Source organism: Eumetopias jubatus, unplaced genomic scaffold (assembly GCF_037043125.1).
Source record: "Eumetopias jubatus isolate StellerSeaLion01/CBP00866 unplaced genomic scaffold, mEumJub1_p1.0 scaffold_14, whole genome shotgun sequence".
Lineage (NCBI taxonomy): Eukaryota > Metazoa > Chordata > Mammalia > Carnivora > Otariidae > Eumetopias > Eumetopias jubatus.
The window spans coordinates 39,479,451-40,056,166 of NW_028274820.1; the positions used below are offsets into that span (position 1 = coordinate 39,479,451).

Consider the following 576,716-nt stretch of genomic DNA (forward strand, 5'->3'; position numbering starts at 1 on the left):
TTAAAGCCAATAGTCAACCTTTTTTTGAAACAAATTGGCAAATTTGGTTAACTTTTGACCCAAATTGTCGGTGTTAATTAAATCAAGGAAGAAGAAGATAGGAGCTCCCATTGTTAGGCAAACCTGGAGGGAACTAGTGAAGGTCATCATGCTAAGATCTTGAAAGGGAGGAAGTTTACATACATTTCTGAAGGGTCAACTTAGTTTGAGCAATGAGGTATTTGCAGTCGATGCTGGAAAATAGAGAATTAGTTTGATTCAATCAGGTGAGGTGACATAAGGAACTTGCAGGTGCATAAAATAAAGAGAGGCACATCTATATAGTGCAGTCTGGATTTGTGTTTAAGTTTGCAGGTACCTCTTGGGCTCCTGAATTGATCTGCTTGTCATCCACCACAGACGTCGAACGTCAGATACAGTTCCAAGATTGGCAACAGGGAACACTCTGCTGGGAAGACCTGGGCAGAAATGAAGGACCACCTGCCGAGAGGAAGAGCTAGGTGGGAACCACGCTGCATTTTCATGGAAAGAATGAACATCTAGTGGGACTGAAAGTTCTTTGTTGTTTCAGATTGTAGAATGCAATTGATGGAATTGGTCTGTGGAAATTGCGTTGTTTTTTATTTCTTTATGTTATCAGTTTAAGTAATAGGGGATATACATAATCATAAGTATTTTAGGGTGGGAGGGACTATTAAGTAATCTTAAGTGGGTGGGGTTAGTTTAAAAGTTAGCATGATATTATGTATTAGATAACTCTATAAGTGGACATGTGTACTTACTTGTGATCCTTTACCCTATGATTGCTACCCCTAAAGATTTCAGATAAACTCAGAGGGAACTGCAGGGAGATCAACCTATTTAGGGCAAATTGGACATGGATAAAACTCTAGTGGGAAAAAGTTCAAAGGTGATTGGATAAATAATTTAACTTTGCCCTGGGTGTTAACGCCAGAGATCCAGATTGTGAGCAAAGCCTTTGGAAAGTTATAAGATGAGTAGATACTCTTTGAGAAATTCTTGCTGGAATGAAATTGATAATTAAGGATGGTAAATATTCATGGAAGTTACAGAAAAGTGATGAATAAGAACCCTGTCAGTGGCCCTCCTACCTGCCCCTGCCTTTTCTCCCTACCCCTACCACCTCCCTACCCTTCCCCATTTTATTGCTGTATTTCTCTCTATTTACTAATATTGTATTGATGTTATAATAAACATTCAATTAATAAAGATTTAGTGGTTAAGTGCAAACTGTGTCCTGATCATTTCAGCGTCATCCACCGACATCAAAGGAACAGGGTTGGGGGAGCAATGGGGGTGGGACAGTGGGGAGAGTGGGGGGAGTGGGGGGAGGAAGGGAGAAGGGAGGGTGGAGCAATAGGGGTGGAGCAGTGGGGAGGGTCTAGGAGTCTAGAGGGAGGGCGGGGGTAAGTTTGGAAGTAGGGGGTGGTATAAAGAACAGATCAAACAACCCAGTATCCATTATCCAGAATACTTCAGGAAATCAACTAAATTACTCCTGGCTTCAAAACTTTACATATAAAATAAAAATAAAGCAATACGATATTCTATTGATACAATATAAAATCTTTAAGATGCAAAACTTTAACATATAAAATAAAGCCACATAATTAATAGTGGTTCTATTGACATAATAAAAAAACTTTAATATCAAGCCCTCATGGAATACTTGATATTTATTAATAGAAAAATTATCAAATCATTAGTAAGGACTGAAAAGAAGACATTCCAATGAAGTAATATGGTGATGTGCTGGAAATGAGCATGTGGATTTTTAAAATACCAATTAACACTAAAAGAGTGATCATGAAACTTATGTAAAGAAAAGTGACAAATGGGGTCCATCCTATCATATTTCAAAAGGTAATGACATCAGAGTTGTAATAGGTTGCATATAGAAAACTTGAAAAAGGGACTTTAATGTGCCAGTTTCGAAGAGTTGTTGGGTTCATATAACATGGTGGTCACAGAAACATGATGGTTTATTGGGAAGGGTACTAGGAAGGTGGTGACTAAATGGAAAGAGCTGGAGCTAATGAAAACACACAATTAAAAACTGTCTCTTCTTTGAATCAGGCTACCCTGGCTAGTTGTCCATTCAGCCCAGAGTACACAGACTTCCACAGGTGTACAGAGTGGTGGCTGCAATTGGGGAAATTGGGAGTGGGGGCACAACAAAATGCCCATCAAATGCCTGCCTGAAGAGTTACTTATAAATTAAACAATATGGCGAAAAGCTATCAATCAAATCACTTTGAAAGAAAATGGAAATATCCTATTCATCCCTGTTTTGCGACACCTAGGCTCCTCCCCATCCTGACCCCCCACCTCTCTCCATAAACCACGTGATTAAACAAAGCTTAGGGGAAACAAAAAGGTGCTGAGCTTCAAGATTGTATTAGATTATGCAACTGGATCACAAGTCTACTCTAGAACATTAAACTTATTTTGTACAGCAATGGCAATATTTGTTAAAATCCATGAACAGTTTTACAAAACAAGTGGCTTCCCAGAGAGATATCAACAAGGTCTGTTTTGTAGCTATACGAATTACATAAAGAATCCCTCTTATCCAGCATAGTTGAGGCCAATAATTAACCAAAACAATTGTTTAAAATGAAGACCACACTATTTAACTTAAAACACATAAATATATTTTCATAAATATACTTTTGTTGGTCAATCTTTTTTTTTTTTAGAGAGAGAGTATGAGTGGGGAGGGGCGGTGTGAGGGGGAGGGGAGGAGAAGAGAGAGAGAGAATCTTAAGCAGGCTCCACGCCCAGCATGGAGTCTGATGCAGGGCTCAATCTCATGACCCTGAGGTCATGACCTGAGCTGAAATCAAGAGGCAGACACTTAACTGACTGAGCCACCCTGGTACTCTGGTCAATCCTGAGAGAGATCTATGTTTCACTGATTGGAGCCCTTACCTTTCTTGAATAAGTTATATTAGTAATACAAAATAAGTTACACAACAATGGGAAAATATACAACTTTTAAAAAAACACATAAAAGTAATCAAATATGAGTGTGAAGAAGAATCACTTTTGACCCATACATCAAAAAATACACCAACAAATTCCGGATAAATCAAGAATATGAGAAGGGAGAAGAGCTTAATGGTGGGGAAAGATAAAATTATTCATGGAATAATAAAACTAAGATGAATGGTTTTGAATTCATAAATAATGTGCACAACACAATAAGAAAATATCTGGTACATACCTATAAAATATGTGATATAACTTATTATTCAAGCACCTAATATTTCATTGAAGAAATAAAGTAAATACCCATACCCAACCCCTACCATTAGCTTCTTTTCCATCTTGTTTGAATATATGTAGAAAAAAATCTGGATAGAAATAAATAAAGAAATAAATAAATGTCTGTGTGTGTGTGTGTCTGTGTCTGTGTCCATATATTCATTGATTTCCAGCTCCTTTAAATATATGTAAAAAAGAATCTAAGTGGAAGTAAATAAATAAATGTGTGTGTGTGTGTGTGTGTGTGTGTGTTTGTGTATCTGAATATTTATTGATTTCTGGCTTCCTTAAATATATATAGAAAAGTATCTGGAAATTAATTAGCTAGATAAATAAATGTGTGTGTGTGTGTGTGTGTGTGTGTGTGTGTGTGTCTGGCTTCTCTAAATATATACAGAAAAGTATCTGGAAATAAATAAATAAATGCGTGTGTGTCTGTATGTCTGTATATTTATTGATTTCTGGCTTCTTTATATACAGACAAGAATATGAAAATAAATAAATAAAGCATGTGTCTGTGTGTGTGTCTGAGTGTGTCTGTATATTTATTGATCTCTGGCTTCTTTAAATATATATAGAAAAGAATGTGGATGGAAATAAATAAAGTGGTGTGTGTCTGTGTGTCTATGTCTGTATATATATTTTTAAGATTTATTTATTTAAAAGAGAGATAGCTGGGGGAGGGGCATAGGGAGAGGGAGAGAGAGTCTTCAGCAAATTCCATGCTGAGCACAGAGCCCAGCCAGGGACTGGATCTCACCGCCCCGAGATCACGACCTGAGCTGAAAAAAAGAGTCGGTCACCTAACTGATTGCACCACCCAGGCACCCCTGTGTCTGTATATTAATTGACTTACGGGCTCCTTGAATATATATAGAAAAGAATCTCAATGAAAATTAATTAAGTTCATGTCTGTGTCTATATGTGTCTGTATATTTACTGATTTCTAGCTTCTTTAAAAATATAGAAAAGAATCTAGGTATAAATAAATAAATGAGTGTGTGTGTGTGTGTGTGTGTATTGATTTCTGAGTTCTTTGAATATATGTAGAAAAGAATCTGGATGAAAATAAATAAATAGTGAGTGTATGTGTTTGTGTGTGTGTGTTTATTGATTTCCAGCTTCTTTAAGTATAATATAGAAAAGAATCTTGAATCTGGATGGGAATAAACAAACAAGTCTGTGTGTCTGTGTGCCTGGATATTTATTGATTTCTTTCATTGTGCCAAACACTAGACTAGGATTTGGGGTACACAGTGCTGGGCACAGACCTTACACTAGTGCAATTGAAGGATGAGCACCCAAGGATTCTCCAGCCAGAAGACCCCAACTGCTCTTTGGCACCATAGTTGCCCAAGCCATTTGTGAACAGGCACTATGTCATCATCGTTCAGTGCAAACAAAAGATCTTGTTTAATTTTTGGCATTTTAATTATTTTTGTAGAATGCATCGAATTTCTGAAATTTTTTATTTTGATTAGTGTTTATTTGAGAATTAGAAAGGCTCGATAAGAGAAAAGGAGGCTACATGTCTCTTTTCTCCCAAGGAACTCTTTCAGCGCACGCTAAAGTTCCCTAATTCTGTTCCCAGATAATCCCTAGAGATAGGTGACACAGGTACATCTAGAATACGGCTTTCCGGGAAATCAGTGTAAATTACAGAATACCATTTTGATCCATGAAAATAATCCCAAAGACAAAGCAAGAGAACCTCTTGAAGATCATTAATGACTATTTTATATCTGGCCTTATAGACCTTAGATAAGAAAATCACTGAATTCAAATTAATTATCACTTGTATAACTTTGTATCATTGGCTAGTTCTTCTCAAGCAGTGCATGTCATAAACCATGGAAGAAATAGGTGGGCGTTATACTCAAAAACACCCCCTCGTGAAAATTCATTATAGATAAAAATTCTTTTTAAAAATAATAAAAACATTTTTTTCTATTCTATTACTAAGAGGTTTCAACCTTATTTAAATCTTATTTACATCAACCTTATGTTAAAGTCCAATAAAATAGCACAACATCCTACATTCTATGCCAAAATTTATTTTAAGACTATGTTTTGCTCATTTCTATAACTTGGAGTCATCTAAGTACCACCCCAAGTTTCAACACTACCCACAGTAGGGTAATGGCATTTTACTAGCTTTAGGACCACCAAATTGGCATATCAAATTACCGCATCAGTCCAACACTGAAATAATGCCCAATTCTGAGAATTAGATTTAAGCCTTGTTACTAGGGGCTAAACCTCATCAAAATCCAATGTTGGGATTGGGAGAACATTCGCTGATTGATTACCTCTCTCCTCTTTTTAACCTACTTGAAAATGAACACAGGAAGTTAGATGTGAATTAAAAAGCATTTTTTCTTTCATTATTACTCTTAAATTGAGATATAATTGACATATAATGTATTAGTTTCAGGTGTACAACATAATAATTCAACATGTGTGTATATTGTGGAATGATACCATAAGAAGTCTAGCTAACATCCATCACCACACTGTTTAAAAATTTTTTTGTTATGATGAGGATTTTAGATTTACTCTTAGCAAATTTCAAATATGCAATAAATACAATATTATTAACTATAGACATCATGCTGTACATTACATTCCCAGGACTTATTTAATTTATAATTGGAATTTTTACTTTTTGACTGCATTCATGCATTTTGTCCTCTCCCTCATCCCCCAACTCTAGTAACCGACAATCTGTTCTTTGTGTCTATGAGTTAGGTTTTGTTTTTGTTTGTTTAGATTCCACATGTCACTGAGATCATATGGTATTTGTCCTTTTCTGTTGGATTTATTTCACTCAGCATAATGCCTTCAAGATCCATCCACATTGTGGCAAATGGCAAAATTTTCACTTTACTGAATTTGTTTATTAGTAGTAACAGCTTTTAGTAGAGTCTTTAGGGTTTTCTGTATATAATATCATGTCATCCACAAACAGAGATAGCTTTATTTCTTCCTTTCCCACTTGGATGCCTTTTATTTCTTATTCTTGTTTGATTACTATGACTAGGTCTTCTAATAGTATGCTGAATTAAAGTAGTGAGAGTGAACACCTTATTTTGTTCCTCGTTTTAGAGAAAAAGCTTTTAGCTTTTCTCTAATGACTATAATGTTAGCTATGGGCTTGTCTTATTATTTTGAGGTACATTCCCTCTATACCCCCTTTGTTGAGAGCTTTTTATCATGAATGGATGTTGAATTTTGTCAAATGCTTCTTCTCCATCTATTGAGATGATCATGATTTTTTTCATTCATTTTGTTAATGTGGTATATCACTTTCATTTATTTGCAGATGTTAAACCATTTTTCTATCCCTGAAATAAATCCCACTTGATCATGATGTATGACCTTTTTTAATGTATTGTTCAATTCAGTTTATGAATATTTTGTTGATTTTCATATCTATGATTATCAGGACTATTGACTTTTTTTTTTTTTTTTTTTGTACGTCCTTGTCTGGCTTTGGTATCAGAGTAAAGCTGGCCTTGTAAAATGAGTCTGGAAATGTTCCTTTACCTTCTATTTTTTGAAAGAGTTTGAGAAGAATTGCTATTACTTCTTTTTTAAGTGTTTGGTAGAATTCACCAGTGAAGTCATCTGATCCTGGACTTTGTTTGTTGGGAGGTTTTGTTTGTCTGTTTTTTACTGATTCAATCTCCTTACTGGTGATTGGTTTGTTCAGAGTTTGTTTCTCCATGATTCAGTCTTGGGCCATTATGTTTCTACAGATTTATCCCTTTCTTCTAGGTTGTCTAATTTTTGTGTATAATTGTTCATGATAGTCTTCAATGATCCTTTGTATTTCTGTGGTATCAGTTGAAATGTCTCCTCTTTCATTTCTGATTTTATTTGAGTCTTTTCTCTTTTTTTCTTGTTGAGTCTAGCTAAAGGTTTATCTGTTTTGTTTATCTTTTCAAAAACCAGCTTAGTTTCATTGGTATAAAAAAATGAATCCTTTTTTTTAAGATTTTATTTATTTATTTGAGAGAAAGAATGAAAGAGAGAGAGACCACATGAGAGGGGGGAGGGTCAGAGGGAGAAGCAGACTCCCCGCTGAGCAGGGAGCCCGATGTGGGACTCGATCCCAGGACTCCAGGATCATGACCTGAGCCGAAGGCAGTCGCTTAACCAACTGAGCCACCCAGGCGCCCAAAAATGAATCTTTGTTATGGTAAAGCTAAGTTGTAGAATGCAATTTGGGCCTTAGGTTAAAGCTTTCCGTCCTACTTCTCTCGCATTTTGGTTGTGGACATGAGGTGAAAAGTGTGCTGAGTAGACACCTTTAGAGCCAGTCCAGGAAGGCACATGAGCTGCTTCATACCCATCAAAAGCTTAACAGGGGAGCAAGAGAAAGATAGATATGCCCAGAAGCCTACCTTTGTAAGGCAGGTCTGTGTAGATTGCATAAGTGTACAGAATATAGAACTTAAGCTCCAGTTTGTCCTCAGGACAATATCGATACTAATGTATAAGAGTTGTCTCCATTTCAGTGATAGCTCCTAACAGGAAAGCTAACCATTCTAGGACCAACATATCAGGGTTCACTAAGTATAAAAATCCTTGTGACTTAGAACTTGATGACACCTACTTCTGCTGCATAATATCTGCTGTCACTTTGTTCCTCTCATATTGGAAGATCGAATCTCTGGTCAGAACCTCTGAAAGTCCATGTGACAAAGGCCCACATAGTGATTCCAATCCACAGTGATGGCCTAGAGGGCCACTTTGAAGAGAGAGAACATCCCTACCACAAAATAATTAATGGACCATTGCAGACACACACCTAGAGGTTAAAAGGTAGCCTTCTATACCTACTACAAAGATGTGTGTGTGTTTGTGTGTGTGTGTGTGTGTGTGTGTGTAGTGTTTGTTAATTCAAAAAGGTAGTTTAGGTGGATTAGATAATTTTATATTGGATTTTTAAAATGTTGATTAATTCCATACTTATGTATTCCATAAATGGTTAATCCATATAATCTCTATAAAATATTTGTTATGGGCTGAACTTTGTCCCCCTGAAATCCGTATGTTGAAGCCCTAACTCCCAACGTGGAGATGGCATATACACATAGAGGAAAGGACCATGTGAAGACAGAGTGAATGTCATCTGCTACCAGTCCTATTGGCACCTTCATCTTGGATTTCCAACCTCCAGAACCGTGAAAACATAAATTTCTGTGTTTAAGTCACCCAGCTTGTGGTATTTTGTCATGGCAGCCCTAGAAGACCAATACAATATTGTATGTTATGTTCCATAAATTTTGTATTTGTTATAGAGTAGTATAATATAATAAATGTAAGCATAATACAGTATCTTAAATAGGGTATGTGTCATATTCTATCATTCTTTGATGTGTTCTACATTATAGAATAAATGTAGAATACTAAAATAAATGTAAATATAATATAATAAATATAGGTATAACAAGTATAAATATATGCCTATATTTGGTGTTTATTATACTAAAATAACTATAAGTAATATGAACACACTCTTTCTGGTTGATGTTTGCATTTTGATATCAAAACTAGTGAAGTATCTATAGTACAGTTCACCAGAGGAGACAGATTGAATTCCAGAAGTCAAGAGCTAGAGCAAAGAAATGGATAGCATTCTGTTGCCAGGAGCCCTCAGTGTTGGGCCATGAAAAAGCAATGACTGTCACCTCCATCTTTCTAATACTACAGGGGAGAATTTCCTCACCAGAATGCCCCTAGGAGGGCAAGCTCTTGTTAGATGAGCCATTATATGGAGTGAGATAAGATAGAGAATGGTTTCCCTCTACTCTCCCCAGCTTCTCATTCTATTATCTGGTTAGGTTTAATAATCAAATCTATGGGGTGGCTGTCACATTTGGAGAAAGGGCCATCAGTAGCTTGATAAGGTGAGCCTAAACCTATTCTTGGGCATCTCCCCAACAACACAGACTGCTACTTTGTTTATTTTATGCCCAGTGGTGGACAGTTTAGTTTTTAATCCCAGAAATCTCTGAAATCAGTCTTAATAGGATGCTAATTAATTACAAAACATTCCATAGTGTTGACCAAAATTTCATCCCATTTATTATTTTAATCTCAAATTATGCCCAACAAAACACACATTAGATTATATAGACAATTTAGAAATCCATATGATGTGGAAGCCAAGTTAGAATGTGTGAACCCCCTGCTACTTCTAGGAGAAATTAAAGTGAAAAGAAATGCCCTTCCAAATTAGGTCAGAGTTCACAATTTGTTCTGTCTAGTTTCTTATTCCATTCAGTCTACTTAGTGAGGTGTCACTGCCCTCTGAGTGGAGTAGGGGTTCCTTACATTTGGACTGTCTGGTCCTGAAGGGATGCTGGTACTTTCTTTGGCATCCCTCAAATTCAATCCCAGTTTCCCATGTGTCCCTTAAAAAACAAAACAAAACAAAACAAACAATAGAACACATAAGAAGACAGGCAAACCTCATTCCATTGTACTTCACTTTATTGTGCTTCACAGAAATTGTATTTTTTATAAATGGAAGGTTCATGGCAACCTTGCAACAAGCAAGTCTGTTGGTGCCATTTTCCCAACAGCATCTGTTCACTGTGTGTCTTTGTCACATTTTGGTAATTCTTACAAAATTTCAAATTTTTTCATTATTATTATATTTGCTATGGTGATCTGTGGTCAGTGATATTTGATGTTATTATCAGAGCCTGAAGATGTGAATGAATTCCTGAAAATTCATGATAAAACTTTAGCAGATGAGGAGTTGATTCTTATGGACGAGCAAAGAAAGTGTTTCTTTTTTTTTTAAGATTTTATTTATTTAGAGAGAGAGAGCATGAGAAGCGGGGTGGGGCAGGGGGAGAGGGAGAGAGAGAATCTCCAGCAGACTCCCCACTGAGCGTAGAACTATAGGTGGGGCTTGATCCCACGACCCTGAGATCATGAGATCATGACCTGAGGCAAAATCAAGAGTCAGATACTTAACTGACTGAGCCACCCTGGTGCCCTAGGAAAGTGTTTCTTGAGATGGACTCTACTCTTGGTGAATATGCTGTGAGGATTGTTAAAATGACTATAAAGAATTTAGAATATTACATAAACTTAGCTGATAAAGCAGTGGCAAGATTTGAGAGGATTCGTTTCAATTTTGAAAGAAGTTCTACTGTGGGTCAAACCCTATCAAACAGCATCACAAGCTAGAGAGAAATCACTCATGAAAGGAAGAGTCAATCAATGTGTCAAACTTCACTGGTCTCTTATTTTAAGAAACTGTCACAGCCACCCCAACCTTCAGCGACCACCACCCTGATCAGTCAGCAGCCATCAGCATCGAGGCAAGACAGCCTCCCAGCAAAAAGATTAAGACTCATTGAAACCAGACGATGGTTGCCATTTTTTAGCAATATGGTGGTTTTTTTTTTTATTAACATATAATGTATTATTTGTTTCGGAGGTACGGGTCTGTGATTCATTAGTCTTACACAATACACAGCACTCACCCTAACACATACCCTCCCCAATGTCCATCACCCAGCCACCCCATCCCTCCTACCCCCCCTCCACTCCAACAACCCTCAGTTTGTTTCCTAAGATTAAGAGTCTCTTAGTTTGTTTCCCTCTCTGGTTTCTTCTTGTTTCATTTTCTCCTCTCTTCCCCTATGATCCTCTGCCTTGTTTCTCAAATTCCACATATCAGTGAGATCATATGATAATTGTATTTCTCTGATTGACTTATTTCGCTTAGCATAATACCCTCTAGTTCTATCCTTGTCATTGCAAATGGCAAGATTTCATTTTTTGATGGCTGTGTAATATTCCATTGTGTATATATATATATACACACACACACACACACCACATCTTTATCCATTCATCTGTCGACGGACATCTAGGATCTTTCCATAGTTTGGCTATTGTGGACATTGCTGCTATAAACATTGGGGTACACGTACCCCTTCGAATCACTACATTTGTATCTTCGGGGTAAATATCCAGTAGTACAGTTGCTGGGTCATAGGGTAGCTCTATTTTCAAAATTTGAGGAACCTCCATACTGTTTTCCAGAGTGGCTGCACCAACTTGCATTCCCACCAACAGTGTAGGAGGGTTCCCCTTTCTCCACCTCCTTGCCAACATCTCGCGTTTCCTGACTTACTAATTTTAGCCATTCTGACGGGTGTGAGGTGGTATCTCATTGTGGTTTTGATTTAGATTTCCCTGATGCCGAGTGATGTTGAACACTTTTTCATGTGTCTGTTGGCCATTTGGATGTCTTCTTTGCAGAAAAGTCTGTTCATGTCTGCTGCCCATTTCTTGATTGGATTATTTGTTCTTTGGGTGTTGAGTTTGATAAGTTCTTTAGGGAGTTTGGATACTAGCCCTTTATCTGATATGTCATTTGCAAATATCTTCTCCCATTCTGTCGGTTGTCTTTTAGCTTTGTCGACTGTTTCCTTTGCTGTGCAAAATGTTTTTATCTTGATGAAATCCCAATAGTTCATTTTTGCCCTTGCTTCCCTCACCTTTTGTGATGTGTCTAGGAAGAAGTTGCTGCCTCTGATATCAAAGAGGTTGCTGCCTGTGTTCTCCTTTAGGATGTTGATGGACTCCTGTCTCACGTTTAGGTCTTTCAACCATTTGGAGTCTATTTTTGTGTGTGGTGTAAGGAAATGGTCCAGTTTCATTCTTCTGCATGTGGCTGTCCAATTTTCCCAACACCATTTGTTAAAGAGACTGTCTTTTTTCCATTGGACATTCTTTCCTGATTTGTCAAAGATTAGTTGACCATAGAGTTGAGAGTCCATTTCTGGGCTCTCTATTCTGTTCCATTGATCTATGTGTCTGTTTTTGTGCCAGTACCATACAATCTTGATGATTACAGCTTTGTTATAGAGCTTGAAGTCTGGAATTGTGATGCTACCAGCTTTGCTTTTCTTTTTCAACATTCATCTGGGTATTTGGGGTCTTTTCTGGTTCCATACAAATTTTAGGATTATTTGTTCCATCTCTGTGAAAAAAGTTGATGGTATTTTGATAGGGATTGCATTGCATGTGTAGATTGCACTAGATAGCATAGACATTTTCACAATATTCATTCTTCCAATCCATGAGCATGGAACGTTTTTCCATTTCTTTGTGTCATCCTCAATTTTTTATGAGTATTCTATAGTTTTATGAGTACAGATCCTTTGCCTCTTTGGTTATATTTATTCCTAGGTATCTTGTGGCTTTTGGTGCAATTGTAAATGTGATCAGCTCCTTAATTCCCCTTTCTTCTGTCTCATTGTTGGTGTGTAGAAATGCAACTGATTTCTGTGCACTGATTTTGTATCCTGACACTTTACTGAATTCCTGTATGAGTTCTAGCAGTTTTGGGGTGGAGTCTTTGGGTTTTCCAAATAAAGTATCATATCATCTGCAAGAGTTTGACTTCTTTGCTGATTTGGATGACTTTTATTTCTTTTTGTTTTCTGATTGCTGAGGCTATGACTTCTAGTACTATGTTGAACAACAGTGGTGAGAGTGGACAGCCCTGCCTGTTCCTGACCTTAGGGGAAAAGCTCTCAGTTTTTCCCCATTGAGAAAGATATTTGCTGTGGGTTTCTCAGAGATGGCTTTTATGATATTGAGGTATGTACCCTCTATTCCTACACTGTGAAGAGTTTTAATCAAGAAAGGATGCTGTACTTTGTCAAGTGTTTTTTTTCTGCATCTATTGAGAGGGTCATATGGTTCTTCTCCTTTCTTTTATTAATGTAGTGTATCACATTGATTGATTTGCGGATGTTGAACCAACCTTGCAGCCCAGGAATAAATTCTACTTGGTCAGGGTGAATAATCCTTTTAATGTATTGTTGGATCCTACTGGCTAGTATCTTGGTGAGAATTTTGGCATCCATGTTCATCAGGGATATTGGTCTGTAATTCTCTTTTTTGGTGGGGTCTTATCTGGTTTTTGGATCAAGGTAATGCTGGCCTCATAAAATGAGTCTGGAAGTTTTCCTTCCATTTCTATTTTTTGGAACAGTTTCAGAAGAATAGGTATTAATTCTTCTTTAAAAGATAGAATTCCCCTGGGAAGCCATCTGGCCCTGGGCTCCTATTTGTTGGGAGATTTTAGGTTACTACTACAATTTCCTTGCTGGTTATGGATCTGCTCAGTTTTTCTATTTCTTCCTGGTTCAGTTTTGGTAGTTTATACATCTCTAGGAATACATCCATTTCTTCCAGATTGTCTAATTTGTTGGCATATAGTTGCTCATAATATATTCCTATAATTGTATTTCTTTAGTGTTGGTTGTGATCTCTCCTCTTTCATTCATGATTTTATTTATTTGGATCCTTTCTCTTTTCTTTTTGATAAGTCTGGCCAGGGGTTTATCAATCTTATTAATTCTTTCAAAGAACCTGATCCTAGTTTCACTGATCTGTTCTACTGTTCTTTTGGTTTCTATTTCATTGATTTCTGCTCTGATCTTTATTAATTCCCTTCTCCTGCTTGGTTTAGGCTTTATTTGCTGTTCTTTCTCCAGCTCTTTAGGTGTAGGGTTAGTTTGTGTATTTGAGACCTTTCTTATTTCTTGAGAAAGGCTTGTATTCTTATATACTTCCCTCTTAGGACTGCCTTTGTTGCATCTCAAAGATTTTGAACAGTTGTGTTTTCATTTTTATTTGTTTCCATGAATTTTTTAAATTCTTCTTTAATTTTCTGGCTGACCCATTCATTCTTTAGTTGGATGCTATTTAGCTTCCATTATTTGAGTTCTTTCCAACTCTCCTCTCATGACTGAGTTCCAGTTTCAAAGCACTGTGGTCCAAAAATATGCAGGGAATGAACCCAATCTTTTGGTAGCAGTTGAGATCTGATTTGTGACCCAGGATGAGATCTATTCTGGAGAATGTTCCATGTTCACTTGAGAAGAATGTGTATTCGGTAGCTTTGGGATAGAATGTTCTGAATATATCTATGAAGTCCATCTGGTCCAGTGCATCATTTAAAACCCTTATTTTCTTGTTGATCTATTGCTTAGATGATCTGTTCATTGCAGTAAATGGGGTGTCCCCTAGTATTATTGTATTATTGTTGATGTGTTTCTTTGATTTTGTTATTAATTGACTTATATAATTAGCTGCTCCCATGTTAGGGGCATAAATATTTACAATTGGTAGATCATCTTGTTGGATAGATCCTTTAAGTAAGATATAGTGTCCTTCCTCATCTCTTATTACAGTCTTTAGTTTAAAATCTAATTTGTCTGATTTAAGGATTGCCACCCCATCTTTCTTTTGATGTCCATTAGCATGATAAATTGTTCCCCCCCACCACTTTAAATCTGGAGGTGTCTTTGGGTCTAAAATGAGTCTCTTGCAGACAGCATATCAATGGGTCTTTTTTTTTTTTTTTATCCAATCTCCTGTGTCTTTTGATTGGGGCACTTAGCCCATTTACATTCAGGTTAACTATTGAAAGATATGAATTTAGTGCCATTGTATTGACTGTAAGGTGACTGTTACTGTATATTGTCTCTGTTCCTTTCTGGTCTCTGTTACTTTTGGGCTCTCTCTTTGTTTAGAGGACTCCTTTCAATATTTCTTGTAGGGCTGGTTTGGTGATTGCAAATTCTTTTAGTTTCTGTTTGTCCTGGAAGCTTTTTATCTCTCCTATTTTAAATGACAGCCTAGCTGGATAAAGTATTCTTGGCTGCATATTTTTCTCGTTTAGTACCTTGAATATATCATGCCAGTCCTTTCTGCCAGGTCTCTGTGGATAGGTCTGCTGCCAAATCTAATGTTTCTATCATTGTAGGTTACAGACCTCTTGTCCCGAGCTGCTTTCAGGATTTTCTCTTTGTCTCCGAGACTTGTAAGTTTTACTATTAGATGTCAGAGTGTTGACCTATTTTTATTGATTTTGAGGGGGGTTCTCTGTGCCTCCTGGATTTTGATGCCTATTTCCTTCCCCAAATTAGGGAAGTTCTCTGCTATAATTTGCTACAATGTACCTTCTTCCCCTCTCTCTCTTCCTCTGGGATCCCAATGATTCTAGTATTGTTTTGTCTTATGGTATCACCACTTACCTCTTGAATTCTCCCCTGGTGACCCAGTAGTTGTTTATCTCTCTTTTTCTCAGCTTGTTTATTCTCCATTATTTGGTCTTTTATGTCACTAATTCTCTCTTCTGCCTCATTTATCCTAGCAGTTAGAGCCTCCATTTTTTATTGCACCACATTAATATCCTTTTTGATTTTGACTTGGTTAGATTTTATTTCTCCAGAAAGGGATTCTCCAGTGTCTTCTATGCTTTTTTCAAGCCCAGCTATTATCTTTATAATCGTTATTCTGAACTCTAGTTCCATACCTTACTAATGTCTGTATTGATTAGGTCCCTGGCAGTCAGTACTGCCTCTTGTTCTATTTTTTTTGAGGTGAGTTTTTCCATTTTGTTATTTTGTTGAGAGAAGAACAGATGAATGAGAGAACAAAATACTAAAACGGTAATAACAAGCCCAGAGAAATATACACTAAACAAATCAACAAATCAGAAGAGACCTGAAACTGGGGGGAAGAGAAAAAGAAAAAAAAAAAAGAATATGATCAGGCTGGTGAATAGACAGAGCCATACACTAGATTTCAGGTGTATTTTGATCTTTTAGAAGAAACTGCATCCCAAAATTTTAAAGAAAGAAAAAGTTATATATATACAAAAATAAAGTTAAATACAATGAAGGGATGCAATATGACTGTAAAAATGAAAATTAAAAAATATTTTAAAAAAGGACAAAAAAAAGAAGAAGTTGGCTGAAAAGAAGAAAGAAGAAAATTTTTTTAAAAAATAAGAGATAATGTGATCAGGCAGGTGAATAGAACAGAGCCATATACTAGATTTTGGGTATATTTTGGTCTCTTAGAAGAAACTGCATCCCAAAATTTTAAAGAAATTAAAAAATAAGGTTCAATACAAGGAAGGGAGAGAATATGACTGTAACAGTGAAAATTAAAAAAGATTTTTAAAGAAGGAATTGATAAGAAGTTGGTTGTACAAGGAAAGAAGAATTATTCAAAAATTTAAAAAAAAGAAAAAAGAAAGAAAATTTTAAAAAATTAACTTTGAAAGACTAAAGAATCATGGGGGAAAAGCCATGAATTCTATGTGCTGTATTCCCCTAGTGCTGGAGTTCTGCAGTTCTCATTGATTGGTAAACTTGGTCTTGGCTGGCTGTTGTTGCTGATCTTCTTCCTTTTTTTTTTTTTAATTCATTTTTTAAATTTTATTTTATTATTTTATGTTAATCACCATACATTACATCATTAGTTTTTGATGTAGTGTTCCATGATTCATTGTTTGCTTATAACACCCAGTGCTCCATTCAATGTGAGGGGTGGGAAGGATGGGGTGGCTGGGTAACAGACATTGGGAAGGGTATGTGCTATGGTGAGCGCTGTGAATTGTGTTGCTGATCTTCTGAGGGAGGGGCTTCTTGCCATGTTTCCCAAATGTCTTTGCCAGAGGCAGAACTGCCCCGCCCTTGCCGGGTCCGGGCTAAGTAATCTTCCGGGGTTTGCCCTCAGGAGCTTTTGTTCCCTGCAAGCTTTCCGTACAGCATTGGAGGATGAGAGTGAAAATGGCGGCCTCCCAATCTCTGCCCCAGAGGAGCCGAGAACCCGGGGCCCCACTCCTCAGTGCACCCCCAGAGAAAAGCAGTCAATCACTCCCGTCTCCCCGGTCTCTGGCTGCACTCCATGCTCACCTGGCCTGTGACCAAGTGTTTTTATCTCTGGCACATGACCCCGTTTGGAGTCTCCAAACCCAGCAGATCCCTGTGGTGTGCTCCCGTGCCACTCCTCCCAGGGCAGGAAAAGGAGTCTCCCCGGATCTGCCTCTTGTTGGGTCCCTGCTGGAGGAGCAGTGGCCCGACTGTGCCACGGATCATGGTTTATGGCAACCCCGAGCTGAGAGCCTGCACCTTGGCTCCGTCTGTGCAGCCGGCTTCCCTGTTCCAATCCCTAGGAGCTCTGCAGCACTCAGGCACCCCTGGTCTTTCTGTGACCCTGAGGCTCCTGAGACCACACTGTCCCATGAGGGTTCCACCCCCTGCTTATCCACTGAAGTGACGTCCCTCAGCGGAGCCGGCTTCTAAAAGTTCCGATTTTGTGCTCCGCAGCTCTATCACTTGCCAGTAGCGGCTGATGGAGGCCCCCTCCCCCGCCATCTATCCTCCCAAATATCGCCCCGGATTCACTTCTCTGCACATCCTACCTTCCAGAAAGCAGCTTTTCTGTTCATAGAGTTGCAGCTATTCTTTTCTTCATTCTCCATTTGAGTTCATAGGTGTTCAGAATGGTTTGACAGCTGTCTAACTGAATTCTTGGGACCAGACGCACTTTAGGTCTCCTTTTCCTCTGCCGCCATCTTAGCAATATGGTGTTTTTACATTGAGGTATGTACATTGTTTTTTTAGGCGAATGTTTTTGCACACTTAATAGACTACAGTATTATATAAACATAACTTTTATATGCACTGGGCAACCAAAAGGTTATTTGACTTGCTTTATTTTTTTTTTTAAGATTTTATTTATTTATTTGATAGAGACACACAGCAAGAGATGGAAAGCAAGCAGGGGCAGAGGGAGAGGGAGAAGCAGACTTCCGTTGAGCAGGGAGCTCAATGCGGGGCTTGATCCCAGGATCCTGGGATCATGACCTGAGCCAGAAGGCAGACACTTAATGACTGAGCCACCCAGGCACCCCTGGACTTGCTTTATTGTGGTGGTCTGGAACTGAACCCACAATATTTCCGAGGTATGCCTGTATTACAGTTACACACATACACACACTATGGTCCACACTCCTTAAATTTTGACCAAGCAAAATGATGTTCTTAAGCTTAAATGTGTGGTATGCATCAGTCGGTATTAGTTTTAGCTGCATGTAAAAGAAAACTCCAAAGTAACAGTAGCTAAAACAAGATAAACGTTATTTCTCTCTCAAATGAAAGACCAAAAAGAAATAGTCCAGGGGAGCTTTGGGGCCTCTGGGTGGTGCAGTCAGTTAAACATCCAACTCGGTTTTGGCTCAGGCCATGATCTCAGGGTCCTGAGATAGAGTCGGGCTCCGAGCTTAGTGAGAAGTCTGCTAAAAGCTTCTCTCTCCCTCTGCCCCTCCTCTCTCTCTCTTTCTCTCTCTCTCAAATAAGTAAATAAATAAATCAAAGAAGGAAAAGAAAAGAAAAGAGTCCAGGGTTGGTGAAGTGGCTCTATAGTATCAGTAGAGATCTAGACTTCCAGCAGCTGTTCTACCATCTCCCAGTCTTATATAGCTACTGGCCAGAAGAAAGAGGAAAGGCAGAAAAACAAAAAGGGTTTCTTCTCTGCTGAGTCAGCTCCCTTTAAGCTAAAAGTCCCAGACACTTTTACTAATACTTCATCGGTTGGAACTTAGTTATGTGTTGGGGTGGAAGTGTGGAGGATGAAAAGTAATATTTCATTTCACCTGTCTCACACCCAGCTAAAACTCAGGGACCTGTTTCTGAGGAGAAAGAAAACAACAGATGAAATTAGAGTAGACAACTCAGTTTCTGACACATAGTACAGTCCAGATCCACACTGTTTCTGAGCTACATGTGTTAAGAAAAGGAAGGTGAGCAAAGAGAATCATGAACAACAAAAAAAAAAAAAAAAAAAAAAGAGAGAGAGAGAGAGAGAAAACAGTTTGGTTTGAACTTTGCCTATATGGCAGTAGTTAATTCAAAACCAGCTCTTCTGAGACCCAAACATACCAAATTCACCTCAGTTAAAAGTTGTCCTCTGTTAAGATAGTAATTCTGCTGCTATGTTTTCAACATATTTGGGGAATAATATCCAATTTTGCACATAATTTTATTGAGCAGAAATTTCATTTGACTCATTCTTGTTTTTGAAAAATTCAAAAATTTGCAGTGTGGTTGGCTCATGTGATCTATCATGCACAGAAAAAGCACTTATTTTTTTCCCCCTTTTGTACCTTCTACTGCTGGCACCCAGGACTGAACTGAGCATGGGCTTTAAATCATGACAATGCTCCATGCCCTGTTTTGAACCTATTCCTCCACATTTGTGTCAAGGAATTATTTAAGTACAATTCATTTCATTGCTTTCTCCATTCTCCAAATCTCCTACTGTCTGTATTTCTTCATTTCCTACAAAGTTCCCAAAGCATTTTTCAATCTTTTCTTATTGCCCTGGAAGTTCTTAGGCCTTTGAATCTGGTCTTCTGGTGCAGTTTCTTACTTGCCTCACATATAGTCAACCAGAGAATCCAACTCGGCAGAATTCTGAACTGTAGCTGCTGGTGATACCTCCAAAGCCTATCCTCAGGGATCCAATAAGGACCAATATGATCTGTCTTCCTCTATGCACTCTTCTGACACCTAACTTCCAAGGCCTAGAGTCACTATTGCTGCATCAAAGATACTCCCTTTTAATACCCCTTTGCAGCACTAAGTGGGGTAAACTTTCAGTGGTCCATTTTGTTTTCCCTGTTATTTACTCTTTCTTTTTGATTGCCCCAGTTGAAGTTTTTACATTTTTTACCTGCTGCTAAGGTTGTCCATTTTCTTTTCTATCAAGAGGAAACCTAGCACTCATGGGGAAAGTTTGACATTCCTCTTCTAGCATATTTATCTAGGTTTTCTTGGTGGGGGCCCATAGCAGCAGACCCACAGGGGGAGACATGAAGTCAAAGATGTCTTCAGAAAGCATCTATTGCTCAAACAAATTTTGTCTACCCTCATCAACTCAAGCTGAATAACTTCACCAAGGAAATATCTTCCCATCATTCCAAAACATAGCCCAGGACTAAACTCAAACTATCGTCACCAGGCTTGTTATGATATTCTTTATCTTCCCTGTGTTCTTAAGAGTCCTGACTCTTACATGTCATTCATGCCCTGCACCTACAATAATTCTGTCACCTTAAAACTTACATGATCTTAACTATGACACTTTGAAGTGTATTTATTTTAGAGAGAGAGAGAGAAAGCAAACAGAGGGAAGGGCAGAGGGAAAGGAAGAGAGAGAATCTCAAGCAGACTTCCCATGGAGCATGGAGCTTGACTCAGGGCTTGATCTCACAACCTTGAGATCATGACCTGCGTTGAAATCAAGAGTTGGATGCTTAATCAACTAAGCCACCCAGGGACCCCACATTAATTGATTTTTGAATGTTAAACCAGCCTTGCATAATTGGGATAAATCTCGCTTGTTCATGGTGTGTAATTCTTTTTATAGATTTTGTTGAGTTTTTTTGCACCTATATCCATGAGAGAAATTCATCTGTAGTTTCTTTTCTTGTAATGTCTTTGTCTGGTTTTGATGTTAGAGTAATGCTAACATGAAAGGAGTTAGGAAATATTCTCTCTGCTTCTATCCTCTGAAAGATGATGTAGAGAATGGGCATGATTTCTTCTTTAAATGTTTGGTATAATTCACCAGTGGACCCATCTGGGCCTGGTGCATTCTGTTTTTGATGCTAAGTTATTAATTGTTGATTAAATTTCTTTAACAGATATAAATATTGTCTTTTCTTGTGTAACTTTTGGCAAGTTGTGTCTTCCAAGGAATTGGTCCATTTCATCTGAATTATCAGATTTGTGGGTATGGAGTTGTTCATAGTATTCCTTTATTATCTTTTTAATTTCCATAGGATCTGTAGTGATGACCCCCCTTTTATTTTTTTATTTTTTTAAATTAATATATAATGTATTATTTGTTTCAGGGGTACAGGTCTGTGATTCATCAGTCTTATATAACACTCAGGGTTCATTTCAACACATATCCTCCCCAATGTCCAACCCAGTTACCCCATCCCCTTACCACCTGATGACCCCTCTTTTATATCTGATATTAATAATTTGTTTCTTCTCTTTCTTCCTGGTTAGCCTGGCCACAGCTTTATCAATTTTACTAATCATTTTTTTTTAATGACAGCTTTTGATTTTGCTAATTTTTCCTACTGTTTTCCTCTTTTCAATATCATTAATTTCTGCTTTAATTTTTATTATTTCTTTTCTTCTGCTTGTTTTAGGTATAAATAGCTCTTCTTTATCTGGTTTCCTAAGCTGAATTATTGATTTTATATTTTCCTCTCTTCTAATATAGAAAAAATTGCTGCTAAGCACTGTTTTTCCTGCATTCCACAAATTTTGATAAATTGTATTTTCCTTTTCCTTTAGTTCAAAATTTTAATATTCCTTTGAGGCTTCTTTAGTGACCCATGTATCATATAGATGTATATTGTTTAATCTCCAAATATTTGGGTATTTTTCAGATCTAGAATTTTATTGATCTGTTTAATTCCATTATGATCTTAGACCACACTTCGCATGATTTCTATTCTTTTAAATTTTTAAAGGTGTCTTTTATGTCCCAGAGTGTAGTCTACCTTCATGAATGCTCCAGGTGGACTTGAGGAGAATGTATATTCAGCTCCTATTGTATAGAGTATTCTACAAATGTCAATTACATCAAGTTGATTGATAATACTGTTCTAGTCAATTATATTCTTATTGATTTTCTTCCTGCTTGAACTATGCATTACCTACAGAGGGGTGTTGAAGTCTCCACATGTAATAGTGGATTTATATATTTCTCCTAATGGTTCTATCAGTTTTGCTTCATGTGTTTTGAAGGCCTGTTGTTAGGTACGCATACATCAATTGTTAGGTCTTCTTGGACAATTGATAATCATTATGTAATTAATGTATGTCTTTATCCCTAATAATTTTCTTTTCTGGACTGTGCTTTTTTCCAAAATTAATATAGCTACTCTAGCTTTCTTTTTTTATTAATGTTAGTATAGTATATCTCTCTCCATGCCTTTATTTTTAATCTATATCTTTATATTTAAAGTGGCTTTTTTGGGCGCCTGGGTGGCTCAGTTGGTTAAGCGACTGCCTTCGGCTCAGGTCATGATCCCGGAGTCCCGGGATCGAGTCCCGCATCGGGCTCCCTGCTCAGCAGGGAGTCTGCTTCTCCCTCTGACCCTCTTCCCTCTTGTGCTCTCTATCTCTCATTCTCTCTCTCTCAAATAAATAAATAAAATCATTAAAAAAAATAAAGTGGCTTTTTTGTAAACAACATACAGTTTTGTTTGAATTTTTTATACACTCTGAAATCTCTGTCTTTTAACTTGTGTATTTAGGCTATTCACATTTAAAGTGATTATTGATATAGTTTGACGAATATCTACCTTGTTTGTAACTGTTTTCTATTCATTGAACTTGTTTTGTTCCCTTATCCTCCCTCTTTTTCTGTTGCCTGTGTTTCAACTGAGCATTTTGTGATGCCACTTATCTTTTAGCATATTAATTATGCTTCTTAAAAAAATAATTTAGTAGGGGGTGCCCTGGAGTTTGCAATATTTATTTTTAACTCATCAAATTTTACCTTCAAACAAAGGAGGGTTAGAAAGAAAGTGGCTTCTATCCTGGTGATATTCATAAGGAGGGAAATTCCTCCAATATTGGAAAATGTTCTAAATTGCTGAGTAGCTAGAAGGAATGACAAATGTCACTACATATTTTCTTACCTATTTTTTCCACCTCTTTGCTTAGCACCTAAAAAGTGAATTTCTTCCTACTTTATCTTTCAGTCATTTGGTTGTTCTACAAATATTTTATTACCCTTCAGTCCTATAATGGAGTTTTCTTTTCACTCATTCTTTTTTTTTTTTTTTAAATCATAGTACCACACTTTTAATTTCAAAAAATCCTCTTATTCTGATAGTTTCATTTTTTGGGTGCAATCACCTTTCAAATCTGTTTGAAGACATGAGTTATAAATTTTTAGAAGATCATTTTTTTCCTTCATATTTGTGTATTGATTTTGGTATCTCTCTTGCTATTTGTTTTCCTCAAAATGCCTTATAACTCATTCTTTTGTATTCACATTTATAAATGAAGGATTTTCAAGCTTTGGCCATTCTCAAGCTTTCTATCCTATTGAGAACTGCCCCCTCCCCCAAGAAGAGTGACTTTGGGTTCCATAAGTGTGGTGGGGGAAAGCTTAAGGAATGCTTCTTGCCAGGAGATAAAAGGCAATTTTTCTGAAGGGCCCATAGATAAACAGACAACACTGAGCTACCTGAGATGGTGAGATAAGGAAAAGATCACTGTGGTCCAACTCATTTTAACCTAAAGCTACATGTCCTTGGGATTTTCTTCATGTTCATTCACGCCCATTTGAGGGTCAGATTTTACTTTTTTACCTTATTTTAGCCCAGAGGCTCACAGTGGATCTTCATTTCCCCTAAGTCAGAATTTCCACCTTCTTTAACTCTTCTGATGGGATTTAGCCTGCGAGCCAAAGATCATTCAAGTTGGGTCTGTCCCAGCTATTGCACAATTCTTTTAATGAACTGGCCTGTGGCCAGCTCACATTACCAACCCTGCTGGCTCAGTGCTTTGCATTCCTCTGAGGTTTCTAACACTCATCCACTATCCACTGTATATTTTCAAGAAATTCCTCAAATTTTCTATATGACAATAACACCCTGCTTTGTCTCCAGTGCTGGTAGATTTGTTCCTTTTCTTGTATAACTCCTATTTTTCAAGGTGATTTTACTGTCATCTCAGTGTGGTGGTGCCATTTTTTTTCCCACTTCACATGGGTAAATACATCAATGGATAAAATCAGAATGAACAGGTTAGCTTAGACTAACTATGCATTGGTCTGATTGAAAATTCAACCTTTTCATGGGTATATTTAGAATATGTACTCGTGCCAACATTCTTGGACATGGGCATCTTTACTGTAGTACTGTAAAAATGCAAGGTATTGCTAGACATTTACACAATTCATTTCAATACCTCAGAGAAATTTTTTTGTAGCTCTTTTCTGAACTATATATATGTCCGTTAACATAAGTATATTTTTCATATGAAGATGAAAATATTTATTATGGTTATTCTGGAAGGTGGAATTTTGAGTGATGCTATTTTTGCTTTTAAATTGTATTTCTCAAATTTTCTAAAATATACATGTATATAATTAAAGGGGGGACATTTAGACATAAAAATATTTCTTTTGTTTTCCTTCAGTTTGCTAGACAAATATTATACTATGCCTGTGGCTACATAGAGAATTGATCACATTTTTGAGCAATAAATTTAAGGTATGGAAAAATCTAAAAGCATAAACAGCCTTGTATGTACCAGTTGCAGAGATTTCCGGGTGTACTATGAAGTTTTAAAACTTCATGCATTATTTCTTTTCTGCTTTTTCCTGCCAGCTGCTGACCTTCAAAACAACATATTATTGAGATGACTCATGAGAATCAGTGTGAAATAGAATGTGTTACCGCTAGAAGTTTCTTCCTCCTTAGACTGCTTAGAACTGTTTCAGAGTATTATTGTATAAAGGAAGAACAAAGTTCTAAAAACTGAGATTGGAAATTAGTCCTGTCAGCACACCTAGAAAGAACTATAATTTCGTTAGGAATGTGCAACAAAAGAATCAATGTTAACTATTCATTTAACAATAACATTTATTATGCAGAAGAAATAATACATTACCAGCATTATAACATGAGATCTCGTCTAAGGTCTACCGTGGCAAATACAGAGTTTTGGTAGTCTCCATTATAATTTGGCTAACAACCCACATCTCTCAGATTTTCCCATAAATTATGTGAAATTATATGTACAAAGATTATTTTATTTAAATATTATAACAGTAGCATTTTACTTTCTTTAATATTTGGGACTCAATCTATTAAAAATGCCTGAGCAGTAAGAGACAGAAGATGACCCTAAATGTGGAAGTGACATTGGGAGGCATTTTCAAGACCTCAAAAAAATAAAGAGTACAAATTATTAACATTTTTATTTGCTATGAAAAAAAACAGGCAAAATTTGAAAGTGAGGTGGAAAGTTGTGTATAATGTCCCTTCAGTGTCATACTGAGGTGGCAAACACCAAAGCATTATCTAGGGAAAAGGTTCCCAAACTTCAGTGTGTGTCGAAATCATCCAAAGGACTTTGTAAAATTATACTTTAGTACATATAAATGAATCAATTTTGACTGAATTTTGGTGCTCTACTAGACTTTATTACATAATTTTAATCAAGCATTGTACATGGACCATCAAGGTAACATCTTTTAAATTGAAAATCACATATTTTGTGAAACATTAAGTTACTCCAAAATTTCTTGTGTTATTTTGACAGACTTCCTTTTGTTGCCTCAGATTTATGTGCTTTTACATTTTCTTAAAGCTGTATCAAAGAGTTGTGTTTTATGATGCTTAGTATTAATCAGAAATTATTTTCTCTTCATTTTCATTTAAGTAACTTATTGCAAAGACTCCTTTTTGTGTGAACATGTAGAAAAATACTGGCTTTATGTATGTTCTTCATAAAAATTTGGTGGCAGCAATATCCATGTGAAAAACATACATATTTTAGCATAGAGAAATAATAACAGAACATGGAAGCCAGGGGTTTATGTATACTTTTAGGACTTAAGTAAATAACTAGGGGATTCATAGCTTCAAATTCAGCTTTCAAATTATCACCAATTTCTTGTGGGTATTGGGAAATCACTAAGCTTTTAAATTCCTGTGTATCATTATTTGCCAAGTATTGTCATATTTGCAGGTTTATGATATTACAATTCAGTGAAGTTATAGGCAACATTTATAAATTAGAAAAAAGTTGTATCAAAAATATAAATCTTCAAAACCACCATGAGATATTATTATTTCACACTTATTAGGATGGCTACTATAAAAAAACCACATAAGATAACAAGTGTGGGCAAGAATATTGGAACCCTTGTGCGCTGTTGGTGGAAATGCAAAATGTTGCGTTTGCTATAGAAAACAGTACGGAGTTGCCTCCGAATATTAAAAATATGGTTAACATAGGATCCAGCAATCCCACTTCGGGGCACATATCCAAAAGAATTGAAAGCAGGATCTTGCAGAGGTATTTGTCCACATTCATAGTAGCATTATTCACAATAGCCAAGAGGGGGTCAATACATAATAATGGAATATGATTCAGCCCTAAAAAGGAAGGAAATCAGGTCACATGCTACAACACGGATGAAACTTGAAGACGTTATGCTAAATGAAACTAGCCAGTCACAAAAAGACAAACACTGTACACTTCCACTTATATGAAATACCTAAAGTAGTCAAATTCATAAAACAGTAGGATAATGGTTGTCAAGGGATGGGGCAGGGAGAAATGGGGAGTTGCTGTGTAATGGGTACAGAATCTATTTTGTAACATAAAAATGTTCTAAAGATGCATTGCACAACAATGTGAATATACTCAACTCTACTGCACTGCATACTTAAAAAAGGTTAAGATGATACATTTTATGTGTTTTTTACTACAATTAAAAATAGAAGAAATATAAAAAATCTTTCCGGATAGGCCTAATTTTATGGCTTTATAAGAAGGCAGCTAGAGGAGTATAATTTAGGACCCACCAAAGGATTCTTTTCTCTCTAACCTGTCTTTATGTCTTAAATGCCATCCTTAGAGCATCATTCCTAGAGGTTACGCTCCTATTCCCTATTGTGAGTATATATCTAACATAATGACCTATAATCAAGTATTTACATTTTGAGAACATTTATCCAGATTGCTAAGAGTAAACTTTGATAGGATAAGGGCGGGGGGAAGAGCAAGCCAGCATAGGGTCCTTGGTAACAGAGTTGGAGCTGGTGAAGTATGATTGTTTACCAAAAAATTCACCTATTTAACTCCACCTCAGACCTGCAGAAATTTTTTCCCTTCCTGTTTCCCGTTGCCCTGGGGAAAGTTGTTAACCATAGAGAAAGAGATTTTCTGTGTGTAACCTATGCATTCCTTTCTAGGGGCCTGCAGAAGCAACACTGAGAGAATCACTTTTCCAGCCCTCCACCTCCAGGCCATTGGCATGCTGCGGTAAGCAGTATTTTTCCTGTTTTTGAAGTTAAATCCCTTATTGATTGTTTCTTCTCATTTCCACATCTTCTTTCAGTTTGACTGAGGAACATTATATTATGATCCCTACCAAGGGACCAGAAGTGCCGATCTATTTTAAGGCCCATTCAAATGCAGACCACCCAGCTCTCAGCCTTGTGCTGTGGAACTTCTGAAAAAAATTCCATTCTTAATTTTGTGATTCTTACGCGTATACCATATACCCCCCCAAAAGTTGTTACCATGGAAACTGGGGGGGCGTAAGTAACTTGGTAACTTTAACAGAAGTGCTCACTTGCTATTGCTAAAGCTGGAATAACAACTGTGCATTTACCAGGGGAATACAGAACTTTCTATCATAAAGTTGGCTACTTTTCCTTGCCAGGTGCTCCATAATTCTTCAAGAGTATTCCCAATACAGGAGTAGTATTCTCTGTATTAACAATTTAGGGAAATGTTCGTTACTGACATAGCAGTTTATGATGGTTAGTGAAAAAAATTAAATAATTAAGACAATTTATATTACCTTATATGTCTACATTTCTCCCTTCTCGTCTGTCTGAGGCTTCAAAAGGACATCCTGGAGGGGTTTGTGGGATTTAGTTTCCTTTATTTTTTAATTAAACATTGAAGTGATTCATTATATAAAATTTGGAGAGCAGAGTAAAATGTAAAGAAAATGAAAAAAGCCATCAACTCATTATCCTGGCTCAATCCTGGTTAATAATTTGATGTATATTTTTCCAGTATTTTTTCTTAAGCATTTTTTGTTATGATAGCTGCAATGATTGAAGCTGCAATTGAAAAAAAAAATTGCAGGGACTCCTGGGTGGCTCAGTCAGTTAAGCATCTGCCTTTGGTTCAGGTCATGATTCTGGGGTCCTGGGAGCGAGTCTCCTTGCTCAGCGGGGAGCCTGCTTCTCCCTCTGCATGCTGCTCCCCCTGTTTGTGCTCTCTCTTCCTCTCTCTCTGACAAATAAAAAAAACAAAACAAAACAGAAAAACTTAAAAAAAAAAAAGGAATTGCAGATTCCTTAAGTGCTGGAGTACATGGATAAAACTGCTTTGTTGAGTGTTCCTTTACCTTTATTTTTTAGCAATAGGATTTATCCAAGCCGTCTGTCATTCAGCATTTCCTACTAATATGTCTTATTTTTGTTTTAGACTGTTTATTTTCCCTGGTTGACATGTAGGGTTTATGTAATTTTGGAAATTTTTACCTAATTAAAACTAACTTATTTGATTGATAAGTACTTGCCGCGGGGAAGATACCTAGCGAACATGTTGGTGCCACAGTGTCAGAGTTTGGATTTGTCTAGAATATACTCACTGCTGACAGGTGAGTGCCATGGGATATAAGATGCCGAGAAGGCGTAAGTTATGAAGGGATGAGATTTCCATGGTGGCAGTGGGGCAGCTACTTCCACCTCTCGTGATGACGCTCTTACCGGCATCTTACAGGGTTGGCTCTGAAAGTGATAGGCTGAGAATATGTGCGAATGGAAATTCCAAGGAACTGGAACATGCTGTAATCAGGGAAAGGTTTGTGAATTTATTTAAGCTTCCATCCAACTGTACTCTTTATAAGAAGACTAGCGATATTAGTAGACTTTCTCTCAGGCTACTCATAGATAGCAGTTACTGAGTGCTTACCGTATGTCGGTACATGACACTTACTATCTAATGAAATCCTCTCAACGGTCCTATAAATTAAATCCTGTTCTTCTCATTTTAGCAACGAAGAAACTGAGTTATAGAGAAAGTAAATAACTTGCCCAAAGTCCGTAGCTAGTTAGTAATGAAGTCAGAATGTGAACTTTGGCAATCTAACTTGAGAGCCCATTTTCTTAACAATGTTTTACTGTGTTCCTTCTGGTAGATTCAGATCAATAAACCTTCTCAAGACTCTTATGAGCCTTGTTATCACTCTTCCCTGGAAAAGTAACACCAATTACCAAATGCCAAATAGAGAGAGCACTTGTCTTTAAGTCTCTGGAAAAAAACATGAACTCGAAAATTTAAAAATTAAACTCCATATCTTTTATCTTTTGAAATGGACCAAAAGAACTACTGGATGTCTTCAATGGAAAATTAAACAGTTGTCTAAGCTCACCATTACTGGTATCCGATTCTATAGGTTCTCTGTACTTCTCATTGTCTTTGAGCTCTTTTACAATTCTTATAAGGTATAGATAACTAATAGCTATGCAAATGCTTGCTGTCCAAAAATCATGCTTATGGATTTTATCTGGGGTTAACACAACTGATTTCTCTCTACCTCCCGTGGAATAAGCCAGTTTTGGAACTATTTGCAAATTAATTTTAACATACTTAATCTTTATATATGTGTGATTCTTTAAATCTCATTTGAATCAGTTGTAACATTGATGACTTCCTCATTAATTAATGAATGAAATAAAATCTTTGGCAGGTGTCCAATTTACTCTTGTATGAGAATCATGATTATGTCCTCTTTGAAAATCTCAAACTTCCTTTTCTTGTTTAATTCTAATCAGTCTCCATATTCTATACATTCTACCTCAAATATATTTTAAACCTGTCTTTTCTGTTCCTTTTGCCTGATCTGGATCCTCATCATCTCATCAGCGCACTCTAGCAGCAGTCTAACTGATAATATAAATGTTCGCTGAATAAATGCATGAACACCCAGGTTTGGGATCAGGATTATAATAGTTATTGCCAACGATGGGAACAGCTGAGTTGGAAATAGCAGGAGATACCAGCACTCTAGAAAGGCTGATTTCAAAAATGCTTCTGAGCTATGGTTTCATTGATAATTCTTTTTTGATAAGATGTTTTAGTACAATATGCACAATAATATAATTGCTCTTGCACTCAAAATTCAACTGGTTTTGTAGTGGCTTGATGCCTGGTTATATTTCTTCTTCCTTCTCTTCCATTTCTTTAGGCATGGCTGGGTAACACCAAGTAGTTGTTCATCACCTGGAGCTTATACTACTGGGATATTCAAATGAATAGTAATCCATTCAGTTGTTTCTTATATCTTAGGCTCAATAACAGGTTGGGTTTGAATGGTGGTAGTGGGGGGTGGAGAAGGGAAGATCATCAATATGCAAAATGTTCTTTGCTATTTAGAGTATGAAATAGGTGATGGGGATGAAGGAGTGCACTTGTGGTGATGAGCACGGGGTGATGTATGGAAGAGTTGAATCACTACATTGTACACCTGAAACTAATATTACACTGCATGTTAACGAACTGGAATTTGAAGAGAAACTTTAAAAAAATGCTTTAAATTCCTCTTCCACTAAAGAATACTTCTCAAAAATAACTTTGGCCAAAGTTGTTTTGTTGTTGTTGTTGTCATTTTTAAGTATTTCCTCTGGTAGGTGCCCACATCAGGATCCACTCTTGTATATTCTTGTGGCAACATAAACAGCACAAACTGTAGCCCAGAAATCCCACACATAATCTGAATATACAAATTTAAGAGTGAAAAAAATGCCCTATGTAAATCCTTGAACTTCAGGATGATACCTCGAACCACTGTTTGGAAACTAGAAGGTGCATGCAGGGACAAGTCATGGAGAGGTGTCCACAAAGAATTTCTGAAGGTGGGGGGACACCCAACAATGACCTACGATGATACTGAAAGTGTTCTCAAACTACTCTGTTTTCTGAAGTTTCTTCTACTGCACACACAAAATGATTAAAAATAATACTCTTTGAAAGGCTCAGAAGCCTCCCCAGTACTTGTGTGTCATAAAGAAGAGGATGCTTTAACATGCTTGAAAGCCTCAGGCATGTTAAATTTGCCATTAGCAAAATATTTTCATTTACAAGGACGACAGACTAGAGAAAAATAAAGAGGGTTTATCCTGTCCTTATTTAAGTTGAAACTACAAAGGCTATATATGTTTCCATTTTTAGCTGCTAAATTGTTATTATGTAAGCATTTTTAAGAATGTCCTTTTTTATCTAGCTGCCTTATAAAGTGGATAAAATGTCAAAATACTCCTCTAAAACAATTTTAAAATTCAGTAAAAATTTTGAATTGAGCAACTTCAATATTTTTAAATGGTCCTTTAACACAGATATGATTCTTATGAATGCCTAAACACAATTAGGATTTATGTATATATCTATTAAAATTTTTCCCTTTTTATCGAGTTATTACAAAATTATGTTTTAACTGATATAGACCTATTATTAGCTTTCATTAAGAAAGCTTGATGCCTGGTTATATTTCTTCTTCCTTCTCTTCCATTTCTTTAGGCATATCTATAAACTAGTATATAATTACACACCCGAACATTTTCTTTTTTTTTTTAAAGATTGTATTTATTTGCTTGAGAGAGAGATTGAGAGAGAGAATGAGCAGGGGGAAGGGCAGAGGGAGAAGCAGACTCCCTGCTGAGCAAGAAGCCTGATGTAGGATTTGATCCCAGGACCCTGGGAACATGACCTGAGCCGAAGGCAGACACTTAACTGACTGAGCCACCCAGGTGCCCCAGCCCAACATTTTCTAATCTTTTACTTATGAACTCTCTGCATTTTAAAAAATATTTTGTCCATTTTTGTATGATATACAATAAAAAAGTGAGCTTAAGTGAAACATTTTTCTATTAGCATATCAACAAAAAATAAAATCTAATACTTATTTAAATAATAATTTTAATGTTAAAATATTTAATATTGTAATATCTAATAATTTTAAAACATATAAGCATAAGTTTAGACTCTTTTTTTTTTAAAGATTTTATTTATTTATTTGAGAGAGAGAGAATGAGAGATAGAGAGCACGAGAGGGAAGAGGGTCAGAGGGAGAAGCAGACTCCCCGCTAAGCAGGGAGCCTGATGCAGGACTCGATCCCAGGACTCCAGAATCATGACGTGAGCCGAAGGCAGTCGCTTAACCAACTGAGCCACCCAGGCACCCTAGACTCTTTATTCAGTAAGAAAACAAAAGATGCTTAATTTCCTTTGAATTATGTAAGACAAAGCCTACTTTGTAAAGAATAATATTTAAAATGAAATATGTTTTATTTTGGAACTGAATATATGTTAAAGATACATATTAATGTGTAACTCCATGTTATACATCAAAAAGAGCAAAAACACCTTTCATGACCTTGCAATTTTAGCACATTCATCAAAAACTGAACTTGTTTGTTTAAAAATGTTTTTTTTCCATTGATGAGGCAAAAGCAGTGTTTCCAGGCTATTTCTGAAGATTTTTCCACAAATAAAGTAATTTCTTTGGGGTATAGTAATTATGTCACAATACATGGATTACAATTTGTTTTCTCATTTCTCATTACATGGATTACAAATTAAGTTTTTGAAGTCTGTCTCTTGAAGAACTATTTAAGAATATAGCTCCTGGATCTGGTGAAGAATAGTTTTTGTATTATAACCACCAAAGAAGCAGAACTGCCTGCTTCTTGGTATGACTAAATGATAAGATTGATTTATTATAGTAATGAACAACATCAAAATTGAGGAGAGTAAACTTTTCCATTGTACTATAATATATAACTCTTTCATAACAATTTTATCAGAATTTTTCCACAGATAAGATCATATCATGGACAATGAAAGCATTAACAAATCTCTTGAGCCTGTCAATTTGTTTTATACAATGTACAATCAGAAAATTTTATATGAATAACATTCTATCTGTACAAAATTATCCTTTCATTTGACAATTTTCCCCATGAATTTCTTATAATAGTGACAAGCTAATTCAGAAATATAAATTATAGCAGGGCAATGTAAAATATTTCTGGCATCTCTCTTTTTATAAGGTAAATGTATAAATCATTGTGATTTTCCAGGGGCTCATTGAGAAATCTCAAAGATAATTTTAATTTTAATTTAAAAAGACATCGAGTGCTTGTTTTGGCAGCACATGTACCAAAAGTGGAATGATGTAGAGAAGATAGCATGGCTTCTTCACAGGTATGACATGCAAGTTTGTAAAGCATTCCATGTTTTTTCAGCAAATATTCTCATACAAAGCATGAAGTTGGACTCTAACATTATACCATATACAAGAGATTAACTTAATGTGAATCAAAACTGTTAAAAGAAAACATATGGAAAAAGCTTTAAGACATTGGATTTGGCACAGTGATTGCTTGGATATGACACCAAAAGCATAGACAACAAAAGAAAAAATAAATTGGACTATATCAAAATTTAAAACTTTTGTGCATCAAAACACACTGTCAACAGAGTGAAAAGGAAACCCATGAAATGGGAGGAATTATTTGCAGATCATATATCTAATTAGGGCTTAGAACACAGAAATACATAAGGAACTCCTACGATTCAACAAAAAAAATAAACAACCAGATTTAAAAATGGGCAAAGAAATTGAATTGACAATTCTCTAAAGAAAATATACAAATGGCGAATAAGCACAGATAAAATGTTCAAATCACTAATCACTGGAGAAAAATGCAAATTAAAACTACAATGAGATATCATTTCCCAACCATTAGGAAAGCTGTTTTAAGAAAACAGAAAGTAATAAGTGTGGACAAGGATGTGGAGAAAGTGGAACACTTGATGTTCCTGGTGCAAATATAAAATGGTGCAGCCACTACAAAGACTGGTATGGTGGTTCCTAAAAAAAAAAAAAAAAAAAAAAAAATTAAACATAGAATTACCATATAATCCAGCAATTCCACTTCTCAATATACACCCCAAAGATTTCAAAGCAAGGTCTTGAAAAGATATCTGTACACCCATGTTCATAGCAGCATTAGTGAAAGCAATCCACATGTCCACTGAAGGATGAAGGGCATAAACAAAACATGGAATGTACATAAGGTGGAGTATTATTCAGTGTTAAAAAGCAAGAAAATTCTGACACATGCTCCACATGGATGAACCTTGAAGACATTTTAAGTGAGATAAACGAGTCATAATATGAGAACTACTACATGATTCCACTTACATGAGCTGTTTAGAGTAGTCAAATTCATAAAGACAGAGAACAGAATTATGGTTGCCAGGAGCTGCAGAGGAAGGAGATATTGTTTAATGGGTATGAAGGTTCAGGTGGGGAAGATGAAAAAGTTTTGGAGATGATTGGTGGCGATGGTTGCAGTGTCAAAGTACTTACTGTACTTAATGCTATGGAACTGTACACTTAAAAATGGTTATGATGGTACCTTTTATGTATATTTTATCACAATAAAAAAATGGAAAGGACATCCTAAAAATTTTATTTTCATGAATTTAGGATCTGATCTCAGGGAAGCAAAATAAAGAATTATAAGAAAAGATTTGGTCATTTGATTGAGACAGGAACACAATTACCTGTGACCAATGACAAGTTATACCATAACTACACATAAATCAAAGTGACAACAATATGCAATAAAAACAGAAGAAGCTTACAAAATTGTCAGGAACTTATTACGCTTGTTCAAAGCAGACTAAATATTTCAAGCTCAATTTATATTTTCACAGGGAGAAAATAAAATTCCAGTATTGCTTTAATTTAGTCTTTGGCAATAAAGTGTATTAACATATACTTATAAATAAACACACCAAAATTAAGGAAATTTTGCCAAAATTTTAACATATGTTGTCTGTTTTCTTTCAGACTCAGATATTATAAAGCATGGCAATAAAATTCACTTTCATCAAAACTTCAGTAACGTGCTATACACACTCAATCAAGTTTTATCCTTCATTTTGTTCTTTAATATTCTGGAACAAACTGAACTTACAACAAATCTATTCTGTTTTTCCTCAGAAAACATGCCAGGCTATCTCTCCTGATTGTCAAGGGTTGTATTTCTCTTTTTCATTTTGTATGATTTCATTTTTTCTTAATTTTTTGAGATTTCTTATATGACCTATAGTATGTCTGTTAGGAGAATGTTCCATGTTTATTTGGATGATTGTCATTTATCTTTCTTTATTCTGGGTAATATTTCCTTTTTGGGGTCTACATTATATGATATTAATATCCCACAGTAAGTTTTTTTTTATTATTGTCTACTTAGTAGGCCTTTTAAATAATTTTAACCTATCTATTGCAGGGAGGTAATAAATTGCAAAGGAGCATGAGGAAATTTGGGGGTTGATGGAGAAATTCAGCATGTTGATTGGCAGTGATATCATGAGAGTTTCATATCTGTTAAAAGTCATCAAATTGTATACTTGAATTGAGTGCAGTTATTATACCTCAACAAGGTTGATTAAAGGCAGAATATACTAACAAAAAATACCTAGGAACTCTCCAAGTATTTGGAAATTACACTTCTAAATAAACCTGGGTCAGAGAAGAAATTACAATAAAAACCTAAAATATTTTGAGCTAAATAATAATGGAAAGACTTCTTATCAAAATATGCAAGATGTATGGAGCACCTGGGTGGCTCAGTCAGTTAAGCGTCCAACTCTTGATCTCAGCTCAGGTCTTGATCTCAGGGTTGTGAGTTCAAGCCCTGTGTTGGGCTCCACGCTGGGCATGGAGCCTACTTAAAAAAAGAAAAAAAGAAAATAACAAAATATGCAACATACAACTAGAGCAACGTTTAGAGGGGAATTTTTCATTCTAGATGTTTATATTAGGCATGCAGAAACATTTAACAATATTGATCTAAGTTTCTACCTCAGAAGCCTTAAAACAAAAATTGAATCCAAAGTAAATCAAACAAAAGAAACAAGATGAGAGCAGAAATCAATGAAATTGAAAATGACCAACAATAGAGAAAACTTACAAGGCAAAACTTTGCTCTTCAAAAATATTCATATGGTTGATAAATCCCCGGACAGGAGACATGCTGTTTGTCTTCTCCTGGGATATGAGCAAACTTATCAAAGAAAATTGGATATCTCGGTGTTCTAGATAATATTATATTTTACTCTGAATATTAGCATGACAACTGTGGACATTAGTTTTTGCTAACAGTTTCAGGTAAGATTTTGAAGGATGTGAAGATGTTTACTGTGTGAACAGTGAAGGTAAGTATATTCTCAGTCTCCATGCAAAGATATCAAATTATGTTATGTTCATAGTTTATGAAAAATTATCCAAAACTTGGAAATAAAGCCAAGAGAATACAGATATATTTTTAATGTCATACTGGATCTTTATTTAATTTAAAAAATGAAAATTTTTTAATTTAAGAAAATTAAACTGGCACTTTTACCTGTGTTTTAGTATTCTTCTTACTATTTGATTAGAGCCCAGACACTATGAAATTCACATTATCTTATAGATTTATGTGTGATAGAAAATTTAACTTCCAAAATTGTGTTGTATTTTTTTGTTTCTTCCTGTGAAGTAACCTAGCGATTTTATTCTAACATTACTTTACTCAAGTGCCTATAAATAGATCGTTTCTCAAAATGTTTTTTGAATTAGCTTTAACATTCTAATTGCTAATGTTAGGAGACAATCCTCCAATGGTCTCTCACATATCTGTGTGTCTTATGAGTAAAGGTGAATGCCTTTGTTCTGAATTATCTTTCCAAGAATGTTTATACAGCAAACAGCCTTGAATGATACATTGATTTGCTTCCAGAACAAAGCACAGTTTTGCGTACAGTCTTGGAAGGTAGAGAGAGATCTCCCTCCTGAGCTGGGGGTCAGGCATGCTCAGTGTGTATTACCTAAGCTCAGAGTTCCTCTCTTAGAATGCAACCCACTACTGTGCAGGTGTCACCTGTCCTTCTTCATATCACTGTATAGAAATTGTGGTTTGAAGAACTGGCACCAAATATGCTTATGCTCATGCTGCTTGCTATGCTGTAAATAATAAATTTCTTTTTGCTTCTGACCCAGGCATCTTGCGTATTCTTCTGGCATCCATGAATCCACTGCAGGTAGATTTTTTGCTTGCAAACAGGATAAAATCTCAGACCCCTCAGAGTTCTTGACTAGGTTCTTTATTATTTAAAAAATTGGACAAAAGGGGTACATGACTGGCTCAGTGGGTAAAGCATGTGACTCTTGATCTCAGGATCATGAGTTCAAGCCCCAGGTTGAGTGTGGAGATTACTTTTTTAAAAAAGAAAAGGAAATAAAATAAAATAATTAGGCAAAAATATTTGACTTGTATTCATTCTATATTCGTATGAGAATTGTGTTTAACATGTTGATAGGTCATTCACTGAGATACCCAAGTGGTTTTATCTGCTAGATTCAATAAAATGGCATCATCCAAGAAGTGAACTCGAAGAGCTGTTAAGCTAAGGCATGTTTTTTCTTGGTTCCTGTAGGGTTTTCCAATCAACTTTGGAAACTTATCTTTGCTGACTCACAGGTTCTACAGGTTTTTTTTTTTTCTTTCTTTGCTTTCTACAACCAAGAGCAGGGAGTAGGCTGTCTTGAGCACCTTGTGTGTACATGAATTTAATTTGTGTGTAGCCAATAAATATTTCCTACTTGATTGCAACAATGACTGGTAGTCTGTTTGCATGGTCTAGCCATTTAGTAATCTGCAAGGGATGATGGAGATTTGTTCTTTGTCAGGTAAGAGACAATAGAAAATCTGGCTTGTTTTTCTGTTTGACTATTTGTGAACTCATATCAATTAAGAAAATATTTTTCTGTTCATTGGAGAGGAGACTAACCCTTTGATATCTGAACTGGGGAGTTTTTGTGTTCTGTGTTTACTTTTACTTGAGGTTGTAGACCAAAGGCTGCAGGCTCTCTCTGTGTTTTTGTGATTGAGGGAAGTTTTTAGCTTTTTGGGGGTGATTTCAAATATATTCCTATCTCTAAAGGGTATTAATAAATTAGACTGTAAAGTCTTACAAAAGAAAAGAGCTCTGTTCTGATTGGTTTATACAAGTTAATAAGGTACAATAATACAATATCTCTAATGGTCCCAGAATTTCTAGAAATTAAATAAACTAAATTTTAATATTTTATATATGTTAGTCTTTTTTAAAAACCCTTTCTAGAGGAACTTAATTCAGAACACTTTTATATAAGAATCCAAATCCATATTATCAAGGTGAAATCTTGGACAAATCAGACTAGATCTATAATTTTGGGTTTCTCTGCTTTGGCACTATTGACATTTTGGGCTGGAAAATAACAATTTAAAAGATTAGTCTCTTTCAAAAGACATCTCTCATTACATTCTCATTTAAACACATTTTCTTTATTTTTTTAACCCTAAATAATTTGTGGAAACAAAGACTACTTACTAGATCTATGGAAGTAATGCAGGAAATCTTAAATATTTAAATGATGAAAAATTAAACTCCTCTTGTACTAACTAAAATATTTTGCTAAAGATTTTTACATGTTAATAAAATTAGTAAGAAGACAATGTTGATTTTAAACTACCATTACTCTAATTTGCCCAAAGAATTATCTATTTAAGAAGAATATCTTTTCCTGATTTTTCAAATATAAATAAATCTCTGTATTAAAATATCAAAAAATTTAAAGACTGGAGTTTTGCCAAAAGTTCCCAGTGTTGAATTCTTCTTTCTATCTGGGAGCCATGTCTATTACGCGAATTCACAGTTAACTTTTTTTCTGAGTTTCACTCTTGGCAAGGGAAAACATACAAAAGAAGCACACACAATTTAATATTTCCCCTGCTTTCCCCCTTTTTTGGAAAGTCTTCACTTTATATCTACACTAGATATTTCTAGAATTTATACATAATGACAGAGCATGTGCATGAACAGATTCATTTCCAAATTTCCAAAGGTAAAAAAAAATAAAAGGAAAAGAAGGGGGAAAGAAGCAGGAGGAAGCCAGCTTAAAACAGTTATTCTATAAACAGTTATATTACAAGTTTTACTGTAAAAGGCTAATTACCTAAACTCTACAAGGAAAGGAAGGTTAGATGAAAGAAACCCTATTTTTACACCTATACACACCAGAGAAAAAGCATTACAGCTTATTGAAGCAATAGCTAGAGTCCTTAATGATTCAATCAAACCATATGATTAAAAAGCTGGTACTTACTAATCACCAAAGTAGGAAAATTTGAGAAGGTGATCTCTTACGATAAAAAGTGATCTTTCATTCAGACAAACAAGTCAGAGAATCTCCTCCCAAGGTTTTCTTCCTATTTGTTCTAAATTGTCCCTTAAATAATGCATCTAGTCCATGCCAGAAATATCCCATAGTGGCCACAGTATTTCTAAATTCTCCTTGGTGAAATTAGGCCAGTTAGAGAAATATGCACTTGAATGAAAGTGTGAAGGCAGCATAGGCATGGCCCAAGGTGTGAAAGAAAGAAGACCCCAAGATTCCTGCAACACTCGTAAGCATCTGACTGATCAGCCAGTCTCACAGCTTGGAGACTTGCGGCTCCAAGCAAAAGAAACTAAATTAAGTAATTATCAAAGAAACAAAGCAAGACTGAGGAAAGGTCTTACTAGGTTTGAATCAGTGGCCCACAGCAAAATGGGTCCAATAAGGAGGCTGTGCCTGATGGGCCCTTCTGAACCTGTCAGCTCTCCAAGGATGGATCGAGAGACAGACTATTGAAGCTACATTCATCTTTTCCCCTCCAAACTTTCTCTTATGGACTCACAACAAAAAGTGACAAGGACAAAAAAAGAACTAAGACATGTTATTGATAACAAACCAGCTTTCCCTCTAGATATAAGAGTTTTCAAATCTGACCAGATCACCAAAGGATTCCTGAAAGGAATCCTCATTCCCAGGACACAAAATAAACTGTTTCAGAGAGGACTTCACATAAATCTCTTGGACTTGAGCACCAAAGCAGGACCTACCTGGCCACTATAGTGGGAGAGACCTCTGAACAGGAAGTTCAAGCCTCAGGGGTAAATGTGGTTTCAGAGCCGAGGGTCTCAGGCCATGACGGCCAGGGGCTCTCCATCAGATCTTCTCATGGTCTCCAAGAATGTCAGTGTCAATTCCCCAAAAGAACATCAGAAAAGCATGTTGATCAAGCAAAGCTAAGTTTATTAGACTTGCTGTAATAAGGGCACCTTCAAAGTCTTAGTAGTGTCTCAGAAGGGAGATTTCAAGAAACAGTATTTGTAGGGTTTAGGTGTAGGGTTTATGAGGTTTCAAGTAAGTCTTTCACGGCAGGTAACTGACTGTGATAGTTTTGACACAGTAATTTCGGATTGGTGGACGCGGTGAGGTGTTTTAATGAGTAAACCATTGAAGGGGAAACAAGGTGTTTGCCCAAGCCAGCTACCTACTGTCCTAATAGAAGAGTTGTTATCTGAATGAGCCAAATATTCACCTGGACAAAATTAGTTTGCAGAAATGCCCTGAATAGGTAGTAAAATGTACTGATTTTTGGTCTTATCTCCCTGGACCACAGTTGTCTGGAAGAACAGTTGTGTCATGATGGCACAGGGGGTTGGAATTCTCTGAACATTTCTAATCTGTGACCTCTGCTATGGCTTGTCCAGGGGTAGACCACAAAGCATCATTGCCTTAAGATGATTTCCCACATAAAAATCAGTTAATATTTTTCAGAGGAATAATTTTCTTCTGTTTCCTTAGAACATATCCTTTATTTAGAATGGTGTATTATCTTTCATTGATCTGGTAATATTTCTGTTTCCATTTTCTGGCAAAGGGGATATTGGTTGTTAATCCATTAAAGTTAAAAGAAGTTTCACCAGGGTTTGGACCTCAGATTCCCTCAGGTTTCCCGAGCACACTGGCCTATCCTACCTTAACCTGCTCCCATTTATAACTAGCAAAAATTCATCAAACTTCTAAGGCTAGTAACCATTTCTTCTGACTTTAATATCTTGCAGTTATTTACATAAAAATTTAGGTTAAGAAAAATTAGCAGCTTACCCTTTTGACCCTTTTGTAAAGCAAACAATTTGGACATTTTCCTTCTAACATGACTGGTAGATCAAAAAATAAGATTACAGATGACAGAATCAGTCCGGCTACTTCATAATAGGAATGATTTCACTGTTTTGGACTAAAGCAAAAATGTCTTTGTCAATTGTAATTTGGTGAAGCCGTCTGAATTGGAAGCCTAATATACATATTTCACTGCTTACATTTATTAAAACAGAGAAATTAAAACATGATTTGACTCAGTAAATATGAAGACATTTCTAAAACCCATCCAAAAAGGGCTTTTTAGTTTGATAAGCCAGATTGAGAGGCAGACATAGATAGACAGTACAGATCCATACAGAAAATGATCTTGCTTGTGTAAGTGTCGGTAGGAAGATTTTAATAGTCAAGAGTGTGGAAACCAGACAAAGCCATGAGGATGCCTGGCTTTTAAAGTTTATTTTATAAATATCCTCTAATATTTATGAAAACTATAGTCCTAGAAGCTAGAACATGAAAAGAATGCAAGAGATGGTCAGGTCAAAGATTTTTGAAGATGGACAGGAAGATATTTAAATATCTTAGGAGACAAAGAAGTGAAAATCCAGCTGAGATGATAAAGCAAGGGATAACAATCCTAGCGGGGCTGCATACTTCTAGAAGACAAGCTCAGCCATGTCCTGAGCCATGTCCTGAGCCATGTCAGTAAACTGTTCCTGACAATCAGCTCTTACGCATACAATTGTGAACAGAAACCGATGCCTCATTATTTTAAATGGAAAACTTTTAATATGTTAACCATCAACTCAGTGCCTCCAACCAATTTCTTAAAGTACAGGAAACCAGTGCATATGAGTAGCAGACTCTATTATTAGGATGTGAAGTTATTATAACTAAAGGTTGTATCCTATGCAGTAATGCTACAATGCCTCTCTTTACACCATGGACATCCTAAGAGTCACGTCTCTTTTACTGGCATTACATTACTCTTGTCAAGGCTTCTACATGGACCCTGTCATTCTGTCAATTGTATTTGGATCTCAACCCAAGGCTTTTTCGCCTCATCATTTTAATAAAAAAATATTGCATTGAGCTTTGGGGACATAAATACACATTTTTCTCCACATAAACACCAGCCTAAAATATTGTTTTGAGAGAGAAAGTTCAGGGCATCCAAGATGCATCCTAGTGGAAAGATCTTAACCAAGGAGAGAATCAGCAGCTTGTGTCTATATTAGGAAATCTATGACTTAGTTGTGACTTAAATTCATGCGCATGAACCCTTCGTGGAACTCTTCTCCATCCTCCACAGATATAGTGGTTATAACTAAGTTTGTCACTGTTGTCATTAAGAATTATTCTAGAATAGTTCTGCCTGAAAAAGGAAGGAAATGCTGACACACACTACAATATGGATGAACCTTGAGGACATTATGCTAAGTGAAATAAGCCAGTAACATGAAGACAAATACTCTGTACTATGCTGCTTATGTAAGGTATCTAAAGCAGTCAAATCCATTGCAAGAGAAAGTAAAATTGTGGTTGCCAATGGTTGGGGGACGGGAAAAGTGAGGAATTGTTTAACAGATACAGAGTTTTAACTTTTTCAAAATGAAAAGGTTGTGGAGATTGGTTGCACGACAATGTGAATATGCCTAACACTTCTGTAATGTACACATAGAAATGGTGAAGATGGTAAATTTTACGTTATGCATTTTTTACTGCAATAAAAGAACAAAAGAGGGGGAGAAAGAATCATTCCAGAACTTCACCTTATTCAGAGGGCATCTCCAAAAATTGTTTGGTATGACATAAGTATCTCTTTAGTGATAAAGCATCTTTTCACCCAGGAAGAATACGGAGTATGTATAAAAATCTTAAGAAAATAAAATCCATGATGTTAATATTTTGCAGTAAGGGATCCTGCATATTTTCTACTATATTTTATAATGTTTGCTAATTAGCCTGTAATTCCATTTTCTAACGTGTATCTGTGTAGTTGATTTAGGTTTGTGATATTAAATTCAATTCTTACTAAATTTATGTACTTTTTTTTAAAGATTTTATTTATTTATTTGACAGAGAGAGACACAGCGAGAGAGGGAACACAAGCAGGGGGAATGGGAGAGGGAGAAGCAGGCTTCCTGCCAAGCAGGGAGCCCGATGCGGGGCTCGATCCCAGGAGCCTGGGATCACCACCTGAGCGGAAGGCAGAGGCTTAACCACTGAGCCACCCAGGCGCCCCAATTTATGTACATTCTTGAAAAACTGAAGATAATGTATTTATAAGTTTAGTTTATGAGACCATCAGAGTTAAGTAGTCAGGAAGACTCTTTAAGTTAGATGATTGTCTTGCTGAAAAGAAAATTGAACATTTTAACGTGAAATGTTAAACATAAAAGAAAATTTAATAAGTTCAGATATTTAAGGGAATTTAGTAAGGTGCTAAAATCCCCCTTAAAAGCAATTGTAAAAATTTGCTAAACTTTTTTTTTAAATTTGCTAAACTTTTAAAAAGAATTCAGGATATAAAGTAAATTAAAAGCTTAAGAAAGAATCAAGTGAATAAAATAGTCATTTAAAAAGAAACCTAAGAAATGAGTTTTCCACACAGAAAAGCTGTTCTTGAGGGCATAGAAAACTCACTTAAAAAAAAAAATCTCACTTTCACACTGATAATAATATTTACTATAAAGAAGAGAGTTGGGTTGCAGCAAGCTAACAACTAGTCATTAACCACCACTGACAAAGTGTGAGCAAGTCAGGTATCCTATAGAATAGAAATAGAACTACATTCAGCGACTGCAGAGAACCACAGCTAAAAACATAGATGTGGAGTATTTGTCTTCCTATTTGAACCATATCGAACCCTTCTTGGTAATTTTTAACCTCAGAGCTTTCACTCAGTTCTTTATTCATTAACTGCCTCACCAGCAGGCAATTTTGTGAGTTACAGGGTCAGCCTGAACCTGTGGGGCTGACTACCAGGAGCCTTGATAATGAGCGAGTTAATTCTCTCTTCCTCCCTGGGACAGAGTAACTTAGAATTCTGCTCAGGTGCAAAAGCAGTTTGAAACTGACTATGTCTCCGGTTCTCAAAGATTTTCTCACAATCAAAAATAGATTTTCTTTGCTTTTTAAGTAATCTGCAAAGCACCCCTGCTCAGTAACATGTACATTTAATAATTTGGGGGGAAGATAATAAGGATGACCTGGTGTGATACCATTTTAATGAGCCAGTTTCTCTCTGAGCTCTGGGCTTTGGTGAATCGGAGGCACATTTTTAAATGACTCAGAATCACTTATTGATCACCCTCTGTGTGTAGATGACTGTGTTCGTATTATTGACAATTTAAAAGAATAACAAAAGGAAAAGCCTTGGACTTCAAAGAGTTTCTAACAGCCGTTTTGGAATATGGAACACTTCTGGGCGGGCAAGGCCAGGGCAACATGCTGTAGCCATATGTCAGCTTCAGGGCACTGGGTCACACAGCGGTATAAGAGGAAAGGAAATGAGAACCAGAAGTAGCCTATAAAAATGAAAGTGCCTCCAAAGAAATCCCCAGACCAATGGTCCAATGGAATATGTCCAGCGGGGACTAGAGAAATCCATCCAAAAATTATACCTCTTACTAAGCACAAGACCTGCTCCAGCTATCAGTTCAATGAAGAGTTTTTAGATTAAAAAAAAAAAAAATCACTGGTCTCCTTGAGAGACTGAAAATACAAATGGGCAATGTCAGACCATATATGACCATACAACTCTGCCCACAACCGCTGCAGCAATCAGCCCCGAATCATCAGGACTTGGTCAGTGATTGCCAGCTTCCTCTAATGATTGCCCAGCGTGCAACTCAGGACCGACCAGAGAAAGCCTCGTACATTTCCCGAATCAGTCATGTCAGATGTCCCACTTCTAGCTAGGCCCTCTCACTTTCCCGTGCCAACAACCTCTAATCGGAGCCTAGCTGAAGCCTACCCGTCTTTTTTTTTTTTTTTTTTTTTTTTTCCCCAGTTATTAAGCTTCCTTGCCTTGGAGTCTCTGCCAAAGGCAAGCAATGGTGGCTAACCCCCACCTCCCATCCCCACCCATAGCAAGCTCTGAATATAGTCTTTCAAAATTCTTATTTGGGTGGTACTCATTTATTTCCACAGTTTTACTGGGAGTCCCACCTAGATATGATCTGCCCTGGCTGTTGCCACAAACCTCAGCCTTTGACCAGTTGCACCCGTGGTCACCCCTGGTGCCTTGCAGCTCTTGGCCTGTGGAGACCCCGACCCGTGTGGTAAGTCAGCGCCGGGTCTGAACTCTGCTGTCTTCGCATTGAGTTCCCTGGCTATTTATCCTCTGTTTGATAGACAGACATTGTTATTGGTTCCCATTTGTTTGGCATTCTTAGTGGAATCAGATCACTTTTTTTTCATCCATTTTGCTGTGTTTTGTGCTTCTACTCTGGATTGTACTGCCTGGAAGTGTTTGTTAGAAGAAGGAGAATGACAGGTGAAAACATAGGCCCAGGCCCTATAAGCCTGGGGCTCCAGCTGACCTCACAGAGTCATGAATTTCCTGTTCTTACTGGACAAGAGTCCATTTGGACAAACTCTGCAGAGGGTCACCAAAAACCAGGAATTTCCCCTCTGTCTTGGCTTCTGGTCTTGAAAGCTTGCCTTTGATCCAGAGAGAGTGTTTCCTCTGGTTTTATCCTGTGGGGTTGGGGGGGTTGGGGGGGGGCTACAGATTAGTGGCTCTACAGTTGAAAGCCAACTTTCAGATTAGGGACCTGAAATATTGAGTGCAGGAGCATCACGTCTCTGTTGACCTCCGCCTGCCCTCATGGAGTCCTCTAAGCCAAAACCTTCTCCTTTCAGGTACAATGTCTTCCTACGTATTCTCTCATCACAATCCTAACTATTGCACGTATCTTTCAAAACGGCATAATGGGGCCTCCAATGGCTATGCTGGGGAACATTTGATGTGAACACTACTGTTTGAAAGGCACCTGACAAAAGGGAGGGAATATGGTTTCTTGGGTCTAATGAGCAGCATGTTTTGGTTGGTATGCAGAGACGTAAATGAAATTCTGAAAAAAAATTTACTGAAAGAGTCTATGGCCAAAAACAAGGAGCAATTTAACAAATTTAATCAGAAACAAACTGGACTCATTTCCCTGGTGAATCCACTGCCTCCTTGTCCTCCCGCTTCTTCCTTATAGCCAGCTCTGCCTCTTCCTCTTATCTTCTGATCTCTCTCCTTCTGCACCTGCCTGGACTCCTTCATCTTCTTCCCACGGTCCAGGACTTCCCTAAACCCAGACAAGACTGATAGGTATTCGTAGATGAATTATTTCAGGCACATATAACCCAGGGTTACCTGGCTTATATGTACACCTACATGTTGATCAGAACCTGAGACACTAAATTCTGGATGGCAAATGTTGGTTGGATCAACTCAGAAAGAAACCTACAAAAAATCCCTTTTTGAGACAGTAAATCTGAGAGTCAGAAAAGGGCTCAAAAATGAGGTTAAAGTCTCCTAAAACAATGCCTGAAATATTTCCAATAAAAATTGAATGGACACCACCATTGCCTGCCCCACTGTCCCAGCCAAAGCAGGGAGCTCTAATATCCCCGCTGCCGAAGGGCATCTGAGTCGGCACTGTGATGAGCGTTCGTGGCTTTGCTGGCAGGTTCCATGTGAACCTGCCGTGCGGCTAGGGGCAGGATGCTGAGGCTGCCCTGCATTCAGTCCCCACCTGGACCAATCCACCGTGGTGTTCAACGCCCTGGAGCAGGGCACCTGGGGCTGAGAGGAGTGTGGCTCAGGCATTTCCTTCCAGCATGGGCAGCACTTCGAAGTGTTCCTCATTGCCACTGAAGAAGGGTTCAAGGCAATGGTCCACGACTCCTAGTACCACCACTTCTACTACCAATTCCCACCTGCGTGCGTGTGCCTCTTAGAAGTGGGCGGGGACCTGCAGCTGGAGGCCACAAAGATCTTGTGAGACATCTCAGGAGGGTGGTGGGATGGGGTCCCCGGCACTGAACGGCAAATAAAGTTTCACCCCCTTTAAAAAAAAGTGTGTGTGTGTGTGTGTGTGTGTGTGCACGCGTGTATACATATATATATTATGTGTGTGTACAATGTATATATATTATGGAGATATATATATATCTATGTGTGTGTGTGTGTATATATATATATATATACCCATAATTGAATTATGGAAACAAAACCTGAAACTATAGGAACAGGTACCCCATGAAGGTTTAAAAGATCTAAGTTTCCCTTGTGATTTAGTTCTGTTACAATATGTAGATGATGCCATACTTTATTCAGAGAACAAGGAAGCCTGTGGAACAGATCACTTACTCTCAGCCATAGCAAAAAAGAGACATAAAGTTTCAAAAGATGTTACAATTTTACCAAAATACCCCTCATTATTTAAGATATGACCTAATTAAAAAGGGAAAAGCCCTCTCTAATAGAGTGTGAATAGACTAAAGACAATCCAAACGTATCCAATACCTATTATAAAAAGACAGTTGAGGGGATTTCTAAGTTTAACTGGATATTGCAGACATTTGGTGCCAAATCTTTCTGAGCTTATAACACCCCTTCATGAATTGAAGATCTTTCAGTACAGTTAACTATAGAGGTGACTGAACAATCCCCAGTTGGTGAAATTCTAGACCTCTCAGCCATCCCTGAATTGGTCAACCTCTCACAAGTGAGAAAATTACCAAAGGTTGCCAGGGAGGGCGACTGGGAGACCAGATATCAAACTGATAATGGCCAGACCATAAGTGTAATCCAACTCTGACCCACAACATCTGCCGCAATCAGCCCAGAAGGATCACAACTTAGTCAATGATTGCCAGATTTCCTAATTTTTGTCCTCAGTTCTAAGTCAGGATGAACTAGAAAAAGTTAAATAATCTCCCCCAAACCAATCACACAAGATGCCCCATCTCTAGTTAGCCCTTTTTCCACCATAAATCTTTCATACTCTCCTGTCTGCCTTTGAGTCTCTGCCAAATGCAAGTGATAGAGGCTGACTGCCTTGATCTAGCAAAGTGAGTAAATAACTCCTGTCTAGACTCACTTGAGTTGTCTTTGCTCATTCCACATCCTCCATTCAGAGTTTTCCCATTTGAAAAATTTTGGTTTCTAGCTGTGAAAAGTTCATGAGCACCATCAGTAATACCCAGAGCCACTATAAAGATTATGTTACTTGATCTTGAACACCAGATACAACACATCTGAGGAAAAATGCCATTTTGTCTTACTCTTATATTTCTATCTATCTATCTATCTATCTATCTATCTATCTATCTATCTATCTATCTACTTATCTGTCTATAGAGAGAGACATATTCATTTATATGTACCCAAAGCTGCATGTGACTATGCATTTATCCAAAAATGATGGAGATCTCAAATTCAGTGGATCAGGCTAACTCATCCAGGCTTGCCTATCTCTCTTTAATAAAACCAGGATATGGTCATCCCACTTTCCAAGTCACCTCTGAAAACTAATCCTATAACCATATTGGACCCTGAGTAGTAAATTCCCAGTGACTTCCCAGTCATCTTCACTAGCTGGTCTATTAAGAGGGTTGCTGGTAAGAAAAGAACCTTGGGGAACACATTTTCCAGTCACTTGGTATTAAAGAAATGTCAAAATTACACTGGGTTAAACACCGGCCAGCCCTGCAGGAAATTTAACATATCTCTACCAATGTGATAGAAAATTGTCCCAGAACCAGAAATAAGCATAAGTGAGTAGAGTGAATTATTTAAGCCCAGTGTTGGCTTGTAGCTCTGATTAACTTCCTATTGCAGGCAGTATTTTACAACTCTGTAGGGACAGAAATTAACATGCAGACTTTTGTCCAGTGGAGATATAAATAACTTCTACCCAGTATCATTTATTATACTGTAAAATATAAACCAGGAATCTAAACTAATATTCTTTCATTAAATTACCTCTAGATTCCTGGCTCCTTAAATGCTCTCTAGTTTTAGCATCTTACTGATTCCCTCATTAACTGATGAGTTGAACAAAATCTTTGACATATGTTCATTTGATAATTTCTTGAGACATGACTTCACCTTTTTGAAAATTATCCTTTAACCATTAAAAACGTAAGTTCTTAAAGGAAAGATATATGACTTTTTTCTCTTTAAATATTACAATATGATAATATATAATAATAGCTATTCTAATATTGAATCAACTTTGCATTCCTGAGATATCATACATATGATATTGTGATACCGAATTTTATTTGCAAATGTTTGTCTTTAGAATATTTATATTTATAATTAATAACAGATAATTTTCAGCAAAAGGAAAAATCATGACACTTGTACAAATATAAAAATATGCATATGTTAAAGAATTTTTTTATTATGCCCATATGAGAGAACCAAACAGATGTTACAATCAGTTCACAGAAAAAGTCAAATAACAGGAAAAATTATATGGAGTAAAGGAATGTTGAGAGGAATTGCAAATGGAGGCAAAACTATTTTTTTCAGAGAGGGGAGGAAATCAATTAAAATCATTACCAGACAAAATACTATTTACATATTTGTTAGTTACCTAAACATAGGAAGAGATGCAAAGTAGCTCAAAGACAGTGAACAGAACTAGAATCTGACAACCTGGAAGGATATGGTATAAATGACACACTTTCCAATGAAACACACAAAAATTTTTGACATAATTGTTGATAAAATGGGTCTGTAATGTAAACTTTTTATGCAACCTGCACTGCATTTTGGCATCGTAAAGGGGAAAATGTTTCTTCAACACTTCCATTAAAGGAGAAATTTAAGACACATGGATGTCAGTGAAAATGGTGAAGCATAAACCTCCAGGAGCCTGTGTCTCCCAAAGAACGACAAAATCCTGGCAAGAACTTTCAGAATCAACCACACAGGAACTCTGGAAGATAGTCAAAGGTTTGTAAGGCCACAGATACAGGGTAAGAAAATTTTGTGACATTCACTTAGCCTTGCCCTGCCCCTCTTCCCAGCACAAGAGCTGTACAGATGTGGGAACATGGTTCCAGAGAGAGCCAAGCAGATCTTGTTCCCAGGAATTTTCTTTTTGACCTGTCCATGGGTTTCCTGAAGGACTGATGCAAGGGGCCTGCCTTTGTTTCCCCTGACTTGGAACTCTCTAGGTGGAGAAGCAGCTACATGGAGGGTGTTCCTCTACAAGACAGAAAGTCAAAAGAATGAGCTTGTCAGCTGGACCAAAAAAGAAGACAGGGGATAGACACAGAGAAGCAGGGGATAACAACTTGGAGAGTGAGAATCTTTGGGGACTAAGGGCTTTGCAAAGCTTCTGCCTATAACGAGGAACCTAGAAAACCACACACGTGCCTGCTCAGAAAAGAATGAAAAAGACCATAACCTTTCACCTCTGGCTGATCTTTAGGTTCAATGAAAGCAGGAAGTGAAGGCTAAGTGAGAGCTGTAAACAGACAGGCTAAGCAATAAAGGAGTGCCTCCACACTGTGCCACTCTCCAAAGACCTGGAGAGAATTATTTTCTTCTTTTTCTTTCCTCTTTTCCTTCTTTTAGCGTCCAGAAGTTTGGGGAAATCTCTGTCAAGCAATTAGTGAACAACTAAACTAAAGGAACAGAAACTTCAGAGTCAGACATAACAAAGAATACAGTCTTTACAAAAATAGTTTAGAAAAATTACAAAAACAAACAACTAGAACCCAACACAAAAAAACCCAGCAAAACTCGGGCGCCTGGGTGGCTCAGTCGGTTAAGCAACTGCCTTCGGCTCAGGTCATGATCCTGGAGTCCCGGGATTGAGTCCTGCATCGGGCTCCCTGCTCGGCAGGGAGTCTGCTTCTCCCTCTGACCTTCTTCCCTCTCATGCTCTCTCTCTACCATTCTCTCTCTCTCTCAATAAATAAATAAAAATCTTTAAAAAAAAAACAAAAACAGCAAAACTGGAGAGAGGGGAGAATGTAATTTCCAGAGTTGCTACATCATAATATTCCAAATGTCCAGTTTTCAGTAAAAGATTATGAGGCATACAAAGAAAGAAGACTATGGCTCTTTCCCAGGAAGAAAAACCGAAATGGACAAGAACTGTTCCTGAGGAAGCTACAAACACTGTACTTCAGTTGACAAAGACCTCGACAAATGGTCTTACGTGTGCTCAAAGAGCTGAAGGAAACCATGGACAAAGAAGTAAAGGAAGCCAGGAAAATGATATTTCAGTAAATTGAGAATGCCAACAAAGAGATAGAAATTATAAAAAGAGACCAAGTGGAATAGTTGAAGCTGAACAATACAATAACTGAAATGAAAAATTCACTGGAGGGACTGACTAGCAGATTTGAGTAGAGAAAAGAAAGAACGAGAGAATTTAAAGATAAGTCAAATGAAATTACGTCATCTGAGGACGAGAAAGATAAGAGGATGAAGAACAAGGAACAGAGTCTAAGAGAATTGTGGGACACCGTCAAGCATATCAACAAACACATAATACCTCAGAAGAAGAGGAGGGGGGGGAGGCAAGAAGAATACTTGAAAAATACTCAATATGTCAAGAAATAATGGCTGAAATTTCCCAATTAAAGGAAGACACAAATCTATACATCCAAGAGACTCAATAAACTCTGACTGAGCAACTTTTTATATTCTTAGTAGTCACTTTTGTTTTCTCTTCTAACTGCCTGTATATTTTTTGCTCATTGTCTTATTTTTCTCATATTTTTGTATATATACATGTCTATTATCATCCATGCATTTAACCAGTTGCCCTGACATAATTATTGAATAATATATTCTTTCTTCCACTTTTTATTTATTTATTTATTTATTTACTTACTTACTTCCTTACTTAAATATTTTATTTATTTGACAGAGAGAGACACGGTGAGAGAGGGAACACAAGCAGGGAGAGTGGGAGAGGGAGAAGCAGGCTTCTCGCAGAGCAGGGAGCCCGATGCGGGCCTCGATCCCAGGACCCTGGGATCATGACCTGAACCAAAGGCAGACGCTTAATGACTGAGCCACCCAGGCGCCCCTCTTCCACTAACTTTTAATGCTCCCCACTCTCCACAATCTCTCTTTAGGATTCAATATATACATAGATAACTTTGTAGACTCTCTTGATCTATTTGTTTATGTCTACAACAGCATCCTACCATTTTAATCAAGCAGCTTCAAGGAAGTTTTCATATCTAGTAGCACAACTTCTGCAACACTATTCTTTCCCACAAACTTCTTGGCAAGCTTCATGTGTTTATTCTTTTACAGTAACGAGAATGATTTTATTGAGTGCCAAAGTTAAATATCTTTGGGATTCCAGTTGGCATTACATTCAATGTACATCTTATTCTGGGACAATTGGACATGAAGTCTTCTCATCCTGGAAAATGATGTCTTTCTATGTAATCAGATTTGTTTTATGGTACTTAACATTTTCACAAAAGTTCTTCTTCACAAAATCTTATTTTTCTTGTTAAATATATTCCTAAATATCATATAAGTTTTCACTATTATGGATGCAGGACATTTTTCTATTTTAATTTCTAGCTGTGATTTTTAATATAAAATTTATTGATTTTTGCATATTTATTGTTAGCCATTTATTAGATTCTCAAACTAGCTATACTAGTTTTTGAGTTTCTTAGATTTTCTAGGCATAGATTCATTATTTAATAACTATAAAAAATAATCTCTTTTTTCAGTAGTGGTCCTTACACCTTGTACTTCTTGCATCAGCTAGAATCTTCAGAAAAAAATTGAATAGTGGTGATGGCAGGTACTCCTGTCTTTTTTCTGGTTTCAATGGCAATGCCTTCAGTGTTTTTCTATTTTGTATGATTTGTGTTGTTGTTGGTCTCTGAGAAAGCCTGTCTTTCTGGAATTGCTTTCTGTTTCTTTTGGTTTACGGCTGTAATCAAGAAAGGCTGATGAATTTTACCATATTAAAAAAATTATCAATTAATATCACTACATATTTTTGCCTTTTGTACTTATAAATATTATATTGATAGATCACTTAACTATAATTGTCTTTCTACTGTAAATTCTACTGCTCTCTGAGTAAAATCCCATCTTCTTTCCCTGCTCTGCAGGATCTAGTTCTTACCTTGGCCCTTGCTTACTTGTATTCCATCCCCCTAGCCTACCTTCTCTTTCCCGAGATCATCAGCCTTTCTTCCATATTGTTATCTTTGCCAGGAAGGCTCTCTCCCTAGTTCTTCACATGTTGGACATAAAATCATCCTACAGACCTCTGTATCTCCTCAGATTAACTTTCCCTGACCAATCTATCTAAAGATGAATCTACTGGGTATTGTCTATTTCATTGATTGATTTATTTGTTTTACATCATTTTTTTATGACTATAATTATCTTGCAATTTCTTTATGGTCTATTTTAGAATCAACAGATTTTTTCCATTCAGGGCAAGGTAGTGGATATTTCAGATTTTGTGATCCCTGTGACCTCTGTTTCAACTACTCGGTTCTGGCACTCTTGTGTAAAGCAATCAGAGGGAATGCATAAAGAAATAAATGTGGCTATGTTCCAATGAAACTATTTACAAAACAGGCAGCAAGCCAGATTTGGTCTATAGGCTGGAGTTTGCTGACTCTTGGTTGTTACTTTAGTTACTCTTCTTGTTCTTTTCTCAGTTATCAAAATGAATATCCAGAAGAACTTCTGCTTGACCAGGTGCCTGGGTGGCTCAGTTGTTAAGCATCTGCTATCGGCTCGGGTCATGATCCCAGGGTCCTAGGATCGAGTCCCACATCAGGCTCCCAGCTCAGCGGGAAGTCGGCTTCTCCCTCTCCCACTCCCCCCGCTGCTTGTGTTCCCTCTCTCGCTGTGTCTCTCTCTGTCAAATAAATAGATAAAATCTTAAAAAAAAAAGAACTTCTGCTTGAAGCATTTATTCAAGTAGAATTTTAGCTGTGTTCTTTTAGGTTTTTATCTATTATGTTACGTTTTCCATTAATCCCTTAATGATTTTACACTTCTTGTAAAATTTATATTTCTTCTTGAGATCATATTAAAGAGTGTTCTCAATCACCAAGCAACTAAGTTTATATTGTTTCTTTGTTACCGATTTTAGTTTTCTCACATTTTTTTGAAAGAGCATTACTTTCTTCATTTAAAATTTTTCTAAGCTTTTTTTTCCTAAGCTTTTTATCTGCCCAACTTCAGATGATTTTTTACAATTTTTCTATGAATGTAATGAATTAAGAAATATGTATAGTGATAGAGATAGCTAGATATAAAATATCATAAACATATACATATGTTGGAGATTATTCTGTTCAGAATCTCTATATACTTAGTTATTTGGTAAATATAATATTAGTGATGTCATATCAATTTCTATTGTAATTTTTATCATAAAATCATTTTTGTTGAATCCTTTTAATTTTACTACATCTGATATTAACATCATCATCTGATTTTTTTTAAATTTTAATTTAATTTTATCTTTTTTTAAGTAGGCTCCCCACCCAGGGTGGGGCTCAAACTCATCACCCCAGATCAAGAGTCACATGCTCCACTGACTGAGCCAGCCGGGCGCCCCTTATCGTCTGATGTTTTCATTCATCTTTGCCTAACATATCTTTCTCCATCTCCTTATTTTCATCATCTGTTTGTTTCTTGTAGTCACTTTATAGCTAGATTTTATTTCTTAAACCAATCGAAAAATCTTTTTATGGGGGAATTTAACCAAATCAATTATTCAATTTGATTTTGTTATATTCAACTTATTTTATATTTACTCCTTAGTTTATTATGTTATAGACTTGTTTTCCCTTCCCATGTGTTTCTTACAGTGATCTCTTTAAAAATTCTTTTTCCTTAGTAAATTATTCTATTATCTAGCTCATTTTAATGTTATAATCAATTATATTTAAACCTCTAAGTTTCTCTATTGTTCTGCCAAAATGAAATAATGATTATTGTATTGTTCTGCTTCACCTCTCTTTTCTATCATTCTCTGCATTTTTTTAGCTTTTGACTTATTTCTCTAATTTGAATTTCTTTTCCAGTTTTATTGAGAAATAATTGACATACATCACTGTATAAGTTTAAGGTGTATACAGCATGATGGTTTGACTCACATATATCATGAAATTATTACTACTATAGATTCAACTAACAATCATCTTCTCATATAGATACAATAAAATGAAAAGATGGGGGGATGGGTTACTGGGTGATAGACATTAAGGAGGGCACGTGATGTAATGAGCACTGGGTATTATATGAGACGAATGAATCACTGACCTCTACCTCTGAAACCAATAATACATTGTATGTCAATTAATTGAATTTAAATTTAAAAAAATTCTCAAACAAAAAAGTAAATAAAATGAAAAGATATAAAAAAGGAAAAAAAGAAAAAAGGAAAAATATTTTCTCCTTGTGATGAGAATTCTTAGGATTTACTCTCTTAAGAACGTTCCTATATACCACACAGCGCTGTTAGCAATAGTCATCATGTTGTACATGCCATCCCTAATATTTTTTCATCTTATAACCATAAGTTTGTACCTTTTGACTACGTTCCATTGGTTGTTCAAGAAAATGTTTAATTTCTATGTGTTTGTGAATTTTCCAGTTTTTCTCTTGTTACTGATTTCTAGTTTTATGCTGTTGTGGACAGAGAAGATACTTGATATGCTGTCAATCTTCTTGAATTTGCTTAGACTTGTTTTGTGGCCTAACATATGCTCCAGCCTAGAAAATCTTCCATGTGTGCTTGAGAAGAAGGTGTATACTGCTTTTGTTGGATAGAATGTTCTGTATATGTCTTTATCCATTTGGTCTATAGTGTTATTCAAACCCACAGTTTCCTTATTGATTCTCTGTCTGGATGATCCATCTATTGTTGAGGGTGGGGTATTAAAGTCCCTAACTATTATTGTATTACTTATTTCTTGTTTTAGCTATGTTCTCGTTTAGCTCTATTTTAGCTCTGTTAGTTCTTACTTTATATATTTAGGTGCTCCAGTGTTGGGCACATAACCATTTGTAATATATCTTCCTGATGTATTGACCCTTTTATCATTATATAATGACCTCTTTTCTCTCTTTACCATTTCTTTTTAACTTTCAAACTACAGTTTTCAGTGAATTATGCTCTACTATTACCATATTATGGAATTTAACTATAACTATATATTTACCATTATTAGTTAGGTTTCTACTACTTTTTTATGCTTTTACAATGTCAATTAGTATTCTTTTACTACCACTCGAAGAACTCCCTTTGGCACTGTTTATAAGGCAGTTCTGGTGGTAATAAACTCCCTTAGCTTTTGTTTGTGCAAGAAAGGCTTTATCCCTTATTCAGTTTGGAAGAACGGGTTCTCCAGCTATAGAAATCCCAGTTGACAGTTATTTTCTTTCAGTATTTTGAATATGTAATCCCATTCTCTCCGGGCTTGAAAAGTTTCTGTTGGGAAATCTGCTGATGGCCTTATGGGTAGTCCCTTGTATGTAACTTTTCCTAGCTTCTATTAAAATTCCTTTTTTTTTTTTTTGGTCTTTAACTTTTGACAATTATAACGTGTCTCAGTGTAGCCCTATCCATGTTCAATGTATTTGGAATTCCTTGGGCCTTGTTGATCTGGATGTCCATTTCTCTTCCCAGGTTTGGGAAGTTTTCAGCCATTACTGCTTTAAATATACTTTCATTTATTTCTCTTTCTCTCCTCCATCAGGAATTCTCATAATGTGCATATTGCTTTTTTCCTTTGTGTTCCATAATTCCATAGGTTTACTTCACACTTTTTCATCATTTATTTGTTTGTTATTTTGCTCCTCTGACTAGATAATTTCCAATGTCTTATCTTCCAGGTCACTTATGCTTTTTTCTGCATGGCTGAGTCTGCTTTTGGAACTCTATTGAATTCTGCAGTTCAGTTGCATTTTTCAAATCCAGGATTTGTTTGTTTGTTTCTGGTGATTGCTCTTTCCTTGTTGAACTTCTCATTGTTTTCCTAATTTTGTTTAGTTATCTGTCTGTGGCTTGTGGGTTTTTTGGTTATTTGTTGGGGATTTTGTAGTTCATTAAACTTCCGTAAGAAGATTACTCTCAATTCTTTGTCAGACAGTTCATACGTCTTCCTTTCTTTAGGGCCACTTATTGGCACTTTATTAGTTTCCATTGGTTTTGTCATATTTACTTGATTTTTCATGATCATTGATTCCTTACATCGGTATAGGCTCATTTGAGAAATCAGGCTCTTCTTCCAGACTTTATAGGTTTGCTTTGACAGAGACAGTTCTTCACCATTCAGCTCAGTTTGGGTTTCTGGGTATGTCTACTGGTAATGTCCTTAGGTAGGTGGGCCCTTCTATTATGGTCTGTTTTGGAGTGAGGCAACTGTTCAAGCTCTGAGGATAGAGTGTGTATGTGCCAGTGGCTGAGAACAGTGGCATAGGACTAATAACTTGGTTCCCTACCCAAGTGAGGCTGTATGATAGGCTTCACAATTGCCTGGATTCTCGGGCCAGGCTCACTAAATGGTTGGGCTTGGGTACTATATTTAGCAGTAGAAGGGGTTATGGATTAGCTTCCCTGCCTTGGTAGGCAGCAGGACAAGACCCTGAACAGATTATTGTTTGGGGACCCAAATCAGGCAGAGTGTGCACTGAATTCTCTGGTAAGGTAAGGCCTCTAGTTTTGCTCTACAGACAGGGAAGCCACACGTAGTGCTCTCTGTTGAAGTGCAACTATACTCGGGGCTGTTGAATGTGCTATGTGGCTTCCCCAGTGCTCTGGTTAGGTTCCCTGGTCAGACAGGCTGAAGGCTCTATTCAGTAATGAGTGGGGCTATGAATTAGATTCTCTGCCTGGGTACAGTGGGAGAAGCAGCTCTAAAACCAGCAAAGTTCTTTGTTTGCTGTCTTAACTGGAGCCAACCTGCTCTCCAAGTTCCCTGACCAAACAGGGCCATTGGCTTTTTTCTGCAACTATTGGCTCTGCCCACCCGCTTCTTGGCTTGAGTGCCCCTGGGCCACACAACTTCCAGGAGTTACTGTCAGCCCTCCTTATCAGATGGGACTGCCAGATACTCTTCACAGTGGGGGGGGGGGGCTGTGATTCAGCTCATTGTCTGGGTGGGAGGAAAAGGAGCAGCTCTAGGCTACTCTCAAACTGGCTTTCTGCTTGGGAGGGGCTGGGAGCTCTCTTTAGCCTTCAGCAATGAATTAACACCAAGCCTTTGCATAGCACAGGAATATTCCATGCCTGGTACTGGGGGCTTTACTCTGGGGGAAATCAGTTCTGCTCACCCATCTATTGGATTGAGCACCACCAGGCCGCACAGCTTCCAGAGTTGTCCCCAGCCCTTCTGGTCAGATGGGACCAGAAGACACTCTCTACAGAGGGTGGGGCCGTGATTCAGCTCCTTACCTGGGTGTGTCCAAACTGGATTTTAGGGCTGATTCAGATCTTTTAAAGATCTGAATCAGGCAGATCTGCACCCATCCAAGTTCCCTGGTCAGAGTGTGCTCCTGCCTTGACTCTGTGCATGACCAAACTGCTAGCTGAGTTTACTACTTGGGCACTGCAGGTATGAAGTTGGTCAAGAAGTTGTTGCAAGCCCTTCCCCCGCTTTGTCAGCCAGATTCCCTGTGGTTGAGCCCTGCTGATTCCCCTGTGGTCCTGTGGTACAAGAGCAGAGTGGGGGCTCCCATATCCTACAATGCTGGGAGTCTGGTTATCCCCTGGGCTCTCTTTTCCCACTGGAGTAACTGAAGGCTCAGGGGAGACCTCTCCACATAGTGCAGCTTTGGTTTCGGGGAAGGGCAATGTGGTCAATGTTGTCACTTACGCCTCTAATGCAGACTGTCTTGGTCTCTGATGGTCTGAGGGTGCTTCAGGCTCACCTCCGTGTCCTAGGATTCTGTTAGTGGTGTCTTGTTCTTGAGTAGTTGTTAGTTGTTCTTGTGACAGGGAGCAAAGTCAGGAGCAATCTATGTCCCCCTCTTGATGTCACTCTTTTTCTGATGCTGGGATTGCTAGTCTTTGACAGAGCTTGTTACAAAGCAAAGCTGTGGAGGCAAAATATCCACTCTGATAATTCTCAAGGTCTCTTAGCTATTCTAAATGAATGTAGAAAGAATGAGCTAATGAGGGGGTGGGTATAGGGAGAAGAATTTCCTCCCTCAGAAAATATCTGCAATGAGAAGATGGTGTCCAGCCAATTTCCATGTTGTTGACCCTCGTTCTGTCAGAGGACTGTGTCCATTCCCTATTGCATTGTCCCAGGGCAAAAGGTCAAACAGTCATTGGCTATGATTAGACTTGTTTAAGCCTTAACATCTGCTTGTAATTAGTATGAGTCCTTCCAAGATTCTGATATATGATAAATTCTAATCCTTAGTTTCCAGAGCCGTTGCACATGTTTATCTAATGTGTGTTTTCATAGATATTTCATAAAATTTTGGAGGTTTTTTGTAATTTTTGAAAAAGTAGCACACAATATTGCCTAACATTTGGGAAATGCAAAAGGACCCCCCAAAAGAAGATACCCATAATCAGTTTATGTAATCTCTATTATCAGATTGTTTTTATGTATTATTCTAATTCTGATTTTATATCTATTTTTGTAATTCTAGAGTCAATCTATTTGCAAACTGTTCTACATTTTTTAAATGTATATATCAAAAATATTTCTCATTCCATTTAGTATTCTTCAACAGCATATTTTTTGTTGCTACTATTTCATCTATAATTTCCAGAAAATTATTTTCAAATTTATCAGGAGAGTTGTGCTAGTATTTTCTTTTTACCTTTTAGTATCCTCTGGATTATGTCTATATCTACTTTTTCATTCTTAAACTTGTTTACTTGTGTTTACCTTCTATTATTAGAGTATGTAGAGGTTATTATATTTATCTCTCTTTTCTCTAATCAACATTTATTTTTAAAACTTCTTGGTAAAATTTTATTTTAACATATTTAATTAAAAAAACATTTAATTTCAAACTTGTATAAAAGTTGATGAGTAGGACAGGGAACTCCCATTTGCCCATGACCCAAATTCACCAATTGTTTACATTTTGCCCATTTTCTGTATTATTTTATATAAGTATGTTATATGTAAAATGCGTATGCGTATCAAATAGTTTTTGTAGTGCTATTCTACATTATACTAATTTTTTTCTGAAGTATTTTGGGAATAAGTTGAAGAGATGCCTATTTTCTCTAAGTATTAAAGAGTATTAGACATGTGTATTTCCTAAGAACGAGAATATTGTCTTGTCACCACAGTGTAGTTCTTAAAATTAGGAAGTTAGACATTGATACACTATTGTTGAACCATAGTCTGTATTCATATTTATCTATGCTTCAATAATGTTCTTTATAGCATTGCTTTGGTTATCATATCGCTTTAGTTTTTCTTTAGTCTGGAAGATTTCCTCAGTCTTTCTTCATCTTCCTTGAGTTGAAAATTTGAGGAGGTCTGAGCAGTTATTTTGCAAAATGTCTCTTAATGTGACTTTGTGTGATCTTTCCTCATGATGAGACGTGGGTTATACATTTTGGAGGAAATACCACAGAAGTCATACTGTGCCACTGTCAGTGCGTGATAGAAGGAGCAACGTGAGGTCAGTTGGGATCACTTGGTTAAGGTGGTGTCTGTAGGTTTCTACACTTTGGAGCAACTGTGTACCCCTTTGTCATTAATAAGTAATTTGTGAAGAGATAATCTGAGGCTATGAAAATGTCCTGATCCTTTTCATTCACTAATTTTAATATCTCTTGTTTATTTTTAACTCCATCATTCCTTCTGCATTTACTGACATTCTACTATGAGAAAGACTATGCATTCTCTCCTAGTTACTTACATCTGTATGGGTTCATGGATTCTTATGTTATTAGGTTAGTTGTAATCCGTTACGATATTTATTTTGATCTACAGTCGTTCCAGAATTACCCAGTGTGAGTCCTTTGAAGTTGTTCTCTGTTTTCTTTGTTTTTTAGCCTTCAAATTATGCTCTTTTTTCATTAGCGCCAACAACAGTTTCCTGTAGTTAAATTTGTTTCTATGTGTACTCAAGAGTATACTGAATTGTTGGTGTATAGGAGATGCCTCATTAAATTTCAACCTTTTACTGAAAGGCCTCCAAACAGAATAATCTTGACTCGGTAAGAAATTTCCTACATTAGAAAATAATTTCCAGGTAAAACAGAACATCCAGTTAGGTGTCAAATACACCGACCTTTTCTCTTTTGCTTTTCACCGTTTTAGTTTTTCACACAGTGGCTTATGGAAAAGCATCTGTTGGTTTTTGTCTTTAAGATGACTATTTTCTTGTTATGACATGGCAGGAGGCTCTCATCAGGTCTGTAGATGTTCTAGTACTGCCTCCTTTCATGTGTCGGCCATGAACCCCTATCATCCAACAAAATTTTGATTTTCAGGAACCATTTTGCTCTCTCTCATTGTAGGAGTTTGTAGATCTTTACATACTCCATGCTTTCATTTCTTAAACATTGACAGGATTTTTTTTTTTGTTCACCAGTGTGCTTGTAAATGTACAAAGGTGACACAATTTCCTCCTAGATTTCTGTGTCAGGTATACAAAAAGAAACAAAGAAGAGTCCAGACCTGCTTTTATACATTCATAAAGAGAAATTCTCTGTTGCTTATCATTCTCTTTGTCTTGAATTTTTCTAACCCTCTTTGCGTGTATACTGGGATATATTCTGTGGTCTCTGGCTCTTGACTTGGATTTTTTAAATTTGTGACCTAAATTGTTCTGAATGAGGCTGTTGAGAATGCCAAGGAGCCAGTATTTGTTGGGGACTATGCTTCTTATGGAGTCATTCCCAACCAATGCCCCTGCCTGTCCTTTTCTCTGCTCAGCAGTGAGGGCCAGGAATTGCAGTCCATGCTTCCACTGAGGCTCTCCTTCATGCTTCCAGCATATCTCCATGATTCTTTGAACAGTTTCTTACTTCCATTTTTCCAAGGTATCCTGGTTGTTTTTAGTCAAGAATGGCATTCAGAAACTAAGATCTGCCTGGTAGGTCTCATCATTGGTACTGATGTTTATTGCTCCTAGTTCCTTTTAGCAGAGAGCTGGAAAATATTTTCATCTACTTATACCTTTATCCTTTATCTGTATTTATTTCTATCTATGTTTCTATTTCTATATCTAAGTAACTAGAGTTTCATTTTGAATTCAGTACCATAGGTCACATATGGTTCTCCTCTTTCTATATTTTTATCCCTCTGTCACTGTTCCTGAACAATGAGAAATCTGGATTCCATTATCCTCAATACTTTTACCCACTTGCACAAATCCAGAATACACAAAAGTTCATTTCAGAATTGTTAACTCATACCGCTGAGAAAAGTAAGCCTACTAACAGAAACCTATTCACAGATCTGATTTTCGGCAAAGTGTATATACAGTTAGCTGCACAAAACCTAAGTCTACAATTGATGAATTCTGACAAGTGCATACATACATGTAATCCATATGCAGGCTCCTTAGAGAAGTGTCCGATTTTTAGGGCTGGGGTTAGGAAATAGACAAGATGAGCCTGGAGCATCTTGTAATGCCAAAAGTTTGGAAGTGGCTAAAAAAAAAAAAAAGAAAAAAGAAAGAAAGAAAGAAAAAAGAGGAATCTTGGGGCATATGAAATGGACACATAAGCAAACTGAAAGATTTTCCAATGGTCAAAGCCACAGCTATTTGGGAAAAAAAAATACTGGATTATAAAACAAAGTATAAAATAAGAATCCAAGAGTCCATACTGATAAAACTAAATGACTGAATAAATAAATAGAGCTAAAGAGACAAATTTCCCATGCAGAGTTCCAAATAATTTGTATAGATACTCTGTTGTCAAGAAATGGGGGCATAACCCCCACCTTAATGCAGATTGTGCATAGTAACTTGCTCCCAAAAGATGTAGTATCAAAAGGAGGGGAGAAAGGTAACTTTACAGTGCAGAAATCTGGCAAACACTACCTCAGCCCATTGATCAAGGTTAAGGTCAACAATGATAAGTCATATTAATAGTATGTACACTTGGTAGAGAGTAATGGAAATGGCATTTTATCTGCGTGATCTTCCTTCCAAAAATCATAGTCCCAGTCTAATGATGAGAAAAATATCAGACAAATTCCAATAGAAGAGACTTCTACAAAATACCTAACCAGCACTCCTCAAAACTGTCCAGATTCTAAAAAATGAGGAAGTCTGGACAATTGCCACAGTCGAGAAGAATGTAAGGAAACATGACTAACTGTAATATGGTGTCCTGGATAAAATCCTAAAACGGAATTTGGGTTAAAACTAAGAGAATCTTGGGGCGCCTGGGTGGGTCAGATGATTAAGCATTTGCCTTCGGCTCAGGTCATGATCTCAGGGTCCTGGGATCGAGCCCACATCGGGCTCCCGGCTCAGCGGGGAGCCTGCTTCTCCCTCTGCCTCTCTCTCTCTCTCTGTATCTGTGTCTCAAATGAATAAAATCTTAAAAAAAAAAAAAAGAGAATCTGAATAATATATAGACTCTACATAAAAATAATGTATCAGTATTAGTTTATTGTGACAAATGTACTGATGAAAGATGCCAGTAAGGGGAACGGTGTGAGATATAAGAGAACTCTGTAGTATCATCTCAGTTTTTCTGTAAGTCTAAAACTTCTATAAAATGAGGTACATATTTTTTAAAGTACATGTTGAAGTATAAAAAGCCCACATGGCTTGGGATTGTATGTATAAACTCTTAGCAGTCTAAAGGTCAATTGTATTGAGTTATGATTTATTATTCTTTCCTTGGTTTGCAATGTTAGCTGCATTCCTTTGATAAAATGATTCAGAGTTATTTACTTTCACTCCCTCAGGTGAAAACTTCCATGTATGCTCTTCAATATGCTATTCGGTAACCTCTTATTGCAATATTTTTTAATAAAAATTCTTTTCAGAAACAATACATTATGGAGTTGGATTTTCAACTTTATTAAGTGAAGGACATCCGTTCTCCCCATGATAGGTTCAAATAAATCTTGTATTCAAAATGCAGATCTCACATATATTACTTTTGTGCTCCAAAAAGGAACATGTACCTTGTGAGAGAAACAAAATACGGTGCCATATGTGACAACTGTGGATCTCGAGGCCTGAACGTGACCCCGAAACAAGGACCAAGTGCAGCATTGTACAAATTATTCTGACAATGGCTAAATTGTAGCAGTCCGTGCAAAAAGTAAAATAAATAAGCAAAACAAAAGACTCAGAGCACATTACTAATTGAAAATATTTATAAATGGTTGAAAACAGCATTTATGTATTAACGTTTTTCACTTTTTTCAGAATTTCTCAACATGGCATAGGGGGCCTGTTTGCTGTATCTACATAAATATAGAGCCAATTCCTGTTTCTCTGTTTGGGGAATATTTATTAAGATCAAAGACTTTTCCCTGATATTAAAATTCTGTACAACCCCAGACAAATTCTGGAAAGAAAATTATTTTTCTGTTTGGGCAGAAATTCATATTATGTGATGGTAAAGGGGGATAATTCAGTTCAAAATAGGGGTCTTTCACTAGAGCATGATGTTATTAGAACTACAGAAAGCAGCCTTTAGATTTTGAGGGAAGAAACTGCTATCACTGAAGGAAATTATACCAATTCAGAAAAGGACACAAGCATAACTATATGCCCTTTCAGTATCCTATCAGAACATTGTCTAACACGACCACCCCAGGATTATCTAATTCTCTAGGGGGTGTACCTTTGTTTGACTGCTAGTTATGTTTGATTAGGCCCAGGTTCTGTGAATTATGTGTCAGTGATATGGATTTTTTTTCCAGTAGAGGTGCAAATGATTTATCTTTGGCAGGAAAGATAACCCAAAAGGTTGTAGGTTTTATTGCCCAGTAGGATACTAATCAGTTCTGTCTCCCACTGAGTAAACTTATTTCAGCAAGTCTTTTTTTCCTCACTGACTTAATATAAATCAATCTTAATCAATCTTATTCTCTCTTTCTGTATAGCTGTACACACACCTGCACAGATAGATACACACATTTAGATACATATAATATGTATGGATAACATATATTATAGGTGTATATATATCTCAGATGTTCTTTGTGTTAGCTATGCCCCCATTTCTTGGCAGCAGATTACCTACACAAATTATTTGGAACTCTGCATGGGAAATTTGTCTCTTCAGCTCTATTTATTTATTCAGTCATTTAGTTCTATCAGTATGGACTCTTGGATTCTTATTTTATACTTCGTTTTATAATCCAGTATTTTTTTTTTCAAATAGCTGCAGGTTTGACCATTGGAAAATCTTTCAGTTTGCTTATGTGTCCATTTCATATGCCCCTATGATTCTTCTCTTTTCTTTTCTTTTTTTTAGCCACTTCCAAACTTTTGGCATTACAAGATGCTCCAGGCTCATCTCCAGCTCTAAAATCAGACATTTCTCTGATTGCGCTATGGGCACCCTTATTAATAAGTCAAATACATGTCTATTCTATACTTGTATGAGAGTCATGCTATAATAAAATGACTCAAAGTTATTTACTTTTGCTTCCCCCAGTGAGACTTTCCACCTATATTCTTCAACCCGCTAAAACACGTCACTGAAAAAAAGTTTATGCATAGATTCATTGGTTTAGAGCTACATTACTGCCACCAGAGTTCACCTCTTCCCTGTTGCCCCATATGCCCTCCTGTACTCATGATTATGAGGTAGCTCAGGACGGTGTTTGTGAGCTACCATATGTGCCAATGGAACAGAGGGGGCTTAACGTTTGCAATGCTGAACAGTTTGACCTTGTGATGGGTGAGCAAGTTGAATGTTCATAAGCTTTCAGAGCTTTTAAGCAGATAAAGAAAATGCTTTTGCTTAACATTTTACACTTTAAAAGAAAACCACTTCTTAATGAAAATCAATATTTACTCATTTCTCATCAAATATTATCCTCAAGGGAATGAAATAGATTTTAACCTGTCGATTCTATGGGGGGAACTAAATAACTAATTAACATTATTATTTATCAAGTAGTCAATATGTCCTTGTTGTAATACAATCACCATAGGATCAAAGTACATTAAATAATTGAAATACATAAAACAGGGACAGAATAGCTACTATGTTAAAGTTTATTAAATAATCATCTATACAAATTAATGAACAACAAATATTTGGCTACTCAGCCTAGGAATAAAGTCCAAAAGATGATGGTAGTCTGTGAAATCCTCCTATATGTAGCTTCTGGGACAAAACAGAAAATGTCATCAAAATATCTGGGCTGGCTCTTTTCCGGCTGGAACCATGGAGGGTGCAGAAGAGAAGAAAAAGAAGGTTCTTGCTGTGCCAGAAACCCTTAGAAATTTCATAGAGTTGAAGCTCAAGCGTCTGAGGAAGAAGTTTGCTCAAAAGATGCTTCAAAAGGCAAGGAGGAAGCTTATCTATGAAAAAGCTAAGCATTACCACAAGGAATGTAGGCAGATATACAGAACTGAGAGCCGAATGGCGAGGATGGCAAGAAAAGCTGGCAACTTCTACGTACCTGCAGAACCCAAATTGGCATTTGTCATCAGGATCCGAGGTATCAGTGGTGTGAGCCCAAATGTTCGAAAGGTGTTGCAGCTTCTTTGCCTTCTCCAGATCTTCATTGGCACCTTCGTTAAGCTCAACAAGGCTTCAGTTAACATGCTAAGGATTGTGAAACCGTATATAGCATGGGGGTACCCAAATCTGAAGTCGGTGAATGAATTGATCTACCAGCGTGGTTATGGCAAAATCAACAAGAAGTTAAGTGCCCTGACAGATAACACATTGATTGCCCGATCTCTTGGTAAATATGGCATCATCTGCATGGAGGATCTGATTCACGAGATCTATACTGTTGGAAAACGTTTCAAAGAAGCAAACAACTTTTTATGGCCCTTCAGATTATCTTCTCCACGAGGGGGAATGAAGAAAAAGACCACCCATTTTGTAGAAGGTGGAGAGGCTAGCAACAGGGAAGACCAGATCAATAGGCTTATTAGAAGGATGCACTAAGGTATCAACCACGATTATTTTTGTAATCTGGTCAGTTAATAAATGACTACTCTCAAATGGAAAAAAATATAGATAGATAGATATAGATATATTTATATATCTGGGCTGGTATAGCCAGTATTGACGATGAGAAGGCCCTAATTGTTAGACGTTTACATAACACAGTCAGCATTTTATAATAAATAGTCATGGAAGTACAAATCCTGTCCCAGGGAAAATCTCTTGCTTTCCTTGCTTCTGTTCACTTGTCAGGTTCTTACTAAATCTATAATGTACAAGTAAGTGACATGGTTAAAATTTGAATTGAAGACTTTTAACTACATTTAGCATTTTCTCCAAAAGATGATACTATTCATATTCTGACTTTTGATTATTTTGTATCAAGGTTTACTAAAACCTCATTTCATGTTTCAGCAGAGGAAACAATACTTTCAGGGTTTAATTCCACGGGAACAGGATGTATGCATATATATAGTAAATTCTGAATTAACCATGCCAACAAAAACATTAGCATGAGAAGTGAAAACATCATACTTAGTGTACCACTTGAAATGGAGATAGGTCCCACCAGCAAAAAAGTGAATGTGCGTTTCCTTGTCCATTCACGTTTATATGTTTCATGACAAACCTCAACTTCTCATTGTTTCCCACATATTTTCTGTCAAAAATATTTAGTGCCACCCACATTGGGGTTTCCCAAAGCACACATATTCAGAAAGCTTGCGGGTTTATCATTCTTTTACTGAACTATTGTCTTAATTACAGAGGAAAATTTCACTTTTGACCAAAAGGCCAAAAAATCTAGTAAACCTTTGGGTTTTTCAGTTACTTTAATAGACATACCTAACACTACATTTGGACAGTCTTCAGATAAAAAGGTGATTTAGGGGCACCTGGGTGGCTCAGTTGGTTAAACATCTGACTCTTGATTTTAGCTCAGGTCATGATCTCAGGGTCCTGAGATCAAGCCCCACATTGGGCTCTGCATTGGGCTTGGAGCCTGCTTAAGAGTCTCCATCTTCCTCTCCCTCTGCCCCTCCTTCTCCTCTAAAAAAGAAAAAAAAAAAAAGGAAAAGGTGATTTATAAAATAAGTCGCATGGAAAGGCCAACCACACTGGATTGGGGACTGAGAACCTCAGGTTCCAACAGAGTTCACACTACAGGTGTGCATGACAAGATTAGGAAATCACCTGGGAGTATTTCTTCAAATGGAAAATCAGAGGGCTGGGTTAACTTCTAGAAAATGTCTAGGTTCCTTCCCTTCCATTTCACAATTCATTGACTTCTCTAAATTTGCCCATCATGAAAAATAAATTCCAAATAAAATTCATATGTTTATGAAAACATAAGCATCTAAAGTTTATTTTTTTTAATTTTTTATTTTTTAAAATTTTTATTGTTATGTTAATCACCATATATTATATCATTAGTTTTTGATGTAGTGTTCCACGATTCATTGTTTGTGCATAACACCCAGTGCTCCATGCAGAATGTGCCCTCTTTAATACCCATCACCAGGCTAACCCAACCCACCACTCTCCTGCCCTCTAGAACCCTCTGTTTTTCAGAGTCCATCATCTCTAATGGTTCGTCTCCCTCCCACTTACTCCCCTTCATTCTTCCCTCCTGCTATATTCTTTTTTTTTCTTCACATATATTGAATTGTTTCAGAAGTACAGATCTGTGATTCAACAGTCTTGCACAATTCACAGCGCTCACCATAGCACATACCCTCCCCAATGTCTATCACCCAGCCACCCCATCCCTCCCACCCCAAGCCACTCCATCAACCCACAGTTTGTTTCCTGAAATTAAGAATTCCTCATATCAGTGAGGTCATATGATATATGTCTTTCGCTGATTGACTTATTTCACTCAGCATAACACCCTCCAGTTCCATCCACGTCGTTGCAAATGGCAAGATCTCATTCCTTTTGATGGCCGCATAATATTCCATTGTGTATATACACCAGATCTTTATCCATTCATCTGTCGATGGACATCTTGGCTCTTTCCACAGTTTGGCTATTGTGGACATTGCTGCTATAAACATTGGGGTGCACGCACCCCTTCGGATAACTACATTTGTATCATTGGGGTAAATACCCAGTAGTGCAATTGCTGGGTGGTAGGGTAGCTCTATTTTCAACTGTTTGAGGAACCTCCATACTGTTTTCCAGAGTGGTTGCACCAGCTTGCATTCCCACCAACAGTGTAGGAGGGTTCCCCTTTCTCCACCTCCTCGCCAACATCTGTCGTTTCCTGACTAGTTAATTTTAGCCATTCTGATGGGTGTGAGGTGGTATCTCATTGAGGTTTTGATTTGGATTTCCCTGATGCCAAGCGATGTTGAGCACTTTTTCATGTGTCTCTTGGCCATTTGGATGTCTTCTTTGGAAAAATATCTGTTCATGTCTTCTGCCCATTTCTTGATTGGATTATTTGTTCTTTGGGTGTTGAGTTGGATAAGTTCTTTATAGATTTTGGATACTAGCCCTTTATCTGATATGTCACTTGCAAATATTTTTTCCCATTCTGTCGGTTGTCTTTTGGTTTTGTGGACTGTTTCTTTGGCTGTGCAAAAGCTTTTTATCTTGATGAGATCCCAATAGTTCATTTTTGCCCTGGCTTCCCTTGTCTTTGGCGATGTTTCTAGGAAGAAGTTGCTGTGGCTGAGGTCGAAGAGGTTGCTTCCTGTGTTCTCCTTTAGGATTTTGATGGACTCCTGTCTCACGTTTAGGGCTTTCAACCATTTGGAGTCTATTTGTGTGTGTGGTGTAAGGAAAGGGTCCAGTTTCATTCTTCTGCATGTGGCTGTCCAATTTTCCCAACACCATTTGTGGAAGAGACTGTCTTTTTTCCATTGGACATTCTTTCCTGCTTTGTCAAAGATGAGTTGACCATAGAGTTGAGGGTCCATTTCTGGGCTCTCTTTTCTGTTCCATTGATCTATGTGTCTGTTTTTGTGCCAGTACCATACTGTCTTGATGATGACAGCTTTGTAATAGAGCTGGAAGTCCGGAATTGTGATGCCGCCAGCTTTGCTTTTCTTTTTCAAGATTCCTCTGGCTATTTGGGGTCTCTTCTGCTTCCATACAAATTTTAGGATTATTTGTTCCATTTCTTTGAAAAAAGTGGATGGTATTATAATGGGGATTGCATTGAATGTGTAGATTGTTCTAGGTAGCATTGACATCTTCACAATGTTTGTTCTTCCAAACCATGAGCATGGAACGTTTTTCCATTTCTTTGTGTCTTCTTCAATTTCTTTCATGAGTATTTTATAGTTTTCTGAGTATAGATCCTTTGCCGCTTTGGTGAAATTTATGGTTTTGGGTGCAATTGTAAATGGGATCGACACCTTGATTTGTCTCTCTTCTGTCTTGTTGTTGGTGTATAGGAATGCCACTGATTTCTGTGCATGGATTTTATATCCTGCTACTTTACTGAATTCCTGTACGATTCTAGCAGTTTTGGGGTGGAGTCTTTTGGGTTCTCCACATACATTATCCTATCATCTGCAAAGAGTGAGAGTTTGACTTCCTCTTTGCCTATTGGGATGCCTTTGATTTCTTTTTGTTGTCTGATTGCTGTGGCTAGGACTTCTAATACTATGTTGAATAGCAGTGGTGAGAGTGGACATCCCTGCCGCGTTCCTGACCTTAGGGGAAAAGCTCTCAGCTTTTCCCCATTGAGAATGATATTCGCTGTAGGTTTTTCATAGATGGCTTTGATGATATTGAGGTAGGTACCCTCTATCCCTATACTCTGAAGAGTTTTGATCAAGAAAGGATGCTGTACATTGTCAAATGCTTTTTCTGCATCTATTGAGAGGATCATAAGATTCTTGTTCTTTCTTTTGTTAAAGTATTGTATCACGTAGATTGATTTGCGGATGTTGAACCAGCCTTGCAGCCCAGGGATAAATCCCACTTGGTCATGGTGAATAATCCTTTTAATGTACTGTTGGATCCTATTGGCTAGGATTTTGGTGAGAATTTTTGCATCCATGTTCATCAAGGATATTGGTCTGTAATTCTCCTTTTTGATGGGGTCTTTGTCTGGTTTGGGGATCAAGGTAATGGTGGCCTCATAAAAGGAGTTTGGAAGTTTTCCTTCCATTTCTATTTTTTGGAACAGTCTCAGGAGAATAGGTATTAATTCTTCTTTAAATGTCTGATAGAATTCCCCTGGGAAGCCATCTAGCACTGGGCTTTTGTTTTTTGGGAGATTTTTGATGACTGCTTCCATTTCCTTAGTGGTTATAGGTCTGTTCAGGTTTTCTCTTTCTTGCTGGTTCAATTTTGGTAGTTGATACATCTCTAGGAATGCACCCATTTCTTCCAGATTATCTAATTTGCTGGCATAGAGTTGCTCATAATATGTTCTTATAATTGTTTGTATTTCTTTGGTGTTGCTTGTGATCTCTCCTCTTTCATTCATGATTTTCTTGATTTGGGTCATTTCTCTTTTCTTTTTGATAAGTTTGGCCAGGGGTTTATCAATCTTGTTAATTCTTTCAAAGAACCAGCTCCTAGTTTCGTTGATCTGTTCTACTGTTCTTTTGGTTTCTAGTTCATTGATTTCTGCTCTGATCTTTATTATTTCTCTTCTCTTGCTGGGTTTAGGCTTTATTTGCTGTTTTTTCTCTAGCTCCTTTAGGTTTAGGGTTAGGTTGTGTATTTGAGACCTTTCTTGTTTCTTGAGAAAGGCTTGTATTGTTACATACTTTCCTCTCAGGACTGCCTTTGCTGCATCCCAAAGATTTTGAACAGTTGTGTTTTCATTTTCATTGGTTTCCATGAATTATTTTAATTCTTCTTTAATTTCCTGGTTGACCCATTCATTCTTTAGTAGGATGCTCTTTAGCGTCCATGTATTTGAGTTCTTTCTGAATTTTCTCTAGTGATTGAGTTCTAGTTTCAAAGCATTGTGGTCTGAAAATATGCAGGGAATAATCCCAATCTTTTGGTACCGGTTGAGACCTGATTTGTGACCTAGGATGTGATCAATTCTGGAGAATGTTCCGTGGGCACTAGAGAAGAATGTGTATTCTGTTGCTTTGGGATGGAATGTTCTGAATATGTCTGTGAAGTCCATTTTGCCCAGTGTTTCCTTTAAAGTCTTTATTTCTTTGTTGATCCTTTGCTTAGCTGATCTGTCCATTTCAATCAAGGGGGTGTTAAAGTCCCCCACTATTATTGTATTGTTGTCAATGTGTTTCTTTGCTTTTGTTATTAATTGCCTTATATAATTGGCTGCTCCCACGTTAGGGCCATAGATATTTACAATTGTTAGATCTTCTTGTTGGATAGACACTTTAAGTAGGATAGAGTGTCCTTCCTCATCTCTTATTACAGTCTTTGTTTTAAAATCTAATTTGTCTGTTATAAGGATTGCCACCCCAGCTTTCTTTTCGTGTCCATTAGCATGGTAAATGGTTTTCCACCCCCTCACTTTCAATGTGGAGGTGTCTTTGGGTCTAAAATGAGTCTCTTGCAGACAGCATATTGATGAGTCTTGTTTTTTAATCCAATCTGATAGCCTGTGTCTTTTGATTGGGGCATTTAGCCCATTTACATTCAGGGTAACTATTGAAAGGTATGAATTTAGTGCCATTGTATTGCCTGTAAGGTGACTGTTACTGTATATTGTCTGTATTCCTTTCTGGTCTATGCTGCTTTTAGGCTCTCTCTTTGCTTAGAGGACCCCTTTCAATATTTCTTGGAGGGCTGGTTTTGTGTTTGCAAATTCCTTTAGTTTTTGTTTCTCCTGGAAGCTTTTTATCTCTCCTTCAATTTTCAATGATAGCCTAGCTGGATATAGTATTCTTGGCTGCATATTTTTCTCGTTTAGTGCTCTGAAGATATGCCAGTCCTTTCTGGCCTGCCAGGCCTGGATAGGTCTGTTGCCAATCTAATGTTCCTACCATTGTTGGTTACATATCCCTTCTCCCGAGCTGCTTTCAGGATTTTCTCTTTGTCTCTGAGACTCGTAAGTTTTACTATTAGATGTCAGGGTGTTGACCTATTTTTATTGATTTTGAGAGGGGTTCTCTGTGCCTCCTGGATTTTGATGCCTGTTTCCTTCTTCACATTAGGGAAGTTCTCTGCTATAATTTGCTCCAATATACCTTCTGCCCCTCTCTCTCTTTCTTCTTCTTCTGGGATCCCAATTATTCTAATGTTGTTTCATCTAATCGTATCGCTTATCTCTCGAATTCTGCCCTCATGATCCTGTAGTTTTTTCTCTCTCTTTTTCTCAGCCTCTTTATTTTCCATCATTTGGTCTTCTATATCACTGATTCTTTCTTCTGCCTCATTTATCCTAGCAGTTAGTGCCCCCATTTTTGATTGCACCTCATTAATAGCCTTTTTGATTTCGACTTGGTTAGATTTCTGTTCTTTTATTTCTCCAGAAAGGGTTTCTCTAATAACTTCCACGCTTTTTTCAAGCCCAGCGAGTATCTTTAAAGTCACGATTCTGAACTCTAGGTCCGACATCGTACTAATGTCCGTATTGAGTAGGTCCCTGGCAGACGGTACTACCTCTTGTTCTTTTTGCTGAGGTGATTTTTTTCGTCTTGTCATTTTGTCCAGAGGAGAAGAGATGAAGGAGGAACAAAATGCTAACAGGTTAACAACGTCCCCAGCAAATATACTCTATACAAATCAGAAAAGACCTGAAACCAGGGGAAAAGAAAGGGAAAGAAAGAAAAAAGAAAGAGAGCAAAAAAAAAGGAAAAAGATAAAAACAAACAAAACAAAACAAAACAAAACAAAAAAAACAATATGATCAAATATGATCAGACTAGTGCATAGATTGGTGCCACACACTAGATTTTGGGCGTATTTTGGTCTGTTAGAAGAAAGTGCCTCCTTAAAAGTTTTAAGGGAAGAAAGACATATATGTACAAAATAAGGGTTGATACAATGAAGGGATGGAAGATGACTGTAAAGATGAAAATTATAAAAGATTTTATAAAAGGAATTGATAAGATAAGAAGTTGTTTGATAAAAGAAAGAAGAAGATTTAAAAAAAAAAGAAAAAAAATGGGAGAGAATGTGATCAGGTAGGAGACTAGAACAAAGCCATGTATTGATTTAGGGTATATTTTGATCTGTTAGAAGAAACTGTATCTCCAAATTTTAAAGAGAGAACAACTTATATATATATTTCAAAAATAAGGGTAACTACTATGAAGGGATAAATTTTCTAAAAATGAAAAATAAAAAATGTTTTTTTAATAAAGGGATTGATAAGATGTTGGTTGAAAGAGGGAAAAAGAAATATTCAAAAAAAAAGAAAAAAACAGTTAAAAAATTAACTTTGAAAAACTAATGAATCATGGTAAAAAAGGCATGAATTCTATGTGCAGTATTCCCCTAGCACTGGAGTTCTCCCGTTCTCCTTGATCGGTAAACTTGGTCTTGGCTTGCTGGCTGTTTGGGGTGATCTTCTGGGGGAGGGGCCTGTTGCCGTGGTTCCCAAATATCTTTGCTGGAGGCGGAATTGCCCTGCCCTTGTTGGTCTGGGCTAAGCAATCTGCTCGGGTTTGCTCTCAGAAGCTTTTGTTCCCTGCAAGCTCTCGGTACAGCTTTGGAGGACCAGAGTGAAAATGGTGGCCTCCCAATCTCCACCCAGAGGAGCCGAGAACTCGGGGCCCCGCTCCTCGGTGCGCCCCCAGAGAAAAGCAGTCACTCCTGTCTCCCCGGTCTCCGGCCACACTCCGTGCTCACCCGGCCTGTGACCGAGCGTTTCTATCTCTGGCTCCCGACCCTGTGTGGAGTCTCCAAACCCAGCAGATCCCTGCGGTGCACTCCCACGCCGCTCTTCCCCGGGGAGGAAGGAGAGTCTCCCCGGATCTGCCACTTGTTGGGTCCCTGCTGGAGGAGCAGTGGCCCGACTGGGCCGCGGATCACAGTTTATGGTCACCCCGAGCTGAGAGCCCAGGCCTCAGCTCCGTCTCTGCAGCCGGCTTCCCTGCTCTGATACCTGGGAGCTCTGCTGCACTCAGGCACCCCCGGTCTCTCCATGACCCTGAGGGTCCTGAGACCACACTGTCCTGCGAGGGTTCCACCCCCAGCTTAGCCACTGGAGCGATGTCCCTCAGCGGAGCCGGCTTCTAAAAGTTCCGGTTTTGTGCTCCGTGGCTCTATCACTTGTCAGAAGCGGCCATGGAGGCCCCCTCCCCCGCCGTCTATCCTCCCGAATATCGCCTCGGATTCACTTCTCCGCACATCCTACCTTCTAGTAAGTGGTCACTTCTCTGTTCAGAGAGTCGTTGCTACTCTCCTCTTCGATCTCCTGTTGAGTTCGTAGGTGTTCAGAATGGTTTGATCCCTATTCAGCTGAATTCCTGAGACCAGATGAAATCCAGGTCTCCTACTCCTCCACCATCTTGCTCTGCCCCTGTTTAAATATTTCTACTGGGGGGGAAAGAAGACAGCTAATTGTGCCTAGTTTTTACATTACTCAAAATAGCTAAAATAACCTTTATAATACAGCTATGAATTTCTATTACTGGAGAAATGTTCAGTTGCAACATTACCTATACCTGTACCAAGTAAAACAAAATTATAAATATCTCTTAAACTTGGACATTCTATAATATTTTTGATAAGCTGACTCAAAGTGTAACTATATTATATGACAGATTAGAAAATAACTTCTGAAAATAAGCATCTCAGATTGTCACTTACTTATCTGAGAATATGTAAATACAAAGTAATACGAATCATAACATTCACTTTTGAGTAAGACTGATGAAATCAATAGTAAAACCCACATAGCTGAAATGCCCAACTTTGAAAACTAAAAAATTTGTTCATCAGTGTGAATTCTGTCAGCTTTTCTTTTCCAATCCTCTCATTCTTCTTTCTCTATCAAAAAAATATATCCACTGAAGTACATCTTCAGAATCATTAATAGCCAAGTCATTGTGGTCTGACTGAATAATTTGGCACCTTAGTTGAGCCTCCCCCCAGCCCCCCGTAAAAAAGGCAAATAATTTTCCGAAGAATTAAAACATGGCTCTTTCTATTAGTGTTGGCATTTCAGTTCTGTTCGGAGACCCTCTAAAATTTAGCTGGAGATCGTTTCCATGGTAACTGAAGAATGTGCTCTGATGAGTCTTGAAACAGACAAATAAGAATCTTTGCTTCTTACAAGTGGGCAACAATTTAATGCTTAATGCTTAATGCGCTCTAATGCTTAATGGAAGACATTTGAATCTATTTTGGTTTCAGACAAAAGCTGAAAAAAAGACAGTTCTGTCAATTACACAAGTCTAAAAAGTAGATATTGGTAAAGTTGAGGGTAATATAGGCTGTTTTATCCTTTTCAAGATTTATAGGAATATATTATTATCTGACATTAAATATTTTACACTACTATGAAGAACTTTAAAAAACCAGTTTTCTTAATCCAAGCAAATATATCACTTTCCATTTTCATTGTCAATTTTTTAATTAATTACTTCCTAAGTAATGTAAATGCAGTTTATAAACACTGCAAAAAGTCAAAATGGTGTTTCATTTTTTATGTGTGTGTGTGGGATTTGTTTTTGGTAGAGAGAATTGGGGATGGGTTAATGGGAAAGTACAAGTCAATATGTGAAGGAAAGAAACACGACAAACTGTTGAGAAATAGGTACAGCCTTTCAAAGTCTAAAAAAAAAAACAAAACCCATGGACATAAAAAAGAAAATTAGTATTACTCAGGAACAAATCATGGCCCTACTTGAAAGTATCTCTGCATAAACTTTTGTAACAAAGATAATGAAAACAGAATCAACAAAAAGACGGGTAACTCCCTAGAGAGGAATCTGTGTCTTTCTTGGTTGTGACACTGGTTACCAAGGTAATGACTGTATCTGAGAGGCCCCTGGCTACAAATCCAATCTCTTGAAGACCTTCAGTCGAATCTAAATCATACAGAACCTTACAATGGACTAACTTGTGCTCCCTAATGCTCAAATACCTGAACCTTAGCAAATGAAACTTGTTGCAAAGCAAGGCAAAAATCAAGGTCATTGTTGAAGAATTTGGTTTAAAATTGCATTCATCCCAACTCTCCACAAGTTAGAACACGTCCACCTGGCATCATTTAGAACCCTGTGACCCAGGCATTGTAACTGACAGGATAGCCGCTAGACCATACGATGTCTTTGTGTGATTTAGAGGGTATGAATGCTGGGGAGGCTCACAGCAAGTAAAGCATGAGCTGGATTGAAGCTATCCTCCACCCTGTCACCCAGACATATCTCTGCAGTATATAAACTGCACAAGGCAGCCCTAGCACTAGGTCTTGAGTATCAGTGATGAGTAGAACAGGCCAGTGAATACCAACAGAAAAGGAAAAAAAAAAAGATTGGGATCTGGTTGTTTTATAGGATTACTAGTATTTAAACGATTTTGATCCACATTCCTTAAGAACCTACCATGTGCCAGGAATATTGTGTAAGGGAGATAAGGATGGGATTTAGGAAGTACAAAAGAACTCTCAGGACATAAGTACTTCTTCAAATTCCTACAGAAAGAGACTTTTCCAAACCAGTCAGGACTTTTGGTAGCCTAAGGCCACATTCCTGGGACTACCCACTCTTTCTGAGTTCCTGCCTGAAAAAGCTCCAGGCAGTCAAAAGAATTTACTGTTTGTTCTATCCAACACCTGACAATAGGTCCCTGCCCTCACCTTCTTAGAACATTTCTTAATAAATAAATAAATAAATAAATAAATAAATAAATAAAGCATACAATTGTAAATCCTTCCCTGTCCCTTTGAGATACATACTTATCTCCTACAATTTAGGAGTGCCTTTCTCAAGAACCTGAAGCCATCCCTTTGAAATATAAACTTTGGGAAGGATAGGACCTTTGTCTCCCAGTCTCTGTGGGACAATATACTCCTAACTTCAATAATTGCTAGCTAGGAGACATAGCTGGCCTAATTGCATTTACACTGACCAACCCTCTTAACAACTTTTTGTAATTTTTCACTCCCCTGACACTGCTTGAGCACTCCCTTTCCCTACTCCCTCATTCTCCCTTTAAAACATTTCAGTCACCTCTGCACCAATTGCGCTCAGTTCTTATCCCCTACTGTCAATAGTTCCTGAATGAAATCTGTTTTCCCCACTTAACTAATGTTTGACTGTGTTTATCTTTGACAGATATAAAGGAAATATTCTAGTGTGAAAAAAATGGTAAAAAATGACTACCTGAAATTAATATTACACTGTAGTTAACTACCTGGAATTTAAATAAAAACTTAAAAAGACCATAAAATATAGAATAAAAATGTTATGATAGTACATTTAATTAATTAAATTGAGAGTGTGTCAAGTGATATATAATAATATGTGAGAAGAAGGGAGACATCTATTGCGCAGAGGAGGAAGGCAATGTGGTTGGAGTGGAACTTTAACTGGACTTTATGCATTTGGATTTGGACAAGGGAAATAGAATTTAACTTAGTATTGACATAAGTTCATTTTATTACAGAAGATATAGGCATTGTCATAACCATATTAATAAATTCCAAGATTGATAAGGGGAGAGCTCTTATCTGATTGTTTTTTTCATACCTGCATCATCAATGTGTAAAATACAATGGTCTCAACAAAAATTCATCGAATTAACAAGTGAGGTATTCTTTAAATAAAGAGAAACTTAAAGTATGTGAACTAAAAGGCAGCTTATGGAAAAAATCAGAAATGAAAGAAGAGACATTACAATTGATGTCACAGAAATAAAAAGAATCATGAGACTAGCATGAACAATACACCAATAAATAGGATAACCTAGAAGAAATGGATAAATTCCTAAAATATACAATCTACTAAGAATGAGTCACAAAAAATAGAAAGTCTGAACAGACGTATAACTAGTATGGAGATGGAATCAGTAATCAAAAACCTCCCACCAAAGAAAAGCCCAGGACCAGATCACTTCACTGGGAAATTCCACCAAACATTTGAAGAAGAATTAACACCAATCCTTATCAAAGTCTTCTAAAAAACTGGAGGGGAAGGAGTATCTCCAAACTCATTTTATGAGGCCAGCATTACTCTGATACCAAAACCAAGACAAAGACACCATGAGAAAAGAATATAGATGCCAAAATCCTCAGCAAAATACCAGCAAACCAAATTCATCAGCACATTAAAAGCATCATATATCTTTTTTTTTAAATTAACATAATGTATTATTTGTTGCAGGGGTACAGGTCTGTGATTCATCTTACACAATTCACAGCACTCACCATAGCACATACCCTCCCCAATGTCCATCACCCAGCCACCCCATACCTCCCGTGCCCCTCCACTCCAGCAACCCTCAGTTTGTTTCCTAAGATTAAGAGTCTCTTATAGTTTGTCTCCCCTTCCGGTTTCATCTTCTTTTATTTTTCCCTCCCTTCCCCTATGATCCTCTGTCTTGTTTCTCAAATTTCTCATATAAGTGAGATCGAATGATAATTGTATTTCTCTGATTGACTTATTTTGCTTAGCATAATACCCTCTCGTTCTATACATGTCGTGGCAAACGGCAAGGTTTCATTTTTTTGATGGCTGCATAATATTCCATTGTATATGTATATACCACATCTTCTTTATCCATTCATCTGTCAATGGACATATAGGCTCCTTCCACAGTTTGGCTATTGTGGACATTGCTGCTATAAACATTGGGGTGCAGGTGCCCCTTCTTTTCACTACGTCTGTATCTTTGGGGTAAATACCCAGTAGTGCAATTGCTGGGTCATAGGGTAGCTCTATTTTCAACTTTTTGAGGAACATCCATACTGATTTCCAGAGTGGCTGCACCAGCTTGCATTCCCACCAACAGTGTAGGAGGGTTCCCCTTTCTCCACCTCCCCGCCAACATCTGTCCTTTCCTGACTTGTTAATTTTAGCCATTCTGACGGGTGTGAGGTGGTATCTCATTGTGGTTTTGATTTGGATTTCCCTGATGCCGAGTGATGTTGAACACTTTTTCATGTGTCTCTTGGCCATTTGGATGTCTTCTTTGGGAAAATGTCTGTTCATGTCTTCTGCCCATTTCTTGATTGGATTATTTGTTCTTTGGGTGTTGAATTGGTAAGTTCTTTATAGATTTTGGATACTAGCCCTTTATCGGATATGTCATTTGCAAATGTCTTCTCCCATTCTGTCCGTTGTCTTTTGGCTTTGTCGACTGTTTCCTTTGCTGTGCAAAAGCTTTTTATCTTGATGACATCCCAATAGTTCATTTTTGCCCTTGCTTCCCTTGCCTTTGGCGATGTGTCTAGGAAGAAGTTGCTGTGGCTGAGGTCGAAGAGGTTGCTGCCTATGTTCTCCTCAAGGATTTTGATGGATTCCTGTCTCATATTGAGGTCTTTCATCCATTTTGAGTCTATTTTTGTGTGTGGTGTAAGAGAATGGTCCAGTTTCATTCTTCTGCATGTGGCTGTCCAATTTTCCCAACACCATTTGTTGAAGAGACTGTCTTTTTTCCATTGGACATTCTTTCCTGCTTTGTTGAAGATGAGTTGACCATAGAGTTGAGGGTCCATTTCTGGGCTCTCTTTTCTGTTCCATTGATCTATGTGTCTGTTTTTGTGCCAGTACCATACTGTCTTGATGATTACAATAAAAGCATCATCTATCTTGATTTATCCCTGGGATACAAGGATGGTTCAGCATTGGAAAATCAATTAATGTCATATATCCCATTAGCAAAATAAAGTGTAAAATCATGATTATCTCAAGAAATAAGGAAAAAGCATTGGCAAAATTCTATACCCTTTCATGAAAAAACTCTCTTTACCAAACTAGCAAATACCTCAATATAGTAAAGGCATATATGAAAAGCCCACAGCTGACATAATCAATGGTGAAAACTTTAAAGCTTTTCCCCTAAGATTGAGAATGAAGCAAGGATGTGCCTTCTTGCCATTTCTATTTAACATAGTACCAGAAGTCTAGTCAGAGAAATAAGCTAAATAAATAAACAAATAAATGGCATTATTGTCAGAAAGGCAGAAATAAAGTTGTCCCTGTTTTCAGACAACATTATCTTACATATAGAAAATCCTAAAGCCCCCACCAAAAATCTGTTAGAATAAATGGATTCAGTAAAGTTGTAGAATAAAAAAATCAACATATAAAAGTCAGTTGCATTTCTATACACCAACAATGAACTATTTGAGAAGGAAATTAGGAAAACAATATCACAATAGCCAATTTACAATTACCAAAAGAAAATACTTAGGAATAAACCTAACTAAGGAAGTGAAAGACTTGTATATTGAAAACTACGAAGCACTGATGAAATAAAGAAGACACAAACAAAGGGAAAGACATATCATGTGTTGGAGCATTTAATATTGTTAAAATGTCCGTATTATCCAAAGCAATCTACAGATTCAATGCAATCCCTATCAAAATCCCAATGGCAGTTTTTTTTTTTAAAGTAAGCTCTACACCCAACATGAGGCTTGAATTTATGACCTCAAGATCAAGAGTCACATAACAGCAGAGCCAGCCAATGGCGTTTTTTTAATGGAAATAGTAAAAAACAATTCTGTAATTCTTACTGAAACACAAATAGCCAAATCGATTATGAGAAAGAAGAACAAAGCTGGAGGTATCACACTTTCTAATTTCAAAACATACTCTAAAACTATAGTAATCAAAACAGTATGTTACAAGCAAAAAGATAGGTATGTAGGTCAATGGAACATAATAAAGATCCCAGAAATATATCCATGCATATATAGTTAATTGATCTTTGACAAGGGTGGCAAGAATACATAATGGAGAAAGGACAGTCTCTTCCATGGTCTTAGGGAAATTGAATATCCACATGCAAAAGAATGAATTGGACCCTTATCTTAGAGAATTAAAAAAAAATCAAAATAGATTAAAAATTTAAATGTAAGGCCTGAAACTGTAAACATCCTAAAAAAAAAAAAATAGGGGAAAGTTTTCATTGGTCTTGGCAATGATTTCATGGATAAGACCAAAAGTAAAGGCAACCAAAACTACAATAAACAAGTGAGGCTACATCAAACGAAAAAGCTTCTGTTCACCAAAGGAAATAATCAACAGAGTAAACAAGCAACCTACAGAATGGAAGAAAATGTTTGCAAACCATATATCTGACAAGGGATTGATTTCCAAAATATATAAAGAATTCCTACAACTTGGTAGCAAAAAAACCCTAAAAAACTGATTTCAAAAACGAGCAAAGAGCTTGAATTAGCCATTTTCCCAAAGAAAACATACACATAGCCAACAGGTACATGAAAAAATGCCCAGTGTCATTGATTATCAAGGGAATGCAAATCAAAACCACATTGAGGTATCACCTCACACCTATCAAAAATACAAAAGACAGTAAGTGTCAGCAACTAAGTGGAGAAGTTGGAACCCTTGCACACTGTTGGAGGGAATGCAAAACGATGCAGCTACTATGGAAAAATTATCAAAAAATTTATCAATGGAGGTTTATCAAAAAATTAAAAATAGAAATATCATGTGATCCATTAATTCCACTTCTGGGTGTTTATCCAAGAAAATTGATATCAAGATCTCAAAGAGATATTAGCAATCTCATGTTCATTGACGTAGTATCCACAGTATCCAAAATGTGGGAACAACTTAAATGTTCATCAGCAGATGAATGGATAAAGAAATGGTGGTATATACATACAATAAAATACTATTCATCTTAAAAAAAAAAAGGAAATTCTGCAATATGCAACAACATGGATGAAACTTGAGGACACTATCCTACATAAAATAAGCCAGTCACAAAAAGACGACCTGCATGATTTCATATAAAGTATCTAAAATAGTCAAATTCATAAAATCAAAAATAGAATGGTAGTTGCCAGGAGCTAGGAGGAGGGGGAAATGGGTAGTTACTAATCAATGTGCTTAAGTTTCAGTTAAGCAAGATGAATAAGCTGTAGAGAGTTGCTTTACAACATCCCACCTGTGGTCAACAGTAATGTGTTATATACTTTAAAATGAATTTAGAGGGTAGATCGCATGTTCAGTGTTCTTACCACAGTAAAACCAAATTCAAAAAAGATTTGAGGGCATGTCTTGAGGTGCAGATAAGTTCCTTGAATTGTTTGATCTTTTTTCAGGTTTGATTTTTTTAAGCTTCATTAGTTAACATCATTGGCCTTTAGTCAAAGGCTATTTGGCTCTACTGCAGAGGCAATGCATGTCGGAGAACTCTGATGCCTCATTCATCAGGACATTTGACTTTGGTGGTTAGAACGTAACATGTTCCCACCTCCCTGTGGGTTCCTAGAGTAGTTGTGTCCATTTTGGTCCCATGGTTCTTCATCAGAGTCTATACTTTCCTCTTGTGCATGCACAGATCAGTATCTAGTCAAAGACAGGAATATTCTTCTGCAGAGCAACAGAACTCTTCCCTGATGACTCCATCCTTTTCAGTTTTATGTCCTGAAAACTGTAGCTCCCTTGACCTCTGCAAACTAAGCTGTATCCTTTCCTCACCAACATACTAGGCTATGTTCCACTTTCACCTCAGTGAACACTGTCTCCAGGCAGTGAGCTGTAGGGCTTACCTTCTTTGTTTATCTACTCTCAGGGACATGAAATAAGATGAGCACAGACCACTGGTCATAAATAAAGTAAGTCAGAAAACAATGAAGTGATATGTTTTAAATATTGAAAGAAAAATATTGTCAACCTGAAATTCGACACCCAGCAAAATTATCTTCCAAAATGAAAATGAACTGAAGACTTTATTTTGGACAAACAAAAGCAGAGAGAATTATTTACCAGAAGACCTGCATTATAGGAAATATTTTCGAAAAGTCTGTAGAACAGAAGAAATACAACACCACATGGAAACCTGGTTATACACAAAGAAATGAAGACTGCCAGAAATGGTAAATCCAAGTACGTGAAACACAGACATGACAGAACTATAAAGAAAAATAGACAAATACACAGTAAGAGTTAAGAGATTTTGACACGACTTTCTTAGTAATTGTAGAACAAATTGATAAGAAGAATTGATAGTAATTTACAGAACAAATAAAGGCAAAAGCAGTAAGGTATAAAAGATATGCACAAGATTTGCACATGATAAAGTATAAAAGATATGACCTAATTGATATAGGACACTTCCTGCCATAACCACAAAATACATGTTTTTTCAAGCGTAAATGGAATTCACCAAGATAGAGCATTTGCTGTCCACAAAGGAGGTCCCTATAAATTATATCATGTTCTTTTATCTACAACAGAATTAAATTAGAAGTCAAAAATGGAAAAATACCTGGAATGTGTCCCAAATGCTTGCAAATTAAATAACACAGATCTAAATAAATATGGGCCCCCCAAAAATTACAATGGAAAATTAAATATCCTTCCAAAAGAAAGCTACGCAGTGCAAAAAAGCAAGAAAAGGAAATAAAAGGGCATAGAGATCAGTAATGAAGAAGTAAATCTTTCTTCATTCACAGATTAACATGATCATCTACATGAAAAATACCAAGGAATCTACACAAAGCTACCAGAGCTAATAAGTGAAATCAGCAATATAGTAGGACCCAAGTTAGGTTACAACAACCAATCATATTTCTCTATGCTATAAATGAATAATAAATTGTATAAAATGATACCATTTACAATACCATTCTAAAGCATGAAATATGTGGGAACAAATTTAGCAAAATAACTGAAAGAAATGTAACTGGGGGGGTGGAGCGAGATGGCGGAGGACTAGGAGACCTAGATTTCGTCTGGTCTCAGGAATTCAGCTGAATAGGGATCAAACCATTCTGAGCACCTACGAACTCAACAGGAGATTGAAGATAAGAAGAGTAACAACTCTGAACAGAAAAGGGACCACTTTCTGGAAGTCATCTGCCATCCCTTCATTGTATCAACCCTTATTTTGTACATATATAAGTCTTTCTTCCTTTAAAATTTTAGCAGGCACTTTCTTCTAACAGACGAAAATATGCCCAAAAGCTAGTGTGTGGCACTGATCTATGCACTAGCCTGATCATATTTGATCATATTCTGTTTTTTTTTGTTTTGTTTTGTTCTGTTTTTGTTTGTTTTTATCTTTTTCTTTTTCCTTTTTTTTTTTCCTCTTCTTTCTTTCCCTTTCTTGTCCCCCGGTTTCAGGTCTTTTCAGATTTGTATAGAGTATATTTGCTGGAGACGTTGTTAACCTGTTAGCATTCTGTTCTCTCATTCATCTGTTCTCTTCTGGACAAAATGACAAGACGAAAAAAATCACCTCAGGAAAAAGAACAAGAGGTAGTACCGTCTGCCAGGGACCTACTCAATACGGACATTAGTACGATGTCGGGCCTAGAGTTCAGAATCATGACTTTAAAGATACTAGCTGGGCTTGAAAAAAGTGTGGAAGTTATTAGAGAAACCCTCTCTGGAGAAATAAAAGAACTAAAATCTAACCAAGTCGAAATCAAAAAGGCTATTAATGAGGTGCAATCAAAAATGGGGGCACTAACTGCTAGGATAAATGAGGCAGAAGAAAGAATCAGTGATATAGAAGATCAAATGATGGAAAATAAAGAGGCTGAGAAAAAGAGAGAGAAACAACTACAGGATCATGAGGGCAGAATTCGAGAGATAAGCGATATGATAAGACGAAACAACATTAGAATAATTGGGATCCCAGAAGAAGAAGAGAGAGAGGGGCAGAAGGTATATTGGAGCAAATAATAGCACAGAGCTTCCCTAATGTGGGGAAGGAAACAGGCATCAAAATCCAGGAGGCACAGAGAACCCCTCTCAAAATCAATAAAAATAGGTCAACACCCTGACATCTAATAGTAACACTTACGAGTCTCAAACACAAAGAGAAAATCCTGAAAGCAGCTCAGGAGAAGAGATATGTAATCTACAATGGTAGAAACATTAGATTGGCAACAGACCTATCCACAGAGACCTGGTAGGCCAGAAAGGATTGGCATGAGATCTTCAGAGCACTAAACGAGAAAAATATGCAGCCAAGAATACTATATCCAGCTAGGCTATCATTGAAAATAAAAAGAGAGATAAAAAGCTTCCAGGACAAACAAAAACTAAAGGAATTTGCAAACACAAAACCAGCCCTCCAAGAAATATTGAAAGAGGTCCTCTAAGCAAAAACAGAGCCTAAAAGCAGCATAGATCAGAAAGGAACACAGACAATATACAGTCACAGTCACCTTACAGGCAATACAATGGCACTAAATTCATACCTTTCAATAGTTACCCTGAATGTAAACGGGCTCAATGCCCCAATCAAAAGACAGAGGCTATCAGATTGGATTAAAAAACAAGACCCATCAATATGTTGTCTGCAAGAGACTCATTTTAGACCCAAAGACACCCCCAGATTGAAAGTGAGGGGGTAGAAAACCATTTACCATGCTAATGGACACCAAAAGAAAGCTGGGGTGGCAATCCTTAAATCAGACAAATTACATTTTAAAACAAAGAGTGTAATAAGAGATGAAGAAGGATACTATATCCTACTTAAAGGGTCTATCCAACAAGAAGATCTAACAATTGTAAATATCTATGCCCCTAACGTGGGAGCAGCCAATTATATAAGGCAATTAATAACTAAAGCAAAGAAACACATTGACAACAATACAATAATAGTGGGGGACTTTAACATCCCCCTAACTGAAATGGACAGATCATCTAAGCAAAATATCAACAAGGAAATAAAGACTTTAAATGAAACACTGGACAAAAGGGACTTTACAGACATATTCAGAACATTCCATCCCAAAGCAACAGAATAAACATTCTTCTCTAGTGCCCACGGAACATTCTCCAGAATTGATCACATCCTAGGTCACAAATCAGGTCTCAACCAGTACCAAAAGATTGGGATTATTCCCTGCATATTTTCAGACCACAATGCTTTGAAACTAGAACTCAATCACAAGAGGAAAGTCAGAAAGAACTCAAATACATGGAGGCTAAAGAGCATTCTACTAAAGAATGAATGGGTCAACCAGGAAATTAAAGAAGAATTAAAATAATTCATGGAAACCAATGAAAATGAAAACACAACTGTTCAAAATCTTTGGGATGCAGCAAAGGCAGTCCTGAGAGGAAAGTATGTAACAATACAAGCCTTTCTCAAGAAACAAGAAAGGTCTCAAATACACAACCTAACCCTAAACCTAAATGAGCTGAAGAAAGAACAGCAAATAAAGCCTAAACCCAGCAGGAGAAGAGCAATCATAAAGATCAGAGTAGAAATCAATGAAATAGAAACCAAAAGAACAGTAGAACAGATCAACGAAACTAGGAGCCGGTTCTTTGAAAGAATTAACAAGATTAATAAACCCCTGGCCAGATTTATGAAAAAGAAAAGAGAAATGACCCAAATCAAGAAAATCATGAATGAAAGAGGAGAGATCACAACCAACACCAAAGAAATACAAACAATTATAAGAACATATTATGAGCAACTCTATGCCAGCAAATTAGATAACCTGGCAGGAATGGGTGCATTCCTAGAGATGTATCAACTACCAAAATTGAACCAGCAAGAAAGAGAAAACCTGAACAGACCTATAACCACTAAGGAAATGGAAGCAGTCATCAAAAATCTCCCAAAAAACAAAAGCCCAGTGCTAGATGGCTTCCCAGGGGAATTCTATCAGACATTTAAAGAAGAATTAATACCTATTCTCCTGAGACTGTTCCAAAAAATAGAAATGGAAGGAAAACTTCCAAACTCCTTTTATGAGGCCACCATTACCTTGATCCCCAAACCAGACAAAGACCCCATCAAAAAGGAGAATTACAGACCAATATCCTTGATGAACATGGATGCAAAAATTCTCACCAAAATCCTAGCCAATAGGATCCAACAGTACGTTAAAAGGATTATTCACCATGACCAAGTGGGATTTATCCCTGGGCTGCAAGGTTGGTTCAACATCCGCAAATCAATCTACGTGATACAATACATTAACAAAAGAAAGAACAAGAATCATATGATCCTCTCAATAGATGCAGAAAAAGCATTTGACAAAGCACAGTATCCTTCTTGATCAAAACTCTTCAGAGTATAGGGATAGAGGGTACCCACCTCAATATCATCAAAGCCATCTATGAAAAACCTACAGCGAATATCATTCTCAATGGGGAAACTCAGCTTTTCCCCTAAGGTCAGGAACGCGGCAGGGATGTCGACTCTCACCACTGCTATTCAACATAGTATTAGAAGTCCTAGCCACAGCAATCAGACAACAAAAAGAAATCAAAGGCATCCCAATAGGCAAAGAGGAAGTCAAACTCTCACTCTGCAGATGATATGATACTGTATGTGAAGAACCCAAAAGACTCCACCCCAAAACTGCTAGAACTCATACAGGAATTCAGTAAAGTAGCAGGATATAAAATCAATGCACAGAAATCAGTGGCATTCCTATACACCAACAACAAGACAGAAGAGAGACAAATCAAGGAGTCCATCCCATTTACAATTGCACCCAAAACCATAAGATAGCTAGGAATAAATTTCACCAAAGCGGCAAAGGATCTGTACTCAGAAAACTATAAAATACTCATGAAAGAAATTGAAGAAGACACAAAGAAATGGAAAAACGTTCCATGCTCATGGTTTGGAAGAACAAACATTGTGAAGGTGTCAATGCTACCTAGAGCAATCTACACATTCAATGCACTCCCCATCAAAATACCATCCACTTTTTTCAAAGAAATGGAACAAATAATCCTAAAATTTGTGTGGACCAGAAGAGACCCTGAATAGCCAGAGAATCTTGAAAAAGAAAAGCAAAGCTGGCGGCATCACAATTCCGGACTTCCAGCTCTATTACAAAGCTGTCATCATCAAGACAGTATGGTACTGGCACAAAAACAGACACATAGATCAATGGAACAGAAAAGAGAGCCCAGAAATGGACCCTCAACTCTATGGTCAACTCATCTTTGACAAAGCAGGAAAGAATGTCCAATGGAAAAAAGACAGTCTCTTCCACAAATGGTGTTGGGAAAATTGGACAGCCACATGCAGAAGAATGAAACTGGACCCTTTCCTTACACCACACACACAAATAGACTCCAAATGGTTGAAAGCCCTAAACGTGAGACAGGAGTCCATCAAAATCCTAAAGGAGAACACAGGAAGCAACCTCTTCGACCTCAGCCACAGCAACTTCTTCCTAGAAACATCGCCAAAGACAAGGGAAGCCAGGGCAAAAATGAACTATTGGGATCTCATCAAGATAAAAAGCTTTTGCACAGCCAAAGAAACAGTCCACAAAACCAAAAGACAACCGACAGAATGGGAAAAAATATTTGCAAGTGACATATCAGATAAAGGGCTAGTATCCAAAATCTATAAAGAACTTATCCAACTCAACACCCAAAGAACAAATAATCCAATCAAGAAATGGGCAGAAGACATGAACAGATATTTTTCCAAAGAAGACATCCAAATGGCCAAGAGACACATGAAAAAGTGCTCAACATCGCTTGGCATCAGGGAAATCCAAATCAAAACCTCAATGAGATACCACCTCACACCCGTCAGAATGGCTAAAATTAACTAGTCAGGAAACGACAGATGTTGGCGAGGAGGTGGAGAAAGGGGAACCCTCCTACACTGTTGGTGGGAATGCAAGCTGGTGCAACCACTCTGGAAAACAGTATGGAGGTTCCTCAAACAGTTGAAAATAGAGCTACCCTACCACCCCGCAATTGCACTACTGGGTATTTACCCCAATGATACAAATGTAGGGATCCGAAGGGGTACGTGCACCCCAATGTTTATAGCAGCAATGTCCACAATAGCCCAACTGTGGAAAGAGCCAAGATGTCCATCGACAGATGAATGGATAAAGATCTGGTGTATATACACAATGGAATATTATGCGGCCATCAAAAGGAATGAGATCTTGCCATTTGCAACGATGTGGATGGAACTGGAGGGTGTTATGCTGAGTGAAATAAGTCAATCAGAGAAAGACATGTATCATATGACCTCACTGATATGAGGAATTCTTAATCTCAGGAAACAAACTGAGGGTTGCTGGAGTGGTGGGGGGTGGGAGGGATTGGGTTGCTGGGTGATAGACATTGGGGAGGGTATGTGCTATGGTGAGCACTGTGAATTGTACAAGACTGATGAATCACGGATCTGTACTTCTGAAACAAAGAATGCAATATATGTTAAGAAAAAGAAAAAGAAGAAGATAGCAGGAGGGGAAGAATGAAGGGGAGTAAGTCGGAGGGGGAGACAAACCAGGAGAGTAGTGGACTCTGAAAAACAAACTAAGGTTTCAGAGGGGAGGAGGGTGGGGGGATCGGTTAGCCTGGTGATGGGTATTAAAGAGGGCACATTCTGCGTGGAACACTGGGTGTTATGCACAAACAATGAATCATGGAACACTACATCAAAAACTAATGATTTAATGTATGGTGATTAACATAACAATAAAAAATTATAAAAAAAAAAAGAACCGAGTTAATTGTTTGGTGGTGTGTAAACTACATTGGTTCTGTTTCTCAGAAGAACCCTAACTAATAAATCTATTCATCTCAACAAATCTGAGCATAAGCAGATACCAAAATAATCACCACCACCACTACCACATTTTCAGTGTGAAAGATTAAGAAATATTATTTCAGAGTAATTTTAAAAATAAGCTATTAAAACACATGCAATCACAGCACTGGTTGCAAAGTCAATTTTCCAACCAATGTTTTTAAAAACCCATTTTTGGGTCCATCTAAGCTAGACCTACACTATTTTGAATTTTCCAAAGGCCATTTATTTTAAGTTCTATACCCAGTAGCAGTTTAAATTTTAGTGACATCTGAAAAATGGCTTATGGGCTTAAAAAAATAAAAGCTTCAATAAATAAATATAAAAGGAGGCACTGGTATATTTTATTCTTATCTCAATACCTATTTCCTTTTGGTCATTGAACTTAGGTACAGTGTTGTCACACTATGGCAACACAAAAGTTTAGGTCCTTGAAAACTTCTAAAAAATGCAAAATTCAAATGGAAACCATATTATGGAGTGGATATAAAATAAAAACCACCATTTTCTTTTGAAACAATTGCTTTGTAAACTGAAAAATACTATGTTACTGCCCAAATAAAAATCATTAAAAAAAAAGAAAGAAATGTAACTGAAAATTACCAAATATTGGTGAGAAAAATCAAGAAGACTGAAATAAATAAATGTTTGTTAATGGATTAGAAAGCTAAATATTTACATTCCATTTTCCACAAATTGGTAGATTTGATGCAATCCCAAAGAAACCACAGCAAGACTTTTGTAGAGATTGCTAAGATGATTTAAAATGTATATGAAAGAGCAAAGACCTAGAAGAGCCAAATTAATTTTTTTGACTATGAAGTTAGAGTAATTAAGCTGCCTGATATCAAGATATATTATGAATCTCTAGTACATAAGTAGATATAGATAGACTAATGGAACTACAGAGAATCCAAAAATAAACCCATGTGTCCATGGTCCTTTGAGTATTACAAAGCTGCTGAGATAATTCAGAGATAATTCAGATAATTCATTGAAAAAATAGTGCTAGAACAACTAGGTTTCAATATTTTTTTTCAAAGAAACAACCCATACTTCATAACATACATGAAAATTGACTTGAAATCTTAGACCTAAACATAAAACCTAAACTACAAAATTTTAGAAGAAAATCTTAGTGATCATGGGATATGTTTCTTTAAGAGAACAAACAAACAAAAAGCATGAATGATAAAAGGAAAAATGACAAAATGTACTTCATCTAAATTAAAAAGTTCTTTTGCCAAGAACTGTGAAAGAACTAACATTTCATCCAACTTGCAAACTAATGAGTTAACCTCCCTTAGTTCCACAGATGCTGTCGCGCAAGACTCCTGAGTCAGAGCCCAATTATTCATGGCCTAGCAAGTACTGTCATCATTAACCTATTTCTACCAATTCCCTTTGTCTCAAAATCCCACCAGGGTGTGGCAGATGGGCCCAGATGGATCCCTGAACAGGCGGTGAGTTGCGCTGTAGAGGAGGAACCCAGAGTTTAAGGAACTCAAATCTTTTATGATGAGCAGTAGGCATGACTGCCCTTTGCACCCGAAGGAAACATTATCTTCATTATCTTGGACAGTCAGCATGCCTGCCCTTTGCTCTGGAGGGAGACACCACGCCTTCCTGCAAGGCTGAGTACTATACAAACATTCATTAAAACACAGTCCAGAAAAAGTTCAGTTAGCAACTTGCTCACAATTAATGAAGAAACATGAGAAACCTGTGAAGAATTGTCTCCCCAAACTGTTCTCTTCCAAGGATACTGTTAAGTACACGAACAGGAAGGGCACACACAAGAAAATTTTTACAAGATATAACGCGTGACACATTCTGCCATTCAGAAGATATACAGAACTTCCACTAATTGATAAAAATACAAACAACACACTTTAAAAATAGGCAAAAGATTTAAATAGATATTTCACACAAGATATCTGAATGGCTACTCGGTATATGAAAAGATGTTGAACATCTACTTGACAATTTAAAAAATAATAACAATACTACCAGTACACATAAAAACATAGTTGAACTGCAGAAATATGTTGAGCAAAAGAAACCAGATACAAAAGAGCACACTGCATGATTCTAATTTTACCAAATTCTAGAAGAGACAGAATTAATCTATTGTGACAAGAAGGAGATCAATGTATGCTTTGGGGTTCAGGATAGAGTTTGACTTCACAGAGCTAAAAGGATCCTTGTAGAGTAATTGAAACATTCTGTATCTTGATTATAGTGGTGGTTACCCAGTTGTATATATTTGTCAAAACTCATTAAACTGTACACTTAAAATATGTGTAGTTTATTGTATATAAATTATGCCTGCATAGAGTTTATTGAGGATATAGTCCAGTTACATAAAAGATGACTTGAAATAATAAACTCACAGGTAAAGACATTGTGCATGAAAAATTTGGTGTTGGAGTTGAATACAGTGAAACATAGATTTAAGTAAAATCATCTAGTATCTATACAAAATAGAGCGCAGTTTTTTAGAACCAGTACTGAAAAGGTGTTAGTAATTATAAGAAAATTCAGTAAGGTAGCTGGACACAAAACTAATATTTAAATCTTAATTGCTGGGGCACCTGGATGGCTCAGTTGGTTAAGCCTTTGTCTTCAGCTCAGGTCATGATCTCAGGGTCCTGGGATCGAGCCCAGCATTGGACTCCCTGCTCAGTGGGGACCCTGCTTCTCCCTTTCCTGTTCCCCCTGCTTGTGCTCTCTCTCTCTGTCAAATAAATAAATAAAATCTTAAAAAAAAATTTAGAGGCGCCTGGCTGGCTCAGTCGTTAAGCGTCTGCCTTTGGCTCAGGTCATGATCCCAGGGTCCTGGGATCGAGCCCCGCATCGGGCTCCCTGCTCCACGGGAAGCCTGCTTCTCCCTCTCCCACTCCCCCTGCTTGTTGTGTTCCCTCTCTCACTGTTTCTCTGTCTGTCAAATAAATAAAATCTTTAAAAAAAAAATTTAATTGCTTTGCTGTTTACCATTTAAAATACAATGGTGAGAGGCACCTGGGTGGCTCAGTCGGTTAAGTGTCGGACTCTTGATATCAGCTCAGGGTCGTGAGTTCAAACCCCACATTGGGCTCCACGCTGGGTATGGAGCCTACTTAAAATAAAAAAAAAATTTAAAGAAAAATATAATGGTGAATATTTCATTCAACATAAAAATGTATAAGCAAAAACTTGGGAATATACTTGGAAGGAAATCTGTAAAGGATATATATGAAAAATATTTTGCAATTCCATCATGGAACACAAGATATACTTTAATAACATAGACTGTTTTGGTTTACTGTTGCTGCATTAAAAAAAAAAACCCACCCCAAAACTAAGTGACTTAAAATGTTCACTTCTTTGTAGATTCAATGGGGGTATAGGCGGGCTGTGAGGAGCTTGGCTGGGCAGCTCTGCTTCTCCCTAGAATTCTGCAAGCTGGTTGGGGTGCTTCTTCTTCAGATTGTGGCAACTGGGTCAGATCTGCTTGACACATGTCTCGTCCTCCTCCTGGGACACTAGTAAACATAGGTCATGTTCTCCTAATGGCAGTGGCAGAGGCTCAAAAAGGCAGGCCTATGACTCAAGAGCATTTCGAATTCTGCTTCTGTTATTTCTGCTAATACATCATTGACCAATGCAAGTCTGTATGTTCAAGGACAAAGTCAATGGGGAGGAAAAAATTACTCCTCTGGTGGAGGAGTGGAAGGGACTGCAAAGTCACATGGAAGAGTTGTGCTGTGGACTGAATGTTTGTGTCCCCATAAAGATTCATATGTTGAAGCCCTAACTCCCAGTGTAAGAGTATTAAGATATGGGGCCTTTGAGTAATAATTAGCTTAATAATTAGCACCCATGATGAGATTTGTGCTTTTATATGCAGAGGAAGAGACACCAAAGCATCATCTCTTTGCCATGTGAGGATACAGTAAAATGGCAGCTTCCTGCAAGCCAGAGAGCCTTCAAATAACCAAATCTGTTAGCACCTTGGAATCCTAAGCTTCAGAACTGTGAGAAATAATGTCTGCTGTTTTTTTTTTTTTAATTAGTTTCAAGGTAGAATTTAGTGATTCGTCAGTTGCATAGAACATCCAGTGCTCATTACATCAAGTGCCCTCCTTAATGCACATCACCCAGTTACCCCATTTCCCCACCCACCTCCCCTCCAGCAACCCTCAGTTTGTTCTCTATCTTTAAGAGTCTCTTATGCTTTGCCTCCCTCTCTGTTTTTATCTTATTTTTCCTTCCCTTCCCCTATGTTCATCTGTTTTGTTTCTTAAATTCCACATATGAGTGAAAGCATATTGTATTTGTCTTTCTCTGACCAACTTACTTTGCTTAGCATAATACCCTCTAGTTCCATCCATGTCATTGCAAATGGCAAGATTTCAGTCTCCTTGATGGCTGAGTAATATTCCACTGTGTGTGTATACACACACACACACACACACACACACACACACACACACACACACCAAATCTTCTTTATCCATTCATCTGTCGATGGACATCTGGGCTCTTTCCATAGTTTGGCTATTGTGGACATTGCTGCTATAAACACCGGGGTGCATATACCCCTTCGAATCACTATGTTTGTATCCTTTGGATAAATACCTAGTAGTGCAATTGCTGGGTTGTAGGGTAGCTCTTTTTTAACTTCTTGAGGACCTCCATACTGTTTTCCAGAGTGGCTGCACCAGCTTGCATTCCCACCAACAGTGTACGAGGGTTCCCCTTTCTCTGCATCCTCACCATCACCTGTTGTTTCCTGAGTTGTTAATTTTAGCTATTCTGACTGCTGTGAACAGGTGGTATCTCACTGTGGGTTTGAAAATGTCTGCTGTTTAAGCCATGCAGTCTCTAGTATTTTGTTATAGCTGATGGAGCTAAGACAGGTTGTCATTAAAGGGAAAGGTGAATAACAGGGCCACTAATGCAATCCACCAAAAACAAAAAAACACCTGGATTTTGGACAGAAAGAGTCTGAAATTGTGGTAGATTATTAAACATTTATAGAAATTTCTTGACATAAACTAATTCTTTGACTTCTCCCATGAAGAGGGGTCCATGATTCTTCCACTTGAACCTGGGGAAGGCTGTGTTTATGAATAGAATGTGCCAGGAAAGATGCTACATGACTTCAGGGGCTTTGTTAGCAAAGGCTGTGCAAAACAAAAAACAAAAAACAAAAACAAAAACACCTCAAGGGGCACCTGGGTGGCACAGTGGATTAAGTGTCCGACTCTTGTTTTTGGCTTGGGGTCACGATCTTAGGGTTGTGAGATGGAGCCCGTGTCCGGCTCTGCACTCAGCAGGGAGTCCGCTCAAGATTTTCTCTCTCCCTCTTCCTCTGCCCCTTTGCCACCCCCTCTCTAGGCTCAACACTTCAGAATGATGATTATTGTGCTAAATAAATTTGTAGATTTGCACAATGTGTTAGTACACATGTTTTGGCTGCAATGACTAAAATGTATCCAATAATTAACACCTACAATGGTGCTTACCTTTACATTTTAAAAGTTGTTTTATATGAAATCCATCAACAAATGCAAAAATAGACAAAAGAGACTTTTAACTTTGCTTGCAGCACTCAGCTCTCAAACCACATGAATCACAGTAGTTAAGAATAAAAATAAAACAACTGTATAAGACCCATTTTTCCTGAATATTCTACTAGGAAGTTGTGAGGCACCGGCCCGTGGCCACACTGTCGGTCTAAGACAAAGCTGGAGGCAGATGAACTTAAGAAGGCCGCGTCCAGGCCAACAGAGTAAGGTGCACAGAGCTGAGGTCACAAAATCACAGAGAGCTGATGGCAGTCAGTGCGGTACCATATGGAACTAAAGTTGCCCATTCTAGACTAAAGCTCTCCCAAAGTTCTTCATCTTCACTGCCCGCGGAAAGAGCGACACTGACATCCTGCAACACGGCCAGTCTGCTCACCCTGAGAAGCTGAATTCCCAGCGCCACAAGTCAGCTGGCCAGGACCTGTGTGGGACAAATGAGAGAAACAGCGCTGAATGCTGTCTGTAAATTGTACAAAATTAAGGCAGCAGTGAGCAGAGCGTCCAAAACAAAATCGATAGAACACAGACGCAAAGCTGGAAGTAAAACTGCCTAGCCAAAGGATGTGAGGGAGATGGGTAGAAGTTGACAACAGCAACTAAGTTTGCAGGAATTGGAGTAAATATTTTGTTTTGTTTTTTTTTTAAGCAGGACAAAAAAAAAAAAGCTTCATCCGTGAGATGAAGATCAGTAATAACATAAGTATTGTTTGTAGAGACAGTAGCTTCCCAGGCGAACAGTGTGAACTTTCTGTCTGCTTGTTCTTCTAAAACAAAACACGAGTATCTATCTGCCTTTTCTCTCTCTTTTCAAGTGCTTCTTCCAATTGAAGATAACTTCTTCCCTCCTGCTACCACTACAAGGGTCTCCTCTACTTCAACACCTGGTCCAAATCTCCTTGACTGAGCCCTGCTCAATTTAGTCAATCTCTCGCCTCCTTTAGCATTTTCTATCAATTAGTACCTTTTTTGATGTTCCTCTGTAAGTATGCCTGAGAGTTACTAATGTGTGGGTGCTATCATTTTGACCAGGTTGTAAACTTGAGAGGTGAGCCTCCACATTTTTTTCCAGCTTTATTGAGGTATAATTGACCTTGTTTAAGTTTAAGGTGTACAGTGTGTTGACTTGACACGCTTGTATATTGCAATATGATTACTTCTGTAGCATTAGCTAATGCATCCATCATGTCACATAATTACAGTTTATTTTTGGGAAATATAAAATGGGACAGGAACAGTTTGAGAGACAGAACATTTAAGGTCTACTGTCTTTGCAATTTTTAAGTATACAATACAGTAGTGTCAACTCTAATCACAATGCTTTACACTAGTACCCCAGAACTTACTCATCTTCTAACTAGAAGTTTGTACTGTTTGACCAATGTCTCCCTAATTCCTCCACCCCACAGCCCCTAGCAACCATTCTATTCTCTGTTTCTATGAGTTCAGCTTTTTTAGATTTCACAGATAAGTGGTATCATACAGTATTTGTCCTTCGATAGCTGACTACTTCACTTAGCATAATGCCCTCAAATATCATCCATGTTGTCACAAATGTCAGAATTTCTTTATCATGGCTGTGTGTGTGTGTGTGTGTGTGTGTGTGTGTCTATAGTGTATACATACATCTTTTTTTTTAAGATTTTATTTATTTATTTGAGAGAGAGAGAATGAGAGAGAGAGAAAGCACATGAGACAGGGGGAGGGTCAGAGGGAGAAGCAGACTCCCCGCTGAGCAGGGAGCCCGATGTGGGGCTCGATCCCGGGACTCCAGGATCATGACCTGAGCCAAAGGCAGTCGCCCAACCAACTGAGCCACCCAGGTGCCCAGTATACATACATCTTCTTTATCTATTCATCCATTGACAGACACAGGTTGTTTCCATATCTTGGCTACTGTGAATAATGTTGCAATAAACATGGGGGTGCAGTTATCTTTTCAATATCCTGTTTTCATTCCTTTGGATATATATTCACAAGTAGGATTCCTGGATCATATGGTAGATCTACTTTTAATTTTTTTAAGGAAACTTCATACTGTTTTCTATAGTGGGTATATCAATTTACATTCTCACCAACAGTGCACAAGGGTTCCCTTTTCTCCACATCCTTGTCAACACTTGTTATCTTCTGTCGTTTTGATAGTCATTGCACCAAATGTGAGGTGATATCTCATTGTGGTTTTGGTTTGTGTTTGTCTGATGATTAGTAATTTTGAGCATCTTTTCATGTACCTGCTGGCTACTTGTATGCCTTCTTTAGAAAAATAATTAGCAAATTGAATTCAATAGCACATTAAAAGGATCATGATCAATGGTGTTTATCCTTGGGATGAAAGAATAGTTTAAAATATACAAATCAATGAATGTGATACCCCACATTAATTGAATGAAAGGTAAAAATCATATGACCATTTCAATAGCTGCAGAAAAAGCATTTGACAAAATGTAACATCCTTGCATAATAAAACCCTCAACAAATTGGGTATAGAAGGAACATACCTCAACATAATAAAGGCCATATATGACAAGCCACAGCTAATGTCATACACAATGGCCAAAGCTTGAAAGCTTAGCTTCAAAAATTAGGAACAAGACAAAGTGCCTGCTCTCATCACTCCTACTCAACAAAGTCCTGGAAGTCTTAGCTAGAGCAACCAGTGAGGAAAAAAAAATTAAAATCATACAAATTGGAATGGAAGAAGTGAATTGGTCTTCATTTGCAGATGATATGATCATATATATATATATATATATATATATATATATATACAATTCTAAACACTCAACCCAAAAACTATTAGAACTAATCAACGAATTCAGTAAACTTGCAGGATACAAAACACACAATAGTCAGTTGCATTTCTATACATTAACAACAAAATGTCTGGAAAATAAATAAAAAACTAAGTGAAAAAGGACTCAAACAGTTTATTATAAGTGTAACTGGGGACCCAGATGGAAGAGAGAGGGAGAGGGAAAATGAGACAGAAACAATATTGGAAATGATATCCAGGAATTTCCCTAAACTAACAAAATATATAAACACAGAGATTCAAGAACTTCAAGAAACTCCAAGCAGGATAAATAAAGAAAACCACATTAGACACATTATAGTGGAACTGCTCAAAATAAAAATGAAGAAATTCTCATAAAAGCAGCCAGAGAAAAAGACCCATTACATTGCAGTAATAGAAATAAAGCTGGGGTTCCTGGGAGGTTCAGTCGGTTAGGCTGCCGACTCACTTTTGGCTCAGGTCATGATCTCAGAGTCCTGGGATTGAGCCCTGAGTCACATGTTGCACTGAGTGAGGAGTCTACTTGGGGATTATCTCTCTCTCACTCTGCCCCGCCCCACCGCTCGTACTCTCTCTCAAATAAATAAATCTTTGAAGAAAGAAAAAAAGAGAGAAAGAAAGGAAGAAAGAAAGAAAGCTGACAAATTTTCAAAAGAAACACTGGAAGCAGAAGACAAGTGAATGACATCTTAATGCACTGAAAGAAAAAAAAAACACCTAACAGATGATAATTTTATACTCAGCAAAAATATCATTTAAAATGAAAGTGAAGTAAAGATGCTTATAGACACACAGAAGCTAAAACAACTGTCAGCACACCCACAGGACAAGAAAGACTAAAATAAATTATTCAGGCTGAAAAAACTGATACCAGATGGAGGCATATAACACTGTGGAGAGGAACAAAAAGTATCTGAAATGTAAACATGTAGGTGAACACAAAAGAATTATCTGTTTAAATCAGGAATAATCAATGTCTTCTAGAGTTATAACAAAGGTTAGAAATGAAATATACATGGGTAACAGCAGAAGGAAATAGCAGGGCCTGATCCAAACTGAACTACCTGACTCTAGGAGATAGATTTAGGACATCCTTGAGACATTTCTCCTTGGATATGAGGACCAGAGGGCTTGGCATGTAGCATAGAAACAAGAAGTCACCTAAAGGATGTCAGTGTTCTCTCCCTCCGCATGGGTTGCATTTTCCAAAGTCACACTTTGCAGGCAGCATTTCTAGTGAATATATATAATGGGGAGACCACACGGATGTGGGCCCCTTCCCCAAACAACCTTGGTTGGCCCTTTTCCACTGATCAGAGCCCAGGCCAGGGGATTTCAGAAGAACATAGGAGGAGGGCAGGGAGGATGCCTGTGTAGTTTTGGCATAATTTCACTGGGATTTGGAATTCTTTTCTGTCTGAACACAAAGCATGTTCTAGTCCTAGCTGGACACTCAGGGTAGGGGATAGGGGGTAGGCGGTAGGGGGTAGGTGGTAGGGGGTGGGGGTGGGGGTGGGGGAAGATGCTGTAATGAAACTGGTTAGTCAGTGTTGTCTTAATATTGTGGACAATTCTGTAAAGTCTCTTTTTATGAGTGTTTCTGTTTAAGCTTTTTCACCTTTGTTTAGAAATCCTCTTTTAGGAGAAAATGTGACACTTGTGAAAAAGCTGCTAAGAAAACCCCTCTTCCAATGCCCCCTTTTTTTGCCTTTAAGCCTCCTTTAAGTGACATCTTCTGAGTAATTAAGGTTGTGAATTTTTACCTTTGCTTTGTTGTTAATGAACATTTGTCTTTCAGAATGGTATTATGTGATAATGTTTAAGTGGCAAGAACAAAACATGATTTTGTGCAATTAATGAAAAGCTACTGCAAGCAAAATAAAACGTTTCTTGGTTAAAAACAAAACAAAACAAACTCAAAACCCTGAGATCAAGAGTTGCATGCTCTACCTACTGAGCCAGCCAGGTGCCCTATTTTTTTTTTTTTTTCATGCTGCTTTAGTTTATTGAGAAGAACACTATCATAAATGGAGCCTGTTGTAAAATAAACTGTTAACACTGTGCACAGGGCCTCCTCCTTCCAGCACTGGCAGGTTTAGAGTCCAGCCTGAGCTCACCTCCTCACATCCCATTGCAGCCGCCCTCCCTACATTAACAAGGGAATACTAGATAGCTTTGCCCCCACGGGCATAAAGTGACCCTCACTGTCTCCATCACAATGAGGTACCTGCTAGTAGAGGACAAATAAAAAGACATTTTTAAAGTAAGAGTACTGAGGTTGTTTTATAAGAGTACCATAGTTTGGGAAGACAACTGGGTGGCTCAGTCAGTTAAGCGTCTCCCTTCGGCTGGGGTGATGATCCGAGAGTCCCGGGATCGAACCCAGCGTCCAGGTCCCTGCTCAGCAGGGAGTCTGCTTCTGCTACTCCCTCTCCCTCTGTGCACACACACACTCTCTCTCTCAAATAAATAAATAAAATCTTAAAAAAAAAAAGGTACAGTAGTTTGGGCCAGAAATTCATTAACACCTGTTAAAGTAGATACAGAGATGGTGGCACAGATTAGATTTATACACTTAATTTTGGAGATGTTCTGTTTATCTTGAGTTAGAAGACACTGGCACCACATGAGGTTTGGAAGCCTTATGTTCTAGACCGAAATGGGATAGCCAGTTTCCTATCTTCCAAGCAACTGAATGGAAAAAGCCTTAAGGCTAAAAAAAGTCTTTTTGCTTGTTCTTTTTCCCTGTAAAACATGACTGGGCAGTGCAATAATAGAGCTGTACTTTAAAATTGTTTTGTATATACCTGTTCCAAACAGCCACAAACATGGTACCCTTTAAACCTTTGCCCACCCATGCCTGGAACAGTTTTCCACAACTTGGGGTGACTGTGGCTTCATTCCCTGGCCTGGGCAGCTGTTCATTTCTCAACTGAGTCCCCTGTTCTCCAGTCACTGCGGGGCCTGCAAATTATGGCAAATGGTCTTCAGCATTTGGGCCTCTGTGACAATCAGGTCCCTGGTGACCTGGAAAGCAGCAGTGAGGGGACTCAGTTGAATCTTCACCTTGGTGCCAACACAGAGTCTGTACTCACTGTCTGCCATTTTGGTCAATAAATGTACTCAAACTGAAGATGGAAAGTCAACTCTGCACAAATAAGCATTATCTCTGTCAGGATATCCCATAACGCCAACCCCTTCAGCATTTTCAACTCCATAGTATTTCCGTAGGCTGTGGTAGTCTTGATTCAATACCCAGTCCAGAATGTTGGCAATGTCTGACTTGAGTGGGTGCCCAGTGCATGTATAGATAGTCTCCTTTGTCACCTTCCCAAGGGCGGGAGGGCAGGAGATTGGTAAATGGAGTTAAACTGTCAAGAGATTTTTGATTTACCCATAAAATGTTAGAATTACTAATATGACATAGTCTGAAATAAGCTCAAGGATAACTCATAATGGGCAACATAACCACTTAAAGATTAATACGAAAGATATAGCCAGAAAGTAAAAGAGATAAAATAGAACAACTTTTATTTTTAAAGATTTTATTTATTTATTTATTTATTTATTTGACAGAGCGCAAGAATGAGAGAGCACAACCAAGGGGGAACAGCAGAGGGAGAGGGAGAAGCAGGCTCCCTGCTGAGCAGGGAGCCCAGATTTGGGGCTCCATCCCAGGACCCTGGGATCACAGCCTGAGCCACAGGCAGATGCATGACTGACTGAGCCACCCAGGCACCCCATAGAAAACTTTTAAAATATTTGTTTAATGCAACAGAAAGGCAGAGAAAAGGAAAATTGGAACAAAGCAGATAGAACAAAAATTGAAAATAAACAAGATGGTAGATTCAATCCAACGCTACCAGTAATATCATTGTGATGAAACAGTGATGAAAATTAAGCAAAATTGGTGAGACAGACTTTTTAAATGGCTCAATATGTTCTATTCACAATAAACACACTTAAAAGTAGAAGTTGACAGGCTGAAATAAAAAAGGATGAAAAAATATATACCGTGCAAATATAAGCCAAGAAAGAGCTCATGTGGCTATATTATTATAAGACAAAACTTTGATGCAGGTGCTATTACCAGAGTTAAAAATGGACATCTGATGATAAAGAGTCAATCCACCAGGAAGTATAAAAATACTAAACATGTTAATACAAATAAGATACAAACACAACTCTCTCAACAATTATTAAAATAAGCAGACAAAAACAGCAGTAGCAATATAAAATATCTGAATAATACTATTAACCACCATGATCTAAATAACATGTTTAGATTACTTCATAGTACAACTGCTGAATTACCTGTTTTTTTAAGTACGTAAGAATCTTTACTAAAAATAGACCACATACTGGACCATTAAAGTATGTCTCCAAAAATTACAAAGGATTGAATAATGTAATAATAAGTTGAAAATCTAAAGCAGAAACAGAAGCAGAAAATCCCCCAAATGTATGTATTAACATCTTTCTAAACACCTCAACAGGTAAGAAAAAAATCACAGTGAAAACCAGAAAGTATTTGAACTGAACATAATATAAATGTATGACAAAATTTGAGGAGTACAGTTAAGTGCTTAGAGAGAAATTGCTTGCTTTACACTCATATATTAGAAAAACAAAAAATGGAAAAATGAAGTTTTTATCTCAAGAAGGTAGAAAAGGAAAAATAACTTAAACCTAAAAAACATAAAAAGAAGGAAATAATAAAAGTAAGAATATAAGATAATTAAATAAAAAGCAGACCTACAATGATCAATAGTTACTTCTTTGAAAATATTTTAAAAATTGATAACCCCTTGGAAGATTGATCCAGAAATTAGAAAAACTGAGAAAACACAAATTATACTATCCAAAACGGAGAAGGAGACATCATTACTAAAAGGGAGGATGGTATTCTTCACGTATGGAAAAATTCAGAAGATTATAGCACCTGGCTGGTGCAGTCAGTTGAGCATCTGACTCTTGATTTTGGCTCAGGTCATGATCCCAGGGTCCTGGGATGGAACCCTGCATCGAGTCCCGCATCGGGCTCCCTGCTCTGCGGGAAGCCTGCTTCTCCCTCCCCCCACTCCCCCTGCTTGTGTTCCCTCTCTTGCTGTGTCTCTCTCTGTCGAATAAATAAAATCTTAAGAAAAAAAACAAACATAACAACAAAACTAATACAAAAAGAAATTGAAAATCTGAAAAATCTTTTTCCTGTTAATGTAATTGAAACCTTCCCACAGTGAAAACTCCAGGCGAGGATGACTTCCAAATTTTTTCAGACATTTATGGAAGAAATAATATGAATTTTATACAAACTCTTTGACGCAATAGAGACAAATGAAAGACTTCCCAATCAGTTCCATGAATCTAGCATAACCCTGATACCAAAACTACCAAATTCTTGCAAGGACATTATAAGAAGGCAATATTACAGGCAATATCTCATATGAAGATAAATTTTAAAATCCTCAACAAAATATTACCAAGTAAATCTAACCATGATATACATATGAATATATGTTATACATAACCATTATATGCACAATATTGTATGTACATGTTGTTGTTTTACATTAGAAACTATTTTCATTTCAGGAATGCAGGATTAGTTTAATATTTGAAAAGCAAACAATGTTAATTTGCCACGTTATTAAGACAAATTTCAATAGATGGAAAAAACAGCATTTTTAAAAAGATTAAAAATCTGTTCATGTTATGAAAATTTATTCTTCTCATGAAGCTAGGAATAGAACGTCCTTAATCTGAAAAAGAGTATCTAGAAAGATCTATTTCTATCATCATACTTAATGAGTATATATTGAATACTTTTTCTTTAAAATCCAGAACAAGACTTACTGACTATAAACGGAATTCTATCCAGTATTGTATTGAAGATCTTTTTCAATACACCAAGACAAAAAAAAACCCAAAAAACAAAAACCATAAAAAGAAAAAAAAAAAAAAAGGAAAAGAAAAAGATGGGAAAGAAAAGAAAAAAAAAGACACTGAACCATATGATTTTATACATGGAAAGCCCCCAAATAATTTACAAAGAAACCAATAAATTAATAAGTGACTTTAGCAAGATTGAGACAGCTTAAAGACAGAAAAATCAATTGAACTTCTATATACCAGCAACAAATTATGGGAAAAATAAATTTACAAATACCATTCATTTTAGAATTGTAAAAACATTAAATGCTCAGATATAATCTTTTGTAGATGTGAAAAGCTTCTTCGCTAAAAAGTATAAACTACTGATAAGTTTATAGTACCTATATTTGTTTGTATTGTCTGAAAGTTAGCATGAGCCTTCTAGGGCAGGAACAGATTACATCCAGATATCAATAACCATATTAATTCTCATCTGCCCCAATCCTTTTCTTTTTGAAAAGATAAGAACAGATTCAGATGAGATGTTACCTTACCAGTCCTGGGGTCTGTACTATGCGCCAGGAACCATAAAAATGTGAACAGGAAGTTTAAATAGGAAAAGGATAGCTCTTTGACTTTCCCTTCTGAGAAGAGAGAAAACTTTGCTCCCTAATGTAAACATTCCTAGAGAGAGAAAGCGAATGAACCTGGACTCTTACCTTTTATGATGTAAACAGATGTCTTCAGGGGAGGAGAAGAGAAAAGCATCTTTGAGTTTACTAGCAAGGTTTTAGCTCCATGGCTTCAGGACCCATCCCCTTGAAATACGAAAACTCATACCTCTGAAGAGAGTATGTAAATCTCTTCAGTTCTCACTATTTGGTTATTATTTAATGTCCAAGTCTTGTGTTTTACCCCAGGTTTAGTTTTCTTTCCTTCAGAAAGCCCTACCCATGCAAAAACATTTAAAAAATGTTCTCTATAGCTCCATCAATACTAAAGTAAAATTTTAAAATATCTTTTTTAAAAAATATTTTATTCATTTATTTGACAGAGAGAGAGAGAGAGAGAGACAGAGGGAGAGCGCACAAGCAAGGGGAGCAGCAATCAGGAGAGGGAGAAGTAGGCTCCCAGCTGAGCAGGGAGCCTGACGCGGGGCTCGATCCAGGACCCTGGGATCATGACCTGAGTTGAAGGCAGACGCCTAACCGACTCAGCCACCCAGGGGCCCCAAAATTTTAAAATATCTTAATAAATATCCATAGACAATGGATCTTAGTTATTTGCAAAATTATCTATATATTGAATATAATTCCAATTCAAATCTCAGAAGGTTATTTCCAGAGGAAATTGAAAGGTTGCTTTAAAAATGTACAGGACTTGGGGATACAATGTACAGCATAGGAAATATAATTAACCATATGTAACAACTTTGTATGGTGATGGATGGTGACTAGATCTATCATGGTGATCATTTTGTAATGTATATAAATGTCGACTCACTATGTTGTAGACCTGAATCTAATATAATATTGTATGACAACTACAACAACAACAAAAGTGTATGGGAAACTACAGAGTTGTAGAATACTCAAGAAAACTTTGAAAAAGACAGTGATGTAGGGCATATGGCACTAGATTTTAAGACTTACTATAAAACTATAAAAATTAAGGCAGTATGATAGTGCAAGGGATAGACAAAAGAATCCAGCATAATAGAAAAGTGTATGGAAATAGACCATACCTACATGACCAGTTGATTTAAGACAGATTCATTCTATTTAAACTTCAAAAGCTAATGGATTGTTTTTTAAAAAAAAAAATAGTGGGGTGTCTGGGTGCCTCAGTCCTTAAACGTCTGCCTTCGGCTCAGGTCGTGATCCCAGGGTCCTGGGATTGAGCCCCACATAGGGCTACCTGCTCCTCAGGAAGCCTGCTTCTCCCTCTCCCACTCCCCCTGCTTGTGTTCCCTCTCTTGCTGTCTCTCTCTGTCAAATAAATAAATAAATAAATAAATAAATAAATAAATAAAATCTTTTAAAAAACAAATCATGCTGAAACAACTGGATATCCATATTTATACCAAAAGACCTAAATTTAAGAGATAAAATATTAAAGCTTCTGGAATATAGCACAGAATACTTTCATGGCATTGGAATGAACAATATTTCTTAAACAGAACACAAAAGAACAGCAAACTAATTCATTTAATTAATAAATATCATTAAATGACCAATATTGTTAGTCATCCGGGAAATATAAATAAAAAAAACAAATAAAACCACAATGACATAGCATTTCACACTCTTTGGAATGACTAAAACATAAAACAAACAAAATAAAAAACTGTATAGCAAATGTTGGTAAGTGTGGATCAACTGGAACTCTCATTCATTCTTAATGGGGGGTGGGGAGCCATTTAGCCATTTAGGAAAATTGATAAACCTACATCTATCCTACGATGTAGGAATGCCCATCTGTTCCAACCCTAACTGTTTATTCACAAAAATTGTCTACATGTCCACCAAAATACATGCATAAGTTGTTCAAAGCGATTTTGTTCATCATAGCCTAAAAATAGAAATAATCTAAATGTCTACCAACTGGGGACAGATATATTGAATAGATATATTTTGGTTAATTCATATAATGGAATACTACACAGTAATAGATAATGAATGCACTACTGATAAATACAACTGTGACACAGACATTATGTTGAACAAAAGTGATGGACAACAAAGGGTACGTACATACAGTGTAGTTCTATTTACACGCAGTCAAAAAACAGAGAAAATAGTGATAGATGTCATAAGAATGCTTACCTTAGGTTGGGGATATTGGCTGGGAAAGAAAATGAAGGAATTTTATTGGAATGTTCTATATCTTGATTTAGTTGGTAGTCTTACAAGTGTATATGTGTATTAAAAATCATTTAACTCTTCATTTAAGATTAGTGTGCTTTATGAACATTATTGAGTATATATTACTATGTTACAAGTCAAATGTAAAAAATGAGGAGTCTTTTTATCTGTTAAATGTGTGAACTTTTTTCCAAGCATGTTTTCTGTGAGATACAAGAAGATCTCAGAAAGAAATACAGTTGTTTCTTGTTATTCACAGTAGTTATAAACTCCCCACGGATATTGCATTAGCAAATACTGAACCATTGCTCCTAGAATAAATACAAGGTTAGGTTCCTGCTAGCATCTGGTCACAACATTTTTCAAATGATGAATCCATAACCTTGTTTTATGTGTATTTCTGTTTAAGGACACCTCATTTAATATATATTGTTAATTCATTAACATTGAACTCACAGCTGTTAAAAAAACAAAATTAATTTGAAGATCAAATTGGCTTTATTTTTTTTTAAGATTTTTTATTTATTCATTTGAGAGAGAGAGAGCGAGCATGCGAGGGAGAGCATGAGCACAGGGGAGGATCAGAGGCAGAGGGAGAAGCAGGCTCCCCGCTGAGCAGGGAGCCCAACTCAGGGCTTGATCCCAGGACCCTGAGGTCATGACCTGAGCCAAAGGCAGATGCTTAACCAACCGAGCTACCGAGGTGCCCCTGAATTGGCCTTATTGAACAATTCATGAATTGGGCAGCATCCCATCTAGCAAATAGAGGGGAGTTGGAGGAGTTGTACAAAACAGAAGGCTTTTATAGGAAGGAAGGTGGGTCAAGAAGTTATTAGCAAAAGAAAAGAAAGAATTGTTCCAGGCAAAATCACCTTCCCTTAGGGGAAAGTTCAGGGTGTCTTATTAGGTGGATTACTTCTTCTTTTGGGGGAAGGAGAGGGCCTATGTGACATACTCCTCACTGAAGTTGAGCAGAACATTCCTGACTCATGAGGGAGGTTAAAACTGCAGTTAGGTTAGGTATTAAGTCCAGATTTGGTGACTTGGCTTAAGTAACAACATTTTGGGCCTGTGATTTTCTTTTTTAACACAGAGAACAGCACTATAACTCATCCTGAACAAAGCTTATCTAAAACATATTTGTTCTGCATAAACTGCATCACAGCCTTCTTGTTCTTAGGAACACTAGACAGCACTTCATCGCTATGCTTAGGGGCCATTTAGAATAGCAAAATCACCAACAAAAATCACAAAGGAGGAAAAAACATGGCACTAAATAGACCACAGAAATGACAGTATGGGAGCTGAAATAAGACAGCACTAGCTTGTTCAATCTCAGCTGGGAACATGCATGTCAGACAGCTCAAATTTTTTTTTACCATTCTATGTATGTCCACAAATGACCACAAGAATGACACAAGTATTGATTGGGGAGGGGGGTGGGGGTCGCAAATAAGTTTTAGTGAGTATGCAGAAATGCGAATACAAAATCTATGAGTAACAAATAACAGTTTGAGTACAACTAGATGCTATAAGGCACACCAATCTTTCACCAGTTCTCAGGAATGATGTCCCTTATGGGGACATGGATTTGGAAGACATCTAGGTAGATATATAAGGAAGTACGTAGAAAATGATAAAATATCAAGGCAGTAATGAGAGTGAGAATAATAAGGCAAAATTGGATCTTTGGGCAATGGCTACACAGAACAGTCAGGAAGAACAAGAGGAATCACTAAAAAAAATGTAAGGAGGTACCTGGATTGTGTAGTTTCATAGAATCAACTAAAAACCCAAACTCATCTCTTTTGCTCCTTTTTTTTTTAAGAATTTATTTATTTTTATTTTATTCATTTATTTGACAGAGAGAGACACAGAGAGAGAGAGGGAACACAAGCAGGGGGAGTAGAAGAGGGAGAAGCAGGCTTCCCACTGAGCAGGGAGCCCGATATGGAGCTTGATCCCAGGACTCTGGGATCATGACCCGAGCTGAGGGCAGACACTCAATGACTGAGCCACCCGGGTGCCCCTCTTTTGCTCCTTTCTAAGCCTTTTCACCTCCTCTCTGGGGGTCCTGATCCATAATGACCTCATGTTTTACTCAGTGTGTAGAAATGTATCTAAAATTTATGAATCTCCTGATGACACACCACAATAACATTAATATAGGTATTACAAAATTGATATTTAGAATGGACTACATGCAGGTCTCATAGCTTATCCATCAGGATAGCATAAGTTATGCTACATTAACAAAAATCTCCCAAATTTCTTTGGCTTTACACAATAAAGCTGTTTTTGTCTTTTTTCTCACACAATAAGTCCTTTGCAGGTCACCTGGAGGTTCTACTTCAGCCACAACCTCATTCCAAGGAACAGCTACTATCTCAAAAATTGCCTCTGGTGTGTAGCAGCAGGAAAGAAATAGTTTTGGAGAGTTTTAGATCAGCAATAAAAACTTCAACAGAGAAGTAACATGCATAGATTCTACCCATAATCATTGACCAAACACAATCAAATAACCTCATCTAACCCAAAGGGGCCTTAATATTTTGTTCAGGATATTTGTGATGGTTTTCATAAAGAATATAAATCTGTTGCTTCCTATTCTTGGAATATTTTCATCTGGTTTTGATATGAGGGTAATGGTAACCTTGTAAAATGAGTTGACAAGAGTTTCTTCCTTCCCTATTTTCTTAAATGAGATGTCTAGAACTGGGGTTATCTCACACTTAAATGTTTATTAAATTTACCATTGAACTCTGAGCTTGGAGAAATTTTTTTTTTTTTTTTTTTTTTTTTTTTTACTCAAAAGGGCAAAAGGGATAAGATCAATCAGATTTTCTAATTTTTCTCAAATCAGATTTGGCATGTTATGTCTTTCAAGGAACTTATCCATTTAATTTAAATGGTTGCAACTATTGGCATAAAGTTGTTCATAATATGCCCTTATCACCCTCTATGTCTGCAGGATGTGTAAGTGATGCCCCCTTTTTCATTCCTGATACGGGTCATTTTTACCTTCATTTCTTTTGTTTTTTTAGATCACTGTGAATAGAATTTTATAAACTTTATTGTTCTTTCCAAAAGAGTTTCTGATTTTACTTTATTATTTGTCCATTATTTCAAGATTTAGAATGAGTGCGAGATAAGTGGCATTTGGAGTCACGGTGACCCCACTCCTGAGTCCAGTGTTTATGGTGGGGGTTGAATTCTAAAATAAGGAGTTAGTCCAAGGAGTAGTTTCCCATAGCTCTGGCACCCAAATGCTAGAATTTCAGTGTAAACTGGAACTGCTGAGAACATCAGTCAGATTAAAAGAATTCCTAAAAGTTTCTCTTGCAAATATCTAAGATGGCTAGTGGCCTGGCAAATACCGACGTTCATGAAATTGTTGTTACATAAATCCCCAAAGACTGGGGATGACTTGGATGTCTAAGAGAAGGCATGACCAGGAAATGTTGGGCTGCACCAGCGGAGGATGGTCTAGCTGACAGTCTACATGACTGTCAGACCAGGGTGACAGTGGAGATGGTGGAGATATGGCCAACACATTGTATCAAAGGGACCTGGGCAGCACAAGTCATCGCAGCTAGTGAAGTGAGACATGCTCCAGAACATGCTGAAGATCCCTTATTCTGTGATCAAAACATTGCAACAGTAGACTGTTGTTTTATCTTCTGAATTTTTCTATCTTTTCATAAAACTTCAAACTTTGTGGGCATATGCTTGCATGGGAGGTCATTGATAACAGAACATTGATACCAATGCAAATACTTACATCAGCAGAGAGCTTTTTCTAGGAATCTTGGTGGAATTCAAATCGAGTGATTGAATCAAGTGCTTGATTATTGTTCCTGTTTGTATCAGAATACTACCCTCATTTGTATCCCCTATGATATGATACCCCCTACAGATATGATAATATCTGTATCCCCTGGTTCATCTTGCTCTGGGCAAGTGTAATATTAATACATATGAATACTCAGACACACTACCTTTCAGCCAAAATCACAAAGCATCTCTTTCATTTCACTATTTTCTCAGATATTTCCCCTATATGGTGTTATAAGGCAAAACCAGAAGAGCATGAGGCTGGGTAAAGATGCATGTTATGTGTAGGTTTGGGGTTGAAATGTGACAGTATGACGGTAAATGATACTCAGAGTCACCCCTGGGTCCTCTTTTGTTTTAAGATACCAGTGTTCTTTCCCTTAAGCATTAGTGTAGATAATGTGAAGTGACTACATTTGTGAAATAAAAGGAGGAACTAAGCAAATGCTGCAGAGGAGATATTAAACAAATTCACAAAAATCAACATTGTAATAAAACTGTACAAATATTTAGTTAAATTGCAAAATCTGTTATGAGTGTTCCCAGCATGCAATTTGGCATTATAACAAATCAGAAGAAAAACCATGTCTTTGTGAAATAAGCAAACATGAAATGAGTAAAGCTATACAAGGTTGTTTGCTTGCTCTAAAACAATTGTTTATTTGAATGTTTCATGAAGGCTGTTTAATTAAATATGCTTGATATCTTGAGTTGCATGTCATCTTCTATTTCTTAGCGCTGTGAATATTTCATATTTGAGAACTATGTTCAGCTTATTCTAGAAATAAAGCTTCAAAGATCATTTTGACGGTTTAGGAATGATTAATTTTTTTGCCAGTACTATTTGGACAATTACCAAATGCTCTTCAGTCCAGTCACCTCTATCCTTCTAAATCATTTTTGAGGGGAAAATGGGGCCTCCACAATTTCTGGACTGCAGATGACAAAAACTTGGTAATTTAATGATATATTTTGAACGTATAATGCTGCGTAGACTGATGCAGGGCTTAGAAGGATGGGGAGAAAAAAGGTCAAATAGAATGTTTATGTTCTGATAGCAACATGTTGATACTGAAAGTAAAGAACTAATTAATTCTACTTTTTTTTTTTAAAGCTTTTCCTTATCATTACTGTACATAGCCAGAGTAAACCTAGGAAGTCTCTTACCCTCACTGTGATCAGTTTTTAATTTGGAACCCTGGTTGTATCTGTCAGCAGCTGTCATTCAGAGCCAATTTTTTCCAGCCTTAATTAAAATTCCCACTTTCTTTGTTGTTTCATCCAGCTCTTAATTAATATATGCTACATTGCTATAGGTGCTTATAAGTTTTTTGTTGTTGTTGTCTATGAAATCTAAAATTATTCTTCAAACTAGTCACAAGGATATATTAGACTTGCAGCTGTATGAAACATGTAAATCTTACCATTTCTCTCTTCCAGTTCCCTAACAGCCAGTTCCAGTTCTATTTTGTTAGAATTGTCTAAAACTTCCTCTGTAAATACCAACTTGGACATACTTGCTTTGTGCACATTAATGTATTACATAGTTCACTCAATTCATTTACAATATAAACATTGAGAATCCGTCTTGCTTACTCATTTTGCACCCTGAGGGATGCAAACAAGGAGTGATATTCTAAAATCTGGACAGAGTGAGAGATTATTCACAGAGTTATCATCCCAGGGGTGCCTGGGTGGCTCAGTCGGTTAGGCGTCTGCCTTCGGCTCAGGTCATGATCCCGGGGTCCTGGGATTGAGCCCCACATCAGGTTCCCTGCTCATCAGGGAGCCTGCTTCTTCCTCTCCTCCCTGTTGTGCTCTCTCTCGCTATGTCTGTCTCTCTCAAATAAATACATAAAATCTTAAAAAAAAAGACAAGTTATCATTCCATATTTAATATACCATGAGGGACACCGACAGTGCTATAAGAATATTTAATCACTGGTTGCTAAATTAGTCAGAAAACACTTGGTTTTTGAAATTCAGAGTAATAATATTATTTTTAATTGTGATAATTATGGAATTCAATCAATTTCTGAATCATTAGCATGGTGTCAAAGAATAATTTTTGAAAATCTTAAAAGTGACTCTCATATAAATATAGACTAAATACTTGTCATAGATATTACATATTTACATGGGCTTCTATTTTATCTTTTTTCTGGCACGTTTTTAGAGTTTAGGAACCTGTCTCTTTCCTATCCTGTCTCTTTCCTATTTCAAGTGCTCTCGTACATTCTGACTCATGGTAGACGTCAAACAAATATTTGCTGAATGAATACCTAGTTTTTGTGAACACTGCTGTTTGTTAATAAGGAATACGTAGTGTTCAAATCCACCTACAATTGAATTTTTTTGTTATGGCCATTAATGCTATGGTTTTCCTCCTTAAGTGAGCATCTATGTTCTTTATTCCAACAGAACTAGGTCGTTGTAGAAACATTAAATTAGCCTTGAGAAGTATTTTTGATTTAGCTGTCACACTTATCTTTGACAGTAGAGTGCGGGTGTTGTTCTTTTTTTTATTAATAGTTTTTTGATATATTTTATTAGCCAAAAATAAATAATAGTCCACCCACCCATCTCTTTCATTAGCCTTTTATGGCGACTAAGGTGTCAACACTTTTCGTGACTAAGCGTCAGATTATTAATCTTTTCTTTTCTTCATCTGTAAAGTAGGAAGATCATATTTTATTATTTTTAAGAATCTTTCTAGTCTGTAATCCTCTATTTAACATCGAACCAAACTTTTTTCTAATTTACTCACTTAAAAGACAACAGCAACAACAATTTAATGGACCTTCACGATTGTAGTGGTTTTTTTTTTTAATTTTATTTATTTATTTGACAGAGAGAGCGAGAGAGCACAGGCAGGGGCTACACTAGAGGGAGAGGGAGAAGCAGACTCCCCCTGAGCAGGGAGCCTGATGCGGGGCTCGATGCGAGGCTTGATGCGAGGCTTGATGCAGGCTTCAATCCCAGGATCCTGGGATCTTGACCTGAGCCAAAATCAGATGCGTAACATCTGAGCCACCTAGGCGCCCCGGCTGCAGTGGTTCTTAATTCAATACCATAACACTATCTTTATGTGGCATAAATTGTTAGAGATAGCATCATATACTGAAAAAGAAAAAGTAACAAGTCAGGATTAAGTTTAAATTCTGGCTATGCCCCTTGCCAAGTTTAAAAGATCACGTGTGATTAATTTTCAGGAGTGTGTATAAACCTCATAAAACTTAAAATCCGACAGGCACAGGTCTTACAAATCCCAAATGCCTATTATTCCTACAAAATCTGAACATTCTCCCGCTGATAAAGATAGAAATATGTGCAACAAAAAATTCATTTTATAACAATCATTTTATGGACACTTGATAGAAGAAGAAAGGCAAAAACATGTCCTAGTTACAAAAAATGACAAAAAAGGTTTGGGGTAAGTGTCTCAGCTGGGGCTTCTATCACAAAACACCATAGACTGGAAGGCTTAAACAGCAGTTGTTTATTTCTTGCAGTTCTGAAGGTTGGAAAGTCTGAGATCAAAACGCTTGCAGATTCAGTTCTCCCTGGTTTACAGTCGGCCGCCTTCTTGCTGAGCCTTCACATGGCAGAGAAAGGAAGTTATGGTCCTATTTTCTTCATTTATGGTCACAAATCCTATCTTGGTGACTGTGGCCACCTTCATGACCTCATCTAAACCTAATTACATCCTAATACTCACTTCCTAATACCATCGCATGGAGTGTGTATGTGTGTATGTGTGAGGAGGGGTTCAACATTTGAATTTTGGGGGAACACAAACATTCAGTCCGTAACAGTGGGTATTCAAACCAAATCCTCTGAACTTGGGGGAAATGTGGGAGGATGAGGGGCATGGGTATTCCTCTATGAGTCTCCCATAATGTCTATGAATAAAGAAAGCATTGTATACACTACATTATCAAGCTTCTGTGACTCATTTCTATGAGAGATTTTGATTTAGTGTTTGGTGTGATTTCTTAGAACATGCATTTTCTATTAAGAACATGCATTTTTATTAATCATTCCAATTGATTGTGATTCAGGTAGTGTCTGGACTACACTACTATTAAGTATTGAATTAGATTATCTGTGAGATCATTTAAATATTAAAATGCTGGTTGTAAAAGCCTAGGAATGCATTAGAATTCCATCTAAGAAATCTAAACTAAAAGAAATAAATAAGATCTTTTTTTTGTCCTTTGCTAGGACCAACACATTTATTTTGCCTTGGGAAGAAGAGATATTCACTACTAATAGGTCTTCCTTTTCATACTCAGTCCTTTTTCTTCTTTCCTTTTCATATTCATATTTTCTCTGGAACACTAAAAATGCAACTTTGCATAATTCCTACATAACCAGTATCACTGGTTAGTACTCGTGTGCCCCTATACATGTTAGTCATTATTTTTCCTTTTATTTTTTTTTCAATTTTATGAAGCAGTCTAGGCCACAGTGTATGTTCTGTAGTTCACATTGTTTCTAATTAGAGTTATCGACTTCATTTGCTTTTTTATAATGCCCATGAGCTGTCAATTCCATTAGTGTTAAAGGGTGGCAGGGGGGAGCAATATAGAAAAAGAAATCACAGCATCTGACTTCTATAGGCTTCTACAGTCTGTAAGTTACTTCCCTTCTCAAAGAAGGACTTTTTTGTTTGGGTTGGTTTTACTTATATGGTAACATGTGCCTACCATTAATAATTTATAAGACATATGAGTTGGACCAATAGAGCCATATGTACTTAGTGATAGTCTTCTTTTTGCTCTGGTTCTTAATAGAACAAGAGATGCGTTTTCTTGGTGTAGTGGCCAACTCTATTGTCAAGAGCTCTTGGCCAATTTCCAGGTCAGAGCCTATTAAATGAAGCTTCTGAGAATCCAAACAATATTTAAATACCCGGGAGTTAAATTAAGGAGTTCTACTGAAGTAGACATCAGCAAAGGTGAGAGAACTTTCACAATTCCATTAACAATTCATGAATTCTCAGCAAATGTTGATGAGTTAATTCAATCACCCTGGTTAAAACAAATGGAGCTTAGATTCTGCTAGTTCTTCTTCTTCATCCACAAAACTTTGCTCTTTTGTTTGTAAGGGAAGGTATTAAGGAGGAAAGAGGACTCTTGAATTGTATTAGTCTGGGTCATATTCTAGCCCTACTCCATATTAATAGCTTTCAAAAGATTATGTAAACTCTGAGTTTTAGAGATATTTTTTCCCTTGTTGGAAAATACAACCCACCTCATAGAGGTGTTGTAGGAAAATACAACCCACCCCATAGAGGTGTTGTAGGAATTGATATAAGCATCAGTGTAATATGCTTAGTACAGTACCTAGCAGACACATTGCCCTAGTAAGTGGTAGTTATTACTTAGCAAAAGGCCAGATATTGATATAGGTGAAGGTGCATGCCTTTTTCACTCACTCCTTCCTCAACCTTTTTATTGTTCTCATCCAAATTACAACAGATGCCTACCTATCTGCTCATTCTCTTATTCCCATGACTTCTACAACCATCCCTTCCTCCAGGTGTCTGATGGAGCCCAGTATTTTCTACCTTGGCCTTGCTCTTCCTGTTGGTGTGCTGTTTTTTAGAACATCTTGACTCTACTGTTATCAAAACATAGCTTACCTTTTTTGGGGGGTTCCATTGCTTTACTTCCATATCCTGTGTATTTTATAGGTGGCACACCAACCAAAACTGATGGATAATAGTCACAGTGGCTTACTTTCAGGTAACATACTGGCATTTTTACCTGTATTTGGGGAAAAGATCCCTTATCTTAGGAGTGAGTCAAGAGTGGAAACTATCATCACCATGCAAGTCCAGTAAATGAGATCACAGTGGACAGGAGCCTCACACGTGAACCTTGTCAGGGAGGAAAAACTTTTCCTCTACCCTCGTAGGTTCTATACTGGAGGACTGTGAATTAAACAAACAAAAGACAGATTTACAGGAATAAAGGCACACAATTTTTATTGATATTTATATGCATCGGAATTCACAGAAAAGAAATGAAACTCGAGGTGGTTAGACCTGGGGGCTTTTATGCCATTTTAATAAAGAAAAGAGGGTTTGGGCTTTGAGGGATGATAAACTATAGGCAAAGGACTAGGAAATGTATTAGGTAACTGATGGAAGATAAAAGTTATTTTAGAAACATTTGTTTATGCAAACTCATCTAGGTGGGTGTAAACTCTCCATCTCTGGTAAAAATGAGTTGCTCTTCCTGGTAAGGGGAAGGGAAAGGGAAGAAACAGCTTCACAAAGGAAAATTTATGCCTGCTTTCAAGCAGATAAGAGAGGGCAGAGAACTTTTTCTGCATGTTGATTGTCAGTTGCCTTTAGCTTAATATAATCTTCATGTCAAAGTGGCATATTGTGAGGTGGCATATCCTGATCTTCAACCTCACACAACACCATATAGACAGATGGCTACCCAAACACTTATTTACTCAGCCAGCTCTATTTTCATAGTGTGCTCACCATAATCTCGCAAAGGCTGTCAGTGTCTCCTTGAAAAATGCAGACTACTACACCATCTTTCCAACCTATCTCTGGAGATTCTGATCTGCATTGTCAACAGCCATCCCAGGTGATTGTTATGCAGTTTAAAATTTGAGAGCTCCACTAGGATGTCTTTAGACTTATGCTTATTCTACAACAAGCCATGATGTTCTTACAAATAACATTTACCAGATTTTCCATAAGGCCTGAATAATGAGTCATAATTTATGTCTTGGAAGTAAATGGAATCCTTTTCCCTAATGTAAAAGAGATTGCTAGGCATCCTGCTGTTTTACTTTGACCAATCCTGGAAACTGGGGTTATAAATGGAGCCAAGCTGAGTTCTATTCTGAGACATATTAGCATCCCCTGCAGAGCTCTTAAAAATCCTGATGCTCAGGCCACACTCCAGAACAATGAAGACCTTTTCGGGTGGGACCCAAGCATTTTTTAAAAGCTTCTCAAATGGAGGTGCCTGGGTGGCTCAGTGGGTGAAACATCTGCCTTCGGCTCAGGTCATGATCCTGGGGTCCTGCGCTCCAGCCCTGTGAGCCTTATGTAAGCCTCTCTGCTCAGCGGGGAGCCTGCTTCTCCCTCTCCTCCCCGCTCCTGCTCTCTCTCGCTATCTCTGTCTCTTTCTCTCTCTCTCAAATAAATAAATAAAAATCTTAAAAATAAATAAATAAATAAAAACTCCTCAAGGGATTACAACATGTAATCACATTTAAGAATCAGTGCACTAGAGTCATGATTCTCAACCTTGGATGCATATTAGAATTATAGGGATGGTCCACAAAGATAACTACCCAGAGGTCATCCCCAGAGACTCCCGCTGAATCGTTCTGAGGTTACCCAGCTTGTACAAAAGATGGCCAGGGTTGAGAGTAAAGGCATTAGAGCTATAATTTAAAGGGGAATGAGGAAGGGTAGTGAAGAGGAAAACTTAACTTTCAGATGTGAAACAGAGAAGAGGAGGAAAGGGGAAAGAGGAGGATTAAATTTAGAGTTTCAGAGCAGGAAAGAGCCTAGTTTACATCAAATGACCCAGCATAAGCACTGTAATAGAGAAGTAAGCTAACATTTCAAGTACCCCAATCCTGAATGCACAGCGCAGGGGTAGATTGTTTCTATTTGAAAGGCTAAGCAATTCTATACTCTAGGCTTTGGAGAGGCAGCTATTCTAACTACTATAAACACAAGTGTGTTTTAAAATGGCATGAGAAGTATTAGAAATTTTTCACTGGTGTCCAAGATATGTGCTTGGCTAAGAAGACTGCATAGGTCCTCCTGCCCCTGCGTGAACAGGGTATTAGAATTTACCCAGATCAATGGTTTGTACCCTTAGTACTTAAAGTGTGGTCTAGACTAGCAGCATCAACAGCAGGTTTTTTTGTCAAAAATGCAGGATCTCAGGCCCCATTCCGGACCTACTGACACAGATTTAAGTTCTTAACAAGATCTGCATTTGAACAAGATTCATATGCACTTTATTTTTTAATTTTTTTATTCTTCATTTAAATTCAGTTTAGTTAACATATACTGTTTCAGGGGTAGAATTTAGTGATTCTTCAGTTGCATATAATACCCGGTGCTCATTATATCCTGTGCCCTCCTTAATGCCCATCACCCAGTTACCCTATCCTTCCACTCACCTCCCCTCCAGCAACCCTCAGTTTATTTCAGTGTCTCTTATGGTTTGCCTCACTCTCTGTTGGAATATTACTCAGCCATCAAAAAGAATGAAATCTTGCCATTTGCAGTGATGTGGATGGAACTACAGGGTGTTATGCTAAGCGAAATAAGTCAGTTGGAGAAAGACAAGTACCATATGATTTCACTCATAGGTGAAATTTAAGAAACAAAGCAGATGAACATAGGAGAAAGGAAGAAAAAATAAGATTTGTATGTTTGAAATGTAGTGAATGGCATCCTATATTTAATATTTTGAACCCGTTCTATATTCAACTATGTAACTTAAAATTTTGTCCTCTGCTTCCTAAAAGGTTAGTTGAATTCTGCTGCTATGATATTGTATAGTATCCCCAAATGAAACTTCCACACAAGGAGCTTGTTGGAGTGTCTAAAAGAACAAAACAGAGAATTGGGACTTCTATGAGTTTACAGAACAGCTTGTGTCTGCTTGCTAGTAAGTGTGTGGATGTGTGGAGGAATTTGGTCTGAGATTTCCTTCATTGTAATACATCTCACCTAACAGTGAGGTTGTGCCAGCCTTTACCTCTAAATATTGGTGGCCACATACAGTAGCTATTAAAAAAAGATCCTAATTAATCGTAAATGATGAAATCAAGTTAAGTGGTCACAAGACTAGTCCAATCTCTGCATTTGACAGACTAGAACATGGGGGTCCAGAGACCCTAGGGACTTACCCAGGACTATGACTAGAACTCAAAACTTCTGACTCTCAAATTTAGTTTTTTTTTTTTTTAACTTATACTGAAAGAGGACTTTGCCTCCATTTTGACCTCAAACTTTCTAGCTGGGTTCTTCTTTCCAGCTTGTCTCTTGGCTCAGGTGGAATAACCTGAGGGCAAAGCATCCCCTGATGGCAATCAAAACTAGTCCCTAAAGCAATAAGGACTACCTTGAGCCAGCAAGACCCCACCTATGATTGACTCTAAGACAATGATGGATCTGACCTTCACTGCTTTCCTGCAGGTACCTACCCACCTTTGCCCCACATTTTCCTTATGTAAACCTGGAAGTAGTTTTGGCACTTTGGAGATAGTCTTTGAGACATTAGCCCGCTGTCTTTCTAGTGTGGGCCTCACAGAACCTAACTTCCTTTCCTGTTTCACCACCACTTGTCTCTCTGCCTTTGGATTCTGTCAGCAGTGAGTGGCTGAACCTGGTCTGTTTGGGAACCCCCAGCCAGGTGCTCTTGCACCCCTGTGCCCCGGCTTCTATAGCACCCTATTTCTTCAAGAAAGCACTACATCCTTCTCCATTTGCCAAGAAGTAGAGGAATCAAAATGAAGCTGAAGGAATGAGCTTCAGGCTCATCAAACTTAAGGAAAGAAACCTCAGTATCACTTGCTCAAGCATCTCTTCTGGGCCAGTCTTATATACAAGCAGACCAGAGGCCATTACAAGATGTGTTTTAAGATAAATGAAGGGCTTCTTCATTAAAGCATAACTATATTAGTGTCACATCTCATGAATCATTTCAATTTACACATGGCACTTTTTAAATCTGGAGAAAAAAGTTGTTAGCTAGCTAATATATCATGAATAATTGTTCTAACTGGGTTAAAAGTTAATTCTCAGAAGAAATTAAAATGATGACTCTCAGATAGATGTAAAAAAATGATCCTCATATAGTGTTAAAGATTTTATTTTACTGGTTAATCAATGAGAGAACTAGACAGATGTTAAAACTGGTTCAAAGGAAAAGTCAACAAGCACAAATTTATATGAAATAAAGGAATTAGATTACAAAGGGAGGCAAAACTTATTTTTTTACAGGAGTTAAAGACGTCAAACAAATCTTTACTAGACAACAGTGTCTGCATATCCATTCATTATCTGCAATTTAAATAGAGGTACAAAATTGCTCAAAAACAATGAACAGGGCTATTACTAGACAACTGGAAGCATGTGTTATAGACAATGCATAGTTTTTTGTTGAAGTACAAACATTTTTCTACAACTGATTAAAAAACTCATATTCCTTATTTTTCCATAGCTATTACAATGAGTATGTGGCAATTTCCCATAAAAATAATCCAGAGTTATGAAACATGATCACTACCTAACACTATAAAAAGGCAGACTCCAAATGGATGAAAGACCTAAATGTGAAAAGCAAAACAGTCATGTTAAAAAAGGATAATATAAGGGCACCTGGGTGGCTCAGTCAGTTAAGCATCCGACTCTTGATCTCAGCTCAGGTCTTGATCTCAGGGTTGTGAGTTCAAGCCCTGCATTGGGCTCCACAGTGGGCATGGAGCCTACTTAAAAAAAAAAAAAAGAAAAAGATAATATAGGAGAATATCATTGTGGTAGAGATATAAGGAAGGATTTCTTAAAGAAAACCCAAAAGGCACAGATTCCAGGGCAAAAAAAGAGATGAATATGAGTACATTAAAATTAAGTAAGGATCAACGTCAGAGACATGACATAGTGGGACATGTGATATTTGCAACGTCTAACCAGAAAGGGACTAATATGTAATGTAGGAGGAACTACTATAAATTGACAAGGAAAAAGCATGAACTCCAATAAAATAACAGACCAAGAATATTATGTAAGACTTTCCTTCATTGTAACATACCACTTGGTCCCAAGGTCCAGCCACTTGCCTTGATGAGAACTACTAATAGTTTTTAAAATGAATTCAGCAGTTGTTGAAGGGCCAGCTAGGCTTAGTTGGCAACAACAGCCAAAAATTGCTGTGATGAAACACCAGGCTGGAAAGTTTTGACAATAGAGAAGAGGAAGTCAAGAAATGAAACACTGCATTAAGAGATTCTTCTGGGGAAAGGAAATGTTTGTGGCCATGAGAAAACAAGGTAACAGGGGCCTTGGGAGTTGAAGAGCACTAACAGAACCAGCCAGGCATTTACATAGATGAAATGAAGACAAGTTTGCCTTTTGGGCTGGCCTTTTTACTGCTTCTCATCCCTTCTACTCATCAACCTTAAACTTGAGAAGCTATGGCACTTACAGACCAAGAAAACCAAGCCTAAAATTGTGCACACACATAGATATATTTATATTTGTGGATTTGGTCACTTGTATCAATTTAGTATACTCACTCATTCATGATGTACTTTGCTTTATGCAATAAACATAAATGTTCAGGTGATAGAGCTAAATGAAAATTTGTATTTTGATTAGTACCTATTGAGGATGTATATCTAACAACAGGTGTATCACAAAGATCAGAGAAAGTATATTAACTGACTAATTAATGACTTGGTATAATTTATGGATAACAGTTCCTAGTGCTTAGCACAGTGCCTCCTATATGGTAAATGTTCAGTAAGCAATTGTTTTGTTTTGTTAAGTAGGCTACATGCCCACTGTGGAGCCCAACTTGGGGCTCAAGCTCACGACCCTGAGATCAAGACCTGAGCTGAGATCAAGAGTCAGACGCCTAACCAACTGAGCCACCCAGGCACCCCCCAGGGAGCACTGTTGACTGACGGGACATAAATATGACTGTTCTATGTCCTGATTAAATATTTTTATTGTCTATGAATGAATTATTATCCCAACAAACTACTCATTATCTTATTATTAAATTATTCCCAGAAAGAAGGGATTAAGAGCAACCAGTAGTAAATGTAAGTTATTATTTGGGGGTAGACATTGGCCAATATTTGCTAAATTTATATCTGAATGATACAGATTGATCCTATACAGGAGATTAAATCAATATATGTAGGGGTATATTTTGCAACTACTTCATCTTGGAAGGTTCACTAGAATATTATGTTTTAGAAAATCCAATATTTTATGGGTGCTTTATCGACTTATCTTATGTATCATTTCCTGTAAATATTCCCCAGGCAAAAATAATTATGGTAATGTACTGCTGCTCTCTAAAGTAGGACACTGAGGTCTTCCTCATCCATTTATCTAAGTACTAAGAAGATCCAGAATTACTTTTGGAAGAAAATCTTGGCTTTGTCTAAAAATAGATTCTTGGCCCATGTCTGCTGGAAGCACTCGGGTCTTCTACTCAAATATGTGCCTCCTTGGTGGCATTCATTTTTATAAGAAGGAATTCTTCTACTTGGTCAGTTAGTTGGTTGTCAGAGCATATCAGTGGGTTCTTAATTTGGCAAAATAGAATATGTTCATTTCAAATTCCTACCAAAGAATGTCTTAGACTACTTATCGCCCAATTTTTATAATCCCTATAGGGTGAAAAATTACTGGAAGATTGATAGAAGTATTTCAAGTACATTTCTTCATTTGTGTTAATTAAGCCTTTTTATTTTGTATGTTTTTGATGTTTTGACATCTGGGGCCTTGCTGACCCTGGAGGAACTGCCCCTTCCAAGCCACTTCCTAGAGATTATCATTAACAATGTACCTGTGAGAGCACTTTTCAAAGGCAAATCAACCAGTCCGGAGCCCATACCCAGAGACATCCCCTTTATTGGGTTCTCACACCCAGGTCCACTATTCCTCAGCTCTAATCACCCAAGGACCAGGTATCAGACAGCTAGAGACAGACTTTGTACCCCAGAGCCTGCTGAGATTATTCAAACTAGCCAATCCTAAACCTGCTTACCTTGCTTCACCTGTTTCTTCCCACAGAAAACACAGTAGAGGCTCTTACCATGTTTCTATCTCATTCCCTCTGCTTCCTGACTGGTGCTTCCCTGTGTGGCCCCCTCCTTGCATGATGTTCCCCCCTCCTTGCTGTGAGTAACAAACCATCTTTACAGTGGCAATTACCTCCTAATTTGTTGGTTTCACCAAACCTGAATAATAATAAACCTACATTTTTAAAAAAGATTTATTTATTTAAGAGAGAGAGTACACTTACGCACCCAAGTGTGAGGGGTCAGGGGGCGGGGGGAGAGGAAGAGAGAGAATCTCAGGAAGAACTCCCCATTGAGCACGGAGCCTGATGCTCAGGGCTCCATGCTCAGGGCTCGATCCCAGAACCCTGAGATCATGACCTGAGCAGAAATCAAGGGTTGGAGGATCAGCCAACTGAGGTACCCCAAACCTACATTTTACCTTTGGAGCAGACTGGACAGTGAAAATTAAGCCAAGTCTCAAATCTAACTGTTTGAATCTCTCAGTGACTTGCTTTTATTGACTTCTTTTTTTAACTCACGCCATCCACCTATGTCTCAGGACTTTAAAAGAAATAACAGTGCAAATCATGTTATTAGAGAAAAGTAAAGTTGTTGCTAGTGACATAACCTGCTATTGTCACAGAATATGCCTCTTACAAATTCATATAAAAGAGATACAGTCTTAAACGTACTTTAAATCTCATATTTTACTCTGAGGCATATATTGTGTAAAATTTACTGAATATACATATATATATATTTTTTACTGAACATATATATATTTTTTAATAATATGTAGGTTTTCTTCAGTGATGAGTTGGAACTGGGTCATACTGGCCTGAGAGCTGACTATTAAATTTTTAGGAATTGTATGTTGGTAGTTTGAAATTGGCCATGGTTGGAGTAATGACACCATGGAAATTGGCAAATACTGCAAACCATGGACCCCTAATCCCTGTGCAAAGCCTGTTGTTAAGCATTATCAGTACACTGTTGATACAGTACATTAGTGTTCTCACATTTATTTTATAAACTAGCATACACCTAAATATACAGGAAATATACTGGAATTTCAGTCTAGTTTACAAGAAATATTTTAAAATTCTAATATTTCATGCAACTAAATATGAAGTTGCAGACCAATAACCAAGCTACATGATCTTTATTAGTCCTATCAAATGTATTGTTAATCTGCTTTTTTTTTTGTTTAAAAGATTTTATTTATTTATTTGACAGACAGAGACACAGCGAGAGAGGGAACACAGCAGGGGGAGTGGGAGAGGGAGAAGCAGGCTTCCCGCTAAGCAGGGAGCCCGATGCGGGGCTTGGTCCCAGGACCCTGGGATCATGACCCAAGCCGAAGGCAGACGCTTAACGACTGAGACACCCAGGCACCCCTTGTTAATCTGCTTTTTTATATGAATAAACAAATGCAACTTGATTCCTTAGGGTAAAGTCAAAAAGTGAAATGAACATGTATATGCCATTTATAGATGTTCAAGTTTACCTAGATACACAGTTCCTACTGTTATCTACTGGTCAGAATGATGAGAGAGAGAATTTCACAACAGGGAAGGGTAAAACCCAATGACATAAGAACTCCAGAGTTCAGTGAGTATTGGAGACCTCTCCGGCTCAAATTTAGGGGATTAACTTTATGGCAGAACTATCAGAGAACTGACAGTATCTCATTCATAAGAGTAAAGATAAATCTGAGTGAAACTGGACCAGCTAAAATCATTCCTTATGAGACTGGACACAGTGTCTACACCTAAACCACTACCTTGAAAAGGAATCAGAATCCAAATGGCATCTGGATTTATGAGGAAATAGCTGTTTGACTTTCTGTTCTGCATCAATACAGAAGAAGTCAGACCTGCAATTACAAATACAAAAATCAGGGTTAAAACAGCTTAAGTATTTATATATTTTCAAAATATAGGGCACTTAGATTTTATGACCCAGCTAAGTAATAAAGTCCCTGAAAAATAAGGAAGCAATTTCCGTACCTTCTGAGGCATTTGTGAAGCTAGAAACATGAAACCTGGCAAAGTACAATTGTGTCTGAATTACCTTCTCCTGCCAATTAACTTTGATTTTGATGATTATCCAGGGACAATCATACATGTAAAATTGGTTTGCTTTGTTATAGGTTTACCCTGCAGCAATGAAATCCTACTTCTTTCTATTGTGGTCAAAAACACACATTTATTATCAGCTTTTAAAAATTGTGCAATGCAGTATTTAACTACATTCACGCTGTGGTACAACAGAGCTCTAGAAATTTTTCATCTTGCAAAACTGAAACTCTATATCCATTGAACAATTTCTCTTTTGCAGCCGCCCCCCTGCCCCCCCCCCCAGTCCCCTGGCTTCTGGCAACCATCATTCTATTCTCTGTGTCTAAGAGTTTGACCATTTCAGATATCTCATATAAGTGGAATCATGCAGTATTTGTAACTTTGTGACTGGCTGATTTCATATAGCATAATGCAATCAAGTTTCATCCATGTAGCAAATGACAAGATTTTTTTCTTTTTTTTTTTTAAAGGCTGAACAATATTCCATTGTATGCATATACCACATTTTCTTTATCCATTCTTCTGTTGACAGACATTTAGGATGCTTCCACATCTCAGCGGGTATGAATAACACTACAAGGAACATGGGTGTGCACATCTTTCTTCAAGATTCTATTTTCAATTATTTTGGGTAAATACCCAGAAATGGGATTACTGGAACATTCAGTAATTCTATTTTAAAAATTTTGAGGAACCTCCATACTGTTTTCCATAGTGGCTACACCAGTTTACATTCCTATCAACAGTGCACAAGGGTTCAGCTTCTTCACCGCCTCAGTAACAATGAGAATTTTCTTGTTTTTGTTTTTGTTTTGATAATGGCTATTCTAATGGTTGTGAAGTGATATCTCAAATGTGGTTTGATTTGCATTCCCCTGATGACTAGTGATATTGAGCATCTTTTAGTATGTTCATCAGCCATTTGTATATCTTCTTTGGAGAAAAGGAGTCGTTTGCTCCTTTTGAAATTAACTTTTTTTATTGTTGAGTTGTAGGAGTTATTTATTTATTTTATTATTATTATTTTTAGGAGTTCTTTATATATTCTGGGTACTAACCTCTTATCAGATACATGGTTGGCAAGCATTTTTTCCCATTCTGTAGGTTGCTTTTCACAGCTGAATGTTTCCTTTGCTCCACAGAAATTCTCAAGTTAATACAGTCGTATTTGCCTATTTTTGCTTTTGTTATCTGTGCTTTCAGTGCCATATCCAAGAAATCATAGCCGATTCTAATGTCATGAAGATTTCCCCATATGTTTTCTTCTAGGAGTTTTATAGATTCAGGTCTTAAGTGTTTAGGTCTTTAATCCATTGTGAGTTAATTTTTGTATATGATGTTAACATAAGGGTCCAACTTCATTCTTTTGCAGCTTTATAATTCTATTTTCCCATACCATTAGTTGAAAAGACATCCTTTCCCCCTTGTGCAGCCTTGGCACCTTCATTGAAGATCATTTGGTCGTATGTATAAGAGTTTAATTCTGGATTTTCTATTCCGTCCCATTGGTCTATAGATCTTTTTGCCAGTATCATTCTATTTTGATTACTGTAGCTTCATAGTATGTTTTAAAATCAGAAGGTGTGAGGTCTCCAGCTTTGTTTTTCTTAAGGTGAAATCACACTTTTAACAATGAAAATTGACTATGAGACAATCATACTCTTAACAATGAAAACTGGCTTTGAGAAAGTACTCTGTGTCAGCCTCTCATGCATTTTTATCTAGTATGGTAGGGACAGCTTCCCATTGTGTAATGAAACTGTGTAGTATTACCTACTACATCGTAAGCAGTGATTGTTTTTATTTGTAGGGTATTTGTTGTATAATAAGTACTAGAATATTGTTAACTGATACTATGGCAATAAAGATGTGCCATTAAAAATGACAAACAAAAGAAACACATAAATTATGCATCAAAATTAATGTTGTCTTCTCCCAAGCACATGCTTTTTCAAATAATGCAAAGAACTATCCTTTGGAGCTCCCCTTTCATTATGAACTAGCCTCTGATCTAGTCAATGAACTACTTAATAAAACTGGATTTACTACTTACATTTTTCATATCATACTTAACTACGAATGACTTTAGATTGTTTATAAACATCAAATTCTGTTTCAAAGAATGAAGACATTCATTAAGTAGACTTAAGAAATTGATTTGAGGTAAGAATTGTTTGGATACAAATAAATTTTGGATATATTTGTTTAAAAATCACTCACATTGCCTGATATATACTTATTTATGTATATAAAAAGTTCTGACTAATTGTGAGACATCTTAGAAAATAAATAAAATGACAAAATCAAGTGTTTACAGAGATTATCTGCCCATGGGTACCTCACATATTCCCTTCTAATGTTTTAGGTATGTCAAATCAGGCAAAGAATTACTTGTATATATGTGTTTATCTTCACTGCATTCCAAAAAGAATTTTAAGCACGGTGTAGGTAACTTCAGCCCAAGTCACAGGTTCTGCAAATCCCAATACAGAGTAAAATTATTGGTCTAATGTTTTGATACTTTGATGAAACATATTTTTAATTTCCAATTCTGTTTACTTATGGTGTACAGGTTCTCACATAACTGTGAAAATCTGAATTACTCCACTTAGTTTTAGCTTACCAGGTCTTAGGCTATAATGAGAATTAGCCCTGACCTATATGTCTAGTATGATAAGAGTACCATTCAGTGGTAGACAACAGTGTTAATCAATAAAATTAACTCGATTTGAAATATGGGAATCATACTTGATCTAGGTAATTGTACGGTTGTGGACTTTATTATAGATTAGTCAAAGATTTTTTTCTTACAGCTTTATTGAGATATAATATACATACCATATATCTCACCCATTTAAAGTGCACCTATCGAAGTGCTTTAGTATACTCATAAGGTTGTGGGATCACCACCACGAAGTTTAGAACATTTGTTATCCTTTAAAAGAAACTCCATACCCATTAGCTATCACTCACCAGCATCACCGCCCCCTCCAGTCCCAGCCTTAAGCAACAGCTAATCTCATTTCTGTCTCTAAAGATTTGCCTATTCTGACATTTTGTGTAAATGGAATCCTGCAATATGTAGCCTTTTGTAATTGACTTCTATCATTGAGCTTAATGTTTCAAGCTTTACCATGTTGTAGCATGTATCAGTACTTCATTTCTTTTTGTTGCCAAATATATTCCATTGTATAGATATACAATATTTTATTTATTTATTCATCCTTTGATGGACGTTTGTGTTGCTTTCCCATTTTGGCTATTTGTTAATAATGGTGTTATGAACATTCCTGTGTAGAGCCCAAAGGTTGTTAACTAAGTGTTTGAAAATAAAGAAGGGGAAACTTATGGATGTCTGACACTGTAAAAAGAACATTATGCTTCAACAGAAAACTATACATTGTTTAGATCACATTCCTTCAGGTATCAGATTCTAGATTTTCATTGTCATTGAGCTATTTTATAACTCTTTAAAGAGTAGGTGGCTGATAGCAATGCAAAATAATTCCCGTGTATAGACCTATAAATTCTGTCAGGTAGAGGTTCACCTGCCTTCCTCCGTTGCTGGGGAACAGGCCATTTTTGCTTTCATGTAAACATTAATTTCAATATTTCTGATTTCTAAATGTGTGTTTTTTTAAAAAAATTATCTCTCTTGAATTGGTTGCAATATCTTGCCGGTTTACTCATTAATGAATTAAATAAAAACATTAACACATTCTTATTTTTAAATCTGTATGGGAGTCATGATTTTACTTTTTTGAAAATGATCTTTCAACAACATGCTCAATATTTGCCTGCTTCCAAAACTTCTGCATTTTCTGATGGAATTAGAGTTTCAGTGGCTCTGAGAAGTATCCACCAGTTGGTCAAAACATTTCTGAATTCTCAACAAAGGTAGCTAACCTATCACTGTACTCTCGAATTTAAACACATTCTGTCTAAGAAATTAAAATTTTCCTGTGTAGTTTTGAAGTTAGAGGAAAGTTTTGAACAGAAGGACTCAAGGAGTACCACATTTGTAAGTTTTTCTAGCCTACTTGGATTGATGGAGAGAGCCAATCAGGACGGTAACTACAAAGCAATGGTTGTCATGATTTTCTTAACCAAAAAGCTAGGAGTAGACCTCCGTAACCAAAACCATAGCAGGGAAGATGGAGTAGCATGGTTTCTGATACTTCCTACTCATGGTCCCAGAAGCTTCCCCACATAAATGACAACACTCTACACAGCAGTAACCAAATAGTGATTCAGGAATGAGAACTGTAGGTATATACTAGACATCAGCAACTTATTAGATTCTAATATGAGTTACATCATCTAGTTAGTGTTTCCCAAACATCCATCCTCAGTCCAGCTGCACAAAAGTATCATCTTTGGAACATTTTGGAATTTACTAGATTCCACCCTTAGAGATTTTTACTAGGAGGGCTGGCATACAACCCAGGCGTTTAAATTTGATCGAGCTCTCTAGGTGATTTTGATTTTCTTTTCTTCTTTTAACTTTTTTTTTTGAAGATTTTATTTATTTATTTATTTGAGAGAGAGAGAGACGGAGACAGAGATAGCGACAGAGAGCATGAGAGAGCATGACAAGCTGGGAGGAGAGGGAGAAGCAGGCTCTCTGCTCAGCAGGGGCTTAATCCCCGGACCTGGACCTGAGCTGAAGGCAGACGCATTAACTGACTGAGCCACCCAGGCGCCCCTAGGTGGTTCTGATTTTCACAGAAGGTTTGGAGCCAGTGGATATGATACTGCTAACAAAGAGAAATACTTTCTAAATTTTGCAATATAATTTATGTGTTTTCTTATATTGTTCTCCAAGCATTCCTTAACAAGCCAAGGATAGCTAACGTTCATCGTTCATGCCTTGCACTATGCAAGGGAATTAAATCCAGATAATCAAATTTTCTTATGAGCAAGAATATAGCAGAGTCTTATTATTTAATAAAGATTCTATAAGCCACACACCTGGTTTCTTTTGGACTTAACTAATATACCAGGCATTTACTTTTTTTCTCTTAATTTTTAAATCCTACCAAGAACTCTTCAAAATCGGTTGTGTGTTTGATTTCTGCATGATAAGCCTAAAAGATAGTAATTTCTAAGAAACATTTTGCGTCAGTTCTGAATTGTTTGTTTTTTATATTTTTTAGGTTTTACATACCCAAACACATGGTCAGAATCTTGCAGGGAAGTCTTACCTTCCATAGTTGGAGAAAATTTTACTTAGAGCAAAATAAAAGTCATTATAGTATGCATTGACCTTGTGATTCAAAAATTTCAGAGAAGTGATCAGAAAGGTTTCAGTGAGGTGATGACTATGTACAAATACTTTGGAAACTGTGTCTCTATGTAAATATGTAAGTTTCTGGGTCAGCACTCATCTGAAGATGAGTATCTCAGTGTCAATTTTAAGCTTAATGTTAGATTTTTGAGGGTACATTTGCTTTCAGAAAATAAAGCTACAACACATAATAAATGACTATTTATTTATGCATCTAAATGCCTCATTTGGCCTTGGTCCAACTCTCCTCTGGATGAGCATGTGGTAGTCTATCATTTGGTTGTATGTAGCTGGCTTTGCTTAATCTCTGAGGCTCTTGAGATGAGCTCAACTTATGAATTTGCAAAATATGTATACTTTGCTAAATTATAGCACACTGTACTTAAATACATGTAACTTATTATGAGAAAATATTCACGTTTCACAAAATCATGTCAGAGTAGCTTGTTAAATTCTAGAGCAAAGCAAAAATTCTTTAAATATCCACAAAATTCAGTTTCCTTCCCTTTAAAGCTACAACAGGTCAAATTTACATTCCTGGCAAAGATCATACCTTCTTTTTGTTTTGTTGAAACTGTAGTATTTAACTCCCTTCTAAAAATTTAATTAATATCAGCTCAATTTCATCTCACCTTAATGTGTTTGTTTCTGTTCTCAGTATCATAAAATATGAATTTCATTTCCTTTGAGGATGCAGCTAGGTATTAGGCAGTTTTCAACTGTTCACTATGCTGTTTCTGTAGTCACAAAAAAAACAAGATAGATTCTTGTTTAAGTTTTTGCCACAATTCAATATGGGAAATAATAGCATATTGCCTTTTTTGCATGGACATATACCACCTTGGTGTCCATGGCTTTCTTCTAAAAGGGAATAAACACTTGGCTTGTAAGGCAGAGAATTATTAATGTAGAATCAAACAGTATTTTTCCTCAATTAGATAAAAATCAAGAGCAGGATTAAGATACAAGATTTTCTGGACTAACTGGTTTCTTTATTTTAACTTATACAAATACATTTTTTTAAAAACTACAATCTCCTAATTTCAGTTTGAAAGTTTTTTTCTTCTTCTAATAATACCAAGAAAGCCCAGAAAGCATGTGATCCATCTACACGTTTAGAATCTAATCAAAGACACTAGTTGAGTGAAAAAATTTGTCATGGCTTAATCAAGAAATTAACTCTAAGGCCAGCAACACTTCCAAATACAATTACAGTGCTGGGTACTATCCTAGGACATGATCAAGAGTGTTGGTTGCTCTAGATCTGCCCACTAATTAGGATAAGTACTTGTTCATTATTCATCCAATTCAAAAACTTAATGGTGTAGAAACATGTAAGGCATTATGATATATTTTCAAACTTCATTTTAAAATAATGGTAGTTGATAAAAGTCTATGCCGGACATCAAGATTACAGCTAAGAACCTATGGAAAATGTACTAACAACTCAGAACAAAATTTTTATTATTTCTTTTTTTTTTAAATTTATTTATTTGAGAGAGAGCACCAGGCGTAAGGGAGAGGGAGAGGGAGAGAAAGTCTTAAGCAAACTCCAAGCTGAGTGGGGAATCTGACTTGGGACTCGAACCCATGACCCTGAGATCATGATCTAAGCTGAAACCAAGAGTCTGGTGGCTCAACCGACTGCGCTGCTCAGGTAACCCTTGTTATTTCTAAAAGCAGATAATCACATCTACAAGTTAAATACTAGAGGGTTTTTTTGTTTTGTTTTGTTTTGTTTTCCTTTTAAGTAGGTTCTATGCTCAGCGTGGAGCACAGGGCTTGAACTCATAACCCTGAGATCAAGACCTGAAGTGAAATCAAGAATCAGATGCTTAACTGACTGAGCCAGCTAGGCACCCCTAATACTAGAGTTTTAAAAAAAAATGTTGTTTTTTATAACTTGGATTTTATACCAAATGGAAATATAATGGACCTCCTCAAGGTCTAGTTCTGTTACTAGAACCAGAATGGAAATGGAAATAAAATCAAAGAAATTTCCTTTTTAATTGCAGACAAACAGGGGTGTTTATTTATTAACTTTAATAATTAATCCACCAAGGCTAATGCCATGGAATAGAGAAGCTACTGACATACCTTTGTTATTCTTTGATTCCTTTCTCCATATTTTCACAACTAAGAGTGTTTTGGACAACTCCAAACAGTTGTGTGCAAACAAGAGCTATGCTATCAAATAGCTCAAGAAATAGGCTTAGCATTTCTAAGGTAAAAGAATAATGAATATGAATTCCAGCAAAATGTTTTCAATTTGAATCTCAATTTGACACTTTGCTAATTGTTCTTTCAGTGAAGGATTACCATGCCTCTCCCATTTTGTTTCTGATTTGAAATATAAAATTCTTCTGAAGCAGAGTAGACAACATGTCAATCCCAAAGATGCACCCAAAGAGTTCAGGTGCACTTTGTGGGTGGAGGATTGGCAGATAGAATACCACCACCAGAATCCTTCCGCCAGAGGAGCTAATCTGCTGAAAGTAAAACGGACTTCTGTAGAGACAGATAAACACCTCACACTTGTTTTTAAACATGCAATTTATACCATTATAAAACTGAAAACTGAGAAGAATGGTTATAGCAGCTGTTGTTTCAAACTTAAAAGCAGTGGCAGTAATGAAAACATCATACCAATGTCTAGTCCAATAAAACTCTTGGTTTACTGTGTTTTGTGTGGGCAACCAAATAAAGTAAAAATAGGGAAAAAAGAGAAGATGCAGCATGTTGACCTAAACACATTGTAAATCTACTGAACTATTTTTGTAGAGCTAAGAAATTAATAGCAACTTAAAAAAAGACTTTAGGAATCCCAGGAAGTTCTATAGTTTGTTACTTTCAAAAAAAAGTAAGTACGTAAACCCATCACGAGCCGGCTTTTAGGCTGAACAGCCAAGATACTGGATGTATTGTAGAATGAGAAATGGATCAAGATGATGGTATAAATTTTCAGTGGCATGCCCAAGTCATGAATGTAGGTAGAAAGCAATGCTGAATCTTATCAATTTATTTGGGCAGAAATGACACCTTCTAGATTAGAAAAATCTGTTTATTGATTTAAGCTTAATTTCATAGCTAGTAACACAAAATCAGACTGATCATAGAGCTCTCTGATGTATTCTGAATGTAAGCCTGAGGACTCTATCACTATTTTACAGAAATATATCTCATCTCTGCAACGGAGTGTCTACAAAATACCAAAAGACTAAAACACTGTAAGACAGACTTAAATTTTTACCCTTAAATAGGGATGGTTATTTTAAAAGACGGACCTTTAAGATACCTGAATACCAACATTCACGTCTAAAGGAGACAAAGCACTGTGGTATTGGCAAATGTGAAATAAGCAGTCATGAATACACTTTTGGTAACCAAGTTGCTTCATTACTATCAACACATTTTTCTTATTAGTATTGGTAAAGAAATAGTAGTAGGAGTAAAATATCCTTTTATGCTAAAGCTATGTGTAAACTTACTTATACAAATTGCTCTTCCATTACTTTGCATATTCCATAAAGAAATTATTGTAGAGACCTTTAACTTTGTTCTACCCTTTTCCTTCCATAACCTTCTGTTAACATACAATCAGCCAGGTGCCTTCCTGCATTAACTTATGGAGTGATAGGCAGTCTTCAGGCTTAGCTTAGTTAATATTACCTAGTCTTAAAAATTTGACTGAGGCTTGATGTAGGCTTAATTTTATAACTGCACCTAATATTTCACTTACACTTGTGAATAATATAATTCTTTGACTAGTTACTCAGAATATCCATTATGAGAACTTTAAAGACATATTGAGAAAACCCCTAAAACAACATAGAATACATTTTGTACTTATTTATTTATTTATTTGTTTGTTTGTTTTAGAGAGAGTGTTTGAGCAGGAGGGCCTGAGGCTGGGCTCGATCACATGATTTGGAGATCATGACCTGAGCTGAAATCAAGAGTCTGCCACTTGACCAACTGAACCACCCAGGTATCCCTACATTTTGTGCTTTTTATCTACTAGTCTTATGGTCCATTTTTACTAATAATGGCATTACTGATTACAAAGGAACTAAGAATAACAGTCCACAGTATTCTCCAGGACTTATAAAAGAAATCATATGGGAAAATCATCTCCCAATGCATTGTACTTTGTATATCATGCATGTCAATACTAAACATCACCCTTTACACCCTAACACTGCTCTAGCCCCTTTCCGACTGGAACATGCAAACCTTATGACCTTATATTCTCAATACATTGATGATCTATTGAACTAAGTTTTAACCCTTATAAAGTCAATATACTTTTTTTAATTTATAGAAATGCAAATGTTGTCTAGGATAGCACTGTCCAAAAGCAATTTCTGTGATGGAAATGTTCTGTATCTACACTGACTAACTAATAGGGTAGTCACTAATAGGGTAGCCACTAACCACTGAGTCCTTCAAATGTGGCTTGTGGGACTAAAGGAACTGAATTTTTAATTGTATTTAATTCTAAGTAATTTATTTATTTTATTTTAATTTTTTTTAAAGATTTTATTTATTGGGCGCCTGGGTGGCTCAGTTGGTTAGGCGATTGCCTTCAGCTCAGGTCATGATCCTAGAGTCCCGGGATCGAGTCCCGCATCGGGCTCCCTGCTCAGCAGGGAGTCTGCTTCTCCCTCTGACCCTCCCCCATCTCATGTGCTCTCTCTCTCTCTCTCTCATTCTCTCTCTCAAATAAATAAAATCTTAAAAAAAAGGTTTTATTTATTTATTTGACAGAGAGAGACACAGCGAGAGAGAGAACACAAGCAGGGGGAGTGGGAGAAGGAGAAACAGGCCTCCTGCTGAGCAGGGAGCCCGAGTCAGGGCTCAATGTGGGCTCGATGTGGGGCTCTATCCCAGGACCCTTGGGATCATGACCTGAGCTGAAGGCAGACGCTTAACGACTGAGCCACCCAGGCGCCCCTAATTCTAAGTAATTTAAATAGCCACATGTATTGGATTAGTACTGGTCTAGTAGACCCTTGAAACAGATGAGTGGTAGAACTGGAAAGTACATTGTGGGCAATCAAGAAATCTTAAAATTATCAGCATTATGTTTTAAAAACTCTGTCATTCATTCCTTCAGTATGAATTTATCCAGAAGTTTCACATAAAAAAAAAAAAGAAACCCAAAGCAACCAAATTCTTTAGGTTGCTTTTCTGTATGAATCATCTTTTTGCAAAGAGGTGTAAGACTGATTTTATTGCCAACTCTGCCCCCTCTTCTACAGACAGAACTCAGTGATTAGGTTTCTTGCATTTATTTAGGTTATTCTCCTAAAAAACATGGTTTCCATACTGCAAATAAATGACAGGAACTTTTCCACTAAATTATCCCAGACAGCACAAATGTTCTTTCCAAAACTGGAGACTGGAACCACAGCCCCCTCACATTGCCTGCTACATCTGTTTATGCTTATAGAAGTGACATCCACTTTGTAGACAGAGAATGCCAATTTCTTGGGAAAGCACCCAGAATTTGGTGAGCTTGAAGAAAAAACTTCACCGTTCAAAATAAATGACACTTAGAATTGAGTAGCTACAAAGGCCTTTTGAAATGAAGTGAGAAGAGATTTTGCTCCTAGAGTATAGATTCTGTATACAGACTTGCTGGAGTTCATATCCAGCTACAATCATTTACTAGTTGATAACGCTACAGGTAAGTTACAAAACCTAAACCTCAGTTTTCCCATCTGGGAAATGCAGATAATAATAGTTCTGTTGGGAAAACTTGTTTAAGACTTTGAAATGGGCAAATATCACTGGGTGTCCTTTCAGTGGAAGGCTGGATGTAATCTACAGGACTCTGGTTTTTTTTTGTTCTACAGGAGTCTGCACCTTGACCTTTGACAAGGCCATTTTACTATTTCATAGGCTGTAGAAATTAACAGTAATGTAAATGTTCTTATCTATAGAAATGCAAAATTTGTTTTTTAGATACCATTCCTTACTTTCCTGTAGAACAGATAATTCAAAACATTTCATTTTTGCGCCTTATAGAATATTAACCAGTTTTGCCTCCTTACTGATTGTCCATAAAGTCTGCTTTTCACATCCTTGTTGGAATGGGTTGTAACATTTTGCGATTCGCTCCCTAATTAATGAGTCAAATGATATTTGACACATTTTTATTTTATATTTCTATGAGAGTTATGGTTTTCGCTTCTTGAAAAATTATCCTTTAGTCATTTATGGAGTCTTTGGGAGGATTGGTTTAAAGGTCCACACTGACTGTCATGATCAGTTTTATATTTTGCCGCAAGGCTGTAACACTTCTGGTGTCTTTTTGGGGAGGGGAGCAAGGGGGATTGAGCAATGATAAAAGCGGGAGGGTGGGGGGTCTGAAAAACTCCATCCCGACGCGAAAGTCAGAAGACCTCCTCATCCTTTTCCTTTTAACAGTGGAGACTTGAGGTCAAGGTGGGTGTTAGGCGGGGCACAGTGGCCTGTGTGTTGGCCTTCCGGGCCTGGAGAGTGGCCTGGGGGTTTAGATGCCCTCGGGTCATGAAGTTCACTGCAGACTTTGAGGGGGCCCAGCAGTGAGCCGACCGATATCCCAGTTTCCGCCGAACCAACCCCCGGAGCAGCAAGGCGGCCGGGGCCCAGAAGGGCAGGCCTTGCCCCAGGCCGGGGAGGCCCCTTGCCCACGGCCGAGGGGGTGGGGCGGCCTCGCCTCGGGCCGGTGCTTTTCGCCCTCCGTTGGCCGCCAGAGGCTCCCTCTCTCTCTCCCTCTCCTGGGATTTTGCTGCCGGGCTCCCTCTCTCTGCGGCCCTAGAGTTAATCCCATCAGCCGAGGTGAGGCACCTGTTACCCTGGGCCTTCCTCACCCCCGCGGCCTCTTCCCGCACTACACCCCGGTTCCCGGGCGGCCCAACCGGCCCGGCGCGGGTAACGGCACGTGGGCCAAGCCCCTTCCGCGCCGGGACCCCCCGCCCCAGGCCGGCCCGCGTGTGCGAGCGTGTCGCGGCCCGGGCCGCCGTCCGCCCGCAATGGCGTTGGGCAGCGCCGCGCGCCTCCCGGGGCCGCCCGCCGCGGGCTGGGCGCGCGTGGGGGCCGCGGCGCGAGTGGAAGCGGCCGCCGCAGCCGCCCTCCGCGCTGCGCCGTGAGCGGCGGGTGGAGGGGCGCCGAGCCGGCCGGCGCGGAGAGAGCCGCGGCCACCGTGGGGCGGGAGGCGCCTCTGAGGAAGGGGGGGTGGGAGCCGCGGCCGCCCGACCCTCCCCGCTGGCGGCGGCTCCCGCTCGGGTAAGGGGGAGGCTGTGCGCGGGGCGAGGAGTTGGGGAGGGTGGAGATGAAGAGGAAAAAAATCGGGACGTACAAAGGCTGAGTTGCAGGCTGGGGGTGGGGGTGGGTTGTGGTTGGGGAGCGATAGGGTGAGGATCGGAGGCATTATCAGTGGGATCTATTGTTTCCTGGCACGTTGGGAGGAAAAACAAAGGGATTTATTATCATTACCCTGTAATTTTTTTTTCTTTTTCTTTTTTTTTTAATGTGGCCAGGGAGCTCGGCTTTCCCCGTGCTACACGGGGATCCGCCTGGCAGCCGCCGGGAGCCGCAGCCAATGTGTTAGGACTTCAGGTGCTTTTTGGCACAAAGCTAGACTGCGACCTCCTACCATAGCGCTTGGCGTCACCTGCTCTCCCGGCCCTGCCCCGGGGCCGAGGGATTGCGTCCCGAACCAGGCTTGGGAACCGGCTGCCTCTCAAGTTGGTGTTATTTATGTTTGTCTTTTGTGAGGGCAGGTTTTGAGTCCCCCGGCGGCCCCATCTCCCCCGCCCCCGCCCCCCTCGGGTTCGAATTGGCCGGGGGAGGGAGTGGGGTGGCTGTGTAGCGGGGGGAGGGGAGGGTGTGTAAGGCTTCCAACAAATGTCAGGGGACAAGGAGATTGTCGATGCTTTACCAAAAAACAGGCACCACACTCTCAAGCCTTTCTTGTTTGTCTGCATGGGCCATGCATGCGTGCTGGGCCAGAAGCCGAGTTCGGAGGCGGTTTAAGTCAAAGTGTGTGCTTCCTCAGCTGATTGTGCGTGAGGGTGATATGGCTCGGCCTAATATTAAAAGACAAAACAAAGCAACAAAAAACAAAATGAAAAATCTTTAGAACTACATTGTCTGCGCCTCAGCAGATCTTGAAGTATTTGATTACTGGTATAGGGATATAAAATCCAGCTGTGGGCTAGTGGAGACCAGCAAGCATGTATTGCGTTGCGTTTTGAGCTTGTAGTAAGTTAGAGGCAAGTGGGAGTAAACAAATCAGGACTATGAAAAGAGGTTTTATGTGATATTTGCTTTCTGATCGTCACGTTCTCCTGCATTTATTCCCATGATAATCTACATCTCACTCTATAATCCACTCTTAGGAGACTTCCAGGTATTGGATGTGAGTTCACTTAGAGTGAAACTTATTTTCATTTAAGAACTTTCTTCTGCTTGTTTTGGTCTGAAAAATGTACTAATGTTGCTTTGGGGATGCTGTAAATGAGAATATTGGACTAGAGAGAGTGAAATAAGCCTCTCTAGGCATCTTTTGGACTTTGGAAACATAGAATCCAAACTTTTAATTGTGCTTATACAGAAAGAATAAATTCTGCCTGATGTGGAGCATCCCAAATGAAATTCATTTTTTCTGAACAGTTTGATGATGTCTTAAAGATCTGTGAACTGCTGTTTTCTTTGAAGGTCATTCACAAAAGCAACAGAAACTTAGGCTAACGAAGTGTATTTGTACTTATGTGTGACTTGTGTATTAGTGTGTGATTTCTCTAGGGATCTCCAAATTGTGTTTGAAACATTTTTGTTACCGAAGACCAATCAGAGGTATAACGTGGTTTTTAAATTCCCATTCCAATAAGTAATTTTTTTTTCTGTTTGACATATGGCAAAGCCACTTTGAAAAGTGTATTATTAATTGACGAAACTTAAGTTTCAAATAAGTAAATGAATTTAGAAATTCATTCTTTTCTATTACAGATGAACCTCTAGTCTTGCTTTGAAAAAGCCATTTTGTGTAACTCTTGACTGAATAATTTCCTAATACACCTGTTGGGAGGATCACTGATACAGTATGCCATTTGAGAGGTACTTTTTCTTGACCAAATACTGGTGATTAGAGAAGAGAGGTGTTTTGTTTTTGTTTTTTGTTTTTTTGTTTTTTGTTTTTTTTTCCTGATCATTATGAACATTGGCTTTTCACCCCTGAAGTAAAAATGTTGAAAACCGAGTCTTCAGGTGAACGAACCACTCTCAGAAGTGCCTCTCCTCACAGGAATGCTTACAGAACTGAGTTCCAGGCACTGAAAAGTACCTTTGACAAACCCAAGGCAGATGGGGAACAAAAAACAAAAGAAGGTGAGGGCTCCCAGCAGAGCAGGGGGAGGAAATATGGCTCCAACGTCAACAGAATTAAAAATCTATTCATGCAGATGGGTATGGAACCCAATGAAAATGCTGCAGTCATTGCCAAAACAAGGGGGAAAGGTGGACCTTCGTCTCCGCAGAGAAGAATGAGGCCCAAAGAATTTCTGGAAAAAACAGATGGCTCAGTTGTTAAGTTGGAGTCCTCTGTTTCAGAACGAATCAGTAGATTTGACACAATGTACGATGGCCCTTCATATTCTAAGTTCACAGAAACTCGGAAGATGTTTGAGAGAAGTGTGCATGAATCAGGACAAAACAACCGCTATTCCCCAAAGAAAGAGAAAGCTGGAGGGAGTGAACCTCAGGATGAATGGGGTGGCTCGAAGTCCAACAGAGGCAGTACCGATTCCTTGGACAGCCTTAGCTCCCGGACAGAGGCTGTCTCCCCAACTGTGAGTCAACTGAGTGCAGTGTTTGAGAACACCGATTCCCCCAGTGCCATTGTTTCTGAGAAGGCAGAGAACAACGAATACTCCGTGACTGGGCATTACCCCCTGAATCTACCACCTGTTACTGTTACAAATCTTGACACCTTTGGTCACCTTAAGGATTCGAATTCTTGGGCTCCTCCAAGCAAACACGGTGATGATGCAGAGGATGCTCAGAAGGGTCATACAACTCCAGTACCAGAAGTGGCTTTGAAAAGTACCTCTTTAGCCCCAATGCCCAGTGAAGAGACACAGCAGAGCAAGGACGCCGAGGACTCCACATCTAACCAAGAGACTCCTGTCGGGATTGACAGAGACGTTCCTGAAGAACCTTGTGCTGAAAATAAGGCAATGCCAGAGTCTGAAATCCCTTCACCACAAAATGAACCTTTGGAAGACGCCGAAGCTAATTTAGTTGGGAGTGAGGCAGCAATGCATCAGAAGAAAGACCTTGCAGGTGGTGATTTTACCTCTGCTGATGCTTCTGGATCCAGGTGTGGAAAGGAAGTACCTGAAGATTCAGGTCATTTTGAGAGTTCCCATGTTTACATGCACAGTGACTATAATGTATACAGGGTAAGATCCAGGTATAATTCAGACTGGGGAGAGACAGGCACTGAGCAGGATGAGCAGGAAGAGAGTGATGAAAACAATTACTATCAACCTGATATGGAATACTCGGAAATTGTTGGATTGCCAGAAGAAGACGACATTCCAGCAAATAGGAAAATTAAGTTTAGTAGTGCGCCAATTAAGGTAAGTATGTTTTCTCAGTTTGTTTTTGAAGTTTTTTCTAAGTTTTGTTTGGTTTTGTTTTTTAGTATTTGGGTCTAAATGTATTTAGAATAGCTTTGACAACTATAAGGAATTCACGGTTGTTGATATACACATGTTGTCAAGTGATTTTAAAAGTTTGGGAGATGTCCATGTATTTCCTAATATGCTTTATGGTTGCTTAAACCAGTATTGACTAATAGTAAAGTTGAGGAAGTTTGGGGATTGTGAGATACATTCCAATGGACTGGAGTATGAATAATATGAACACTGAAAACCAGGAGTGTTAGTTTGAAATAGAATTACCTCTTTAACTAGTTTCACTAAAAGTCCCCATAAGTAATACAATTTTCTGAATCTGGACACTCTAGGTTATGAGGCATAATGTACAGTGAGAGAGTTATGGTTGACCTTGAAATAATAGTCTTTATTTAATTGCTTAAAAAATCTGAATTATCTTTTACTTAAGTGTAAGTGGATTGTGAGGAATGTAGGAACTTACTTTTTTTCTTTTTTGTACTGCTACTTGTAGTGAAAGTTTGATTCATGGAAATATCTTAGCGGACTTAAATACTTTAATTGGAAAGCTGTGACTGTGAGTAGCTTTGGGTTCCGAATTTGTGATGTAGTCCTGAAATGAAATTTTATGAAAGGAAATTAAATTGATTTGTCATTCATGTCTGTGTTTTTACCTCTTAAAAGCTGGATAAATGCCATTTGAATTCAGATGCTCTATTCTAATGACTTCACTTAGTTAACATTTGGTGTAGAAGAAATAGCAGAATGTACATCAGTAGCGGGTGGTGAAACATTATTAGCTGATAATGGCGGGAGGGGCAGGAGGTGGTGGGTTGAGTAGCACAGTCTCCTGGAGTGCTTTTTCAAAGTGTACTTGCCCATCAGCCTCTGTCCTAAGATCTGGCATGCCCTCCTAGGGGAATCTGAAGGGTTGTGGTGGTAGAATGTGTAGTTTGAAACCACTTTCTAGGGACTCCTAGCTTGTCCAGTGTGTATATATGATAGACTTGGAATTTGATATGGTATCTTTTAAAAGAATTTGAAATCACCGTCTGTTGTTATTTCCATCTTTTGAAACTTCCATATAAGGCTGTAAGAGAGATAATTTACAAAGCAAAGAGAAATTTGACTTTGCTTTAATTATGAAATACTAATTTGAAATAAATTAATAATCTATGAAATTATTTATAGGTGTTAGTAGGCAGACTTTCATTTCATTAGTGTAAGACAAAAGTTCTGCATCAGAATGGGCCATGCCAAGTTACACTACTATGTTTAAAAATAACTAGAGATGTGAGTGTGGTTTCTGAGTAAGCTAAGTTTCTTTGCTATGTTTTCCCTCTTTCCTTTGTGAACCTCTTCCCTCTACTCTCCCCCCCCCCCCATTCTTGGGCTCTGTCTTTAGAAGTGTCTTTTCTTCAGGCCTACCCAGAGAGCTCCTTAATTTCACCATGCATGTTCCCTTTCCAAGTGCTTTCCTTTGAACATCCTTTTTCTGCCCCTTAGGAAGAAAGCAATAAGATTAAATTGTTTCACATTGAGCAAGGCAGGAATAACTGAAATGAACTCTTCAAGGAGTTTGTTAAAACCAGTGACTAACTCCCTAATGGGGGAATAGCAGCTTACAAAAATTTATCAAGTAGAACACTACCCACTCAACCAAATGGGGCACCAGCCTTGTATTTGGGTCCCGTGCTGCACAAAATGTAATGCACGGTGATGGGTTTAATGCATTTTAAAGGATTTCTCATTGAAATATGGCTGTTCGTTGGTGAACAAACCAGGTTTGGGGTATGATATTCTGAAATTCAAGTGATTTTTTTCCTACCATTGCTTATAACAAAAAGCATTTTGCCTTTTAATTTTCATATAATAAACTATTTTATATAATAAAGAATGAAATAGAGTACATACATATAAGTTGTAACACATTTTATCAAGAACATAGATCAAGCATAAGGTTTGTGAAACAAAGATAATGCACCAGGTTTTGTAGGCAGTTAACAGTACTAGTTGAAGTGGATTAAGTTTGCAAACAGAAGATTCATTCTTAGCCTGTGTAATGAATAAGACAATTACTCTTTCTTGTTGTTCTCATTGTTTAACATGTGAGTGGATTCACTTGGAAATTTGGAGAGCTACTTTTCTACTGGTGCTGGTGATGGTAGTGTTTAGATTATTCTCCAATTAAGATTTTTGCCTCAGAGGGTGGTAATAATGAAATTCAGCAAGTATTGAAAGCTTATCATGTGTCTGTGCTCATGCTGTTAGATGTAGAAGACACACAAATCTATAATGTTACCTCTTTCTTAGGTGAGCTGATGAAGTCAGTTCTCCAACAGTTGGTATTTAAAACCCATGTAAAAAGTCTGAAAACCTGTGCTGAAAAGTTTAATGTCCTATGAGGACTGTAACTGTCCTTGGCTGTGCTAAATGCATGGATTGAATAGGATTTGATAGACCATTTGGAAGGGAATACGCTGAGCCATTCCCTATGTTATGTTTTCTTATTCTTTTTGTAAAGATTCACTTGTGGAATGGGAGATTATGATTTCCAACCTAAATCTTTTCTTTCGAAATTTAAACATATCCCTCTTTCAGCAACCATAGGTTACATACTCTTTATAGAAATGATCTTTAGAACTTTTATATTCTTTTCCTGATATTCTCTCATCTTATTCACTAGAGTAAATATTCTCAACATTTTTAGACTTTCATTTTACATCTTGTTTATGATCTTTGTGTGTGTGTGATCATTTCCTCAGTTTTTATTTCAGTTCTTCTATAGTTGTTTTAAATAGATACTTTCCTAAGATGTCTTAAATCTGGACCTAGAAAAGCATCAAAATGATAGCTGATCTTTCCTGTGTAGCATATTACTTATACATAATTGTTGGTGACATTTAGAAATGGATTGTTTCTTAGTGGATAGATTGATGTGTTTCACAGTGTTGTGGAAAATTAGACTGGGATTGATTAATAATGGAAAATATAAAATCCAAGTTTGAGACACGGAATGAGAGAGTGTTATGAACCATGCTAATTAGAGATGTGGAATTACGCCTTCATTCTCAGGAATTTCTCAAAACGAAGAGATTGAATTAATTAGATTTGCTTTAAATGAATCCAGGAGAGAAGGGGTGATATTTTTCATTATTGTTCTCTATTTATTCGGAACATTTACTGAGCCCTTACTATGTGTGGGGAACAGTGCAATATACAATAAAATGTAATAAATACATAAAATGACTGGAGCCGATCAGGTGAGCAACTTGCTAGGAGGTGGAGAGTGGATAGCCCATTAAGGATGCTTCTCAGGCTATTCTGCTGAACCGTTTTTGGATGCTCTTTCTAAGGTCCCTGCAACCTTTTTAAGGCAGTCATAACCCTTTCTCTGTTTCTGGGACCCTTGTGTCCTTTGGACAGATGTTCTTGAAACTTAGCATAGAAGAAAAAGGGTATTTTCCTAATTCCCTTAGCAAGAAGGAGATTGCAGGGTTAATGTTAAGTTATGTTGTGCTGTATTTTTCTGAGTGTTTTCTCCAACTGTGTGGAGCTTTACAGAGCTGGGGTTCCAAGGAGAATCACCAAGGGCAGCAGTGCTTCTCTAAATCTTACATGATACTTGTTGAAAGTGGGTCTCTTAGCATTCTCTTTCTCTTTTGGGGCTCTGAGTTGGTACACAGGGCATATATGAGACCTTTTATTCGGGATGGTGTTCAGAGTATAGTTCTGAGATCCAAATTTCTGTCATTCTCTTTCTTCAGATAGTCTTGCTCAGTGCTCTTAAACTTTAATATGCTCATGAATCACCTGGGGTCTTTAAAAATGCAGATTTCTGATTCAGTAGGTATTTTGGGGGAAATCACCTGGATGCAAAGGTTAGCCTCCAAGTACACCACTGGCTTTCCCACGGGTTATGGAATAGGCTCAGCAAATTAAATATTTGAATCACAGTATTTATCAAATCAGTTTAAACAGCCAGAAGCAAGAGGAAAGCCATGGGGAAAGTTAACACAGCTAAGGTGCAAAGGTTGGAAGGACCACACGACCTACGACCTGAGGCCCGGGTATGCAATATTCCTGTGTCCCGACCTTCTCGCTTTCACATCACCCTTCCCATTGTGGGTGTGGTTATGAGGACCACAGTTGATTTTGAGCAAGGGCTCCAGATACTAATAATCCCCTCAGCTCATGATATCATGATATTTGCTCTACAGACGAGAGAGGGTACAAGTACACTTACACACAGCTGTAGCTTTGCCAGTTTCCCTGGGTTTTCTTTGTGTTTCTTGGGACAGGCACCTGCGGGTCTGGAATAAGACCAGGCTGGGTGTCTTCGGTGGGTGGCTGATACGGAGATGGCGTGTCTGGCAGTCCAGAGATGGCACGATGATGACTTGGTCATTCCTTCCTTTCCTTTCTACAAGTGAACCTCGTGTTTGTTCCATCGTATTTTCTATTTTGGAATGTCTGACAGCTTACTAACTTACCTATTTTTAACAGATCTTAAGAACTTGGCCTTCGTTTCAGAAGCTTATAAGCTCTTATTATCTGTATCTGTTGAGCCTCGGAGTGGTGCCTTTACCTCCTAAGCTGTTAGCTTACTTACCCTTAGTGACCGTCACTTAATGAGTTTCATCCATCGCATTTGTTTTCTTGACCTCTATAACAGAATTTAATATTCTTCAGTCATGGAGCAAATTCACAAACAGTAGGTCTCAGGTGAGATCGTGCATTCCTCAAAAGATGTCAAGTGGGTGCTGAGGCTGCTGGTCAACAGATCGCCGTTGGGAATATGATTGTGAAGCACAGTTTTCTCACTTCTGAAAGGAACCGGTCACAAGATGTTGGGGAAGCTCCTTTAACACGTTCTTTCCGGATTGGTCTTCTGTAGCTGGTTGTGTGGCATTGTGTTCTTTGAAGCTGACACAGGTGTAAAGTTGTAATGTGCGTGATGGTTGTGGATACAAGAGTGGATTATGATCCCTAAATACATAAAAAATTTGAGTCATTAAAATGTCACACCCTAGACTCCTGTGTTAGACCACACAAGGGTTTTATACAACAGTATAAGTTTTTAATTATAAAAAACAGGAGGAAGAAGTTCTTGATAGACTCCGAAATTCCATTTCTTTCATTTTTTTGGAAGCCTAAATTAATAAACTAGAGAGAGTATAAGGATTGTTGTCTTATTTCTTTGTATTTGGATAACTTTGATGTCATAACATTTAAATTGGACTTCCTTTAAAATTCTGATGTCTTGTAACCTATGGTTTATAACCAGGTAAATATATCAGATATTTTACTGTACTGTACAAATTTAATATACAAATATTTTAATGTACCCCTTTTCTAATATTGAGTGTGTGTACTAATACCTCTTCTCTATTTTACTAAATGCTGGTTATTTGGTATTCAAAAAAGGTTCTTTTCTGCAACAAACTATTATAGATGTTTTCTGGCACTTATTTGTAGTAGAAAGATACAGTTTTTTGTTTTTTGTATCCTCCATAATTTTTTGTCTTCCCCTCTAAACTTCCTCACACAGGACACGGGTTGTTGGGTTAGTGGATTTTAAAGGGAAGAGGCTGTATTTAGGGGAAAATAACCTTCTGTTATCCACACCTTGTTTACCTTATTAACCCAGTTACATGCCCATCAGTAGTAATCTGATTTAAATCTCATCTGCATTAGATTTTTTTGCAACATCTTCACCACTCAAGGACAAAAAAGGTTTTGGAATTTCTCTAGAGAGATATGGTTAGCTATGGAATAATTTCTCTATAAACACAACAAGCATTGGTATATTAAACTCTGAATATCATTTCTTGGTTTTTGTGCCGTTACTCAATTTACTTAATATTCTTTTCTTAATAATTCTGTGTTCTTCCTTTCTGGATCTGCTTCATTTTTGTTCTTTTGCTTCGTTATATTCTACAGTTCTCATTTTAAATGGGAAGAGAGTATTCATATTTTTTCTTCCTGGTCACTTAAAAATTTTTCCCCTGGTTCTCATTTCTTCATTTTGGTTTGTGACATAGATACTTACAGATGAAAAATCCTTCAAGGTAATCTAGTGTAATTTTCCCCTCACTCCAGTTAGCTCTTGAAGAGCACATTGCTGACAGATGATCATTTGACTGCTGCTTTAATAATTCCACCTTTGGGAGTTTATTATTTTGCAAGGTGAGAGGAAAGTTAGAAGGAGGGACACCCTGTATGTGTGTGTGTGTGCGCGTGCGCGTATGTGTGCGTGCGTGTGTGTAGTTGTACAGCATTGTGAATGTGCTTATTTTCATTTATTTTTAATTTGCAGTTTTTTATTGAGATAAAATTCAAATAACATAAAATTCACCATGCAATTCGATGGCTTTCAGTATATTCACGGTGTTGTGCAACCATCACTATCATCTAATTCTAGAACATTCCCATCCCCCTAGAAAGAAACCCTGTGCCTCTTAGCAGTCACTCCCAGTCCCCCTTCTTCCTGCATCCTCTGGCAAATACTAATCTACTTTCTGTCCCTATAGATTGCCTCTTCTGGACATTTCATATAAATGGAATCAGGGGCATGCTTTTTGAAAGGAATGTAGGATACACAATGAGTGTGACTTGCGATATGGTAAAATTTAAGATACCCTGAGGACAGCAGACTATAGGAGAGCCTAAGGAGCAGGGGCAAAAGAATCTTCCGGGTGCTGACATGGTCTAAAGATCAAGTGACAAGATGTGGGAGCAACAGATACTGTCTGTCCCTTATGCAGTTTCGTGGAGAGAAGAAAACAAAACAAAACAAAAAAACAAGCCAAGGCGACAGCAGGGTCCAGGAGGGGATGAGGGTATTTGAAAACTGAGGAAGAACGGTGCCTGTATTGAAGAGGATGGTTGGAATAGCTCCCTTGTGAGGGACACTGACTTCCCTGCATGTAATCTGAAATTGCTACTGATGGAGCCTAAGTGTTTGCTTCAGTGCAGGGCTATCGTAAAGGCACAAATAACACTAATGCTGATTTCATGTTTACATTGCTCTTAGCACGAGGGACCCTTGTCCTTTCCTGATGATCTGATCAGCTTCTTTCCATCCTACTGCTCTTACGTTGTTGCTTTCATTATTCTTTTATGTTCATCGGGATTGTTCAGAGACAAACTTCACTCTTTATCTTTAAAATTCTTCCTCATTCTTCAACATTTTAATACAGAGTTCATATACCATACTTGACTGTTATCGTAATGTAATCACTTATGAGATGAGTAATTTGGGGCAGGCATTCATTTAGTTTATTGCATGTTATTTACTGAAGCATAGTATCTATATTGCTATTAAATAGTATTAACTGGTAATGAAAGTAACACAAAGGGTGACTTGGTATTCTGTAAACTTGACAAATTGCCTCTTGAGGCCTTGGCTTTCTTATTTGTAATGGAGGCTATCTTGTAAAAGACCTCTTCTCAGCTTTAGCCTCTTGTGATTCTCTGATTATCTCTTAAACAGATTTGTACGATAAGTACCACTATCATAAATATTTGTGCTGTTATTTCAAAGGGAAATGGACATCTTTTGTTGCAGTGTGGAAATGAATTTATATTAGTTGCTCTTGAGAATGTTATTTATGCTGTAAATTATAGTTTAAAATGATTAAAGTTTTAAATCCAAGGGAGCACATTTTTATACAGTGGCTTTTGAGAGCAACTCAACTTTTGCAAGTATGGGTTGAACTATATATTAAACACCCTTCTGAGGAACCTAAGAATAAAGAAATGTTTTGTGATATGGTTGCTGACATATTAATTGCTTCACTCCCTTTTGTTCTGGAAATAGCTTCATAGCACAGTTCAACATGATTGAGATATTGATATTTTTTTTTTTTTGCAAAATTCCTAATTTTTCAGTCTAACTTGCTCTCTCACGCATCTATTCTTACAAAAAGGACAATGAATCAGGCAGAGTATAAAGACATCTGGGAATTTTATCTTTCAGGAGGAGGAAAGTTTTGTTCTTCACTTACTTAATCTATTTTCAGAGGGATTTAAGAAAAACTTTCCCCTATATATTTATGTATCAGGAAAAGTGGTTTTAAGTGAAATGTCTCATAGACCTGTTAGTCTCCTCTCTTTAAGTCAGATAATGAGTTTTATTTTGGGGAAAGCTGATCCTCCAAGTTGTTTTCTCTACCAGCTGAAATACAGTGGGCTAGATTGGAACACGTAGTGGTTGGCAAGGATCTAAAAGATAAAGAGTCGTGATTATGGAGGAGTGACTGGGTGAGAGGCTTCCAGAGTAGCTCTTTGTGGAATTTTCCCCGTGATGCTTTTGGACTGGCATAACCTTGAGAAACTGAGTGACTCTGTGCCTTCAGGTCTGTCACTATACAGTGGGGTGGACCCTTCTCTTTCATCTACTTAAGAGCTGCCCTCCAAAAATTACTTTTTACTTATGTTCCTCTTTCCCAAAAGTATGTCAGGATAAAGTTCCACGGGGGGTACATTCATGCTTGGAAATTTGTCTAATCTTGAATACAAGGATTTTATTTTATTTTATTTTTAAAGATTTTATTTATTTATTTGAGAGAGAGCATGAGGGGATGGGGAGGATCAGAGGGAGAGGGAGAAGCAGACTCCCCGCTGAGCAGGGAGCCCGACAGGGCACTTGATCCCAGGACCCCGGGATCATGACCTGAGCCGAAGGCAGACGCTTAACTGACTGAGCCACCCAGGAGCCCCAGATACAAGGATTTTAAATTGTACTCAAAATCAGAGGTACCTTTTCAGGGTTTTGAAGAGTTTTCCTTCCACTGTAAGGGACCTCAGTTGAGGAGAGGGGAAAGCCGGTTTATTGGTTGTTATTTAAGATCAACTTGTGAGTCGGTGCTGTATTGATGGGTTCTTTTACCAGTCACTTGTTTCAGATAAAATGGATGTGCAAAGTTGTTTCGTAAAGAAAGAAAAAGACATAAATTCACACTCGCACTTTGAATCAACTGATACATATATACATATACTTTTAAAAGAACCCATTTCTCAGGGGGGATGGCAAAAGTAACTGTAGGGTGTTTGACTATCACCTTGTGCACCTATACCTAAGATGTATTTATTTTTAGAAGTTTCTTCTGTAGGTAGAATAATAAAATGCAGTAATTTAAGTTGTGCATGACTTATTATATAATATACTATGCCCAGAGCACACATTTCCTTATAGAAATTTTAAGATTGGGCGCTGAACATTAAACAAACACACAAACAAGCCTTATGAACACAAAAACTGAATCAGAAGTGAAAATCTACAAAATAATATGGAAAGCAGAATACAAGACTGATGATAACATAGAGCAAGTCTTCACTGACTTTTGATATATGTGCATAACAGTGTATTAGCATTAAAAAGGAATTAACCCTATATGTAGTTTTTTGTTCAGGATCTAGAATTATCTGTGATTAGTATAGATTTCTAAAAATAAAATTATTGGCTAAAATATTTTAAAGCTATTCATACATACCACCTGAATTATTATTTAGAAAGGTTGTATTAGTTTATAATTAGCATTACATTGGAATGGTTTTCTCACAATCCCTGCACCAATAACTTGGTGTTATTTATATGCTTTATAGTTTTCAGTTTGGTGGGTGAAGAACGTCTCTCATACATTCTATGATTTATGCTGACTTATGGATGAGGTTAAATGTTTTCATGTGTTTACAGGCCATTTTTGGATATGAGTTCTGAGTTGTTTTTATGGTCAATGTGTTTTTTTGGTCAGTGACTGTTGGTAAGGAGTACATCAGAGTTGTTATTTGTCTTGGTAGAAAGTTGGTAGAAAGAACTGACATGTCTAAAATAGTCATAATACATAAATGTCATAATAATTATGATATATGCATGTAGGGTAATAGGATAAATCTATTATAGGTCATGTCTTCTAAAATTCTAAAGGTGAAGACTATTGCTATACCCAGTATACTATAGGGTAAAAAGACTGGTTAAGTACTTAACATGCATTTTTATCACCACTTTACTTTTAGTGTATGTGTACCTAGAATGAAGATTGAGAGCGCATGCGTCAAAATGTTAAGTATGGTAATTCCTGGGTGGAGAGAATAAAGGTGATGTTTAAAAAAATTATTTATATTTTTCTAGAGTTACAGTGAGCATATGTTACTTCTTTAATTATATGTAAAAAAAAGGTGATGGGAACACATTGGAATGATCAGTGATAACAACTTAAGAAGTTGACAGAAACATATTTTCACATCGTCCAAGATTAAAATGATTAATTTTTAATGTTTTCTTTGGAGGTCATTATGTCACAGAAAAATTTTGATTGGAGAGTATAAATTTATGGAATGCTGAAGAAAGTGTTGGTTTAAGAAAATGGGTGTATTTTGACAATTGAATTCATTAAGTGCATACTTTTTAATCCTTGGTAAAATTGATCCCACATTTGTGGTTAAGCTTGTGAATATTATGGGGGGAAGACCTTCCAGTGTGTTTTAAATTATGATCATAACATTTGCATAGGTGTTAGATACTTTCCTTGAGTTGCTATTTTGTGTGTGATATCCTAACTTGTAACCTAAAGTATGCTTTTAAAAACTGAGCATATATTCTGGATTTGAAGAGAAAAATATTTTAATGACTAGTCTTACTAAAAATAATAAATATTTGTTTTTTAAAAGCCTAACAATTCTCCCACGTCTTTCTTTTTGATCTGTTAAATTATTGAGCCTCAACAGCTTTTCTCTCTCAGAAGTTGAGAGAGTAGAGATGTCAAGTTTAGTATCTTGACTATATGTAATCCTATGAAAACATTTGCATGCTCTCAGTTAAAAACAGGATTTTGAGTTCTAGGACTCCACAGCATTCTTTTGAATATGTTTCCTGTTACAAAACACCAGCCAATATGTAGTTTCCTGTTGTTCTTAACAAAAGTTTTAGCTGAAAAGATGATTCATTTGATGTATGATTAGACTATATGGTAGTATATAATATTTTTAGTTAGGGTCAAAGGGTCAGTTCCTCATGCACTGGATTGGGTAGTGTTCCACTTTTGAAAAGCTTTTGTAGATAATGCTGGATCATATAGGTGATAACAGAAATATTTTTGTTGAGTGGCAGAGCTTTCTGAAATTAAAAGTTTAAAGTATTGCTTCTGGCCTAATTAGATCAACTGATAACTCAAATCTTACAATTTTAAGCAATTCTGGTGTTTTATAAGCTCTGGTGAAGTCCTAATTTAAATTGTCTTGTTATATACACCGGTGCTGCATTATCATTTTCCATGAGGTGTACTTAAACCTTACTACATACAATGTGGCTAATAAATTCTATTTGTATTTTATTGAATATTGATTTTATAGTAGTAATACTCGTATGATTGATTGTATATAATTTTAAGGATTATAGAAAGGAGAAAAGGCAACATTATTATGCACCCAACTAACTTTGAGATGAAACTTGTGTTTTTCCATTGGAGATTCTGATGCTTGTGGAATTTTTATGTTGCTGGTTCCTTCTCTGAATAATGAGTTCTGTGAGTAGTATTTTTAAGGAACTAGAGAACTCTCAGGAGATTGCCCCATTTGCAGATATAGCAATCAGAAGTTTTAGTTTGAAATTACTTGGTTTTGGCTCTTACTGTTTTGTGAAATTCTTACCCTTAATCTAGAAAGGAACCACTGACTAAGTAGAATTGATTCCTCTCACTGGAGGATGGTGGAAATAGACTGTAAATATTAATATGAAATACTTTTTTCCCCCAGGTTTTATTTAAATTTGTTAGTTAACCTACAGTGTAATGTTAGTTTCAGGTGTAGAACTTAGTGATTCAGAACTTACATACAACACCTGGGGCTCATCACAACAAGTTAATGTGAAATACTTTTGAAGGTGTCTTTTTTCCATGTTTTGTATTTAATGTCTAGGTAGTATTATTAGTCAGGGTTCTCCAGAGAAATAGAATCAATAGATGTGTATGTGTGGGGGGGGTAAGGAAGAGACAGAGGGGGGGAGAGAGAGAGAGAGAAACAGACACAGACAGGGAGAGATTTATTTAAGGATTTGGCCCACACGATTATGAAGGCTGGCGAGTCCAAGAACTACAGGGTGGGCCTGGCAGGCTGGACACCCAGGGAAGGGCTGACGTAGTTTAAGTCCAAAATCTGTCAAGTTGTAGACTCAGGGAAGGACGCGGGCTGGAGAGTAAGGGTTGAAGTCCAAAGACCATCTGGAGAATTCCGACTTTGGTCTTTTGTTCAATTCAGGTGTTCAACTGACTATATGAGGCCCATCCACGTTATGGAGGGCAATCTGCTTTACTCCGATTTAAATGTTAATCTCATTCAAAATGAATGTCATTCATTAATCTCATTCAAATTAATCTTACACCCTCACAGAAACATCCCGAATAATGTTTGGCCAAGTATCTGGGCATCCTGGCCCAGCCAAGTTGACACATAAAATTAACTCTCACAGTTAGGTTTTCTTACTTGGTTCTAACCTCTGAAGCTGTTTCAGGAAAAAAAAAAACAAAAAACAAAAATCAAACAAACAAAAAAACCCCACAGTTTTTTTCCTCATATCTTAGTGGAGTTGTTCTTCTGCCTCTGTTTTTCTTAGAAAACCTGTGAACGGAGTTCTCCCTGTTGGGGCAGTTTGTAGTAGTGGTAGTCGTAGTAGGAAGATCAGATGGTTTGGAATCAGATTGGATTCAGATCCTGCTGACATATGATCTACTTAATAAAGTTTGTTTCCAGTTTGAAGGCAGGGACTTTGTCTTCTGGACTGCTGCAGTGCCTGGCACATAGTAGGTACACAATCAGTGGTTGGAACCTTTGATGTCCCTTACCCATGCTCCTTCCCCTTCTCCATTCCATCCCCACATCTGAAGGTCCAAACGGGGATGATGGTGATAATATTTGTACATGTATAATGATTGTATGATTTATTTATAAGTGAAATCCTTCAAGTTAGCAGTTAGAAATGAAGGCTGAGTGATCCCATTATAGATGGTAATCTTTTCTGGCCCCTGCTCTAGCTGGCTGAAGCTGTTGTGCTCTTTCATTTGGGAAATCTCCATCCAATGCCCTGTAAGATAGTGACAGTTTATAACTAACCAGAAACAGTCATTAAAGTCTGGTTGCATGAGATATAGCTGTGAGGGTTGAAGGGGGAGAGTATTCATTTTGCTTTAACTTTATTTCTGCTTTAAGTGATCGACCAAGCTTGTAATTAGTTGCAAGAAAATATAAAAATTGAGGCTTCATACGAAAGTTGTAAAAATACTTAGAAATTACAGTAATTTGCTACAACTTTGGTAAATTGTATATGTGAATATATCTGTATTCTTACCTGAAAATTGAATTAAAGAAGGCAATTGAATTATTTCTTACCATTTAGTCACTTCCCCACTTTTTCTTTCCTGACCTGTTTATTAAAATGTGGTTTCTTTTGTACTTTTCTTTGATTAGAGGGGAAAAGCTTTTTTTTTTTTTGTGGATAATTTCTGCCTCCCACCCCCTTGATAATTGATTTTAGAAATGTCTTTGGTTTTAATTCCAGACCTAAGTTATAATTTTGTAATTATTTTGGTAGTCAGTTTTCTCATTCTCTAATCAGGCAGGCTCTTGCTGAGTATGACTTTTGTTTATCCAGAAAACAGTTTTCCATTTTCCTCTGTGACTTTTAAGTAATTAGTAATAAATTGCATAGGAACAAATAATCCAAGGTCTTCGAATCATATTGTTTGTATGTTTCCTCCATGAATTATATTATCTGGGAGAAGCCTGACAGTTGTTATTAGGCTAAAATATGACACGGCTTTGCTTGTTCATGTCAATTTGTTTAGGTACAAAATGTGTGTCATTTTCCCCAGGCAGAAATAGCTTTTAATAGCACTCTAAGGAAGAGAATTGCTCAGCCGTTTTCTGCATTTTTCTTTTTAAATAAAAATACAGTAACTTTTTGGCGGGTTTATGTACATTTCTGGTGACACAAAAAAAGTGTTCTGTAAAAAAAAATCACCTTTTGGTGGTAGTGGTGTTGGTAAAAACATGTGATGGTATGTTATGTTCATGTTATTTGAACAAATTGAGCCAGTATGTCAAATACTGTTATGTACTGTGTATTATTACTGCTGCTGATATTTTTGCTTTGAGATTAATATGATTATAACAGTCTACAGTTACCGTCTGGGCATTAGTCGGGGTTGATAGATCATTTATGATTCAGGTGTTTATAAATAACTGGTTATGCTGCAGCCATTTAGAAGCGTTGTCTCCTAATTGATTGTTAACAGTTGACCAACATTACTGAATAGTTGGTATGCGTTGAACATTGGGCTCATTGGGTGTGTGGATGTTAAGATAAACACGAGAAGCCCTTCTCAAGAACTGTAGAGCCTTATTTATTTATTTATTTATTTATTTATTTGTAAAGATTTTATTTATTTATTTGACAGAGAGAGAGATAGTAAGAGAGGGAGCACAAGCAGGGGGAGTGGGAGAGGGAGAAGCAGGCTTCCCGCTGAGCAGGGAGCCGGATGTGGGGCTCGATCCCAGGACCCTGGGATCATGACCTGAGCCGAAGGCAGACGCTTAACCACTGAGCCACCCCGGCGCCCCAAGAACTGTATAGCCTTGACGAGGAGGCGGAGAATGAAACGTTTACAGGATAGTGCAGTAAGTACTGGGAGATAGTTACAGTCAGAAGATGTGAGTATGTGATTTGTTGGCCACACTTTGACTGTTTTCAAAATAAAACAGGGGTGAACAATCATTATAAATATTTGAGAAACCAGAAGATCTGAGTGTGTGTATGTGTTTTATTTATTTTTACAAAAGCTCATAGACCATTGCTTCATCTTTGTCGTATCCCTCAGTGTCTAGGGGGACCATGTGATTTATTGTCAAACTGGGACACTCTGACAGTGAAAGGACTGCTGTTAATATTTAGTCTGCAACAACAGGCATAACCTAGGACTGACCCCGGGTGGCCAGCACACAGTGTCACCTGCATATAACAGGGTGCAGACGTGTCCCCCTTCATTAGGCAGAAGGGGACTCATCAGGGAGGGCTTTTTGGAGGAAGTGGTACTTGAGACTTTAAAGATGATTAAGAGTTAATTAGGTAGAGAAGTGGGACATCCTAAGTCCAGGGAAGGTATGTTTGAGGTAACTGTAGATAAATCAGAACAACTGGAGGAACAGTAGGGGTGTGCGGGTGTGTGCATGTGTGTGCAGGGTAAGAATGTAGGCAGGTAATATTTCAAGGACAGACTTGGATACTGTGGAGTTGGAATTAGGTGCAAACTATGGGGAGTCCCCGGGGAATTTAAAGGAGTAGTTGACCTCACGATTTTGCTGTAGTGCTTCCCTCTTACATGTTGCTGGTCTGAAAAGCTGGAGGAAACCCATCAGTTCTCCATTCTTTCTCTTTCATTCCTTCTGTTCTTTCAGTAGACGTTTATCTTAGATGCTTAGATCTAAACCTGTTTTTGCTTGTTTCTTGTCTTTCTAGGTGTGTATTTAATTGAATAATATGTATATTGATAAAATGTGAGTGTTAAATGTTTTTTCTATAAAAGTGTAAATTGAAATCTTCAGAAAGATCTGATGAGGAGGTCACCTAAAAATCCTTTTTTTAAAGATTTTATTTATTTGAGAGAGAGGGGAGTGAAAGGGGAGCGGGCCAGAGGGAGAAGCGGACTCCCCACGGAGCACGGAGCCTGATGTGGGATCCGATCCTGAGACTCTAGGATGGTGACCTGAGGAGAAGGCAGTTGCTCAACCAACTGAGCCACCCAGGCACCCCTCACCTAAAAATTTTGCTGTTGAATTAAAATGAGGGTGATGGGGATTAGTACAACTGTTTAAACAAATAGCTAAAATGATCAACTACTCCAGTTATTTTTCAAGTGTCTTTAAGTTTTTGGTCCACTTTAAGGAGGTCAAACTGACCACTGTAGCTGGTGAATAATGCTGATTGTTAATCTGCACACGTAAACCCAAAGCAAAGGCCCTGGCCTGATATCCAGAGATCAGTGAAGGAATGTACTTTTAGATGTCTTACGTTAATCTAGACCTGATAAAAATATAAATCACTTTTTATGATTCCCCCCTTAAATGCTTTTTTCAATTAATTGACAAATTCTTAGTCCAAATTGCTTCTGCTAAGAGAGCATCTTCTTGTAAAGAATGTCTGCTCTAAGCTAGCACTAAGCTAATCACCTAAATTACATATTAGAACATATTCTTTTTCAAAAAGCCTGCATTCCAGTGGGAGAGATGGGTGGGTAAGTCAGCAGTTATAATGTAGTGAGAGATGCTCTGTGGTAGAAGTGTGCACAGGACACTGAGGGCAGAGAAAGGTCACTTGGGTTCTGGACATCAGTGAGGAGAAGCTTCTGGGAGAAGATGAAGCTCTAGCTAAGTTTTTAAGGTTTAGTAAGTGTTTGCAGAGGAAGGGGAAGGTGTGCAAGGTAATAGGGAGGCACAGAGGAGAGAAAAACGTTATCTGTTGCAGATCTTAAAGTAGTTTAATGTTGTTGGTACATGGTAAGGCAGATTCAGATCAGGGCTGTTCTTGGTGCTAGACTTAGGAGTTTGCAAACTTTTCTGAAAACTTACCAGTCGTGGGAAGGGATTTTGAGCATGGAAAGGCATGGTTGGATTTGCATACTAGAGAGGCCACTCTGATGGAGGGTGGAAGTTGGATGGAAGGGACAGGTATGGAGATGGGGATGGGGTGGGTATGCAGGAATCCAAATGAACAGGGACAAGACTGGTGAATATTTATAAGAATGGGGGTCAAGACAGGCAAAGGGCAAGCTGGGGAAAGACATTAGCAGAAGGTGATGAGAGGTGCTGTTTTTTTATAAAGTTAACCTTTAAGTGCAAAAATCATATGTGATTGTTTCTTATTCAATTCCTGTATTTCTCCTTCCCACCCATAATAGAACCTTGCCTCCTGCTTGGTTTATAACCGGTACTCAGTAAATGGGAGGTAGTGAAGGAATTAGCTGCATATAAAGAGGGAGTTGATTGTTTTTGATCCAACAGTTGCAAAATTGGATGGAAGAACTGATGGGGCCCTTTGGGGAGGGCAGTGGGTGCTTAGAGCTGGATCTGGGTTTCTATGGCACTGGGGAACCGTGAGGAGAGGAAAGACCAGGAGAAGGTAGTAAGACCTTGTGGGAGTATGGGGAGGCAGCATGGTGGCTCAGGCCCACATTTTGGAGGAACAAAGATTCAGAAACAATGCTTTGGGGAAAGCTTGAAATAGACGTTTAGAAAGATTTTAAGAAGTATAGAGGTTTAACAATCTTGCTAGTGGGTTGGTAGGTGAAGTAGGGTACTTTGAGTAATTCTGAGGAAAGCTGGTGGCATTTATGGATTGAGACTGGGGAAGAGCACTTCTGATCAGGGAAGGTCAAAAAGGTACAGAGATGTAAAGGCGGTGACTCACATTTATTTCTGATCAAGTCAGTCGGTACTACTGGACCTTTTAAAAACTGTAATAGTAACTCAGAGCTGTGTCCAAGGGTGGTGGCAGATTTGGAAGCAGAGTTCAGGGCAGAAAAGAACCAGTGCTATGCCTAGCTGTCAGGGTCTTGCAGGTTAAGCCCTAGATTTTTAACGCATCCATCCAAGAAATGGCCAAATACGCAGATGGTGGTTACCGTCTGTAGAATTACTTTGCCTGGTCAGCTGAAAGTTTTTCTTTATTTCCTTTGTACATTTTTCTAGCTGTATTTTGCCCTCTGATACCGGATTTGCGATCATCCTTAACAAAGGCTCCAGAGTGACAAATGTGAATATTATACTAAATCATCAGTGGACTGACATAGTACTTCTTTCAGTCTTAATTTGCATTGCAAAAATAAGTGCTCCTCAGATACTGGGTTTGTTTTCTTTTCTGAAGGCGTGGTGAGCTTCAGATGGTATTCTAGTAACTCCTTATTTGATTTCAAGCAATAGCCTTTTGACAGGTCATTGTAAATTAAAATCTTTTTCCTGTTGGCCTGATGTCATACAGTGAGATACTGTTCCCACAAAGGGATGTCACTTTATAAAAATGCTAAAAGTAGTCATGAAAATGAATAAAGAGAACATTGAGTTTAAGTTAATGCAAATAGGACATATACTAACCAACACAATAATAATGGAAATGTTCCTTTTAGGGATTTTTCTGCATGAATTAGACTGGCTGTGGGTTCTTAAAATACCACTTCTATGTGTATGAATGTGCGCCTCTAAAAGTATTTAGATGGGAGTGGCTGTTTCCATGGCTTTCTTTTCCAGTGAATTTGTGTTGCTGAAGATACACTGACCTTGCTTTTGGCATTTATTTTACTTGAGGTAGGTGTTGGGCTGGCATTGGCCAGTTTTAAAGACAAGTTCAGTTTTCTTTGTTGTTGTTGTATTTATTTGAGAGAGAGAGAGAGCGCGCGAGCGCGTGCCTGAAGCAGGGGGAAGGGCAGAGGGAGAAGCAGACTCCCCCATGAGCAGGGATCCGGATGTGGGGCTCAGTCCCAGGACCCTGGGATCATGACCTGAGCTGAAGGCAGCTGCTTAACTGAGCCACCCAGGCGCCCCATGTTTATTATTTTTAAGCGAATCTGTATCTACTGGCTGAAAGACTCTTTTCGATTTTGTGTTATATTTTGCTTAATGATTTTGTTAACAGTGTCAAACAGATTGAATTGGTTCCAACTCCGTACTTGAATTCTCTAAAATGAAGGTGCTGGATTAGATAATCTTTACATCTAGAAGTGCTTTGTAGGTATACGATTTCAAACCTGTATCATAGAATTCTTGATTTGCTACATGAATAATCAGACACCTTACGGTTGTGAATGTTGTTTTGAGGTGTTAATTTACTGTTTGCTAAGTCTACTAGAACAGAGGCAAAGTTTTGGAGAGGTAATTCTGGAAGTTAAATTTAGCTCTGTGTTAAAATTGAGAGAATATATATTCATAGCATTTGACCTCGGAATTGTAGGTAGGAGTGGTTGAGAGGAAGGGAAGGGGGGATGGTGGGACTTGTCATGACAGTTCATGAATTAAATGAACCACCTACTCTACCAATTATTATGATACATCTTTTTTTTTTTAATGCTGCTCTTCATTTACAAAGATGGAGATGGAGATTCCAGCCTACCTGGGGCATGTACTTTTTTTTTTTTTTTGGGTCAGGAAAGGTAATAAGAGTTTTGATTCATCTACATTTTATCATCTGATCTCCTGTGCAACTGGTATCACATAACTGTGAAACAGATGGTCAAGAGTGTGATATGTATCTGCTGAGCAACCCTATGTGATAGAATATGTGACTGTATGATGAAAAGTCAGGAAAGAATTAGCTTTGATTATTAAACAGACACACACATGTATACCCACAGGTTGTCTTTGGCTATACATGCATACCCACATCTCTCTGCACATACAGGTTTATAGCAAATATAGTGTCCTGCCACCATGTAGGAGAACGTCAGTGCTTTATTATGAAGAACAGTTACATTATAAAACTGCAAAGCTCAAGGAAATTCTCCAGGGACATAGTTTGCCACGATTCAACTGGAAATGTGCAAACTTATAAGGAGATTTAACAGAGAGAAATTTATTATGGTTCAGTTTTTAACTGCAGGCTGCTCCTTCTCTGAAGTCTAAAATACAACAAGGTGAAGTTAAAATATTCTGAACTATTTGGGGAAATGCCACTGAAGCATGTAAAGGATCAAAGTGCTTTTTAAGTCATCACTGAATTCAGGTAGACAGGCAGAGGGATGAGAATAGAAGGTGAAGTGGGAGTCATTCTCCTTCTCTCAGCTCTACTGGAGACAGCTGCAGTGTGGTTAATGCTGTGTGCCTGTATTGGAAAATCAGTATGATCAGGGCCTCTACCCTGTCAAACTTGGATGACCTGAAGAGTGGCATCGTAGGGCAAAGCCGTGAGATATAGGTGACTAGGGTGCTCACAGCCCCCAGGTAAAGTCACCTGAGTAAATTTTAGTTTAATTACTTTGTCTCTATTCTGTAACCAACCAGGGATTTCCTCATAACTGAAGGAATTTTCCTAATCACATGAACACTTAACAGTAATAGAGTAACAGGACACAGTCTTGATTCTAGAGCTAAGAAAATAGCCTCTATAGGTTTATGAGTATAGGCGTGCTCTCCATTACCAGTGGACCAACAATCAAAAAGTATTTGAGTGCCTACTCATCCTAGATCTCTAGGAAATTCATTTGTACTTTATCTCACAAACTTCCGCTTTAAAAGTCCTTTTGTTACTCTCCTTCAACCAAATAATCTGCATGACTGTCAGCTCCTAAGGGCAGGGAGCTCCATGTCTTTGTAATTTTTGTGTTGTCCCCACCCCCCCACCCCGTCTATGGCACAAATTGGGCATTCGATAATTAATTGTGAATGAAGGAAACTTTACAGCCATCTTACCCCTATTAGTTCTTTGAGCATATGTCCAGATTTCCAGAGCTCTTAGGCATTAGAGTAATGAAGCCTGTGAATTAGAAGTATATGGTGATAAGTGGTTTGATTTAATACAGAACTGTATGCATTTCATGTAAACTGCTTGTTAGGGAAAAATTGGAGAAATAAAAATAGTTTTTTTTTTTTTCTTTTTCTGTTTGATTTTTGAGGTGAAGATATTCAAGATATCTAATGGCCTGGTTCCTTAGCCAGGTCATTAGATAGGTGGCACTGTGATGGATATTAGCCTTTTTTGTAAGAGGTGATATAAGTAAAATTGGTATAGCATTTTGGATAGATTGCCAAGCCATCTCATTTCTTAGTTTAATTTGGAATAACTTTCAATTAGTTTTCTTTTATAGGTTTGCAATATTGCGTACACTGATTTGTTTAATGTTTGCTTTGGGCATGGTGATACTTTAGACATCTCTCCATATGCTCATGGAAAGATTTGGTTTTTGCCTAGCCATTATCCCAGCAAATTTATGATGGTGCTTATGGGAAGGGAGCAGATATTTGAGATATTATTATTATTGTTAAAGATTTATTTATTTATTTTAGAGAGAGAAAGCATGTGCACACAAGCGGGAGGGGCAGAGGGAGAGGGACAGGAAGAGGAAGAGAGAATCTCATGCAGACTCCGTGTTAAGCATAGAGCCAGACGTGGGGCTCAGTCTCACAATCCTGAGATCATGACCTGAGGTGAAACCAAGAGTTGGAGCCTGACCGACTGTGCCACTCAGGCGCCCCCAAGGTATTATTTATTTAAAAGACATGGTTAACTCCTTTTTCTAGTGGAGAAGGTGCTTTGTGAAATTCAATTCAAGCATCTTCTTACTGTACCCTTGTCTAAGTCTGGTGTATACAAAAGTGGTGTTTCAATATCTTATTTATTTAGACTTTGCTTTTATTTAAAATGTTTATCGCTTAGATGTTTATATTATTATAGTTATTTTATGTGTAACTTTTATTTTTTTTCTTGTTGTATTTCTGTTTTCGATGTTTTCCTTTTACATGGTTTAATTCGCCTGTGAGAAAGTAATTAGAGCCCTCAAGTCTGCTGTCTTTGTTTTTTGTAGCTTGTTATGCATAAACATCATATGGCTGGAGTTGATATAATCAAATAATTTTTTCTTTTAGTTAACAAAACTAAATTGTGATTCTGTCTCAGCAGCAGAAGTTTAAATCTGGTTTTATTTCAGATGTGTTTGGTTATAGTTTCCGTAATAAGGTCCAGACTCCCCAGTTAAATTGCTATGTACAATTCTGCTATTAAATTTCCATTTTGTGACCCACTTTCACCCATAAACCTCTTTATAGAATTCCCCCCATTGCCATCTACTTAATATTCAAAATTTTGTCCTCACTTCTAAGGTTTTCCCTCTATACTTTCTTTCATTAGTTTCCTTTTTTACTAACATTTCCTGCTGTTTTCCATTTCATTTTATTTTGCTTACATAAACACATTTGTTTCTTACTTGAAAAACTTCAGTTTTAGAAGCCTTTTTTTTTTTTTTGATAATGTTGTGGTTGGTATTTCCCGAAGGATTCCAAGCGATTTACAAGAAAATACAATAAAAACAAATAAAATTAAATAGAAAATCAGGATTAAAGTGAAGAGGAGCCCAAATGTGGAGATTGTAAGTCAGCAGAAATGGTTGCTCGCTTTGTGCCTCACCTGTGATCTTAAATATCCTGTAAATCATAGTGAGAAGGGGGTATACTCAGCTCCATGTTTCTAATACTAAGGACAAGGGGCATTTTTTTTTTTTTTTACCTCAGAAGCAACAGAGCTTTTGTTTTGTTCCTAAAACAAAAGTTTTTGCATAGAACATTATCATGTTGATGATAATAATAAAAAGAGCTGACATTTACCATGCTAAACACTACTTAAAGGGTTTTATTGGCATTAATTCGTTTAGTCCTTAGGATAGCAAGTCACTTTATGGCAACAGAAACCTAGACACTCAGCACTTGAGCGCAGAGTCCACAGTTTATGGGTGGGTGGACCAAGCCTGTGGCCAAGGTGGTCTGGCCCCAGAGCCTGTGCTCTTTACTAATGTAAGACTTTGCTTTGCTCTTTCTTTTTTAGGCTGAAATATATATATGTTGACATACGATATTATATTAATTTCCAGTGTACCACATAGTGATTTGACATTTTATATAGTTTGCAAAATGCTCACCTTGATAAATGTAGTTACTATGATGTGTCAGTCTTTAAGAATAGGCTCTTCGTGATAAGCTTGTTCTTTTTCTATGCCCAGCGTGGGGCCCAAATTCATGGCCCTGAGATCAAGAGTTACATGCTCTACTGACTGAGCCAGTGAGGCGTTCCTCGTCTGTTTTTTTCCCCCATTTGGAAAATAGTTCTTCTAATAATGCTTTTAACTGAGTTTAGAGCTGACTGCCACTGCATAGCTTGATGACAGTGAAGTCAGACTCTCAATTTGCGGCATATGAACCTCTAACATTTTTTAGTTTTTGTTTGTTAATGTTATTGACCAGTCTTTCAAAAATTTCTCTGAAACAGTTCATCCTAACAAGTGGGGAAACAGAGCGGCGGAGTGTTAAATCCACAAGATCAGGGTAAATTAAGAGATGATCCAGGAGTAACTGGAGTGTAGAATTCTGTAGAGGCAACGTTTTTGCCTTTTACTGGATTTACATTTTATGTCCAGAATAGAGCACTGGACCATCGGTCAGTTAATGTGTCTTTCCTGTCTCAGACTCGCTGACAGCTCTGTAAGTATAATTGAGTCACAACAGCACACCCTTAACAATTTAGACATCAAACACTTGCTTTGAACATATTGTCCTTTAAACAATCTCCCCTAATATGACCTTTTAAGATCCCTAACATGTGGTATACATTTGAAAACTTCTCAACCCTAACTGCTGAGAGCTATCCTGAATTTTATCATCCACTTACTACCCTTTATGTTTATAAATTATTATTTTCTTTAAAAAGATCTGGCCTTGGAATTCAGAGCAGATTCAGTGCAGAGTTAAGGCAATACTTCAAAAAGTATGATGAGCAGTTCACGGTACCTTTGCATTCTCTTTAGTCTGCTCTCGGAACCTTTGTCTTTTTTTGCCTTTTTGTACATTATATTTTTAAAAAATACATTCCTGTTTCTGGCATAATGAATTTATCATTTGCTGATTAGCAACAATTCTAGCGGACTTTTATGTAATAACGTGTAAGCATAATAGATGCAGTGTCTTGAGCTTTCCGACGTATAGATTGTACGCTTATGAATGATGTACTTTGTGTTTTCATACATTGTCTCTGGAGAGGTCATTTTCCCTGTCTGAAATTGGTTACCTTTAGTTTTTTTCTTTTCTCTCTGTCAAGGAAAGAGAGGATGGTAGGGCTGAGCTACTGCTTAAACATTATTCCTTCAAAGCCCTTCTTAGAGCACCAATAAGCAAGGGCTTTATATAGTCTAGAGTCAAATAATAAGATGTGGTAGCATATACCAAAGATGTATTTTACTGGATATTAATTCTCTAGGGAGCATTTGAAAACATGGTTCTGTGGTTAATTATGTTTGGGAAACTTTATACTAGAGCATCTTCTATCACAAAACTATTATTATTAGCCTCTTCAAGGCTCCAAGGAGACCACGCCGTTACATTTTTTGAAAAAAATTCTTTTCCCACCTTACTCTTTTTCATTTAGCATTCCATGATGTCAGTTAGCATTCCATGGCTCATGGAGCTACTTTGGGATAAGTTGTTGTACAGTTTTTAAAGCAGAATATTTCTTTTAAGTTGCATTTCAGAAGTTCAGTTGCTCTTACTGCCTTCCCCTCCCTCGTTGATTATCCCAGAAATCTTTAATTTTATAATAGTGAACGTTGGGTTTTGATAAAGTGGTTTCAATTAATGAAAGTACTGCTACTTTTAACTTGCAGGAAAGCTTGTTGATTGAAGTAGTCCATTTTGGCTGTTTCATTCTAGAAACCAGAGATTCTGGATTTAAAATTTTCTTTTAATCTCCTGAATCAGCCTGGATTATAGCATGCTCTGTTTTTTTCTCATGATAACCATATTGCTGTAAAACATAAGGAAATTAAAAACATTGTCTACTTATTGTTTAAATAATTGATAAGAGTGAAGTAAATATTTTAGGCTATGTTTGCACTTGGAAAAGGAGATTTGAGCAGTAATCTCATCCCCTAGAGATAGACCATTTGGATAATGAAGCCTAAATTAAAGTAGTTTTCTTCAATAACTAGGGTTAAGTGTTGCTGTGTGGGTACCAGAGAAGGGCAGTTGGGCTTACAGTGAGGATACTTGTAGACTCTGCTGGCTGTATTCTTCTATTGGTAATCATTAGCTGTGATTAGCAAGACCCTTTTATAAAGGGTCTTGATTTCCTCTTCTGTAAAATGAAAGAGTGCTGTTAGATCATCTTTTTAAGATCTCTTCCAGTTCCTAAATTCAGTTTTCTTTACTGCTGTATCTAAACAAAACTTTCATTTCTCTTTTTTTTTTTTTTTTTTTGCCTGGAAAGCTTTTAACACCAAATGAGGCTTAGGCCAGTAACATTCTTTGTTCTTTAATACTGGAGGTCCAGGGTGCCGGGGTGGCTCAGTCGGTGGAGCGGCTGCCTTCTGCTTGGGTCGTGACCCCGGGGTCCTGGGATCGAGCCCCACGTGGGTTTCCTGCTCAGCGGGGAGCTTGCTTCTTCTTCTCCCTCTGCTGCTCCCTCTGCTTGTGCAACCGTGCTTTCTCTCAAATAAATAAATAAAATCTTAAAAAAAAAAAAAGGTGGAGGTCCAGAGAAAAGGACTTCTCTGTTTTCATCTGCTCAGATGCTCTTCTGGCTTATTTCATGCACAGTCTTCTTTGTTCTGTGGATTTGAATAGAACTATCTTATTTGTGTAGGACATATTTACATAGGATTATAAATAGGGAAACCTGAGCAAAGATCAGATTGAAAAAATTTTGGAAGTATTTTACCCTGGGATAAATTTAGATTTATCTAAATAAATTTAGATTTATATATTAATAAAACCTTCTACTAAGTACAGGGACAATGAAAAACATACATACATACATACATATTTATTTATTTCAAAGAATAACCTAACAACTCAAAATAATTAAGAACTCTAAAATTACTGAGGGGGAAATATTACCAAAGGCAGAACAGTAATTCTGTAATATGTTCAGTTTAATGAATGACCAGCTCATAGTCATTAATTGCTTCCTTGACTTTAGGAAAGTCATTTTCTCTGGTTCTTAGACTTCTCAGTTCATGTATGTACTTAGAATTCTCTGAATAAATTTACACATATTAAAGTAAAAATAGGACTGAATTTTTTTTGTCTTTATGATGATTCTTTCATTTTTCAATTAATAGTATGACAGTTAAAGCCATTGTAAGGTCATTCCATGTGCATCTGTATATAAGGTCTGTGTATCATCATTTTAAATAGCTCCTTAGTACAAATATATTACAATTTGTTATTTAATTTTCCTCTGTTGATGGATATTTGGTTATTTCCATTTTTTTTTCTTCTGTGAGCAGTGTTGCAGTTAACATCTTGATATATTTTGTGTGAGTGTTGTTGTGGGATGGATTCCTAGAAGTAGTGCTACCCAGCATCCTTTCCCATCCTCTCAAATGGGTTACATCTGTCTCTCCTAAGTTCCTAAAGCTTCCTGTGCATCCCTCTAATGCAGTACTGAACCATATTTTATTGTAAGTATGAGGCTGTCCCCTCCACTGGATGCTCTTAAGGGATATAGATTGTGATTTATTTATTGTATCCACAACACTGAGCACATAGTAGTTAAAAATAAATTTGAACTTGCAACTTGAAAATTAGTATCCAGCTTCTCAATTTTTTTCTTGGCCTGTCTCACACAGACTTAGTACTATTTTTTTCCCAGTGCATTTGGATCATGACAACATAGCTCCTGAAATCCAGAGCCATCAACATATAGAGTAGCTCCTCTGTTCTTTGCAACTTGAGTTTCAGAAGCTTGGCATGACCCAATTACATGGGTGTGGTTTCTTACAGAATGGAATGTTTTACAAGTCTCTTGAGATAATTCTCCTAATTAGAAATCAGGGGATGAGAACTCTTATGTAATCAGCATTGTGGTAGAATGAAAAGAATCCAGGTTTGGGAGTCAGATGTTTGAAAGCATTTTCTCTGTGGCATACTATAGCCATTTACTTAGGGCAAGGTTATTGATCTCTTTGAGGCCCAGTTTCCTCATCTGTAAAATGAAGATAGTATTAGATATTAAGATAAAGTATCGGAAGGACTAAAGAAGATCTTAAATGTGAACTACCTACCATGAGACTTGGTACATGGTAGGCACTTGGGAAATGTTAGTTCCCTTTTCCAGATACCCTCACAATTTTCCATCGATGAAGAGAACTGGCCTCACAAGGCCTCCACATTGGTTTTCCAAACCACCGAGATACTCTGGTAGAGTAGAAGGTTCTTATAATTGACAGGCATTTCAGAGGTTTTAGACAATTGCGGTTCAGTTTTTCTCATTCACACATACCTGCTACCTCCCTCATTCCCCCCCCCCCCTTGTTACCGGGAGAAAAGTGCTCCTAATTTACCACTGTTAATGATTTCATGTTTTTATTGCAAGTTCTTGTCTTTTTTCCTGTCATCCTCCTTAATGTAGTTTATTCAAAAAATGTCCTTGGTCCTTTTTCAAAGTGAGTTAGATTATACTTGTTGAAAGATCAGAAGTGGTCCTGGTTCTCATCTTTCTTGATCAAACCTATTTTAAATTAATTTGTAAATTTCATCAGACCAATTTATGAACAAACAGTAAAACTATTTTCAAAAGCATAAACTACTAGAGATAGAATCAGTTGGTTCTTTAAGTAACTTCTCCTTTTTGGGGGCACAAAACTGAAATATGCCATGTTGTATGTAGCTTTGGGGATTGAATGAGTTTGGGCAGTATTTTCTTCAACAAGGATCGTGATGCAGATATGTTACTGTGTTTTGTAAGGGAGAAATAAATGGTGACTTTTCTCCCCAAAACTCGAAGAAATGTATATGAGTTTTATGAGCAAAGGCGTTATTACTCGTTAAATGGCATAAGGATGCTAAACGAGAGGAATTCAATGATGTGTGATGTAGATGAATGGCTGCAGAGGCTGTGAGGGGTAGTAGATAGGATGGCAGATTCGGAGGGAGAAGACCTAGGTTTGGGACCTCCTGCTTGTGTGACAGCACACCTCTCTTCGCAGTTGCAATGTCTTCATCTAGGAAAGGGGATAATAATACTTTTTCATAATGTCATTTTGGGAATTAAGAAGTAAGTGAATATGTGAAAGCACTTTCTAAACGTAAAAGTATTTTCTGCATCGATAGACTGAACTGTTAGCCTACAAACACCTAGCATAGTGTTGGTAGATAGTGGGTATTAAATACACACTTGCTGAATAAATGCCTCAGGGGGAAATTAAGCTGGAACAATTTACTTCCATTTTATTTGTTTATTTGAGAGAGAGAGGGAGCAGAGTGGGAGCATGAATGGGGGTGAGGGGCAGCGGGAGAGGGAGAAGCAGACTCCCCTGAGCAGGGAGCCCAATGCAGAGCTCAATCCCAGGACTGTGAGATCATAACTTGAGCCTAAGGCATACGCTTAACTGACTGAGCCACCCATGGCTTCTTAACAGAACGTTCAGTTTACTCCTTTTTATTTCCTTTTTTCTGAATGTTCCAAATCAAGAAATACTAATCTTCTAATACATAGATTTCTGGCAGAGATAAGATGTTGATAATAATAATGGGCTGCTCCATATCTCATTGGGCTACAGAGCACTTTAGTTAAGAAAACAGACTGCATATGTAAATTATTTATATTGCAAAAACAGTTTACATAATAAGTATTTATTGAACATGCACCATGCACTTATTATTTAATCAGTTAGGTAAACATTTATTGGGAGCATACCTTGTGTTCAAATCGGGGGATTGTATAGTAGTGTTGTGGCTAGCTCACCCAGCCTTACAGTCCATCAAATATGCTCTGTCTCTTTGTTTCCTCCTTTGACCTGTCCTGATTGCTGATTGAAAGCTCTACAAGTGCAGGTTGTATCTTATTCACTCCTGTACCACCAGCACTTGGTACAATGCCTAGGACATAACAACTGATCAATAAATATTTATTGAATCATGAATACATGAGGGTCTTTTTTTTTTTAAGATTTTATTCATTTGAGAGAGAGAGAGCACGAGATGGGGGAGGGTCAAAGGGAGAAGCAGACTCCCTGCTGAGTGGGGAGTCTGACGTGGGGCTCGATCCTGGGATTTTGGGATCATGACCTGAGCCGAAGGCAGATGCTTAACTGACTGAGCCACCCAGGCATCCCACATGAGGGTCTTCATTAATCTTTTCTTTTTTCTCCTTCCTCCCTCTTTCTTTTTCTTTCTCTTTCTTCTCCATGCCCAGCATGGGGCTTGAGCTCATGGCCCTGAGATTACGAGTCACAAGCTCTACTGATTGAGCCAGCCAGGTGCCCCCATGAAGGTCTTGATTTAGCAGCGTTTGTATAGAAAAGAACCTGAGCCATAACAATCATAATGGCTAACCTTAATTAACACACTGTCATTTCCTCTGCTAAGTGGTTTACAGGCAATAGCTCATTTAATCCTCTCAATACCTTGAGAGGCTGCTGTTACTATTCACATTTTACTTATGAAATACTGACATCTCAGAGAAGCTAGGTAATTTTCCTGATACCTTATAGCCATCTCCCATTTCTTTATTTCTTCTACCTGGGAGGATCCAGTATAGCATAGCCTCTCATTTTTTCTTTTCCTGTTGCTATAGCAGAGTTAACTTGAGTTCAGTCTGTTTTATCCCAATATCCAGCATCCTCCCTAACACTGTTCCCCTTCCCTACTACCTTACTCCTAGTTGCTCCAAAGAGTCTCTCCCTCTTGTGATCTGTGAGCCAAAGATGATGCTAATCATAGTTCCTAAACATGAGATTGGTAGTAATGTTGTATTTGTAATGAGGGAAAAGGAAAGCTTCAAGCTTTAAAGTAAAATGAACCAGTGCTGTTAGCTTCTAGAGTCCTTGAAAAAAATTAAAAGTTTATTCTGAATTCCTTCAAATATCTTCATCTATTTTATTATCTTCCTCTGCTTAAACCTGTTTCTCTTCAAGACCCGAATTCAGGGTCAAAAGATAAAGTATCATATGTAAGATCTTTGGTAGATTTCATAGAATTTGAAAACTGAAAACAGACTTATTTTATTTTTTAAATTGGGAAAAATCTTATTTCAAATTAGAAGACTTTAAAAAAAGTTAGGATACTGAGAGTCTTAAGAGTGCTAACTCTTCCAAAAAGTACCTTGCCCAACTCCCACCTTTCGGTAAGTCATAAAACATTTTGCGTGATGAAGAAACAGACCTCTTCAAGCAGCAGTGAAATCAGAGAAGAGCTGATAATTTAAAGATTACATTATGCACACTGTCACTGTGATTCTTCATTTTGCCAGAAAGAATGAAAGACAAGTAATTTCTACTTGGTTTTGATGCTATCTATGAAAGACCAACATTTAAGAAAATTGAGAAATAGCAGGGCAGATGGTCACATACAAGAGACAAAGATAAAATGGAAGTAGAGAGAGAGGAAGAGATTTAAAAAAAAAGCAGTAGCGTTTACAGAGATCAGATGGGACAGTAGAGTTGGTAACAACGGGACCAGGCAGAGCTAGGTTTTGCCATGAACGGGTACCATGGTGAGAGTGTTTTGTGTGTGTGTGTGTGTGTGTGTGTGTGTGTGTGTGTGTGTGTGTGTGTGTGTGTAGTGTTGCCTCAACCTCAGTGAAGCTAAGGACACTGTACCTTTACATTATCTTTAGTCCTAGTGACTGGTTATCTGTACACTTGTATATGTGACAGTATGATTCAGTGACGATTTGACCCCCTGCAGTGTGCCCTTTTTTAAGAATGCCTGACTGTATTTGTGTATTTCAGAAAGTTGTCTATTTAAAGGTTCCTAAAATACAATTTCATACTTAAATGGTCAAACCTCAGTTCACTGTCAGCTTTTTCCCCTTTTCCACTAGGCTGACCCATTTCCCAAAATTAAAAAAAAACACTGGTATTTGGGGGTTCTGATAGGCTTCTGTGGGCTGGCAACTGTGGGAACTAATTCCCATTTAAATCTTGATTTTTGAACGATTAAGTTTTAATTTCTATGCATGTAAAAAATCTTAAAAAAATCATCTTGGAGGGGCGTCTGGGAGCTGGGTGGCTCAGTCGGTTAAGCATCTGCTTTCAGCTCAGGTCGTGATCCCAGAGTCCCAGTATGAAGCCCGCATCAGGCTCCCCGATCAGCAGGGAGTCTGCTTCTCTCTCTGCCCCTCACTCAGCTCTTGTGCTCTCTCTCATTCTCTCTCTCTCTCTCAAATACATAAATAAAATCTTAAAAAAAAGAAACAAGAAAATTTGTTTAAAAAAGTCATCTTGGTGATAAGAGTTGGAGCGCTATTTTTATTTTTTTAAAGTAGTCAAGGAAATGAGAAAAACAATCATGGAATTTTTAGCATGGCAATATAGCTCATGGATTTGGTTATTTAAATTTTACTTTTCACATCCTTTTTGTGACCTTGGGCTAAAGATCCTTGCTTTGATCCTCAGTTTCCTCACCTGAAAATAGGAATAATTTCTGCCTCATACAATTTTATAGATTACATGAAATGCATTTAAATGACCTAGTTTGTTGTGTCTGAGACATGGACTCACTCTTCCGTCTTACCCTCAGATAGAACATTTCTTTCTGATTCTCCGTCTTTGGGCCAGTCTCTCAGAAGCCATAAGAGCAGAAAGGTTGGTTTCCCTAGGCTGTAGAAATTCCCTTGGAGTTTAATTTGAGCTTCAAATGAGTTCTTCTGTATTCTACAGCAGGAAACAGCCACTTCCTACACTCGGTGGGGGGATATGAACCCATCTAGGAATAAGTCAACCACTCTGCTAAAAGGCAGTCATCATAATTGAATAATTTAGAGCAGAGGTTGGCAAACTATGACCTCTGGGACAAAGCTAGACCTTTGTTTGTGTAAATAAAGTCTTATGGAACACAGACCCTTCCATTCCTTATCTATGCTATCAAGGCAGAATGAGTGGTTGCAAAAGAGATTGCATGGCCAGCCGGGTCTATTATCTGCCCTTTTCAGAATAAGTGTGCCAACCGCTGATTTAGAAGATTGTGATGGTTTCTTTAGGTGAGTATCAACTGAAAAACTTGGTGTAAGTATTCATGTTTCAACAGCTATGTTGATTTTCTCATTAAAAAAAAAAAACATCTTACAACTTCTGAGAGCTGCTGTACTGAGTCTAGGTGAGCTAAAATGTGATCTAGAATTTACAGGTCTCATTAGTTCACTATTCTTAGGCTAGTTAGGTGTTGTGGGCAGAGCATGAAGTCTTCATTACTACTATTTCATGTGTTTTTTTCCCAGAATTTCTGGAAAACTGTTTCATGGTTATTAAAACTCAGTAAAGTGCTGATTAAAATAATTTCTTAAGCATTTCTTTTGTATTATCTAGACATCTGTTTTTGGAAGTAAAGCTTTTATCTGCATCTACTTCATCTAAGAATGTATTTTGAACCATCACAGCTCAAGGGGGATGGCGGTGGGATGGAGATAATATTTATTGAGTATGTTTCAGACACAAAGGCAGGTCCTTGTCCCTATTGACATTTTAAGATAGGTCTGTGAGGGGCGCCTGGCTGGCTGAGTCGTGGAGCGTGTGACTCTTGATCTTGGGGTTGTGAGTTGGAGCCCCATGTTGGGTGTAGAGATTACTTAAAAATAAAATCTTTAAAAAAATAAAAGATAGGTCTATGAATTATCATTTCTGTCCATGGTTGGTACTGATAGATTAAAAGAGAAGTTGGAAACGTGTTGGGCATTCAGATCTCCGTAGTGGGGTGTGATTACGAGAGAATCATGGAAGGCCCCATTGTGACCTACATTTTGGCAAAACTGGAATACTTATTTTTTTAAAATGTTGTCAACTGGCTCATTTTGAGTTTGTTCCTTTGTTTGTGAAATGCTGCCGCCTTCTGTTTATGGGAGTGTCCTGCCTGTATTCCGAGTCTCTTTCCAATAACACGTCCTCATGGAGGCTGTCCTTCTTTCCCTGCTCTCCTACCCCAACACATACACCCGGCGTTGATCACCTGCCCCTTTACGCCTCTGTAATATTTAAATGAAAAGTGCCAGATGTTATCACCAGCAGAGCTAAGCATCACGTCCTCTACACATTTATTAAACATATAATCAGGGAAGTAGTTTGTGACTCCGGTAGAAATGTGCTCCATTACCAAAGGAAAAAAAAAAAAAGATCATTACTACTGTTCTTTGGAGTTGATTCATGATTCTTTAGATCAGCTAGTTATGACTTAAGAGGGAAGAGGGCCCCTCATTTCCTAAACCTGCAGTTAAAGTTAAGCTTGGACTAAAACCAGAGTGATGACCATAGTGATCAAAGACATTTCTTTGACAGATTTGTTCATTTGTAGAAATCCCAATCCCTTTTCCAGAGCCGTTTCTATAGTCACTTTTTGCATACTTTGGCTCTCTGATTCTTTTTCTCAAAATAGCAGTTTGCCTAGATTTGGGATTCCGGTTACCTCTGAAAAGGATTTTGAGAGCTACTCTAGAATCTTAATTGAATTCCATTATTTAGGGCATTGGGGTAATAACTGTTCAGATGTGTATGGATAGTTAGATTTCAAAAAATTGAAATTCTTAATCAAACTTTGGATTCTAAGTCCAGCTTCTCCACCCAGTTCCAATGGGTTTGAAAAAGGGACGGTCTATGATGTTTGTATTAGTAAAACTGCTTGAGAGGATACTTCTTGAAAGCGCATGGTAGCCAAGAGGCAGACTTTCATTTCTAAAGATATTGATTGCCTCAATTGCCTTTCCTTGCATAAGATATGTACCTTTACCTAACTTTCATAAGATATACATGTGTATTTAAAAAAAAATCAGAGCAGGATGGTAGTAAGAGCATTTAGGGTAGGTCCCTTGGCTCTTTGCAAGCTTGAGTAACCTCATGTAAGTTACTTAACCTCTGGTGCTTTTCTTTCCTCTTACAAAATGAGCTTGATTATACCTTCTTAAGTGGAGTTGGTAAGGCTTATTTTCATGACATATACAAAAGACAGGGATGCTTAAGGTCAAATGAACATAGTGAGGGTTATCTGGATAATTAAGTCTGAGACCTTGAGAAAAACGTTTTATGGGGGTGGAGGGACATATTTTAGGAAGGGTGTCTAAATAATTTAAATTGAGTTATTGTACTTGTCCCAGTTCACTGAAAAATTGCCAATCTTTTATTTTGTTTTGTATGAAATTGGCACAAAACTGCCATTTTAGTCACTTCATATTTATGCCCAGTTCACAAACATCCTCTTGCTGTTCTGTCACACTGTTCTCACAGTGAGAATACAATAACATTCTATTAAACTATATCAGTTGAAGTGGGCTAAAATGTTTGTGAGCATATGTTTTGAAATTTGGAAACGTTGGAGGAAGAGAATCACTAAAGATGTAAATTTGTTTTGTTAAAACAGTTTGAATCTGTTAAATATTTTCTTAGTAATCTGCTTGACATGCATAAACCACTATAAATCGAGATAAAAGAACTTGTTAACAAAGAGGTTTGTGCAAGTACGAAATTTATTTTTTGGATTTTGTTTCATTAGTCTGAATATTAATTTTAATTTATTTTACTAGATAAGTGGCTCACATAGCATTAGTTCTGGGAACTTATAGTCATCAGAAAGCTAGTATGATGCTAAGAATGTACAAAGATTCTTTTTTTTTTTCAAATGTACTTATTTATTTGAGAGAGAGTGTGTGCTTGTGAGCTGGGGGCAGGGCAGAGGGTGTGGGAGAAGGAGGAAGCAGACTCCTCGCTCAGCAGAGAGCCTGACTTGGGGCTGGATCCCCAGACCCTGAGATCATGACCTGAGCTGAAATCAAGAGTCCGAAGTTTAACTGACTGAGCCACCCAGGCACCCCAAGATTCTTAATAAAGCTTAAAATTACACATAAAAAAGATGTATTGAGACTCTTCTCAAACTAATGTAACACCTGTACTATAGCAAAGGTTCTGAAAGCTTTTCCTCTCTATAACTAGCACTTTAAAGCCTTCTGGGAATGCCCTGGGTAACTTACACCTTAATGCTCCTTAGAAGCCTCTGGCCTTAAGGTTGTGGTCCAAATATGGTCATTTTTTTTCCTTCTTTAAGTTGAGATAGTTTAGCATTTTCAAAAAGTTCTTAAATACTAAGGGAGGAATGGTAAGAAAATATATCTTTTTAAAAAGATAAATACATGGCAAGGTTTGCCCAGCTATTTTCCAGTTTTGGCTAGCGTGAGCAGAACCAACTCAAATGATTGAGCCTATGTGAGCGCTTTGCTGGGTTTACACGGGGCAGAATCTAGGACTAGCATTTACTTTTGGGAGTGTAGTGTCTGATTCTCCTGAAACCCTTGCCTTTTTGTTTCTACACCCCACCCCACCCCCAAATTCCACAATTCACCAGTGATAGAAGAAGGGGGAGGAGCACTAACAGGTGAATTTCATGAGGACCGGTTGGTTCAGTGGTTATATTAAGAAAGATAGTACTCAAATTTCAGATTTGTTGCTAAGGTAAATGGTCTCCCTTTGTTTTTTAATCCATGAATGGAAAGGTAATTAATTTTTAATATTGTTCCTGTGACTGGTGACTTTCTGTATTTAATTCTAAAATTCTTCTTGTAGACTTTTTGGGTTTTCTAAAAAAGATAATCATACAATAGCTTAACAATTATAATTGTTATAATTTATTTCTTTTCTAAGCCTATAACTTTTTCTTCTTTTTCTTGTCTCACTAGGACCTCCCTTAAAATATTGACCAGAGGTGGTGGTAGTGGACTTTTTTTGTCTTGTTCTTCACTTTAATGGAAGTTCTTTTGTTATTACATATGACATTTGCTGGTAGACATTTTTTGGTAGATATCCCTTATCAGGTTAAGAAAGTTCTATTCAGTTGTTATTTATTTGGCGTTTTGTTTTTTTAAAATTTTGGATGGATATTGAATTTCATTGAATTCTTTTTCTGTATCTGTTTAGATGATCGTGTAGGATATCTCCTTTGGTTATATTAATAGGTGTTTTTGATGTTAAACTGCTCTTGAATTCCTGGGATAAATCTTACTTTGTTACATTTTTAATTCACTGATTGATTTTATTTACTAACATTTTCTTCAGGAGGCTTGCACCGGTCAGTCTTTGTGAGTGAGTCAAGCGCCATGATTTTCCTTCCTTCTACTCTCTTTGCTTGGTTTTGGTGTAAGGATTATACAAGTCTCATGCAAGTGATTCAGGGAATGGTTCCTCTTCTGTTTTCTGAAGTAGTTTGTGTAATGCTGGATTGATCTCTCTCTTGAGTGTTTGACATCAGTTTCTTGTGGGACCATATAGACATTTTTTTTTTTGTTTGTGAGATTTAAAGTTTTCATTCAGTACCTTTAAAGATGATAGCACTCTTAATTTTAAAGCCATTTTTGAGTCAATTTGATAGGTTATATTTTCCAGGAAATTGTGCGTTTTGTCTGGTTTTTAAAATTATTAGCATAGAGTTGTTTATAATATTCTCATTTTTAAATATCTGTTGCATCTGTAGTTTTTAATATTGTTAACTTGTCTTATTAATTTATTATAGCAATATGCCATATTTAGTCTTTTCAAAAGAACCAACTTGTGTCTCTTAATGTTCTCTGTCATTTTTTGTTTTATTTCTGCTACTATTTTTTCTTCCATTTTCCTTGTTTTTGTGTGTGTTCTTTTTGTAAATTCTTAATTTGATGCTTAGCTCAATGATTTTCAGTCTTTCTTCCTTTCTACTATGAGATTTTCAGACTGAATTTTACTCTGTGTACTGCTTTAGCTAAAAATCTCACAAATTTTTATATTAGTATGTTTTTACTATTCACTTTCAAGCATTTCTTGGTTTCTATAGTGATTACTCCTGTACCTGTAAGTTATTTAGATTTATGTTTTAAAATGTTCTAATTCATGTCCCCCATTTGTTTTTGTTTTTTTTTAACCAACTGAGCCACGCAGGCGCCCCCTCAATTATGTTTTTGTTATTTATTTTGAACGTAACCTTTGTTATGATCAGAGAACATGGTCTATATGATGCTGATTTTTTTTGAAATTAAGACTGGCTTTAAGACTTAGTTTATGGCCAGTTTTTGTAGCTGTTCCCCATATGCTTGAAAGGAGTTGGTAGTCTCCAGTTCACGACAACAGTTTTCTGTATATGCGCAGTAACTCAAGTTCGGTGCTTCTGTTTGATGAGTGTTTTTTAGGTTTATATATTAATAGTGAGAGAGTTGTATTTCTCTCTGACAATTTTTTATTTGTGTATTTTGAAGCTATTTATTAAGTATATATAAGTTTTGAGTTGTTAGGTTTTCCTTTATATTTTTTTAAAGTCATTCTGTCCTTACGTATCATTACATGTCATTTCATTATTTCTGCTTCAGGTCTCTTAGGTTTGGTACAATACAGCTGTACCAGCCTTCCTTTGTAGTCCTACTGTATCATTTTAACAAGTATTTTTGCTTGCAAACTTTTTGTGTCCTTATGTTTTAGGCATTTCTTAGGAACAACATACCACTGGATTTTTTTTTTTTAAATTAAACTTTTCTTTTAAATGGGGGTTTGGTCTATTTAGATTTACTATGATTACTAATGTATTTGTGTTTATTTTGAGCATCTTTTTGTAGATACCCCCACTTTTGCTGTTTTTCCTCTTTTTGCCTCTCCTTTTTGTGAATTTTTGAGCTTTTCCTTCAGACTTGTTTTGTGTTCTCCGCTAGTTTGTAAGTTATAGAGTCTATTTTTAAAGTTTTATTTTATTTTTAAAATTTATTTAAAAAAGATTTTGTTTATTTATTTGACAAAGAGAGGCAGCGAGAGAGGGAACACAAGCAGGGGGAGTGGGAGAGGGAGAAGCAGGCCTCCCATGGAGCAGGGAGCCCGACATGGGGCTCAATCCCAGGACCCTGGGATCATGACCTGAGCCGAAGGCAGATGCTTAATGACTGAGCCACGCAGGCGCCCCTAGAGTCTATTTTTTATTTGGTTACTCTAGAAATATATGTTTTTATGTGTATTTGTACGTATGTATGTATATGCATATCTTAAAGTCTAACGTTACTCAATGTTTTTACTCCCCTCTGAACCACAAAAGTAGTTTTTATTACTTGTCTTTCTGTGTTTACAAAATTGTCCATATTTTAGGTCTTTTAAAAAACTTAACAAGTTAGGCATTTATTATTAACACTGTCATTGCTTATTTATGTACAATTTATGTACCTGGTTTTTATTTTCTTTTTTCACCATTTATTGTGTATTCTGTATTTCCCTTTGGGATTAGCTTCCTTTTTCCTGAAGTGTACCTCCTTTAATAAAGGATTATTGGTATTAAGCCCTCTCATATTTTTGTGTGAAGATTTATGCTTACTTTCGGCAACATTATAAATGGCACACTATCCAGTTCCTATTGTAGTAAAACAAACTTAATGTAAAATTTTTACCACTTAAAATGTATATCAGAGTGTAATGATTTTTGTAGTATCTGTTGCTTCATTTTATCCATAGCCCTGTATTCTTCCTGTGGCATGGAGAATCAAGAATAACCTGGAGGAGATTCAGAATCTTTTTCTATTACAAAATGCCCAAAATAGTCTTTCTATTTCTTTTGATTCCCACTGGATAGTGGTACTTTCCTTTTTGCTCTAATTGCTGTCCTGTAAAAATATCTGAACTCAACTTGTGTTGATTTTCTTAGTTCCCCGAACTGTCTGGGCACTGAATTTCCTCATAAAAGAGGAATAGATAATCTCAGTCTATTCTCAGTATTTGCAAATGTGTTGTTTCTGATGGTTTTAAAAATCAGTGCTTCTTTGAGGGAGAGATAGGACTTAGGATACTTAGGACTTAGGTATTTGTAGTTCTGACATTGTGATAACTTGCATGACTGTCTCCAGATTCTGCCAGTCTTCCATAAGCTTGCCCCACTTTCTGAATCAGCCCTGACATAGGCTTTGGGGCCAGTAAGTACTGATTCAGTTGGGGAAGATTAGGTGCTCCATGCTGGTGTTGTAGGATGAGACTTTCTGTCTTGCTTTCTGTGCTTGGTTATCTGCCTTCATGTTACCTTGGCAACCTTAGCTGGGATTTCGCTACCTGCTGCCAGGCCTGCTCCCCTACCTACCAGCCTGTACCTGTCACAGTGTTGCTCACGCTATCCTGTTGCCTGATGCTGTGTTCTCCAGTTACTTCTGGTCCCCAGCTTGGTTGGATTCCTTCCGGTCCCCAGCTTGGTCAGATTCCTGCCATCAGTGAATGCTGCTGGATAAACTTCCAAGCCATTCATTTCAGTAGGCATGTCTGATTTTCCAGGACGGCCCATTTTGTTGCTGTGTGAACCCTTGTACTAAAGTACCTGTGGGCATTTCAGAAAGGACAGAGTTGGTTTGTAACATGAGCTTTCAAGAGAAGTTAGCTGCAAGTGGGAAATCTTCTTATTGGAAACATACTGTATGCTAATATTCTTGGGTTACAGTTTATTTCCAAACAAAAATATAACCACCAGCTGGTGCCCTAAGAGTAGAATTTCATTTCGTTTGTAAATATGAATTTCTTGATTTCGTTCTTCATTTTGCATTTCATATTATTTTGTCATATTTAATTTGACTATACAAAAGGATTCTTTTTGTATAGTACTGAAATATTACCTGAGTTCTTTCATTTTTTTTAATTGTTACCAAGTGATTAATTTTTGTAAGTCAGCAGAAGTTGCGCTCTAATATGACTGGTTAAAATTTTAGTAGGAAATTTTATAAATTGATGCAGCCTTGGTAAAATGCTCCGTTTTCCAGAGCATGCATTTTTGTCCCTGTGAATTGTACTTCTAAGTATAAAGGCAAATGAGAGCAGTAAATGTATTAGTTTTTTTTCTCAAATAATTCTGTCATCATACTGGTATCTTTAAGTAATTTTTCTTTCTGCTGAATCCCCATGCCTGATGGCTTATGTTAATTTTTTGTACGAATATTCATTTTTTACCTAAAATATAAAAGTTATGTATATATAGATTGCCAGCCCCCTGAAAATAAATCTTACCTTTCTTTATTCCACAGCCCTGGCTCAGTATGTGTTCACAGTGTATAGTAGGGCTTCAGTTGGTGTTTCAATAAAAATCAATCAGATGAGGTAGCATTAAAGTTCAGATTCAGAATTTCATTTGTCAGTGTTTGCAAAGATGTGGTACTTAAAAGATCACTACTTCCCTGCAGCTTCTTGCATCCAGATATCTGTATACATAAGTTTTTCTTTTCATAATTTGTTAAACATCATATTTAAATGTATGTTGCAAAATATAATTATCATTATTTATTAATATTCTTTATTTCTTTAGCACAAAGGAGACTTACCAAATCACAGAGATCTCAAGTTTTGCCTTATTTTGGAAGAAGTAGAAAACTTGATTCCTTTTCTCCTTTGTTTTAAAACTATACAGCAGATTTTATCTGTTATTAACAGACTTATTCTTGGCACTGCTCAGATGTTTGAAGGGGAAGACAGTTTCTGCCTCAGTCATTCCTAACATAAAGGGGTAGGCCCGCCCAGATTCCAGTGTAGTTACTCAGCCAACGTACCTGAGGAGGGTCAGTCCTGGAGTTCCTCATCCCTTCAAAATTTTTGTGTTTCTGAGTACAACCCTGTCAGTATTACTGATAACATTCTTGGAAGACTATGTCTGAAAGAAGGAAGAGTCTTGTGAAAAAAGTGATTCTGCTGGATAGAAAAGGAAAAAAGAATGTGTTGGGGGATTATTGGTGGAAGGATGAAAGCCAGAATTGGAGGAGGAGTATAGAGTGTTCTGGAGGCTGCTGGAACTGTGACTGACTGGTCATTGTCAGGTGTGGGTGCAGCTGGGTTCCAAGGATTAGGTAATGGAGGATTGATTTTTTTTTTTTTTTCCCCTGTTGGGGATGTTTATGTGGGCTTTGGGTTTATTGTATTATTGGAGGTGGTGTGCACCTCATTTTTATACTTTTTTCCCAGTGTAAATTCGGTGTATTAATAAAACTGCATTACCTTTAGTTCATTTTCTATATATTGTCTGTTACCTTTGAAATTATCTGTGTAAAATTTGGGGGCACACTTTCATTGTTTAACAAATAAAGGAATCTGGATTGTTACTTTGTCTTTTGCTATCAAAGAGACCAAAGATTAGCTTTGGTGAAGTTAAAAATTGGTACCTGGGTTATCTATCACACTTAGCCAACTTTGCTGGAACTCTGCTCACCATGCCTCTTTTTGTAGGAACAACAGTGATAGTAGGAGGTAAGCCATACTGAGTAAAGCAATTTTTAATTTTTTCTTGATATCTTTGGCCAAATCGTTATGAGAAGGCACCTGTAGACTTGATAGGTCTGCTACCATGATTTCTGGGTAGAAATTTTACAAGTAGCTAATAATCTTTTTTATGTTAAAAAGTGGATTGAAGTATTGATATTCTGTCAATCATTAATCAGACATAAGTGTGACTTATAAGTACTCACTGAAGGTAAGACATAATGTGTGCTTTGTGTGCAAAAAAGGCTAAATTGAGGTTGCTGGTCTCAGTAGACCCAACACTTGCCAAGAACATGGTAGAAGCTAGGTACATTTTGTGAGTAATGTATCTACCGTAAGGAGTTTATAAATTTGACACCTGATACTGTGGCCTCCATGCTTGCCCCTGTCTTCTGGTCGTGAACTAGATGTCTCTCTAGCCTGAGCCTCCCCCTTCTTCCAGATATTTCCGTGGCCAGTTCCTGATGTCCAGGTCACTGTCCTACAGGCCTTCCCTCTTGTCCAGTTTACATTAGCTTTTTTGTTTCCGCGATATAACTTATCAATACCTGATGTTTCCTTCTTCAGCTATTTCTCTCCTATTAGGATTTATGCTCCAGGACACTGTCTTTCTCGTTTACCTCTTTATCCCCAGGGCCTAGGTTGGTGCCTGGCACAAGGCAGGTGCTCAAAAATATTCACTAACTGAATGTGTACATTTTCTCATTCAAACCTTTTTGTTGGTGGTGGTTATTTGTCATGGTGGTACTGTGGGAGTTACTATAGGAATAAATGAGAGTTGAGCCCTAAAATATAACAAGTGGCTGTATCAAATTAGGGCTCTGGGGTTAATATGCTGTGGCTTCATTAAGTCATCAGCAAAATTATGTTAAGCTTTGTGATTGTATTTGCATTTTTGTTACATTGATTATACATTTATTTCCATTCATAAAAATTAAAACCTGGCTAAAATCCCAGGTTATATAGACAATTTCTTTTTTAAATTGACTTGGTTATTGTAAAAGAAAAGAAACATTTTCTGTATTGCTGCCCAAATTCCATTTAAGGGCTTTTACAATAGCAGTATGGTTTAAAAAATACCAAGGGTGAATATAGTTACGTATTTTACAGATTACAAAGTTGGGAAAATAGTTAATGATCGACTACTATGAAGTTAATGAAAGTAGTTAATGAACAACCAGTAGGAAGTAGAATAAAGTTTTCATTTATATCCAAACTAAATCAAGAGTGTTCTTTCATTACCACATTCTAAATTTAGGTATAAATGAAAGAGCACAGAGCGTGTCAAAATTAGTATTTCATTTTACTTTTGGAAAGAGTCATTTACTTATATCTTCAGTATTTAGTAACCACTGATAGTTGAAGGGATTATATGAGTTCATATTCTATAGAAGAAGTAGCCACTTTTAAAGCCTGTCATTAGATTTGCCTTACTTAATGTTTTTAGCACTCCTGAGCATAGTGGTTATATGCAGAAAAAATTATCTGGGGATTATATTGATGTTAAAAATTAATATTTAAAGTTAAGATTCAAATTCCTAGTTTTACCTTTGGCATGTAAGTCCAGCTTATATAAATCATATTATTCTTGTTACGGGTCTATCGAATTTTAACGATTTAAAGGTTTTGAGTGATATTTAGTCTCATTTACAAACTTAAACACCTTAAGCCATTTAAAACTTCTCTATAAGATTTATTATATTTGACTTAAATATTTTTCTGAGAACCAGCAAAATTCTTCTACGTCTCATAGATTAAACTTTTAAATATGGTGACTCTAAAGTTCCCCAATATGTCAAAACTATGTATACAGAGTTAGTTAGAAATACTTAAAATCATTGGTCTAAATCAGTTACTCAATTTTGTTTTTAATTGGAATTACAAGGCTGACCTATCACTCTAATAGACCAAATTCTCTTAAAAGTTACAAATCCTTAAAATGTAATTGAACTTATTACTATAAAATAGTAATGATAGAGGAGTTTGATTCTCCCAAATATTTTTTACATTTAATTATAAATCTCCTTAGGATTATGTCATCCCCAGTAATTTTCTCAACCTTTGAGACTGTGTGAGGAATTTGAGCAGGATGCTGATCAGATTCTTGTCAGTTCCTTTCATAGATAGACTAAACTTTATTTATAGGTAACAGGGACATACTAAGTTAGTCCCTTCTTAACCATACAGCCCACATCCCTATTCTACTCACGTAGAGAAGGTAGTCTATAATATTTGGTTGGATTTTGTATTTCTTTGGCTCATAAGATAATTAAATATCTTTTCCCCAAACTTGGAAGACCTTTGAAATTGATGGAATTAACTAACTTTTTTTTCTTTTTTTAATGTTCTTTATGTCTTGCTGGAGCACAAAAGTCTTACTGATATTAAAGACATCGGATAGAATGCTGGCATTCTCTCAAGACTTTGTTCAGTTACCACTTCCAAGGTCGTCCTGCAGATATTAAATAAAAACAGTCAGTGAACTCTGTTACTCTCTTGACCCTTCATCACGGGTTTGTGGATGTCCTCTGTACTAGCAGGAGAAAAAGAAAGTGCCCTCACAAGGTACCCTGTCACTAATCCTATGACATCTTTATAAGTGATAGTGTCTATTCCTTTTGGTTTAGGTCAAAATAAAATGAAGAGAGAATTCCGAAATCCTTTTAGAAAGTAGGGGAAGGTAAAGGAGATAACACTTAAGTCCTACATTTTGCGAGGCATTTTACACTTACTACCCAACTTAAATTTATTTCATTCCTACCATATTCCTGTCAGGGAGGCATTATTGGTTCCTCATAAAGTGTCTTTATTTATAGATAAAGAGATAGTGGTTTGGTGACGGTAACAACTTGCCAGAGGTCATAAAACTATTAAATGGTGGAGCTAGAGTTTGAATCTAGATCTGTTCTGTGTCCAGATCTTTTTCCCTGCCTTGTCAGAAGATAAATGAAAATAAAATGGAGATTGTGTTCATATAAACAAGTAATGTTTCTTCTGGTTGATGCTTCCTCATATTTGCTTGCTTTCCCTGCTAATGTAGTTAGTAGAAAAGCAAAGTTGAGTGCATTTCCTGACTTGCCTCTGTTGGGTTTTGTAGACTCCCTTGTTGGCAGAGAGAGATGCATGTTCTGTAGAGCTGACATGCACTTGCAGGAGTCCATAGTTTTTCCACTATGCAAATTTGTTTTGATAGGTAAAGGGGGAGGTTGACTACTGATATGATACAGATCATCTGGAAGGGAAACTCCTCTAAGTTCACTCTCTTTCCGTCTCTGGTGTGTTCTCTTCTCCTTCCTCTGCTTCATAAGAAGGAAATAAAAACAGGCTAATAACGTGACAGACTTGCACTTGAAAGGGATTAAGATATGCTACCCCACTTTGGTGTAAGGATTATTTTGAACTGAAGGAAATTCAGTCAGCAGGTGCAGGAAGAATTCCCTGTCCTCCCCTTACCTGCCTAAAAGCAGGGCATAAATTTCCTTTGTGAAGGTATCGGTCCTCCTGGACTGTGGGGGAAGAAAGAGAATGACTCTTTATCGCCAGATTTGGTGAGTTGGCACTGAGATGAGTCTGCATAAGTAAACTTTATTAAAATAGCCCTTCCGTTAGTTTCCCCCATATATTGTCAAGGTACTTAATCAGAATTCATTGTCCCGTGAAGTCTCACTCCCCTTTTCTTTGATAAAATGTTATATAAGCCCCTGAGTCTAACTACTTCTTTGTTTTACTTCTTTCCTGTGACCTCCCATGCACCTAAGATATTAATAAAAATTGTATGCCTTGTCTCCTGTTAATCTCTTTTGTTAATTTAATTTACAGGCTAATCATTACTGAACCTAAGAGAGTAGAAGAAAAGTTGTTTTTTTTTTTTTTTTCTTCTCAACGTCTGAAAGGGAAACTGGAACCTAATAAGGGAGAGTTTCTTTCTCCTATAACTGGGTTATCTTTTGGCTGTACCAAATGGTATGCTTTTCAAAGTGGTACCATGACTAATGATACTAGTATATTATTCTGATTAGCCAGTGGTTTGGGTAGGACAGGTTATTCCTATTTTATTAATAAGTAAATTTAAAAAATGAATAACCTTAGTCACTTACCTCAGGCTAATTCAGAGTAGAAAATCTGTAATCTTTTAAACAAAATGGAAGACTATGAGGTTCCTTATAAATATAAAATTAGACAGATTTAGGAGTCCCAGCTGGTTATCTATAGGAAATTGGAGCATCTAAGGAGTTAAGATTAATTTTAGAAATGACTGGTGCCCCCTTTGCAAAAACTACTTAGAAATATTTGTACCCACTGTGGTAGCAAATAGTGCCAAATTTGGATGTAAATGGCTTCGTAGGCAGCAAATTACTATTTAAAGTTTGAGTTAAAGAATTTGGAAAATGCTTGCCTTAGCCCTTTAACACACTCTAGTTTTACTTGTGATTTGAGCTTATATCCTAGAACAGATTTTTATTAATATAACCAATGTATTTGGGCAGAGTCTGACAATCAGTATGTCAGAGGATGCTCATTTTGCCTTACTTTATGAATTTTGTTGATTATTACAGAAATGTCTGAACGTTCATTATGTGCCTAATATGTATCTTGTAATAGATATAGCGAATCTACTTTTTGGATCTTCAGTGGTTTTTAGGATGCTTGCTTGACTCCAGTGGGAATAATAGAAGGTTTTAGAAACTTACTTTAGATTCAAATGAATTTCCTGGGGTTCATTGCAGCTCAGTGAATTCCCTGCTCTTAACTTAAATCTAATCAACGATTAGGAGCGTCAGAACTCATTCTCCTAGAATCCTCCCCTTTTTCCTACAGTCCACCTGGGTTGCCATCCTTTCTAAAGAATGAGTTTTTTAAAAAATACTCGTTTATATCCAGTTCATCTTATTTGTTCAATTTCTTGTTCCTAAAATGTATAAATCCCATAAATGTGCTACTGCTCAGATATCTGTTATTAATTAATTTCATTAAGTAGATACTGTTAACTAGTGCTTAGCAGTGATTAGATTTTTAAAGAAATTCTTGATAAAGTAAGATTGTTCAATATTATTATATTGGGTTGTCAGATGAAACTAGTGAGTTTCAAAAAATTCCACTCAACATTTTTAGAAATATTTCAAAAGAGTTTTACCCCTGTGTTGGGGACTTATGATATATGATCCTAAATTGGATTTCCTTAATCTCTCCCTCATAGGAGAACCTCGCTTTTCTGTTTAAAGAAATGTAGAAGTTACTCCTTATAAGGAGTAAATCTAGAGTTCTGTTTATAAGCATGTAGTATTCAAGTAAAATAAAAACAAAACCCAAAACCTTAGGTTGAAATTCAGATAACTAGCTAGCAAAATCACCTTGCATTAAAAAAATACATTGAAATTATGCGTATGGATTCTGAAAAATAAATATACCTTCAGTGCAATGAAATCCACGTTAATTTTAGGCTTGATCTTGGGAGTCTGAGTGACTACAGTGTCATTGACTTGAGTATAAAGGGACTAAGTATATTCCCACTGGAGTCAAGCAAGCATATTAACACAGTTCCTTTGAATTTCTATATCTGTGAGTTTCCATGTAGGCAGAAGACTTGCCACAGAATAACAGAATAATACATAGCACCTCTTTGAGAAAGAAATTTTCTTTCCTGGATTTGCTTCCTCTTCATATATGCTTTCTCAGTGAAACAATTTGCTTTTGAATATATGAAGGGGTAGCATTTAACATTCCAAATAGAAATCATTTAAGGAGAGCAAAAATCTCTATTCGGGATGCTTGAGGAATCAGCATTCAGGTTTATACAATCACATAGCTTTTACATGGACTACCAGTTCTCCAAATAGTAAAATAAGATATCTTTAATATAAAAAAGTTTGGAATATAGTGTTTTTGTGTATGTGCGATGTAAGCATGACATTTTAGGCATTTGAAATGAATTTCAGGTTTACCAACACTTACCCTGTTTTGGGGAAGCATGGAATGAAAGTTTGTGAATGAGAATTTCCTAATTCGAATATGCCAGATAAATCAGTTTGCAATAAAATCACTATATTTATAATAGTTTCAATGAGATATAATTCATATACCATGAAATTGTTTCTAGTATATTCACAGGATTGCACTACCATCACAAGCAGTTTTAGAAGTTTTCATCACTCCTAAAAGGAATGCTATACCAAGCAACTCGCCTTGCTTCTATCACCCCATCCCTAGGCAACTTCTAATTTACTTTCTGTGTCTCAGTCTTCCTGTTCTGCACATTTCATATAAACAGAATCATAAGGGATGCAGTCTTTTGTGTCTGTCTTCTTTCACGTAGTAAAATGTTTTCAAGGTTTATCCATGTTGTAGTATGCATCAATATTTTATTCCTTTCTATGGCCAAATAATATTCCCTTCTATGGATATACCATATTTATTTATCCATTCATCAGTTGATGGCCATTTGGAATTCTTTTACCTTTTGGCTATTATGAATGATGCTGCTCTGAATATTCACATACACGTTTTTGTAGGAACATAGGTTTTCATTTCTTTTGTAATGTATGCCAAGAAGTGTATAGTGAGTATTTGAAAACATTAATTTTACGTTGTTAAAAGTAAATAAGTTTCTAATGAACTGACATAAGGAAACATCTTTGAGTAGTGGAAATGGGTTTTTTAATCTTGGCTCTAGCATTTAAACCTTTTATATCTCTAATTTCTTATATGGCAAGTGAGAGTTAGACTGGAAGATCTCTGTCCGTTTAAATTGTAAGGCGTGGCGGCTCCTGGGTGGCTCAGTTGGTTAAGTGTAGGCCTTCGGCTCAGGTCAGGGATCCAGCCCTGCCTGGGGCTCCCTGCTCAGCGGGGAGTCTGCTTCTCCCTCCCTCCCTCCCTCCCTCCCTCCCTCCCTCCTCTCTCTCTCTCAAAAAAAAAAAAAAAAAACCCTATTAAAAAAATGTAAGGGGTGTGTGTGTGTGTGTTCTTATTCAGCAAACATTTGCTAAGTATCTACTTTGTGGCAGATTTGTGCCAAGACTTGGGGATAGTGCATCTTCAGAGGAGCTCAGAGGCTAGTAGAAAGGTGGGGAGAAAGGGAAAAGAAGCGGAATTCCTTAGTCAACAGATAGAAGCCAGTGCTGTGCCTGCCCGGAGAGTGGTAATCACTGAACGCTGGTGGACCTTACCCTTTGTGGGCCAGGGTGTGGGTGAAGGGGTGTCTGTGAAAATCTCTTGGTGAAAATGATGCCTAAGCACCCCTCAGGAAGTTTTAAGCTGATTAAGCTTAAAAAAAAACTCTTAACTCTTACTTGAACTCTTAGTTGAACTATTCTAGTCACTTTAAAAACTATTTGGGATCAGCATGCGAGAATTCAACTTTTTTTCAAGAAGAAATTAAATATTCCTGGCTTAATAATCATTTAAGTTTTTGGTAGTTATATATCTCCTCACAAGGAAATGTCTGGAATGGTCTTGGCTGAGGGTCTCTTGATGAGAAAGTGTCAGAATGGAGTTGTTTGGGCTAGGAATGTGGATCTATGTACTGTGTAAGCCCGGCCAGCTTCAGCCTGGGCAGGGTTGGGGTGGTGGTTATGAGCTGGAGTCTTGACTACGGCTCCCAACAGAGACTGTGATGTATTGGCTGAGCACCAAGTGTGTGGAGGGCAACTTTCCTCCAGGAGACCTGCCAGGAGAAGCCCTTTTTTTTTTTTGACTTTAAGTTGTGCACTGTTTTGATTTGATACATTTTATATTGCAGTATGATTACCACTGGGGCATTAGCTCACACCTTCATCATGTCCCATGATTGTCATTTCTTTTTTGTTGTTAGCATCATTGTTAACTGTTATCACTGTACTCGTCTTCTTACTGGAAGTTTGTACCCTTGACCAACATCTCCTTAGTTCCTCCATCCCTCTGCACTCTGTTTCTATGAATTTGACTTTTTTTTTGCTTCCACATATAAGTGAGATCATACAGTCTTTGCCTTTCTCTGTCTCACTTACCTCAATTATCATAATGTCCTCAAGATCTGTCCGTGTTGTCACAAATGGCAGGATTTCCTTCTTTCTTATGGCTGAATAATATTCCATTGTGTGTGTGTGTGTGTGTGTGTGTGTCACAGTTTTATCCATTCATCCCCTGATGGACAGTTAGGTTGTTTTCACTTCCTGGCTGTTGTGAATAATGTTGGAATACACATGGGAGTGCAGATGCCTCTTCCAGATCCTGTAGATACCCAGAAGTGGGACTGCTGGATCACAGGATACTTCTGTTTTAATTTTTTGAGGATTTGCATTTCCCTGATGATTAGTGATGTTGAGCACCTTTTTCACATACTTGTTGGTCATTTGTATGTCATCTTTGGAGAAATGTCTATTCAAATGCTCTGCCCATTTTTAAAATCTGATTTTTTTTTTCCTGGTTACTGAGTTCTATGAGTTGTTTATATATTTTGGATGTTAACACTTACCAGAATATGGTTTGCAGATATCTTCTCCCATTCTGTAGGTTGCCTTCTCATGTAGTGGATTGTTTCCTTTGCTGTGCAGAAGCTTTTTATTTTGTTGTAGTCCCACTTACTGATTTTTGCTTTTGTTGTGATCATTGAGTTTTCTACTCATTTTGTACAGGCAGATGAGGTATATGCAACTTTGGAATCTATCACATATGGTAATCCTTAGTAATCATGGTGATGTTCCCATAGGAGTATTTGCAAGCAATTGTGGGTCACTGGAGAAACAAAACAACCAAAAAAGGTGAGCTGAGAGTTGTTCTAACTTGTAGAAGCAATAATCTAGTTGAAGTATAAAAATCTTCTTTAGTGCTATTAAAAAGGAAAATACAATGGAGTTTGTTCATAAGTTGAAAAATCCTGGTTTTTTAAATTGGTCAGGTTATAAAAATTCTTTCTTGTCCTCTCAGGTTCTTCCTTGTCTTTTCTAACCATCATTTCCTTTAAAACTTGGTTTAAAACTCTGCTTTGAAGGAAGTCTTCCATCATGAAAATCTCCCCTTGTGTTATTTTTCCCTTGCATACTGATCTACAATTAATTACCTAGTTTGTAGTCTCATAATGGATTGATTTAAAATAAAAGTACAGAGATATTTCTGCCCAGGCCAGTGATAGAGGCACACATAGAAGGTGACTGTGGGACATGAAGACAGCGCTTCATTTTAATTCATAAATGCAGCTCCCTGCATTTTCATACATCCTTGTTTTTGTAGATATTAGTTCAAGGTCTTGTTATTATAATTAGGCACATTGTCTCTTCTAAGTTTTCGTTCCAAATCTGTAAATGGGTAAGATTCATATTGACCTCAGCTTTCATGATTTATGACATCGATGCAAATCAAACATAGAACAGGGAGAAGGGAAACAACCTTTTGTAGATGAAGCAATGCATTCTTAACTTATGCTGTTAAGACTTTTTTTTTTTTCTACAACTGTGACAGGCTGCTCATTCTCTGGCAATGACCTCTACCTTGGCCCTAACTCGGCTAGTATGATGACTCTTTGTGCAAATATTTTCTCAACCTTCAATTTGTCACAAGTAGCCAGGCATTATCCCATGAATAATAGATCTATGGTTTTTCTAGCATTAGCAGAGCGGCTGGGATGCTAACTTGTTCCAGCTGTGTTTCCTGGATTTGGTTTTTCTTCTCAGGATCTGGTCTTGCTGCACAGGGAGAAAATGAATGGCCAGTTAAATAGATGGCAGTAGGTGTATATTGGCCTGGCCCTGAGGAAGATTAATCTGAAGATAGGTTGAGAGCACTTGAAATACTTTAGGCTTTTGATGATCTGAATATTGTGTCACCATATCATGGGGTCAGGTGGCTACAGTGTTACCAACAGGAAGACTGAATCTTAGAGGGACTTGCCAGAAAGTTCCATTCTTGAATTTAATACACACTTGGATTCCAAGTTCCATGCCCTTTCCGGTCCATTGTAGTATATAAAGACCAGTGAAGTAAATAGATTTTTAGTGGCGAAAAAGTGACTTTCTCCCGGACAGAATAATTAAAAAAGAAGAAGTAGAAATTACTATATTTCCTTAATGTTTCAGTTATTTAAAAACAATGCTGAGATTTCAATTCCTTCATTTTTTGTTTTAGGAGATTTTTGTCCCTTAAATGCTGTGAAAACAAGGAACCACCACAAAACAGAGTAAAAAATATATCTACGGCATCCTAAAAATAATGTATGTGTTTGTGTATTTTTGTTATTGTTGTTTACTATTTTTTTACCTTAGATTAATAAATGCCTATAGTTAGAAAGGCCAAACTGTTTTAATCTAATGATGCTGAGTCTTACACTGTGTGTTGAAAGAAATATAGGATGTTAGATCAGTAGAGTGGGAGGAGAAGATCTTTCCAGAGGAGATTAACTTGAATAGAGTCATGTTTTGGGCAGAGCTGGAGTTAATTGATTTAGGGTAGTTGATGGGTCCTTTTGTGCTAGCCCTCGGATTTGGACATATGGGAGGAATAATAAAGACCACTATTGCCTGTTGTTGAGTAAGGGAGGGATTTTTTAAAAGTGCTTTGGTAAGATTGTTGTTTAGAGGATGTAGAGTGAATGGAAGGCTAGGAGAGAGTCTGAGAGCAATTGCAATAATGTGATGTGTTGAAAGCCGTGAAGGGGTTTGGGTGTTAAGCTTTCCTTGACGGATACAAAGATAGAGAGGAGTGGATATTATGGATTTGGGGGAGTTCAGTTGTCAGTGGTGGAGTATGTCAGACTAAGATGAGTACAATCATTGAGGTAGGACTTGCCATTTTGAATCAGGGTTTGTGATTGGAGTAGAGGGTTCATAGGGGATAAGAGAGATAGCTTGGTATCGATCAGATTATAAGAGGTCTCAGAAATTAGGAAGATGAGTTTTAATTGTGGTGTGTAAGTAAAGACAAGTTATAGAGCAGGGAAAACAAACATGGTGTTTGAGAAATTTCAGTTTGAGCAGTTGTAGACACATTTAGGAAATGGATTGTGGTTTTAGGTTTAGGTTTAGGTTTAAGAATCTGGCAGCCAGAGGATTTGTGAGAGGAAGGGCGTGATATTAGATGAACTGAATGAGTTAAGGATGAATCTCCTCTAGAGGTTCTCCAACTTGAATGTGCATAAGAATCACCTGAGGAGCTAGCTAAAAATTCCAGATAAAACACCCTCTGAGGTTCTGATTTTGGAAGGATGGGTAGAGGGCGGAAATCTGCAGTTTTAAAGGTACTCTAGGGAATTGTGATGTAAATGGCATACAAAAGTTTCCAGTTAGAGATACCTGGATAATGACAGACTAAGAAATGGAAATTAGGGGAGTAATTCTCTGCAGCAGATGGTGAGTTTGGTTTTGGACAAAGCGAGTGTGGTATTTATATGCTACAGTGAGTTTGATAGCAGGACGTGCAAGTGGAAAGAGCTGTCCTGTAAAAATAGGTCCTTGCATTGGCTAGAGTGTGTTGTCTGGCTGTGAGAGTGGATGCCGCATCCAGAGGAAGGGTATTGGAGAAAGTAGGACCTTTTCTTCTGATTAATTTACCTTAGAAACACCGGGGCACTGATGGATCGCCTTAGTTAAGTCATTTTAACACAGCTTCATTCTTCTTTTTTCTTCCAAAAGGACACTGACATTTCTTATTTTGTTTTCTTAATTCTTGGGGCATATACATAAATGTCTTTGGCAGAGTCATGCTGGTCTTGACATAGCTAACAGTATTTTCAACCACTGTAGACAGCTGTTTGAGCTATTCAGTTGAGACACATTAAAATAATTCACAAGTAAATAAAGTACTGTTAATAATTACAGTACTAATTGGTGACGATATGCCCATGACTTATTTGGCTCTGTACCCTCTAGCTCCTTACCTATTTCAATGTAGGCATTGACATTGTTGTGTCAATAGTACCTGAGATCTCCCCGTTTTATAAATAGTTCTTGATCTATATTTTTCAGGACCCTCAGAAAATTTTTGATAATTTTAGTTAGTCTCAAAAATTAATTCTAACTTCTTTTAATTTGGAAGACAAATACTGTATTGCACTGTTTAAAAGAGTCTGGATGTATAAATTGCTCTGGTCTCTAAATCAACTAAGTAGTGACATTGTACTTCAATCCCTAAATTGATATGAATCACTGGGATAAAGGAAGTTTAGTTTAGTCCATTCATAGAAGAAAAAAAAAAATAGCCTGGTAGCTTGAAGCCCTTCTTTTGGCTTTACTTCAGATTTTATAAAATGTTAAGCAAGCTAATTCACCTCTGGACAAGCTGGAGGTCTTTGAAACGGCGATTTCTGAGCGGAAGAGGCCTAATACAAAGTGAGTTATTCTTAAACATACTCAGAAATGCCATGGGCCAAATTGAATCCCATGAAACCTAACCTATATGCAGATAGTTTCCAGCGCATGAGCCAATTGTGTTTCAAAAAGTTTATGTGCAAGGCAGCTGTTTGGAACTCAGAACACATTTTTTTTTTCCCTCTTACTGAAACAGTACAAAAAAATACTGGCTGTGTTCCTTGGCCAGCTCACAAATCTTTTTAACCCCCAATGTACCTTAAGTTTTCACTGTACAGTTCAGGTTCATTTTATTATATATATATATAATGTATATATTTATTTATTTTTTGCTTCTGCAGGAAAATACACCCCAAATCAGTTTGAAAGGAATAAGTTATCTTTGCTTAGCTGGGTTAAGAGTCTTCTCAGAAGATGTCACTTGTTAAGCTGGGAATCAGTAATTTATAAAGTATACATTTGTGGATAGCTAGCCTCTCTCCGTTATAAAGATGTCGTTATTCATTCCCTTGATGATTACTGTTTCGGAAAGATGGCTTCAGTTTCTCACTCTTCTCCCTATTTACTTTCTCTCCTTTGTCCTCTTCTCTCCCCAAATGTGGTTCATTATTAAGTACATGTTGGTAAATCAGGGGTTGCCTGTCACAGATTTGGCTATAAAGTATCTAGTGCTCCTGTATTTCATACCTAGAATTAATTAATAGGTTCAGTCATTTTCTGTCTTAAACGAGGCTGGTGAGAGCTTATGATGGAAAGCTTGTTTCGGAAATTATTTGTTATCTGGCAAGGATGGTGATGGTTGGTGTTGTCCAAGGCAAAAAACGGAAATATCTACTAAATTATCAGTGACTTAAAATTATGTGAAATATTGTTATGGTATTTATTATATTGGATTTTAAAGATTTGAATTTTGGTAAGCCATGCATAATAAATTATTTCTATTAAAATTAACCTGTTTTATTCTTAACCCATATTTCATTTTGACTGGTCATGGTTGGTGACTATTCATTCAATGAAAGGGTTTCAATGATTTACCTTGATGGGATTGCTGTTGTTTTGAGTGGAATTGAGGATCTGTAACCTCTCATACATTCATTTAATTATTCATTCCACAAATATTTATTGAGTGTGTGTCAAGTTCTTTTCTAGGTAATGGAGATACTACAGTGACCAAAACAGATATGGTTCCTTCCCATATGTAGTTATATTCTTGCTGGGAGTACAGAGAGAAAACAATAACCGATAAGTAAATATATAGTGTGTCTGGATATATTGTAAAGGTGGATCCCACTTGGGTAACAGATTGGCTGAGGCGTATGAGAGTCAAGAGTATCATCAGCAGAGATTTTGGCTTCAGCAACCGGAGGTACGTAATTGCCTTTCCTTACTTTGAGGAAGACAGCAGGAGAGGGGGGCTTGGAAGTACTGGTGTGAATCAAGAACATGGTATTATGTATTAAATTTGAGGTACCTGTTAAGTGTTGAAATTGAGATACTCAGTAGGCAGTTCAGGGCAAAAGTCTGGGTTGAAGATAGAAATTTGGCAATTGTCACCCTAAGAGTGGATGTAAAAAAAAAAAAAAAAAGAGGTCCAAACTGTGAGCCCTGGAGCATCCAAAACTGAGGGATTGGGCAGATAAGGAGTCAGCACAGAAGACAAGGAAGAGCAGCCAGTGAACTTCAAGTAGAACCTAGGTAGTCGGTGCCAAGTTAAAAAATGTTTTAAGGAGGGGAGCCTGGGTGGCTCAGTTGTTAAGCGTCTGCCTTTGGCTTAGGTCATGATCCCAGGGTCCTGGGATCGAGCCCCGCATCGGGCTCCCTGCTCCGCAGGAAGCCTGCTTCTCCCTCTCCCACTCCCCCTGCTTGTGCTCCCTCTCTCGCTGTGTCTCTGTCTGTCAAATAAATAAAATCTTTCAAAAAAATGTTTCAAGGAAAAGGGAATGATCAATTCTGTTAAATGTTGTGTATAGTTCGACTAATATGGGAACTGACCATTGATTAAGCGACACTGAGGACATGGGTGACTTCTCGCAAGTCCTTTTCATGTGAGTTAGGGATGGAAGCCTGAGTGGGGTGGGTTTAGGAGAGAATTTAAAGGAGAGAAATGAAAGCCAGTTATGCAGACAGTCGACTGTGAATTCCAAAGGGCGCAGTGACAGCATTTCAGGAGCTGAGGAAGGGTGGGGGATGGGACAAAATCAGGAAATAGTGCATTATGGGGATGAGAGAGCAGGTGGTGAAGAACAACTTGGGTTCCTTGAGATTCTTGTAAGGGTGAGTGATGTGAAGTGGAATAAAGGAGAGGATGTGTCTAGCCTGATAGTTTTCCAAGTAGATTGTGATGCAAAAGCCAATGAATATGGAGGGGTAGGAAAGGGTGGGTGTCTGGGCAAGATCACCTAGACCTCTGGGTTGCAGCCTTGATCTTGGCCAATAAAATGGTTTCTTATAGAACATTTCTTAGAGAACTTTGACAGTAAAGTTGCTCTAGTTTACCTGAGATTGAATTGTACCAAAGAGCCAGACTGAGGCTATCTAGTAAATATAGAGCCTGTATGTTTTAAATCAAGTTACATTATAAAATAGACTAGATTTTTGTATGGCACGTAACTGGCTGTTGAAAGAATAAATACTTGAAAGAATGAATAAATGTTACGGGTTCGCCTTTCAGTAAGTTTCTTGTGGCCTGATAGTTAATTTTAGGTATTTATGGATAGTATTTTTCCTATACATTTACTCCTTTTCTCAGAAGTTGCTTAAAAATTCTACATTGCCACTTTATTCCTTATTTTTTCTGTCTTGGCCTTTTTTATGGGGCTGCACTCATTTTCATTCAGTGAATTTTTGCTGAGTCCTTCTCTCTGAAGTAAACATATTTAGAGTGAAATCATGACCCAGAATAAGTTTTCTGAGTACTGTTTTAGCTTTCAGTTGAATTCTAGAATTTCTAGAAATTCAAGACTAATTCATTTTTCAGTATCCATTTGATTTAGGTGTTCAGAGTGGGAATTCCTCTAAAAGATCAAAATTTTTAATGATGGAATTTAAGTTTACATTGCTTATGGAGCTTTCTGGCAAATTCTGCGGGAAGAAATGATTCTTTTACTGTTTACTATTAGAATTGACTTGTTTGAACAAACTCCTACTATTTCCTAAGTCAAATCTGTCATACATTTGTAATTCCAGATCAAATTTCTTAGTTCTTCAGCCATAGATTTCATTAATTACTGTTTAATAATAGCCAAGCATAGTCCATCCTTCATCCTCAAGTCTTTGTAGGATGCCATGGCCACAAATCAGTGCTATCTCATATGAATTCTGCTGGAGGTCTCTCAATGGGGTGTGTGATTTGAGTGTATCAGCCTTATATTTTTACAGAAGATAAACACTGAAGTTAAATACTATTTAGCAAATGGATGCAAAGGGTTGACAGTAATTTTAGGTTACTTAAAGATAATGTGGTCTTAAACATTTTTTTTAGAAAGCTGCTTTCAGTTGACTTGTAGTTACTAGTAATCTGTTATTACCAAGGTCACCTCGGGGAAGATTTCCAAATATTCATTGAACCATGTATTGTTATTACCTCCTAATTGTCCACAGAGGAGATATGAGATTCTGTGGTGTCCAAGGTGGAAGAGTAAGAGTCATTACTCAGTGTTTGTTGTGAATGATAACTGTGCAGCTGTCTTCTATATCCAAAGCCAGTAAGTTAATAGTGGAAGCCACATTCTAGCTTGATGTTATGTAGGCAGAACTCTCAATGGTGTAATAACAGGAAGACAGTGGTAGTTGTGTATAATTCATACTGGTTGAAATGTAGAAATTATTATCTTTTGGCTTTGAATACTTTTTAGTAGATACCCGTGAACACTGAAGTATTAGATCTGAAAATTAATACTTGTGAAGAACCACTGGTGTAATTGTTTAGATCAATGTTTTTTCAAAAAATTTGACCACAGCTCATAACTCGTAGTAAGAATTCTACATTCTAACCTGGTGCACCATCTCACACATTCCTGTGCGTGTATATTTGTGTTATGTGTAAGTATGCAGGTGTTGTATGTGTATGTATGTGTTAACAGTTATAATCTGTAATAGGTGACCTATATAAAAATTTTATGAAATACTTAATCTTTGCATCATGCAGTACATTAGAATGTTTTCATTCTGATCAATTTTTGAAAACCATATTGTACATGAACTAAATTGGTTTCATAACCCATTACTGGGTCATGACTGGCTATTGGAATAATCCTGGCCTGGATAATCTCCAAGGTGCCCCACAACTATGGAATGTTTGTTTCTGGTTCCTCTGAGAAAGGTGGTAAAAGTATTGAATATTCACTTGAAGCTGACTGACCCTAAGGAAGTAATCTTCACCATCAGATAATTTAAGAAACACTTATGACTTGGGGTGCTTGGGTGGCTCAGGCAGTTAAGTGGCTGACTCTTGATTTCAGCTTAGGTCATGATCTCAGGGTGGTGAGATCGAGCCCCGGGTCAGGCTCCATGTTCAGCGGGAAGTCTGCTTGAGATTAGCTCTCTTCCTTTCCCTCTGCTCCTGCTCGCCCTCTCCTTCTCTCTCTCTAAAATAAATAACTAAATCTAAAAAAGAAAAAGAAAGACTTATGACAGAGTTATTTACTCATACAGCTAATCTTTACTGAGTGGCAACTGTGTGTCAGGTTGTGAGCTAACCACCCCATATTCTAAGGTGAAGAAACAGAGGCTGTCTCTGTCTGTAGCTTCAAGGAGCTTCCCATGGAGTGGAAGAGAAAATAAACAAGTAAGGAATATAAATTGCCATGGAGCTGTGAGAGAGAATGAGGGGAAGATGGTTGCTTGCTCATAGTTCTAATCACCTTATTTATGTACCGTTGGAAGAAGGAAGATGGTAGATGGAAGCCTAGGTTTTTGGCCCTAGGTATCTGATCCTGTTTGTCAGGTAGGATACTCTCCTCTCTATATGCCCTCTTAGGCAGGAGGTCTAATGCACGATTTTTAAAAAAACTGATTTTTAATAATTTTCTTTTGGGCATTTTCTTTGTATGACAGATAATTTTCTGTTTAGTATTTTCACATAATATCCTCATCTTCGGTGGTTTCCCATGGTTAACATATTCGTAATATATATGTACATATGTGTGTATATATATATTTTAATGTAAACACTTTTCTGCTTTAAATATTTTCACACTAATAACCATTTTTCATAGCAGTCATGAAGAAAGATTGCGGCTGTTACAAATTGTAGCTATTATAGAGGAGGCTTTCTTATGAATGAGAGTGTTTCCCTACACTCTTCTCCTTCTGTATCTGAAATGGAATCATAAAATTTTCATATTTTCCAGTTTAATTCTACTAGCTGTGAAGGTAGATGAGAATATTTTGAAAAAAATGACGTTAAAGGTGATTTGGCAGGTGGGAAGAGGGGAGGTGATGGCCCTTTTCAGGTTTTCAATGGAAGAGGGACCATAGAATTTTTTAAAGCTGTGGAAACTGACTTGAGATCAGCAGGTAGAAAATACAATGGGGCAAATTTGATGGATACAGAGGAAACTAATAACCTTTTCTTGGTTGAATAATATTGGAGATGTTAGATAGGTTCTTTCAAGTTTGTGCCTTATCTCTACCCATTACTGTTACCTTCTTTTTAGTTAAGCCTGTAGTGCCATTGCTCAAGTTCTAGAAGGACCTGGGTTGTTTTCTCTCCCTTCTCCAACATTTCATGCACACTCACCTGATTTTGTGCTCTATTACAATAAAATATTAAAAGTAGTGTCACAGATGGAATAAATTCTGATATTCAGAGGAGAGATTCATGATTCTGACTTTTGAATAGAATGCATACTTATAAAAAGCTGACGCTTCTACAATCTAAGTGCCTGTTGATAGGTGAATAGATAAAGGAATTGTGGTGTACACACACACACACACACACACACACACACACATACTGGAATATTAAAAAGAATAAAAAAGCCATAAAAAAGAATGCTGTCTTGCCATTTATGACAATATTGATGGATCTAGAAGGTATCATGTTAAGTGAAATAAGACAAAGACAAATACCATATGATTCATTTATGTGTGGAACCTAAAAAACAAAACAAATGAACACACACATACACAAACAAAATGACAGAAGAGACTCACAAATACAAACTGGTGGTTCTAGAAGGGAGGGGGTAAGGGGATGGCTGAAATAGGTGAATGAGGTTAAGAGGTATAGACTTCCAGTTATAAAATAAGTAAGTCATGGGGATGAAAAGTACAGCATAGGGCATATAGTCAATAATACTGTAATAACATTGTATAGTGACAGGTGGCCACTACACTAATGGTAAATGTTGCATAATGTATAGACTCGTTGAGTCACTATGTTTACTTCCGAAACTAATATAACATTGTGGGTCAACTATACTTCTATTTAAAAAAGCTGATGCTTCTAGTTTTAGATAATTCTGGTTTGTCTTTTTAGAAATTGCTTTGGTTTGCATAAAATCTTTAATACTCTAAAAGTATCAGCTACTTTCCAACCAAGAGTAAGATGACCAAGTAGGGTTTGAGTTTTGAGCATTGGCCTTTGGCTTAGAAGCTATTTTCTTAACTGGCTATCTCTTGGGCCATCCTTTTAACCATGAACTATAATAATCTACATGGTTCCTTGGTGACCTCAAACCGAGAGGCCAGTGAGATTTACTGGGATAAGTAAAATATCTGCAACTGGATAGAAATTGATAAAACATCAACCAGAAGACAATACCATGTAGTTGACAAAGTAAGTTATATTTATCTTTTGAAAGTTTTTTTTCTCTTTTAAACCTAGCTTTGGCTGTGCCTCTGTTGTTATGTTAAATAAAATAAGTCATTTTATTCAGCAGAGCAATAGGATTTCAAACTTTGCTTAAAAGAAGAAAAATTGTAAATTCAGTGAAACTGCAAAAATAGTTGAGGAGTTGGAAATTACATCTTATTAAGAAAATCATATCTTAGCTATAGAAAAAGTAATATTCTTTTTGCATTAAGTATGACAGCAGGAGAAGAGATAGTTTCTCCAGTAAAAATCAAGACATGTTCATATCCTTTGAACTAGTAGTTCTCCTTCTTATAGTGTATATACCATGTAAATAATCCAAAGGAGGAGAATATTCTTTTTTTTTTTATAATATATGTTATTTTATCATAGGAGAAAGGAGGGAAAACTGAACAGGAAGAAATCAGAGGGAGACAAACCAGGAGAATATTCTTTATAGCATTATTTATACTGTACTATTTATATGTGTGAACACATATATTTTACCCTTATATATGTATCGTTCTCCTAGAGTGTAACATTTTAGGTGTCTTTTCTAAATGCTATATTATATAATCATTAAAAGGGATTATGTATGGAATTATCATAGCAACATGGGTCATATAAGTGTTTTACAGGATAAAATTATACCATTTATGTGTGAACCATTTTTAAATTCTCACATGATGCCCTTAACTTTTGAAAACATGTTTAGAATAACTTTTTTCCCTTTTGACCTGTTTGCTACCTTTTTACCAATTATTCCTTATTACATACCTGTGTGTTGTAATTCAGTGTTAGCTTTATTCTTGTAAAATATTAATTGTCCCTTGAAGTACAGCTCTCTTGTATTCTCAACTATTTGATATTTTAGCTTAAAGATGAGAAAACACATCCTTTCGTGTATAAGTTTTTGCTTGTCGGATTTAAAAAATAGCTAACACAGTAAATACTTCATTTGGGTCAGAGGTTCATTACCCTTGACACTTGCGGGCAAGAAGCCTAGGAATTTGTCATCTGTGTTTCCAGATGGGAAACGCTTACCTTCTGATACTTGGTCTTCATTACAACTAAAATATGAGAAAATTTTGTTAGAAGCAGATGTTGGGAATATGTAGATATGACCCAAATGTGTATATTACAACTCTGAAGGAAATAGCTCATTTAAAACAAACAAACAAATAAAAATCAAGAATATTGAAGTCCCTTTATAATTTGGTTATAGGACTTTCATATCTTCTCATTCTAGTATTTGTTTTAGATGTTTGTAATTTAACTGTTTAAGAAGAAACTTAGCCTGTGTTTAAAAAAATTGCTGGATAAGAGGCCACTTCAGCAGTCTTGTAAATTTTTTTAATGTTTCCAAATGTTGTGTATTTAAGTAATTAGTGAATTAGAGAGATGAGCCAATTTTCAGCAGATCTGATTAGATTAGCACGCCAGGCTAAATAATTCCTATTGAATATAAAAACAGGATTTGAGTACCTGAATTATGTGGGCAATTATTTGTTACATTTTCTTAACCTTTGTTGAAAACAGTGGAAAAGTGAAATGAGAAACTTCTATTTTATAAAAAAAATGGTGGGGAGAGGAGAGAGGTGAACATACAGAACACAGGGTTTTTAGGGCAGTGAAAATACTCAGTATGATATTATGATGGATCTATGAGATTATGCATTTGTCCAAATCCATAGAACATACACCAAGAGTAAATGTAGGTTCATCAAGAGTACATCATTGTAGGTTCATCCTTGGTAACAAATTATTACTCTCGTGAATGATATTGATAATGGGGGAAGCCATGCATTTGTGGGGGCATGGGATCTATGGGAAATCTCAATACCATCCTCTCAGTTTTGTTGTGAACCTTAAACTGCTCTTTGAAAAAAAAAACTTAAAAAAAATGAAAATAAGAAATTGCTAGTCAAAATATATGTTGCGAGGAAAGCATTCTTTAGGTGTAAAGTAGAATAGATGTAACTCAAATCCATGTACTTTTTTCTTATCCTAACATCTCGGAGTGATTGACACTCTCTCTCTTCACCTCCGCCCCCTTGGGTGGTGGTGGTGTATTAACCGGCAATTCTCATATTGCATAACTCCTGATTTAGTCAGATATTTTCAGTGCTTAGCTGTTCATTACTTTTAAATTTGCCTTACATCTTTTAGGTTATTTACTTCTTTATAAAACTGATGATTAAATATAGTGATCCTTTTGACTGTACAAGGGAAAAGAATCAAGGTGTAAATATAACTAACCCCCAAGCAATAGTTTATCTCAGTTTTAAGGAATCTTTTAGTCCAGGGTTTTCAAATTTTAGCTTACTTCAGAATCATCTAGAATACTTGTTAGAAAAGATTGCTAGCCCTTATTCCCAGATTTTCTCATTTAGTAGGTCTGAATGTGGCCTAGAATGCACATTTTTGACAAGTTTTCAGGTGATGCTGCCTGCTGCTGGTTTGGGTACCACTCTGAAAAAGACCACTGCTTTAGCATATGCACTATACAACTCATTACTAAAGTTTCAAAAAAAAGGTCAAATCATCACTCTCATATGATGTACAACCGTGAGTTTTATACATCTTGAACACATATTAAAACATTATTTAAATCCTAATTAAGAGGGAACTAAGCAGATGTTTTAGCCAATTTAAAGGAGAAGTCCAAGAAATTAAGATTTCTGTGATGTAAGGGAATATCGAAGTGAATTTACAAATGGACAGGAAATTGGCCCTTTCTGTTTGAAGAAGTCAGCTGAACCTCCACTGGACAGAATGCCTGTAGACAAGAATAATTTACATTGCTCTCAGTTACCTATGACAATCAGTTGTCTACAACTTACTTGGAGTTGTAAAACAGCTCAAAGTCAACAGAAGACTAGAACCAGGTAACAAGGCAGGGTGTGCACAATCAAGTCCATTTTTCCATTGGAGCACACTGTATTCTTTTTTCTCATTCCCAATTTCCTTAGAGTATTGTACTGTAAATATGCTTTTAAGATAGTGTTCACCTTTTTAACAAACCATCCAGGTGATTCTGATGGGCTCTAGAATTTGAGAACCATTATTTGATATAAAAGAGTAAAGATTTAGTATATCCATAACACTTCTTTACTAAATCACATGTTTTCTCTCATCATACAAATTATTTTGTATGTAGCCAATTCATTATTTGAAAAATCTAGGTCAGGTTGCTCCCAATAGCTGACAATTTTAACCTATTTATTGACTGTAAAGGAATTTAATATGCATTTATGTAATGAAGTTGTTATGAAGTTTTTGAACATAATTGGGAGGAAGGCTCTGTTTTGATCCATTATAAAATGTGCTTCTTAAAGCATTTGATTAATCAAAATATTAAAAATTTTAGTTGAAGATCTTTTAGTAGGGTGTATCTTAAGTCAACCTTTTTATATGTAATAAAATGTGTCTCATATTTCTAAAAGGACCCAGTTAGTTTAAGAGGCCAGGCAATGTAATATATAGAGCACTGAATTTACAAGGTCAAGCATGGTCTCTTCCCCTTTTGTAGCTAGTAAGTTATAGAACTTGTAATTCATGATGGTGGTGGGAACATAAAGATAAATGCATCAAGGCTCTTGTGATGAAGGAGATTGCTTTTTGGACCTCTGTTTTCTAAGTAGAAAATTCGGTTGATAGATCCAAATAAGACCCAAGGTCTTCTTAATGCTAACATTGTATGACACTTTCGATCTTGCACAGTGGAAATCATGACTGGTTATAGTTTCTTTTTTAAAAAGCTTTATTAAGGTATAGTCAATATCCAGTAAACTATACATGTTTTAAGTATCCTGTTTGGTAAGTTTGAACATAATGTGTATACCTATGAGATCATTACAGCAATGAAAATAATGAACATATCACATCCAGAAGTTTCTTTGAGTCTCTCTGTAATCTCCTTTCTCCCACTTCAGCCAACTGCTAAGATGCTTTCTGCCATTTTAGGCTAGTTTGCATTTTCTAGAATTTTATGTAAATGGAATTATACAGTACATACTCTTTTTTTGTCTGGCTTTTTGTTCAGCATACTTACCCATGTTGCACACTAATCAATTCTTCATTTTTCTTTCTAAATTGCTGAGTAGGATTCTATTTTATGTTACATTACAATTCATTCATCCATTCACCAGATGATGGACATAGGGATTGTTTTCATTTCAAGGTATTGCAAATGGGTTGCTATGAAATGTATGTATACGAGTTTTTGTTTAAACATACACTTTTCTCTTGGGTAAATACCTAGGCATGGGTTGTGATTGGATCATATGGGAGGTGTATATTTAACTTTTTAGGAAAGTGCCAAACTGTTTTCCAAAATGCTTGTACCACTTTACATTTCCACTAACAAGTGTATGAGAATTCCAGTTCTTTTACTTCTGCAACAACACTTGATGTGGTCAGTCTTCTTAATTTTAATTATTCTAATAAATGTGTAATAGAATGTTGTTACGGTTTTAATTTGAATTTTCCTAATGACTAATGATGTTGTGCACCTTTTAATGTGCCTTTTTTTCTTGTCATTCATATATCTTAAATTTTGCGAATGTGATGATGTATTTTCCTAATTCTTATTGTTAAGTTTTAAAAGTTTTTTAAAAAATATATTCTGGATACAAGCCCTTTATCAGATTCATGCTTTTGCAAATACTTGCTCCTGGTCTGTGGCTTGTCCTTTTATTCTTTTAATAGTGTCTTTTGGATAAAGAAGCTTTTTAATTTTGAAGTCAGGGTTAGCAATTTTTTCTTTTATGAATCACCTTTTGGTGTCATATTTAAGAAATTTTTGGTTAAACCAAGGTCACAACAATATTCTCCTATGTTTTCTTCTTGATTTTTATAGTTTTTGGTTTTACTTTTAAGTGCATGTTGCATGCTGTGAGAGTTAATTTTATATATGCTGTGAGATATGGATCAATATTCTTCTCCTTTCATATGGATATCTGGTTGTTCCTCTACCTTTTGTTGACAAGACTACCCTTTTGCTACTGAATTGCCTTTGTCAAAAGTCAGTTGTCTCTCTCTCTCTGTATATATATGTATATATATGATTTTATTTCTGGACACTGTTCTGTACCACTGATTTGTCTTGTGTTGATGCCAGCATCGCATTGTATTGATTACTGTAGCTTTATAAGAAGTCTTAAAAAATCTCAGAAAGAATTAGCCTTCCAGCTTCTTTTTTCAAAGTGGTTTGGCTCTGGTAGGTACTTTACATTTCCATGTGGAATTTTAGAATTAGCTCGTCAGTTTCTACAAAAAAGACTACTTCTATTTTGATTTGAATTATTTGAATCTATAGATCAATTTGGGGGGAATTGAAACCTCCTGGTACTGAGTTTTCGTGAACAAGGTGCAGTTCTCCGATTATGTAGGTCTTCCTTAATTTCTCTGAGCAGTGTTTAGTTGTTTTCAGCGTACATTCTTGCAGATCTTTTGCCAGATTTATCCGTAAGTATTTCCTATTTGTATTTAACTTTCTGACCATTTGGTACAGTTAGTGATGGTTTCGCGTCCTTATCTATCATTTCTAAAATTTGTCTAGGTTCTAGATTGGTTTCAATTGATTCACTTTTCTCAGCATCTTGGTTCAGATTTTCCTGCTTTTGCATTTCTGTAATCTTCGATTGGTTAACAGACATTATTGGGTGCTAGATATTTTTGTATTCTTATAAATATTGTTGAGTTTTTTTCCTGGGATGCGGTTATTTGAAAGCACTTTGATCGTTTTGGATCTCTCTTTTAAATATTTGTTGGGTAGGACAAGAGCAGCAGTATTCTTTGCAACTGAGGTAAGGCCCTTCTCAGTACTCTACACAATGCCTGATAAATTGTGTTTTCTAGTCTGTCTGGAAGACCTGGATATTTTTGGGAAAAAAATGTACCTTGACCTCCAGCTCATGGTACATACAAATATTAATTTGTGATGGGCCATAGGAAATCATAGAAAAATGTTTTCATGGTCTGAAGATAGGAAATTGTTTATCATATAGGACATAAAAATGCTAAGTGTAAAGGAGAAATTGATAAAAATTAAAATCTCATAAAAAGCCGTTGCTTAAAAATGAGTACTAATACTAGAGACTAGGAGAAAATGTTTGCCATATGTGTATCTGATAAAAGACTCCTATGTATACTCTTTGAAGAACTTCTACAGCTGCTCTAAGATTTTATCATTATCAGTGGTTCTCAGTCATGTGATTGATATACTCTGGTGTGCTTTTCATTGTGCATATCCTACTTGAGCTTCTTCTATTTGTGAGTTTATTACTTCTATAAAAATCTGGAAAATTATTGGCCATTATTTCCTCAAATGCTTTTTCTAATCTTTCACTTTTTTCTTCTTGATTCTAATTACATGTACATCAGACTGTTTAATACTGTTCCACAGTTGCTTAGGCTCTTTTTTTTTTTTTTTTTTTGCAGTCCTTTTTCCCCCCTCTTCCATTTTTGTTAGTTTCTACTGCCATGTTTTAAAATTTACTGTTCCTTTCATTCAGAGACTGTGTTTTTCATCTCTGTAAATTCCATTTTTATGTCTTCCATTTTCCTTTTTATCATATTTTGTTTTAAATAAATACTGAGCCTATCCATATAAACTGTTTGAAACCTTCCTTGTTTGCTATTTTTTTTTTTTCATTTTGGGGTCTGTTCTGTTGTCTCTTTGTCCTACTTATTTATGGATCACAGTTTCATCATTTTACTCATGGTCATGCCTGACATTTTTTTATTGGATGTTGGATATTATGACTATTATTCTGTTAAATGTCTAGATTTTATTGTGTTCCTTTAAATTTTTTGAAATTTGTTTCAGTTGGTGGCTAAGTTGTGCTTCAGCTTGTATTTTTGAGGTTTTTTTTCAAAAGTTTTGTTTGCGCTGGTCTAGCGACAGCTTTACATAAGCTACTTTAGCTCTACTTCTAAGACATGTCCCTTCTGGGGTGTGTGGGGTGTTCAGCGAGTCTCTCCACTCATTGTCCATCAGGTCTCGAAGGAAGGTCTCCCAGCCCAGTAGACCACTGGGACTTACTTCCATGACAGCTCCCAGTCCTTTGCCCGACTTCATGGAGCTTTCCCCTACATAGGAAGAGCTTAATCAGCAGCCACAGACTCAAGAGGCCTTTGTGCAGATTTCTGGAGCTTTTTCTCTGCCAAGCTCCCAACTCTCTGGTATTCTGCTTCACACACTCCAGCCTCTTTAGTGTCTCCCAAATCTGATTTCTATCTCGGCTCAGTGAGATGGCCATGATTACTTTCAGGAAGTTTCCTTCCCTGCACTCTGTTATGGAAAGTGCCTCCTGGAAGAAGAGTTCCACTCTTTTGTCTGTTTTTCTTCACTTACGGATCATAGTCCTGGGCTGGCTATTGTCTCAGTGTCTGAAAAAATATCTTTTTCCAGTTTTCTAGTTGTGTATGAGAGGAGGGCATGATCAATTCTGCTTATTCCATTACGGCAGAAGCCCGACAGTTTCTGTTTTTAATAGAAGTATTTATTGCAATCATGATTCTGAATGAATGTGATCTGAGGTTATTTATTTTTGTTGTTTTGTGAGTAATTTTTTTCAGCAGCAAAGCCCCCTCTCCCCCCTTTTCCAAATGAAACTCTACACAGAACTCCAACACAGAAAATAGTTAAAACTTCATCTGCTCTCATTTAAGTGAGGTTCAGAGCTGGCTTGGTTTCCACCTAACCCTGAAGCAATCTGGTACTCCTGAAAATAAAATTTGAAGACTAGTGAACTATTTACCCCTCTCATTTTACATATGAGGAAACTAACTTCTAGAAGGGTCAAATGTTTTGTCCTAAAGTAGTGAATCTTAAACTACCCTGCTCATATGGGTTCTTCTAGCATTTGAAATAAGACTGCTTATATCCAAACTTAGTGTCTTATTCTCCTTAGGTCAGCTTGATTGAAAAAAAAAAAAATCCTTTTGATTTTGAGCTGTTTCAGCATGAGATTCTTAGAGAACTCCATTTTCTATTAACCTTTGTGTAGTGCACCGAGCCCATGTGGGCTCTGTTGTAACTTCTGGCTGTTTAAACAGTCTTAGAATAGTTTATTTTAAAACCAACCCAGCATTTTGGTTTATTCTGCTTTCTCAGTACTTGTGTATGTTAGATTTCTGCTTATCCATCTTACAAGAACTCCAGATGAAGATGGCCACGTGCAGATGTTTTATTCCTCCTTCCTCTTTCAATTATTGTGCTTATGTTATTTAATCTCTTGGAAATTACTTGGACTATATGCTAAAGAATGCTGTACTTTGAGCTCTAAATAGTAGATCGTTGGTTGTGACCTTGAATTGTTGGGGAAGTTTTCATATTGGAGGAAGCTGAGTGTCAACAGCTTGCACTGTATTTCTTGGCAGAAACCTGCTTTGTGTGCACCTGGGGCTGTCTGCAATCAGAATCGGAGAGCTTACGGTTTTAATTATTTCATTCTGAAATCCGTTCTGTGTTTATTCACTGCTTTATTAGTGTGGTTTGTAATATGGAAATGGGACAGTCACCACAGATGGGATGAGAAGGAGACAGGTAGAACAGATGTGGCATTTGTCCAGTCCTTCAGCCTGTTGGTTGTGCTAGCCATTAATATTGAAGAATTGCGTTGCTGCTCTTATTTTGTTCTGACCGTAAAGGAAAGCAAAAGAAAACACCGAATAATTTAGTTATGCATTATGTCCTTGATTAGTCTTAGAGTGAAGATTTCCTTTGAGATATATGTGTAGCACTATTTGGGACTCAGTGAATACTTGTCCAGTGAACAAATGAACCAAACCCAATAAAACCAACAAACATTCCCCCAAGAAATTGTTGATGATGTAACTATTTGAGTTGCATTACCTTACAGAATAAGAAGAATACGATCGTTCTTTGGCAAAACCAGTGAGTTACCTTATTTTTATATTAAGGCTAATCCTGCCATGTTGATATAGCTCTTCCACGAGTAGTAGAGGGAAATTTCCCCTTACTAATCTTTGTGTACTCAGTACCCAGCATAAGGCTTTTGACACCATAGGTAGTGTTCAGGAAGTGTTTATAGAAGGAGGCCAGTAAATCTGTTTTATCACATTTCAGTGTACTCATGGGCAGGCTTGGCCGATCTTGAGAAGGCTGTTTTTTTCACAACTGTAATAATCTCATGTTAATGTTTGCATGTACACTTCACATACACATACATTTACCCTCTAATTGTAATATGTATTAGTAGACATTTCCTTTCTAACACTAATTAGAAATTTTGATTAAAGATACTATATTTTTAATGTAGCATTTGATGCTTTTTCTGTGTACTCTTCTTATAGCCTATGTAATTTGAATTTATATAATTTTGTTTTCCTTTTCCCAGGTGAAAACTTTCCACCTATTGTAAATAAAATTTGTAGCTTTTTGACTGATTACTAATATTTATAAAAAAGCAATTTAGGAGGGGTTTTCATAGATGTTCTCTTGTTTGCTCCCTCAACTTCTTTTTTAAGGTAGGTAGGCAGGTAGGTTAATTATCTGTTTCAAAGTTCTACAACTAGTTAAGTTTCAGGGTTCAGACTTTGAGGTCAGTGTTGTTTCTGTTGATTCCAAACTACCTCTGAATATTGTGTTTCAAAAAGTGACATAATCTATTTGCTTTAACTCTTATTAGAATTGACTTGCAGTTTTGATTAAAAAATAAAGAAATGAGTCTGTACTTAGTGGAGGTAATATAATTTCAAAGGTTGATTCTGCTATATATATTTTTTATATATATTTAAGTATATATATATTTACATCTTATAATTGTAATTCTCTGTTTAGGGCCCTGTGTCTTTACAAGCTCAGTTCAATAATTTGTTTCTGATATAAGCAGATGGTGAGAAAACAGTGATTTCAGATCTTTTTATTACTGCTGTGGTAATTTGATGTTTCACAGATAAGAATTTTGACTGGTGGGAGGCTAGTCTGGAATTCACATGTCTCAGCGGACCCATATTGTTTAGATTTGGAAGTGTACTTGCACTTGAATTCAGGAAGGCTCTTGTAAACAAGGATTTGGCCTGCATTATAATTAAAATTCAAATCTTTATGTAGCAATTCCTTTGAACTACTAAAAGTAAAGAAAATTTTTCAATCTTATTTTTGAGATAGAAAATTTGAAGCTTTTCAAAATGGTCTTTTCCTCTCTCATACTGAATAAACCATCACAATGATTGGCATGCATTTATATATGAAGGCAGAAAAATTGAAAGTCAGAAGGTATTAAATCTTTGCAGTGAATAAGAACCTTTGCATCATATCATACATTGAAAATAATAAATTCTGAGATTCTTACAGATCTAATTGCTGTGTGATCCCACAATGAACCTTTGTATAAGGGGAATAAAATGATGCCTTGATGGACTTTATTGACATTTAAAATTGGTCAAAACAAATTTTAATTTGACTTATTAGCCTTATTTATAATTATCTTTCATTTTCCATATTTCCCTTTTTTTGATTAGTGTTTTCTGCTCATCAATTTTACTGCCTTCTGAATACTAAAGCCTGCCTACATTGAAAGTTTTCTGAATGTATTGAACACAAAGAAATTCATTAAAAAATTTATCAATACCATTAAAATCTGATACTAAGCTCTCACTTTCCAGAGGCGTATTTGAAAAATAAATAAACAAAGGAGACTTTAGTATTTGTTCCAAGTGACAATTATTCTGGTATATCTACTCTAAAAGTTAATCATTGACAAAATTATTTGAAATATTTTAGTATTCTTGTGATGTCACAAACCATGATTTTTAGAGAGGAGAACTTTGTAATAAGTGTCTTCTCTGCAGTGATTGTAAAGTGGTCTCATCTATGATGAAAACCGATGTTGATCTTTTTTTTTTTAAAGATTTGTTTTTTTATTTTAGAGAGAGAGAGAGCGTGAGTGCACGCCCCTGTGGGTACTGGGGGTGGAGGGACAGAGGCAGAGGGAGAGAAATCCTCAAGCAAACTCCCCGCTGAGCGTGGAGCTTGACCCAGGGCTCGATCCCAGGACCCCGAGATCATGACCTTGGGTCAAAATCAAGAGTCCTGTGCTGTACCTACTGAGCCACCCAGGCGCCTCCTGATGTTGATTTTTTAAGGGGGAAATAGCAGCTAGCTCTTCAAAATAATTTGTGGGAGTGAAAATTGGCTTTCATACCCAAACTTGATAACCCCCAGTGGCTAAGGGGAGGGTCCAATCTGTCCAAAAAAAAGTGGTTAAAAGTATATGATATATTGTATCTTAAGTATGTGAATATTACTACAAAAATATAACATTACAGAATACGATTTCTTTATTTGGGCATACCTCATTTTATTATGCTTCCTTTTATTGCACTTTGCAGATAATCGCATTTTTCACAAATTGAAGGTTTGTGGCAATCCAGTATCGAGCAAGTCCATTGACACACTTTTTCCAGTAGCATTTGATTAACTTTGTGTCTCTTTGTCACATTTTGGTATTTTCTTGCAGTAGTTCAAACTTTTTTATTGTTTTACTTTTTATGGCAGTCTCTGATCAGTGATCTTTGATGTTACTGTTGTAATTGTTTTGGGGTGCCACGAACTGCATTCATGTTAGACCGTGAACTTAATTGATAAAGTGTTCTGACTGCTTTTCCAACTGGCTGTTCTCCCATCTCTCTCCCCCACTCCTCCAGCCTCCCTATTCCCTGAGGCACAATATTGAAATTAGGCTAATCAGTAACCCTACAATGGCCTCTAAGGGTTCAAGTGAAAGAAGAGTCACATGTCTCTCACTTTAAATCGAAAGCTAGAAGTGATTATACTTAGTGAGGAATGCATGCCAAAAGCTGAGATAGGCTGAACACTGGGCTTCTTGTGCCAAATAGTGAGCCAAGGAGTGAATGCAAGGGAAGAGTTTTTGACGGAAATTAAAAGTGCTATTCCAGTGATCACATGAAGGATAAGAAAGCAAAAGAGCGGATTTTGCTATTGCTGATACGTTTTAGTGGTCTGGGTAGATCAGGACCAGCCTAACTTTCCCTTAAGCCAAAGCATAATCCAGAGCAAGGCCCTCACTCTCTTCAATTTTATGAAGGCTGGGAGAGGTGAAGAAGCTGCAGAAGGTTTGAAGCTAGCAGAGTTTAGTTCATGAGGAAGGACGTCCTCTCCATAACATAAAAGTACAAGGTGAACAGCAGGTGCTGATGAAGCTGCAGCAAGGTGTCCAGAAGATCTAGCTCAGAGAGTAAATGAAGGTGACTACACTAAACAACAGACTTTCAGGGTAGATGAAACAGCTTTATATCGGAAGAAGATGCCATCTAGGACTTTCATAGCTGGAGAGAAGTCAGTGGCTGCCTTCAAAGCTTCAAAGGACAGGATGATCGTCCTGTTAGGGGCTGATGCAGCTGGTGACTTTAAGTTGAAGCCAGTGCTCATTTACCAGTTCAGAAATCCTTGGGCCCTTGAGAATTATGCCAAATCTACTCTGCCTATGCTTTAAAAATGGAATAACAGAGCCTGATGATAGCACATCTGTTTACAATATGGTTTACCAAATATTTTAAGCCCACTGTTGAGACCTACTGCTTAGAAAAAAAGATTCCATTTAAAATAGTACTACTACTCATTGACAGAGCATCTGGTCACCCAGGAGCCCTGATGGAGATGTACACTGAGATGAATGTTGTGTTCATGCCTCCACTCTGCAGCCCATTGATCAAGGAGTGATTTTGACTTTCAAGTCTTATTATTTAAATATATTTCGTAAGGCTGTAGTTGCCACAGATAGCAGTTCCTCTGATGGATTTGGGCAAAGTAATTTGGAAACCTTCTGGAAAAGATTCACCATTCTAGATGCCACTAAGAACATTTGTGATTAATGTGAAGAGGTCAAAATGTCAACATGAATGGGAGTTTGGAAGAAGCTGATTCCAGCCCTTAAGGATGACTTTGAGGGGCTCAAAACTTTAGTGGAGGAAGTAACTACCGATGTGGTAGAAATAGCAAGTGAACTAGGAAGTAGAGCCTGAACATATGGCCAAATTGCTCTCATCTGATGATCAAACTGTAGTGGATGAGGAGTTGCTTCTTAGGGATGAGCAAAGAAAATGGTTTTTGAGGTAGAATCTACTCCTGGTGAAGATGCTGTGAGGATTTAGAATCTTACATAACCTTAGTTGATAAAGCATTGGCAGGGTTTGAGAGCATTGGCTCCAATTGTGAAAGAAGTTCTACTGTGCAGCACCTGGGGGGCTCAGTTGGATAAGCATCTGACTCTTGGTTTTGGCTCAGGTCATAGTCTCAGGGTCGAGAGATTGAGCTCCCCCCACCACCCCGCTCTGTGCTCATCAGGGAGTCTGCTTGAAATTCTCTCCCTATCCCTCTTCCCCTCCCCACATTCACACGTGTGAGCACACACACACTGTCTCTCTCAAATAGATAAATAAATAAATAAATAAATAAAATCTTGAAGAAAGTTCTACTGTGAGTCAGATCCTATTAAGCATCACATGCTACAGAGAAATCTTTTGTGAAAGGAAGAGTAATCAGTGTAGCAAACTTCATTGTTGTCTCCTTTTAAGTAATTGCCACAGCCACACTAACCTTCAGCAACTACCATCCTGATCAGTTAGCAGCCATCAACATTGGGGGCAAAACCTACCAGCAAAATGATTATGACTTGCAAAAGCTCAGATGATGGTGAGCATTTTTTAACAATAAAGTGTTTTTTAAATTTGTACAATGCTTGTACTTTTTTTAAAAACATAATGCTATTGCACACTTAGTAGACTACAGTATAGTGTAAATATAACTTCTGTATGCACTGGCAAACCAAAAAGTTCGTTCGACTCGCTTTGTATACAATATTTGCTTTACTGTGGTGGTCTGGAACTGAACCCACAATATCTCTGAGGTATGCCTGCACATTGAAAGTCTTATATGTTGATTTGAATAATATTTCACTTAAGAGGGCTTTCAAAGCAGAAGTCAGGAGATCTGGAAATTTATCCAAGTCTTGCAAGTTCTAGGAAGGAAAGGAAGGAAGGAGTTGAGAGGTAGCTGGTGTGGGTATCTAGGTAGGACACCTGAAGATGAGAGTAAGCTTAGCCTTAGGGAATCTGAGGAAGGTGGTAGGTGCCTGAAATCAAAGGATAGGCTAGTTGGGGTTTCCCTTTAGGAGAACAAAGTGATCTTCATTGAAACAAACACTCAGTGAAAGTTAGGAGAGCAATTTTGACTTGAGGATGGATTTGTGGGCTTTGAACACAGAGTTAATAGAAAATATATGAGGTTGAGGGCTATTCCATGACCTAAGATCAGAAGTAGAATGATCTAACAGGAATGAAAAGGGAAAGAGGAAATTATCATTTCCTAGGAAAAATAAAACAGTGGGGGTCAGAAAGAAATCAGGGCATATTTTTATCCTGAGCTAGCTAACTGAATGGCATTATGGGTGTCTAACTTACCTGTGTATAGTTTACACTCTTCTGATGTCCTTACACTGTAATTAAAGTGTTCATCTGGATTTACTCAGTATTTACATTTCATTAGTGATAGCTATAATGACTAGAAAAGAGAGTGCCAGCCTTGTAAGTCCCTGGATAGCCACATTGCTCTGGTACCCAGTGTCTGTCCCATGTCTATGGGAACCTGATCGTGAGGCCTTCTGATTGGCGAGTTGCCTGTGTTGCTTATAAAAATGCCCCATCAGATACATGTATTCAGTGTGTGTTACAAAAAGTATATAGGAGTAAATAAGTAGAAAATTGCCTTTTAAAGATGTTGAGTTATTCAAATTTCTCTTTTCTCCTTAGGATTCATGAATAATTATATTAGTAATGTGTTATTCTTAATTTTAAAACAGTTGTTTTCTTCTGTTTTCAGTAGTCAGATTTAAGCCTTTATGAAAAACAAGTAATTATTGTTATGTCTCAATTAATATGAAGAATTGTGCATAAAATGTAAGTCCAGAATTGTCTCTAAAATGAACAAGGAAACACAATTTCCTGGATCTGTTAGTTGTTACAAAACATGGTTACTCAGCTATTATTTGTACTTTGGAAAAATAATGCTTCCTTATTGATTCCAAGTGAAATCATTTAGAAATTAAAGTCTACCATATGAATGGAAAAACATGATATTTTAAGGATATATTCCTTCAATTTGAAGACTCTGATGAAGAAACAAAAATATAACATTGTTTAGTCTCTTGATACTCAAACAAAAATCTTCTCTTTGATGAGAAGCCCTGGCTTTAATCTTTATATAGGTTTTTATAGAAATAATTTAAAGTAGGTAGAGTCAGCTCTCAATTCCAAACATAGGCCAAATACTTCCCTGTTTGTTTGACCTGTGGCATTGCATTTCAACCTTAGCTGCTCTTTAGAATCACTTGGAGAGCTTCTTAAAATTACCAATGGGGTTTTACCCTCAGAGGTTGTGATTTATTATTAGTCTGGAGTGGGATTTGAAATGTTTTGAGTTCTGTAGGTAATTCTAATGTGTGGTCACAGTTGAGAACCACTGCCTTGGAAACATTCAGTTGAACTTTCTTTTGTCTTTATGTGAAGTCAGAAGGGGATAGAGGAAGGAAAGTGTGACCTGTAACATTAGCTTCACATCTATGCTTATTCTAAGGGATCAAGGTAAGAGAGCAGGTGAAGGCCTGGATTTTGTATCTGTGCACCAGGGCACATGGGCTAGTATGTGGTACTGGAAGTAATGTTCTTGAGTATTGTAGTGTGGTGACATTTCTTGCCAAGAGTGATGGGAAAGAGAGATTATTTTTTGCTTCTCTGATTCTGCTTGACTTGAGTAAAAAGTTGATCATCTCTTGCTTTTTTAACATTTTAGGAAAAAAGTTATTGTGCCAAGAGTCAAGAGTATCAGGTAATCTGTCGGGAAAACATATGAACGGAACAGATCTGTGTGTATCATTTCAAACCAAAGAAATTCAAAAACATTCCTTTTTGCTTTTTGGCTGTGCTATGGCAGCGCAATCACTGGTAATTTTGTAAAGAAATTTATTTTTAAAACAGCATGAGAGCAAAAAAAAAAGCTACTCTTGGAGGGAGAGGGAGAGAGGGAGGACACACCTGGGGTACATTGTGTCTCTTTTAAAATCTGTGAGAAAGGTTTAAAATCTTTAAAGGAAGCTTAGCCATCCTCATATTTGTACTGTACTTTTTGTATAAACTTAATTATACCTTTCTAAATTAATCTTAAGAACACATACTTATTGAATGTGCTCCTTCTGTATGGAACTGTTTGAAGACTGAAGGGAAGAATAGGGATCTGTGTTGTTAATAGCAATTCTGAACTTTCCCCCCCAATCCAGAGCAGTACATAGTATAACTGGTGTCATCTATATCCATAGCCACACGTTCCTGTGTAACATGATATTGCTGTCCTGCGGTCATTGATACCTAACACTTCTGTGCACTGCCATGTTGAAGTGATTCTTGCCAATTGATGGCAGTCCATGCCATATCAGAGATCCAATGGGTGTTTCCCTCTGGAGAAGAAGGAATATATTTTCTGACAGTCAATTAGATAAAGATTTTTAATTATCCTAGAACAGAGGTGATGGAAGTAATTCTTATGAAAACGTACACTCTTGTTAGTGGGGTGTGCTAGATTTTGCATTTTGTTAGTTGGGGCCAGGCTACTAGACTCAAAGCTCCATCTGGGCGGGGATTTTGTCTGTTTTGCTCATTATTGTGTCCTCAATAAAAGTTCAATGTTTTAGATTTTGATGAAGTCATTTATCTACTTTTTGACTTTTTCATTCTTCTTACTTATTTGATTTTGTAATTATATTATATAATCCACTTACAGTTTTCTGCACGGGGCTAATATGGTAACATTTTACAATTTATTTTACAACTTATTCAGGACAGTACAGTTGATTATTTGTGAATAATTTATGAATTAATTTTATAGAGAATAACAATAAAAAAACTAATGACTTGAATATTAGTGTTTAGTCTTCCTCTTATAGTAAGGTTTTATACAAGAGGTGAAATAAGATTTTAAAACTTTCCTTGAAATGTAATCACAGATATGAGCCATATTAAAGAATTCCATTCAGAATCATACTGGATTATTGACATTTCAAAACATTTAACTATGTAGGGCGCCTGGGTGGCTCAGTTGGTTAAGCAACTGCCTTCGGCTCAGGTCATGATCCTGGAGTCCCGGGATCGAGCCCCACATCGGGCTCCCTGCTCAGCAGGGAGTCTGCTTCTCCCTCTGGCCCTCTTCCCTCACGTGCTCTCTATCTCTCATTCTCTCTCTCTCAAATAAATAAATAAACTCTTTAAAAAAAACATTTAACTATGTAAAAACTTTCAACAGAATGGTTTTAAATTACCTAGTGAATTTAGACCTAATTTTATTTTCAAAAACTCAAATTTCACATCATTTTAGGACCATATATATTGTAAAGTGTGATATGCGCTAGCATCTGGTCATGGTCAGCATCTACCAGAAAAGTGAATATAGAATTTCTTTAAGATCTCTGGTTCAGAAAAATGTCCTGGCTGTATTTGCAGCAGGCAGTATAAATAATTGCTATAAACGTAATAGCCCAATATTTGTGAATCTCCCCTCCTGTCCCCATTAACAGATACTAATAGAAAAATTAATTAGCTTTTTTTCTATGATCTGGCATAAATTATTCTCACCTAAAGATATACCAAAAAATGATAATGTACAGAATCATACATTTTAGAGATGGAGAGGGTCTTAGAAATAATGTACACTTACTTTTAGCATCTTGATTATGGATTGTAATTTTGTAAAATGCTTGGTGATAATTTTGTGGAGGGATGTTTTTATTAAGCTTTTGGTGCCTTAATATTCTTGCAGTAGCCTTATTTGTTAATTTTTGCCAGGAGTCCCCCTTGGGAGATCTAAACCACTTGCTCCAACTTGAAATTTACATAAGGATGAAAATAAATTGAGATCTTAAGAACATTTTTTATGCTTTTGGTTTTTGAAAAGAAGGCCCTAAATAAGGTTCACAACCTGTTATAACTGATGCTTAAAAATATTTTTACAACACAAGAAACTCACTTTTAATTCAGTAGATAATGCCTGCTGGTACTCTTTTGAGAAAAAATAAAAGTTACTGCATTTTAAAGAGAGTCCTGCCAGAATTCTTCCCAATTCTGATGTGGTCTGCCTGAGGTCAGACAGGGTTGGTTTGCTTCTCCGGCAATTCAGTTAGCTCACCACTGTCCCTTTCTCTTCTCTTTTGAGAAGCACAGTTTCAAGGTCTAATTCGTGTGTGTGTGTGTGTGTGTGTGTGTGCGTGTGCGTGTGCGTTTTATACATATGATCTACCTTTCCATCTTTTTGAAGCAACCTTTTTTCTTTGAATGGTCATCCTGGATTTTGAGTGCTTCTTTGGAGCATAGAGTTTTTTTGCCCTTGATTGTTAATTATTCTAGGGCAGGATTTCTCAACCTGTGTACTATGACATTTGAACCAGATAGTTCTTTGTTTTGGGGGACTCTCTTGTATGATGTAGCATGTTCAGCGGTATTCCTGGTCTCTACCCATTAGATGCCAGTGGTACTTTCTCCCTGCTTTTGTGACAAACAGAAATGTTTCCAGACATTGCCAAATGTCCTCTTGGGGACCAAATTATGGTTGAGAACCACACATGTGTCCCTCCTAATTATATACAAGTATGTTAAAAAAAGACAATAAATTTTTACTGCATTGAAATAATAACTTTATTTCAAGGCCTGATTATACTGGGTTTAAATGGTAATTTTTATTTTATAGCTTGTGTGTACCAACAAATACATAAGAAGTTAGGAAATATATAGCAAATTATTTGATTATACGAAAAACAACACCTTTGTATTAAATCACTCATTTAATGAATGATATATGCTGTTAAGAACCTTTCCATGCTAGGGAACTTATAAAGAACATATTTAGCATTTTTGGTACTGTACGTACTATTCAGAGGGTACAAAATGTTAATGGTTCCAAGAATGTTGATATTAAAGACTATTTGCAGATATTAAATTTCATACCTTCCTCTGAATGCAATCTAATTTCTGAACTTCCCCTATTTTTCTTTTGAAGTTTGATAATTATCTCTGTTTTTAAATGAAAGGGAATTGTTCTTTTAATTTTACTCTGTCTTTTTGGTTTCCCACTGAATCCCACTCATAATGAATTTGTAGCGAGAGGCAGGGTGATCAAGTTATGTGATATTTAAATTGAAGTTTGTGGCTTTTAGTGTTGCTACTCAGTATTGACAGTGTATTTTTTTTAAGATTTTATTTATTTATTTATTTGTCAGAGAGAGAGAGAGAGAGAGAGCACAAGCAGGGGGAGCGGCAGGCAGAGGGAGAAGCAGGCTCCCTGCTGAGCAAGGAGCTTGATGTGGGGCTCGATCCCAGGACCCTGGGATCATGACCTGAGCCAAAGGCAGATGCTTAACCCACTGAGCTACCCAGGCGTCCCAATATTGACATTGTATTACGAGCAACACAGATCAATATTTTCTGTAGTTAGTGGGCCTGAACAGTTTTTCTCTTGTCATCTCCTTTAGCTTACCTTAAAATGTATAATCAAAGCATGTGGTGTTTTTAAAAATTCTACATGCTGCTCTTTCAAAAAATTGTAACTATTTCAACCAGGAAGAAATTCTCCAAATTGCAGAGTGATTGCATTTTAAATACCTCTCATTGGTAGAAACTAAAAAAAAAAAAAAAAAAATTAAATGTTTTAGATTCATTTCATTCTGAGCTTCTATTTTCTGTTGCTGTAATGGATAACGTTTTCAAAATTCGAAGATTAAACAGGAAGATTTGTTAAGGGAAAAATATTCTTGTATTGATACTCTGCATTTAGTTGTATGTGTTACTGTCCATAAAAATACACAAATTCTCCTGATGTCAGTGTTGCACATAGCAAGTGGATAGAAGTGATGAATTGGATGATCTGCCGGACAGAAAGAAATGCAGTCTGAGAAGAGAATTTTCCTCTTTGAATAGAACTCTCTTTACACTTGGCCTGAATTTCTTTAAGATAACAATACTGCCTTTCAGAATTTAGCCTTTCTTTAAAGATATTTTTCAAATCAGCATGTTCCATCTAAAATACCTCATGCTAAATATTATGTTAAATTTAAAATGAGAAGCATTCAAACATTAATATCTGAATTAAGCACATAAAAATTAATTTTATACTTTTAAATGTGGAATTATAATAGCATTCTTTTACAAGCTTTTTTTTTTTAGATTATCTTACAAGTAAAAGCAACTGAAAAATTTTGGCAGGCTTGGTCTTTTTCAGAGTGAGTATGACTTTCTTTTTATAGGAGAGTCCTGGCAGATTGTGGTCTATTTTGTGAAGTACTGATTGTGGGGGGGAAATAAAGATGCTATTTATTTTTTTGATTTTCTTTAAACTGAGCAATCAAATTAAAATCTATGATACTGTTTCAAAAGTAATCATCCTGTGTGTTTTTATCCTGTTATCTTTATTTTCTCTGTAAACTGTTTTCTTCTACAATTCCTTAATATTTTTTACTTTATTCAATTAAAATTTATTAGTCACACATTTACTACTAGTCAGGAGTTATCATGAGGACTAGCATTTAAAAACTAGAGGGGATGACTGTTCAGTTGAAATAATGGTGGCTAACTATCCTGACAGAGAGTGCTTGGAAAGAGAGCTCTTTCTTTAACTCTGTTCCACTTTTTATTTGAATGACTTAGATGACTCCCAAATCATGTAATCTAAGTCAGACTCCACTCACTACACAGAGCTCAACTTTGCAACTCCATGAAAAGTTGAAAGAAATAGCTAATGTCTTGAGTAAATTAGAATGAAAAATGATCCTAATGGGCTGAAATGCTACCGCAGCAAAGGAAATGTAATTTAATATGGATACATGTATATGCCTGCATATAAAGATACACAGAATAGTCACTTAAGTTCAGGAAAACCCAACAAAATGATTTTAGTTGACTACCTGTTTTGTAAGAACCAACAATATGATAAAGCTCCTAAAATTGCCAAAGTAATAATGGGCTATAGTAGTTAGTTTCAAAATGAGATTTTCCAAGGGGCTCCCTGAACGGTACCATCAGCTCTTCAGGAGTATTTGTTCTATTCTGGACTTCGTCTCTTAAGGAATAAATAATAGGACATCTGTCCACATGAGTGAACAAGACCATACTCTGAGGAAGAGGAATTGTATTTGGAGGAATGGCATGAGAGGTCTGGTGAAAGAGAATGCTGAGGAACTTGATCTGAAAGGAAGATTTCTGGCAATGGGCATACTCCTTACAGAAGGCAGAACTAGGATCATTGAGCTGGTAGAAACTTTAGGGAGGCTGGTTAATAATATAATAGTTATAAAACTTGGAGCCATTCAGTAGTGGATTGGTTGGGCTGCTTCACAAAGTGACTAGATAAAAAGTGAATTTCCATAATTGCAGACTACAAAGTTAATATAGTAAAATCAGTTGTATTTTTATATCCTAATAGCAAATGATTGGGAAATGAAATTAAAAAGAATTGTATTTATGGTAGTGCCAAAAACCATAAAATACTTAGGTGTGAATATAACAGAAGACTAAGACCTCTATAGTGAAAAATACAAAATATTGTTAAAAGAAACTAAAGAAGCCTAAATGAATGGAGAGATTAAACCATACCTAATATTATGTGTCTTCAGAGATTGGAAGACACAATATTCTTAAGATGGAAATCCTTCTCATATTGATTTATAGATCCAGTGTAATCCCAATCACAATTCTAGCAGGCTTTTTTTGGGGTTGAAACTGACAAGCTGATTATAAAATTTATATGGAAGCTAAAAAAACAGAATAGCCAAAGCAGTTTTTAAAAGAACAGAGTTGGAGAACTTATTGTACTTGATTTGAAGACTTAATTTGTAAAGCTACAGAAATCAATACAGGTTGGTATGGTGAAGTTATATAGCCCAGAGAATTCAGAAATAGACCCACCCATATGTGAACAATTGATTTTTAATAGAGGTACCTTTTGTGAGACAGTTTCCTCTGATTCTCTGAAATTTCTACATATCTTCTGAGCAGGAGGTATTGACATCTTTGTTCCAGACTATCTTTACAAAGATGTTTGTATAACAAACAGCTTTGGGAGATTGAGACAGTGCCTTTCTCTGGGACAGAGAGTGATTTGTTTTCTCCCACAATGATAAACATAATGTCTCCCACTTAGGCAGAGGCTGGGCAGGTTTGCTAGCAGCCCCTTTATAGGAGTTGTTGGAGTTTCCTAAGTTTGTGGTTCCTCAGCTGTGACTAAGACCCACTGTATGTGCAGCGTTCTTTACCTGACTGGACCCCTACATTACCCCCTTGGGAGCTGGGAAACAGGAGGAACCAAAGTAAACATGAAGCTCATGCTGCCTGATATGCCAAGAATTAGAAGGTGCTTTATCTCTGACCCAGGAGTTTTAGGTCTCCTGCTAGCATCACGGAAACTGTGGCAGGGCTAACCTATAGCTTACAAGTAGGATCGTATCAGACCTTTCATAGTTCTTGACAGTACTGAGGGAATTAAAAGGGGGAAAGGAAAGTTGTTTCAGCAAATGGCACTGGATCAACTGGTTATAAATTTGTGAAAAAAAATGAACATCAACCTTGACCTCATACTAGATGTAAAAATTAATATAAAAGATGACTCACGGACCCACACGTACAACGTGAAACTATACTACTGATAAAAGAAAGCATAGAACTTAAATCCTGCAGCCTTGGGGTAAGACAACAGCAAGTCATATCATAAAGGAAAATATTGGCTAATAGGATTTTATCAAAATAATAAACCTTTTCTCTTAATAAAAACATTAGGGAACAAGGTAAGGCTGGCAGAAAATATTTACAAAATATATATCAGACAAAGGACTTGTATCCAGAATACATAAAATACTCTTTCAATTTGATAATAATGAGTCAAAATCCAATTAAAAAATAGTAGACAAATGTTTGGATGATTCACAAAAGACAACCAGCAAATGATCAATAAGCACAAAAAAAGATGACCAGCATAATTTGTGATCAGAGAAATGCAAAGTGAAATCACAGTTTTATCCTACTACATGCCCATTAGAATGATGAGCATGTAGAGTAACTGGAACTTTTATACATCGCTGAACATATGAATGTAATGTAACACAGTATAACTAAATTGGTAGGCAATTTTTAAAAGAGTTAAATATACATATACCATTAAAATAAAAACTTAACAAATAAATATACATATACTATATATATATATAAAACTGTGTGTGTGTGTGTGTGTGTGTATACACACACACACACATTCCACTGCTAGTTATTTACACAAGATAAATGAAACTATATGCCCAACACAATGATTTATACATGAATGTTTAGAGTGGTTTTATTTGTTATAGTCCAGACTGGGAACAACCTAAATGTCATCAGTAGGTGACTGGGTAAACCAGCTGTGTCATACCCATGCAGTGGGCTACTACTCAGAAGTAAAAAGGACAGGCAAACAGCTGATGCATGGAGCATTATGGATGAGTTTCAGAATAATCACAAAGGAGCCAAAGAATACATTTTATGTAATTCCATTTACATACAGTTCTGGAAAGCCCAAATGAATCTATAATGACATAAAGCAGATCAGTGTTATTCTTGCAACAGCGGTAGGGTGAGGGATGGATCATAAAGGGTTGTACAGGAAGTTCTTGGGGCTGGTAGGAATGTTTGTTATCTTGATTGTAGTAATATTTTCATGGGTGGGTATATAAGTCAGAACTCACCAAATTGTACATTTTAAATATAGGTAGGCCATTGTATGTCAGGTAAATCTCAATAAAACGGGAAGAAGAAGACACTATTAAATATTTTATTATTTTTTAGAATATTCCGTTTTCTAAGTTCAGCTTTCTCATACAAAAGAGCTACTTTTTTTTTTTTTTTTTTTGCGTCATTGACTTCTGATTGCCTCATCAGTGATTTGCCTATATATTTACTTCTAGGTCCATATAGTCCCATATATTTAGGTTGGGGGATAACATAAAAGTAATTTAATTTCAGTTGGCCTCACTTACCTCAACTATAAATTTAGGGTTATATCAGATCACCCAGGATTCTTCTGTCTTCGAAAGTCTGTAATTGTAATTATGGATCATTTGGTCTTTTGGGTTTCAGAATCACTTCATAAGGAAGCATTGTAGAAAGATCAGGAATATCTACTCAAATTGATCATGTTAATTCTTTTAGAGAATATTTCGAATAATATTAGATTAATCTGGTAATGCAGAGTTGACAACCAGAAAACAGCTGCCCAAAGATGAAAACCCAGTCTTTGTCTGGATTAACCAGTATTTAAAATCAGAAGTATAGGGGCACCTGGGTGGCTCAGTCATTAGGCGTCTGCCTTTGGCTCAGGTCATGGTCCCGGGGTCCTGGGATCGGGCCCTGCATTGGGCTCCCTGCTCAGCGGGAGGCCTTCTTCTCCCTCTCCCTCACTTGTGTTCCCTCTCTCTCTGTCAAATAAATAAATAAAATCTTTAAAAAAATCAAATCAAATCAAATCAGAAGTATAAATGCAATGTAAAAAATGAATTTATTTTTGTGGTTATGTTACAATAAAACTTTATTTACAAAGACAAGTGGTGGGCCAGAGTTGGCTATGGGCCATAGTGTCCTGATCCTGGCCTAGAGCTTTGTTGTCTGATGGTTAAAGCTTGGTCGCTGCACGTATGGGTTCCAGCTGGAGGAAAGTAGGGAAAGAGAGCCCATGGAGGAGGTAAACTCACTCCTTCAAGGGTCCTGATCAGAAATGGGATATCTCGCATTTCACATTCTTTGGGCCAGGGCCTAGTCAAATGGATGACCTTCTTACAAAGGAGGCTGGGAAATGTCGCTTCTAGTTTCAACAACTGTATTACTTTAGAAGAAGGGAATGGATTTTTTGATAGTGGCTCAGTTAAGAGAAATGTTTCCAAGATCAACAAAGGCTTCAAATTTTGGAATTAAAAGGAGGAACACCATTCAGCCGTGATACCCAGAAGTGGCACAGCAAGGTTCTGTTACAGAAAGTACCCTTGGAAGCCACAAAAGCTGTTCCAGTCCCATACGATCGAAAACTAATGATTGCTAAGCAGCCGCATGCTGGTGCTTGGCAAACATCATCTTCCCGGGAGTAGTTTCCTGTCTCTAAGGTGGGGGTATAACAGCAAGACCTCATCGTGGGGAGTAAATGACACTGCGTGCAAAGCACTGTGCCGGACGGACACACAGGTAGTACTTGGTAAATATTTGTTACAATTACTACCCTCGTCATCAGCATCGACATTTTCTCCTCTAACTCTGACAACTCGCATGAAAGAGGTTCTATTATTCTCAAGAAAAATGAATTTTTATTGTATAAAAATGATTTCATATTGCTTACTGTGTATTTGGAATGATTTAGAAGAAGAGTCTCATGCTTCGCTCAGGGAAATTTCAAAATCAATGCAACAAATGTTATTAAATATTGTTAATATAATTGCACATGGCCAACATGTAGTAATCTAGGTAAGTTTTTATTAGAACCCGCGTGATGGGACAAATGTTAGATAAATGTCTTAGGGATAGGGGAAAGAATGTGTGTTCACTTGGCTAAGTAGAATGTGGAGCGTGGGTGTAGAGAATCAAGAAAAAGTATCTTTTTTTTCATATTCAGGAAAAAATGCCTTTTATGAAGTTGAATGCTCTTGAATATGCTTATGAGTCTTACTCTGATATACCCATTACATAAAGAGCATCCTGTGTAATACATACAAATTCCGTAGTCAGACGTTCTCTGGTGACAGAAATGAAACACCTACAGAAGTTGTAACAGGGCTGCACTGGTATAATAGCCCCCTTTGAGTGGAGCCTGCAGCAGGAAGATAGCTTTACTTACAAACGTCGTGGTTTCACTCTTTAGGCCATGCTTGGACAAACAAGGAGGTCAGTGTGAACAGTCTATTTGCGGGTTAGTCTCAAAAGAAATTCTCAGAAGTTATTTTTGAAAAGCCAAGGAAAATAGAGCTCCTGTTTTTGGTACATATGTCACAGCTGAGCCTCTCCATTTGAAGAGCTTCATTTAATATATTTTGCCTTTTGGAGGGTAAGCTCTAGACTGTATTCTAGACACTGTAGCATTGATAAAATGTTACTGTACAGAGGCCTTGTGTATTCTTTGCACCAAATACCTTCCTTTCTGACACTGCTCTGCCACCAGTCTTTTTCAGAGGGTGAGGAAGTGTTTCATGGATGACCAAGCCAGTTTTTAAAAGATGGTATAAAAACATCAGTTGAAATTTATTATTATTGTTTTTTTTAAAGATTTTATTTATTTATTTCAGAGAGAGAGAGAATGAGAAATAGAAAGCACAAGAGGGAAGAGGGTCAGAGGGAGAAGCGGACTCCCTGCTGAGCAGGAAGCCCGATGCGGGACTCGATCCCTGGACTCCAGGATCATGACCTGAGCCGAAGGCAGAGCCACCCAGGCGCCGAAATTTATTATTATTATTATTGTACTTGTTGTTAGTAAGTCCCACATTAGTGGAACTTTCTAGTATTTTGGAAATGTAAGCAGAATTTGAACATGTTGGAAGTAGGCTAGATTTTGATTTAGAGAAAGTATCTGGAAAAAAAAATTAGGAAAATTGTGATTGAGATAATCAGTTACCAGGCAATAGCTTATGACGTTAAAATTCTAGGCAGTTTGATAGAATGCATATTGAAATGATAATTAGGTGTTCGGTCTTCAGCGGATGATGGGAGCCCAAAAGACTTGTTTAGTCCTAAGAAATTATTGAAGAAACCATGTGCGTATGTAAAGTGAAATAGTTTTTTTCCTTAATAAGTTCAATTAAGAACTATTAGGTATAGCAGATTTATAACACTCTACTGCTGAAATTATTATAATAATTTTCAAATGAGAGTTTTAGCTACCAAGTTGCAGGGAAGAAAATCCTATTTTGAAGTATGTCTTTTCTATCTTACTCATTAGTTACTTGCTTTTTGGAAAATTACTTCGATGTGTTTGATTTCTTATTTCTGATGCCTATTGTACTGAATCAGAACTGACATACATTACCATTTTAGTTGGTATTTAGCGAATTAAATGATTGGTACATGTCATGTAGTTTTGTGTTACAGTTTTAAAGTGACAGTAGGCCTAATCTGAGCATGGTGGCTGGTACCAGCATGGGGGTCCCTCCATCCCTCCCCAGGAGCCCACGGAGTAGGGTGAATTTGGTAATGACAGTGCTAGAGAGGCTCCATAGTCCTATCTCTCTTCTCGGACTCTGTTTTATCTCTCTGAACTTGCCCTTTACTTAGACTGTTAAGTGTTCAGGGAACACTTGAGGCTGCTTTTGTGCTGCATGCTGTGCCTGGCCCTGCACTGCTGCTCTTTTTCCAGATGTTGGTGTTTCAGATTCAGCCCTCTTGCTTACCAACTGAATATTAGGCGAATGTGTCAGAGCATCATTTTCTTCCGTCTGTGAAATAGAGATAATAACATATATCTTGAGATAAATGGTCAGATCCAAATGAGGTAAAATTTAGGAGAGGCTTTTAAAAAGCCTAATTCAAATATTCATTTATCTTCACTAACTGTTTAGTCAGTAGGTTGAATTGAATCGATAACCTTTTTGCATTTGGTGGTATTCCAGACAGCTAGTAGAGCATGTTTTGTGAAAGCCATTTTTGTAAACTTTTCTTTTCTTTTTTTTTTTTTTGGTATCGATTGAGATTGGGTAATGAGACTGATACATATTTTAGATAACTGATTTCTTAGAGGGAAATACTTTGTGCTCAGTCTAGCCTAGTTTTCTTGTCCAAGTGTTCGTTCTGAACCTCTTGCTACATAACGACAAGCCAGAAAAGGGCAGAGTGTCTCCGACTGTCTGCCTACTTAGAGCTCCCAGGAATCTGACCACATCAACCAACAAAGTAGGAAAATTGGGTATGTCTGACCCCCTTAACCCTTTGCTTTTACTTTAGAATGAAAAAAATACGTACTTCCAGTTTACCTAACAGTGACTGTAAATGTTTAACAGCTAGAATGGCATGGACACCAAGGAGTTAGGACTGGAGCAACATTCTGGGGATACCCTGTTCTACTAGGGTTTTGATCTTTGGCTGTGGAATTGGGGAGCGTGTTGGGCAGGGCCAGGGCAGGTGGCAGCGTGTGCACAAGTGCGCATAGGCCCTCTGTCAAAGGGCCGAGTACAACAGAAGCCCGCAACTGTTGCGCACCAGCCTCAAGTTCACCTGAGTGTGTACATCTACAGCTGGAGTCATTCTACCTGATTTTCAATTCGGTTTTAACAGAAACTTGTTCTTCCTTTTCTTTTTTTTTCTTTAATCAGCTGTGGGGGATAGTCATAGGTATAACTGAATATAACATTGCTTTTTTAGGAAGGTATATATAAAATGTTAGCTTTCACACTTTAGTTCCTGGGAAAACTATTTAAAGAAACCTTCATTTGAATCCTTTCATGAAGTGATTTTTAATTTATCTTAGTTATAATATTGAATTTGTATTTGTTAGGTTTGTCATAAAAGCAGTATGCAGAGAGCGTAGACCCCCTAGGTAGCATATAGTTGTGGAAGTTGTAGTTTACAAATGATCATAGAGTTGGGTAAAGGACCTTAAATGATTTGAACTGGATTGGTCCAACTCGTCTGTGGTCAGTCATGCCGCTGGTAAATGCTCAAGCCAGAACTTGACTCCTATCTCCTTTTACTTCCCCTGTTACCTGTTTGTGGTTAAGAAGCAAGGGCGCTCTTTACAGTTTGTCTTCTTCGGATCACGTTGGCAACAGTTAGCATATAAGCTTCGGGATATGTAGCATGGAAGTTCCTGTTCCTGTTTAAAATTTCGGGTAACTGAGGCCCAGAATTTCTTGGTTCCTTATGTGTCTAATTTATTTCCCTATTCACACTGGTTGAGTCAAACCTGCAGTTTGTCACTTTTTCCTCCACAGCCAAAGGTTGCATCTGTATGCTCTAGGTTGCTTAAGATCACAGTGAGAGTTAATAGACCAGGCAGTTCTATGGAATTCTTCTCAAATATGCAGGTTGTGAAAGCTTATCACCGGGGGAAAAAAAACTCGATGCTTGCATTTTTACTCAGGCATAATCCCTTTTTTTTTTTTGTTGTTGTTAAATTGAACGAGGAAACCGAGATCCAGGAAAACATGCTTAGTCAGGAAGATTTACTCATCAAACTGACAGTAGGATTAGTAGGACTAATTGAATCCTTTCCCCAATCTATCCACATCCAAATCTTATCCCACAAGACCCAGACCACATGATACCTTGTCCATGTAGCCTTCTCTGGAGAAAATAATAGATGACCTACAATGGTTAGTCTGACTCTAGAACAAGAAAATGGGGACAACTTGAATCTAGAAGTTACATTTTAAGGAGACTCTGTTTGGGGAATATAGTCTGGGTTATCTGGAACATTGTCACCATCTGGTCTGTTCTTTTTGTACACTTTTTAGTACACTTGAGAAAATCTGCTTTTATTACAAAATATAATGGATACACAAAAGTGTATAAAACAGTTGTGCAATGTATATAATTATGAATAAATTATAAAATAAACACCCATGTAACCACCTCCCACATGAAGAAAATAAGAATATTGTCATTGCCTCTGAATCATTCTAACTTTGGGAGGCAACCACCCCTGACTTTAATGATAAGCACTTTGTTCCTTTTATTTATTTTTAACTTTTTAAAAAAAGATTTATTTATTTATATCAGAGAGAGAGAACAAGTAGGGGGAGAGACAGAAGGGGAGAGAGGGAGAGAAGCAGACTCCCCGCCGAGTCTGGAGCCCAAAGTGGGGCCTGATCCCACTACCCTGAGACATGACCTGAGCTGAAATCAAGAGTCACATGTTCAATTGACTTAGCCACCCAGGCACCTCTGTTTCTTTTTTATTTCTTTATTCTTTTTACTTTGTTCCTTTTAAAATAAAATCATTTTTTTAACGCTTGTATGTATCCTTTGGTAGAACTTTGCCCTTTACTTTTATCTATTTGAAAAGTATATGTCCAAATCCTTTATTTTTTCATTCTATGCATCTGTCTGTCTTGTCTTTGTAGAATTTCTGCATGGAGTTTGGAAACCCTTTGTTGTGTACATCGATTACAGTATCTCGTCTTAGTCTATAACTTGTCTTCTCATTCCGTATTATGTTTTTCATTGAACAGCTGTTTATTATTTTTAACTTAGTCAAGTTTGTCAATAATTCCCTTTATGGAAATCATGATTTTGGAATGTTGTTTAAGAATTTTTTCCTTCCCCCAAGATCATGAAGATATTCTTTTATCTTCTAAAAACCAAATACATAGTTTAGTCTTTCACATTAAGGCCTGAAAATTTCATGTGAAGTTTGTTTTGTTTTTTCTAGATAGTGTGAGGGAAGGACCTAGTTTAATTGTTTTTCATATGGATATCCAATTGTCCCAAGAATTGTTTATTGAAATGATTGTCCTTTCTCTACTTCCTTGAAGTGCTACTTTTGTCGTAACTCTTCAGATATTGTGAGTGTTTCTATGTTTCCTAGTCTGTCCCAGTTGTCTTTTGTTTCTCTATGCTGTAGCAATACTGTGCTGTCTTCATTGCTATTTATTTATAATAACTTTTCATGTCTGATGGAGTTATCACATGCTTTGTTCTTCTTCAGGATTGCCTTGTTTACTCTTGGCCTTTTGCATTTCCATATAAATTTTAGAATTAGCTGGCCAATTTCCACACAGGCCCTTTTTCCACATATACAGACCCTTTTGTAATTTTAGATTGTGATTACATTAAATCTATAGAATAATCTGGGGAAAATTTACTCTTTAATCCATATGAATGGTATATCCCTTCATTTATCTAGGTCTTCTTGCATGTCTCAGTAAAATTTTATAAAGCTATCTTTAGACTCTTGTATATGTCTTTTGATAGATGTATTGCTACTTAGCGAGATTTCTGGTGTACAAAATTAAAATAAAAATTAGTTGTATGTCTGTATTGCAGCAACAAACAAAATAAAATTTAAAAAGATACAATTTTCCAAAACATCTATTTTAAATATATTTCAATTTAGGGTTTAAATTTACCACCTTATTTTGTGCTTTTTACTTTAAAAGTTGCTGCTATTTGATTCTATAAAGACAATAGTGCCCCATTTACCAGTTGGTTGTAAAGTTGTGTCAGTTATTTAGAATTATGAAATATTCTGGTTTGAGAAGTAACAGATATTTGATTTTATAGTGTTAATGACATTACTATATTCTTTTGCATATACTCATTTAATCCTTCTAACAACTTTATGAGAACAGCATATGGTTTCTGTTTGCTAGCAGATGAAACTTAAATGTAGGGATGTTAATTAGTTTGCCTATTGTCATAGCACTAGAAAGTGGTAAGTACCTTGGTCTGAACCAGGTTGTCTCCAACACCAGCGTCCATGATGTTTTCACCTTCAAAATTTTGTCACTTAGCAGTAACTCCCGAGGGCAGCACAGTGCTTTAGGATACGATGGTGATTGATGATGACAATGAAAAACCTGAAGCATCGAGAGACTAATTAATATTCATTTTATTTTGTTTCACTAAGCAAGAAAGAAGGTAATAAATTTTTGGAAAGATTTCTATTCAAAACCTGAAAATCAAAGTGTAAGCCTACTGAGCTTTATGATACAAATGGATTCAAAGCACTTTTTCCTGTTGAAGGGAGGAAATAAAAATGCATAGAGATAGTGCTCATTAATGTTATCAATTTGTTAAAATAGAAAAAATATTTTATAGTTGAGAACCCCACTTTTTACATAAAGCTCAATTTTTTAGAATAGAAAAATGTGAAACTTTAGCTTATATTTATATATCTTTTCTCCTTCTGTCTGTGACTGTCACCTTGCCAAATCTGTGGGAGTTTTATGATCTGTTATCCTCTGAGATCTGTGGATTCATTTAACATTTTGCTGTGATTTTATTGGTTTTGGAATCAAGAACTAAAAACTGAATATAGTTCACTATTCATATAACAAGATTTAAGGATGCTTAGTTTTTAAAAGTTCCTTTGGTCCCCATTAGATTTATTTCTGTTTGACTAATGAGTAGATGGAGGAAAAAAAATCAAACATTGCACATGGTTTCTGGAGGTATGTTTTAATAAAAAAAAAATCAACTCTGGTCAATGAAAGCTTTCAGAAAATGATTTCATGAAAAACTTGCATTCTTTTAAGTTCAGAGTAGTTTTTCCCCAAACCTGAATGTCAGTCATACCACTTTTTTCCTGTTCTCTGTTTTCCATTTTTGTTTGTTTCTTAAAAATATTTCTCAGCTACGAGGAGACTTGCCTGAAAGCTGTCTCGAACTTAGGGTAGAGGTCAATAAAATGATAGCTGGAGAAACTCTAGATTGTCTACTATGTAGGCTAGGATGGAAAAAAAGAAAAACAAGTAAATGGTGTTATGATTTTCTACAGTATACTAGCAGCTTTCTTAATAACACTATGGTGTAAGTATTATCTTTTACACTGAGGCTTGCAACCAACCGGGAGGTCATGAAATAGATTTAAAGCATTACAATCAGCATTTAATTTAAAAAATAGACTAGAATGGAAATTTAAATTTTAAAGTGAATATAAATTGGGGCGCCGGGATGGCTCAGTTGGTTAAGTGTCTGCCTTCGGCTCAGGTCATGATTTCGGAGTCCCAGGATCAAGTCTCGCCTTGGGCTCCCTCCTCTCCAGGGAGTCTGCTTCTGCCTCTGCCCTTCACCCAGCTCATGCTCTCTCTCTCTCAAATAAATAAGTAAAATCTTAAAAAAAAAAGAATCCTTTAAAAAAATAAAGTGAATATAAATTTAAGGGGATTTTAAATAGGACAGATGAAATAGAAAAATTAGTGTATCGCATTATAAAATTAAGTATTTGTTCATGAAAATTTATCAGTTCCACAGATAATGTCAAATAGTGTATGTCAAGATTTAGTCCAGGAAACAGAAACAAGATATGTTTTAAACAGGAAGATATTTAATGCAAGGGTATTAGGTACTTATAAAATTGATTGAAGATATAAAGAATGGGTTTTAGGCTGTTCCAACTGGAATGACTTCCAGACAGTATACAATTGATCCACTTAAAAGCTGTGTACACCTGAAGCTGTTGCTGGAGTTGTGAGTTTGTGAACATACCCCATTGCTGCAATTAAGTATTCAGGAAGCCAGAGTTAATCTGCTGCTGTGTGGTCACAATTGCCTCTTGACACCCAGAGAAAGTGCCACTATCAGCACTGCTGTAGAAAACCTCAGATTTCCTTGTCTTTGTTTGCAGTTGAAACAGCCAAAAGGGTGCAGGAAAATGGCCTCTGCTTCACTTCTGCATTCATCATCTTAGACATAATTGCTTCTGTTTGCAGAACTAATTCTCATCTAGAATTCTAAGTATAAGAGAAATGTTCTTAGCTTATCGTCCTGTCCAACTATCTAGATGGAGGTTAGAAGGGCAGATGAGAGAATCAGTGCAAAACACCCAGCTCGGTTCACCCCTTTGATTGCTCTGTGCTCACACATGCTCTTCTCATCTTAGGCTTCCCCATGATAGCACTAGTGGCAAAACTGTGCAGTTGTCACTCCTATACAGGAAAAGAGGTCACTTCTCCCCAAAATGGGTTACAACAAAGTCACTGTACCTGGTGAATGGACTTTCTTATCCAATAGAGATGCAGACTGAAGTAGTTATATGTTATCTGGGATTTGCTTTAAAATATTCTGGGGCAAGAAAAATGGGAGGGAGAGATGAGGCAAGATTGGCAAAAATGTTGATAATTATTGAGACTGGGGTATGGCTATGTAGTAGTCGATTATTTTTCTCTATTTTTTGTAATCTTTGAAAATTTCCACAGGTAGAAATTAAAAATATATAAATGTAAAATGGAAATCTTTGCTCATACTTCTTTCACTTAAAAATTGGCTATTATGTTTGGGAAGAGTAACAGACGGAGGCAGTGAAACAAAGAAACTGAACCATAGTGATAGAGACCTATATAGAGGAGAATACTGATTCTCCTCGCTTTCTGAAATTTTTTCATTAGTGATTGTATTCATAAATATAAAGCATTGTCACTCTTTTTATTTTAAAAAGAAAATGCTACATAGGGTTATGATAATAATTAACACATTTGTAATGACCAAAAAGTAATTTCATATCATTTGATTGCATTAAGATTAGAGAAATAAATGGTAGACATGATGTGTTATGTCTGAAAAGTCTCAAGGCCAGATCTTCTGACCGTAAATACCAGGTTTGCATCCCTGAAGTATACTTAAGTTGTTATCAATCATTACCATCTACTCTATACATGTATTTTCTTCCCTTACCCGTTTTTTGAGTATAGGGATCTTGAAGAATGCTGTGTGTGTGCACATATGTGTATGTGTGCATGGTGGGTGTGTGCACGTGAGTATGTGCGTGTGTGTGTGTGTGTGTATTTTAACACCAGCTTAATATGAAAAGTGGATGTTGAAACTTCCAATTTCAGCTCTGACAATTAGAGATCTTGGTAGTTGTCATCACTTGCATCCTTACAACAAGAAAAAGCTGGACAAATTGAAAAAAATCAATATCTCTCATCGTAGACCTAAGGTTACAGGGCAAACCATCATCCTGAAATTTGGAGAGATGGGTGCATGCAGATTGTGTCAGCCAATATCTGCTTACCTGGAGCAGAAACTTCTGAAGCAGTAACACTTAAGTGGTAATTTTGATAACTTGCTCAAGACTGGATATGCACTAGTGTTAGAGTTAAAAATTCCTGGGGGAGCCAATCTCAGAGTGGGCCCCAACCCTCACATGTTCATGAACCTTACCAATGGGCACCCCACCAAGTTCTCCCAGTGAAGATTTGAAAATCGTGCAGGCATGACTCTGACAGGACAGTGGGTAAGTAATCATCATAAAATACACCCAGAGCCATCTCAACACAGGCTACTCTTAGGGTGAAAGACTTTGTCAGAACCTTGTCCTGGAGCCATGGGAGTCAGACATTCATCTCTAGTCCCCTATAACCTTCCTGTCTTATTGAAGGAATTAAGTGAAATGCTGTATGAGGGTTAACAGGCCAGAGGCATCCAAATCTTAGAAGACTGAAATTTAATCAGAAGAGTATGGAATGCTACCTGTCACCACATTTTACTACTAATCCAACAGGTCTCCAGTATAATAACGGTGAATTATAGCTGAAAGAACTGCAGGACACAGATTCCTTCTGAGGAGGAGTACGTAGGGAAGCCTAAAGTCAGGAGCAGGGGATAAAAATAAAGATAATAGAGGACTTTGTTGTCTCTAGCACCTACAGCAAACATTAAACACAACCCAGAGGATAGCCAGATGAACATAAATCTTCACACTGAAGGCCTATTTACTTTAGTTCCTGTTTCCTAGTACAATATACCTGCTTTCAACAAAAAACTACAAGGCATCTCTAAAGAGGTAAAGGAGTCACCAGATATGATAGGTATTAGAATTATTGGACAAGTAACTTAAAATAACTGATTAATACAAAAGGGCTCTAATCAGAGAAGTAGACAACATGCAAGAATAGATGGCTTAGGGATGCCTGGGTAGCTCAGTCGGTTAAGCGTCTGCCTTTGGCTCAGGTCATGATCTCAGGGTCGTGGGATCTAGCCCTGCGTTGGGCTCCCTGCTCAGCAGGGAGTCTGCTTCTCTCTCTCCCTCTGCTCCTTCCCCTGGCTTGTCCTCTTTTTCTCTCTCTGTATCTCAAATAAATAAATAAATCTTAAAAAAAAAAGACTAGGCTTATATAAGAATGGAGGTAGAAACTCAAGGAATCAAAAGAAAATGCTAGAAATCAAAAGCACTATAACAGAAATGAAGAATGCCTTCAGTGAGTTCATCAGTGGACTTGACATGGCTGAGGAAAGAATTAGTGAGTGCGAAGATAGGTCAATAGAAGCTTCCAAAATTGAAATGCAAAGAAAAGCAAAAAGAAAAAAAAGCATTCAAGAATTGTGGGACAATTTTTAAAGGTTTTACACACCTATAATTGGGGTACCAGCTGGAGGATAAAGAGAGGAAAGAACAAAAAAAATTTGAATTGATAATGGCTAAGACTTTGCAAAATTAATTAATTAATTAATGAAAACCACAGACACAGGAAGCTCAGAAAATACCAGGCAGCATAAATACCAAAAGCAATCAAACAAACAAGTAAACTAAAAACACAGACCACCAACTCACACATCCTGTTTAAACTGCTGAAAACCAAAGGCAAAGAGAAAATCTTGTTATAAGCCAGATGGGAAAAATACTTTACCTATGGGGGAGCAAGGACAAGAAAGGTGGATGTAAGGTTTTAAATACTTAATGATACACATATTTACACCTTCAATTTAGCAATGACTTTTTAAATGCCTATTAAATGTCATGTTTTATGAAAGGTGAGGCAGGCAAAATAAGACCTAATAACCTCCTTGTCCCAACTGAGTAGTAAAATCTGGTAGAAGGAAGTAAGAAAAGTATATGTATAATGATAATAATAATAGTAATAATCATATTCAGATTTTAAAGTTACCACAAGGGAGGTACTGGTCAGAGAAAGTGTCATGAGGGCCTGAGGGGAGGGAAAGCTTGCACTGGCTGGGTGGGCCAGGGACAGCTCCTTTCCTGTTGCCCACAGGAGCTGACCCAAAACTTGACCTTCATAATTTTCCTCACATTTCTTTAAATTTTCACCTGCCCCTCAGTCAGGCTATCTTGCCGTCTGTTTCACTGAGAAAGTAGTGACAATAGAGAACATTGTTATTTCTACTCCTGTTCTCATGCTATGTCCAGTTTTCTCGTAAGGCACTTTTCATTCTCTGCACAAGTCGCTCAGTGTGCTCTCTGTTTCTGCCTCAGTCCTGGCAGACCTCTCGTGATTATTTTGCTGACCTCTCACTCTTCTCCCCAATCCCATCTTTCCAGCATCCTATACATTCTCTGTGAAACAGATTAATCATCTCTTCCCTTGCTTCACCTTTGCTATGCTTCTCGCATTGCCTACAGAATAAAATCTTCCTCTTGAGCCTGTCTTTCAAAGACCCTCGTATTCTGCCACAAACTACGGTTTTTGATTTCTGAGAGGAGATATCCCATGAAATGTTTTCCAAACTTACTTGACAGAAATATCCATTTAATGTCTCCTGGGCCTGTAACGTTTTGCAGAGTACAGTTTGGGAAGTGCTGGGATTGAATGAAGAATGTGAACTTCTGGGAATGGGAACAGGAGGGAGAAGCATGACTGAAGTCATCTTGGTAGTAATGAGCATGGAGAATAGGCCAGCTGCATATGAGGTCATGACATACATTAGTACATGATTCTCCAAATGCTGATTTCTTCTCCAAGATTTTTAGGAGTGAGCCTCTGTGTCTGTTTATAATCTGCAAAGACTCTGTCATGCAGAAAAATAGGAGGAAAAGCCTTTCCGCTCTTAATCTCAGGAGAAAAGAGATTTTAACCACGTTTCTGGAAACTTGCATTGGCAGAATTTGAAGTCTTCCAGAGACCTCAGTTTTATTTCATTTGTAGTTATATTTCCTCTTAGCAATTTAAATGTAGGATTATTTGGCAAATTTGAGAAGAATAATGCATTTTCATTTCTTAAGAATTTTTGTGCTGTTCTTTTATAGCCTCCCTGAAATATTTGCATTTATCCAATTGTCATCCAAATATCTGAATGTATCCTTGATAATGTTCCTATCGCAAAAGCTGTGGTTCATTGAATTTCTTTTTTAAAGATTTATTTATTTATTTGAGAGAGAGAGCGAGAGAGCTGGGGGGAGGGGGAGAGAGAGAGAAGGAGAGTCTTAAGTGACTCCACCCTGAGTGTGGAGCCCCACGTGGGGCTCAATCTCCCGACCCTGAGATCATGACCTGAGCCTAAACAAGAAGTCAGATGCTTAACGGGCTGCCACCCAGGTGCCCCCATTGAGTGTTCTTTTATTTGCAATTTCTTGTAACTAGGAATCTCCTGCTTTAGTAGAATGGGAATAATTAACTGTCGTGTCTTTAAGGAGTACTAAATCATTCCGAAGTGACATATATAAAAATACTAATTATAATTTCTTATTATATATTACAATCCTTTAAAAATTCATGATTTCTTTAAACTGTTTTTAGTGAGACTTGCAGGACCTAGGCCGGAGAGTCAACTGGAGAGACTGACCACTCAGTGTTGCAAATGGAAATTTTAACCTCTTTCCATAGGACCTTTTTATAGTTAGAGGGCAAAATGCAAGGCAAGTCCTGTAGTACACCCTTGGGGACAGGAGACTCTTTCTAGGCCTCACTTACAGGTGGGGAGAGGATCCTCATATCCATCTGGGCCTTGTTCTCTGGTTCCAGGCCGGCCAGGCCAGGGTTTGGCAGAGCCTGGGGGAAGCGGGTATCACCTGGCTGTCAGGGAAGACAGGTAGCCAGAGGTACTCTTCCTGTCCCCCATGGACTTCCGGTCTGGTGGGACATGAAGTATACCTATGCCTACGCATTTAACTTTGGGATTATACTTTAAGTGTTGACTTCCTCAGAAGATGCAGAATTAGGAGTGGAGAAGGAAGAAAAAAAGTGCTTAGGGAATATGTGATACAAACATATAATGGCAGTGGAATGGGTCTCTTTCTGCAATTTTGGGTTAAAACCCTGAAGTTGTTGCTTGTGCTACTACTTTTTGAAGCCGATAGGCTTCGTTAGAAGAGGCAAAGGGCATAAACCAGATACTGTGCTGCATTTAAGTTTCAGATCACTGGCAGTATGTCAGTTTTCCTTGTGTGATCTTTAAATATTCTGGCTGGACAATACACCTGTTCTTCACGAAGACACAGTAACGGGAACCTCATGTAAAGTAAAGCTTCTTCTTGATGGGGAATTTAGTCAGTAGATTGTCTAATGTTATTTTCATGATCAAGAGAAAGAGAAAGCTATCAGGCTGCCAAAAAGCAATGCTTTCAGCGTCATCCTCATGTTGAAATGAATTCCAGTTGCGGACTTGTAGCTGATAACTCTCATTTTGGAATTATTACATTTCCAGTACCTATAAAAGTATATTTTTGCTGAAAAATGTTCCATGAAGACATATTTTAAGTATTCCATTTGCTATCAGTTTCACTAACTTAGAACCGTATTTTAAAAATGTTTTCCTTTCATCAGTAGCGACATGGAAGTCTTGCTACCGTATTAGCTACAGGAACATGTATAGAAAATGAGACTGCTAAATTAAGTCTTTTTTCCTCTCCTTTCTTTAAAACTATATTATTGTGTTCCTTTGTGGTATTTCCATCACTTACGGGAATGAGACTTCAAATTGAATTCTAGAGAGACTTGAATTCCCCTTGGGTTCTCTTTTGCTGGAGGTATGTGTATGCTCGGAGGTAATTAGTGGCGCCTCATTAGGATAATGCCGGCAGAGTGGTAAGACTTCCTTCTGCCTTGAATAACTGCTGAGAAAAAGCAGACACCCACCATTAAGTAAATACCCTTGCTTGTGCTTCCTATACAATGAAAATACTCTGGACAGTAATACATAACACACAGCGCAAATGAATGAAAAACTTAAAGCGAGCTACCCCTCTAATAATAAATTGTGGAAGCATCTTTTCTAAATACGGACTTCACTTTCTACCTGGCACAGGCTGCCCCACGCCATTTGTTTCCTACTCCTACTTCTCCCTTTTGTCTTAATGATTCTCCTCAGTTCTGTCCTTAAATACCCCTAAGCCTGTTTGTTAGCTAATTTTCTTAGGCTTTGACGTAATTCAGAGGTAAGATTTAGTGAATTGCTCTTTCGCTTGGCCAACATTGAAATTCCACTTATCTCAGAAGAAAAATAATACATTGGAGGCTCTGTGCTTCAAAATTTGACCGACAAGGAGACGCACCAAAAGAAGCCTTAGGCTGAGGGAGGGGGAAATGAGGCAGTTACTGGCTTTTTAAAGTCGTTTGCAGTTAATTTCCGGTCACTGTCCCCAGTGGCTGCTATAAACTGTTTCCTCTCTCCTCACGTCCTGAAAGCCACACTTTATCCATCATCCTCATCTCCTTTGTCCTGAAGAGACTGAGGCCACCTGAGGTGAATTCCATCTCTTGCACCTAAATTGTTGTTCTTCATCGGCACTCGTGCTCTTTTCCCTTCTGCCTCTGCAAGGGTATGTGTAAGTCGTTGAAGTTTAGAGAAACAAATATGAGCGTTTTGCCCCTGCAGTATCATTTGAAAGATCCGTCACCTAATGTCCATTTTCTGTTTTTAATTTGAAAGGTTCTAGTGAGTCTAAAAAAGGAAGATAAATATGAAAATGGCTTGAAAACTATAAAGGGCTGTACAGTGCATAAGTTGTTGTTATTAGCACTCTTTTCCATTGTTTGAGCTTGATATAGTTTGATCCAGTTTTTATTAGTGGAAAAGATTTAGTTGAAAAGGATGCAGCAAAATTCGAGTGGATTCAGTGAAGAGGGAGGATGAGAAGAATAGAAAATGGGTCCTACGAGTAAAATTGAAAACACTTGGGACTTTATTTTGTCCTTAGAAAACTGGGCAAGATGACTAACTCCTTCAAGCATATGAGAGATTATTATATTGACCCATACTACACTTTATCTCTTCAAAAATGAAATGAAGAAAAGGGTTTTAAATTGTGGCAACAGAGAAGAGTCTGTTCTTTGTGAATTAAGGGGTTATTAAACACTGAAAGAGGATATTAAAGGAAGCTGTAGAATTCTCAGCATTGAGTACCGTTAAGATTAGGTATTATTTCTCTTAAATGTTTCAGATATTTTTTCCTAAAAGCAGATGACCTGATGACCCCTTGTCTTGCCTATAATCTTTTGGACTCTACTGTTTTATAACACTGGAATTTGGAGCATCATAGGGAGCGCTTATTTTTCTCTTTTCTGTTAAAAATTTTCCTAAGTATGCTCATTTTCTAAGAAGATGCTTTGCAGCGAGAGAGATGGAGGCCTGCACGGGTCATAGTTGGACTGAGTCCCCGGGGTCCTCTGCCATGGTTTCCAGCTGAAGGGGACCACAGCTGCTGTTGAGCTACCGGCTTCTCACCTCCTCCTTTTTCCCACCAGTTCGAAATCACTTGTTTGTGAATAATCCATCATCTTTGATTAAATCAGACCAGAAATAAAAGCCCACACATCCTCAAATAAAGAGCAAACATTCAGATCTTGACCTTGCAATTTCCAAAATTTTTTCCGAACGCTCATTACCAACTGGGTTGATCAAGTCTTCTTTCCTTGTTCTTTCTCGGAGGAACAATGAGCTGCAGCCGTCTGTGACCCTCAGAGTCGAATGCATTGTGCAAGTGCATTGTGAGATTTGTAATCGAAAGCTCCTCGTGTGTCTTGGTTTTGGTGCTGTCCTCTCTGCTGGATTGCCGCAATGGAGTGATTCAGGCAAGCAGAGAGGGTCCCGTTAGAACCCTCCAGGTGTGGTGTGACACACACCACTGTTGGCGGTGGCTGAGTTATGTCACATGTACCTCTGCTGGACTTATGGTCGTTCCCACTCCAAGATTAAAGTCAATATGCCATCTCTTTGCATTAATTTTAATGGCTCTTGACTTCTGTAGTATAAATGAATAACTTGTATCAGCAGGGACCATGCAGTGAGTTTTTTGGAACAAATGTTTTAAAGTGTATATATATATATTTTAGTTCTTGTGTATCATGTCATTTATCGAGTGCCATCAATATAGTTTCAGTCTTCAATGACATGATCTTTGACTATGTTTTTCCAACTCACTGTAAACCTTTCCTTTTTAAGAATTCACTCCTTGAACTGTAATCGCCTCAGTTCTCCAGGATCTTTTTTATGACTGGTTTGAATGAACTCATTGTTTATTCACAGTAAAGAATGTTTCTGATACTGCTTCGTTGTATTGAGTGCTCAAGCTGACTTTCTTGTTGAGCCCAAAAGGTCTATTCTGAGTATACTTTCTCTCAGGTTCTACCTTTGCTGAAACCGAAGGAGATTTTGAAGAATTTCCCCAGTCTCACCAGGTTGTTTCAGCTACTTTCAGTTTTCTTTTTGGCTTTGCAATAACTTTTGCCAATTATGAAGATTGATTCACTGGGGACCTCTTTATCTTTTTGCATTGTGATTTGAAGTGTAGATTTAAAGGGAACGTATTGTTGAGGCAGCTAATTCTTTTAGGCCTTGGCAGTTGGAAGTAATCCATGTAGAAATCCATATAGAAGATGTTTGATGGTTGAAAAAATGTAATCTATAGGCTAACTGGATATAACAAAATGTAGAGTATAGAAGCATGCTGGTTAATAAATATTCCCTGTTTTTCCTTAGATGGAATACGGTTTTATTTGTATGATCAAATTAAAATAGGATTTTAGTTATGTTTTTCCAGATTGAATATTTGTTTTAGAAAGGAACAGCTGTCAACAGAATTAGAAAGAAGACTTCATTGTCTTTTATTTCCACATCAATTATACATAAAACAAAAATGCATATTAAATGATAGTACAAAAAGTCTAATGTAAAACCAGTTGTATGTACAAATATTGATGTGTGTTTTTCATTGACTAAGATGATAAAAATTCAGGAACATTTCTCTCCTTAATAGTTACATCCAGGGGCACCTGGGTGGCTCAGTCGTTAAGCATCTGCCTTCGGCTCAGGTCGGGGTCCTGGGATCGAGCCCCGCATCGGGCTCCCTGCTCGGCGGGAAGCCTGCTTCTCCCTCTCCCACTCCCCCTGCTTGTGTTCCCTCTCTTGCTATCTCTCTCTCTCTCTCTGTGAAATAAATAAATAAAATCTTAAAAAAAATCACATCCATTAAATCTATTTTATGACTTCTTGTATTAGAACCCATTCGTTTGTCTATCATTTTTTAAAGTGTTCATTCAAAAAACTTATGTGACTGGTAGGATTTTAAGATAAATAGGATAGTCTTTTTCTGGGAGCTAACTTGAGAAACTTGGGTGTGAAAGATAAATAAATATGTAAGAAGTACAATAATAGAAATATTATTATAGCAACCTCTTTTGCATCATCTCTGCTTTTTAAGAAAACCTCTGGGATAGGCTTTACCAGGGATTTCAAACTTGTAAATGTGTGCTGAGTGATTTCAAGAGTTCTGCAAACCCAGCATTGACTGTAGGTTTAATTAATAATATATGACTCACATATGTATTGCTGTTTTCCAAGTTGATGTAGAAGTGATCCTGTTGAAGTGTGATTTCATTCATACAGTTATCCAATTCACAGAAGCTTTTTGGTCATTATATGCCCTTTCCACTGCTGCTGAAAGAGCATCCACTATCATATGATGGGTGCATGATAGTTGTTGATTTTGAAAATCAAACAACAACAAAATCAACTGAATGAATGTCCAGAATCTTGCTATTGGATTCCAGGTTTTAGCGAGTGCATGTAAGCTCTCGCAAGGCTGTCACTGTTTGCAAAAGAAGTTTGAGTCTTTGGTGAAAGTGGCTCTTTGGTTTGGCCTCTTTTCTGCTGGTCACATCTTTAACTGAGTGATATTGTCAACTCTGTGCGTAATGTTTTGATTTGGATCCACCTCCTGCATTTCCATTAAGCGCCTCCTAGAAAACTACTTAGGGAGTTTATCCTGCCTGTTCTTGAACCTCATGGTCAGAATGTAATCTTTCCTAGAAGCCTTGTGTATTGACTTCCCTTTCAGAACAAAAGTTCCTCGGGCATTACTGTGGTGACCAGCTGCTTTTGACATGGGCCCTTTCTGACTTCTTATTTTCATTAAAGGATTTTCATTTTGCTATCTCAGAGTAGTTTAAGTGTGAGTTCAGTCTGTGTCATCCTACTGACTCGAATTCTTTTTGCTTTAAGGAAGTCAAATCCTTTTTGAATGATCAAAAATTAAACATTTGTGACTTACTCAAAGCAGTAGCGGTTTGCAAAACTGTAACAGAAAACTTTTTTTTCTAAAAAATGATGCTGTTTAAGGTTTCTGAAAATTCTGCATGATCCTTCTTCCATAGGTTGCAGCATTTCTAAAACTTGGCAGTAAGTTTTAATTTTCTTTGTTTTATATGTCTGAGTTGGTGTTTGCAGAATTAGCAGTATTCATAAGAAATTTTTTGGGAAGCATTTGTCAGAATATGGTATTTGGTGATGGTGGTTATTATTAAGGAATTCATTTTTATTAAATGAATTTAATAAAATTTTTATTAAAGAAGCCTTTGCTCCATTACTCCTTTAATAAAATACAGTGAGCTTATGTGTCTTTCTTTGCTTAAGACAATGGGAGATGGTTTAATGTGTTTTTGAGTTATTTGTTAAATAGCCAAATTAAAGATATTAAAGTGAATAGATATCTTTTCCTGAAAATCTCAGTACTCAGCTGTCTTGCGAAAGCATAGCAGGCCACTTGAAGAGCTTACCAAGGAATTTGTGTTTCGACTATTTTATATATTTTTCTATCTTGTTCTTTTTCTGTTGTAATATACTTGAGGCAGTAAAATGGCCAGACACATGTGAAAGTCCTCATTCTTGGACCTACACAGAAATGTTTAGTGTTTACAGCATTAGTGTAGTTACTTAATGCTCATGGGATTTAGCATCCATGTTTCTCCCACCTATATTTTGAAAGTATTATGTTGTATATTATTTTCTAGTGTGGCTTTTGTCCTTTGATTCTCAAACTAAGGGTCTTAGGGGAAGTGCTGGACATATTTTAGCCTTTATATCATAGAATTATACAATATTAAGTCATTAAATTAGACTCTTCCCGCTGCATATCTCCACATGGGTAGCTGTCAGTGCATCTTCTCTCCAGAGCCTAATTTTCCTTCTGCCTTCCCAGTTTTAGTTATTGGCATCAGCCAACAGTCAGGAACTCAGGACAGCAGTCTTGGAGTTATTTTTCCATTTTCCTCTTCTCTTGCTTCTGTGTCCAATCAGTTGCCATGTGCCATCAATTCTAACTCTTGCAGTATCTCTTTTTCCTCCACTCCTTTCTTTTGTCACGGCTCCTACTCTTTGTCATGCTCTCATCATTTCTACTCTGGAAAAGTGCAAAAACCTGCTTGCCTCTGGTCTCCCCCTCTGTCAAGTCGTTATTGTCTAAATGCTCAGAACAATTTCCATGCTTGATAAAACGTACTGCCTTCAGAGAAGCTATTTCATTGCTTTTTAGTAAGGTTGGTGGGACTCTTCCTCTCTAGCCTCATGCTACCATTAGAATGTTTTTCATTGTCTGAGTCTCTGTATGTTGAGATGGATATGAACGATCTTATTGTTGAAAGAAGAGCAAACAAGATGATTAACATTTTCACAAATCGTATCTGAGGGAAGGTCATAGAAATGGGTCATGGCTGTTATCAAGAAGACTGGTATGTGTTTGCAGAGGGAATTGGGAGCAGAGTAACTGGAACCTGGACCTCACACGAAGGAGTTATATTTGCATTTGTCTCACAATACATCTGGCACTGAGAGAATCTCCTTTGTGTACATGAAAGAAATACTACAGCAAAATTCAAAACAGTTTTAAATTTCTCAAGACCAAAAACATAAAAATATTAGGTAACAGTGAAAACAATATTGACGACTTCATGGAAAGTCTTATGTGTGACTTTACTTTTAAACTCTGGTGGCAGAGAGAGGGGGGAAGAGCTCCTCACAGCTTGGATGGCTTGAAGCTGAGGAGATGACGTCTCAGGCAGAATCTCTTTGTGAGCCACTTGCTGCATTGTTCTGTGTGGTGGTTTGTAGTAAGTGTAGGCCATAGGATCTTTCCTCGTTTAGATTTCTGCCACTTTTGCCAAACTTCAGAAGGCCTCATCAGCTGCGCTGTTTGGGCAGCAGGCCATAGCATGGAGAAATGGAACCACATTGCTTTGGAAAGCCACCCCCCCGCCCCCTGCCCAGCAAAATACCTCATCGCCTGCTCTCTAGAAACATAGATAGTTCAACTCATTTAGGTATTTGGAAGATAGGAAAGATTTGAAGAGCAATCACAAAACTATGTTTGGCCTAAAAAGATAAATCTGGTAGAATGTTAAAAACAGCTACAATAAGCATATATAGCTAGCTCATGTTGGGTAACTATGGAACCATGACATTTTAGAGTGGATACATTGATCATTTTAGATGAGATTTTAGATTACAGCTTCCTCCGGTCGTTTCCCTTTGTATTTGGGATTAATTCAAAGTCTACCATGCATTGCCTGGAACCAGGGTGACCATTTAATTTATCATTGAAATCAGAATTCTGTCGCAAGTGAAAGGAAGTGCTATTACTAATTGCGCCTGAAGAACCAGGAGTACCTAGCCCTGTCCTAGGCCAGTTAAGATGTACGGTTACCTGAACTCTAAGGCCCTACTCCCTGGCCCCTGCTTGTCGCCTCCCACCTCATCTGCCACTTTTTCCCCACACTCCACACTGGCCTTTTTTTCTCATCTTTGACTGGTCTAGGTTTGTACTTGTCTTGGAGCCTTTGGATACTATCTCTTCCTTTTCCTGAAGCACTCTGTGCCCCCATACTGTCACGTGGTTAACCCCTTGTCGTTCAGGTCCTGGCACAAATATCATTTCATCGGTGAGGGCTTCCCTGGCTATCTACAGTTATCCTTCTTCCCAGCACACCCGCCTTTGTTTCTCATAGCACTTAACACTACCTGAAATTTTGTGTGCGTATTCATTCACTTACCTGTTTGTCTTTGCTCATAAAATAAACAGTAGGTACTATGTTTATCTTGTTCATTACCATGCTTCCTATGCTTTGAACATTGTCTGGTGTGTAAGGTTCAAATATATTAGTTGAATAAGTAAAAGCAAGTTAGTTATTGTAACTTAACTGATTGACTCCTGATGAATTAAGTATCATGACATTAAAACAAAGGTTATTTTGGGGAAAAGCACCTTGGTATAGGAGACAGATGGGACTATTTCCTTGGATTACTTCAGCTTTCACTGACTGTCCTTCCCTTTCTGAACCTCAGTTCCCACATCTGTCAAGTGGGGATTGTAACTGTGTTGCCCACCTCACCATTAGTAGTATAAAATAAACGTTTGAGAAAGGACTGTGTAAACTGTTAGAGGGCTTTTATAATTAGAAGGTGTAACCATACATTTTCCACTTCTCTGCCACTTAAAATATTGCTGTTTTCCATCTTCCCCATTTCTGTTAAGACCTCCAGGCTAGAAACCTTAGAAATAATTCTTAACTGTACCCACCCTTTTGTTCTTGACATGGAGTTAAGTCTCTAAGCTCTGTTAATTCTTCCTTTGAAACATCTCCAGTTTCAATTTTTATTGCCACTACTTAACACCCCATGTTAGTGCCTCATCACTTTTTCCTAGATTACTATGATAACATTTAACATGTTTATTTTCTCTTCCCCATCTGGCTTACCAAAGGCAGGTTAATCTTCCTTCAAAGAGATGTTTGCCAGTAACCTACCATGATCTCCATAGCCTGTTTGAAAACATCCACATTTCTAAGCCTGGCTTTTGGGGTCTTCTAAGGTCATACTCTGCATGCTAATTTCTGCCTCATGTCCATCTCCTCAGTTTTATATTAATACACTCATTTCTGTGGGGTTTTTTTTCCCCCACTTGTTTCTCAATCAAACATAAAATGCTCTTTCCGTTCAAGCACTTTATCCTCCAGGAAGTCTTTTCTGACAACACACCCCCCATTTAATCCCAACACACTTAAAAAACTTCTTGTGCTTTTTTTGTTTGTTTGTTACGTAGACATGGTGCATCTCTCCTAACCTCCATTTATTGAGTACCTACCATATGCCAGGAATAATATTCTAAATGTTTTCTTTAATAATTACCAAAATCGATACAAAGCAACCTAAGAAAGGTTAATGCAGTTATTTAGTAACTTGTGTTGTTATTTAACTGCTGTGTAGAAATGTGTTTTCAGCATAAAAAATTCAAAAGCAAGACCCGTGTCTCATACTTCTTCACCTGCGCATACTATTAGCAATATTAAGTTCTCACTTATGCTTGTTAAAATTGCGTATGTGTTTTGTTTTCCTAACGGCTGACTTTTTCTTATCAGCACACTTGAAACCTATGAATTTGTGTCCTGAAGAACTTGAGTGACCCAAGACGTTCTTATCTAAACAATTAAATTAGAATGACAGAAGTTGGGTGAATTTGCTAATTACCTTGTAGTCATTTGTTATCTAGGAACAGGTTTATAAGCATGGGATTTATGTGGTATTCACCCTTCCCCACAACAAACCAATACACTGGTTTATAGTCACGCCAAGATAGTTCCAGCATAATACTTTGAGCAGCATGGCAGATTTTTTTTTCTCGCTTTTTAGTACTGGTGACTTTAGACTGAAGTTTCCAGTGGTCTGAGGTTAATGAACTGTTGCATTCTTATTAACCATGGTGAGCTTATGGTGTTACAAAATACCAGGTTTTTCTTGCCATATGATTTTTTTCCCCTCCGTATGACTTTGTTGCATTTTTCAGTGTGTGAAAACTGCATGCATCATATTACCATGTTCCCAGAAGTTGCCTGGCAATAGCCAAGTTTGGCTGAAGTAATGCTAATGGCATTTACACCTCATGAAACTTATCACTGATCTGGTGAAACCTGATACTTTAGTATATTTTTGCAGGTATTTGCTTTAACGGCAGCTTTTAAGAAAAATTGAATGTATACACCATTGAATCTTGAAAAGGCCAAAATCTAAATGAAATACTTATATTTGGACGTTCAGCCAGGGCAGTTCTAAAAATAATCAGACACACCATCACTAACATTTGTGAGACAACTTCAAGTTACATCTAAGCATTGATTAAATTATTAATGTGATTTATGACTTTAAAAAAAAAAAACATTGAATTTTGATCTTTCTCCTTCCGACAGGTATTGTTTGGAGACTTCACTTAGAAAAGAAAAAGAGGAATTTATGACCTCATCAAAATCCTCATTAGGGAATATGTTTGGCTTTCATGCTGAGTGTTTTTTTTTTTGGTCTTTCTTTCTTTCTTTCTTTCTTTCTTTCTTTCTTTCTTTCTTTCTTTCTTTCTTTCTCTCTCTCTCTCTCTCTCTCTCTCTCTCTCTCTCTCTCTCTCTCTCTCTCTCTCTCTCTCTCCTTCCTTCCTTCCTTCCTTCCTCTCTCTGTCTTCCTTCCTTTTGTTCATTCGTTCGTTCGTTGTTTGTTTCCAAGAAATTCAGTCTCTACACTCACATAATTTGGGGGATTTCAAATACTACATCATTCAGCCACAGCTGTTTTAGATATGCCACAAATTGTAGTTGTATGAAATTGATTTTGATTTTTTTTTAATATGGAGAAAAGCAAAGGATACAGAAAAGCAAACAAAACAGGGAAAATTTAAACTGTCTCCATAGTAATAGAGTAATTCATGCAGCCAAAATGCTACAGCTTAGTAAGTAACTACCTTACTTTTAGTGCAACATCAAATATTGGTGGTTTGTTTCTCATTGGGTGCAGATGTGGACTATTCTACCTCTTTAGGGTCATTTATAAGAAATTATAGTCATGGTAGAGACGTTTAATTTGGGTTTGCTCCATGAACTTGAGGCATTTTTCCCAATAAGGAACTGGTCGATGAATTTTAGGTACATTAAAGAAATACAGACAACTTGCACAACTTCTAAAACTTGGAAAACCACCCCCATGTTTTGTTTTTTTCTAATCCTCTCTGAGCTCATTTGTTAATAACCCTCTTCTTACTCATTTTTATGCCTTCCACTTACCCAATTTTCTACTTGGAATGACTTTCTTTGTAACAAAATCCATTTGATTCCTTCTCCCTGTACCTTTTTAGTATAACATTGAAGAGAAGTTAATTATATTGAACAGTTGTTCTTAAGTTTGCTTCACTTACCTTCTTCCTAATCATTCATTTTTCTTCTGATTTTGAACTTCACTTATGGGTGGTAGATCAGGAATTGGAAAGACTTTTGTTCTGAATAATTGGAGTGACAATATTTGCCAATTAGACAGATACTAGAGCAATGGTTATAAACCTGTCTGAGCGCTAGGACTTTATGGAGAAGATTTGGAAACATGTATTTTCAAGTGTGTACCCAAAGATTCTGGCTTAGTAAGCTAAAAGTGGCCCTGTAAATAAGTGCTAAAAATAATTGACAACAGTTTTGTTCTTAAGTCACCTTAAATGAAACTCTAAGGATTAGTTTATGAAGAAAAAAAAAAGATTTTTTGTTCTTCTGGAGATTCTCTCTCCAAAGTCCTGTCTTCAGCTGGATTGTTTAGTTGGCTTGTTAGTAAAGAAGAATGGTTTAGGCTAAATTAAAATAATTAACTGGGGTGTTAATGGGTCCATTACTAGATATTAAGTGTTACACTGAGTAAGGTAGAAAATGCAAAGATGTTTTTCTTAGAAGAAAGAAAACAATATATATCAGACAATATATATGTTGGGGCTTGTAAATGAGACTTCTCAAGGGCAGAGTATGGACTGAGGAGAGAAGAGCGCCTCTCTTGGGGTCCTCAGGCCTATAGTCTTTAGCCTTTGCTTAGAGCGGAGGGGTCTGAAAGCAAGGTTGTGAGGCAGTTACTGAGCAGTGGGAAGAAGACAGGGAAGGTGGCATGACAGGGTGAAGGGACAGTCCTAGGAGGGAATAGTCAAATGTGTTGAAGCTGCAGTAAGAGGTCAAGTAAAATGAGGATTAGAAAATTGGCTTTACCAGAGGCGACGGTAAAAAAAAGGATGAGGAGAATGGAACGTTCTTGTATCAAAGACGCATTTTTTCAAACTCCAGTTATTCATCTGTCATCTCCATATTTTTTTTTCATTTCTAATTACCATCCTATTTTTCACTCTTTTTCTTTACTTTTATGGGTGGTATTGCATAGTTAAAAATAATCAACATTTTATAAAAAGGTGTATTTAGGATTCATTTTATAATCATCCCAGCTCTCTCCTACCCCTTATTTACCTCACTCCTTACAAACAGTCGTTCTTACCAGTTTCTTGCTTATCCTTTCATGTTCTTTTTATAAGGTGCCAGAGGAATCTATCACGGTAACTTTTTTTTTAATTGAAGTTTAATTGACATACAGTGTTACATTAGTTTCAGGTGTATAACATAATGATTCAACAGTTCTATACATTACTCAGTGCTCATGGTGGTGTTTAGTCACCATCCATGACCAGACCAAGTTATTACCGTCTTATTGACTGTATTCCCTGTCCTTTTCATCTCTGTGACTTATTTATTTTGTAACTGGGAGTTTGTACCTCTTAATCCCCTTCATCTATTTCACCCTTCTCCCCCACCTACCTCCCCTCTGGAAACCACCAGGTTGTTCTGTGTATTTAAAAGTCTGTATTTTTGTCTCTTTTTTTCTTTGTTTGTTTCTTAAATTCCACATGGATGGACCTAGAGGGTATAATGCTAAGTGAAATTAGTCAGATAGAAAAAGACAAATACCATATGATATCACAGTGGCTTTTTTTTTAAAGATTTTATTTATTTGAGAGAGAGAGAGAGAGAGCATGTACTAGTGGAGAGGAGGGGCAGAGGGAGAGAGAGAAGCAAACTCCCTACTGAGCAGGGAGCCCCCTGCAGGACTTGATCCCAGGACCCTGGGATCATGACCTGAGCCAAAGGCAGACACTTAACTGACTGAGCCACCCAGGCGCCCCTCACTGTGGCTTTTTAATCCTTACAAAAATCCCATTCTCTCTAAAATACCAGAGAATAGCAACATAGTGTAATGGGTACTAGGCTCTCAGCCCAGAATTTAGAGAGCCTTGAGCCAGTCTGCTGTGTGACTATGATTAAACTCCCCAAGCATATGTCCCCAAAGAGACTGTGGCCCGAGCACTAAAGTTCATATTGTATTAATTCATCTTTCTATATATGTTAATCCTGAACATAAGCAGTTAGCCATTTATATGTGGTTGAACATGATGGAATTTGTATACATTATGTGTGGGTTTTAAGGACAAAAAATTTTGTGATGTATTAGCCCCCACAAAATAATTTTGTAGCTCAAATACTCCACCACTTGAACTTGAATTTTCTTTAGATTCCTTCATTCCCAGTGTGCACTGCATCTTCTTGAGATTATGGAGACCTTGGATCTTGATCTAGACCCCTTTTTAGCCCTTTGGCTCTTGTCCCATAAGAGTGGGAGGGGATACAGAACATCAAGGAGTCTCTGAACATTGTGTGACTGAGATGTTTGCCTCTGATGTTGGAAAGGGTTAAGGTGCAGGAAGAGCTACAGTCTGAGAGAGATTTAGCAGACAAGTTGGATAGGTCCCGGAAATGGAAAAAAAACCCCGGATGTAGATTGATGGTTCTCTAAAGCCTACTACCATCCCCAGTTCTCCCATACAATAGAGGGTGTGAGTGTGACATTAAAACACCAGCTCTGTAAGTGCTGTGGTGCCTTCAGGCCTCATTGGGCTAAAGCCTAGCCTGTTACAGATCCAGGGTTACTTGAGAAACTGAAATCCAAGTATCTGAATTGTTACCACACAATTATGTGACAAATAACGTGTCCTGGGTAGGCTGAAGGTCCCACACAAGACATCTCCTACTCCATAGTGGGAGTTTGAGGCAGCCATGCAGTTTGGCAAGGAGGGGCAGAGTTGGAGATTTATGTAATTGACCTTATGGAGCAGAGATTAAGGGCCACATTAGAACTGAACTTGGATGCTAACTGATAACGACCAGATATGTAAAAGAAAGGTGAAGTGGCCATGGCCCATTATCACCCAGGTCATGCCCCCTTCATCACTGCCTAATGAGAAAGAAGGTCTTTCATAAGTAGAACTGTAAACTGAGATCAGTTGTTCCCATAAATTAAATAGTGGAATCACTCAGTCTTGGTTTATTATGGACTATAGTTAAAGAGATAAGGTCAGAAGCGCCCAGACTTTCCCCACAAGTTATAATTAGATTTAGATGCTGGCATCATCTCATTGTGGTTTTGCACCCTCAGAAAGTTGACACATTTACCCCACCGACCTTTACTGGGTCAGGTGCCCAGATTGGCTGTAGGGGATTCATATTCCAATTTAGCTATGACTTTAACATAATACACTGTACCATGTGGCAGCACACTCATACGTACTGTATACTGTCCACATGAGGCCTCTTGGTGAATATAAATATCCATTAACCCCAGCATATCTCAGACTATTACTGGATAGTGGTTAGGCGGGCAGGTATTCCTACTTTATGGGGTAGTTGACTCAGGAAGGTTGGGAGCCAATAAGGGGCTGGGATATGGAGTGATGATAGGATAGAAATTTTACCTCCTGGGGGACACCTGGCTGGCTCAGTCAGTAGTGCATGCAGTTCTTGATCTTGGGGTCATAGGTTCAAGCCCCACATTGGGTGTAGAGCTTACCTTAAAAAAAATGTTATGTATGTTGAGATAAAAATTTATTACAAGAGAATCCTGTAATAACATGTAATTAGAAAAAAACAATTTCCCTTTTTTTAAAAAAAGATTTTATTTATTTATTTGACAGAGAGAGAGATAGCAAGAGCAGGAACACAAGCAGGAGGAGTGGGAGAGGGAGAAGCAGGCTTCCTGTGGAGCAGGGAGCCCGATGCGGGGCTCGATCCCAGGACCCTGGGATCACGATCTGAGCCGAAGGCAGACGCTTAACGACTGAGCCACCCAAGGCACCTCAAACAATTTGCCTTTTATTATTTTTATTTATTTGTTTATTTTAAAGATTTTATTTATTTATTTGACAGAGAGAGACACAGCGAGAGAGGGAACACAAGCAGGGGGAGTGGGAGAGGGAGCCCAATGAGGGGCTTGATCCCAGGACCCTGGGACCATGACCTGAGCCGAAGGGAGATGCTTAACCAACTGAGTTACCCAGGGGCAATTATGTATGCCTTGAAGCCAGAAGAGGTACTCCTTTGCACTGCTGACCAAGGTGCTTGGAGTTAGGGGAATTAATTAGGTGATTTTTTACGGTGAGTGGAGCATCCCATTTAGGATTTTGTTACTTTACAGATCCAAAAACCTTTTAAAGTCTTTTAAAAGACTCAAATTCTCTTACCCTTTGTTTTTATGAAAAGCACGTGACAGTTAACATTTGAGAGGGTGTGAGAAGGGAATTGAGAAACCCAACTTTCCCCATGTCCTATGTGTTGATGTGAAAGAGACCAGAAATGTCCTTTGCAGGTTCTTCTTGCTCCTACAGATAGAAGCAGTTCACCTTATAGGTGGGTGAGGGTTTTTTTTTTTTTCCCCCACTTCGAGTTATAACTGTTGTAGTATAATTATAAAACTATACGTCCCACCCCCCTTTCTTTTGCTTCTATCAGAGCCACTGAATGTCTTAAAGAAAAATATCGACAACAGGCTTTGCTGTCACAGAGCACTTATATCTGTGTTTCTCCATTTGTGGAAGGGGGAGTGTTGCTTGGTAGCAGTGGCGGCTGTGGGTGTTTGAAGGCAGATGGGGGACTGCTGGGCTGCAGCTGCAGTCTTGCAAATGTTAAAATAAACTTACACTGCAAATTGAGTGGTCAGATAGAGTGTCGTTATGATGAAGCAGAGTTGAAAGTCTAATGTAAAAAAAGCAAAACTATTTATCTGAGCCATGGAAACATCCATTCTGAGTAGTGTCAGGGAGGTTTCGTAGTAGAAAACCTGTGGGTTGTGACCTTAAGAGGCCTCTAGGGAGTGATTGGGAAAAGTGTCACTAATAGAATATTTTGATGAAAGAGAAAGCAATTCCATTATTTATTCCAACCTTGAAATATATGCTTCACTCAGTTAAAGGTACATTTAACCTGTATTTGCTAATTCACCACAGATTTTCATGTGTACATAAAGTTTGGTTGTGATAAAATTGAGTATTCAAAGTTACTTGGGCCTGCCATAGACACTATAATCATAGTTTTCATAAAAGCTATAGTGGAGGGGCACCTGGGTGGCATAGTCACTTAAGCGTCCGACTCTTGAATTTGGCTCAGGTCATGATCTCAGGGTCCTGAGTTAAGAGCCCTGAGTCAGGCTCCATGGTGAGCATGGAGTCTGCTTAAGATCCTGTTCTCCCTCTTCTCCCTCTGCCCCTTCCCTTATGCACACGCATGGGCTCTGTCTCTCTCTCTCTCTCTCAAAAACAAAACAAAACAAAAAAAACTACAAAAAGGAGCCAAATGAATAAACAGATGGTTGTTATCAGAAGAGTTGTGGAAACTTATGGAGAGTTGTCCTCTAGTGTGGTTGAGTTTGATGTATATTTATAATGAAATACATTATTATTTTATCATAAATTATATTCTTATTTTTCCTTTTTATTTTAATTAGGCATAATATTTATTTTGAAATTATATGTGGGGTAGTTTTTATCATGTGAGTTCATTTCAAGGCAGTAAAGAGGGCATTACAAAATTTTGTGTAAAAAGGAGGACTCTTGTAATCTACTTGGTAATATTTAACTTGGACTTCTTAAATTGTTTAACTTTATACATTCAACAGAATTTCTTTTATCTTTTAAAGTCTGTTATTTGTTATTATTATTTTATTTTTATAAAGTTGTTGCAAACACAGTATTAGTTAATACTGAATCATTGCTCCTAGGGAAAATAGTTCCTGTGAGCTTCTGGTCACGATATTTTCATCAATCAATATATAACTTGTCTTATCTGCATTTCTGCTTAAAGATGCCTTATTTAATATTGTTGCTTCCTTGATACTGAATTCACAGCCAATGCTAGGAAGCTTTTTAGAAGTACATTAATGGAGATGAAGAACGCCTTCAATGGGCTAATTTGGAGACCTGACTCAGTTGAGGCAAGAATCAGTGACCTTGAGCTTGGATCAGTAGAAATTACCAAAACCCAAAAATAAACAGAAAAAGAGAGTGGATAAAATAGAGAGCAAAGTTTCAAAGAACTCTTGGAAAAATACCAATAGTCTGTTGTATGTGTGATGGGAATGTAGAAGAAGAGTATAGAGTAAGAAAAAATATTTGAAGAGATAATGGCCAGAACTTTCCAAAATTAACAAAATATATTAAATTATGGTTCCAAGAAGCTTAGACATTCCCAAGTAGGATAAATATTAAGAAAATCCACCTAGGCACATTGTATTCAAATTGTGAAAAAATGAAAGGGTAAATGAAAAAATTGAAGGTGGAAAAAAAGATAAATGACAGATCTAGCAACAAAGTTAAGAATTTCAGTGGAACTTCTATCAGAAAGTATGCAAAATATAAGATAGGGTTTAAAACTTTTAAAGTACTGGACAGAATACAACCTGTCAACCCAAAATTCTATACTGACTAAAAGTAGCTTTCAAAAATAAAGGTGAAAAAGCTTTTTAAGAAAAGTAAAAACAGAAAAAATAAAAAGCTTTTTAAGAAAAATAAAAACAGAAATTACCAGCAGACCTGTGCTGTAATGTGTTAAAAGAAGTCCTTCAAACACAAGGAACATGATACCAGACAGGAACTCGGACCCACATAAAGAAATGAAGAGCCATTGAGAATATCAAAAACTGAGAGACTCAGGTACTTCTAGGGACTCGAGTGTGCAGTGCCATCAGATCAGGAGATTTGTTTGAAGGTATGAAAGAGGAATAGATCTTCTCCCTAACAGTGCAACCAGGCACTTATTTTCTACTCTTCCTTTTCACCACTGGAAGAAAATAAGAGTCTTACTACCTAAAGAATTTGAGGAAAACCATATATGCATATACTGAATAGTAAGATTACAAGTCCTTCCCTCATGTTCCCAACAGGAGGAGGATTTCTCTCTGAGAAACTTTCCAATCCAGAGGAAAATTCTCGCTGATATTTGAAAACAGCTGTGTTTTCACTTTATTAACCCACCTTCAGAGCACATTTCAATCGGCTTTATGGAAATATACTGTTTAAGACTGAATTGTGTCCCTTCCCCCCAAGTTCATATGTTGAAGCCCTAACCCCCAGTGCTTCAGAATTTGATGCTCTTTATTTATTTATTTATTATTTATTTTTAAGATTTTATTTATTTGAGAGAGAGAGAGATAGCATGAGCAGGGGGAAGGGCAGTGAGAGAGGGAGAAACAGACTCCCCGCTGAGCAGGGAGCCCAACATGGGGCTCAATGCCACGACTCCTAAATCATGACCTGAGTCAAAGGCAGACGCTTAACCAACTGAACCACCCAGGTGCCCCACAGAATTTGACTCTATATAGAAATAAAGTCTTTTAAGAGGTGATTCAGTTAAAATGAGGCCATTAAATTGGTTTCTTATCTAACCTGACTGGTATCCTTATAATAAGAGGAAACGTGGACAAAAGAGATAACCAAGTATACGCATGTCTGCATGTGTCCACTTGCACAAACATGCATACACAGAGATAAGATATTGTGGGGACACAGACAGAAGGTGGCTGTGTATAAGCCAAGGAGAGAGGCCTTAGAAGAAACCAAACCAGCCAAGACTTTGATCTTGGACTAGCATCCAGAACTGTGAGAAAATAAATTTCTCTTGTTTAAGTCACCAATCTAAGAACGTAGAGCTAAACATCAAAGATAGATAATCAATCAGACAAGCAAATAATGGGAGATGAGAGTGGAGATAATGCAGAGAGGAGAAGGAAATATTGTAAAAATATGATAAGTAATATAAGAGAAGACTTTGTATCTATGAAACAAGAATAAGATGTTCTAATCCTCAGAGTACAAGGAGGAGCTTTTGGACAGTAAAAATGGTGGAGGATATTTTAAAATTCAATGAGTTTTTGAAGATAAGGTTGAGGAAATCTCCAAAAAAGTAGAAGAAGTATAGATTATGGAAGATAGGAGGGAAAAAATAGAAGATAATCCAAGAGGTCCAACATCCAGCTAATAGGAGTTCAGAAAATTAGAGAACAGTGGGTAAGGAAGGAGAAATTGTCAAATAAATAATGCAAGGAAATTTTCCTAGAATTAAAACATGTGAATGTTGAGACAGAAAGGTTTATTAAGTGCAGTAAAGAAAAAGTTTCAACAAGGCATATCATTGTGAAATTCTAAAGCACCAGAGATAAAAAGAAGAACTTGGAAAATTTTGGGAGGAAGAAAACTACATCAATGGCTTGGAAATTTGGATAGTATCAAATTTCTTAGCTATAACAAGGAAAGGTCAAAACATAATAGAGCAGTGTCTTAAAAATCCTGAGGGAAAATAATTTCCATCTTCGAATTCTACACCAAAACTGTCAGTCACATGTGTGAATAGAATAAAGGTATTTTCATCCATGCAGTGTTTTAAACATATTTATCCTCTGCCCTTTCTGAGGAAGCTACTGGAGCTGTGTACCACAAAACTAAGAGAATTAGTATAGAAGAAGGAATATATGGAATCCAGGAATGGGATTCAGCAGAGAGAGGTAAAGAGAATTCCCAGAATGATAGTGAAGTTTAAGAAAGTAGTTGGCTAAATGCCTACAGAGTGTACAGTCAAGATTAGAAAATTTTAGGCGTGTGTCTAAGGAAAACAATCAAGCATGAAACGTATATTATTTGATGTGTTGCACTCGAGTAAGGGAAGTTTATATTTCTTTTGGAATGTCTGGCACTAATTGGTTAAAAATACACAAAAATTATCCAAAAAACAAAAGCAATGATTAACTTTAGAGGTAACACAAAAAAATAAATGGTAGTGATATACACAAAGTAACTCAGGCATAAACAGCTTTTAAATAACAACAACAACAACAACAATAATAAATACCAAATATTGATTTTGGCCAACATGTGAGGAGTGGTATATGTGTGTGTGTGTGTAATGCTTGAAAAGGAGGTGGGAATGGGTCAGGAATCAAGAGTGTGGAGAAGTGGGGGAGAGGATTACTCTGTTATAAGCCAAAACTAATAGTAATAGTTGGCTTTACAAGAAAATATTATAAGAATAATTATTGTAGAAAATAAGTAATATGAGCAAGAAGGAAATAAAATTTCTTAGCTCTATTACCCAGTTCTCATTACTATTATAACTTGAAAGTAGATCTTCGGGCTATTTTAACTTTAAGACATTTATTTTTATTTTTTAAAGGATGATATTTTATTTACTTTGTTATCATCTTTCCCCTACCTTACCAATATATTTTACATAGCAGTGCATTTCATTAAATATTATTCTGCAGTATAATTTTATGGCTGCAAACTCTTATATGGGTGAACCGTAATTTCATGTTTAAGTGAATTAATCTTATTAATTAGATTTATTATAAAAGAAATATGAATATTTATGTTAAAACCATAATGTGTTAACTAACTCTTGTATCATTTAGGTGTTTTTAGGAGAAACTGTTCCTTTTATTGTATATTTTAAAAAATATTTGTATATTATACACAATTTTTGCCTTATTAAAAAGAAAATATATAGTTAATCATTTTGATATTTCAGGGTTCATATTATGAAATAACACTGTTTTAATTATAGCTATAAAGGTACAGGCATATGTAAAATATAACACAAGATTGAGTTTGGATTTGACTTTCTTTAAACATTTTAAGTATATGTATTTCAATGGCAGGTTTACTTCAAAACTTGAATTTTTTTTTTCTCAATGAGAAGATGACTGAATTCTTCCAAAATAATTCAAGCCATCTTCCGTGTTTGACCTTGAACATAATCTTGTTTACCAGGAACATTTGATATTTCATTTAAAAATGATTACAAGGTGGAAAGATCTATGAAATATGTATATCCTTATATGTTCTCATGTAATTTCTAATCTATTTTAGGTCAAAATATGAACAGTACTGTATTTGTTGGGATTAATTAAACTTGGAGGGTAAAGGCAAAATGACTAAAAATATTCTTAAATCCTACCCTGACTTAGGTATTAACCACTGAAATTATAGATAAACAGAATATCATTGCCACCTTTATGAAAGCTCCTGAAATGGTCTTCTGCCAAAACTACAAAGACATCTTCCCAGATAATTTCTTCCTTCTTCAGAGCCCGTTTTCTGTGAAAAGTAGTAAAATAGAAGCTATCATTAAAAGTTTTAAGGATGTCATAATTAACACTAAATACTTTTTCTAAAGCTTATTAGTACACTTCTTGTTTGGAGAGTCTTTTTTTTTTTTAAGATTTTATTTATTTATTTGACAGAGAGAAAGAGAGTGTAAGCACTAGCAGGCGGAGCGCAGGCAGAGGGAGAAGCAGGCTCCCCACTGAGCAGAGAGCCTGACGTGGGGCTCCATCCCAGGACCCTGGGATCATGATCTGAGCTGAAGGCTGATGGTTAACCAGCTGAGCCCCCAGGTGCCCCTGGAGGGCTTTAATATGAAAGCAATCCCAATAGTCAGCCTGTGTGACTCTTAAACCAGTTTTGAGGGCTGAATGGGTTAAAGGTGCATATCTAGTATTTTCTGCATTTTTTTGGTTGTTTCTTTCCACCATTGCCCAGAATCTCGTAATAATAGTGGTGAGTTAAGTGAGCTGTAACATACATAGGCTAGGCAGGAGGACATGGATATACTAACCAGGAGATTTTGATACCTCTACTCAAGTAAAAAACAAACAAAACTAAACTAAAACCATAAACCCAGGATTATCAGGATTTCCAGTCCCTTGTCAAGTTAGAAATTCATGAACATCACCAAAACCACACTTGGTCACAATTGTAAAACTGTTCCAAAAAATACACTGGAATTTGGGAACTATTTGAAAATGCAGCTTAGTTCTGATGCCTCTTCTCAAGCTTCACATGGTTATTTTATTTAATCTGTAAAATTTTATATCTTCTAAGGTAAAATTACGTCACTTCTGGAAGCCTACACATAAATGTCATCACGTGAAACTACTTCTCCAAATCACATGGCAGGTAACTTAATTGGGTGCATCATTTTTTGGTGGCACCAGTTTCACAGGGAAATGTAAGCCCTGTTTTTAAGTGGATAAGGGGAGGGCAGAGAACTCTTCCCTCACTGGTGATTCTCAGTTGCCTTCAGTTCAAAAAATCCTTATGCCCACGTGGCATATTTTGGTATATCCTGATCCCCTTCAACCCTCTATCTCATAGTACATGGTGTAGTTTTCTTTAATACAGAGATCTTTTAATCGCCTCCAGTGAAATCTTGGTTGAAGATTAACATGATGTATGGAAAGTGTTTTGGATACTAGTTCAACAGTTAGTTATACAAGGTCTGCTTGTATAAATACATCTCAAATTCAGTAACAGTTTATTTTTATGGATCCTGATAAATCTCAAATTAAATAAAATTGAGATGTTGTAAGTGAAAGCATGTATCTCTGTACTTTGTATATGGTACTGTTTTATTTATTGTTCTTTCCTCTTTACTAATAAAAAATCATGCCCTGTTAATCTTAGTACCTTGGGATTTCCAGATATTTAGTTTTCCTCTAGTTTTGAAATACAAATACTAAAATTGTCTGATTAGGAAGACTAGCGGATAAGGTAGATAAAATGTTGATTCTTTTTTTAAAAAAATCACATTTTCCAAACAGTTCAGAAAAGTATAAAGCAAAAAATAAATGTTTTGTAAAGTCTCATTTTCCAGAAGAACTACTAATAAATTTCCTTTATATCCTTTAATAAATTTTATATGCATATGTAAATACACATATATGTATATACTTTTTCATTACAAAAGCATGTGCACACCCACACACAGTACTTGGCAACCTAACTTTTACCTTAAGACATATTGTAATACTAGTCATTGTGGTTGAAAGCATAGTATGTCAGCCTGTGCTGCTGGGGACTGAACTCCAGTTCCAGCATTTACTATCTGTGACAACTTGGGCAAGTTATTTAACATTTTAGTGTCTCACTTCCCTTATGCTTTTTAAAATGGTGGGCAATCTGTCTCATAGAGTTGATGTGAGCATTTAATAAGTTAATTATGAAAAAGCGCTTTTCTCTTGCTGTAATTTTCAGATTATCCTGTTTTAATATTCCTATAACTTATTATCCCCCATTATGGGCCATTAAACTGTTTACCCACTTTACATTATTGAAACAGTGCTACACGGACAGCTTTTTTCTTAATGATTTTGCCCACTTGTAGTGTAAATATGTAGGATAAAGTCCTAGGGGCATAAATCCTGTGCCAAAGACTACATATTTTAAATTTCCTTGGATTGCTAAATTGTCCTTCAGATTGTATGAGACTGCTTTTCTAATCCTGTCTTCTCCAATATGAGACATTACCGATTTTTCAATTTTTAAAGTTTTTTTTTCTTTTATAGAGAGAGAGTAAGAGCATGAGCAAGTTGGGGGAGGGGGGGCGAGGTCAGAAGGAGAGGGAGAATATTGAGCAGGCTCCAAGCTGAGATGGAGCACCACACGGGGCTTGATCTCGACTCTGAGATCATGACCTGAGCTGAAATCAAGAAACCCATGACCCACTGACTGAGCTTTCCAGGCGCCCTTGATTTTTCAATTTCTGATGATGTAATTGGTGATGCTAATTTTTATTTTAATTTCTATTTAAATATAAGTAGACTTGAACAACTATTCATACTTTTGAGACATTTGTATTATTTTCCTTGAAGTATATGTCTATGTAATTGACTCATTTTTCTATTGGTTCATCAATGTTTTCTATATTGTTTTTGTAAGAATGCTTTGTCTTATAAAGGAAATAACCATTTGTCAGCCCTATTTGTGCTATAAATAATTTTTTCATTTATTATTGAATTTAGAGTAGTATGTATCCTCTTCTTTTTTGGCCATAATTTAATTTTTATTTATTCAGATTTACACATTTTTATTTTATTATTGCCTCTGAGTGCTACATTACTTTTCTAAAGGTCTTTCCCAGAATAGGATTACATTTAAAAAGATTTACTAATCTATTCCTTTAGTGCTTTTGTAATTTTATTTTTACCTTTAAATCTTTGATTCATTGCAAACTTACTGTGATATAAGAAGTGAAATAAGGATCTAGCTTTGTTTTTTGTTAATGTTTTACCAATACCATTTATTGAACAATCCTATCTTCCCTTCACTAGTTTGAAGTATTATACTTCTCCTAAAGTCTTGTGTGTGTGTGTGTGTGTGTGTGTGTGTGTGTTTGAGTTGGATCTTTCTGGACTCTCTCTTTTGTTTCATCAATCTGTCAGTCTACTATTACAGTAGTAATAAGCAATCTTAATTATTGTATATTTGTAATGCCTTAAAATTTCTCTTATATCCAACTATCCTACCCCAACACTATCTTTATCCAGAAATTTCTAGTTCATTCTTCCTGATGAAATTAAACGTCTTTGTCATATTTAAAAATAAAAGTACTGTAATATATATAGGTTATTTTAAGTGAGACTCCATTGAGTTTATAAATTCAGGGGGACTTAATATCTTAATATTAAGTGGGACTTAATTTTTGAGGTGACCATGAAAGGATATTTTCTTTCATTAGATTTTTTATCATTATTGTTTATATCTGAGAAAGCTTTCAGTTTATGTATATTACCCTTATGATCAGACCCCTTACTTAATTATAATGTTGCTAATATTTTCCAGTTGATTTTTTTTGTTTTAGTTATATCATTTGCAAATTATAGTGATGTCTCTTTCCTTTCAATATTTATGCCATTATTCCAATGTTTATATCTTTTATTTGTTTTTCTTCTCTCGTTTCACTGGATTTTTTTCCAAAAACTGCCATTTTAGTTTCAACATTTTTGAGTGACTTTATTCTAAATGAGCTTTTTGTGTAACTATATAGTTGGCTTAGTTTTTAGTCCATTCTGAAATTCTTATTTATTTAAATGACTGACTGCTCAGTAAGTAAGCAGCTATTGTTAGGACAAAGGTGTTTGACCTTAATTTTGCCAGCTTACTTTGTTACAGTTTTTGTTTCCAGTGCTTCCTTTGTTTTCTGGTTTTTGTTTTAGGATGTACATTTTTCTTGTTTCTCATTTACACTTCATAGTGATCTTTAAAAATTTAAATTATGTAATATGTAATTACTTTTTAATCAGGTAGAGACTATCTGTTACTGAATGTGAGAGTATTAGTATACTTTGAAAGGGGTCAGAATATGCCCCCCAAATATGTCACTTTGGCCTAAGGATTATTTTGAGCTAAAGGCAACTGAGAAACAGCAGATATAGGGGAAACTCTCTCCCTTCCCCCCTTTCAGCCTAAAAACAGAGCTTAAATTTTCCTTTGAAAAGTGAAATGATCATCCTTTTGTAAATGTGCCCCCTTTCCTGTACCAAGAAGAGGAGAACAGTTCTTATCACAGGAGAGGATTTGAGTTTGGGTAGCAAACCTCACTAAACAGAACTTATTTATCATACATTTCCTAGTCATCATCACCTGTAGGAGCACAACCCCCCCCCCACCTTATGTTTAGTCACTTCTCCACAATTTATTGCTTTTTGCTAAAATGGTTTATAAGCCCCCAGGATGAAAATCTTTTTGGATTTTCACTGCTGTTCTGTGAATTCCCCGTGCATTTAAAGACATAAAAAACAAAATTATATGCCTTTTCTCCTGTTAATGTGTCTTCTGTCAGTTTAATTTGTAGTCCCCAGCTCAAGAACCTAAGAGAGTAGAGAAAAAACTTTTCCTCTCCCACAACTTCCATTTCATTTTTCCTTGATTTCCCCCTCATCTTTTTAATTTTTATTTGCTGCATTAAAAGATAATTTTCAGAAAATGGTAAAATCATTTTTTTATACAGATTTAAGAATGTATGTGTTTTAAAGAATTTAATTTACTCATGTTCGGGAACCAAGTGACAGTTTCAGAGGAAGTCAAAACAGCACAGATTTATGTAAGGTAAAGAAATACTGAATGACTTGTAAATGGAAGCAAAGCTGGTTTTCTACAGGGGGTAGGAAGTCAATTTAAAAACTGCCAGTCAGATCAGAATTTACATATCTATCACTTAAACGTAATTTACAGAGAGTTGCAAAATAGCTGAAAGCCAGTAACAGGACTAGAACTCATTAACCCAGAAGGTTAAATATGCTATGTAAAATGAGTAATTTCCATTGAAACACGAAATTTTTATTTTTGACTTTACATAGAACATGTTTATGACATTTATCTTATTATGTAATTTCAGGAGCTGTTTAGCCTTCGTTCTCTATATCAAGGGTTAAGAAAATTTTTCTTTAAAGGGCCAGATAGCAAGTATTTTAGGTTATGTGGGACACACATATATATATTATGTGTTTTATTATTTTTATGTCCTTCTACAACCCTTTACAAATTAAAAACCATTATTAGCTTGTGGGTTGTACAGAAACAGGCTGTGGGTCATATTTTGCTGACCTCTAACTGTGTGCAGATGATTAGAAGTTCGTACCAGTCTTCTCATACCACCAATTTCTAATTCTTGGGATCTTTGTTTTAATAAATCTCTTGGCTGACTGGTATTCATTATCAAGTATGCATAAGCACAAGCACATTTTTCCTGAGAAAGCTCATTAGTGCAATGTAGTTATTTTCCATTAGTCTCTGCATGTTCCTCAATGCTTTTATGTGGATTAGTGGCACACCAAGGGCAGGGCAGTGGAGTGATGTGCCCTGGGTACAGGCTATGCGAGTTCCTTTGTCTACAGAAGGCTTTAAAATAATAATAAGATTGAATAAAAGTTGTTCTGTCCAAGTTCATTTCAAGAGTAAATTCAACTTCTGCCTGCATTCATGATATACTAACAAAGTTTGCATTTACCCTCTCCTTGAAAATAGAAAAAATGGACAATTTGTAGGAAACAATGGCAGTGAAGACCAGTGATCCTTGAGAGATGGGAACAAAACAGCCCAGCTTCACTTGAGAAAAGTGATGACCAGACCATGGTGCAGTTAAGTGGAATGCAGGCAGAGCTTGTCCCTATCACTGAGGTGAAGTGACAGAGCTGAGGGTCCAGGGAAGCTAAGATAGCTAGAGTTTACAGGGCAGAGTACTGATGAAGAAATAGCTGCACAGGGAGAGAACTCTAGAGATCTCCAGAGGCTCTTGTGCAAAGATTGAGTTGAATACTGATCAGTGTGTGCTTGTGAGAGAACTAGCCAAGGTAGAATTAGAGGGAACAATGCCCAGATGTCACATCCTGTGTTGAATCGTGCTTATTCTCAGCAGTGAGAGTGGAAAACCTCTGAATTCTGTAGGTATTGGTTTAGAGTATCAAAGAAGGGTCTCACCTCCTTAGAGGATAAAAAATAAAAAAATTAAAAATTAAATTAAACCTAGACTAAATAAAACCCATTCCTTCTTAACAAAATTTAAAATCAAGACCTGAATGGATTGGTTTCCAAATAACTTAATCCTATTCCAGAAAAAAACTCAAGAATATTTGTGGACATACAAAAATATCCAGCACCCAAGACCCTGATTCACAGTATCTGGCATTCAATTAGAAATTTCCAAGCATACAAAAAGAAGCAGGAAAAAAAAAACATAACAAGGAGAAAAACAAAACAAAACAAAACTCACTCTGAAATGACACAAAGGGTAGAATTAGTGCACGAGTATTTTAAAATAATTGTTTGGACTGTGTTCCCTATGTTTGAGATGCTACAGACAAGATTGAAAGTATGAGGTAGAGACATGGAAGTTATAAATAAAAGATGTATAGTAAACTTTTAGAGACAAGCAATGTAATGTTTGAGATGGAGAATGTACTGGGTGGATTTAACTGCACATTAGCTAGTTGACACGTAAAAATGAGTGAAATTGAAGACATAGCAATAGAAACTCTCCAAAATGAAACTCACAGAAAAAAGACTGGGGGGAAAAAAACCTCTGAAAGGGGCATCAGTAAACTGAAAAACAACTTTAGTGGCCAAATATATGTGTAGTGAGATCAGTCACTGGGAAAAATGGTCAGAATCAACTTTTTCAGAAACTAGCAAAAGGAAATAAACCAAAGGCTTGTAGCAATCATAAAAGCATTTAATCAAGGAAAGAAACTGAATCTTGGTAAGAATAGCAAGCTTTGTGGCATTTTAACTTGCTCTCTTACCACCCCCCTTCCCCAAACCTCCCACCTCCATGGTGGCCTAGAAATCCACGATCCTGGCTGCCACTGGAGGGGGCGTATGGTGTTGGAGCTCTTTTGCAACACCATTTCCACAGAATTGTCATTATTTGACCTGTCCAGTCATCCTCTGGAAGACACTGCTCATGAAGATTTTCTTGATTTGTCCTGACTCAGGGCTCTTTGAGTGCAAACAGTCTTTTATTTTATTTTATTATTTTAAGCAGGGGGAGGGGGGAATATTTGTTACAAACAAACGATTGTTAAACATTCCTGGGCCTAAAGTGTTAGATATCATAGAAACGAACAGTAGGCTAACCACAAAGGAAAACCTGGGGATTAAGAGGTTCATAGGGGACTTTGAAGAAGCTCTGACATAATCCTGGGAATCTAGAAGCCAGTGCAAAGGTGTAGAGCAGTGAACGTGCTTAGGAAACACCTGTGACAACCCTTTGCTCTTACCTTTGGCTGACCTTCAGGCTCTGCGCAAGCTGGAAGTGAAGGCTAAGGTAGAGTTGTCTGCTGCCTGGTGGGTGTTGAAGGTGTGCTCCAACACACATAGAGCTCTGCTGCTAAGACTGGGAGATTTACTGGTCCCAGGTGGTTAAAGAAATCCTGTCTAAATTATTAGCTATGCATTTTTTTGGCACTGACAGTGCTGAGCATTAGGAGCCAAAAGACCAAGAGTGCCACCTACTCCCTAGTCTTGCCATACAGAGCTCTCCCTGGCAGAAGGCAGTAAGCACACGAAGCATGCTTTACCCTAAACTAGGTGGTGCTGAGGGAAGAGGCCCTGCAGATAACTGCATCTAATCATCAGCTAGACAGGTGAGAAGACTCGGAATGACCTGTAGGGCAAGGACGTTAAAAACCAGACATTTCATTTATTGAACATCAAAGAGTAGTACAACCGATACATGCTAAAAAACAGTTACCTACTTTAGTTATGTCATGATGTGCTTTTTAAAAAAACTGTTTATAACCTTTTCTTCTTCCATCTGTGTGCTATTCTTACAGCTAAGTTCCAGGAGGAAAGTGCATTAGATTTGGCAACGGGCATGCCTATCCTGATGAACCAAAAGTATTACTTGACAGTTTTGTATAAATCTAACTTTTATAAAATGAAAAAAAAAAAAGTAGCTATGTACTAAGCCAACCAAACAGAGAATTCAGTGGCCACAGAACACAAAGAATATATAGAATTTGAGACACCTGGGTGGCTCAGTTGGTTAAGCATTGGACTCTTGATTTTGGCTCAGGCCATGATCTCAGGGTCATGAGATCAAGCTGCACATGCGGCTCTGTACTCAGTGGGGAGTCTGCTTGAGATTTTCTCTCTCTCCCTCTAACCCTTCCCTTGCTTGTGTGTGCTCTTGCTCTCTAAAATAAATAAATAAATCATAAAAAAAAGAAAAAAAGAATATATAGGCTTTTCAGAATTAGTTCAGAAAAGCCACTAACCATCAACACAACCATCACCACAAGCAGTAGCAAGAACTGTATGTGTAAGTGGATTCAAAAACGAGGTGGGGAATGAAAAAATATTTGAAGAAATAATGCTGAATGTTTCCTAAATTTGCAAATTTCATGAAAATGCTACGATCCAAGCATTCCAGAGAACTCAACTATAAGAAATATGAAGAAAACTACAGTAAGGTGATGCATCATAATCAAAATGCTGCAAACCAGTGAGTGATAATAAAAATGTAAAAACAGCACAGACAACAGGAACATACTACATATAAGGGCACAAGAAGAAAGATGGGAGGGCACTTGATATAATGAGCCCTGGGTGTTACATGCAAATGATGAATCACTAAATTCAGCCCCAGAAATTAATAATACACTGTATGTTAACTAAACTGAATTTAAATAAAAATTAAATAAAAAAAGAAGAAAGATGACAATAGATTTCTTTATGAGAAACAATAAAGCTAGAAAATGGCAGGGATGTTTCAAGTCCTTAAGGAAAAATCTCCACACTTATGTAGCACATATATGCCACAGGCATCACTGTATTAAAAGAGAAAGTAAAAACAGGTTATGTTCACCAGTGAGCTGACACTACTTAAGGCCCATTTTAAAAGAAAAGTCTAGGAAAAAATTCTGGATGTTCAGAGTCAGATTGGACAGAGAAATGAGACAGTTGTTACTAGACGTATGAAGGATGTAGAGAGGGCAGAGAACAATTAGAAGGACAAAGCACTGGAGTGAAAACTTGGGAAAATAAGCTAAAATCACTACATAATTATTTCCATCAAGTTTTTTTCTTTACTTGTTTTTATTATAAAGCACTTTGAACATAATAGAAAATATATGGTATGATACCCACTACTCAATCTTGTAAAATTTTAATGTTTTACCATATTTCCTTTGTATTTTCTATTAAAAAAATAGAATATTACAGACTCAGCATCCACAGTGTCCATCACTCTATGTAAAATCATCTTGCAGTCCTTCCTAGCAGTCCTCACGTTCTGAATTTGGTGCTTTTAGTTACCAAGCATTTTTATTCTTCTAAAATATGTATGTAAATGTAATATTTTTATTTTATGTGTTTAGGCTATACGTAAATGGTATCAAATAAAAGCACTCTTTGGTAACTTTTTTTTTCTCAATTAAAAAATTTTGAAATTTGTCTTCATTAATTCATGAGCTATAGCCTCAATGTATTCCACTATGTGACTCTTCTGGAATTTATTCATTTTCTTGCTGTGGACATTGAAGTTACTTACAATTTATCACTCACACAGACAGTGTTGCCACTGCATCCTTGTACGTATCTGCATATGCTCAGGAGCAGCAACTGTTTCTCCATGCTGGTTTTCTCTGTGGGGACTGGCCAGGTTATAGGAAATGTATCCATAACTTAGATACGAAAGTAATCTGTTGCCAGATTACCTTTCAGAGGGCTGTGCTGACTCTTCCATCCTTCACCGGTTCCTGTTCCTCCACATTCTCACCAATATTTGGCATATCTGTTGGATTTAAAATGGAACTCACTGTTTTAATTTATATTTTTCGGATTACTAGTAATGTAGGACACCCTATGTGTTTGTTAGCCATTAGATTTTCTTTTTATGTGAGTTGTGTCTTCATATCTTGCCCCATTATTCTACTTGTTTGATTTTCATTTTTATTAACTATTTTGAGTTTTAAAAGTATATATTGAATACCAGTTGATCGGTATGTTTTCCCAGTTTATAACTTATATTTTCATTCTGTGTATGGTATTTTAAAATATAGAAGTTTTAGAATTCTAGTGTAGTCCTAATTACTAATATGCTGTTTCTTCTTCTATCATTTTTAGAAATCTTCTCATGTCATAAATATCTTTATTTTATATATTCACCTAAAAATTTAAGAGTTTGCTTTTCAGATAATGTCTTTAATCCACTTGGAATTTTTGGAATTATTTTACATATATTAGGTAGCGGTAGAATTTAATGTATTTTTTTCTTTTCTTTTTCATGTAAGTAACCAAATGTTTTCCCCAACTTTTTTTCTTCAAACAATCTTTTAAAATTTAGAATAGATAAGGACCTTGTCTTTTTACCAATTTATTACTGAAATGATAATATAGCCTGTGTTTGCTGTTTCAAGGCTGTGATATATTTTCCTAGTGGTTTGGTTTTAAAAAATAAATAAGGCTTAATTTTTCCTCCAAAAAAACTTGGAAGAGATTTAGATTTGCAGGCAACTTGCAGAGATAGTACAGAGAATTTCTATTTGCTTCATACCCAGATCCCAGATTGTTAACATCTTTGTGTGGCTTTAAAGTATACCACGGAGCAGATTGTCCTATAAAGTCCAGAGGTATAGAGAGGGACCTTGACTTTCCATAGCAAAAACATTAGAGAAATTCACTTTACAGTTCTTGTCTTTTTATTTATTTTTTAAGATTTTATTTATTCATTTGAGACACATTTGAGATTTTATTTATTCATTTGAGATACAGATACAGATCATGAGCAGGGAGAGAGGCAGAGGGAGAGGGAGAAGCAGGCTCTCTGCGGAGCCAGGAGCCCAACATGGGGCTCAGTCCCAGGACCCTGGGATCATGACCTGAGCCAAAGGCAGACACTTAACCATCTGAACCACCCAGACGCCCCTGGTTCTTGTCTTTTTAAAAGACAGGAGACATATTTTAAGGTGGTTCAAATCAGAACAGGGTGGTTGTGTCATAAATCTGGACACATACAAATACATGTTTTCAAGTATAATATTAAATATCTCTTGCACTGCGTGTGAAATGGATTTGCAGTAATGTTCTTCAGACCACATTCCACAGAGCCATCCAGATTGTACTGTACTAACTCAGCGGCAAGTGGGGAGAAAGGAGGAAGTTACGGGAATTCGGACATCTGGGGATCATGGAAAGCTTCAGACCTTAACAAAGTTTAGAGATTGCTGGATGTATTCTCTGCTTTCTGCTTTCAGGACAGGTATGGGTCTGTTGATGCAGAGTCAGGTCAAGAAACACTGGTGCTCGATATTTGTAAACGTTCCCTTAAGTGGAAGCCTATAGGGTTTGTTTGTTTGTTTGGGTATGTATTTTCTAAGTTGAAAGTTTAAAAGAGTTGTGGTGCAGCAAGGAATAGGCTTCTTGGTTCTAGCAGAAATCTATCCTCTGTAAGCACCTGTGCCTCCTGCTAGGCAGCTCTGGGGCCAGTGGAATCTAAACTGTGATATTTGGCATTTCTTTCTTTTCTGTTGGTCTCTTTGTTTCTAATAATAATCTATATTTTGGCTAAATATAATCATAGAACATGTATGGGTTTTTTTTGGGGGGGGGTGTAGATTTTCTTTTACCATCGCATACTGTACCTAAAATTTCTTCATGAACTACATTTGAGATATTTATAAATGTCAGCAATAAAGAGTGAGAATCCCAGACACACTATTCCTGTATGTTTTAATTACCTTTTTTTTTTTTTGTACTGGCCTTGATTCTGCTTTATCTGAGAAGGGATAACCTAATACTAGGTTATCTTTAATTAGTGAAAAAGGAACTTAACAGTAAACCAATAACAACAACAATGACGACAATAATAGTATTAAAAAGTTACAGGAGTTAACCTAAAGTGTGTAATCCCATTTAGGACAACAGAGAGCTCTATACTATAATTCAGGAAAATACAATCTTGTAAAGATCAGCTGTGGTTTCCTTAATGCCTTTGAATGCCCCTCTCAGATTAGCCTTTTTTCATCCTTGTACATGCATATGAACAGATTCTACCTTCATTTTCTTATTGTTGGAGACTTCCAGATCCAGTTTGCAGAGAGGTAGAAAATGCTTATTCTGTGTTACAATTGGAGGTGTGTTAGAATTCTGTAGATGGGAGGGATCTGTTGCCTAGAATCTGACATTTCCGGGGGGTAGAATCCAGGAATATGGAGAAGCTTCCTGATCTTGGCAGTGATTCTCAGTTGCATTCATTTGGAAATTAGCAAAAGACCCAGGACATAGTACTACAGTAGAAGGCTTTCAGGAAACACCTAGGACATGTGGAATCATTTGGTAAAGATGGAAAATTTGGGGGAAGAATTTTAGTCAACTTGGTAAAAAAAAATTTAGTCAACTTGGTAAAATGGTAAAAAAACCATTTTACCAAGTTGACTAAACAAACAGGTTTGTTTCAGCCTGTTGTCTTCAGCCAAAAGGATATTTGAATTATTCTGCAGCATTTACAGCTGCACAGTTTGTTGATATAAGAAGTCGATTGAGTATCATCGAGAGCCCTGTGTAGTCCGTTCTAAACACTAGAACGGGAAGTAAAGGTTTTTCCTAAAACCTGCCCCTAGTTTTGTTGTACTAGGCCAAGCATTTCTTTTGCTCACCCTTAGGCTTTTCTACTGCACTTCACTAATAAAATATACATAGTAGTATTCGGAGACTCAAGAAGGCTCATATAATACATTTGAACTTTAGCTCAAGAGCCCTGAAAAGAACATCAAGGAAAATAGTGAACATAACTTACAAAGTAGTTGATACTTTAGACAAGTCAGTGAAATTCATGAAGATGCTATTTCAGTTCAGAAAAAAGAGTTGAGAATACAGGAGGGTCAAAGGTGTAAAGCTGATCCATTGTAAGGTTGATCGAATCATTGTCGTTCTGCTTTATTAAGCCACCTAAAACCCTTATTGTAGTTGTGCTGAAATATGAGTCTGCCTTCTGTAACATTTCTTCACCCTATAAGACATAGAAGTAAACATAATTCAGATGTGAATGGATAGCACCAAGGTGTTTACTTTTGTCTCATTGAGAAATTGGTGGATGTGTTTCAGATTTCTCTTTCTCTAATCAAGTATGCTCTCAATATTTATTTAAGGATAAATATTTTACTTCTTGAAATGTAACATTAATTAGAATTAGAAGTTTTAGTCTCCTTACTCTAATTTTATTTCAAACTATAAGTAAAATAAAATAAATTTCCTTTATTCATAGTGCCATTGAATCCTGAATATGGGCAGTCTCTTTGCTAGACATGGGCCATAATGCTTGAGGGATTCATAGTGAAACATAATGAAATATTTATAGTAAAGGGATAGATGACCTTATATATTTGTCTTTCTCGTGGAATATTACTCTTTAGGATGGTTATAGGTGTGCCATAACAGATGTCCAAATAAATGTAGCCAATTTTGAGCTTTGTGGGTTTTCTTGTTGTCATCATCGTTGTTTTGTAATCTCAGGTCTTATCTGCAGATTTAATCTGGTAATACTCACTGTGAATATAGTAATTGATTTTTTCCCCAGGTGTATGAGGTCAGGAAATCCTTTTTTAGGTAAAAGCTATGAACATTTCCTGGAACTGTGTCAAGGCCCCCAGGATGTAATATAGAGAAGACTGCAGAACTTGAATGGCAGAAACTCCTACCCCTAACTTCAACTGTGTCAGTCAGGAGAGTTCACAAATGAAGTCATGTCTCCATTGAATCTTAGAGTTTGCATTGTTTGTAAGATGGATCAAAGGATCATGAAAGGGAATTCTGGTCATTTTAAATAGTTTGAGATCTTGAGATTATTGGAGATACTAATAAAGAGTATGTCAGGGAGAGGATGAGAAGTGAGAATATTAAAAAAATCTTATAAGATCTGTTATATTGTTGGAACTCTGGTGGTTTATAAGAAGCCATTGGAGGCTTTAAAAATGGAAACAAAAAATTTTGGGGGGGATCTTTAAGCAGAGCAGGTTTCTGATGAAATCCATGTTTTCAAAGAGTACTCTACTGACAATGTAGGGTGATTAATGGTACCTGAGTAGTATTGAGAATTGATATGCAATAGTCAATGTAATTTATCAATGAGAAGGGCATTTGTCTTTGGAAGAGAGGGAAGAAACTCAAGCTATTTAAGAGGATGGAATACACTAGACCTGGTCCTCTGATTTCTAACTTTAAAAGAGACTTGAATGGATGGTGGTGCCCTTAGAAGAGCCTCCTTTCCCCCCACCCCAAAAGTATGGAGTTCTGTACTATGTGCTTTCTAACTTTAATTTCAGAAGTCTCACTGAAGTCTGTAAGTACTCAGAAAATACACTTTAATTAGGGAACCTTAAAAGATAAAAGAGGATGAACTACACCCATGATTTTCTTCTTCTTTTTTTTCTGGAGGTTTAGAGGAGGAACTACACCCAACTTTTTTTTTTTTTTTTTTTTGGAGGTTTAGAGTTTGAGGAGCCTAATGAATAGTATTCCTCCTCTGTGATAAATTCTGAACTACCTGAGAGATAACCTAATAAAAGTTATAGCTGTGGACATGAGAGTATCCCCTGTTAAAGACTGGATATGAGGGTGCAGTTTAGGTTTGTAGGCCCGGTGGCCTTCCTGAATTCTGAACTCCAGAATTAGACTTACCCACTCAGTCCTGCTGGCACCAGACAACAACGGGTCTCTCCACCCGAGAGAATTTTTAAGGGACAACACTGAGGTGCAGAGCAGAATGTATGCTCTCTGCAGACGGCCTGCTCCCAAAGAGAAGAGCAGAATTACACACGCCTAGTTTCTTACCCTAAAGTACCAGCGGGAGAAGTAAATCATTCTTATTTGGGATGCTATCGGTGAGTGAAGGGGCCTGGAGGCATACACTAATTGAAGTCCCTTCCCATGAAATAAAGCCAGGGGAAAGGTGGTTCTGTTTCTCCCAGATGGCCAGGGGCACTGTGAAGACTGGAAACCATTAATGGAACCATATATGCTCCATTGAAATAGCAGATTGATTGTAGGTATAGTTTTGGAATTTAAAAGCTGAAAGTGATCTTAGACCATTTACTTCATGCACTCCGCTCATTTTTATAGATGAGGCAGATGTGGACCCAAAAAGGTCAACTCAACTTAAGATAATGCAAATGGAAGAGCAGATCTTCGGAGTCACCATGTTGACACTATTTATAAATAGTAATCATAATGTATTGCTTTTTTAATAGAAAATTAAGTGAATTTCCTCATTACCCCTTTTTTGTGCAGTAAAGCAAAATATTGGCAATATTAAAGATGATAAAACAAATTCATAATCCAGCTACTTAATTTTTAAATTTTTAAAAATTTTTTTTAAAGATTTTATTTATTAGAGAGAGAGCAAGCAAAAGCAAGGGCAGAGGCAGAGGGAGAAGCAGAATCCCCACTGAGTAGGGAGCCTGATGTGGGGCTCGATTGCTTAACCTACTAGGCCACCCAGGTGCCCCAATAATCCAGCTACTTTAAAACAACTACTATCATTTTTACATACTTTCTCTTCAAATGCTTTTCAATGTGTGTGACTTAAAAGTGAGGAATACCCGCAACATCCAAATTGGAATTGTTTTCTGAGTCCTTTTACATGAGGACTTATTTTGCCACTTGTGTTTTATATAGAGAACCATTCTGAAGGAATGCAAGGTACGACCAGGAATACTCTGTAACACATCTGGAAATTATTGTTCCAGCATCAGCGTTGGTTAACTGTGATCTTGGATGTGCTTGTCTGAAACTAAAATGAGAGATGAGCCCAGATACGGCAAACATGTGTTTTGTCCTTCTAACCGGATCAGTTGGAAGTGAGCACACTGAAGATGTGTGGAGGGTAAGGGACTCAGCTAGCATGACTCACCTGGTTAGTACACCGCAGGAAGGAGGGGGAGTGGCGTCTGTGGCCTTTGTTTGCATGGGGATTTGGGCAGTTGCCAAGATCCTATCTGGCTGTAAAAATCTGTGATTGCGTACTTTAGAAGCTAAGTTTTCTTCTGAATGAAGCTAATTTCTAATTTTACTGAGTTTTAAGTGAAGTTGTATTTTTCAGACAGATGAGTATGTGATACCTATCTATCTATAGATGTAGCTCGGAACCAGTTCTTCTCTTTTCATGTGATGACAAAATCATTCCACAGAAACTTACACACACACAAAGGCATTATGAATCAAGCTCAGAAAACTTCAGCTGAAGCATAGTATTCGTTTTTTTGCTCAGCATGAGTGTGAATTTCCACTGAATAAACCCTCAGCCAGATGTCTGAAAGAAGAGAATGTACATTTGATTTTCTTGTAGCATATTTTCAGAATTAAAACCAGAGTATTCTAGTAATTAAGTTCTTTCGAATAGGAAATCGGATCTAGATCTTTGTTGTTTTGTTTGTGGATCAAGGCTTTGGAAGTGTTTTAGTATTTAAGGTCAAAACTCACAAATATTTTTTTTTTGGTCAATGATACGGTAACTATAAAACCATGGTTTCTACACTGCTTGACACATATATGCTTATTACATTAAAAAAAAAAACAAACCCGAACAGGATTGTATTTTGCATTTCAGATTTACAAAAGGTCTTTTTGTTGCTTAGTGTCATCATTGCAAACATCAGTTATCACTATATAAATTAACACTGAAAGTGGTATTAAAATATATTTAAAATTAATATAAAGCCAGACAAACTTGTTTTTAAAACAGTGTATAGAAAGACATGCCCATTGATCATTCAAGATTTGGTAATGAGTGTTTTTAAAATAACATTTATTATTTTTCATTTATTTATCAAAGCTCTATGTCTTTAAAAATCCAGAAAAATATAAAGAAAATAAAATAATTTATAATCCTAGTTCTTAGAAATTATTAGGTCTGTATACATAATGTGGATCATTCATATTCTGTGTGTGGGTACACACATGTGCTTTAATAATCTCACATACCATACATTTGAACATCTTTTGTGTAGTTAAATAACTTTATAGAGCATGATTGTCATGATACATCTGTGAGAATCAGTGTCTTCCAGCTTATGGAGATACCATTATTTATTCATCCTACTTTTGGACATTTAGATTGCTTTGAATTTTTTTTCTTTTTAAAATAATACTGTGATTGGTTGTTTTACATAAATATTTTTGTGCATCTATGATTTTATTAGATTAAATCCTTAGAATTTATTAGGTCAGTTGATTCTAAAGGTTTCAAGATCTTGAACATACTGTTCTTCAGAAAGTTATGCCAGTTTACTTTCTCCACAGTGTATTAAATTGACAGTTGCTCTATCCCATTGCCTGGTTTTAATTCCTCATCGATGAAAAATGACTTATCATTTGCATTTTAAAAAGATTTTATTTATTTATTTGACAGAGAGAATGTCATTTGCATTTTTAAGAAAGATTTTATGTATATTTGACAGAGAGAGAGTGCGCGCGTGTGCCCAAGCAGGGGGAGCGGGTGGGCAGAGGGAGAGGGAGAAGCAGGCTCTCAGCCGAGCAGGGAGCCCAATGTGGGGCTCCAGCAGGGGCCCTGGGATCATGACCTGAGCTGAAGGCGGAGGCTTAACCGACTGAGCCACCCAGGCGCCCCTGTCATTTGCATTTCTTCAGTTGCTCTTAAGTTTGAATCCTCCTCCCCACCCCCATTTATTGGCCCTTTGCAGTTGTGGTGTTGGGGGTGGTGGTGTTTATTCTATATAGGGGTGCTGCTTTTATGCTTTGGTGTTTTTTATTTTTATTTTATTTATTGATTTTTTGCTTTATTTTAGAGAGAGAGCAAGTGGGGGGAAGGGCAGGGGGAAAGAGAGTGAGAGAAGCAGACTCCCCGCTGAGCACCTGACTGGATTGCAGGACCTTGAGATCCTGACCTGAGCCAAAATCAAGAGTCTGATGCTCAACCCACTGAGCCACCCAGTTGCCCCTATGCTTTGGTGTTCTTAATAATGCTTCCCCTACTTAAAGCACTGCGGCAGGGGGGAAAGAGCATGGAGTTTTAATTCATCCAGACCTGGGCTTGGATTTCAGTTGTCACTTATATATTTTCTATGTGTCTTTGGGCAGACTGTCATTTATGAGCCTGAAGTTCACGGAGCTGCAAAGTAGAAACATTACTGGATTTAAATGAGACACTTGCCTCAGAAGAGTCACTTAATGGTAGCTACCGTTACCCTCTTTTTTCTTATCTCCTTATTATCACCTACCTGTCATTTTCTGTTTAGGTATTTTTGAACACAGTTGAAGGAAAGGTCCACCAAAGTCTGCTGTTTGTCTATAAACAGAGTGGGTAGGTTCTTCTCATGGTTCACCTAATGGTCACTATTGAAATCTTCTTTTTTTTTTTAATTTTTATTGTTATGTTAATCACCATATATTACATCATTTGAAATCTTCTTTTTAATTCTTATTTTTTTAAAGATTTTATTTATTTATTTGAGAGAGAGAATGAGAGATAGAGAGCACGAGAGGGAAGAGGGTCAGAGGGAGAAGCAGACTCCCTGCTGAGCAGGGAGCCCGATGTGGGACTCGATCCCGGGACTCCAGGATCATGACCTGAGCCGAAGGCAGTCGCTTAACCAACTGAGCCACCCAGGTGCCCTCCTTTTAATTCTTATGATAGCAAACTTATTGAGAGACATTTCTGTTATATATATGGTGAGAGAGCCAAAAAGGGAACAGTGTTTTTTTGTTTCTTCCAAAGTGAAAGGGTGAGGTGCAAGTCTCTAATTCAGCGCATCGTCTAATACAACTGAGAAGCTGTATCCAACTTCTAAGTGCTTTGGCTACATCAGGTTGATCCACAAGAGGCAAACAGCAGTTTGAGCGTATCAAATTTAGGACACGTGACATACACATTTACCTTCCCTGTGGCAGCACGGCAGGTGGAGATGACATGGGACAGGTTTCGGTGGCCTTGAGCTCCTACGCACTAGATGGTTTGTGTTTTCTTGGCTTGGGAGACGGCAGGCACCAGCAGATGAAGTTTCTCACAGATAGACCGCCATGACCAGAGGCAAGACTGTGACGGTGACTGCTGGATTTTATTCAGCAAATTTGCCACAGTTCTGGGACATTAGGGCCTTAACTGACCCCTTACCATTTAGGGACAGATGCTGGACTCAAGGCTACAAAGGGAGCAAACAAGTTTTCTATATTTACATATGTCAATCCACAAGCTTTAACCACCTGCCAGCCCCTCATTTCAACCAGAGAACTCAATATTAGCTATTATTATTTCTCTCAGATGGTACATTTTCATAGCCAATAAAGCTAATTGCCCTTGACTACCCTATTCCTACCAATAGGCTTTTTATATTAGCATTTTGAAATACATTAAAAAAGTATCAGTTCTATCAAATGACGTCTTTCATCAGTGCCACTAAACCGATCGAAAGTGGAGTATTATAAAGCTTCTTGCCAGGAGGTAACTGGCCTTTAGAGAAGGAGGACAGTAGTCTTTTCCTGTATTATCTACAATAAGAAATACAATAAATATTCATTCTTCTATAATACTTGCTCCCTCACATAAGTAATCATGAAGATCATGTCATTACATCATCTCTTCTAGACTGTAGCCCTTCAAAGGATCCTGCTAACTGGGTATCCTAGCAGCTTTATTTAGCTAATGGATGACCAGTAAAGGGCATCCCAAACTGCGCGTATGTGAAGACTTATTTTGCAGTTGTAAGTTTTATTTTAAAGCTTTTTATGATTGGGACTCCCTCTGCCTTTTGAAGGTCACTTTGCTTTTGCTCTGAAGCAGTTCTGATTTAAGATACCATCCATATGTAGATCACTGACATTGTAAAAGACATTGTACTGTTACCAGTAGATGATATTGATTCTGGTAAAGGTTTCACAGTGTACCCATACCTCAAAACATTGTTGTTAGATAGATATACATCATGTTAAATAGATACCATTTTTATTTTGTTAATTATATCTCCGTCAAGCTGGAAAGAAAAACAAAACAAAACAAAACCAGTAGGTTACAGAAAGATGAATAAGATTATCATAAACCGCTGAGGAGTTGATTTGAATAGAAAATATGGGTCACAGATAAATACAATAAATAACAGAATGTGATAAATTCTGGAGGAGAGATCCAAAAAAAGATGAAGGAAAGCTTTACAAACATATAACAAAATAGTAACTTAACAATTTTTGCATGATAGGATAAGTGAAAGGAAGTTGTGCAGGTAAAGCCTGAGCCATGTAGGCTGGAGTCTGGTCCTGGAGAAATTTGATGTCTTCTAAAAAATTTGAACTTTGGGGCACCTGGGTGGCTCAGTTGGTTAAGTGTCTGTCTTCGGCTCAGGTCATGATCCCAGGGTCCTGGGATCGAGCCCCACATCGGGCTCCCTGCTCCGTGGGAAGCCTGCTTCTCCCTCTCCCAGTCCCCCAGCTTGTGTTCCCTCTCTCGCTGTCTCTCTGTCAAATGAATAAATAAAATCTTTAAAAAAAAATATTTGAACTTTATTCTTGAGGGAATCCAGAACTTTGGGAGGCAGAAGAAATGTAAAATCACTCATTAAATTCACTGTCTCTTTCTGTTTCCTACCCCAATCTTATCTCCCAGTTCTGTTCCCCAGGTACAGTGATGTGATTAGAATCATACTTGAAGAATGGTATTTAGATGTGGTGTATCGTAAGTTGTAGGAGAGCAGAATGAAATAAATACAGCGTAATTACATTATTAGGGATCTGAGCAGTCAGGGAATAGGAAGCAATGAGAACAAGGATCCTTTAAAAGATAGAATCAGCAGATTTTGATTAATTTCAAGTGGGTATAGGGGCAAGGGAGAGGAAGAGGAAGATATGTTGATGACCGACTGCCTTTTCAAGTCCACCTGACCAAAAGGTCCAGTTGTCATCAAATGGGGGAGAGCTTGCAGGGGGTAGAGAATGGGGGACACTCCAGTTTTGCTTTGGGACACTTTGCATGTGAGGTGCTATGAAGATATCAAACTGGTCAACATCGAAATGGGGGCTGTAGCCTAGTCAAGTTGACACCTAAGAAACGGTCACAGTTGGTGTGAGGAGTCTGTCATCAAGCTATTTTCTCTGAGGAGTAAAAATCAATTTAGGTACACCACCACCAGGATGCTTTAGATCACATTCCTTTCCTTTGCTGCACTAAAGTGAACCTTTTTGAGATTCCTCACCTACTTGTTTGGCTGACAGTTCAGCCTCATTGATGTTTTTGAAATTTATTCCATCACCTAGGTAAATGCACAGTTTCTGGGAGTTTTATAGAGACCCTTGGTGTTAGGAGCCAGACTTTCCGTTTAAATTGGAGACATTTAATCCATACTGTTACTTCTAATGATCTCCTGAAACAGATGGTAAAGTTCCTTAAAAGGCTCTTTTACTCTGTCTCCAGGCAAAAATCTTGGATCTGGGGTGGGTGCTCTTCCCGAGGTTCCCAAGACCATAGAGCTTAGTGTTTAGTTCTCATGATACCCCTTAGCCCTTCCTTCAGAGGTGCAGTCGCCCTTGGGGGCTTCACATGGGGGCTGTAAACTTCTATACCTGGGGAACTTCTGTCCCCTAGGAAAGTCTCCCTTCCCAGCCTCAAGACAAGTCCTCAGACCCCTTTGGGTGTAGCCATTCTCCTCCTTTGTCCCCTTTAATTCACCACCCACGCATACTATAGTACTCCCCTCCCATTGGCTTTCCTATTTAGACAATCCAGAATAATCTCCTTCCATGGGCCTTTGGAAACACAGCGCTGGCACTGGTGCGGGAAGAGGAAGTGAAGACCAACTGCTCAGACAAATGCTAGAACAGATCTGGACTTACTAACTCATCCTGTTGCATCTGTAGGAGAGTATTAACTCCTGTGGATGAGAAGTCGGCTATTTATTTTAGGAGATTACCCCATCTTCCCCAAAAAAGATGCCAGTTGGTGCTAATTAGTTCAGTTTTTTCTGTGATGAAGACACCTGTCCAGTGGGAACTGGACCAAGGCCACCAATTTATGTCGTGCTGGCCACCAGTTGTCAGTTTGTAAAGCATATGTCTCCAATTTAAATCAGATTCTGGCTGAGCTGAAAGAGAACATTGCTAATTTCTCATGGATATGTTTAATTGTTTATAATAATTTGGAAAATACTGTGAAAAACATGAACATCAGTGGAATCACGCAGTTTCCTGTTAAGCTGTCTACTGGAAGAACACACTAATTTGGGCTTCATTGTCTTAGAATTTGTCCAAATTTAGGATGAGCTCAGTTTATATTTATTTATGACAGAATTTCTTTCTGTCATTTTACTCTAATGGCATAAGCTGTTTTTGCAAGGAGACATTAAAGCTTTTGAAACTTTTCAAGTACTTAAACAACATATCTTTTCAGATAAATGATACTAATTATAATTCAGTTCTGTTTTCTCAAAATGGAGAGACATGGGACCTTCTGATCTTTTTATTTCACTGAGAATTTGTGTATATGTAGCCTTAAGAAAACTCTACTTATTTTGAAATATTTTGTTAAAAGTCTTCATATATATGAGTCAGCCATAGCTATTCTAAATTTAAAGAGCTAACTCTTTCAAATTTGGTTGTTGGTTATCTGCAAGTAAGAAGTCGTTGGTGCCATTGATAATACAAAAATATATATTTTATTTTATCACAGTTTTTGTACACATTCGATGAATACGTCTAGAGATATGAAAATTTACAACACTATATATAAGAGATATTAAAAAAATTATCAAGATATGATTATCAGATGTCAAAAGACTAGTTTTTGGAGCCAGAGAATTTTCTATTTTAAAGGCTTTGTGATAATTTTATGTGTCAACTTGGCTGGGTCACAGTGCCCGGATATTTGGTCCAACATTATTTTAGATGTCTCCGTGAGGGTGTTTTTGAATGAGATTAAGATTTCAGTTGTTGGGTGTTGAGTAAAGCAAATTTCCCTATATAATGTGAATGGGCTTCATTTGACCAGTCAAAGGCCTGAAGAGTAGTAAGACTGACTTCTCCTGAAGGAAAGGTACTTTTGCTAGCAGGCTGCCTTCAACTTGAACTGCAGCATCAACTTTTCCCTGCGTCTCTGGCCTGCTGGCTTACACTGAAGATTTTGGACTTGTGAGCCTCTATAATTGGGTGAGCCAATTCCTTAAAATAAGTCTAGTTTAATATAAATACAAATATTATATATATTTGTTATATATTATACGAACATGACATATATTATACTATGCAGTGTCCACACATGTACACAAGTGATACACACACACCCTCTTGGTTCTGTTCGTCTGGGGACCCCTGACAAATACAGGGTTCTTCGTATTGCCTTTTGAACTAGCCTGCTCTGTACTTCCCCTTACGTAGAGTATGCTGGTTTTTTCACTTCCTGTTCTTTAGGTATCCCTGAAAACACTAGGCTTACATTCAGTGAAATACATCTTTTGCTCCTACAGACTTTGTCTTTATTAATTATCCTTACGTATACCATGTACACTGTTCTCAGAGTTTTGGACTTCTCATGTAAAAATATAAAAATTATGCACTCTCTTTACTCTTTCCTGCCTTATTTACTGGATCAGTTGGTACAAGGGTTAAAGATAATTTGTGTTAAGTTTTATACTGTCTGTAATTTACTTGCAATTACTTTGCCAAATGCATCACAGTATTTGTGGGTAGAATTTTGTTTTAGGAGCCTTTAGTTAACATTCCAGGCATGTTGGTCATGAATCCTCATTCTAGGATTAGGAAGTATTTGAAAGACCCTAATTAGAAGTCAACACTTCAGAATTGGGTGCTTTAAATCTGCACAAGAAGGCTTATTAATGTTATTTATTAATGTTAAGGATGTTACAAATAATGGGTGAAATGAATGATGTTGCACATATATGGATTGGCCTTAGAAATATGTTAATGGACTTGGAATTAGGCAAGGCAAGCAAGGTAACAGCTTTTGGAGTAAACCCACCTTCAGCACTCATTTGGCTCTGTTCTGTGGTATGTAGGATTCTGTTGAGTGGTCCTGATAGAGGGTTAGACACAACCACTGTAGAATATTGTCATAACTGCTTATGTACTTTCATGTGGATTCCTTGTCAGAGAAACCGAAGAACAGAAATCTGGGACTTTACTGAGTTTACAAGGTAGAACTGTGGGTCTGTTTTCTCACCTTCCTTCTCTTCCATGTATTTGTATGCAGCAGAAAGCCCTCACCTATTGAGAGTCTTTGGGAGACTTGGGATGTTTGCCCCCAAGTACCTGATAATTGTGAACTCCGGTTTGGCTTACAGCAGTTTGCAGCAAAAACTTAACATACTCGCTGGCACAGGCTAGGCACTCAAGAAACGCTCATTCTCACTGTCGTAAGTCGGTGAACTGGCTCTTGGTTCTGGGGAAAGAAAAGGAAAGCTGAGGTTGTCCATCACTCGAAGGCCATCAGGATGCTGCACCTTTCTGTGGATGCTTTATCGCCGTATTTGTCTTCCAAACTTTAACATATGGATTATTTTTTCCATGCTTTGTTTTAGTTTCGATTTACTCACTTTTAGCAGAGGCACTAAAATCATGTGAAGGTGGATTCGAGTCCTGTTGAGGAAGCTTGTGATTAGTGGGGCCTGTTTGTGCAAGCACGTGAGTGCTTGGCTAATCCCCGGGAGCACGCTGTGCCAAGACGGCATCTGAAATGCAGTGTGCTAGAACCTGGAACGTTTTCCGTCTTCGATGTGTCAGGAAGATGAAGTGGAACCAGACAGCAGGTGGAACCAAGACCTTGTGGAAACATTGTGGGAGATTCCTTACAATCAGTATTTACATAAAATCCTGAATTTATTTTGACCTGCATTGATTAACGAAAACGTGTCATAAGGAAGTAAAGGAAATACGTTTTTTCCCTTATTGTTCAAAAAGTATTGCTGTTGTTTTGAACAAGTGCTGTAGTTCAAACCATCAGGAATGCAAAAAAGAATAATCTTAGTTAAAATCTTACAGTAAGCTAATTTTAACTTTGTTTTGTATAGCCTTGGGTTACTGGGTCAGAAATGTCATTGCTAACTATATTTGTAAACTTGTTCCCCCTAAAAGCCTGCCTCTGCTGCAAAGCAAGGGATAAGATCTTGTTTTGTTTCCTTTGATGAAGGAACAGAATGCCACTTGTTGGCTCTGAAAAGAGAAGTCTTAAATTTTAACAGTGCTCAGTGAAATAACACAGGAGCAGTGCTCAGTGAAATAACACAGGAATAATGTGAAGGTGACTGAACTAGATAGATAGATAGATTGATTGATTTTGATGGTGTTGAATATTAGGGTCCAGGATGCTGTTGGCCTTTAGAGGTTTTTGCATTCCAGTAATATCATAATTGGGTTCTGATTATTATTTGATTAGCTATCCATATTTTTGCAAAGCATTTATGGTAATATGAATAAAATTGGTAGAACTATTGAAACAATATTAAAAGGGTCAAGATCATATTGATGAAAGGGGAAATACTTACCTCAGTCAACAACTCTTTTATGTCTGAGGCTTTTTTTCCTGGTCAAGGCAAAACAAAGCAAGGCAAGTGATGAGCCATTGTGGAGTGATAGTGCATTGCTCTGGACCACAGGTAGGGATTTTGGTAGGCCAATCTATATTATAATATCAAGATAGTTACGTAGATTTTGGTTTCAGGGACATTAAGCATCATAGTGGATGAAATATTCAAAACTTATTTATAAACAGGAGTATGAGAACAGTGTAGGTATCTGGGGAAGTAGTAGTGTTATCTCTTATATTGCCCTGGGAAAGCTTTCTCTTCCCCACATTGAACCAAGCATGATTAATTACATGGATTATCTCATTTCATTTTCTCAGTAACTTTATGGGATAAGTGTAATTATTATAACAGCCGTTTTGTGAATAAGGACACTGAAGCAAGAGCTACAGAGCTAGAGAATTTAGGAGGTCTTTAAATTAGATTAAAATTGGGCTCATACCAATTGGGAATATATTTGTATATAGATAAAGATTTGGGTATGGATATGGGATGTACAGACATATATGCAGTGTGCTTTTTTAATATGTATATTTCAGAGCCGTTCATGTCAGCAGAGATAGAACTTTTTAATCATTGCATAAAATTACATATTCATATGTATCATAATTTAGTAAGACATTTTCTCTACCAGTGGACATTTAGGCAATTTCCACCTTTGGGCTATTACAAATAGTGCTGTGATGAACTCTCTTGCATGTACATCTTTGTGCACATTTGCAAATATCTCTATAAATACATGGATGTAGGATTATTAGGTCAAAGGCATTGACATTTAAAATCTTGATAGTTCTCAAATTATGCTTTTTTCCTTGCTTTTCAAAGAGTATTCTTTTTCCTATATTCTCACGAACACTAGATGTTGCAGTCTTTTTTTTTTTTTTTCAACCATTCCATGGGTGAATACCTGGTATTTCCTTGTACTTGCATGTGCTTAATTTTTAATGAAGCTGAGCATCTTTACATCATTTAGTGAACATTAATATTTCTTTGTTGAGTTCTAATTAATTTCCTTTTTCCTACTTACACATGCAGTTTTTTGAAGAGGTAAAGTTCTTTGTATATTATACATATTCATATTTCATCTTGATATTTAGCAATTTTTCCTCCTAATATTTGATTTTTCTTAGAATTTAATCATGGCATATTTTGTTGCCTAGGAATTTTTAGCATTGAATTTTAATCACATAGCTTATTCATTTAAGATTTCTAGGATCTATGGCTTTGTAGGAACATCCTATTTAGCTGATTAAACATTGTCCCATATCTTCTTTAGCACTTTTAAAATTTATAATTTTTTTTGTTCTTAACCAATTGAAATTTTACTTTTGTTATTGATATGAAATAGGATTTTTTTAGACAGATATTCCATTCTTTCCCTACTATTTATTGAATAGATCACCCTAACTAATTTGAATAGAAAAGTAGAGGAGCAGAACAGAATAGAATCCAAAAATAGATATACCTCAGGGCCCAAACTACATTGCCTTAAAAAATGAAGTTTTATTGTATGTTTGATATCTTATAGGGTCTGATTCCATCCTATTCTTTTCAAACAGTTTGTTATCCATGAAAAATTTGAGTGGGGTTTTGACTGCCCTGTATTCATAAATTAAATTGGGGCAAGCTAACGTTTACAGTAATTTAGGAGTGTAGATGCCTTTACAATATTAAGAATTTTATCCAGGAACATAGTATGCCATTATACATATTTAGGGCTTTTTGTATTTTTCAGTTAAATTTTATAGAGAAGGGTATCCTTGCACATTTATAATTAGTAATTCCTGGGTATTTTGTGTTTCTGACCTTTTCTGTTATACTTTCTAAACTATTGTGGGTTTTTTAATATTTTTTTTGTTACTTTATGGAACTCTTACTGGTTCTAATATTGTTTATGTTCAATCTTTTGGATTCTCCAAGTAAATGATAGCTTAATCTGCACCTAATGAAGTCTGGCTTTTCTTTTTCAGTTATTTATAGGTTTTTCCTATGTACCCACATAATTTACCAGACTATGAGCAAGCTGAAGATGAAAAGTATCTTACATTATTTCTTTTCTACAGAATGAAATGGTGATATAGTCCTCTGATTGCTAGATGCCTCAAAAATTATTTAAAACACCATTTCCCAATATGGAGTCATACAGTTACTTGTTTTATTTAGTTTCAGGATACCCCCAAATGAACTTTATAAACTAGCCCAATTGATAGCAGAGTGTTTTGGGATCCTGAAAAAAGTCAGGAAGGTGTTAATTTATTTGAAACAGTTCTCCCATACTTATATTTTACACACACACACACACACACACACACACACACACGTACACATGCATGTGTATACACACACATTTATTTATTCACTTATTCTGTGGTAGCAAAATTGAGCTATGTTCCAGCATGGATATCAATTAAATCTTTGTTCTACAGTCACATATATATTCTTGGACCTTCAGCAGATGTAGACAAGTAGCAAACATCAGTGGAATAATTTCCAGTCATATCTGCCAATAATTTGCAGGACATGTACGTTCCAGATCCAGCTAACTTTTTTTGTGTGTTGTTAAAGTGTGCTCCCCTAGGCATGTTGCTTTCTTGTCCACTCAGCTGTGTTTTCTAAAAGATATGGATATAGATATGGATTTTTTTTGTCTAAGATCTTATATTTGAAATGTGTGTTCTATCTCTTCTACACTCAAATACACGAATTCTTGTTTATTCTCTAAGATTCAGCTCAAATATTTTGCCCTTCGTGAAATTCTTCCCTTTTTCAGGCAAGTAAGAAAGACTACTTGGCATATTCTTCTGTTACAACAGGTATCACATTATACTGTGTTTGTTTACATTGATTTCTGTGTCCCTACCAAGCTGTGAGCTACTTGAGACCATACCTTCTCTAAGGTCCAGCACAGTGTCTGACATAGAGAAAGGTACAAACCCTATAGTTTAGAAATATGCCTTTGGATGCAGTAATGTTTATTATGGTGGGGAAATGTGGTAGAGACCAAATGAGTGGCTTGAGGCCATGAAAACATGTTGAAAGTCAGGAAGAAAAACAGTATTCATCCTGGCACAAATATTATAAATGACATGATTTTGATAAATTTATACCATACTACATCTGCTTCTTAATGTATACAACATATATTCCTGGTTTATAGGTTACCATATATAGCATACAAGAGTTGCCAGTTTTCCAATAATAAGAATGTAAAACGCACCTGGACCAGCAGGACTAGCTTTATAGGCAATAGATTTGATTTCTTTCATCTCTGTCCTTCTGTTCTGCTTTCTTTTTTTATTATAGCTTCTTATGTATATTTAAAAAAAACTTCCCCTAGATTTTAAGATTTTGAGGACATTACAGAGTTTTTTCAGGCACCGTTTAGATACTTAATATTTATTAAATCTAATAAAAAATGTCAGTTTTTATTATACATATTAATTGGACTTGATGAATTATGCATTTCTTTCTTTTAGATATTCCTCCGTGAATTAAGTAAGGGGTGGTATACCTGTTTCCAGTTACTTTTCAAATAGAACAAATTCAGCAGAAAGAAGGGCAATCAGGTTTCTTACGGACACATCTGAAGACCATATTTAGTTGTAATCCTTTGAATGATTTAGGTCAGAAAGAGCTCTTGAGCAATATTTTGACAGCCATTTCATGGAAAGGCTCAATCAGAATCTAATATGGATCTACATGCAGGTTAAATAAGAGATGACAGATGAGAGCCTTATGCAGCTCAGTACAGTATATATGTGCTACCAAAGCGAGCAGCTCGGTACAGTATAGAAGTCAGTTTCAGTGATTCTGTGATTGAAATATAATTATAGTACCAACACACCATGACCCTGGGGCTTGTGTAGGTCACGGCATGAAATGGATTCAGTGTGGGTGTTTGCTTAGGTAAACAAGGTCCTTCACCATAGTTTCATCAGGAACCAGCAGAGCATTGCAGCTAATATGATATACTCTGATTCCATAAAAAGCAATGAATATTGCTTTTTATTTGCTTATTTATTTATTTGCTATTCAAATAATATATCCTCTGGCTACTGTTGTCTCCCCGATTATTAAAAGTGGTAGAATGACATACATTTTAAAATGTAAGTTATTTTTATTCTGATTCAGTTTTCCTTAATTCTTAACATCTTCACTGATTTTATTTTTTATTTTTTTATTTTTTTAAAGATTTCATTTATGTATTTGACAGAGAGAGCCACAGCGAGAGAGGGAACACAAGCAGGGGGAGTGGGAGAGGGAGAAGCAGGCTTCCCGCCGAGCAGCGAGCCCAATGCAGGACTTGATCCCAGGACCCTGGGATCATGACCTGAGCTGGAAGCAGACGCTTAATGACTGAGCCACCCAGGCACCCTCTTCATTGATTTTAAAGATAAAACAGTTGTTTCAAAGAAATTCATTGGTCAAAATTTTTAACTTATATAGTTTTACATACTTAGCAGGTTTTTTGTTTTAATTAGGAAAGCCATCTTTCTGGATTATCATCTTCTTGTTGACCTCCTACTACAGGTTTTCAGCACATACTCCAATGAAGACTATGACAGGAGGAACGATGAAGTGGACCCTGTGGCTGCTTCTGCCGAGTATGAACTTGAAAAGCGTGTAGAAAAGCTGGAACTTTTCCCAGTGGAACTAGAGAAAGGTATATGAGCTCCACAACATTTGTAATATCATTATATGTCTATTTTAATAACACAAAAATGACCTTTTTTTTTTTTTTTGCATGTAGACTCCCCCCCCCCCCCCGGAAGGGTTGGAGAAAGTGGTAATTCTATTGGAGGATTTAATTTCTTTATTAAATTTCAAAAGTAGTTGATATGAGCTCTGTTTAGATGGTAGACTGAAAGACTCTTTCTTCCCTTCCACTTCCAGCTAAAAGCCATCTGCTCTAGTTGGCTGGGATGGTGACTGGGAGTAGGGAGGTGTGGGTGGGGCCTGACGTTTGGTCGGTACTCTTGCGAAGGGCTGGTGCTGGTGAGTGCAGGTGGAAGTGGGGGGTCAGGTGGTTGGGGGGGAGGTGGAAGTGGGGGGGTTTGCGTTTTTGGTGGAGGGAGAGTGGTCATGGTTGGGCTCTGAATGTAGTAGATGGGGGAGTGCTGGGCCTTTAGATTATGGATTTTGGAATGGAGACAGTGGAATCCTCTCTGAGGGGAGAGGTCTAAGAGAGAGCAGGGAGAATGGGAGCAGAGGGGCTTCCTCTTGATTTCTCCTCTTGGAATCAGCCTGCCTGCAGTGGGAAGTGAGGACCCATGGGACCAGAGACTGCCATGTTTATCGTCCTGTAAGATGGGCACCCGGGAATGGACTGGGACCGAGTGAACAGGGAAATATCACATCTCAGAGAGCCTTACAAAAAAGCAGAACAAACAGATGACAGCTTGAATGACAAAAAGAAGCAAATGAAAAATCAACTGAGGATATCAAGTATGGCTTTAAAAAGACATTCTTAGGCCAATCAACAAACAAAAAAACGTTGATTTTAAAAAATTAGAAATTTCAGTAGAGGAATTGAAGAGGAAAGGGTGGTATTGTTGAGACGCAAATTGGTGATCTAGAAGGTTAAGCATAAGAAATGAGCCGAACTAATTCTTAAGTGATAGAGTAAACATCCACAAAAAATCATGACAGAGACCCAAAATATAAATTATAGGTGACAGAAGGGGAAAAGACATAGAGGATGAGAGACATAGTAGAGAAAACATGGAAGAAATTTTCCTGAGCTCAGAAAAGACCTGAGCCTCCTATTTGGAAGGGCTTATCCAATTGATTGAGAGACGACTTGGAAAACACCCCGCATTTAGGCATAGCCTGGGAGAAGTCCTCATCTTCAACATAAAGTATAAATTTTACAAAATACCACACTCAAATCAAAGCAAACAAAGAAGCAAAGGTACTTGCCAAAGCAACATTATTAGACTAGTATCAGATTTCTCATTTGTAACACTGGACGTGGGAGGCAGACATAAAATTTCACACATCCAAGAATCCTGTATCCATCCCAGAGAGCATTTACCTGTCTTCTGGTGAAAGAAGGAAAGTTGCTGATATCTAAGGATCTAAAGAACACATGACCTGCATACTTCCCAATTAGCAAGGAGGAAAAGAAACAAAGAACAACTTGTTCTAAATAGCAAAGATGAGGGAAAAGAGTTGAAAACTGTAACTTTTGGGCATAAAATTACTTGGATTAAAAAAATGTAAAGAATACCGGTCATTACGCCAGACATGACTGGCTAATTGTTCCCATTAAGAGACACTTTTCATTTGAGGTTAAAAAGGATGTAAGAATGATACTTATATTTTTCATTCATTTAAAATGTAAAAACCATTACTAGCTTATAGTCCATACAAAAACAGCTGTGGGATTTGGCTGTGGGCCACTGTATTGCTTATAATAGCAAAAATGAGAATAATCCAAATATTCATTAACGACAGAAAAGGGTAAAATGAAGGAGCCTCAGTTCCATGCAGCAGTGTGTATGATTCTTACAAACATGAAATTGAAGGGGGATAAAAAGCAAATCACAGAAGAAGCCATTCAGTATAATTCCATTTATTTAAATTTCAAAGCCAGGAAAAATTCAATGGCATATCGTTTAAAGATACACAAATAAGTGGTTTTAATAAGTGGTTTTAAAAATGGAGGTCATGATTGGCACGATATTTAGGATAGTGGTTACCGAGGGGAGAGTTATGGTATCAGGGAGAGGTGCAGAGTGAGCTTTTCAGGTATTGGTAGTGTTCTGTATCTTTGCTAGCATGTGGATATTCATTTTATTTTTAAACACAGTGTTTTGTAAATAAATGTTTTCATGAACTCTTTTGTGTTTTTCACAAAAAAAAGTTAAAACTAGAAAAATTAAGCTAGAAAAGAGCCAAGTGAAGTAGAATTATTTGTAATCTTTTGAGAAACCTCCATCCTGTTTCCCCAAAGTGGCTGCACCATTTTGCATTCACAGCAACAGTGCACAAGAGTTCCCCTTATTCTGCATCCTTGCCAACACTTGTTATCTCTTGTTTTTTGGATGGTAGCCATTCTAACATTCTGACTCTAATAAGGTGATTTCTCACTGTGGTTTTGATTTGCATTTCTCTGATGGTGAGTGATGTTGAATATCTTTTCATGTCTTCTTTGGAAAAATGTCTATTCACTTCCTCTGCCTATCAAATCACATTTGGCTTTTTGCTGTTGAGTTGCATGAGTTCTTTATATATTTTGGATATTAACCTCTTATCAAATATTTTCTCCCATTTTCTAGGCTGTCTTTTCATTCTGTTAATGGTTTCCTTTGCTGTGCAGAAGTTTTTTAGTTTAATGTAATCCCACTTGTTTATTTTTGCTTTTGGTGTGAAATCCAAAAAGTCATTGCCAAGACTGATGTCAAGGGACTTACCTGCTGTTTTATTTTAGGAGTTTTATGGTTTCAAGTCTTAAATGTAAGTTTTTTTAATCCATTTTGAGTTGATTTTTATGTATGGTGTAAGATAGGGGTCCAGTTTTGTTCTTTCTTTTTTTTTTTAATGTGTCTGTCTAGTTTTACCAGCACCATTTATTGAAGTGGCCATCCTTTCCCTATGGTATATTCTTGGCTTCTTTGTCGTAAATTAATTGACCAAATATGATAAGTTTATTTTAGAGCTCTCTATTCTATTCCACTGATCTGTGTGTCTGTTTTTATGGCAGTACCATACTGTTTTGTAATACAGTTTAAAACCAGGAAGTGTTATGCTTCTAGCTTTGTTCGTTCTCAAGTTTGCTTTAGCTATTTGGAGTTTTTTTGTGGTGCCATACAAATTTTAGGATTCTTTGTTCTATCTCTGTGAAAAATGTCATTGCATTTTGATAGAGATTAAATTGAATTGATAGATTGCTTTGGGTCATATGGACATTTTAATAATATTAATTCTTTGAATCCTTGAGTATGGACAATCTTTCCACTTATTTGTGTCTTCAGTTTCCTTCATCAGTGTCTTACAGCTTTCAGAATTTCAGATCTTTCACCTCCTTGGTTAAGTTAATTCCTAGGTATTTTACTCTTTTTTGATAGAATTGTGAATGGAACTCTTTTTTTTTAAGATTTATTTATTTATTTTTAGAGAGAGAGGGAGAGCACATGGAGAAATAAGGGCAGAGGGACAAGGGGAGAGAGAATCTTAAACAGGCTTTGCACCCAACACAGAGCCTAATGCAGGGCTTGATCTTCGGACTCTGAGCCGAAATCAACAGTCAGATGCTTAACCGACTGAGCCACCCAGGCTTTCTTAATTGCTCTTTCTGATAGTTTGTTGTTAGTGTATAGAGACCTAAATATGATACGAACTATAGATTATAATACCAACAGAGACTTTTTACTTTCAAATTGAGGAAACACTTAAAAAAATAAATAAATTGAGGAAACACTAGAAATATTTCAGTTAAAACCAGGTATCTGATTTGGAATGCTCTTTAAATGAAATAGTATAAACAGTAGAAAACAAAAGATGAAAAGTAACCTTTTGATGATTTTTATTATAGGATATGTATTATAATTATATATATGAAATCTATAATGAGAGGCCAAACTGATTCTAATTTTAAAATACTAGAATTGATAAGATTATATATGTAAGAGGAGGTCAGGTGTCACATACATGAAAGAAAATTAGTCGTTTTTTCTCTATATTTACGTTAAGTACATAAATGTGAAAATGGGAACATTTCATTTACAATAGCACAAAAACAACAAAATACTTATTAATCACTAAGAAAAACAGTATTTATCTGTTGAAAATCCATCTTTGACAGATAGAAGATGTAAACAAATAGAAGGATATACCATATTCTTGGATGAAAAGACTCAGTATGGAAAAGTCCCTTCTATTCTTCATCTCTAATACCTACAAATTAATATATAAAATTAATGGAGTTCAAATAGAACTGCCATCAGGGTTGAATTGGGAGAGAGGATTGCATAATGTAATACTAAATTTTATATGGAAAAATACAGACCTAAGGGAAGTATGAAAAAGAATGTGAAAGGTCTTAATTTCTTAAATATCTGAATTTAATGTAAAGCCTCTATAATCAGAACAAATTGTATTCATATAGCAATTGATCAGTGGAACAAGGTAGAAAATCCAGAGAAAGATGTTAGTATGCATGAGAATTTGATATACGACGTGTATGATATTCTAATTTAGGGTAATAGGGTGCTTTACAAAGTGTTCTGGCGTAACTGGGCATCTGTGTGGAAGAATATAAAGTTAGGCACCTTCATTTGCATTATATCATATAAAAAAACAACTGTACCTGGATTAGATAATTAAATATTAAAAATAAAGTAATAAAGGTATTTGACAAAAAACTTACAAGACCACATAAATCCTGTAGGCATGTTGGAGGCGGGGCTTAACCAAAGTGGAAAAGCAGAAGTTAAAAAAGAAAAGAGGGTCCAATCAATCAGTCCAAAATTTTAAGCTTTTAAAGGCAATATTGTCAAACAAAGACAACAGATAAATAATAAATTGGGGGGGGCATCTTCATTATAAATGACATGGAGTTAATATGTATAATATGCTAAGAACCTTAAAAAGAGAAAAGAGACAGGGAAAACTCAGTAGAAAAAATTGGCAATTTACCAAAGAGGACACATGAATACAAGCTCAAATCTCACTAGCAATAAGGGAAATGCTAAGCCAACATGAGCTTCTTTTCTTAAGAGAAAAGATAAGCTCTGAGCACCAGAGTGTGGTGACAGCATCTTTCATGGTAACTCCGCCTCACAGTGTTTTCCACTGTTTCCCGGCTGCTTTGCCTACTTAGTGCTTTTTCTGTCCCTAGGAGGGGCTAGACAGAGGAAGACCAGGGGGCTGCCGGGTTCTTGACAGTCACAGGAATCAGTGGCCTTCAAGGATATGGCTCTGGAATTCACCCATTGTTGACACATCTCACAGAGATGCAATCAGTCAATTGGTTTCTGTGTGTTGATTGTATTCTTCCTTCAATTGTCTTTCAGTTATCATCTTGTCTTGCAGGCAGTCTGCACTGGAATTGAGGATGGCTCAAGCTATTATCGCTTTTCCTACAATTGGGTTTTCAGCTCTGCAAATCTGAGTGATTTTCCAGTGAGAGCAACAGGGTTGCTAAGGCAGGAAGAAAGATAATTTTACTAAAGCCTGAGTCCAGGCAGGGAAAATGCACTTAAAAACGAAGACATATGATTTTCATGCAGGATATTTGCAGGAAGCAACTACTTAATGGCATGGTGGTACAAAGAATCCACATTTGAAAGGAGCTCTTTGAGTGTACTGAGTAAGGGAAAGTTTCCCTTACAGCCCAACATTGGCTTGACACGTGGTAATTCATAATGAAGAGAAACTCCTGTAAATAAGATGAATGTGAACAAGAATTCAGCTAAATGCTTAATACATACCAGATTTCATGTAGGAGAGAGAAGTCCTGTGGCATTATTTAATGTGGACGATTCTACAGTGATCATCTCTTAAATGACACAAGAGCAAACACTCTGGGAGAAACACTTACATGTATGTAAACATTGGGAAGGCTTTGGGTCATCATTCATCCTTTCACCAACACGAATAGATTCCCACACCAGGAAACTCTAGGAATATGATGAATGTGGGCAGAAGTTCAGCTATATAGCTAACCTTCTATACACATAGGACAATTCCTGTGGGAGAGAAGAAACTTTGTACATGTGACCAGTGAGGAAGAGCCTTTAGCACAGATCTAACTTTTCTTTTCCCAAGAAAACTCATTCTGGGGAGAAACCCTAAATGTTGGAAAATTTTTAACCAGAGAAAACCTCTGGATGAACTTGAGTATCTATACCAGAGAAACAATGAGAATGAAATAAATATGGGAAATCACATGTGTGCGAACATTCTAAATACAAGGAATGAAAGAACTTCTCCATTGATGACTCGTACAGTAGTCACCATTAAAGTTCTCATGCTGGAGAGGTGCCTATGCCTAAAATCAATGCGGAAGTACCCTCATCTGGGGATCACATTGAACAGTTCTTCCGGGGAGAACACTCTACGAAGCTCTCTTTAGCACACAACTGAGTAAACAAATCACACTTTTTTCGAATGACATGTTTTTAAACATATGTAGAATACAGATGTAGGATTATAAATTGTACTTAGAAACGCTTAAAGCAGAAGTCGGTGACAAGTAGTAATAATCAATGAGATGAACCCTATTCAAGAGATTACTGATTAAGAATACTTAGTGTATTAAATGTTATTGCTAAAAAGTCTTAAAAGCATCAAGCATTCTGCTGACTAGATGAGCCAGTTTTCCTTTAGACAGCCCTTCACTGCTGATCAGCGAGTGTCTTGTTTTTTATGCAGCTCATACAACATGGTTCCAAAGACTCTGAGGCTATCAGAAAATAACTTTCAGTGTTGACCAAAAAATGTGGAATCTGAAATAGTGTATCTTTTATTTCATTGATGTTAAAATACATATGTTCATGGAAATATGGATAAACACATTATTGTAAATGAATTTAAAAGTGTATTTGTCAGTGTTGTTCATCGGGTGAGGAACATGGACACAAAAATGAATGCCTGTCAGTAGAGAAGTGATTGGATAAGTTATGATACCATCTCACCATGCAATATTATGCAATCATTAGAAGTGATTTAGGGCTATGTAAGTTGATATCCATGAGGTATCATTGAATTAGGAAAGTAAGCCGCAGAGAGAACTAGGTTTAATGCGATCTTATTTGTATAAAGCAAATAGGAAGGAAAAATGAGCCATTGTATATACACACATATACATATATGTGTGTATATTTATATTTATGCATATATACATATATATTGTAGCTGTTGCTACTTTTATATGCTTATATAGTAGGACTGAAGAAAGTACTGAAAGACACATGCCACCTTATTAAACATGAATGGGGATATGAACCAAAAAAGCAAAGACCACATAAATGAAGGGGAAATTTTAGATACATTATGATCACATTCATTTAAAATAATATATATGTGTTTTGGCATGTATGCTTTTGTGTTTAAAATATATTATTTAGAGAGGCTGTGTTTTAAGGAAGATTGATTTACTCCATGATCAAATTATTATTTTTTTCTTGGGGTCACAAATAAATAGCCAACTGCAGTAATAAAATGAGATTAAACTCTCAAGCCTTTTGAGGGGATCTTATTTAACATCTTTACTCCCCAGCATAGAAAAAAATATTCTGCCAAGATAAGCCTGTCATATAGTCCATAAAGAACAAAACTAAAAGCAAAAAAGAGGTCTCACCAGCTAATTGTGGGCTAGTGTAAAACTTATGGTTGTTGCATTGTTTTTCCCTTTTTCATAGATGAGGAAGGACTTGGTATAAGCATTATTGGAATGGGTGTTGGAGCAGATGCCGGACTTGAAAAGCTGGGAATATTTGTCAAGACAGTAACAGAAGGTGGTGCTGCTCAGAGGGATGGCAGGTAAGCTAACCACTGTCATTAATAACTAAAATGCTAACTACTGTCGTTAATAACTAAAATCTTCTAGAAACTTTATTGGGAGTTTCTTTCAATGGTAGCTTTCTTCTTTTGATTTTTTTAGGACAGAATTTCGAAGTGTGTCTCAGATATGGAAAAGGTTAAAACACTTGAATTACTTTCTGATTTGCAGGTAAAACGCCTGCTTTCTTTAATGTATATTAGGTAAATGGGGGGTTGGATCTACTATCTCTGTCTACCTTTGGTACCTATCCCTTCATCTCTCTGTCTAGTGGGAAAGGGGCAGAAACATGGGTGTCTATTGTTTCAAAATACGTCCTGTGGAGATCAGCGTATAGTTTCACTTCAGAAATATCGAAACAAATGGTAATATTTCTGGCACTTTTGAGAATGACCAAGGTAGAAGGGAAAATAGGAACCCTAACTCTGCAATGATGATAATTCTGGAAATCATGTTTCTCAAAATGTATCCTATCTAAAAACACAAGTTCTTGAGTGCCAACTAAACCTGTGGAATTAAATCTCTCAGAGAGGACTCCGACAGTCTTTACTTAAGCATCCACCTTGGGTAATCTGGAGGCACACCAGCACATCAGATGGTTGTTGTTTTATGTCTTAGCTTTCATCATCTCAGGCTGCAAGTATCTTTAAAGATTTTTAATGAATCCTCACTCTTCGTTCCTCCTGCATCAGGTTGGGGCTGAAGCAGAGGTTGGCAATAGAAATAAAAGTAGGTCCAAAAATATGAGTGCCAAATTCAAAGAAATGTCATCTTATTTTTTTTCAGGAGCACAGAGTAACTAGCTTTGATTGTTTTTCAAGGTTTCAGTATATATCACTTAACCATCTTGATATCACTTAACCAACATGGTAAAGCATATTGAAAATCATTTGTAAACCTCTGGTGGAACACATAAGTAGCATTATTTCTTTTGTAATCCTAAATACACATATTGATATACACAGATATTTTCCAAGGGGAACTAAATTTATTTAAATAGAATGCCACGCCAGGATCATCTCTTTCCATGAGGCTAGGGACCACATCTCAATCAGTAGCCTTATTTGTATTCCTGTGGACTTGAACAGAGAAAGTCTGAAATGAATCTTTTGAGTGAATGTTCAGTTGATTGAATGTGTATCACACTTAAAACAAAGTAGGATATTAATATTTTGTGTTAAAATACAATTTGTTAACAGTCTTCCCCATTTTCAAATATTTACGGAAATAACCTCTTTACCCTTTCAGTGAATTATATAATGGTAGTAGCAAAAACTTCTGATTATTGATTTAGAAACCTTCTTCCAAGTGAGCTAAAATTTGTTTGTAAAATCTGTGTCATTTCTCTTTAAGTTTCACGGAAAATTTAAAAACTATTCCAAAATGATAGGAAATACTTCTTATTGTTAGTATTCAAACAGCATGAAATTATTACGAACTATCTCTCTTAAGTGGGCCACAAAACCAAACCAAAATACAAATTGATTAAAAAACAAAAAGGTAGAAAATTTTGCATTCAGCTCTTAGCCAATTCCCATTGTTCTAAACTCAGACCGATTTGTTTTTCCATCACTCACTTTTAAAATTAGGTTTGTTTTTCATTAACCTATTTCCTTATTTGTTGTCCTACATAGGTTCAGTGTTCCCACCAGTAGGAGATCAGTCTCTATCTATCAGTCTCAGTGTGCATTTCCTCAGTCTTTTTAAATGGATATTTATCTAGTATAGTAATCCTGCTGTTGTTACAATAGATGCTTAATAAATGTCTCAGTGAGTATATTAAGGACGGCAATTTGATGAAATGAAGAGAATCTTTGGGAACATGTGACCAGGAGCCTAATTCTGTCCCCTCTACTTACCAGCTGTGGGATATTGAACAAATTAACTTAATTTTCATGTTATCTACATTGCAGGGTTGCTGTAAGCATTCAATATGCTTATGTAAATTAAAACCTTCCACAGCACTGTGTATGAAACAAAACTGTTCTTGAATGAAGTAGGAATAAGCTTTCTTTTTAAATGTATTTAAAAATAGTTATTATGGGAAGTCTTAAGAAAAACTACAGAAAGATGTATAAAATATGTACAGAATCATAAAATTTTAGAGGTTCAGAGGAACTTTAGAGATCTTTAAATTCATACTTTTTGTTTTATGTGTGTGTAAAAATTGAGGATATATATGTGTATGTATAGTCTCATTATTAGACCTATGGCAGTGTTCACATCTTTTTAAAGTATTATATTATTATTCCCACCATTACTGTTGTGCTCATTTGCACAATTTTAAATGTTTGTTGTTTAAAATTTATCAGTATAAAAAGATTACAAAAAGAACAGTTGATTGCTTCCTCCAGTTAATAATTTTTTTAAAAAGTTACGTCTACTTATGGATATAGAAAAATACTGTGTTAAGGATTTACAAAGCGCTATGGTCAGTATGATGCCAGTCTTCTGTGAATATGTTTTCTATTTGTTCATCCCTTCCCCCAACCTCTCTTTCTCTTTCTTTTTCTTTCTCTCAAAAAATGTAGAATTAATACACACCAAAATATTGAATGGCTCTTTTCCATGTGGGCTTTTAAAAATTCCAGTTAATGTGGAATATTTAATTTTTCTACAGAGAATTTATACTTGTATATATATATTTTAAACTACAACTAAAAATAATAAAGTTATCATGTGACCTCGGGAAAGTTGCTCTTCAGACCTCAGTTATGGACAAAATTAAAGTTCTGGATTAGGTGTTCTTTATAATTCCTTTTAGCTTTAAAAGGATAAAAGTTTTGGGGCGCCTGGGTGGCTCACTCGTTGGGCATCTGCCTTCGGCTCAGGTCATGATCTCAGGGTCCTGGGATCAAGCCCCACATCGGGCTCCCTGCTCAGCGGGGAGCCTGCTTCTCCCTCTCCCACCCCCCATGCTTGTGTTCCCTCTCTTGCTGTCTCTCTCTGTCAAATAAATAAATAAAATCTTAAAAAAAAAATAACTTCTCTCATAAAAAAATCTTTAAAAAAATAAAAATAAAAGGATGAAAGTTTTTTTTAACCCTTCTACTAGCTTGCTTTAGTTTCTTTCTCTCTCTCTCTTTTTTTTTTTTTTTAGAGACAGACACAGAGAGAGAATGTGTGTGTGCGCGCGCGTGAGTAGGGGAGGGGCAGAGGGAGAGGGAGAGAGAAACTTAAACAGACTCTGTGATGAGCCTGGAGCCAGACGCAGAGCCTGATGCTGGGCTCCATCCCATGACCCTGAAATCATGACCTGAGCTGAAATCAAGAGTCTGTCCTTAACTGACTGAGCCACCCAGGCGCCCCTTGCTTTAGTTTTTCAACTCTATTTAAGAAAATGATTTCAGTTTGATCTCAGATTAGTCATATTACCTTCAAGGGATGTTAAATAAACAGACTTATAGACTTACCCAGGACATTCTTTTCTCCCTCCTCCCCACTTACTGCCCCCACATATTTGTTGTGATTGCTTTTACCCCTTCTAAACATCTCATAAACTCACCATATTTTGAGCTCTTTTAAAAATTTGCCATGGACATTTATCTCCTGTGTCATTCAGAGTGTAGTTAAAAAGTTTTGAGTCTTCCTTCCTTTTTGATGTTATGTTCAACACTGAAATTTTCTTTTGTCAAGCTTTTCATGTCTGTCTGTACCTTTTTATATGATGCCTGAAATGTAGGGGTTCTCAATAAATATTTGTTGAATGAATGAATACTTGTGCTTTAATCACTTTCAAAACATTTACTTAGGCCTAACGTTTTTCTCCCCCCTCCCCTCCCCCTCCCTTCTTTTTCTTTTCTCTCCCTCTTTCTCTTTTTTGTGGTATCCTAACTCTTAATAATCACTTGCAATTGAGCTAAGTGACATGAGTTGATAGCCATTTCCACCATCTGTTTTAGTTTTAAATTTTTAGTAAAATAATAACTACAAATGATATTAAATAAGATTAATTTTAGTAAAATAAAATATTAATTTTATTAAATACATTTTTATGTATTAAATATTATTTTATTAAAATTTAAATATTTAGCAAAAATAGTATTAATAATAAAACCATTAGCTTTGCTCGCCATACATTTTACAATTGATACACAGGACACTAATTATTTCTCCAGTTCTCTTTCATGAATCTATAAAGCAAAATCAACTTTATGATAACACCATTGAAAATGCTGATAGTGGAATAAGTCCTGTGGGTGGTAACTGACAAATGATAGTAATGACACTGTGCTAAAGAGGCAAATTAAAAATGCATCTGGGATCTGCTTTGTTTCTGGCTCCTATGTTTATTTCTTAGACGTTTGCATGTCATCATTTGAGAACACTATCCTGTTTGTTTTTTTCTGAAAAAAGTTACCAAATATGAAACAAGGGTGCTATGTAGTTGACCTTCATTCAAGCCTCTCAAGGTTTTCAACTGATTTTAATTGTTTTTGACCAGCTTTTGGGTAGGAAGCAACACATAAAACAGATGAAGAGTTTTATTCTTCGCTTTCCCTGCAGCAGACGCTCCCTGGGCGGGACCCATCTGTGCCCCTGGGGCGCCCTCCTGCCCGGGACAACCTGAATGGAAACTGCTGTTTTAATTGTGTCCATCTGTCATGATTCCGTAGTCGAGGGTTTCCTCTCAGTGCACACACTCCTGCGTCACTCTCCTCATCAAGTATTTTGCTTGTTCACCCCTTAGAGAGTTGGGATATTACTGCTTTGATATGGACATATTTTCATATACATTTAAAACTCCACTATCTGGCGTTTCGGGGAAAATTGTGTTGACCCGAGTTTATTAATGTTGCTCCAGCTGGTCTCCCTCTCATTCAGCCTCAGTTGCTTTGTTTACATAGGCCCTGTGAGGTAGAATTTTTGTTTTTGTTTCCCCTTCCCAGATACATCATTGTCGGTAGATAAATATCCAGTAACGTTAAACAAACCCTAGAATCGTCCAGCATATATATATATTTTTGTTAGCTTACCCCCATCGGTTCTGGGTTTTAGATTCCGAGTTGAGGGACATCAGAAATACAGTGGGGGCTGCAGAGCAGGAATTTTACACTGTCTGTCATTTATTAGTACACAAAAACCATTACAGACTAGCCAGGTACATTCCTGCAAACTCCGTTCCAGTAGGCGGTGTTTCCAGGGAAAAACAGGCTATTTCCTGTGTCATTCTGTACAACTTCTGGAAAGCCCAGATTGTCTGTATGTATTCTTTGTGCTTTGGGATGGTCTGATTCAGAGAGCTGTCTGTTTAATTTTTACCACCGGGACTCATGCCTGGTCTTTTTTGTGCTTCTAATTATGAACCAAGATTTGAGAGATTGTCAGTGTTAGTATAGGAAAACCTTTTACTCTACCATAATAACCATTTATGTATTAAATACCCTGCCAGCTCATGATCTCGTGGGTTGTAGGGTCAGAGTATGATGGCAATAAACCTGAATTGCTACCCTTTCTTTTTAACCGGTATCATTCCTCCCATCCCCTGTCCAGTCCTCTTTACCTCTCCTCCTTCTGCTCATTTTTAGTTTCTTGAGTTTGTCTCCATCTTAATCACCACATAGTCTTCCTCTATGAAATGGTAAATTAAAATGCCGCTCAAAATATCAAACTCAATAGAACTTCCCTCCCTCCCTCCCTCTTTTAAATTAAAAGTGGTTTTATTTCCTTGGTGTTTTTTAATTGTGTATCAGATTTTCATTTTTTTTCCTTTAATGAATGTAACACTTTTGAAATGAGGACTTTTTAAAATAAATATTCTTTTAATGAAAATAATAATCAAATAGCACTGAGCTCTCTTCATCCCCTTAATGCTGTCTGTATTGAGGCAGGCAGGAAGAATTATGTAGGATCAGGAACCTGCATTTTAATCATAGGCTGCCTCTTCCTCATACTGGTGTGACCGCAAAGAGCAAAGCCGTGCCAAATATCTGTTGTCGCTGTCCCTGTTGCACAGAGTGCTTTATATAAAGCTTGGGTCACTTCTGTCTTCCCAGGGACCATTTCCAGTGCTCTTCATTCCTTTGTGAGCTCCCTATTTCCATATTATTTTCCTTCTCCCTGAGGGGCTGCCTTTAACGTTTCATCACCAGGTCTGATGGTGGTGAATTCTTTCAGTTTTGTATGTCTGAAAACATCTTTTTGTTTTACCTTTGCTTTTTAAAGATATATTTTCTTTGTGTATAGAATTTTAGGTTGATGGGTTTGTTTTTTTTTTTACCTTTTAGTATTTTTTTCAGACCTTATTTTTTTCTGATTTTAGGCACATGAGTGCATGAACAAAAGTATGTGTACACAGATGAATTAAGAAAATTAGGAAGTGCTACACATATTGTTGTATTTTCTGCTTATTTAAGTGAATTGTATATGAGAAGCATTGTAAAATCTCTGTTGACAAGCAGAAGCTCAAAACTACGTGTATTAATTCCCCCTGTCCTTTATATTTTTTTGAGACAATGCCTTTTTGGCTTTGGGTTATAGATTATAGATCCTTGAGTCCAGAACCTTTAGTTATTTTATTGTTATGCACATAAAAGAAAAGCCAAAATTTCCTTATAAATACAAGAGAAATAAAATGATATGTATTTAATAATAGCTATTAGCAATAATAAATAAATAATAAACAAACAATAACAAAATATAAAAGGCATAGAAGACTGCCTGACATATAGTAAACACTCAACAGATACTATCTTGATGAATAAAAAGTATAAAACCCCCAAAGCTATATATTCAACTGATCCTTAATTTTGTTAAGTAAGTAAACAAAGGCATAATATGCACAGAAAAAAATCTGGAAGGAAATTCACCAGCAGAATTTTAGTAGTGATCAACTCTAGATGGTGGGATTACATAAAATTTTTGTCTTCTTTATATTTTTCTTTATTTTCCTAATTTTCAATGATGACCATGTATTACACTAAAACTTTAAAAATATTTTCTAAAATTAGCAAATGCTAATTTGACACTTGAGGATGGCATTTCATGGTGACCGCGGAAACAGTCTAAAAAGTTTTCCTTTAGACTGAAGCATTATAGCACTTGCTCTTCTGTCAAATTTATTGTTTTGAAAATTATTTACCTAATTTTTGAGACATCCAGGAACTTTTTCTTAGACCTAATCTTCTTAAACTTTTCAGTGTCGTATTATAATCACTTATTTCTAATGAGATCCGTGCCCCCCCCCCCCCGGTTTTGTTTTTTGTTGTTGTTTTTTTGTTAGGGGGTGTGTGTGTGTGTGAGAGAGAGAGAGAGAGAGAGAGAAAGCGAGGAAGAGAGAGCGAAGGAGAGGGAGACAACTATATAGATCCTTTTCCTCTTATTTTTCATTCTGTATTATAAGAATGTTTATCTTTCAAATTAGCTTCTTAAACTCATTTTTATATTCAGTCAGGGAACTGATTTTTTTTAAATGACTCTATAGAAATTAATCCCAAATTCATACCCCAGTCTTGGTGCATGTAGAACCTGTTCACTTATATCACTTATGTCTTATTTTTATCTCAAATTCAACATAAATTGAATTCCTCTTTTCATTTTTTTCTTCCTTTCCCTTGGTCTGAACTACCTGTTTTTTTTCTGTGTTGACCCTATTTTTCATTACTTTAGATTTCCAGTCATCCTCTGTTCTTTCATTTATTTTACCTATATAATATCTTACTATATTGGATATTTTTTTCTTTGGAATGTTCCTCAGATTCTTCTTTTGTGTTCATTCTTTGAGCCATATCTCTGGATCAAGTCTTTCTCTTATTATGCTGTGGTTTGTGTGACGTTTCTTTCAGCTGATCTTTCCCAGTTTATCCTTACCTTGTTCCAAGATTATTCTTCTACAGTTATCACTTTGTTTGTACAGCCTTTGTGAATAATAGTATATAGTTTCCTCCATTTTCTTTTTTTTTTTGCCAGTCAGAGCCCAAGGTCTTATTGACTTTGAATATCTGTGTTATTTAAGTGCCTATTCAATTGTCTGCTTCATTCAGGAAGATTACATTTATTGTCTGCACTGCTTTCCTTCCCCAACCTCCTTCCACGTCTTAGTTAAAATAATAATTACTGTAACTACAATGTATTAAGGCCATATAATACATCAATTATTGTGCAAACCCTTTCCCATACATTTTTGCTAATATTACAACCAGCATGGTAGTTATACTAGACCTTCTTTATCTAAACTGAGGATTAATTCTTTCAGGAATTCATAGTTGAAGAAACTTAAGGTTTCATAGAAAATGGAATTAAGGGGTGCCTGGGTGGCTCAGTCGGTTAAACATCTGACTCTTGATTTTTGACTCAGGCCCTGATCTCAGGGTTGTGGGGTCTAGTCCCTCATAGGGCTCCACAGCTCTCTGGGGAGTGAGCTTGTCCCTCTCCCTCCCCTGCTGCCCCTTCCCCCTACTTGCACGTGCACTCTATCTCAAATAAATTAATAAATAAAATCTTAAAAAGTAAAGAAAATGGGATTAAGAAAACTGTGGTCTGAGGTAAGTGGATGAAAACATCTAAATAAACATTTGCTAAAATAAAGCAATCAAAATGTGTTGTAAAGAAAGAGACTATCAATTACACATCTTAAATTTTTCCTCTAATAGATGCAGTACTGTTCATTTACATTTAGCATTTTGCAAATTATGTACTTTTCAGTAGGATACCTTTTGCTAACTCCTATCCAGCATTAGGAAAATGCTTGTGAATTTGTTTTATCCTCTGTTGGTGATATGGCTTTGAGTGGCATTTCCCACCCCCCCAATACTTTTTCCAAGTATTCATTGCTTTTCCAGTTTTTGTAGATTTGGATTTGTTTACCACCAAGGCCTGAGACCCTGTGGCTCAACTCATCAGTCTCCTTCATTCCTTTTTCACTTTCACAGTGCTTGCAGGATGGGTGGGTGGGTCTGGATTTATTTTACTTCACATTTCTTTCTCTCTTCCCAGCGCTACTTTGTAGAAACATTCACTCCTAGTCTACCATCTGCTTTTTAGCTCTTTTCTTTTTCTGTCTTTCAGTCATTGCTTTTTCTATTTCTCTACATCACACAGATGTAAAAATATTCCTAAAACAACATACAGATGGGAAACAGCATTGGGGACTTTGAGTAGACTACCAATAAGTGAAAGTTTTGGGATTGAAATTTAGCTCTAGGCAACTCCAGGACCCAGATCCTTTTCTTACTACCATACTTCTTTCATACTCTTCACCCTACCCAAAATAGTATTTTTCTCATCATTTTGTTACCTTTGACTTCAAGGTTAAACTTAGTGTCCAGTTCATCCTTGAAACCATTCAACTGTCATTGGTGGAGCCCAGCTGAACGCTCAGCCTCTGTACTCTTGTACATAATAGTCTGTAGCACATGCTTTTATGTTTACTTGTTTGTCATCATGTCATGTGTATTGAGTGTATATCCATAGATTTATGGTTAAATCATTAAGAGCAGGGACCACAGTTACATTTCTGGTGTCTTCTATAGCAACATGGAGGTACTAGACTTTTGATAAGCACTCGAGCCCATGTATGAATGGATTGATACCACTTATAAGATTCAGTCTTTTGGGGGCAAATTTCCTTATGACTTTAGTTTTTAATGTTTGTTCTGTTACTCTTCCTAAAGATAATTTCCAGTAATCTCTAGTCTTTGTGAGGGTCACACTTCCATTTCTTTTTGTTTGTTTATGTTGGTAGCACTGTGCACTATAGCTGATGACTTTCTTGGCTTATTTGCAAGAACACCATGACTTCGTTGTGAATCCATCTATTCTCAGTTTTTTCTTTGCTCTGGTTCCACTTGACTCTCACCTCACAGAGTCAATAGCCTTCCCCTGTTAATATCAACTTATTTTGTTCATACCTTTCTTAACACACTTACTGTAATATTTCACACGCCGTGTCTCCAGTTCCTGCATACACACATACCCCTGTACTTCCGTAAACATTGTGTGTGTGTGTGTGTGTGTGTGTGTGTGTGTGTGTGTGTGTGAGATATTCTGACACAGGAATCATACTTCATTCAAATGTGTATCCCAGTGACTCTCACTGTTCTTGGAGTAGAGTCGTGATTGACTCACTCTTGCTAAATTACTGACTGAATGAATCAATCAGATCAATGAAGCAAGCATATTATTTTTCTCTACTTATATTTTTCTAGCACTTTTGCTATCTTCCTTCTGATTAGAGTACTTAGAAATGTCCCTCTAATTGTATTTGTTTCATTGCATTTTATCTAAATTATCCTGTTCAAGGATGTGTATTTTCAGAAATTTCTTTGACCTTGCTTGTACTTCCTTTATTCTTGTCCATTAAGACAATCATCATCCTCATTTTCTTTCACCTCTGATTACTCTGTCTATTGACAATGTAAAAACCTGTATTTTGCTTTTATTTCCTCCCCAGTAAATGCTAGCCCTGGATGTATTGGCTTACCAAGAAAACCTGTTTTAGAAATTTCCTGTCCTCTATTTAGTTAGTCCTCTCACTCATCCTTGAACTTTTGTCTTTTCTTAAAACGTCTACCTTCTCAAATGCTCTTGCCCGATTCAAGTCACCTTACCATCTGTTCATTTTCTAAAAGCATAACAATGACATTCCTTTTGAGAGTTTGAGCTTTTCAGCTTTACTTGCATCCGCCCCCCAGAAAACCAACTGTGTTCATCTTTCAAATTCTGTAATTCAACTTTAATTTGACTTTTTAAAATACAAAGTATATTTTAAATTAAATAGTTGAAAGATAAAGAATTTCTTCTTGCCTCTATCTTCCGTAGATACTGGTAAATCAGGCACTTGAACTGCCATGAGTTTCTTGGAGAGCTGCCATGCATTTACAACACAGTCATTGGTCACTCAGAAACATTGAGGAACTGTTGCTGTCAAAGCATGTGTTGAGCATATATTGCTTCCAGAGCATTCCATTTGACTTCATGTAAAGGTTAGGAAGAAATAAAGTCGTAATTTTGGCCATTAAAGTAGTTTAGAATCAACTTAAAACACAACGTCCCCACCCCCCAACACATCCCCACACAACAAAATGACTTTCATAAAGCAACACAAGGAAATGTTAAAGTATATTACACAAATTATGTGCACACAGACATAAAGATAGAAAGTTAAAAAAAATGCTACTAAGATTAAGTAACATTTAATCAGGAAAGATGTTTTCTAGACAGCCTCTGAGAAAAAAATATTTAAATGACAACTGGCCAAGAGAAGATGTCACAGAAAAGAGGTTGGCATAAATAGAATGATGGAAAGTGAGCCAATAATTAGGACATTTGCCTCTTTTGAGTCTTATCAACAGCAGTGTATAAAAAAATGTTATCCTAAAAGTGGACATTTAACTTTTGTCCCATCCACAGAATAAACTACACAGAAAAGGAATTTTTTCTTTTCCTTTATTCTCCAAAATGGTTTAATAAGATTAGCAATACATAATTATTGCTCTGGGCTCAGATAAAAGACCCACGAAGTTGGCAATCTGTTTGCTTAGGGAGACCTTATACCTCAAGAAATAATAAACAATTACCTGGTAACATGTAACATTCAGCGAAGGTATAAAACATATGGTGTAGAAGAGGTTCACAGGACAGAAAAGAGCATTCGGCTTGGCTAAACAGATGAATGCTCAAAGAGAAGTTCACGTTTGAGCTGGGCTCTTAGGAGAAAGCTGTTGAGAGGAGAGAAGGGACGTATGGGCAAGTGTTTCGTAGAGGATACAAAGGCAGGAATGTGAACAGTCTTTTCAGGGTGTGGCCTGCCTTACAGTTCTCAGTTATGTGAGGATGTTGTTGGACAAAAATGAAAATGTAGTTGAGTTGATACTAGTAGATGGTAATATGGTATTAGGCTAGGTAAATAAATGGAGACGTAGCAATGTTTATAACAGCATTTTCAACATTTTTAAGACGTCACATGTCCCTATATTAATCTGTAGATTCAAAGAAATATCAATTAAAATCCCAGCAGGCATTTAGTTTTTAAGGAAATTGAGTAGCTGGTTCTAAAATGCATATGGAAATGCAAGGGACCTAGAATAAAAATTCTGAAAAAGAATAAAGTTAGAGGACTGACGTTACCTGATTTTACAAGACTTACTATGAAGCCTCAGTAACCAAGACTGTGTGATATTGGCATAAAAATAAAAATATATGGGATAGAATAGAAAGTGAGGAATAGATTAAGATGTATATAGTCAGTCAACTTTCAGTAAAAGTGTCATGATAACTCAGTGCTAAAATGTACAGTTTTTTCAACAAATAGCAGTAAAAGAATTAGCTATCCATATAAGGAAAAAAAGCCACAAATGTTACCACACCATAATTAATTAACTTTGATTAATTAATCAAAATTAACATAGGTCTAGATGAAAGAGTTCCAACTATGAAACCTCTAAAAGAACGCATAGGTGAAAATCCTTGTATCATCACATTAAACAAAGGTTTCTAACACAGCTCACAAAAGCTCAGACCATCAAGGAAAAACTGGCAATTTGAATTTCATTAAAATCACAACTTTTTTACTTTGAGAGACACAGTTACAAAATGAAAAGAGAAGCTATGGGCAAGGAGAAAATATTTGCAAAACATACATACAGGATATGAATAACATTTACAAGGGAATAATAGCAACCTAATTTTAAAAATTACGGACAAAAGATTTGACAGCCATTTCACAGAGAAGACTGTATGAATGGCCAGTAGATTTGAAAATATGTTCATCATCATTAGTGAATGCAAATTAAAACTGCATTGAGATACCATTGCATACCTACTAGAATGGCTAACAATAAGAACACTGACAATATAAAATATTGGCAAGGATGTTGAGAGATGGAACATTCATACATGACTGGTGGGAATATAGAATTTTATTGCCACTTAGGACAACAGTGTGGCAGTTCTTTTAAAGTTAAACAGATTCTTTTTTTTAATTTCTATTTATTTATTTGATAGACCGCGAGAGAGGGAACACAAGCAGGGAGAGTGGGAAAGGGAAGAAGCAGGCTCCCCGCCAAGCAGGGAGCCCGATGCGGGGCTCGATCCCAGGACCCTGAGACCATGACCTGAGCCGAAGGCAGTCGCTCAACCAACTGAGCCACGCAGATGCCCCAAAGTTAAACAGATTCTTAACCTTTCAAGTTAGCAGTTATGCTCTTTGGTTTTTCCAAGAGAAATAAAAGCATATATTTATGTCAAAGCTTGGTTGTGAATGGCACCTTTATTTCTAGTAGACAAAATCAGGGAACAGCTCAAATGTCTCTCCTGTGCTTTACTCCATATCTCCTGGATGAGAATTTTGGAGGAGGTGCAACTCCAGGAATCTATAATTTTCCAAATTGCTCCATTTTATTCTGTTGCAGTTAGGCAACTTGGGAACTAGTGCTGTAGACTATGCTGTGCAGTATGGTAGGGCCACTACAAGTTCTTACCGTGCTTTTGTGCCAATTTGAAAAATGCACCTCTTACAGAAGTGCCACCTTTATGCGTGCATGGCTTGACGGCCAGAATGAGGGCTGAGTGTCAACTCTTGCAATTCCTTCAAGTGGGAGCCTTTTATGAAGGAAAAGATAAAACAACACAAAGCTATGACTCGTAACCTCATATGAGGAAAGTTAATCTGGCAGAGTGTTTAAGCTATGTGAGTCTGGAGTTGGCTAAAGGACTGGATTGTTTTGTTTGGTTTGGTTTGGTTTTTCCTCTAAGACAACTTTATAATGTTACCACCACAATGCTTCCTTAGAACTAGAGGAAAAGTAGAAAGAGGCTGTATTGGCAAAAAGTATGAGAGATGGTTAAGATGGTTAAGAAGCTCCGAGCAAACTCAGTGTTCTTCCTACTTTGTGGAAGGAGGAGAAGGAATGAGAGTAGGGGGAGATGGTTGTGGATGCATCCATCTTTCCACTTAAGGGGAGTAGAGAGTAAGCTAGAGAGAACTAAAGAGGGGCAATCTTTTCCAAAGTCCTGAGAAGAATGATTAGCAAAAGAAAAAAGTGAGGGCGCCTGGGTGGCTCAATCAATTAAACATCTGCCTTCAGATCAGGTCATGATCCCAGGGTCCTGGGATCAAGTCCCGCGTTGGGCTCCCTGCTCCACGGGGAGTTTCCTTCTCCCTCTCCTCATACTTGTTCTGTCAATCTCTCTCTCTCTTTCTCTCAAATAAGTAAATAAAATCTTAAAAAAAGAAAAAAGTGATCCTGGACCTGCTCTATGGGAGAACAGAGTTGTGTCCCTCAACCACACAGATCAAATGGGAAAAAGGGAAACATATGCTGTATACTAGAATTTTTAATTGTTTATAATATTTAATCCATTTATTAATATTTGAGGAGCCCACCCTCTAGCACGATAGCCAACCAAAGATTCTTAATCGTGAGCACCATTCCTCTTTCTTAATGGGTACAGTACTCCAGTCTTGTGCACGGTGAAAGGTGGAGGCAAATGGAGACAAATGATAAAAGTTTAAATGTCAAGAAGGATAATGTGGGATAAAAATGTCGGAATTAGGTTAAGACCCAATGCTGAAGAAACTTGATAGCTACACTAAGTGGTTTAGAAATATATTTTATGGGAATGATGAAGCTGGTCGTGTTTTGGATAAAGTTGTTCTTTAAGATGAATTTTTAACATTTTTATTGATATAATTCACATACCATACAGTTCACTTAATTACAGAATTCACTGGTTTCCAGAATATTCAAGACGTGTGTAACCAATTAATTTTAGCACATTTTGATCACTCCTGAAAGAAACCTCACATCCATTAACAATCATTTTCCTTTTCTCCCAACTCCTACCTCTTCCCCCAGCTTTAGGCACTAATCTACTTTCTGTCTGTAGAGATTTGCCTTTTCTGGACATTTTGTATAAATGGAATCATACAATATATGGTCTTTTGTGACTGGCTTTTTTTCACTAGTAGAATACTTTCAAGGTTCATCCATGTTGTAGCATGTATCACTTTTCATTCCTTTTTATTTCCAAATACTCTGTTGAATGGATATACCACATTTTGTTTATTCTGACATTGGTTGGTGGATATTTGGGTTGTTTCTACTTTTTGGCTATTATGAATAATGCTGCTCATGTACAAATTTTTGTGCGGACATGTTTTCATTTTTCTTGGTGTATACCTAACAGTGGAATTTCTGGGTCGTGTGGTTTAACCTTTTGAGGAACTGCTGGATGGTTTTCCAAAGTAGCCACACAAAGTTACATTGCCTCTGGTAATGTATGAAGGTTACAGTTTCTCCACATCCTCGTGAACACTTGTTATTATCTGTCTTTTGATCATAACCATCTCCTAGTGGGTGTGAAGATACCTCTTGCATTTCTCTGGTGGCTGTTGATTCGAGCATCTTTTCCATGTACTTCTTGGCCATTTGGGCATCTTCTTTGGTGAAATGTCTATTCAGATCCTTTGCCCACTTTTTTTTTCTCTTAAGGTATAATTGACATATAACATTATATTAGTTTCAGGTGTGCAACATAATGATTTTGTATACATTGTGAAATGATCACCATGATAACTCTAATTAACATTCATCACCATACATAGTTACAACTTTTTTTCTTTTTTTTCTTGTGATGAGGACTTTTAAGATATATTCATATAGCATCTTTCAAATATGCAATACAGTATTATTAACTATAGTCACCATGCTCTAGATTACATCCCCATGACTTACTTATTTTGTAGCTGGAGATTTGTACCTTTTGACCCCCTTCATTCATTCTATCCACCCCTCCGCCCCCTATCCTGTGGCAACCACCAATCTATTCTCTGTACCTGTGAGCCTCGTGTTTGGTTGGTTGGTTTGTTTTGGCTCTTAGATTCTACATATAAGTGAGATCGTACATTATCTGTCTTTCTTTAACTTAGTTTTAAAATGGATTGTCTTTTTGTAATTGGGTTGTAACTATCTTTATAATACTATAGATACAAGCCCCATATCAGATATATGATGTATAAGTTTTTTCTCCCAATCTGTGAGTTACTGCATATTAAAACAATGATGAGATACCATTACATCTATTAGAATGGCCAAAATCCAAAACACTGACAATACCAAATGCTGGTGAGGATATGAAGTAAAAGCAACTCTCATTCATAATTTTATGCTGTTATCATTTCAAGCTTTTTACAAATTGCAAATGGCTTCTTAACTGTCTTCCTGATTTTAATCTTTACCTTCTTCAGTCTCTTCTCATCCTTACCCCTAATGGAGGAACATGATAGCAGTTTTCAAATATATGAAGGGCTATCATGGAAATAGGAACTGACTCACTCTGTGTAACTCTAGTAGTAGAAGAACTATACTCTTTTCTTCTAAATTATATTATGAATAAGTCCTTCAAGGCTGAATGTATTTCGTAAAAAAATCAGCTCATTTTATAAATTCTTTTTGGCCTCAGATGGTATAAACCGAGGCAAATAAAAATCACTTCTTCAAACCTTGTTAACTTGCTGTGCACACTCAAGTTTTGATCTTCATTATGTTCTCTGATATCCTAGAACAGGCTGATACTGTCGGGCTAACCTACTATCCTTTCTCTAAAATAAATAAATAAATAAATAAATAAATATAAATAAATAAATAAATAAATCCATCCCATTACCTCAATTATATTTTTTTCTGTAACTGTTGCTGCTAGCATCATCTCAATTATGCATATTACACTTAATTTACAGCTTACTTAACCAACTTCTAGTTAACAACCTTTGCAGGTAGATAGGGACTTGATAATGATTGTGTGTCATACACAAGCAATACCAGACCAGTAGCTATCATTTTCTGCAGCCGCACACAATTTTTATAGTCTTCTTAAAGTGCAGAGATAAACGCGTTCCTTAACATGATGCAAAGTTAAAGTAACTTTGTAACATTTTATTTTTTATTTATTTTTTGTAATTTTGTAACATTTTAATATAAGTGGAGTTATATATATTAAAAGCTATGCTTTATGACCAAGGTTTTGAAGATAACTAAGAATCTTGGAAATCATGTTTTAAGCTGACACTCTATAAAACATAATTCCCATCGATAAAAAGTTTGTCAGAATTATGATTCAGTTTAGTTAAAGACAATTTGGTTTTCTTATGCTTTTTAAGCTTTATGTAGGGATACTGTTAATCTGATCAGTATCCATATCAGAATATTAGGAAGTTCAGATTAACTAGTCTCTTCATTTAGAAAATGCAAACCCATACCTTTACAAAATCATGGAGAAAATATAGGTATGTATTTTAAACCAAAATTATTAAATTAGTCTTATTTCTCTAAAGATTCACTTCTATTATGTGAACTGGGCTTTCTCAAAAATATTTCTGAGCTTCTAGCAGAATCTCTAAGAAGGATTTTTTTCTTAAATGTCTAGCACATTTAAAGTCTTCATAAGATACTAAAATATAAGATTTATGAAAGTGCTTGCTATTCTCTCTGAACCAGATTATCACTCCTTTAACTTCTAAGACTTTATAATTTAATTTATTAATACCCTTCTATGTTAGGAACATATTTCATGCATACACAGTGAGAGATAATGGCTTTTCTCAATTACAACAACACAGAATTTGTTGCTTCAGTTCTGCAACCTTGGAAAGAGCTTTAAGTAATCAAAGAAACACAAAAACTCACCAGTCAAGATTTCAAAGGGCTATTTTCCTTTCTAGTGTTCAGGAAATTTTTTATGAAATAGTTTAAGCCCACAAATAGACAAAAAATTTAAAGGATAGTAACTCAAATTTTTTATCATCTTTCACATGAGAGATAATAGATCCCTATAATCCCAATAGCCATCTCGAATGGTCAGAATATAAAATTACACTCCTACTCATTGCTGCTACCAGTGGGGAGTGATTTTTCATTGTTGTTTAGAACAAACTAGATCCAGAACCAAAATGGCCAAAGCCAGAAAAAAATTCAAAAGTACTACATTAGGACAAAAACATGTTAACAAAGATAGTGCTCTGTTGCAGCTTTAGAATCAGTCCAGGGACCAAGCAATTATTCCTGGGCTTAAACAGCCCATGATACGTATTTCTGTGGTAACAGTGGTATTGGCTTTGTGAATCCACTCTGGCATCTTGGTGGAAGCTCCGAAGCTATCGTAGGCTTATATTCAGAGAGTTAAAAAAATGACTTTCATACATATAAAATGAACACGGATTAGACTTTACTTAACTCACTAATTAATGAGAGAACCAGTGAGATGTGGTAAATGTGATTCAAAGGACATTTTAGACGTGCGTAGTTAAAGGCAAGTTAATAAAGTAGTATTAGAATAACATTACTAAGTTAGATATAAAACTAGTTAATATTCTACAGGGAAATAAACCATGGCCTATGGGATTATCTTTTCTAACAGAAGGAAAGTATCTGAATTTATTCAGGACAGAAAAATCTGCAAATTAACATGCAACTTAAGTGTATCCAGGATTGTAATCAATTTTAAACAGTGGATCAATGAAAATACATTCCCCCAAATTATCCTTTGGTGGATCTGTTAAATAATGCACCTGAATCTAGATTGCTCTCCTTTTTATTCTTATTTTCAAACTTTAACTCTTCTTAACACATGGCAACAACATATGATATACCCAACACTTGTCCAGAGTAATTATAGTAGCATAAGGTTTATTGATGGGAAGTGTCAATATGATAAAGACGTCAGTGTTCCCCAAACTAATCTAAAAGTCAGTATTATTTTATTAAAACCTCAACGAGTGTTTTTATAGAACTTGGCAAGTAAGTCCAAAACTAATTATGAAGAGAAAAAGCTCAAGAATAGCTCAGAAAAATTTGAGGACAATGAACAAGGTGGAGGGAATTATCCTATGAAATGTCAAAACTAATTATGAAGCAATAGAGTGTGCAGAAATAGACAGACAGACAAGTAGAAACTAATAGAAAAAAAAGAAAAGAAACTAATAGAAAACCCAAAACATGTTGATGCACATTTGAAACCCTGACAGATGCAGCACTACAAATCAGTGGAGGAAAAGTGAACTCTTATTAAAAGTTATTAAGGCATTTGTTTATAACACTTGGAAAGCATAAAAATAGATTGCTAACACATTATAATAAAAAATAATTTCCGAGTGGATAACTACCTAAATGCAGAATGGCGAAATGTTAAAACTTTTAGAAGAAAAGAGTAGAATGTTGTTATAACCTTGAGGCAGAAAGGGGTTCCTGAAACAAAACACAGAACTACCTGATACAAAGCTGAAATTTCAAATGTGATTATATTTTTAAAAATTGTTTTCCTCAAAATCACCATTTTTCAAAGAAATGTGAAAAGACAAGCCACAGATTGGGACAAAGGTATTTGCAACATATTTAATTGAGAAAGTGTTAATATACAGTATGTATGAGGACATCTTCAATAAATCAATAAGAAAAAAGACACCCAACCCAACAACATCAACAAAAATGGGTAAAAGACATGATCTAACAGTTTGCAGAAGTGGACAAATGACTCAGAAAGATATGAATAAATTTTCAACTGCACTGGTAATCAGGCAAATGCAATTAAAATCACAGTGTGATGTCTTTTTATACTTACAAGATCACCAGTATTTGAAGGGTCAGAATATACCAAGTATTGGTGAGAGTGTGGGAAGTCAGAACCTTTCATACATACAGTGCTACTGAGAATATGCATCGGCATAAGCATTTTGAAGTAAAATTTGTCTCTTTAAGTTGAAAAAGCGTATGGTCTTTGATTCAGGAGTTCTATTTCTAGGTGTATATCACGGAGAAACTCACACACGTGCGTAAGGAGACACATATGAGCAGTATTCGTAATGGCTAAAATGGAAAACAATACAATTGTCCATCTGCAAATAATGGATGAATATATTTTGATATATTCACAAAAGATGTATATACCTGGTTGTTAAAATGAATTAGTAGAATGGTATTTATAACTGTGGATAAATCTCATACATAACGTTGAGTGAAGCAAACTAAATTATGGAATGAGAGGCACACTTCACAATGTTTGAAAACTGCAGATGTACACATATTGTGCGTATTCATGTATACATATTATTTCTACTTCAGAACGTCCATAGGAAGACTGAGCATCAAAATTAGTATGATGGTTACATCTATGGAAGCAGTGAAGGGACTAGAATTAGAGATGAATAATAAAGGGGCTCTAGCTTTTCTGGAATACATTTCTTTAGGAAAAAATCTGACTCAAATATTGCACAGTGCTGAGATTTGATAAAGTTGGGTGTTTGGTACATGGGCGTTTATTACCTAATTCCCTCTGCATTTCTCCATGATTGAAATACTTTAGGAAAAAAAAAAGAGAAATACTTCCTTTTGAGGAATAAAAAAATGGTATGTATAAAACATGTATATAAATTTAAAAGCATTATACATTAAACAACACTAATACTGTATATTGCTCCTAAACATAAATAAATATATGCATTTATATACGTGTGTGCACACATAAACATACGTACAGTTATGAGCATTATCTATTTCAAGCGTTCAAGCGTACAACTTAAATAGGAAGGATTCCCTGCAATTCCTGATGATGTTTTTCCTTGAAGAGGAGAGGTGGAAAGCAGGACTAGGGATGAGGCCCACGGCATATTTCAGCTGGATCTGTTGTTTTATGTAATTTATTAAGGACCAAAAATGATGTAAGTATGTCGTACATTAGCAGTTACCAATTCTTTGTGATAGGAATATGAATATTGGGCAAACTGAATCTCTCCATTTAGTATTGCTTTTCAAAACAATCTATTTTTCAAGACGATCTTTTATTTATTTTTTAATTTTATTATGTTATGTTAGTCACCATACAAGACGATCTTTTAAAAACATTAAGGATGTGAGGGCGATCTGGCTGCGACATCTGTCACCCCATTGCTCGCCAGGGTTGATTCGTCTCATCTGGCTGGCTAGGCGGGTGTCCCCTTCCTCCCTCACCACTCCACGTGCGTCCCTCCCGAAGCTGCGCGCTGGGTCGAAGAGGACGACCTTCCCCGATAGAGGGGAACTGTTCTTCTGCGCTCCCCTGCTAGAGCCTCCAAACAAACTCTCAAGATCCATTTGTAGGAGAACATAGGGTAGTCAAGCTTCCAAGACTCCAGACACATCCAAATGAGGCTCTGCACGTGGCAGTCTGCCTTACTTAAAAAAAAAAAAAAAAAATTAAAAAAATAATAAAAACATTAAGCATTTGACTGAGATCGGAGCTTGTGGATAAAAGACAAATTTTGGGGTCAGTAAGAGTATCATAAAATCAAGTACTTTGCCAACTCATGTATTGAAAATGATAATGTACTATCAGAAAAGTTAATTGTGGCTAATTTTTCTCCTCTTCCCAAAGAATACAAGTCAATGACCAGATTGTGGAAGTGGATGGAATCAGCTTGGTGGGTGTCACACAGAATTTTGCTGCAACAGTTCTCAGAAACACCAAGGGCAATGTCAGGTAAATATGTGGCTTCAGATATGTATAATTTTATTACTTAACATTTTGTTGAATTTTAGTTTTCTAGAATTGTACCTGTAGTTATATGTAATTACAATGAAGATTTTATCTAAATACTTAACACCTGCCTTCAGTTTTTAATGTTTCCTTCTTTATTGTAGTTAGTTTATGCAAATGTAATTTAAGACCAAAAATTACGGTATTTTAGAACGACAAGATATGAAGTGTACGGTGTGAATCAATATGGTTAATTACTGAACGATGTTAGTGTGTCTAACTGCATAAAATTTCTGCTTAAGTCCTCAACAAATATGAATTTAGACTCTAAATCCTTTTAATAAAACTAGTTATACAGTAAATTGAAATTGAAACGATTATACATGTATCCAGCAGCACATGTTTTTAGATAAACTGGCTGAATTATTTGAGGTTAATACATGCATTTAAAAAAATCTCTTTATAGACTTTATAGGACTAATCTTTGGTAAACTGTAACTTTGCCAACTTAATAGGACAGAGGGTACATTCTTTTGGACCTTGAAATATATACCCTGTCCTGGGGGTTCTGAAAATTGTAGCTTAGAAAACAGATAAGAAAGTAGTCCTGAGCCAACTAAGGTCAAGGTTTGAAATCCATTTTATTTGGTCATAGGGTATTTATTTTTAAATATCGTGTTGCTTATGTCTTAATAGTTTTCCATCAATCGTACAAAGGAACACAGTGGACATTATTTAGTGTGGGCAATTATGAAAATGTTTTAGTGTTACCATCAGAATGTCATGGCCAGATACTCTGAAATATCAATGAGTTAATATTGCTGTAAAGAGGGTAACACGAGGATTTTATTGCAGCGGGTTTTATGTTGCACAAACATGGGTTTAAGTTTTAGAATTTAGGCTTTTTCAGTTGGAAAATACCCTTTAATGCTGAAGGAAATGTTTAAAGAATACAACATCAATGACTTTTATGGGTGCTATGTTGATGCTTCAAGACTACCCATAGTCCTGAGAAAAGTATGTGAAATAATTGGAAAGAGCACAGAAAAAACTGTCTGATGCTCTCTTAGAGCCGTGTGGGTGGGCTCCCTCAGGAAATGCGCCTGTCTTTCTGCAGATTACTGTCTGCTCTTGAGACAGCACTTTCCTCTGTCAGTAGAGAACTTGGTTTTAAAGCTGCCCATTAGGCTTTGAAGTGAATTTTAAAGTGAAATAAGTAAGATACACATTCAACTTGTTAAGAACATTGTTCTTTTTTCTTTCTTTTTTTTATAAAAACATTTTTCAGTTGCAAGGAAGTTTATAGTTACATGAAATCAGAGCCATCCTTTTATTTCAAACCTCCTACAAATTACAAACGGCTTCTCAGCTATCTCCTGATTTCAGTCTCTCTCTTCTTCAGTCTGTCCTTCTCATCCTTCCTCCAAATGGAGGAAAATAATAGCAGTTTTCAAGTCTAGGAAGGACTATCATGGAAAAAGGAATGAACTCATTCTGTGTAACTCTAGTACTGGAAGATCTGAGACCTGTGGGTAGAAGTGAAAATTCCACATCCATCATGTGCCTCTCCTCTTCACACGCCTTCGGTGGGCCCCCATTCCGTGCAGAATCTAAGCTCTTGACCCTGGTATTGCAATCTTTCATTACCCAGTCTTATCACTTACCTCTCCCTGTATTCATGCTTAGGTACAGTCACACTGGCGTAGTCATATTCCTTCAAATGTGACTTTTGAATTATTGTTTTATTACTGTGCCTTTCTCTCTGTCATTTCTTCTGTTTAAAATACTGCATTCTGTTTAGAACCTACTTATCTTGAGGAACATATTTCAACTCCTTTATCTTCCAAGAACTCCTCCTTGACCTCCATAGCCCCTAGTGATCTCTTCTTCCTGGTAGCGCTCATCATTCATACTACTTTTTTGACCTTGAGGTTACAGAACATTACTTTCATCTTTTGAAGGCATACATTTATTTCCTCATTCACTTTGCACAAATCTTGATATTGAAATGGGACCTTTAGCCCTCCCTTGTCCCCCCAAATTATTTAACCCAGGGTCTTAATTAACTGAGTATAAGGAGAAAGTCTTTTCTCAATTTTAACTTACTAAAAATAATATTTGAGTCCTCTGATGAATATATTTTAGGTGGTAGTTCTTGGTAAAGTATTAATACAAAAACAGAATCCCAAAACTAGACCTGTATTTTTATTTTTATTTTATTTATTTATTTTTTTAAAAGATTTTATTTATTTGCTTGACAGAGAGAGACACAGCGAGAGAGGGAACACAAGCAGGGGGAGTGGGAGAGGGAGAAGCAGGCTCCCGCCGAGCAGGGAGCCCGACGCGGGACTCGATCCCAGGACCCCGGGATCATGACCTGAGCTGAGGCAGACGCATAACGACTGAGGCACCCAGGCGCCCCTAGGCCTGTATTTTTAATGAACTTTTTAAAACTAAGAATTTAAAATAGATGTGGTTTTATATTTCTTATTAATTGGTGTCTTAGCTGTCACCTTCAGTGGTTACTGAAATTTATTTTCAAAAAGGGATATCTGAAAAATTAGTAAATTTAGTTTGATATTTTTCCTAACTACTAAGCACAGATCTGGGAGCCATGGGTCTAAAAATACAAGTGGGAGAAAGATAGGAAGCGAGAAGTGATGAGAAGAACGAAACTGAGATTTGGATGGTGATTCTTTCTGAAGTGTTAGAGGTCAAGATTTTTACTTATTTCCTGGAAATGTGTATGAAACTGGTGCCAGCTTTTGGATACGCATCGAAATCATACAGTGAAGTTCTGTGACTTTATCCACACTCACAGAGAATCATTTTCCATCTGACCTCAGTCTGCTTTATTTTGTTAAACTTTAAATGACAATACCTGAGTTTATGAACTGATGCTACTAACAAAGACTCCATTAATATGACATTTTTAACACCCTGGAGAAATTACGAGTATTTTAATGTGATAATTTTCAAGGCTTACGTGTTTTTCAACTCCACATCATTTATATGAGTTAAGAAGTGGTTCAGCTCATGGGGCGCCTGGGTGGCTCAGTCGTTAAGCGTCTGCCTTCGGCTCAGGTCGTGATCCCAGGGTCCTGGGATCGAGCCCTGCATCGGGCTCCCTGCGGGAGGCCTGCTTCTCCCTCTCCCACTCCCCCTGCTTGTGTTCCCTCTCTCGCTGTGTCTGTCTCTGTCAAATAAATAAATAAAATCTTTAAAAAAAAAAAAAAAAGAAGTGGTTCAGCTCAAACCAGGTGAGGCTCCTGGAGGAGTGAAAGGCTAGGCCTGACTCAGAGGATCAGTAAACAATTACTCTTTCCTTCATTTTACTGATGTCATTTAAAACTAAGCACTCATGATGAGTACTATGCTACTATCATGTAATTACATAATTGATTAGGAAAGGACTCCCAGGATTCAGAATAGTTCGTAGTCAGAAATGATGCACCACAGCAGCTTCAGGAGAGAGAAAAGCGGTAACAGGGTGGGCGTGGCGAACTCAGACGCAGTCTTCTTTCTCATCCCTCTCTGCACCTCGCAGGACTTGGTCTCCCGGGGCTGGAGCCCCGTGGGCGTGCATGCACATGCAGCATCTCCGTACCAAGAAATCGCAAGTCTGTGTATGGTAGGGATTTCTCACTAAAATCATTGCAAACCCCTGGACTCCACCAAATCCAGGTAGAAGGAATAAATCCAGTGATTATTGCCAAACCATTTTGACAAGCTAGTCTGTCTTGCCTTGAAACAGCTCACGGACCCGTATTTGCAGAACATCATCTATCCCCGGTTAGTACATCTCACAGCTTTGACCAAGGTTCAGTACCATGCTCTAGGCAATTCTGTGTACTTTGTCAATCAAGCTGGTCTCTATAGATTAACTCATGCTCTATAATGCATAGTGCGTAACATATTTACCACTCTCCTTTTGACTTTAGATTCATACTACTTAGTATGTTTCTATTGTATATTTCTTCTTTGAAGCTTTTTTTATTCGAACATATTTATTATATATTTCAGTGTTACGTGGTGAAAACCTAAGAAGAAAATGTTGTAAATTATTTGAAAACCTATAATCGTTTTGGTGCTTGATAGAACGTAACTTGCCAAATGTCATATAGTTAGAAAGTTAGAAAAAAGTTCTTTTCTTATTGTCAGATCCTGCATTATGTAAAAAATAATTTAAATAGTTTAGATTCTGGTCATTTGAATCAGCAGGTTTATCTACTTACAATTCATTTCTATATCAAAACATATTAAATGATGCCTTTCTTGGAGATCCTTAAAAGAGCCTTATGTCTGTTGGTCCATGTAAAGTTATGGAGAAAATACTTTTAAACTTAAAATTATAAAGTCATTAGGAAAAAATAATAGTTCAAAAGAGATAAAAATACTGGTTATACCCATGGAAAGAAAGTAGGAATCTCCAGATATTAGGAGACTAATTAAAAGTTATACAAACTACTTTCCATTTATTTTTGGATACATAATTTAGCTTTCTGTGGTGTTTTGCTAGAGATGTCCCAAGTGTAGACATTTCACTCAATCTCTTACGTTCTATCTCTGTGGACAAGGGGAAAAACGTGTTTGAATTATAGTATAGCCAGAGGATGGGTACAGTCATACGGCTGATTCTTTTACAAATTATAAATATTATTTAACGTATTCACCGATATTTCTTTATGCACTTAGTACTAGGAATAATTGTCTTTCTCTAGTAACTGCTTTTTTTCCCATGAAGCCAGACTTCATGGATTCACATTCTGGCTTAATCATTTAGATGTATGAGCTTATGGAAGTGTTTAATCTCTCTGTAGTTTCTTCATTTATAAAAAGGGCATCATAATAGTACCTCCCCCATACGTTTGAGGTGAGTATTAAATGAGTTAAAACATGTAATGAATGCCTAGAAAAAGTTGAAATTCAGTGAAATATTAGTGATTATTATTTTCTTCCGAAAACTCTGATTCCTTCTTAGGTGATCGTGTAGACTGTTAGAAAACTGAGAGTTGATTTTATAGCCTTTTCTAACAAAGGCACAGGATCTGATAGTCTGCAGAGGAAACCATTGGTTACTGGTTTCTCTTTTTAGTTCTTTTGGAAGTACCCATATAAGTCTTTTCTTCATTTCTTGATTTTTCAGTTTTAGATAAAAATGTAATGATTGCTTCAATAAAACTTTCACCTATCAGGTTTTTTTTAGTTAAAAACTTTTGCAAGAGTTTATGACATTTACTTTCTATTATATGGCTGCAGTTGTCTTAGGTAGTTTTTCTATAAGTTCATTCAAAAATTAAAACCAGTAAGTATAATGTTATGGTTATGAAAATATTATTCTGTCTAGAATCAAGTATGAGTGAATTGATAGAAAATGAAGTGTAATTTTATGTCATTCAATCTGTGTCACTTTTCAAGGCATAAAGGTTCTAGTGGAACCTGACTTAATTGATTTCTAGCCTTCTTGATTTCCTCCTGGTCATACATAGCTGCCAGGGGGCTTACATGTCTGAAAATGTGTTACTTGCCCCTCAAAAATAAGTAGGTATAGTATGTGAGTTCAAAATCCTTTTCTTTCAGTATTACAAAGATATTTTCCATTGTCCTTTAATATCTACAATTGGTAAAGAGAGATTTAATATTAATCTGATTTGTAGTCCTTTCTGGTTTTCTGTTTTGGAGTTTTTTTCCCCTCTTAACTTGGTGTTTGAAATTTTTATCAGGCTATAACTAGATCTGTGTTTATTTGTTTGTTTTGCTTGGAATTCAATCTGAACACTTGAATTTGGGAAATTTTCTATTATTTTGTTATTTTCTTTCTTTATTATTCATTGTCTCAATCTTCTCTTCTCATACCAGTATTAAGTGGGTATTAGATACCTTGGCCGTATCCTGTAGCATTTTCTTTTCTCTCAGGAGCTCCATCTGTTTATGTTTTTGTTAATATATTCTTCAGAGTTTTCTCAATTTAATCTTCCAGATTACCAATTTATTTGTAAGCCATGGCCTTTTTTCTTCCTTTTTTTTTTTTTTTTTTAGCTATTCTGTCCCATTCTCTATTTCCTTTTATTACTTAAAGATTTGTCCTCTCTTTTTTTTTTTATTTTTAAGACTTTATTTATTTATTCATGAGAGACAGAGAGAGAGAGAGAGAGAGGCAGAGGGAGAAGCAGGCTCCCAAGGAGCAGGGAGCCCGATGAGGGACTCGATCCCAGGACCCTGGGATCATGACCTGAGCCGAAGGCAGATGCTTAACCATCTGAGCCACCCAGGTGCCCAAAGCTTTGTCCTCTCTTGTCCAAGCTTGAGAGTTATTCAACTTCCTACTTGAGATCTTCATGTGGCTTTCAAATTTAATTAAATTTCATGTGTCACATCAAATGTAATATGTTCAAATTATTATCCTTTATTTGTACCATTCTCTGTCTTATACCATCCTCTAAAAAAAATCATATGATCTTTACTTGACTGATCCCCTTTTATCAAGTCTCAGTTCAAAAATCACTCTTTCAGTGAATGAATTCTCCTTATATTATGGTATTTATGTTGTCCAAATCCTAAGTCAGTTTCTATCACATTACCATGTCCTCTACATAGCATCCTCAAAGCAAATAATCCTCTGATGATCCTCTCTTCCTGGTATTGCTTCTCTTGTTCAGTCTTCCACCACACTGACCCCTGACTAGCCTTGATGATTAGCGTATGAAGGAAGTAGTGATGTGTGACTTCTGAGGCTAGGCTATAAAAGGCATGTGATTTCTACCTTGGTTTTCTGGATCACCAGCTCTGGAGAAATCCAGCTGCCATTTTGAGAACACATTCAAACAGCCTTCTGAAGAGGTTCATACAAGGAAGAACTTAGGCCTGCCAACAGCCAGCGTCAACTAGCCAGCCATGTGAGGGCAGCACCTTGGAGGGAGATCTTCCAGCTTCAGTAAAGCCTTGAGATGCCAGTAGCCTCTGTCAACATTTGATTGAACTTAGTGAGAAGCACCAAGCCAGAACTGCCTAGTCAAGCGTATCCTGAATTCTTGACTCAGAGAAACTATGGAAGATAAAATGTCTATAAATTTTGGGGTAACTTATGATATAAGGTAGAAAAAAAGAGAGGACATCATTATAGACCTAACAGTTATTATAAGGATTAGCCGATATTATGAAGAACTTTATGCTGATAAATACAACTTAGGATAAATGGTTAAATTTCTTAGAAGACAATACTATGACAAAGTACCAAAGCTCACTCAAGAAAAAATAGTGTGTGCATGTGTGTGTATGTGTGTGGTGTACGTGTACACATGAAGATGAATTTAGATTCTAAGCTTTCCAGCAAAGAAAATTCCAGTTCCAGTTTGTTTCATTGGTGAATCTTACCAAACATTAGAGGGAGAAATAACATGACTTCTGTATAAACTTTTCCAGAACATAGAGAGAGGACACATCTCAACTACATTTATGAGGCCAGCATTACCATCATATTAAAGTCAGAAAAAGACATTAAAATAAAAATCATTACATACCAATATTGCTCATGAATGTAGATACAGAAGTCCTTAGCAAAATTTAACAGACTGAAGTCAGGAATATATAAAAAGGGTAATACATTATGACTAAATGACATTAATTTTTGGAATGCATGTTTGATTTAATGTTTGAAATTCAACCTGTGGACTTTTCCATACTGATAGAAGAATAGAGAAAAATCATACGTTCACATGCTCATCTCAGTAGATAGAGACCAAAAAAAAAAAAAAAAACCGCTCAGGAAACTTGAAATATAAGGGAATTACCTGTGTGATAAATAGCATGTAAGTGAAACCTACAGCTAATATCGGACTTAATGATGAGAGACCAAATCCTTTCTCTCTAGTAAAAGAACAATGTGAGTGTGTCCACTTTCACCACTTTATTCAGCATTGTCCTAGGGCTCATAGCTAGGTCAGTGAGGCAAGAATAAGAAATGGAAAGCACATAGATTGAAAAGGAAGAAGTAAAACTATTCACAGATAAGATGTCATCTCTGTAGAAAGTCCTAAGGAATCTACCAAAGGTGTTACTAGAACTAGTAAGTGAGTCAAACAGGGTTACAGGGCATAGGTTGATGTACGGAAATCAGCTCTATTCTACAGACTGGCAACAAGAAGGAATTGAAAATTCAGATTAAAAATAACATTTATGTTAGCTTCAAAAACATGAAGTACTTAAGGATAACCTGACATGATATGTTGACAACTTCAGCAAGATATTTCTGAGAGAAAATAAAGACTACTTAAATGAGTGAAGCAGTAGACCACGTTCATGGATAAGAATACTCAGTATTGTTAAAATTCCAATTTTCTCCAAATCTGCAGACTTAAGGAAATCTCAGTGAAAATCTCAGAAAGATTTTTTAAAAAGAACAAAGTTGAAGAACTTTCACTGCCTCAAAGCTACACTAATCACAACAGTCTGGTTTAGGCATATGGATAGAAATACAAATTAATGGAACAGAAAAGAGTTCCAATATTGACCTGCACAGACACAAACAATTGCTTTTTGACAAATGCACCAGAATAATTCAGTGGGGGAAATTATGGTCTTTTCAACAAATGGTTCTGGGACCATTGAATAACCACATTAAAAAAAAGAATAAGAACACTTGACCTTTGTCCCACAGTATATGCAAAAATTAATTCAAGATTGATCATAGATCTAAGTGCAACAATTGAAACCATAAAATTTGTAGAAAATAGGCAAAAAGCTTTATGACCTTGGGTTAATCAAAGATCTTTTAGGACACAAAAGCAAGAAATATAAGAGAAAGACATGATAAATTAAACTGCATCAAAAGTTAAAACATTTGTTCAAGAAAATGGAAAAGCAAGCTAAAGACTGAATATTTGCAAAAACAATTATCTGATAGAGGACTGTTATTTAGAAGATATGAAGAACTCTTATAATTCAATAAGAAGATGTATAATCCTATTAAAAATTTGCAAATCAATTAAAGAGACACTTTACCGGGGATGATACACAGTTAAGCACATGAAATGCTGCTCAACATCATTAATCATTGGGGAAATGCAAATTGAATCCACAATGAGGTACTACTACACACCCACTAGTATGGCTGAAATTTAAAAGACTGATAATACTATGCATTGACAAGGATGTGGAGCAAATTTAACATTCATTCATTGCCAGCAGGAATGCAAAATAGCACAGCCATTTTGCAGAATAGTTTGGCAGGTTCTTAAAAAGTTAAGCGTGTACTTGCCGTATCAGCCAGCAATTCTATTCATAGCTGTGTATTCAAGAGCAATAAAAACATTCATCTACCCAAAGACTCATACTTACATGTTCATGGGAGCTTTGTTCATAATAGCTAGAAACAACTCAAATGCCTTTAGCTGATAAAGGATATACAAGTTGTATTGTATCCTGTGTAATGAAGTATTTCTCAGCAATGCAAAGAAACAAATTACTGATATATTCAACACAATATTTGACTGTCAGAACTATTATATTGACTAAAGAAGGCAGACAGAAAAGCCTTCATACTGTACTTTAAACTGCAAGCATTTAAGAGGCATTTTTGAGGCAATAAAAATGTGCTATTTTGTGGCTGTTGTATTTATGACACATCTATATATTTGTGAAAACTAACTGTATTAGACAACTTAAATTTGGTGAATTTTATTGTATAAATTTGATCTCAATAAAACTGATCTTTAAAAATGTATGTTAATAGTTAGCGATTAACTTAAAAAGCACCATGCTAACATTTAATTATATTGATGGGGATGGGGATTTAGAAAGGAGGACAATGTCTACTTAAGAAAGGCAGATGTAGTCAAACTGAATTTCCTCAGTAATATGTATATGTTATTACACTGTATACTTCTTTTTTAAAAAATACTTTCCATTATTAATTTTTTACCAGAAAAAAATAATATCTATATTAAATTCTTGTCTGGACCCTTTTCTTTATTCAGACATGGATTTACAACGTAACTTTTAAGAACTCCTGTGTTTTTGGGTGTTACAGCTTTAAGTGGGACCTTTCTGATCTTGTTTACCACTATGTAAATGACATAGTGTACCTATTATTGTAAAACATATTGCCTCAAAATTTAGTGACTTGAAAGAACAAACTTTTTATCTCACAGTTTATGGGATCTACTTTCCAGCTTTTTCATGAGAGCCTCTCTGCAGGGATGCCTCACAACATGGAAACTGTATTTCCCAGAGGGAGTAATCTGAGAGAGTATCCAAGCTGGAATCTGTCATCTTTTCATAACTTAATATCCAAAGTGACATTCCATCAGTTTTGTATTTTATTTGATAAAAGAGTTAATAGGTCCCTCTTACACTCCATGAACATCAGGAGCCAGAGATCACTTGGGTGCATCTTAGAGGCTACATATTATGTGGTGATCAATAACTAGTTGGATGGATGGATGGATGGACAGGCAGTCTGATTAATGTTATACCACAATACAATTCATTTGTTTGATGTTGCATACCCTCTCTTAAAAAGAACCCTGAAAAATTTGAGACTATTTAGGAAAGACTGACCAGGATGGTGAGAGATCTAAACATTTTTTCCTTGCATATATAAAAATTAAAGATTCTGCCAACTTTTACCTAAAATAGAACATTTTAAGAAGACATAGTAACAGTTGTGAAGCATTTGAAGGAGTGAACTGTGGAAAAAGACTTAGGTATTCTTTTTAACTCCAGACAGCCGTCCCAGTACTGGAGGACAGCAGTTATAGGAAAATGATGTTACAGGAGAAAATTGTGCTTCAGTATGAGAAATTTCTAATAAATTGTATATTTGCTCTTCAGTGCCATTTACATTAAACTTTGAATGCTTTCTAGCAAGTACTGCTACTTATGGTTAATAACATTCATCATGCTTTTATCCTTAGCATATGTGTTTAGTGACTTTCTGACATTGAGTCATATGACACTTCTGGAGGTAAGGATTTTGTAGGAATTGTAGTTACACATAATAAGAAATAAATTAATCTGAAGGTCTTAAATATTTCCCTGTCCTTTTTGGAAGAGGTTATAATACTCAAAATATAAATGCATGCAGAGTTTTTGAAATAAATACGTACTTGTTTATTTTGGATTCACACCTGCATATGTAATTTCTAAATATGAAAAGTTTTTTTAAATTTTTTACCTAAAATCATTGGTTTTCCATTTGAAGATTTCCATTTGAAGTACATTAAATCTTGAAATGTTTTTGCCTCATTTACATCATTTTTTAAAATTTTTTTATTGTTATGTTAATCACCATATATTACATAATTTGTTTTGGTGTAGTGTTTCATGATTCACTGTTTGTTCATAACACCCAGTGCTCCATGCAGAATGTGCCCTCTTTAATACCCATCACCAGGCTAACCCATCCCCCTACCCTCCTCCCCTCTAGAAACCTCAGTTTGTTTTTCAGAGTCCATCATCTCTCCTGGTTCGTCTCCCCCTCTGACATACTCCCCTTCATTCTTCCTCTCCTGCTATCTTCTTCTTTTTCTTTTTTCTTAAAATATGTTGCGTTATTTGTTTCAGATCTGTGATTCAACAGTCTTACACAATTTCATTTATATCATTTTAATAAGAGGTTTTGTTGCCATTACAGTACAAGGGGTAATTGAGAGTTTCACTTTTTATCAGAGTCTTGATTTTGTGATTGTGCATAATGAAGTGTCACTTGTAATGGAGGGCAGTGAGAGCACCACCATGTTCATGGGCATTCTCAGTCCTTACAGGTTTTGTGTTCACGTTACTCCCTTGTGGTTAGACAAGAGGAACGGCCACTATGGATTTGGGACCATGGATATTACAACTTTTAAATTACAACTACTGGTGATAGGTAGAAGATTAAAAACAGTGGAAATTTCAAAAACTTGTTTTAAAGGGGACTTTGGCTTAATGAGACATTTTCTGGGGCCAATATATACAGATTAGCATTCAAAATTTTTTCCTTTAAATATTTGTATGCATAACTATTTAAACCTGAAAAATCAGAGTTAGCTTTCAAATCAAGAAATGTCACTTCTTGAGAAGGTATAGCATTTTTAGAAAATATTTAAGTTTATGCCTATTATGTGGTTTGATAGTCCTTGAAGTGGCATGTGTTAGGCAGTGTTTTTTTTTTTTTTTTAAGAATTCAACTACTTTTGTTCTATATTGAAATACAGGGGTAGAACAAAGTTCTTATGATTAAGATTGGATTAGATACAAAATTCATTTCAAAGAAGTAATGCTTACAGGTAAGTTTAAACATTTCAGATCTAGATATTTAAGGTCTAGCTTTTAAAAGCAAACAGGTTGGGCGCCTGGGTGGCTCAGATGGTTAAGCGTCTGCCTTCGGCTCAGGTCATGATCCCAGGGTCCTGGGATCGAGTCCCACATCGGGCTCCCTGCTCCTTGGGAGCCTGCTTCTCCCTCTGCCTCTCTCTCTCTCTGTCTCTCATGAATAAATAAATAAAATCTTTAAAAAAATAAAAATAAAAAATAAAAGCAAACAGGTTAATGGGGGGAGGTGGGCAGGCGTTGGACTAGATGGGTGATGGATATTAAGGAGGGTACTTGTGATGAGCACTAGGTGTTATATGTAAGTGATGAATCACTAAATTCTAGTCCTGAAACCAGTATTACACTGTATGTTAACTAACTAGAATTTAAATAAAAATTTGAAACCAAAAAATAAAAGCAAACATTTTCCTAGATGAATTTAAAAATTTTAAATGTTAAATATAGAATATGTTATGTTCATCTAAATCCCAATAAGAAAGGAAAAATATGTCACAGTACCCAAATACAAGAAAGAGGCAAAAGCTTTGTTGTGTAGGACTTTAACCTCTAGATACTAATAGCAAATCTCAGTGAAAGCAACTAAATAGGCATTTAGCACCACTTGCTCAAGTACAATTAAGTCAAATATCTTAAAAGCTATCAAGTTCAGAGTAAGGCCATAAAATGTGATCAAACATAGAAAAAAATGAGACACTTTCTACAAAATTTTTGTTTAAAAGCACCATGCGATCTTACGATCCAAGACTCTGGTATAATGAGAATAGGTGGTGTGTATCTATTTTTCTTTTAGGCATATCTTTTAGGTTTTTGGTGTGCACACAATAAATATGTGTTACAGAATATCTGAATAAAAGAATTGATTATGTAAGAACTGTAACTATATCCTACTATAGCTTTTCCCTTTTTAGATTTGCTTGTCTACATTAAAAATTCTTTAGTTTAAAAAATTTTTGAAGTTTTGACATCGTTTAAGTGCCGCTTTTGACTAGTATATCACTTTTATTAGAATAAATGTCTGCAAAACAAGGCACTCATAACTCATCATTTTTCAACATAACCTCTCACATCATTTACACTGAACATGTAGGATCTTTATGACTTCAATTCAGCAAATTGTAAATGCAATTTTATAGTTGTTTAGTTTTTGTTTGACAGCTCACCAGAGAATTCAGTAAACTGATCCAGTGAATCCTGTATAATATCGTCATCTAAACTCTAAAGGACAGTGCATGGACACTGCTTGGTCTGATAATAGATGAAAAGAAAAGGGAAAACTGATTTATCTGTCTTTACCTATTGGATCTCAGCCTCGGGGGAGAGGGGGCAGTTCTTATTGAAATAATTCACGTCAAAATAAGATAATTGTTTGAAACATTAGAAACAAGTCATGCTGAAGACATAAACCCCTCATTTGTATTTCAGGTTTAGCCTTTATTTGTCAATTATAACCTTAGAAAATATCTAATTTTTAATATAAGTGTCTATTACAGTTTGGCTCCTGTTACCTCATGCTTTATAGCTAAAAAATAAAAAGATCAATACATTCCTTGTGGAAGCAAAGTAAACAAATTTAGAAAGTAGCAAGAAAACATTTTTTTCTTAAAGGATCTTAAAGGCTGATTTGACTACATGTATCTCATTTCAGTCATATAAATCATAATTGTGCATAAATATCAGTTGATTTGGTCACATATGTTTAGAGGGACTGATTGTTGCTGACTTTATTAATCATTATATTTTTGAAGACTTAAAAAATTCAATTTAAAGGGATCACATAAACTATCCTTTAAATTTTGACGGTAACTGAAATTAAGGTTCTCAGAACTTTAGTGCAAGTATTTGACCTTTTTACTGTTGTTGACTCTCAAAAACGTACTCTGTTTTCAAAGCTAGTGTGATTCAAATAAGGTAATTGGGACAGTGTGCACAGATAGTACTTAAAAATGCATTCACCCCTATCTAGCTATTAATACATTATCCAGGTAAAAACAACAGTAAACATTTGTTAAATACTCTCTAGGCACTAGGTCCTTAGTTAAGCTTTTTATATGTGTTATATAATATTTATTTAAGTTATTATATTCATTTTATTACAATCTGGAAACTAAGGATTAGAAATGTTAATACATTCAAGGTCACAGACCCAGTAAGTCATGTTTATGGTTTAGTGACTTTGTCCTATCACAGCCTTTTTCCCCTATTACAGACACTTCTAACCCCTAAATTTTACTATCACAGCATATCCATAGTGTGAATTCATAATTGAAATAATAACCTAACTTTAAATTTTGCATTTTCTCAATCCTACATGTGCTAGATTGTACACATATTGTTATAGGAGTCCATTTATAAAGACAGCTTAAAAATGGACCAAACATTTAAGAAAATATAGAAAGGTAATTTGAATGTTACGCATTTTCCAAATAGGAGATTTTATCACTTTCATCATCATAGTAATAGTGCCTAACGTCCTTTCATGTCTATACCACATTTTATTGTTTTATCCTTCCTTTCAACACATGAAGTAGATACCAGTTTTCACCTGAGGAAAATAAGGCGTGGAGAATAGTTTAGTTCCACCTCTGGGTGCTTTCCCTCTGAACCACACTTACCAGGATGCCATTCTACTCATGCACGTATGAACTGTAAATCACACCGGATTACAAGGCTTTCAAGATTTGTGTAGCTAGGTGCTATAACGCTACCCCAAACAGCTGCCTGAATGAAGAGACGTGTACTTGAACATAATGCTTTAAAAAGTATATTTCATGAGATGGATTGTCTATTTTATATACAATTAGAATCACTTTTATTTCATAGGACTGTAAAGTGATTTTGAATACAAACTAATATTGGGCAAATAGTGAATACCGTTCAATTGTAGACACCAATTCAGAAAGCCGCACTGTGAATTGAGCACCTATGCCTTCATGGTTTAAAATGCTGGTTTCTTATGCAATGTGGGACAGTTCTTATTTCCTCTGAAATTTCGATTATTCATGTATTTGTTCCTTTTAGTTTTAGCATCACAAATAATTCTGGCTTGGAATTAGAGATCATGTTTTGAGGGCAGGAAGAAACTGGCACGTCATATTGGAGTTTTGATTTATTATATAATTATATAATTTGTTGTTATATGATATGCTCTAATCTTATAATTTGGGCTTTAAAAATAATTTTCTGCTTTAAAATTTCTCAGGAGGTCTTTCTTCAGACTCCCTCATTCACCTTTAGAGTCATCAGCAGAGCTTCTAACTTGTTGGCAAGTGAACCAAATCTTCTTTTTCTCTCCCTGAATTGGGTTCAGAGTAATTTCAAACACTTGCCTTGCAGAGGAAGTAAACTTCTCCATTCTTGGGGAAAACTGTTCAACTAAAAGATCTGACCGTGTAATTCTCAAATAAGTTTAAAGAATTTATGGCTTAAATGAATATAAATTCTCATTTACCTTTTACTTTGAGCATGGCTACTGTTTTCAGTTAATAGCATTTTGTACATTAATTGCTTCCTTCAAATTCCTGTCAGCTTTATAGTAGGTAAGTGATACTTCCTCAAACCCCACTCTGTTATGCATTTGAAGAAACATAAAAGATCAATCTAGGTTTTCCTAAAGCTCTCGTTCTAGAATATGAGTTTCTTAATTGCTTTATATTTATATCCCTAGACATCATTTCTGACTTTTAGACTGTTAACCAAGAGAATTCAAGATAGTCTTTATATGTCTAGATTAGTTGGGCATGTTAAAGACTTTATGTATCTTCCATCACAGAAACCAAATATCTTCAAATGAAATAGAAAAATAAACAGGTAGGGAAAGAAGAAATAAAAATGTCTTCATAGTGGATATGATCTTATATTTGGAAAATTCTAAGGAATCTATAAAAGTCTACTATGACTAATAAGTGAGTTTAGCAAGGTCATAAAATACAAAGCCATTATTCGAAAGTCAATTATATTTCTATATTCTAGCAACAAACAATTAGAAACAAATTTAAAAATCAGTACCACTTACAGTAACTTGAAAAAACATGAAATAGTTAGAGATAAATTTAACAAACTATAGCTACAACTTTGCACTAAACGTTGTAGTGTATTACTAAAAGAAAGTAAAGAAAATCTAAATAAATGAAGAAATGCACCATGTTCATCGATCAGCTCAATATTACGATGTCAGTTTTCCACAAATGGATCTATAGATTCAGAGCAATCCCAAATCAAACATCAATGGACTTTTAAAAGAAGTTGATGAGCTGATTGTAAAATTTATATGAAAATGCAGATAACTTTGACTAGTCAAAATAGTTTTGGAAAAGATACACAGAGTTGGAAAATTCATACCACCTAGTTTCAAGAGTGATTATATAGTAATCAAGGCAGTGTGATATTCCCACAAGGATAAATACATCAATGGAAGAGATTGGAAAAGTCCAAAAATCAGCCCACAAGTATCTAGTCAATTGATTTTCAACAAATGTGCTAAAGTAATTCAGTGGCAGTAATGAATAGTCTTTTCAGTAAATGGTGTGGAAACAACTAGTTATCCATGTGGAAAAATAATGAAACTCCACCCTTACTAAACATCATGCATGAAAATTAATTTGAAAGATATAGACCTAATATAAAATCAAAACATTAACACTTCAAGAAGAAAAATAGGAGAAATCTTAGCAATCTTAAATGGGGCAAAGATTTCTTAGATAGGAAACAAAAGGCACATATCTTTTAAAAAGGTATCAATTGGACTTCTTTGAAAGACACAATTAAGAAAATTAGGAGGTAGGGATGCCTGGGTGGCTCAGTCCATTAAGCATCTGCCTTCAGCTCAGGTCTTGATCCCAGGGTCCTGGGATCCAGTTCCGCATCAGGCTTCTTGCTCATTGGGGAGCCTGCTTCTCCCCCTGCCTCGCACTCCCTCTGCTTTTGCTTTCTCTCTCTCTTTGACAAATAAAGTCTTTTTTTAAAAAATTAAAAAAAAAATCAAGAGGTAAACCACAGACTGGGAGAAGAAAATAAATAAATCGGAGATACACAGATAGTCTTTGTATGTGTGTATGTAGCTATGTGTATTTATTACATAGAGTATACATATATGAAGATATGCATCCAGAATATATAAAGAACTATTACAGCTCAATAATAAAAAGCTGGACACCACAGTTTTTTTAAATTGGCAAAATATTTGAAAAGGTATTTCACTGAAAAAGATATATGAATGCTCAGTAAGTGCATGAAAAGATACTTAACGGCATTGGTCATCAAAGCATTGGAAATTAAAACCATTATAAGGTACCATTAGCTATTCAGTAGAATGGCTAAAATTTTAAAAGACAGTACCAAGTGTTGGTTAGGATGTAAAGCAACTAATTTTCCTGCATTGCTGGTAGGAATATAAAATGGCACCACCACTTTGAAAAATAATTTGGCAATTTCTTTAAAAGTTGAACATACAATACCGTAGAACATTAATTACACTATTAGTTATTTGTCTAAGAGAAGTGAAAATTTATGCCCCCACAACGACTTGCACAGAAATGTTTATAGTAACTTTGCTCGTAATATCCAAAATCCAACTCAGAATAGAATAGCTAAACCAAATGTAGTACATCTGGTACAATATTTCATTGTAATGAAAGGAATGAATTACTGATACTTGCATCAGCATGGATAAGTCTCCAAAACATGGTGAGCCAAAGAAGTCAGACACTATGATTCTGAAACTCTAGAAAAAACAAATCTAATATGGGCCCAGAGTGAGGATGATTTACTAGAAAGGAAAATGGTATACTTTAGGTTGATGGAAATGTGTATCTTTATTGATGTGGCGATTACAGGTTATGTTTGTGAAACTTATCAAACTGTACATTTAAAATAGATGTACTTTATTATGTGTAAATTATACCTGAATAAGGATGAAAATTATAGAATTTATGAACTCTACTTATACTTGATTCCCAAAGGAAAATAACTCAAATGATAAATGAACACCCAAGCATAATTTCAAAGTCCTGTTTGGAACTACATAAAAGTATTGCTATAAAGACAATTCCTAGCATCTGAGTATAAAAATTTTGACTTTTAGTGCATTTGTACAATACAGTGGTGTATTTCATTTAAACTTATGATCCAATACAGCAACATACTATAATCAGAGGAAAACATCAGTTAAGTATAGAAACACGACTAAACAAAGAGTCACATTGAAAATAATGAAATTAAATGATATATAGAAACTAAATCATGTGAACTACTCGTATTTTTAGAAAAATAGAACTATATAGTAGTGTGAAAAGATGTTAAGTGAATATTAATTTGTTAAGCAAGACACATAGTATTGATGAGGTTGTATCATAAGTGACTGCAGCTTGCAATAAGTGAGTGCCTTCCCTTGTTTTTACTTTATACGTTTTTTATTACAGTAATTGCTTTGAACATATATTTCCCTTTGTCCCTTTATTTCTTGTAACCACACCTTTCCTCATAGCATCTTTCTCCAAAACTGAATTTTCAAATTCATGACCTCTCCTTATTTTAGTTTTTCTTTTTAACAACAAAACCAAAATCTGTATTTGTTTCCTCTTCTTTTTCTTATCTCCAAAGTTATAGTAAGTTAGCAGAAGTTAACACCTCTTTATTTACCCACCTGAGGCATGCTATTCCTCAGAATGTTTTTGAAGCAGAGTTTGCATTGTAAAAAGGACAGTATTACGGAAATGATTCTCAAGTTCAATTGTACAAGAAATTCTGAGTTTGCTTCCACTTTGTAGGGCATCAAAAATGTGTGAAGTCCTGTGGAATGGATTACATCTCTTTTGCCTTCTCCCAAAGTAATAATTTTTTTTTTTTTTAAAGAGCAGCATGCAAGCAGGGGTTGGGGGGTTGGTGGGGTGGCAGAAGGAAAGGGAGAGAGAATCTTCAGCAGGTTCCACGCCCAGCGCCCACCGGAGGTGGGGCTGATCTCAGGACTCTGAGGTCATGACCTAAGCGGAAATCAAGAGTCAGATGCTTAACTGACTGAGCCACCCAGACACCCCATTTTTTTATTGTCCTTTATTTTTCCCCTTTCTTTTCCTTTAGGGTATGTCTACAATCACCTGTTCAGTTGCTCAGCTAACCTCCCCTTCCACACAGGCATACCATTTAGAGTATATATGTGATATTAATTTCTTGAGGCTTGATGGACTGTGAAGAGCTATCAAGCTCAGTGCTTTTCTTTTTTTTTTTTTAGCATTCCTTTTTGCTGGAGAATCCAACTATATTAGTCTCCTTTCACCTTCCTACAGATTTGTTATTGGGCGAGAAAAGCCAGGACAAGTGAGTGAGGTTGCCCAGTTGATAAGCCAGACGCTGGAACAAGAAAGGCGCCAGAGAGAGCTGCTCGAGCAGCACTATGCCCAGTACGACGCCGACGACGATGAGGTAAGTAGCGCGTGACAGCGTCCTTCCTGCCTTTCTCCCCACCACGTTCTACTTTACAAGACTCTCTACCGTGTGAGAGTATGATAGGTTCTTTGCAGTTGCTCATGGAGAGCATGTCTACATTCAACGTCACAGAAGGGAAATACTACTTACATCTGTTATTAACTAATGAATCAAGTAATGGTATCCTGTTTATAGCCTGAAGACTTTGGGATCAAATAAGTCATGTTTTACTGCACTATTAAAAGAAATTCACAGAAACAAAAAAAGTAAAAACACCAAGATGTGAATAGTAGCTGTCTTTATTGTTGGAATTTGGTGATTTTCTCTCCCTGCTTTATATTTTTTTGATTTCTCCCCCAATTTTCTACAGTAAGTTTGTAATGCTTTTTGAAAAAAAATCAGTAAACATTTTGATTGAAAACAATGCACACATACATACACAAACACACACAGAAAAGTACTAAAAATTGCTGGGTATTTTCAGGTTTCTTTTTTTCCAGGAGGAAAACATTCTTGAGATCTGCTCACTGTGATTTGTGCTAACATAATGCAGAACAAAGCTTTTCCACCGGCACATATTCCATAGAGTAGATACATATTGGAGTAATTTTGCATCCTGCTCTCTGTAGAAGATCAAGTAAATGAATAGAAGCTAACCCCCAAGTGAAAATGGCTCTCTGGAATCCTTGTGTGTTGTAATGTAATACAGATGCTGGTCTATTTCTAATGTAAATGCCAAATGTACATTGATATAATGGGACAACATGCTTTATTATAAACATGTTTAAACACGCATGTGTTTCATATTGGCATGTCAGAAGACCCACCAATAATTTAGTCAGAGTATTTCATACTCCATAAACATAGTCAATATTCAGGTAAAACATATATTATTTATACCAGCTGATACAAGGACAGTGCACCTTCATACGTTGAACCTCTACTCATCTGAATATATTCTTCTTCCAGAGCTTTTTCTTGGACTCTAGCCAGGACATAGTGAAGATTAATAAATAGACATTGAGATACTTCCATGTATTTTTAGTCTGGAATGTTTTAACCCAAATGTATCTTAATTTTTTCTGCGTTGGTAGTTTAATGTTGATTCTCCATTTATTATAGTAAACAATTAAAAATGGTGCATCAGTTAACTTTTGATCGGAGAATAAACGTTACAAAGTCTTCACGTGAATGAATTTGTCTCTTAGAATTCTGTTTAGTTGATTTAACTTTTTACTTGCAGAGTCCATTTGAAATGGCAAGGTTTTTTTTATTATACTGAGATATAATGTATGAAAATGTTACCTTGGATTTAGAAATTAAAAACAATTTCCTCAAATATTTAAATGTTCATCTTAGTCTTCAGTTCTCTGTGCTAGTGTTTTGTGTTTTATCAGAGACACTGATTTGCTTTGGCTGCAAGCCTATTTTTAGGATTGTAGAATCATTCTCTGCAGATTTGGTTTTTACCTGCTGGCTCTGCTAGAAAGAATTTGGATGTGAGATTCGGGGGAGTTCGGGTGACATCAAGTGGAGGAAGGCGAGGAGGCCAAGCTTTCCCAGTCTGTGGGCGTCAGTGTCTTTGGCTTTAAGAGATTGGGCTAAATTTCTGCACTCTTTCTAGCTTTGAATATTCTGTGAGTGTGTGAAATAAAACATCAAGTCTAGCAAAGAAAGAGGGAAAATAAGACAGTTCTTTAAAGCTCTCCAAGTGAAAATTTTAGATCACCTGCTACACAGTACATACTTCTTCCAGTTATTTTGAGGAATTGATTACATTCAGTTCCAAAAGTTTTCAACTCAAGCCCCTAAAGCTTTTTGTTTGTTTGTTTGTTTGATGTAAGATTCTAATTTAGTAATTTGAGTCAATGCAAAATGAATATTTATTACTCAACTTTTATACTTAGGAGCACATCATATGGATTTTTTGTTTGTTTGTTTGCTTAGTTTTTATGAGGGAAGCAAAGTTGATTGTCACCTGAGCAGATATTTTCAGGACTAAGAAAGGTAAATAAATATTCAGTGCCTGGCACTTGGCAAGGTACATTTCCCTACATGATTTCATGTAATCTTTACAGCACACAGAAAAGATTTTTTTTTTCTAGAAATGATGCAAACGAGGCTTTTCCTAGTCATATAGCTGGTAGTTGGCAGATTTATGATGGGAATAGGGTCTTCCTGTCTCCAAAGTTGGGACTCTTTACAACATATTGCTGTTTTTGAATGGAGTGGACTAATGGGTCTGTCTTTGTTCAGGTACCCACAGAATAACTGGGTGACGAGATGTTGGAAAGAGGGTTCCTGTGTTAGGTGATGGAATTTCTTGTAATACTTAGGTTCTGTGATTCTTTATTCAGTATTTCTAGTAATACGGGAATTAAATACTTGGAGAATTATTTTATTCTAGGCAAATAATCTGTAAGTATCCTATGAAGATAGGGCTTAAAGGGAAGAATAATTAAGTATATGATTTTTTTTTTTAATTCAAGTTTAGCTTTAGGTTAAACTTTTTTTCTCTCTTCAAGTTGTAGAGATAGAAATCCAGAAATAGAAATCAGATGCTCACTACTATGTTATTCCATGTAACCTTCACTTTACTGAAAAGGTCAAGGAACCTTTTTCTTTGTTTCTCTCTCATGCTCCTCTCTGACTTGTAGTTCTCTCCCTTTCTTGTGTGTTGCCAAAACATGCTCAGTTAAAACCAACTGTTAATATCTGTGCATAGGAGAGATGAAAGCTGTACAAATAATGAAAATTCACTCTTGTATAAACACTTTATTTACTTGATTTAAATTCATTTTTTTACTAATGCTACCAAATATTGTTAAATCAATTTGAGTGGTAGGTCCCTATTTTTTATCTACTCTCTTTCTCTCTGTTAACGAAAAGTAAAATGTAAGAGACATAATGGAGGTGAGAAGAACCAATAACCATTGGTTATCCAGTGGGTAAATGATCCTTGAATAACTGAGTTAATTTTATATGTAATTCAACAATGTATTGATTTATGTATCTTTATTAATCCTGAATTGTGTAATCAATCACTTGGCTTCTCACTTTTCTTATCATTTATGGAATCATCTTGTGATTTCAAAGTTAGAAGCATTTTTATTTCACAGTATCCCCTATGACATTCCCTGGGCCCCTAGGAAAACCTCTAATTACATGCAGAACAACTAAGTTCATCCAGCTAATTTCCAGAGCCAGTGCTTAGATCAGCATTATAGCTTCTGGTTTTGGTCAAATCATCCAAGGTTGATTCTAACTTGGAACTTGTCACATTGATAGAGGGGAGTTGCTTGCTTGAACTGCCCATGGGGAAAACATTGCAATGTTGAGAAATATATCCTGAAATTGTAAAAGTACAGTAGTTCTCTATCAAAACCATATTCAGGAATAAGAATACCTTATTATGTATTGTGTGTGCTTACACGTAGCTGTTTTAATGCTTTAGGACATTATAAGTTGTACTCGAATAGAATTTAAGATGTATAGATAATCCCCAGACTCTATTTAAATTTCTACACTTTCTGGGTTCCCCCCCAAATATTTAAACTCGAGGAGTTTACAATAAGCAAACAGCCAAATCAATTTTAATTTACATTCCTGTTTCTGTTTACTCTCTGTTAAACATTGTGATTTAAAAAAAAAAAAAAAAGTTAAAAGGGCTCTGCCCAAAGGCTGAAGAATGAGGGGAAGGATCCTGTAAAGAAGAAAAAGATTAAATCTGAGCAGTTGAAACATTTAAGATGTAGATCTGAATATATCTGTAATTAGCGATTGCATCTCTGGATAATAGAATTATTGTTCATTTCTCTTTCTTTCTTTCTTTCTTTCTTTCTTTCTTTCTTTCTTTCTTTCTTTTCTTTCTTTTCTTTCTTTTCTTTCTTTTCTTTCTTTTCTTTCTTTCTCAATCTGGAAGGTAACGTTGGAGGATTTTAGTAAGCCCCTCACACAGTCAGCACTATCCCACGAAATTCTGGGGGTATAGTAAATTTTTCAACTAGATTTTAATTTTCAGTAACAAATTTAATCTGTCATACTCCACAGCTATCAATGTTTAGCCTTTTAGTGGTGGGATGTTGTAATTCTGGCATATGTTTTGTGTAGCATGGGTCATGTATATAAATTGTGGGTATATGTTTCTATCCAAGATCATTATGCAGTGTGAAGTACAGTGGGCTCATGCTAGAAATGAAGTATGACCTGGTGCTGTACCACTTTTTTGAATTAGAAAATGCATATGGTCATTCACATTAAAATAAACTATTTTACATGCACTTTGAAATTATAGGATTATTTTGATTTGCTTCTTTAAATATGCTTTTAAAATATGATAATTATTACATTTTAAAGTCTTAGATTATAGATGGCATATCAAAGTCTCTTCAGGTAATAGTTTATAACAAGGTTAATCATCACTCTAGAGACTGAGGCCCCTTCTCTTAAGACATAATTTAAACTCACTTTCATAATTTTTTTCATTACTGGAAATTAATATAATTATAACTATATCATGAGAATATTAGCTTTTAGAATCTTTTAAGGTGTTGAATATTTAGAGCAGCTGCCTACCTGGATATGCATTTTTATTGCTTGTGTTAACATGTAATAATTAGAGTCAGAAATATAATGGAGCTATGGTTTGCATAAGCGTTAAATGGTTTATAAGAATATAATTTTTAGGCAAAAAGCATTAAAGGGATAACATTAAATTTGACTCATGCTGTTTGCTGTTCCTGGTTGGAAACAGCTTGTGTTGTGGACAAGAGATTGCAATTATTATGAATGGCCTTTTAATAATGTGAATTGACTTTATACTCTTCATAATGTTGAGAAACTAAGAGTGGAAGGCATTCTCTCAGTTCTCAAATGTGTGTATTCTAGCAGGCACCGGAACTTCAGTGTTTTTTCTATCCTTTATCATTAGGCTGCTCTCTTTAATGGGGAAAAGCCTTCTTTAATTTGTGTTGTCAACCATTTTAGAGCACTGTGGCTGAATTGCAAGGAGTGTCTGGCAACAGCAATAACAATAACAACTATTTCCTTAAGGTTTGTTTTTTTTGGTGGAAAATAATGCTTATCTGCACCTTTCTGCTTCATGTGTGAAATTAAATATTCTGTGTGTCTTATTAACTAGCTCTGTGCTCGAAGAACTTCTCTAGAGCCGTGTGTTTTGTGTGTTGAATAATAGTTGGAAAAATTATCGTGTGAAGATAGTATTTAATTCTGAAATATAGCACATATTATAGGTGCAGGTTCTGCAAGTTGTACTTACTTCCTAATGTTTAACCATGGATGTTGTTAACCCTTAACACTTTAAATATTTTGTGATTCATATTAAAGGGGAAGAAAAAGATACACAACAAGGCTGCATGATGTATATACAATACAGTGTACACATTGTTTTTAAACTCAGTGGGTTTTTTTATAAAAGAATCTCTTGACACAAAGTTTTTCATTTTTCAAAAAACTAAATACACATATCTTTAAATTATAATACTACTTATCTACGTGATTTATATGGTAGACATAGCAAAATGTCTAAAAAACTATTACACTTCAAATAATAAAATAATTCTCACTATCTTTAGCTGCCAGTAACAGAAATAGAGGAGCTTAAAAATGGAAATCAAGTATATTTAAAATGGAGATTGGATTATGGTGATGAGAGGAGCCTGAAGAATAGGAGAAATACAAAACCTTTTTAACAAACTTGTTTATAGACTCCAATTTGACTGGATCTTTAAAATCATTAAATTTAATTACATCCTTTAGTTTGTGATCCCAAAATCTACAGTACTGGTCATTGTCATTGAAACCCGGATTCATAAGATGTTTGGAAAACATTTAGTTGAAGACTGTGTATCCATGCTTGATCTAGCCTAGGCATGGTACATATACACATGCACAAACACACGCACACACTATCCCCTGGTGGTGGACATCCTCCTATACTTGAAGGACCCTCTTTAGAAATATTCTTTGTATGTGAAAACGTTATTATTTATGATACTGAGCACAGACAGGAAGATGGATAGTATCAAGGGAAGATAGAAGTTAGAATAGAAACCTTTGCCTAAATAATGTCATCTTTTTGTAGCTCATTTTCTTTACATTGTTTATCATAATGCAAGTGATTTGAATATGGTTTCATGTTATTTTCTTTCCAACTACCACATTGTGATGATACTTATTCATGAGTGAGATATAAAATAGTAAATAAACTCTATGAAATTCTGCTATCCCATCAAATTCCTCTGAAAGTATAGACTTTGTACATCCTAGACATCTAGGACTATAGAACAATTACCTGACAATGATGGATCACAGAGTTTGAAGTGTTTGAGAGATGTTACAGAAATAAACACAAATGTCAGCATTTTTCCAACTTTAAGAGCATTTTCTAAGTTGAATGTAATTTTTTACCAAAAAGTTATAAAATGTAAAAAGGCCCTGTGGGAGATGGACCTTATCAACCTTATTTTCCAGTGGGCCACAGGGATCCTGTGTCTTCCCCATGCCTTTGCTCCTTTGGTCTTCTCTTCCTGGAATGCCATTCCCTGAACCCATTCTTGGTCGCCCTTGTGTGCCCTCAAATCCTGTTCACTTTCAGGGCTCAGTTTAGGTTTCATGTGTCTTTTCTACAAAGCCTTGGACTTTCTCAGCGAGCTGGGGACTCTTTTCTATATGAGTCAATAATAGTACTGTGTGTATATCTATCATCATTTACCCATAAATATCCCCCACTAGCTTATAATCTCTTCAGTGACGGGTTTCAATAGCTGGTTGATTTTTAATACACACCACCATGAGCACAGCACTGGGCAGATGAGAGGAAGCTAAGGAATTGAACTGAATTGAATCACTCAAAGGATGCTAAGATGAAAACTGGAAAGTAGAGTTAAATGAGAATAAAATTTAGTTAGAAACATAATCTGAGATAGTGAGGGAAGAGTGGCACAGAGTACATGGGTAAAAGGAATATCAGACCTGGCAAGACTAGAGATTGGAGATAATGACTGAGGAATAATCTGAACTTGTCCTTTGGCACTTTGGGATTTCACACACCTTTCCATGGGCTTTTGCTTCCACATTTTGTTTTGAGAGAACAAGAATTGTAAGAAGACCCTATCTCTACCACAATGCACCAAAATTGTCTGCATGTAAAACCAGGAAAAAATGAATATACATATTTCAGTCCTTGAAAAACTTTGGATCTTAGAAGTAGGAATTTGGTGACTCACATTGACATGACTTCTTTTTAGTCATAACTGAAAAAGCATGCAATAGCAACAGAATAGTTGAAATGGCCTAAGTGATGTCAAAATCAATATTGCATAGATAGTCGTCTTCTGCCCAGTAGCCATCAGTCATAGGAATGCATTTTCATCAGCAATAAGAACTAAATGGTGAGCCGACCAAAGACCCCAGTGTTCTAAAGCAGCCTTATTATGGAGGCTTAGTGGGTCTGATAAGGATTCCATTTATTTTAAACTCATATTGATGCTAGTAAGGGTAGTGGTAAAAACCCTTAATGGATTTCTGGAATTCCAGTCCTCAGAGGGGCTTAAAAAAAATCATTTTATTGACATAAAATTGACATAGAGTAAAATGTGTAGATCTTAAATGGATAACTTGATTTTTTTATCATTATATATCCATCTTTCAGATATTAAAGTTAACAATAATGGGGGATAACTTATATACAATAAAATGCACCAATTTTAAATGTATTCATGTGGGTAGACAGTTTCATGAATAACCACCATCACAGTCGAGATACTGAACATTTTCATTACCTCGAATAGTTTCCTTACAGAACTTTGCAGTTACTCAGCCCAAATCAAACCATTGAATCTATTTTCTGACACTATAGATTGTCAATTCTAGAATGTCATTTGAACAGAACCATGAAGTACATACTTTTTAATGTCTGACTTCTTTCACTTTCATAATGTTATATTTATCCTAAGTGTTCTGTATATTATGATGAGACTGTAATTGGTATTGCTTTGAGTTGCAGTAGACAAAGCGGAGGGCCGAGCCAGAGTGGGATGTCTAATTGGAGAACTCCATATAAAGCTGGAGTCTCACGGGCTACACTACTCTATAAGATGAAAATAAATCTAATCTTCCACTCCAAGGACTGCATGAGGAACTGCCAGTGTCAAACCTTGTTGCTGGGTGGAAGGGAAGAAAAAATTTTTTCTGAGACATTGTGATCACAGCAGCCTGAATTTATGCTACCTTTCAGGAGAAAAAAAAGCATGTCCTTTCTTGAGCCTTTCATCTTTTTTTTTTTTAAAGATTTATTTATTTTAGAGAGAGAGAGAGAGAGCAGGGGGAGGGGCAGAAAAAGAGGTAGAGGAAAAACCCAAGCCGACTTCACACTGAGCCCAATGGGGGGCTCAACCTCATGACTCTGAGATCACAACCTGAGCCAAAACCAAGAGTTGGACACTTAACTGACTACACCACCCAGGTGCCCAAAGCCATTCATCTTCAATCAAAGCTTAAATTAAATTAAAGTTTCAAGAAAAATGAGCTTACAATTTCAAAGTACAAAACTCACAGGGAACAAAATCACCATGAGAGACAAAGAGCCAAAGGAGTGGCCCGGGAGTAAGTGAGAAGGGATGGAAGAAAAAAAGAAGGAAGGAAAGAAAGATAAGATCCTGGTTATTTTATCAATTATACCAAACAGGAAAAAAAATCTCCAGGTGTATATAACTTATTCCAGAAGACAAAAATTGAAAGTAGTACAACTCTGATACCAGGAATGCAGTAAAACCTTGAGAGTGTGAGATATATTGGGTAATGAGGGATAACCGTGGTACTAAAACCAAATATTGATGACAAAGAAGACTTATAGGCCCATCCTATTCATAAAAACAATGCCAAAAAAATGAAATAAAATATTGGCAAATCATATCCAAGAACATATAAAAGAGGTATTATGGCCAAGCTGAGTTTAGCCAATAATGCAAGTATGGTTTAATATTTGAAAATCAGTCACTGCTTGCATTTGACATCATACTGGAAGGCAAAAAGAAGAAGTAAAAGAAATAAATTGGAAAGTAAAAAATAAAACTGTTGCAGGCAATGTGGTCATCTGTTTGGAAAACCTCAAATATACCTATAGATCAATTATTAGAAATATTATAAGATTTTAGCAAATTTGCTCTACACATAATTAATATAAAATATAGCATCTATTTCAATGTGTCTGCAGAGAGAAATATAATTTATAAATTATTAATTACTTTAGTAAAAGGCAAAACCTTGTCTAACAAAACATAAGCAAGACCCTTATGAAAAAGGAAATTTTATTGAAATAATATTAAAGAAAATTTATATGAAAGGGTAAAGAAACCTTGTTCATGGATCAGAAGACTTAGTTGTTTGAGTCAGTTCTCTCTAAGTTGAGTTATACATTCAATGCAATTCCTGTAAAAATAATTCTAAAGAATTTAAAAATAGAAATTGGTAAGCTATCGCTAAAATCTGTAGGAAAGAACAGTGTACCAGAAATAACCATAACATGTAACGTACCTTAGAAGAGAGATACTTATTATTAAGCTGTAGAAATTTAGTCTCTGGAGCAAAGGAAGGAACAAGTTGGTCAAGGAGCCCAGAAGCAGCCCCTCACACGTACGAAAATTGGATTAGTGACAATAACACTCTAGGTGGGTTGAGAAACGTTTCAGTGAAGGAGACATGGTGAATTTGCAACCCCCATTTCAGTATGTACCCAAAAGTTCACTCTAGGTAGATTGACTACTCAGATGTAAAAAGTAAAACTATAAAATTTAGAAGACACCATAGAAGAATATCTTTATGACCTCAGTGTAAGAAGTGGTTTTGCTACATCAAACACCTAAGAAAGCAAAACAATAAAGGAAAGTATTGAGAAAATTGACTACATTAAAATTAAGAACTTCTGTTCATCTGAAGAATACCTTTATGAAGGCAAAAAGACAAACCAGAAGCTGGAAGAAAATGTTTGAAAAATAAATAACTGAAAGAGAATTATATAAAAAGTACTTCTAGGAGCCAGCAAGAAAAGAATATTAAGAGGACCATTGGCTATAACGCTCACGTCATAGAAGAGGAACCTTAGTGGCCAATGAGCACATAAAAAGATGCCCAAACATGTTAGCAATCAGGATGTGAAAATTAAAAACCAAAATGAAATACCATTTCATATCTACTGAATGGATTTAATTGATATTTTAAGTTTTGGTTAGGATGTAGAGTAAAAGGAACTGTTATTCTTTGTTTATAGGATATATTAATTGGCCCATCCACTTTGAAAAACAATTTGATATTATCTAGTAAAGTTGTCTCAACAGTTACATTCTTTATTAAGCAATTAGTAAAACTCTCATATACATGAGCTGTAAGATATGTTGTAATATTTTTCTTGTAAGAGAAAAAAACTGGACGCAACTGTGATATCTCTATCAACAAGAGAATGGGTAAATATATTGTAGTATATTCATACAGTGGAATAAGATACAGAAGTTCTTTCAGCAATCCACCACAACTGGTGGAATTCCAGGAACATACCATTTAAAATCAAAAAGGCACAGGAGCATACGAACAATATGATTCCACTGATAGGTTTAAAACCATTAAAAATAAGTGATACATTGTTTGGCTGTACATAAATACAGTAAAACTAAAGAAAAACCAAGAATGATAAAGTTCAGCGGGATTACTTTAAAGGGCAGCAAGCAACTGAAATAGAAGCAGGAAAGCACACACAGAAGATTATTAAAATGTAGTGATACTGCTCCTTTTCTTGAACTAGGTTGTTCATTGGTAGTGGTGATATCATTATTCATATACTGTCTGTATGTTTTATAAATATACTTCCTGCCAACTCAATATTTAATGAAAAAAAGATCTGCCATGTACAATTCTTATATTTAACAGTTATCTGGATATAAGATGACTATTACCTAGTTCCTGCTCTCTAACACTTATAAAATGATTTTAAGACTCCATGTCTCAAACTTGCCTCAATGTGACAATCTCATGGCACTTCTTTAAAATTACAGATTTTTCCACCCAACCTCAGACGTAGTGGAATAGAATATGCATTGTATCAGGCCTAGGATTTGGGGAGTTTGTGGGAAGGGGTTAGATGCGATCAGAGCTGCGGTTGTCCAGCTTAAAGATGCCAGGAAAACTGACCTTTGAGTCCTGGTATTGCAGAGACTTTGTAAGAAAGAATTGTGGCCACAAACCATCAGATAGCCATGAGGAAAGGAGTAGAATTATTCTCTCTCAAAGGAAGTTGTAAAATTGAGACCATATTTATCATTAATTCATAGATAATCCATAGAAGTATCATCAGTGATGTTTGTATTGGTTTTTACCTTTTCATTTACCATAAATTCTATAACTGTAACTTCTGGTTCTATCTGATCATCTGTTAGCATTTTTGCAATCATGTGAGTCAATTTGTATATGTACACACCATATTTTCCAAGATGCAATTAGTTGTGTAATTATAGAATTATTAAAATAATAACAACATGTGCCACTTTGGTCCCTGTAGTTGTTCTCTTCTGCAGATTAAAAATTCAGGGAAATACAAATCTCTTAGTCTCTTCCCACAGTTCTGCTGGCATCAGAATAAGTGCTTCATTGTTTCCTTGGCAAGTAAAACGAAACTCAAGAAAGGCTGCCAATTTGAAATTGCAGTGTGACATTTGAATTACAGAGGTCTACTTTGGTCTGTTGACTGTTTAGTTCTGGATCTCAGTGGGAAAAATAAGGATCTTTAGTTCCCTTCTCATATAGAATATATTTATCAGGGACTTAAAGACAGTGGCATTTATGTCTTAGTGAGTAGGTAGCGTTTGTTAAGAGGAATTGAATTAGGAATATTGAGTCATGGAAAAATATAGTTTATACTCCCAAGAGACTTGCTATTTTGTTTTGGAAACAATAAATATATATAGTAAAGAGCTTAAAGCACTTTCAAGGCAACCCATCAAAAGGCCAAATAACCATAGTGTAAAAGAGTCATCTCAACTAAGGACATACAAAATAAAAGTACGAATTTAGATTTGTGGTTTTGGTATTTATTTGCACAAGTTTCTCGTTGTTTTCTGTAACCTAGAAGTGGGTCAATATTGCATATGTTCAAGAAATAGACCAGTTTACCTGCAGGTAGAGTATGTGGAAAGGAATACTAGTTGGACAGTCTTTGAAAAGGTAATTTGAAAAATATTATAGGGATGTTAAAAATCAGCTGAATTTCTAGACCTTTTTCCCCATTAAATAATAACTGGGAAACAGTTCTCTACGAGGCTTTCACATTTCTGAGGCACTGACTGCCCTTTGTTCTGGACTATCAAATGTTAGTATAGTGAACAGTCTTGGAAGAGAGAGAGAGTCTTCCCCTCTGGAGCAAGGGTGGTGACGTTGCCTGTTATAAAAGATGCAGGTTTACCCGAGCTCTGGCATCCTCTTCAGACATGCCTGCTTTTGCAGATATCATCTGGCCCTCTTCTTATCACTCTTTGGAAATTGGAGTTTGAGGAATCAACACAAAGATATGATAGTCTATATCAACTAGTACAAAGACCCATTCTGGGGTAGAGGAATGTTCTGACCTTGTTCAGACCACAGTCATAGAGATACACTCGGACACCTAGCTTTTTGAAAGGAAGGGATTTGCAAGTGCCACAATCAGAAGACTGGCAAATCCTTAGGGCCTTAATGAGTTCACTGTGGAGATAATGGAGGAAGGCATATAATGCTCATTTGAGGAGAAATAGCAACAGTTGGACTGCCTTTTGACTGAGCCCCTCCTGCAGTTTATCATGCCCACTGTGATCATTGAGACACTAAAAGGTCTCCCCAGTTTTTTTGCAGTGTGTCTTGGCTGCTACAAAGGCCTTTTGGTCCTGTCAGGGAGAGTTCTTTGAGATAGACAAACTCTTATGGGAAACCATTGAGGAGTATTTGGGTCCCAACGGGCCTACAGTGCTGATGAAAGTAACCTGCTAGAGGACACAAGAAAGTGTCCCACAACAGTCTAGCTAAATTCTTACAGTTAGCCTTACCACCTTGGAAAACTTCCCCATCCCTTATGTTCTAACCAAACTTAGGATTGGACTCCAGGTTGAGATGTCCTCCATAACAGTTCCTGCTGTGGGAGTCAAGGCAGTGGCTGTGGGACGAAGACTCTCCAAAGCTAACTTGATTGTGTCAGTATGATGACACCTTATACAGTGCTTCAGGTGGTAGATGTTGGAAGTCTGGTTAAAACACAAGTAACCACTGCACTGCTCAACACTGAAAATAAAGGCACCTTGTTACTGGTCCAGAGCTGCCCTCTGCCTCTGTGCCCCTTGATGCCTCCTCTCTCTACCCTAAACTCAGCTGCTGTAAGGAGGAAGGTGACTAGGGGTCAGGATGAGATCTCCTTTGTCCTCCAGAGAGACCAGATGCTATATGAACCCCAGTATGATGGGGAACTTTGGGAGGGGAAGCACTCAACTTCATGGTTGTGTGGATACTGGCTCACAGATCACCATCTCACCTGGTCACACAGTGAGGAAGGGTGCCCATATTCAACTTATGTGGTTTGGGCAGGGTTCACAGTGGGAAGGGAAGCAAAATGGCCTTTTGGTAGAACTCTTTGGGCAGATGCAATGTACTACTGTTATGGTTTCCACTGCTAAATGTATAATGGAATTGATGTGTTATCCACCTGCTCTTCTCTGTCCCATTAGTGCCAGTGGAGATTCATTCAGGGATTGCCACATGTAGAACAGTAATAGTAGGACAATAGAGAAAACACTTCCCCTGTTTTCTCCCAGGTGGGCTGGAAGAAACAATATAGAATCCCAGAAAAAGAAGGAGAGATCACAGCTTATTTAAACACATCATGGCTGCCAGACTACTTGGGCCATTTCCTGACGTAGCAACAGTGCAGGTCTGATGCAGCAACCAAAAAAAGAAGGGAAAAAAAAGGCAGCTATTGACATTCTACTAAGCTCTTATCGGAACTGAAACAATGTCTGACCCATGGAGGCCTTGTGAGTCTCTGGTCTAATATTCTCAGTTTGAGATGGGTCAACTTGAACTCACTGATGATTAAGGTTAGAAGGGCCTAAAAAACCTTGCTTGTCAAATGGAAATGATAAATTCAAGAAAGCTACCAAGCCCTCCCCGCAGCATCTTAGCTTTACATGAACAAGTAGCAGCTTTCCATTTTGTGGAAACTTTATCTGTTTTTCTGCCTGTTGAAACAAGGCCACTAGCTCAGTAAGGGCCTCAGTTCATAGAGGTTTCTTTAAATGCCTGGGCTTTGGTTCACAGATGGTTCACCTAAGCTGTCCAAAGCTGTCTACTATGCTTTCCGAACTCAGCACCAGCTGTGCAGACCCCAAAATGGACATGGTCATTTTGCTCAGTGGGCATAACTCAAAGCCATTCCTATAGGTCTGGACAGTACTCCTCTTGGTGAACCTCGTTATATGTTTTACTGAATCTTGAGTTGTTGTCAATGACCTAGGAGTTTGGTCTGTCACTTGAAAAATTATGGACGAACGGGTTGAGTTTGGGATGGCAAATTACGGAAATAGATTGTGGCAATTGGTAAAACTCTTTGGGCTGCTCACATAACTTCACCTTAGGAGTGGTCATAAGAGGGCTTCATGTATTTAAAGAAACACCATCATTAGCTCATGTAGCCCTTAGATGATTCTAGAGATCCTTCTAAAATGAGGCTATTCTTGCTTACTTACGGTTGCTTTCCTAAGTGATAGCTGATTTATTTTTTATATGCATTGTGTAGGCAACTGTTCTTAGGGTTGGACTCATTTAATTAGATAAGGTGGTACAAAATTTGTTCCTGACTTTAAGTGATCTGATCAGGGACACCACCTCAATCCTAGAAGGCATTCAGATCAACCTCAACTCACTGGCCAGGGTTGTTATAGGTGATGGAATTACCCTGAATCTTAGATTTTCTTCTTATAGGCCAACACCAAGTCTGTGCAATCACTGATAACATCTTGCTATGTCTGGGTTAATACCTTGGGCCAAGTGGAATAAATAAAGAAACTTAAGGAGAAAGCCACCTAATTTTCTAAGGTAGACCCTGATAGTTTATAGGATTTATTCAGCCAGTAGGGTCTGAAAGCCTGGGGAACATGGTTGATCTCAGTTACTGCAAGTTGAACTCATTCTGTTGCCTGGACTTCACTTAATAGTGGTCTTAATTATAAGAAATAGACTGAATGGATTTGGCCCTAGCCACTGTGGTCACACTGATCGGTGTAGCTGAGGGAAAAGCATAATAATGGAAAAATTCACCAGAAGCCAAAATGGTACAGAAACAAGGGTAGATGTCAATTGGGAGACAATTCCTGTATGGGTCTCTGACTTCTCTGTGTGTCTTGTGAGCAGAGGCACTCATGGCCTTTCTTTCAGATTACCTTTTTAATGATTTGTGTAGAGTGAGCACCCTTGGAAAATAGAGAGAATGTCTCTCTTTTAGGGCACATGACAGACCTGCTTACTACACATTATAAAAAAATACATATATGAGTTCCCCCAGTTCAGAATTCTCTTTAGGGGGGTTATAGTTCATGTTTCTCAATCAATGTAATTATGATTAGAAACAACTATTTTAAGAGACTTTCTTCTACGAAAGAAAGAAAATGAAACTCTTTTAAAAAATATTTGGTATTTGAATACTCACCAACAAATTCAATATAGTAAAATAGTTGGAAGGAGGAAGGATTCTAGAGTTTGAGATGGATAGGATTAGGCTAGTCCTAGAAAGTAAAATTTAAGAAATTGTGGTTGAAAATTGCTTCAGTAATTGATTATTACAGATTATAGTACATGTAACTGCTATTCTTCAGTTCTCTTTTTTTTTTAACTTGAGTATAGTCAACACATGATGGTACATTAGTTTCAGGTGTACACCATAGTGATTTGACAAGTTTATACATACTGCGGTGCTCACCACAAGTGTAGCCACCATCTGCCACCACACAACCCTGTTACAGTCCCACCAACTATTCCCTGTGCTGTGCCTTTCATTCCCGTGACTTATTCATTCCGTAACTGGAAGCCTGTACCTCCCACTCCCATTTACCTATTTTGCCCATGTCTCTACCTCCCTCCCCTCTGGCAGTCATCAGTTTATTATTTGTATTTATGGGTCTGTTTCTGCTTGTTGTTTGTTTGTTCATTAGTTTTGTTTCTTAGATTCCATGTATATGGTATTTGTCTTTCTCTGAGTGATTTCACTCAGCATAATACCCTCTAGGTCCATTCATGTTGTCGCAAATGGCAAGATCTCATTCTTTTTTATGAATGAGTAATATTCCATTATACACACACACACACACACACACACACACACACACACACACACACACACACACCACAACTTCTTTATCCATTCATCTATCAGTGGACACTTGGGTTGCTTCCATATCTTGACGGTTGTAAATAATGCTGCAATAAATATAGGGGTGCATATATCTGTCTTTTTGAATTCGTGTTTTCTTATTCTTTGGATAAATACCCAGTAATGGAATTTCTATCTTTAATTTTTTGAAGCATCTCCATACCTAAGTTCAAAATTCTTAACAAAAGATGTTAGTTCCACCCTCTGCTTCATTTTGAGACCATGTTCTCCTGGCACTACCCTGGCTTTGAACTTTGGAAACTATTTCTTATTTTTAGAGTCAAGATGTTCAAAACCATCAAGTCTTGGTTCCTTTCTATTTAATGGTCCTCTCAATTTCTCTCTTCGGTCACATTTTACCATAAGCTGCAAGAAGATATCTGGCAGCACCTTCAACACTTGTTTGGAAATCTACTTAGCTCGATCACTCCACTCACTAGGGACCTTTCCACCTTTCTCCTTATAGAAGGTGATGACGTCACTAAGCTTTCTGCCACTATGCAAGAACCTCTCCCCCACCGCCCGATATCCACTTACAGTGTGTTCAAGGCAATTTAGGCTTGCTTTAACATACTCTTTAGAATCCTCCCAGCCTTCCTTCACTGCCTATTTCCAAAGCCACTTCCTCGTTTTTCTGGGTTTGCTATGGCAGTATTTCTACTGCTGTATAACAGATTACCACCGCAACTTAGCAACTTAAAATAAGAAATATTGATACATTACAGTATCTCTGGGTCCATTTAACTAGATGCCTCTGATTCAAGATCTGTCCCATGGCTGCAAATAAGGTGTCAGCCAGAGCTGCAGTCATCTGAATGTTCAACTGGGGGAAATCTGCTTCCAAGCTCACTTGCAGCTGTTGGCAGGACATGGAAGATACACTTCCAAGCTCCCTCATGTGACTCTTGGCACGCCTCAGGTCCTTGCTGGCTGTTGGCCAGAAACATCAGTTCCTTATGATGTAGGCGTCTCCATAGAGCCACGCACAACCTGGCAGATTGTTTGTCAAGAGCGAGAGGACAAAAGACTTGCAAGTCATAGTCTTTTTGTAAACTAATCTCAGAACAGACATCCCATCACTTTTCTTGTATTCTAGTCGTTAGAAGTGAGTCACTAGGTCCAGCCCATATTCAAGGGGGAATGGATTATAGAAGAGCATGGTTACCCAGGAAGAAGGATCATTAGGGGTCATTTTAGAGCCGGTCTACCATAGTGGGAAGTAGAGTCCCTGCTTTTCAGGAGTATATATTCTAAAAGGAAGGGGTAGGAAAAAAAAAACAAAACAACTAGAGAAGGTATTAAAATACTGTAAAATCAAATGCTAATGTATAAACTACCACAATTGCTAGAAATTTTTAATAAGGCAAAAGATGAGTTCGAGTTGTTACCAAAAATTTTATAGGCAAATCTTCCATCTATGTAGTCAGAATTTTAGGAAAAATAATTTGCCAGAGGTATTACCAATTATCTGAGGAGCTGAGTGCTTGAAAGCAGGAAACATGGAAGGCCATGTGATGTTTCTTGCTTTAGTAGCTAGACAGTAGAATGAAGTGAAATATCGGAGAACATTCTGAGAACAAAGATTGACAAGAAAATTTTGGATGACTTGAGAAATGAGTGTATATCTTGGCCCAGGCATCATGGTGGATGTTTTACATACTTTATTTCTTTGAACTCTCTCAATGCACTATGAGATTGATATCTTTGGGGCCATTTTATAGAAGAGGAGACCACAGAAGATGTATGCTAAATGACTTGGTGGCTGTCGTGCAACTGTGAAATTGTTTTTTCTCTTTTGGGGCCCTGGTCTGTCCAGCCCCAAAGCCCTTGCTTTTATTGTTGGCATTGTTGGAGAAGCCAGGGATAGTGAAAATTATCATAGTCATAAAGTGATCTAGTCTTTTAGCATATTCTAAGCACTGTGATTAATACTTTGAAGATATCACTACTGGAACTTCTCCCTACAATCTTATGAAGAAGATGCTGTTATTCCCATTATAAAGATGAGCAAAGAGACTAAGTGGCCTAACATTACAAAACTAGGACACACAGAAGTCAACTGACAGAAGATGGAAAGAGACATGCCTTTGCAGAGAAGGGGATGCTTTTGCTGAAAGCCATCTGGATGGCTGGCACGGATTTAGGAATTTTAAACATTAAAGTGTTAGTTTGAGGTCTTTCTCCTCCAGAGAAAAAGCAACTCTCTTCTATTCTCTAACAGAACTGAGTCTGAAAATATATATAACCAAATTCAAATCCAGTAAACAAATTCCAACAAAAACTGCATAATCAAGGCTATTTTTATGATTAGCACCATTTAGTTTCCCGGAATTTACCAGAGCAAACATTGCTACAGCAAAAATTACTGCTAATGGTTGAACCTAACAACAAGAGAAAATCCCCAAAAGGGTCATTTAGGCCCCAGCTGCAGCTGTGCTTCACTATATTTCTTACTTGAAAGCGGAGAATTAACAGGAAAATCAGGTCTCTGCTGTGCTGTGCAGATGTGGCTAAAACTGTATTAATTTATTCAGCAAACATTTGTTTAGTGCCTACTATATGCCAAGCAGTGTGCTAGCCACACTGGGATTACAGGAATAAATCATACCTGGCACTTTCAAGGAGCTTATAGTTGAACATGGCTGATAGAAGGCAAACATAAAAATGGCCAGGTTTTATAAGTGATACAAGGATATAGTAGGAGCATAAAGGAGTGGATTAGAAGAGTCTTAGGGCAGCAGCTTCATAGGATGAGCTGAGTAGTTGGATCTTCATCTTGGATCCCTGGGGCAGGAGGGTGGGGGCCAGTAACGGAAGACAACAGAGGCCTGGACGTTTTCTTGGTCTTGAGTAGAAACTGATGCCTCCTTCCAAAACCGGGAATATAAGAAGAGGAGCAGATTTAGGGGAAAAAAAAGTTCTACTTCAGAAATGAACGATTTGCTTACAGAAGGTTCATGTGGCAGGGTCTTCTAGGACGTTTTTATTTATGAGACCAAAACTTGGCGAATGTCTGGTCACAAGACTCAGATTTAGAGAAGCTGTAGCATATGTTGCTGTTGTAGGATTAGCAACACGACCAGCAGCAGCAGCAGCAGCGATTGCTTGTTTTGAGAGCCTACCATGTGCCATACCTCGTATTCAACACAGTACAGGCATCATCTAGCTTAATCTCTCGACAACCTTGTGATATATACTAAGGAGCTATTTTTATCCTCACTTCATAGATGAGGACATTGAGACTTAGATCTGGAAGCTAACTTTACCAACATCACAGAGCCAGGGTTTGAATCCAGGCCTACGTGACTTCAAAATCAAGATTGTTTAGTTGGCCTCCACTTAACCAACTCACCAATATAACAGATAACGTCCCTTCCTTCTGTAAAACCTAAACTGAGATCAACAGCTCTCCTGAGTGCTCAAAGCTCAGGAATGTCTCCGTGCTTTTGCTCCCACTAGTCAGAAGTTAGATATTTACTAGCAGGCAGAACTTGTCAGCTGTACTTACTATTCTTGTAATTATGTGTTTTAATAAAATATTAAGTGCTTCGATGTCATATGAGTATAAAAGAAGTTGTGTCCATGAAAATGAGATGAAATGCTTTGGGAAGATTCAGTAAAGATTGGTAGCTCAAGAAAATTGCATATGAGAAGGAAACATAAAAGAGACAGACCATAAACATCTAGAGGAATTTTGCATTCATTTTGCTTTGCAAGTATCTTTTCCATCCATTTTAAGACCCTGTAGTAATTCTGTAGATTGTATGCTATGATTCTGGTTTATATAAGAAAGAGGGCATGAAACATCAGCAGGCCCATAAACCAAATCTTTTGACGGAGACTTCTGTGCACTTGCCCAGGGTGAGCACGTTATGAGAGAAAAGAAGAGACGAAAACTTTGCAGCTCGCTAGAGACAGGTGCAAGTCTTCAGAGTGAATTGACTGAAAACATTCAAAAGATGTGGAAGGTGAATTTCAACACAACAGGATTACACACCAACATTTTTGGCTAGGGAAATATGATAGGAATGTATTCCCATTTTTTATCCGATAAAGCTTTACTTTCTGCATAGTATAGAAGAAAGAGCATGGGCATTGGAATATGTTAGCTTCAACAACATAACTAATTGTCTGACGTTGGGTAAAGTCTCTGAATCTCAGTTTCCTCTAATTACAATGGCATAGTAATACCTATATCATACAGTCTTTGAGGAATGTAGTATTGGGCACACAGTAAGTTACAAAGGGATTGCTGCTCATTTTTTTGCACCCTTGGGAAAACAATAAAAAGGTATAAGATATTAATCAAGAAGGTAGATGAGCTGTGAAAGGGAACCCTTACTATCTCTGTCAATTCTTACACTAAGAACTATTCTCGCTTCCTTTAAAACGGATTTTCAGGTTGGGACAAAAGACTTTCGGGAGTCTCTGTTTACTTGAAAGATACTGAATCTGGCCAGAAATAAAGAGAAAGGAGATGGACACCAATGGAAATACTTTGTTGTGGCATATTTTTTTTTGATGCAATATTGTCCATCTTCCTCTGTAAATGTCAGATTCAATCCAACTACTTTTGAGGTTTATGAAATTCTGCTAACCTATTCTTCCATGTAATTTATTTTCAGATTAACCATAAAAGTGATGTCTATTTTCAATACACATAGAACAATCAAGAGAACACATTATTTTTAGTCTACTAAATGTAACTTTTTAACTTCTAGATGTTTATGAGGTTCTGTAGTAAATACATCCTTTATTATAAAGCCTATTTATGTTGGGAGTGGTAAATGATCAGCAAGAGAGATTGGCAAGATAGGGTTTTTTTTTTTTTTAATTTTTATTTAAATTCCAGTTAGTTAACATACAGTATATTAGTTCAGGTGTACAATATAGTGATTCAGCACTTCCATACAACACCCAGTGCTCTTCACAACAAGAGCAATTCTTAGTCTCCATCCCCTATTTCCCCCATTCCCCAACCAACTCCCCTCTGGTAACCGTCACTTTGTTCTCTGTAGTTAAGAGGCAGTTTCTTGGTTTGCCTCTCTCTTTTTTTCCCTTGCTCATTTGTTCTGTTTTTTTTTTTTTTTCAATTCCACTTGGCATGATAGTTTTTATTTTATTTTATTAAATATGTATTTATTTGAGAGAGAGAGAGTGTGTGCACATGCAGGAGGGGGAGGGGCGGGGGGAGGGAGAGAAAATCTTATGTAGACTCCCTGCTGAGAGCAGAGCCCTGTGCAAGGCTCAGTCCCACAACCCTGAGACACCACCTGAGCCTAAACCAAGGGTTGGACACTTAACCGACTGTGCCACTCAGGCACGCTGGCACGATAGTTTTTAAACACCTTATCCAGCACCTCTAAGTGATAAGTAGAATCAAGGCACTAAAAGACGTTATCTTGACCTTAGTATGCTTCTAAGACTAATTAGAAAGAGAAAACATTAGTAGGTAGAAAGATGAACGATAAAAAGAATTTCAGCAGAATTGCAGATAATTTGGATATTGAGGAGAGGAGACTGATAAAGTAAAAAAATGAATCACGAGGAAGAATTCTTAATAACTTTTATTTATGAATGTAATTTTGATAACTAAAATGGATGACAAAGCCAGAACTATACTTAGAAATAAGAAGTACATATATTGTACGTATATTGTATATACTTCACTATATATACACTATAAGAAGTGTTATTCACTATAAGAAGTGTTATTCACTATAAGAAGTGTTAAAAAATAAAAGTGACAGAATACTGCCTTCTTAACAAATGCCTTTTGCAATTCACTTTTTTAAATATATATATTATTGAAAACCTCCTTAGGGGGTTATAGATATTACCAAGCAAGTGCAATAGGCATTCTTGGATATATTCTTTTAAAAATATTTGTTGAGATCCTGTTATATGTCAGGCCCCATTCTAGGCACATGTTTGTATTTATTCCCTTACACATAGTGAAGAAGTGTTTTCAAGCTGGCAAAGGGAAATCAAGTTGATCATTTCAACTTTAAAGTGTGCCACATTGATATCAGACTTTAAATTTAGCTTAAGATTTTATGGAGTCATTCAGGAAATTCATCAAATTGATGATGTAGAAGTGAGTTTAATATACCTGGTTTAGGCCTTTATAATAAAGGCGTGGCTTTGCTGCTAGTTGTAATTAGGATTAAAAACAAGCCCACCCAGTCTAATATCTCTAAACCAAAACTTTCATCAAGGTATCAAGATTGTGTCCTTCCCAGCCTTACTACATTTCTATTAATTAACACCACTGGGATTTACAAAATAGCTATTGGTTCTAAAAATATATATAAATAGGAGATGAGTTAATTTACAGAATATCACAAAAAGTCATACCAAATCTGGAATTAGGGTTCTTCTAAGATTTATAGGATCTAATCATACCAACAAGTGGGAGCTACCTAGAATCAGCAGCACCCACTGCTTAGCTACCTTCTCCTGCCAGTGCCAGAGACACTCAGAATGGTGTTTAGAGCTTACACATTTTCAGACTAGTTTCTGAAGAGTCCAGGAGTTCCGAGTACTGAGGAGCTATTTCAACCCAGAGATACACTGAACTTACTTCTATACGCAAATGCCACCGAAGTCAAGGTCTTCATGACACTAGCCTTCATATGAGGAAGTAGTGTCTGCAGGATGCTGAGGCAGTTTGTCCATCCTGGTCAGATTCCTTACTGGAAGTGGTGCCTAATTCTGGGCTCCATAATTTAAAACAAGTGTGGAGAATTTCGAAAGAAGTCTGAGCAGAGGCAGAAAGACAATGACAGAGAATGAGACCTAGGAGGAAATCAGCGTTATTTTACTTGGAAAGGAGAAATCAGGATGGCAATTTAATAATGGTCTTTCATGGAGCAAGATGGTGGAGGAGTAGGAGACCTGGATTTTGTCTGGTCTCAGGAATTCAGCTGAATAGGGATCAAACCATTCTCAACACCTACGAACTCAACAGGAGACCGAAGAAGAGAGTAGCAACAACTCTCTGAACAGAGAAGTGACCACTTACTGGAAGGTAGGACGTGCAGAGAAGTGAATCCGAGGCGATATTCGGGAGGATAGACGGTGGGGGAGGGGGCCTCCGTCGGCCGCTTCTGGCAAGTGATAGAGCCGCGGAGCACAAAATCGGAACTTTTAGAAGCCTGCTCCGCTGATGGATGTTGCTCCAGTGGCTAAGCAGGGGGGTGAAACCCTCGCGGGACAGTGTGGTCTCAGGACCCTCAGGGTCACAGAAAGACCGGGAGTGCCTGAGTGCAGCAGAGCTCCCAGGGATCGGAGCGGGGAAGCCGGCTGCAGAGACGGAGCCGAGGCGCGGGCTCTCAGCTCGGGGTGGCCATAAACTGTGATCTGCGGCCCAGTCGGGCCACTGCTCCTGCAGCAGGGACCCAACAAGCAGCAGATCCGGGGAGACTCTCCTCCCCCCCCCCCCCCCCCCCCCCCCCGCCAGAGGAGCGGTGCGGGAGCGCACCGCAGGGATCTGCTGGGTTTGGAGACTCCACACGGGGTCGGGAGCCAAAGATAGAAACACTCGGTCACAGGCCAGGTGAGCACGGAGTGCGGCCGGAGACCGGGGAGACGGGAGTGACTGCTTTTCTCTGGGGGCGCACTGAGGAGCGGGGCCTGGATTTCTCGGCTCCTCCAGGCAGAGATTAGGAAGCCACCATTTTCACCCTGGTCCTCCAAAGCTGTACCGAGAACTTGCAGGGAACAAAAGCTCCCGAGAGCCGAGAAGCTTGCTTAGCCCGGACCGACAAGGGCGGGGCAATTCCGCCTCCAGCAAAGACATTTGGGAACCACGGCAACAGGCCCCTCTCCCAGAAGATCAGCCGGAACAGCCAGCAAGCCAAGACCAAGTTTACCGATCAAGGAGAACGGGAGAACTCCAGCGCTAGGGGAATACTTCAGATAGAATTCATGGCTTTTTTACCATGATTCATTAGTTTTTCAAAGTTAATTTTTTTAACTGTTTTTTTTTGAATTTTTCTTTTTCCCTTTTTCAACCAACAACTTATCAATCCCTTTTAAAAAAAACATGTTTTATTTTTCATTTTTAGAGTCATATTTTATCCTTTCATAGTAGTTACCCTTATTTTTGGCGCATATATATATATATATATATATATATATATATATATATATATATATCTAAGTTGTTCTCTCTTTAAAATTTTGAGATACAGTTTCTTCTAACAGATCAAAATATACCCTAAATCACTGGTGTATGGCTTTGTTCTAGTCTCCTGCATGATCACATTCTCTCCCTTTTTTTTTTTTAAATCTTCTTTCTTTTTTCAAACAACTTCTTATCTTATCAATTCGTTTTATAAAATCTTTTATAATTTTCATCTTTACAGTCATCTTCCATCCCTTCATTGTATCAACCCTTATTTTCTACATATATAAGTCTTTCTTCCTTTAAAATTTTAGGAGGCACTTTCTTCTAATAGAACAAAATACACCCCACATCCAGTGTGTGGCACTGATCTGTGCACCAGCCTGATCATATTTGATCATATTCTGTTTTTTTGTTTTGTTCTGTTTTTGTTTGTTTTTATCTTTTTATTTTTTTTTTTTCTCCTCTTTTTTCTTTCTTTCCCTTTCTTTTCCCCTGGTTTCAGGTCTTTTCTGATTTGTATAGAGTATATTTGCTAGGGACGTTGTTAACCTGTTAGCATTTTGTTCTCTCATTCATCTATTCTCCTCTGGACAAAATGACAAGATGAAAAAAATCACCTCAGCAAAAAGAACAAGAGGTAGTACCGTCTGCCAGGAACCTACTCAATACGGATATTAGTACGATGTCAGACCTAGAGTTCAGAATCATGACTTTAAAGATACTAGCTGGGCTTGAAAAAAGCATGGAAGTTATTAGAGAACCCCTTTCTAGAGAAATAAAAGAACTAAATCTAACCAAGTCGAAATCAAAAAGGCTATTGATGAGGTGCAATCAAAAATGGGGGCACTAACTGCTAGGATAAATGAGGCAGAAGAGAGAATCAGCGATATAGAAGACCAAATGATGGAAAATAAAGAGGCTGAGAAAAAGAGAGAGAAACAACTACAGGATCACGAGGGCAGAATTCGAGAGATAAGCGATACGATAAGACGAAACAACATTAGAATAATTGGGATCCCAGAAGAAGAAGAAAGAGAGAGAGGGGTAGAAGGTATATTGGAGCAAATTATAGCAGAGAACTTCCCTAATGTGGGGAGGGAAACAGGCATCAAAATCCAGGAGGCACAGAGAACCCCTCTCAAAATCAATAAAAATATGTCAACACCCCGATATCTAATAGTAACACTTACGAGTCTCAGAGACAAAGAGAAAATCCTGAAAACAGCTCGGGAGAAGAGATATGTAACCTAAAATGGTAGAAACATTAGATTGGCAACAGACCTATCCACAGAGACCTGGCAGGCCAGAAAGGACTGGCATGATATTCAGAGCACTAAATGAGAAAACTATGCAGCCAAGAATACTATATCCAGCTAGGCTGTCATTGAAAATTGAGGGAGAGATAAAAAGCTTCCAGGACAAACAAAAACTAAAGGAATTTGCAAACACAAAACCAGCCCACCAAGAAATATTGAAAGGGGTCCTCTAAGCAAAGAGAGAGCCTAAGAGCAGCATAGATCAGAAAGGAACACAGACAATATACAGTCACAGTCACCTTACAGGCAATACAATGGCACTAAATTCATATCTTTCAATAGTTACTCTGAATGTAAATGGGCTCAATGCCCCAATCAAAAGACACAGGCTATCAGATTGGATTAAAAAACAAGACTCATCAATATGCTGTCTGCAAGAGACTCATTTTAGACCCAAAGACACCCCCACATTGAAAGTGAGGGGGTGGAAAACCATTTACCATGCTAATGGACACGAAAAGAAAGCTGGGTGGCAATCCTTATATCAGACAAGTTAGATTTTAAAACAAAGACTGTAATAAGAGATGAAGAAGGACACTATATCCTACTTAAAGGGTCTATCCAACAAGAAGATCTAACAATTGTAAATATCTATGCCCCTAACATGGGAGCAGCCCATTTTATAAGGCAATTAATAACAAAAGCAAAGAAACACATTGACAACAATACAGTAATAGTGGGGGACTTTAACACCCCTCTCACTGAAATGGACAGATCATCAAAGCAAAAGATCAACAAGGAAATAAAGACTTTAAATGACACACTGGACCAAATGGACTTCACAGACATATTCAGAACATTCCATCCCAAAGCAGCAGAATACACATTCTTCTCTAGTGCCCATGGAACATTCTCCAGAATTGATCACATCCTAGGTCATAAATCAGGTCTCAACCGGTACCAAAAGACTGGTATTATTCCCTGCAAATTTTCAGACCACAATGCTTTGAAACTAGAACTCAATCACAACAGGAAAGTCGGAAAGAACTCAAATACATGGAGGCTAAAGAGCATCCTACTAAAGAATGAATAGGTCAACCAGGAAATTAAAGAAGAATTAAAAATATTCATGGAAACCAATGAAAATAAAAACACAACTGTTCAAAATCTTTGGGATACAGCAAAGGCAGTCCTGAGCGGAAAGTATGTAGCAATACAAGCCTTTCTCAAGAAACAAGAAAGGTCTCAAATACACAACCTAACCCTACACCTAAAGGAGCTGGAGAAAGAACATAAATAAAGCCTAAACCCAGCAGGAGAAGAGAAATGATAAAGATCAGAGCAGAAATCAATGAAATAGAAACCAAAAGAACAGTAGATCAGATCAACGAAACTAGGAGCTGGTTCTTTGAAAGAATTAACATGATAGATAAACCCTTGGCCAGACTTATCAAAAAGAAAAGAGAAATGACCCAAATCAACAAAATCATGAATGAAAGAGGAGAGATCACAACCAACACCAAAGAAATACAAACAATTGTAAGAACATATTATGAGCAAATCTATGCCAGCAAATTAGATAACCTGGAAGAAATGGGTGCATTCCTAGAGATGTATCAACTACCAAAATTGAACCAGCAAGAAAGAGAAAACCTGAACAGACCTATAACTACTAAGGAAATGGAAGCAGTCATCAAAAATCTCCCAAAAAACAAAAGCCCAGGGCCAGATGGCTTCCCAGGGGAATTCTACCAAACATTTAAAGAAGAATTAATACCTATTTTCCTGAGACTGTTCCAAAAAATAGAAATGGAAGGAAAACTTCCAAATTCCTTTTATGAGGCCACCATTACCTTGATCCCCAAACCAGACAAAGACCCCATCAAAAAGGAGAATTACAGACCAATATCCTTGATGAACATGGATGCAAAAATTCTCACCAAAATCCTAGCCAATAGAATCCAACAGTACATTAAAAGGATTATTCACCATGACCAAGTGGGATTTATCCCTGGGCTGCAAGGTTGGTTCAGCATCCGCAAATCAATCAACGTGATACAATACATTAACAAAAGAAAGAACAAGAATCATATGAGCCTCTCAATAGATGCAGAAAAAGCATTTGACAAAGTACAGCATCCTTTCTTGATCAAAACTCTTCAGAGTATAGGGATAGAGGGTACCTACCTCAATATCATCAAAGCCATCTATGAAAAACCTACAGCGAATATCATTCTCAATGGGGAAAAGCTGAGAGCTTTTCCCCTAAGGTCAGGAACGCAGCAGGGATGTCCACTCTCACCACTGCTATTCAACATAGTATTAGAAGTCCTAGCCACAGCAATCAGACAACAAAAAGAAATCAAAGGCATCCAAATCGGCAAAGAGGAAGTCAAACTCTCACTCTTTGCAGATGATAGGATACTGTATGTGGAAAACCCGAAAGACTCCACCCTAAAACTGCTAGAACTCATACAGGAATTCAGTAAAGTAGCACGATATAAAATCAGTGCACAGAAATCAGTGGCATTCCTATACACCAACAACAAGACAGAAGAGAGACAAATCAAGGAATCGATCCCATTTACAATTGCACCCAAAACCATAAGATACGTAGGAATAAATTTAACCAAGGAGGCAAAGGATCTGTACTCAGAAAATTATAAAATACTCATGAAAGAAATTGAAGAAGACACAAAGAAATGGAAAAACGTTCCATGCTCATGGATTGGAAGAACAATCATTGTGAAGATGCCATTGCTACCTAGAGCAATCTACACATTCAATGCAATCCCCATCAAAATACCATCCACTTTTTTCAAAGAAATGGAACAAATAATCCTAAAATTTGTATGGAACCAGAAGAGACCCCGAATAGCCAGAGGAATCTTGAAAAAGAAAAGCAAAGCTGGTGGCATCACAATTCCGGACTTCCAGCTCTATTACAAAGCTGTCATCATCAAGACAGTATGGTACTGGCACAAAAACAGACACATAGTTCAATGGAACAGAATCGAGAGCCCAGAAATGGACCCTCAACACTATGGTCAACTCATCTTTGACAAAGCAGGAAAGAATGTCCAATGGCAAAAAGACAGTCTCTTCCACAAATGGTGTCGGGAAAATTGGACAGCTACATGCAGAAGAATGAAACTGGACCATTTCCTTACACCACACACAAAAATAGACTCCCAATGGTTGAAAGACCTAAACGTGAGACAGGAGTCCATCAACATCCTAAAGGAGAACACAGGCAGCAACCTCTTCGACCTCAGCCGCAGCAACTTCTTCCTCGAAACATCGCCAAAGGCAAGGGAAGCCAGGGCAAAAATGAACTATTGGGATTTCATCAAGATAAAAAGCTTTTGCACAGCAAAAGAAACAGTCCACAAAACCAAAAGACGACCGACAGAATGGGAGAAAATATTTGCAAATGACATATCAGATAAAGGGCTAGTATCTAAAATCTATAAAGAACTTATCCAACTCAACACCCAAAGAACAAATAATCCAATCAAGAAATGGGCAGAAGACATGAACAGACATTTTTCCAAAGAAGACATCCAAATGGCCAAGAGACACATGAAAAAGTGCTCAACATTGCTCGGCATCACGGAAATCCCAATCAAAACCTCAATGAGATTCCACCTCACACCAGTCAGAATGGCTAAAATCAACAAGTCAGGAAACGACAGATGTTGGCGGGGATGCGGAGAAAGGGGAACCCTCCTACACTGTTGGTGGGAATGCGAGCTGGTGCAGCCACTCTGGAAAACAGTATGGAGGTTCCTCAAACAGTTGAAAATAGAACCACCATACAATCCAGCAATTGCACTACTGGGTATTTACCACAAAGATACAAATGTAGGGATCCGAAGGGGTACGTGCACCCCAATGTGTATAGCAGCAATGTCCACAATAGCCAAACTGTGGAAAGAGCCAAGATGTCCATCGACAGATGAATGGATAAAGAAGAAGTGGTATATATACACAATGGAATATTATGCAGCTATCAAAAGGAATGAGATTTTGCCATTTGCAACGATGGGGATGGAACTGGAGGGTGTTATGCTGAGTGAAATAAGTCAATCAGAGAAAGACATGTATCATATGACCTCACTGATGAGGAATTCTTAATCTCAGGAAACAAACTGAGGGTTGCTGGAGTGGTGGGGGGTGGGAGGGATGGGGTGGCTGGGTGATAGACATTAGGGAGGGTATGTGCTATGGTGAGCACTGAGAATTGTGGAAGACTGTTGAATCACAGATCTGTACCTCTGAAACAAATAATGCAATATATGTTAAGAAAAAAAAAGAAGATAGCAGGAGGGGAAGAATGAAGGGGAGTAAGTTGGAGGGGGAGACGAACCATGAGAGACGATGGACTCTAAAAAACAAACTGAGGGTTCTAGAGGGGAGGGGTGTGGGGGGATGGGTTAACCTGGTGATGGGTATTAAAGAGGGCACATTCTTCGTGGAGCACTTGGTGTTATGCACAAACTGAATCATGGAACACTACATCAAAAGCTAATGATGTAATGTATGGTGATTAACATAACAATAAAAAAATTACAGAAAAAATAATTGTGTTTCATACGTTAGGAATTACTACATTGAGGTTAATGACCAGATTTCCTTCATGTGCGAAACAGTAAAAGAAATAGGATTTTGACTTTCGTAAGAAGAATATAGTATGGAACCAAAAGAAAAAAAAACAGCACTCAGGTGCTAAGCCTATTTAATCAAAGGAATAGATCACTCCACACACTTTATGAAAGTGTTTTTGAAGGCAACCTGATTTCCTGTCTGTTTTATATATTATATGTAATGCTACCTGAAAGAACAAGAACACATTAAATGAACTTTGTTTTTTGACCCCGTGAATCCATGATTCATCTTTAAATTATATCATAAGGTATAGATTTCAAACAATTATTTTGAATTAGAGCCAAATAGCTTGGTCCTGCCAAGAGAGGAGCTATTTTCTAATAATGTTAAGGAAGTTAGTGGTATGGAGGAACATTTATCCCAGGGGCCATGAACTCACATAGCTACAGGGGTCTGTGGGTACCATGAAGGAGCGAAGCCAGCGGCATACAACAATACGGAGTTATGAAAGTTCTGGTGTATCTGAAGGTGTGTGACCCATCCCAAAGGGGCAACCACTGCTAACTAGCCGGTTGTTTTCACAGCACAACATCCCTGTATTGCCAGATCTTTGGCTTTCTCAAGAAAAACTGGAAATCTGGAATCTCATGTGATTTTTTTAATTTAACATCAACAGAAAACTAAGATTTATCAAAGTGCTATGTAGGCAAAGCAATACACCTCTGTGGGCTCTAAGTTGAAAACCTCTGGTTTTCCTTTAGGTCACTAGTTAACCAACACATTAGTTAGCAAACAAAACAAAGCTGATTGAACTCTAAAGCTTAGGAGAATCCATCTGCTAAACCTTCGTGTAAGGCTTCCTTAAGGTCCTTTCCAGCTCTGTGAATCTTTTGCTCTCCCCTTCCTTCTTCCCTGCTCTCCGTACTGGGTGACTTACTGACACAGTGGTGGGGATTTATAGGAATTACTTATTTCCCTTAGTAATATAAGTTTATTTCGCAAAACCATCACATACTTAGATGGAAAACAACTTTTGTTGCTATACTAAAGATGCTGCTGATGCTATTAGATTTTTAGGAATGCACTTACATATGGCATAGACATGTCACTTTGGATCTTTGAACTAACATTTGTTTATAACATTGGCTGCATGAGGCATGCTTGACTTAAAAGCCTACTTACACTTCACCATTTGGTGACATATTTTATTTCTCTTTTATAAAATATTTTCAAATAACCCACTTCTACCTGGGGTAAGGATAGCTGGATCTCTGAAATCCCCTTCCTTTCAGACAGGAGAATATGCCACAGATGAAGAGGAGGATGAAGTAGGACCTGTTCTTCCCGGCGGTGACATGGCCATTGAAGTCTTTGAGCTGCCTGAAAATGAGGACATGTTTTCCCCATCGGACCTGGACACAAGCAAGCTCAGTCACAAGTTCAAAGAGGTAAGTTGCTGATCTGCAAAATACTTTTCTATACCTTTCCATGTTATTATTAAGTCTGTATTTTTGTTTGAAAAATGTATTGAGAAGATTCAGTTTTGAAAAGAAAGCCTTTTGATAACACATTGTCTTGAATTTCATTGAATTTCAAGGTAAAATTTAAGTAGATCTCATTACACAACCATTAACTTTTAAATGCTTGTTATTTGTTACAGTGATAGCTTATGACTGGTCTGTTCTTCCATATTTTCAAGCTGTAGCTTAAATGTGCATTTTTTGTGATAAGTTCAGGTTATATTTTTTCAGTTTTATAGAATTTGGGGGACCTGATGTTAATCTTTCCTCTAAGGCAGTAATTTCTTAGAAAGGTTTTTTTTCCTTTTCCTAAAATAGACAAGATCCCAAAAGGAATCAAATGACATACCTAAGTAGTTTAATTGAAGAAATTAAAGTTTAATGAATGAAATTTGAACAGAGTTAGTAGAACTACCCAGGGATGGCGAGATGCACAGGGACTGGTAACAGCAGGAAGTTCTTGCAACTTCCTCCCGAAAGAAGGTCTTAATGGGTAAAGAGGAAAAGAGATTCCTCCCCCCCCCCCACCCCGAAGAAGGGCATCTTTATAAGATGCAGCCACTGCTAAAAACTACATTTGGGGACAAGGGTGATATACACTCATCCCCTTCTCTCCTCCTGCGAATGCCTCCAATCGGCCAAACCCGGGCAGGAGTCTAACAAGGTCAGTCTCCCAAGGCAGCCACAGTCAGAAAAGGGCCAAGAATGGATCCCGAAAGGGCAGATAGATGCAGGTAACACATACATTCGTCTTCCAAATTAACCCCTCAGAACTCCAACATGTAAAACAGAAACAGTGATGAATGGGTCCCCAAACAGGTTATTATTCATTGTTTTAGGAAACATCCTCCATTGTCAAGGCAAGTGTGTCATATTTACAGCCTCCCCACAATAACCCTGAGGCACTAAAGCTCTCTGGTTTCAGGCCTGTTAGGGACTTGACCATTTGGAAGAAAAAGTTCTCTTATATGTGAAAAACAAGGTTGACCACTGCAAATATATAATTTCTAATTTTATTTCTGATTTCTAATTTTCTTTCACTTATAATTTCTAATTTGGATGTATCATAAATAGTTCAGTTTTATATGTTCTGATGTTATACCTACCATGCCTAATATATTGACTTGCCTTTTTAATTCCTTATGATAAACTTACACTTGTGAGACCAGTATCAAAGTGAATGTACTTTTAAAATGTAAATTTTTATTTAAAAAAACCTTAGGTTTATTATAGAATTTTGGAAAATGCACGTTTGTATAAATGCCAAAAATATCATTCATGAGCCTAATTTTGTGGTATTTGGGATTACAGAATACATACTGGGTTAAATTCCTACTCTTGATACACGTATAATTGTGTTATTAGGATTTTCTCATGTCATCAAATGTTCTTCCATAAATGATGTTTATTTACTCTATGTATCTCTTATCATTGATCTACTTAATTTTTTGTCTTAGAACATTTCCTTTGTTTCCAGGTCTTAAAAAATTATTATTCTTAAAAGTCACACTGCAATTGATATGTGTGTACTTACCCTTCGGATAATTTCTCACAGTGGAATTATTAGATCAAAGAATATGAGTATTTGGGGGACTTGTGGTACTTCCAGGTTGCCACCAGAATAGCTTTTCTTAGTGATAGAGAAATTTATTTATGCCACTCAGTGTGTTCAGTGCCCATTTCTCTCCCACCTATTATTATTTGTTAGGTTGGAACCATTTCCATTTGTGTAGTTCACAGAGTCCTTGAGGCAAAATACATGGGTTTTCCAGATGATTTATGACTATTCCTAGTTCAAAATCAGATACAAACATCTTGGGGACAAAGGAAATACACTATTGTATAATGATCGCAAAACTCAGAATTCCCTTATAGTAGGAGTAGCAAGACTTCTCATAGGGCTAGTTCTTATAAAGGCTTTCTGCATTAACTGATATCTTCAAACCCAAGAGCAGTGCAGAAAAAGAAAGTTCTACTGGAAGTGGCTGAGTGCGAGGAAGAGGCAATCTAGGGACCTGTTTCTCTGCAGCTCTGATTTGGCACATGGATACAGGTTATCTAGGAGAGTAGATGGACCACTTGTTCTTTAAAAAAATCTTCCTTCAATGTTGTAACTCTCAATCCAGCTTTGAGGCGGTGAAGTCTAAGTAGCGTATCTGGGCAAAAGCCTCTAATACAGCTTTTCCATGTTGCCAAATGAGTATGGCCCTACTTTTTGATAGATAATTGAGCTGGAAGTGGGGTCCACATTCTTTTATGGAAGCTAAAGAGTATAAAAAGCAGAAACAGTATATGGAAGTTTATATCCTCCATTTTCTGAATTGAGCCAAGGACTACGTGCTCTGTAAATACTGTTTTAGGTGTACTCCATTGTGAAGACAACTGCATGGTCTAGACCCAGGGGTTGGCAAACCTGTGACCTATTGGCCAAACCTAACCCACTGCCTTTTGTTGTGAATAAAGTTGTATTCAGTACTGCCATGATTATTTAGTTATTTAGTTATTGTTTGTGGCTGCTTTTGTGCTACAATAATAGCCAAGTTAAGTAGTTGCACAGAGACAATGTGACCTGCAAATCCTAAATTATTCGCCATCTGGCTTTTTGCAGAAAATGATGGTTGACTTTGGTGTAGGCCACTGCGCGATCTGGATCCATTCTATGTAACACAGCTGATTTATTTTTAGCCTGAGTACCAAAACTACCAAATCTGGAGTTTTCTTTTAATTTGGGTTTTTAAGAACTGGAGGTTTGTCCTCACCTCAAGATCAAGCAGATATACCACATTATTTCACTTCTAATTCTTGTATTCTCTTTTATTATATATTTAACATATTAATATATTCATTTCTTCAGGAGATTGCCACTATCATTGTGGCATTTGTCACAACATTTGTATCTTGTACACTGCCACTTTCACAGTTTTAAATTTCTTTATGTGATTAACATAAATGCCTAAATACTTACAGCACTAGATATTTTTCACAAGCTTATGTACAAGATGTGGGATGGAGATGGAGAATCATGTGTATTGGAGTCTGTACAATGTCTCCTATTACAGAGGGTTCTCTTAATTGCATTATATGAAACAAGTACATGTCGTACTCTTTTGAGTAAAGCACATTAGATTGACATTATCTCCATCAGTCCTCCTTTTGGCCTATTACCTGTCTTCCTACCAGCCTCTCAGCTCCTCTGTTTTTGCTCGCTCTTGTATCCTGTTTTCTCATAGTTCTTGACATATGTGGTTAGTGGTTAAATATTTAGTGAATGAATGGCATAAAGCATATCCTGGAAGTTGTTGTATAATTCAAGACAGGTACCTAATTTAATTTCTCCCAAGTAGTTGACAAGATAGCTAGCACTTTTATTAAATGCTCATTTCCACATTTCCCTCTGCTTGGAAGGCCAGCATTATTATCTACAGAATTGGTGCCTTTACACTCTGGCCTGCTTTTGGCCTTTATATTCTGTTCTGTTTTCTCATTCTTTAGTGCAATGCTGTTAGAATGTATTTTAAAGGGGAAAACATTGATGGAATAAATCAGATTCATCTAACTCTTCAAAAATTCCTGTAGTGTTCAACCTATTCAAGAAAACATTTGAATCACTTTATTAATTCCCTTGGAAAAACTTCTTTGCATTTTTATTGTAATTACATTGAACTACTAAATTAACTTGCAGAGAGCTGGCATTTTTATCACATTGACTCTTTTAATCCAAGTTTATGGAATGTATCTGTTCAATTCAAGTCTTTTTTTTCTGACCCTCTCTAAAATTTTATAGTCCCCTGTATTAGTTACACAGGCAGCCACCTATAAGTAACAGAACATCTAACTAGAGTGGATTAATCAAAAGCTGCCACAAAGGTTACATTAGCTTCAATATAAGTTAAGACGTTTTCTCTATTTTTCAGAAACGACTTTTGTAAGAGAGACTTAATGACTTGCATAAAATAGAAATTTCTGTTCCCTAGAAGTTTATTATTACTCAGCTATAAAACCATCTGTGCCTTTGTGGAGGAAGATTTTAAAAACCTTTTATAAAGCTATTACTCTCTTCAAGTTTTCAAGCTCTTCTTGGGCCAGTTTTGGTATTTTGCATTTGCATGTGCATTTGCACTCAAGAAAGTTCTGTATTTCCTCTAAGCATTCATATTTTCTAACATTTTTATAATATACTTTTAAAATACTGAAATCTTTACTATCTAGTTATTCTTGTTTCATTCTTTCTTTATTTTAATATTTTTTAGTTGTTTTTCTAGAATTTTTGTCTGTCTTGTTAACCTTTACGTTTCTAATTTTTTAAATTAAAAAGTACTTATTATTTCCTACCAGTATCTTAATTTTTCCTCCTTTCTTGTTTCAGTATTGATCAATTGGATTTAATACATTTATTTTTGACAATTCTTACATTCTGATAAATGTATTTAAAGCATACTTTTTCTAAATATTGATTTTTAGCTACATGTTACAATTTTTTACATTTAGAATGCATTGTCCTTTGGATGTAATTTCTCTTGGGATTTCCTCTTTTTTTTAAAGATCTTATTTATTTATTTGAGAGAGAGAGAGAATGAGCAGGGGTGAGGGGCAGAGAGAGAGAGAAGCAGAATCCCTGCTGAGCAGGAAGCCCGATGACGTAGGGCTCAATCCCAGGCCTCAGAGATCATGACCTGAGCCAAAGGCAGACGCTTAACTGACTGAACAGGCAGCCCAAGGTTTTCTCTTTAATACAAGAATGACTTAGTGATATATTTTACTTTACAGACATATGTAGCTTTACTTTGTTACCTTTTGTTACCAGATTTTAATTTTATCACATTCTGGTCAGAAGACATATTCCATATGATAGCTATTTAGAATTTTCAAGACTTCTTTTGTTGCTTAATTAACAAATAATTTTGTTTAAAGAGTCCTCATGCATGCAAAAATTTTGCACACATATTTTGTGCTTGACTATGAAATTTATATGCTTTTCATTTATGTAAATATATTAATAATAGAAATATACTTTCTTCTCTGTAGCATGGCTTAGATTTTTGTCTGTTTGATCTACTAATTCTGAAAAGCATATGTTAAAATCACAAACTACAGTTATTTTTTTCCCTCCTATAATTCTGTCAGTTGTGGTTTCATATATTTTAAATCTTTGATATCAGCTGCATATATGTTTGGGATTGTTACAACTTTGTGATTTATTGTAACATCTGTCTTGTCCCTTGTGATGCATTTTACCCCAAATTTTATTTTCTCTGATAGTAAAACTTCATCACTGCCTTTCTCTTGTATCATGTTTGCTTCACAACATCTATTTCTTCTATCTTTGTTTTTAGCGATTGCATAGCCTTTTGTTCAAATATGTTTCCTTTAGCCAACCTATTCTTAAATCTTATTCCTAACTACTCTGGGAGTCTTTGTCAGTTAATTCATGAGTTTAACCCACTTACATTTACTTTAATCACTTTAATATTAGAACTTAGAGTTGCCACCTTATTTATATTTTATATTTACTTGTTTCTTTATCTTTTACCTACTTTCCATTAGATACATCAAAGTTTCATCTGCTGCTTAAAAGTTATACATTTTCATTCTGTCCTTCTAGAGATTACACATGAATAATTTTGACTCAGTCTTGGGTATTTTCCCCTAGGAACACAGAATGCAGATCAATGGCTATATCTACCATTTAACAAAATAATAGCTATAGCATACTCTCAACTGCCTTTCATCCCCTCTTCAGTTTTTTAGATATACTTATAAGGTATGCCTTTTACAAAATAATTAGTTCTAACTCACCTATACTTCTTCCTAACTCTAATGCGATTTCAGTGCTGTCCTGATGTTAATTCAAAAACATCATTTTGGTGCTACTCCTTTACCCCATGGCACCAAAGTTTAAGTTAGTGGCCAGGATGTCTAAACTTTAGGAGAATGGAATAGATTGTCCCTGATTTACTCCAGATGCAGGTTTACCCAGTCACATGTATAAGATGAAAGATTAATTAGATTGCTGTCTCCCATTCCTGTTCATAGACACTTGCCTGCTTCATGTACTCATTTTTTCCAAACATACCTGGAAACATCTATGTGCTCTCTCTTAAGAATTTCTTACAAATTTTTTTGTTAATTGATGAGTGAGACTTTTTTTTTTTTCCCTTCTTGTCATCTCCAGAGTTGCATTCAGGAAAGGCAGTAAATAGTTTTTGTGACTGTGTGATGTTGTACTGCACTGGCTGTTTGCCCCTACCTAATTCAGTCTTTTTATCTTTATTTTTTTATTCATTCCATCATTCTATTATCCTTTGGAATGTTTGCTTTCTCTTATTCTTACATATGGCAATAAATGCTCAGTTTACTGTAATACTTTATTGTTTAAACATGAAAGCACTTAAAACTATGAATCTCTGTTTAGCGAAGTCTTTGGCAACATCTTTGAGTTTCAGTATTCATTCTTCTTGTCATCATTTTACAAATAGTCTATATTTTTCATCTTTAAATGTTTTTATTTTCTCTTTGACTTGAATAATTGAGGAAACAGTTTTTACTTTGTAACTTTTATTATTAATCTAATGTTTTGTTACATTGTGGTCAGATAATATTGTCTATAAGTTTTGATTTTTTTTGAAGTGGTGCTCTGTTATTGATTAATATGGGTATTTGTGATAAAAGTGATATTATGTTTTTTCCACCTTCCGTATCCTTATCATCTTTCCTATTTAACCTACTGAACTGAGACCCGCATAGTAAAATTACACCTCATTTTGTGCCTAGTAGCTTTGATTATCTATTTTAATGTTATGTTGAAAGCATATAAAATATGACTTAAAGATTTTTTTATCTTTAAATATTCTTTGTTGGTAATCATCTGACTGCTACTTTTGTTTGTAGTTGCTGGATAAACACACTTTTGTAAACATGTGTATGTACCTGCTTTTATAATGTAAATTTAATTTAAGTACTTTGTTTTATTGTAAATTTTGAAAATATTATCTTGGAGCTCTTTTAGTACAGAACTTTAGCAGCTTAAGTTTATTGTTATAATTATTCAGAGTTTAATTTATCTCATCTCATTTTATGCTTTATGTTTCCTTTATGTTTATTGATTTTTGGTAAGGATTATCTTTAAGTTTTTAAAAACTCTATTTCTGTAATTTTCAAAATTAAGAACAAAACAATACCATGTGGATGTTCTAAAACAATATTATCTGAATCTTTTTGATAAATCTTGGTTTCTAAGACAGGATTGTTGTTAAAATATAATTGTTGTATTTTCAGGTAGCTTTATAATACTATGTGCAATAAATCGTTAGACTCTTGGCTTACTCGGTTTCAACTGTTATTCTCTCTACACCAGAATTTCTCATTTCTCAGAGTATATCCTTAAGTAATTTATTAAGTACTCATGGAGGTACTTAATACTTCATGGGCTTCCTCTGCTGAGAATAGGAAAATCTAATTTTTGTATCATAGGAATTATAATTAGTTGGGTTTAATATTTTGATTCACAACATTTTTTCCTGACAGTGTGGTAGGGCAGGCTTCACTGTTTTGAACTAGGTGCATACTGTAAAGAAAAAGTGTAATGCCAACCTGACATTTGGATACTTGTATTATTTCAGTCCTGTATTTTATATTTTTATCACAGTTTCTTCAAGTAGGCCTCCTTTCATTGAGTTTTTTTTTTCTTTTAATTGCTTTCCTTGTTCTATGTTTGTGTTTTGGTTTGGTTTTAGTTAATATTTTCTTCAGTTTCTGTTATTTTTTTCTCTGTTGCTGTTTCTTTTCGGGAAACACTTTGTCTTCTGTATTAATTATCTTATTCATATTTTCTTTTCTATTTTTTCTATCTGAGGTTGTTCTCAAATGTGTCCTCTCATATCAATGATTCAGTTTTCTGTAGCATTAAATATGCTTTTAACTTCAAATTCATTTATGCTTTTTAGCACCTCTAACATGACTTAATTTCCTTAAAACATTTTTAGTTTCCCTACTCTCTATCCATTCTTTGTGCCCCTTCACTTTCTATCCCGGTAGTCCAGAGAGTTACCTTAAAGTATATTTACTTATTGGATACCTCACTTTCCCACTTTACTTATTTGAGTTTTCAAGTTGATATTCTCTTTACCTTCACTTAAAATATTTAGTAACGGGCTCAGTTTTGCCTTTTTCTCCTGTATTTATCTGGAAATGAGGCAAAAACTTGTTTGTATAGTCAGCTGGCATCCACTTGTAAATTATGTATTGCATTTCTAGCCTCACATCAGGAGGACATATCTGTGTGCCTCGCTTCCTGTGTGGTTGCTGTTTTCTGGTGGTCTATCACTTAGTGCAGTTGTCTTTGCGTAGGTGAGATATTTCCAAATCTTGCACTCAGTTCTCTGTGTTAAAGGAAAAAAAAAAAAGATTATTCCCTGCTCTCAAAACCCTTACTATGACCACCCATATCTATATTGCTCCACTTTGGGGTCTGGAGCTCAAAATATGCAGTGTGCCACTATTCAGCCACCTTCCAGCATTCTTTTCCTATTCTGGTAGTTGCTTTCTGAATGAATGTGGAATCCTGAGAGAATTGGAGAACCTGGTTTGAGGACAGTTCCTGGGAAAGACAGTGGAGGTGGCCCAGCTTTCTCACTGGATAGACTTGGGATCTCCAGCAGTCACTGAGGTTGGACAAACCATTCCTCTCTCTTTGGAGTGAAGCTTGGATGCTTTTCTTTCTTAATTCAGCTTTGTGACTCTTTCATATTCTAGTAACAGGTGTTAAGTTTAGTGTCCATTTGAACTTGTGAGTTTTTTGTTGTTGTTTTTTTTTTAATGTGATTTCACTGGAAATTTAGTGGGGAGAAGGAAGAGGCTGAATCAGAAACTGCTGGTCAGGAGACATTTAAACCAGTTGTCTAATGTTTCCCTTCACGCTCCTCCTCAGTGGTCATGGGGGTCTTGAGGGAAAAAAATGGAGTCTAAAAACTGTGCTATTTTACTTCACTTGAGTCATAGAAAATGCATGAAAAATTATCTAGAGAAAGTTGTAAATGCCTCAGATAATAATATAAAGTTATCTCTATGGAACTTTCCATTATGTTGTGGAGAAGCTATAAAATAGTTTATCTAAAATAGTGTACTTAGCAGCAAACATATTTCTTTCAAAAAGAAACTGTAATTACATGCTTTCACCTACATCCATTTTCATCTACATCATTAATAACTAGTTTATGAATACCTACTTGGAGAGTGACCTTGTTATAGTAGCTCACCCTAGCCTACATATGCTGCAATCAGTGGTGCCATTCAGATTAGATTATTATACTTTCAGTCACCCAACTTCAGCTAATTTTGCATAAACTATCCCCTGAGAAGAACACTTGGTAGTGTAAAGATTGGTAGCATTTATAAAGCTTTGAGCAGAAATTATAAAGGAATATGACATAGCTTCATTTTAACAGCACCTGGGTAGAGGCAGAAACAGCTCTGATTCCTTCTTTTGTGGAGCCTACCCTGTCATAGGTAAGACAAACTTCAAATAATCACAAAGATAATTATAAAAAGTTTGATTCCAATGCTGAACCCACTTTATAAAGTTCTTTGCAAATATCATTTATTATTTCACTCTTGTAAAGTAAGAACAGAGAAGGTTGCTCTTACCTGATTGTAAGATCTCTAGCACTAGAGAGCTCTTAAAACCTTTGCTGCAAAGATAGTATTTTGCACTTTCTAAAGAAAAATGTTTTCCATTCTTGCACAGGATAGGTGAAGAAAGTGTATAAGGATGTTTCTATTTCTAGCGCAGTTATATTTGGATTGTATTGATTCAGTGATAGGGTACATGTTCTGTATTCATCTTTTTGAAAGAAATAAACAAAATGTACACAGCAGGTACACCTGCAGAGTGTTATGTAAGAGCTTCTCTTCTCTGTAGGAGGCATGTGTTTACTTGTGCTGTGATCCCAGGGTGGACATCTTTGGCATTCACGTTAAAAGATGACAGAAGAGATGAGGTTGGTCTTTTAAGTTAAGACACTGACCTGCAATCCTTAACCTTTTCTTTTTATTTATATCCTCTCTGCCCAAGTATTCTCTTTAAATCTAGATTTTCTGAAGCCCCAAAATTCCAACAGGTGTTTTAGGCTCAGTTTCTATGAACCAATCCTGTTGCCCAACAGTCAGCCTGACCAATCTCAGGTGGTGATGTGCAAACCCTTGATCTCTCCTTTGGAAAGGTTATTAAACACATGGAGAGAGAACTGCTCTGGAATAAGAAAACACGACCTTTCACCAACTGTGCTTCTGTTGTCAAGTCACTTCACCTCTTTGAAAAGCAATTTTCTGTTCCTCTCTGTGAAATAGAGGTATCTCGGTCTCATCCTGCCCATATGCCAAGGTGGGAGATAAGACAAATAGGCCAAAGCCTAAGGGTCATCTGACCCGGCTATGGGAATAAAAGATTAATCAGGCCATCTAGGAGCAGGTTCCCTGTGATATTTCTCTCAGGGTGATCTAAGAACTTCTCTCAGAAGGTGGTCTTTATTAATCGCCCAAAGTAAGTGTTTTGAAGGTAGGTTCTGTGTCATGTGACGAGCACAACACAGTGTCATTAGGTAAATGCTAGTTGAATAATGAGGGAGCTATTTCTTCCTAACTTCCACAAATAATAACAGTAGCTGATGGAGCACCATTTTGTATTTAGTGTCAGAACACTCAGAGGCTACCAGAAGTGATCCATGGTTTCCAGGAGGAGTAATACTTCCTCAACCAGGAAGTCACAGTGATGATATAAGGCTCAAGAGTTTTTGTGGGGATTAACTGATTTAGGTGCATGGTGAAGAGAGGTAGGGAGAGTCGGACCCGAGATATTTTCCACTGCATCACCTGCTTCCACTGGGAACTTGAAGAAGCCATGTAACTTGTCTGGGCCTCTGTCCCTGTCTGAACAATGAGGTGGACTGTGTCTGTCTGCCTTCCCTCACAGCCTCATTTGCAATGATAAAGGAGATGATAAAAAAGATCAAGTGTCCTACAAATGTAAGGTATTTAGTGGAAGGAACCATGGACTGAAATGTTCAAAACCTGGCTCTGACACTTATTAGCTCTGCAGCATGCACTACTGAAACAGTTTCTTCCTACGTAAAATGAAGGTTCAATTAGTTTATTTTTGATACTTTTCCTGTTAATAGAGATGGGTTTGTAGAAATTCTCTTAATGTGCATACAGCCTTAAAATAATTACATGTCTTGTCATTTTAGGCTTTGGGAATTCTAAGAAAACATTGAGCTGAAACTTTTGTCCGTCTCCTAAATAATGTCTGAATTTACAGACCTCAGTCTGTTTTTCCTATATCCACAGAATTTGGCTGTACTTAGTAGCACTCCAAGCTTTTATCAGTGCTCTCCCTTCACCACTAATGAGTTCTACTGTCTTCTGTTACCCATTTTGGTGGGAGGGGAGGGTGGGATATGTGGAGATCAACCTGGCAGTTTCAGTTTTACCTGGGTTTGCCCCGCACATCAGTGGATTAATCTGTATATGTCTTCATAGGAATAAATATGCTCACTTTGAGACAGGAATTTCTAGACTCTGCAACCATGACAACCATCTCCAGGCTCTTCATTTCGTAAATGTCACACCTGTAGTATTTGCAAGGGCCTTGGAGTTCTTCCCATCCAGGTCTCTCATTTTTCAGGGGAAGCCGGGGCCCGGAGAAGCAGCTTGCTGTCGGTCACAGTGATCTGAACAAAGAAAATCCAACGTCCCAACAAAGCTGCATGCCATATACTTGGTTACCCTGCAGTTGAAGGGAGTCGGCCACGGAGAAAATCAAATCTGGCACTTTCCCATGGTTGCAGCGTTCGTCGTAAAATCTGCCCTTTTGATTTCTTGCTACTCTTCAAATAGAAGCAGAGGTGTTTGTTTTATTTCAGGTGTGACATTTTACAGAATTTAGCACTCTTGACTAAGAAGTGCAGTTGTGGTGATTACATCTGAGTTCTTCAGATCATTCTTGTCTTAGTCTGGGCTAACTTTAAATGGCTTATTCTGTGCTAGCCACTTGTGCTAAAAGCTTTACGTGGGTTATCTCATTTAATCTTCCAATAAAGAAGGTTATGACCCATGAGGAACTGCATCGTACAAGTGAGCAAAGTGAAGGTAAGAGAGGGTCGGTGATTTTCCAGCGTCATGGAGTCCTTTCATGGTAGGCCTGAGATGAATTCAGTCTAGCTTCACACTTGGCCATGGTAGAAAGATCACAGAGTCACTCTTCTTGTCAGCAACAATCCCAGATACTTCAGAATCACCTAGGCACATGGATTTGCTGGATGCCCGAGTGTGTGCCCACCGAAGTATAAGATCTCCACAGAAAATAATTCCTGACAGCCTAGACGTGTGCATGTGTACATGGACATATTTATATATATAAGGTAGCATGTCTAATATCCAAGTATCTTGCCATTTTCAGTTTATCAGGTTTCTGTTGGTGGAGGAGATAAGCACTGGTATTTATTAGAAGGGGAAAGAGTCATCCTTTCTCCTCATAGCATCTTGCCCATAGCAGCTCTTCAATAAATGCCTATTGACTCAATCCTTATTTTCTAAGGAAAATGGCACTGGATCAGGAACCAGAAGCTCTAGGTTCTAGTCATGGTTTTAACAGCAATTCACTGTAACAACTAAGCCAGCTCAGTTTTCATCTACATCTTCAAGGGAGGCCAGAAATGCCAGGATTGGTGATTCTGCAAGTAACATGTTCACTGTAGGGCTCAGAGCTGGAGTTATACATACACTTGGTCATTTGAGCATGTCAGGCCAGGTTGCCTGGCATTGTCAGGTTCTGAGAGATTCATCCAGACTAGGGCTTTGTTGGTAAGCTCAGACCTCATCAGCAAAGTGGAAGGGAGTTGCCATGAATTTGGAGCAGCACTTGCCTCGTAGATTGTTGCTCTGAGCAACTCCTAAAAGTAGGTAGGTTAAGTGTTGTACCACTAAGGCCATGGAGAGAAACCAAGAGAGCCAGGGCTGCCTGTTAGGGGCCTCATAAAGGAATGACAGCTGCACCCAGGACTCCTTCCTGTCCAGAGACTGTTAGAGCTCAGGAGCCCCTGTGAACCAATGAGGGTGGAAGGAGCAAGGGCTACATTGGCGAGACTGCAGGAGTGTGCAGATCAGGAAGTGGTAAAGAAAGAGAAATGATGAGAGTGGGGCAGAATCAATTTTAAAACTTTCAAGAATCCCCTCCCCTCCCCCCACCACCTCAGGACCGAGAACAGTTAGCAGAGCTGTAGCAGTGTAGACCACAGGGCCTTAAACGTAACAGGATACCCGACCGCATGCAGGAGGGAGCATCCCCCCTCTCCATCCTTCCCCTGTGTCCCAGCTATCTGGCTGAAAACCAGGGAAAAGCAAGTCATAAACCAAAGATCGCTGAGCTTTGTGAGGTGTCCTGACCTCCGAGGTGCACATTTCTATCCTCCCATCAACTGACTCAATTTTTCCGGTAAGAAAACCTTAGACTCATTTGATCATAGCAATATTAAACATTTGCAACCCTTCTTGTACAATTCTAAATCCAAAATGCTCTGAAAACAGTTTGTTTAAAATAATTTTGTGGCAAACTCATTTGGTGGCAAACCTGACCAAAACAGACAGGATGTTATTTATAGTCTCTATTATTTACCTCACTTAGTGGGAAATACGTATGTTTGGTGGCAAAAATACTCGTGTATTTGATCACAGAGTGCCTCCATGGACCAAGCTGTGGGTAATAGGCAATTTATGGAAAATGCATCTCCCTGCCTTTCTGAAATTGGAAGAATTCTAAATTCTAAAGACATCTGGCCCCAAGGATTTCGGAGAAGAGACTTTCAACCCGCAGATTGTTTTCTGTAAATATTGGTGCATTTCTTTATCCCTGGAGGAAATGAATGTTTCGTTTGTTCTTCTCACCCTTACAGAGAAAACAAAGTGGGGGGAGGGGAGAAGTCAGACAAATGGAAACGGCGGCTCGCGTGCTAATAAACTGCATCCAAAGCTTTTGGGGGTCAGGGTCCTCCATAGGAGTCGATTTTGGGGGGGACAGAAATCTGGATCTGTACCTTTCCTGCAATTAAAAACAACAACAACAACAACAACAACCACCACCGATGTCGCTGTGGAACTGCAGCATCCTGGTCTTCCGTCTGGCAGCTGCCGGAGCTGTGGAGGAGCTGCTCGGCCTTCGGTGCGTGGGACTCGCGGAACCATAGCGCCATCTTTCTTCCAGATTCGGAATCGGATCTTCGCGCTGCCACCGGCCCGCTTGCCTGCCCGAACCGGGCGGTCCACAAGGCTCTCGGCTCTCCAACAGTTCCCTGACACCCAAATCGTATAGGAAGAGCTGCAGAGAGGGCTAGAAAATGTGTTGTCTTTTCTTTAGTCCCCGAGACTTTAAATTCGTAACCTAATCCGTTAGGGAGTGTGGGCCATAGACCCCGTGTTTCATTAGTGTGCACCTAGTGAGTCATTTTACACACTAGACATTTTAATTTACAACCTGCTGCATTGCAGCACTTTCCTGGGCCGTCTGCTATGTGATAAGGTATTCTTCTAGCCGCCAAGGCTTCCAAAATATAGATACACTTTCTTAGTTCAGATTTTTTTCTTTCTTTTCAATTTTCAGTTGCAAATCAAACATGCAGTTACAGAAGCAGAGATTCAAAAATTGAAGACCAAGGTAAGCACCATTAAATGGTGTTTGAATTGTACTTTTTAAACTTCGGACGCTATGAATAAATTCAACCGTAGGACTAAAGGATTTGTTCCTGTGCATTTGAAAGAGTACAAATGTGAGAGGTTCATTTCCACTGTTAGATAAGTAGACAGACCTGCCAGTGAGACACATGCCCCTAGGGGGTAAGCACCACCATACTCCCTCAGTGAAAATAGCACGGCGTTTTAAAAGTACATATTTACATATTTGCACATATGTGGCCAGTTCCCTCTGAGAGTTCCTCAAAAATTAAATAATGTTAATGGTTCTAGCATCCGAATTATGTTTTGACCACTAATTATGCTGTTATATTATACAAGCTATTACGCTGTATCTTTCTCTTTATTTATCTTACTTTAAATAGGTTTATTCATTTACTTATTTTTAACTTCTTCATCAGAAACAATGTATTTTAATGTAGCACCTTAATACTTTTTCATAGAAAAAAATTCCAATTTCTAATAATTAAATATTATGAAATTTAATATGATATGTGAATAATTGATTTTAGATGCCAGATGCTACTGGAAATTTTTAGATAAGTTTAGTTTGCATTATTTAAATTTGTGGAAAGAAACAGGTCTTGATAAAAGGGGAGTATGTATTTTTAGTTTATATATGAAATAATACAAGATTCGAAAGGGCATGTTTAGTTGGTAAATTATAAGGTACTTGTAAATTCCTAGAATTGTGTCTAGGTTTATCAAATATGTAATTTCAAGGATTTAAAAATATTTTTTGAATTACTTTAAAAATAATATTCTTTATTGTTTTTGTGGTCTTAAAAACTAATACATAATTTCTCCCTCCACCACTAATGATCTGTTTTCCTGTTCACACTGAACACTTATTTTGGTTTTTCCATGTGTTTTAAATGGAGATGAATTAGCAGGGCTGTTTTGGTTAAATGGTATTCTCAGCTAATAACTCTGTAGCTCTTAAGCCAAAACATGTCTATACATCATTCATGGTGTCACCCAAGCTCTGTGAATAATCATTTTTAAATTAGTAGTGGTTGGTAAATAAGCAACTTGAATACAAAACATTGCTTAATAAAAGATGCAGGAAAAACCTAGTCTTATTTTAAATTGCTATTGTTTCTTAGCACAGAATGGAAGAACAGATTTTTTTTAATTGTTGGTTATAACCAGGGACAAAGATTCCCCTGTGGATTGTAAGTGCTTTAACAAAGCTTATGTTAGACCAAAAACATTTAATTTAGAAAATCCTATAAATTAGTATTGTGTATTTTTCTCTTTATTATATTGGCATGTACTAGCTATAGTAGCTTACTTTAATGTGACACTTTATATCCATGTTGATAATAGAATTCCTCATTTTGAAATGTTTTTTTTTTTACTTTGTAATCTGTTTTGTCAATGTATTTAGTTTAAAATATACATTAAAAGATATATATATATATATTTGCTGAATGTGGTATGGTTTGGGGATGTCTTCGATTTTGAAAATTGTTAGTTTATAATGACTGCATCCTTTTGAACGTGAAAGGAAGCATGTGAACTAGATGAAGCACTAGTTTAAAGGTCCATTAGTGTGAATAAATGACCTTTGACCCCTTACCTAAAGGATCAGCCTTGAATTTCCCTAGAAATAAGGGAGTCGGAGTAGTATACTATCTATTCCTAAGAGTCTCTGGAAGCAGAAACACAGGAAGCTGCCTTTTTGTTCCATCAGAGGGATTTAAAATAAGTCAGCAATGATTTATATTTTTACTTACACTATCTTTTACACTTTTATGCAAATTGAAGTTTATAAGGCTCTGGAAATTCAGAACAGTGCCAGCAAAATAATGAGCTACAGACTATGTTCATGTCAGTTGAAATAAAGGATGTAATCATATTATTAAAAGGGATAAAAAATAAAGTAAAAATAACTAACATTTATCAGATTATGCCCACAGAGCTGTTCCAGGCATGTTGTTGTGTTACATCACAATTCCATCTTGTAGATAATATACCTGAGTCTTGGAGAGCTTCAGTTACTTGCCCGAGGTTTAAAGGCCACTAATGGTAGAGCTGGGCTTCAACTCTAAACTGAATGACTCCAGAGACCCCTTCTTACTATTAGGCCAAACTGTGCTTCTGCCTCTCTCTCCTTCCCAGTGTGCCTCTCCCCCTTCCACTTTTCAATTAGTTTTTTACATCTAATTATATGTAGGAAAAACGTCTAAAAGAAGGTACATTGAAGTTCATTGGATAGAATCCAGTCAAACTCTAAAACAGTATGTACTGCTCACAGAATTTCAAACCACATGGTGCAATGGAAAGATCATGGGAGGGGAAATCAAGTCCAGGTTTTATTATTTCTCAGATGTGTGACCTCGGTTGGACAAAGCATTTCCCTTTTCAAGGCTTCCATCTCGTAATCTCTGAAATGCTGAAAATAAGTTTTACTCTTCTCATCTCAAGGTTCTAGATGATTGAGTCTAGGTGACAATGGAACTTGATTTAAAACATGCTATAAAAACATGACGGATTTTGCTGCAGAATACCCAGACTATCCTTGCCTTGACATTTGCTTTATCCAGCTGCAAGCAGCAGAAAATGAGAAAGTGAGGTGGGAACTAGAAAAAACCCAACTCCAACAGAACATAGAAGAGAATAAAGAGAGAATGCTGAAGTTGGAGAGCTACTGGATTGAGGCTCAGACTTTATGCCACACAGTGAACGAGCACCTCAAGGAGACTCAGAGCCAGTATCAGGCCTTGGAGAAGAAATACAACAAAGCAAAGAAGTTGATCAAGGATTTTCAACAAAAGTAAGCAGCTTTTAATGACTAAGGAATAATTGTGTGCATCTAAAGAAGTCTTGTATCCAGCAATTTTGTAACATCTAACAGAATAGAGAAGATAATCTTGGTAATTCTTTAAGCAGTTATAAAGCATTCAGGCATTCAGACATTCAGTTTTGGAAATCACTTCTATCATTTTTCATGTGAGATTATATTTGGTTTATTTTACAGTTCTTGGCTGTTGGTTACCCCCTGGTTTCTTTTTGATAGTCAGTCATTCCTAGTAACTATGAAAACATGTGAATCTCTGTCCTTTTGGGAACAGCTCTGAGTAGGAAGCAAGAAGCCCAGTCGAAGGCACGCAGAATGACTGACCATTGCAAAGCAGCAGCTGGGGCCTTGCAGAGGCTTCCTCTCTCTCTCTTGTTAGAATCAGGGACTGCAGAACTTTCCCACCTCAGATAGTGTAAATCTCGACTAGCAAGACCACCTGCCCTTCCGTTTTCCGCTGCTCAGCTGTTGAGAGAATCACCAGGGGCTCAGTTCACTGCAGTGAGAGAGTCCAGCAGCACACTCTGCTTTTGAATCTCATCAGCTCTTTCCACACGAGTGCTGCTTTGCTTCCCTCTGTTGGATTTTGGTGTAATTTCAGGGAGATGGTTACTGGATTTTTTTCATCAGGTACCTCTGGCCAGCCAGAACAATAGAGTTGTGCCCAACCACTTCTGGTCTTTCAGGCCAAGCCTTAGAAGCTAAGCATATGTGTAAGATTCACAATGTCTCTGTTACTTCCTATCACAGAAATAATATTTTTCATACTTAAAGTAGACTACTATAAAATATTTATTGTGAAAAGGGGGAAATTACTCTTTGCGGTCATGAATCCAGTACATCGCTATTTTAACTCTTCCAGCCAAAAATGTCATACCTAATTGTATTTTATGTGATAACTTCTATAGTAAATGTTGCTAGATTTGCAGGTTGTATTCCAGGCTCTCAGAATGGAGATATTTTCTCCTTCTCCCCATATTATCCTCTGGTGTGTAAGCGACAGCTCCCCCTCCGTGTTTCTGACCCACCCAGTCCTTCGCCACTGTCATTCGTAGAAAGCAAATTATAATTATCTTCTGTAAACTCTTACCATCCAGTCCCATCGGTTTAGGAAGTTTGACTTTGTAAATATGGCATTATGACTGTGTCACATGTAGTCATTTCCACTAAATCAGCCAAGGTGGGTCGTTAGTTCAGTAGCTTCTCTCTAGACCTGTATGGGTGCCCTAGAATCAGGAGGTAACAAACGAAAACCCCAGTAAGCAGAATCCAAGCATTCTTCTTTAATTTCCGATCCATTAAAATGTTTTATTTGCTTTCGTTATTAGACACCTTTCTTCTAACTGTGATTGAGTCTTGTTTATTTAAATAGCTGCCCAGTTATTTGTCCCACTGTGCAGTTTATTGCTTCAGATAAGAACTTTTACATGTTTCCTCAGTTATTGAGTATTTGATGCCATCAGATCTTTTATTTTTTTCTTAAGAGAACTTGATTTCATCAAGAGACAGGAAGCAGAAAGAAAGAAAATAGAAGATTTGGAAAAAGCTCATCTTGTGGAAGTTCAAGGTCTGCAAGTACGGGTGAGTTATGTGCTCAAAACCACTAAGTGATAGGATGGTTTTGCTGAGTACTTAGAGAGGAGTGCTGGCTTAGAGTTTTATGGATGGATTTTTTCCCCCCCTTAGATTAGAGATTTGGAAGCTGAGGTGTTCAGACTACTGAAGCAAAATGGGACTCAAGTTAACAATAACAACAACATCTTTGAAAGAAGAACATCTCTTGGTGACGTCTCTAAAGGAGATACCATGGAGAATTTGGATGTCAAGCAGACATCTTGTCAAGATGGCCTAAGTCAAGGTTTGTTTATAAACCAACCACAAAAATTGTTTCCAGTGACTATAAAATTTGGCCTTACATTCTTCTTTTTCTTACCCAGAGATTTAAAAGTTGAGACAACCTTCCTGCCATGAGAAAGAAGAAAAGTCTTATCAAAATAAGAACCCATTATTTGGCTCTTGTTTTATTAAAAACCAATGCCTTGATGAAAGGAAATAACAAAATTGCAACTTAAGCCAAATATTTTTAAGTCATCATAATACTGATAGACTTAATGAACTACTTTAAAAATATAAGTAAATAAACTACCTTACCATGATAGTTCATCCCATCTAGGGTGAGCCGCTACTTATGTATTAATAAGTAAATCTTGCAACTTTTAAGTCATTAGAATGAAAATCTCTTTCCTAACATCAGAAGGCTGACTCCCTGCTTCTAGCACTTGGAATTCATTGAGTTAAGAAGTTCTGTATAGTTTTGTGCTCTTACCTTGGTGTCCTCTCTATACTTCTCAGTCTTTCCTGTCAAAGAGCAAATAAGATCAAAACCCTGGAAACATTTGCTATCATAAATGTTTGTCTTATTTTATGCACCAGCCATAAAACGGTCACTTGTTTTCTCACACAAACACACATCCATACAGAGGTTGTGTGTATATGAATGTGAATGAATGTTTTAATATCTATAATATATTTATAAATTAGAAGATGTATAAGAGTTTATAAAGATAAATACACAGGAGGATATAAAACCTTTGGTTTCGCCTTTTGAAGTTTTTACCTAATAGTTCCCGGAAAAGGGGAAAGGAACAGAATTTTGTGAAGCAGCACCAGACAACTCACAGGTGGTGATTTGACAATGCAGGGAAACTGTTCACTAATGAGCAACCGGTTTAGTTCTCTGATGATCTTTCTCACATACTGAAATGTCTCCAACGAGACTTCTCTTGATACACAAGTGTTTATATCATATCATTAACTTTTATTTTTTTTTAAAGATTTTATTTATTTATTTGAGAGAGAATGAGAGATAGAGAGCACGAGAGGGAAGAGGGTCAGAGGGAGAAGCAGACTCCCTGCTGAGCAGGGAGCCTGATGCGGGACTCGATCCCGGGACTCCAGGATCATGACCTGAGCCGAAGGCAGTCGCTTAACCAACTGAGCCACCCAGGCGCCCATCATTAACTTTTAGAACTGCACTCTTAATCATTAAAAATAAAAAGTATTGGAAATCTTCATTTAACATTAAAGTGTGATCTAGAAATTCGAGACCATTTACTACATTTATATCCTTTTGCTGGGCTTTCCCTTAATAAAATATAATGTGTAAATAATGCCCCCTTGGTAGTTTAAAGAGTAGTGTTTAGCACCGGCATTACCACTAACTGTAGAGCTGTGTGTCTCCAGGAAGGTCATTTAGCATCTCTGGATTGGTTTTACTATGTATAATATAAAAATAGTAACACTTCTGTTTTTTCCATACTAACGGGTGTTTTGAGGTTTTGTGACTTGGTCACTGAGGTGAATAAAAGCTTTTATAGGATTATAATTTTTATATCTGGAACTCCAGAAGATTGATTTCTAAAGAAAAAGGTCAGGAAAAAAAAAATCAATGGTTTTTTTCACCTTTCTGACTATTTTCATTCCATTAAGTTAATTGTAGTTTATAATAAATAAGTGTTTCTGCTGTGACATGCACCAAGTATGATCAGTAGCCAGTGGCTTTCCAGTGTTCAGTTCATTTCTGTTCATTTATTTCCATTCAGAAATCTGTATCTTGTCAAACATATAATTAATGGTATTTATTAAATTATGGGACTACAGAAGATCAACAAACTCTACTATTAACATGCTGATTTGGATCAAAACCTTATATTTCTTCTGAACCCTTTTCCTATTCTACACCCTCCATTTTGCCACATAATTATCAGTTTCCCTAGCAACACTGTCGGCTCACAGTGAGATGCAGAGACTACTAATTCTTACTGAAACCAATCCATGCTTGTGCAGTGGAGGTAGAATCAGTCATCTTAGACATTTGTAGCACACATATCAAGCGGTGCTCTCCCAGTTTTGCTGCCGAGGACAGTCAGTGATAAATCTCCTTGAATTTCAAGTGCTTGATCACATAAACTAAAATGGCTTGGTCAGTAGCTAGATAGGAATGCTCTGGAAAGCACTTTTCTAAATTGATCCTTTGCTTCTGTTGCTAGGGAACGCTGAAGTCCTAGAGGTTTAGAAAAGGAAGTACAACTGAGGATCAAACACAGGCCATTCGGCACTTAAAGATCCCTCCCACCCCCCCAACCCCCACACACACCTTTTTGCAACAGGATGGGTAGAGCAGTTGCCTTCAGTCCTGCTAGTTTCTGCCCCGTAGATGCAGTGCCCTTCTCCCCACTTCCTGTGGACTCTCCAATTCCGGCTTGTTTTCTGAGCACTGGAGTATTATTATTGATAGGATGAGTGAATGGTTTAGCAGATCTTTAGGCCTTGAGGCAGCCCAGTGAAGCAAAAGGATTATCAATTAAAGTCAACGAGAAACTATGCTAGAATGAAATAAAGAAAGAGAAAGGAAGGAGAGAATGAAGGAGGCAGAAAGGGAGGAGGAGGAAAAGAAGAGCTCACAAACAGTCATTTCCTCACAGGGAGTCATGTTCTTCTAAGAATGAGCTTCCCAGCTGAGGAGGGATTAATTACTTGACTCTCACCATTTAATTATTAAGTTTTCAGAGTGATAAAATTATTTTTCAAACCATGCAGAAATGTACCACAGTTACAATTCTATTTGAATACTGTTTGTGTGGTTCTCTCTGTAAACCAAGCCTACTCAAGTATCTCATTAAAATTTTGGTAGATTATACAAATCCATTACTTAATATGCTCTAATACACTTTTCTTATAATAGTACATAAAGCAAACATAACAATCTTTTTCACCAGGAGCCATGGCAGACCCTTATTAAGGATTATTACTTAATTATCGAGTTATTAATTAGTACTTACTATTTATTAAATAAGGCACATTGTTTTACCTGTGGTCCAGGATGTGAAAAGTAATTATTTTGCCCTCCTGCCATGTTTTCTGTTGTCATTTCTTAGTGCCTGAGTAGTGCTGGTCTATGTAAGAGTTCTCTATCCTATATCCAGGGGCCCTAAGTGACTAGAAATGTCTGCGACTGCCCAGATTTTTAAGTCATGTTTAGAATAAGAGCAGAGAACAGGTTAGAGAGATCTTGGAAGAAAAGGGTTATAGTCTTAGTTTGATTAGATTCCCTGGAAAACTCACTTGAAAAACATGAGCTTCCTGCACTTCAGATATTCCAGGATCCTTAAGATGATACTGTTTTTGGCTTCGAATATTTCAAACACTCTTGTGAAAGGTTCTGCATATCCATAGAAATAATGAAAGAAAAACTAGGACTAATTGGTAGAAGTTACATATGAAGGCACGTTATCATTAGCCTGCCTCGAGAGGTTAGAAGTAAATTTATGATACCTTTAGACAAGTGTTTTGAACACTGAAAGTCTGGTGCCACACTGATTTGTAAGAGGAAGGATGGCTTAGCCAAGATGTCCATCGACAGATGAATGGATAAAGAAGAAGTGGTATATATACACAATGGAATATTATGCAGCCATCAAAAGGAATGAGATCTTGCCATTTGCAACGACGTGGATGGAACTGGAGGGTGTTATGCTGAGTGAAATAAGTCAATCAGAGAAAGACATGTATCATATTACCTCACTGATATGAGGAATTCTTAATCTCAGGAACAAACTGAGTATTGCTGGAGTGGTTGGGGGTGGGAGGGATGGGGTGGCTGGGTGATAGACATTGGGGAGGGTATGTGCTATGGTGAGCGCTGTGAATTGTGCAAGACTGTTGAATCACAGATCTGTACTTCTGAAACATAACGCAACATATTTTAAGAAAAAAGAAAAAGAAGAAGATAGCAGGAGAGGAAGAATGAAGGGGAGTAAGTCAGAGGGGGAGACGAACCATGAGAGATGATGGACTCTGAAAAACAAACTGAGGGTTCTAGAGGGGAGGGGGGTAGGGGGATGGGTTAGCCTGGTGATGGGTATTAAAGAGGGCACATTCTGCATGGAGCACTGGGTGTTATGAACAAACAATGAATCATGGAACACTACGTCAAAAACAAATGATGTAATATATGGTGATTAACATAACAATAAAAATTAAAAAAAAAAAAAAAGAAAGATGGCTCCTAGGTAGAAAGAACAGTGTCCCTGCCAGCCGTTTAACAAGGCATGTCATTTGTAGGATAAAGGATGAGGAAGATGAATGGTTTGGTAGAAGACAAATATATAGATGAGATAAACATTTTAAGAGATGAGAGGGAGTTTGAAGAAGAGGAAAAAAATGAATAAAATTAGAATAATTATTTTCTGATTCATAGACCTTATGTTAAAGGTATGCTTCAGGGTATTCTTGGAGTAAAAGTAGGCTTTGAATGCCCGAGAAGAAGTCATAACTATTTCTGTAAGCACTGTGATTCATTAATAGTTTTGAGGCATTACAGGAACTGGGTCACTTGTAGGTTTGTAAAGGTAGTTCAAGTATCCCCATGAAGTTCGGGTGTTATTACCAACTCCTTCTTCTTTCTCACACCTATCTACTCAGCTAGTGGGCCACTAGTTAGAAAACACTGAATGTTATCTTCCCTAAAGTGTGAACATGAAGGTTTATATAAACCCTTTTATTCTTAGTTCCTTTAGTTACTTACTATTCCTTAGCTCTAACAAGAACTGAGCCAGATAAAAAAAGGACTAAAGGTGCAAGATGGCAGATTGTAGGAAAGTCTAGACTTTCAGCATAGATTGTATCTAGAATGTATTACTCAAACCTGGGTGTCTTAAAAAAAAAAAAAAAGTATTTCTTAGCTAGTTTCCAGGTAACTTAAGAATATTCTGGAGAGGGGCACCTGGGTGGCTCAGTCATTAAGTGTCTGCCTTCGGCTCAGGTCATGATCCCAGGGTCCTGGGATTGAGCCCTGCATCAGGCTTCCTGGTCTGCCAGAAGCCTGCTCCTCCCTCTCCCACTCCCCCTGCTTGTGTACCCTCTCTCACTGTGTCTCTCTCTGTCAAATAAATAAAATCTTAAAAAAAAAAAAAATATTCTGGAGAAAGGAGCATAAGGATATGAAAATAATACCTTCTTGCTTCCTCTCCTTTGCCTTACACTTTTTCCACAAAATGGTTTGGCTGTTATGATAAAGCTTTAAATTTCCTAAAAGTTGATCCCTAAGATGGTAGTCTGCACCTGAATCCTGAACCCAGCATGCTTGGTCAGAAACCCAGGATTTGTGGACATTTCAGCGGAACTCAGCCTGCTTAGATATTTAAGCCAGCCAATTCTCTGATCATCAGGTCCTAGCCGCATGTATTTGCTTGTTGTGACCCAGTTGTTAGCTTACTGGTTTGCATGGAATCTGATTTCTCTGAATTAAATCACTTCTTTGAAATTTACTCTGATTTCAATAAAGTCTTTATCAGGAAAAGCAAAGGTAAGTAACCAACTGCCATTAAGGGTATCTACCTTTTTTATCTATATGTTTTTATCCTTATACTTCATTCACTCATATATTGTCTAGAAGTAATTTGGAGAGATGCCTTTATATGACAGGATTGGGTAAATTGATTGTGGCAAGATTAGAAAGAACAATGAGGATGAGTACATAGTGGAACCAGAAGTAATGCTGCAGGTATATATACCATGCTTACAGTATTTCTGAGGCAAGGCCTTTAATTTGGCTCTAAGCTTCCTAGTTGCAAAAGGAAACAGAAACCATTGTTCATTACATTATTCACAGTGTCCATAAGATAAAAGAACAAACCATCTGCTTAAAAGAAGTACAGTTTGTACTAGTGGCACAAATAATGCATGATTTGGAGAAAACAAGGAAATCCACTGATGATTGTTATTAGGACATTTTCACACAGTGACCCTCAGTGTAGACTGATGGCATCACACAAAAATGTAATGTAGTGTTCAGTAAAATCAATTTAAATTATTGAAGAGAGGATAGAAAGACACGATGTACTCAGCTATCTGTTGATCTAGTTTGGTGCTCAGGTGCTCTTTCATGTATATCAGGTTAAATTTGTTAACCATGTTCAAAACTTCTAGAATGTGTTACTGAGAGAGAGGTGTTTAAAAAAAGTCTCACCCTGTAATTGTGGAGTTTTCTGTTTCTTCTTTTGGTTTTGTCAGGTTTTGCTTTATGTGTTTGAGGTGATGTTAATAGGCACATACAGTTTAGAATTGTCTTATCTTCTTGGTAGATTGACCTTTGATCATCAGAGAATGTTTCTATTTTTAGTAATTCACCTTAATATCTGCCTTGTCTGATATTTGAAGAGCTATATCAGCTTTCTTTTGGTTAGTGTTTGTATGGTATATAATTTTGTTTTACTGTAAACTTTCTATGTCTTTTGTATCAGTATATAGGTGTTTATTTTTTACTACAATCTCTGTCTTTTAATTTTTCCCAATTCTTTATTTTTAAGATGCATTTAGAAAGTTGTTATTTAATTTATTTACTGATATGTTGAGTTTAAATCTAAGCTCTTACTATTTGTTTCTAATCTAACAAACAAAAGTCTTTGTTCTTTTTATCTGCTTTCTTGCTTTCTTTTGGATTAATCAGGTGGGGATTTTTTTTTTAATTTACTTTTTTCTGTATTAACTTTTATTCTTCTGTTTTTGGAGACCTACAGATATAATTTAGAATATTTGCAGAAAAGAATGGACTGAATGTACATTCATGTGCTTCCCATTCAACTGTATAAAAAATTTCTTTTTTAATCTTTAGACAACTTTATTGGCATGATTAAAAACATTTTTCTTAGATGATGACAGAATATGTAAACATGAAAAAATATTGGTGGCTCTACCTTATAACCAATATTTTAAATTTGAATATTTGATATTTGCCAGTGTATTGCCAGTTCCTTCCTTATTTTATTAAAAACAGCCCATTTATTGGTTCCATGTGAAATCATAACAATTATTTTTGGGGGGAAATGAGTCCCTACTGCAATTGAATATTTAAAAAAAAATCTTTTTTTAAGATTTTATTTATTTGAGAGAGAGAGAGAGAGCACACAAGCAGAGGGAGGGGCAGAAGGTAAGGGGGAGAGAGAGAATCCTGAGCAGACTCCATGCTAAGCATGGAGCCCGATGTGGGGCTTGATCTCACAACCCTGAGGTGATGACCTGAGCCAAAATCAAAGAGTCGGATGCTTAACCAACTAACCACCTACATGCCCCTAGTTTCATAACACCTGAAACTAAGATATCACTGTATGTTAATTATACTAGAATTAAAGAAAATTCTTCTGTAACTGGAGTGTGACCTGTGTCACTGAGTAAAGAGTTAATAAAAATCCTCAAAAAGTTGGGGTTTGGGTTTTTTAAAATTCTTTTTATACATGACAGGTCTTGTAATCCTTAATTGCTTTTAATATATATTGAGTGGCAATATATTAGAGGTTATACACCTTGGCAAATGCCTCGATTATGGTTTTCTGTATAACTAATGGAGTATAGATCTATATATTTAACAAACAGTTAAGCTGCAGATGGGGTTAATACATTTGTATAAGATTTAAGTTATCTAGCACAGTGGTGTTCTGGAATCAAGTTCCTCTTCTACTCTGAGGTGAGCAGAGTGACACCCATTAGCTGGCCAGGATTCTCTTCCTTAAAAAATAAATAGGGACACCTGGGTGGCTTAGTCAGTTAAGCGGCTGCCTTCGGCTCAGGTCATGATCCCAGGCTCCTGGGATTGAGTCCCACATCAGGCTCCTTGCTCAGCGGGGAGCCTGCTTCTCCCTCTGCCTGCTGCTCCCCCTGCTTGTGCTCTCTCTTTCTCTCTCTGACAAATAAATAAATAAAATCTTTTAAAAATAAATAAATAAATAAAACAAAACAAAAAACTTGCTTATTCACAGAGATAAATACTGAATCCAGAAATGCATTTTACATACATTTGTATATATAACCTATATAATATCATAACCAACTCGTGTCTATACAAGGAACCCAAAGTTGGTTTAACATTCAAAAACTCATATAATTCATATATTAACTAGAGGAATAATCTATATATATAATCATCTCATTAGATGAAGTAAAACATTTAATGAAGTTAAACACTTATTCATGATAAAAAGTTTATTAAATTAGAAATACAAAAGTTTATTAAACTAGAACTTTCTTAACTTGATATGTGAAGCAAACAAAAGTCTATCAAACATCATAGTAAGTGGTGAAATGCTAAAATCAAGAATTTCCTTTAAAATTAAGAATATTGTTAACATTTCACCACTTAATGTGCTATAACCACTTCTATTCAGTGTTTTCCTTGAGGTCCTAGCAAGTACCAGACAAGCAAAAGAAATAAAAATATAAGGAATAAAAAAGAAAGTAGCAAATTTGTTACTATTCACTGATAATAAAATTGAATACATAAAAAAAACTTCAAGAATACAGATTATTAGAATTAATAAGAGTTTAGCAGGATGGATGGCTCCAAGAATCATTAGACATCAATTAATTGTAACAGAGAAAATGTCATTTTTGTACAAGCGATTTATAATGGCAACAAAAAATATAGCCAGTATGAATTTAGCAAAAGAAGCTCAAGAGCCATGGTAAGATACTCAAGAAGATCTCTATAAATTGGTAGAAGTAGGAAGCCTCAGTATTACAAAAATGCCATAATGCCAATTTTTTAAAATTTTATTATGTTATGTTTACAACCATACATTGCATCATTAGTTTTTGATGTAGTATTCCATGATTCATTGTTTGCGTATAACACCCAGTGCTCCATTCAATACGTGCCCTCTTTAATACCCATCACCAGGCTAACCCATTCCCCCACCCCCCTCCCCTCTAGAACCCTCAGTTTGTTTCTCAGAGTCCATCATCTCTCATGGTTCGTCTCTCCCTCCGATTCCCCCCCTTCATTTTTCCCTTCCTACTATCTTCCTTTTTTTTTTTTTTTTTTAACAGGTAATGTGTTATTTGTTTCAGAGGTACAGGTCTGTGATTCAACAGTCTTACACAATTCACAGCGCTCACCATAGCACATATCCTCCCCAATGTCTATCACCCAGCCACCCCATCCCTCCCACCCCACCCCCACTCCAGCAACCCTCAGTTTGTTTCCTGAGATTAAGAATTCCTCATATCAGTGAGGTCATATGATACATGTCTTTCTCTGATTGACTTATTTCGCTTAGCATAACACCCTCTAGTTCCATCCACGTCGTTGCAAATGGCAAGATCTCTTTCCTTTTGATGGCTGCATAATATTCCATTGTATATATGTACCACATCTTCTTTATCCATTCATCTGTCGATGGACATCTTGGCTCTTTCCATAGTTTAGCTATTGTGGACATTGCTGCTATAAACATTGGGGTGCATGTACCCCTTCGGATCCCTACATTTGTATCTTTGGGGTAAATACTCAGTAGTGCAATTGCTGGGTCATAGGGTAGCTCTATTTTCAACTTTTTGAGGAACCTCCATACTGTTTTCCAGAGTGGTTGCACCAGCTTGCATTCCCACCAACAGTGTAGGAGGGTTCCCCTTTCTCCGCATCCTCATCAACATCTGTCGTTTCCTGACTTGTTAATTTTAGTCATTCTGACTGGTGTGAGGTGGTATGTCATTGAGGTTTTGATTTGGATTTCCCCGAACGGCATGCCAAAAATTTGAGAGAAGGTATTTGCAGCCCATTTAACTAAGAAAAGAGATTGTTTTCCAGAATATACTAGGAACACAACTAACTTAAGAGAAAAATGGACAAACACATAAGCAATCAGTTCACCCAAAAGAGGAAAACCTAGAGTTTGGTAAACATTCAGCCTCATTAGTAAAAATAAAGTGATTTGCAGGTATAAAGTTTCACAGTAATATGTAATAGCCAGCATGAAGGAAAACTCATACAGCTATTTTGCTAAAGCAATTTGGTATTACCCAGTAAAATGGAAGATATGAAAATTCTGTGGCCCACCAAGTTTACTTCTACATGTGTATATGCTTCCGGAAGTTCTTGTAAGTGTGTACCAAAAGACATGTTCAAACATGCACAGCAATATTGTTCATAAGAATTGCAGAAAAAAGTGAATTAATCCTAGTCATACCATTCTACATAATGTTTAGCAAACAAACGACAATTTGCAGAATATTGAATATAGTTCATTACCATATATGAACTCAAAAAGCAAACAGAATTTATATTGTTTAAGGACAGTTTTGTGAATAAATAGAAAAATTAGGGGCTACAACTAGAAATGAGGCATAGAGAGGGCTTCAAAAGTACCAATTTTATTTTTTAGGCTTGATGGTAGGAACATTGGGTATCTTTTTCCTTCTTTTTCTATATGACTTATATAAATGGTATAATTTTTGTATAAAAATATTAAAATAGACATTTTTAAGTAGCTTAATTGAAAGATAAGAATGAGGAAAATCACAAAAGACTTTTGGGGCTTATCATACTTAAGATTTAATAAGGGGAGGAAAGTCAACACCAGGAGACATTTACATCAATAAGGAGGTTCCTGAGGTCACTGGCCTCCTCCAAGAAATCATTTTCTGCTGAGGCTGTAATCATGTGTTGTCTTTGTCCTTTTTGCCTTTCCCTGGGCCCTCAATGTTAGTGGCTCTTTTCAGATACCTGTGGATATGAAGCCAGACTAGACCCCTACCACCACGTCTGATTTATTTCCTGACGGAGTCTGAGAGTACATTAAGCATTCACTTTTAGCATTAGAACCCAGAATTTTAAAATAAGGTTAAAGGCATGATTAAAGCCAGAATTCATTAAATGGAAAGTCATTAAAAGGAAAGTGAATGCTTGCACTACATTATCAAGAGTGTCTTATACAACAGCATTAGATACAGAGCAATGGGGTAATTATTCCATGGTGTCACATTGTTTAGTTCTAAATTGGGGCGGGAGAGAATTCTGGAGTGGATTCAAGCTTGTTTTTATCATGCATACAGATATAATTTCTTGGTAAACTTTCATCATTTTCATTTTTCCTGAACAAATTATTTGCAGCAACTTTTAATCCCCAATAAATAATTTTGACCATGAAATATTATTGAATTGCACTAATTAAAGGGTGAACATTCCCGGTAAATCACTATGGAAATTTTTAATGAACAAGCCAAATGAATGAGAAATCAATACTTATTGATTGTTTTCTGGCATATCATTAGAGCCAAAATCTGTTCTTACTCAAAAGCAAAGCACCTAAATTGCCTGTCTAGTTTTGTGCAAGTTGTGCATCTGTCTTTGTGTAAGTCATTAAGACTTTTGTTGCCAAATCAACGAGGCATTCAGAAGGAGGTATTCAGTTGCAAAATGACAACTCTTCTTGGTTCCTTTTTCTCACTGCCTCTTTGTAAGTTCACAGAAGTCACCAGACCTTCAGTCCTACTGAGGTATGCATTAGTACTAGAAGATATCTAAAGTTGTTTTGATAGAAAACAAGCTATTTTGTCAGAATGAGCTTAAGCTTAGTAGTTCTCTGTCCACTTTAGGAAAAGGGGGCTGCTTTATATTTTATTTTGACTTTTAAATTTTGTTTCTTTGGAATTGAACTATAAGGTAGATTGTGATCTGAAGTAAAGACAATTTTATTTTTTTTAAAGATTTTATTTATTTATTTGAGAAAGAGTGTGCCCAAGCAGAGGGGTGGGGCAGAGGGGGAGGGAGAGGAAGAGACAGAATCCTAAGCAGACTCCACACTGAGTGCAGAGCCCGATGCGGGGCTGGATCCCAAGACCGTAAGATCATGACCTGAGCCAAAACCAAGAGGCAGAGGTTCAACCAACTGAGCCACCCATGTGCCCTGGTAGTAAAGACAATTTTAACCTGAATGTGTGGGATATAGCTCCTTTTCAAGGAAACTTTACAAGATAGCTGTATTCTGAAGTGTTTCTTGCATTTTAGAGATAATGCTCAGGTTCACCATGAAATTCTAATTATATAGATTGGGAGATGCTGTATAGTTATGTTAAGGTAAAATTGACTAAAAGAACAGGCTGGGAAATCAGGATGGGAAGATACAAAAGAAGATGATGCATGAGTGGTTTCTAAGTGCAGTGCATGTTGGTAGGTTCCTGTAAATATTTCAGGGTGGACCTCAGATTTCACACCATCCACCAGCCAAGAGGGAAATATGATCAATCATGGTGTCACAGCCTCTTTAAAATTAAAACCAAACAATGAACAGCTATTTCTGGAATTAGGACCAGAAAATTATCTTGTGTGTATGTTTCTGAACAATGTTCCAACCATATTGTTTCAGTAGTTATGAGATCCTTAGGGTTTTTTTCTGTGAATGCAGGACACTAATATCAAGTTATGACTGAATCCCAGTGGACATGAAGTAATGTTCTACTTCAATACTTTACATTAATTATGTCTCTCAGAACCCACAGGAAATGCCACATATTAGGAAATTTAAGAAACATAGAACTTGGGTATACAGAAAACTCTATTGCCTGTGAGTTTTGTGATGACAGTAAGGGCCTTAACACTACCCAAAAAGTCATTCAGATATTTATTTTGGTTTTATAATTAATGTTGCCTGTGAGTTTTGTGATGACAGTAAGGGCCTTAACACTACCCAAAAAGTCATTCAGATATTTATTTTGGTTTTATAATTAATGTTTGATTTATTCAAGCTACATTATCAAAAACCTAGTTTTTAAATTTGATTTGCAAATCACTGTTAAGGGATCTTTGAATAATATTGAGTTCCTATTTACAAACTTAGCTAATTAGCACCTACAAACATTTTAAATTGCATTTATAAATTCGTTACGTTTGACTTCCTTTTTAAATCCTATTTTTAGTGACTGACAGTCTTTGCAAGTACTTAAGAAATTCTCATGCACCTGTTACATTACACTTACAAGTAGTGTAGCCTTTGAGTTTTCTTAAACCTTCTGATGCTATATGTATGTAATTAAGTCTTTCCATAGTTGAAAGATACTGTCCCAATAAGGAAGCCATCAACTGTTATCTCAAGTAACTGAGGTTATTTCCTACAAAAGGCATAAGCTCTGAATTCTTCTTAGAGTAATCAAGGAAACTATTACATCACTATATATAATTTGGGGGGTTGCCTACTTAGCATATTTGGGATTACTAATATCCACAGGTTTTTGTAGGCAGCCCTAATGACAACACAGAAGCTTGTTTATTGTTGTCTTGTCAGAGATGTCATAATATCAAGAAGAGGACATTTACATATCCCACCTTCCTAGACCCAGCTTATGTACATGACCTCATGTCCTGCTCACAGAAGTCTGCAGTTTCCAACCAGTTTGCCCATTTGATTAGATTTTACAATTCTTTGAGGACTTTTCTATCAGAGTCTAAAGATGTTTGACAGTGAAGGAATCCTAAGATATTGAACGCCTTTCCTTGTTGTCTAAACATAAATTAGCCTTTCAAATTCTCAGAATCAATGACTCTTACAAGTGGTACAAATGATATCTGATGGAATTTAGGGTATCTCACATGGTTTTTTTCTGCCTTCCAGCCACTATCTCCCTGGGCAGTCTAGTGGCATTACTAAAGAGTCAGGGGCAACAGAGTTTGGACCTCTCTGCCCTCTTTAGAGGTAGGTTAACCATAAGCTGAAGAAGGCTACGTTGGGTATCAGACTGCACTGGAGAGGCATTACACTAAAACAGATAACCAATTATGTTTCAGAGGCTACACAGATAGTTCTGAGGTTGCTTTTATTGATAGAGTGGTAAAAAAAAAAAAGGAATTCTTTAGTATCTTTTGAACATTAAGAAATGAAATGTATAGTGCATACAACAATAATCTCAGACCTACTTAAAAGATTAGGAAACAGCAATCATCTTCTGCTTGTTCTGAAATTGTAAGAAATCAGCTTCCTAAAATTTCATAAATACTACTTGGGGTATAAAATATATTAGCTTTTAGGCAATTATAAGGAAAGCAACTAAATTAATAGAGTTCAGGGTGAGAGTTGCCTGCGGGTGGGTTCTTAAGTAAAGTGCTGTCATGAGATGAGATGAAGTTGTGTAACTTGGTCTCAAATTACCGTATCCGAGTCAATACATCTTTGCTGTGCCATGCTAAAACAAAGTAGTGACTGGAAACTAAGCCATAGGGCCCTAATCAAGCCAGATCATCTGGCCATTAGTGGAGTAGCAAGGCAGGCAAACAGTCTCCATGGACCTAATTGAAAGAGCAGCCTTCTCACATGGGGCAGTGAGATAGTCACAAGGATTTGGACAAAGTTTCCTGGACTAATATCAACATCTGGGAATCCTGAGTCCGAAAACACCAGAGCTCTTGGATTAGAATGGAATTAAGATGTCTGTAAAAGAAAATGTACTGAATATGTGGGTTGTTGTTTTGTTTTTTACTAATTTTAAACATATAAGTAATATATTAAATGCAAAAAAATACATATAATACAAAAATATTTAACATTACAAGTAAGTTTAAAGTACCTGTTGGCCAAGATCTCCAAATCTAATATCTTCTTTGGAGGTAACCACCATCGTCAGTATCTTTCTCCTTAAATCATAGGCATCAATTTATCATTAGAAAATATATTTTATGTTGCTCTTTTTAAAATATTTAAAATGAATGTACATATGGTTCTGCAACTTGCTTTAGTCGTGTAAGAATATCTTGCTAACCTTTCCACATCAATAAATACATTCATTGGGTGCTTATGTCACAGTCACTCTTCCAAGCATTGTATTTCTATTAATGCATTTGGTCCTCACAGCAATGCAGTTATTAGTGCTGTGTTATCATTGTGCCCATTTTGCAGTTGAGGATCCTGAGGGATGGAGAGGTTAGGGAAATTGCCCAATTTAATGGTGGAGCCACTATCTGGATTTTGTTTGAGGAAGACTTACTCCAGATCACTCTCATGGTAACTGTTTTAAACCACCTCTTCGATATACATAAACCAACGTCTGCACGCGGGACGTATCAACCGCAAACCCACGAGCCCACCTTCTGTGAACTTGCAGTGACTGTGAGTGATATGCAGCTACTGTTCAAGTTTTAAAATGCCACCAAGTGTCTCATAATGCTCAGCATTGTAGTTGATAATAGCATAAGTGAGATGATAGAGGTAGGACTGGTTTTGAGGAGAATAATGCCCGTAAGAATGCAGAGCAGCCCCCGTCGTCCTGCTGCTCCATTCCCCTCCTTCCCTTGCCATCTCTATCTGATCTGTGGGCAGCAGTCCATTTGCGTCAAAAATAACGTCAATCTAGTGAAAATACTGAATGACTCACAGCATTACTGTAGGGAACTGGTTGCTGTGTAATAGGATATATAACATCCTAATTTCACAGAACATTTTTCATAACAGCTGCTAAAATCATAATCGAATCCATTAAATTTTTTTAAAGGATGCAGTTCGAGGCACTATTGAAGCTAGTCTTCAAATGCAGGTACACTAGGGTGGAGTCCCACCCATGCAACACCACTCTGTCCTCAACCACTTCATGTGTTTGTCTGTCTATATTTATCAGTCTACTGGAGTCTGCTCATCTTTTGTGTTTCTAGCTGCATTTGAGTCAGAGGTAGGCTTTTTTCAGAGACTGGAGGGTCTGAAAAAAAGGAGAGAAGGAAAGGAGAGATGAAAAGGAAATTTCCCTCTGATTCTTACGGACAACAGAACACGATAGCCTGAGGAGAAGCGGTAGAAGAACCCAGCGTCTTGGATTTATAAAGGTGGTGTTAGGTTATTGACTAAGGTCTCTGCAGAGAGTGATGACAGTGAGAGAACATGGCCACCGAAGCCCTTACATTCAGTAGCATATAACTTAGCAATGTGGAGCCAGTTGGATTTCTCTGCCACATTGTCATCCTCAAAACTGACAGCTAATTTTTTGATGTAAGAATTTTACTCCTTGGATAAATATAAAACCAAATAAAATCCCTCAGGTTTTTTTCTTTCTTCGATACTGTATACTTCTGGAAATGTGCAAAGTTAGTACCTGACCTGTGTTTTTGTTTGGAACATAAAGTAAAACTAAAACAAAGACTTGATGAAGGCAAAAGATTACTTGTGAAGTTTACTTTCAGACTTGAGAGTGACCTTCCAGAAGGATAGTAAGTGCTTTTTTAAAAATTTTTTTTTTTTTTTTTTTATTTATTTGAAAGAGAGAGAGAGCAGGGGGAGGAGCAGAGGGAGAGGGACAAGCAGACTCTGTGCTGAGCGCAGAGCCTGGCACAGGGCTGGATCCCAGGACCCTGAGATCATGACCTGAGGCGAAATCAAGAGTCTGAAGATGAACCAGCTGAGCCACCCAGGCTCCCCCAGATGATAGACTTCTGAGGACTGAGCTCTATCCAGTCTCATCCACAGATTAACTGTGTGATGCAGCTAGTAAACAAGTTAGTAATCTTCTTTGAGCCTTGTTTTTCCTATCTGGAAAAGACGGCTGGGATAGAATCCCGAAGGTTCTTTTGAGTTGTAATATTCTGATTCTTATACAACGTGATAGAGAAAGATAGCCTCTGGTTCCCCAGCCACCTAAGTCCTATGCACATTTTCCTTCTCTGCCATATGCGTCGTCTAACACCCCTAAGGGGGATGGAGCTTGTGGTGTCTTCAGTAGTGGCTTCCTGTGGACGGCTTTCCTTCCAATTTCCTGCTGTTGCAAAGTAAAGTTCTCCGCTCCATTCCATTTTTCTGGTTCTTTACTTAAAAAACATTTGTTCTCAGGGTGGAATATATAAATTGCTGATTTGTAATTCATGAATCACTTCTATAAAAGGACCCCGAGAACTTTGTTTTCGGGTCCTCAAAAATTGTTAATTGGTTGCAGTGTGTTGCTGGCCACTTGGATAATGGACTTAAGGCACTGCTTTTCCAGCTAACTTCATCTTTAATAGATGTAATTCTGTATTTGTGCTCCAGCAGTTTGCACTTACTCAGTGCTAGCTGATATTAAAGCAGATATTCTAGATTGCTTTGGGGGTTGTTTGATATGAGTACCAGGCAAATTACTGAGTAGTTAACGGAGCCAGAAGTCCCAGAATAAATTCTCCACACTCTAAACCCTGCTAATAAGTAGCTCTCATGTTCCGTTACTTTATTTGTTCAGTACCTAGTGATGGAGTAGTTACTGCAATCCTGGATGTTGGGTGCTATGTTAGGTCCTCCTGGGCCAGGCTTCTATTGCAAAAGGAGCCATGTTTACAAAAGTAGAACAAGCTTCCTCCTTGGTCTTCTCATCACCAAGTAACCAAAGCTGTTATAAACCAACCAAATAAGAAATCTCAGAAATAATTTTTTCTGCAGTTTTCAACATGTCTTCCTTTTTATGCTTTCTTAACACGTATGTGGAAGTTTAATAAGAATATTTCATATGTAGCCAATTGGAGAAATGAATTTCCTAGATTAGTCACATTATATGTGATTTTACAACCAAAAATACTGAACTGTAATGGCAGGAAAATTCTTTTTCTAGTAACTTGTTCAACCCTAGCTAAATTTGGAGGGCACAGACTAGTAGCCCGCGTGTCAAAAAACAAGAAAAATCATGGCAGCTCATCAGCCAGCTGTGCCGACGAGGGCAAGTTCCTCAAGTTCTCTGAACTTCAGGAGAGGGTAAAACATAACTTGGCAGCTCTGTAGCGTGGGGTTGTGAGGAACACATGAGGTGGGGTGTGTGCGTGTGTGTGTGTGTGTGTGTGTGTGTGTGTGTGTGTGTGACCATGCTTTGTGTTACAGAAGATACAATCCAAATACAAGATAGATAAACTGTGAAACGGGCTTGTATGACAGTTTATCTAATTATATTATTGCTTTCATCTGTGTGGTGTTCCCACATTTTATATGTAAACAAGAGCTTGTAAGGTTGATTATCTCCCAATTATCACAACTAATGAACTCTTAATCGGCAGCTGCAAGTTTAGATTTTATTGAAAGGAAGAAATTAAAGTGATCAAGGAAATTATTTTTCCCCATTGACATGTAAACAATAAAGAGAGCACTAATTAGAAAATATTTAGCTGTCCTTTATAAATACCTGAATAGTCTGACTTTTCTGACTATTCATTTTTCTTGCAAATACAGGAAATGAAGAGTCAGAACCTTCTCTAAATATTGTCATTCAGTGGATGTATCTCCTAGGGAAAATATGTCTAATATAATTTGTTAGAACCATATGCCAAATGCAGAGTTCCATGGGTAAGAGAGACACAGCCTGGAATGCTTCCTTGTTTTGGTCTTACAATATATTTAGAGCACACCTTCATAATAATACTGTGAAAAGGAATTTCCTCCAGTAATGCTACTGTAAGAAATTGTTTTACTCCATTAATACCAGTACATACTAATTTTCTGCAACTCAGTTATATGCTTTATTTTTAACACTTTAAATCCGGAAGCACTTAATTATTGATTCTGTGAACATTTTGACTCCATTTAATGACTGCCACTCTGAAAAGATAAAATAGGATTGATGGTCAAACTACATTCTTTCTAAGGAGCCAGAAGCATTCCAGATAAATTCAACCAGAGAACAACTTTTCCTCAGCCAACGCCTACATAGATCGATGGGTAACCTTTCCTTCTCCCCTTTGGAATGGTGACTTGGAGTTCTGACTTGGACTCAGTGCAGCAAGATTAAAGGTAGTGAGAGGCAGACCACAGAGGACCACGCTGGCTCTTTGAAATGTTAGATTTTTTTTGTTGCCTTGGTCACCTTTGGTGTTGGTTTCTTCCACTAGGCTTTGTACATTTCTCCTAAATCTCACTTGATTTCTTGGTTACCTGTGGGGTATCAGACAGGCCAGCATGGTTGTCACCTATTTTTTGCCTGGAATTATTGATAACCTTGAGATTTTTGTTATCAGTGTCTGTGGTCTCTTTGACAATCCTCTCCAAAGGTTTCTCTCGCCGATTATTTTGCTTCATTCTTTTCTTAGACTTGAATGAGGCCGTCCCAGAGACAGAGCGCCTGGATTCAAAAGCACTGAAAACCCGAGCCCAGCTCTCTGTGAAGAACAGACGCCAGAGGCCCTCTAGGACAAGACTCTATGATAGTGTCAGTTCAACAGATGGAGAAGACAGTCTGGAGCGAAAGGTGAGCCCCATTGACTGATTTCTGACTTGCAGTGTAGAGCTGTCTCCTTGTTCCTACAGCTTATTGAAGATGATTTTTCTGCAGCCAGATTCTATGCCCTAGATGGAAACAGCTGGAATAGTTCACTGCTTTGTCTCCTAAATTCTTACGCAACTCGATATATTGTAATTCAGCTTATTTCTGTACTCATTCAATGAACTAACCCAAGAGCATTATCCATATTGTCGTATTTCATAATGGTGCTTTTATATTCAGCTGTTGGTTTTACCTAGTGGGAAATAAGGAATGTACAAGTAATTGTTTCTGTATGTCTTAGGTGTCTGTCTTAGCTACAGTGGTAATAAGGTGAATTGTTGTAAACTATGCAGTCTCATCTGTAAACCCCCCAAAAAACTGGTTTTCAAGGGATTTACTAAAAAAAAGTTTGGTCTGATTTCAAAGTAAGTATTCCACGGAGCTGATGCTCAGCGGCATAACCTCCTTTATAATCTCTTATACCAACAGCCTTCAAACAGTTTCTATAACCACACACACATTACTAAATCACTTCTGCCCAAGGGTTTGAGAACTTCTCCAGAATCAGATTCTGGTGCTCCATCCCTCACTCCAGTGGCTGGCAGTGTGCCCTTCTCGTCTGACCACATAGCTGAATTTCAAGAGGGACCACTGTGCCTGGAAAAAGAGCCTTCCTCCCTTATTTGGGGAGACACTTCACTCTCCTCTCCTTCAAAATCTGATCATGATATGGAAGAATCTCCATGCCACCATCAAGTCGCCACCAAGAAAATATCACAAGAAAAAGGTACTGTTGATTTTTATTGTTGTTTTGCTTTTGTTTTGTTTAATTTCACTAACTCCTTGATTTGTGCAATATTAAGAACAGCTTTTTCTGTCATAGTCATAAGTCCTTTGTCTTCTCACACCTAATAATTAGTATTGCTTCCTTTTTATGTTGTGGGATAAGAGCACATGCCTCTCCCATTTATCTGTCTGTCTCTCTATCTTTTCCTACCAGGTTAGTATTTTTACTTCTTCAGCTGTCCACAAGTTTATTACTATTGAAGGAAATTCTTCAGGAGGCCCTACTAGAGATTTTGTAGAATAGCAGCCCAGAGTTTCAATAAACACTAATATACTCACATTGGGAAAAGAAAAAAAAGTGTATATAATATATATGTAAAAATATGTATGAATATAATATCTGTAAAAATGCATTGCATACACACATATACATAGATACGTGTGTGTGTATGAAGATGAAAGCAGTGTACTTTTTTTTAATAATTTTTTACTGTTACGTTAATCACCATACATCACATCATTAGTTTTTGATGTAGTGCTCCATGATTCATTGTTTGTGCATAACACCCAGTGCTCCATGCAGAATGTGCCCTCTTTAATACCCATCACCAGGCTAACCCATCCCCCCAACCCCCTCCCCTCTAGAACCCTCAGTTTGTTTTTCAGAGTCCATCGTCCTAATGGTCCGTCTCCCCCTCCGACTTACTCCCCTTCATTCTTCCCCTCCTGCTATCTAGCAGTGTAAGTTTTAAACCATTAATTGGTTTTTATTTAGAAGAAATTTTCACAGTAATGATATATTGCAAAAATGGGAAATCTATGATAAAGATAATACAGAGATTAATCAAGTAAATTTTAAAATAAGCTCCTAGAATTAACACCAAAATTTAGTAGTCATGTCAATAGACTTTTGTCATTTTAATTTATAGAAGTGATAAATTCTCATTAAACAAGTTAAATGATACAGAGATGTATAAAGATTAGGTTCATTCTTTTCCTACCATGTCTGATGTGTCCCTTCATAGTAATCAAGTAAATTTGTTTATATTATCTTTCACATCTGAAATACACATGAGTATATATTAGGTGTATATGCATGCATGCGCACATGCGTGTGTGTGTGTGTGTGTAGATGTAAAAACAAGAACACTTTTTGGTATGTTTGTGTTTTGTTTTGTATACATTTTTTACAAAAATGAATCGTACAAGTAACATGACTTTGCAGTTTTGTTTTCTACATAATATTTTATGGACATCCCTCTAAGGCAATATACACAAATTTAAATGATAAGAGAATCTTATCTAGTGAGCATATCATATAACTGAGGCAATTATTCTAATATTGGTGGACATTGAGGCTATATTCTAGTAGGTTTCTTTTTGTATATTGCTTGTTTGCTTACCCCTGTGAAAGAAGTTATAACAAGCATTTGTATATTCTTATATACTGACACTTTCATTTCTTTAGATCACATTTTCAAAAGTTGAATTGGTAGTCAGTATATTGTACTCAAGGGAAAAATGTATAGCTTTAAATTGCTTTATTATTAAAAATAAAGACTGAAAATAAAGAAAATAAATGTTCATTATAAAAGGCAGGAGGAAAAAGCAGAAAATAGAAAGGAGCAGGTAAGAGATATAAGCTGAATTTAATTTTTATTGAAATGAAAAACCTATTCTTAATTCCTCTCTCCCCACAAAAAAATGTAGTAAAAGTGTGCAAATTATTCTGGCTGAAAGTGAATAGCCCCTTGGGAGGACACATTAAGAAAAAAATAGAGACACAGACCAAAAAAAGAAGCATGGGAAATAAGAAAGGAGATACAAAGATTAAAAGAATTATTTTTTTAATTAATTAATTTTTTTATTTTTTAAAGATTTTATTTATTTGACAGAGAGAGAGATAGCGAGAGATAGAGACAAGCAGGGGGAGTGGGAGAGGGAGAAGCAGGCTTCCCGCGGAGCAGGGAGCCCGATGCGGGGCTCGATCCCAGGACCCCGGGATCATGACCTGAGCCGAAGGCAGAGGCTTAACGACTGAGCCACCCAGGCGCCCCAGAATTATTTTTGTTTAAAGATAGTATGTGAACTCAGTAGATTTAAAATTCTAAAGGAAGTGGAGTTCCCTACAAAATTAGTCTGTTCAAATTGTCTAAGAGGAAAACTTGGAGAAACCAATAATCACAGAAATATGAAATGTGTTTTTATAAACGCTTCCATTTAGAAAATCACCAGAGCCAGGTGGTTTCATAAGTGAATTCCGCCTAAGCTATAAAAAAAAAAAAAAAAAAAAAAAAAAAAAAAAAGGCTCTATTTTATGCTAGTTATTCCGGGTCCGGTGTTTCTCATTTATTTAAGTAGCTAGAGTCCTAAAAACTGGTAAAGACTGTGTGGAAAAAGGAAATCTTATGCATGTAGATTCATTTTAAATATGATGCTAATCAGTTGAATCCAGGAGTGCAAGTTAATTATATTCCATAATCAGGTAGCATTGATTCTGAAAATGTAAGAATAGTTCAACATTAGAAATTCTAACAATATAAATCATCATATCAACAAAGGAAAGGTGAAGTGTTATAATATTAATGGAAGTCGAGAGGCATTTGGTGTAATTCTTCAGACATTTTCAGTAAAAACTTGTTAAAGTAAAATGGAATTAAAAAAAATTTTCTGAATATGATTGGTTACTTACCAGCAGTCAACCACTAAATAGTGAATTTTAAGCCATTTGCACAAAAATTAGGAATAAGTTAACATGAATGCCAACTACCATCACGATTTTCAAGTCTGTTTTTGAGAATTTTCTAATTGCAGCAAGATAAGAACATCAAAAATAAGTATAAATTTGAAACAGAAAAGACAAAAGTATCTTTATATAAAGATTATATGACTATTCATCTAGAAGATTGAGTGGCCAGATATACAATAAATATATAAAATCAATATCTTCTTGTGTGTAAGGGTGAAGTGTCTGCAACTTACTTTGAAATGCATTTGAAAATTAATGGATTAATGGATGACTAGAGGGATGGCTGTATGATAAAGCAAATGTAGTAAAATGGAAATTGTAGGATATAGGCAGTGGATATAGGCAGTGGATTGTTCACTGTAAAAATTCTTTATCTTTTGAAAAAACTGAATGGCAGAAAGAAATGTCATTTTTGTCTATACTGATCTAAAGATTTGATACAACAGACATTTTGTGGAGCTTGATAAGCTGATCCTAAGTTTATAAGAATGGAAAAAAGGCCAGGAATACCTGAGACTAAAATATATATATGTCTTATTTTATGACAGTTGTATGGGTCGATCAGTGGAGAAAGAATAGAGTTTTTTACAAGTTATTCTGGGACAACTGGTTATCCCTATTTTAAAAAATTATATTAGACCCCCCCATACCTTGCAAAACAGTCCATTCAAGGTGAATTTAAGACTTAACTGGAAAATACAAACTATTAAACTTTTAAAAAAGACTCTATAGAGTATTTTTGTGACTTCAGGGTAGAGAAGGATTTCTTAAGACACAAAGAAAAAAACCCTAAAGAAAAGATTAATAACATCAGATGATATTAAAATTAGGAACTTCTATTTCTCAAACACACAAAGAATCCCACAAAAGTGGAGAAGATATTTACTGCCTGTGTAACTAATGTAGAGTTAGCATTCAGATTATGTAAATAACTTGTATAAATCACTTGGAAAAGACAGATAATACAGGAGATAATATGTAATGTCCTGAACAGGCACTTCATAGAAAATGAAAACCAAAAGGCCAAAATATTTATGAAAGGTGTTCAACTACATTAGTAATCGAGAAAGTATGAGATAAACCAGATGAGATACCATTTTATACCTACCAGATTGCCATAAATATTAAAGTCTGATGTTACCAAATGCTGGAAACTATGTGAAACAACCAGAGATTGAAGAGTTTTCATTGTGTAGAAAGTAGAAGTGTAAATTGGGGCAAGCTCTTTGGAAACAATTTGGCATTGATCTAGTAAGGTTTAAAGTGTGCATGCACTATGACCCAACCAGGTCCTACACTTGCCTACTGAGAATCATGTACAAGAGTATTCATAGCAGCCCTACTGTGTGATTTAAAAAAAAAAAAATCTGGGAAAACCTAAAAACTGATAACTACTGGAATAATCACTAGTAGAATAGTTAAATGAATTGTGTAGTGTATTCATATGATGAATCTGTGCAGTAGTATATTCATATGATGAACACTGAAACATAACAACAGGGGTGAATCTCTGGAACAAGACATTGAGAGAATAAACTAAATTGCAGAAGAATCCCTATGATTCTATTTAGATAGTGCTAAAAAAATTAGTGAATTACTTATACAAACAAAATGTTAAGGTTTAAGTGGGAATGACAAAAATCAGTTACTTGGTGGGGAGTGTCCAGGAACTGAAATGGGGAAAGACGTACTGGGGACTTTGTAAGCATAAATTGTGGTGAGGGTTGGGGGGAATAAATGAAATGGGTGTTTGCTTTATTGGTTTTTCTTTATACTCTACAACTATCTACAACTATCTAATAAATACCCTCGGCTTCAGTAGTCAGTAAGCATAATAAAGGACCCCATATAGAAAGTTAATTGATAGGCTTTAATATACAGGTAGCTTCAAGGAATTTTTAAAAAGTCAAAAATTAGCAAAAGAAATAAACTGTTGCTTCACTGAAAATTCTCATTACTTACAGGAAAAGATGATCGGCCTCACAAATGATCATTTAAACTAGATACCATTGGATTTCCAAAACTTTTAAAGAATTCCAGCAACTAGGGGCACCTGGGTGGCACAGTCGGTTAGGCATCTGCCTTCAGCTCAATTCATGATCCCAGGGTACTGGGATCGAGCCCTGTGTCGGGCTCCCTTCTCGGTGGGGAGCCTGCTTCTCCCTCTCCCTCTGCCTGCTGCTCCCCCTCCCCCTACTTGTGCTCTCTCTATGTCAAATAAATAAATACATAAATAATCTTAAAAAATTCTAACAACTACGATACACTCATACATTGCATGTGTGAAAATACAGGACTGTATTTTTGAAAAGTGCATACCCATCTATCTTTACCAGATCAAAAATTATAATCTTTCTAAAAATACACTGTGAACATAGAAATGCATTTGATTTGGGGGGCTCAATCTGTTTTTAAATCTTGGTAAGCACCATAGCTTTATTTTTGATCTTTTCCGTTTGGTTTCCTTTCCTGAGCCTATTGATTGCTGGAATTATCTTCCACAGCTCTTCTAGAAATTTTGAGGTAAAAATTAGGTACTTAGAAAGTAAAAAAAAAAAAAAAAATACTAGTAGAAGCAAAAGAAAATACATCAAGCTGGCTAATTCATCAAAGGTAGTTCTCAAGTTGGTGGAGGACTTGCATGGTCGATTTTTACCTACTTTCAAAAGAATTAAAGACTTAAAAACCTCTCATTTATTAACCCAAACTTGGATTAGAATAGCACTTTTATAGAAATACACTTGTGGAAGCCCTCTATAATCTCTTTAGAAAAATACATATAGACCTTAATTGGTCCATAAGAAGACAAAACCACAGACACATGTGTTTTGGAGTTATAGGTTAATACTCTGTGGTCTACTGTTTGAGTTTATCAGGCATAACTAGCTATCTGAGAAAAATTACATTATAGTCAGGGAGTGTGGATTACTCACACATGAAATACGACCCCCGAATTTTTTTAAGTGGCTAAATATTGTTTAGATCAGTTCTCTCTTTTACTTCTAATTTTTTAAATGATTCTTTAAAGTCAGCAGATGTTTCCTCCCCGACAGGAGAAGTAGTACGTGGATTTGGATTGTGCTCCACAGTCCACTAGCAGTAATGTAGGAGTCAAATGTAAGAATTCCATCCTTTCCCACTGCCTCCCTTGTTTGCTGCTCTTTTTTTGGTGGAGGGGAGTAAGCTCTCAGTGGAAGTAAGCAGGAAACGAGATAGGAGATGGATAGCTTCTTCTCCAGAAACCAAGTACTTGGACTTTCCCCTCTTCAGGCTTCCTAGGCTGATTGTGCTTCTGGGTAACAGGGAAGAAGCAGTTAATTGAGCTTTGATAAAGTATGAACTTTATCAATAGTCAGTTAGTAGTACAATAACCACCGTTACATACTATGATCAGATAAAAGCGGTGCCTCACATTCTTTTCTTCCCCCAATAAAAAGTTTCCAGCCTTGAAGAGTTTTCATTTCCTTCCCTGTTATTGACATTAATCCATTCATTTATGTATTTATTAAACAAATAGTTATTCAGCAGCTACTCTGTGTCAGGCATTGTGCTAAAGGCTAAATGTACAAGGATTGACAAGATTCCATCTTTTCCCTCAAGGAGTTTGCTGACTAGAGTCAGTCTATCTGCCTCTTCTCTCTCTCTTTGTCTCTTTTTCTCTCTCCCTCTCTCTCTTATTGCTAGTTTGTTTTGTAACATCTTGTCTGTGACACCCCACCATCAATGACTGGGAAGGCCCTATTATCTCTTGCCTTCCAGTCTCAGGCCCCGTAACACCTAGAAAGACATCAAAGAGACCTTCAGTTAACTGATTCTCAGGCAGCAACCCATTACCAGTTGGTACTTCAAAAGTCAAGGGTCTAGCCCTCAGTTTTCTAAGTCTAGAAACTCAATAATACAATTCCAGAATAATCAAGTCCAGAGTGGCTGATTTTTGCTCTTCTGACTTAGAAAATACTAATTTCTAGGCCAAAATACTTATTTTCTGATTTACTTTGGGAGGTACAGCTGACATAATACCCAGTATCCTTCATATGTTCTGTTCTCTCTCCCCTGGGTTGCTAGGTTCATAAATCAGAAAGTTGCTCAGCGAGCATAAAATGGGAGTAGAGTTACCCGGATGTGCGTATGAAATATGCTCATCAGACTGGGTTGACCGACGAGTTCAGCCCATTTCACGGCAGCACCCCTGCTCCTTGGGCACTTTTGTGTCCCTCCAGGACTCTCCATCCCTAATTCCCAGGAAATGGACCCCAGTATCGTTAAAATGTTATGACATTGCAGGGGATGATACACTATGGATTAACGGAGTTGAATCTACCTTCATTATCCTCAAAATCCAATTTGAGGAATAACATTCTGTAAAATTCTTGAGTCCCTGGCTATATGAGATTAATTTATTCAGAGCTGGATTCAGCAGAGGTCAGGTATGGTTAACCTTATTTGCCTCCTTGTGTTGGTGTTTTTGTTCACATGTGAGGTTCTTAGAACTCATTGGTTCATCAGTAGAGGAACTAGAATGAGGTTCAACAAGACCTCATTTTTACATTCTTGCCTAACACTCCACTCCAGGAAAATTGTGTTCTTCTCCAAACCCAGGTTAAATCTCACCTCCTTTAGTGGACTATTAGTACACTTGCCCCATTCACAGGCAGAGTGAATTATTCTCTTCTCTCTGATCCCACAGAAATATTCACATTGTTATTTCTGCTTATATCACTTTGTATATGATAAGTGATCTAGTTGTCAAGGATGAACCCGTTTTCTCATTCTTTTTTTTTAATTTTTTTTATTATGTTAACCACCATACATTACATCATTAGTTTTTGATGTGTTCCATGATTCATTGTTTGTGCATAACACCCAGTGCTCCACAAAGAATGTGCCCTCCTTAATACCCATCACCAGGCTAACCCATCCCCCCACCCCCCTCCCCTCTAGAACCCTCAGTTTGTTTTTCAAAGTCCATCGTCTCTCATGCTTCATCTCCCCCTCTGACTTACTTCCCTTCATTCTTCCCCTCCTGCTATCTTCTTCTTTTTCTTTTTTCTTAAAATATGTTGCATTATTTGTTTCAGAAGTACAACTCTGTGATTCAACAGTCTTGCACAATTCACAGCGCTCACCATAGCACATAACCTACCCACTGTCTATCACCCAGCCACCCCCTCCCTCCCACCCCCCACCACTCCAGCAACACTCAGTTTGTTTCCTGAGATTAAGAATTCCTCATATCAGTGAGGTCATATGATACATGTCTTTCTCTGATTGACCTATTTCACTCAGCATAACACTCTCCAGTTCTATCCACATCGTTGCTAATGGCAAGATCTCATTCCTTTTGATGGCTGCATAATATTCCATTGTATATATATACCACTTCTTCTTTACCCATTCATTTGTCGATGGACATCTTGGCTCTTTCCACAGTTTGGCTATTGTGGACATTGCTGCTATACACATTGGGGTGCACGTACCCCTTCGGATCCTTACATTTGTATCTTTGTAGTAAATACCCAGTAGTACAATTGCTGGATCATATGGTAGCTCTATTTTCAACTGTTTGAGGAACCTCCATACGGTTTTCCAGAGTGGCTGCACCAGCTTGCATTCCACCAATAGTGTAGGAGGGTTCCCCTTTCTCCACATCCCCAACAACATCTGTCGTTTCCTGACTTGTTCATTTTAGCCATTCTGACTGGTGTGAGGTGGTATCTCATTGAGGTTTTGATTGGGATTTCCCTGATGCCAAACGATGTTGAGCACTTTTTCATGTGTCTGTTGGCCATTTGGATGTCTTCTTTGGAAAAATGTCTGTTCATGTCTTCTGCCCATTTCTTGATTGGATTATTTGTTCTTTGGGTGTTGAGTTGGATAAGTTCTTTATAGATTTTGGATACTAGCCCTTTATCTGATATGTCATTTGCAAATATTTTCTCCCATTCTGTCGGTCGTCTTTTGGTTTTGTGGACTGTTTCTTTTGCTGTGCAAAAGCTTTTTATCTTGATGAAATCCCAATAGTTCATTTTTGCCCTTGCTTCCCTTGCCTTTGGTGATGTTTCGAGGAAGAAGTTGCTGCGGCTGAGGTCGAAGAGGTTGCTGCTTGTGTTCTCCTTTAGGATGTTGATGGACTCCTGTCTCACGTTTAGGTCTTTCAACCATTGGGAGTCTATTTTTGTGTGTGGTGTAAGGAAAGGGTCCAGTTTCATTCTTCTGCATGTGGCTGTCCAATTTTCCCAACACCATTTGTGGAAGAGACTGTCTTTTTGCCATTGGACATTCTTTCCTGCTTTGTCAAAGATGAGTTGACCATAGAGTTGAGGGTCCATTTCTGGGCTCTCTATTCTGTTCCATTGATCTATGTGTCTGTTTATGTGCCAGTACCATACTGTCTTGATGATGACAGCTCTGTAATAGAGCTGTAACTCCGGAATTGTGATGCTGCCAGCTTTGCTTTTCTTTTTCAAGATTCCTCTGGCTATTCGGGGTCTGTTCTGGTTCCATACAAATTTTAGGATTATTTGTTCCATTTCTTTGAAAAAAGTGGATGGTATTTTGATGGGGAATGCATTGAATGTGTAGATTGTTCTAGGTAGCATTGACATCTTCACAATGTTTGTTCTTCCAATCCATGACCATGGAACGTTTTTCCATTTCTTTGTGTCTTCTTCAATTTCTTTCATGAGTATTTTATAATTTTCTGAGTACAGATCCTTTGCCTCCTTGGTTAAATTTATTCCTACGTATCTTATGGTTTTGGGTGCAATTGTAAATGGGATCGATTCCTTGATTTGTCTCTCTTTCGTCTTCTTGTTGGTGTATAGGAATGCCACTGATTTCTGTGCATTGATTTTATATCCTGCTACTTTACTGAATTCCTGTATGAGTTCTAGCAGTTTTGGGTGGAGTCTTTTGGGTTTTCCACATACAGTATCCTATCATCTGCAAAGAGAGTTTGACTTCCTCTTTGCCGATTTGGATGCCTTTGATTTCTTTTTGTTGTCTGATTGCTGTGGCTAGGACTTCAAATACTATGTTGAATAGCAGTGGTGAGAGTGGACATCCCTGCCGCGTTCCTGACCTTAGGGGAAAAGCTCTCAGCTTTTCCCCATTGAGAATGATATTCGCTGTAGGTTTTTCATAGATGGCTTTGATGATATTGAGGTAGGTACCCTCTATCCCTATACTCTGAAGACTTTTGATCAAGAAAGGATGCTGTACTTTGTCAAATGCTTTTTCTGCATCTATTGAGAGGATCATAAGATTCTTGTTCTTTCTTTTGTTAATGTATTGTATCACGTTGATTGATTTGCGGATGTTGAACCAACCTTGCAGCCCAGGGATAAATCCCACTTGGTCATGGTGAATAATCCTTTTAATGTACTGTTGGATCCTATTGGCTAGGATTTTGGTGAGAATATTTTGCATCCATGTTCATCAAGGATATTGGTCTGTAATTCTCCTTTTTGATGGGGTCTTTGTCTGGTTTGGGGATCAAGGTAATGGTGGCCTCATAAAAGGAGTTTGGAAGTTTTCCTTCCATTTCTATTTTTTGGAACAGTTTCAGGAAAATAGGTATTAATTCTTCTTGAAATGTCTGATAGAATTCCCCTGGGAAGCCATCTGGCCCTGGGCTTTTGTTTTTTGGGAGATTTTTGATGACCGCTTCCATTTCCCTAGTGGTTATAGGTCTGTTCAGGTTTTCTATTTCTTCCTGGTTAAATTTTGGTAGTTGATACATCTCTAGGAATGCACCCATTTCTTCCAGGTTATCTAATTTGCTGGCATAGAGTTGCTCATAATATGTTCTTATAATTGTTTGTATTTCTTTGGTGTTGGTTGTGATGTCTCCTCTTTCATTCATGATTTTGTTGATTTGGGTCATTTCTCTTTTCTTTTTGATAAGTCTGGCCAAGGGTTTATCTATCTTGTTAATTCTTTCAAAGAACCAGCTCCTAGTTTCGTTGATCTGTTCTACTGTTCTTTTGGTTTGTATTTCATTGATTTCTGCTCTGATCTTTATGATTTCTCTTCTCCTGCTGGGTTTAGGCTTTATTTGCTGTTCTTTCTCCAGCTCCTTTAGGTGTAGGGTTAGGCTGTGTATTTGAGATCTTTCTTGTTTCTTGAGAAAGGCTTGTATTGCTACACACTTTCCCTCAGGACTGCCTTTGCTCTATCCCAATGATTTTGAACAGTTGTGTTTTCATTTTCATTGGTTTCCATGAATATTTTTAATTCTTCTTTAATTTCCTGGTTAACCCATTCATTCTTTAGTAGGATGCTCTTTAGCCTCCATGTATTTGAGTTCTTTCCGACTTTCCTCTTGTGATTGAGTTCTAGTTTCAAAGCATTGTGGTCTGAAAATTTGCAGGGAATAATTCCAGTCTTTTGGTACCGGTTGAGACCTGATTTGTGACCTAGGATGTGATCAATTCTGGAGAATGTTCCATGGGCACTAGAGAAGAATGTGTATTCTGTTGCTTTGGGATGGAATGTTCTGAATATGTCTGTGAAGTCCATTTGGTCCAGTGTGTCATTTAAAGTCTTTATTTCCTTGTTGATCTTTTGCTTTAATGATCTGTCCATTTTAGTCAGGGGGCTGTTAAAGTCCCCCACTATTATTGTATTGTTGTCAATGTGTTTCTTTGCTTTTGTTATTAATTGCCTTATAAAATGGGCTGCTCCCATGTTAGGGGCATAGATATTTACAATTGTTAGATCTTCTTGTTGGATAGACCCTTTAAGTAGGATATAGTGTCCTTCTTCATCTCTTATTACAGTCTTTGTTTTAAAATCTAACTTGTCTGATATAAGGATTGCCACCCCAGCTTTCTTTTGGTGTCCATTAGCATGGTAAATGGTTTTCCACCCCCTCACTTTCAATGTGGGGGTGTCTTTGGGTTTAAAATGAGTCTCTTGCAGACAGCATATTGATGAGTCTTGTTTTTTAATCCAATCTGATAGCCTGTGTCTTTTGATTGGGGCATTTAGCCCATTTACATTCGGGGTAACTCTTGAAAGGTATGAATTTAGTGCCATTGTATTGCCTGTAGGTGACTGTTACTATATATTGTCTGTGTTCCTTTCTGATCTATGCTGCTTTTAGGCTCTCTCTTTGCTTAGAAGACCCCTTTCAATATTTATTGGAGGGCTGGTTTCGTGTTTGCAAATTCCTTTAGTTTTTGTTTGTCCTGGAATCTTTTTATCTCTCCCTCAATTTTCAGTGAGAGCCTAGCTGGATATAGTATTCTTGGCTGCATATTTTTCTCGTTTAGTGCTCTGAAGATCTCATGCCAGTCCTTTCTGGCCTGCCAGGTCTCTGTGGATAGGTCTGTTACCAATCTAATGTTTCTACCATTGTTGGTTACATATCTCTTCTCCCGAGCTGCTTTCAGGATTTTCTCTTTGTCTCTGAGACTCGTAAGTTTTACTATTAGATATCGGGGTGTTGACCTATTTTTATTGATTTTGAGAGGGGTTCTCTGTGCCTCCTGGATTTTGATGCCTGTTTCCTTCCCCACATTAGGGAAGTTCTCTGCTATTATTTGCTCCAGTATACCTTCTGCCCCTCTCTCTCTTCTTCTTCTGGGATCCCAATTATTCTAATGTTGTTTCATTGTATCGTATCGCTTTCTCTCGAATTCTGCCCTCGTGATCCTGTAGTTGTTTCTCTCTCTTTTTCTCAGCCTCTTTATTTTCCATCATTTGGTCTTCTATATCACTGATTCTCTCTTCTGCCTCATTTATCCTAGCAGTTAGTGCCCCCATTTTTGATTGCACCTCATTTATAGCCTTTTTGATTTCGACTTGGTTAGATTTTAGTTCTTTTATTTCTCCAGAAAGGGTTTCTCTAATAACTTCCACGCTTTTTTCAAGCCCAGGTAGTATCTTTAAAGTCATGATTCTGAACACTAGGTCTGACATCATACTAATGTCCATATTGAGTAGGTCCCTGGCTGACGGTACTACCTCTTGTTCTTTTTCCTGAGGTGATTTTTTTCGTTTTGTCATTTTGTCCAGAGGAGAATAGATGAATGAGAGAACAAAATCCTAACAGGTTAACAACGTCCCCAGCAAATATACTGTATACAAATCAGAAAAGACCTGAAACGAGGGGAAAAGAAAGGGAAAGAAAGAAAAAAGAAAGAGAGAGAAAAAAAGAGATAAAAGCAAAAACAGAACAATACAAAAAAACAGAATATGATCAAATATGATCAGGCTAGTGCATAGATCAGTGCCACACACTAGATTTTGGGCGTATTTTGGTCTGTTAGAAAAAAGTGCCTCCTAAAATTTTAAAGGAAGAAAGACTTATATATGTACAAAATAAGGGTTGATACAATGAAGGGATGGAAGATGACTGTAAAGATGAAAATTATAAAAGATTTTATAAAAGGAATTGATAAGAAGTTGTTTGAAAAAAGAAAGATTTAAAAAAAAAAAAAGAAAAGGGAGTGAATATGATCAGGCAGGAGACTAGAACAAAGCCATATACTAGTGATTTAGGGTATATTTTGATCTGTTAGAAGAAACTGTATCTTAAAATTTTAAAGAGAGAACAACTTATATATATATGCCAAAAATAAGGGTAACTACTACGAAGGGATAAAATATGACTCTAAAAATGAAAAATAAAACATGTTTTTTCAAAAAAGGGATTGATAAGATGTTGGTTGAAAAAGGGAAAAAGAAAAATTAAAAAAAAAACAGTTAAAAAATAAACTTTGAAAAACTAATGAATCATAGTAAGAAAAAGCCATGAATTCTATGTGCAGTATTCCCCTAGCGCTGGAGTTCTCCCGTTCTTCTTGATCGGTAAACTTGGTCTTGGTTTGCTGGCTGTTCGTGCTGATCTTCTGGGGGAGGGGCCTGTTGCCGTGGTTCCCAAATGTCTTTGCCGGAGGCGGAATTGCCCCGCCCTTGTCGGTCTGGGCTAAGCAAGCTGCTCCGGTTTGCTCTCAGGAGCTTTTGTTCCCTGCAAGCTCTCGGTGCAGCTTTGGAGGACCAGGGTGAAAATGGTGGCCTCCCAATCTCCACCCGGAGGAGCTGAGAACTCGGGGCCCCGCTCCTCAGTGCGCCACCAGAGAAAAGCAGTCACTCCCGTCTCCCCGGTCTCCGGCCGCACTCCGTGCTCACCCGGCCTGTGACCGAGTGTTTCTATCTCTGGCTCCCGACCCCGTGTGAAGTCTCCAAACCTAGCAGATCCCTGCGGTGCGTTCCCACGCTGCTCCTCCCGGTGGAGGAAGGGGAGTCTCCCCGGATCTGCCGTTTGTTGGGTTCCTGCTGGAGGAGCAGTGGCCCGACTGGGCCGCGGATCACAGTTTATGGCAACCCCGAGCTGAGAGCCTGCGCCTCAGTTCCGTCTCTGCAGCCGGCTTCCCAGCTCCGATACCTGGGAGCTCTGCTGCACACAGGCACCCCCGGTTTTTCTGTGACCCCGAGGGTCCTGGGACCACACTGTCCTGCGAGGGTTCCACCCCCCACTTAGCCACTGGAGCGACGTCCCTCAGCAGAGCCGGCTTCTAAAAGGTCCGATTTTGTGCTCCGCGGCCCTATCACTTGCCAGAGGCGGCCGTCGGAGGCCCCCTCCCCCACCGTCTATCGTCCCAAATATCGCCTCGAATTCACTTCTCCACACGTCCTACCTTCCAGAAAGTGGTCGCTTCTCTGTTCAGAGAGTTGTTGCTACTCTCTTCTTCGATCTCCTGTTGAGTTCGTAGGTGTTCAGAATGGTTTGATCCCTATTCAGCTGAATTCCTGAGACCAGACGAAATCTAGGTCTCCTACTCCTCCGCCATCTTGCTCCGCCCCCCCCACAACTGACTTTCATTCATCTTTTTCATCTTTATATTCTTGGTCCCCAGTGAAGAGTATGGCATATAATTGATGCTTCATAAGTTTCTTGGATAAATTACCCGGAGGTCTCTCCAGATAAGCAATGCAGGTCATCAAACCAAATCTGGCCCCCATGTGTTTTATAAATAAAATCTTATTGGAACACAGCCACACTCATTTAGCTATATCCTGTCTACTGTCATGCCACAAACAGCAGAGCTGAGGAGTTGTGACAGAGATTGTATAGCCCACAAACCTCCAATATTTGCTATCTGGCCCTTTGCAGAAAAAGCTTGCTGACCCCTGGTCTAGGCGTTCATTTTCTCCTACTCATGATTGCTGGGTAAACTCTGAAAATGTCTTAGTCCCTGGTTGCCCTTTATCTAGATTTTTAAGAAATAATAGACCATTATTTTTGGTCTTTGAAGTTACTACAAGGTAGTAATTAAGTTACAGCTGTACTTGACTACAATTTCAAGGGTAACAAAATGCTGGTATTACTGAACAACTAATTGAAGTTGGGTGTTTTCAAAATTGCATCGGTACCACATTCGTGAGTCATCATTTTGTTGTCGTATTTGAGGGACCTTGGTGGAAAGTGGGGTAGAAAGAGCCCCATGGTAACTGGATAAATGATAAACTTCTAACACCATTTCAGTTAAAGCAAGAGGAATTGTAAGATTATTTCCAGAGATCTGTAAGACAAGTTATATGACAGTAGAAAGCATGAAAATATTTTTCTCATGCTTATTCTTTGAGTAGCCTGATAATAATGTTTTGGTCTCTGGACTTCCATAGCAATGGACCTTTGTTCAGACCAGGTTAAGAAGAGTAAATTAAGCACTATCATTTTCTACTTGTGATTTCTAGAGATTCTAAGTTTATATGTGGCTGTTAGCACGTTGCCTGACACAGAACATGCCTTCAAAAATATTTGCTGAATTAATGTCCTGGCAAGTAGAACCTGGCTTTGCAAAATCTTTACAGGATTCATTTATTATTGATACATTACATTAGGTCCTTATACGTATAGAAATAGTAAATTTTATCATTGCTCAGAGGAGGGGCGAGGTTGTATCCAGCTGAGATTGGCAAATAAGATGACAAAGAATGTACAATTCGAGTGACCATCGAAGGACTTGGGGGGAAGAAGGACGGCCAAGGAAGGCAGATAAGGATGGAGGTGGCATTAGCAGAGACAGGCACACATGAGATGGGTTGAAAGCCTGCCTGAAGTGAAGCAGTTGGTTTATGCAGGTTAAATGGTTGCAGTAAAATTGAACTGCTATTTGAAATTAGATCTAGAATTTAAGTGCCTTCGATACCTCACTGTATCACTAGGCAACCACAGATGTTTGAACAGAAGAATAAAAAGGAAAAAAAAGAACATGAGGTGTGGGAAAGATGAGTCAGGAGACACAGGGAGAGATGACCTCGAAGGAGGAGCAGTAGACGATGAGGGAAAGAGTGACACAAGAGCCCATGAAACATAAGCTGCCTAGTTACAGGGGAAGAAAGTGAGGAGCTCAAAACTGACCACAGGGTCTCTAGCCTCAGGAAATATGGCCCTTTCATTAGGAGAAACAGAGGTCAGAAATATGGGGTGAAGACAATTAGCTCATTTTTTAAGAGCATTTTTTAAAAAGATTTTATTTATTTGACAAAGAGAGCACAAGCACGGGGAACGGCAGAGGGAGTGGGACAAGCAGACTCCCCACGGAGCAGGGAGCCCGACGTGGAGCTCGATCCCAGAACCCTGGGATCATGACCCGAGCCAAAGGCAGACGCTTCACTGACTGAGTCACCCAGGCGCCCCTTAACTCATGTTTTTAATGAAGAAGGTGGTGAGCTCAGGAGACCGGCTGGGCTAGGGGGCAGATTTGGGAGTCCCCAGAGGAAAGGAAGACGTCAAGAGTCTGGGGCCCATGAGAGGAAGGAGAGTGCAGTACAAGAAAAGGCCGTCACACGTAGCCATCAGGAGACCATTTACTGCCTTCAAAACTGAAGGCCAGGTTGCCAAAGCGTGAAGCTGCCGCACCCAACCTGGGGGCTTAGACTTCTGATTGCTCTTGAAGGTAGTGTTGGAGAGATTCCAAAAAGCCTAATGGAAATTTTACAGAAAGCTAAATAAATAAATGAAAACAAGTCACTTTTTTTTTTCTTTTCCTGAAATCATACCAATCCAGTGTTGGTTTTTGTGCAGACTGGAAGTTCTAATGTGCATTAAGGATGGATTTGATTGATTTAAAATAGGGAAGTGCATTATTACTTAATCTTGCCTCTTCAGCCTTTTGAAAGCATTCATTTAAGTGTTCCTTGGAACACACTTTGGCAAATGTGTGAGATAATGATGTGAGGTTGCCTAGCAGCAGCCTCTGTAATGGGCAGAATCAGGCTTTTAGTCCCAAGATGTCCACATAACTGCAACGCTAAGAGGTTACAGAGTGTTTCCATGTACATTGTCTCACCTGGTCCTCTCACCACTCGTTAAAACACTGCCCCGCTACCTCTAATTCAGAAAATAATTAGGCAGGCTCCTTTTAAACTTTGCACAGTCCTACCCATTAAGAGTTGCTTCAGGATTGATCTGGAGGAATCCAGCCCTTTTTTTTTCCCTTCTATTAAGAAAATTGAAATCTGGCTTTTTTTTTTTTTTTTTTATTGTCCATTAGCAAAATCACCTCAGAAGGGGTTTGTGCCATGTCTTTGGATTTTCTTTATGTGTATGCCTCACGTCTGTGGCTCTTTAATTCAGATACCCAGCATAATGATGCCAATATCCTTAATAAGTATTTGAGGCTAGAAGTGGATTTTCACGGGGACATATTTCTGACTCGTGTTATTTCAGTATGTACATTCCAAGGGATTGATTGTTGTAATCCAAGTATCATTAACTAAAAATGTGAAAAGCTCATTGCTAAAAATCCTTAGAGAGTCTGTAAACATCCTGTGCTGCCACTTCAGAGCTTTGAACATAAACTCCTAAAAAATAACTGCGTGTGCAATTCATGTTTTGCGTGTGTGTTTAGAAATTTATCCTGAAACACAAATAGGAGCAGAATTAATTAGCAGGGTTAATTAAACACTTCTGTAGGAGCACTGTTCTCTCTACAGTCCATGCCAGAAAGTTGCTGGAATATTTTTAATTTTACAAAGATAGAGACAGACAGCTAGCAAGGAGTAGTTTCACACACAAGGTTGCACCAAACATAACACGCCCTCTGTTAATCATCTCCGATCACTGGGCATGCTGAAACGGGACACTGAACAACATCCTTTGCCAAACAGTTCCAAGTAAAGCCGTAAGAATTATCTCCCATGTCCAAGGAGGAATAAGTGCCACCCGTGGAATCCAGCTCCTGCATTTGCCATTGAAGTCCATTCCCAAAGCCTCTCCTCTGATTGGTTTTTTGGCATCATGTTGAGTGTTCCCATCCCCCAGCAGCTGCTGCCCTTGAGAGCCAGCATAACTCAGAGAGGCAAAGATCATTCAGCTCCAAACACTGAGGAGATTTTGGCATCTTCCCCATCACAGGAGGCCAGCCAAGTTGTACTCCAACCCAACCTCTGAGAGAAGCCTTTCAAAGACATAAATGTTTTATAGCTGAGCCCCAGCTTAAGAAGTTTCCCCTATGCTCTGCCCTCTTCTGTCTCAGGACTGGCCAGAGGCCATTTGCAAGGGAGAGACCAGAAGAGAAAGCTTTGACTCGCCCTTTCTCCCCTAAACCTCCCAGACTCTCAGGGGTCACTTTCTGTGTTGGAGGTATGGGGGAAGTGGGCTGGGTTCCTGTCAGAAGGCACCAAAACCCAAAGGCAGGGCAGGCATGGAGGACAGAGCCTGGCATTTGAAGCAAGGAGTTGGAGCCAGAGAAGGAACAAAAGGAAAGTCATGTTGGTCCCTGCTTTGAATGTAAAGAATTATTTGATAGTGTTTATTCTTGCTTATTTTGCTCATTCCAGTATATTTGAAGGTAAAACTCTTTGTTTGTTTAATTTTACTATATTATGTTATGGTAGTCACCCTACATTACATCATTAGTTTTTGATGTAGTGTTCCATGATTCATTGTTTGCGTATAACACCCAGTCCTCCATGCAGTACGTGCCCTCTTTAATACCCATCACCAGGCTAACCCATCCCCCAACCCCCTCCCCTCTAAAACCATCAGTTTGTTTCTCAGAGTCCATAGTCTCTCATGGTTCGTCTCCCCTACGATTCCCCCTCTTCATTTTTCCCTTCCTACTATCTTTTTTTTTTAAACATATAATGCATTATTTGTTTCAGGGGTACAGGTCTGTGATTCATCACTCTTAACACAATTCACAGCGCTCATCATAGCACTTACCCTCCCCAGTGTCCATCTCCCAGCCACCCCATCCCACCCATCCCTCTCCACTCCAGCAACCCTCAGTTTGTTTCCTGAGATTGAGAGTCTCTTATGGTTTGTTTCCCTCTCTGGTTTCATCTTGTTTCATTTTTCCCTCCCTTCCCCTATGGTCCTCTGTCTTGTTTCTCAAACTCCTCATATCAGTGAGATCATATGATACTTGTCTTTCTCTGATTGACTTATTTCACTTAGCATAATACCCTCTAGTTCCATCCACGTTGTTGCAAATGGCAAGATTTTGGGTTTTTTGATGGCTGCGTAATATTCCATTGTGTGTGTGTGTGTGTGTGTGTGTGTGTGTGTGTGTGTGTGTGTGTGTACCACATCTTCTTTATCCATTCATCTGTTGATGGACATCTTGGCTCTTTCCATAGTTTGGCTATTGTGGACATTGCTACTATAAACATTGGGGTGCACATACCCCGAAGCTAAAACTCTTTGTGATGGGTATTGGGCCTCTGTCCAGCAGGACCTCTCCTGGCTTAACTGAACATTCCTCAACATAGAAGTGTTTCCTGTGGCTTTAGAAAGGCATACATTATTTTCTTTTACACTTTGGAATTGGGGTAAAGTCCTTAGATTCAGAGATGCACTGACTTTGACTCATGGCCTTAAAAAGAATAGTAATTGGTCTTTTTCACATGTGTGTATATCCTAGATGGTGCCAAAGGTCCCAAATCACTAAGGGCATCCAGTTCACTGGTGGTACAAGGAGGAAAAATTAAGCGCAAGTTTGTGGATCTGGGGTAAGCATTTCGTGATGTAAAAAACAAACCCTCTGTAAAAAAAAAAAAAAAAAGCTAAAAGAGAAAATGTCAGTTTCCCCTTTCTGACTGTGTGCTGTCATTATAGGGCACCTTTGCGAAGGAATTCCAACAAGGGAAAGAAATGGAAAGAAAAGGAAAAAGAAGCCAATAGGTTTTCTCCAGGTAGCAGGTACGGGTGGGTGATCTCAACTTTCTGGCCCCCCTCCTCCCATGGCTAACCAAAATCAATGGTCAGGATCTGTGAGCTAAAGTGATCCACCTAGAGGCGAGATGGAAGAGAAATTGCACGATCAGTTTATATTTGTCCTAACCCCAGTTGTAGTCTACACTGGCGTTGGGTATATCCATTGGTTTAATTGCAGAATTATGGTCACATGAACGGTTTCAATAAATGTTTGTCTAAATACAGCATAAATGTATCTATGTGATATGTCAGTTAGGCATAGTTCAGGGTCTTTACCTGGTTACCCACAATACTAATATCCTCTTTTTTGTCAAGTCTGAAAGGGTAATTTTACATTGAAGTACCTTGTTGGTTTTTAGCACTGTTCTGTCCACATGTGAGAAGGACCTTCATCTCTTGCTGTACTCAGCTGTTCAACTGATTTTCTTCAGGCCCTACCAACTATTCTTATCAGTAAAGACTTCCCTATCGAAAAGTGAGCTTTGTACTGCATGTTGTCAAGTCTTCCCAATTTTATTCTGAGATTACAGGATTTTAAGTTTAAATTTGTATCTGGAAGCAATAAGGCATGGAGCTTGACTGCCTGGGTTTGGATCAGAGCTCTCCCAGTTAATACCTTTAAAATCTTGGACAAATTCTGTGACCTGTTTGCCTCCATTTTTTTGTGTGAAATAAGGGTAAATAACAGGATCTACCTAATAACTTTAGAGTAAGGATTAAGTAAGTTTTCATACAAAGCACGTCAGATAGTACCTGGCACGTAGGAGGCATTTAAAAATAATAATAATTAAGATAACAGTTTGCTATCATTTTTACTTGCAAGTTACAGTTTTACAGAGCAGTTTTACAGGTATCACTTTAGTCGATCCTTATAATAAGGTCGGGAGGCCAGAAAATAATACCATACTTTATTAAGAACCTCACCTTTGTAGAATTTAATTGATTTGCCCATGATTATGCAGCAAGCACTTAACTCAGCGGGGCTTGTGCCTCCATCCAGATGCCTTTGCAACACAACACCTCCCTTCCACTTATTTATGCACTGAATGATGCGGAAATCTCTTCACGAAATTTGGGAATCACCCCAACAGCGGTAGACTAAGGAAGAAACAGAAAGCTAATGATAAAAGATCATCAAATCATTTTGGGACCACTGATCCATTTTATAGGTCGTCCTCTGTTTTCTTTTTCTTCTTTTCCTTTTTTCTGGCAATACCAGTTGGTGAGAAATTGTACCTTCTTCCTGGGATTATAGGAGAGTGGGGTCAGGGATGAGAAGAGGGAATTCCCAAATTAATTGTGTTAGTCTGTTGTGGTGGTGGTTTGATCCTGTACAATGGAGAAAGCGTAAAAAGCTCTGTTTATATCGAGGACACCGTTCTTGGAAAAAATAAGTCCATGACCCAACTCAAAAGCAATTTAACTTTGTGTGGTTTCGGAGTGAGAAATATAAAACAGTCTGCTGTGTGCTTTAAAATTAGGAATAGGAAACGATCAAATATACTCAGGATAAAATACCATAAAAACTGCAAGTGTTTCAGGGAGAGAGACGCCAGATGCACAAGGGGAGAGAAGCTGGGACACTTCTGTAGTAAACACTGCCCTCCTTTTGGCCCCTGGACTTCTGAGGCAGTCACTTCCTCTCACCTTGAGGCTCCACTCGGAAAAGGATGGAAGGAAGTATCCAGCAGTGGGGAGAAGGTTTGACTGAATTTCATCCTAGTAGCCAGAGGCTATCACCTCCCTGTACAAACGCCAGGTGAAAAGCAAGCAAGTCTTGATTCTGTTGGTGAGCGCGCACTTTACTCTAGGCCAGCCCCAGGGAGTCAAGGGTGGGCTGTCACTGCAGCGAATGCCAATTTTGGAACCAGCAGCCAGCCAGCTCAGTATTTTTAAAATACTAACCCTGAAGTCTTTCTGCTTCACTGGTCACAAGTATTTACACATGTACCAATGCTACAAAATAGTTTTCAATTGGAATCATAATTTTATAATTATCTGTAGTCATAGTAGAATTTTGGCAGTCCTGACAGGAATTCATGTAATTGAAATATATAGAACAAGGGAAGAAGAGGGAGGAATTTTTGTTTCACAGAACAATTTTTTGAGCTATCACAGTAGTTGGTTAACGCTAATCAAATCTAATGACAGCCTCTCTGCTCCTACATAGATTGATAATGGGCCCAGAACCTTTTAAAACATAGGTCAGAAAACAGAGTTACTGCCCAGTAGGGGCTTCCTGCAACTGAGTTGGTTTCACAGGGCCCCCGAAGGTGGGTGGGTGGTAAGCACCGTCAGCTTCAGGGTCCCACTGCAGTTGGGGGAGACTGGGAATGAACTCATCACCTCTGTGAAGCTTTCTCAGAAAAGAGAGGGAATGATTCATGAATTGAGTTAGTGATCTTATCTCTTAGGCTTTTCATTATTAGGCTGTAAAAATCAGATGAGGTCATTCAATCAGTTCTAGCCCGAGGCTGCGGGACTTTAAAGAGGCAAGACCAGAGGTTTGCTAAATTCGGTCTTGGTTTTAGTTTTTTCCTTCCTCAAGAGTTAAGAGTTTACTTTATTGTATTCCTTGGGGAGACCTAATGACTCACATGCACGACCAACATGAAACAAATAGATGAGGTTCAATAATTATAATAATAAATAAACCCTACAAAAAATATGGCTCGGTCCTAGCCTTTTCACATATGTGCTCAGCGAACATTCTGATTTAAACAGGCAGCATAGCAAAGAACAGAAGCAGGAAAGTGAGTGGGTTGTCAGAGCTTGTCGACAAAGGGTAAAAATACTACCCTCATTTTAGAGCAAGTTGCCACTGATGTCAGTAGAGTACCTGCTTTGGAGCTCTGTGGGAGAAGCTCCTGGTTGAGTGGCAGAATGGAAAAGCGTGTTAGCAGTTATGTGCATCTCAGAACAAGGCTAGACAGTGGCGTGTGGGAAAACGACAGGAAGAGAGATGACACACCTTTGTGGAGGTGAATTTGCATTCCCCTTAGAAGCGTCAACTGTGGAAAAAACACTGTGCTGGAATCCAAGTATTCATCCTGGCTTTGCCATAGGTAAGGCTCTGAATTTCCTAGACCTTGGTTTCCCACCAAAAAATAATCAGATGGATTAAAACTACATGGTCTCCAACTCCCCAGCCATCTCTGTCTGTACTATCCAATATGGTAGCCTCTAGCCAGATGTGACCATTGAGCACTAGAAATGTGGCTAGTCTATATTGAGATGTGTTGTAGGAGAAAATGCATGCAGGAGTTCAAAGACTTAGTATGAAAAAAAAAGAATGTGAAATACCTTATTAAAAATTTTATAATACTGATTACCTGTTGAAATAATAATATTTTGAATATTTTGGGTTAAATAAAATATAAATTAATTTTACCTCTTTTTTTATGTGGTTACCAGAAAATTGTAATTTATATATGTAGTTCATATTGTATTTCTATTGGACAGGGTTAATCCATATGATTCTATGAAAAACATCCTCTTTTCAGTTCTAACTCATTCTGTTGATCTATAAATTGGCATTTTTCCTGTTTATTTTTTTTACTTTTTTATTGAAGTATAATTAATACACAGTATTATGTTAGTTTCAGGGATACAATATAATGATTCAAAAATTTCTGTGTATTACTCAGTGCTCATCACGATACATGTGTTCTTGTTTGTCTATTCTTTTTTAAATCTATAGCTACTCTTCTGTGTTCCCAGTATAATTTCTTTACACACAGAGGTACAAAAGATGTAACAATATAATTTATTTTAAAGGCAAATTCATGGGGAAGAATAAGATAAAGCAAAAACTAACATTGGTACTTAAAATATAACATCTTCAACAATACTGTCATACGTGCCTGAAGAGAAAAGCACCTCACCACTGCCTAAACTTGACCCACAGAGGCACCCCAAAAAGGACCCAAAATTTCTTTAAAAAAAAAATTATTTAAAAAACAGGAAACAAAATGCAGTTGTAAATTGCCAGAGGAGAATGGCAAAATAATTTCAATGTGGCAAGTTTCAAGAGAGCGTTTAAGGCACGAACAACGATAATGAAAACTCAGTAAAGCCCCATGGAGTGCTTAACTTTGACATAACAGTTCTGCGGGGTCTCCCCTTCACTTGATAGTTTTAATGCCCAAAGATGGCTTTCCTTAAAAAGAGGATTATTTGGGTTATAAATTAAAAGTAATTGATTCAAGTCTCCAGTTTTAAAACCTACCTTTTTTTGAGTTTCAGTTCATCTTACAAATCTTGTCATTTTGTTTATATATCCAGTAAAATTTTATAAAAAAATTTATAGAGACCCTTGAATAATGTTAGCTTGGCCTCAGTAGAGCCATCTTGTTCCCATGTAGTTGTCTATCCTGTTTTTAGAAAACTGCACTTATAAATTTAATCTGTCCGTTTTCTTTTTAAGTACGTCCCAGTGCTTGAAAGCTGACAAACTTTGACATTCCTAACAGATCAACACTCTTGCACTTGAAAAAACTTTTGAAAATCTAGTCGATTAAAATGTTACCATAGAGGCTGTAAACATCCAGTGCTCTTATCACTTTGATTATTTTTCATCTTAACCAGTTAAATATATTAAGATAGAATGAATAGACAGACTTCTCTCTCAGATTTCTAATAATACAAATTTTCTTAAATCCTAAGCAATATATTTATTATTCCTAAATCTAACATTTTTGTTTTGAAATATCAAATTTTTATTTACATAATCATCTTGCTGTTTCATTTTAAACCTTCCCAGGATGGGGAGGACTCATTAAGGGAACAGTTTCCCCGTCTCCTATGAATGCAGAGGGGGCACAAAAGACCTTTTCCCTTCCACCCTCTGGGGTTTTCCAGCTGGAGTCCTATAAATTAGATTGACAGAAGACAGGTTAACAAGGGGAAAGCATACACACTGATTGAACGTAAGCTTTGTGTGATGCAGGAACCTTTATCAGGAAGTGAAGACCAAAGAAGTGGTTAAGCCTGAGCATTTTAATGCTAGGTTTGTTGAAGAGTGGAAAGTCTTGGAAAAAATGTGAGAGGACAAAAGGGTATGAACTAAGGGTAGTAAATGGGAAACTTCGCAAGGCCTCTTCGTTCCCCAAAGCATTGTTCCTTCAGATCCCTCTTGGTATCCCTCCATCTACAGACAAGGATGTTCCTTTCCTCCAGGTATAGGGAGGGCACCTCTCCCATAAGATCTTATGATCTGCTTCAGGGGCATTGGGGAGGTCAGAGAACCCTTCACGTACCTGCCATTTCTCAGATTCCTTCACCTTAAAATATTTGCTATGCTAAGTTGTCATGTTCTGTGGTAGCATGTCCAGAACCCTGTAAGAAATGAAGGTTAAACACTACAGTGACCATCTCAGACGGGTTATTGGGGTTATCAATCGGCGCTTTGGACCATAACTCAGGGTCGAAGCAGGATGTGTCAGTGGTGGTTGGCCTGACCTGTAGGTGGACACCTGCTTGTCCTACCTGTTATCTTTGAGGGTCTCCAAGTGTCCTTCCAAAGGGGCTGGCTTTTACAACCTCAGTCTCCTCAGTGGATGTTAGAACCTTACGGAATTACTTCCTCTGATTTGAATAAAGGGAAGTCTGCACCCCTTCCTCTGAATGCACCTAACTTTCTTCAATTAATCTCCTTAACTACCTGCTTGAATTCTATATTCTGCTTTTACTTTTTCTGTTCTGACAGTTCCTGAACTCCTAATTATATCTCGATGACATTCAGTTCACACACCTTGTATTCAAAGTTAAGACAAATCAAAAAAAAAAAAAAAATTGCTATGGAATGTTTACCTGAGCAGCTTAATTTTGGGGTGCTGACCCCAGAATGAACTGGTTTCAAGATGTATGTATTGGGTTAACAGCTCTGTAAGGGTTGTTAATTATAAACCATTTAAATGCCAGGAAACAGTGATTACCCCCACCTCATCCCGCCCCCCCATGACAATTTAATATGACAGAGACTTAATTTGAAGCCATTCTTTTTCCCAGTTCCTAACAATAAAACAATCAGGGTTACATCAGTGACCTGTAATTCCATTTTTACCAAAAATGATAGTGAGACATTATTGTACAAGTTAAAAAAGAAGATGAATTACAGAACACATACCTATTTTGATCCTCTGGAAGTTATTTTCAGATCCATGAAACACTCATTTCTACCAATCTTGATTTTTCAAGGGGATTATTAAGGATCTCTACGAAGCTTATGCACCCCAGACCATAACCTGCTGTCAGAGTCAAAACTGTCTATGTAGGGAGGGAGGGAGAGAGGGAGGGGAGGAGAGAGGGAATGGAGGAAGGTAGTAAGGAGAGAAGGAAGAATTTTATGTTATTCTTAACAGATTTCTCCACCAAATGGGAAAGGCTATAAGTGGTCAGTAATGGTATGACTGCTTCCAAGCTCTCTCTGCTCCTTTTGTAGGCCCAAGAGTTCAAATTGTCCAAAAGGAAATTGGTATTTATTTTAGAAAGCATGTCTGTTAAGCTGATAGATCTGTAATTATGAAGTAATGGCGAGGTTGCTTTTTTTGATGAATATACCCTAGGTCCAAACAAATGGAAACATACTGACCATTCAGGATAGTAGGAGACACACAGAGGTTACCTCAGTTCATGGTGTTTTAGAGTCGAGGCTGCCCAAAGATACAGCCTCAGCAGGGGCATCGCCAGACCTCCTGGAGACCCGGAAAATTCTCTTCAAAGGATTCCAGGACCTGGTGGTTTGCAGTTGTGAGGACACTGGTTATTTCCTTAGAAGTGGGCTTTCTTTGCTTTCTATCTGACAGTTCCTCCAGTCCTTCCATCATCTTGTATAGAAAGCTGGAGAAGAAAGCCTCTGAATGTCCCCCGAAGCTGAGCTTCCATGATGTCACTCATCACACTCACACTGTATATGGCCTCGGGACCTGTCTTCAGTGCTGGATATACAAGTCCTCATGGAATTATTAGTCTTGATATTTTCCTGGCAGTGAGGCTCTTATGAAAGAGTTTAATGATATGTGGTCTTGAGATTTTGTTTGAAATGTTCCATGGTCAGAATTTGAATCCAAAGTCCTTTTCAAATAAGGCATTAGGATGACAGCAAGTAGGCAATAATATTCTTATTTCTGCCTAATTAAAAAAAATGGGCATGGTGGTGGTTGTCCCAAAAGCATCATTACAAAGGCAGTTCACTTGGGAGCAGGACAAGATAGTCATGCTGTCATTAATTATGGCCTGTTTATAAACTTTAAAACAATATCCATATATTTAAGCACTGCTGTACCTTTTTGAATTATGAATGGCACTCTTAAAAAAAAAAACTTCCATGCTACTTTGATTAATTGATTTGGAAATGAATAACCAAAGGGGGAAATAATCCTTAGGTCCAGTTTATCTCAGATATGTCCAATGATAATGTAGGACTGCAGAAAAAAATATTTGTATGGTTCTGCACAGTTAGAGCTTTCTGGGCATTTTTACTGGACTGTGGAACTTGAGCTTAAAAGTCAGGCCTTAGAAGCTAAATTATGACTGGATAGATAGAACTGCAGAGATTTACCTCCCATGAGGTGTATGGTTTCATTTTCAAGGAGTGGGATGGGGGGAGGGGATGAGACCCAGCTTCACGGAGACATTCCCAGGCTTGTTAAGCTGGAGACACTGGTCTTATCTCCCCCCAAGACATATATTACTTTCTGAAGGGTAAGAACCCAGGATCCTTCCCTAGTTGAATTTGTTTACATGAAGGCGATAAGATTTCTCTCCCTCTACCAGAAGGGAGGTGGGGACAGCACTACTGTCCCTGTCTTATCTAATCATCCAGATTGGTATTTTTTAGATTCCTCACCTGTAGACCAAGAATAGGACGACAACTGGCTTTCATTCTGTCACTCTGGAAAGACGAAAGTAGGGCATGGGGACCCAGTGCAATAATTTTCTGTAAGTAGTCACCCATTCTCCAGAAACCTCATATTTGCATTCAGGAAAATAGAAATAAATGTAGATACTAAAAACTTGCAAGAGTCAACTCAGACGTGTTAACATGCAGATTCCAGACGAACTCCTCCCTTCCTCTCTCCCAGATTCTAATTCGATAAGCCCAGGTGCCCAAGAACCTGTATATGAGCAGCTGCCCCGGGTGACTCTTACCGGTCTTGTTTGGGAAACACTGCACTGGTCCACGACCCAGGAATAGAAAGTGCTTCTTACAGAAGACCGGTCTGCCTCTGCTAGCGTGGTCTCTTAAGTCCAGTTCTTGTTCCCCCTCTACCCCGTCTTTTAATAGCAAGTAAGTAGACTTCGGGATACAGAATTTTTTTAGTTTAGACTTTAGGATGAGACTGAAGGTTGACACATCTCTCGTTGGGCTTTCTCTGTTATCTTTACAGTCCCCTTTATTGTTTTTTTGAAAAAGGAATTCACCATCATAATCATCAGATATATCCTGGAATCTTTAAATGACCAGTCATTATACTCACCCAACCTATGATCTCAGCATTCTGCCAAAACTTCTGGCATCTCCGTTTTCTTTAGTCACTATTTTTATAATCCCTTTACATTTGTAGATTGCTTTGCAGTTAACAAGATGCTTTTACATTTATTGTCCCATTAGAGTCTCCCAGTAACGTTGGAAAGAACAGAAACAGGAGTTACACTGTTTATGTAAATTTGAAATATATTTTGAAATATTTGAAGTATATAATATTTCAGAATATTTGGAGTGCGACGTGAGAAGACTGAAGTCCAGAATGCGTGTGGGTCATGAGTTGTCTAGCTGTGGTGTGGAGGCACTTTTAATTGAAAGGCAATCTCTTTGCCGTCATGACATCAACAGCCAACAAATACTAGGCACTGTGTCAAATCTCCTTTGGACATATTGAGGGTTGACCTCTTCCCAGATGCGCAGAAACCACTGCCCATTCCTGCCTCAGCTCTTGATAATTCTTTTTCTCTAACCAAAAGATAAATATAAATACGCAAGTACATGCACTGATAAAAATATGTTTTCAAACTGTTTCTCAAATGCCTTTGAATCCTTTAAATGTTAAACATTATGCCTTTATACTTTTCACAGTTTCCCAAGCACTTTCACGCATATTATCTCATTTAATTCTTAACAACCACATGTGAGCTACATAAAATATCCACCTTTTACAGAGGAGAAATAGAGGCTGAGAGAAGGCTCAAGGCCATGTATTCGAGAGGTGACAGATCCTGGTCCTCCAAGGAGAGTGTTAAGACCTGCCGTCCGGTCTCCTCCGAGGGGGTGTGAGGGTGATTGGCTGCCACATCTGTCACTCCATTGATCACCTGGGTCGATTCAGCTGATGTGGCTAGCTAGCACTCCGATTATGATGAAAAACCAATAAGGTGTGTGTTCTGCTTAAAGTATCATAAGCCCTGAAATTTCCAAATTATTTAACTACCTCATTTTCTAAAGTCCCAAACTCTTGGAAGCATGAGTTCAGAGAAGGCCAGGAAAGAATGCTGGCTAAGAGCTAATGTCACTGGCAGTAAGGTACTGCTAGGTCACCCAAATAAGGGGACTGGTGTGGTGTGGTGGTTAACCTAATAGCAGTTCCAGAAAGACAGTGCCCCTCTGACTTTAATTCATCCACATGCACTTAATAGACACATTTCATAAGAATTCACTATGGCAATAGCGATATGAAAATGTTGACCATTGTTCTAGAATCCATTGCGATGCAAAGAAGATAGCTACTGAGATTAATGTCCTAGTCAAAAATGCAAAATTTTTCCTCTGTCGTGTAGAACCATTTGTCAAACTGCTACTTTGAACTTTATTCAGAGTCCCTTCAGAATTCAGTTGAACAAGTGTCACACCTGCCCTTCCTTTGTCTGACATGTGCATTTTTTTCCATAAAACAGGATCTTCAGAGGCAGGCTGGAACACTGGAAACCCAAGCCGTCTCCCGCACCTCACGCCTCCACCCGCTCGCCGTGCATGCCTTTCTCGTGGTTTAATGAGAGCCGAAAAGGATCCTATTCCTTCAGGGACCTGCCTTCACCTACAAGTCCCCTTCAGCCTTCTCCTGAAACTCTAATTTCAGATAAAAAGGGGTCCAAGGTAGAAAACACATGGATTTAAAAAGCAAACAAGAAAGCCCCAAATCCTTCCTCCTCTCCAGTCTTTGGAAAGGATTCTCAACTTGTGTGTTTACTCTGGACCTGAGAAACCAATGTGATAACACTGCAATAAGCCATGCATGGTATTTCTTGTGTGGGGAAAAGGAAAGCCTCGTTTAACCGTCACCCTCTTTAATGCTATTCCATTCTAGATTGTACGTTAATCTTTGATTTGCCTGTCTTTTCACATATTGCTATTTAATCTCAGTTTGACAGTTAAGCCATGCTGGGAAAGATGCATTTGAATCATGGAACAGTATGATAGATCTGTTTACCAAGCATTCCACTTTAAATTACATTACAAGACTATCTTTATTATGCTCTTCGAGATTTACTGGAAAACAAATAAATTTGGGACTGAATATGTGTTCAATATATCTAAGTGAAACTCTTTAAAACAAACCAATGCTGGCATAGCACCCTTACTTATTTCTTCTTTTAAATCAAACTTCCCTGTTGGAAAACTTACAATCTCATCACCAAAGTTCTCTAACTTTAGCAGAATTAGAAAATATAATTGCATGGGTGTTGTCTGTTTTTAGATGCATGATGGTTATTTCCAGCATGACGCTGCAAACCTTATCTAACATTTTATTGAAACACATACAGTGGCTAACGTTCACATGTTGTTTGGTCTCCTTTTATCTGTGTTCGCTTTTCTTTCTCAAACAGAAACGTGTGATTAATGTGATTTGAATTTAACTCTTTTCTTGAGGTCAGCGGCTCACAGGGTCTTGACAGGGCTTGGGGTTGTGTGTCTGTTGACCATATCAAATAGTAACGTGTTGTGTTAAATGCTCTCCTGCTTACATGTTCTCCTAGCCTAGCTCTGCGTGCTCGCATTTAGTCTCCATGTCTGAAGTTTTAGCAAACGCTGGGGTTTGTTTGGAACTGAATTCTGCAGCCTCTGGCATGGTAGTTATTTTTGACAACCGACTGAACCCAGTGGCAAGGGAGCCTAATGGAAAACTAACGGGCCAGTTCCTAAGGAAGTGGAATATGGGACAAGATGGTGTTGGCCAAGGGCTTAGAGTTCCTTAGAAGCCAGTCATTCTAGAATTGCTAGCAAAAGAAGCTTTGGCAGCAGTAAACCACTTGGATCTTGAAACATTTTCAGTATTGGATCTGAGAAATCTAAGTGTAGTTGGAATAATTCTACCATTATCTTGCACTGGAGAGACTCCAGATTTGGTTTAAAATACTTTCACAAATGCAGCCATGTAGTCATTCTGAATTTACTGGACTTTAATAGCCACTGAACATTTTGATGAAGTTCTGGGGAAGTTTTTTGGTTTTTTTTCTTTTTACACCCCACCTCCCCACTCCACCGGCCCCAGGTGATTACTTGGAGAGTGTGTCTGTTCTGCAGCCTCTCTGGTGCTCTGCGGGCTGTGTAAGAGTTGTATTTTAGCATGTAACTACTAGTGTGTCGGCAGACTGTGACCTCCCCCAGAACTCATCATCTCGAAGGTTATATCCAGAGGGGGATCTGCCATTTCTCACAGTATTTATCACGGCCAGCAGCAAGTGATCCTTCCCAGGAGGTGCTCAAGCTACCTTTCTAATATGGATGGCCATCTGTTCCTAATAACTCAGGCTCTCCACACCATCTTGTATTTTTACTTGCACTGTTACTCATCACGAGTAGGGTCAAAGAAGATAGGCTTATTAATATTACTCCTCTGAGCTGTTGCAGAGGATAATGAAGGCTGTATCCTTGAAGAGGGATTGAAGAATGATTTCTCCAGAACACCTATCCTTCCGTCTGATGGAGAAAGCGCCCAGAATTCCCTATCAGTTACAAAAGGCCCAGTACTCTCCACCACCGCTGCTTGAAGGTCATCACCAAACTAAATCTGAATTTCTCCGAAGATGACTTTAAAGAGAACCTTTTTAGGACTTGCAAATACACCTACCTCTGGTTCCCTCACTGTGCTCATTTAACACTGAGCTTCATTTATTTTTACAGAATTTTACCTTCAACGATGACTTCAGTCCCAGTAGTACCAGTTCAGCAGACCTTAGTGGCCTGGGAGCCGAACCCAAAACGCCGGGGCTCTCTCAGTCCTTAGCACTGTCGTCAGATGAGGTACGCTCGTGGTGCTCACACAGACCCGCTTTCTCAGGTCATGCACTGTGCCCGTCACCTATCCCTAGGAAAACGTCCTTAAGTAGATTTTGCATGTAAATCATCGGGACCATGGTTTCTTGTTTGATGTGAAATCTTGATTTCTCTCTCTTTCCTCTCTCTATCTCAAAATGAAGGCACAGTATTGTTTCTGAGCCCCTTGAAAGCTCTCCAGGGACTTCCCCCACCTTACTCTGACTTCATTGAGAGGACTCTGAGCAGGGGGCTGGGGGTAGGAGGCTGGGCACCAGAGAGCAAGAATAGGGGGCAGCTCAGAAATCACAGGGGAGTTTACTGACTGTCCATCCCCTCTCTCCCTCGCTTCCCCCACCATCACCCTTACCCCCGCCCCACCACCCCTACCCCAAGTCGAGCGTGGCCCCTGATTGAGAACCACTGCAGTGGAGAGGGGAGAAAAACTGGGTGAGGATCACTTATTTAGAAGCCAGGGTCAAATTAGCATTGCCAAGAATTCCCAGAAGATCAGTGTGTTTCCAGAGAAACAGGAAATTGCATGAGTGATGGACTTAGTGCCCCAAGAGATAAGGAGAAGACAGAAATGCCACTATTTAGGGCGGGGGGCCGGAGAAGGAGAAGCACTGTACATAAAGATACTGTTGCTCCACATATTTGCTCTAAGTTATTTCTTTCTAACATGATTTTTGTTTTATAAAACTTGTTGTCTCTTAAATTTTTCTGCCCATACTCTTCAGGCCTGGTGTGATTGTAATTTTAAATCTTTGTACTGTGTATGTCGTGTCTCCTATTTCTATAACACTTTTCTTTTTGATTCCTTTGTTGCCTCCCCACTCAGAGCCTGGATATGATAGATGACGAGGTGAGCTCTCGGTGGGCTGTGCGCCGTGGCTTCGGTGGTACTGTTTGAACCTCCTCTTCTGTCTCTGCAAAATGATTCAAAACTCAAACAGTACAAGAGTTCTTGTGTCTGTAGTGGAGGGTTTCCTTGTGTTAAATCATTTTGCTCTCTGCCCTTGTCTGTCCCGAAGTTTAAGAGATGTTTCCGAGGCAAGATGATCACCAGGTTCTACCTGCAGAGTCCCTTGATTGATTCCCCCATCACCACTACCTTGACACGGTCCGTTCTGTTCCACCTTCTCTGCCTTCATCTCGGCTTGCCCCATCCTGCCCCAGCCCGTCAGTCTCCCCGAGGTGATTCCCAGACCTGTCATCGCCTCCATCGCCTCTCAGCTTAGAGGTTCTAGGAACCGACTGCCCTCTGCGCTGGTCAAAGTGGTGTTCTGCACTGGGCAGAGCCCGAGATTCGGGATACACCACAAACTGTTGAGCTCCCCCGGTCACTCGCTGCGTGCTCCGGACAGACACGTAGACTGGCTGAGCCTCACTTTACTCATTTATTAAAAGTCATTATGGAACATTACCTGCCCCGCCTTCCTCACGGGTTTGCTTGCTGCACAAAGGAAACCCTGGCTGCAAGATTTCCCCTCATAATGCTTGAGGACTTAAGGCTTTGCTCTTTTAAGGGAAAGATACCTCAATATTTCTAAATGTATTTTTATATACCTCTAATGACTTACCAGAGGCTACACGCAGAGTGATGCATTGCATATAGAGATCAATCAAATACTTGTTTTCTGCATCTCATACTCTTTCCACGGTGTTCTGATGTAAAGGCTTGCAACATCGGAGTGTATTTTTCAGTAGGGAACACCCTACATTAATAATGCTGCTTTATCTGGGGGAGTTTTTAAATTTCCAAATACCTAACAAAAATGTAGGCGATAACTACGTGTGTGTGTTACACACACAACTTAGAACCATTAGCTTATTCATTTTATGGTTTAAAGATAAATGTGACTCTGGTAGGCAAGAAATTCCTTTTGATAGCATAATAAGCCGCGCTGAGCCATAGCATTTTGGTCCTTTAACAACACTGCGTAACATTCCTACCTCAGATCCTTGATGATGGACAGTCTCCCAAACACAGTCAGTGTCAGAATCGGGCCGTTCATGAATGGAGCGTGCAGCAGGTTTCTCACTGGCTAATGAGCCTAAATCTGGAGCAGTATGTATCTGAATTCAGTGCCCAAAACATCACTGGCGAGCAACTCCTGCAGTTGGATGGAAATAAACTTAAGGTAAAGAATTATATCTCTGTGTGAGGTTATCAGGTGTAAGTTGTGTTGCTCATGGTGCCTAAAATGTTTTCCTTAGACAAGAGCGTTCTGCATATCTGCGAGGGAATTCTCACCAACGGTCTGCGGAAAGGTCGTTGCATCATTTCTGAGTAGTAAACAAAGTTTCGGAAAGTTGTCAGGGATTCTGAATCAAACAGGAGGCTGCGGAGTAGGAGAGCTAGGGACTCACTCCATTGCTTCCACCGGGCAACACGTGGTCCATACGTGAAGTCTGCTGACTTCCTGTGTAGTAGGAGTTGTAATAATGGCCAAGGTGGACTTTTTGATCACATGAGAGTGAAACCTAGATCCACGAATCTTTCCTTCTTTATTCATTTCCTCTCCACCCCCGCTGCTCCCTGCACACCTCTCCAAAACTGGGACGATGTTCTCCTCAGAACTTTCTTCCCCAAGTATGTGCAGGCCGTGTGTCCCCCGCTCCATCCCACTGTCATTTCACCTGTCCAGTCCATCCCTTTTAGAGACTTGGGGGGCGGGGGGGGCGGGGAATCCATCCCTGTGGGAAAAAAGGGCAAAAAGAGCTTACATTTGGCTCCCCACCCCCAACTTCAGTCCCCTGCTGGGCTGAAGGGCAGATGAGTATCCTTGACAGTCTTGAAAAGGTTAGAGATCAATCAATAGTCTGTGATTATGAAGGACCCATTGACAAGGCTGTCCCTGTTGGGGAGATGGATGCATCCCGCTGTTGATTCTGAAGGTCATGAAACATTTAAAGTACGCAACCAACTCCCCTTATTCTGAATTCCATGCTCACTAAGCAACCTCCTCATTAACAGGATTCCTTTATAGGTTTGCCTACAGGGAGGGAATGGCTAGTCATGCTGACATGAGCATTCCGGCCCCAAAGACATTTTTGGTCCTCATTGTAAATGACTCCATTGGCAAAAAGGAAGCCACTTCAGTTCTCCCTGCCCTTCTTGGAGCCCTCTATGGCAGCAGGTGCCCACTCCTAGCTTTTAAAAATATTGATGAGTTTAGCAGTACTTTTGCCTATAAATGTCTATGGCCCAAAGGTTGGAGAAGCAGAATTGTGCCCCCCCTTTTTTTAATTCCTTCACCCATTAATTGCCAGTTTGGAAAGCATGTATTTAATGGGGTTTAGGGCGTACTGTGTAGGCACTTCAGAGGGCAAATAAAGCTCCGCCCCTGAGTATGGAGATTTTTGGCAAACATAAGCAGCTCTTTCTTGGTTTTTACCTCTTTGATTATGTTTAAATCAGTTCTTGAGTCTGAACACATTGTCATATCAACCTCTTCCTAAGCAGAGAGGTCATTGGTTTTCAAGTTCAGTTTGTCTATGTATTTCCTTCCTAGGCTCTGGGAATGACGTCATCCCAGGACCGAGCAGTGGTCAAAAAAAAACTCAAGGAAATGAAGGTAACTCTAGAGAAGGCTCGGAAGGCTCAAGAGAAGATGGAAAAACAGAGAGAAAAGCTGAGGAGGAAGGAACAAGAGCAGATGCAGAGGAAGTCTAAAAAGACAGAAAAGATGACCGCTGCATCAGAGGGTGCTGGCGAACAGTAACACACACCCCCTCGCAGACAGCTCTCCCCCCTTCCCACCCTGCTCTCCTCCCCGGGGACAAAGGAACTGATGGCAGGGGTAACGTGCTCTCGGCCGACTGGGGAACCGCTTGTGGCAAAACTGCATTTTCTGCAATAATAGAATACACTTTTAATTTTCACCTCCTGAAATAATCCCAAGCCACCTTTGTTTATTACCAAACCGAGGATCTCATTTGTGAAAGATGCAAAATAGCTGTGTTTCTCTCTTCTCTTACTTACCAACCCCTTGTGGGGGAACCAGGGTCACCCTGCCCGAGAAAAGCATGCCATGCCCTGGTGGTGTTAGTGGAGCACCATGACTTTTCAGTCTGGGAATCCTGAAACTGGGCAATGGCACGTATCTGCATGACCCAGAGCGCCGCTCTGCCTTGAGATTGGGGCTCCAGAATACTCCAGTGTGTGGGAGAGTTTCTCCCCTCATGTTTGTGTCTGGGCAGTGAGACAACCCCACTGTAGAAACACGGGTGCTCTGCCTCATAATTACGTACGGCGGCAAAAGGCAAGCAAACTCTTCTGCTTGCTGGGCATCTGAAGGAGAGAAAAGAATCTGTTATTTGCTAACCCCAGAAGGAAGCAGAAGCCTTCAGAATGTGGATGTGGGTATTACCTTGGGGTTCTGAGGGTAACATTTATCCTCCAGATTGAGCCGAACAAAGGAAAAAAATCAGACGTTAATGCAGCCCGGGATATTGGGATCCATTGTTTACTCTGCTCCCGCTGCGTGTTCTGTAGTTCACCGACACGCATAACATAGTTCCTTTTTTCCCCAACAAATTGAACAGGAAATTGATTTTTAAGGAAACCCAACATTTTCAGGTTTCCTCTCCTGGGGAAAATTCTAGCTAGTCTTCGGCCTGGCTGTGACACAATCAGGAACTTGTCACATATTTTCTACTTAAGATTTCCCAAGCGGGCTCAGTTAGTGTTTTAACAAATGTACTTTTAAGAAAAATAGGAATACTGGTTAGAGAAAATTTAGATTTGAGTAACACGCAACCAGAGAAGCAATTTTATTGAGCACACAAATGTTCCCGTAAAGGAGAGCTGACAGTTGGATTTTAGAGATGTTTTGAATGGTTTTTCTGAGCCATTCTCTTTCATTCTTCAGAGATTCCCATGTTACAGTTAAAGTTTGTTTAAGAGAGTCCACAGGATATAGTCTACCAGCAGAGACAGTTCAGCTTATTTTAAAGCCAGTATGTGAAGGATTTCAGTATTTCGTCAAACTAATTCAGGCATAGGAGACTAGGGCGGAAGGAGGAGAAAAGACACCCATCTTGAGAAACTTCAGATGATCGGTTGTTGTTCGTTGTCGTTGTTTTGTTTTTTATGCCCCTGTCTCTGGTTGTCTTTGATGCATTGGCTGTAAAAATGAGGTCATCCACTTTCCAAGGGACGAGTTTCAAAATAAGAGTTGAGGCCAGATGAATCTTCAACTAGTATTTTACTTCCTTTTACTACATGGTAGGGGGGTCTTGGTCCATATTGTTCTCTGGAAAGGTTGTATACACAGAGCTTGGGGGAAGGCTTTGGAAGGTTACAGTTAACAGATAATGTAAAGGGGCTCCTGCCCATCTAGCACCATCTTGTATTTTGGACAGTGTGACTTATTTTTAATTTAATTTATTTTATTTTATTTTTGCTTGCGTGAATATCTGAAATCTGGAATTGGCTGAACTAGAAACTTATAATCCTGTCTTTCCCGAAAGCCCGTTTCCTTTCCAGTGACAGAGTATTGTCTGTTACACTTCGATCCTTTTGTCCTTAGTACAGGTCATTCATCCAGTGCTCAGAAACATTGACGTAAAGTAACATTGTGTTTTACAATTATCAGAGTCGCTATGTATGTTTTTCTGTCTTCATTTGGTATATGGTAATGAGATTGCCATACTGGATACTCTATTAATACTTGAGATGTGTGGTGCTTCACTATTTATTAATATGATGAGAAACAAGGAACCACTATTCATGAACTACACAATTCAGTAGATCTTCCCTAATACCAAAAGACTAAATTAGTCAAAATCTGGTAATACTCTTGCTCGCTATTGTAAACTTTTTGCCCTTTTTGCTTACCTTGGGGGGGACTAAAAGTGATCTGGATCACACTGGAAGTTTTGCTCTGTATTCATTTTAATAGTGGAAATAGAGGATGACTATCTAAAGTTATGTTTACACTTTGGTAATGTTTGACAATGGACATATATACTGGAACTGTCTATAAGTCTCAGTCTCTGCACATAATTTATGACCTCTATTATATTGCATTTCCTTAAATGTCTTAGAAGTATTGTTCTTGAACTTTATTTGTACACTTCCAGTGTGTAGACCAATGACCAACTGAAAATGTTATAAATCAAATTCTTATTCCTCAAATCACTTAGTTTGTATTATAACTATTTTTATTTTTAAGTTAAGTTACAGTGATTTTAGGTCTTACTGAGTTATTTTAATATTACTGCTTAAAACTGCTGAAATCATAAAAGGCACTTGATTTGACTGTCCAGCCAAGGATAAAATGTAAACTGATTGATCAAAGATTATGAACACAAAGTGCAGGACCTCAGAACTTCTGAACATTTTGTTTCCATATGATTTCTTTTCTTGACTCTAGTGCATGACGCCTAATCGAGGTTCCAGGGTCTTCAACAACTCCTACTTTAATGCTAGTGGTTTTCGGTGTCCATACAGTTTAACATAGACTTGTTGTTTCATGAACCTTAAAGACTTTGCAGTTTTTTATTTATCAGAAAATGAACAGAAAGGGAATATCTGGTTACTATGAACTATATTCCCTAAATGACAGCTCAGTATGACTCTAATAATATCCAGATTGTTTTGGGGTATAGGTAATGCTTTGGGGGTTAGGGAATGTGTGGTGAGGCCAAGCTGTAGACGGGGAGCATTGTATGAGCTAAATGTCTGGGACAGAGTTTTCCATTAAAGGACTTCAGTTTTTATAACAGATTACTTGATTTAAGACCATCTCCCTTAAAGTAACTCAGTTTATGCAAAAATTTTCTCATTCTTTTTTTTTTTTTTTTTTTTTGCCTGATTCCGAAGTGTACTTCAGAGTGATACATTAGGGCAGAAACCTAATTTTGCCCATTTGGACACATTGATGAAGTCCACCATTAATTTCATGATAATAAAGCTATCATTCTATGTTATCCTCCTTTCGTTGGGGTTGACATGGATTTCCGGCCCTCAACATCACAGAAGGATTTTTAACCCACAGTGGTTTGTGACTGCAGTATGCTAGTGCTCATTCCAAACTTAGCTTTTAAGGGCCATGAAATGGGACCACCTATTCTGGGCTTCTTTGTTGTTGTTGGAAACAAAGTGGCAAGAGGACAGGGGAGGAACCAAATTAACCCTTGCTGCTGCCTTTCATCCTGTGTCATCCCTGGCCCAAAATTGTAAGCTGTCCCAGGCCCGAGCTACAAAAACAGTCACAGGTTGTTGGATCTAGCACCTTAATTAACCTTTATGGTTTTTACTGAAGACAAAGAATTCTTGTCTAGGTTCTTTGTGTAATAGGATTAACATGTGCTTTAAAGTTATATTTTTAAGAGGTAAATAAAAAATTGCTTATGGATATTCTAACTCATTTAATAAGTGTTAAAGATTATGTAGACCGAGCTTCAAGAGAAGAAACCCAGTGTTTGAAGATTCTAAAGGGAGATGTCCCAACAATTCTGAAAGAAATGTTTATGCTTTGGAGATGTTGTAGCTCCTCATTACACTGACATATTTAAGAATTACCAAATTCCATTTGAGCAACTAAATGTTCTGTCCCAGCAGGGCCCTGGTGAGAGGCATTTCACTCTGGTGGACAGAGGTCACTACAGTTCATGTCACCTACTTAATGCTAAGTCCTCAGTGCTTTCTGAAGGAAAGGTAAAGTGGAAAAGAAAAGCCCAGGGTTTTTAAAAATATCTTTTCAAATTTACCTTTAATCAAGGATCTACCCGTCTACTATTCTCAAGCTAAGCATTGAAGGATGAAGTCCAGAAATAAAATGTACATATTTTCCACTAGAGTTGTTTTCCTTCTAAAAATGGGAGTGGGGAGTCAATTCTCAAAAGAAAGGCGTGGTATAAGAAATATGAATGTGTTTCAGTGACTCATTCCTGAAAAACAGCCTGGGTATGTGGGCAGATTTTTGTTTTTATATTTGTCTTAGGTAGTTAAAGTCTCAGGAAATTTAGTCTTGGTCCAAAACACTGAGGGAAGAAATCATACTAGACAGGACACCAGTAGATTTTGAGTAACTTTGAACCACTACTGCACCACTGGCAGTGTAGAATTGATCCCACCAGGAAGTCAGAGGGCAAAGAAGCAGTTCACAGACTCCCATTTTCCCCTGGAGAATAAAAGCCTCAAGTTCTACCTTAGGGTAAACAGAGGGTCTTTCAGTGCTGTGCGGATGTGTCGAGTGAATGGTCGTGACTTCCAAGCCTACATACATGCGTGGTGTGGATCAAACACAGCATGTGACCTGCTTCCAGATCTACAGCGTGGGGAAGGACAGAAACAGGGTGATTTCCAATCCTTGGCCCTACCCCAACCCCAAAACTGCTAGAGATTCAAGAATGAATAGGAGGTAACACATAAGAGAACCAGAGGCAACTTCTCAATAATGTGCATGCTGCGTGTGTAGATGTACAGAACTCCATGCGTGTGAATATATTCCTACCTTACATACACACACACACACACACACACACCTCACAATCACATTGCATAAAAATATATATATATATATTGTATATGGAACTTGGTAATGTCAGTTAGGACCCTAAGCAGTAATCATAACCTTATTGCCACTTTTTGTGTGTGTATACATTGAATGGCTCATAAGATTTTGAGAGATTTTTTTAATGTAAGTATTTCTACTAAATGCACTTATCCTTCTACATGTTTATATATTTTGGTAAAATTGATTTATTAGATACTTGGTATTTTAGTAAGATAAAGTTTCCTCAAATGTTTGGTTAATGCTTTGATGTCAAGATTGCACATTGCTGAGTCGAACCTCAGAAATTTATGCAGCTTTGGGCATTTTCAACTGCGGAGCGCAGTTTCCTTGGCTAAAAATTGCACCGCGTGTTCTTCTGCATTCGCTCATGCTCCGCAGTGACATATTTGGTGGCTGTGATGCTTAAGTCACTAACTACTGGCTCTCTGATGGCACTGTTGTCATCACATGATCATTTATTAACTTCTTTTGTGGAGTGACGGCATGGTTAGGTCATTGCCAAATACAATGCAAGTGGATGTGAGCGTGAGTATGTTGTTGGAAGGTGTACCTGTCTCTTTCAGCTGTTTTATTCACACACCCAGGTCTTCTTTGAAGGATTTAATCTGTCATCCGTGAAAGAACAATTGGCCACAAATAGTTAAATTACCTTGGAAAGTGGGAATTAATAGGCACTCCAGCTAGATAACACCTCCCAACAACATCAGATGTAGTTAGTGTTTTGTAAAACTCCTTAAATATTTATATATATATATATATATATACACACACACACACACACATATATATACATATATGTTTTCCTTAATATTATTTATGGTCACCACTACTGCTTTTGTATTTTTTAATGGTGTTGCAATTAAACCACGAGTATGCCTGCTACACAGCACTAACAAAACCAGTCAGCTGAAAAAAGAAATGAGAGAGAATGAATTCTGTTCCATTGTAAGAAGTTGATTTATTTTAACCTTTATATATCACTGCAGGAAAAGAGTTGTTTGAAAAACCATTTTAAGTCCAATAAGTATGGACAGCATGTTATCTGAACCTTTTAATTTGTACATTTTGGTGTCTGATCATTTGCATGGAAGAGACAATAGTACCATGTCTGAATTGTTCTCTTGTGCTTGGTTAATATGTACTTCTCTAGATTGTTCCGTTTCAAGCAACATTTCTTACTCTTTGGTTTTCAGAGGCATTCAAAGCAAACTATCACAATGGTCCTCTGTTTTCTGACCAATCTAAAAATACCTGTGATTAAATTTGTGAGTGTAAATAAATTTCTTGCCAATGAGTATTATTGTTGTTAGACAACGAATGCAATAAAAAGAGAAATACGGACATCTGTCGGAGTAGGCTGTTTTTTTCCCCCCCTCTTCCATTTTCACCTTCAAGTAAAACAAGCCTTGACTGGGTAAACCTGTATTAACTGTCAAAATACATCTATCCATCAAGAGCAAAGTGCACGTTTTCCATGGAAGTGAAAGGAAAAATAAGTTTTAGCCCCAGTACAGTGTAAATTGGCAGCTAGCATTACATATGAAAGCACGATTATGGAACTGGGCATGAAGTAGGAGATGCTCCGCCAGAAGCTCCCTCACCCGCATTGCGGTTCCCACAGCGCGTTTCCGATACCTGTCAGCCCAGCAAGGGTCTGTGACAAATGCATTCAACAGCTGGCCTCACACAGCACGGGGCAAGCTCAGGGCAGGCCAGCCCCCAGGATGGGGTTCTTGGGGGTTCTTCGCAGCAATTTTATTTCTAAAACCTTAAATGTTCTGAAGACTTGAATATAGCAAATGAGGAATATTAATTTCTGCCCCCCCGCCCTCTCTCTCACCCACACACAAACACACACGAACCATAATTGATCTGTGACTAAACCTTCAGCAAAAAATAAATGAAATAAGCTGGTTTTTCTCTTCCTCGGAGTGTGTTACGAAACCCCCTCACTGAAGGGAATCATGTGTCCCTTTTTGACTGATCGCGAGCATATGCTGTGTCAAATTGAATAGCTTGCTTTCTTTTTCTGGTGGGTGGGTGGGGGGCAGAATTTGCTTATTCTGTCAAGAACAAGAGAGAACAGAATATAGTTATTTCATTGATGATATCAAGCAACACTTTTTAAAGGAAATACAGGGGCTTTTTCGACATAAGCCCGAGAGCCATTGGTAGTCTCAAAACAATATTTCAGAAAATCCAGCTTCAAGGGCTGTGAACAGCCTCACCGAATAATTGAGCACTCATAGGGCACATGATATTATGCTCATTGAAGTTGTGACTAAAATAACTCTAATCTGATATGAGGAAAGTGTTTTTCGATCCAAACAAAATGTTCCCGTTTATTACTTTAAGTTAGTAGCCTTAAAATGTTGACAGGTCTCAATTTATCAGCCAACCGTTTTTCCCAGCATGCCAGACCGTCGTCATGGCAAGTGCCTTGGAAGAACTTTGTTTCTAACGTGACTGCCTCTAGCATCCCAAAAACATCCTCCAGCCTGGAAGCCATACTTTCAAAAGAGACAAAGACAGGTAAACTTTTCAGACCAGCTTTTATAAGAAAATGACAAAAATCATCTTTTCTTCCTAATCATGTCCATCAGAAGATAGGCCAAGACTGTTGATTTTTTAAATTTTTTTGTTTGCCTTTCTACTGTTTTCTTCTAATTCTCCCCTGCAAGTTACAATAGGGGGAAAAAAAAAAGGCGGGGGAGGGCGCCTGGGTGGCTCAGTTAAGCACCCGTGACTCTTGGTCTCAGCTCAGGTCTCAGTCTCAGGGTCATGAGTTTAAGCCCCATGTTGGGCTCCACCCTGGGCATGGAGCCTGCTTAAAAATAACAACAACAACAACAACAAAACAGCCCGCCTGCCCCCACTTGTAAGAATACTGTCTTTGGGGCCATTTGGCTTTACCTGAGTGGATTACGGGCTTCAGTCTGTCTTCAATCACCGAAACGAACAAACTTCTTTTCACTGGGTCAAAGCAACTAAAATGTAGAGTTTATGCTGAGATAACAGACACTCCCAAGAATGTTAAAAGAGTTTCCTACATGTCATTGCTACCGCAGAATTAAGTAAGTGAGAGTAAAAGGAGAAATGGAAGTCATTTCGGTTTCTATTTACTGAGAAAGTCCTACATCGAAGGGGAAATGGGAGTCAGATTGTGCCAGTATGTCCGATGGCTTTGCTAAGGAGGGATGCCTGGAGCCCAGGGAACTCTGTAGATCACATCTAGTTTCCCAGCAGGTGAACCGGAGCCCCTGAGTGAGGGCTGCAGCCTGAGACGACTTGTGAGATTATCCTCCTCTGTTTCCCGAACAAGGTTCAGCAAGGCAGCAATAAGCTCACGTGCTCCCAGGCAACACACGTTTTAGGGAAAGGACATTTGGATCACACACAGTTAAATGATTAAAGGCCTGACAACTGACACAGCAATTTTAGCCATTTTATTGATAAGATTTTTTTGGTAAATAGACTGATTTGCTACCGTGTTTTCAAAAAAGCCTTATGCATTGATTCTCTTCCCGGTTAAACAGCACTTTCGTCCTTTTAGATGTCCAAATGGGGGGTCAGTATTCACTGTTCAGATGAGATCGCTGTGGCCCCCGGAGATGTGGCAAGCAGTCGAAATGGTGGGCTCACGGTGTCCATGGCACAGGGGCAGATCGACCTGCTAGAGCTCACAGTAAAGAGCTTTGTGGAACACGGTGCCGACCAGTAGCTTCCCTTTGTACACAGACGCAACTGTACTTCCTTGCAACGCTGTACCATTTTCTGCATAAACCAGTGTAACTTTGGGTTCTTCTGTTAAAATGTCCTGGATTTGGATCACCTATCAAAGAAATAACATTAGCCTACTCTTTCTTTTAAAGTCACTCAAAAACATAACGTTAAAGACAGGTCACTTCTCCATGTGAAGAAGCCTGTAGGTAAATCGTATTTTGTTCCAAAATTACTCTTTTTTTTAAAGATTTTATTTATTTATTTGAGAGAGAGAGAGAGAACGAGAGATAGAGAGCACGAGAGGTAAGAGGGTCAGAGGGAGAAGCAGACTCCCTGCTGAGCAGGGAGCCCGATGTGGGACTCGATCCTGGGACTCCAGGATCATGACCTGAGCCGAAGGCAGTCGCTTAACCAACTGAGCCACCCAGGCGCCCACCAAAATTACTCTTTATGGAAGACACTGGTTTCCTTATGGCAAAATGATAGGTTTTAAGCAGGTGCTCTCAAAAAGAGATAGAGACAAATAGGCCTACCCAGCCCAGGGAAGAAATAGGCGTGAGTAACACAGCCTGGGTGGGAGACCCAGGAGTACTAGGGACTATGCGAAATGGGGGAGGGGGGGAGAGGCGTTACTCAGTAATAGTTAAATTACTGCCATGCTAGAATTCAGGCCAGTTTTGCATATTCACAGATAAGTTAGGAATTTGGATGCTTACACTTAATTCTTGGCAGTTAAAAAAAAAAAAACCCATATCTCTGTACAATACTCAATAAGTTCCTCTGAACTTAAGTTTCCAACTCTAAACATATAAGATTTTGTAAGTTCAGTTTCCTTCATTTAGTTGAGCAGAAATATGATCGTGTCATTAACAACAGAGAAGTAGCATGCCAAGCTGACCACATGTAGTAGCTGATATTTGGCCACGGTGAAGAGCACACTGTAAGGCAGGGGCCCAGGGTCCTGTTTTGGATCCTCAGCTTCCCATTTGTTTCTCATTTGTAGAACAAAGTGCATGGGACTAGGTTAAGTTTCTTTTCAACTCTAACTTCCTATCATTTTTAAAGCCTTTAGGATAAAATACAATGGGAAGAAAGGATACTTACATACAAAAACACCAAATACCGCAGACTAGGGGCGACCAGTGCCTATACATAAAGGGTTAATGGGAGCATTTAAAAGGACCTCTTTAAAACAGCCAGCCCCAGGGGCGCCTGAGTAGCTCAGTCCCTTAAGCTTCAGACTCTTAGTTTTCGGCTCAGGTCCTGATCTCATGGAGCCCAGCGTGGGGGCAATGCACTCAGTGGGGAGTCTGCTGGAAGATTCTCTCCCTCTGCCCCTCCCCTCAGTAGTGCGTGCACTCTCTCTCTCTCTCAAATAAATAAATATACCTTTAAAACAGCCAGCCCAAAAGACAGACGTAGTAGTTACTTACTGGCAAATAGGTGATGGTGCACCTTGACTTAAGTAAGCCTCTTTCTAATAAAAGTCAGTCACTCTTCTATGGGGCAGTGTATTAGATAACGGATTGTTATTACTTTTTACTATTCCTTACCAGATCCATCATTAGGAAGGAAGCACTTTTTCCAGAACAGCAAACCAAGTCCATGCTACAACAAATGACCTAAGTTCACCAGATGAGCTAACAAGCAAGAGCAAATTAGAATCTAACATTCTGCTCTGTTCTGAACAGTGAACACGCCACAGCATACATTTCTCCAATTCTGTTAAACACACCATACAGCAATCCTAATAGCTAAGAACCAGGAAAAGGCACAAAGGATTGCCATTAAACATAATACGATTGTCCTGTAAGCCTAGAGAGAAAGGGTATGAAGGGCCATAAAGTAATTGGAAATACACATTTGGTTTGGGGTTTATTTAATCTAAGACACATGGGCTTTTATTTATTTACTTATTTCATGACACGTGGGCTTTAAAAAATTTTTTTTTCGGTGGGTGGGAATGAGACTGACTCTTAAAACTAAGCTTTAAAAAGAATACATAGCAGTAAACAATGTCAAAAATTGTATCGGTTATTTAACGTATAGCAAGTACAACAAATACATACTGCAAAACTCAAAATAGAAAACCCCAGATGAGTCACAGTAAATGTTCAAATGCCTATGGCAAAGTGCGTTTCAGATTCTTGTTTGCACTGCCAAAATAGTCCGCTGAGTAAAGACCATGAACAGGAATGGGGTCTTTGGGTACTATAACGAAGACGGAAGGAAAGGTCTTTTAAACCAGAACAATTCCAGCAAGTGACTGATCTTCCCATTCTGCAGGGAAGGTTTAGAGAGGAGGGCCGTTTGCACACTACGACTGGTTCATTGTATTAATGTGCATACACTGACGCACGGGAAGAGGGGGTTCAAAGGACAGGCAAGTGACAAATGATTAGACCATAGCACGGCCGTGCGTTCCATGTTTTAAACTATTGTGAATTCCCAGGTTGAAGTCATGACCGAAGTGAAGATAGGGACTCCGGTGTAGGGCTGGCTACCCTAGCCCAGCCCTCCACTCTGCTGGAAAGCCTACCAGGAAGTCTCCCTTGCCCCCCCAGCTCTGGGTCAGGGTCCGCCAAGGAGGAGCAACAGCAGGGGGCTGGTAGGACGGAGAGGGAAGTAGGGTGTTGGTTCCAGGCTTCCTCCCTCCAGGGTCCCCACTGGTTGTCTGCGTCCCCCAACCAGGGGTCAGCTTCCGCTAGACGACCCTCTCCACACACAGCTCTCCTCTCGTTAGGATTTCTGGTGACCATTTCCTGCCTCCCTCGCTAGCCCAGGGGTAATGCATTATCTTCTGTTCATTTCCCTACGTGCGCCCACACCTTTGTATAGAGGTTAAATGTCCTCAAATTACCCAATTTAAACGTACCATCTGTCTCCTGCCTAGACTCTGACTAAAATGCCTCCCAAAGTCAAACTCCTTTTTATATCTCATCATTTGGATCATCTATCCGCGTCCCTCCTTATATTTGCACATATAATTGAGATTTATGTTTCCAACTGAGAAACAGCGGGGAATAAGGTCGCTGATCTGCTTCATTTTTCAAACTAACCTCTGATGCGGGAAGATTCTCCGAGTCATAGAACAAGATCTTCAGGCCATTGGGATGGCATCCAACCCAAAGGTCCCCCATCACAGGATCCACGGATATGTTATCCACGAGTGTGTTAAAGTCCAGGGACTTCCAGGTTAAAACCAGGGAGAGAAGGAAGGACAGAAAGTGAAAACAACTGAGAGGTGACAGAACAATATATCGGGAAGCTATCATCTTGTCCTCCCCAGTCGCCATGCTGCTGGTTCCAGAACACAATTCTGCTGCATTTCAATAGCGCCTGGGGAATTCCTCAGGCTTCCCATCTATGCTAGCATTTCATCAGTTTCCAGGACAGAGGAGGGAAGGGGAAGATGCAGAAAGCCAAGCAAGATTGTTAGAAGTCCGATGAAATCATTCGGACTAACATCTGTGCATGAACCTAAAACCGAAGGGAAGAAAAAGTTTTTAAGCGCGGCATAAAACAGTTCCTTCTAAAACGGCATGTGCAAATGATATTTTTACAAGCATTCAAAAAACAACCAGGCGATGTAGATTCATTTTTGATGAGCACATCGATGAAATGCAGGCTCTTCTTTAATGGCTAATCATAGGCTGTGCAGCCAGAGGAGAAATGATCACCCAGGGTCTAATTTTTGCCGTGGAGTTGGGGAAAGGTTTCTTCTTTAGTTTTCTGATGTTATTCAACTCCCTGTTCTTCTGCTGCTTATTTTCTAAATATAAGTTGCAAGCACGTCACGACTGCACAGATTGCTGTCGAGGCTTCATACCAGGATCATAAATAATACCAATGATTCTTAATTCCACCATTCATCATCTTGGCTGCCTTCTACTGGGGAGAAATCACATCTATTTGTTTACCCCTAGCTCTCTGTTGGAGAAGTAATATCCACCATGTACCTCAAACAGAGGCCAGCATCCCTCAGCGCCCAGAGACCATGTAATAGCTGGTGGTGACTCACCGCAGAGGCCAGAGTGTGGGCAGGCAGCTGCAGCAAACCAACGCGGCGGCCCTGCCCCGTACTTCCTACTCTACACTTGATTTTAGCCAAAAGGCCAAGATGAGACCTCTCCCCACCACGTCCATGAAGGGGCTGCAGGGCTCAAGCCTCTCAGCAGAGCCTCCACCCAGAGCCATCATTCATTCTTACCCTGGAGACATCCAGGTTGGCCAAAGGAGGTGGCCAAGCAGACATCCTCTGGCCAAAATCAGCCCCAGGCCTTCTCTGTCTCCCGAAGCCCCCTTCCATCACAGTGTCAAGATAGTCTACACCGATCCCGCCATTTTCTTTAGATGAGGAAAATGTGTGTCTCCGGGTTCTGTGCTGTTATCTTTGGAAGGGGTAAGAGCCGATGGGTGAATTGCATGGCCGTTGAAAGCCTACAGAGATGTGAGCTGGGGGTGAGAGAAGAGAAGGACACCCAAGCCCGGGGGGCCCCATTCATTTGACACACAATTACTGAGCTCCGACCATGTGCTCTGCAAGCAGCTCAGCTCCTAGGGAGAGTGGGTAGGTAAGTGGCAGGCCGGGCTCCTGCCTAGGAGGGGCTGACAGTCCAGCAGGGAGCCCCTTTTGGGCCCAGTAATTAACTCTTGTCTTGCAAATCTCTAATTCCTAGCAAAACTCACTCACCACAATGCATGCAACGGACACATTTCAAGCTTCCACAAAGCCAGGTGGAAGATGGTACATTTCTTGATAAAGGAAACTTAATAAATGATTCTCATTGGAAAAAACTGTGTCCTCTGTTAACAAATATCTCAATTTTTAGAGAATGGGAATGCACTGAAGTGGGACTGATTCATTGGCTGTGCCCTGGAATCTTTTTTTTTTTTTCTTTTTGTGGAGAAGGGGATTATTTTATTGAGGTATAATATGCATAACATGAAATGTGTCATTTTAACCATCTTAAAGGGTACAATTCAGTGACATTAGTACACTCACAGGGTTGTGCAAGCGCTACCCCCTATCCATTTCCAGAAACTTTCATCATCCCAAAGAGAAACTCTGTACCCAATGGCTCCCAATTTCTCCCTCCGTGAGCCCCTGGTAACTCCTGTTCCATTTTCTGTTTATGATTTTGACTATTCCAGGAACCTCATATAAGTGGAATCACACAGTATTTGTCCTTTCGTGTCTGGCTTACTTCACTTAGCATAAGGTCTTCAGAGTTCCATCCATGTTGGAGCATGTATTAGGACTGCATTCCTTTTTAAGCCTGAATAATATTCCATTGTATGTGTATACCACATTTTGACAGGACATAAACCTACCCACATCTCATCGCAAATTCTAAGATCAGTCTCAGCTCATTTATCAAATTCCCTGACACTTCAGGTATTAATGAATTAACTGGTCTTGATTAATCTGTTCCTTCAAAAGAAAAAAGAACATTACAGTCACAGAGGTAGACTCAACTGAATTGTTATGTCAGGAGACAGTGGCCTTACCTGTTGCCAAAAGTGGGAGCCAAATCTAAAATAGGTCCTTGGCAGGACCAGTGTCTTTATCATTCTGTGTCGAATATATATTGGATTGGGCTCTATTCTCATAAAATCCTTTAACTTTCAATTTACAGAAGTACTTATTGTTACAACCACCATTTGTTTTCATTCCCTCAGCCAGTAGGAGTGTGTAAAATTCCATTTTACTTCAGCTAATACTAAATTGGCCATGCCAGTGATTTTTCATGTCAAACATGATGCTATGTTGGATACTGCTTTGAGGTAATTTTCTTGAAATGAAGCCCCTCACGACAGTACATTGGATGTACTGACGGGAACAGCCCCACAGTGCCTGGTGACAGCGCCTCAGGCTGGGGGCGACTTCGGCAAGAGAGTCAGGTCCTGTTTGTAAGGGACAGGGGACTACTTTCACACTGCTCCACTTTACTGTCACTTTCTCTTTCCTCTCCTTTGTGTGTTTACCTCTTTTGACCCAAACCTTCAGATCAGATCATAATCGGTGGGGGTAGAAGAGAAACCCCTGAAGCATACCCAGCTCCATCGTATTGATTGAACAAGTCTTTGTTGAGTGCTTACTATGTGTGGGGAATTCTTCTGGGAACAAAGAGAAAACACCCCGTCCTTCTGGAACTTACACCCTAGTGGAAGAGGCAGACAATAGAGAGGACAAATAAAATATATAGTATTTCACTTATAAAATATAAGTAAAATATATAATATTAGTAATGAGTTCATCGAGAGGACATGATCACCAGTTGATCCTCAAGCTGGAGCCAGACAATTGGAGGCTCCTTAACCCCTCCCCTGTCCTTGGGATGTACATTCTCTCCACTGTTTCCACAGTGGGAGCTGTTCCAAGGACATAGCCTTGAGAGAGTAATGTGTTATTGAGACCATCTGGACAGTATATGTGGCTGAATCCAGTTAAGACCTCTATATAAATTTTTAAGATTCTGGTCGGTGGGTGTGGAGATCTACTTGTCTCAGGGCTGCTCAAGACAAGCCTTGTATGCAATCTCTCTTGCTTATTAAACCTGCCACCCACAATCCGGAGTGGTCTGCCTTCTTTTTTGACCTCTCCTTGCCCTCTGTGTATGGGGCAATGGACCAGTTTCAGATTGCGCCCAGGAAGCTCCCCAGATTACAAACTAGTAATTGGTGAGCCAGCCAGAAGACCAGAGAAATGGGCTTTAGGAAAGAGGCATCCTTGGGGAAAATCCCGAGTTGGCCATTGACCTCTACGTGGGGAAGGGTGGCCCCCATGGCAGATGCTTGGGGACGGCCACATGCCCGCTGATTTAATGCACTACTCAGCCATAACAAGGAATGAGATCTCACCATTTGCAAAAACATGGCTTGACTTAGAGGAGATTATGCTAAGTGAAATAAGTCAGACAGAGAAAGACAAATACCATATGATTTCACTTATCTGTGGAATCTAAAAAGACTAAACAAATGAACAAAGAAATAAGGGAAACAGACTTATAAGTACAGGGAACAAACTGGGGGTTGCCAGAGGGGAAGGAAGGCAGCGGGGGGATAGCAAAATAAGTGAAGGAGATGAAGAGGTATAAGCTTTGGGTATAAAATAAATAAGTCACAGAGATGAAAAATATAGTCAGTAATACTGTAATACCATTGTATGGTGACAGTGGTGACAGACAGTGATGACACTTGTGATGAGCATGGAGTAATGTACAGAGTTCTCCAATCACTATGTTGTACACCTGAAGTTAATGTGTCAACTATTTAATAAATATTTAATATTTAATCAATATTTAATATTATTTAATAAATAAATTTAATTTAAAAAAGTAAGTTAGAGAAGGACAGGTGGGTGCCCACTACTCTGTAGCTTCAGGGCTGGCAGACAAGGGGAGAGAGCAAATAATAAGTTGAAGACCTTGCATGCCATTTTACAAAGCTGGGAGGGCCCAAGCTGCCGAGGATTAAGGTCCGAGCGCTGTGACAAGGTCTGATTGGGACACTAAGAGGTGGAATGCCTGGGAAAATGGGGGAGAGGGAAGGGGACATGCTGTGAAGTGAACGAAACGCCCCATGCTGTCCAACCCCGAGTACAAAGGAAAGCAAAAGCACCACAACGACCCCAGCCAGCGGGGCGGCCTCCAACTGAGGAAACCTTCACGAAGAGAGAATGTACTTCCACGGAGCTTATTGATACAGCTGCCAAGTTCCAGCAAAAGGCCAGGGCAAGTATCCCAGCATGGTTAGTGCACCTACGGGATACGGGGGAGATGGCATTTCTCTGGGCAGGAAGCAGAGAAAATGAGCAACTTCACCACACACCCTGCTCCCCAGCAGCACCGGCATGGCGCTCAAAGGTTCAAAGTACTCACTCTCTTATAGACTGGCTTATTCTAGCCTGCAGGGAGGTTTGGCCCAATGAGGGGCACCTCCCTGGGCCTGTAGAACCCTGAAAATCTACAGAGGAGGTACAACAATCCTTAGGGAGTTGGGAATGAGACAGGCAACCTCAGCCTCTGTTTTTGAAGGCCCTAATCAGGCCACATTCACGGCAAGAATGAGAAGTGGTATACTCCGGTCCGCCCCAACACCTGTTATGGGACACTCATGTCCAGGTTGAGCCCAGTTGTGGGACAAGATATTTATAATGTTGGGCAATCCATTGTTGGTATGGGGAAAACTGACAAATCCCGGGACTGGTACGGGCTGTGGGAAAGACCTGATACAGAGAGATCACCCATAAAACCTAAAGGCTATGCTGATGGGCTGCAAAGGTCCAGTAAAAATAACCCAGAAACAAATGTGGTTTAACCTCATTGCCGTAGGGACTTCGCCTGAACAGAAAAACTGACAACCCAACACTGTGTTCATTGGCCGGTGGAAAGCCATAAAACCTGAACAACAATTCAGACCTGCTCCATCTGCCCCTTACCGTCCCTGATGCCCTGCCTGCTCCAGCAGAAACTTCGGGAATGCAGTGCTGTTTGGGATGGTATAGGTACAGGCCAGGACTGCCTCCAAGTGAGGGCAGGGAGAGATGATCAGAGGCCTCAGGTTGAACGCACTCTTCACTGGTCCTCCAGGACTGACAGCTCTGGTGGACACTGGATCCAAATGAACTCTAACACATGGCGAACCTCAGAAGTTTTCAGCACCACCAATGGTTACAGAGAGCGAATGGTTATGGTTAAGGAAGTTCTTTGACGAATTTAGTGTTCCTCCCTACTACCCCAGGAATATGAAGTTTTTCTCTCTCCAATACCAGGGAATCTATTGGTTCGAGTAATCAAACCAGTGCCGAGGGGAAACACCCACTGGGAACCAGTAGGCCTGCCACCCCTTCGAAAAATGGTAGCTGTTAATCAATATAAATTGCTTGGGGGCATAAAGAGATAGGAGAAACTATCCAAGAACATGCTGCAGGGCATTCTGCAGGCTTTCCTGGAACTGCTGCAAGGGAGAAGATGGGTCATGAACCCACAGAAAATTCAAGGCCCAGGAACCGCCCCAAGGTTTTGGGAGTCATCGGATTGGGCAAGACACACGTTCCAGAAGCTGTGATTGATAAGGCGCAAGCTTAACAACCCCTAAGAACTTGAAAGCGGTGCAAACCTTTGTAGGGATTTGGGGGTTTTGGAGGGCTTTTATTTCCCATCTGGCATCATGTCTCTGTCTCTGATATGGACTGATAAAGAAAGGACATGTGTAGGACTGGGGATCAGGACAGCAAGTCACCTTTGAGAAAGCAAACATACTAGTGAAGTAGATTACAGCTCTGGGCATCTCGTGAGCAGGGATACTATTTGAGTTTGATGTGTCTGTGACTCCAGAAGGATTGTGCACTGTGGTGGGGATAACGGAAAGACAGAGTACCCCTAGGATTTTGGTCCCATCTCTGGAAGGGGACAGAAAATTCCATGTACCCCCTAGAGCAACACCTCTGAGCAGTACTGCTCCAGGGCAGGGAGCCTGTCAGGAACGAAGAGGATATCCAAGTAAGACCTGCCTTTCTTATCAAAGGGTGGGTTGGGAATATGTTCCAGCCACGCATCTCTGCCATGGCTCAGACCCCCATGTTGACGAAGTGGCGTTCCTATCCGCAGCTCCGGAGCACCCTGCCCACCAGCCCACGGTCTCTAGAAATACTGGCCCCGTAGGGTATGTCGATCCTCCAGATGCATCGACGGCCTCCTTCCATGGCAGCCCTTGCAGCTTGTAGAGAGGGAGTGGGGGATGGATCTAGTCAAGGGAATCCAGCCACATGAACTGCAGTTGCTATTCAGCCCAACACTGACACCATCTGGATGGAAGCAGGAAGGAACCGCGGCCCGTGGACTGAACTAAGGGCTGTTTGGCTGGTGATCACTCCTGAGCCCTGACAGGTGACCCTTTGCATTGACAGTTGGGCTGTTCTAGAGGGATTAATCCTGCGGCTGGGACCGTGGCAAGCCAAGGGGTGGATGATGGTAGTAAGCTCCGGTGGGGCAGGATATGTGGAAAAACATTTGAGTCTGCCTGCAGGAACCTGAGGCAGTCCCCACTGCCTTCCACATCCCAGCTCATGCGGGGCTGACACCCTCTGGCAATCAGGAAGCTCATAGCGTGGATATAAGTTATAGCAACAAACCGTTTTAGGAGATACAGAGACTGGATGCATAAAAGAGTAGCCACCCCAGTGGCCCAGTGGGAGCGTGTATTTCCAAAGATGCTCTATTGCCCTCAAAATAGAGGGACTTGGTGAACGCAGTAATAGCATGCCCGACGTGTTTTAAACAGCACCCAAGCAACAGCCAAGCAAGGTCCTGACCAAATTCATCCAATAAGCCTTAAATGAGAGCCAACAAAGCCTGTCCTTACTGAACACTGAACTGTCTCTAATTATAAAAGCTGTCCTCCCAAATCGGATGGCCTCGAACACTATGGCCACCTCTTTGCCATTATCCAAACAGAATGTCGTGTGTACACGCCCGATGAGTCTGCTAGTGTGTCATCTTTTTAAATCCCATGAGGACACAAGTGAATGCCTGCAGTGATCTGCCCCTCAGCTTGGGGGACTTAATAAATCCGTGGTTCGGATCATGGGACTCTTGGATGAAAAAATTGCCATTGGTTTGGGGAATCACTGCTGTAATCTGCGTTCTCCCTTGCATGTGCCTGTACCCTCGCTATGGTGTCTGCCTCCGGTGTAGCCAGAGAGCCACTAAACACGCTGCCTCCAAGCTAGTGAGCCCCTTCGCTGACTGCTCAGGGCACGTTGCAGAAGAGGGGGCTATATGAGATCGTAAGAGCTGTTGCAAGGGATGGAGTGTTGGAGGAGGTCATTGAGAGGACACGAGCCCTGGCTGAACCTCAAGCTGGACCTGGACAACTGAAGGCTCCCCGTCCCCTTCCCTGTCCTTGAAATGTGCATTCTGCCCACTGTTGGCACAGTGGGAGCCATTCCAGGGACACAGCCTCGACATAGAGTGTTGTCGAGCCCCTCTGCGCGGTGTATGTGACGGAGCCCCCATTAAGGCCTCTAAATAAACTTTTAAGATTCCGGTGGGCAGGTGCGGAGAGCTGCTCGTCTTGCAGCTGCCCAAGACAAGCCAAGTAAATAAGTAAATAAGTGCCTTTGTTTATTAAACCTGCCACCTACTGATCTGGAGGGGCCTGCCTCTTTCTCGGTCTCCCCTTGCCCTCTGTGTGGAGGCAGGGGAAGAGGGTGGTTCGGACTGGACCGGGAAGTGCCTGAGCTTGCAAACTATCAGGGTGTGTGTAGGTAGGCGAGCGGAGTTGCAAGCTTAGATTAGGTAGCCAGGGAAGGTCTCGCTGAGGTGACATTTTAGTGGGAACTGGAAGGATATGAAGGAGAGAGCCACTGAGATCTGGAGGAAGATCACCGGAGCCGAGGGAACCACCTGGTGAGCTCAGGAGGGTGAGGCTGGGCCGGAGGAGGTGTTGGAGACAAAGGTAGCAAAGTGCTGGGCTGCAGGGCTGCTTAGTGGCCACTGGGAGTCCTTGATACTTTATTGGGCTTCATATTAGATTTACATTATTTATAACTATTATGGAGAGCATTGTCACACGAAATACCAGTTGAGGTGATTTCTTGGCTATCTCATCAACATGGAGGGAAAAATGAAAGAGAGGGAGAAAGGGGACAGAGGAAGGGAAGGGAAACTGAGCAATGAGGATTCATTCGGGCAGAAAGAATCAAAGTTTGATAGGTGAGATATCTGGCTTGCTGCTTCCCATTCCGCAGTTGAGTAAAAGTGAACAACAAACATACATGATGCTGTTGCCTCTTAATAAAGAAATGAAAAATTGGTTCTCACCCACTCCAATTAGTCCTTTTTTGCTCACTTTTAATTTCACAAATCACTTAGAATCTAATTATCACTCTGCAAACTTATAGTGTTAATACATCTTACCTTCAATGGAGTTAAAGTCCAATTAGCGTGCTTTTCATACACATGAATCTTATGAGCCAGCAATTCAGATATATAGACATACCTTCAAAGAAGAAAGAGCTACATCAAAGCACTTGAAGTAATACAGCTCAGAAGGTTACGGTGAAGTTGTAAGAACCCTTCCTAGGAAAGAACTTCGCTTAGAGACTGGAAAATGCAACCTCTCTAAAAGCACACCAAATTCTGGAAGAAACAACTCAGCAAGTTTACAATGTGCAAAGGAATTTTCGTTTCTGAAAAGTTGTTTCTAAAGGTAGGAACCTAGTTGTCCCTGATTAGAAGGGAAGAAACGTAGCCCTAGTACCAGCTCTTAATATCTGGGAGGAAAATGTATGATATTACTTCTCTTCACTTGTCAATATAGTGACAATCCCCAGGTTCTGCCTGTCAGAGGATAGCGAGTTCTCTCGGGCAGGCTTCAGGAGAACGCTTTGACAACCAGGCCCTTGTTTTAGGCCAGAAAAAGTATGGGAGAAGACAAGATGCTTGGCCTGGATCTGAGAGAAGTCTTCCTCCCCTCTCACCCTGAGCCTGGTCCTGACCCTGTGCATTTAGTATTTTGCACGCAGTGCAACGCCCCACTCATGGTAAAGACATGTGGTCAGTGCAGCCCAGAACAAAGAGAGAAATAACTGCGTATTATCTGCTACTTTGGAAGACCAGGAGATGCTATAAATATTTGAAAGCCGTCCACACGGTTTCCTCTAATTATGTTACTAACTTCTGAAATCCGTGATGATAAAAGATGAGGAAGGCTATATATGACGGATACATGGCTTTTGTGGATAGACTGATGTTACCCAAAGTGTGGTCCCCCAACCAGTGTTGCTCTGTGAATTGTTTGTTTCGGGGGCATCATCAAATAATAACGTAAATCAACTACATTGTGAAGCGCAATGCCTAGTTAAGCTGACTTTCCCCCCACAGCAAAACTTTCTTGATGGAGAAAGCAGTGTCTTGATTTACATTTTGGTGCAAGCTTTTTATCTTGTCACAAACCAGCACTACTGAAATATATAACTGCATGCTGTTAATCTTATTACGGCCTCAAAATTCTTCCCTCAAAGCAAAGCTATTGAGAAATACTAAATGTTTATCACAGTTCCCCTCCTTGATATATTCATCCCTACCCCCAAATTTAAAAGAATATGCCTACACAAAATAGAAATTTTTGATTTGATACGTTTTATCCCCTGAGAAATTAAGATATTTTACATTCTTCCTAATTTCCTCTTACCAGGATAACATGTTAGAGCATATCATGTTGTTTAGAAAATGAGTATGTTCTAACAGTGTCTAATAAGAATCTGGGGAAATGAATGACATTTTAAAGAGTTCACATACTTGCCGTCAGGTGAGATGTTGATTCCATTAGCAAAATCAAATATCCGTCTGCCATCACTCGAACTTCGTTTGGACTATAGTAAACAACATAAGACCATGCTAAACCCAAATAGAGCTCCCAGGATCTCAGGTAGGGGTCAACAAAATAGTGATCATTTGTGGCATAAAAGTGCTCAGGTCCCACAGCAACAATATCATTCAAACTGCAAATTCAAACACACATATAGGATATATACAAGTGAAGGTCTTGTACGTTACAGGATTAGGCATTGATTAGCATTCATTAATGGCTGTTCCTAAAATCAAGATGCAGATGAAGCTTTCACTCTAGCCGTTATGGCACAGAATTCATATGACATCAATCCCACCTGTAGGATCCTCAAAGACAATAATTACTCTTACAAAACCCTAAAAGGTTACTATAGCAATGTAACATAAAAATCCTATTAACTGTATCTGAAAAATAGTGCTCTAGGGTGCGTGTGTGTGTGTGTGTGCGCGCGCATGCGCGTGTTTTGCGCCTGTGTGTGCACGTGCGTGCGCATGCGCGTGTGTGTGCGTGTGCGTGCGCATGAGCGTGTGCGCGCGCGTGCGTGTGTAGGTGTGTGTGCGTGCACGGGTGTGTGTGTGTGTGTGTGCACGTGTGTAGATATACTACATTCAGTAGACATTAAATTAGGCCAGGAATCATTATCAGGGCAAAATGCATTTATGTTCATACAGAAGTCACTCTCACATAGAACAGTCTGGGATATCATCAGGCAGAGGGAGGAAAAAACACTGGCCATCTTGAGACTTGCATTTTAGTTAAAGCTCTGTCACGATTAGCTGTGCTATTTAGGTAAAATTAATCATTTTGCATGTCAGGGCCTCAGTTTCCCTAACTGTAAAAGGAGGATGAGATGGACTGCTGTATATTTCAGTCTTAGAAGGTCATTTCTGGCCTTATGATTCTAAACTGAGGAAAATGTCCACGAGCAAGAATGTTCATGAAAGGGACACTATGGCATATTTTCTTTCTGATTTTGATTCTCTCTCCGTTACTGAAAATCTAAGATATATGAGTCTATTTTTCTGCTTTAATAGGTACAACAGTGAACACATAAGTGAGTCATTCTCTGCTGATTGAGGTGACAGAAGTTCCCCAGGGCTATTATCTGGTAGAGAATTATCTCCGCTCCATTGCTGAGGGCGTAATGGCCCGCACATCAGCTCTGACGCAGTTCTGGGCTCCTGGGCCAGTTAGATAAGCACACAGAGTCTCAGTTTTCTCATCTGTAAAGAGAGGTTAAACAATTTTCCCAAAGTCCTACAGCTCATTAGTATAAGACTAAGGGTCAGAATCTTAATTTGTGGAGTCTCAGTGGAAATCACAGTAAGACAATGCCTGTTGTGTGCTTTGTAGAAAGCCGGCCACTCACTGAACCCTCGTCAATGGTGATCACCATTGCGACATGAGAAAAAAGGTCCAGGAATTTAGGATTAGTGTGTACAGGCCCAGGCATAAACCTCTTCTCTCTCTCTTTTTCTCCCCCTCTCGTTTTTAAAAGTAAATTTCCAAAGTGAGTAGTATACGTTACAAATCATTTGCCTGTTTTTCGTAAAAAAGAGCAGAGAGGAATATTTCAGAGTAATAGCTTTGAAATCTCATAGACCCCAGTTGAATGCTGACGTTGCTTGCTATTGTCTATGGGACCACAGCGTGCCACTAAAATCTATACCTCAGTTTCTCTCTGGACTTTGTGAGGTTAGGGTAAATAAAATGAAAGAATGACTATAAAGACCTTGGCACTATGCCTGGCTATTAGAGATGATTGATCATGACTGTTGTGTTATCATTAATAACATACTTCAATTGTGATAGATTAGTAATAGGAATATTAATGCTATAAACAACCACATAAAGAGCTACTAAATACAAAGCAGAAAATATACATGGCTAGCCCTTCAATTGAGAGAGCAGAAGTTTAGTTAATTGTGGCACTATGTTTGTTTTTTTCTTCCAGTTTGCTTCTATATTGCCAAAGACATGTATTTTTGCACTTGGCCCAGAAAAAAAATACCCTAACCCTGGGAATCTGGACAAATATGAGGCTTCAAGATTAACTGTGAAACCAATAAAATAAGCTTTCACTATTTCAGAGTGGCTCAGAGCCCCCGCTTCAGCCTCAAGATACCAGGGTTAAAATTCCAGGTTTGCCATTTTACTGATGGTTTTATCTGGGCCAAGTTAAATACTCCAAAATGGCATAATAATAACACCTAATTAAGAAGGTATTTGTAAAAAGATAATAAAGTAATCAGTTTAAATTGGTTATTGTAGCACCTAACTTACAGTTAAAGCTCATTGTTACTATCACAATTATTACAATTATTATTAGCCCAGCTTCTCTATTCTATATACTTTTCCCTAATTTAGATCTTGGTATGTGGCACATTCTCCAGATTTCAGTAAACTGATTCTCTTTCCAAAATACATTTGTTGAGTGAATGTATAAATAACCTGTTCCACCGAAAGCCGCTCTCTGAATTTGCGCTCATCCTAGGGAGGCAGAAGAAGACTTGGGCCATATAGTTCCTAGGCAGCTACTAATTAGCAGACTGACCTTCATCCAGTTACTCAATTTCTCTCCAATCTCAGTTTCCTCATCTTCAAAACCACCAGATAAAAAAAGAGAGGAGGGGATCCTGGGAACACTGCGTGCCGGGCACTCTGCTAGGTCCCTGCGTGTAAATAACACACAGTTTAAACGAAATCTAGATTTACCAATACTGAGGTACTCCAATGCTGTCTGTTAATCATTCAGATAAAGTTTGGGACTCTAGACAATCTTAATGACTAGAGGGTAAAGATCAGGAAGTTTGGGAAGACTTTGTCAGACTTTTGTCCCAAATCCCTCACTAGCCTCACAAACGAAATCCTAAGGCAAGTGAGGAAGTTGATTTTGTGTTGGGTTGACGGGGATCAGGGATCCCTGGGTATTTTCTTTTTCCTTGTGTTACATCGTCAAGAAGCCTAAGATTGGAGCTGAGTGTTAACCACAGATAGGCTACTCCATAAATCAGGTGCCCAAACAGCAGTAGGGGTAGGATGGGGAGGTATTAGAAGCACTGGATCTCAGATCTCCCTTGGGTATATGTTTCTAATTCATAGAAACATCTAAGATTCTATTTTTTTAATACAAAAAGAAATAAATGAATAAATAAGCCAGCTCATGATGTGGAATTTTTCTGTGAAACTGGTATGGGTTTGAAATATAAAGTCTGGTTTTGGAGAAGAACAGAGTTATGTCTTAATAACATCTTGAATGGACATTCTGAGGCTGAGAGCCATAAGTCAGCATCCAGGCAGCCTGGGAAATGAGAGAGGAAGAGAATGGGTCTTCTCTCAGGGGTTTGAATCTTCAAAAGTATCTGCAGAAGACCATTTGGAGGAGTTCGTGATGATTAGAAAGGAGAGTTGACCAGCCATTATCCCGCCTCCCACTCTGGCTGAAAGGAGAAACCAAAGGTGGATTAACCATCCACTGGTGTTAAAGGAAAATCGAAATATGATACATCTCAGTACTTAGGCAGAAGTTTGTGTCCAATGGTTTTCAGATGCAAAAGTGATTTTTCTTCTTCTTCAAATTTAAACAACTCAACTGTGGACTTAAAATCTGGATGGTTCACCACCAGCAGGTACATGGTATTATCTGAGAAGAGATTAAAAACAAAAATCGAAACATTAACTGAGCTCTCAGCTGTCAGCCCTGTCTCCAAAAAGCAATTTCAACCCACCTCCAACTAGTACTTAGGGTGTCAGGCAGATGGAATATTTTCATCTCCTTGTAGAGAGAAGCACTTGTGATTGCTCCAAAGGAAAAAAATGGCTAAAGGAAGAACTAGTGACAGTCTCTAAACACCTCCAAACTCCACAGGGGGGAAAAAATCCTCAACTTAAGAATGAGCAACGTTTGACACTAAAACTCCAAAGAGCTTGTTAAGCTTTCTATTGCAAATGGTCTCAGCAAGATGCAGAGTTGAGATAAAAGAGATAAAAGATGTGGAGAACACTGACATGAGAAGGTGTGCTTGGGTATAATTCACACAGTGTAAGATGATAAATTCCATAAAAAGAACACCTGAGAGATTCTATCAAAGGGAAGCAGCTTCCATGAGTCAGTCCAGCTTTAAGACATAAAAGAGACCAATTTAACTGGTCAAGAAGGTGTGATTAGAGTTGGCAAGTGAAGTTAGATTATTACAGTCTTTGCCTTAAGGAGCAGTAAGTCTTTGGGACTTTGATGTGACCAAATTGGTGTTTAAAGAAAAGCCATGCAAAGTTTAGTGGGTTGAAATGAAGAGATTTAAACAGAGAAGCCAACCAGGAGGCTCCTGGTGGTTAGGCCATTGAACAAACAAGTGTTTATTTTCATTGGTATTAAGTGCTACATAGGGAAAATAAAACCAGATAAAAGAATGAAGAGTAATGAGATGTTTTCTTCATGACAGTCAGGGAAGTTCTGATGAAGTGATGTTAAAGCAGAAACCTAAATGATATAGGAGACCAAACCATGTGAGTATCTGGAGAAAGAGCATGCCAAGGTGAGGGAAGAGAGTGTGCAAAGGGCCTGTGGCAGGAGCTTCCTTGACACTTCTCTTAATAGTGAGCTTGTGGATGGAGTAGAGTGAGTGAAAGAAAGAGTGGGAAGCCTGCAGCCATAAAGGTAGGTAGCCAATGGGGCACCTGGGTGGCTCAGTTGGTTGGGCGACTGCCTTCGGCTCAGGTCATGATCCAGGAGTCCCTGGATCGAGTCCCGCATTGGGCTCCCTGCTCGGCGGAGAGTCTGCTTCTCCCTCTGACCCTCCCCCCTCTCATGTGCTCTCTCTCTCTCTCTCTCATTCTCTCTGTCTCAAATAAAAAAAAAAAAAAAATCTTTAAAAAAAAAAAAGGTAGGTAGCCAAGGCCAGTCTTGTTAGGGCTCATGGTAAGGACCCAGGGCTTACTCACTGGGGCCTTGGAGCCAAGGAGTAACATGACCTTATAGTTACAGCAGTAATCCAGGTGTGGGGGGAGAAGGGACTGGGCCAGAAGGATGGCACTGACAAGAAGTGGCAAGAAAGGATATGAAGACATTTGACAGGAAGTATCAAAAGTCCCTGATGATGGCTGAGAAATGAGGAAGTCAAAAATAAAACATGAGTGAGCACTGAAACCCAGATCCATGTTTTGTGCAGCAGATTCTACCTCTAGGCATTTATCGTAAGAAAATACTCACAGAAGATATATATATACAGGAATGTTTATTTTGGCATTGTTCACAATGAACATAAAGGCAGAAACAGACTGAATATCCATCAACAGAAGAACTACATTACTGCACTCCCATGCATCCGAATCCTAAACAGTCATTGTAAAGGAGCTCTAAATGCACTGTCATAGAAAGGAGTCCATAATGTAATATTAAATGCAAAAGCACTTTATAGAAGGGTTTGGGTAATATGACTCCCTTTTATTCTTAAAAGTGTACACATACCCAACAGTATATTTCTTTGCACTTGATGTTTTAAAAATAAAATACAATGTTGATAAATGGGTGGAGAGGTCACTGAAAGGGGACTATATATGTACATATAAAAGATGTCATATGGGGTGGAAAGATAAAAGGATGGAAAATCAGTTTTCAACATGTTGAGTTTAAAGCAGCTATAGGAGAGGAACTCAAATAGAATACTCTGGTAAGCTTGAAGGAATGGAACTGAAGAGCTGGTTAAAAATAAAGAATACCCCATTAAGGGAATTCTCCCAGAAAGCAGGCACAGTTAACGGTTGTGACTTGGTTGAACTTTTTGAACTAGAGCAAATAAAGAGGAGGCAAAAAATCAGTCTTTTGGGGAGTGTGCAGAGAATTTCAAATGAGTGACAAAACAATGAACAGGGGGAAAACCTGCAGTAGGATCAGAACTAAGCTAAATAAGTATATTGGAATTTTGGGGAGGAGAAATTTACTTGAGGGAGAAAGTGGTCAACAGCATAAATGAGGTGGAGGAAGGAAGAAAGGGAAAAAGGCCAGAAAGAAGGGAGGGAGGGAGGGAGCTATTGCGTTAAATGAATTCTTTATATATTTTGGATATTAGCTCCTTATCAGATACACGATGTTGCAAATATTCCTTTCCATTCAGTAGGTTGGCTTTTCATTTTGTTTATGATTTCCTTTGCTGTACAGAAGCTTTTTACTTTGATGTAGTTCTACTTGTTTGTTTTTGCTTTTGTTGCTTTTGCCTTTGGTGTCAGATTTAAAAAGAATCATCTCCAAGATCTATGTCAAAGAACTTACTGCCTATGTTTTCTTCTAGGAGTTTTATGGTTTCAGGTCTTCTATTCAAGTCTTTAAACCATTTTGAGAATTCATTTAACTCAACAGCAAAAGCAAATAATCTGATTTTAGAATGGGCAGAAGAGGTGGGCCTGGGTGGCTCACTCTGTTAAGTGTCCGACTCCTGATTTCGGCTCAGGTCATGATCTCGGGGTCCTGGAATCGAGCCCTGTGTCTGGCTCTGTGCTCAGCGAGAGTCTGCTTGAAGGATTTTCTCTCTCCCTCTGCCCCTTACCCCACTCACATTCAATCTCTCTCTCAAATAAATAAATAAATCTTTAAAAAAATAAAAATAAGCAGAAGATCTGAAAAAGATATTTTTCCAAAGAACACATAGACAACCAACAGGTACAAGAAAAGATTCTCAACATCATTAATCAGGGAAATGCAAATCAAAACCATAGTGAGATACCATCTCACACCCATTAGAATGGCTATTACCAAAAAGACCAGAAATAACAAGTGTTGGCAAGGATGTGGAGAAAAAGGAGCCCTCATGCACTGTTGTTGGGAATGCAAACTGGTGCAGCCACTGTGGAAAACACTGTGGAGTTTTCTCGAAAAATTAAAAATAGGGCGCCTGGGTGGCTCAGTTGGTTAAGCGACTGCCTTCGGCTCAGGTCATGATCCTGGAGTCCCGGGATCAAGTCCCACATCAGGCTCCCTGCTCAGCAGGGAGTCTGCTTCTCCCTCTGACCCTCTTCCCTCTCATGCTCTCTATCTCTCATTCTCTCTCTCTCAAATAAATAAATAAAATCTTTAAAAAAAAAAAGAAAAGAAAAATTAAAAATAGAACTACCATACAACCCAGGAATCCCATTCTGGGTATTGATCTAAAGAAAATGAAAACCCTAACTTGAAAACTATATGCTTCCCTATGTTCATTGCAGCATTACTTACAGGAGTCAAGACATGGAAACAACCTAAGTGTCCATCGATGGATGAATAAACACACACACACACACATACACACACACACACACACACACACATACACAGAGGAATATTATTCAGCCATAAGTAAAAGAACAAAAATCCTGCCATTTGTGACAATATGGATGGACCTTAAGGGCGCTATGCTAAGTGAAATAAGTGGGGGGGGGGGCGGAAACTAAAGCAAGTGATTTCTTTTATACATAGAATTAAAATCTAAAAGTGAAATACAAAGCTCATAGATGGTGGTTGCCAGAGGTAGGGAGTGCAGGGCAGGAAAAACAGGGGCTCAAAATGTAAAAGGAAAACAAAGGCAGTTGATGTCAAATCCCGCAGGGGTTTCTGTGCACGTAGAGACCCAGCAAACGGCTGCATATAGAAAGGAAGAAATGGAAGGACAGCATGAGGGATGGGGGCGATATGTTGATAGCTTTGAAATGTGGAGAAGTAGTTTGAAGACAAAACAGAGGAACCAGTGTACAGAAGGGCACGGAAGGTGACAGGGCTGAGAGAAAACTGACCACGGTAACTTTCTGTCAGTGGATCTATAGGTTGCTGATGCTTTCTGTTAGAAAATTCTATCCTTGTAAATTCCCAGGTCAGAACAATTGTTTGAAATGGAAAACCCATAATGATCAGAGCTAAATATTATTGTTACCGTAATTATAGGGATAATGTGAATGCTGGTATTTTTAAAAAATAAGTGCTTTACAAACCTTAAGTATTTTAGCATTCTCAAGCATCAGAGTGGTTATAATATTATATTTCATTAACATAGGGGATATGTTTAACAGAAGAGTAACATTAACCATGATTATACTGTAGTTGAATGAGAGGAAATATTCACTCTTTAACATTTTTTAAATCTTGGCTTTGTTTTTAATAAGCATTAAATAGCGTTACCCTCGTCTGTGAATGTGCTAATCCCATGAGGGTTAAATGAAGACTGATCGAAGTTACTTCCAGTGACCCTCAGTTCTAACACTTTTGGATCTTCTTCATTCAGGTCCATCAGAAGAATTTTGCCAGGCTTATCAGGTGCAAAGCTCTTCATTCCAGGATATTTTAATCCCTTATGAAACACGAAGAAGAAAAAAATAGACCCATTACAAATACTTCAAAAGCTGATCGAGGCGGTAGATGGCACATGGGGTCATACTGTCTGCTTCGCATCACAGGGCCACATGGGAAGCCTCTTGGTTGGCTTGTGCGATAGGCCCATGGGGGTTCTGGAAGCCACATGTTCCACCAGTCCACCCCACACAACACACTGGCTCGGACCCTTCCATCACCAGCAGCAAAGCCATATGTGTCCCATACCACAGTTCCCAACTCATGAGAAAGATCAAAAATGGAAAAGTAGACCAACTGGGCAATTGCTAATGGGCTTCAATCATATAAGCAAGGAATATGGAGAGGACACTGGTTATGGTTTTTAAAATGTCTCCTGGCAGGTTCCTTGGAAGCTTCTGAGGGACAGAGTTTTAGGGGAAGTCTAGCGAGCCCAGAGACAACTTCTTTCTTAGCCTTCAATGAGAACAACACAGCTGTTTTTTGTTTTAGATGCTGGGGTCCCATATAAGATTTTGCTTGGAATATGTTATTCTGTTGCTTTAGAAAAGAGGTTTGCAAGACGCTGCTGGAGAAGATGACTAGTCTTCCATCTTCCTAGGAGAAAACTGGACTAAATAAATTACAACAGGCAGCAAAGGGTGTTGACTTCTTTTGTTTTTGAGCTATGTCACCACCACAGTGGTTTGTATGCAGAAGAGGTTCAACAAACGTGGTGGCTTCACTCTTCAAAGTGTGGAAATTGTGGAATGGCCTATCAATAATTTTAGATTAAAGGGCTTACTTTGAAAAGTGTGAAAGAAAAAGGTAAAATCTAAATGACATGTGGAGGGATATATAGAAACATACACCCAATTCAGTAAATATTTGACTATACCACTTAAGTGCCTCAAGGGATAGACCATCGATGGAAAGCCATTCTTGAACTCACTGGACTCAGAAATTGCTACAATGGAAGATAAGGTCATATTTGAGTTCAGCGTACAGACAGGAGTACACATATGCCTAGAAGGCATACAGCCATAATTTTAACACCGGTGTAAAATGTATATACTATTTGTTTTTTGAACCATATGACTGCTTATTTTATTTGAAGGTGGGCATTGGAAAATAGCAAGCTTAAACAAAAGACTTAAGCTGCTGGGTCTAGAACATGGCGTAGAGCACCGTAAAGAAAGAAACCACTTACAGAGCTAATGAAAGCCAGTCCATTAGGGAGTATCTCCAAGTCTTCAGAGCCAGTTTCTGCCAGAAGAGAATAGTCAGGACAGAGTGCTGTGGACGGCTGCAGGGAGCTAGGGATCCTTCTCTTTACCACTCTTAGCTGGAAAATGGGGCTACATATTTAGCTCTTATTCGATAGATTCAGAATAATGAACTCTTTCATTTACTTCTTCAAATTGACTAATAGGAGTCTATAAAAATTAGAAGACACTGATATAATTAAGTGTAATTAAAATTTACACTTAATATGTATTTTTTTAAAATTAATGGACTAGAACTTTTTCCTCAGGGTCTGAAATCTCTTACATAAAGTTCATGGAAATTCACAAAATTTATAAAAGGTACAATTATTTGAAAACAGCTTGCTGTTTTGTTAAAGACACAGCGTAAACTACCAACATATATTAATACGTAATTCCAAATCCAATAAATTCTTTTGAGAACCATATTGGAGATATAGGCAGATTCCAAATTCTTCAGTTAAAATGGGGATACATTTCATATGCAAAATACACATCCACTATTAATTTTAAGCATCAGTAAAATATCACCAAGCTAATTATACTTTACATGTACATTTTTAAAATCTCTATCAACCTAGAGACAAATGAGATTTTTGATTTTGTATTGATACTCTTAGTGGAGATGTTTGTTTTTCAAATATCCAGTGACATATAATATCAATATCATATTTATTTTCTAGAGAAAGATTACACTGTAAGATATCTGGCCAACCTTATTGATGCTAACCGAATAAGTCATATGGTCTAGCCTTTCCTTCCTTAGTCAACTGAGATAAATAATTCTAAACTTAGCAAAACAAAACGTAACATCCAAAGCATGGATCTCAAACAAGTTGTCCTCAAATAACAAAATAGGTTGGTTGAAACCAGACGGGGACTTGAGTCCTGTGACACTCCCTGTTGGTTGCCTGTAAGCTGCTACTCCCCTGGCGTTTTACCTTTGCTGACAGGGCCTGCCTTCCCCAATGGGAGCCCCATAATTACTTTCCCAGCTTCCTTTGCAGCTAGGGCCCCAGCCTGTTGTCTATCTCTGACTAATGAGATCTGAGGGGAAATCTGCTGAGAACTTCTGGGAAAAAATATTCTTACCCCATATTTAAAAGAGGGATGCATGAGGGCAAGTCTTGTGGTAACTGCCAAGGTGTGTGAGGGCTTTTTAAAATTTGTCCCTTTACTCACTGCTTTTTCTCCTTCCCTGTCCCTCCCCTGGAATCTCCTTAGGTTGTATTACCATAAAATCAAACACTGTTCTCACTTATTGTTTTTGCTAAACTGACCAAACAAAAACAAACTATGAAAAACCATCAATACCTTGGCCATATGTTGGTGAAGTCAAAAGTCAAGTACGCTGGTATTTATAATTAACTACTGACTTAATCATTCTCTCCTGGTTCATGGTTCTATTTTTTTAACAAAACTAAACAGGTGTATTAATCAAATCAATAGCAAGATAATACTGCAAGTTCCAATGAGATACTTCCTCATCTCTACATACTTACCTATTCCTTTCACTAAATTACAGTTAGGAAGTTCGACTGGTGTTACTTCTCAGAAGGCATTAAGTCGTGTTCTGGGGGAGAAAAAAAAGTAATAAAACGCACCGAAAACTATTCAGAAATTGCAATTAAGTTGCAAAAGTTAGCTGCCAATACAGTTTTCCTCAACTGGACTTTGCCTGAGTTTCAACCCCGGGGTTAGCGGTCCCTGGAGTCTGAGTGATTCTACCAAACAAGGTCAGAATAAGACCTGTGGGGCCTCTGGGTACATTCAGTGTTTATTTAGCCGAGGTGGACAGATCCACAAAGGAAATACATCATGTCCTCTCCAGAGCTCTGCGCATTTTGGCAGGAATAGGAACTATTTCATCAGCTGCGTAAGGAGTCCTATGTGGAAATTTGGGTTAAATAGCAACATGGTTCCAATTTACTCCATTGATGTTTTAGGGCTGCTGACAGATGGGCCTCCTACCCATCTGCCAGTCTGGCTCCAAAGCCTGGACTGGGCATCTGCTTTGGGGTGTGTCACTTGAAAAACACAGGTGTGCTTAAAGGGTTTATAACTTCAGAAAATCATACCCACGGCCAGCATATAAAAAGACATTTCACACACACACACACACACACACACACACACACAAAAGCAACTTATTAAATTTGAGTGCATAAACATCCCGGGGAACATTTGAGCACAGGACAAAAGAAAAAAGGCCAGATGTGGGAAGGACGTACCAGCCGGCTGCCTGAGCAGAGCAAAACTATTGTTGAGGCATTTAAAAGAACTGGCCCACAACATCAGCACGGCCAAGAGATTTAAACAATCAACACTTTTTTTGAGAACTAATGATACAATATGGTCCTTAGCGAGTAGCAATGATTATTCAAGAATACCCAGAAATCTTATTTGGCTAAAGATAGGCTGAGAAATTCTTCACTTGCCTTACTGATAATTTAGTCTCACAGAGGAAGAGGTTGGGCTAAGGGACACTCTGGATAAAATTCTTAAGATGGTATAAAATGATAGGGATTTGGGGTGCTCCATCTTTCATCCAGAAAAAATGTAACATGTTCCTACTGCCATGGCGCTGGCCATCAATTCCACCCACCTTTGGAGAGGGTCTGACCTCACAGGCTGGGAGTGGGGTCTAGCAATTAGCTTTGTTAATCATTGTTAACAGGAAAAACCACAGTTTATCCTGAAGCACAACCAGAGTGGAGAACCACCAGCCCAGGTGCTAGAGCTCCAGAGATGAATGAATAGCTGAAGAAGTCCTGGCCTGTGAACAGAGAGAGGGTGGTTCCCTGAATGATGAACTTGAATTTACAAAGGAGACTTCAAGGGAAAGTTGGGCTCTGCCCCCATGACCTGAGAAGCTACAAGGTATTTAAAAAATGGGAATCTGACATTATAATTACAAAAGTTCACAATAAAGAAATAAAAGGCAAAAGGACGCTGCATTAGGAAAAGGATTTTGCATGGCGCACGCACACACGCACACGCGCACACGCACGCACGCACACGCGCACACGCACACATGCGCGCGCGCACACACCCTAAAACAGGTTCACAAAAGGATACTCATCCTAATACATGTAATACATTCTTAACTTTTCTATTCAAATCTATTTCATTCATTTCACAATGCTGGCTATAATCTAAATTTGATTTGTGAACCTCCATTTTGGAAAACCTTGGTCTAGGGAAACCTCAGTGAATACCCGTAAAGTACCCCAAGGGATTCAAAGGACAGCACCAACGATGTTGAAGTTGCAGGTCCCGTAGAAGAGATTCGATGACATGAAATCCCTGAAGGGGCCAAGACTTGTGAAAAATACCAAGGGTAGCCAAAGTAGCTGTTCTTAGAGCCAAAGCCACACGGGAAGAACAGGCGCACTGCCTGGTCACAAGGCCCATCAGACCTGATGGGATAACAGAGGTCAGGGAAAAGCAGAGCAGATCAGCCCCCATCCTCGTTCAGGCTTCTGTCGCATGCAAGACCATCTCTGACCTGGTAAATGTAGAATAATCACAGTCAAAGGGAGCCCAGGGTAGGTAAGGAGGCATGAAATCAGCACTCAGTTGCTTTGAGGTCAAATGTGTGGCCCCAGAACAAGTCATATCTCAACAGAATAATCACTGAGACTACAGCTCAGGTACGGTATATACCCTCATTTAATCTTCCAACCCCTTCCTGAGGTTTTACTTCCCCGATTTTATGGATGACTAAGTTTAAGGGGCTTTTCAAATCCGCAAGCTTATGAAGTGGCTGAGTTGGGACTGGAGCTCAAGTGAGAAGGCAAAGCTCACATTCGGTTGTCTGCTCAACATGCACAGTTAACGCTGCTTAAAACCGGAGGAAGCACCAGAAAACAACTCCGCCTGTGTTACTATAATCCAGCTCATATTTTTCTATCTTAATCTTAATTATCAGGAAATAGCTGATCAAGGGCTTGCTCAGGTTCAGATGTTCCAGGTCTAAGGGATAAAATTCAATGTGTGCGGTGCGCCCCTGATTTCACAGGCCTCTGAAGTCTGGCCAGAAATCACACAATCCCTGCTGTGAATTATTCTTCGCAAATATGTGCTTGCTTCTCACAAAAGAAAGCAAGGATCTTTAGCTTATGCATTAAGAAATCCATTCTGGAACTTTCCTTGGGGCCATATTCAGCCTCCTCAGTCTACTTTCTGCTACTGTACTCTCCTCATTCCTCCATTATTCCTTATTGGGACCAACTGTGTGCCAAGCCCTATGCGAAGGGCTCTTGTGCATACTTCCCCAGTTACTTTCCTCGTCACGTTTGAGGCAACGATTAATGTCTTACCTGATTGGTAGGTAAGAAAACTGAGGCAAAGAGAAGCTACGTAGTTTGCTTGTGGTTGCTTATTTCAAATGGTAGAGATGGGATTTGAAATAAGGTGTCATGATATGGGGCCCTTTTCTATCTATCGATTTCACACCCCTTTTCCCTTGTTCCCACTTCTCCCTCTGCCTAGAACGCCCCTACCTCCTAACCCCGGGGGGGAAGACTCCTTCTCATGCCTTTTTGTAGCTCCTCCTGGTCTTCTGTGATACGATTAATAACTCCTTTATCTGCATGAACTTCCTCATCTACGTCTATCACGTCTCTGACCCTATTGTTTCGTAAGTTACTGGTTTTTGGTCTTGTGGCTCATAGTAAACTCTGAAATCTGTGAGTGAATACTGCATCCTATTCATCTTTGTAACCCAGCAAGGACCCAGCACCTGCAGAGAGAAGGTCGTCCGTAGATGTCTGCCCAGTTGTTTTGTGGAATTACTAGGCGGGTGCATCAGATGGAGAAAGTGGTGTCAGTTGTATTGATAGGGAAGGCTGGAGAGTTATTTATTCATCCTTAGCCTAGGGTCGGTCACATGAGGCATTATCCTAATATATATTCAAATATCACTCATTAGGTGGATCATTCGTAGGTGGATTTTTGTGATAGCATATGGCCAAAAATAAAGCTAACATTTACAGAGTACCTTTCATGTGCCAGATTTTATATTTATCCTACTATGATATGTACTATCATCCCATAAGTTTCAGGTGAAGAGACAGGCTCAGCATGGTAAAGTGACTTGGAAGTTGCAGAACTGGCACCCAGCCCAGTTCTGCTGGAATCCACCACTGCCCTTTTCCCACTGTGGTGTGGAACGTGGAGCAGGCGTGGGGTGGCAGAAATGCTCACATTAGCTTTGCAGTCTCCTTCTAATGCAGGGAAACAGTGGTCTCACACGTCACAAGCAGCAACTTAGGAATGGGCAAGTTGCATAGAGACGCAGGGCGGCAACATTCCACACTCCCAGGGCGCTGTTCGTAGCCCAGTCCAAGGCATTCCTTGGGTTTGCGCGTCCACACCCCACGAGGTCACAACAGCCGACTACAGAGCTGGGCAGGGGAGACTACTGATCCAGGGGAGCTCTCTCGGTTCCTTCCTCGGTGCTGTTATCACCTCGAAAGCATTAGGGAACCCCCTCGAGACACCTTTTAAATCCTTTCACAAGTTCCCACCAGCCCCAGACCTATATAATCTCATGTGAACCTGCCCCACTCCTGTCTACTGGCTCTCTGAAGAACACAGGGTGTATCCACTGTGGGGGTTTGGGTTGCTCCTGATGCAGGTCTCAGGACATAATCTCTTCCTTTCTCTTCCTTGGGCAGATTCATGATCTTCTCTGGGACTCAAGGGCCTTGCCTCTAAATAGTAACAAATGTAATTTACTGATCCTCCAGAATCTCTTGATCTGGTTCTAACATGGGTGATAATAGGATTTGAATGTCCTTTAAAGAAGTGCATACAAATCCCCTGGGGGAACTTGTTAAATGGTGCTGATTTGGATTCTGTAGTGTGGGGTGAGGCCCGAGATTGTGCCACTGAGATTGAGCTCCCAGCCGATGCTCATGCATCCGGTCCACAGCCCCTTTGAGGATTGAGGCTTCAGGGCCTTTCAAACAGGGGGCCCTGCTGCTCCTGTCTGGGCTGCTCGCATCCTCCATCTCACTAACCACCGTCCTCTTGGCCCTGCATCGTTCCTATTCTCCAGGTTCTTCTAGATCCCCCTTCCATTCTAAAACCAGAGGTTCATCTCACTCCCACTTTCCTCTTGCCTTCTCAAATGTCTGATTAAAGGTAGAAGTTTTTTTTCTTTCATTTTTAAATAAGATTCTTTAAATTTAAATTTTACTTAGTTAACAATTTTGGTTTCTGAAGTAGAATTTAATGACTCATCACTTACATACAACACCCAGTGCTCATCACAACATGTGCCCTCCTTAATACCCATCACCCGTTTAGCCCAACCCCCCACCCACCTCCCTGCAGCAACCCTCAGTTTGTTCTCTATCCTTCCTTTTTTTAAAGATTTTATTTATTTACTCATGCGAGACAGAGAGAGAGAGAGAGAGAGAAGCAGGCCCCCAAGGAGCAGGGAGCCCGATGCGGGACCTGATCCCAGGACCCTGGGATCATGACCTGAGCCAAAGGCACACGCTTAACCATCTGAGCCCCCAGGCACCCTGTTCTCTATCCTTAAGAGTCTCTTTTAGTTTGTTTCCCTCTCTCCTTCCCCTCATCTCTTCCCATATGTTCATCTGTTTTTGTTTTTGTTTTTTTCTTAAATTCCACATATGAGTGAAATCGTATGGTATTTGTCTTTCTCTGGCTGACTTATTTCACTTAGCATAATACATTCTAACTCTATCCACATTGTTGCAAACAGCAAGAGTTCATTCTTTCTGATGGCTGCGTAATATTCCATTGTATATATATTTCACATCTTCTTTATCCATTCATCTGTTAATGGACATTTGGGCTCTCTCCATTGTTTTGGCTATTCTTGATAATGCTGCTATAAACATCAGGGATGCATGTACCCCTTCGAATCTGTATTTTTGTATCCTTTGGGTAAATATGTAGTAGTGCGATTGCTGAGTCCTAGGGTAGTTCTATTTTTAACTTTTTGAGGAGAATTTTGTATCCTCTGGGTAAATATGTAATAGTGCAATTGCTGGGTCCTAGGGTAGTTCTATTTTTAACTTTTTGAGGAAACACTGTCTTCCAGAGAGGCCCCACCAGCTTGCATTCCCACCAACAGTGTAAGTGGGTTCCTCTTCCTCTGCATGCTGGACAACACCTGTTGTTTCTTGTGTTGTTAATCTTATCCATACAGGTAGAAGTTTAAGGACTAAGGTTCTGTGCCCCCTCACTGGATCCAGGTGCTGAAAATAAAGCAGTAAATTCTGAATTCCAAATGAGACTCCAGGTCTTCCCCCTGAGGCAGCCCCACGGCAGAGCATCTCCTGCAGACATGCTATCCACAATGGGAAACCGCAGGCAAGGCCAACAAAGGGACTCACAGGGACTGGTGTTACGTTGGACTATCATCATAGCGTACTTTCATCCTTTCAGAAAAATCAGAATCAGAGGAGAGGCTCAGAAAAAAAGGCCAAGGTCCCCTTGCTGCCCAAGGACAGGTCCCAACTTTATCATGTTGAAATTTGTCTTGGTGCAAGTCAATGTTATTGAACAGTCCTTTTCAAACTGGATCCCAGAGAGTCTGACAGGGTGTTTATAGATGGTACCAAGAGAGGGGAATGGAGGTGTGGGCAAGTAAGTCTGTGAAATGATGACATAAAGCAAAATTGTTTTGTTTTTGTTTCTGTTTTTTTGTAACTGAAGGATTTTTCAAAGCTTTCAGTATGCCAGAGTGCACTGTCAATCTCTAGGAAAAGGCTACAAGAGATAACACTTCCCAAATTTATATGTCCAAGGAATGTGCTTTTTGTTTTTTCTTTTTTGTTTTGTTTTTGTGGAGCAAGTCTTGTGGCTCATGGTCTAAGGAACAAATTTAGGGAAATATTAAAGTTGAATCACATAAGCTCAGACCACATGTTGAGAGAGAAACTTTTCAGGGTTGGGGCAGTAAAGCTATGCTTTTACACAAAAACATATACAAAATGCCTACAAGTCTCCATTCTTAGAGTAAATTAAGGAAGGTAAACCAGAAAGACAGACCCTCACTCCTTCCTGGCAGATCTGTAATCCTGTGGAAGACATCTTTGTGTGGGGCCTCTGGAAAAGTGGGGGCAGAAGAAACCCAGGTACAGATGCAGAATTGAAAGGATAAAGCCCACAAGGGGTGTTAGATATTTATATCTCATTTATTTTCATCCCAGGATAATACCATGACCCACACATATGCTGGGGGGAAATATACATATATATGTATAATATATGTAAATATATTTATATTTATATATATTAAATATATTAAATATATAAATATATTAAATATATTTATATATATTTATATTATATATATAAATACATATATAATACATGTAAAATATATTTATATGTATAATATATATGTATTAAATAAAATAAATATAATAAAATAGAGAGATTCTCCTTTATCATCAAATAGTACTATGTTTAATGAAAATCCACAAACCGTAATTTTTACATGATTTGAACCCCAAATCACTGTTACTTTTCTCTAATAGTTTGTGATTACAAAAATAACAATTAGAAGAAAAAAACCCAACAGTTTGTAAAAAAATTATTCTGAAAGAAAGCTTGGGGTCATGAAAGTTTTTTAAAAGGCTAAAATGTTCAGTTTGGTTTTTAGTAATGTTTTACTTCAAAGTAAATAACAAGAGAGTGACTAAACCTTAGGAATTAGGATGGTCTCTAGACTTTGAACCCCTGTAAAGTTACCATGAATCTACTGAAACATTCTTAAAAACTAACCCACCCACCCCCCACTTTTACAGTAGCGAAGGGTTTATAAGTACTTTAAGGGAAGCAGAGCACTAACGTTTATTCAATAGTTACTATGTCCCAGGCAGGATGAGTGTGTCTTATTGGTTCAGTCTTACTAAAGCCGAGAATGTTAGAGATGTAACGTGATTTGCCCAAGATCCCATAATGGAAGGGACAGAGCAAGAACCCAGGACATCAGATGCCTGCGCCAGGGTTCTATCCTCCCCCCGACAACTACCCCCCACCACTGCCCAACTGGAGCGAGTAAGAGGTGGGGGCAGGCCCTCACAGAGTGTGTTTGCTCCCACCTGCTCTGCTCCGCATGTGTTTTGTGTCTCTGTGTGGCCTCAAATTGAGAATCCCCAAGCTGGGAAAGATTTATGGCCATGACGGGGCGGCTCCTTCCCTAACTGCCCCAATTATCAGGGGAGATCCCAGGTCTGGTGCTCTATCTTGAAGCGAGAATGAGAGGTAATTCTGTAGCCAAGGCACACGGATCCTCATGAAAAATCAATTTGTGTATGCCAACAACTTGGCCATCACACCAGTGTGATTTGTGCCCTTCCTCCATCTCTCAGGCCGTGAACAAGGACATGTTTTCAACCTGTGCATCTAGAACTTACCTGGGGACTTTCGGTTTAAAACTACACCCCACTTTCAGGGGAGCTCCTGGGGTTGGCGGGGTGGCAAGGACTGGGGCTGCAGCCCTCACCACAACTCAACTTACTGATAAGAAGCCTGGTGATCCCTGAAGAGTGCCAGTCCCAGCCCCAAGAGGGTGAGCATCATCAGCTTCGCCATGGCTCGGACAGGAACGGAGAACTGGGCTGATACACAGACTGCGGGAGACTGGCCCGCCTGCAGCCTGAGCCTCGTTGGGGCTGCCCGGGCTTGGCTTGCCCCGCCCCTCCCCTCTCCGCAGCACAGAGGGCACCAGCTTGGGGTCAGCACCAGAGGCCAGGAGCTGCGTGCTCCCTGGAGACCTTGAAGAGAGGAGATACGGAACAGCTGCCCAGACCTGGCAAGAGGTGGAGAGCATGCCGGTTGGTGGAAATGGAGAGCTGTGGGAAAAGAGAGCCAGGCTTTGATGAACACTCACTTTGTGCCAACAAGGTCCTAATCCCTGTGGCTCAGAGGGGTTCAGTAATGGGATCACTGTGACTCAGCCAGAAAAACACGGAAGGGAGAAAGGGCTGTGATTAGAACCCCTAGGATCTAACTTCATTCTCACCAGGCTACCACTGTGTGTCACCTTCAAACATCTGGATTTCAGGTATCTCAATCTCCGAGCAACACTCCTGAGCTTACAGCTCAGCAAGTACATCACTGCAACATTCATTCATTCCAGGCACTCACCGGCCACTTATTCAGTACCTGCTGTGCTCTAGAAATCCGTAAAATACATCACTACTGTCTATATAGTGCTGTGGGTGATGCTTGTGTGCATTGAGAATCCCCAAGCTGGGATTATGTGTGCATTATGGGTATGCAGATATTCTATGGAAAAGGATAAAACAGGGAAAAAAGATAAGGAGTACTGAGGTGCCATTTAAAGAATGGGAATCGGGAGAAGCCTCACTGTTAAGGGGATACTGGAGCAAAGCCGGAAAGGAGGTGCCTCTGTACACCCATGTCTCCTTTCTCTCCTGTTTCCATGAAGAAATTGTTCCCTACTTCACTGAAGACCAGCCATTCCCTTTCTTTCTTTCCTTCTCAAGGATTTTGGTCTCAGGTGCAACTTCCCTCTCCTGCAACATCCATCTAGTCCTTTTCTCTGGAATAATGCGATCAGATACCAACATGCTTTAGTGTGATTCAGATTTCCGGGGAAAATGCTCTTTGACCCCACATTCTAACTCTTCCCTCTTTCTCTGCTCTCTCTCTCTCTTGCTTTTAAAAACCTCTGAAAGATTTGCCAACAGTTGCTGCTTCCATTTTATCACCTCTTGTAACAGATGAATGATGGCCACAAATTCTTTGATACATCTCCTGTTGTGGAGTGGGCATGGGACCTTGCCCTCAAGTGGGTGCTGACTCTGTGAATGCCTTAATTCATAAAATTCAGTGGCGCTATTCCCGTTTGCAGGCACAGCCTTAGGGACCAACAGCTTCCACCTCCTGTCACTTGGAACACTTGCTCTTAAACCTTGAGCTTCTGCATCATAAATCCCATCACATCATTGGAGTGTTCACAGGAAAGGTTCTGAACACATGGAGAGGGAAAGTGCCAGCCCTCTAGCCATCCACACCAAGGCAGCAGACCTGGAATGAAGCCTTCTTGGACACTCCAGACTAGTCCAGCCACCAACTGAATACCATCAAGTCACCCCAGTTGACACCATGTGGAGCAGAAGAATCTACCTACTGAGCCCTGCCCCAATTCCTTGCTCATTGTTTATGAGCATAAGCAAATGATTGTTTGATTCTGCAACTAACTTCAGAGAATATCTCCAATCTCCCATTCTCTGCTTAACCCATTCTAATATAGCTTGTGTTCCTTTGATTCAACTGTAGAATTTACTCTTTTTAAACTACCCAGAATATCCATGTTATCAAATCTGGTGGTTACTTCTCTGCTGCAACCATATTCAACTTGTAACCACATTGACCACAGATCACCACTGCCTTTTCAAATGCTTACCTCTTTTGGATTCTGTGCTCCCACCCTCTCCCAATTTTTTCCTTACCTTCCTCATCTTCTTGGCAGGGTCCTCCTGTCACTGATATCTAAATGAAGAAGCCCTAGGACTCGCTTTAAAATATCTTCTCTTTTTACATTCTCCCTTGAGGTGATCCCCTCAATTCCACTGGATTTAAATACGATCTGTGTGCTGGTGTTTCCAAAATGTACACACCTCACCCAAGCTTGTTACTGTAGCTCTAATAAATCCTCCTTGATCTTTCTAGCTAAAGTAGCACGCCCCACCTCCAGCAACCTTTTGACATTATCCCATATCTTTCATTACTCATTGTTTTTGAAATCATCTTGTTAATTTCCTTATACATTTGTGGTCTGTTGCTGCCTAATGGAATGGAAGCTCCTTGAGTTTGGGGGTTTTGTCTTATTTCCCACTATGACCTCAAAGCATAGAAAGGAGCCTGGCAAAGAGTGGTCCTTTAGTAAACATTAATGACTGGTTGGCTGCTGAGCCCTCACTTTGTGCTCACTCACTAGTGCTTGGTTTATACCCTCACTGGGATGTCTAATAGTCTCCTTAAAATTTTCCATAGCAGAACTCTTGATTCCCCACCCCAACATGTTATGTCCTCCAATCTCTCCACACTTCAATAAATGGCACCTCTGCCCTCCAGTTGCTCAAACCCAAAACCTAGGCATCTTCATTCACCCATCCTTTTCTCTACTACCTCCTTGCACCAAATATATTAGTCAGTCCCATAGGCCTTCCTTCTGTATTATCTATTGCTTCACAACCAATTGTGTCAAAATCTAGCAGTTAAAAACAGCGCACATTCATTATCTCATAATTTCTGGGGATCAGTGACCTAGGTGTGGCATAACTGGATATCTCTGGCTCAAGGTCTTTCATGAATTGGCAGCTGAGCTATCAGCCAGAGGTGTTGTGATGGTTAATTTTATGTGTTAACCTGACTGGACTAAGTGATGCCCAGATAGCTGGTAAATTATTTCTGGGTATGTCTGGGAGAGTGTTTCTGGAAGAGATTAACATTTGAATCAATAAACTGAGTAAAAAGATCAATCTTATTAATCATTCATCATTCATCAATTCATCAATTCATCATTCATCATTCATCAATCTTCATTATGTGCGTGGGCACATTGAGGGCCCGAATAGAACAAAAAGGTGGAGGAAGGACAAATACTCTCTCTCTTTATTTGAGCTGGGACATCCATCTTCTTCTGCCCTTGGATATCAAAGCTTCTGGCTCTTGGACCTTCAGACTCTGGAACTTATGTCAGCGGCCCCCTCATTTCTCAGGCCTTCAGACTAGACTGAATTATACCACTGGCTTTCCCGGCTCTCCAGCTTCCAGATAGTATATTGTGGCATACCTCAGACTTCATAATCATGTAGGCCAATTCCCACAGTCAATCTCCTCCTATCTATCTATCTATCTATCTATCTATCTATCTATCTATCATCTATCTATCTATCATCTATCATTATCTATCTATCATCTATCTATCTATCTATCTATCTATCTATCTATCTATCTATCATCTATCTATCTATCATCTATCTATCATCTATACTATTGGTTCTGGAGAACCCTGGCTAATACAGCTGTATGCTCATCTGAAGGCTCATCTGGGGTGGGGTGGAAGAGGTAAGACAGGCTTCCAAGATGACCCACATAGTTGTTGGCAGTCTTTGGTCTCTTGCCTCATGAGCCTTTCCACAGAGCTGTAGCATAATAAAGTAGCTGACATCCCACAGGGTGAGCAAACTAACAGAGCAAGACAGCATGCCCCCAAAATGGAAGCCACAGTCTTACCACAGAAGTGACACCTCTTAACTTCTGGCATATTCTCTTTGCTAGAAGCAAACAGCTCCAGTCCACATTCAAGGCAAGGAAAATTAAGCTCTACCTCTTGAGGGAAGGAATATCAAAGAATGTGTGACATATCTTTAAAACCACCACAACTTGCAAATAAATATTGAATCAGCCCACTTCTTTCCACTTCCATTGCCATCGCTCTGATCCAGGCTACCATTGTCTCTAGGCTCAAACAAAACAAAACAAAACAACCCCAAAACACTTTTCACTCTTCTCTCCCTAACCCCCAATCCATTCTCCTAACTGCAGCTAGAGTAAGCTCTTAAAAATGTAAGTCAGACCATATCATTTCCCCATTTCTCATTTTACTTTCTTATCATGATCTAAGAGGCCAGACGAGATCTGACCTGCACCTATCATCTGACCTAATTTCTTATCATTCCTTCAGCATAATGTTCCAGCAACATTAGCCTTCTTATTGTTCTGTAAACATGTCAGGCTATTGCACCTCATCATTTTTGCCTGTTACCCTTTGGCGAGAATGCTTTCCACATCATTACCTGCTCCCTGACTGCTCCTTGAGTTTTTCTTTTCTGTTACTCAGGTCTTCACTGAGAGGCCATTATCAATGTTACTATCTATCTCTAATAGCTTCCGTTCACGTCTTCTGCCCACCATCAGTCACCAAGACCCCACAGCTAATATGAAATTGTTGGCACCAGTACAGAGTTACTGATGGTTAGAATAGTGACATATCTCTGTTCTGGTTGGTAAATACTTCTTCAGACTCCCCAAGAAGTCTTCCACAACACTGACTGTTCCCCTTCCCCTAGAACTCTCCCCCCTCCCCACGTCCACACACACACATACTTTGTCATGATCCAGCAACTAAAGGGTTAACCCTGCCATGACAGGGTTTCCAGGCGTCTTCTCCCACACAGTGCCCCAGTCAATCATGACTGAGAATGTGTTATACAGACTGTTAAGGACTCCATCATCCCTGCCTTCACATCACTCTTCACCCTATGGAACCATCTTGTTTATTTTTTTGTTTACTTGTAGGCAGCCTGCCTTCCCTCACTAGCACTTAAACTTGAGGAGGTCACAGACCGTGACTAATTTGTCATCTACCTTCTCTTCAACTCCTAGAACAGTTTCTGGCACAGTAGCTGCTCAAAACTTTGGAGAAGGAATGGAAGAATAAACAAATGGCGTGGAATGGGGCATAAAGGAGGCAGGAGGAGCAGGGACTGGAGGGTGAGTTGGGGAGTAAACAAGAGATGCCATGCCCTCCTCCTCTGACCCAATTAATTTATTAACTTACTAATTTATTTATTGAATGAATTAGACAATATATGAATATCCTTTCTAATTTGTTCTACCCTGTGAGAACTTAGAGCACTCATTCTTAACTCTTTTTGAAGGGACCCAACTAACTTTGAGACTCTGATGAATGCAGTAAACCCTGCCCTTGGGTTCATATGTGTACAAAACACTCATGCTAGCTTTCATTGGTTTCACAAGTGCATCCCGGAAGCCCTTGGTGACCAAGGCCAGATATTAAGAATCCTTGTCCAAAAGAAAAGTGAAAACTCTTTGAATAATTAATGATCTCCAGTCTGTTACTTTGAAAGTTTCTACTGTCTATGGAAATGTTGCTCTGGGCTTTTGCACCTACTCTTTTGTTTGAAACACTTTTCCCCCATAACATTTTTATTCCCCATTTGTTATTTAACCAAATCCTACTTGCTCCTTCAGGCATAAGTTTGGAATTTGGCCAGTCTTTCTTGATCCTAATTCTTAAATACCCTTTTCATACGTCCTTTGCACCATGCTTCTTTATTTTTCTTACTGCTCTGTATTATTAATACCTTATCACTTTTCTGTTTTTCTCGTTAGACTACAAACCCATATAATACTGTCTTGTTTATTGTTATAGCCCCAAAGCCCGGTTTAGCACCAAACACAGGTGAGGGGCCCAATATATATGGAATTAACAAATGACTGAATGTTTGAAAAGTATTACAGGAGCCTCTGGAATACTTTAATATACCATATTTTATTAACTTTAAAATGTCATCAGTGTTAAAGAATTATTTTCTTTTAATTATTTTATTACTTTGTTTTATTATTTCATGTACCACTAGAAAAGAAAAAAACTATCATTAGTCTACAGCACAATTAGTGTATAATTGACAGTTTTAAGGAATTGTAAAATGATAATAGTTCTAAGGAACCATCAATTATACACTAACTTTCCATTTTGACGATGTTGAAATGTATAAAAAAGACTGTATGTGGATCTGTGAAATATAAAAATTTATAACTTAGAGAAAGTTACGGGGGGTTTTTAAATTAGAATTTCTTTTTATAACTAGCAATTTACAACCCAACATTAAAAAAAACTAAAAAACTCAGTCAAAAATTCACCTTCACTTTTATAATTCCTTCCTTTCTTACCTTAGTTCTCATGTACTAAATATTTATTTGCATGCATTGAAGTGTTACTTCCTAAATATACTGGGTAAAAAACGCATGTACTAATTCTTTTATTTTCCCACAAAAACCCAAATTCACTGCGTAGTCAGTAAAAACTGTCACTGCATTGGCAGAGAACCAGAGCCAAATTTGCCAAGTTTAATTCTGTGCAGATGCAAGAGCGTTGATTTGGTGGATGCACTTGGTATTCTTCTAGAGGCTGCTGAACCTTGTTGGCAATAACTACAATGCACTCAAGGGTTGAAAGTGTGAAATTCTGATGTCCTTAGAACTCCAATAACACCATTCTGCCCTGAGGCACCTTCTGTAAATATAGGTGAAAACACAAAAACAAAAGCGCTGAACTTTGACTACTAGATTCACAGTCGCTTTCTGAAATTCTTTAGTAGCAGAAATCACATCTGTAAAATGAAGAGAATTCCTGTGGGTGTGTTGGAGGAAGTAAATGAGAAAGTACCTGCAAAACCTCTACGTAGATATAAAGCAACTGCAGCGCCAACAATAAAGTTCTACTCAAGTGGGAAAATGAACACTTGAAAAAAGTGCTCTCACCCACATAATCTCACAACATCCTGGTTAATAGGATATGACCAACATTATTATCCGCATTGTACGCCGAGTTATCCAGTTAGGAACTGTAGGAGCCCCAAATATGTATGTCTAGCTTTGGTGATCCTAAATTCATGTGCACCTAAACACAGAATCTTAAAGTGTATAAGGCAAAATCAACAGAACTATACCACTTTACTGCAGTTATCTGAGCATGCGTCTCAAACACGGAAAAACCTGAAGAAAGCAGAAAGATGGAAATAATAGAGATAAGACCAGCAATCAATGAGATTAAAAAAAAAACAGACTTTAAGAAAGGCTTATCTATTGTATAGAATATTATTCAATCATAAAAAAATAATGAAGTCCTGATACATGCTACAATATGGATGCACCTTGAAAATATTATGCCAAATGAAAGAAACCTGACACAAAAGGCTACCTATTGTGTGATTCTATTTATATGAAATAGCCAGAAGAGGGAAATGCACAGACTAAGCAGATTAGTAGTTACCAGGGGCTGGGGGAAAATGGTATTGGGGAGTAGCAGCTTAATGGGCATGGGTTTCCTTCTGGGTGGATGAAAATACTCTAGCAGTTGATAGTGGTGATAGTTGCACAATATTGTGAATGTATTAAATGCCACTGGACTGTATACTTTAAAATGGTTAAAATGGTGAATTTTATGTTATGTGAATTTTACAATAAAAAATTAAATAGAGGGGCACCTGGGTGGCTCAGATGGTTAAGCATCTGCCATCGGCTCAGGTCATGATCCGAGTGTCCTGGGATCAAGCCCGGCATTGGGCTTCTCCCTCTCCCTCTACTGCTCCCCCTGCTTGTGCACTCTCTCTCTCTGTTAAATAAATAAATAAAATTGTTTAAAAAATTAGAGAAAACCAATCATTCAAAAGTTGATTACTGAAAATACTAATAAAATTTATAAACATCTAGTAAGACCCACAGGGAGAGAGATTAAAAATTCTAAGTAGGGGAATGAAGAACAGAATATTACCACAAATCCTAAAGATATTTTAAAAATTAAAAGCATATTTCAAACTGTTTTATTCCACTATATTTACAAATTTAGATGAAAAGAATGAATTCTTAAACTTACCAAAATACACAAGAAGAAACAGAAAATCTCAATATTTTTATATTTATTAAATAAATTGAATCCATAATTTAAAGACTTCAGCCCTGAATAACTTCATGAATGAATCTTGCAAACATTTAAGGAAGAAAAAAATACTAGTTTTTACATAAACTCTTCCAGAGAATAAAAAATCTCTTTCTCAACTCTTATCAAGCCAACATAACCTTGATACTAAAACCTGATGATTTATTACAAGAAAGAAAAATTAAAATTACAGCCAATATTTATCATGAATATGAACATTAATATCGTAAACAAAGGATTAACCAATGGAATCCACAATATATAAACAGATAATATATTGTGAGAAAGTGAAGTATATACCCAGTATACAAGTTTGGCATAGAGCTTTAAATGCATCATATACTTGATAGAATAAAAAAAGAAGATATGTTTATCTCAATAAATGCAGAAAAAAATATTAAAGGCTCCTAATAAATTAAAGATGGAATGAAAATGTTCTAATCAGACAAAGAACAGGAACCAAAGGGTAAAAGCTATAGCAAACATCATATTTGTTGAGAAATTGAAAGCTTTCCCTGGTGATTAAGAAAGAGACAAGGATGCTCGCTATTATCACCTATATGCAACATTAAACTAGAGGAAATAAATAAATACATAAATAAGTAAATCAATCCAAGATTGGAAAAGAAAATCTGGAACATACAGTAGTCGTTATTAGAAGACTTAAATTCTAATGATGTTCATGATCCCCATTCAATGCATACATTCAATGCAATCCCAATCAAAATCGTAGTGAAGTTTTGTTATAATTGACAAGCTGATTCTAAATTTAAATGGAAGTGCAACGAATAAAGAAGAGCTATAGAGATTTTGAGGAAGAACAACTTTGGAGGATTTTACCACCTAAAATTAAGACTTACTGTAAGTCTATTATGATTAAAACAGTGTGTTGTTAGCACAATGATTGACAATCTAGTGAAGCAGAATAAAGAGTCCAGATATAAACTCCCACGTGGATGGTCACCTTATTTATGACAAAGTGCCACAGCAATGCTGTGGGCAAAGGATTTTCTTTTCAATAAATAATGTTGTATCAATTGGATATACATGTGGCATATATATTTGGCATATATTTTAGGGTATGCTGTGGGATTTTCTTTTCAATAAATAAGATAAAAGGATTTTCTTTTCAATAAATAATGTTGTATCAATTGGATATACATGTGGCATATACATTTGGCATATATTTTAGGGTATGCTGTGAGTAGAAATCAAGATTCATTTGTAGCTACAAATGAATTCTACTCACAGCATACCCTAAAATATATGCCAAATAGATGAGAAATTTAAATGTGGAAAATTAGACAGTAAATCTTTTATAAGATAACAATGAAGCATATTTTGTAACCTACTTAAACAGGATGCTTCTTAAATGGGATACACAAACAAAATCCATAAAAGAAAATATTGATATCTAAGTTTTCATTAAAGGTTTCATTAAAATTGCAAATTTTCTGTACATCAAAGACCTGATTGAGAAAGTGAAAAGACTCACCAGAAAGTGGAAGAATATATTTTCAATATAGGTATCCACAAAAAAAACATAACTACAAATTGATAAGAAAAATAATGTCAACCAGATTTTTTAAATGGCTAAAAATTTGAACATTCCCTGTACAATAAGCCCAAGAAAATGTGTTTAATTTCATTATTCACCTGAGGATTGCAAATAAACATCACAATGAGATATGCCTACACACCTATTGGAATAGTTAAATTTTTTTTTATAAAAAGGAAAACTGTCACCAGTAAGCGTTAGCAAGGAAGTGGAGCAACTAGAGCTCTAACACTGTTAGTGGGAGGGTAAGTTGGTACAGCTACTTTGGAAAACTGCTTGTTGGTATCTACTAAAGCTGCACATATTGTGCTCCGCATTACGCGGTGATTTTAGTTCTGCACATACACCCAACAGAAATGTTTACATTAAAGTACATATGTGCCTTAAATGAACAAGAAAGTTGATTGCAGTTTGGTTCATAATATTTAAGAAACCTGTATACAACATAAATGTCTATCATTGGTGGAATGGATAAATAAATGGTGGTATATTTATACAATGAAATACCACACACAGCAAATGAAAAAGGATGAACTGTCACAGCGTGCTGTCACGGAGGCTTACCACAATGGTTTATCACTCATGTATATGCCCATTGCGGTTTGGTGGCAGCCCTGTTTCCTATCATCACCAATTCAGGATCCAGTCTGGCAGAGCAGACTGTATCTAGAATACTACCAGTTTGGGGGCAAAGAGAAAAGAGACACAGTGAAACACATACCAGCTCTTAAAATTTCTTTGAGAAAGAAAACTCAAGTTCAGAGGTGTATCATCAGCCTGCTGAGGGTAATACACCAAGACGAGAACCAGAGTAGATGGGCAACAGTTATCCAACCTACCATAGAGGTTGAGAAGGTGAGTATCTGGCTTCTCTCTTGGGCAAATGGGAATGATGTTGAGTGTCTGTGTCTGGTTCCTTAAAAGTAGAGCTTGGGAGAGGATTTCAGAGCACATGATATCCTGGAAAGGAATGAGGGCAACAAGAAAAAGATAGGGAAAGGACCAAAATATTTAAACCTGTTAAGGTAGCACACATCTGACTTTACTATTTCCATTTATTATGTGCGTATTGTGTGTGTGTGAGTGATTTTTAGCATATATGATTGTTAATGCTAGTGGGCTTCCCTAGAATCCATTTGTGCACAATTTATTTTCCAAAGATCTTGAGTTTACATTCTACTCACAGACAATCTTTATATTCACTGCAGAAGCTACTATTTTTTCTGTAGTAGAAATTGCTAACATTTCTCATAATACTCCATCTGCGCTTCATTTAGGTTTTACTTCTTAATGCAATCAATGCTATTCTACAGGTTGGTGTGATTCGCCGTTAGCTGTTAGAAACCACAGGGCTCCTGTGATGGGCAAAGCCTAGAGCTCTAAGAGCACAATTTTGTGGTTAGGTGTTCATTTCACCATTTCCCAAAGTCATCCCGGACGGACTGAGCTTTTTCTACTCCTGTTCTAGAAAGTATCAAATTAATTGTGTTAAAAGTTTCCACTACATTCTGGGCTCCAACTGAAGCACATTCCTCTTGGTTTTCCTCAATTGGATTACTTGCTCCCGAATATGCTAATTATGGTCTTTTACATCTCCAATAAGTTGCTTTTTTGAACAACCTCACTGTGTGGGAAAAGTGAATTTTGACAAAAGGTACATGATTTGTTTTCTTGCTATTGACAAATTCCTCCCCTATTGTGACAAACAATATGAACACACGTACATCAATGACACCGAGTGTGCATTCAGGTCTTACTCATGGCGAAGACACTAAATCAGCACCTTCCATCTCTTTTTGAACATCCTCTGGGTGCCATGTTTTAAAACCCTGGCATATATTAGAACTGTGCAGAGAGATTTTATAAAATACCAGTACCTGAAACTCAGTTGTGGGGGCAGGGGAGGAGGTGGTCAGTCTCTTGTCTTCTAGTGTGCCTTCCTATACTGCAGAGGAAGAAACTAGAACCTATTATTTTCCCAATAATCCTGAAGCCACAGAACAGGATACAGGTCTGTGTCTATAAATCAGAATGGCTTTAGTGAGATAAAAATTTGAAACCAATTGAGGAAAGAGTCTGTATTGCAAGCATCCAGTTTGCTGGGGTGGACCTTGACTACAGACATGGTTCTGAACCCTACAGTCCTTATGGCTCCTCGATCTCACCTATTGTGGCTGCAACCATCAACACTCCCGCCAAAGGTGAATGAAGTCCCTATATCCCCTGTATCTTCACCACACCATCAACACTCAGCAACATGAGCCTTTTAATTTTTGGTAGTCTAATAGGTACAAAGCCATTTAGAGTGTTGTTTTATTTTTTTAATATTTTATTCATTTATTGAGAGAGAGACATTGAGAGAGAGAGAGAGCACAAGTGGGGGGAGGGTCAGAGGGAGAAGCAGACTCCTGCGGAGCAGGGAGCCCGATGTGGGGCTGGATCCCGGGACCCTGGGACCATGACCTGAGCCGAAGGCAGCCACTTAGCCAACTGAGCCACCCAGGTGCCCCTACGGTGCTGTTTTAAATGACACTTCTCCAGTTACTAAGGATTCTGAGCATCTGAGCATCTTTTCATGTGCTTCATTTCTTCCCCTTCTTCTGTAAATTGCTTCTTCATACCATTTGCCTCTGATTCTTTGGGGTTACTATCTCCATTTTTTTATTTCTAGAGTTCCTAATATATTGTACTTAGTAATACTTTGTCAGTTTGACATTGCAAATATTTCTTATTCTGATGCTTGTCTATTATCTTTGTCAGTGGTGCCCTTCCCTGAATGGAAATTCTTCATTTTGATGACTCAAATTCAACCAACTTTTTTGTCATAGGATTTATATTTTTGAAAAAATTTTTTAGAAGTCCTTCCCTACCCTTAGGTCATAAAGATACTCTCCTACATTGTCTTCTTTTAACTCCAAAGGTTATAGACACCTGTTTGGTAGTTACCTGGTGATGTTAGGTAGGACATAGTTTTATTTCCTTCCATAGAGCAAATCCATTCTCCCAATGTCATCTCCTAAGCAAACATCCCTTACTTATTAATTGGTACTGCTAACTTTATCTAATATTAATTCCCCAAAGAGAAATATCTCTGAGATCTCTATTCTATTCCGTTGATCTACCCGTTTTTTTTTTTTTTTTCTTTCACAAATACTAAACTGTTTTTATTGTTAGGCCAACTTCTGCCCTTCATTTTTATTTTTTGAGGTCAACTTAGCTCTTCCATATGCATGAAAAATCTATTGTGAGATATATTGTATATGCCTGAGATCTATGAAAAAAATATATATATACACAGTTATAGAATGATTATAAAAGAAATTCAATGAAACCACCATTCAAGTCAGGAAATATAATATTGTCAGTACCCCAGAAGTTTCTCCAAGTATCATTCCCTGACCACAATCCCCACCTTCCCTAGAGGCAGCCACTAGCCTAACTTTTGTGATAACTATCACCTCTCTGTTCTTTTAACTTAATAACTTATGCATGCATCCTCAAACAACATTATTTGATTTTGCTTCTCTTGGAATTTTCCACAAATAAAAGCATAATACTTGTATTCATTTTGTTGTTGTTGTTAGCTCAACATTTGTGTTCATTATTTGTGGAATTCATCCATGTCATTCCATATGGCTCTAACTGTGGTATACATGGCTAGATAGTATTTCACTGTATGGATTTACTGTAATTTATTTATCCATTTCAACTTTATCAACGCTTGATTGTCTCTGGTTTTTAGTTTCTTTTAATGTGATGATTTTTTTATTACTAACTAATTCCTATAATGAGTATAGATTCCTATAATGAGTATAGTATATGATTTCCAAACTCTTTTTGAGTCCATTTAAGGTCCTATGGTAGAGGACACTAGCTACCTACCCAAAGCCCTCCTTTCTGGGCACAAGGCTACCCAGCTAAACTAACTTTTCCAGCCTTGCTTTCAGTTAGGTATAGCCACATGACTATGCTCTTATTAAGAGAATGTCAGTGGAAGCAGCTTGTGCCATTTCCAGGTTGAGCCTGCAGACCTTTCTCTCCCATTTCCATGTGATACAATCCAATATGATGACTGACCATGAAGATGACAATGCTCTACCAAACAAAGGCCAACTGCATGGAAACTGCTAGGCCCCTGAAGTACCACAAGGATTTGAATTTTCAAACTGATCTGTCTCAGGAGCACTCATCTGCAGTTTTTTTATGTGAAAGAGATTAAAAATGTATTTTTTAAATTAGCAAGCACTTATATAACCCTGGCATGTAACAAGCACTGCTAAGTTTTACATATACTAACTCTTCTAATCCTCTTACCAATCCTAGGTGGTAGTTACTATTATTACTTCAATTTTATTTATTTATTTATGGGAGAGAGAGAGAGCAGGGGGAGGAGCATAGGGAGAGGAAGAGAATCTCAAGCAGACTCCATGCCAAGCGCAGAGCCCAACACAGGGCTCCATCCCACGACCCCAGATCATGACCTGAGCTGAAACCAAGAGTCAGACGCCCAACCAAGCAAGCCACCTAAGCATCCCATTACCTTAGTTTTAAAGATAATAAAACTGAGACTCAGACAAGGCCAAGGTTGCACAGTTAGTAAGCAACTGAACTGGGATTCAAATCCAGAAAATTGGGTTCCCCAATCTGTGCTCTCACCCAATATGTTGGACTACCTTTTAGCAATGTCTGTATTCTTTAAGCCAGTATATTTGGGGTCCCTTTGTTACAATAGCTTAACATGACCTTAGAAATATAGAAATCTGAACCTAGAAATGGGTTTCTAAGAACAATCTTAAATATGTGGTTAGACTAGAGTTGAGGAAACAGATACCACAGGCTGCAAAATTGGAGACCCTTGTAATGTCATCACAGAAATGTATAATAAAATTTTCCTGCAGTCATCTGAAAGGCTGGCCCCTTAACCAGAGAATAACAATAATATTGATGTGTGTTGGTTGTTCTTTGATGTTTGTAATAGAGGAGAGTAAGGAAATATGTGCTCAGGTAGAAACTAGCGGACATAAAGCAGAAGACTATTGAGAAGGTCTAGAAATTTGGTTCTGTGCCCCAACAGCAGGAGGTAGGATTGCTATGACTCGTAGCTTTTCCCAATTAGGAAAGCTAAGAGATCTAGCACTGTGGAAGATTATATTAATGTATGCCCTCATTTTACCCATTATTCAGATCGCCTCAAAGGAGACAGCATTTAAATGAGAGCAATGGATAGACAGGGAAACCAACAAGTAAAGTGGGCTTAAAAACAATGTTCCAAAAAGAAATCTGAGCATGTTGTTGTTGGCACATGGCACTGAATGAAAACAAACAGAGGCAGAAGCCTATCGGGTTTCTTAGGTACTTACATTTCAAAAGCAACCAAAAGCCTGGCCTGAAAATGTCCTCAGACTCTCAAATCAATACCTGTAGGAAGGGGGCTACTAAAATTACAGTCTTTCCAAGATCCACTTCAGATGTGGCCTTAAAGCATAAAGCACTAGGAAACATTCCCAAGGGGCAAAATTTGGAATCACAGAGAACACGGGAAAGTACATCACTGCCAAGACAGGGCATCTTCTCAACTCCTTTCTGGTGGGATAATCTCCTTGTTCCAGAGCTGAGTGTATTTCCACTCCTCCTTTCTTTCACTAGGAGTGTTTTAGTTCATACTTAATCATTGTAATTGGATGTGTGTATGGGGCAATAATTTTATTTTCTGGGCTGCCACATGCAGCCATATATGGACCTAATGCAGAGGTCAAAACATCATCCAGAGGTCCTGTGCTTTGAGCTGGATACAGGAATTGGATAGAAATTTAGTTTATGTTCCTTGGCAAGGGAGAAGGGTGCAGAGGGATATTTAGTGGCTGAAGCATGGACTGTGGCCCAGATTAGTAATTGTTCCCTAAAATTTATTCTTCCTTTCTCCTGGAACATATGCCTCTCCAGTCATATAACATCACTCAATTTTCCTTGTAGTTAGTTACATGTGGCCACGTGATTAGTTCCTACTATTAATAAGGGAGAAGAAGTAATGACTACCATTTCTAGTCCTGGGTCTTAAGACACCGGGTATTTCTCCTTGACATCCTCTTTCCTCTTTCTCCTTCCAGTTCGATGGACACAGATGTGGTGGTGACCTAGCTTTCACCATGCAGATAACTACAATCCCCTTGGGAACAATGGTGCAACAACATGATGCTCAAGATCCACTCTCTATGCTACTCCCCATTGCTCTGCATCCTGGAGGCTTTATGGGCTCCATTAATAGCTCCCTTGTCTTCTGCCTTCTAGTTGGGAGGGTGAAGGGGAGTTAAGTCAAGATAATTATTTCCTGTTTCTCTCTGCTGAGTTGTCACAGGGTGGTTGCTTCCTTCTACCAATGACCACAGCATCTTTTGTGATGGTCTCTACTTTATCTATTCTCTTCTGATTTTAGTAGCTGCTTCCATACCTTGTTCCTTCAAACCTACAGTTAGAAAGAGTCCTTCACCTCCCCCACCCTCACCCCCCATCTCTCCCTCTCCATTGCTAGCACTGGGCTGTTTTATTGTACCTTGTTCATCTCCCTTAACCTTCCTACTCTTGTATCAATAGTCCCCTTAAAGAGTTTCCTTCAATAGCCTTGTTTGAGTGTGTCTTCTCTTTCCTGCAAGATCCTGACCAGTGATGTCTCTGAATGGCCCCATCAAGGGAAGCTGTCCCATCAATCACTCTCCTAAGAACTGGAAAATGAAAGACAAATGAACATACATTTTTTTTAAAGGCATTGTATTTTTGCTCTATATAATAGTTTAGTCTTAGCCTGGTTAATAGAGTGTTATATTCTTTCTAGAAGTTTGTTCTTTTCATAAAAATTTCAAATTTGTTGACATAAAGTAGTTCATCGACTCCTCTTTTTATCTCTCTAATGTCTATGAATCTGCATGTCTTATTTTTCATTTTTGACACTGGATAATTGAGTCATTCTTTTTCTTGATAAGTCTCACCAAATGTGTATTAGTTTTTATTAATCTTTTTAAAGAATGAACTTTTTGGTTTTTGTTGAATCTCTACATCATACATGGTTTCCTGTTTCATTAGTTGACTAATTATTATAACAAAGTACTTCAGAGCTTAGCATTTTAAAACAGTCAGAAACTTCTATCATGATGCACAATTTTCGTGAGCAAGGTCAAATTGGTAATGTTTTTATATAACTTAGCCTTGACAGTCACATATCATCATTTCTAGAATATCCTATCAATGACAGGGGACAGCCATATTTGGTGTGGGAAGAACTCTGCAAGGGAATGAATATCAGGAAGTAAGGATCGTTGGGGGCCATCTTGACTCTGGCTATCATATAGGTTTTTGCTCTTATCTTTATTATTTTCCTTCTTGAGCTGAACTACCCCTAATCACCACCTATATCCCCAGGCACATCTCTGACAATTTAAACAGAGAGACCAGAGAAGGGATTACAATGAGTCATCAAAATACAGCATTTATTAGGAGGGACAATCCTCTTCCTTCCCACACCAAGTGACAGAAGAGACTCAAGACAATCACATAAAGATTGGGGGTTTTGACCAGGAACGGGACGTTTCTATTCATTCTCCTTCACCTACATGAAGGAGAACCCCAGAGTCTTGTGACTTTCCTAAGCCCTCTCTGTGAAAGGACACATTGGTCTTTCAACAGTCAGATCCCCCAAATGTCTGTGGGGGTTTTATCATCCAGCTTTTCCTAAGTTGGCCTGGGGAGAAGGCAGGGCAAGGCCAATTCTCAGGAACCCACCAGAATCTAAATGCCCTTAGTCATCCCATCTCTGGCTTTCCATGTTCCCTCTAGTCTGATAAACTGTATATAATCTATTGGGTGTAAGGGTTAGGGACAGAGAAAAGACATTTTTTTTTTTTGAAATTTTATCTTAGTTATTGCTCATAGTTATTTTCTTCTGTGTCTCTCTGATGATTAGGCTTTTGAAACTTAAAATCTAAGAACCGACTAGAACATTCTGCTGGGTCATCCCTTCCCTGAATCAATGGAAACTACAGTCTTACTGTCTAAATCAGAAAGGGTTGCATGGGCTACATAGTAGAGTTTTACCCCAATACAAAATTTTCAGCAAAATTTAGATCTAATTGAGCAAAAATTGTTAGGAAATAAAGAAACCTCCTCAATTCCCCATCCCTAGAAGAGAAGGGGGGGGAAAAATTCAACTAACTAGTCCCCAGTGAAGTCACAAAAGAAGAGGGTGGGGTGCTTGGGCAGACTGACTCCCATTAGTGATTTGCTAAAGGTTGTCCTGGTTTTTGACCAGGAACAGGACATTTCTATTCATTCTCATCAAACTAAGGTTGAGTTGGTCCTTAAGATAGGACTTTAAGCCAAAGCCACATTATTTAATTCTGATTTATAGGTTGAAGTCTGTGGGATGTTGCTTAATAGGGTGTGTATTGAATTAACCAGAGGGCAAGTTTAAAGCAGTTGAAGGTCTTAGCCCTAAAGCCTCATGCCATGATTCAGATGTAAGCTGATTAGAGTACTTTAGACGCGGATAACACTACACATAAAGACCTGTTTGTTACAAAGGAACAGATCAGCCCTGTTCTACCTTAAGGTAGCCAGTGAGGCCTGTCTCCATCAGATTTTCCAGAATCTGATTTCCTGTGTGTACTGGAGAGACTGCATGTTTTAAGAGGGCTTTGGGCAGTTTCATGGTGCCAATTCTTGCTTTTATCCATGGCCTAGGCAATTGACCGGCAGTTTGTGCCTAGCACAATCAAAGGAAGAGAAGGGGAATTGTATTTGAGCTGGAGTCTCAGATCATCAGATGTAGGAGGTAGTTTTGTTTCATGGTTAGCAAGGAGCCCTGGGTGAGCTGGATACCTTGCTCACCACAGATTACACATCTTACTGGAGAAAGAATATTGGGGATACTGGACAAAAAGCACTGAGAAGTCTGGCTTCTTATTGGACTGTCACTCACTTGACTTAGGACTTGGTGGATATTATGTAATCGCTAGGCTTCTTCACATAAGAAAAGCCGGGCACACTATTATTGGTGTTTGTCATTTATGTACAATTCCACTTATCATATAATTATGGATTTATTTTTTTTTAAGATTTTATTTATTTATTTGAGAGAGAGAGTGAGTGAGCGAGCAAGAGAGCACAAGCTGGGGAAAAGGCAGAGGGAGAGGGAGAGAGAAGCAGACTCCCCCTGAGCAGGGAGCCTGAGGCCAGGCTCGATCCCAAGATCCTGGGACCATGACCTGAGCTGAAGGCAGACCCTTCACTGCTTCACTGACTGAGCCACCCAGGTGCCCCTAATTACAGGTTTATTTTTACCAACATGTAGATTGACAGCAGAGACAATAAAATTGAGTGACCATTACTAAGAGAGTTATTTAAAAAGGAGCCGGGAAGACGTCAAGGAGGTGGGGCTTATGCACCCATGTTCTGTATCAATTTCTCAGAATTTTTGCTAAGCTCAACTAATAGCCAAGGCATCTACTAGGTGTTAAGATGGACATAAATGGACTTTCTGTCTGCCCTGCCAACCAATCACACATAGATTAGTGTCACTATAGTTATACCAACACCAAGCACCTTTTCTTCAAACAACTCACATAAATCCCCTCTTTCCTCTTTAAAAACTCCAACCTCCTTTGTCTCTCTGGGGCATGCTTTCAATTCTAGTTGAATCTATGTCTCCCATGTTTGCAATCCCAAAGACCCCAAATAAGCACTTTTATTTTGCTGCTTGCCATTTTGTCTTTCACCGGTTGACAAGACTTTTTGGAATGTCTGGAGTCTAGAGCAAACAGTACAGAGCTTTGTGGAATACCGTGCCTATGAACAGTTTTCCGTGGTACACAGAAGCCACGGAGCTTCCTTGAATCACAGAGCCATTATTGGCATACTCGATGCTGATTTTAGGCTTCTCAGACAAAACATTCTTGATGCGAAGTACCTGTCAAGAAAAGATTATTCATCAGTTGCTATATGAGCAAACAGCTGCCACTGACACTTTCTTTCTCAAATATTCCAAGACTAATATATTTCCCAGAAATCAATGCACTGAAATTTGTGTATAATTTTTTTTTTGGTATTCCGATGAAAGTATTAATGTTTTAATTATATCTCTGCAGTCAAGTGAACTGGTTATCTGACATTCGCCTGATTCCCCAACAAGATTGTTTATACAATTTTGATAGTTCAAGGCATCTCCTATAGAAGAAGGAGGTGAGAACCAGTGGGCGCTCTTATCTAATTCTTGAGTGAATAGTGTTCCTCTGTGGGAAGGGTCTTGCCTTTGACTAGGCCTACTGTGGGGGGAGGGAAACACAGGAGAGAGGATGAAGGGACACTCAGTTAGCAAGCCAACCTGACCTCGTAATCAGTAGGATGGTAGTTGTCCCAGCTGGAACCCCCTCTCGCATCCATAACGTGACTAAGAAGCATAAGGAATGCATACTTTGGAATTCCAATCTGACATATCCTGCCTACTATTGTTATTGATCCTCAAGATTAACACGCTTTAGTTTGCTCATCAGTAAACATAAAAGTGCTTAGTTTTCTAGATAGCCTGGATGAAGTTCACTCAAATAGGACATGACAGGAATTAAAGAAAACCAATTAGAAATTCATGAGTCATGAATATGTATCAACACTTATTAAGAATAGAGTTTAGTTCAGTTTTGTTTTTTCATCTTAAGAAAGATCCTGTAACTTCATCTCAGGTTTGTTACATGAAAATACTCAAACTTGGAACTCATGTAAAAAAGTTTAGCCTCAACCACAAATGAAGGGTGTCATTGATTGTGAAGGAAGAAGTCCTATCTAAAATAAACCTATGATGGACTTGAAAATAGACACATGAGAAAGAGTCTAAATAATTTTCCAAACATGCTATGGATCATATTTTCATTCTCTTATGGCAGACATTGTTGGGTGTTTGCAAAAAAGTAATATGTCTCACTTTTGGGGGCATGTCTCTGAAGCCAAGGTAGATTGCTAGCTTAGGGTAACAGTTCCTTAGGCTCTAGGCTCAGACTGAACTTTTGTTTCTCTTTATATTTTTTGGTGTTTTTGCTTGTTTGTTTGTTTGTTTTTAGGAAGCTGCAACTAATATGTTAATAAATTAGAGAAACAATATTTTTCTTTTTAACTGAGGAAGAGCAAAATTGGAAGCAGAAATAAGGGTACGTTACCAGGGCCAATTACCAGGCTAGGGTTTGAATCTCAATTTCCCAACTCCCCAAACCTAGATTCAAACACTGTATCTTTCTCCAAACCTTACCTTCTCAGTGAGGCCTAACCCTGATTTCTCTATTGAATAATAGGACTGCCCATCCCCCTGTTCACAGCAATCCTGATCCCCTCTACTCTGTTATACTTTTTTTCCCATAGAACTTACCACCTTCAAGCTTGCTATATAATTTACTTATTTCTTACGCTGATTTTTCATTGTCAATCCCCCTCCAGAAGAGCAGAGATCTTTGTATGTTCTGTTTTCTGACACGTTCCAGGCATTAGAACAAAGTCTGGCCCATTATAAGCACTCAATAAATTTTTGTGAATTAATCTCTCAGAGTAGGTGTACCAAGAATTTATAGCTATATTGAATTTACTAGAGACCTGTTATTCTTAAACTTAATGCTATAGAAAATTCTGCTCTTGTTTTTAATGCCATATAAAATTCAATGATGTATGCTACTGTTTTAGAAGATATTTTTTCTTTTTTTATGTAGGTTCCACGCCCATCATGGAGCTCAGCACAGGGTTTGAACTCACGACCCTGAGATTGAGACCTGAGCTGAGATCGAGTCAGATGCTTAATTGACTAACCACCCAGGCACTGCTGTTTTAGAAGAGATTTTAAGTAACACAAATAGCATCTTTAAAATGAGACAGTCTTCAACACTATCATATATATTAGAACCTGCTGGAAAAACTAATTTTGTTTTCAGACTACAGTCATTTAAATCCTTTCTTTTGAGCTTCGTAGTAGGTAGTGTGAAAAAAGATGGTCCCCACATAGGACTTTCTCTTTGCCCAACTTCAAGCCCTTCTCAGATTGGAGATATGATATGGCAATCTAGGTCAATGTGAATAATCAAGCTCTTGCTTATCAATTCTTCCCAATAGCAAGTACAGCCCTTGCAAGGATGGGACATGCTGTCTAGCACTGATGTTAAACTGTCACCAGAAGATCTGAAAATGTTAATGGGCTGTATCTTCCCATCCTGCCAAAATCTCTGCTTTTTCTGTATGCAGAACTTGTTCAGTTCTGGAATATTGCATGTGACCCACTAAATTCTCCCAAGTCACCTCAACAAATTGTTCTTGCAGCTTTGCCTGTGAGCTCAGAGAAGTATAGGAACTTACTTCAGACCCTGAAGGATCCTCAGGGTTATAGATCAGCAGCTTCATGCCATTAGGATGGCATCCTGCCCAAATATCTCCCGTGTCCGGATCCACAGTTAAGTTATCCACTAAGGTGCCCAGATGTATTACCTTCCAACAAAGAGGAAATATAAAGACATTGTTTCAACTTTCTTCTCTACCACTCCTCCCTCCTACCAGCTCCTTCTGGCTCCTGAAATGGGTCTTTTTAAGGGCCTAACTACTGAATTTTAGAAGTGCAAGCACAATCTCACCAATATTCTTCTAAAATAGTCATGTTTCCTGCATTCAAAGAGCACATTCCTAAGTCAGACATGGGAGCCGATCTAAGAGGCCATGTTGGGTGGGCAAGCCAGGGGACTTTTACCTTCACTTGAGTTAAATTCCAGTTCTCATGTATTTTCAGTACGTGAATGTTCTGAGCAGTTATATCAGCTGCATAGATATACCTTTGAAGTAAATAGCATTTACATGTAAGCAAGTAATATTGAGAGATGACATTAACTTTTACTTTGGAGGAGAAGTCTAACAATTCACAAGAGTTCCAAGTGCCACTGCAATGTTTTTCTAAACCACAGGACAAGAAGATAACAGAGTCTTACTTTTAGTATTCTTCAAGAGTTTTAAGTAAGCTTTAAATATGAGATGTGACTGGGCCCCTGGGTGGCTCAGTTGGTTAAGGGACTGCCTTCGGCTCAGGTCATGATCCTGGAGTCCCGGGATCGAGTCCCGCATCGGGCTCCCTGCTCAGCAGGGAGTCTGCTTCTCCCTCTGACCCAACCCCCTCTCATGCTCTCTCTCTCTCTCTCTCTTTCTCTCTCATTCTCTCTCTCAAATAAATAAATAAAATCTTAAAAAAAATAAATAAATATGAGATGTGACTATAAAGTAATGACCTTGATGTTTCTAGGTGACATATAAGCTCAGTCTCATGACTTAGGAGTCACAATTTATTCCTTAAATTGGGTGGAGGTAAGCAGATCTCTTTATTATAAGGTCAAAAGAGTCTATACTTCCACAAAGAAACGAGTGCTTACAAAGAAGTATCAGATAACCATGAGGCTCAATCACAATTATTTTTTAAAAAGAGGAAGAACACAGAGTTGTTTTCTTTCTTTTTTTTTAAGATTTTATTTATTTACTTGACAGAGAGAGATAGCGAGAGCAGAAACACAAGCAGGGAGAGTGGGAGAGGGAGAAGCAGGCTTCCTGTGGAGCAGGGAGCCCGATGCGGGGCTCGATCCCAGGACCCTGGGATCACGATCTGAGCCAAAGGCAGATGCTTAACGCTTAACGACTGAGCCACCCAGGTGCCCCTAGAGTTGTTTTCTATAGGGATCATCTCTATTATCTCAAATGCACATATTAATATTCATAGGTATGTTTCTTTTTTAAAAAAACTTCCATTTTAAAACACTTTAAAAGAGTTTCTCATAGAATTTCATGCTGCATAAAATCGGATTTTCTTACAGAAAAGCCTGCTGTAGTATATCAGTAAATCTGAAATTCGTACAATCACAATGCCCAGTCTAAGTCAGGTCTCCTTCTCTAAAAAGAACTTTTGGGTAACTCAACTTAGTGTAAGTGGTTAAACACCTTTCAGCCTCATAAAGGGCAGAGATATTGTGCATTTATTGTCCTTTTCAGTGTGTTGGGTAACTGTGTTTCTAGAGTCACATAATAAATTGAAACAAGGACCTCACAATCTTGAGTCCACATTCTTCATTTCATTGGGGGGAGCCTGACATGTAAGAGGGCAAATGGTGTGCTTATGATCACCCATAGAGTGTGAATCCTGGCCACACCTGGTCCGTCCACTTATATAATGACTACTTAAGCCTAAGGAAGTAAACACCTCTTAAAGGAAGGAATCCACTAAAATGTCAAGAGCGAAGTATTGGAAAATTATAAAAGCTTACTTTTTGTCTAGTGAGACTGTGATCCCATTGACAGAACTAAATCCTTTGGCTACCACTTTGACCTCTCCTGGACTGTAGAAAACAACATAAGTCCAGCGAAGATCCATGATCATCTCTAATAGTACCAAGAAGAAGTTGGTAAAGTAGTGGTCTCTTGTGGCATAAAACTGTTCTGGTCCAAGAACCACAATGTCATTCAGGCTAAAGTGAAAAAAAGAAAGAGAGAAAGAGCAAAACCCATGGAGTATTTAAATATCTAGATTGTTGTCAAAAACCCTGAATTTCAAAGACCCTTATGTTCATCAGTTTGAAAAAGTATACATGAAGCAGTATGAATTCCACCCAAAGGACATGATTTTTCATTGCACCTGACGGGTTTTCTTTTAGCCATTTATTATTTTCTCAATCTTCCCTTCCACAGAAGTCAGCAAAAACACATAAATATACAAACAAACCTCAATTCCAAATTGTTGACTTGCAAATGTCAATAATGGTTATGTGTGGTGGTCATAGTGCAATAATGGTTATTATCGGTGGTCACCAATAGTTCTGGTTCTCTTTCTTCTAGAATGAGGCTTCTCCATGCCCTGGATGTTTGGCCCAGCCACGTGACTTGCTTTTAGCCAGTGAGATGAAGTGATGTCGTGTGTGGCTTCTGGATGGAAGACAAGCCAGTATGTGACCCACCATGCTTCCCTTACTCTTTGACAGTAACCAGCAACTTTTCTGATAACTGAAAGTGTGGCCTCTTAGGGCCCTATGTGAGGACAATATAAAATTGAGTCCTTGAATCACTTACCTTGGACATGTAGCCTGAGTAAGAAAACAAAACAAAATTTGTGGTTTTGAGCCACTAAAAATATTACAGTTTTTCTTTTCTGTTATTGTAACAAAATTTTTTTCCTATTCTTCTATCGCAGAAAAGATTAACCTCCACTGTCTTTCAGCATTGAGTCCATTTCATAAAAAAGACAAATTCTTCTTTGTTTGTTACAGCCTTGGAGCAGGCAAACTATGCACTAAAAAACTAAACTATTTTTCTCAACACAGTAAGAAGGATGTTCATCACGGTGACTGAGAGTCCGGCTTTGAATTCAGACCGATCTAGGCTAACACCCTGGTTCTGCCACTTACAAATAACCCAGTCCATCTTGATCTTTACATCAGAATTGTGAGTGCTCTTCATTCTTGCTCATGTTCTTCAGTATTATTAAAATTTTTAAATGAAACAAGTCATACTTTCATAAGAGTAAAGAGCAATAAAGTCATTTATATTTTGGAAAAGAAAAAAAGATGGCGACTTGAAAAAAAAAAGGTAAAAAAAAATTAAACACTTTTAGATTGAATTTATAAAAAAATTTGGATGAATCAGGAAATACTTTGAGGGCGCCTGGGTGGCTCAGTTGGTTGGGCGACTGCCTTCGGCTCAGGTCATGATCCTGGAGTCCCGGGATCGAGTCCCACATCGGGCTCCCTGCTCAGCAGGGAGTCTGCTTCTCCCTCTGACCCTCTTCCCTCTCGTGCTCTCTATCTCTCAGTCTCTCTCAAATAAATAAATAAAAAAATAAAAAAAAAAAAAAGGAAATACTTTGAGGTTTTGCTTTATAATGACTTTCCCAAGGTCATTAGGCCACTCATCTTTTGGGCTCAGCTTAAGCATTCCTTCTTCCAAAAAGTATTGGCAGACACCATAGTCGATCCCATAGCATCTTGTTCTACCCCTTGAAATGCTTGGTTAAGGTTGAGTATTAGGGCACCTCTCAAAAATCCTCTTTAGGTCCTCAGCTTCACCTGCCCTGTTCCAGATGGCACTTCTTCAACCAGTTCTGCCTGGTTCTGCCAGACCTTCCATAGCGTAGCCTTATACAGCCTTACCTCATTTCTGTTACAGGCCTCAGGCTCCTGCTTCCAGGCTTCTGTGTTGATGTCAAAGCACAGGATATCACCAGACTTGACTTGCACATGCACAACCAGGAATGTGCAAGAGTTAACACCCTTTGGGGCAAACCTTGACTCATAGGAGAAGGGACTGGTGAATAAACTCTTCTCACTTTCTTCTTATGGCCAGGTTGTCCTAAAATGAGGCTCATGTTGCTTACAGGAGGACAATCCCATGATTTCAAGCAGTTGCACTTAACAGTGGCTGGCTTAATAACCACTCACGATAGCCGCCCCCTGTGTGAACTTCCTAGTATTGCCATGACAGAGTGACACAACCCGGGGAGTGTAAGACAATAGAAATTTACTGTCTCACAGGAGGCGAGACATCGGAAATCAAGGTGCTGACAGAGCCATGCTCCTTCTGAGGCAATTCATTGCTAGCAACTAGTTGCTAGTCGTTCCAGACATTCCTTGGCTTGTGGATGCTTCACTCCAATGTCACTTTCCATCCCCACGTGCATTCTCCCTGTTTGTCTTCTTATTAGGAGACAAGTCATATTGGATTAAGGATCCACCCCCACTTTTAATATAACTTCATCTTAACTAAGTATATCTGCAGTAATCCAATTTCTAAATAAGGTTATGTTCTGAAATGTTGCAAGGGGGGGATGGCTGGTTAAAATTTCAACATATCTTTTTGAGAGGACACAATTCAACCCATAATACCCCTTCTCCCTGCCTCAGGCTGATCCTTCACTTCTGGGTCCTAGGATGGTAACTCTCCAATAAAGTAGTTGCCTATTGAGTTTTCCCTCATGCTGTGCTTTCATGGAAAAAAACTCGTTCAGTGAGGTCATATGTCATAATCGCCAGTTAGGTAAGTCAGGCCAGTGAGAGAACCCCCATTTCACTGAGGACACTGAAGCATAGGTTGAGAGATTCGTTCAGTTTCTCAGTCACCCTGTGGCAGTGACAGTGAACCCAGTGCAATGCATCATGGGAAGAGTTCAGTGACCCCCCCCAACTTCTCTTCTTCTGCCCTCTGCTTTTGTCACCCCCAAATTCTATGAGGAGAAATTCATACATGATTTTGAGAAAGAGAGCAAAGGAGAAAAGGTGACCTTCCTATTCTTTGAATTCAAACCGATCTAGGCTAATACCCTGGTTCTGCCACTTATAGAGTATGTAATTTGGACAAGTTACTTAACCCGAAACTTCTTAGGTCCCAGTTTACTCATGCCTATTACTAAAGGCTGTTGGGAGAATTAAATGAAGTATTTTGACACAGGGCCTGGCACATAGCACTTAGTAAATGTGAATTTTTATATGTGCCTACAGTCTTTTTTCAAATCCTGCTCTAAAGCTTTTATCAAACAAAGGAATGGCCCATCTGGAGGCTGGTTATAACACCCAGTCAGTAGGCTCTCAGAACACAACCTACTGGGACAACTAGAAACAGATGTAGGTGTTTGAAGAGAGCCCAATAGTGGGTATTGCATTGTTGCGGTATGGGGGATGGAATTAGAGCTGGGAATCTAATTGAGCACCTTTATAGGATTAAAATGCTTTCAGAAATTTGGAGAATATAAAGATATTCAATACTGAATACAGTAATTTCTAGTGAGGTGCCGGGCAGTGTCACCATGGGAACCTCTTGAAAGCTTTAGGAAAAAAAATGCTACAAAACAAAAGTTTAAGCCTGCTGAACCAAAGAAAACAAAGCACACAGCAGAGGTGCAAAATAAATAGTACAAAATACTTTAATTCCATACCTTTTGAGAAGTTCATGTTTTATAGTTTTCAGGTGTACAAGAGAACGTTGTTTTTCCTCAAATTTAAATTTCTCCACCGTGGACTTCATGTGGGGATGATTCACAACATAAAGATACACAGTATGGTCTAAGGTGGAAAAAAAGGCATAATTTCCAAGAAGTTTACTTCTATTGCAACTATTATTATATTACTAGACTTGGTGTACAACTTGGTCATGTTCAAGCACTTTTCTTATACACCTTGCATTTGATTCCCGCAGCATACCTTCTAGATCAAATGCCAGAATCCCCATTTTACTAAAAAAATTGAGGTGCAGAAGGTGAATAACTCATCAGCAATTTCACCCCACCAAGTGGCAGAGCCAAGCCCAGACATTTCTCAATGGTCTCCTGAGCCTCACTACATACCCTCTCCAACAGGAAGATATAGAACGGATGTGGTTTCCCAAGGTGGCCCTTCAACAAAAGAAGTGGTTGCAAGCAAGAGGGTGCTGAGAATTCCTTCTGTGAGAAATGCTTACATTGCAACACACGCTCAAGAAATGTCATGGCTATGTAAATACCTTAATATAAGGACATGTCCCACTAGAGAATAAAGTTCTGACAGAAGTCAACTACCTAACGTTGCAACCACAATATTTAATGAGCCCAACGGACACGGAAGTAAATACGAATGCAAGAGAAAGAAGACTAATCAGTTCTGGGTACTGCCAACCTCAAGAATGTTCACCTATCTGTTTTCATGTTGAAATGTGAACTGCCGGGGACAGGATGGAGGGCAGTAACCTGTTTTCTCAAAATACTGTTTTCTGACTTGACAGAAGCTCTAGGTCAGATGAGCTCCAGAATTTGAAAGAGCCTGGCCCCATCCTCCCACTGCAGGGCCTGATCTGTATTCATGTCCCCTATTCCTTTCTTGATGGGTTCCCAATCATGCAATAGAGCAAGTGCCAGCCCTGAGATGCAGGGGTTATACTCAGGGCCTCTGAAACACACAGGTACTTTAGCCCTAGTTAAGGAAAGGTGCTTCCTCACAGGTGAATTTTTCTTTTAGTCCAACCCAGCTCTGTTCCAGGGCCTGAGGTTTGGCAAGCAAAGCCTGAGTTGGATTTCAGCCCCCATGTGGCCCTTCAGCCAGACACAGCATGAACATTATATGTGCTGCCCTGGTTTTACCCCTTCTTTAGGCTTCTACTGGACCCCTCCTTCCATATAAGAGATGGTTGGTAAGAATATTTTTGGTTTTTGTCTTTTCATTCCATTCCAATTTATGTGTGTTTTGCCTTTATTAAAGGCATAATTAACGGAAGTAACTAATAAGTAAAATAAGATTGCAATCATAATATATTCAGCTTCTGAAAGTCTAAATGCTTGAGGGTTAATCTGTAAACTGGTTCCATCTCAAAAAACAAAAACAAAACAAAATAAAAAAATGAACCTCTACTCCCCATGCTTCAAAAAAAAAAAAAAAAAAAATCCACCTCTAACACTATCCCATGCAATAAAGCAGCTCCAGGTTAATCTGGTCACTCATTACACTTTCTCCAATGAAAGTGTCCAGGGGGGTCAGGCCAGAAAACGGTGGCTCAAATAATTTAATCAGAGCTTGGAGCCCTAATTTCACCCAAATAAAGGATATAGGATTAGGAAGAAGACCACCTGGGTTCTACTTCTGGAACTGCCATTTATTAATGACAGATGTGAAGTCACATGTCACTGCATTTCTTCAAACTCCATTTCTTCATCTATAAAACTGAGTATTAATATCTGCCCTGTCTCATGGGGCTCACTCATTTATTCATTTAACACATGTTCATAGAGTACCTACTATGCAACAGACATTGTTCTAGACTATGGGAATCCAGCAATAAACAAGTCACACATGATTTTATGGTGACTGTATTCTGAAGAAGAAAACAGGGAGGAAATAATTAGTAAGTACAAGAATACTGGAGAGGGGAGATGCCTTCTTCATAGAATGGCACCCACTTAAAGAGTGACAAGCTTGGATCTAAAGATGTGAAGGAGCTCACTATAGGGCAATAGTGGGAGAGGGAAAGAAGGTTGGTAACATTTAACATTAATAAAAAACTTTAATTGCCATTTTGATGAGTGCTAAAAGAAGGACTATACTGAGAAGAAATATAATAAGATTCACACCCGGAAACAAGACGGTGGAAAGGCTCCCTGAGAAAGTGACATTTAAACTGAGGCCTGAATGATGAGGAAGAGTAAATCAGAAGTGGTGGAAAGACATTCCACTCAGAGGGAACTGCAAAGGCAAAGGCCCTGAGGCATGGAGCATTTTATAGGTCTAAAGGAAATCCAGTATGGCTGGTCCAGGGAGTCAAGGGGAAGGTGGTATCTGGTGAGGCTGGAGAAAACACGCACATGCCAGAATACACATGGGTAGCGCCTCAGAGCCCAGGCCACTCTGGAGAATTGCGACTTTTCTCCAGAGTAATGGAAACAATATGGAGAATTTTAAGAAGGGAGGGACATGATCAGATTTGCATAAAAAATAGCTCTTTCTTATGAAAATGGATGGAGGTGGTATAAGAGAGAAGGTATAGTCAGGGGGCCCATTATAGAATCCAGGGAAGACATGTTGGGTGCTTGGGATGGGATGGTGACATCGAGGATGGGAGAGGTGGACCGCTTGGAGAGATATTTGAAGGGTAAATGGGACAGAACGTTGGAACTAGGTGACTGAATGGGGCAGGAAGGGGAGAAGTACCAAGGCTGGGCCCAGTGTTTTATTTTGAGGAATAAATTATATATGAAAATTTTAAAAGGAACCCACTTATTTAAAAATGAACAAGTCTATTCGTGCAGACCAAAGGAATTAAACAAAGATCTGTTGGATGAGTGAATTAATAATTATTAATTATTCTTTTTTTATTCAATAAAATCACTCCAACAAATGTATTCTTAACAATACATTGTAACACCAGTATGTATTTGAAAGAATTAACACACAATTTCTTTAAAAATTCCGAATTGCAACACTTCCATTTAGCCTTTCCTTCACATGGTTACTATTAATGAGGTCTCACTGTTTTTCTTCTCCACATACCCTATGGACCCACAAATATCTAAAAATTAAATTAGTTGGGAATTATGAACAATGAACAAGTACGAAAGAACATCAGAAACTGTTGTTTTAAAGTATATACAATGTACTAATAACTTCAATTTTTTTGCAACAGTTTTTGTGTGATATAATGTATTGTTGTTAAACTCAAGATTTTAAACTGCACAATTTAGTGGTGTTTAGTATGTTCACAGAGTTGTTGCAACCAAAGCCACTCTCTAGCTCCAGACCTTTTTCATCAGCCCAAAAAGAGAGCCCAAACCCATTAGCTGTCATTCCCCGTTTCTCCCAGCCTCTGCCAACCACTAAGCTACTTCCTGTCTCTATGAATTTGCCAATTCTGCACAGCTGATATAAATGCAATCATACACTATGTGGCCTTTAGTGATTGAATTCTTTCACTTAGGATAATGTTTGCAAAATTTATCTATGTTGTAACATGTGTCAGAACTTTATTCCTTTTTATTGCCAAATAATATCCCATTGTATATACATTCATCACTTGGTGAGAACTTGGGTTACTTTCACTTTTTGGGTATTAGGAATAATGCTGCCATGAACATTTGTGTATAAGTTTTTGTGTGGACCTATGTTTTCAATTCTCTTGGGGACATACCAAGGGGTGGAGTTTAGGGATCATATGGTAACTCTGTGTTCATTTTGAAGAACTGCTAAACTGCTTTCAAAAATGGCCACACTGAGGCACCTGGTTGGCTCAGTAGGTTGGGTGTCTGCCTTCGGTTCAGGTCATGATCCTAGGGTCCTGGAATCGAGCCCCACATCGGGCTCCTTGCTCAGCAGGGACTCTGCTTCTCCCTCTGCCCCTCCACCGCCGCCCCCCCCCCCGTTTGTGCTCTCTCTCTTGCTTACTCTCTCTCTCTGTCTCTCTCCCTCAAATAAATAAATAAAATCTTAAAAAAAAAATGGCTGCACCAACAAAGTGTGAGGGTTCCAATTTCTCCGCATCCTTGCCAAGATTTGTCATTGTCTGCCTTTTTATTATTATTATTATAACCATCCCAGTGGGAATGGAGTGCTTTCTCATTACGGTTTTGATTTGCATTTCCCTAATGACTAAAGATATTAAATATTTTTTCATGTGTTTATTGGCCATTTGCATATCTGTTTGGAGATGTCTACTAAGATCTTTGTCCATTTTTTAATTGGGTTGTCTTTTTGTTGTTGAGTTGTAAGAATGATTTATATATTCTTGATATAAGCCTCTTATCAGATATATGATTTGCAAATATTTTCTTTCATTCTTTGGGCTATTTCTTCACTTTCTTCAAGGTGTCTTTTGAACCAGAAAGTTTTTAATTTTGATGAAGTCTAGTTTATCTTGTTTTCTTTCATGTTATGTTTTCTAATGTCACACAAATTATTTTCAAAGGCCTTTGAGTTTATATGTTAGATTTCTGAGAACAATCTCCAAACTGGTTTTGAAGGTCAAATGGAAAGAGAAGGAGATAAGCGGGAGAAGGAATGACCACCTTGTAGTCTCCCTTCTTTAATGTGGTGTTTACAAATGTTTGGTACACATTTATTATCTTACAAATATACATCTTTCCAGTAAAATAAAATTTTCCCTCCTTTCACATACACACTGAGTTGTGGAGGTTGAGTGGCTTGTATTTCCCTCATTTACCCCTTATTTTAAAGCATTCGGGCTTTACCTTCATCAGTGAAAGTACTGATTCCGTGTGGATTAAATGATGCTTTGTTGAAACCATCACTGATGTTTAGTGCCTGGACCCTTGGGTTTTGCTCATTCAGATCTATCAAGAAAATCTGTCCTGGCTCATCTGGTGCAAAGCTTGGCATGCCTGGATATTTCAATCCCTGTAAAAAATATAAAATAAGTAAATGCATATATACACTTCACAATATTTTCATATGGAAGCTACAATCTCAAAGCCTAACAAAAATATTCAAAGACCTGCATTTCTCTTAGATTTCTGGGATTTTTTGCTCTGTCAGCTGGTGCCATTATCTGATCTGAGGGATTACCAATGACACCTGGGTCATTGGGAATGGGAATGGGAATGTGGGAAGAACCCATATTCAATTACTAATAGAGAGAGAAAGGGTGAAGCCAAAAAGTGTAATGCAAGACACTAGGCTGGGTTCCTTTGTGTGAGTCCCTTGGCCTGCCTATGCCTCTAGTTCCTCTTTTATAAAATGAGAAAGTTAAAGTGTAGGATTGCTAAGTCCTGAGAGTCTGTCCTTTCCAGTCCTGAGAGTCAGCAACTAACCTTCCTTAAAGCAGAGAGAAGGGGTATATGCTTTCCTTATATTGCTCCCCTCCCTACAGCCATTATATTACATAGTGACAAATATTAGAAGCAGCCAAGAATTCACATAGGGGAACCAGTCACGTAAAGTTGACTATTTCTGATCTATGTTGTTCCTATAGTTAGGTCTGAAAATTTGGACATGAATCCTTTTCTTCAAATATTGCAAAAAGTCTATGTCAGTAACCTGGACAGTGGCTTTTTCTCCTGGAAGGACCAATGACGCGTGTCTATCAACCAATAATAGGCAATGGGCCTTTGCTGCATCCCAGGTCATTGTGTCAAACTTGGAGTTGGTTTGTGCTACACCAATGGCAAAACTCAGCCCACTTCCTCCCTGGCACCCTCCCCCATCACTCTGATATATATTAACATCAACAATTTTATATCTTTTCTTGTACCCTCATTTCCATTTATAGTCAATTTAAATGATCTCCTTACTCTATCTTCTGTCTTCTTGTTCCCTCCCTTTCTTATAATCACGCATACACACCTCCACACACTTACAATAATACTATTCTCGGCCCTTCCACTGCCCTTCACCCCACCCCTGGGGCAGTCAATCCTCAGTTGCAAACAACCCCACATACATCTTCGAGCTTTTTAAAGAACAGCTCTTCTATGCCTAAATCTTACCAGAAACCTGGCTTTTCCCCAGACAACAATGACATTGCAGAAGCCCATCCGAGGAGGTATAATTCCGGCTTCATTTTTCTTAGGTCACCTCACCTGGAGGAGAGATCCCCATGCCCCTGGCCACAGACTTCTCCTTCTAGACCTTGAACCTGTCATCATCAATCAACAGTCAGTCTTCTAAGGAAGCCACACACTTTGCTTCCTGCTTCCTTATCAAATTCCTGCCAACTCCCTTTGCCCTGGACTAGCTTTTATATAGGGCCAGTCTGAAATCAGCTCAAAAACTTCTACAGCAAAGTTATCATCCCAACTTCAATCAGATCTTCAACACTGCTTATCAATCTCTTTGTTCATTCTAATAGGTAATCTATTGCATTTCCCCAAGTATCCATTCTCAACTTATTTTATTGTCTTCCAGAGCACATACTTTCCTCCTCTTTATTCTCAATGGATGACTTTACCTCCTATTTCTCTGAAAAAAACAAACAAGCAAACAAAAAAACTCATGCCACTCAACATGGATTTCCTCTGATTCCCTCCTTTCTGTCTTGGTAATTCTTCAATTTTATCAATTTTCTTCCTTTCTCCCTCTTTTCTTAAGGAAAGAGTGTCGCTATTCTGCTCTTAAGTTAATTACTTCCCCCACCTGTTTATTTGGTTGCCTGTTCTCGGGGACCTGTCTTTAGAACTTACAGTCTCTCTCTTGCTTTACCCCTCATTTCTCACCAGTGCCCCCTTCATTTGCCTGAAAAATTGCTCATTTCTCCTTCCTTGAGACAAATCTTCTCCTAATTTAACTACTCCTTCAAACACACGTTTATCTTGCCTTCCCCTCACTGACAGCTCTCTTAGAAACCTCACTTGGTCTTGTCGCCTGCCTTGAACGGCGCCAACTCTCATGTTTTGTAGAAGCGCCTCTACCGAGGTCATATCAGTGCTCTCCAAAATATCTCACTTGATAATCCCTGCCCCCTTCCTTATCTGTATCTCTATGGCATCTGACACTCTGATGTACCCCTTTATTCCTTGTCAAAAAAAGAAAAGTCAAAAGTAGACTTTCCAGATGGAAGTCTGCCCCTTCCTCCTCCTATCCTCAACCACCCCTCCTTTCTTTTTGCTCTATACTCTTTCCTTGCAGACCTTATTCATAAGGTTTCGGATATTTCTCTATACCAATTATTTTCAGGTCTACCCATTTACGTGGAACCTCTCTGTGGAGCTCTAGCTTGTAAGCATTTCCAACTTCTTCCTAACAGCAGTTCAAAATCAAATTGTCCGAACCAAAATCAACATTCTCTCCCCGAATCCTTGCTCTCATTTGTATCTATTATTCACAGTTAAGGGCATCACTGTTCTCCCCAATATCAGGCCATGAAATTCAGTCTTCAAGTCTACCCTTTCCTCAGAGTCAGGCTGTCACCAAGCCCAACAGCTTAGGTCATGGTAATAATGGACAAAAAATGTCAGAGACATCTAATTCTTCCGTTTCACCTGAGGAAAATGAAGCCCAGAGAAGTGAATTGCCTAGGTCACTCACATCTTTAATTGTACACTCTTTCTGCCACACCATAAAGAAAGGTTTGACAGTGGAGACCGCTACTCAGGAAGACAGCTCAAGGAAGACCACCTTAGTAAGTATCTTGGTAGCCTGGGTGCACACAAAGGCACTGCCACCTAGTTCAAAGACTGGATGTTCTTGAAATTGAAATGATTTAATAGGTAAATAAGGGTAGGACATTGCAAACAAACTTGACCTACAATAAGTGTCATGATGAATGAAACACTTCCAAGAAGTGGCTTCATATGCAGCCGGTTTTCTGTTGAAGGCAGTTGGGTAGGAATTTGTAGCAAGTCAGTGCAAGCAATTCTTTGGATATCATTTGTCACTGAAAATGGTGAAAATCCCCTGGAGGGGCAGCATTTTATTTTCCCCAATAGGCTACCTATGAGTGTGAGTAGGCATTGAACTTCTCTACTGCCCTCATTCACCAGCACACGCATTCAGTAAATATTTCAAGCACCCTGTATATGTCAGGTAACATGTTAGGTGCTCAGCATGGCAACGGATGCTCCACAAAGCTCTGGCTGCAAGGAGCTTGAAATCTGGGGAGGCGGCACCAAGCAAGCACGTCTGTTATGATGTGGTAAGGAAGAGTCTAGGTACAGAGAATGTGAGGGGCCATAGAAGAGACACGTCGCCCAGAAAGAGCATTGGGGAAGAGTTTCCTGTGGAATTAAAGTGTGATTACAGAAAGGCTGACAGAGAATGAGGAGCTGGCTCCATAATGTGTGAAGAAGGCAGGCAAGGAGAGGCATGCCAAGTCCCAAGGTAAAGAAGCAAATAACCTGCTTGGCACCTGTCTATAGACTGACTACAAATATCACGCAGAATTTCTCACCTACGTCAGCAGCTTCCAAACATGCTCTGTGATGGCAAGAAAGGGAGATAAGAAAAACCAAGAACAAGGACTTGAATTTACTGCAGTGCAAAGAGATTGAAAATAAGCAAAAAAAAAAAAAAAAAAAAAAAAAAATCATCTTTAGCCTAGGAGTCATTAGTTTACAAAGAAGAACTCTATTACTTAAAGCCCCCTGTTAACATTTCTCCGCTGAAAACCTCCAGTTTCTATACAGCAATAGTTCAGTACTTTTAGCTCCAGTGAAAATAGAAAAGAAGCTACTGCTGGAACTACAGATATTATCTCCTAAAAGCGGAGAAATCTCCCAGTTACAGAATAATCATTTTTAAAAGTCTATTTGGCATAACATTGTTATTTGGCATAACATCTAAATTGACAATAGAAAATTTAAGACAACAGAGGAAAAGCTTTTCTAGACAGTTTTGTTTTAGTTTTCGTTTTGGAGGAAAACTAAGGGAATAAAATCCCTCCCACCCCCCACCCCAACACATATCACTACCAACAGCAATTTAAATCCAAACAAAAGCCTACTATACTGTGCATACTTAAGAATTTAGAAATTCAGGTCTTTAAGTGTTATATGTGTCCCCTTTTAGCCAAAAAGATATAGATTTTAAAATTCATGTTATTTGGTAGTATTCTATTGGTCAAAATAGAATATTTAGGACATGCAGTCCCAGCAATCAGAATTCACATTGAAAATGGAGTCAATTTGCTTGTTCAGAATCTTAGGTCGCATTCCAAATTGCAACTGTTCAATAAATACATGGCAATTTTCAGTATCTTTACACCATATATATTTCAATTTATTGTATTTAATTTATTTATATTTATTTGTCAGTCCTTCACATAGCTTCCTGATCATCCCAAACCTGTGAAGGTGGTATTGGAAATAAAATGCAGACCCTTCTCTACTTGTCTTTGAAAGAGTTGGAAGGAAGGGCAGGGAACCCAAGATGGAAAATGCTCAGGCTTTTGAATTGCCTAACATGGTCAACATATGATTCACAGACATTTCCCGAGCCTCAAACACAGGCAGGCATAGAGAGAAGAATACCAGTTAGTGAGAACATGACGACCAGAAACTGAGTTCCGGCAAACTAGGGCAATGATGACACTAGCAGGACAAACCTGGAGACTCGTCTAGGAATCCAGTGGAAATCAACAGACATTTATTGAGACCCTACTGAATTTGTAACTGCCCATAGGGAGCTGCCCACATGGGGCCAAGCAAACGTGGGCATTCCTGTGACAACCCAATTAGCCCTCTGGAATCCCTGTTTTGGCTTTTTTAGTTGACTGCTTTAACCACAGTTGGGATGAGTGTGTAGGGGTCCATCTGGCAGCTCTAGTCGGCAACATTAATGTACTATTTATTCGGCTATTGACATGAGCGTCTGAGGGGTGTGGAAAATACTCACGCTGGAGATAAAAGCCAGCCCACTAGGAAGTACATCAATATCTTCAGAGCCATTTTCTGCAAAAGAAGTGAAGGATAAGAAAGATGCATGAAGGAAGGCTTAAAAAGTAAATCTCACAGATGAAGCTTTAGACTTCTTTTGGAAACTACATTAACTTTTTCAACTAGTTACTTGGGAAACTACATTAACTTCCAGGGATCCCATAGGCATTTTACTCTCCAGTAAAACTGGGGTCTGTTTCCCTAAATACTATAGTCTTTCTTTAGAACTCAATTTTCAGAAGAAAAAAGTAAATAACTATAAAATAAAGTCATAGCCTAGATTTATTCTTTAAATAACAACTTGTAGGGTATGCCCTGAGAGATTCAGCTTTATTCCCCACAGAAGACTGATGTGCAGATGGACTGATGACATTTGGAAAGTCTTCATTGTGAGGGTGTCTTAAAGGCCTCTCAGCCAAACATTTCTCTCTTCCAACTTGTTGAGGCCTAAAAATATATCATTATCCGATCATATTGGGAAATTATTGGGTAATTGTTATCCATTATAAAAGCAATAGGTCTCGGGAAAGACTACCACATACAGACAAATTTGAACAATTTAGTCAGCTCTCTTTCTCATTAAGAGCTGGTCCTGAGCAGTTTGCTATGGAAAGAGGCATATGAGAAGTGAGTTATTACCACGAACAGGATGAATAGGGGGCTCACATGGCTCCTAATAGAGAGACAGACCCACAGAGGACGTGGTCCCAAGCAGGCAGGACTGAGGGTAAAGGCAGTGGCTATCTAGTGTGGCGAACTGTGTTTTACAAATATGGTAGAACCAACATGGATCATAGCCACAGGCCCTTCTTAAAATGTGATGTTCATATCCTTGCATCAGGAGGTAAGGTGTCTTAAATGTAGGAAGTCTGGGTACTTTGAAGCTACAGAGGAGAGACTATACAGAGACTACAGAAAGTAGAGGAGACACTGGAGGAGTCACAGGCCACTTCACTTCTCAACATTTGAGTCACCCTAGCTGATGCAAATGGAACGGGGATGAGCTGTGTCCACTGAGCCCTGTTAAAATTGCAAATTCATGAGCAAAGTAATTGTCATTTAAGTCAGTCACTCGGTTTTAAGGTGGTCTGTGACACAGCCACGGTGACTAGCCCATGTGAGGAGACGGTGGCGTGGGGTAACGTGTGGCTAGTGGGTCAAAAAGCAACTGAGCAAAGAGGGGGAGGGGAGAAAGAAAAGTGGGACAGAGCCAAATAAAATGCAAATTTGAATCAACACAATAATGAGCAATGGGCACTGAAAATTAGAGAACAGAGGAAGATTTAATTAAATATTCGCTTACGGAAACCGATCCCCAACTAGTAACCTGAAAATTAAATTAATTAGAGCGTTCCATTTTCTAAACATTCCAGTTAATCAAGATTTGGTTTCTATGGTATCTATGGTATCTAAAGGGCTTGAAAGACTATTCTTTCTGGAAATGCTATTTCCACCTGGAGTAAAACAGACATGGGGAGAACCCAGCAAATTGAATAAAGCAATTAAAAAAATCACATTGAATACAAGTTGGTTAATTTTTGAACCAACTTTTTATTTTCTCTTACTTTTTCTCTCTTGAACACCACTTTTTGGTTTCCTTTTGCCCTATCTTCCTGCCCAATTCTGTTCTGGACATGAATATGCTCCAGGTCCTAAGTGCCTTTGGCTGTTTCTCATGGCAAGCATCCTTTCTACATGTGCAATCTATGCTAGTCCCCTGGCTTCAGGTTCCACCCACGTGCCGTTGACTCTCCAATCTCTAAATCAAGCCCGAATCGTTCTGCCAATTTCCAGGCCTTTGTATTCACCTGTACATTGGGCATTCTTACCTGGCCATTTCATTTTTCATATTTAACACGTCCCAAACTGATCTGGACATTTCCCCCATGAATCTGCTCCATTTCTTATATTTTGATTTCAGTGGATGGCACTTCCATTCCCCCAAGGACCCATCCCCTGAAGCACCTGGAGTGACCTTTGATGCTTTCTTTTTCCTTACTCCCAGAATCCAACGGATCACTCTCATTGGAGCTCTAAAACTGCCCCCCTGGATTTGCACAGTAGCTTCCTAACAGGTCACTTCTGCTCTCCTGCTACCACTGTCTGCACCTGCCGACAGTCATCACTGTAAATTGCAGAGTCGATCTTGTCACTCCCCTGCTTAAAACCCAGAGTTGGCAATAGAAATCTTAAGCTTCTTGGTCTGGATTCCAAATTCTCCACATGTTGGCTCCAGTCTCGGTTTGTTGGCCCCCACTCTCCACTCTCTAAGCCAGCTGTGCTGCAGTTCCTCCCTTGGTAGTTGCTGAAATGTGTCAGCCTCGTTCACCTGCCTGCCTGAGCACATGGGGCTCCCTCTTCTTAGCAACCCACATCTCTCCCACACCACCTTCACCTCCCCTTGCCTGAATATCACGGGCTCTAGAGAAGAGCTTGGGGGCCACCTCCTCAGCCTTTGCAGCCTCTCCCAGTTCCCCTTAGTTCTAGCACCCATTTTTTGTACTAATATGGTCACCTGTGACTACCGCCGCCATGATACTTCCTTCATACCTGGGCTGCAACCTTCTGCTGACCTGTTGATTTCATCCAGACAGTAAGCCTCCTGGGAACAGGGACCAGTTTTCATTTAGTACACCAGCTTTGCACCCAACGTAATATCTGCCTTTTCACTATAAGAGCTCTCAATAAAGCTGGTTGACCGACTAAGTAAGATAAACCGTGTTAGTTTCTTGAACTGTCTTGTCTTTGAGTGTTAATTTCTGAGCATAAGATGTCCTGAGTTGTGTGCTCTTTAGTTTGGACCTTTTATCTTCCAAATACCATTTCACACACCCTCCGACAGCAATAACCTACCTCACTAATTCAGCTAAAACAGGAGTGGGCGTGTTCTGGCGGTGCTGTATTTGTCTTTATTTACTGACTTAATCCAGAGCACAAGGATGCCAGGACTTTCCGTTCAGATGTGAAAATGAGTCACCAGCTGATTGCACAGTATTCCCGCCCCTCTTTCCCCACGTCCCCCACCTACGCTGCACCCGCGTGACAACACAGTGCATCTCGGCAACGGTGGCACCTGTGGGAGTAAGAGCACCCAGGACACCCTCCCCTGAGTGCTCCCCACATACTTGTTAGCCTGTGCACAACTATCATTAAAACCCCGCCGGTAAGTCTAAAATCAGTCTCATGAATAGGTATCTACTGCTTTTTAACCTGTCAACCCTCTACACAGCAAAACTTTGTCTCCTTGGCTGTTAATCATTTTCTATAGGCACCCTGAGAAAGTGTCACCCTGAAACATTACGATCAATTAGTATTATCACGATTTCACATCTTGGAAAGAAGATTCTGATAGCCAACTAAGAAAATAAATGGGACCTACAATGGAGTAAAAACAGATCTGGGAGATAGGGGAAGCTGCTGGAGGGGAAAAGGGATGGAGGGGAAGATAGGAATTCACCAAAGACAATGGCTGTTTACTTGATAATCCTGCCAAGGGTGGAACCCCAGTAAAGCTATTCCAATTTCATGTGCAGCTTTGATTAGATGCCAAGGGCAGCCAACTAACTTCCTGGTTAAAACAATCCTTGACCCTCAAAGCCTTGGAAAAAGGTAAACTCAATACAAAAAGATCTTTGAGATATCATTTCTGAAGCTTAGAATTATTTCGCTTTTCAACTTTGCTTCCCAGAAAGAATACTGGGAAGGAAAACAAAAAGAGGAAAGTTTCTTCCATCAATAAAATTAACCACAAAAGCCTAGATCTTGAAGAAAACACAAATCAGAATTCTTCTCCAGCTCTGTTAACTGCCTACCAAGCCCTGCCTAAAATCGTTATTGGTTTTCCACTGCTTCATAAAGCTTTCCACTCATCAGATAGTTGGGTCTCGTGAGGGTGGTCTCACTAGTGATTTTTATTTAAATATCCAGCCTGCCTTGTCTTGGTCAGCTCCATTTATTAATATTTCACCATTTTGCCTCTCAGATTTTCGGTTTTCTGCTGCCATCATACTTTCCCGACACTTCCATGATAAAACGTGTTGTCAGTAGATAAGAGAGGCAGGGTCACATGACAAAGAGTACAAGACATAGACTAAAATCACCCTGGCTCATGATCTGGGCCCATCACCCTCTGGTTCTGGGCCACTAGACAAGTCACTTCATTCTGCTGTGTGTCAGTTTCCTAATCGGCAAGGACAGATGGCAAACAGCACCTGCCTTACAGGTAGGTTGTGCGGGTGATGTCAATGTTTGTAAAGAACTCAGCAGAGGGTTTATAGATGAAGGCAGTGGCATTATTTTTTAGAGATATATCAATATCATCCTATTGACAAACTTGTTTAGTTCTCCAAATATAAGATGGAGATATGCCAATAGACACAAGAGGTAATGTTTTTTCTTTTGCTCTCAGCCAGTTTCAACCATTTCAGCCATTCTTTTCAAAATATTTAAATAATCAGAACATTGATCTATCTTACAACATTAGCCCTAGTTTGAGCTTCTCAACTCTATTTGAATTCTACAATCTGCTTGAGTCAGACTAGGCTTTAGCAATAATCTAGTCTAATTACCCCACTACATTATTTGGCAAGCTCCAATCTTTTGAGAGAGAGATGTGTAGTAAGTCTGAATATTACCCCACAAAACAGTAAACAAACGAGCAAATGTTACATTTCCCTTTTTTTAAAATCAAATTAAATCTGACCCTGCCCCCACATTCGACTAAACCGAAGGGAAATTCAATCTCAGTCATTACTGGGTCTTCTGCCAGGCTTGTGCAAATATCGTAGGTGGCAAGTTTTTAAAAAGCAGAATATTTGGGGAAGTCCATCTGGCCTTTATTCTATTCTCGTCACCACCAAATTACTCACTGCCAAGCCCGTGTGTTCCCTTTAATTTACGAAGCTCTGCCACTTCCAGGTCCTGGATGGGCACATGATCTGTGCTTGGGCTGTGACACAGTGCAAAGGATCCAGCCTCCCTGAAGACACCTTGCAGCCATTCTTTCGGGGGTCCAGCTCCACCCCCAGAATGCCATTAGGCAGCGGGGAAAGGATCCCTGTTATTCAAAAAATCCACATGTTCTTATCCTTTGTCCATCAGAACCTTCTGAAGGAGCTTGGGTTTTTGAGAACAAAAGTCAGGAAGCAGCTTGTCCCCAGTTCCTTCTGTTTCTAGCCAGCAGCACACACCTCCTCCATGTGCTAGGAAGCATATTGGCCAAGGCTACTTTTTCTTTTCTTTCTTTTCCTTTCTTTCTTTCTTTCTTTCTTTCTTTCTTTCTTTCTTTCTTTCTTTCTTTCTTTCTTTCTTTCTTTCTTTCTTTCTTTCTTTCTTTCTTTCTTTCTTTCTTTCTTTCTTTCTTTCTTTTTCTTTCTCTTTCTTTCTTTCTTTCTTTCTTTCTTTTTTTTTCTTTCTTTTCTTTTTTTAGAAATCAAGAGAGAAAAACAAAGATAGAAAACCAAAATCAAAAAGACTTATTCTGTCCCTCTCTCTCTCTCTATATATATATATATGTATATATAGTCAAAATATATCATATATAAAGAAATATATGTACCAAGAAAAAGAAAATACAAACTCATATCACAATAAACTATGCTGTCATCCCGACACATACTGATAAATAAGTCACAGTCCTTGACCCTAGGGAGTTTCCTATCTGCTAGTGAGAGAGAGAACATTGCTAGCCATAAAATAAAGTGTGTGGTAGATGTCCTAAGTGAATCAGAGTTTCAGAGCACTGGGGAGTTCAGAGGCAGGAGAGGACTTTGCAGCTGATTTCAGAAAGCAAAGAGGAAGGAATCAGTGCAGGGGATTTCATGAGCAACCATGAAAAAGTGAAAAAGCACATTCTATGAACAGTGAACAGAATCTGCCTGGAACTGCTTTTCTAGTAGCAGTATGGGGGGAAAGGGGGGGCTTGGAGTCCAGATAAGCAGATACGGCAGTAACAGTAATGGGGTGAGCTCGGCCCTGTGCAGGGCCACAGGAGAGGTTGATACCAACACGTCTCATGTTCTAATGAGGGACGAGGGGAAAACATATGGCTCCTAAATATGGAACTGAGTCCCTTTGAGAATGGGGTTGCCACACATAGGAGAAGTCTAGAAGAAGAGCTGGTTGTGGGTGAGGGTATGAGGGAGAAAAGGACAGAAATGGAAAGTGGTTTCAGTCTGGAAAAGAAGGCCTGCAGTTTGAGACGTTAGGGAGTCAGCTATGGAGTTTTGAGTAATTTTATTTAAGACATCTGAGTAGGCTGTGAGGCTCCTCAGGGTAAAGGCTAGGTCATATTTTTTTTGGTACTTGCAGATAAATTTAGAAGGAAATGATATTTGAAGCCAGGAACACCATGAAGGAGAAGGAAGAAGAGAGGAAAGAAGATAGGCACTGGAAGAAGGCAGACAGTGGAGGGAAATGGTGCAGAAGGGCCAGGAGGGGCATTCGGTAAGGGAGATGACGTCCTTCCGATGATGGGGAGACATCAGTAAGGAAAAAAAGACTGGGGGAAAAGCCACAGATTTTGACATTCAGGAGGGCCCCTGGAGACCTGGGATGAGGTAACGTCAATAAATGGGGCAGAGACCCCCGGCAAGAGGCTCTAAGGAGTAGCAGGGAATTAATGTAGTTGGCAGCCTCAGTTGGGTGGATGGTGAGCAAGAAATTGCACTGTCACAGACATACCAAGTCCCTCAATGAGGCGGCAGTACCAGGGTTCTACTGGCTCCACTTCCCGAGATGCATTAGTTCTTTGTCTGTAGAAGAAAAGAACACTGGAGGACAATGCACAACACCCAAAATCAATGTCTAGACATCGTCTTGAATCACCGTCTTGTTCATTAACTTTGTCACTCATCATTTACGGATGATATAACAAGTAAGTACATACCTCCTTTTCTTTATACTTATTTACATAAGTGGACATTATGTATGTCATGCACCTATATCAGCTCATCTCACCCAATTATTGTTGAAAGCCTAACATGCCATTATACATGGACAGCACGTTGCTGCCCGATAAATGATACCATAGAATAAGTAACTGAACAGTATTATTACTTGAAATGTACAGACTAGTATTATGTAATTTGCTAAAGTATTATTTATTATAAATCTGCACTTTGGCTCCCTTTGGTCCCCTATAGTCTTGTCTTTTGACCCCCCACCAAAATGCTTTCCCCAAATTCAAGTGTCTCCTAATAGCTAAACCCTGTAGCTTTTGCTTTAATTTCATTATTTAAAAAAATTTTATGCTGACTTCTTTGGCAAAGTGTATAAAAGTCATCAAACTGACCACAATATAAACAATTGGCCAAATTATTTTTCAATATAGTGTTTCTGTTTTCACAGTGAACCATTCTTCTAAATACCAGGGATAATTTTAAATTTTTATTAGATTGTATGCAGGAAGAGTCTACACTTAGACTTATCTTACTGTCACTTCTGTAAAAATACACCTTGGATCTACCTTGCAATTATGATTTTTTATGATTCTCTCACTTGGATGCGCTGGGAACAAATGTAACAATAAACATTCTCAAGCTGAACTACAAAGTGTTCACAAAAGGCATCAGGCTTCCCAATAGATTCTAATGTGAACTTCTGAGGTCAGCTTCTGCTTGGAGAAATAAATAAAAGCAACTTAAAGACAAGTGAGGGCAAGCAGAAGCTTTAGATCCATTCGGAAATGCATATCACACCTAATGTTTCTTTCTAGCCCAGTATATTGACTTCTCCTGGGATACTTCTGCCTATCAACGCTAGATCTGCCACTTCAAAAGGTCTTAATACTTGAAAAACGCCACTGGTCACCACCTGCAAGTTTCAGCTCATTTCCCTGCTGTCTGGCTAGCTCTTTTAATCTAGGATGAGCTCTGTACCCCAGTACTCATCAATGTTGCACTGGCCTTGGGCAATGTCTGAGTGGTCTGTAAAAATCCACCTGGTAGCCTGGTCCCTCCAGGTCCAGCACTTCCAACGGAGTTCATTTTTTTTTTTTTTTCAGGAGCAGAATGCCGAGGGCAACCTGGAAAAGGGGGTGGGGCGGGGAACACAACTTTCAGAAAATAAATGGGGGGCATTTCTACCATCTTAGGAAAGGCAAACAGCTCACTTTTCCACATCAGTGATTCTCAAGGGATAGCTTGCCGGGTGGAACTGAGGAGTGAGGTTGCAAAAATGCAACCTACCTGCTAGGAAGGTGGCACGGGGCAGACATTGAAACTTGGAAGAGGAGAGAAAGAACCAAGGATGCCCGCATCAAGATGCCAACTCACCTAAGTGCCACTAACCTCTCCCCGATTAGGGCCAGGGCGGCCCCAAGCAGGGTCAGAACCATCAGCTTCCCCATGGTTGCCGGTGCCCGGGCGCTCTGTGGCGACGAGACGGCGCCTAGGACTCCCGAGGGCGTGGCGGGCAGGCTCCCGGCCGCGCCCCCTGGCAGGCTCCCGGCCCCGACCCCTGGCTGGCGCCCGCCCCGCCCGCCCCCTGGGTTCAAGGCCATTTACACGCACCAGGTCCAAGGAACCCTTTACTCGCGGACTCCTTCTGTTCAAGGCTCCACGTACGGAGAGAGAGCCCGGGGTACGGCAGCTTTGGCAAGAACACACCCTTCCGTCGGTGGGACGATAGAGGAAGTTTGCTGCTAAAAGCTGCGAAATTTTACCTCAGCTCCTCCAATGAACAGAAGGGGAAACCGAAGTGTCAGGGGACCGCGGGGAGCTGAGTTCAGAGCCGAAACGTCGCCTTTCTGGAAGGCAAGACGAAAGACGAGACAGAGCTTTGATCCTGAGATACTGGGCGGAGCGATACTGGAGGATAAACGCAGCAGAGAGCTTTAACTCACCCTCCTCCAAGATTTGGGGCGCAGGGCCTTATTTCCTGGCCCTTCTGCCCTGTCTCAGAATGCTGAATATGGTGGGTGCCCGGTTCCGTTTGTTGGCTGGGTGGGTTTGTAAATGTCCATGGGAACACCAGGAGAAATGAAGGAAAAGAAGTAGCTAGGTAACAAGAGGATGAGCAAAGTGGAGGGAAGGAAAAATAGTTTCTTAGGGAAGTTAGCCTTTCAAAAGACTCCTTGATTCTTCTTTCTTCTGGGTCTTCAGTTCCTGCCACGCAAAGAATGAATTTTCCCCTCTCATAGTGAAGATTAGGTTGAGGGAAAAGGGGAAGACTTTAGGAGTTAAGACCCAGCAACATAGCATCTTCTAGCATAATCTGTTTTTATTTACCAAGAGAAAGAAATAATGGTTCTTTTGAGTTCAACTGAGTAAATACTGTTGAAAGAACAGGATTTACCAGACCTGGAGATATTAAGACAAGAAAAATTGGTCCCCGACTTATGGGACCATAATTACAGTATGAATACATAATTATGGCATGAATAACAATGCCTACCACTTACACAGCACCTACCATGTGCCTTGCATTGTGCTTAGTACTTTGCCTATGTTAACTCTTAATTCTCAGGACCACCTCTGAGGAAGTTAACATTATCCCCGTTTTATAGGTGAGAGGAACGAGGCACAGAGTGGCTGTGTCACTTGCCCTAGGTCACACAGCTGGTGAGTGGCAGGTCCTGTGCCCTTCACCGTGCTGCTTTTGTGAAGGCTGGGCAAGAAGGAAATCTGTACTAAAGGAGGACTGTAGGGGCGCCTGTGTGGCTCAGTCATTAAGCATCTGCCTGCCTTCGGCTCAGGTCATGATCCTGGGATCCTGGGATCGAGCCCTGCATTGGGCTCCCTGCTCGGCTGGAAGCCTGCTTCTCCCTCTCCCCTCCCCCTACTTGTGTTCCCTCTCTCTCTCTGTCAAATAAATAAATAAGTAATCTTAAAAAAAAAAGGAGGACTGTAACATCTACAGTTGTATTGATAATTATTTTTAAGATGACTAATTTTAAGAGTTCAAGCAGAAGAAGCATTGAATGCTGTTTTCAGAAGGCTTCCGGAGGAGAGAGATGAAGAAAGGAATGTACCCAAAGCTGAAGGGTCCATAGGTGTGGTACAGGCATGCATGCAGGGTTTGGGGCTCAAGCTGCCTGGGTTTGGATCCAGCTGGCCTTAGGTGCCCGACTAACTCGAAACTGGCAGGAACTGAAGACCCAGAAGAAAGAAGAATCAAGGAGTCTTTTGAAAGCAGCTTCAGATTCCTCTTTGGTAAAAGAATATCTGCCTCATAGGTGGCTTAAAATCAAATGTCATGTTGAGTGCAAAGTGCTCAACACTACACTTTGGTATATTGTGAGGAGTCAATAAGCATTGACCATCAATTAAATCTGAACCTCCATGTGAGTACGTCGGCTCAGACCCCCATCCCACTGATTATGGAGTCTTCCAGTGCCAGGCATAGAACTGTGTACTTAACAGATGCTCTATAAAATTGATTAGATGGATGGGTGCAAAATGTGGACTTGGCAGAAAGAAAAATTGGGAACGTAGAAAGACACAGGGTACATGATGAAATAGTAATAATTGTCTTATGTGCTAGGCATTTTTGCATATTTTCTCATATTCTGTCTTACCATCCTCACTTTACAAATAAGGAAAGTGAGGCCTAGAGAGGTTGAGTAATAACTTGCTTACATAACCAAGAAGTGTCAGGGACTCCATTTTGGACTCAGATCAAGTGACTCTAAAGTACACGTTCCTCATCAGTGCGTTCGCTGCCTCCCAGCATAGCATGAAGACAGGGATAAGGGAAGAGGCAGATTCTTGGGCAATTTATTGCAGGTGATGTGTCATCTATAATCTGGTTTAAAATTCTTCACTTTAGGCGGAGGTAGGGGTGTGTGTGTGTGTATGTGTGCGCATGCGTGTGCATGTGTGTACATAGTTTAAACCTTAGAGGTGATTAGTTGTCATTTGAAAACAATAATCAGTAATTCAAATCCCCAGCCCTGTTAGTAGCATTCAAAGATTCCCAACTTTGGAGACCACTGTATCAAGTGTCACCATTTAAATCTGCACCTGGAGAGTTCACTCATTAGATCGAGATATTAGAGATAATTATTCATGGAGAAGCCAGTTGGCAAGACATATTGTATAAGCAGCTCCTGCTCAGTGTCGAGTAAGAATGAGAACAGGATTCTCCCACCAGTGGAGTGGGTTTTTGGCTTAGTCCATTCGGGGAGCTATAATACAAAAAGCATGAGCTAAGTGGCTTATAAACAACAGACATTTATTTCTCATAGTTCTGGAGCCTGGGAAGTCCAAGATCAAGTTGCTGGCAGATTCCCTGTCAGGTAAGAGCCCACTTCCCAGACTGCGGTCTTTTTGCTGTTTCCTAACATGGCTGAGGGGGCAAGGGAGTTCTGTGGGGCTTCTTCTGTAAGGGCACCAGGTCCATTCATGAGGGCTGCACCCTCGTAACCTAATCACCTCTCAAAGGCCCCACTTTCTAATACCATCTCCTTTGGGGTTAGGCTTTCAACATAGGAAGTTTGGGGAGACACAAATGTTCAGACCATAGCACTGACTCTAGAACACTATTGTGTGCTGTATCCACCCTATTGACAAGGAAGATTCTGCTTTTCGATCTGAGGTGAACTGAATCCTCCTTTCAAAACTTTGTCTCAGATGGTACCTTTTTGTCACATGTTTGTTGAAATACAGAGCTTGCTGAAATACAGAGGACAGAGCTGGATCTTCATTCAGTTTCCAGAACAGCAGATCCTGGGATGATTTTCATGCCTCCTTGGTAATAGGCATTTGTGTGTGACAGATTTGGGTTTAAGCCTCATGTTCACTGGATCATATACATGGCAGTAAGTGGGATTGACTGCATGACCAGGAGAAGTAGGAATTCATCAGGCAGAAGAAGGGTTGGTGAGGCCCATAGAAAGGTGGCATGGTATCTACAGAGTCCTTGGGAATTAGAACCAGAATGAAGTAAATCCAGTAAGGACAGTGCAGGTGTTCCCAAACCAGGTGATAAGAATCACTTGGAAGACTTGCTAAAACACAGACTGTCAAACTTTAGCCCCAGAGTTTGTGATTTGTTAGATTTGGGGTAGGTCTTGCGAGTTTGCCTTTCTAACAAGTTTGCATGGGATGTTGTTGCTACTGGTCCAGGAACCACACTTTGAGGACCCCTAGGCTAGAGCATAAAAGACTGTGAGGAGGATGGTGAGAACTGAATCCGGAGCAGTTGGCAGGGCCTTGTAGGCCAAGTGAGGGAAGTCGAATTATATCCTAGGGCTTCGTGGGAAACCACTGGAGTGACATGACCCGGTAGATGTTTTAGAAGCATCACTCTGCAGTAAGAATGGATTCAGGAGGGGTAGGAGCTCGCCTCTCCTGGAGGTGGGCAGAATAGTTGGTGGCCTTGGGGGACTAATTGGAGAAGCAATGGGGATTAATGAGTCCCTAATGTCCTTAGAACTGTATGGCTTGAGAAATATTTGGGAAGGGGGGCTGATAGTATTGGCAACTGGTTGAATGGGAACAGAGGGATGGTGAGGAAGAGGGACAAATTATGGAAGGTGTCTAGGTGTGAAGAATCCAGTGGAGAGTTACCCATTCATGGATCCAGGGACCAGAGGGCAAGAGCAATAGATAGAAAAGCAGGGAGTCCATTGAAAGCTCTGATTTCAATTAGGATGTTAGAGGAAAAATCTTTGTCTTTTCTTCCAAGTGGAGCGACAAAAAGTCACGTTTATCCGAATCATCACTTTCAGGCTCTGAACTGAGTCCGTACAATAAATTTGTTGTTTGTTTATTGTTAAAATAAGTTTGTTTATTGTTACATTAGCTCTCTCTGAAGAGACATCTGAGTAATGTCCCCTGCGGCTCAATACCCCAAGGGATGGGATAGCTAGGTTCCATGATTTTGGAGCTTGAAAATTGTGTCCTGCTTTCTGCTCCAATGAGAAACATCATTTTCTTGTGCTTCCGAACCCTATCAAGAATTGCATAACTGATGATTTACAGTTAGGAACTGGAAAAATAATTCCATCCTTTACACATGAAGAACGCCTAGGAAGTTGTGTTTGCACACAATTACTTATTGCGGCACTGTTTGTAATAGCAAGTACCTGGACTGGTTAAATAAACTAGGATATCCTAGGCAGCTATAAAATAGAACAGTGAAGATCTCTTTGTAATGATATGAAAACATATCCAAAAATTATCCTTAGGTAAAGGGAACATGTGGAACTCTGTGTAGTCTGCTACCTTCTATGACATAAAGGGGGAAAAGAAGATACATTTGTATCAGCTTGCATTTATATAAAAATACTGGAAAGAGGGGTGCCTGGCTGGCTCCGTTGGAGAAGTGTGTGACTCTTGATCTCGGGGTTGTGAGTTCGAGGCCCATGTTGGGTGTAGAGATTACTTAAAAATAAAATCTTTAAAAAAAGTTGAAAAGATACACACAAGAAACTAACAAACTGGTTTCCTGTAAATAGGGCAAATGGGACAGGAAGAGACTTATCAACGTGTACCTTATTAACAGTTTGATCTTTGAGACATGTAAGAAGAAATGCCTATGAAAACAGTGACTCATATGCATAAATTCACACACACGATGTGGAGATGCTGCTGTGATTGCTTCACATGTCAGTGTGAACATTTGTTTCAAAGACAAACAGACCACATGTAACACTATGCTGTGACAAAATTCCAGATGTGTTCACATCCACTCACTTGACCCTGTGCTCTGGATCGGTGTGTGATGGGGCCGTGGGAGATGGAGGTGAGCGAAGGAACAGTTCTTGTCATTCACACTGAGTCATATTGGGTGAGCACTTACAACTACTTATTTGGCACTGAAGACCCATTGTGAACAAGATACCCTTGCCTATAAGGAGCTTACGTGTGGGGTGAGAGGGAGATATATTTTTAGGAGGGAAGGGAAGGAAGACAGAAAAGAAGGAGATGAGGAAGGGAAAAAAAGATAAACAAATTGTTTCAGATTCTTTTATGGAGTGGTCAGTCAATTGTAGCCACAAGAGAAGACAGAGAGGCTCCGGAAGAAACAATGTATTGTATTTACAGGTCTTAGAGTCAGGAGGCGGGGCACACCATGCAGAGCCCCCTGGGAAAGACACCAGGGTGCTCAGGAGGCAGAGGACAGGAGGGGAAAGTTTAGGTTCCTGCCATATTGGGGTTTCCACAGGAAAGGCAAGTCAGGGCAGGATGAACAGTTGAGGTTTGGCCACTATGAATAATTTCGGTGGGCTCTGGGCTATAGGGGTGGTCTCTAGTTGCCCGGCACCTGGCCCTGGGAGGATTACAGCAGAGGAATATGGTCTCCTGGAGTGTACGGACTAGATAGAGGGGTATGGCTCTGGACTGGTTAGTTTGCCTGTCAGAGACATGCTCCAGGCTCAGCCCTTTGCTATCTCTAAGAATTGGAAAGGCTACTCTCAAAAGAGGTGACATTAAAACTGAGCAGGAGGAGGGGCGCCTGGGTGGCTCAGTGGGTTAAGCATCTGACTCTTGATCTCAGCTCAGGTCTCGATCTCAGGGTTGTGGGTTCAGGCCCCACATTGCGCTCCACGCTGGGTGTGGAGCCTACTTAACAAAACAAAACAAAACTGAGCAGGAGGAGGAGGAGCAGTCCCGGTGAAGGAAAGAGTTTGCTCAGTGTATGCCAGGACACATGCAACATCCGTGTGGCTTTAGCAGTACCAGGGAGAAGAGTGGTGCCGGATGAAGTTGGAAAGGGAAGCAGAGCCCAGATCACACAACACTTTGCAGGCCTTCTCAAAGAGACTGTATGAGCACAAAGGTTGTAAGCGGGACATGACCTGATCTGAGTACTTCGCTACCGAGTAGGAAATGGCTTACAGAGAGCAAATCCTGGAAGAGAGGAGCCCATGGGGAAATCCCTTTCGGGTAAGAGGTAACAGAGGGCTCAGGTAACAGAGCTGGCTGAGAATGGGTTTGAAATATCACTTAGCGATAGAATGAGGCAGAGTTTCTGATGGTTAAGGACAAAGACAAAATCAAGATGACTGCAAAGTTCGAGCGGGCAATGTTAATTTTGGAGCAATCAGCACTCAGGTGGTATGTCAACCACTGGAATGAATGAGAGAGAGAGGAAAGAGTTAAGAGCACCCAGTTCTGGACCTGACAGAACCATTACACTTCTATTTCGAACAAGGTGCAGGAACCAGCAGAGGCTGTTAAAAAAGAAACAGACCCCAAATTGAGTCATTTGTGGTAAGCTCACATGACCAAACCGAGACTTCATACCTAACCTAACTGCCTCTCCCAGGAATGTAATCTTAACCCAAAATCCGTCTGGAATTAACCAGTCAGCACTCATGAGGTCTTCTGCCTGCTAGATAACTGCCATCCCCCAAAGAAAGGTGACCTTGCCTGAAAAATCATCTATTTGCTAGGATAACTTCCTTGTTCCACTGCGTTCTTCCTATAAAAGTCTTTCAGTTTGTATAGCTCATCAGATCTCCTTTCTATTTGCCAGATGGGATGCTGCCCACTTCACGATTCATTGAATAAAGCCAGTAAGATCTTTAAAATTTACTCAGTTGGATTTTGTTTTTTAACAAGGCAAAAAAAATATTATTAGATCATTTAACTAAATTCCTACAGAACGAGTATTATCCTGACTTTAGAGATAAAAGTTAAGACAGACATCTGTGACAAGGAATGAAGAGTATCTCCGTGATCTGATAGCAAATGATTTCCAGAAACAAAGAGAGACAATGCAGAAGAGTGCATATGGGAGACCAGAGCAGAGAATATTTTTAATAGAGTGCTGACTACCAATATCAGTGCTAGAAATGATAGAAAAATCACCACTAGGCAACTCCGATATAATAATCATCCAGGAAGGAATCATTAATGGATGCTGCAACTGAACAGAGGAAACTTTTTAGGGAACAGAATATTCACATGGACTTACAAATGGAGGGAAAAAATAACCTCGTGGATCTGGTGGTCACCACCTGCATCAGTTATTCATATTCAGCCTCACAAACAGTGGAACAACCTGCCCACACATTCTGATGCAATGCGATTACTTGCTAATTATTAACAAGTAACAATATTAACATTATTTGTTAAATATTCTTGTCAAAATTGCTTAACCTGAATCTAATTGAGCCTTGAGTAATTTCACAGGAAACTTTATAGGAAATATAAATGATACTGACTGAATTAAGCTAAAGACTCTAGGGAGAAACAATCAAATAAATCCAGAATGCAGGGCCTTCCATAAGATCTTGCCTGCCCTGAAAAAAAGTGTCATGAAGAAACAAAGAAATGACAGAGCAGCTGTCCCAGATTAAAAGGCAGTGAAGAGACACAACAGGCAACTGAGAACCTTGACTGGATCCCAGATCGGGGCTGGGGTTGGGGGGGAAAGCAACTATGAAAGGCATCTGGATCATGTACAGATAAGCAACTATTAAAGGAAATTTGAATTCGGATCAGATATCAGGTGGCATGACAAATGCATCACGAATGCTCTTAGGTGTTATGATTACATGGTGGTTATGTAGGAAAATGGCCTCGTATTGAGAGGCTGCAAGCTAAAGCATGCAGAGGTGAGGGTTATGATATCCCCAACTGGCTTCCAAATAGATTCTCCGAAAAACGCAAGCCTCTATACTTGGAAAGATAAAGCAAATGTTGCAAAAAGGTGATTTGTGAATATAGGTCACTGAACTACTCTTTCGACTTTTCTCCACTTTAAACTTTTCAAAAGTTGTGTGTGGCAGGGGGAAAGTAGGTTTCTCCAAATTATTTCTTGATCACATTTCTTTGAGTTCCTTCTAGTCACTCTATCTATCTATCTATCTATCTATCTATCTATCTATCTATCTATCACCTAGCTAGCTAGCTATTTTCTAATTTGCTGAATCTCCCACTAGAATACAGGCATTGTGTCTGGTTCACTGTTGTATCATAATGCCTAGCTCAGGGCTGGCCACAGAAAAGCCATTCAGTGTCCTCAAAAATTTTTTAAGTGAACTGAAAGTTATTCCCTTTCCAATAATAAAAATTAGATGAGGCTTTTTTTTCCTCTTCTCAGTCTTCTGCTTTATGGAATAAAAATCCCAAAAACCAGGAGCAGAAAACTAAGAGAGCTGTTGGGGTTCTCTCGACCCTGTTCCTTACACACTCAGAAATCCTTGTGTGGAAGGCCAAGTGAGTAATGAAAATTATGAGTAGCCCAAGAGAGGTGGGAGTGGGTGGTATGGTAGTCGGTGCCATTTCAGTCTTCGTTGTTTTGCCAGGGAGACACTCACCAGCCTGGTTACGTTGTGAATCCAGGATAGGAGTCCAACTGAGCAAATCAAAATGAGTTTAGAAAAAGGATTAGCCTTAGAGTAGTTATCATTAATAATTAATCTGTATACAAAATGAGAAAAAATACTGTATTACAGCTTATATTTAATTTTCCTTGTTCCGTGTATTAGGAATTCATGTTCACATTTAACTGTTGTAAAAAAGCTGTTGTAAAATAGTTTTTAATAATTGGAAAAACCAAAAGGATATTCAGATAAACCTATTGTCACGGAACAGGACGTCAGGTTAAAAAGCAAGAAAACACTCACACCCCTGTGAGACCTGTATCCACCTAGTGGTGACATATCCCAATTGCAGTTTTAGTCCTTGGGAGTGACTTGACTTCTTAATAACCAACCAAATTGTTAAACCCAATATTTGATCACAATAGGATCATCATATATAAATGCAATCTTTATGCTTAGATAAGACAAAATCCCTGACCCATAGAGGCCAAAATTATTTCAAAAATTCTTTTTGTATTTCTAAGATAAATAATACATGAGCTCATTAAAATTATATTTACTTTTGTTCAAATAAAATTTCTAACAAATATAAAGTTTACTTTATACCTATTGTATTCTGCTACTTTTCATGAATGTAGGTCTTTAGATGGTCACTATTATCATCCAAAATCTAATATGCTTCTTGGGTTTGGATCTCTAGCGATTAATATTTAATCTTGCTTTATTTGTCTGTGACATATTTTTTCCTATGGATAATGAAAACAGCAAAAAACTGTAATTATTTTAGCATGAAAGAGTTCCAATATACATTAGTCACAGACTATTTTAAAATGTAAATAAAAACACAGGTCAACCAAAAACTAATGATGTAATATATGGTGATTAACATAACAATAAAAAAATAAAAAAAAAACACAGGTCAAGTAGACAGTGGCCAATCTTAAGAACAGTTCTACAGTTTACATTTAAAAGTCATTAAAGGATTCATCGAAAAGCAGAACTCGATACCTAAGAAAATAGAAGAAACTCTACAACAGGTACAAGAGTAAATAAGGAGATCCTCATTAACTCCATGGTAGTGCCTTCATGTGGGTGACCTTTCAGCCTGTGGCATCAGAACTAGATGGGGAGCCACCCCTCACTAGGTGAGGTGTGTGACCTTGAACATCTGTGAAATGTTAACCGTTAGGTAATATCAATACCTACTCCCTCAGGACTGCAATTAGGACTCCATGAGATAATGAATGTGCCATTTTTAGTGCATTATCTGGCAAATTTAAGGAACTGGCAAATACTGTCATGTTGATGCTGAAAATGGAAAAAAAAAGTATGAGAAGCGAAATGCCTTGGTAGGTTACAACGGACAGAAGCACACGCAAGTCTCTCTGCAGGGCTTAAGATAATTTTACAGGACGTTTAATGAGTGGAAAGAACTCTCCTATGGGAGGCAGACACCCTTGGCCCTGACCCCAGCATTGCTAGGACTAACCATGCGGCCCAAGACGCCTGACTTCATCTCTCCCGATGAAGTTCACGGTTGTGTTCAATGGGGAGGTGGCATGACCCGCTGGCTCCAACCTTTTGTCTCCTCTCTGTAGGCAAGGTGGGCTGCCATTAAGGAAGAGAGCTGAGGGAACACTCCATACTCACTGAGAATTGGAGTCGCTATATTTGGTCAATGCTTTGTTCTGTTTTATTCAAATAAAGAACTCATTTACATTCAGCTTTCAATGAAAGAAATTAAGGCTGCCCCGCCTGCCTATCCCAAGGAAAACCCCACAAAGAAGGGGCCACTTTCCCATTCCCCTCCTGAGGGCATGCCTTGGGAATGAAGCGACAGGCCAAATGTGAATTTTAGTTAGCCTTTAATAGAACTCCAACGCATTAACAGTAAACAAAGATGTAAGTACAAAACATCCAAATGTTACCTATCAGTAGTTCTGAACACTCACAGTGGTCACACTGTTGGAGCTGAGGTCACTCACATTTTCAGGAAATGCAGTCTACCCTGTTTCGGTGGAATGCATGCTCTGGCAATTGGAAGGCAGAGACGAGGTTCGTTTTGTTCCGTGAATCCACTTTACTGGAAGCAGCTGTCTTCTCTCTCCTTCACTCCACATTTTTAAAAACTGCCCCTTTGCCTTTTATGTTAAAAGTGCTATCAGAACTGAAGGGGCCTTTCCTTACTGAAATAAAATTAACTATACAGGTCATACATTTCTGGGCCCATTTTGCCAGTTAAATCTCCACACAATTAGCAATTCATAGAAAATTAAGTGTTAAAAGAAGTTAGCACACTTGCATGCCAAAAGTACAATTCAGAGTTCACAAAACAGGGCTCGGTGATATAAAGTGCCTATGAGCAGCTTCCTATCATATACTGAGGCTACAGAACTTCCCTGGAGAACAGACCCGTTGTTGGCATAAACTGTAGTCACAGTAGGCTTCTCAGATAGAATATTCTGGATGCGTAGAACCTATTCAGGGGATACAGAAGATTAATACCGAACCACCATACACCCATGTCACTCAATCGCCAATAATCCCTGTCTTCCACAACGACACAATAATTAAGAGGACATGCTGTTGAAAACAGCAGTTACCAATCTTTTTAATGTTTAAATTAAAGTACTTTTTTAAGCCTTCAAAGAAAGTACTTTCTTAAACCATCTAGCTACTGCATGCCAACACAGGATTTCGGGTTATTATAGTAATTGAGCATTAATGGAAATACTTCCACACTACGCTAGCGTGAACAGAAGTCATGTCATGTGGGGAGCTGACAATAAGCCAGGTATTTAAAAACATTGCCAGTCTACCACACAAGGAGGGCACATGTCTTTATAGAAAAGGCCTTTTGACTAGTTTCTACCATAATTTAATACATCAAAAGATTATCTTTCTAAAAGTATTTGAATAAGTGAAATTCTGCCAATTATTGGCTTAAAGCACTTACAAAATCACTGCATAAGTTTACTGTATTCTTGGTTTAAAATTACTGAACAAACTGTCCCCGTGACAGTTTTCTGTATTATTAGTTCAAAAGGACTTGGACAATTAAAGTTGAAAAATTAAGGTTTAAAAAAACAGAAAAACCTCTGACGACGGAGGATTGTTCGGGTCATAAATGAAGAGCTTCTGGCCGTTAGGATGACAGCCTACCAAGATGTCCCCCGAGGAAGGATCGATAGATAAATTGTCCACCAGTGTATCCAACTTGAGTACCTTCCAAATGAAAAAATGTCAATATCTAAATGACTTGAGAAACTTGATTAAATAATTTAGGGCTAACCTTTCTTGCCTCTCTACATGTGGGAAAATTATACACAGCTCCCTGCTTCCACCCTTTTAACAGAAATATGGCTTAAACTAAATTTAATAAACTGGTTTAGAGCCACTTTTCATATTCCCTGAAATTAAGAAAGTTAGGGTGATGATCAATCTCTCTAAAAAATGAACTCCTTTTCCTTTAAAAGATGCACAATGATCAGTTAGCTCAAGGAACTCATTCAAAGCAAAATAGGAAATTCTTAATCAATCTAAAATATGTGTTGTCAAGCAGGAAGAAAATAATAATGGTGTGAAACCCAATTTCTACCTTCATTTATTATTGAAAGAGCTGACAATGTGCATAAATCTTCATTTCAGAATTCATCTATTAGTCTTTTCAATTGTGAAAATTCTTATTGGAATTCATTGGGTACCATCAGTACTTCATGGAATGGGCTCTAAATCTGATGCAAATATCACTCCCAACCCTCCGCTGCATGTAATCAGTCGGTCCTTGTGATTGCTGGGGACAGGAGGCTTGGCCTGTTGTAGGGAGGTAATATTTAAAAACCCAGAATAGCAACCCTGGCATCATATTCTGTTCTAAGCGAAGTACTGTTATAATACAGTGTAACTACAAAATTACAAAGTATAATAGGCTAAGGTCCACTTGATATATGAAAATAAATATTTTACCTTCAATTGAGTTAAATTCATATTAGGGTGTCTTTCCAAAACATGAATTTCGTGAGCCAGTATATCAGCAACGTAGATGTACCTTCACAGAAAGGACACACTGGTTAGAGTTCCATGCCAATATAAAGCTTCATTAATACAGTATGGAAGAGTAAGTCTTAATAACCTGCCAAGAAGTTAATCAATGAGGGGCCCTCAAGGAATGCTTGATAAAGGTCAATTTTTATTTAAAAAGTAAGCTTCCAAAATCAATTCATTATTGCTACAAACAATCATGGAATTGTTAAATTATTTCTCAAAAGGTTTGGAAGGGGAAAAGTAACATAGAATATTATTTTGAATATAAAGTCTGATATTTGCCACCGAAAGGACAACAAACCAAATGTCTGGCTTCCGAGAAAAAAGCTTTTCTATTCCACGATATAATTTGATATTTCTAGGAATCATCTTCATGTAGAAATATATGGTGAACAGAATACACTTTATTATTTATTAACAGTCCTTCATACTTAATAAAATATTTATTAACACACTGAGAATTTTCAGAGTAAGAGATAAGTATCTATTCAGAACAATCTGTCTACATCTAGGGAGGATGAATTAATGGACTACTTTACGGTAATTTTACTCATTGAATTGACCGTTCCATGGCAAATGTTCTCTTGCGCAATTATCACGTGTAAAGCCATGAGCTCAGTATGGTGACGGACATAAAGAAGAGGCAGGCTTTTCCTAAAAAGTTTATAGTCTGTTGGGATGATCAGACTGGTTTGTACACATGAAACAAATAATACAGCATGAATGGTAGCACGAGAAAGATTTCAGGCCTCAGGGACCGAAGAAATATCTCACTCCTGAGAACACAGAAGGCTTCGCAAAGGAAAGGCATCTGCAGTGGCTATGGAAGGAGAGACTGGATTTGAGGAAATGAGGACAAAGCACCTTCTAGGCAGAAAAAAAAAAAAAAACAACATGTGAGCAAAGGCACAGGAGCAAGAATGAGAGGGGCATATTTGCAAAATAATGAGTTCTTTGTCTAAAGAAGGGAAAGTATGAAACCGGTCAAAAAGGGAGGTTGAAACTCGCCTATTAAAGCAAGTCCAACCCTTTAGCTTGCCTCGATTGGATAAGCAATTGGGTTCCACTGAATTTTTAGAATAACAAAGTGGCATAATAACAAATGGTCAGTTCCATTCAACAAGTACTGAGCATTTGCTTTGCACCTGGCAGGGCTCAGCAGGAAGAGTCAAAGATGAAGCCAGCCGAGCCCCCTCTTTTGGAGGGCCTTAAAGGCTTGTGGAAAACAGAAAGACAAAACTGGCAACAAGGCAGAAAATGTCAGTGGACTGAAAGCAAGTTGGAAGATAGTCTACTACTCTAGCCAAAGAGGATGAGAACCAAAAGCGGGCAGGCATCAGTGGGAAAGGAAGGGGGATGAGGACTGCCGGCTCGCGGGTTGGCCGGGGAGGGTGCAAGAGAAGCAGTGAGAGCTGAATCCTCTCTCATTATTATCGTTTGCAGCTCGAGTGCTGGAAAGTTTGAGTCTCGTAATTGAAAGATGAGAGTTGGGGGAGAAAAACAGATTTGGCAGGAGAGTTAGAGATAATTTAAATGATTCTCCATTCATCTTCTATAATCAACAAGAAAGAAGAAATTGTGTCATGAAAAAAGACATTTAGTTGTCAAGGAATGCCAAATTTATTTCACGTTATATTTGTAGGAGTTTAAATTGTTCAGTGTGCTAAGGTAGTACAAGGGGAAGTTAATAAAATTTAATATCCTTTCTATTAACATAGAAAGTTGGACGCACAGAAACAGAGAGATAATTTGGGAGGGGGGGCAATTTGGCAATGTCTATTAAAGTTACCACTGAAAGGGGTCACTCTTTGAGTAAGTGGTTCTATTTTGAGGGATTCGTTCTATGGAAAGAATTGTACAAATGTGCAGAGAGGAAGGGCTTAGAGCATCACTTTTAGCCCATGCCCAGTTGGCATTCAAACCCAGGTCTGTCTGTTATCATCCCCAAACCTGAAGATGGATTATGTTGCAATGCTCCCTTGAGGAGTCGTTCCTTAAAAATATCTGGAGAAGCTTCAGTGGTAAGTGAGAAACAAATTTTTTTATAAAAAAAATATGAAAAGCAATGTATCCATTAACAGAGAATTGGTTAAATTACTTTAGGATCATCCCTATAATGGAATAATATGCAGCCAATAAAACAAAGGTATAATTATTTAAAAAGAAACACCTACCTCACACTTTAATAGGTATATATAAATATTATCCCACTTCATAAAAATTTACATTTACAAAATTAAATTCTACAATGATATATACCAAAATTTAGATATTGTATGTAAATATATATGTGCTTAGTATATATTTTATATTACATATAAACATTATATCTATTTAATAACATTTTATACAGATACATCAATGTATATAATATATTATATGCATGTATTATAAATATTATGCATGTCATAGGCCAAAAAATTATCAAGGAAGCTTCTTACGTGGGGAAAAAAAAAAAGCAAAGTGAAGAATTTGACCCAGCACCACTACTAAGGAGAAAGGAAGATACTCTTATAAGGAATCATACTTTCTGTCAGGTGAAATACTGATCCCATTTGCTGCATCAAATCCTTCTGCTACCACTTTAACTTCATTTGGACTGTAGTAAACAACATTTGCCCAGTGTAAGTTCAAGTATGTTTCCAAATACTTTAAGAAAGGATCAGAGAAATAGTGGTCATTGGTGGCATAGAAATGTGCTGGTCCAACAGCTATGATATCATTCACACTGAAAGAGAAAAATTAACATGTGAGAGAAAAGAAGAAGACAGCTGGTCTCTTTATTAGAAGGCATACACAATCTGTGCTTTAAATTTCTGGTAAGAGGTTTCCCAGGAAAAGCTCAGCTAAAAATCACATGGCTATAGTCATATGTAATCTACTATAATACGATTTTTCAGAGAACAATTTTGCATGATAACAGGTAATCTGAAGACAGGTCATTTGGCAATTATGGCAGGACTCTTATAAAAAAAAAAAGAACTTGGTGCCAACAGGGTATATGTTTTTTGACCGCAAGAAATGTGGGGTTTAACAAGGGTCCAAAAGGATATAGCTATCTAGAGCCGGACAGAGCCTCATTGGCTGCAGAGCTGGTCAGGCTGTCAATAACATTTACCTAGCTCTCATTTACTCAGTTGCCGGATTTTCCTGAGTTCCTTTGCTTAGTTATTAGTCAAACTAAGGTTGACTGTTCAATTTCTACCTGACTCACAAAGCCGACCTGCCGAGAATGAACGGGCACTCAATAAACACTTGCAGAGAGACGGATGATGAAATTGCCAGAGAACACTGCTTCAGGTGAGAGATTTATATGCTAAAAACAAGTACATTTTTAAAACCAGTTAGGCAAGGGCATTATTAAATTTAAATTCCGATTACCCTATGCAAAAATTTCTGAAAAGAGCTGCTTTCTTCTTTGTTAAATGAAAAACAGAGCTACAGGGAAGGTGAGTTCCCCTCATCCCTTCACCACGATGCAGAGACTGCCTGGACAGTATTTATGCTCCTACTGATTACGAAGTGCATTTTTTGGAAGAACGACTGGATATTACATGCAGAAGCCCTAGACAGGGATGGAGAAATTTAAAAATATTCACCAAGTTCAAACTGAAAGAAGCAGTAGGCTAACGCAAGCTGAGCCGGGGAGATACACATGACTCTCTTTTAGCCACAGGATCAACCAGCTGAATTTTCTGGAAGTAGGAGTGACCTGCTCCCAGTCTGAATCCCTCCAACTCTGTGTGGCCATTAGCCCCCAGCTACCACAACCCCGCTGGAAGCACTTTGTAGCAGTCCCATACAAAGCACACTGACTTCATTTAAAGCAGGCTACTCTTCCTTGGCAGGACAAAGTATTATGGTTCGGGTGATGAGTCATCTGAGATGGAAGGTGACAGCAGGGAAAGGAGGGAGGCTTGTCTTCTGCTCCCAAGATGGCCCTGAAGAGCAGCTCGCCTGTAATCCAGTGTTTTATCATTTCTCAAGGGAGTCCTCATAGAACACTGATTATTATGAGTGACATTGACTTTCCCTGCTCTACAAGGAAATCACACACACACACACACACACACACACATTTACGTATGTGTATACATACACCTATTTTAGTTCTTATCAAGGCTGAGAGGACCATCATGAGGTATTACATGAGTGCCAGAGATAAACTGGAGAATGAACAAAAGGGCGAAGTACCTTGGAAAAAGTTCATGTCTGATTGTTTTTAGATGCAAAAGAGAATTTTCTTCTTCTTCAAATTTAAAAATTTCCACTGTATTCTTGAATTCTGGGTGGTTTACAACAAAGAGATAAACTGTGTCGTCTAAAGAATTGAAAGAACAGAGTTAATTTACAAGATAGAACCATAGGACCTCTGGGCAGACACTGACATTTAAATACCACAGGCGGGGAAAGGTTGAATGTATAAGCTGTTAGACGACCTAACAGATCATTCTTCTTCCCCATCCTTCCCATCACTCTCTGGCTGGTGTTATTTCTGATCATTGGTCCCCTGACCTTTAAGAAAGAGTGTTTTCCACTCCATATACAGAATTCATGAATAATCTGTTTATAGTTTAATTCAGAAATATAGCTCTTTTTTAATGCAATAATCACAGATATATGAAAAAGGTTATGAAATCTAAACATTCTCCCAGGTGTTAACTGTTAGAAATTCCAAATGTAGTCTAAGTTGCTGCTAGCTGGAGAGGCAAATGATCAACTTATTTGTATGAAGAATACAGAAATAATTCATGAGTTAATTGTTCTGTTTAACCACAGATTCGATCCAAATCTATTTTCCACCGTCATTTGCAAACCATGATAAGTTTCTCAATGTGGGGAGCTCATCAGCTCTTACCATTGTCTATGAAGGTGCTGATACCATGTGGATTGAACGAAGCTAAATTGAACCCACGGCTGAGTCTTAATTCCAGCGCCCTCGGGTTTTCTTTTTTTAGATCCATCATTAGTATCCCTCCGGGCTTATCTGGGGAAAAGCTGTGGAGTCCTGGACATTTTAAACCCTTTTCAAAACAGAGGAAAAAGTTAAATATAGAGGAAATATCGAGGCTTCAGTGTGTTTATGAGCTAAAAAGGGTTGTATAAATAAATGATAAATAGAGACTTTGGTTAAAGGTGGCAGCATTACAACTACAAAGAGCAAGAAAGAAGAGAGGAGACGTTGGAAAAAAATAGGAATTGGGGGCTGGTGAGCTGCAAGATGAATAGGAACTGATTTTTCTGAGTTGAGGCACAAGACTAGGGGTGTAGTCTCTTAAGTGATCACCGGAAGGTTGGAGGACTGGGAGATACCAAGCAGAGTTGAGGGGGGGAGGGGAGAAGTGAAAGTTTACACATGGGCTGTTGACCCTCAAGTCCTTGGCCTGCCCTTTGCTCCTAGAGAGCCCAAAGTCTTGGTGAATGGTGTCAGTCAAGACTCCCCTCCTTATCTCACACCCCGATCCAATCCCTCAGCAAATCCTGTTGACTTCACCCTGAAAATACATCCCTTCATAAGGATGCAAACCTTTCTCACCACTTCACTTCCACTATGACTGCCCTGGTCCAAACCACCCCCACAATTATGGCAACAGCTCACAATTAAATGCCCTTACTGATTTTTTCTGGCCTTTCCCTAAGGAAGACCGGTCTCCCATCAGCATCCGGGTTTTGTCAGATGATGTCACACCTCTGATCAAAACTCCATCTCCCTCAGATTACGAAGTGGAAGTTCTTCTGATTGACTAAAGGCCCGGTATGGTCTGTCCTGCACCCTCCTCCACCTTCCCCATCCCCAACACCCCAGGTCTCCTCCTTCATCTCCTATTGGCCACATGACTTCCTTAATGCTCTTCAAGCAAACCTGGCACACTCTCACTTCAGGGCCTTTATACACACTGTTCCCTCCGCCTAGGAATGCTCCCTGCCCCGCCCTGCCCTGCCCTGCCCTGCCCGGCAAGATCTAGGGCTGCTAGATGCTTTATATCTGTGTCAAATGGCACTTATTGCTGTTTGGCATAGATGCATATTTAGACATACATAAACAGCAGCCTGACCACACCTTCAGCACAGCTGTCCCTCTCCGCTGCCCCACCTTCCTTTACTTCTCCTTAAAGTGCTGCTACCACCTGACACAGATTCGTCCTCTCCCCATTGCAACATGAGTCAGGACTTTGTCTCGTTTGTTCACTCTACATCCATCCCAGGGCCTGGAGCCATGCCTGGCATACAGTTTGTCCTTTCTCCACTGATTGCAAATATCACCTTTATCATGTACAAGATCCCTTTGTATACCGATCTGTTTGGGGACTCATGCCTATTCCTGTACCAATACACCCCTCTTTAATTACTATAGCTTTATTTATATATACAGCCAATATATTTATGGCGAGTCCCCATATCCCACGCCTCACTGTTTTATTTTCACCAAGTAGTCCTTAGATATTTCTGCTTATTGATTTTTCTATATAAACTTTGAAAATTAAGTTACTGTTCTGAATGGAACATTATTATTGTTATTTTTTTATCACTATTACAGTTTCTACTTGGTTCTTCCTTGTGCACGGGAAAGCTGGTGAAGTTTTACATGTTCATTTTGATTCCAACCATTTCACTGAACTCTCCCCATGGGGGAGAGTCAAACAGTCTGTTAGTTGAATGTCTTGGATTATCTAAAAAGCAGGTAATGATGATGTCTAAAAATTATGGCAGTTTTGCCTTTTTTTTCTACCTCATATTTCTTTTTCTTGTTTTATTGGGTTATGCAGAACTCTAGTAGATTACTGATGGTTATAATATTTGGGGGCATTTTCTTCCTTTTCTAAACATTTATGGGAAGGCCGCTAATGTTTTACCACTAAGAATGATGTCTGCTATAGGTTTCAGAGAAATTACCTTCCATTTCTAGATTTCTTGGAGCTTCCAACCAGGAATGAAAGGTTGAATTTTACTTAATGTTTTCTCGGGACTCACTGAAATAATCTCGGCCTTTTCTCTTGTGGATCTTTTAAGGCATATTTTATGCAGATTAAAAAAGTATACAAAAATTAAGTCTCACTTTACACACAAAATTCAACATAATAGAAATTATCTCCAATTTAAAAAAATTCATCCAAATGATAAAACTTCGAGGCTGGCAGGCTCAGTAAGCGCAATAAACCGGAATTAGGCTATCCCTACATGACAGCCCCACTCCATTGGCCGATAATCTCTATTTTGTATCACTGTCCCATAATCAAGAGCATGACTTCAAGGCACAGAAAGCTCCAGCAGGGATGGTGATGATTATTTTAATGCTCTCTATCATTTAAATCTGTTTTTTCTTTTTTTTAAAAGTTTTATTTATTTTTACTTGCAGTAAAATACACATACCAAAACTTAACAATCTTCACCATTTTAAGCGTACCATTTCAGCGGTGTTAAGTACACTCACATTGCCATTTAAATCTTTCTTATATTCTATTTTGTGTCATCCAATTCTTCACGAAGTGTGATGTTGGTTTTGGGCTGACCCTCATACCCATAACCGTGGAACAGGATGGGTCAGACGGGCTAACATGCTTGGAAGAGGGAAAGACAGCTGCAGTGAGACACGTTACTCGTTTAGAAAGGAGTGAATTCTAGGAAACAGGAGAGACAATGCTGAGTAATTTAAAAATCAGCAGTAATACAGTGGGATTGTTTCTAAATCTGAAAAAAAGAAAAGACAGTCAGATAACCAAGGAAGGACAAAAAAGCTGAAGAAATTCTATGACATGACTACAAGACCATTGTGACAGTCATCAGCCCCTTAGTGGAAATGACTATAGATTTATGTGCTTGGAGGAGACCTCATTTCTCCTAATCCAGACTTACTCCTATGGGGCTTGAGATCTTGAAACATGTGAGTTCTGGATTACAAAAATCTCTGAGAATACCTCTTCTGGAGAAAAAAAAAAAAAAAAAGCAAGTGATTTTTACTTTCCTCAGGATTTTTGCATCTCTAGTTATGAGCAACTCTGACAAGGCATCCCAGTGTTTTCTCCGAAGCCTATAGACATGTGTAAGCATGTGCTTCCAAACAAACCGACAGTCCTACCAGAAATAACCTTTTACTCATTCTGTGTAGGTAATTACATAACCTTGTCTTTTGAGACTGTATTTTTAAAATTTAATATAAATATTAGTGTTCTTGCCCAAGTCTGCAATGTTTCTTTTTTTCCCCTCAGTGGTAACAACGAGCTGCTCAGTGTTCCACCTAAAAACCATCAGGAGCCTGACCGGTATCCTAACCCTCAGTCTCCTCCAAGCCAAGTTCTCTCACCTCTCCCATAGGTCTGACGACTCTTTTATTAATGCTGTGACTCTTCGAAAGCATCTCCATGCTTTTCACACCTGAGTCTCAGAGCCTGAAAATAATGGATGCTGCAAGGGAACAGAATCATCACAGGCTGGCTTCCTCAAGAAAAGCCAAACCCATGACGATGCAAGGACACTCCTGGGGGCCCAAGCCAGGGAAGAAAGGTGGTCAGAACTTCTAATTGCCCACTTACACGGTTTTCCAATTAGATGGTAACTGGTGTAGGCTAGCAAGCAGGCCAATCAATTTTACAGTCTGTCTAATGTAGGCCCAGGGAAGTGGTTATTTTTCAGCTTCTAAGAATTAAGGCAAAAGTGAAGGGCATAAATAAATTCAGTTGGTGACTTCCACAAGAGGCTATTCAGGGTTTTTGGAAAAAGAAGGAAAGAAAAAGCCTTGGTCTGGGAAAGTTGGTATACTGTTTAAAAGTAAACAATAACAGCAAGAATATGAGCTTAAAATTGAGTAATGGAAAGAGAGACAGATGCTGTATTTAAAAGAGTATAATGGAGTATGGAATATCCACAACAATGTCCAAAGTATGCTTTTTAATAAGAAACTTTCAAAACACAGATTGCATTGAAATATTTTAGTGCAATACAGTGGGGACATAAAGAGCAATTAATCAAGTGGCAAAGACTTTTTCATCTCTACATTTAGATAAGCTTGAGGACATTTTCCAAAATCCTGTTTAAACTGTCTTTTTTTTTCCAGAACATATTTTTGAAAGTGAGGAATTTAGGGCACCTGGGTGGCTCAGTTGGTTAAGCGACTGCCTTCGGCTCAGATCATAATCCTGGAGTCCCGGGATCGAGTCCCACATCGGGCTCCCTGCTCGGCGGGGAGTCTGTTTCTCCCTCTGACCCTCTTCCCTCTCGTGCTCTCTATCTCTCATTCTTTCTCTCTCAAATAAATAAATAAAATCTTAAAAAAAAAAAGAAAAAAAGAAAGTGAGGAATTTAAAAAACAAGTTACTGCTCTGCAGGGCTCATCAAACTCCCCTGTACCTCCTCCACTGAGACTGGCGAATGAAGGAGATACTCACCACACTAAGGAAAGCCAGACCATTGGGAAGTATGTCAATATCATTCGCGCCAGCTTCTGTAAGTTCAAGAAATAGATAAATGTCACATTCAAATTCCGTTATTTGTTAGATATAACTGGGACTTAGTTTACTTTATCAGTGCCTGCATTTTTAGGAATGGTTCTAATTTTTTCCAAGGAACCAACCACTCTCTTTAATACACGTCAGTCTAAATCCCTTCCTGCAGTGAACCTCTGACTTTAAATGTTAGATATTTTATGTTTACTCAAATCAAAGTCAAGTAATCACTACATTTCCAGCTATAATACAGAAAAAGTTGACATCTGTACACTCTTATGATAAACATCCAGATGTCTGTACAAAAGTAATTGACATCAGGGGAATATTACTTTCAGAGAGAAGGGCTCCTAGTCATTTAACCATGCAAATATTCTTGTCCCTTTCTCTGCTCATTCAATCTGAAGCAAACACAGACATTTCTCTCATTAACAGAGATAAAACACCTGGGATTATATAGTCCCTCTTTAAAAAACAATGTCTGCTTGTTCTCATAAGCAAAGAAAGCTTTCCATTTAATCTTTAAATTTAGGCTTTCAACTATAGAAAACAACCAGCAAAAGAAAATTAATGAAAAATACCATGCACCTAAGCCAGCCGAGTCTTCTAACGCTCGTCTCTGAGCAGGCTACAATTACTATTGATTGTTTATTGATTGCCTGCAGTCCACTCCACACAGCACAGCAAATAATTAGACATAAGACCTTCCCAGTGGTCTCACTGTGTAAATTCCACAGACAGATAATAGACCCAAACACAAGAAAAGAGGAATAAAAATGGCTTAGATTAAGCCAAATCATGACACATTCTTTGAATCCACAAAATCCAATCTTCCCCTTTAAGGCCTCTCCAAAGGCTTTCTCCAAGATTATTTCTAGGTTGTCAAAAACAAACAGCATCTAAGCAGCCATTTTGGTTTTGATTCATGAGTTTGCATTTGGCTCATTGCCTCCAGTGTCACTGGCTCTGTCATAGTGGAGAAAAGGAAAAGAAAATACAAATGCCAAGAACTTCACTTTGTAAAGATGACTGCAATCATGAACACCTGCAATTCCTGTTCCTTGGCAAGAAGATATATATATATACTTACGCCTGGCATAATGGAGGAGTTCTTAATCTGGGTCTGTGGATTCCTAAGGAGCCACAAATGGGTTTTAGAGTCTGTGAACTTGTTAAAATTCTATGCAGTGCAAAATGTCATCTGTAGGCTCAGCTGAGAAATTTTCTATGAAAAGGATCCTTGGCTTTCAGCAGGTTTAAAAAAGGGTCAGCAATACGGCAAAAAAAGTTAAGAATCCCTAGTCTCTAGTCCCATGGTGGTTCTCAACTGGTAATGAGCAGGGATCAGGGGAACTCAACACCATGTTTGTGTACCTGCAACCACAAACATACAAACACACTCACATGCACATGTCAGTCCAAGGTTTACTTTCTGGATCCATTTAGTAGGAAGTCAATTAAATAAAATTGGTTGCTCCTGAAAAATTACTTAAAACAATTTAATTTCAACGTGTACATACTCATACCCGTAGCGCAAGAAAAGATACATAGAAATAAATTAAGGAGGTTTCTTTGGGTGGTAGGATTATGAGTGATTTTCATTTTCTTCTTTATACTTTTCTTTGTTTAAAATTTTCTACAAACAATAGTATTGTTTTCGTAATCAAGAAGAGAACGTTTTTAAAATATATTTTCATTTCAACCACACTGTAACTTCTTTCTGTTTAACCCCACTGCCTAATTCCAAGAAGAAAAAAAAAAAGTCTTATCTGCAGTTTTCTTTAGAATATTTTCCGGATCTATCCCCCTCCCCGTCTTCATTTCTATATCCATTACTACAAGAGAATTTTATCATTTCGTATCACCTCTTTGGTGTGATTACTGCGAGAGTAGTCAATGCTGGAGAAATTTTTGCTCCTCTAATTTAATAATAGGAGTAGTAATAGTAATAGCTACTAAAATACAGTGTTTACCAAGGGCCAGGCTCCTTGTAAGCACTTTACATACATTATTTCACATAATTTCCTACACCCTAAGAAGCAATATTATTATCTCTTATTTTAAAGTTAAGAATATAGATATAGAGCCTTTGGGTGGTTTGGCAAATTGCTCAAGGTCACAAACTGGGAAGCTGGGACTTTTGTTCTGACTTAAAAGCACAGAGAAAAAAGACAACCTAGCACTGAATGGGTTCTCTCTGTCAGAACCATCGCTGGTTCCTCTCTGAAGACACTTTGTAAATTTGACTGGGGTCAATTCCAGAGGTTGGCTTTCCCCCCAAAAGTTCTGCTTCCATGCCTCCTCCCAAGATCTTCACCAATCCATAGTCTGCACTTTTCTTTTCCTTTCTTTCTTTTTTTTTTTTAAAGATTTTATTTATTTATTTGAGAGAGAAAGAATGAGATAGAAAGAGAGAGAGCGCATGAGAGGGAGGAGTGTCAGAGGGAGAAGCCGAGCAGGGAGCCCGATGCGGGACTCGATCCCGGGACTCCAGGATCATGACCTGAGCTGAAGGCAGTCGCTTAACCAACTGAGCCAGCCAGGTGCCCTGCACTTTTCTTTAAAAACTTTTTCAAAACCCTCTTGTGCTAGGAAGTCTTCTAGCTTGGCACATCTGATTTTTTATTTTTCCTTATTCCTTTGGTAATGACCTGTGTCAGAGATGGCTAACTGCTCCCTACTATCCATACTCCCCTTCCTCCTTTTCAGCTCCAGGGGCCTGGCAACATAGCCACAGATATTTTCTACCCTTTCTTGCAACAGTGAGGCCATTTGCCTCAGTTCAGGTTAACGGGATGTGAGAGCACAGTATGCATGCAATTTCTGGGTAAAATAACTAAAAATAATAGCCATGTCAATGTTCTTTCTACCCTTTCTTGCTGGGAAGTGGCCATAACTGGAGTTCTATAGTCTTGGACCAAGAAAGAAGCAATATGTTGAAGACAACTGTGTTGCCTCATCAGCCTTTGTACCAGATTGGCCACACAGAGCCCGTAGTCATCTTATCACCCTAGGCCATTTGCTTATCTCTGGATGGCCAAGTAAGAGATGATAAATTTCTCTCTCCTCTAGGTGTAACTTTATAACAGCAAATCAGCCCTTGCCATTCCCAATAGAGCACCTGAGATATAATGTACCTTTTTATTGTTCACTCTTTTGGCTCACTGGTGAGGTATGTGTGTTAATCACTCTGGGAGGAGGTAACTATATTGGAAAGAGAATTTGCAAAAGGTACTAAACCTCTCTGAGCTTTGGGTCCTTCTCCGTCATAAAAAGAAAAGAAAAAAGAAATCTAAATCTCACAGCAGTGTATATTTTGTTTTCCCTTCATAGGTAGACTGTAAAGTAACTGATCACAAGGGCTGCAAACTTCAATGCTTTTTTTCTTTTTTTAAATCTCCCCAGCAGCAGTTTTGTAAAGGTCTTGATTGCCAAGTGTATAAAACCACTAATTAACTCAAAGAGACAATCCATTCAAAATTTTATTTTCGTCCAGAACTCTGAATGCCCGCATTTTCAAAGACATTTAGAAAATGTTTTAAGCTTTTAAGCCTCAAATAGACTTAACTAGCTCCTGTCATTATAATTTTTATTATTTAGATGTTGATATTAGGCCAAATCTTGGGTGAGAGCTTGGTTTCTTGTAAGATACAATGGGAAGGAATACAAAAAATGGGACAGTGAGCCTACTTTGTGCTCCTACAGAAGGCACACACATCCTGTATGATATGTGGTAGATGACTACTGTTGATTAAAACAGAAAGACCTGAGATGATATGTATAAAGCACCGAAGAATTGCGAAGAGTTCATTTCTAGTCATGGTGAATGTAGCATTGGAATGGGTGTGTGTGTGTGTGTGTGTGTGTGTGTGTGTGTGTGTGTGTGTGTGTGTGAGTATGGATGTGGATGGGGACGGAAAGGTAGGGGAAAGTGGTTTTAATTCTTAGAGGGATTGTTGGCCTCAAGTGCATGGCTACCACTGTTTCCAAAGTGCATACTAAAAAAAGAGAACCTTCTACCCTTGTTGCCTACCATAAGAAGTTGCTTTTGCCTGTATGGGAATGTACATGCCCAGCACACTGTTACTCCTTGTGATCAAAAGACCACTGAAGAGGCGACTGTTACTGAAAACATATAACCACATGCTATTACTAGCCATTAGTCATCACTAACATAGCATTCAACAAATGTTCATACAGTGCGTGCTAACCACAGAGCAAAAACAAAAAAAAAGAAAGGAAGAAAAGCACAATTCTAATTAGATCTAAAAATGTATCCCAAATGTGCTTCTAATCACTCATCGTTTCGCTCTGTTGCCTTTTGAAGTGCCTCAGAGGCATTAAACACTTCACAAGAAGGGCCATAGGTGACATATTTCCTCATTCTTTCCAATTCCAGACAGCAGCTCACACACATCACAACATAAAGGTCACAAACACAGACAGATGCCTGTTCGGAATACAAATGTCTTCGGGCTTGTTTTTCTCCGAGGAGCCCTCCATCCCAGTGAGTTGTAACAGCAATACACTTGGCGGTTCATCCTGTAATGTGTCTGGTTGTGCCCTACTGTCTACTCTGAGACTTGAATTCACAGGAGGTGGGCACCACAGGGCCAAGGGCTGTTTAATAATGTGACAATTATTAACTCAGTAGCAACAGTAACCTTTGAGATCATGGACTCAACCTCCCAACCTTGTACAACATCCCTCACAGATGCCATGTGGCTCTTGCTTAGCGGCCAGAACTGAGGGGGCTCTTCATGACTGCAGTCAGAAGGCAGGGCGCAGTGGCTGAGTTTCTTGGGACTCCAGACAACCTTATTTCTAGAACTGTCTGCCTTATCTGGCACAGATCTAGTCAGTCTGCTATTTGATCCTGAGTTTGTATCTTCCTGCTAAGTGTATGGGCAACAGTAACAAAGAGGAGAAGCCCCAGGAGAAAGAAGTCAAGGAGTCTAGGCCCAGGGAGATAGGACTGGGAAAAAGTACCAAAGTGGCAATGGAAACTAGGAGACAGGGCACATAAAAAACAGATGTGTGAAGGAGAGGCAAATAACAGAACCGGAAAGAAACTCTGAAGTAGAGAAGGCTGCTCTGAAAACTGATAGGTTTCATGAAAATGAAGCCTTTTTGTGTGTGATCCAGCAAAGGATCACTACTTTGTTTTTGCTCAAAGAGCATTTTGAGCCCTGTCTATAGTGAATGTGCTTATAAATAGGAGGTACTGAGTTTATTAGCATTGCCGACTCCAGGGCAATTTAGCAATGACTATCAAAACTTTAAACATTTTTTTAATATTTAGTTATTTTTTTAGAGAGTGAGAGGGAGAAAGAGTGTGAGTGTGCACAGTGTGTGTGAGGGGGAGGGGAGGGGCAGAGGGAGAAGGAGAGAATCCCAAGAAGGCTCCACACTCAGAGTGGAGCCCGATGCAGGGCTCAATCTCACGAGCCTGAGCTCATGACCTGAGCTGAAACCAAGAGTCAGACAATTAACTGACTGAGCCACCCAGGCACCCTGACTATCCAAAACTTTAAACACACATGCTACCTGAACAACAATCTCACCGTTAAGAATTTATCCTGCCGATATACAAGAGCTCTATGTACAATGATGTTCACTGATTTGTTTGTAGTTGCAAAAAAAAAAAAAAAAAAACTACAACCATCCAAATGTGCGGTAAGAGGGAAATGATTAAATCCACCATGGTTCCTGCAAACATGACAAAGAATGAGGTAGATCTACATGTGTTGATGTGGGGAGCTGTTCACATTGCACTTGGAATAAAGCAGGTTGTAGGGTATAATCTTATACTAAGATGCCATTTGTGAAAAATATATATGTATGCATATATTTGTTTGCATTTGAGCTGGAAATATCAGGAAAGAGAAGAAAAACTTTCTCCCTGGAGTTACTTCTGTGAGGGATGGAGATTTTCTTGAGAGATTCTTATTTTCCATTTTGTGACTTCTCTTCCTTCTGACACCTTCACTAGCCAACAACTAGGCTGACAGAGCACAGGTCTCAGGGGCCACACTCAGCGAAGAATACAGACTTTACAAAACTAGTTCAGAAAAGTCACTAAGCAGGCAAGAAATCAAACAATAAACACAGGATTACACAAATAATTAACAAATTGCAGGGAGAGTGAGAGAGAGAAGAAATACAGGTGCATGAGATCAAAAAAAAGATTGACTGAAGAGGTTTTTGTTGATTTAATGTGATTTTTCCTCTGATCAACACTAGTAGCATGCCAAAATACTGTTAATGAGTTTTTTCGTGTTGGTGGCCAAACAATGTAAGGTGTATAACAAGCATTTTCTCATACTTACCGATTCCTTTAATGAGGTGGCAGTTTGGAAGGTCTACAGATTCTACTTCTCTGGAGGCTTTAAGTCGATTTCTGTTTAAAAAAAAAAAAATCTATCTGTTTATGTATTCCCTGCTTTGTTGCAGACAGGGTTCAAAGAGGCTTACAGCAATACATAAAACACAGCATAAATCTAAAGCACATAAAAGAAAAGATAGAAAAACAAGGGTAGGAACATAAAATAGCACCAGAAATGAAGTTAAAATAAAAATGCATATCACTATGCATCTTTTCTATAATGCGAATATGAGCTCTATATGTGAATGTGGGTCATAAAAGAAAGCCAATAACTCAACAAATAAAACTTGTAATGCAAGTTCCCAAACAAAGACGAACACAGCACCAGGTCACATTTCTCACAGCTCTGGTGTGGTCGGAAGAGCTCCAGATGTAGAAGCAGAAGCTGAGGGCCCAGAAGAGCTGAGAAACGCTCAGACCCTCTGCAAGATGACACGGGGCCTGATGTGAGGCCAAGAGAACAAGCGTTTTTTGGAGCCAGGCGCACAGAAGCTGTTAAGAAACATGTGGAGGAGGTCCCATCCCCATCGCAATATTTACTGGGTGAGAACTTTGGAGAACGCCAACTACCGTAACAAAAGAACTTGTTGCTGTTGTTTCACAAAAAGTAAAGGCGCAGAAATAATGAGGAAGTGGTGAACTGTAATGAAATACCTTCCCCACCGCCCTGTCCTGAGAGAGGGCCACAGAGCAGTTTGGCCAAACACATCTGGGAGCTCTTCTTTGGAAGCCACATGCTGTAGGCTTTCCCTCCTCTTCTCTTGCTGTCTCTCACCTTCTCTTTCTGTTCTCTACAGTCATAAGTCATAATAGTGCTTGCAGAGTAGTTCACATTTTTTCAAATGTACCGCACATTTAAGACAGAAAAATGACCATTTGCCACTTGTCCCTCTCCTATTCATATCCTTGACAGCGTCTGACTTCTAGACACCAAATTTGGGGAAGGTTACTGGTCTCAGCAACATGGAAGAAGGCCGAGGCCTACCTAACCCAGAACTACCAAGAGGTGGTAGCAACTATATAATCTGGCAACTCATATCATATATAAAGTTTCTAATTAAAATGTTAATCAGTATGTTATTTCGAGGGGCGCCCGGGTGGCTCAGTTGGTTAAGCATCTGCCCTTGGCTCAGGTTATGATCCTGGGGTCCTGGGATCGAGTCCCACATCGGGCTCCCTGCTCAGTGGGGAGCCTGCTTCTCCCTCTCCCTCTGCTCCTCAGCCCTGCTTGTGTTCTCTCTCTCTCTCAATTTCAAATAAATAAATAAATAAAATCTTTTTTAAAAAATCAGTATGTTATTTTGAATCATATAATTCAAATAGTGTCAAAATTTTTTGAAACAACATAGCAATAGGGCAATAAAACAAAATTAAAGTGAATCAAATAAATATATTAAATATATAGATGTAATAAAAATTAAAAATTAAATTTTAAAGTAAAGCATTTTATAAAAAGACAATAAACCTCCCATTTACAAGTCCCAGGAGTGATTTAAAGGGGGGAAAACATGTATATTTAGACTAATGGGTAGCAGTGATACTTAGTGAGGATGGGGATGCTGCTGCTGATGACCATGGGTGGCAAAAGAAAATCAGCAATAAAAACAGCTAAAACTTATTGAGTCCACCATTTTCTATATGATTTACCTGAATGATGTCATTTAATTGTTAAAACAACCCTAAGAAGTAAGCACCATTGTCCCTACTTTAGGGATGGGGGAAGTGACTCAGAGGTGAAGGAACTTTGCTGAAGTCTGGCACCTGCTTGGAAGAACCTTCCAGAGGCAGTGCTCTAACCCACTCCAGTATTTTTCTCCAAAAGGGTGAAGAGATCTGTGTTCCTTAGCAGCAAGCCTGCCTGGCCATGAGCAGGTGAATCTCTATGGGCCCCAGTCTTCTTTATGCATAAAATAAGGATGAGGCTAGATGGCTTCCCAAGTTCAGTGAACACTGCATGATTCCAGAAACAGATGGAGTCAGTAGGTCCCAGCTGCAGTTTCATTAAGTTTCTCTATCATGGATTGCTTTGGGTGTCAATTTTATACAACCTCCTATTATACTCATTTAACTGTCCAAAAATAGGGGTAATAAGGACTGTCATCTACCTTTTTCAAAGATAAATTATATGGATAAAATAAAATTCAGTTGTGTTTGAACAGTTTAATATGGGGTATTTTTTAAAGTCAACTTAGGTCTGCATAAATGACTGATAACTACACATTGCCAATAGGGCAATCTTTATTAACTAGTTTAGTTATACAGTATCATCTCTAAATATGCAGACTGCCTACTATTAAAACTGAAGTTACACAAGGGCTGTGCTTAACTTCTGCCTAATCAAATCACTTTTTCTTAATTCTCTTTTATAATAAAAGAAAGACAGGATTTTATTTCCAACCTCTGTGGCCCATGAAGACTTTCAAATTCTTTTGGTGGAAAATTGGTAGGCTTTTTACCTGGTAGAAGCACCACCAGTTCCCTACCCATTAGTGAACTTCTGTATTCCAGAGTGGCAGGCCCTCTTAGCTGACAAACCTAAAGCCGTCCTCACCCCCTTTCTTCCTCACTCCTTTCCACTGCAGAGACAGACAAGCCAAACATTTGCTTTCCCAGACTCCTTTGTATTTAGGGGTAATCATATGACTCAGGCTTTGGAGAAAGATATTTTTGTTCCTGATAGAAAAGGCAGACACAAGAAGAGAGCTAACTGGCATCACCCCCCCCTTCTCCCTTCTTCATGATTTGACCACACATGCGGTGCTTAGGACTATAACAACCATTCAGTATTATTATTATTTTTTTAGATGTATCTGTTTTTATTTTATTTATTTATTTTAACAAGGATAGACTACTTTTTGTGTATCATACATTTTATTTTTTTCTTATTTTTTTATTTTTATTTTATTATGTTATGTTAATCACCATACATTACATCATTAGTTTTTGATGTAGTGTTCCATGATTCATTGTTTGCATATAACACCCAGTGCTCCATTCGGTATTCTTAACATGAGAAGAATGAGGACATAATGCCAATAGTGAAGGGTTGAGGGACAAAAATATAAGAACCTAAGTTTTTGATATGATCATGGACTCAAGGGACAAGCCGTAGAATGACTCACCTACAAAGTTTTTATCACGTGAGAAAAATAAGCCTTCATTTGTATATGTTACAATTAATTTGATGTATGTTACCTGCAGCTGAAAGCACTCCTAACTGTTAAGAGATTTAAGAAGTTTGGGGGACTATACAAGAGAAAGCTCTACAAACCTCTTTGGACTAGCAGATCAAGAAGCCTAAATACATTCATGCCAAATTAAAAATAAATAAACAAATGGTACAGACACAAATAATTTTGGTATAGCCTATTTGTTGCCTAGCACTTTCTGTCCTAGCATGCTTATGAATGTACTAGGTCAGAAATAGCAGTCTGCTCTCATGCAGACATTGCGAATCAATCTCAGCACTCCTTCCCTTTAACCCACAGCCAGCCTCACATACAATGTTCCAGGCAACCGCCACTGCTCTAGGTTCCTTATGTTTTTCTCACTTTCCTCTTCTTTTTCATTAAAATTGGGTTATTTTCCTTTTAGTTACAACTATATCATAGGTATAATACAGCAAAGAAAATACAGTTTTCCTTCAATTGAGCCAGCAATCATTTCCCCAAATGACACCACTGGAAACATGTACATCAATGTTCTTAATCTGGGGTCTAGTGACCTTTAAGGAGTCCATGGGTAAAATTCAGGGATCCATGAACAGGGATGGGAAAAAAATACATCTTTATTTAAACCTAACTGAAACTAAGTATCTCCTTTGATGATGAGTGCAGGCAAGAAACCACAGAACTTTCTACTAGCAGTACCTGTGTCTGTCAATAACAGAAATCAGACATTGTTACATCACATTTCAGTTGCAGATATCTCAAAGTACCGTTTGTACTCACTGCTACTTCAAAATATCTATTGCTACATATTCAACTACCTTTATATCTATTTAAGGCTTTAATTAAGAAGCCCATGTTATTACATCATACATTAGATTTTAAAAATAGGCTGGTAATAGTACTTAAGTATTTAAATTCGTATTAACTTACATAGTATTTAATTTTGTTTTGGAATCCTATGTGTTTTATTTTATGCATTTAAAAACATGATGCTGACCAAGGGTCTATCAATTGATGAATGGATAAAGAAGATGTGGTATGTATTTATACAATGGAACAGTATTCAGCCATAAAAAAGAATGAAATCTTGCCATTTACAATGACATGGATGGAGCAGAGAGTATGATACTAAGTGAAATAAGTCAGAGAAAGACAAATATGATTTCACTTATATGTGGAATTTAAGAAAAAAAAACAAATGAGCGAAGGGTAAAAAAAAGAGAGAGAGAGAAATGAAGAAACAGACTGTTAACTATAGAGAACAAACTGATGGTTACCAGGGGGGAGGTGGGTGGGGAGATGCGTGAATTAGGTGATGGGGATTAAGGAGGGCACTTGTGATGAGCACAGGGTGATGTACGGAATTGTTGAATTACTATATTGTACACCTGAAACTAATATAACACTGTATGTTAAATAAATGGAATTAAAATAAAAACTAAAAAAAAAAGGAGGGGCACCACAAAAAAAAAAATTAAATAAAAGCATAATGCTGAGGAACCAAGGCTTTACCAGACTGCCAGATGGATCTATGGTACAAAAGTCTAAGAACCCCTGCCTGAACATTGTCATTACAAGTAACTTTCATTGAGCACTTACCATGTATTTGGTGTTGCTTTAGCACTTTATAAGAATGAACTCCGGTATTTTTCATAGCCTCACTATGTAGTGGGTAGTATTAATATTCCCATCCTACAGATTAGGACATTGAGGCATAGAAAGGCGAAATAAAAAGCCAAGAACCCACGTAAATAGTGGAGCTAAGAAATGAATTCAGGCTATCTGGCCACAGAGCATGATTATTACATCATACATTAGATTTTAAAAATAGGCTGGTAATAGTATTTAAGTTTTTAAATTAGTATTAACTTACATAGTATTTAATTTTGTTTTGGAATCCTGTGTGTTTTATTTTAACCAACAATCATTACCATGAAATCTATTTTTCTTTTTTTTTAAGTTTTTTTTTTTTAGATTTTTATTTATTTATTTGAGAGAGTGAGAGCAGTAGCAGGGGGCCACAGGAAGAGGGAGAAGCAGACTCCCTGCCGAGTGGGGCTCAATCCCAGAACCCCAGGATCATGACCTGAGCGGAGGGCAGACACTTAACCGACTGAGCCACCCAGGTGCCTCTCAATTTCTGTTTCTTTCACTCAGGAGACAGCATTACCCATCCAGAGTGGGATGAGATGGGGCAATTAGTTATTATGTTGCCTTATCTTCAGCAAACTAGGAACACAGTGTTACTACCTGGCAGTACTTTGTTCCATGTTTCACCGCCTTTGAATTTACCAACTACTGAAGGGGCTTTATCATTTAAGTACAGGCTTGTAACACCCCTTGGAATTTACCTCTCGGGCCCCAGTAATGCTTGTAGTACTTAGTAACTAAGAATTTGTGATTAGGCATCTTAGGCCGGGAGTAATTTTTATTTTTTATTTTATTTTTTAAGATTTTATTTTTTAATTTAACAGAGAAAGGCACAGCGAGAGAGGGAACACAAGCAGGGGGAGTGGGAGAGGGAGAAGCAGGCTTCCCGCCGAGCAGGGAGCCCAACGTGGGGCTCGATCCCAGGACCCTGGGATCATGACCTGAACCTAAGGCAGATGCTAAACGACTGAGCCACTCAGGCGCCCCAGGCTGGGAGTAATTTGCTCCAAAGGCAGAAAAGCTCGGAGGCAGTGGGGGAGCTGGGGCAAACTGTATTTGGAATCAGAAGCCCTGGCATGGAGTACAGGTTCAGCACTAATTACCTGTTGAACTAATTAGCTGACTCCCTCCAGCCTCAGTTTTAACATGTCTAATATAGAAAGGAAGACATATATGAAGACTGAATGAAGGCATACATGTAAAAGGGCTTTCTTTCCAAATGTCAGTAAATGTATATTTTGGTGTAGGGGCCCCTGGGTGGCTTAGTGGGTTAAGCGTCCGACTCTTGATTTTGGCTCAGATCATGGTCTCAGGGTCGTGGGATCGAGCCCCGCATCTGGCTCCACACTCAGCAGGGAGACTGCTTGAGATTCTCTCTCTCCCTCTGCCTCTGGCCCTCCTCCCCCACCTCTTGAAATAAATAAAATCTTTTTTAAAATGTACATTTTGGCTTAATATAAAGAACTTTTGACACTTTTGACACAGTGACCAGAACACAGTAGTCACAGAATAAATGATAAGGAGGGTGGTAGTTTAAAAATAAAGCCTGACCTTGCAGAAGTGTTCAAAAGCAGACCGGATAGCTTTTTGGTACAGCTGTCATAAAATCGGTCAGGCAACAAGCAGAACGCTCAGATGCTTGTTTTAGGGATTCCTGCTCAAGTCTCATGACTCATCCACGGGTGTGTACTTTGCAACAGGTAGTAACTGGCCTGGGGATATTTGTGTATTTCTATTTCCCCCTCTTTTGCTCAACCAGGGAGGAGTGGAAAAGTTGGGTATAATATGCCATCCTCCCCTGGGAACTTTAGCCAGTTACAGTTCAGAAGGAAAGAGACAGCTTTGATTCCACTTATCCATCTGGGACATACTTATACTAAAAAAAAGTATTCATTATTTATCTGAAATTCAAGTTGAAATTTAAGTGGGCACCCTGGGGGAGAGAAATAACTTGAGTGCCTGGGTGCCATCTCTAAAAACAGGATAATGAAATAGCAGGCACCAGATGAGAGCAAAAAACAAACAAAAACAAAAACAAAAACAAGCCTGGGTTTTGAAGAGCCTTTCCTTATGGAGAGGTAGGAACATGCCGCTTTTCAAAACAGACTCTAAGGGTCTGAAAGGAGAGATGCTATGCATTTGAGCACTCCACCTGTAACTGTAAACAACAGGCGCTTGATATTCCACAAGCACAGGGTCGCCAGATAAAATACAAGATGCCCAAATTTGAATTCCAAAGGAAGAATGATATTTTAGTATAATTATGCCCCAATATTGCAACGGGATATGCTTATACTACCAAATGATTTGCTGATTACCTGAAATTCAAATTTAACTGGGCATCCTGCATTTTTACTTGCTAAATCTAGCCACCTATCACATATTAACATTCTTAAGACATCACCTGATTTGGGAGTTCAACTGTCCAATGAAGTTACCGACCTAGAAAATCCCTGCTCAGTAAAACTTATTGCAGTCAAATCTTTATAAAAATGCATTAAATTGTGAATTACCTATAAGGTACATTCTATGTATGTGAACTTTATTTACTTTTTCTTAGGTTTGCAACTGTAACATCATTCAAAGGTACTTAAATTTAAAACTTTAAGATTAGTAAGAAGAAAAAAAAACATTATTTGTGGAAAGCCTGGTGGTCTCCTGAACTTTAGGACAATTTAATGAGCTTGTGAATTTAGTGGTATTGCCTTTGAAACTGAGAGCTGGACAGATCATACAAAATCATCCAACTCAAGAATGTTCTGCAGAGCAGGTTGGGTATTTACATAACATGAAAATTAAGGCCCACATGTCCATTTCCTCCCTCCACCATACACTGTTCCTCCTGCTTGCATCCCTTTATCAGCAGATGAAGCTCCAGCTACAGGACAGTAGAGACAGAAACCCTGGTACCACCTTAGTCTCCCCACCCTTATCAGTGAGGCTCAAGTTTGGGCCCCTGTCCTGCTATTCTCTCCGAACTACTGTAATACCTTAACTAGTTTCCCCATGTCTACCCACTCTCTGTTCCACTACTTCTCAATTGTAACTGCATTATTAGAATTATAAGGAGAATTTTTAAAAATCAAAACCACTCATGCCTGGACCCCACGCAGACCCGATGAATCAGAGTCTCTGGGAGTGCAGCCCAGACATCAGCCGGCCAGGAAATTCTAATGTCCAGCCAGGATCCAGAACTATCGCTCTCCTCCATTCCATCCTTCCAGCTTCATCTCTACAGCAGCACAGTTAATTATGCTTTACAGCACAGCAACTGATTATGTTTTATATGGTTTAAACAGATTCATGTTTAAACACACACACACACACACACACACCCTCCTCTGCCTATCAAAGCAGGCCCCAATTTTTGAACTTCTAGTTAACCATCTCAAAACCTATCCTTCCCCCAACCCCTACTATTCACATCCCCTAACTTTATGCTCCCCCAAGTTGGTCTACTGCTAGTCCCCAAACTTCCCCACCTTCTTCCCTCTGTTCCCACTGCACTTTTCATCTAGGATGGCCCCATATGTGTTTTACTCATCTTTCAAGGCCAATGTCAAATAGTCTCTTCCTCCTGAACTCCAACTTCGGGGGCTGTAATCCTTCCCCCTTAAGCCTGTAGGGGTTTGTTTGCACCTGGTCTGGACATCCTAGTGGATATATTTGCTTTATTTCTCTCCTCCCCTGTAATAGGGTGAACCTCTTAAAGGTAAGGACTGTGCCTCACTCCATTACAGGAGCCTAGGATGGCACACCATACATAGTAGGTGCTCCGTATTTCTGGAATCCTTTTGCATGAGGCTTCTAAAATTTGAGTTGGTAATTTAGAAACTATTGATGTCGACCCATCGAGGTTTTCATTATAATTAATACTGGGAGATGAACCAGGCTTGGGCTGTTGGACATTCTGGCTGCAGGGTTCTTGAGTGAAGATAAATAAGGAAGTGATGTAAGAACAGTAGCTGAGTATTTCAAGTATCTTCGATCTACAGCGCCAAGATTAGAAAGCTGAAAAGTTTCTCAACTATGCAGGGAAGGGATGGTGAGCAGCTTTATTAAAAGACGGCGGCTGGTTTGCGCACCAAAGACCTGAAATAAATCTTTGTAATTAAAGGTTCGATGCATGAGTAATAGTTTTGCTTTCAAGTGCAAGCGTTGGGTTTGCCTGTGTAACTACAAAGCCCTCGCTGGTCAAACCTCAGTAAGCAGCAAAGGCTTCTCAACTTCCCAGAAAGTCTCCAGATTCAGCCCAAACTGTGTTGGGTTTTGCTAGAGGCTGGGGGGCGGGGGCGGAGGTGTTCACCAAAAGCTGAGGAACTGAGAACAATCAGGAGTTCTCACCCCGCAGCTCGAGAAGCCCTGCACGGCCTACGCCCTCGCCCGCCGCCCGCGGCCACCCGGGCCTGGGGCCCCGCGGGCGGGGGCCGCTCGGGGAGGGCGGCCCCCAGCCAGGCCGCGCGCCGACGGCCCGGTGCGAGCGGGCCCACCTACCTGAGCGCCAGGAGCCTCTCGCCCAGCAGCGCCAGCGCTATTCCCAGCAAGCTCAGAGCCACCAGCCGCCCCATGGCGCGGGAGCCGGCGCCGCCTCGCTCGCGCCGGTCGGGGAGCACGGTGGGCGGTGCCCGCCTCCCCGCTCGGGCCGCGCTCCGCCCCGTCTCCGCCCTCCGCCCGGCCCTTGGCCTTTGTCACCACCAGCTTCCCCCGGCAGTGCCCCCCACCCACCCGCGGACGCCCCAGTTTAGGTTAAGGGCGTGAGACTTGGACTCCTCCACCTCCTTTCCCAAACGGACGACCCCCTCAAGAACCTCAAGCAGCCCTCGTACCTTTCTCATCCTAGTCTTCACAGACATCCCTTCCTTACTCCATAGGCCGGCAAGAAACTTCTGGATAAAGTTTGAAAGACTCTTTTTCATTACAGGAGAAGATTCAGGATTCTTTCTTGTAAATAATTCATGTTGGAATTAACTCCTTTCTGTGACAGGGTGTAGGAAGGAAAGAGACATTCTGTTCCTAGTAATGCTTCATCTGCACCAGAGACCTCAAGACGTGGACGCTATTTTGATTTAATTTTTTTTTATTTTTCTTTTCTTTTACTTTAACAGCCATAACATGAAGAAAGAAAGAAAGAGAGAGAGAGAAAGAAAAAGAAAGAAAGACAAGAAGTGTAAAAGGGAAACTTACTCATTAAGATTGAGACAGTTCAAACAAGTGAGTATGTCTGGAATAAGCTTCTACTGATTTCCAGGGTTTGCCATCCTACAGCATGTAGGCAGAAGCCATGACAATTGCCAATTTTCAACAAACATCAGTTTCATAAACAATCAGTAAGTAAAAGCAGATTCTGGTTTCTCATCTGCCCCGCCAAAAAAAAAAAAAAAAAAAGATCCCTCTCCTGTGTGTATCTCTGATTCAGTCTTAAGGGATATTAGGTTATGCTGAATGGTAGAGAGATAAATAGTTTTCTTTCGAAAGAACAGGAGGCTTACCTTTCTTCGTGTCATGGGTCCCTCTGGCAGGGACAAATCTCAATTCAGGATGAAGCCTAGTCCCAATTTGGTGTTGGGCCACCAAGGGAAAAACACCCCAGAGTTTAGGGCGGAGAAGCATTTGTGGTAAAGAACTGGGGCTTTCAAGGTCAGCCAAACCAAAGTCATCTCAATCTCAGAGAACTGTGGAGAAATTTTAGTTTAACATTATTAACACAACCAAGTGAGTTCCCTCAAACTCCAACTCCCAATTTCCTCATCCCTCTGTGTGAAGAGGACTGTAGCTCCATACTCTTCTTCCTTCTGAGTGTTGCTGTCGAAAGAGTTTCTGCAGAAGTAGCCCCATTCTTACCCAATCCCCACCACCATGCTAGGGCTGGGAATCACCATTTCGCCCAGGCAGATGGGAAAGAGAGGTGTTTTCTGATCTGGAAATCAGAAGTCTATTTTCTCCGTTGTAGGAGGATGAAGAAGACTGGTTTTTAAAGGCGAGAGCATATACCTGTTACTAAATTTTATAGTATAGCTCAACAAACTTTTGAGATAACTGGGATTTCTGGGCTAACACCAAGAACCTAACCCCAGGTTTATGTAATTTTGTGGGAAAAATGGTTTCTAACTCTTAAATAACCAAGTTACCCGACACAAAACAAACTTGTTCTGGAACTTGTTTGTATGCTGGCAACTCTTTACACTTGGTATGAAACAGTGTTTCTCAAATAATGACATGTAACTAGTTTATAATTAGAAATTTAATGGTTCTTAAGCAAAATTTCAGAAATAATAATACCTTTTATCAATGCTTCTCAAACTATGTATAGTGAAGGACAGGTTTTTCTTTGCCTTTGTGAAGTACAATGAAAATAATTACTAGAAGTGAAGTAAAAAATCAGACATACAGAATACAAGCCCAAATCTTTTATTATTTGATTCAACAGACATAAAATTACTTTGTCAAATTTCTATAACAGTTTCTAAATGCTTGCTTTCAAATTTTCATATTTATCTCACCATGGACCAGAAATAAAGAGTTCACAGATTAAAAATGGTCTTTGGAGTACAGTGTAAGTGGACTGCCTTTCGTGATTGTACTTTTAACTCTTTAAAGTTCTTTGCCTGTATTATCATGTGTAATGTCCCCGGTAATTTGTGAAATAGGTGGCTCATGATTATTGTCATTTTATATACTATATGATCCCTCTGTATGCCTTTTATTTTTCTCCCTCTCCTTTCCTCTCTTTTAAGAGGGGGACAGATCTTTTAACACAAAAATACATCAAGGAGATGTTATAAAAGATAATTATTATCAATAAAAGAAAGAATTGCTTTATAGATGGCTCCACTCTATGGCTTCTCAGAGTAAAGGAGACCCCCTCCCCCAAGCCAAGTCATTTTTTTGAGAATCCAATATGTTAAAAAATGAAAAAATGCAATAACAGAAGAAAGGTTGTACACACATATTTTCATATTTATAGTTAACAAATTATCATTCTTCAGTAATTAGGTTGAACAATATGAACTTTTGTTTTTTTTGGAAAGGTCAAAAACACCCCGATACAAAATACAATGTAATTTGTGGTCCAGTAATGGAACTCAAGTTTAAAAGGAATGAGGTTATTCAATGAGGTCGAGGTATTCCTATGAAGTATGGATAGACAAATTCTAAGATAATATTGAAAGTCAACAAGATAGCCCACCTATACCCATAGACCCAAGCCTATTTCTACAGAGAGCTGTAGGACTTGCTGCCTCTCTTCCAGGAGCAATAGGACCATGGAGGGAAAGGACAGAGGGGTAGAAAACACTGGGGGAGAAAAAAGTCAGGGAGACCAGAGACAAAAACTCCCTCCCAGTCTCCTTCAGAAGCTGACTCTGTATGGCCTGAACTCTATGGAAAAAGTAAAGACACATTTCCCCCATTCTAGGAAATGCATGCATGTT

At 38.0% G+C, this 576,716-nt stretch overlaps 4 protein-coding genes, 1 non-coding gene and 1 pseudogene across 12 annotated transcripts; 3 read left to right on the forward strand and 3 right to left on the reverse strand.

The window, feature by feature from the left end:
- Positions 1-33,122: 33,122 nt before the first annotated feature.
- On the forward strand, positions 33,123-33,228 carry LOC114222471 (U6 spliceosomal RNA). Its single transcript, XR_003611954.1, has one exon. It is a non-coding gene; the product is annotated as a U6 spliceosomal RNA (small nuclear RNA).
- A 33,113-nt stretch (positions 33,229-66,341) lies between these two features.
- Positions 66,342-67,085, forward strand: LOC114221383 (large ribosomal subunit protein uL30 pseudogene; annotated as a pseudogene).
- Positions 67,086-141,009: 73,924 nt separating this feature from the next.
- On the forward strand, positions 141,010-449,025 carry PPP1R9A (protein phosphatase 1 regulatory subunit 9A). 6 transcript variants are annotated; one of them, XM_088018269.1, is made up of 20 exons: positions 141,010-142,404; positions 292,668-292,800; positions 300,503-300,623; positions 321,985-322,089; positions 341,679-341,814; positions 346,804-346,869; positions 373,558-373,713; positions 388,433-388,486; positions 391,071-391,300; positions 392,809-392,905; positions 393,011-393,182; positions 412,167-412,324; positions 412,829-413,126; positions 432,755-432,842; positions 432,949-433,038; positions 442,939-443,137; positions 445,166-445,285; positions 446,139-446,162; positions 447,259-447,441; positions 448,816-449,025. In XM_088018269.1, exons 1-20 carry the CDS (start codon positions 141,010-141,012, stop codon positions 449,023-449,025), a joined length of 4,035 nt encoding a protein of 1,344 aa, XP_087874395.1. The 6 variants fall into 6 exon arrangements, with proteins under 6 accessions (XP_087874395.1, XP_087874396.1, XP_027975129.1 ...); XM_088018270.1 differs by having other exon boundaries at positions 432,949-433,032; XM_028119328.2 differs by lacking the exons at positions 346,804-346,869; positions 446,139-446,162 and having other exon boundaries at positions 412,883-413,126; positions 432,949-433,032.
- Positions 449,026-457,501: 8,476 nt separating this feature from the next.
- PON1 (paraoxonase 1) lies at positions 457,502-490,050 on the reverse strand. Its single transcript, XM_028119145.2, is given in 10 exon segments — positions 457,502-457,660; positions 460,611-460,739; positions 469,476-469,557; positions 470,859-470,899; positions 470,902-471,061; positions 474,427-474,553; positions 479,054-479,222; positions 480,411-480,466; positions 481,968-482,038; positions 489,977-490,050. Coding segments are annotated over 10 exon segments (1,068 nt in total).
- A 16,918-nt stretch (positions 490,051-506,968) lies between these two features.
- PON3 (paraoxonase 3) lies at positions 506,969-536,007 on the reverse strand. Of its 3 annotated transcripts, XM_088018688.1 has the most exons (10): positions 535,890-536,007; positions 535,653-535,747; positions 534,061-534,131; positions 527,339-527,394; positions 522,244-522,409; positions 517,477-517,603; positions 513,824-514,024; positions 512,272-512,353; positions 511,887-512,015; positions 506,969-509,469 (listed from the first exon to the last, which is right to left on the reverse strand). In XM_088018688.1, the coding sequence occupies exons 2-10, from the start codon at positions 535,724-535,726 to the stop codon at positions 509,311-509,313; spliced, it is 1,065 nt and encodes a 354-aa protein (XP_087874814.1). In that variant the 5' UTR covers positions 535,727-535,747; positions 535,890-536,007; the 3' UTR covers positions 506,969-509,310. The 3 variants fall into 3 exon arrangements, with proteins under 3 accessions (XP_087874814.1, XP_087874815.1, XP_027974265.1); XM_088018689.1 differs by lacking the exon at positions 535,890-536,007 and having other exon boundaries at positions 535,668-535,850; XM_028118464.2 differs by lacking the exon at positions 535,890-536,007 and having other exon boundaries at positions 535,653-535,850.
- A 10,438-nt stretch (positions 536,008-546,445) lies between these two features.
- Positions 546,446-573,897, reverse strand: PON2 (paraoxonase 2). The gene is made up of 9 exons (XM_028118555.2): positions 573,781-573,897; positions 564,411-564,481; positions 558,025-558,080; positions 553,500-553,665; positions 552,836-552,962; positions 551,169-551,369; positions 548,564-548,645; positions 547,694-547,822; positions 546,446-547,074 (listed from the first exon to the last, which is right to left on the reverse strand). Exons 1-9 carry the CDS (start codon positions 573,852-573,854, stop codon positions 546,916-546,918), a joined length of 1,065 nt encoding a protein of 354 aa, XP_027974356.1. The 5' UTR covers positions 573,855-573,897; the 3' UTR covers positions 546,446-546,915.
- Between the last annotated feature and the right edge of the window lie 2,819 nt (positions 573,898-576,716).

Bases quoted from the DNA above. Each gene is read 5' to 3' on its own strand.
- PON3 (XM_088018688.1), bottom strand. From the start codon at position 535,726: ATGGGGAAGCTGATGGTTCTGACCCTGCTTGGGGCCGCCCTGGCCCTA. The intron at 522,410-527,338 runs GTGAGTATTTTC...TATTTTTTACAG, and splicing joins GGCTGGCTTTTATCTCCAGC to GGATTGAAATATCCAGGCAT. The intron at 512,354-513,823 runs GTAAGCTTTTAT...TTTACTTCAAAG, and splicing joins ACAGTCTCACTAGACAAAAA to GTATATCTATGCAGCTGATA.
- PPP1R9A (XM_088018269.1), top strand. From the start codon at position 141,010: ATGTTGAAAACCGAGTCTTCAGGTGAACGAACCACTCTCAGAAGTGCC. The intron at 388,487-391,070 runs GTAAGCACCATT...TGCTTTATCCAG, and splicing joins TTCAAAAATTGAAGACCAAG to CTGCAAGCAGCAGAAAATGA. The intron at 447,442-448,815 runs GTAAAGAATTAT...TTTCCTTCCTAG, and splicing joins TGGATGGAAATAAACTTAAG to GCTCTGGGAATGACGTCATC.
- PON2 (XM_028118555.2), bottom strand. From the start codon at position 573,854: ATGGGGCGGCTGGTGGCTCTGAGCTTGCTGGGAATAGCGCTGGCGCTG. The intron at 551,370-552,835 runs GTACTTCGCCCT...TTTCTCTTTCAG, and splicing joins AGACATGAACTTTTTCCAAG to TGTGAATGATATCATAGCTG. The intron at 548,646-551,168 runs GTATGATTCCTT...CTTTCTGTGAAG, and splicing joins AGTATTTCACCTGACAGAAA to GTACATCTACGTTGCTGATA.